The following is a 576,716-nucleotide window of genomic DNA, read 5'->3' on the forward strand; positions in this document are numbered from 1 at the left end:
TCAAATTGTCCCACTCTGGAAAAAGAGAAAGAAATATGGAGGTTGATGTCGCACTGTACATCATCTGTAAGTATAAATAACACAGCTCGCGCATCATCAATTCAGTTCGACGGCTGACACTGAGGTACATTTGATATAATGTTCACCAAAACCACTCACAAACACGAAAAAGCCATCTTCACGATTACTAAAACTGTAATAAAAGGTAGGTATGAATCCCATGCAAAACTAAACAGTTTATATAGAGCAGTGTAATCCATCATAAATAACAGACACGAAAATGGCGGTTATTTTCAAACGGAGTACAAAATGTGTAAAGAGCGGGCAATACAAATATTAAAGTGCACACAAGCTGTTAAATTACTCTTTCAATTACGCCACGGTATTAAACACTGTTAATTTGCAAAAACTCATAATGTGTAGCTCAAATGCAAACCGGCTCAGTTTAGGAGGAACCATTGCGTGTATAAAACCATATTAACACGACTTTATTTTCCGATTACGACCGATCGATAACACTTATGTGTCTGTGATATTAGGCATACATTCACATACATTTCTCAATTAAACACATATACACAAGCTATTAAACTCTGCAATACCATTTCGCATCTGAACAAACCCACAGCGATTCGGTTGCATTGAATGCACATTTAATTTCTCAAGGCCAAAGGCCTGCATCTGCGCCATTGCTCTTTTTGTCCCAAGTCGAACGGGGTAAATAAAAAATTGCCATCTAAGCAAATGCCAGCGATATCAGACCATGTTATGCTTCGCGTCGTCGCGATCTGCATCAGTGTGTGTGAGTGTGTGAAACGCAAACGCTGCCGGGTTGTTTGGTGCGGCTGCGCCGGGGCTGAAATGGCTGGAGATTGCGCGGTAGGGCACTAACCTCAGAGCGGCTGCGCTACTTCGGGCCTGCGCTGTGCGGCGGAGCTGCGAACACCAGCTGCAATGGAGGACAAAGAACGAGCGGCAATGGAAAGCGCGCGTCCTGAACTCAGCTGCTGCGCGTTCCCGAGCGATGTGCACTGAACAAATCCCGCCCCTCCCTCTCATTTCATTGAAGTCTGAAATGCAACAACATGATGCTGCTGTTACACAGAGAAAGTCACTTCAGACTCGAAGACATGAAGGAATAAACTGAATTTGTGGGCAAATTTATGTGTATTGGCCTGACATATTTAATTTGATTCATTTATTAAATGCAATACATTTAATTTACGTATATATATATATATATATATATATATATATATATATATATATATATATATATATATATATATATAGCTAGTTGCTAACAATCACATTTTCCTGGAGCATCCCTTGAGTAATCGGTTTCTCCAGAGATGCTCCAGGAAAATGTGATTGTTAGCAACTATCCAATCGCGTCTGAAATTAACGTTCTGATTGGTGGATCAGCTTAGTCGTACAGTCTTGTCTTGTCAGTGCCATCAGTTGCGCTCCGCAGCTACGCGCGTGTTAAGAGAATTGACAATGTTCTCAGCCGGTCCACTCTATTTCGCTAGTTGGGCGGAGTTATGCAGAAGTGCTATTTTGATTGCCGTTTTGTGTGTAGCCTGTCACTGCATGCTTGCGTGTCATGCGGCTAGATTCTTGCTTTTTAAATGTTGTATGATGTTTTTAAAAGTTAATGGTTATCCTAATAATCAAGCGAAACTGAAGTTTGATCTAAAACATCAATGTTATGATCAGAAACCACCCGCAAAGCAAAGCGCTGCATTCCCAATTCTTTCAGAGCACAAGCTTTGAATGAGACACAACAACTTGACAACGGTTACACGTATTTAATGGACTGCGTTCGCAATTGCATACTTCACATACAAATCTTACAACTTTTGCTATGTCCTTCTATCGTAGAAAAAAACAGCAGTATGGTAGAATGCCATTACAAGGTGTTTATTCTGACACCTCCAGAACTCTCACAAATCCATGTTTTTATAGCAGTACATTGTTTATATCATGGCATATTATGTTTATTCATTAAAAACATTCAAGCAGACGACGAGAAGAGTAAAGTGTCCAGGTTGGCTGCTCTATTTTCAACTACTCCCCCGACTGCAACCAGCAAATCACACCGATTGGTAAGTCATGGCGCTGTCAAACTCGAACAAATCATGTTGCGGCATATCGTTAGTAGATCGAAAAAGTACCGGGTCAAAAACCTACTCGTTGTTCAGGCGAACATACCTATTCTCACTTATTTAAGTGGGCATACGCAAAATCCTCAAAAAGATAGGTGGGCATACGGCCTATGCCCTACACTACTGGTTAAACCGTCAGACATGTCCTTTATTCAATACATTTTTATTATTTAATTCGATTATTTTAACATTTATATTAATTTGTACAATATTTAAATATATTTTACTGTTATTATTTATTTTAGGCAAAAACAGTTTTTTTTGTTGTTTGTTAATAAACGTGTGCTACTTTTAAACTATATTATTTCAACCTATTATCTAACCTTATTAAGATACCTTTATTTTCTCAATTTGCACATGTGAATGCAGAATAAAAGTCCCTCAAATTTCAGGCTTCAAACATTTTGATCACACACCCGTTTCCCACGAAGCCTTAATCAATGGAACTTGTGTAGGATCCCAAGCATTGTTGAAATGCGAAGAAGATGGAGATGTAAATGTATCATAAAATATAGCATTTGGTGGGTTCTTTTGGATTTAACCCCTAAATGTTCTAAACATTGAAATAACAAAACCATTTTGAATGGCTTGTCTAGTCAATTATGCAGGTGATCTTTTATTTATTAGAAAGACAACAAAATAGTTTCATTTAATTTGATACTAAAAATTAACATATAAAAAATAAAATAGGAGCTTCCATAAGAGGGCACTATGGGATCACAAATGTTTCACTCTACCTATTTGTTTTTATGTGTAACGCTAGATGGCAGAAAATGATCATGAATTCTTTGCTGGCTGAATGTATGGCTAATGATGCACAGTACTGTGATGTTGCCAGCAGCGTGTTTCTTGGTTTATTACTGCATGACATGTTACTAAAACATAACAAACCGGCTTGTGTGACTCTGATGTTCAGAAGTACAGCTGGTTTTTTTTTTAGACGTTGTTATTCTCTGCATCTAATCCAGGTGATGCAAGCATTAAAAAGCCTTTAAATCAACGAGAAAGTTGTATAATAAATAAAATTTAATTCCATTCCCTTGGCATCTTCTGTTGTTGGCAAAGATCCAGGGGCCAGATTCACGAAATTATCTTAAGACATTTCTTAACTACCTTTTGTTCAGGAATATTTTGTATTCCTGAACAAACTATTTAAACAAAATTCTTATCTTTTTTATTAAGATTGTACTTCTGAGAATCTTAAAAATCATTGTATATATTATTTTCAAGTTAACCTCACAGTTGTCTTAAATTCTAAAAGGTAAAATGTTTAATGAATGTACTGGGTTTTTCATGTGGAGTCTGAAGTCGCAATGGGCTTTTTACATACAAATGTGATTTTAGACCAAAAAACTGTTTTTGTGTTTAATTATATTTGTATTTTCAGCTTTCAAACCATATAAATGTTATCACCAAATTCAAACAATAAATGTTGTTTTGAAGCTTCTTAATGTGGTGACCAATCATGCTTATTCAAATGGATGCGCTGCATATAGCACTCTCTCTCCATGATCTTCGGAGTTCATAGAAACATAATTATAACATTTGAAAGCTGAGACTTTACATGCTTCTTATTTTCTACTGAAGCTATTGTTTCTTTTCTTTCCTCCATGTCAAAATAAAAATATCAAATGTTAAGCAGCAAGTAAATTCTCCAATGACGGTAAATGTCGTTAAAATAACACATCTTTACATAAAAAAAAAAGTTAATAGATAAACCTATCATTATGGTTTACCAGTGTTGAAGTATTGCATTTGTTGTTGGCTATTAGACAAATTAGAAATTCAACTTAAAACAACATAAAAAAAAAGATGCACACACATACACAGCGGACGCATGCATCTCTCTCTCTCGAACTGGCATTTCCGGCTCCCCTTTATCTCACTCTCCTGCTGATCACCTGATCCAGTGCCGGCCATACATCCTCGCGGCTCGGCCATGCCCTCCTCCTCGTCACACTCCTCCTCTGCCCGATTCTGGCCAGGGTGCCAACAAACTGACTTGCTCTCCCACTGATCATCTGATTCAGTGCTGGTCGTTCACACTTACAGCCCGGACATGCCCCCCCTCCTCCTCGTCACAGTTTTATTTATAGGTTCTTTTTAGGTGCTGTAAAATGTTGACTGTAGTGCCATCCAGTTGTACACATTAAGGACATTCTGTGATTAAGAGTAACTCTTTATAGGTTTCACAATCTGCAATCTTTCTCCAATGAGCTTCCCTGCTGGGGAGAACCGATTAGGTTTTAGAGGAAAAAGAGTAGTTCAATAATTCGCTTAATTGATTGTCTGGAAAAGAATATAATTCATGGTAATTGTCAGGCCAGAGAGGAGCTTACGAGTTGTAGCCATTGAGGGAGGAATAATGGATGCTTCACTCTCTTACATGATGCAGATAGAACAAGCAATGAGCCATCATTCTTTTTGCCCTCACAGAGTTAATCAGGCCATGTTGATGCAATGAAGTGTGAGAAAAGTACATATTGTGCTTTGCTTCTCAAACATCAGGCCATAATACACTGCTGAAAAGAGAAGCAAATCTGGTGACCAGAATATGCTGTGTTTTAGATGCAGGCGATGTATTGCAGCTCAAGTTAGGATTCTGAAATCACCATGGTTACTAAACAGATAAGATAGGGTTCTAGAGTTGGGATGTTACTGTGATACGGCCTCTGGTGTCTCCAAATGGTAGATTCTCAAGAGAATTGTGAAGAAAATGTCCTGGTCGCATTTAAACCAGATCAATACCAAATCGTATTCAACAACAACAAAAAAAAACTATATAAATTAATTATAATTTTACATAAGTTTCTTTAGATTTTGTATATTATAATAAAGTTTGATAGTGGTCTCAGACATTTAAACCCCTCCATATATTATTTGATCTGAGAACCTTTAGGCTTCAGCACTGACTTGGATGGTGCCTTCAATTCAGGGGCCCCACTGCATTATTTTCCTTTGTGTTGTGAACACACACACACACACACACACACACACACACACACACACACACACACACACACACACACACACACACACACACACACACACACACACACACACACACACACACACTTGTTGTGTTTCCATGTTTTATGGGGACTTTCCATAGACATAATGGTTTTTATACTGTACAAACTTTATATTCTATCCCCTAAACCTAACCCTACCCCTAAATCTAACCCTCACAGAAAACTTTCTGCATTTTTACATTTTCAAAAAAACATAATTTAGTATGATTTATAAGCTGTTTTCCTCATGGGGACTGACAAAATGTCCCCACAAGGTCAAAAATTTCAGGTTTTACTATCCTTATGGGGACATTTGGTCACACACACACACACACACACACACACATGTTTGGTTTCCATGTTTTATGGGGACTTTCCATAGACATAATGGTTTTTATACTGTACAAACTTTATATTCTATCCCCTAAACCTAACCCTACCCCTAAACCTAACCCTCACAGAAAACTTTCTGCATTTTTACATTTTCAAAAAACAAAATTTTGTATGATTTATAAGCTGTTTTCCTCATGGGGACCGACAAAATGTCCCCACAAGGTCAAAAATTTCGGGTTTTACTATCCTTATGGGGACATTTGGTCCCCACAAAGTGATAAATACACACACACACACACACACACACACACACACACACACACACACACACACACACACACACACACACACACACACACACAAAGGGGTGTTTAACTTTGTAGCAGTGCTCATTGTCAAGCTCAAAGCAATGGATTGGGTACCTCTCTCAGGTTGAACTCACAGGAGACCTTATTACTTAAAGTCTCTTTGCAAGCAGTTTGGCTGACATAGCACTGAATGGAGTGTGGATTGTGTATACCGCAAGGTTCAGCTGGCTAATAATATCAATAGCTCTGATTTGAAACTGAATATGATAAGGCAGAAGAAAGTTGCTAACTCCCCTGTTTTTAACTGATTAGCTTTTGCTTGATGTGCTGTTCTATTATTTATCACCTCTTCCAGTAATAAATGGGGTAACCGAGCTTTGTTTCTCGTATTGATTCACAGTGACTGTTGACTTGTAGGGCCAGGCGAGCGTTCTTGGGCTCAGCACTTATTAGCCGGTCCTTTCTTGTTTTTTTTGAGTGTTGACCAAATCTGCATGCAATCTTTTGTTTATGCAGCATAATTTTGTCAGCTTTTTAAACAAAGCACAGCTAGCAGTAACAACAACATTTGCTATTGCACAATTATTGTGTTATTCTGTGGGAAGAGGTGTTGTTTTTCAGTAAAGTAGGAGTTGTGATGTTGCAGAATGTGGTCGAAAGGTCAGACTCTAAAGGGTGCGCACATGTCCTGTCCTTTCTTTAATTGGCTCTGGAGCTGCGTTTTTGTTTACAAAAATCAACCACTGGTTGAAGGTTTTTCATGGTACAGTTATTGATTGACTTGCACGTTTGGGTAACTGCTTGTGTAAAGTGAGGGGAAGTGATGTCATCAGAGAGAAACACTGGGTCCTTACCCATCAGCCACCTGTGCTGATTTTGATTGAAGAAGTGGATTGGAGGGTGAGATAGAAAGAGGGAGTGAAAGGTAGGAAGCCAGAAGGAGAATTGGTTTGGAAAAAAATCGGAAAGTGACCATTTTATGGTATATTACTGTGCAAATGCCATTGTGTACTTGGACCCCATTTGACGGGGCAGTAAAGACATGCAGGTAAATTGGTGTAATGAAATGGCATCGATTTCCAATACCACAGATTCATAAATGGGATACCTAGGTTCAAACCTTCTCTAGGGCTATATCAATATTATGATATTTCTATACTCTGATTGGCACACATATTGTGTAATCTAATACCGTACTCTTGTAGATTAATAATTTGTTTAGCATTAAAAAAATATTTTTAATGCAAAACATTCAGGGCAGTGCAACAGTACTACTGAATGTATACATTTACTGAAATATACTACTTTGCAATGCACTAATGTAACTTATTATGTAATAATAATTTTAAAACAATGTTATTCTGCAGTGTTTTATTTTTTTTTTAACTAAGAGAATACTTGAGTGCCATGCATATGATTTTGAATACTTGGACATGCAATTTTTTACGATATATTAAAATAATTATCACACAGACGTCACAGGATATCACTAATAGGAATCATAAAGTCTTCCTCGGATTTTAAAATGCAGTCTAAAGAGCTTCAGTTCATTAACCACAGCTATGTGGCTAATAAACACTTCAGAACTGTTTGACTTTAATTTTCAGAATATTTGGTCCACCAGAATGCTGAGTATATCTTAGTGATGCAGGATCAGCCTGGTACTTCCAGTGGATCACCTTTGTGGATTCAGGTCAGTGGATCAAATGGAACTTCGCCACACCTGATCTAATGGGCCAGATCACAGCAAAAGGTAAGAGTTCAGACTAGACTAGACTTATCACTTGGCTTGTTAAGTGTGTTTCCACGGAGACGTAGCGCATGCGGAGGCTTCACGCTGTTCTCTGCGGCATCCACGCACAACTCACCACACGCCCCACAGAGAACCACATTTTAGTGACCACTAAGAGGTTACCCAACATGACTCTACCCTCCCTAGCAACTGGGCCAATTTGGTTGCTTAGCAGACCTGGCTGGAGTCACTCAGCACACCCTGGATTCAAACTCATGACTCCAGGGGTGGTAGTCAGCGTCAATACTCGCTTAGCTACCCAGGCCCCCCAGACTAGACTTTAAGTAGGTTACCCACCCTGAACACATTTAGACCAGGGGCCAGTTGCATAAACATAGCCAATACATTTAGACTCCATCTAACAATTAGTCTGACTAGCTAAAGACGCCATAGAAAGCCTGTTGCATAAAACAAGTTCACAGCTGTCTTTAGTGAGACAGTATAATTTGAATTGCATTGTGGGAAAAATAAGACACTGTACATTTTAAAAGATGTCAGACTGTGGAAGTTCAATACAGTTTTCATTCCCTGAAAATATTTGCATATTAGAGGAATGCTTCAATTTTTTTTCTCGAAAGAACAAATTTATTGATTTTAACCCAAATAATAAAAAAAAACACAAGAAATTTTGTTACCATTGTAAAAGTCAGTCTTCTACAAAGTCTCAACTGAAGCCCCCACTGGTCCAGCTGACAGCTATTTTCCATGGCAACATGAAATTTAAACAGAAGTTAGCCTAGGGATTTGCTGTCTTACATTTTGGTCTTAAATTAGACAGATCTCATTTTTAAGCAACTGACTAAAAAGGTTAAGTTAAATATTTTAGACAACTAACTTGTAAGTCTAGTCTTAAACAGTTTATTTTTGCAACCGGCCCCTGATTTAAGTTTGCTTATTTCCAGTTAGTCATGGCATTTATGACAGTGAACTTTATGGTGAATAGAATAATGGCATCAACCCTCTGCTTATTTAAGTATGGACTGAGTCAATAAAAGCTGTAAATTGTAGACTGATAAACTGAAGCTACAAACTAAGTTAGAACCTAGATTTTTGCCAAAAGTAATTCCAGCTATGACTTTGCCTCATAAAGTCCATGTTTCGTATAGACCATATACAAAAGTGTGAATCTCAAATTGCACTGTACATTCAACAGCAGACAGGAGTGGATCAAACCTGAACAGGTAAGATGGCCAAAATATTTCCTGCTCATTTTATACGGTGTTAACAGGAGATTTGTCTCACTCTTCAACCAAACCATACCCCATTTTCTGCTGTTTTTCTTACCTGAGAGAGTTTGACAGCACTATAGACAGAAAAAAGTAACCCGTGCAGCATGACCTTATGTCACACATCCGTCAATTACATGACAGACAACTAGTTTCCAACTGCAGTTCCATTTATACAGCACACATAAGCCAAAACACTCTCAGAACTTCTTTGGCTAAAGAATGCAGTTGACAGTCTTTTTCACAACCGAACTGTATAAACATTCATATTGCACTCTAAATAGGACAGACAACAGTATTCTGCTGCTGTGTGAATTTAGCCAATATTTACTGTTTTCTTATGGACTGAGGTCAATGAGCTCTATGTCATGTACAGTTTATCAACAGTTTTTTTTATTCTTGTCTCATTTGCAATATCAATTTTCATTGTACTGTTGCAAAAACATGAGACTTTCAATGCTATCTTAATCTAAAAACTCTTAGGCAGTGTGTTTTACATCTAATATTATGTCTTCTGGTTTTATTTGTTGACTTAATGATAAATCTATTACATTGTCTGTGATTTCTTCCAACTCTCGAGTAATCAAAAATCACCTTTTGGTTTGTTGGATTTTACCATTGCTTCCATCCATCCATCCATCTTCAACCGCTTATCCGAAGTCGGGTCGCGGGGGCAGCTGCTCCAGCAGGGGGCCCCAAACTTCCCTATCCCGAGCCACATTAACCAGCTCTGACTGGGGGACCCCGAGGCATTCCCAGGCCAGTTTGGAGATGTAATCTCTCCACCTAATCCTGGGTCTTCCCCGAGGCCTCCTCCAAGCTGGACGTGCCTGAAACACCTCCCTAGGGAGGCGGCCAGGGGGCAGCCTTACCAGATGCCCAAACCACCTCAACTGACTCCTTTCGACGCAAAGGAGCAGCGGCTCTACTCCGAGCTCCTCACGGATGACTGAGCTCCTCACCCTATCTCTAAGGGAGAAGCCCGCCACCCTTCTGAGGAAGCCCATTTCGGCCGCTTGTACTCGCAACCTAGTTCTTTCGGTCATGACCCAACCTTCATGACCATAGGTGAGGGTAGGAACAAAAATTGACCGGTAGATCGAGAGCTTTGCCTTTCGGCTCAGCTCTCTTTTCGTGACAATGGTGCGATAGAGCGAGTGCAATACCGCCCCCGCTGCCCCGATCTGGTCCGTCGTTCCACGGTCAGGACGAAAACCGCATTGTTCCTCTTCAATCCGAGGTTCGACAATCGGCCGAACCCTCCTCTCCAGCACCTTGGAGTAAACTTTACCAGGGAGGCTGAGAAGTGTGATACCCCTGTAGTTGGCACACACTCTCTGATCCCCCTTTTGAAGAGGGGAACCACCACCCCGTTCTGGCACTCCTTAGGCACTGTCCCAGATTTTCATGCAATGTTGAAGAGGCGTGTCATCCATGACACCCCCTCCACATCCAGAGCTTTCAGCATTTCTGGTCGGATCTCATCAATCCCCGGGGCTTTGCCACTGTGGAGTTGTTTGACTACCTCAGTGACCTCCCCCAGGGAAATAGAATCTGATCCCCCATCATCCTCCAGCTCTGCCTCTAGCATAGAGGGCATGTTGGGATTTAGGAGTTCTTCAAAGTGTTCCTTCCACCGCCTAATAACCTCCTCGGTTGAGGTCAACAGCGTCCCATCTTTGCTGTATACAGCTTGGATGGTTCCCCGTTTCCCCCTCCTAATGTGGTGGACGGTTTTCCAGAAACACTTTGGTGCGGACCGAAAGTCCTTCTCCATGGCTTCTCCGAACTTTTCCCACACCCACTGCTTTGCCTCCCTCATGGCCGAGGCCGCAGCTCTTCGGGCCTGTCGGTACCTTGCAACTGCCTCCGGAGACCTCCGGGACAACAAATCCCAGAAGGCCTCTTTCTTCAGTCGGACGGCTTCCCTGACCAGCAGTGTCCACCACGGTGTTCGAGGGTTACCACCCCTTGAGGCACCTAAAACCTTTAGGCCGCTGCTCTCCACTGCAGCTTCGGCAATGGAAGCTTAGAACATTGCCCACTCCGGTTCAATGTCCCCAACCTCCGCAGGGATGCCTGAAAAGCTCCGCCGGAGGTGTGAGTTGAAGATCTCACGGACAGGGACCTCCTCCAAACGTTCCCAGTTCACCCGCACTACTCGCTTGGGCTTCCCAGGTCTGTCCAGAGTCTTTCCCCACCCCCTGACCCAACTCACCACCAGATGGTGATCGGTTGACAGCTCTGCCCCTCTCTTCACCCGAGTGTCCAAAACATATGGCCTCAGATCCGAGGACACGATTACAAAATCGATCATCGACCTTCGGCCTAGGGTGCTCTGGTACCACGTACACTTATGAGCATCCTTATGTTCGAACATGGTGTTTGTTATAGATAATCCATGACTAGCACAGAAATCCAATAACAAACATCCACTTGAGTTCAGATCGGGGAGGCCGTTCCTCCCAATCACGCCTTTCCAGGTGTCCCTGTCATTTCCCACGTGTGCGTTGAAGTCACCCAGCATCACTATGGAGTCCCCTACTGGGGCCCTATTCAGGACTCCATTCAGGGTCTCCAAGAAGGCTGAATACTCTGAACTGCTGTTCGGTGCATATGCACAGACAACAGTCAGAGTTTTCCCCCCCACAACCCGTAGGCATAGGGAGGCGACCCTCTCGTCCACCGGGGTAAACTCCATCTGGGCCTGGCTCCAGACGGGGGCCCCGGGCTTCCTCCGGGCAGGGTAACTCCTCCTCCTTCCGTTTTTGCCATAGAGTCTTTGTGAACCATTCTTAGTCTGGCCCCTCACCTGAGACCACTTTGCCTTGGGAGACCCTACCAGGAGCACATGGCTCCAGACAACACAGCCCTCAGGATCATAAGGGCACCACTGCTCCATGCTTATTAAATAATTAATAATTAATTAATAATTATGTTTTACACCTGTAGAAGAGGTTAGATGAATTGACCTTAAGGAAGATGAGACAATTATAGATATAATCCTAATAAAAGAACAGTGATGTGACCAGTCAGCATATCACAGTGAATAAGCTTGACTTTGGGGTGCGATTTGTACAGTACAGTACAGTAGTGTGTGTGTGTGTGTGTGTGTGTGTGTGTGTGTGATTTGCGTCTACACATTCTGATTCACGTTGCCGTGTGTGGCTGTGTTGATATGTGTGTTCAGCAGCTGTGTGAAATCACAACCTTATATTAAATCTATATTTACTTTCCATTTCCTAGATGATGAATGAAAGATTGAGTGTTTATTTATTTATGCAGCTTTACATGGTGATTCAGGCTGCCTTACATGCAGCTTGTTAATGCATTAGTATTCATAGGAACATAACTTTTGCCTTTTGAATGTGCATATATCAACTCCTATCGAGTTTTTCGTCTGCTCACAGTATCACAAATCAGCAAATACACCTATTTCCTGTGCAGTTATAGTAAAATATTAAGATCCAAGTGTCATCGATCCTGTCTTCGTATTCCGGTTTGTTCTACAGAATTCAACTTGGCAAATCATTAAATTTTTAGTGTCTACTTATATCCAGCTGAATAATTTATCAGGAGGTGGGCAGAGTGATTCAGAAAACACTTGATTGTCTGCATGCTGGGGGTCTGGGGTGAAACCAGGAAACTCGATTTAGAGAATGTATTGGGATGTTGGTTTGGTGGTATGGAGATGATTGAGAAAGATGACGATGCTAATAATTGGAGAATCACATCTACATCCACTAGCTAAACTCATTTCTCTTTGCCACTGTCTGATGTGATAAAGTAGATATGCAGATAACTATAATGTCTTTTAAAAATGCACTCTTTTTTCCTCAATAAAGAAGTTTAATTTCTAAAGAGTCTTTTTGAAACTAATGTATAAAATCCTGGCCACTCATATGAGAAGAAGACTCCAGTCATATCAATAACCTTATAAAAGCTGTTTGTAAAGTATTCAGTGGAAAGGAGGAGGCGAGAACCGGCTTTTCAATATAAATAATAGGTTTAATGATAAACTTAAAAGACAACACAAACACACACATGGGCATGTCCGCTAACGATCTCTCTCTCACTGTCGCTCTGCGTTGGGCTTTATCATCTTTTAAATTTTAGTTTTTTGGGGGGTACTACACTGTTACAGGAAGACCCCTGACCCCTAGGTGTCATTGTTAGTCCAACATGACATAAATTAAAAATCACTGAGTGCACCTTTATGTTAGACAGTAAACATTTATCCTCAGTGTTGCATAAGTATCCAGTATTCTTACTTATTAAACAATGCAATGTAGAATCTTTACTTGGAATCAATTAAGACAGCGGTCTATATTTAAAAACCTCTCAACAGGCTTTGAACAAGTGATCTGGGAAATTGTTTTTTAGTGACCTGGGATATTGGTTGTAATTTAGTCCATACCAATAAATCAACCTAATACTGGACACATCAATTTTCGAAACAAAGTTGAGGTGAATGTTAAAGGAGACTTATTATGCCCCTTTTTACAAAATGTAACATAAGTCTCAGGTGTCCCCAAAATGTGTGTGTGAAGTTTCAGCTCAAAATACCCCACGGATCATTTATTATACCATGTTGTAAATGCCTCTTTTTGGGTGGAATCAAAAACACGCTGTTTTCATGTGTGTCTCTTTAAATGCAAATGAGCTGCTGCTCCCCGCCCCCGACATAGCTCTGGTCTCCTTGAATACAACCAGAGACAATGGTAACTTTAGCTGCATTAGCCATGGAATCAGCTAACAAGCACATTCAGAAAGGCGATTTGCAAATGTTCACAAAATATGAAGTGCGATTCTTACATCTTCAGGATATAAAGCTGTAACGCAAACAGTTGGTACTGATCCATGCTTGAGAATCAACTTGAAAATCCTGCTTTATATTGACACTCATTCACGTAGCAGTCTGGTGTAAAATGATTTGCACATTTTGGGGCACATTTGCTTTCCTTTCCAACTCGTCTACAGTGACTCTGATGCCGGGAGTACATGAAGACTCTTATGTTCACTTTTACAGCCAACAACAGAACACTTATGACGCTTACGAAGCTGAGACATAATTCTTCTCACTGTATCTGCTCTAGCGTGAAAAAAAGTTTGGACTGTGTGTTGATCACTCAGGCGAGGATCTATGATAATAGGGTGGAGTCCGTCACCAGTCGTGGGTGAGGTGAAAATGAAAACCATTAATTTTGACACACTGTTTTTGATTAATAGAAATATAAGAAAGAGGAGTGAGTGGACTTTTAACATTGTAGGGTGGTTGTGTACACACACTGCCGACTCACATTTATGTTCAAACACCATGTAAAAGTGAATTCTTACATGGTGGTGATTTAATAGGTCCCCTTTAAAGGTCTTAACATTAAAGGTTAAAGGCCTACATTTTTTAATTGAAGTTTGCAATTATGTGCCTCCAAACAGAATTGCAAAAATAATGTTTTCAAACCTGTTTCCAAGCAGATTTCCCAAACACTTCCATTTGCCATTGGTCGGACAAAGGTAAGTACCGCCTCAAATTTGTGCCATTGGTTGAGCGGTGTCAGGTTGTCTGGATACTCAAACAAATAGAACAATGTTTTAGTGTTTACACTCTTTGGAAAATTAACCTGCCAATAGCTTACTTATAGTTGACTGCTTATTACACTGGGTCAGAGCTAGTATTAAAATGTAAAAAAGGATGTGATTCACCTTGAACTGTAAACCTTTTAAAGTTAAAAGTGCTGCATTTTGTCTGTAATAGTCCCAACTGTTATTTGGACATTGCGTTTCTTCCTTAAAAAACAAAAAAACAAAACATGAGCATCCAGTTTTGCCCATCAGAACTTTCACAAGTCCCTTTAGGTCCAATTATCTTGACTGTTTAGAGTGAACTGGCATAATTTTAGTGACAATACACTTTGAATAGTTTTGACAACACAGTATAGAAAAATGATATTTTTAGTAAATCACATACCACATACCATGAGGTCTAATGCAGGAGCTTAAGGTGTGACAGTCAGTGAAAATCTGCATCCATTAGTTGTCTGTGTGAGAGAAGGAGAGAGAGCATGATTCCTGCCACCCCTCCCTCCTTCCTGCCACACTCATTTGATTGTTTTTACATTATAGCATTATGTAAATATGTGTATTGTGATTCTTTAGGGAGCATCTGAGCATTAGAGAGGGCAATCTGGGCCTTTGCAATGAATGCTAGAGAACATATGTCCACTTGTCACACACAAACAAATGGACGTTAATATACTCATAGCGAGACCCCATCTGCAACTGCGCCCAATTTACGGGCACCTCCAGGTGTCATTTACGAATGGGGAATGTACGGCTGTGAATGGACATTATTAATGGAGCCCAGAATGGTGATACAAGGAGCTGCTTAGCCATGAACCCTTAGCGAATATGAATAACAATGGGTGAGGGATCATTACCTTGGCCTGGAGGGAACATTTAATCAGGTTTTGCATAATGAAGGCAGTTGCCGTAAATTGAGCACATGCATAACGTTCTGCTGACGTGTACCCAGCTTTGCATTGGCCCCATTGCTGACACTATCCTGTTTGCAGATGTGTAATTGAGTCGAGGAAAGTATGATGAAGTCCAAAAAGAAAGATCCTTTATCAGTGTTTTCAGAGAGTCGTGAAACCCCCAAGACATCAGGTGTTTTTCACTAGCATAATATTCAATATATTATTCTTTAAATAAATAGACACTTTTACTTTAAATTTTACATGCCTTTTATGGTAATATAATTTGAATTACCACAAATTTCCAAGAAAGGATTTAGCCAACAATGCACTGATGTAAGACTTTCTAAGTCATTGAATGAATATATATTATAAGCATATATCTTATATACATGTCATGCTTCTTTAATTCTCTGGAGTCAATGCTGCAGACAAGTCAAAACTGAGCAGTTTACCCAGGTGTTCTAATTAATGATGTGCAGTGGTGAACAGCGTGTCACTCCCATGTCTGTTTGATGTCCACACACCCTTCCTTTGTACTTCGGAACAACATCGGGGGCCTCAATCACAGCCAAACCCTGTTTAATCTAAATGAATACTCACTAATCTAGTAATTATGCCTACCCCTTAGCGAGACACTTCCAAAGGGTCCCCTCATCCCCAAGCCATCATCCAAACATTTTTATCCAACAGAGACAAAAGGAAGAGGACTGTGTGTCTGTGCAGGCAGGGAATTAGATGACTGTGGCAATCTGAAATGGTAACATTGATTTCAACAGGCTTGTTTTGATATGAAGCCTTTGGAGTGATCAGAGGTCTTGCTTTTCGTCTCTTTTGATGAGGTCTTTGTTCGCAGTAATTTTCTTGATAGAACATCTGTGGTCCTCTGTTCAAAAATCATGGTGCAGGGGATGTTGCTTTTTATACTAATTTGAGATCAGCTTTACATCTTCCTGGATCAGTGGGAATAGGATTTTTGGATAGAGCTATAGTGCATAGTAAATTAATAACTAAATACATTTTTGTTTTAGAAACAGATTTGGGCAAATTCACCAAGAATGAATCACGCCAGGTAAAAGCACTTGGTTTTTGCATGCACTGTCTGCGCTGGTTTAGCGACTGATTTAGCGCTGACAGTGCAAATGCACCCACAAAATTGCTGCTAAATGTAATTAGCAAGCGTAATTCCGATGTTGCGGGGTGATTCAGGGCCCTTTATGGCAGAGGATGCAGCAGACCCCCACGATCTGACACATTTTGTCGGGACTGTAATGCATCAATGTGATCCAGACACCTAAATCATCTCTTTAACATATTGAAATTGTGCTTTACTACACCGCACATCTGGATATATGCCAGGTTATAATGCTCTTCTCAGCACTATTTAAAGAATTACTTCTGATTTGATTGACATTTCTTTTTACCTCCTGCATCCATCTGGCGGTAATAGAATGATTTAAATTGCGCTGGGCAATTTTTGTGTATGAAGCATGATCTATTTAGTAGAATATAGCCTAATTTATATAGAAAGGAAGGTGTGTTTGCATGGAAAGGGGATGAACATTATTTAATTTAAATACTTAAAGGAATAGTTCACCCAAACATGTTAATTCTCTCATCATTTACTCACCCTCATTTCGTCTCAGATGTGTATGACTGTCTTTCTTCAGCGGAACACTAATAAAGAGATTTGGAAGAATAATTCAGCACTGTAGGTCCATAAAATGCAAGTCAATGGGTACCAAATTTCTGAAGCTCCAAAAAGCACATACTGTAAAGCCATCATAAAAGTAATCCATACTCCAGTGGATTAATTCATGTCTTTTGAAGCGAAACTCTAGGGCTATGTTTATCAGTCAGTGTTTGAGATTGACAACCACATTTACTTACAGGTGTGAGTCTTGAAATGTCCCGTTCATACAACAGCATACAGTAGGAGTTCGAATGCTGTCTGTATGAATGAGCAACCGAAGTCACAACCGTAGTCTCACTGCTGCAACCATAGTGAAAGTGACTAAAAGATGACGATGTTCATAACACCAGTATTATCTTAAGTTGCCACCATGTTATTAAATAAATGAGTCCAATCAAGGTGGTAGTTCATCCATCAGATCATAATTAATCGACAGCCGCTTTGAATGCTTTTTAACTGCATGCAGAACACGGCTTTTATGTCGTGCAGCACGCACCTGTGAGCAGCTGGTGGAAGGTAGCGGCCAAATCTTCGGATGACACGCAGCTCATTTCTCTGTCTCCGTGAGTTAACAAAACCCCACATGAGACACGCGTGTACAGTGCAGTCTCTCACTATACATGATGTAACTTACAACTAATTGTCCAGTACGGTTTCGTTCACAGAGCACAAGTTTGCTGAGAATGCGGTTGTGAGACCTGAAAATGTGCGGGTGTCAGTTCGGTTATAGAGTTCAGTTGTCACACTTTTAAATAACCATCCTGTGTGTGCACATAACCATATTAAGCACTCAAAACATGTTTGAAAACTATATTTTGCTGCTGTGTGAATGTGGCCTTGGTGTGTAAGAAATAGATACATTTTTAAAAACTTTAATTTGCCAAAAATGTTTGCATCCAGCCAGCTCATTGACAAGGGTGGTGATCAAACTGTATTTGACGATGTGTAGGAACTGCCGATCCTATAGAGGCACTGCTTCTGGATATTGCGTTGCATAGTCCACCAGAACTCGGACAAAGCAATGTCTGCATGCTGTCTGATGGCACAGCGAGGTCCATGCCAATTCTTTAGAAGGGGACCTCAGTTAACAAGGATTGTGGTGTCTGCAGTTGCATGTAAGTGTGTTTAATTAATTGTTTTACTTTGTTGTAGAGTAGTATTCAATGCTAGTGCTCTTTGTTTACTGTCTTGAACTCGTCTCACTTAAACATGTGTTGATGTGTGTGCTACATTGTTTTGCTTTGTCTGAACATCCTGTGTCACTCGATCCAACCACTCTTTTATTGTGGACATGGACGCTTTATACCACTCTCCCAACTGCTTACTGCAACTAGAAACAGGTGTTAGACATTATCAGGCTCAGATGTGTGCACTCTTACTACTTTCTCTCTCTCTCCGGACGAATGCTCGACCACACCCCCGCTGCCACAAAATGTAATCTGGGACGCTTACCATTCCAAATGAAGGACTTCGCTATGCTTTCAAATTGCTTGAAATAAGAGAGGGGAACGTCTAGAGGGAGAGACTGTAGTAGGTAGTTGAATTTTGATATTTTAAAAACATTAACCTTTACAATCATGGATAAATATAATGAAACCCACCTGCCCACATTGCTTGAAAACCTTTTAATTAAGGGGTCAAGATTAACTCTAACTAAATCACACAAATTTGCTGGGAATAAAATGCCCAAATATTTAATGCCTTGTTTGGGCCACTGGAAAGTGCCTGGCTGAAAAGCCATTACTGGGCAGTACGCTATGAGAGAGAAAGCTTTGGATTTAGGCCAGTTGACTCTATATCCTGAGAATTTTGAATATATATATACACACACACACACACACACACACACACACACACACACACACACACACACACACACACACACACACACACACACACACAGTATCTCACAGAAGTGAGTACACCCCTCACATTTTTGTAAATATTTGATTATATCTTTTCATGTGACAACTGAAGAAATGACACTTTGCTACAATGTAAAGTATTGAGTGTACAGCTTGTATAACGGTGTAAATTTGCTGTCCCCTCAAAATAACTCAACACACAGCCATTAATGTATAAACCGTTGGCAACAAAAGTGAGTACACCCCTAAGTGAAAATGTCCAAATTGGGCCCAATTAGCCATTTTCCCTCCCCGGTGTCATTGGACTCGTTAGTGTTACAAGGTCTCGGGTGTGAATGGGGAGCAGGTGTGTTAAATTTAGAGTCATCGCTCTCACACTCCCTTAAACTGGTCACTTGAAGTTCAACATGGCACCTCATGGCAAAGAACTCTCTGAGGATCTGAAAAAAATTATTGTTACTCTACATAAAGATGGCCTAGGCTATAAGAAGATTGCCAAGACCCTTACACTGAGCTGCAGCCTGGTGGCCAAGACCTTACAGCAGTTTAACAGGACAGGTTCCACTCAGAACAGGCCTCGCCATGGTCGACCAAATAAGTTGAGTGCACATGCTCAGCGTCATATCCAGAGGTTGTCTTTGGGAAATAGACGTGTGAGTGCTGCCAGCATTGCTGCAGAGGTTGAAGGGGTGGGGGAGTCAGCCTGTCAGTGCTCAGACAATACGCCACACACTGCATCAAATTGGTCTGCATGGCTGTCGTCCCAGAAGGAAGCCTCTTCTAAAGATGATGCACAAGAAAGCCTGCAGACAAACAGACTAAGGACATGGATTACTGGAACCATGTCCTGTGGTCTGATGAGACCAAGATAAACGTATTTGGTTCAGATGGTGTCAAGCGTGTGTGGCGGAAACCAGATGAGGAGTACAAAGACACGTGTGTCTTGCCTACAGTCAAGCATGGTGATGGGAGTGTCATGTTCTGGGGCTGCATGAGTGCTGCCGGCACTGGGAAGCTACAGTTCAGTGTGGGAACCATGAATGCCAACATGTACTGTGACATACTGAAGCAGAGCATGATCCCCTCCCTTCGGAGACTGGGCCACAGGGCAGTATTCCAGCATGATAACGACCCCAAACATATATCCAAGACGACCACTGCCTTGCTAAAGAAGCTGTGGGTGAAGGTGATGGACTGGCCAAGCATGTCTCCAGACCTAAACCCTATTGAGCATCTGTGGGGCATCCTCAAACGGAAGATGGAGGAGCACAAGGTCTCTAACATCCACCAGCTCCGTGACGTCATCTCCATGAAGCTCTGGTGAACTCCATGGCCAAGAGGGTTAAAGCAGTGCTGGAAAATAATGGTGGCCACCCCTCAAACGGAAGGTGGAGGAGCACAAGGTCTTTAACATCCACCAGCTCTGTGATGTCGTCTCCGTGAAGCTCTGGTGAACTCCATGCCCAAGAGGGTTAAAGCAGTGCTGGAAAATAATTGTGGCCACACAAAACATTGACACTCTGGGCCCAATTTGGACATTTTCACTTAGGGGTGTACTCACTTTTGTTGCCAGAGGTTTAGACATAAATGGGTGAGAGTCAAGGGTCAAGTGTGTTGAGCTATTTTGAGGGGACAGCAAATTTACACTGTTATACAAGCTGTACACTCACTACTTTATATTGTAGAAAAGTGTCATTTCTTCAGTGTTGTCTCATGAAAAGTTATAATCAAATATTTACAAAAATGTGACGGGTGTACTCACATTTGTGAGATACTGTATATATTCTAGAATAAATCTTATGGACTGCTGAAAAAAATGCATAGTCCCTTCCAGATGGGTTCTAATGTCTCCAAATATCTGTAAGACCAAGATTTTTACACATCCTGTGAAGCGTCAATGTTGCTCTAGGGGAATTACACACTTTTGCTTCACTATAATCAAGGACTGAGTCCATCAAAAGATTAAAGTCTCCTCCCAATATTATATCATGAGGGGTGCCAGCGGCTTGCAACATCCTATCTATAAAAAAGCCCTGATCATCAGTGTTCGGTGCGTAAATATTGCCCCTGAATTTCAGCTAAAACAAAAATGACTCTTCCTTATTTATATTTTATCTGTTTGAAACATCTGTTTGAGCGGCTTTCAACATCCTTTCGAGATCTATATAAAAGACCTGCTCATCAGTGTTAGGTGCGTAAATATTGCCCCTGAATTTCAGCTAAAACAAAAATGACTCTTCCTTTTATCTGTTTGAGACATTTGAATTGTAGATGTTTTCTTAGTAATGTAATGACTCCCCTGCTCTTAAGCCAGCACTAAAGAAAACATGTCCACCCCATATCTTCTCAAATTCGTTTCCTGAGGGGAAAGATGCATTTCTTGAAGAAAAACTGTATCATATTTCTTATGCTTAAGAAAATAAATAACCTTCCTTCTTTTTATGGGGTGCCCCAACCCATTCACATTCCACGTGGAGAGAGACAATCTACTCCATATTAACATTTGAAATTTTGACATATTAGAAAAATAGATTGTGTGTCAAAAATAGAATTATGAAGACCACATTCCAACATCAGTGCAACAAACAATCCCCGAACTTCCCCAGAAAAACAAAACTGAAAATGTGCGCATTAACCCCGCGCACGACATGTACGCCTATGAGAGCCCCTGTGACAACTCTGACATCGGATTGCTCAAGTCCGGTGCTTCAGAATTACACAACAGAAAAGAATCTATTAAACAAACTCCAGCCAACAGGCGGAATAAGCACACAAAATGTAGATTAATCCACATAACTGTCCAATAGGTGTGTTCCTCCACAAAACGAGCTCCAGCCGCTGGCGAAACCATCAAAGAAAAAATATTTAGTTTCCTCTGGCAGTCAAGTGAATGTTCAGTGAGGCGGTCTATTTGGCTGTTACAAGAGCGTAACAAATGCTCTAATCCCTCTAATGATTTGCAAGAAATATTCCACAAAACAATCTCCATCCAATAGGAGGCATGATCACAAAGAACGTGCAGATTCATCCACAAACTGTCCTGAAGGAGTGTTATACCACACAACAAACTCCAGCCATTCGGCAGAACCAACACAAAAAGAAAAAAAAGGTGCCTCAGACGGTTAAGTGAATGTTCAGTGAGTCAGATCCTCTTGGCTGCATCGACAGCATCACACAAAGACTTACTCATTCCATTGACTTTATGAAGGACATCACTTGCTGTGGGCATTGAAATATTTTGCTGCCATCCTTAGTATCTATTCTCAATTTGGCTGGGAACATCAGTGCAAAAGCAACCTTCCATTGATGTAAGAGTTTTTTGCATGATTGATTTTCAGCTTATGGCCTGTTATGTCAAGCGGACTCGGGAAGAGCTCGTCTAGGAATTTCACCATATCACGTCCTTCTTTGTTCCCAGGAGTTCCAACAATTCAGATGTTGTTTCGACGGATGCGATTCTCAAGATCTCTTGGTCGCTAGCAGGTTAGCAGCTTCCCTCTCCAATGAATCCATATAAGCGATACGTTTCTCGACATCCCCCACTCTTGTAAACAACTCAGAGAATTTCATCACCATGGCAGTGATCGATCAACATATTACAGCAGGATCCTCCAAGTCAGTAACTACCTTCGCCAGCATTGCCAATATGCTCGAGATGCTGAATCTCTCCCACTGCACCTTCAAAACTGATTCCCCGGTCTGCAGCCCTGTCAGGGGTATCAGCTTGAGCATGTAAGTGAGCCCAAGAATTTGGAATTCTTTGGCATATTGTCTTCATAGAACAGTTATGAAACAGGGTGTATCGAATCTCACCAGTTCATGACACGAAAAGTATGAAAAAGTGTGCAGAGCTCGCAGTTCACACATCCGACCCTCGCATGGTGCCAAGCAAATTGCAGAGAAATATTCTTCCAAAATTTTTGTTTGTGTTCTGCTGAAGAAAGATAGTCATACATATCTGGGATGGCATGAGGGTGAGTAAATGATGAGAGAATTACATTTTTATGGGTGAACTATCCCTTTAGGACACAGCACAGTTTTAGCACCGATTGTGCTTGCTTAAACAAGATTGCGGGTGGTTAATGAATAAGGTGCAGCTTTTTGCACGGAAATACATCATGCAAAAGTGCCGGAACTGTTTAGTGAATTCGCCCCATTGTATTATAAAATAATAAAACTTAACGACACACTTTTATTAAAGATGAAAATGCCACTAGATAGCGATAACTCTACATGGCCCTGAGAATTTTGACACTGTTAAAATGATTTTAATTATATGTTAACTCGGCCTTTAAATAATAAATCTAAAATAAAAGCTTAATATGCTGAAAAAGCTGTGCAGAAAAAAAACTATGACATCATGCTAAATCCTGCAATGTGCCCCACATAAGACTTTTCAGGGGACAGGCCGGACCCCATACTGGAGTTGGCAAAAGCTCAATTTACATATGCATGAGATGAGCTGTTGTTATTTTAATGAAGGGCATCTTCCCTCGAGCAAAAAAAAAGAAGACTGGAGTGTTGCTAGACATGCCTCTGTGATCAGCTTTAATGGTCTATCTTTGTAAAATAGACGTGGCAGATAAAAGCACATTATGTTGATATCCATGTGTCTCATAATCGTATATTTGGATCTTTGCTGTGATGATCCCAGACAATGAAATACATAAAAAATGGCTAAATAAAAAACCATCCTAAGTTTATGATGTTTCTTCAAATGTTCTTTTTAATGTGTTTTCTGTTCCATCTCTCTCAGAGGAATGAAGTAATGTTAAGTGTGTGAAGGGTCCCTCCTGTCTTTATTGGTGTGCCTATATTTGTCAGAAACAGCCTCAGCTCAGAGAAAGTGGAAAAAGTCGTTTTAATGGAAGACTTGTTGATTTATAAAAAACTAAAAAAAAAATTTGTGAGGAGAGTGTAGTTGCTGCATTCCTAACAATAGTTAAATCCAAGGGGTCAGGGCTTTGTTGGTTAGCATGCCGAAAGAGCCTTTGCTACTAACTACACGATCTGGGCCCAAAAAGCATCTTTCTCCATTGATGAACATTCAAAAGTACAACATATACATGTTAAAAACAAAAAAAAAACTTGTCTTCAAACTGCTTACCCATGAGCAAATATAGCAGATTTCAGTACTTCAATGGGACATACGTCAGCCAAGAAACTGACTGTGAGATGAATGGGAATGCTAATAGATCACTTTCTCTAGATATTATAGACCTTGCTGGTTAAAGCCCTATGGTTTATAAATGCCTGCATTATACATTCATTTAACATATTATTATTAGTGTAGTTGATTTTGGGAATTCTTTCTGGTTTTCTGAGCTCTTGGGAGAGTTCTCCTCTGTAATCTTGTATTTTTCTCAAAGCCAAGAAGGTCTAGAGCAGATGAGATGTCATCTCCTTTGTTTGTGTTATAATAACCTATATAGTGATTATGCAGCAGCAAAAGTTATGCAAATCATAAGTAATGAAGGAACAGGGACATTGTAAGGAAAAGAAATGCACCAAAATGAAGTTATTATTCAAACAAGACTAGAGTAGAAGAGTGGGAACCAAAGTAAGCCTAATAAGATGGGGAGGGAAAGCATTTTTATGAGACTTGTGGACTATTGATGGTGAGACTATTCCTTCCCTCATTCTCCTTAGATGTCATTCTCTTTTTTTTTTTTTTTTAATATTTTTTAAATGTCATGATTTGGTTATGTTGATGCATCCAAATTTCTTGGTACATCAATTTATGTAAAAATCCTGCATCTCCAGAGGTCTATGACTGAAAGTTATTTACTTTCTTAATATGTTCCTGGTCTTATTGTGCACAATTCTTCAGTACACAGCATTCCAAAGAAAAATCAGTTTTCATAAAATGTATATTTGTTTCACCTCTGATACGACTTTCCTTTTCAGCTGACATCACCGCACAGCCCTTACTCTTTAAAAAAGGAGATTCTGTCCCCTGCACTTTTTTGAGCTATGAAGCTAAATCCATAGTGAGTCCAAATGGTGGATTTGTATATATTATGTTTCAGAATTCTTTTTTGGTACTCTTTTGGGATTGAATATGGTGGAGGCTGGGTTTGGGTGTCTGCTGCCTGGCAAGAACAAACCCAAGCACATTTGTACAATTGACAAAACTTCACTAATGTTCTTCCCCACTTTCTTTGGCAAAAATTGGCATATATACATTTTTCAGGAGGTACACGCTTGACTAAAAAGCACATCCTAGCACTGAAACTGATTGTGTGGAGCAGCACACGCAATGCATGTCCCGGGCATAATAAACACTGGAGCGGATTTACTGAACAGAGAATGAAGACTTCACCCACAAACAGTGAACCAGGGGTGCGAGAGATACAGGGAAGCTGCCGTATCTCTTTGCATCGCCCGAAAACACTCAATGACTTTCATCTGAACCACCCTCAAAAGAGAATCTGCTAAAGTAGACCCAGCACATGCACGACAGAGACTGAGAAGGACCTGACCATTCAGCAAGCTGAAGCCAGGTATACTTGTAGAGACTGAATGGCAACCAGACATCAATAGTTTTGAGATTTTAAACTTCAGCATATTAAACTTCAAAAATGTGTCTAATTAACTCTATCCACAAAAAAAGTAAAATTTTAATGTACATATTTAAAAATTAAATGACTAACCAAGTTTTTTGCAAGTTCTTAGAGACAAAGTATATAGTAGGTTCAAAATAAAGCTGTGAGTTATAAAAGTCAGAATGCTTTAAAGTTTTTCAATGCGATTGTGGTTTGTTACCATGAGACATTATATGTGTGTGTCTGAGAAAGAGTGAGAATGAGAGTGAAAAAAATGAAATAAAGGAACAACTGCCACCTTTGACTTGCTCCTCATCCAGCCTCATATCCCTCACTGTCAAGTGAAAATGTCATTTTCACATTCAATTTATCGATAGATATTTCAAAAACTCATTTGGAAGTGATTTTTTTCACCCTCTGCTCCCTCCGTCTCTTGCTCTAGTCATATATATACCTCTCCTGTAGGTGGCCGTAAACCAGATCTTGAGCTGTACTATTTGATTTCATTTGAAAGGCCATCTGTAATCCCTGCAGGACTGGCTGAATCCTGGGCTGGGCCTGTCTGCCAGGCTATAATATGCTATGAGTGTTTGCCTGTTGTTGCACTTACTGCAGTGCAGGACTCCTTTGTCATTTAGATCTCATGTGCTGTTGATAAGGCAGTGGCTCTTTGTGTGTGTTTTAAAGAGTTTTGGCTGCGGTTTACCTGCAGGACTCATTCAAATGTGGCTGCGCTTTATTTGTTGTAAAAACATTACATTTGATTTAAATTGCAATGAGCTGCATGGGCCCAACAATATGGAAAACAATGGAAAATAAATTCTGGATAGGAAAATTGGCAGTTTTGTAGATGCATAAACAACAGCCGAAATTAGAGTTTGAAACAAAGACTGGGCTAAATGTTGTATTTGTATTAACCATATTACCTAGTGACAAGTGAATTTGCGGCAAAACACCAGAGTTTAATTGGACGCTTGTGCTATGACACGAACCAAGATATGAGAAGCATTTTGTCCCCACTTTTTCAAGATGATAGGTCTGTTAGAATTGTTGTCCTAACTATGCACAGTTATATGGTAAGTTGCATTTTTTTTAATTTTCATTTAGCATTGTTTTTTCCTTCAGAACAGACCTGTGACCCATTTATTTTTAAAGTCATGACCCACCAATTTAGAACCTTCACCAAGTTTAAAATATCACCGTCAATTTGGGCCCTCTAGTGGTTGATTGTGGTAGTGCTTCCATTTTTCTCTTCTGGTTATCCATTTGTGAAGGAGTGAAGAGCCGAGCAAGGTAGTCGGAGATCTCGCATAGTAAATAGATGTATTTGTGTACACCAGGCAGAAATAAGTGCACCCTGAGAACTTTTAAATTCCATCTCTCTTTGTCTACCATTCTCTTTGCTCTGAACTAAATAATTAGCCTTGTGCCTCTCCCTTCATGTTTGCAGACTTGTGGTGATACACCTGCAGCAAATACTCAATATATTTTATGTTTAAAAAAAAACACAGTGAGTTTGACCTATTCACTTGTTCTTAAGACAGATAATTGCCCTGCTGGCAAAAATCCCATGGAATTACATTAAAGGAAGTGACCCAAGCCATATCTAGGGACCAGAATATCTTAGAGACTTGAGATGGGCTCTTTTGACTTGGCCAATAAGCCACCACCTAGGAACACCCTAGCAACCGCATAGCAACACGTCAAAAAACAATTACAGTACCTTAGTAAATACAGATTAGCACCCTGCTGGGTGGGCTCTTTTGCCTTGGGCCAGTGAAGAACCAACCAGCAACTTACTAGAACCCACTAGCAACCACCAACCACAATGTAGCGTTGTGGCAGCAACTTTTGCACAGGTAAGCACCACTCAATTTTTCTACATTTTAGTTGCCTAGTTTATATCGTTCATTAAATTATGGAGGGCACAGTTCATCGCTTCTCTCACTCACTCACTCACACACACACACACACACACACACACACACACACACACACACACACACACACACACACACACACACACACTGTAATACTTTTTTCTCTGCAGAGGCTGTGAGCCAGCAGTAATAATGAGTCCTGGCTTTGACTTCCCTGACACTTTAGTTCTCTTCTCTTGCCTATAAATAACAACAGTGATAGGTCAGCACCATCACCCACACGAGCACCACAGCATAGCAAATGAGATCCCATGAGCTATGTTTGTGCGTGTGAGATAGTAAAACATAGGTGTTTATGAAGCAGCATGCTGTACATTAATTATAATGAGTCTGCACCCATAAATACGCCTGTATGTCGTGTGTGTGTGTGTGTGTATGTCTATATGCCCAGGAAGACTGGAATCTGTTTTTAATACATGTTTGAATTTGTCATTCATAGTGTAAATGGGCAATCGCTCAGGCCGTAAGCGTCAACGTCAGGTTTGTAACAGAAGAGTGCGGTCTGCACTGTAACTCCCTCGCCGATCGATTCGCACACAGAGATAAATGGATTGAGTCCAGCTGAACCTCAAGCTCTGCTTGCAAAAGCAGTTGAGGTGTCAGGTGAGCTGGTGAGGTGGGGTTGATGACATATGTACACCCTCATAGTATCAAGCACACCATTGCCCACCTGCTTGTTATCTGTCTTCATGATTTTCTGTTTGAAATATATAGTGGCCCCAAAACCCACGCTTAATTTCTGAATGTCTTTGCGTTAGATAATGAAAGTAAACCAAGTGGCATTTATTTGTAGGAAACCACAAACCCTTTTGTTAGTTTAAGATACATTTTTTAATGATAGGTGTAAAGTACAAAATTAATGTATTAATGCATTATATACTTTAAGTTGTATTTAAATTACATTAAGTTGTAAAAGTTTTTTATTAAATTGGAAAGCAATAGATATACTGTTCAAAATTACTACAAAAAGTACCGTTTGGATATTTTATGATTGTCAAACATTCTGGATCATGTCCATACACCTGTGGTTACTTTGTGATTACCAATTTGTGGTTACTTTGTGTGCAGCAATAATTGTCGTGGTGGTGGGGGTTGAGGGGCTGAAGATTTGTGAACGAAAGGGCACGTTCTGTGGACGTCAGTGCTGTGTGAACTTGAAGGGAACTATCGTTGAAAATGCACACATAGTTAGACACTGGCAAATGCACATTGGTTCACATTGAATCACAAATATCACTGTTTTTTTCAGCAACTTGTCCAGTCTGTGTGTCATCAAAGAGTGATAGATGTTAACCATATGTGGTTATGTGGTTCAGCTGATTCTGTATTACAGAGAACTGTAACGGCATCCTTTTATTTGGCATGATGGCATCTTTAAAGACACAGTGCTGCCCCCAGATGTATAATGGATTCCTGTTTGGTGTTATGAAGTTTAGATCACATTCTCATTGTGTTTTTTTTTGTGTTTCAGGTAATGATTGTTTTATTGACAATGCCCTTGTGTTTACGCAGTGAAGCTGTTGGCTTTGTTTGCCAAGCTGAAGTCTCTAGGACATGGATGGATTTTAGTCTTAATCAATATATATTGGAAATCATTTTTGTCTTTGGTTTGGAATTTTAATGGCTTTGAAGGCCACTGAAGTGTTGAGGAAGGTTAGATTGCTTCGTCATGTTCCTTCTCTGGCAAAAAGGTGCTTGTATTAGACTTTTTGCCCAACTTCACAGGGCTTGCATGGTTTCATTAAGGCGGGTTTTCCCCTGTGGTTTATGGCTGCTCAGTGTTAGAGACACTTATTACAGTGCTCTGACAAAGGTGTAGTAGAGAAATCATATCTAATTTGAAAAACAAACAGTCTGTGCCCAAGAGATATTTTAGATAATGTAGCTCAAATAGTGGAGCCATATCAGCATTGCAAGGTCATGGATTGGATTATTAGGGAATACATACTGTAAACTTATAAAATCAAGGGGTCTCACCACACTGGGGGCAAAAACCATATTTCTCCTTCGATGGTCATTCAAAAGTAGGTGTTTATTCTAACAAAACTTGTATAGCGTATACATCTTAAATAATTTATTCATATAACAGATGTTTCACTGACATAATTTTGCTTTGGTGATGATTCATATGTCATATATGGCTGAGAGATGTTTGGCTCATTAAACTTGGATCTGGATCTGGTTACTCAAGCAGCTGCCATTTAGATGACCTCTTTGGATGAAATGTATAACTTGAATGCATTAGGTGCAGGACAAAAGCTTAGGATAAAAATGTCTACCTATTGAATAAATGTAAATTCCTCATTGAACAATCTCTCATTTTAAAAGACCTAATGGTTTTACTTTTATTTAACCATTTTATCTCGCTTATTATTTTACCATTCACTTTTTTCTGAAGAAGAATTCTTTTGACATTGTGACATCTTCAGTCTTGGATGTTTTATTTTTTTCTGCTTGTGTAACCTGAGGCAATCTGTGAGTATTTCTTGATGGTGCATGATACTCTGATTGTTTTCTGTGAGCCTAAATAGCTAATTGAATTGAATAACCCTGCAGATCCTTTATAAATGAGTACAATAACAAATAGATAAGAAAACATCCTTGTATTCATTATTCACCCCCTTGGATTCATTATTTACAGGTAGAATGCCAGTTTTAATTTAATGAAAATATCTTTATATTGACACCAATCAGAAATTCCTGATGTTGTACAGATTTTCTTCTTGCCCTATGAATTTAAGTATCTTCTCATAAACGATTAGAAATGCAATTTTGGTTTTGTTGACATTTTGTATATTGTTAGATATATTAAAATGTTTACTGTGTAATCAAGAGAGCACTCTCAGAGATATAGATCATACAAATACATTTCCCATAATGCTTTTGCTGATTAGTTCCATTGTGGGGATGTTTTTGAACATATTGATTCTGAGCTTATATTGCTGTACATTACTGGCTGTAAATATTGGGTAAATTTGAGTATTATGTGACCGATTATAAATTACTTGAAAAACATCAGCAAAAGTTGTAGAAGAAATTATCTTATTTCTAAACTAGACTTATTTATGCCATTAGATAATTACAGCTATTATGAGTTCTGTCATAGGAAATTAATTTATAGCTTTTAAGCAGTTTTAGGCAGATTAATAAAGCTCAAGGAACAGAGATTTGCCCAGAGTATAAAATAAATAAATAAATATATATTCTCTTTAGAGCAGATCTGTTGATAGAAATGGCTCTTAATTTCAGAGGTGTGCAGGATATTGGTTCCCATTAAATAAAAAATGTTCTGATTATTATTCTCCTTAGATGGTATAAAGAGATAAATTATGAAGCATAAGAAAATAAGGCCTGGTTCATGTTTTACAATTTTAAACCTGTTTTGGCAGTGTAAATAACATATTTTGACTTTGTAAGCAAATATCAATCTTCAAGTGTAAAAAGCACAAGAAAGACTAAATTAAAAATTTCCAACAGCCTTAGAAATATCCAGACAGCCAAAAGTATTGATACTTGGCTGAGCAGTAAAACAAACAGCTTGAACTCATCTCTGTGACTGACCTGTGAGAATGTAGCACACTGCATGCAAACTGTTAACAAATAACAAGGTGAAATGAATGTCAACCAGAGTGTGTCAATATTTATGCAGGACATACAGTGAGATTCACACTCAGTTGATGATCATATCTGTGTACAGGACTGGAGTTTGACTTATACTGCTGACTGTTCCTAAACTGGGTGCATCTAAGAAAATATATGTTACAGCATACAGAAGTTTTTCCTGGCAAATTATTTGTCAATCAATGTCAGTGTTTTATTAACAAATATAAATTCACATTCCAAGCAGTTCTGGTTGCACCAAGTTATTGTTGCTCTCGCTTGTGATTTATGATTCAAGCTGAGAGTTAAAGTCAGCTCCGCTCCAATCACATGATATTTGTTGAGCCTATGTTGTTGTATTAGGCTGGTCGGGATGCTCAATCAAATAAATCAATGTTTTGATAATGCTCTTGTTTATACTTTTTGTAGAATTTAACCTACGGATGGCTTACGTATAATTATCTCTGCATATTAAGTACATACATGCATACTAAATTACATACCACACAGTCTCGCAGCATGTGGCCCATAAGGTTTAAGGAATTCTGCTTTGTGGTCCCATGAGCAAGAGTTGCCTTGTTGTAAAACTTTACACCTTTGAGCTCTTATTTTAACCTGTTGGCCTGTTTGGTTTAAATGCACACATCAACGATACCACAACTTGGTTTCGAAACTTGGTCGACATTAAAAATTCTGAATACTGTATTTTGTACAGTCTAATCTCTGTACCTTTGCTCTTTTTCTCTTTCTGAGACGCTTTCTCTTTTCCTGTTTCACACAGAGTGAGAGAGAGAGAGTGATGATCTTCTTCCTGCATCTCTTTAGAAATAAGAGGCAAACATTTAAATGGATATGTCAGTTTGAAGATGGATAGGATTCTGTTAATGCAGTTATGCTCACAGGGCGAGGAATTAACTCATCGCCTGACTCACCCACCCCTGATTGAGTCTGTGTTATGAACCTTAAACAGAAAGTGCAGAATGTGTTTATCTTTCTCTACTTTTCCACCGCCAAAATAAGAAAAAAGCAAAGCTGAGAGGAAGAAAAATGCCTTGACACAGCTGCAACTGATTGCAAATGCATCACTCAAAGACCATTTGAGCCACACAACACAAACTGCTACTTTAACTCATTTCTGCTAGCTGAAAGAAAGTGTGTGATAGAGCGAGGTGAGGAACTGTGTGTGTTTTCAAGGTGCAAAGACGAAGTCATGAAGGATATTCAACAATTCAAGAGAGTGTATGTGTGTATTGGTTTGTAGGATAGATATGTACAGTGTGTACGGAAAGTATTCAGACCCCTTAAATTTTTCACTCTTTGTTATATTGCAGCCATTTGCTAAAATCATTTAAGTTATTTTTTTTTCCTCATTATTGTACACACAGCACCCGATATTGACAGAAAAACACAGAATTGTTGACATTTTTGCACATTTATTAAAAAAGAAAAACTGAAATATCACATGGTCCTAAGTATTCAGACCCTTTGCTGTGACACTCATATATTTAACTCAGGTGCTGTCGATTTCTTCTGATCATCCTTGAGATGGTTCTACACCTTCAATTGAGTCCAGCTGTGTTTGATTATACTGATTGGACTTGATTAGGAAAGCCACACACCTGTCTATATAAGACCTTATAGCTCACAGTGCATGTCAGAGCAAATGAGAATCATGAGGTCAAAGGAACTGCCTGAAGAGCTCAGAGACAGAATTGTGGCAAGGCACAGATCTGGCCAAGGTTACAAAAAAATTTCTGCTGCCCTTAAGGTTCATAAGAGTACAGTGGCCTCCATAATCCTTAAATGGAAGATGTTTGGGACGACCACAACCCTTCCTAGAGCTGGCCGTCCGGCCAAACTGAGCTATCGGGGGAGAAGAGCCTTGGTGAGAGAGGAAAAGAAGAACCCAAAGATCACTGTGGCTGAGCTCCAGAGATGCAGTCGGGAGATGGGAGAAAGTTGTAGTAAGTCAACCATCAATGCAGCCATCCACCAGTTGGGGCTTTATGGCAGAGTGGCCCGACGGAAGCCTCTCCTCAGTGCAAGACACATGAAAGCCCGCATGGAGTTAAAAAACACCTGAAGGACTCCAAGATGGTGATAAATAAGATTCTCTGGTCTGATGAGACCAAGATAGAACTTTTTGGCCTTAATTCTAAGCGGTATGTGTGGAGAAAACCAGGCACTGCGCATCACCTGTCCAATACAGTCTCAACAGTGAAGCATGGTGGTGGCAGCATCATGCTGTGGGGGTGTTTTTCAGCTGCAGGGACAGGACGACTGGTTGCAATTGAGGGAAAGATGAATGCGGCCAAGTACAGGGATATCCTGGACGAAAACCTTCTCCAGAGTGCTCTGGACCTCAGACTGGGCCGAAGGTTCACCTTCCAACAAGACAATGACCCTAAGCACACCGCTAAAATAACGAAGGAGTTGCTTCACAACAACTCCGTGACTGTTCTTGAATGGCCCAGCCAAAGCCCTGACTTAAACCCAATTGAGCATCTCTGGAGAGACCTGAAAATGGCTGTCCACCAACGTTTACCATCCAACCTGACAGAACTGGAGAGGATCTGCAAGGAGGAATGGCAGAGGATACCCAAATCCAGATGTGAAAAACTTGTTGCATCTTTCCCAAAAAGACTCATGGCTGTATTAGATTAAAAGGGTGCTTCTACTAAATACTGAACAAAGGGTCTGAATACTTAGGACCATGTGATATTTCAGTTTTTCTTTTTTAATAAATGTGCAAAAATGTCAACAATTCTGTGTTTTTCTGTCAATATGGGGTGCTGTGTGTACAATAATGAGGAAAAAAATGAACTTAAATGATTTTAGCAAATGGCTGCAATATAACAAAGAGTGAAAAATTTAAGGGGGTCTGAATACTTTCCGTACACACTGTATGTTTCAGTCTCCACGAGGGCTCAGGAAACAAATCAAATGTGTGTATGTGTGTGTCTGGGCAGACGGATCTTAGTATTGGAGATGTGAGTGGTTTTTAAATGCATGGCTTCTCCACTGGCAGAGGTGGATAGAGTAGTCAAAGACTGTACTCAAGTAAAAGTACAATTACTTAAAAAAAAATTACTCAAGTAGAATTAAAAGTACTAAAATAAACAATAACTTGAGTAAGTGTAAAAAGCATCCAATAAAAATGGTACTCGTGTAGTGAGTAACTAGTTACTTTCACAAATGATTGGATGCTATCTACCCTATATTCCATTACATAATACACATTTAACATGCATTACAGGATTATTATTATTATTATTATTATTATTAATAATGGAAATTCTTTCATCATTCACCATCATGTTGTTCCAAACCCAAATGACGTTCTTTCTTACATGCAACACAATAAGTAGATATTAGACAGAATGTTTGCCTGAGTCACTATTTTATTTTGTATTTATTTATTTTTAATCCCCTTTTCTTTCAGTTTGGAATGCCCAATTCCCACTTCTTGGTATGTGCTCTTGGTGGCGTGGTTACTCACCTCAATCCGGGTGGCGGAGGACAAGTCTCAGTTGCCTTCGCTTCTGAGACCACCAATCTGCGCATCTTATCACGTGACTTGTTGTGCATTACACCGCAGAGACACTGCATGCGGAGGCTCATGCTATTCTCTGCGATCCACACACAACTTACCATGCGCCCCATTGAGAGCGAGAACCAATAATCGCAACCACAAGGAGGTCACCCCATGTGACTATACCCTCCCTAGCAACCAGGCCAATTTGGTTGCTTATTAGACCTGGCTGGAGTCACTCAGCACACCCTTGATACAAACTTGTGACTCCAGGGGTGGTAGTTTCAGTAGTTTGAGTCGGGAGACAACGAAGCAGATTCAAGGTCAGTTCTTTTATTAACAGTATTGTTTCACACACATGACGGTAACCGTCACTATGAACATCAAATAAACTCAGATGCTCTGTCTGATGTAGCTTTCTGGTCACTCTCTCTCCCCTCTGATGCTCTGGCAGGCCTTTTAAGTCTCCCTCCACCATCACTATAATGAGAGACCGGTGATAGAGATAATTATGAGCCAGGGGACGAGCCTTACCTCTCTCCCTCTCCCACAGACCGACACATGACATGCTACTTGCCCCCATCGCTGAAACATCCGGCCTGCCCACCCACCCACGCCATTTCTGGAGAGTCTTCGCCGAATCACTGCATGGGATGGGTGAGTCTTCACGCTGTAAATGCTGAGTAGTACTCGATGAGTCATCCTGTCCATGTCTACAGAGAAGATCCCCTCTGCTGAAGAAGTTGCTCAAGGACACAATGGTGGTGGCTGTAGGGATCGAACCAGCAACCTTCTGATTAACAGTTATGTGCTTTAGCCCACTATGCCACCACCACTCAGGTTACATAGAATGGAACCAGCTGGTTAAAGGGGAGGGATTGGATATTAAAATTTATTTTTTCAGAGGTGTAACAAGTTATTACTTGCAAACATATATTTTGAATAAAGTCATTAAAATAGTTAATGGAAGATATTAGAGACATTTTCATATAGACCTGTAACACCCACCTGAAGGCTCTGATGATGTGACAAATATGTCTTGTGTACAGAATCTCTTTACTAGAATGTGCAAATCCATTTATTTATATATGCAGCCTCTAGTGAATGAATTTACAATCTGCCCCCTATGCTATTTCCTCCTGCCAGCTGTCCTGAAGTTAATCTTTGTGGGTAATGACCAGAATTTAATTTACCCTTGAGGAAATTCATTAATTTAATCTTTATCTCTTGCTTGTAATAGATCTGTGTTCTGATTGCTTTGGGCAGCATTTGACGAGATTACATGTAATTCGCTTTATGCCTACGAGTAGCTTTCCTAAATTCTACATGGTGATCATCTCCACATGGCTATTTTTGGAGTTAAAATCATTAGTGGACACTACAATTTCTGAAACCAGAGTGCTACTTGTCTGAAATTCAAAGACAAGTCTTACAAATAAAACTTTTAATCAAAATTGAGTTATCTGTTATAGACTGAATCAGGTCTTTTAGAAATGATTCAGAGAAACCAGAGTGTGAAAATTTGTTAGTCCACATTTTGCTGGATTAGACAATTCACAAACAGAAGCCATTTGTCTTATTTTCAGTGTTTGTGGTACTGCGTTGTTGCTGATGTTGTTTTTTTTTTTTTTTTAGCAAATTACTACAAAATTACTTTACAGCTATTTTAGGGCCTCTTGCTTATCAGTGCAAGAGAGAAATGGAAGGCACCATTTGATAAAAATAATTGGTTTATAGACCAATATTCAAACCCCCCACAGTTCAAAACCCGCACACCACACCCCTTCCACCCCTGGACCCCCAAGCTGTGTAGCACATTAAAAACTTTTAACAATAGGAAAATAATTTTTCTTAGGTGCAGAAAGTGTGAAGTGTCTCGTTCACTCTTTAAAACAGAACAGATACAGATACAACTCTTTTAACATAGTGTTATATTGCTGAAAAAGAACAAACCATTTCAATTAGTCTAAGCCAGTGGTTCTCAACACGGGGGGCGCGGAGAGATCAGAATTGGGGCACAAATTGTTGTCAAGGAAAAACAGAGACAGGGCATCATTTGGATACTCAGTGTATTTTATTGCTTTTCAAGTAGAATGTACATAAATGAAAAAAAAAATGCGTTCCCTCTGCATTTTCTTTTTGTTGGGAGAGGCGGAGCTTAGCCTGCCTTTTATCTAGCTGTCAGTGCAGAAACGTTTCAGTCAGACTCAGAATGTCAGCAGAACGGATTTCATATAGGTAAGAAGTTTATGGATAAGTTCATCACACGTGCAAAATGTTGTGGCGAGTTGTGGCGACGATGCGTCATCAGCACCAACCCCTAAGAAGTGTAAAACATGAAAGTATGACATTAGCTATCTTCAGTTTGGCTTTATGGGGCCCCAGTGTGTCATATGCACAGACTTTCTGGCAAATGATAGCATGAAGCCATGCAAGTTAAAGCGACATTTTGAAACCAAACACCCAACACTCAAAGACAAACACTTAGATTTTTTCTAATTAAAGTTATCTTGCCTTGCACAGCAGAAAGGCAACATCAGCAAACACACATCAGTGTCTAACAGGTGTCTAGAACATAGCTGTCAACCCTCCCGTTTTTTCCGGGTTTCTCACGTATTTTAGCTCTTTTCCCGCTGTCTTCCCGTTTTAGTATTTTCCCGTAAAATATCCCGTATTTTTACGCTCTGATTGTGTTAACTCAGAACCAGAACACGCAACTATCTGTGTCTGTGAAGTGGCTTGCACTTGGGTTGCTAGACCTCCAGTAAAGCAGGTGGCAGTATACAGACAGTAGCTTAAGCTACTGTCGAAGAAGAAGAAGACAGTTGCAGCAGCGGCGGGCGGGAAGGGAAAAAGTAGCGGGAAGTCTGAACGTCAAGGAGAGTAGAGTAACGTTAGATGAGTGTGATGATGGATCAGGACGCTGACGGCCAAAATCACCAAGACCTAATTAACCACCAACCAAAACTGAGGACATTATGCAGATATTTAAGTAAATGGGAGACCACCTTCCACTACCTGACAAGTAGCCATGTAGGTCCAAATTATGCCCACTGCAAAATTTGTCGCTGTAATTTCAGTGTTGGTCATGGAGGGAAAAACGACGCTTCGCAGCACGACAAGTCACAGAAACACAAGCGCGCGAGTGAGTCAGCTAGGCACACAACATCATTATCATCATTTGTGGTGAACCGTGCCTCGTCTGAAGCTGACCAAATTTTGAAAGCTGAGGTGAAAATGTCTATGCTAATTGCCAAAAATAACGTCGCGTTCAGTTTTTTGGACGACTTCAACCGTAGTGTGGCTGACATGTTCCCGGATTCAGCGATTGCCAAGAAGTACACTCTGGGGAAAACGAAGGCTACACAAATCATTAAAGGTAAGAATATATGGAGTTACTAAGCCAACATTAAGCTAAAACACGTTGTAGCAAATTAAAATGTATAAGTAATGTTTACTTCGTTCATAAATAAAGCACTTTAAACATATCCAATGGTCTGTCATTCTTTAATATATATAGATTGTGGGTAAGAATGGCTGAAAAAAAATCCCTTATTTTGGGGATGGATTCCGGGAAATCTCCCTTATTTTCAATGTTCAATGTTGACAGCTATGGTCTAGAAGCATCCTACCATGTCTCACAATGAGTTGCTAAATTAGGAAAACCTTACACAATTGCTGAGGCACTATTTTTACCTGCTGCCAAAGATATCTGTCAAGTCATGTTTAGAGAGAAATGCACACAACAAATTGGTGACATCCCCCTTTCTAACGACAGTGTTAGCCGGCACATATCTGACATGGCAAGCGACGTTAAGTAGCAATTGCTAGCTAACATCATGCAAAGCCAGTACCATGCCCTGCAGCTTGATGAGACAACTGATGTTGAAAGGCTAGCACAGATGCTTACCTATGTCAGATATATCCAAAAATGGTAATATTGAAGAGGACATTCTTTTCTGTCAGTCTCTTCCAGCGCACACAACTGGCGAGGCATTGTTTGAAGTTCTGGATGGGTATATACGGGATGCAGGCATGTCATGGGATAAATGTGTTGGAATATGCACAGACGGGGCCTGTTCAATGACTGGGAGGGTTAGTGGTCTTGTCACTCATGTCCAGCATTTAGCCCCTTTAGCCAAGTGGACCCACCTGATTCATCGCTAATCTCACGCATCACAAGCAAATGCCGGAGGCTCTGTATTCAGTTTTAAAGCAGGCAGTGCAAATGGTGAATTTCATTAAAGTATGGCCATTAAATGCACGCTGCTTTTCCTTGCTTTGTCAGGAAATGGGAGCCGAACATGAGCAGCTCCTATTTCACACTGAGGTTCGCTGGCTCTCCAGAGGTGGGTTTTTACATCACCTCTACGAATTGCATTCAGAGGTAAAGACATTTCTTGTTGATGCAAAGTCCGACCTTGCGCGTGGTAACTGGACGACCCCCTGTGGTTAGCACATTGTCATACTTTGTAGACATTTTCGACATGTTGAATTTGTTGAACACATCGATGCAAGGGAGAGATACCAATATCTTGCTTTCAGACAAAGTCAGTGCATTCGTTGGCAAATTGGATCTTTGCCATGACCAGCTGATTAATACAAATGTTGACATGTTTCCCAACTTCACTGACTGTGTGCAAGAGGCAGGGATAAATGTCTCTACTTTGATTAACACAGTCGCTCAACATGTTGAAGGACTGAAACAACAATTCAGTCATTATTTCAGTGAGTATTTCAGTTTATTTGCTTCAATTCCCTTCAGTTGCCCAGGAAAAGACCTTTCAGTTGACATGGAGGAGCAGTTAGATGAATTAAAGAGAGACACCAGATTGCATTCCGAACTTTAGTTCCAAAAGGTTGAGAACCTCTGGTCTAAGCTATGTCTTTAATCTACAGCATCTTATATCTAAGAACACTTAAAGGGGACCTATTATGCTAAATTCACTTTTACATGGTGAACATAAATGTATGTTGGCAGTGTGTGTACACAACCACCCTATAATGATAAAAATCCACCCTGTTCTTTTTTTTAATACTCAATAATAAGCACTGTCTCAGAACAAGCCATTCAAAGATTCTGTACAAAGCGACATCACATTGTACAGGCCCTGCCCATGACTGTTGATGGACACTGCTGACAGACATGTTTGTTTGTGTGTGTAGATTCGTTATAGCACAGCAAATGATGTATCAGTATTTGTGTGTGTGTTGCTCATCCATCATTGCAAAATTGCTGAGAAAACTGCAACAAATAAATACATTTATCCATTCAGAATAACCATTCAGAAACTTCCTGGTTCATTCTCAAAGTTGTTACTTCTGACTGAGTCTCTCCCTCATCAGTGTCTGACACGGTTCAAATATGAAGGGCTGAACACCACTATTTTCACTGTCAGTCATATTGCTTAAGATGTCTAGTTATCCGAAGCAGAGATGTCTAAACTCCACCCTATTCTGGATACGGGGCAGGGAGCACCAGCTCATTTGCATTTAAAGACACACACACACACACACACACACACACACACACACATGTTGTGTTTCCATGTTTTATGGGGACTTTCCATAGACATAATGGTTTTTATACTGTACAAACTTTATATTCTATCCCCTAAACCTAACCCTACCCCTAAACCTAACCCTCACAGAAAACTTTCTGCATTTTTACATTTTCAAAAAACATAATTTAGTATGATTTATAAGCTGTTTTCCTCATGGGGACCGACAAAATGTCCCCACAAGGTCAAAAATTTCAGGTTTTACTATCCTTATGGGGACATTTGGTCCCCACAAAGTGATAAATACACGCTCACACACACACACACACACACACACACACACACACACACACACACACACACACACACACACACACACACACACACACACACACACACACACACACACACAAAAACAGCTAGCTTTTATTCCCACCCAAAAATTGGCATTTTCAACATGGTCTAATAAATTATTTGCAGTGTATTTTGAGCTGAAATTTCACAGACACATTCTGGGGACACCAAAGTTTTGAAGTCTTGTGAAAAGGGGCATAATAGGTGCCCTTTAAATTAACAGCTTTGTGCTGTTATAAACAGAGCCAATCTGCAGGGATAGTTTATGCTACAGATCAAATTAAGGTTGTCACAATACCAAAATTTCAGTAGTCTATACCAATACCACTAAAAGTTTATAATTCACAATACCACTTTCAATAACACGCACACACACACGCGCAGGCACGCACACGCACGCACGCACACGCACGCACTCACTCACTCACACAAAGGTAATACGCTAATGAACACACTCCTTTAGACTATTTTACAAAGTTAATTTTTGTAACAAAAACAAAATAAATAAGTAAGTGTATCTTTATATATTGTGATGCCGTCTCATCTTAACAATTAGTTTTGTGTCAAGAAAATGTAATCTTAAAAACAACTTAATCCTAATTAAGTCATAATATGAAACACAACAGCAAACTCTCGATCTCAAAATTTTTGCAGACTTTTATTTTTTTTGGCTCACTGATCTGATTGCTCTGTTTGTAGTTTACAGCACTGCATTTAATTGCCATATTCTCTCAATGTCAGGGTTCCAAATAATCTGTGTTGTTATAATAATATTTGTTATTGTCTTTGTTATCTTTGACGACACAAGTTGTGGTGTATCCTACTTTTATATAAACTGTTATGTGTGTTGTGAGTTATTCTATGGAGCCAGAAATATGACAAAACAATTTGAATTAGAACTGACCCACTTTCTGTAGATCTGATTCTATTTAGAATATTGAATTTGGTGTTCTGAATTTCTTCTTCATCTTGAAAACTTGAAGCTGTATTTTTTAAAACGGGATATATAGTGTAAGAATTAAGAACAAAAAATGTGCTATTTGAAAATACATATTTATAAAAATATGCCATTAAAAAAAAAAAAAAATTAAATTTGATTAAATATGAATTTGCAGACATGCACTCTTGACATTTTCTCAAACAACTTCTTGAGGAATCATCCTGGGATGCTTTTTAAACAGTATTGAAGGAGTTCCCATCTATGTTGGGCACTTATTGCCTCCTTTTCTTTATTATTTGGTCCAAACCATCAATTTCAAAAACGTTTTTTTTTTTTTTTTTAAATGAAATTGTTGTCTACGTTACTAATTGTGTCACCATATTAATTTCATTATAAAACTACAAAGAAAGAAAACCTACACCAGACCTGTGACATGGAGGGCCGTAAAAGTGAATCATGTTGTTTTCCTGCACAGCATGATGGAGGACGTCTAGTGTGTGTGCCTCACCTTTGTCAAAAGTTAATGTAAGTGATCTTAGATTTAAGATGCTGTAGATTAAAGACATAGCTTAGACTAATTGAATTGGTTGTTCTTTTTCAGCAACATAACACTGTATGTTAAAAGAGTTGGGGAAAAAAGTTCATAAAACAAATTGTATCTATACAGTCCTAAACCAAACTGTATCTGTATCTGTTCTGTTTTGAAGAGTGAACAAGACACTTCACCATTTCTGCACCTAAGAAAAATTATTTTCATATTGTTAAAACCATGTTTACACTACCTTTATTACCCTTATTTTGCCATTCTATCCAGATATAAAGTGAAATCCATGTGTGTGTTACAATTTCAGTGACTGTTTCGAGAGATGCGAGAGACATTTGGGTTTAAAGATATAGCTAAAATGTACTGTCCTGATTAGAAGAACATTGTTTGAAAAAAGAGCCACAGTATCTCAACAATCTTTAAAGTTAAAAACCCATATGTACTAGTTGGTGTGATACTTTACAACACTTCACTTTTGTTACAGAATCATCACACAATTTTGTAGAAAAAAGAAAAACACTAGTCTTATTTTACTATTTTATTTTTCTCATAAATTTCAGTGTAATTTTCTTAATTACATAAGGATATATTAAAGTCTGTGTGCGTGTGGTTTGTCTGGGGCACCCCTTCTATCCGTGCCAGAAATTAAAACATTCATTTAAGATATTTGTGTTAAAGATAAAAGTAAAAAAGTAATTAATCTACTTTATAGTAACATTACCCTGATTGTTAAAACAGTATTGTAAACCTTTTATTTTGATGATAATATTTTTTATCACTTTATACCTAAAATGTAAAAAGTACACTTAACAAATTTAACCTAGCTCTTTCATTGGTTTGCTTTGGAAATACTATTCCTGTTTGTTAAACTTAAAATATGTTTTAGGTCTATTTTGTTGTAGCTTGCAAGCCAGCTTAAAGAGAAAACAAGTTTTTAAACTTTTATCACAATCAAGCATTGCATTTCTAACTGCAAGTATTAAGAATCACTTACACAACCTAGTAATATAAAATAACATAGGCCTAGCTTTTAAATACATGTTAAATAAATAATACTTTAATACTTTATTTAACTACTGTATTTCACAAATTTTAGTTAAACATTAATTTAAAGGAGGGCTTTGAGGGTGGGATAGAGGGTGTGGCTAACACACCGGTTCTTGGATTCAATGATGTTCATTCTTGCTTTGGATGTCAGAGGTGAAGACTTCTTTCTTGGATCACACAAAGGTTTAAAACATTTAGCTAAAAATAAGTTAAGAACCCTATATTCTGTTTTGTATCATTACTTTGTTCTTTTTCAACAAACTTCATTGTGATACATTTTCAATTGATTTCTTGTCAGGTTTTAAATCAAACTGCTTCACCTACTCTTTAAAGCAGGTGGAACACCTTTGTTGAAACCTGTGATCCTTTTTTTTTTGACAATTTGATTACTTTTTAACATTGATAACATTTTGAAGTGAACCACATTGTTTTTGAGCTAACCACTATCTCTCTCTTGTTTCTCCATTTACATAGACTTCTCACCCAAAATAATTCCACATGCCACACATACCTGGAGAGACTATAAAATATTATTTATTAATGAAACGTTTCTGTTTCTGAAAATGTTCCTCAAGGTAGGTTTTGTCAGATGTAACTAATTTCTTGGAAGTTTGTTTATACATATCTGACATCATGGTGAGGATTTTCCATTGACTTCAATTGTTTTTATATTGAGCTAATGATATTTTCTATCCTCTAATCCTACCCCTAACTCTCACTCTATTACCTAACTCACACACAAATTATTTGGCATTTTCAAAAAGACTTACAAAAGACTTGCTTTAATAAGACAATAAAATGTTAGTTAATTAGTATGTTTATTAAGCTGTTTTCCTCAAGGGGGCAGTTAGCTGGTCCCCTCAGTGTAGGTGATTTTCAGGATTTACAAACCTTTGTCTGGTACAAAACCTGACCCACACTCATATGATTGTCATAATCACACATAAAACAAAACAAAGAAAAACACATTACTTTGAACTTTTGAATTTAACTTGGAATTCAGGCATTGGCATTTCTTAGAGGCAAACTTGAAATATATTGTGAGTTCCTGGAATTATTGAGACCATGCAAGCTGATTTAATATTTTCAGTATTAAAAAGGGAATTTGAGAGAGTAACGTGCTTGATCCTGCACTTCAGATTGAGAACGAAGGACCTAAACTAGCCAGTCTTTCATATTGTCATTCCGCTTTGACCTTCACTGGCCCCCTTTCCACTGCTATATTTCTTTATTCTAATCTGTCAAACATCATATTGAATTATGGACCAAGGAAAGGACTTCACGTTTTTATTGTGATGATGTTTCTGGTCTGCCAAGTGTGAGAACCAGAGAAAGAGAGAGCAGATAACGCTTCACAGGCCTCACATTTCTCTATCAAACATCTTTTGACATGCTGTGCACTCTCAGACATGGAATGTCATTTTTATTACAGCTTGCCACAATATTGCACTTTAAACAGCTTACTTTCTCCTTCTCCCTTACAGCGGACACTAACGAATATGGCACATGAAGACCTGAGCCAATATCAAAGCTTAGATAATAGACTGTTTTTGATTAAGGAAGGAGGGTGGATGGAACGTGATGGATTCTATAAAAATAAGCTGCTCTCACTGTAATGTAGATACCACAGCTTGGTGTGGCTTCAGCTCGAAAGATTGCTTTTCCCATCTCCCTGCTGTTACAACCCATTGCAAAGTAACTGGCGCTCTGTCACTTTCGCAAAAGGATTGGTCAAGATTACCGCATTACATGCGGCAGAACTGACTGGCCCCAGGGTGAATTTAATTGGCAAGAACAGGAGTCGCTTGCTATTTTCTGTGAGAAATGGCTGCCCGACATACACCGTGATGTAGCATTTAATAATACATATTTATAGAGCTTGCCTGGAGGACGTCTGTAACTTAGACTTCCATTTCATTTCTTGCATTTCTTCCATCTTATCTCTTCACCTCTGGCAATGTTTTCAATTTTTTTTCCTATGAGTTTTTATTTCAGTAGATTTCTTTAAGGTGCCATTATTGTTTTTTTTTGTTATTGTACATTTTAGTTATTTAGTTATTGTGCAGAAAACAAAGAATGTAGAATGAAACAGGATAGTATGTGGAAATTGGCTGATGTGGGTATAATTTGATTGCTATTTGATCCATGCAGCAGTTTGTGAAATTGAACTTGCATAATTATCTGACATCTTGGATAAGGTGCCATAATCCAGTGTCTGGCAGTGCTGGCTATGAGAGCCAGTTTACTGCTTACAGTCTCATGATTCTGTGTGATGTTGACATAGCACAATGGATCTGATACAGTTCATTGTCCCAGTAGAAATCCTTGCAGGTACAACTGCATCACCCGATTATGGTTGTGTTGTGCTCTGCCTTTTGCACTGGAAAAAGAAAACAGCAGATTTGTATGTACATGTTTTTCCAGTAAATATATATAAAAAAACTTTAATGAAGATACATTTACTTTAAGCAGAAATGTGTATGATCGGACTTTCAGAGAATATTCTTGATTTATTTTAACCCATTCGTATTTAGTTTTTAAACTTAATTAGGGGAAATAATTCAAGCTATATTCTTTTAATATGTTATCAATTTCACTTCTAAAGTACATTTATTTGTCTTTAGATATTTAGCAATTTCTCTGAGAAACAAGACAAAAACACTAATAAAGATTTTTCTCTGTCTACAGAGTTTACAAAGGAAATAAGTGAAGTGATAGAAAAACCTTTGTGTCTTTTGTGATGTTTTGAAATTTATTAGGATCTTTGTAATTCCTAAACACGTCTCCCCGTCTCTTGCTGTTTCCTTTTTAAACTCTTTCACTCACATTCTCTCTCATCCTTATTTCTCTCTCTTTTCCTACCTCCATTTCTCCTTTCATCTCTCTCTCCCCCTCCCTAAAATAATCCCCCCTGTTTTCATGGTGGTTCTGAGAGCAATAACTGCAAGAAACTAATCAGGGGATCAATACTGTGGAAGTAGCGGCTGGTTCATCCCTCTGATCGTCAGCAGAAACAAAGTGTTTATATAGCAGAACACCTCTCAATGTTGCAGTGGCGTTTGCGTCAGAGGCAAAGGCTGTGTAGACCCTCCTCCTGTCGATACCCTCTGAGTGTAAAGCATGCTGGGAGCATCTCAAGAGGAGTTTATCTGACAGCTTTCTTAATTGACTGATCCCTCTTTTTTCGCTTACACAAACACATCCTTGGTCACTGAAGCGAATTGTTCTTTGTTTCATGTCTGTCGCTGATGCACGGCTGAACTCCAGATGACAAGTTTAGCTCTCCACAGCATATTTTTGATAATGATATTTTTTCATCACAGTTGCTCATCAGATCGGTGATTATATCAGACAGAGCATAAGTGGCATTTGAGTGTTAAGTCATTGACAACAACCAACACAGCCCGTCTTTACCTTTTCTACACAGAATTATTTCATGCCAAATTAAATGTGAAAGGGGGAAAATGAATTTCTGTGAAAGACTGAACAATGGCAAGATTGTATGTGTGGAATTAATGATCGATTCATTCTTTAATGCGAGTTAGACTGCTCTAAGCATCTTCCATCCATTATTGTACCCAGCTCATTGAACTTGCCGTCAAACAATATTTGTATTACAGACACAGGGAACATGCATGTAGAATATCCACGAACAGCAATTACCCTAGCTATATATGCGTATGATTAGCATTTAGGGACTAGGGAAAATGTTTTCTATTGTAGCATCTTGGTTAGGATTTAATTTAGTTTGCATATTATTTTTTGCAAGGGCCTTTAATGCAGCCCTAATGTCAAGAAGGAATTATATTGTATTTACAAAATGAGATGGGCCACTTCTATTTAAATGATTGGGAGAAATTGGAGCACCCAACCAAGAAGCTTGGGCGCGCGACGGTCAATGGATGTTGAATGAAAGTCCCGCCTTACAGGTAAAGAGCCAGTCACCTTTTAGACACAGACATCACTTGTCAATCATCTTGAGAACATGCATGCGCATTAGCTATACAAGCCAGGAAAATGTAATTTTTAGGGAAATCTGAGGTTAAGAAGCTCTAGCTATCCAAGCCAGGAAAATCACATTTTTAGGATAAAATGTTTAAGCTTTTCTGGTGATGGTGTAGTACACTGCTTTGCTAAACATGGATTGCACATTTTGGGTGAGCATTTGATCACATCTTTTCAATCAAATGTATTTATATAAATTGCTTAGTTTTGTGGAGTGTGGTCAAATCTAATATGCCCACTGATCACATAACCCATTGAACCTCATTCTATTTTCATTTTCATATTTTCTAGAATAGGCAGAGAAAAGGACTGTCCGATTCAGAAATTAAATATTTAATATTTTTAATTTACAAAATGTAGGTGTTTATTTAGTAAAATGTGAAGCTTTTACATTTTTAAAAGCATAGTGCGCTTATTAAGAACATATGTGGGCTTAAATGGTACACATGTTCCTTATAAGCCCACTCCGGACTTTTCATGTTTACAGTTAAATAAAGTAACTTAATTTTGTCTGTTTATGACAAAACATAATATGAGTGTTTAGATGAGATTAATCTTTGATTTAATACTTGCATTATTTGAAGCCTGTTAACATTTATATAAGAAAACATGTAAAACTTAGATTTGGGTAGATTTAGGTCACTTCCCCTACTTTTTTAACTGTTTATTTTACTTGTGATGAACAGGGCTTCCACAGTCATATACATTTTTACACCACAAAACGTTATGGAAATGAATACATATTTAAAAATGTATGCACAATTATATAGTGAATGTAATGTTTTGTATTTCATCTGCTAAAATGTGAGTGCAATATCTAATACTTTTAAAGCATTTTATTAAGTAATTATACAGAAAGGTTGTCAAAAAGTAATGGAAATTTCTTTGGTCAAAACCTTGGACCCCTGGATGACAGGCATGCACAAAAAATGTCCTGTAATTTTCTGTGTCTACACGTGATATACTGTAAAAAACCTAAAGCATCAGTTGCACACTGCAGAGGATTTTGTTGCACTAGTGCAAAAAGTGTCATATTTTGCCAATTAATGAAAAAGAAATAAAAAATTGCCCAGTGATTTCAAATCACTTGTTTGAATCACATTGTATATTTTAATTTCCAAACTCAGGATTAGGAACTTTCCAAGGAGACTTAAAAGCAGCATAAGGCCTTACTTTGGGCCTACCAAGCTAGCCAGTGTGTATTATCAACTCCCTGTCCTGTGTCTGCTGGTAACCTGGTTTGTACACTGCATTGTAAGTCAAGTTGGTAGGATAGCATCTGATAAGCACAAACAAGTAAATGTACTCTGCGTTGCTGTAGAATTCCCTTGTTCTGTGTGATAGACAGTGGAATAGATCTATTGCACTCAGTGCTGCTGAAAGACAGTGGAATAATCAATCTCCCATTTATGGACTAAGTGGCAGTGCAGAGATATTAATTGTTAATTGCTGTAAAGTATTGATCACATTCATTGATCCCCATGATAATTGCAATCGTTGCAAACAAAGATACATTATACAGGGTTTGTGGGGCACCTCACGGTGGGTTGTGGACCAGAAAAAGGAATGGAAGGATCAAGAGATGAGGGCTTGAGATGGATGAATGGGTGGATGGAAAGATGGTCTGATTTATTGACCTATTGACTAGAGTGTGAAAAGTCATTTCCCATTACTAGCTCCATTACTTCAGCTCACATTCGCCATTATTATACTGCATTAGAAATTTATAGTCTTAACATTCTAGGTCAGTTGTACCAAAGTCCCTTTAAGGCAAGTGGACTTGGCGGCAATGTTTTGGTAACCCCACTGCCATTTTTTCTATGTTGGCAAACATACAAGTACAACTGCACACTTGAATGTGAAAAAACTAAAATCTCCAAAAGTGTTTGTCAAGATTAAGTTTTAATAGCATACTGTATATCATATCAGCAATTAAATCTGACAACAATGGTATCAGATATGATAAATTATGAATTGTGCTTCTAAATCTTAACTGAAAGACTTCCATTCATGTGGCTGCCATATTGAGCATTAAAATGTCTCCCATTTATTATTCTACTAGTGGCCATTTTCCTCTCTGGTTGTACTTTCAGATTTTTTGTTTTTGTTCTTGTTTTGTGCCCTCCACTGGATCAGAGCAGGGGGGTTGTGATCTTAGATTGTCCGCTTCATTTTCAGCAGGTATAGACAACAGGTTTGTGTCCAGTTCATATATTAACTTCTGACTGCTTTTGGTTGATGAGTTTTCGACAACTATATGTACGTGAGTGAGCAAGTTTGTGTGTATGGTTGGGGAAGTTAGTCACAGCTGAGCTCCTGTTAGCAAGGGAATACTGGCTGCCAATTGTCAGCAGCATTTTGAATAATGCATGGTGGAATGGTTTGGGTCCTAATACCACATGACTGAGACATCCCCTTCAGGTTCCAGATCAATAGCATTTAGCTGCAGCTTTATAATCAAGGAGACTTTAAAATACCAACATCAGGCAATTAGATTAAGTCTCCAGTCATCTTTATATTTCTCATACGTCCACAGCCTACTAACACTTACCACAGAAGTCATACGTTATTCATCCATACAACAGTTCATACATACGTCAAAGACAACCCACTCATACTTAGAAACATATTTAAATGGCACATTCAGATGAATTTAACATAACCAATTTCAAGCTATTTTTGTGTAGGTATGAGGAATGGATAAAATGCCAGTATTAGATATTTATGTTTAGAACTATTAGTGGTTAAAATGAGTAAACTAATTAAGTGTTGTGGGTCAATTACAACATGATTTTGTATGAGCATGAACATTTGATTAGTGTCAAAGTCCTTGAAGTCATCCTGAATTAACCGATGAAATACACGTAGATTTATTTCCTATGTAGTTCTTTTTTAAGAGAGCTTTGTCCTTTCTTCAACCAAGTTGATATAGGTATCATTCAGTGAGAAAGCATCACAGTTCATCTGGAACTCCATCCTGAGCCCATGCTTCAGACAGTGGCTCATGAAGAATCCCATGTCTTTGAGTTTGCACCAATTCATCCTCTGTGAATTCTGTCTTAGTAGACTGAAGTGAAGTCTAGCTGGCACATGCTGCAGTTGGTCATCACTCAGCGACACAGTGGAAGATGGACATCAGGCAGGATTGGAGATGGATCTGGCAGGCTCTGATAACCTCAGGATATTATCATGAGTATAAACAGGGAAAGCAATTGAGTAAAATGTGCGTAGATGCCATTCACTTTAAAGCAGGGTTAAAGAATAAGAAACGTCTTTTGGTTCCGGCAGACCTGACTAAAGCAGCATAACTATGAATTGAGGGATAAATTAGGTCTATGCCTGGATGAATAGATAAGTCTTTATTCTAGATAAACTGATAGCATGCTTCGTAACTTTGCAATATCTCTGAGGTGGAAGAATGCAGTTCCACAAATATTGGAAATTTATTTTTAAAGGTTAGATTGCTATCAAAAAGTTTAGTTGGTATTGAATCTAACATACATGGAATATCTGGTTCAATCAAGCCTGGGAAATTGGGGCGTCAAGGAAGCGATCCTTGTTGGCATCCCTCATATCAACCAGGTTCAGCCAAAGGTGGAGTTCTTGGACCACCAGCATGGACATCACCTGCCCGAGAGCCCACACTTGGCCGTTAGCTTGGCGTCAACCTCAGACTGGGCAGCCACATCTGAAGGCAGCAGCCCAGCCGAGTCCTCCGCATCAGACTGAAGCAGCCTGCTCTCTGACACTGCTATCGATATCTCATCCTCCTGCTGAGCGCCGAATGAGAGGTCTTGTGCTCACGGGCAGAAGAACTGAGGCGGGGAGCAGCTGAAGGGGCTTTCCCTCTGAGGAAGGAAAGCCGCGATCGTGACATGGCCATGGTCATGTTCTCGCCGTGCAGACATGAACATCCACGAATGCTGTCTCAGCATGTCTAGAGCCCAGACATGTAAGGCAGCGATCGTGACCGTCAGAAGCAGAGAGATAACGACTGCAACCAGGAACTGCACATAACCAGAAAGGCATTTTTAAAAAGATGCTTTCCGTCAGTGCCCAATCTTTTATGGAATATACACTCTTTTTAAGGAAAAATATATTTTTTTGCACTCAACACGTGCTGCCGAAGAGCCCAGGTGCCACTTATCTGTGCGAGAGGGGAGAAAGTCCTGTGATATGCTGTAAAATCCAGTAGCTGTGGAGATCACTCTTTGCTTTCTCTTGCAGAGGTGAATTGATTGGCAGTGGAATGCATCAACACCGCTCGGCTCCGAAGAAAAAATCTGAATGAGTGGTTGCACACCAGCTCCTTTTATACCCATATGTCCGGGGGAGTGGCATGCAAATTTCACTCAGCAATTTTCATTAGCCTTTTATTAAACCATCAGTTGTGTTTGGGGCTCCCAAGAATGACCCCTAGTGTCACTACATCGACACAACATCGAGTGAGTGGCAGATAGGGAACTATTACTAACAGTATAACTATTTATTTTCATGAAATATTATAAATATTAGGGAAATCGTTATATGGCATAATTGGTCAAATATTGCAAATAAGTTTGAGACAGCAAGATGCATTTAAAATAACAAATAAATATAATGCTTGTTCAAAATAAAAACTCCAGAAAAGGGTGCACCATATCTGGATCATTTCGATCACATTTGAAATTTCATTACATCTCAAGTGTTCTATAAACAAATAAATCTCCATTGTAATTGGAATAATATATAATATGGAATAAAAATAATGCTATTTAGTGTTTTGGGAGAAAATAAAATCAAAGGAGCATTTTACCCTGTGGAGCCTTTTGCCTTGTTGTACCCTATTATCACAGAGTATGAAATCAATAGATGAATAAATGACTTCTTTAACAGAAATTATATCCTCCGCTGGATCAAATTGCTATTTAAAATTTAACCATTCATCATCAGATGAATGGTTTCATCATCTCTTTTTTTTGAAGAAAATGTGAATTCTTCCTCCTTGTTCAGGATTCTCTAGGAGAGCTTCATCGTGTTTGTACAGTGCCATCTTCCAGAAGCGATTGAAATTCAATTAATTTGATTAAACTTAATGCCATTTTCTTTAGCATTGATGGGGGCATTTACCATATTTGTTTGTTTCATTATAGTATGAATAGCACACTCTGCTAATGGGTGTGTCAGGAACAGTGCTAATGAGATGAGACGGAATATGTTTACCTCTCGTGAGTTATATAGGCATAACATAATTAGAGAATATTTGTTTTGGATTTGAATTGGTTCCTTTTAAAAGTAGATATTTCAAGATTTCTATAGACATATTTATCATGTCTGTGTGACAATTATTCACTGAGCTTTGGTTCATTTTTGTGACGTGCTCCAGAAAAACGTTTACGGAGATAGAGGCAGCAGAAAGTGCATCCTATTTGTTTTCAATATTTTACAAAAGCACAACATTTTGTTTTTATTGTGAGTGGACACAAACAAAAATAGACCTTTTACAGTTTAGAATGATGCCTTCCTCTTATCTGTTTGACCATAAGTGACAGAGTATTTTAAGTTGTTGCTGTTGTTATAAGAAAAACTGGTGCCTCCGTTGACTCCAGAGGGTTAAACTTATATCCAGTCCTTTGAGTATCATTAAAAATATCACTGTAAATTGGCATCAACACATTAGAGAAATATCTGAGGGAGCATTTGGACGATAGGAATGTGTATGATTTATATTGTGGTTGTAGTTAGAGGCGTGTCTGTTTGATTTCAAGTGGAAAAACAGTGAATTGGATTTCAGAAAGCACAGCTGGACCTGCCTTTCCGCAATCTCATTGGACAACAGATTCCTACATCAGAGTTGTAGCAAAAGTTTACATTTTCAACCAACCTTTGGTTGCATGACTGGACAGAACTTTCTAAAATTGTCCTTACCATGACACACCATCACCATTGAAATCAGTGACTTGTTGTCAATTCTGGTGTGTAAGCCCCCTACAAGCTTCTGCTATGACTACCTGCATTAGTCATTTTTCTATGTATACTATACCTTTGTTTTAGCTTCCCTTTGTTTTCGTTCTATGAGGGACCCCATTATGATTAAAATGCTGAAATGCTTTTTTTTTGCTTACCATTTTCCCTAGATTTTAATTGTAGCCTTCGGCTTGTGTAATAAAGTCAATGCATGCACCAGGAGCTGTATAGATGCATGTTAACGTGAGGGTTTCATGTGTCCTTGCTGTTTCACATGGATGCATTTCATTAAATACCATACCTAATGGTGCAGTTTGTGATGGCCTGAACATATGAAAATGCCCTGAGGAAAAATAAAATATACATGTTAGATTTATAAAACAACAGTAGCTTGACACTTTACTATGGCAAGCCTGATGTTCTTGTTCTGAAATACAAGCATCATGTTGATCCTGCAGTACGTTTTTGAATGGACATCAGAGAAGCATCTTGTGTTTTTTAGGTCTTCAAGCTGCTGAAAGAAATCTGATGTGACCATACATCAAGTTGATATTACCATTCATCTAGATCAGTCTGTAAGGTGGAGACGGGCATTGAAAAGTTTGAGGTTTGTTCATTAGTGCATCTTGTCAACATAAAGGCAGCCCAGATCATTACAGTCCATTATGTATGGTTACATCACTCAGTGTGGTCAAAACTAAGTGCTTCTTAAAGTCTCTGGACAGATTATCTTAAAGAGAGAGGGTCCACTTAAAGAGAGCTCTTTGGCCTATAGGGGGAGGCATTGTTTGGTGAAGACTTTCAGCTCATTGAAATATCCTAAACATTGTAAAGCTTACATATGAGTGTTTTGCTTTTAGACATCTTTTATTTATAAATATATACAGTATATTTAAACATTTAGCTTAGATTAGATTTAACATTAAAGCTTTGGTTGACATAACTTGTGATGTTTATTTTATGCAATGATTCTTCTGTCAGTAGCTGCTTGTCGAACAAAGAAATCTCACCAAAAATGATTATTTAATAATATTTTTTCAAACAGTTTACGATGTCATGCCACTTTCGGCACCAAAGGGAATCTAAAAAATAATGACTTTCCAAACAGTCTTCCCAAAAACTCTGCATGTCCTCTATTCTTCACGGAAAAATGGGTAGCATTGGCAGAGAGTTGTATCCAAGTTTTCTGATTGGCAAACACAAACAGGTTGTAGCCAGATTGTTTTGCCATTTAAAAAGCCTTGAGTTGTCACAGCATTTTCTCAGCACCTATTTCAGTGATATTTGTCCGGTAGTAGGAACATTTTATGTGTCGTTTTCCAAAAATTGCTTGCATCAGTTTTAAGTTGGCTTCTATTTTCCTGTTTGTGATGTTGTATTGAAGATATGGAATCTTGTCTCAAAAACATCAATAATACCTGTCTGCTGTGCCACCCTCTTCTGTCTAATTCATATTCATCCAAAAATTATGGCTAAAATCTATACAATCATTCAAAAAAACTAATTTTTTGTCGTATGCTAATATTGTATTGTTGTGTTTATTAATATTGCACTTTATTTTGTTCCCTTTACAAAAAGCTTCACTTTGATGCTGCGCTGCTAAGCACTATGGGGAACAACTCTAGCTGTGAACCGAGCTGAAATAGTGTGTGTAACACGTCAATGAACATTGACTGGAATTTGTAGCCTCGGCTGATGTAATCATTAGATGCACCTGTGGCCAGGCTATAAATGGATACGTCACCAGGTGTCGTCAGAAACTCTTTTTTTCAGAGCGATTCTTTTTCTGTGTGTTTCACAAACCCTGTCAAAACTTTCTTTCCTCTGTTAGAAGTTAGAATCAGTTAGGCAGTGTGCAGTGAACGTTGTTCTCTTTTCTCTTCTGTTTAGAAAATATTATATATATATATTTCTAAAAAGAAAGAAAAAAGAGAGAATGACTGAAAGTCATAAACGGTGCGTGTTCCCCTCTTCTCGCTCTATAGCTGAAGATGACACACATCAGTTTTTGCTGTTTGTTTGGGGGTAAGAGCACGCTGCTCTCGCGTTGCAGCAGGGCGGGTGCGAGCACTGCGAATTGCTTTAACAGGCAGAGTGCGTCGTGCTCGCCTCGCTTGCTTCCGAAGTCAGCACTCATGAAAAAAAAAAGATCGTTCGTGGGGCTCTTGCATGGATTTGGCTGAGGAGCAAGAGACGGGTTGTTCCCTTTCTCTCACTTTCTCCCCAAACCCAGCTGGTCCTTCACATGATCTCGAAGCGCGTTCGGACGCTTCTTCGGATCATGAGGTGGATCGCGATTCTCTTCCCGCCTCCGAGCTTTCCGTCCGCGATAGAAAATCTACGGAGGAATTGCTCGATGTTGTTACTCGTGTGGTTGCCAGATTGGACTGGCCACGCGAAAAAGAGACCCCCAAACGCTCCAAATTAGGGGATAGATTTTATCTTCCAGTCAAAGAAAGGGAACGCCTCATGGGTCCCTTCCCTTCTTTGATAACCTCCATGAAGAGCTTTATCGCTCATGGAGAACCCCTAAAAAAAAAAAAAAAAAAAAAAAAATGTATTTTCTTCCCGCGTTCACATACCCTCGACGTCATTATATTCGACTATCGTGTGTGCTGAGGCACGGGGGGTCGAAGAGATGCTCGCGGGCTATCTCTCGCCGGGCTCGGCATCGTCACTTAAGAAGCCCTCTCTCCCCTCAAAGCCTTATAGGACAACCTCCACTTTAGTGGGAAGGGCTTATCAAGCAGCAGGTCAGGCTGGTGCTGCTCTGCACACTATGCTGTTTTACAGGCGTACCAGGCTGACCTCCTGGACGACCTGAGTGTGGGTTCTACGCTTGACGAGCAAGCCTCAGACCCGCCTCGGTCCTGACTGAAGGGAGGCTCAAAAGCAAAGCGTGGCGAGTCGTGCTCCTCCTCCCAGGGATTGGGAACAGTCTCGCCGCTCTCGCCAGCCCCCGAAGCAAGACCCAAGAGAAAACCCTGACGGTCTTGCGCCTAGATTAGTGGGTAGCTCCCCTCGGGACGGGGCGCGTGCTTCACTTCACCCCTCCCGGTACCCCCTCGAAGCCCCTCCATTCCCGCCACCTCTTGGTGTTTCGGGTTGCAGAGGCTTCCGTCAAAATTGGGTGTTTTCGCTGTTCCTGCATTTTATTCAGGACGCGAAACACCTGACAACCCCTCAACAGGAAGTGTTAAAATATAATACCCATCTCAGAGATCCTGGCAGCGTGGAAACTTCTATATTCTTTTCTGTGGGTCTTATAAGGGCGTCAAGATTTAATTCACTCGCCGCTTTTCCGTGTTTCAACGGCGTGTTCTCACTACCGTAAACCGGATTTCTTTTTTTTGTAAAAACAAAAAACTCAATCTCCTGGTTAAAGGGGCCATGGTATGTGTTCCCCTTCCAGAGCGAGAGTTAGGTTATTACACTAAATACTTCCCGTTTCCCATGGAGGGTGAGGGGTGGCGTCTGGCTTAGATCTTAAAGCTTGAACTACCCGTGGGTGTTCAAGTCCAAGATGATGCCTGTCAAGACGGTCGTGTCTCAAGCCCTACAACTCGTTTGGCTGGTCACCATCGATCTTATGACGCACTTCTATACTTCATTTAGAAGTTCTTCCACAACATGGAAAGTTCCTGAGGTTCGCTTCCGGGGGTGAAGTCTTCCATGGTCAGGTTCTTTCACTCAGCCTAGCCCTTTTTACCCGCACATTCACAATGCATGATGTAGCGCTGGCTCCTTGCGACTCCGGGGCATCTGCATTCTGAATTATGTAGACGACTGGCTGATCCTAGCGCAGTTCCAGGAACTGGCAGTTCAGCACAGGGACATCGTCTTAGCTCATCTGTTTCTCTGGGGTTGAGGCTCAATGCCAAGAAAAGCGTCCTCTCTCCCACTCAGAACACTGTCTATCGGGGCATCGTATGGAGTTCAATCACAATGCGGGCACAACTGTCTCCCGCTAGCATTGAGTCCATTCAGATCACCCTGAGCAAAGTCAGGCTAGGTCAAGGTTGCACTGTTTTCAGTATCAACGATTTCCAGGTCTCAGGGCGAACGCGTCCACGGTGATCCCTCTGGACCTTCTGCTCATGAGACCGTTTTTGTTGTGGCCAAAAGCCAGGGGGTTTCTTCCAAGGGCCAAAACCCCTAGGCTAAATAGGTTTACGCGCCTCAGGCTTCGTTCCCTTTCTATATGGTTCAGACCCCGGTTTTCTGCCTTGGGTCCCACTCTTGGTGCGTCTTGTTGTCGCAGGCTGCTAACAACAGACGCCTCCCTGATGGGCGGGGTAGCGGCCTTAAGTGGTCGTCAGCTCGGTTGTCACAGTCACTATCTCGGGTTGATGGCTATATTTCTGGCCTTGAAATACCTCCTCCTGAGGCTGCCATGTCTTGGTGCGGGTGGACAATACAGCGGTAGCCTCTTACATAAATCATCAAGGAGACCCACGTTCCTGTCAGCTGTATTTCTGACACGTCGGATTCTCCTTAGGGCCCAGGGCAAGCTCCTGTCACTCAGGTCAGTTATATCCCTGGATGCCCGTAATATGGGACCAGATTTACTGTCAGACAGAAAATACCAACGGGGAGTTAAGAACTCCACCCTAAGGTAGTAGTTGGCCAGAGTTCGCCAGCAAGGGTTTTTGCCTCTTACTGATAGCACCACACTGGCCGAACAGGGCTTGGTTCTCGGAGCGAATTTCTTCCCTCGACGGCTCGCCTTGGGAGATTCCGAAGAGGAAGGATCTTCTATCTCAGGCACAGGGCAATATTTCATCCCTGCCCCGAATTGTGGAATCTTTCATGTTTGGCCCCTAAGGGTACCAACTGAGGGACACAGGGCTCTCTCCTGAGGTTATCGAGACCTTTTTAAATGCCAGGCTTTTTCCACTTGGAACAAGTTTGGGTGAGATCTTAGGGCAGAAGAGGACCTCTTCGCCTCTATGAATAGCGCAATGTCTCCTCTACTTCTCCCTGAAATCACCCAGCCCCCTTGGGTCTGGATGTTAAGACACATACATGACCCAGAATGCGTCTGTATGCATTTCTTTCCCTGGTTTCTCTGCTCCCGGGAGTCTTGGCAATGTTCACCAGCAAGGGTCTTGCCTCCTATTAATGGCGTTGCGCTGGCCGAACAGGATATGTTTCTCGGAGTTAATTCCTCTCCTCGACGGCTCGCCTTGGGCGATTCCGAACAGGGAGGACCTTCTCATCCTTGGCCCGAATTGTGAAACCTTTCATGTCTGACACCTAAGGGTAACAAATGAGGTTCACAGTGTTTTCTCTTGAGGTTATCGAGACCATGTCAAGTGCTAGGGCTCCCTCCACTTGGAACTGATCTGGGTAGATTTTACAGGGCAGAAGAGGACCTCTTCACCTCTGTTGATAGCGCAATGTCTCCTCTACTTCTCCCCGAGTCGCCCAGTCGCCCCCCCCCTCGGGAGGGGCTGAACGTAGTAACGCAAATGCGCCTGCATGCGTTTCCTTCTACTAAAGTTCTTATTACAGAACCAGCTAACTGCCAGTTTGCTTCAGTTCTGGATTTTCTGTAGAAAGAACTGTCAGCAGGCACTTGCCTCGCCACTGCCAGGTTCTATGTGGCCACTGCGGTTTGCCACGGCTTGGTGGGCGGGGTGCCCTCAAAGAGGCAACCTCATTATTGCCCGGGCCTACGAGGCGCGCGGTCAAGCTTCGCCAGTAGGTTTCAGGGCGCACTCTACCAGAGGGCTCTCCTCCTCTAAAACCTTGGCTAGAGGTCTCCCTCTGCAGCAAGTTTGTGATGCGGCAGGTTGTCCTCTCCGCACACATTCATTAGATTTTTATAGTTTGGATGTTTTGCCACTCTGGGCTCTTATGCCCTTGAGTCGACATCTCAAGCTCATGTCTGGACAAGTTTGTGATGCGGCAGGCTGGTCCTCTCCGCTCACATTCATCAGTTTTTATGACAAGTTTGTGTTGCGATAGGGTTCTCTTCGCACACATTCATCGAACTTTATGGGTTAGATGCTTTGCTACTCCGGGCTCTTATGCCCTTTAGTCGACATCTCAGCTCATGCCTGAACAAGTTTGTGATGCGGCAGGCTGGTCCTCTCCGCACACATTCATCAAAATTGAATGGTTTAGATGTTTATGCTACTCCGGGCTCTTATGCCCTTGAGTCGACATCTCAAGCTCATGTCTGAGACCTCTCGCGTTTTTGTGAGTACACTGCACAACTGTAGGGGTCCGGACAGCCCCAAGTGCGGCGGCATGGGTATTGCGTTTCCCATAGCGCTTAGCAGCGCAGCATCAAAGTGAAGCTTTTTGTAAAGGGAACGTCTCGGGTTACATGTGTAACCCGAACGAGGAACGAGATGCTGCGCTGCTTTGCCGCACTGGGACGTCCCAGGACTGCTCTTCAAAAAGAAGTGTCTGACGACACCTGGTGACGTATCCATTTATAGCCTGGCCACAGGTGCATCTAATGATTACATCAGCCGAGGCTATAAATTCCAGTCAATGTTCATACACACACACTATTTCAGCTCGGTTCACAGCTAGAGTTGTTCCCCATAGCGCTTAGCAGCGCAGCATCTCGTTCTGCTTTTTTCAGGGAACAAGGGTTACACATGTAACCCGAGACGTTCTGTTGTTCTGAATGTGAAATTTTGTTGTCTGAGAGGCTACTTGCGTGATGACGTTTTATGGTATATTTATATGGTTTGTTGGATTGTTAATTGTATGTTACCTTTTCCTGCCCAGGGACTACAGATGAAATTTAGCTTGTAGCTAATTCTGGTATGGCTGAGTGCCATACACTGTCCCTGTTAAATAAATAAATAAATAAATAAATATTCATTCTTAATGCACATCCGTCACAATCATCTGCCACTCATTTAGTGTCTATTAGAGGAAGTGGAGGAGTGGGGCCTTCAGCTGAAATTGGATAGTGCTGTGGATTCTCATCACTGGGCAGAAGACTGCTGGTGTTCCTCAGTGTGCTTTGAAGAGTTCTTTTTACTTCTGAAGTCCATGAGGTCACACCTACGTCCGAGGCCTATCAGTTAATCTGCAATAATGGAATAATTGCGTAATTAACAGGGAGGGAAGTTGCCCCAGGCATGAGTGCTCACATTCCGCCATTAAAGGAGATCATAGGGCCGTAATTAGGTCCTCGCGTCCACTAATTGTCCTGCTGTTATGGCACTGGGGTGTTTCTGTTATTTATAATAAGGGCTCACACTCACCCACAGAGCAGGGTCACACTACAGCACACTCAGGGGTTCTGTCTAGAGAAGGCCTACTGTGTGTATTTTTGATGGATGGAGAGAGAGAGAGAAAAAGAGAATGAAGTGTAAATTATTACCGCAATAAGCCATGATAGGCTATGGGTTTTAAAGCTATAAGCAACAAGAGACTGTGAATTAAAGTGAGCATACTACAGGTTAGGGTTGTTCTTTGGTATGACATGAGTGCCTTTTGGTTTTTAAAACAGTAGCAACAGCAATATGATAAATAAACTCCACTGTTACACATCTAAAAGTTAAATGATTTAATGATCTGAATAAACCATTCTTCCACCAAGTAATAAAGTTCTAATATAGAATAATTAATTATTACATAAATTACATAAATTATGATAAAAGTCAAAAATGTTAAATGCCATGGATCAATATTTATTAAGCAATCCATTTTATTTGTAGAGGGGGATGGGGTGGGGGGTAAATTGTGTTTTGACATGACAACGAATTACTCCATTAAGGTGGTATTTATTCTTGGAACTTTTTCCCGATTCTACTCTTAAGAGGGGAGAGAATATTTGCATACTTGCAATAGCGCTGATCCTCTGATCCTCTATAAATGTGTAAAATCAAGAAGCACAATGCCAATACACAGTTTACAGGCTTTCTGTAAAGCAGATCAAGATGCATTAGGCAAACACTCTCTGTGTGACTGTGGCAGGGCGGAGGGTGGGGCCGGGTTGTGATTATACACACCCGGTCCCTTATCAGGCTAATTAAGCCTCCGAGAGGGATAAAGGCCAATGGCAGATGGTGGTGCGAGGATAGAGAGATGATTTACGGACATGTCCGTCATGTGTGTTTGTTCGTCTTTTGTTTAAGTTTATAATTAAAATATTATTTATATTGACAATACGGTTCTCGCCTACTCCTTCCCATTAAACTTTGTTACAATGACTTTTTTTTTTTTTTTGAGGAAACAAAATCCAGCCGATGTGACAATTGCCAGTAGATGTTTGAAAAAAGCTTTCATCAAATATTGTTGCATGTTGAGTTAAAATGGGTCCGTCACAAAGGACAAATAATAGAAAGAGATGAAGGGAGAGAGGAAGAATGAGTGCATGGTAATGAAAGGAGAGATTAGGAGAGGTGTGTATGAGAGGACAACAGCATTGTGGTGAACTGCAGGCTTGCACTGTTCTGTGCTCATAAGTACAGCTCTCCAAGGCCTGTACACTCATACTAGCGCATTGCAGTAGAGAGAGAGAGAGAGAGAGAGAGAGAGAGAGAGAGAGAGAGAAAGAGATGGAGACTAAAAGTGAGTGAGAGACAAGAAGAGTTTGTAAGCAAAGGTAAATTTGACAATCTTCTTTTCTTTTTCTTTTTTTCTGTCTCCATAAATCAAACTCATTCCAGTTCACTCATATGCACACAGACCCACACATGCGCGTACATTGCTCTCTCACGCCTAGGTTCAGAGATGTGCCCACTGACCTTTGTGCTAGTGTATTCATCTTTATCTGCTGTAAAGAATGAAAATCACTTTGAAATGTAAATGTCACATTCAATGCCTTTTTAATTTTATTATTTAACGAAGTGTGGAAAGAGGAAAGAGAAGTTGGAGTTTGAGGTAAATAAAAAGCCCTAACTTTAAGGGCTTGGGCTATGTGTGGTGTGATTAATGTTGGCATGCTTTTATTTGAATGGCTAAATGAGATTTTAAATGAAACAACAGTACCCCTTCTGTCACTCACTCGACGTTGTGTCGATATAGTGACACTAGGGGTCACTCTTGAGAGCCCCGAACACCTCCCATTCTTTGAGAAAAGGCCAGTGAGAATTGGCGAGTGGAATTTGCATGCCACTGCCCACGGACATACAGGTATAAAAGGAGCTGGAATGCCTCTACATTCATATTTTTTCTTCGGAGCGGAGCGGTTCTAACTACTGCTGTTCCATTCACCTCTTATGAAGCGTATGCTGTTGGATATACGCTTTCTCTCCTTCTGCTCAAATTTCACTCCTGGGCGCTTCGACAGCGCTACAAGCGTGTATATTCCTGCTAATGAGTATATTTTCTCGATTAGAGCACACACATTGACTTTGAATGTCTTTTTAAAGACGCAACTTTATAAAGATGACTTTCCTCCTTTGTGTGATTCCTGGATGCGGTTGTTATCTCTCTGCTTCCCATGGCCACGGGCGCTGTCTCATGTGTCTGGGCAGCGATCACACTGAGGCAGCGTTTGTGGATGGTTCATGTTCTCATTGTGAGAATATGACCATGGCAACATTGCGGTCACGATTTTCCTCCTGCCTCGAGAAAGCCACTCTTGCTGCCCCCCCCCCATGCTGCGCCTTCTACCCACGGGTATGAGGCCGGCCCTGCTGGCACTGGAGGCGATTTGGGGAGTTCAATGGGCGCGGTCTCGCAGGGTAATTCTCTGCGGACCTCCCGTTCCCCAGCATGCTCGTTTGCTCCCGTCCGGTACCGAAATGAAACCAGCCTGCCTCACGGCCAGCATGACGTTTTCATCAGGGCCTGTAAGCATGATGAGTCTTCGATCGCTGCATTGGAGAGCGCACTGGCGATGTCTGACGTCGAAAACTCAACTGGGCTGCCACCTTCGGGTTTGCCCAGTCGGAAGGCTCCTAAGCGCCCCTGAGATGGACGACCCAGGGAGCGAGATGTCTGCTACGGAGCTGGTATCCAGACCACTCCATCTCCTGCTGGAGGGCCAGGAGGTAAATCCTTTGTTTCCTTTTCTCTTTTGTTTGACTGCGGTACCCACATTGTAGTGGTTTCCTCTTTTTGGGTAAAGTAATTGGTGTGCACTGCTGCCATTGTCACGGGCGGCGGACACTGAGCACCCGCAGCCAGTGCCCCACGAACGCGGCCTCCTCGCTTTTGTGTGCCTGGCTGTGCCACACCTATGGCCCGCTGGTTGTGACGAGTCTCGAGGACAGCCCAAGAGGCCCTCCTCCTCAGTCGCTAACCCGCCCTATGCCAGTTTCGCAGAGCATGGTGCTTTGAGCTCCCCCTCAGCTGCCTCCAGGGAAGCAATGCTCCCCTACGCAATGTCGCATCAAGATTGGTTCACATATGGGACGGAAGGACTACCTAGATATCAGTACAAGGTCCGCCCCTTCGGCCTGTCCCTGTCACCTCGCGTCTTCACGAAAGTCGCAGAGGCAGCTCTTGCCCAGTTAAGGGAAGTGGGCATCCGCATACTCAACTACCTTTAAGACTGGCTGATTCTAGCACACTCTCGAGAGAAAAGAGCAAGCTCTCCCCGGTTCAGAGCATCTCTTTTCTTGGCATCGAGTTAGACTTGGTCTCAATGATAGCGCACCTCACGTGTGAACACGCGCAGTTGGCGTTGAACTGCCTGAATTCATTCCGGCAGAGGACAGCATTTCCACTGAAACACTTTCAGAGGCTCTTGGGGCATATGGCTTCCTCGGCAGCAGTCACACCACTCGGGTTGATGCATATGAGACCGCTTTAGCACTGGCTTCAGACGTGAGTCCCTAGATGGGTATGGCACCACAGCACACATCGTGTAGCTATCATGCCACTCTGCCTCCACTTATTCAGCCCTTGGACAGACCTTGCTTTCTATGGGCAGGAGTTTCACCCCCAGGTGGTCCAGCTGATTTGGAGTCGATTCGGCAAAGCACAGGTAGACCTATTCGCTTCCCGGTGATCCTCCCACTGTCCGCTCTGGTATTCCCATACGGGAGCTGTCCCCCACCACCTTGAAAGTCTATGTAGCCGCTATAGCCGCACACCACAACACAGTGGATTGTAAGTCCCTAGGGAAACATGGCCTGATCATCAGGTTCCTCAGAGGCACCCGGAGGCTGAATCCTCCCAGGCCATGCCTCTTCCCCTCATGGGATCTCACCGAGGTCCTCTTGGGCCTTCAGAGAGCCCCATTTGAGTTGCTAAAGTCAGTCGAGCTGAAAGCCCTCTCCTTAAAGATGGCCCTACTGATTGCGCGAACCTCAATCAAGAGGGTGGGGGACCTGCAAGCGTTCTCTGTCAGCGACTCTTGCCTGGAATTCGGTCCGGCAGATTCTCACGTGATCCTGAGATCCCAACTATGTGCCCAAGTTTCCCATGACCCCCTTCAGGGATCAGGTGGTGAACCTTTAGGTGGTGAGCTTTAGATGCTCTGAGCAGCTCTTTGTCTGCTTTGGTGGACAGCCAAAAGGAAATGATGTCCCTAAACAGAGCTTGCCGACTGGATCGTTATACCATTGCATTGGTCTACCAGACTCCGGCTGTACCCGCCCCTTGTGGGTTTGAGGACACTGTACAAGGAGTATGGTGTCCTCGTGGGCACTGGCCAAAGGCACCTCTCTTGAAGACATCTGCAGAGCAGCGGGCTGGGCTACACCCAATACCTTTGTGAGATTTTACAATTTCTGGGTTGAGCCGGTTTCATCCCATGTCATTTAAGGTACGAACAGGTAGAGTTCAATAATACGGAATAGCTGGCCGGGTGCATCGCTTCATATAGCGTCTTTCCCCTCCCCTGAGGTGAAAACATGTGCTTTTACCCCCAGTCGAGTTCACAATAGGAAAGGAAAAGAACACCTTCCCCAATGTGTATGATAGCATTAGAGGGCCCCAGCCAAATCTAATACTTTGTTGAGAGAAAACATAGAGAGAAAAGTCTGCAGCTGGCAGAGCCTGCTCCCATGCTAGTCACGTCCCCCAGGGATGTAGGTAACTACATGACATCTTTTGGGGCATTGCAGTCTGATACACCTGCTATTTCACACGCAGCAACCTGCTTGCACCTGCATCAGCAGTTCAGGTAACATGGTTCAGCTGTTGTGGCGTTTTTCTATAGGGACCCCTAGTGTCACTACATCGACACAGTGTCGAGTGAGTGACAGAAGGGGAACATCATGGTTTCTGTCATAACCTCCGTTCCCTGATGGAGGGAACGAGACGTTGTGTCCCTCTTTCCACAACACTGTACTAACCGCTGAAATGGCTGGACCTTGTCTCGGCTCCTCAGCACAAAACCTGAGTGGAGTGGCATTCTAGCTCCTTTTATACCCGTATGTCCTGGGGAGTGGCATGCAAATTCCACTCGCAAATTCCCAGTGGCCTTTTCTCAAAGAATGGGAGGTGTTCGGTGCCTAGTGTCACTACATTGACACAATGTCTCATTCCCTCCATCATGGAACAGAGGTTACAACAGTAACCATGACATTTAGTAGTCAAAAGTTTGGACACACCTACTCAGTCTTTATTATTATTTATATTACTGTTTCCCACATTTTCGAATAATAGTCAAAACTATGTGCATGTACATTAAAACATATAGATACATGAGAATTATATAGTGAATAACAAACAAAAAATGATAAAAAAGTAAAATATTTTAAGTTCTTCAAATTAGCTTCCTCTGGTAATTCATCAGGGATCTACCTGGAATAATTTTTACAGTACATGCATGCTGTATACAGTACATATAACATAGCATAAATAATATAAATTAAAAATTTTATTTTAAAGAAATTAATATTTTTCTACCAAACTAATTTCAAGAATTCAACCATTATCATTTTGGTCAAATGGTTTTTAAAATCATTAAAGAAGTATATTAATTTAAGTGTGTAGAAATGTTGACTGGTAGTGTATAGCCACATGCAATGTGAGGTTTAACTGTTAAAATTTCTGACCGTTACATTATCTTTTACAGTGTTGGATAATGTTTCCCCACTATGAACACTTTATTTATTTAACAGTATTGTCTGTTGAAATAATGTGCATTTGTCCCTTAAAGTGTTCTAGTGAGGCATATATTGTAGCGGTTCAGGGCTGGTGCTGCTGCTCTCTATATTTGCTCTAGAAACAATAAAAGGCTAATTTCATGACTGGCTGGGCTTTATGTGTGAGACATTATTTAAAATGTGCAAAAGTCTACACAATATATCATGCCGTTTTCTCTTGCTCTCCCATCATCTGTCCTTTTTATAGCACCCTCAGTGTCAGCTCTTTCTTTTTTCATATTTGTTTTCTCTCTATACCTTCTCTTCTTTTTTTTCCCTTACCACCCTCTTCTTGTTTTCCATCCAAGTTCCTTCAACACAGCTGATGACAAATTTTGACTAGTTTGCAGTGACCACAAATAGATGTGGTGCAAAACAGCATAGAAGCATACTTCTTACTGTGAAAATAAGATCCACATTACATATGAAAAGCCTGAGAATAATTTTTTCATTATGAGCCATGGTCAAATATATGAGCCTTGACCCAAATCATTTGCTGATTTGCAAAGGTTGCTTAAAGGAATTGTTAAAAATGTAAATGTTGTCATCATTACTCACCATTATGTTTTTCCCAAAACTGCATAACTTTATTACTTCTGTGCAACACAAAGAGATAAATCAGAATCAGCTTTATTGCCAAGCATGCTTACACATGCAAGGAATTGTCTTGGTGACAGCACAACATTTTTTGTATTGTTGTCTTGCACAACAATACAAAACAAAAATACAAAAACAGCAGCAAGACATAGATGATAAAAAAAAAATTATTATACACATACGTACATACACACACATACATACATACATACATAAATACATACACACACACATACACATACATAGTGTAAATCTAATATAAATCTGTTTTGTACAGTGCAACTTTTTTTCCCCCAGAGGAATGAAATGGCAGAAGAGGTTGGATGTGTTGGATAAATATAAAAAAGACTGAACTGTGTATTGCACATAGTTATTGCTCAATGGGCCAGTTTTAACTGTTCATGTGATGGATAGACTGAGGGGAAAAAACAGTTCCTGGGCCTGATGGTTCTGGTGCTCAGAGCTCTGAAGCGTCAGCCAGAAGGCAACAAATAATCCCCTCAGCAGTCCAAACTGTCCTTTTGTAGTCTTCTGATGTATGATTTCATAACTGAACCAAAACAGTTTTAGAAGTGCAGAGGAAAGACTCAATGACTGCTGAATAGAACTGAATCAGCAGCAACTGTGGCAGGTTGAACTTCCTCAGCTGGCGAAGGAAGTACAACCTCTGCTGGGCCTTTTTCACAATGGAGTCAATGTGGGTCTCCCACTTCAGGTCCTTTGAGATGGTAGTGCCCAGGAACCTATATGACTCCACTGCTGCCACAGTGCTGTTTAGAATGGGGAGGGGGTCAGTGTTGGGGTGTTCCTCCTAAAGTCCACAATCATCTTCACCGTTTTAAGCGTGTTCAGCTCAAGGTTGTTTTGACTGCACCAGACAGCCAGCTGTTCAACCTCTCTTCTGTATTCAGACTCATCGTCATCTCGGATGAGACCAATGATTGTGGTGTCATCTGCAAACTTCAGGAGCTTGACAGAGGGGTCCTTGACGATGCAGTCATTGGTATAAAGGGAGAATAGTAGTGGGGAGAGCACACATCCCTGGGGGCACCAGTGCTGATTGTAAAGGGGCTGGAAGTGAGTTTCCCCTTTCTCATAAGCTGCTCCCGGTCCATCAGAAAGCTGGTAATCCACTGACAGATGGACATGGGAACAGAGAGTTGATGTAATTTATTCTGGAGTCCCTGCCCCATGTAGAATAAAACCCGCTTTTATAAGGTTAATGATATGAGGCCTCATATCATGTGAGTGGTCATGATTTTATACATATGTTTCAAAAGTGAAAAATGTGGGTCGGTTAGTGTCAATCCAGTAAATTTTATCCAATCGCTTTTGGCGAGGCAGGCCTTGGCTCTGTTTGTGAACAGCTGTCAATTAAACCCTGGCTGGGGGTGATGAGCATCATGTATTTGGGGAATAATTGGGGGCGCTGTTTCTCAATTCAATTTATTTCAAAGTTGCCTACTGCAGCTTTAAGAGCACAAAACTGTTTACAAGAGCGCAACACTAGTCTCTTCATTTTGCTCTCAAAGTGCACCAGATGGAAGTATTTAACTTTAAAATGTACAACATTTTCTTACGGGGGGGGGGGCCCCCAAACCCCCCTAGAGGGTCGGAGTTCCACCCCCCATAGTCTCACAAAATCCCATGGGAAACATTGAAATCGCATGTGAATAAATTCAAATATACCCTAAAAACACCCAGTAAAGACTGCCATAGACTACCTGCAAGGTTAGAGAATAATTGTCCAATTTTCATGTGTGGATGGAGTAAGGAATAAGGAATAGTTCACGCAAAATTCATAATTATGTAGTTGTCTCTTCCTATAGTCTTTGGGCCAGTATTGATTGCAAAATCTGCACCTCTTCTGTGGCTAATATTAATTTCATAATGATACATACTCTGTGAAGTCAAGCAGCAGAAGTAAAGTGACAGTGTGCAAATACTATTGGCCCATTTTGGAGTGAACTAAATATGCAAGACTTGTCTTACATGTCACTGTTTATATCACAGGGCGTTCATCCTTTGCTGGGCCGCTTTAAAAATAAAATGGGGGGCATTAAGAGTATACCCACTTCTCCAGGCACCACTACACCACTGATCATGTTCCATATATGTAGAGTGTATGAGTTCTGAATCTTAAAGCCCTAATCTGCTCTCCATTAAAGCTGAACATAGCAGTTATAGGTAGCATTGTATGCATCTTTCCCTGGGTGGGTGAACCCAGAATGCACCGTGAGCTTGTTGGAAATAAATCCAAGATGGTGGACAAAGTGGAAGAAATTTACATTCAATACTGAAAAGTATATATTAAAAAAAAAACTGACTGTTTTACCCAAAATGTGTGTGTGTGCGTTGCATATTTCTGATAAATAGATTATCTTGTCCTTTCTCTAGAGTCACCTGTATTGAAATCAGTTTGGAGTAAATTTTCCATGTGCTGCGTGAGTAGCGCTATTTGAATGACACGTGGAGTTGCCATCTATGTAAAGCATTCCAAATCGGTCCCTTATGAGGCTACATCTCCTTCATGATTCTGCCATAGAAGTCAGGTGCCTAAATAGGCAGGAGACAGCAAGGCACCTCACTAAGTTTTGGAACAGACCCTTAGTGATCTGCTTATTGCCTTTGCATCAGGAGTGTATTTATGATGCGTTAAAATATTGCCTCCTGTATGCAGCTCATTTGGCTTTGGAACAGAGCAAATCTCAGGCCATCACACATGTGCTTGCATCCAACTACTAAAGTTAAAAAACACAAGAATGAAAACTGACACAGCTGTTACTGAGTACCATCCATCCACCCTCACTCTCCCTCACACTGTGGCATCCATGACTGAGATGGAGGGTTTCATTAAGAATAATTAGATATAGCTGTTTTAGAGCAGTGCGTGGGAGTTAGGAGCGCACGTGTGCGTGCGTGCGTGTGTGTGTGTGTGTGTGTGTGGCGCAGGTTTGAGCGCTGGCATTCTCTGGCTTCTATCCTTCTGTGCCACGCGTCTCCCATCACAGTGATGCACAAGATTCAGATGCCATCTGTGGTCGTTCTTCAGCAGTGTGTTTGTGTGTTTGTGTCTGTCTGGTGGATGACAGGACTATGTGTACCTCAGATGTATATTGGTGATAGATGAGCCAGGTCAGTTCAGAAATAGAATTAGGAAAACACAATATGGCTTTGAATGTTTCTTCACTTGTTATATTATAATTACAGTGATCAAAGAGACTCTTAGAAATCACTGATATTGCATACTGATATGCAAATGCATTTCCACATCCATGGCAGATTTGAATCACAGATGTCCTTTTATGGGTTTAGTTTTAAAGTCTTAGATAAAGAAATTAACCAAAATTATTCTACATCTTCTGAAACCAGGCTGTTTGGTTTTAGCTTGTTGTTTGAACTATTCCTTAAAAACACATGTCAAAATATCACATCTAGTATATTTATTGTCATTTCAGTCATATTCTTATGAGAATGTACCATATTTTATGCATAGTAAGTAATAACGAAAGTTTAAAGGTGCACTCAGATAAATAAAAAAGTTTTACTCCTAAAGAAATTATTTGTAATTTTGAAACATATGTATAAAATCATAACCACTGACATGATATGAGGACTCATATCAGTAACCTTATAAAAGCGGTTTTATTCTACATGGGGCAGGGCCACCCTCATGGAGGCTGCCATTTTAGAATCACATGACCAGCTGAATACTACTTGCTTAATCTCAGTAACCTTTTGTTATTGGTCAATTTCACTCTTGGATTAAATGAATCATTGCTGATTGTGAATAGTGAATTTCTACAATGGCATCATTAACTGAAAACTACTGAATATGAATGCTGCTGCATCTACACCAGTAACTGTCACTGTAAGTCCAAGAGGGCACCTTTAACTTTGATATTTGTAGTAAGGTCTTATTAACTGCAGTGGAAACCATGGATGGCTCCTCAGCCTACTAGAAAAAAAACTTAAACCAGCCTAAAATGGTTTGCTGGTTTAAGCTGGTCTAGCTGGTCTCCCAGCCTAACCAGCTGACAAGGACAGGTATAACCAGCAAAACAAACAATCTTGAATAGGCTGGGAGACTAGCAAATCAGCTGTATGAAAGTCCCAAATGCAGGTCACAACAGCAATGGAATGGATTCTGTCATCTTTACACTGCAAAGGTGGCACAAAAGCTGCATCTAAAGTGGCATTTAGGTACATTTACACAGACCGTTTAATGCTGCTCAGAGCTGGCATAAATGCATTTATACAGCAATAACAACTGCATAAATATTGTTATGAGATTGTTTTAAAAATATATTCATGAAAACAGAAACATGAAATTAATGAAAATATTAAGTTATACTTTTAAATATAAATTAAATAAAACATATATGCAACAAAGTTTAAGGCTGCTCTGATGCAGCATTTCATTTTACACAGAATTTAAGCATCATCAGAACTGCCTTTAATACAAGGGGATGAGGTGGGTCAGAGCAGGCTTAATATATTCTGACATTTGCATCTTTACACAGAATTTTGATCAGGCTTAACTCTGCTGTTTAAAGACACCTTAGGTGACTGCAGTCTGTCAAAGCAAGAGACTGATTTTCTTTCTTTCTGTTATGACTTAGAGGTCTGCATTCCTGTGGAACTCCCGCAGGACCCTATTAGATTTCTTGCGGTGCGGGAGTTGAAGGCATTAGCGGACAGCTATGCAGGTAGTCAGCGGGGCTTTAGAAGAATGGCAAAGCAAAGCATGGACACACTGTGCCATCAAAAGATGTGAAACTCGAACTAGAAAATTGTCAGTTTAGTGTTAAGGAATCAACCTCAGTCAGATATAATCCAATAATAGCAATAACACACACACAGCAATAACTTTGCACACACTGGTTGTCTATTTGTATGGCTTTTGCCCAATGTGGAAAACTAATGCAGGGTTGCGGTTATGGGAGTGGTCGGTAAGAAAATAACTGGAGGCAGAGAGCAGGTGAACATGGAGTGAAATTCAGTGGGAGTGTTTGGATTGAATCTTGCGGGTGTGGGCAGAAGCAGGATGGAAAAAAAAAATCCCATGCAGACTTCTACTATGACTTAGTTTTTTGGGGTCAAATCCAGTGTTTACTATTATTTAATAATTTAATTAGTTCACCAACAGATACAGTAATGGAACAAAAATGAGCCGTGCCATTATCATGCCTAAATCAATAAATCACACAAATGTGTGTGTATCTGACTCCCTTCTGTGCTATCATGCAATTACAATCAAAAAGGCTGAAAAACGCTGAGTGTTTCAACAACGTTTTGTTATAATTGAGCATATTTTCATTTGTGTGGGCATATTGTCCTCCTCACTCATTTTGCAAAGCAATTAAATTTGACCATGTGTGGAGTATTTGTGATCACATCCAGTCAAGGATTCAACCACAATTTCAGGATTGAGGGGACCAAATGTAATACTTCAAGTATCTATGGTGGTTTTGGTCAGTTAAGTATTTCTCGATATTTTGTATGTGTGAAAGGGAAGTGTTTTCAGAATGACTCCTAAGTCAGCCAACTATCTAGATTGTAATACAGTGTGTTTAATATGCTCCCTAGGTCATTAGTAAGTTCACAGCCCACGTAGGCAGCCATTTCTAGGGCTGTGCCATTTAATCAAATAATTCCTTAGGCACTGAAAAGTTTACTTGCTAAGAATGCACAGAATACACTGTACATGTCGTCTTCACTCTCTCAAGTCATCATAAATGCTTTACCAAAAACAAAATTAGTCATTGTGTCTTGCACATTGATCCTGTTGATAAATGCCAGATATGTTTATGCACAACTACGCAATGATGTTTCAGGTAATGGTGTCATCAGTGTCCCAATATTTAGTGGATCAAAGCCACCATTAGTGCCCAAATTCATGTGTATGATGTACAGATCAACATCATAGAGTACTAGGGAAAGAAATGAGTTGCAGCCCTAGTTTTATCAGCTTTATAAATTTATATGGGCAGCAAAAAAGGCTGTCATATCCACAAAATGATTGTCAAAACCACATGCATTTCCAAGAAACTATTCTCTGCAGCATATTGCATATAATGCAGTGCATATAGTTTGATTACAGATACTTAAATTACGAATAGAAAATTGTGTTTGTGAACTAGTTACTAGTTTTACTGGAATTAACTGAAGCTATTAGGCTTTTTGGTATTTACAACTCTAAACTCTCTTTAGATGAAGGTGCTTCTATTACGTTCCAGTGGCTGTTGTTTTCTTTCATTTGGGAGAGCAATGGCTCGAGATGTTGTAAATTATCTTACTAATCACAAACAGATTAGCTGGTCTCATATTCGTCTACCTCCCCACTCTTCTTGATTATGTCTATGCTTTAATAGAATCTTTAAAACTCACCTAATTGAGAGAGAGAGATGGAGATATATTTAAAAAAATATGATTGAATCTCTCACTTAGTCTGAGATAATTTGTTTGTCCATGCACCATATTGTTAACAACTGTTGCTGTTTTGTTTGAAATGTAATTTCATTTTGAATTTCATTGCTATAGGCTCATTGATATAGCCTTAATATTAGCTGTCTTGATTACTTTGCTGGTTTGCAGCAGAAGTGCCCTCAGGTTTCATCTCAGCTTTCAGTTTAATTATATACTATACAGAGAATTATGTAAGAATAATTGCCTAACACCAATAAGCAAAAAAAAAAAAAAAAAAAAACACAAAATAGCTTCAGGGGTCACTGGTTTGTAGTGTCACTTTACAAGATCAGGTCTGTAGGATTGGAGAGAAGAGGTACTTGAGATCTCAGACTCTATACAGCATGTGACAGTTTCATACTTTCAGTGGTTCTCTGTCATCTGCTCCAGTCTAGTGCACTTAACAACTATAATAAGCACTGCAGATGTGTTCCTTACTTGGAGTCCTGGAATTTTTTTTACCTCTGTACTGCACTATGAGATTTAGATGGCCAATCATTTATCAAGCACAAGTCTGACTGAAAATGCCTTTCACAGTGCCAGCAAAAAAATCCTTTAATGCAGACTGATGGAGAGGAAAGTTGTGTGTGTGTGTGTGCATTTTCAAAGTCCTTAACTAGATTTTGCTTTTATTTACTCTGTTACTTCTCGTGCCATGCTTCACGTGACGCCTCCTTTTGGTGCCTCAGGGAATTTCCGTAATAAAATTGCGAAAAAAAAACAGTTAGAAGTTTCTCCTGAACTTCTCCTTCTGACTGACTCGCACACTTTTTTCTTGTCTGTAATAAATCGCCAGAGGTCTGTACATCTCAAATTTATCTCTTTCCCTCATCGGCTGCTTATAAAGTGAAGATGAGCTACACAATCTAATATTCAGCACTTAAATGATGAATAATGTCAGACAACAACAAGCGGAGGGTACCAGAGCCTCTGAATATTAAACGGCAAAAGTCAATTTGGGTCCGGAGGGAAATGATCTGTTAATGGGGGAGAGAGGCTTGCTGTCTTCTTGATATGAGATTTCAGCTTTGTTCCATCAATCCAGATGCCCAGGCAGGTAATGGCACCACGGCCCCAGAGTGGCAGCTTATCTGCCCTGACATTAGGCCCTTAAGTGGCAGCCCCCAGTGTCACTGCTTGTCTATCAGGCCCTATTTGAGGAACAGGGGTTTCCTACACTGTAAAAAATGTCAGTAATTTTAACAGTAAAATACTTTAAAAATGCTACAGAAATAAAATTAATTGATTAACAAATATTAACTGTAAAATATACAGTAAAATGTTTTAATATATTTTAAAAGACAATACAGCAGTTTTTACAATACAATTATGTAAAAATTACATTATTTAAATGTAAAGTAAGATTTTCCTTTAAAATTTATGGTAAAAAGAACAAGAGAGTACATGTACTTTTTTTACAGTAAATTATTGTTCAAATTACAGTAAAAACAGTAATCGGGCATTCCCACAATTCCCTGCGTGACCCATTATATTTAATGGGAATAGTTATGTTTCATCATATTTGTAATATCAGTTACGTACACTGGGGTGTTCTGTGTTATATTTGATGTAATTTAGTTCATGTTTACTGCATTATTTAAATCTCATGTGTGTTATTGTGTTTAGTGTTTGTGTGAGTGACATTGAGCAGTGTCTCAACATGTTTATTGGTCATTGCTCCTGGAGGAGACACTACTGATGAACTTCTGTAGTTACTACGGTGATTAACAAATACCTTATAAAGTAAACAACAGATTTTTACAGTTTCAGAAGGCATGTTTATGAATTTCTTTTACTGTAAATTTCTTTTATTTTTTTACAGTGCCAGCATGTAAATTACAACCATTTTAAACTGTAAAATGTATAGGTTGTTCTGTAAAGTGGTTTACATTTAACTGTATTTTCGACATAATTATTCTGGCAACCACAGCTGCCAGATTTTTTTGGTAAAAACAACAGGATTCTTTTTACAGTGTACTAAAGGCCTGGAGGTTAAGAGTGGAGTGATGGACTACAGAAATGCTGATATGGCAACACAGGAAAGAGTAATGTAACTCAGATACTGCCCTTGGAATTCACCCTATAACTGTCTGTCATAGTATATCACCTCTCACTTGCTCTCTTTCTTTATCACAATCTCTCTTTAAACTCCCCAAGTGTTGTAGAGATAAAGCATCAACAGTCCAGCATCTGTAGTTATTTGTGTTGCTGCCATGAATCAATGGAAAGTTTGACCAAGTGCTTCCTCATAGATCAGATTTCAGGTTTGCTAGCTAATTTCCTAGACTCACATTTTGCTTTAGGGAAACTTTGTTTGAAAACAATCATTATTTTTGCAGTTAATTTGTTAATGCTAGTGGCAGAGAAATTAGACACTTCACCTTTAATGAGCAAAAATAAAGGGCAGGACTTCTTCACAAGAATGTGTAAATAAGGACAATATGATTGAATTAATTCTATTTAATTGACTTTTAATTTAACTATTATCAAATGATGCTACAGGAGCATAATTTTCTTGTTCTTTAGCAGTAGCAGCTACAGTATGTAGCTTTTCTTCTGCAAGTTATTGTCTTTTTCATCATGCTTTTGCTTGTCATCTTCAACTAAACTGCTTCCAGGAGATGCAGATTTGTTTGAACAGAATTATCGTACATACAGTGATTTCTGTGGCATCAAGGTCAAACTGAAGCATTAGAGTAAAGAGATGTGGAGCATTAGTTCAGTGCCCTGCTCGTTCTTCGTCCCTTGAAAATATCACCACCCTCTGACACTGTCAGCACTGTAGTAGTGTACTTAGTAGTGTAATCTCTTCCACCCTTTCTTTCCATATCTCCCTGTTTGCTTCTTTTTTGTCCGCCCCTTTCAGTGGAAATTAGTGCTGCTGTCATATTCCTGTCAGCTGATTGTTCTTAATGCCACTGCTTGTGCTCGGCTGAATGTTGGTATGAAATGTGAGGCAGAAACAAGGAAAAGCAATACATTGCCTCACATTGCGATCAATGCTCAATCACCAGAGAGCAATTTTCTTCTCTTATGCCATCCCTCTCTCTCTCTTTGCCTGTATGTCTCTATGTTATCTATACTTTTTTCCACAATTCTACATGATTGCACTATATCCTGCAACACCTCGACAGACGTGGGACTTATGCAAGGATCCTATTTGTGGACTTCAGTTCAGCCTTCAATACCATCATGCCTGATCTTCTCTCAACCAAACTGACCCAGCTCTCTGTGCCAACCACAATCTGTCGATGGATCACCAGCTTTCTGGCAGCTAGTGAGACTAGGGAAAATCCTATTCTGGGCCCTCACTATTAGCACTGGTGCTCCTCAGGGATACGTTCTCTCTTCACTGCTCTTCACCCTGTACGCAAATGACGGCACTGCAAAAGACGGGAGGTTGAACAGCTGGCTCTCAGTGCGGTCACAACAACCTTGAGCTGAACATGCTTAAAACAGTGGAGATGATAGTTTACTTCAGGAGAAATTCCCTCGCTGGAGAAATCCCCCTGGTCGGCGCTATAGAGAACTCCGCACCAGGACAACCAGGCACAAGAACCGTTTTACCCTCAGCCCATTTACCAAATGAACAATTAACTGCCTTCAGGATTCCCATAGTGCAATAATGTTTAAACAAGTCATGTACATATATAAATTCACTCATATTTCATTCAATATCTGTACATACCCTTACCTTGCACACATATTACACAAACTTCCGTGTATATTAGCACACTTGGCAATAAAGCTAATTCTGATTCTGATGATTAAGGCCTTTAGGCAATTATGATTCATCTTGGAGTAGATGGGAAAAGAAGTATCAAGATCAATCTTCTGTAAGCTATTTCTCTCTCTCTCTCTCTCTCTCTCTCTCTCTCTCTCTCTCTCTATGCCCACCCCAAAGCTTGTCAGTTCTTTTAATTTAAGCAAAAGTTTAATTTGTATTATCTACCAGACTGTTAGCATTATAATACCATAGATATTTTTCAAGGCTTGCAGTCTGTTTTTGATACAAGTCTTTATTGATTGCCTGATCTGACTTTTGTTTTACCATGAGATCTTGTTTTTCTAAAGATGTGAAGCAGGAGATAAACCAAGCAGTTTGGATGGAGCCCAGACATTAATTCTCCATAAAACAGGATATTAAAATGGTCCCCTTGTGAATACAGGATCTTGAGAGAGATATTACTGTGTTCAAAAAGAAATATGTATTTCCCCTTTTTGAATCTAAAATTACTTTTAAAAAATGCTAACATATTTTTTTGGTTTCCATGTGCTGTGTTAATACACATCTGATACATTTTAAATTAAAATGGCTTATGTTAGCCTTATGTTCCTCTATAATGGTCTCATATCAAGCGTCCCTGATGTTTTAGACCCTCCAATAATTCACCCCCTCCTATTTTGAGATTCAATTCCATTTCAAAAGACATTATATGGGATGTCTTGTGTACAAGCTTTTATGTAGATGCCATTTTGTGTACAACATACGTGTGTGTGATGTGGATTTTGTGTATCTCAGGGACAATTTGTCTTTACGGCTGTTTAGGGCCACAATTGCTCAGGTCCAAGTCATTTAAATGAGCAGGTTTGTGGGTCATTAAGCTTGCTAGATAATGCCTCGGTGTTAATTATGCTGGAATGGGTCTTCATAGACACAGGGCTCATTAAAAACAGATCATTGTTGAGGAGCTCTAAGAATGAGAAACCATACTTGTGGTCAGGGCCGGAGTGGGATTCATATTCAGCCCGGGATGTCATGTCCAATTCAGCCCACACCCAAAAGGGGGGTTGGAGGTGAAGATGATAACAATAAAACAAGATCACAGCAAAAATATGCAAGATATGCAATTACTTGAAAATTATTTACGGTCTCCATGTCATTATCCACATATGGCATTCACAAAATGTTCACATTGACGTAAGACTTCATTATATCTGTTGTCAAAATAAGTGAATATTAAAGGGATATTTGATCATTTCATCACCCTCATGTCATCCCAGATGTGTATGAATTTCTTCTGCAGAACATGAATAAAGATGTTTAGAAGAATATATCAGATCTGTTGGTCCATTCAATGCAAGAAAAGGAGAAGTGGTGAGAAACAGATAAATAATAATTAAAAAAAAAGATAAATAAATCTCCACTTTCATTTTCATTTTCAGCGCTCTTCTCTCTTTAGAGTTCTTCTGTTGTTGGTGATTTACATATGCATATCGCCCCCAACTGGGCAGGGAGGAGAATGTATAGTAAAAAGGACTTAAATATTGATCTGCTTCTCTCACACACCTGTCATATCGCTTCTGAAGACATAGATTAACCCACTTGAGTTGTATGGATTACTTTTATGCTGCATTTATGTGATTTTTGTACCTTCTTAGTTCTGATCACCATTCACTTGCATTGAAAAGACCAACATAACTGAGCAATTCTTCTAAAAAAGCATAATTTGTGTTCAGCAGAAGAAAGAAAGTCATGCACATCTGGGATGGCATGAGGGTGAGTAAATGATGAGAGAAATTAAGTTTAGTTAATTTAAGTTAAGACTATCTTGGCACATAATAACACTGTAGAACTGTTGTGTACTGTAGTGTAATAATGCTGTTGCATCTGTATTCATTTACTTAAAGTATTCTGTTATATTGTGACCAAAAAATTATAATTTTGCTATTATCATTCTGCACTGCAAGGGAAGAGGATTTCAGAGATGAATTGATTGAGATTGTGAGACTGCAGTGAGTATTAAAATGGTGATGATCTTGTAGCTAAAGCACGTTCATCCTTTCAGGTATTAGTAGCGTATCTGTTCTAGACGGATCTTCCGAGATCCTTCCCGCACTGTCAAGTGAAGCGGCGCAACATCAGCAACAACAGTTTCGTCTCTCATGTGCTACTCTCTTATTTGTTTGGTTGTGAGAAGATAAAATAAAGACTGCGCCCGCTATAACGGAACTTAATTCTGATTCTATAAATACCGGATATATGGACTGTTGGCAGTTGTTATGCGATATATGATGAAAGTTTGTCAATCAACATGCGGACCTAACTGGCCCAATTTTTTACTGGCCCAGCGGGAATTATCCCGATCTTCCCGATTGCCACTCCGGCCCTGCTTGTGGTTTAGAAATACAGGGATGTGTCTAGCCTCCATAAAAAATATAGCACAAAAAAACAGAAATCAGTTAAGAATACTAATATATCCTTTTCTTTCCTTTATTATGCCAATTTTATATAGGCTAATAAAGTACTGTATATTTTATTTTATAATATATTCATATAAAATACAATATATGTTATTTATTTTATTAGTTTAATTTATTTTAGTGTTTTAGGATAAACAAAACTTTCTTGCATTTTTCTTGGTGTGGGACTCTTCACGTTGTATTAAAGCAATCACTAATTTCAGATGTTGCGTAATGCAATCAAGCTTGCATAATATCTGGTATAATTTAAAAATGGCAAATCTCAGTTCTGTAACATTTGCGTGCACCTGACAATGCTAAATTTAGTGGCCCATGAAGAGCTTTGCAAATAAATGGAAAATATTTTTTTCCAAGAGAAATAATATTAGCTGTTATATCCTACATATAGGTAAGGAGGACAATAAATCAGTGTGATTTTTCTCCAATTGGTTCTTCTCCAATTTCCCTGTTAATTTTGTACCGTGTTTTGTCATTGGCCATCTCTCTAATGAGGAGAGTGATCTGTTTGACACTTATCTCAACTGTCAGAATGTAAATATCTCCTGTTTCCATGACGAGAACTGCTTCAGTCATTTATGCGATGGGCCTCCATTCAGCCTCTGTTTTGATAACACATTACAGCATCTCCATTTACTTTGAGGGCTTTTCAGAGGAACAGGAATTTATGAAAAACATTTTTCTTCTTGTTGAGTGGAATACATGTCATTAATTAGAAAAAAAACTAGTGACAAGATGATTAATTTAACTTTATGATTTTGTTCTAAAACAGCAAAACAGAGAAACGCTGCTTTTATAAAGATCGGGAACGAAAGCAACTATGGCTATGACATCTCTACACACTTAAGTCATAAGAATGTTTCATGGTATCATGCCATTAGTACAGATCTGCACTGGAAACAGGTCTACAACCATATTCATTGGCAAAAACCCCAAATCAGTACTACTGTATTCCGCTTAATGAACAAACATCAACAAAATGTTGACAATTGACATATGTTTTTGTCAGTGAAATATGTTTATTTATTTGTGTTTGTGAATGGCAGTGTATGAATGGAGAGATAATCCTTTCTTGTCCTCAGTACTGCATGTCTGCTGAATTATGTTTTTCAATGTTGACTGCTGAGGTTCAGGTCTAATTTAAACGTACTATCAGCGAGATGCTTCCCAAGCCCCAGCATCCACAAATACTCTGCTTTAAAAAAATTGGACCTCTGGAGTCTGCTGTTATCAAGTCATTTCACAGGCCATTTCCTAATTGCCATCTGAAGCTCATTCAAGCATGCAGGTGCTTAGAATTAGAATTCAGGCTTCTGGAGTCTTGCACTCTTTTTTTTTTTTTTTTGAGAGCAGAATGCTGGAATGGCTTTCCGTCAAACTGGTACACATTGAATAAGCACACTGGCCTGCTAGAGGCTCCTGTCAAAGAAAACATAGATATTGTTGAACAAATGCAGAGGATATAATGATTGAAGTTTGTTGTTTTGCTGTAGTTCTGTATCTGACCTACACTACTGGTCAAACGTTTGGAAAAACATTTTTAAATTAATGTATATGTACTTACGTGAGATGAAGAAACCAGTCATATCAGTAGCCTAAAAAAAGCTGTATAATTTTTAGGCTCTAGGCTGCCTCATGGGGGCTACCATGTTGAGATCACATGACCAGCTGAACTCTAATATTCACATATTAGCAGAATAAAATCACATTACATGCCGTTATGTGTCAAAAAAGTCCCATATCGACCAGCACAACAATAACAAAAAATACAGAGTGCACCTTTCATAAAACATATAAAAGTCTGACTATTTATTTATTTTAGAAATCCTTCAACTTTAGTTTAACTTCTATTGTGTTGAACCGAAACTACCCGCAGGCATGCAGACTGCTGTTCTCTTGGCAATTTGTTTTTTTTCACGATTATTGAAATAGTCCATTCGCTTGCTTCCTCAACTCTGTGTTGGATTGGTCTGTATTTTGAGTAGGTTTGTTTGCCCAGGCTGCTAGCAGTGGAAGCTAAGTACTACACACAATTATCTTACTTCCTCAGGCATTTGGACTCCTACATTCCTCCATTTTCCCAAATGATTGTTGGAAATCTGATAAGAATACGTGTCAGACTGCCTGGGTTTTTCTGCCCTGAGATAACACCTATGTTTTCTGAGACTGCAGCATCCTGTTGTGCAGCAAAGCTAGACTGAACTGATGTGCACATGTATTGACAGGCTTTTTTCATTCAAAATGTAGCTAAAAAATTATGACAGTGCCCTGTACTGTGGCAAGGACAAAAGGCGTGGTGAAAAACATTTTCAGTCACAGATATGCTAAATGTGTGATCAGTGTGTTTAATGTAGTCTGGGTCATACTTTTGGGTATTATTATCAAGGAAAAGGGTCATGCATCCTGTCCATGTTGGCAGTGATACATTAATTAAAATGCACAGCCTTTGACATCAGCAACAAAAGATATGGGAATTGCTGCCTTTGACTGTATCAGAACAGACCAGTAGCCATACTGTGTTTATTGTATGTGCTGCTGAATTTCAATACATTTTTTGAGGAATATAAAGAACTTCATGTCAAAACACCAATAAGTTTAAACCATTCAGTCCCCCTAGGTCAAGTATTTCAGGGATGTGCACGTACAGAAGAAATATTACCAAATGAACAGCTTTTCTGAACAAAACGTCACTGCATTTTGTCATAATTTTTAGGCAAATTAAAAGAAACCTGTGTGCTCAGTAAGTATAACAGTTCACAGTATAACAGTTCACGGTATTAACAGTTTTGCATTTTGCATTGTCCCTCTACGGATTTGTTTTCTAAGGTTTTTAATTAATTGAGAGGAGAGTGAACATATGGATGGCATTGCATCAACAGATGCAATGCCCTCTGACAATGCTCTCCAGCCAAATATATCAATGCGGAAGGCTAAACTGAGGAATATTTCACTCTCTCTCTCTCTCTCTCTCTCTCTCTCTCTCTCTCTCTCTCTCTCTCTCTCTCTCTCTCTCTCTCTCTCTCTCTCTCTCTATATATATACACACACAGTAGGCCTATATATATATTTTTCACAATATAATCACTTTGCATTAGTGATTTTTAAACCTGTCAATTATTGGAGTGTTCTGGTTCATGAAAAACAAAAGCTATATATTGTCGATTATTGTATGCATCTCAAAGCACCTCTTTAGATGGTTTGAGTATCAGATTCCTATCCATATCAAATGCATCTTGGAGGGCATTTACACCTGGTCTTTTTGTGATCCGATCGCTATCTGATCAGTAAAAATGCCTGAAGTGAGCAAGTGTAAATACCCCTTTGCGATGGCTAAATAAACAATATATCGTAGATATAGAGTTTTCATACTTGAATGGCAAGTTTGTCCTCAGGCTATGCTGCAGTTGATAGTTGTGCTTTTTTTGTTCCCCTTTTCCTATCTCTGTTCACCTAAAGGACCAAAAGAGAAAGCCAATCATTTGGCATAGTAGCACATCCCATTTTCCCACGTAAATCGATTGGTTTGTCCAGCTATTAATCATTTAAAGTATCATTAAATGACAAGTGGAATGTCTTTACCTTCCTTGACAGGATTGATTGATGTGTTTTGAAGCCAATAGGAGGTGCACTGTCAAACTTTTAACTTGAAAGTAAATGTCAGATGAGACATTAGCCTCTCAGAAAGCTAATAGTCAGAGATGTGCATTTTCATTTTGACATTCATCCCATCATGAAGATAAATGGACGTTTTTATCTTAGCAGGCATTCATACTCTATCAATAGACAAACATTGTCGTTAAATCACTCTCATGAATTGTAATGTCTGGCTTTGGAAAAAGGTTTCTTCTGTGAATGCCTGTGGTGATCTAATGAGATTTTCCAGAGGTTTAATGCTAACATCTTAATTTGCATTTACATTTATTCTATTTTCTGGTTTATTTAACTGGGACAGTGCACATTAAGAAACATTGATGTAAATGTGCCAGAGTTTGCCAAAAAGCTATTTTTCATCTGTAGTCCCTGGACAGATGTTACAGAGTCACCCTAAAAACAGAACATAAACAGAATATAGAGTCTCATACCAGCCATGCAAAATTATAAAATAAAAAATATTTCCGTTAATAGAAATATGGTCTAAATACGACTACATTGTGCAGCATTGTTAGACGTTAACTGAAACATGTATAGCAGAAGCACAGACATAATAAACATGCACAGTATATTAAATACATAAAACTGCCTAACACAATAAAAGCAAAGCCACAATAAGACATGCATGAAGGTTAGGCTATATTTGGAATTGCATATCACAGAATGCTGCAATGGACCAATCAAAGTCAAGTATTCCAGAGAGCCATGTAATAATTTAAATCCCCATTGAAAAGGAAGGCCCCTTCCTGTATATTCCCCACAGAAAAGGAGAATGCAAACTATTTCTATACTTGAAGTCAGGTCCTCCAAGTTGATTAGCTTGATATTTAATTCAATAATAATTTAATAATTCAATCAGGATTTTAAAACAACTATTACATACTAGTCTCTCATTGACCTTCTGAACTTCTCTCCATGGTTTGTCTGGTCACCTATTATGGTTTGATGGCATACAACTTGCCATAGGATTTACTTTTGAATGCTGAGAGATGTGAGCACTTTTGCATGAAATACTGCTGTTGATTCCTTTTCATGCAAGCTCTCTCCACAGAGTCTGTGTGAATGATGACTCCTCCATATGTGGAGAGAAATTGAAATCAGTTCATACAAAGTTTCTTCGATGCACCTATCTGCTTCACAGCGGCCATGTGCCTGCCATTCCTGCATTTTCATCTTAAACCCAGTGGGTGGAAACAAACTTTATAACACAAATGTAATATGAACATTATATTGTGAGCAGTTGTGGGGGGTATGAAGATGATAGCATATTTTATTTTAGTTTGTGGAGATGACAACCCTGTGTGCTTCTCGCTGGCTAACTATGACCTACAGGCTAGTGAATTCCTTATCTGTTGATGTTTATGTGCTGTATGCAAAGTTCAGCATCATAGGTCACAAGTCTAATTCGTGAGATACGTTCTCGCCTCTATATGCATCCTCTCAAACTCGTCATAAATCGTCTGTGAGGCACAATGGTGATGTATTGATTAAACACACAAAATTTAAATAAATGAGTCATAGAATCTGTTTGGAGCTTTTGTAGACACCCAATGCACTTTACATGCAAATGAGGCTCACCCTAGCCATCACTGCCCACATGGGTATGACACAAACACATGAATATGGATGAGTGAATGATTTTGAGATACACAAAGCACAGGTAGATGAAAATGCATCTCATCTCAGCGCATGTACACCGACAGGTCATGGAACCATGTGGCCTATATCTAAAGTACACGAGTATAGTCATCATCATTATGTTGAAACCACAGCTGTTTCAGTACCCTTAAAGGGATAATTCTGTATTTATTTACTAATCCTCATGTTCTTCCAAACCCAGATGACTTTCTTTTTTCACTGCGAAGTAGCAGTGTCCAATTCGAAATCATGCATTTGAGTTGGATCTCTTTAATGAATTAAAAGGCAGTCCTAAAGATTCATTCATGATTCAGTCTGATCAGGTTCTCAAATTAAATTCTGTTTCCAAAACAAATATATAATATGGCTTTATAAGGCTTGGTAAATTGCGCACACATTATATTGATCACTTTATGGTGCTTTTGCATCCTTTTTGACACAACCATAAAGACCACTAAGTTGCTCTTTTCATATTCCATGAAAGGAAGTCATATGGGATTGGAACATATGAGTAAATGACAGAGTAAATAACAGAATTTTTCATTTTTGGGAGAACTATCCTTATAACAGTGAATGACTAAAAACCACATTGTAGCATTCCCTGCTGGTCCCTCCAAAATGTCTTGTGGCAGTTCTACTGGAACGCCAGTCAAAGACAGATTAGCATTCTAACTTTTTGTTCGTTGCTTGTAGTGGGTTGCAAGCAGAAATATTCCCCTAGTTTTCAGTGCAGCATAAAATAACAATGGTAGAATTGCCTGAAGGATTTCAGAGGCGATGAGTCTTATAGTAACAATCTGAAATATGTCAGCATTGATATTAAAATTAGCAGTTTTTTGCTTTTCATTTAAAATATTGCCTGTTCTTCCTGTGCAAATGTAATATTCCCAAAGAACAGCAACAAAGATGTGGCATTCATGTCTGTCAACTTCTTGATATTAATCAATAGCATCAAAATTAATGCTGAGTCAGTTGTTGATGTTTGAGATGGGTTTATTGAGGCAGAGATGGCTGTGTTGGGGAAGGCTGGGCAGACACAGGTGATGGGCATCTTTCCGATGTTTGACTGAGGCGATGGAGAATGAATTTAATTACAGCACTGTTCACAGAAAAGTGACTCAGGGAAAGAGGCAAACTGAGAGCATGTGTTAGAAAAAGCACAAGGCAAGACTGAGCTAGTTGTGATCAAGACCCGCCATATTTTGATGTACATATATGCAGAAATTGAATCTACAAATGCAGAATTGAAAAGAATTGACTCTTAAGTATGAAAGAATCTATTCTTTCTCCAAAGCACACATTTTCATTATGGTCCACTGTGATGCAAACAATAATTTTCTTAATCAGTATTTTTTTTTTCTTCCTTAAATCTTTACCCTGTTGAAAGAACATTTTCTTGTTTTAAGCATAAATGTTTTAAGCCAAAATACTGTAATTTATACACCATATAATATTGCGGTATGAGGGATGGTATACCATAGGTCATTTCTTATCAGATGAATGTGTGGGATACAGGCTTGGAGACATGCAGCTTGACAAAATGGCTCATATGTTATGGAATAGTGGTTGCTAGGGGATATATTTTCAAGGACATTTTCAATCTACGGTAACTTCAGTCAATCCCCACTAAATTTAGTGTTGTTTCACAGTGCTTGGGCATGTGGCTGGGTGGTAATACCCCTAAAGCTGCATAATGAGTTATCTCAAATTTTCCCCATCAGGAAACAACTGTTCTCATATATATTATGTGGTTTAGGGCACATTTCATACAGCTTTATTGATTTCAATATCATGTGTTTTTCCACCATGACATGGCAACTCCAGAGAATACCTATGCCAGATTTCAGAACACAACAGAACTGAAATTTAATTATTAAATATGCAATTTTGTCTGAAACATGCAAACATAATAATAGAATCAAAATGTAACATGGTCTGCGCCGGTAAATGTTTTTGTCATATGAAACATGTATTTGAACGATTGTCACAAGTTTATTAGAAAATTAAGCGAAACTACAGCCTAGGAATCCATTTTGAAAATCAAGGCTGGTAAATGATTTCAAAGCATCCACAGAAGGACCAGTACCTAAAGAAGAAATAAAGAGAATGACAAAGAGAAGCCATTAAGGCAATGCTGCACTGTCACTCATACAGAGAGACAAAACTGTAGTTTTGTCCACGTTCAAAAGTTATTCATAGAATATCTACTTTTATAAAACAGATCCTGGATGCTGATTGGTCAATAGTACGCTTCATTTACAATAAAACACATGACCTCTTCACCGAGCTTCTGTTTATATCACTATGCAGCACCCATTCCATGAAACACTGCAAGGAATTCAGCATTCTTCTCTATGGCTTCAGAATTTTCAGAAGTTGCTGTATTGTGTTTGCTAGGCCTCAGATGTTCCTTTTGACTGACTCTTGTAAACTAAATCATGCCAATGATTGCATCTCAATTTCCTTTAAAGAATGTGTACAGTATGTTGTTTTTTTTATCCAATTCATTTAGATAGGTATCGCAGATTAGCATTAGCTCTTTTCCAGCTATTGATGTCTGCAGTATCTCTGTTGATTCTAGTTCACTGTTTGGTCATATCTGTTTACTTGATGAGAGGCTTTGCTGGATCTGTTTACCAAGATAGATAGGACAAAGCAGAACCAATAATGCTAATTGCTTCCATCTGCCCCCCGCAGCTGTCAATAGCCATTTTAGTCAATCCCAGGAATTAGTCCTCCATCATTCACCCTGAATTCTTATTAGGGACCTGTGCTGCATCTACAGCGATTTGATCTAACTAATAATTATGTTAACATACATCTTGTTGCTCTCTCTAACTTTGAAACCTGGAACATGCATAAGCTTATGATTCACATTGATTTTCATGCTTAAAAAATTATGTTGTGTTAAGAAAATTCTTAGAATTTATATTTTTATGTAAGGATTGGCCCTCTTAATATGGCATCATTATCAAAAGTTATGTTTTTAATAATGTCCAAATATAAGCCTATCTATCTCTTAATAACCTTGTGTTGAAAAGTTTTAGTTTATTTTGAATAGTTAAGCAAAACAAAGGAAACATACTGTAAACCAAATAAAAGACAATAGACCCATCTTTTTCATAATAAAGTTTATTCTATATTACAAATAGTATTTTGTTCTTGACTGCAAAATAGGAATGCATTATATTTACATACACAGGTATACAATTAATTATAACAAATTTAGAGAAGCTTGCTTTTCCACTGGTCTCTCTCTCTCTCTCTCTCTCTCTCTCTCTCGTCTTCCATCAGGATAACTTTTTCTTGCATCAAAACTGGAAATATTCAAAAGTCTATTCTAACAGGTCTCCGTAACACTGAGCTAAAAGGACTTTTTAGTTCTTACAAAATGTTTAAGGTGGAAAACTTTATCTGGTCTTTTGGACATAAGGGAGGGGGTGGTTCTGTTGACACCTGCTGTGGATGTACATGACAGATGAAACATGGAACGTAAATACAGGATTAGAGTCATGAGGAAATCCAGAACGATTCACTTCATCGAAATATCAGCTCATTGAAATGCTTTTTTCCCCACAGGTTTTTCCACAATAATATGACGATCTCTAGATTTCCTAAATTAGTTCCCAGAAGAAATTATTACACTGTTAATTATAAGCGTCAATTTCAAGATTTCTAACAGATTTACGGGTTATACTTCATGTCAGTTTTCAGAAAGGTTTGTCTAAAACATAATACCTAAAAATCTTGACAGTGGTATCTGTGCAGCTGTGTACCTGAAATACCTAATAAACATAGTCCACTGCTACTAAGATATGCTAAGAAATAACACAAGGAAACCCAAAGCAATCACACACATAATTAAAAAAAAAACATTAAAAAATAATTTTGTGGAAAGCTAATGCAGTATCAAAATGAGTCAAACCTATAATACAAACAGATTTATGGAAAAATGCAGAAATACAAAACAGATATGATGTGGTACAAACAAACTCATTAAGGGAATGAACTCTTTTAGATTTGCACATTAAAGACAACAAAAATGCATTATTTTCTTTGTGAAAACCCCTAAATAGCATTTAAGGTGGGAACCTCGCGTGAATGAGCAGCTGGAGTGTTCACACTAATGGTCTGGCTCAATGTAATCGGTGAATGAGGACTCTCAGCTTGACATCCTCTGAGAAACACAGTCTACCTGATAGAAAGGTATTTTTGTTTTGCTCATGAGCACAGGAGTCTGATGAAAGTCTAACAAGGGTTTGGTTCACTTTAGAAATTCATAGTAGTATTAGATAAATTGCTAGCAAGGCAGATCATTTCATATCCAAATAGGTCAGCATGCAAGGGTATATACTATATCTGCTTAAGGTTTCATTAGCCTTATTAGCTAGCATCTAAAACATTCACAAATGGTCATTGCAGTTGAATGGAAGGGCAGGATAAAGGTTCCACCTTAATCAAGGTTGCAATTTTTAAGATGACAGATACATTTTTTCTTCTCCATCTCATTCTTCCAAGCAAATGAAAGAAAAGAACACATCCACATCATCAATTGCGAGGCTTATTTTTTCTATTTTCCATTTTTCTTTTATTTTTTTAAAGTTTAAATTGAAATACATGCGTTGAAAAAGCCAATAAAGAACCCAAGGCAGACCTGGGCTGGTCTCCACACATTCACATCACCACATGGGGTACGCTGTCAAGGGTAAAGGAAGGTCTATGCTCAGAGGACAAAGGAGGACAGCTAAATGGTCTCTTTCTCTTTGTCAAAGTTACAGCCAATATGTTTAAGTCCTTGACACTCCAACCGTTGTCATTTGGGAATCGTAAGCCCAGGTTGGGTCTCTCAAGGCCAGCTACAGCAAGCACCATCCCTCCCCCCTTGTACCGTACAAAGAATAATGGAGAGAAACCAATATCAGACTGCAGATAGAGCGTTAGATTCATTCTGCAGGTCATAAAACAAACAGTGCCTTGTGTTCAGTTTCTCAGGGGTAATTTATTCTCCAGACAATCTTTGTTCTTTTTTTTTTTTCAATTGGGTTCGTTTGGTTTTCTGCTGACCAACTTTGTCCATGTGTGTGGGGTTTTTTCCCAGCCGCGTCCAGAGTGCTCAGAGTAATTACGGGTAGACCCTGTGGCAGTGAACAGTGCAGAATGCACATGTGCACTTTCAGCAACTCATCCCGTCTGGGTGCATCTCTATTACCACCCAGTAACAACTAATTCTGAGTAGGATATTTTGTAATTAAAGTCCCCCCACTGTATGTGTGAACTGAGTCATCTATGAAATGTGTGCTTTTTTTAAGATAACAGAGATTTTTGTCCTCAGCACAGCGTAGGTCCTGGAAACCAGGATGGAGGACACGTGGCTCTCTGCTCCCACTGCAGGGTGAGGTGTGTGTGCTTCTAAGGGGATCAAACCTTGGCTTTTCCTCTAGTCATTAGAGGTTAAATTGAGAGATGTGCAGGAGCCAGATACTGTATATGCCAACATGAAGGCTTGGGGTGAAGTGTAGAGCTATGCGAATGCCACAAGATGACACTCTACGTTTTAGAGTCAAGTAGGTTCCTGGAAAAAACAGAAGAATTGAAGCACTAACTCCCTGTGTTTCAAGGGTTTTAAATGCACCTCACTCTCTTCAAAGTGAAAATAAGCAGGCAGGTTGTCCAGGCTTGATTGTTCTCTTATCAAAGCGCTCAGTTATGAAGTAAAAATCCTCTTGTACATCCTGTAAATGCCACATTCTCAAGGTGTCTTTTGAAATGGCCCAAATGGTCTGCATTCTTTAGATGCATGCAGTACCATATTTTGTCTTGCTTTTCGATGTTTAAAAAAAGGTACTACAGTAAACAGGACTCTATATTAGCGCCATACACTACCCTAGTCATAAAAGTCAGAACAAATTGACACCAAACATAGTGGTTTCTGCTTATCAGCTATACTTTGAAGGCAACAGAAATGTTTCTTTTTTTTCTAGTCAGAGAGAAGGATGGAGCAGATGGAAGCAGAACTCGTAGGTAGCCAACCTTCCTCTACACGGCAGAGCCGGATGGCAACCCAAAACGACTGCATCATAGGTAATGTAGTCCTTGGCTCCTCTGCCCACCCTCCAGTTCCCATCTCTACTGTTCTAGGAAGCAGAGCTAATATGATGCAAACGCTTGGTTTTGTAGGAAAATTGCAAACAGAAGAGATGAGATAGATGGACAAATCTTCACTCAGGCACGGCTCGGTTTCTGATGGATCTCCCAGTGCACTCTGGGAAATGTGGTCCTCAGCTCTCCAGGCTCATAAAGACGACCACCTGCTCCAGCTTGTAGGCCAGTCTCTGTTTCCTGGCACCGTCATCCTGCTCCAGTGCAGACACAATCTGCCCGTGGGAGATGACACATCAAACACATGCCTCCACATAACCAATTCTGTCATTATATTATTCACCCTCATGTTGTTCCAAACCCCTGTGACTTTTTTTTATTGTACATGGAACACAAAATTAGACTTTAGGCAGAATGACAGTCTCAGTGACCATTCATTTTCATAGTTTAGAAAAAAGACTAAATGAAAGTGAATGGTGACTGAGGCTAATGTTCTGCCTAACAAACCCATGAGGGTGAGTAAATGACGACAGAAAATTTTTGGGTGAACTATCCCTTTATCGTCTACTCCTGACTTTTATGTAAATTAAATACTATGAATTCTGTTTTCAAGTTGTTTGGCCATCTACTTGGTTTAGTTATGTATGGGTCAACCTCATGAAAATATCTGCATGCAAAATATATGTTTTGCATTCAGCCAATGAAGCCTGTTTTTTTTACTCGTCATGAAAAATGAAGATACTTTTCAAACAAATTCTTATTACAGTTAATACAAAGGGGTAATGCATCTTAATTTTGGGGAGAAATATGACATTTTCTTAACAGGTTTCATGAGATTCACTCTTATAATAAGTAGGCTACACATAAAATGTGGCCAATACCCAGGTTGATATAGTGATTAAAATGTTTTACATACCTCCTCTGTATATTTGCCCACATAAGAGTAGATCTCGCTGAGGGAGCTCATGGTGTTGAACTCAGTCATGTGCATGCGGGACTGCTCTGCCAGGTATGCGTTCATATCCTGATCACTGATTGCAGGCATCTTACTAATGTCTGAGTAATATCTGTGAAATAAACACACACACACAGACACATTTCTCAATAAATGCTTAGAACATGGACAGGTGACAAGGCTTGAAGTCTATTAATTGTTGTATTTCAGGGTGAACACTGGCAGTGTTTGCTGCAGCTGACATTAGCTGTGAGACTTAATGAGCCAGTGTCCTTGCAAGTTTCCAGCGATCAGCAGAATCTATAAAATGTTTAATCTTGGTGTAAGGTGCATTATTTAACACACTAAAAATAAACTCACTAGTACATCCAAAAGAAAATACATACACATAAGTACTCACACATACAGACACATTCTGGAGTATATGTGTGAATAAATTAGGGATGGTGGAGGAAAATAAATCATTCACTGTCACCTGCAGCTGCAAGAGCCCCTGTCGACTCTTTAATTAAGGCAGGTCATTTACATTTTTAATTCCTGCACCATGCCAACTCCTGGACTCAATATAATCACTGACTAACTGCTTACATGTGTGTGTTTTAGATTGAGGACACATTCTAGGCTCCCATAAGCACCTTGAGTGGCAGGTGCAGGTATGTGCTGCAATGCACCATGGGACTATCATGGGTGGGGGCATTAGCCTTCACCTTCCAAAGGCTAATGACTGGCAGCTCACCTGGCTCTAATTACTACTGTTTAAATGTCACCCGTTCCTCTGTCAGACTGAGTCTGTGCTGGTTATTCTCTATTATGGTATATGACTTAAACGTACACTTCCAATCAAAAGTTTGGACACACCTACTTATTATTTACTATTTCTATTTCCATATGGCTTTTAAACAGTATTATTGAGTTTCTATGCATTCTGGGCACTTGTTGGCTGCTTATAATTTACTACCCAGTCTAACTCATCTATTTAAATTTTCATTAAAATGGTAATTTTGTAAAGAAATTCATACATGGACAATTTATATTGGTATGCTAAATTAATTTCAAAGCATTTACGCTTAAGTCTGTAGATACAAAGGATTTAAAGATCATGAAAAAAAGTTTAGTCAAGTTTGTCCAAACTTTTGACTGGGATTATACATTCACTGTGTGAAAATCACTAATTCCCCTTCTGTCACTCACTCGGCATTGTGTCGATGTAGTGACACTAGGGGTTGCTCTTGAAAGCCCTGAACACCTCTATTCTTTTGAGAAAAGGCCAATGAGACTTGGCAAGTGGAATTTGGAATTCTGAATTCTCCCAGGCCACACCTCTTCCCCTCATGGAATCTCACCGCAGTCCTCCTGGGCCTTCGGGGAGCCCCCTTTGAGCCGCTAGAGTCAGTCGAGCTGAAAGCCCTCTCCTTGAAGATGGCCCTCCTGATTGTGCTCACCTCCATCAAGAGGTTTGGGGACCTGCAAGCATTTTTTGTCCGTGACACTTGCCTGGAGTTCAGTCCGGCAGATTTTCACTTGTTCCTGAGACCCCGGCCATGTGCCCAAGGTTCCCACGACCCCCTTCAGGGATCAGGTGGTGAACTGCAAGTGCTGCCCTGGGAGGAGGCAGACCCAACCCTGTTGTTGCTGTGTCCGGTGCATGCTTTGTACACCTACTTATATCGCACACAGAGCTTTAGACACTCTGAGCAGCTCTTTGTCTGCTTCGGTGGACAGCGCAAAGGGAACGCTGTCCACTGGATTGTGGATGCCATCGCTCTGGCATACCAGGCCCAAGCCGTGCCCGCCCCTTTGGGAACACAAGCACACACTACTAGGAGTGTGGCATCCTCGTGGCCACTGGCCCATTGCACCTCTTCAGCAGACATCTGCAGAGCAGCGGGCTGGGCTACACCCAATACCTTTGCGAGATTTTACAATCTCCAGGTTGAGTCGGTTTTGTCCCGTGTTTTGTCAGGTAGAAACAGGTAGAATGAGAGTGACCTGAATGAGAGTGGGCATTCCTTCTCCTTTTATATCTGTATGTCCAGGGGAGTGGCATGCAAATTCCACTCGCCAATTCTCATTGGCCTTTTCTCAAAAATATAGAGGTGTTGGGGCTCTCAAGAGCGACCCCTAGTGTCACTACAGTACAACAGTAACCAATATGTTTTATATACAATATCTAATTACAAAAACATACATGTTTAATCTACAACAAGCTAGACCAATTTCAAGTGCATTATGATTGTATGTACAGTACGCAAATTCAGCAGCTTCCATAACACACCCTAATCAAATGCTGCCTCATTTCCCTTTACCCATTAAACAGCAATGAAGATCTTTTCCTGCATTTATAAAGATATGAAAGGATCAAAGGCAGCCCTTCAGCACCTGTCCTTGACTCGCTGTCTTTTTTGCTGTGTAAATCTCCCTGGCCCTCTTCATATGCCCTGGGGTCTCTTGTATGTATTTTAGCATGGCGCACATCTCTAATCTACAACTCCGTTCTCTCCTCATAAAGTCTTGTCTGACAAAAAAAAAAAAAAAAAACAGAAGGATAGTCTCAGTCTCAACAAATTTGTCACCTATTAAGATACTGCAGAAAATAACCAATTAAGGATCTACTTGAGAGCTGCATCTCGGAATAAAGAATGTATCACTGACATAAAATATAATCTGGTTTGAACAACACTGCCATGGATGTCAGCACCTTCAATTAAGGTAGGCTTTTAAGCTTATATTTTTTAGGCTTTTAACACTTTATCAAGCTAATGCATGAAAATGAGCTTTCATCCCATCTCAGCTCTTTCATGGTCATTGTGAGCTGGGAGAATGATTACAATCTTATCATTTTTCCCATCATGCTCATCTGCCACCTCATCTCCTCACGCAGCCTCTAATACCTTACAGCAAATAAACATGTTATATCAAAGGCTGTAAGTCAGTGTGTGTGAGAGCAGGCAAACATGGCTCTAATGAATTTGTTTTTTGTTGTTTACTGTAGGATGGTATGCTTGAGCCTCAAATGGCAGTCCAATGTTATACTAAGGGGTTCATGATGATCTACTAGTTGACTAGTTTATCAATACTTTTTTCTTTAGCAGCAGTGCCTTAGTTATGACAGCGTTCTGTGCTTTAGCTGTAAGAAAGGTTGCATAATACAACCTTTTTCAAATCTGATACTACAGACATACACATTCAGAGGAATGTCTTTGGCCATTATGTTGTGTCTCATGCTCTTTTTTTGAGTGTCTCGACACCCCTGTGCTATGTTCTGTTCCGTTACGCTCAGTGTCTAGTTGTTCTTAACACAAGAACACGTTTTATGTAAATGCCCCCTAAGAAACGTGTTAGATTGGAATAACATGAATGACTTATACCAACCTAATTATACAGGACTACCTTAAGACCGTTCAGTCAACTAGTCTTTTAGAAAATGTGTTGTTTTTCACATCCCTAGTTGTGATATAAACTTATTGTACTGCCAAGTGGGACTGAAGCTTCTGGGAGGAGTGAAATGTTTTGAAACGAACAGTTGTCTTCAGAAAACAAAGGAATAATTTAAATCTCTTTGACAGTCATTGTGTGTGGGAAGATGGGGTTCTACGGCTATGTTTACTCATGATTCCCCATTCTTGGCACTGTTGAATAGAGAGCCTCTGACCCAGCGGATTGTGAGGAAAGTAGAAAAGTTAGTCTCTCACACACCAAACAGTGACTAATTGCTCTGCTGCAATGTTGGGTAGAACCAGTAGATCTACTGTACTACAATGGAGCTGAAATTCATCATCCTGTACCTCTACATCACACTTCAGCCTGATTACTACCAGCTCCAATAGACACACAATATCTGCAGGACATAATAAACTAATCTTGGCTGCTTCTTTAGACCCATACTCACTCAAACACAAGCATACACTGTCTTTATTTCCTCAACTTCAACTGATAAAAATGTTCAAGTATATGCTTACACTACATACACACACACACCATCTTTAATTTTTCCCCCAAATACAAATGCATTCATGTACTCTTTTCATAAACTGTAAATACTGAAACAAAACTCAACATATACAGTTGAAGTCAGAAGTTTACATACACTTAGTTTGAAGTCATTAAAACTAATTTTTCGGCTTGCAAGTCGAAGAAAACCATCCCAACCGTGAAGCATGGGGGTGGCAACATCATGTTGTGGGGTGCTTTGCTGCTGGAGGGACTGGTTCACACAATAGATGGCATGATGAGGAAGGAATATTATGCAGATATATTGAAGCAAAATCTCAAGACATCCCCCATAAATTTAAAGCTTGGTTGCAAGTGGGTCTTCCAAATGAACAATGACCCCAAGCATAACTCTTAAGTTGTGGCAAAATTGATTAAGAACAACAAAGTCATGGGATTGGATTGGCCATCACAAAGTCTGACCTCAATCTGATTTGTGGACAGATCTGAAAAAGCATTTGTGAGCAAGGAGGTCTACAAACCTGATTCAGTTACACCAGTTCTGTCTGGAGGAATGGGCCAAAATTCCAGCAACTTAATGTGAGAAGCTTGTGAAAGGCTACCCAAAAAGTTTTACCCAATTTAAACAATTTAAAGGCAATGCTACCAAATACCAACAAATTGTGTGTAAATTTCTGACCCACTGGGAATGTGATGATAGAAATAAAAGCTGAAATAAATAATTCTTTCTACTATTATTCTGACATTTCACATTCTTAAAATAAAGTAGTTTAACTGACCAAGTCAGGGAATGATTTCTATGATTAAATGTCAGGAATTGTGAAAAACTGAGTTTAAATGTATTTGGCTAAGGTGTATTTAAACTTCTGACAAACTGTAGATCAAACCTTAGTAACCGCAAACTCTGACACACATACAGTACATCATACTGCATTAATGCAAATCCCTCCTCTACATGAGCTTACATACTGATTTGTCCAGCCAGCCTGTAGACCCAGAATAATACACAAACTTGCTGCCTCTGGCAAAACCAGCCACAAACACACACTTCGATGTTCTTACACTACAAAAAAAAAAAAATAAAAAAATGTTTCAAGCATTTAAGCAAGCATCATGACAGTCTAGTTTTACCAAACATACTCACTTTTCTGTCACATACACAATTTATTTCTGCCTGATTGTGCTCACTTCAATTAAAAAATGTTATATTAAAAAGTTATAATTTACCCTCCCTCATGTTGTTCCAAACCCCCTTTTTTGTAAAGTAAGTATTGCTTACTTTTTTCATTGGAGCACATAAGATGATGTAAGGCACTAGTTGGTCTCATTTACAATTCACTTTCATTGCATCTTTTTTCCATACAATGAAAGTAAATGATGACTGAGCCTGCCAAACATTTCCTTATGTTTTCCACAAAAAAAAAAGTCATGCAGGTTTGGAGCACATGAGGGTGACTAAATTACAAAAGAAAGCAAGCAAACCTGAGTTGTATTTCTGTGGTGGACCACTACATCAGTGGCCAAAAGTATTGGCAGTGACATACATTTTGTGTTTTGCAAAGTTTGCTGCTTCAGTATTTGTAGATTCTTTTTTCACATGTTTCTATGGTATACTGGAAATTATAAGTATTTCATAAGTTTTAAACGCTTTCATTGGCAATATTTACAATGTTGACCCTTGTTCTTCATAACCTCTGCAATTCACTCTGGCATGCTGGATATCAGCTTCTTAGCCAAATCCTGACTGATGGCGATCCATTCTTGCCTTATTAGTGCTCGTAGTTAATCACAATTGGTGGGCTTCTGCTTGTCTACTCGCCTTTTGAGGATTGACCACAGGTTCTCTATGAGATTAAGATCTGGGGAGTTGCCTGGCCACGGATCCAAAATGTCAATGTACTTATCACCGAGCCACTTCATTATCACTCTTGCCTTGTGACATGGTGCTCCATCATGCTGGAAAATGCACGGATGATCACCAAATTGCTCCTGTATTGTTGGGAGAAGTTGCTCTTGCAGGACGTTTTGATACCATTCTTTATTTTTGGCAGTGTTTTTGGGCAGAACTGTGTGAGAGCCCACTCCCTTGGATGAAAAGCAACCCCACACATGGATGGTCTCAGGATGCTTCACTGTTGGCATGACACAGGACTTCACCTGTAGCGTTCACTTTTTCTTCTCCAGACTATTGATTTTCCAGATGTCCCAAACAATCGGAAGGGGGCTTCATCCGAGAAAATAACTTTGCACCAGTCTTCTGCTGTCCAATCCTTGTACTTCCTGCAGAACTTCAGTCTGTTCTTGATGTTTTTCTTGGAGAGAAGTGGCTTCTTTGCTGCCCTTCTTGACACCAGGCCATTGTCCAAAAGTCTTCGCCTCACTGTGCATGCAGATGCACTCACACCATCCTGCTGCCAATATTGAGCAAGCTCTGATTCCATAGCTGACGCCTCAGGAGGAGATGGTTCTGGAACGTCCTGAAGCCTTCTTCACTGCAGTTGAACCTCTCTCTTTAAAGTTCTTGATGATCCGGCAAATGGTTCTTTCAGGTGCAATATTCTTTGCAGCAATTTCCTTGCATGTGAGACCATTTTGATGCAAAGCGACGATGGCTGCACATCTTCCTTTAGAGGTAACCACAGCTAACAAGAACACAATGATTGGAAGCACTTCTTCCCTCCTTTTATAGCAATCAGTCTGCTCTTATAATCCAATCAGAATGATAGAGTGATTTCACTAGACTAGTACTCGTTCACACTTTCCCAGATGCTGCTGACATGATTAGTGAAATGATGTTAGCTGATAATTTTGTGCCAGGGCCAAAAAAAAAAAAACTGTGAAATTTGGGTTTTTGTGATAATGTTAATTTCTTTGGCCAATGAGGCTTTTTGCAATTATTTAAAATGCATCTGATCACTCTGCACATTAATCTAGAAATAATGTGAATCAACACCACAACAACTGAAGCAAAGAACTTTGCGAAACACAAAATGTATGTCACTGACAATACTTTTGGCCACGGCTGTAGATACTGTGATAGACAGTCTTTGGCTTTGGTTGTTTTATCACTCAGCAAGAACTAGAAATGGCATATATGTAGGAAGTATGCAGACACACCAGGATACTGTTTTTCCTATTAAGAAACACACACATGCCTACCTCTCAACCCAGCTCTTGTAGCTGGGAATATCCTTGGCATATAGCAGCTTGTTAGAAGGGGAGTCTTTGCCCAAGCGGTGTTCTGACGTCGAGCATGAATCCATGAAGGTTTGTGCCACCACAGACAGACAGGCGTCCGTGATGCTGCTCTTATGGATGTCGAACACAAACTGTGGGTTCTTGATAACGTTCACCCAGAACCGTAGAGGTAGGCTGTAGGGAGCAAGGAACAGATTTTAGTCCTATGACATTCCTTTATGTATTAAATCATATAAATAGGAAGCAGAAACTTGTCATAACATCTAAGGATTTCTCCTTGAACCAAGTGCTTAACTGATACATGTAATTTTAGTATTTTGTATCTGTGGGCTGTCCTGCAATCGTGTGCCTGTCTAAAGCAATACACGTATACAAGCCTATTTTATACCCCTGCCCAATTGTTCTAAAGAGAAATCAACTTAGCCTAGGCCCTAGGTGTGTGAGTGTGTCTCAAGGGTCACAGATGGGTGTTTGGTCTGGGACTGCAGAGTTCTCGTTAGTTTTAAAGACCGCTTGGTTTTGTCTTAACCGAGCATGGGAGACAACGGGACCAAAGGAGGCAATAAGTGAGGACACTGCAGTGAAGTGGATGCAGTTTTACATCAAATAGAGAGAAAACATTCAACAAAAGCTTTTTCCATACCAGCCCCCCTCTCCATAGCCCTCTGAATTCATTTAACAATAACAACTGCACAAAAGAGGATTTAGGGAGCAAACTTGTATTATGACTCCCAAATTAATCAGAGAGAATCAACTGGGATTATCTGCACTCTATCAAAGGTTCTAAATGCTTTAACAACACAAGTCAACACCATCGTAAACCTAGCACTACTGGCCTCAGGGAAGATCATATTATCATACAGAACAAAAGCAGGACATGTTTGAAGCTTCATAATTCTTGAATTGAATGATTTCTGGATGGACTAGATCCTAGCTAAATATAGCACTCAGCTCAGCGCAAGTCTCTCAGGGGAGTTTTGTCAGTCTCTTGGTTTCCTCTGCCTTGTATTTTGTGTAATGTTGCAAAGTGCTGGCAATACCTGTGTTGCACTTGAACATCACAGTTTTGGGAGGTAAACCTGCAAATCAGTCTAATAATCTGACCTTTGTGACTTGTTTGACATTCATTTGACAAGATATGCCTGTACCATTTCACATTAATCAAATCGCTATACTGTGCGTTTCTTCTAGGCAGCAGTATCCAGCCAAAAATCAACTAATCAGGCAGTGAATCAGTGATCAGCTTTGTGGCTTCACCAATGGTTGCTATTGCCCACATCATTAATTCTGTTCATCTGCATTTTGAGTAGCTAAGCATATATTTAATTTACCCAACCTACACAAACTGCTTTATCTATTGCCATTCACTGACAGCTTCAATTTGATTGACAGGCTCTACCACCCTCCCCTCGCCCAATTACCAGACAAACAATGGCATGATGGATGATTTGCGAGAGGTCTGTCCATTAGCAATCCATCTCTGCCTGGTTTTGGTTAAAAATCGGATATTTAAGGCATTCTTTGATGCATTTGAAGAAGAGATGTATAGCAAAACTGGGGAATCCATCATTTAGACTGTGATTTCGGGATTGAATGAGGCGTAATGTGCATTTGATAAGTCTGAATGAATTCTTATGGGCTTGATCTAGTTATATGTGTCATATTATGGGAAAACTTGATCATGGAGGTCTAGACTGTTATACTCATTACTAATAATAAAGCAGCTTCTGTCAGTAGGACACACTCAAATAAGAGGATAAGGAAGAGACATCTTAAGTTGCCATCTGGATTGCCTGGAAATCTCTCTTTTGCTTACAGACAATATCAATCATAATAAACCCCAAGGTTTAGCCCATGCAAATCCTTTCACTTTCGAATTACAAACAATAATACATAGTAAAAGAACTGATGAGCAAGTGGTAAACAAAGTAGAGATTATGCCTGTGCTTTCATGGCCAAGTGCATTTAGATTCAAAGTGTTAAAATCATCCACAGACAGCAAATATGTCCCACCCTTGACATCGGCCCAATTAGTGCCTCGTGTAGTGGCAGCATATCTAGCCACATAGATATGGCTGAGCCTGTTGTTTTTTGCACAATACATGAAAATTAACCTCTTTCTTTGTTTGAGAGAGACATTAGCTGTCAGCAAAAAGCAGGATGGCAGTGCATTAGTCCTATTGAAAACCCTCTCACACACATAAAAAAAATCACAGACACCATACTGGAATTCAGCTTTAATGCACAACGAGGAGCACAAGATGATAAATCGCTATTTAACGTTTTGCTTTCTGTGAGAACGATTCCATTAATGTGTAATGCAAGAGTGACCCTTTGTGCTCTCCAAAAACACTTAATGCTCTCAAATGGCCCTGAAACATGCAATATCATAATTTCATCCCCTATAGCCCTTTGGGGTGGGGCATGATGGTATGCTGGCAGAGGCTAATGATAGATTACCACTCATTAAACGTAATGCCAAGCTTTACTTTTCCCTCTCATCCACTCTTTATATCTGCAAGTTGTTTATTTAACCGCCACAGCCCCCTTCCACCATAGGGACATGGCTCTAAATTGGTTGGGTGAAATTAATTTGGAAACGAGCATTATTAATTTCCCTAATTGCCATGGTGATTTCCATGGCAACATCCACATTGGTGGCAGTGATGCTGATGATGCTTCTTTTCTTCTGGGACTGACACTGCCTCTCTGTATTTACAAAAATGACACAATTTTCTTGCAGCGCTTCAGACTTATTATGAAAACGCCAATTTGTGTACATTTTTAGGATGTCTTACCAGTTGCTCTTCCATGTGTGTCTGACGTGCGGGTCGTAAATGTTGTGCTTGTCGGCCTGTTCATCCAGGAAGTCAAACATGTACTTGATAGCGAGAGGGAGGGCACTTCCTCTGTGTGCAGTGCTGAAGATGGTCTCAAACAGGTCATCCACAAACTTCTGCAGAGTGCCCTGAGGAACCACAATTAATGGAGAAGAGGGTTTATATTCATTCATTCACAAAGGCGACAGATCCACCCATCCATCCATCTGCTTTACAGACTGGCACATAAGAGGCTCCCTGAAGATGCTAAACAATAAAGGACTCGCTATTACATAGAAGACATGTATTGTTGTATTTCTCTGAACAGAGCTACTGTGTTGAGAAAAGTGTTTCTGGGCCACCTGTCAGTAATACCAACAACAAAACCACCGTTCCTGAATCGTACACTTTGATAGTGAAATTGTTACTTCGAAGTTCACCTTTAATATCTGGGAATGGAAGCGAATCTGCCTAAGCAGCTTGGTGCGGCTGGATTAATGTCCACCCTGCACTATTGACCCTAATTTGATTTAATGGCATTGAGTCTAAGAAGGAGAGAAGATGACCAATTCTAATCCACATGTAATGAAAGAACTGATAGGATGCATGAAAGAGAGAGAGAATGAGCAAGACTATCAAAAAAGCTCTGCCTATATCTTGCAGCCACCACCGGCTTTGCATCAGGATGAGTCAGGCACAAGCCACAACAAATAAAATCCATTGGTGACTCGGATGACTGAAAGCATTCTGACATGTGTCATCCTGTGTGATGACTGACATCATCTTTACTCGCCCAGATACCAAAGCTGCTATTTGCAGCTGTTGAAATGTACCTGGTCATTACACCGCACTTAAAAGCACACTATCAGACACAGGCAGACAGGCAAGCATTAAACTTCAAGTGATCTTGTTTGAACAAGCGAGGAAAGGAAATTTGTGTAATTGCAAACAGGAAGAGATGAAAAATGTGAGGCAACAGGCAAAGAAAGACAAAATAAGTCATTATTTACTCACCCCTCATGTTGTTCCAACCCGGCTTTGTTAGGCCAAACGACTCACTTTTTCACTTTTATTGTAGATAGTTCACTTTTATAAGAAAGATGCATTCAAAGTGATTGGTGAATAAGACCAAACTTCAGCCTGACAACTTATTTAGTGTTCCATGGAAAAAAGAAAGCCATAATGGTATGTAACAACACAAGGGTGAGCTAATGATGATATAATTCACATTTTTTGGTGAGCTGTTTCTTTAAATCATGCTTGGCATCATGGTGAGAGTGGAGAATAGGTAAAGCTTGCCTGTCCTCTAGAGAAACTGAGACAATGATGGACTGAATATGGGAAGCATCTGCACCCCAGGCAGATAGCAGGTATTTATTGCAGGGGTGAAAGCCAAACAGTCAATTACTGTGCTGTCACACCAATCATTTTTCACCAAGAGCGAGATGGTGTCGGAGATAAACTGATTATTTCACTGAAATAATCCGTCTAAAAATATGACACACTGTCTGCAAGCTGAGTAGTGTAATCACCAGGGCATTTGTGAATATGTGTTTGAAACCAGTAAAACAACACAGAAAACAACATTTTTATTGAAGAAAATATGAATGGAACTTGTGTGGGCTAAAGTTGCTGCCACAGTGCTAGGGCTTTGTGGGTAGTCGCTAAGGTGTTGTGAGAAGTCTTTAGTATTTAGTTAAGTGGTTGCTAGTGTGTTCTGGGTGATTGTTTACTTACCCAATTAAAAAGAGCCACCTCCAAGTCTCTAGGCAACATTCATACCAAAGCTGAACGTGGCCCAAATTTGTAAGGATGTTCACACAACATTTTAAATGTAGCTCATATCAGACATATGTGAACAGCCAACACGTTAACTGACCTGCATGTGAAAAACACTATGCAAATATCAAACACAAACATGTTCATTATGTGTAATGAGTTAACTTATTAAAATTGTTATTAGCAGGTTCTTTTTTTATCCAAATAGGACACTTAATGAGTCTAATAAAATATCAGTCAGCAAGTGATGGTAGACCAGATGAATAAAGCCATTTCAAATAAAGTAATTTGCACAAAATAGACGTGGAAAGCATTTTGGAAAAACTGAAAGATTTGGAAAATAGGAGCTGATGAAATAACGTAGGGATTGTTGGAATTCCTGAGAATTAAGAATGCAGAGATTTGGTGAAATTCCTAGACGAGCACTTCCTGAGTCTGCTCGACATTACAGGCCATAAGCTGGAAATCGAGCGAGCTCACAGAGTCCTGGCTTGCAGATCCGCTGAGGGGGACAGGCCACGATCAATTCTGGCCAAATCTGGCCATGTGTTGCACAAAGTGAGGATCAAAGGAAAGCTTTCTTGGAAGAATCACAATATTTTCTTGTTCTCGGACTTTGCGAATTCAACAAGAGAGAAACACAATCGAAAAACGGCACTATACAGTATATGTAAGGTAAGAGTTGCTATATGTAAATATTCCAGATTTCCATTGACTTGTTTGCACTTGTGTTTTGATACAGTTTGAGAAATATAGATACTGTTTTCTTGTCTAAATCAACCTCTGCATTTTTTCATGTGTATACATTATTTTACTATGTGAAATTCAAACGAACTGATGAGCCCAACCACTGAAGCCTATAATTTTCTTTCCTAAAAAGAAACAAAATGCATTAACTAGAAAATATATGTTTATGTTATGTTATGTTTTAAACCATAACAGGCTTCTTACACAGTAAATCAGTTTTGAGTTAGATGTAAAAAGACTAAAGATGCATCGGAAAAAACAGATACTTGTCCGATTTCTTCCCACATAAAATAGTGGCCCAGATCAGATTAGTAAAATGTCTGATTTAAAGCGCTTGTGGCTGTTCACACTGTTATCCAATTAACAGACCTATGTCACATGTGAGTGAAAAGAAATCAGATTTGGGCCACATTCAGCAGTGGTGTGAATGTAGCCTATGACATTATGATACCTTGATGTAGCCTGGGTCCCTTGTTTTATCATTCACCAGTGGCAAATGGTAAGTCTAATTGCTTAGAAAAGTAATAACACACTTCACCTCTACGACACCTCTATGATTTGAGGTATCATTCATGTCTGTAGCAACAAACAGCGCAGGAAAATTTATAACAAAAGGATTAGGGGTTTGTTCAAATCTTTAATCATAAGTATGAGAAATAGTAATATTCTTTTCTTTTCTTTTTTTTTAGGTAGTAAGGGATTTGTATTCAGACATATGGCCGAAACAAATGTCTGTTCGCCATCTCTACTGATGCTGTGACATCAAGTCAGTTATCATAAAACTAAAAGAGAAGAAGGGCCAATTGCAGTTTGACACAAATAGCATAAACATCAAACATTTGACACATGTGGCCTCTTAAATATCTCATTTTGATCTCATTCTAGAAGGTTTAAATCTTTCTGGAAAGTCATCCCTTAAACATCTCTTGAAGGTTGCAACATGTTTCTTTACATTAACAAACTTATTTTGGAACAGTTTGGTGTATCTAATGTCTGAAATATCAAAAACCATTTGACACCCTGAGTTAAATTTTTACCCTAGATTGCTCTAACTACTCCTTTTTGGGTTTTTTCAATGACACACAAAGCTTACCTTGGTTGCCAACAGCCTGGTCAGGTAGATCTCTGAGACCATTTTGCTGCCACGATCTCCCTCCTTCTGGTCTCCATGCTCATGGTTCTTCACCAAATGCCACACCTTAAGTCCGCTCTCCAGGTCTGGTGTGATCATTGGGGTGCGAGATCTAAGACTGTCTGGGCTGCCTGTGTATTTGATCATGTTTTCTGTTGGAGTGAAAAGACAGAAATGTTTCAGTGGATGAGCTAGAAGACTGTGATTCCTCAATCTTTCTCTGCTGACAAATGTCCCATGCAGCTGTTAAAATCTCCTCCTATCTGTAGAGAACACATTGCCTTTTGTTGGGTAGAACTTAAAAATGTATAATTTAGAATTTATGGACGCTTAATTTTTCATCCCTTTATTTCCGGTGGACGTGCATGTTCACTCACTTTGGCTGACACAAAATCGAACAGGTGTCAGGCCAGATGAAATATTCATGCTTCAGCCAATAGGGAGATGAGCCATGACATTTAAAACACACACACACACACACACACACACACACACACACACACACACACACACACACACACACACACACACACACACACACACACACACAAACAGCTTGATGAATGTTTACACAGTATGCAAAACATTGATTGGCAAAGGCCTGATTTGGTAAGATAAAAAAAGTCCACAGTGGCAGATGCAACAGAAATCAATCTCCTATAGGGGGAAAAAAAGAGAGAGAAATTGGGAAATAAAGAACAACTCCAGATAGAGACAGAGAGAGAGAGACTATGGGAAAACTGCCCTAGAACTGCTCTCTCAATGACTATGTTCACACTGTTGAAAGTCTTGTATGAAGTGCTAATTTGGTTGTGTACAGTATAGAACAGCCAGGGCTTCCCAAAATTCCAAACATTACATTAAATCCTTAAAAATGCAATGCAAAATGTTAATATATACTATAGTTATCTGCCAGAGTGGCTTTGTGCATATCTTGTAAGTTAAAGATGGACTTTGAGTGATGTTTTTTTATGAACAGGTTACCAATCCTCTCCTGTTGAATGTGACAATTTGAGAGTCAGACTTGTTGGTAAATACAGCTTTCATTCCCAAACACTACAAAAACTGTGTGAACATAGCCAACATTTGGTGGAAATTTTATTATAAAATACAGTAGCTGCAGTCTCATAAATGTCCACTCTTTCTTTCCACAGCATCTCTTCATTGTGCCCAGCTGGTTCAAAGCCGTTCTCCTGCTCGTCCTGTCTAAAGAGCCTCCCTGTCTTTTGAAGCTAATTCTGAAAGAGTGAAATGATGTGTCATTTTCCTTCTCACTTTCCTGTCTGTCACACTTATTTAAGGCTCGTTTAGAGTGCAGGAAAGTCTAGGGAGATTAGATGATTTTAATGGTCTATTTGATGTGTAGGGGGGAGTGCTTGGATGGCCCTGAGCTTTGATCTTCAGCTTTATCAAACCCAATCGTATGAGGAGCTGACAGCGGACAAATGACAGGGCCAGATTCAGAGTCTCAGGAGGAAAGTCAAGTGCAAAGAGACTAATTTTCCCTGCTTTTAACTTTGTACGCTGGCCGATTATCTCCACATAATTCTGTTTGAGCTCCATTCCTGTTCTCTTTTGTGAGTGACTAAGCCACTTCACATTTAACTTCTGCTTTTCTCTTTCTTCCCTGTGAGACAACAAGATTGCTAACTCCTTTTCTGTTCTTGGTGCAGCTCAGGTGGAATGACACAGAGGAAACTGTCTTGGTGAAGGAACTTAAGTCAAATTTCTTTAGCATATTTTTATCCGTGTGTTTCGATTATACATGCCAGTGAAAGAGTATTGTTGAGATGTGAATGTACTGTATTTTTCCCTGCATTAGCCTCTGGCAGGGGGATCCAGCAATGAATGACTTATCTTCTTATTAAGACTCTCAAAAGATTCCAAATTACTGCACCATATTTCTTTTGCTATGACTTCTTATAGCACTTGCACACATATACATGCAGGGTTAGGTGGCATCAGAGACATACCATATTTGCTGGCAGATGTTCTGGAGACTGTGGAATTGTTCACAGAGTTGTATGCAGTCACCTGCTTGGGTACAAGAGCTACCACAGCATTATCAGTCACCTGCAGACAAAAAAAAAAATACAAAAATCAATGACTCAACAAACACAAAACATTTTATAAACTTCAGGCCTCTTTGATATACAGTAGGTCATGAATTAGATATACAATAGGTCTTATTTCTTGTCCTGGTATAATTATTAATGTGCAGGGCCACCCATAAGAGGAGGGGGTATAGTAAAGAGATAATACAGTTAAACACCCCGATAGTGCTATGTCTGGAGATCTGACTGAAGGGAGCCCAATATATGTATTCTTTCAGGGGCCCAGTTGGGAGTTTGGGCAGGCCTGTTAATGTGTAACTGGATGAGTGAGAGAGAGATGGGATTGGATATTCTGCTCCCTTTTCAATAAGTATCTACCTTTGGGATGGGCCAGGCTATTTAACCGTATGCCTCAATATCTGCTAACCACAGTAAGCATTAGAAAGCCAAATTCAATTAACACACAGGGGCCTCTTCTCCCCAATGAGATTCCTTGCCCTACATAATTTGGCATTGGATGCCTGCGGCACTTGCAGGGATAAATGAGGTGACAGTGTAGATCTAGATGGTTTAGGCCAAGAACTGCATTGCAATTTCTAACACCATGAATCTCTTTTTCTCCAGACCATCTAAATGTGAAGCTTTCCTCGTTTACTGCGGCACAGATGCCAACCAAACTTTAATGAATCAAATGGTCAATCAGACAGGTGAACAAATGGAAGTATAAAGGGGCTTTTTAGAAAACAGCAGAGATTTTCTTATTCATCTTTTGTGTGTGGGCAAGTTTATGCTTTAGACTCTGTGTTCCTGATAACATTAAGACTTGTCAAATATCACAGATGGGGCTTATGCAACCCAATGCAATGCTTCTCAAGAAGACATCAAAGAATTAACGTCAAAGAATAAGTCAGAGGCAGATGCATTTGAATAGAGAGAAGCTCCTTGATTTGGACGAAAGTATCAAAGATGACTTGAGATATACAGTATATTATAAATGCACAGAGGAGCTTCCTAGATATACACAGCTGAATCCAGTTTCACATTATATACAACCACTAAGCAGTGAGGGAATTTGGTGCAATAAGTGAGAAAGGGGAAAAAAGAAGAAAATAGTTCACTCAAAAATGAAAAGATGATATGTTTGGCAAGATGTCAGCCCCTGTCACTATGCACTTTCATTGTATCTTGTTTTATACAAGGAAAGTGAATGGTGACTGAGGCTAACATTCTCTCTTTTGTGTTCAAAGAGGAAAGAAAGTAATACAGATTTGAAACAACATGGTGAGGGTGAGTAATTGTTTGCACAATTTTCATTTTTGGATGAACTATCTCTTACCAGAAGGAAATGAAGAAACTCAGCTAGATTGTATAACGTAGAGAAGGTCTCGCTCCCTCTTCAACAACTCTAACAGGCTTAGAGTGTCTAATAGCATTTTTGTCAAGGATAGTGTGCCCTCCCCGACTGAAAATGAATTAACTTCCGTCTTCATTATCTCATCTCCGATTCCAATCAACAGCTAATCCATTCTACCGCTTGCAGCCCAGCACCCATGAGCCACCCCTCTGACATTTAATTTAAGTACTGCGCAGACTCCTCTCTCACAAAAAAGCTCATTTGGAGGGCGGTTTGCCGAGGAAATTATTTACACCTTAATGAAGCACTGCATGTCTCCTCTCCACCCTAATCTGCCCCGCCCTCTCTCCCTCCCAGTCAGCAAGACAGACAGACCAATATGTTTGGGAATAAGGTTGACACATAATTCTCATACTTTGAGTGTTTATATATAGGGTTCCCAAACTTTTTGACCAAATAATTTCCATGACTATTACTAAATGAGGATTTTTTTTTAAAGAATTTTGATTGACTGGTATGCTAACTTATCATTCAGGCTAATTTGTTGAACCAATTCTTTGAGATTCTTTGAGAACCAACTCAAGAGAATGATTCACTCACAAATCAGACATCACTATGGTTTGCAAGGAAGTTTTACTTTACACATGCATATTTTTATTTTTTTTACAATAAACAAGATTCATATAAAGTGTAAAAAATTCTAAAAAAATAAATAATTAATTGTTAGTGCATTTACTAATGTTAATACATAGAATCTTATCGTTAATTTGATAAAAATGCATTTACATTTGCGCATTTTGGCAGGCACTTTTATCCAAAGTGACTTTGCATTCAAGGAATACATTTTTTATTTATTGATTTGTTTGTGTGTTCTCTGGGAATTGAACCCATGATCTTGGTGTTGCTAACGCCATGCTCTACCAGATCAAAATCTACATTCACTATAGACATTTTTATGACTTTTAAGATTTAATTAATTTCTATGGGAAGGCTCTTTGGCTTCCCAATAAAGCTTTTGACTGAACAGGCTACCTCTGGAACAAAAGACTGGTTTGGCACCCACCCACATACAGTCCCATTCACCTTTTCCTAGCTAAATTCAGTACTTAGCAGAGTCTATTGAGTCTACTAAGCCAAAGCTTCTTGAAGGACATCTACCTTGAAAATTCACCTTATACTGTGGAAAAAAGTGGCTCCAGGTCGTAGAGTAATGCTCTATCTACTGAGATAATGGGTTCCCCATTTCAAAACAGTTCTCATAGAACTCTTGACTTATTGTTTTTTTTTTATATAAACTTTTGGAACCTTAGTAATAAAAATCTTTAAAAAAATGTCTACAAAAAAATAACTATGCTAACATGTGGAACGTGAAGAACTCTGTTTCTCCACTTGAGCCTGGAACATTAAGGTCCCAGCTGTGATGCAAGAGAAGGGCATTCTGTCATACTTTTATGTTTATTTACTTAATAAGTTTATATTATCTAGTTTATGGTGTCTATAGCTAGTAGTGTTTTATAGCTAGCACCAACATTTCAACATTCAAGAGAACCACAGGTACAATGCTTATCTCCCTGATTTAAGATATATTTTAAGCTGTTTTGACAGCAAGTATCTTCCAAAACACTAACTGAAAAATATGTTAAAAAAAAAGAAGAAAAAACAACATCCAAATAAAAGCCTCTCTCACAACGTGTTAGTCTGATTTCATGAGAACCCTTGAAGTATATGGTAGGGGTGGTAGAGAGAAAATTTTCAAATTGTGTCAGCATCCTTCTGAAGCATTCATGTTTTGGTCCGCTGACTATGTGACAGAACTGCATACTGTATGCTTCATTATAGGAGCAAGTTTACCTGGAAAAAGGCACACTTAACTGGAACTGAATCTCACTAAACCTATTCTCAGTCTTTTCTACAGGAGTTTGCTTTTAAGCACTAATACTATTCAGACTGTTGCGATTTTGCCTATATCAAGGTTCCCACACTAATGAAATTCCATTACTTTTCCATGTCCTTTACGGTCATTTGTGATTACTGTATACAGATTTTGGTAACACTTTATAATAAGATTGCATTTCTCTACATATGGCATCAATCTGTCTGGCCCTGAACATATAAACTGTTGATGTTAAAACATTAACCATGCTGTAAAAGGATTGCTTTTTGTTAACTAGTGTTAATAAATACATCCTTATTAAAAAATCTCACCAGATTTAAAAAAAAAAAACATTTTGATTTAGATAGATTAATAATTTAGACTTGTGTGAACTGTTTTCATTAAAAATAATAACTCAAAGTAATGATTTGCTCACAAATCAGACATCACTTTTGTTGCAAGCAAGTTTTACACTACAGTGCACACCAAACATGAAATGTTTTAGAACAGAGAAAAAATTGAAAATGTATACTCACTATAGAAATTTCCATGACTTTTATGATTTTATCAATTTCAATGACTTTTGTTTAGGCCTGGAAAACACAACTTAAAAATCCCTGATATTTCCATGTTTTTATCACCGTGGGAACCCTGCTATAAACATCTCTTTCTTTTTAAATGAAACTCTTTAATTCTCCAAAAAAGTTATACTAAATTATACTATACTTTTCCATTAATACTATTAGTTGTTAGTTTGTATCTACACTGTGGAAAACTTGAGCACAACTAATTACACAAATAAATAAAAGAAAAGATAACAGTATCAAAATCAGTGCTGTAAAGTGTGCACTAGAGTGAGTCTGACACAGGATCTCACCTGGTAGTGAGACAGTATGTTAAGTCTTTTCCAGTCACACTCAATCTTCGTGGTGACGTCCTCGTCCTGCAGGATAACTCGCACCACTCTGCCTTGACGCCACTCTGCAACCACATAACAAACTAAAGTAAGTTGTCAAAGCAAAAGAATGTCACATTCCCTTATTTTTTTGCATGAACAAGGAACATTGCCCAATCATTGAGGCTCAGCTCTGAGACCAGTGAGACACAAGAAATGTTTTGTATAGTTCAGCTATGTGTGATAAATTTGCTGGTATAGTACAGTATTTATACTAGTTTATGGTAATCTTAAGAACAACTGCATTTTTTCAGCTTTGAGTGAAGTAAAAAACATTTTTTCAAGTAGAAATCTTTCAAAAACTAAAAGAAAATAATGAAAAGGGGTAAGAATTTAAACAGAGCACGAGAGAGCGAAAGAAATAGAAATAAGAGAGAAAATAAGGGTATGTGAAGGAGCATTTGAGAAAGGGAGGAAGCCAAGAAAAGTTAAATTAATCTCTTCTGCCCTTTGTTAGAGAGCCGAGCCTTCGTGGCCAGTGGATCGATGGGCGCGATTACAGCCACTGCTGAAAACCACTTCCTTTTTCATCTGTAGTGGGTCGAGCTTCCTGAGCCCAAACGGCCCTGATCGACCGCGTTAAGCCTCCTGCTGAGCTTACTCTTATTGAACTTACTGAGCTCGCAAGAGATGCACAACAAAATGCGAAGATATTCTCCGACCCTCCCTACAGCCATCACAGCCCAACAGCCGCTGTCTGCATCCTCAGCAAAAACAACAGAGCGAATCAGTGATGAAAGATGAGAATCAGCATTGAATGAAATTAACATATCTTTGTGCAATGTGATGTACAGATAAAATGGTCAGGAACAAGAGAGACAACTTTTTAACTCCCCCGCTGCAAATGAACGTACGATTGGAACGCTAGAGAAGTGAGGCCTCTTCACACCGCCTGCTGCTATCTTTCGCTCTGATCCCAAACAGAAAAGCAAAACAATAATCACAGGCAGGATGATGAAACATGTCTCTGGATGATGAGAATAACTTTGAATCTCCCTGAGAGGCCCGGCCATTGTTTTATATCTCACTACAGTACAACTGTCTATAAACATGCAAATGAGCCCCAGATCAGAAAGTGCAAATGGATGAGTAAACAAACAGAATGAAGAAAATAGACCAAATAAAGAGACTAAACAAAAAGAAAAGACTGAAAGAATAGACTAAACAAAAAGAGACTAAAAAGAAAGACAAAGGTGTGAAGAAAAGAAAAGAGACAAGACCTGAAAAGGCTTGAAAAGAAAAGGAGACAAAACAAAAAGCAGAAAAACAAAGAGACTAAACAAAAAATAAAATAAGTCAAAAAGCAGACAAAAAAATGAAGAAAAGAGAACAAGGAAAGTAAAAAGACTGAAAGTGAAGAAAATTAGAACAAACATAAGAAGACAAAATGAGATTTAAAAAAGAAAATAGATACAGAGAAACCTGACACTGGCCTGATTCCCAAATCGACCTATGGTGATCTCTGACAGCATGTGAAAGAGATGGTCCAGAAAGAAGATTGGCAGTCATAAAGAGAAGAGAGCTGGTGAGAGAAAGTATAACTGCTGTACAGAAGTGTTAAAAAGCAAGAGTGCTTTATTGCGCAGAGATTTTCCAGAATGGATGAGATCCTTGCCAAAAAATACAGGGGCAGGATGTATCTGGATAGAATAAAGACAGAGAGATGGTGAGAATGGAGACTGAGATGGGTTCAAGTGCATTGATTTGTCTGCATCTCTCTCTCATTCTTTTCCTCGATCTTCCCTCCCCTCAGGGGAGTGTGACAGAGAGAATTAAAAACAAAAGCAGGGGACAGAAACACTCCAGTCCAATCTGTCTCCGAGGGCTCGAGGAGATGGAGGCTACCTCATTGCTATTACTCATTATATTTATCTGGCCCCCACATCAGGTCCAGCAAGTGTGAAGGGGCACTGGAGACCCTGAGATCCATTTGCAGAATGCCGAGTTACCTCCTCTCATCCGGGGATGGCCATTGCTTTATCTTTGCAACACACTCACACAAACTCCCTTAGACATCGTCCAATTCTCCCTCCTAATAAAACAATAATAAAACAACACACTTGCCCGCCGGGGCCCATAAAAGCATTTTACACAGGAGAGCCCGTCAAAGAAGCTAAAAAAATTTCTTCACTGATCACGTTACCAATCCCCTAATGAACAGACTAGCGTTGCATTATTCGGTTAAAAAATACAACTGCAAACAGATAGAACATTGAAGACGGGATGTTGCCTGTGGATTCTGGTATCTAAGAGTCTCATTTGCAATATGTGGAAAAATAGACTGGTGCAGATCAGTGGGGATACTTTCCCAGTGTTTGAATCTCCCACTTGTCAATTAGGTGGGAGAATTAGGTTTATCATTGCAAAATTTCCTTGAATAAGCTACTTAGCTCCAGGGGCACTGCCCTACTTTTTACAATAAGGTTGTGTCTGAAATCGCATACTGTGAGAGAAAAGGTCTTTCGGTGCTAGTTTGGACAGACATGAAACAGTAACTAAAGCACTTGGGGTGTTCAAAGCCAAAGTTTTGTTGCCCTACTCCATTGATGAAGATGTTGGATTTCACCGTATGATTAAAATAATCGAGTTGTGTTAACATTTTTCAAGAAAAGTTCATTTCTATAGCAAGTTTATTTCTTCTTTAGTGATGTACAGATTCTGAACGTTGAATATACAATGAGTTGATTTTGAAATGCACTTTATGTGGGGGCCTGGGTAGTTCAGCGAGCAAAGACGCTGACTACCACCCCTGGAGTTCACAAGTTCGAATCCCAGGGCATGCTGAGTGACTCCAGCCAGGTCTCCTAAGCAACCAAATTGGCTCGGTTACTAGGGAGGGTAGAGTCACATTGTAACCTTCTAGTGGTTGCTATAATGTGGTTTGATCTCAGTGGGGTTCGTGGTGAGTTGTGCGTGGATGCCGCGGTGAATGGCGGGAAGCCTCTGCGTGTTATGTCAAGTTATAACAAGCTCAACAAGCCACGTGATAAGATGCATGGGTTGATGGTCTCAGACGTGGAGGCAACTGAGATTCGCCCTCCGCCACCTGGATTGAGGCGAGTTACTACACCACCACAAGGACTTAGAGTGCATTGGGAATTGGGTATTCCAAATTGGGTAGAAAAAAATAAATGCACTTTATTTTGATACATGTAGTGTAATAATGCAGGTTTTAAGTTAAAATGTTGAGTTAGTAATTAGAGAATTTTTTTTTAAGTTAATTAACCATGACTGTAATAACAAGGACTGTTTCCACCATGGATTTCTTAGCAGAAATCATGGTTTTGATAGAATTAACCATGGTTTTATGTAGTAATACTGTAGTGGCCATAAAATAACCATGTTTTTACTATAGTACTATTGTAGTAGCCATGAATGAAGAAACAATAACTGCAGTCACAATTGTTTTCTTGGCAGAAATCATAGTTTTGATACAATTAACCATTGTTTTACAACAGTCATACTGTAGTTTCCATATAGTATAATATACTATAGTAATGTGTGTATAGAAATATGACAGTAACCATGTTAATTTTGTGGTTACTATGTTTTTACTTCAACTACAATGTTTAAGTGGTTACTGTAGTAAAAGCATGGTGCTTTGTAGTGAGGGAAAATCTCTTGAAGTGTCTGTTATCAAGTAGAATATATTTATTTTGGATTTGGCAGTAATAATTTTTCCCCCCCGAACATAACATATACTGAACCGTACCGAAATTGTGACTCTAAAACCGTGATACAAACCGAACCATGAGAAATTTTAACCATTACACCCCTAGCACATATTGATAAAAGGTATACTTTTAATGTAAATTAATAAATGTCTTACCCAGGTCCATGTCAGATGCTTTTGGTCGGTGTGAGTAGGGGACATTCTTGAAGATGGCATCCAGGATCTTCTCTTTCACCTGGCTGATGGTGTCACAGTTAAGTACCTTCACCTGTACTTCTGGACTCTTCTCATTGTCTGGATGCATACAGTTCACCACCTACACAAAACAGGAGCAGAATTACTCCAATTAGCGTGTGCATGGGAGAGGAATTAATATTCATGTTGCTGTAAAATTATTTATCCGTGTGATCTGAAATGCTTTTGTTTTGTCAGATGAGTTTAAATAGTGATAAAAATGCATCTGTGTATGTGAGCAGAATAATTAGAAGTATTTAGATTAATTTTGAGCAATTTCTGTTCTATTGTTTAATCAAGCTCTACACAGAGTTGGCAAAATGTGTACCTGGTGAGGCTCATCTTCACAACATGTCTGATAGGGGCTGATCTACATTTAAAGAGATAGTTCACCCCAAAATGAAAACTGACATTATTTACTTACACTTATTTTGTTCCAAAACCCATGCGACTTCCTTCAGTGGAGTACAAAAGATGAGATGTTAAGCAATATGTTGGTCTCAAACACACAACACGTCTTTTGCATGCTTTTTTCCATAAAATGAAAGTGAATGGTGACAGGTTGTCATTCTGACTAAAATCTCCTTTTGTGTTCCACAAAGGAAAGTAAGCAATATGGGTTTGCAACAACATGAGGGTGAGTAAATGATGACATCATTGTCTTTTTGTGTGAAAGATTACAATACGACTAAAAATTATCTAAACAGAACAGAATTAGAGCTTCAAATCTTCAAGGTAGTATCTGTCAAACGTGTATGGTGCATTTCTGAATGAATGAACTTAGGTAGCAGATATAACAATGCAAGTGTAAAAACCTACTGGACTGGGTAGCACAGCGAGAAAGATGCTAACTACCACCCCTGGAGTCGCAAGTTGGAATCAAAGGCGTGCTGAGTGACTCCAGCCAAGTCTCCTATGCAACCAAATTGGCCCAGTTGCTAGAGAGGGTAGAGTCACCTGGGGTAACCTCCTTGTGGTCACTATAATGTGGTTTGCTCTTGGTGGGGCATGGTGAGTTGTGCATGGATGCCGGCAATGCGCTCAACAAGCCACGTTATAAGATACGCGGAGGCAACTGAGATTCGTCCTCCGCCACCCGGATTGAGGCGAGCCACTACACCACCACGAGGACTTAGAGCACATTTGGATTTGGACATCCCAAATTGGGGAGAAAAAGGGGAGAAAAAAAAGCCTACTGGCCACCATGAGGGAGTCATCACCTTAACCACCTTGGCTCGACTGGTCTGCAATTAACACACTTATCCTCGTCATCTTTGTTGCAGTCAGACTTGCCATCTCTGATGATAGCTTAAATTAACGTCACCACTAAAGCAACATCATCACTGCCATCATCATGAGATGTAATTACATTGTTCAGTCAGTAAAAAAGACTCATGAGGGAGATAGAATAAAGAGCCTTTAAGGGCCCTTGCTGGCATCTGTTATGACTAAATAACCACATGCACAGTAGGAGACCTCATTTACCTACAGTCCACCTATATAAAGGACTCTCTTGAGGGACCAAAACCAGAATCAATACAATTAAATGAACTGTGTGTGGGTTTTAAGGAAAGGCTTTGCCTTTCTGGTCTGCAGCTGTCTGTCAAGTGTTTTGGAAGTGAGTACAGAATGATGAAGCTGAAATGGCTCCTATAGTCATCAATTCAGTGTTGTGTTGAGAGGAACGCACCAGATGCCAAGAGGTAACACTAGTCTCCACATTCACTTTCTCTCTATCCTTTTGTCTCGCACTTCTTCATGCAGAATACAGATTACCCTCCTAATGTGCTGTCCCGGTAAACAGCCCGCCCTGACATACATGCAGTCCTAACAACACAGGCCCCTCTCATGACTGTCACAGTGACCCTCAGAACACGATAATGCCAATCACCACAGGATGTGGTAGAGGTCAAAGGTGAAAACAAGCCTGCATGTTCCCAGTCAGGCTTGAAGACAGTGGGCAGTGGGCATTGCATGCCATGTCACCCCAAACAAATCACCCAATTACTCTCTCTACACCTGTCTGCTTCTACATGAACAGTTTCACCCTTCTTAGCCTTTTCCCTATCCCTCTGTCCTTGTTTCATTCTTTATTTTCCATTTCAGTTTACTTCTCTCCTCCTCTATCTTCCTCTCCCTACAAAACATGATCTCTTTCCTTCCATCTCTAATCTACACTGGGCTTCAGGTCCTTACCAGAGTCTTGTAATCAATTTGCTGTCTGATGAGCTTGTCTTCACTGAGTGAGTAGCGGGCTTCTCCAGTGATTGAGTCGATGGGGCCTTTTTCCATCTGTTGCTTTATGGCACAGAAAAGCGAGAACAGGGGCTCACCGGCACACTCCTACAAATGGAAAGAGAATTGAATTAAAAGAACTGTATCATTTTCACTATCTTAAACTTCACACCAACCTCCAACAGAGGACATGGGCTGTCATTCCCTTGTTGAATAACAGTAATTTATATGCGTTTGATGGAGCTTTTCAGAGGTGAAGAGTGACACTAGGACAAGAATTCATGACCAGTTTCACTTGTTTGGATTTCAGTGACGGTTGAGCTAGATCAGAGGTGGATAGTGAGACAGAGCAGGTAACCTCTGTTACATATAGTATAAAACTGAGTGTTGCATTATAAGCCTGGCCTACAATAACAAGCATACTGTACTATATAAATGTGTTTTCATTCTTTATGAAGCTTACATCGCATACACTTATTGAAATTAGAAATGGACATAATTACTTTCTCTTGTTCAGTACTGACTGGTAGTCTGGGCAGCTGGTCAAGCACTACTCAATGATACTCAAATCAATGTGTTGTGACCACAATAATAATTTTATGGTTTCACATGGATAGTCCCAATGCAGTCCTTCTCCTACAGTAGAGTACAATTTGAGCTTAAATGAATCCCGAAGCTGATATTTCAGCTTCAGCCACTCGCTTCTAATCCATTAAACCAGACTGGGAGAAACTAAACCTAGACTTCCAGGATTTATTGCCAACTCTATGCATTTAATTTTAGTGCAGTTGTAAAATTGCACCAGCCATGATCTAATCACAGCAGATGTGTTTATTAAGCGGTTAATTGCAGGTTATAGGCGTAAATCCAGAGACATAGAGTACTGCTGCAGTACTGATGGTCATTATGCTGTATGTAGAAAAGAGAAGCACCTGATGATAAGCAGTCTCATTAAAGACACATAGAAGCACTGGAGTCAGCAAAATGTTAAACCCTCTTTGATTAAAAGAGCACCACATACACTCACATCCACACATACATAGCAATCTGCAGTGCACCACTGCCAATCCTCCTGCAAGATTCCTCTGGACACAACAGTGCATGTGCCAAATTACCTTGAGGTGAGTGATCTTCAATGGCCATAACCACCAGAGACATTGAGGTGGTCACATCCTCCTTATTATATAGATTAGTAGACGACAGATATGCTTTAAATGGTTGATTCCTAAATTATAACATTTGCCCCCCCCACCCCAATCCTGAATTTTGGCTACATTTTTGCTTTAATCCAAATGCAAACAATCTCCTTACCTTGAGGAATTTGTACAGCAGAAAAGTGAACCAATTCGTGAGCATTTTCTCAGCCACAGACTCCGTTCTGAAAAACAAACAAAAAAACAAACAAAGTATATAAATAAATAAAAGCGGTACAAAGCCACAATTATCACTGTGAGTGTCATGCACAAATGCGATTACCGTGACCATGAAAAATTCTCTTCACAAAGCCCAATGTCTGCTAATGAATGAATAAAAACAAGCATAATTGCAGAAACATGAATTGTGCTCTGGAATCTATAGCCACAATCTGCAGGCTGCCTTTACTTCCAGACTCCAAGGCCACAATAATCCACAAGATGCTAATACAAAAAACCCAATTAAGGCCTTTATATTATCTGCTTGGATTGATGCCAAGTGAACCCACTCTGACCTGGAATAAAACCGCACTAATTTCCCCTCCAAAGTCTGGCCATTGGGCTCAAAATGGATCACATTACAATAGAAGGTGGCTGAATGGAAGGGCCGGGTGCTTGATTGGCTAACACCTTTGCTTGGACCACAGACTCTGATCCGGTATGAGAGATGTACATACATAATAACTGTGGCAAATTGAAACCCAATACACTCAGATCCGGTGTCTTCAATGTGTGTGTGCCGCAGGGAGCTGGTGAATTGCCAAGGCGCCCTGCAATGAGCCATGGCACAGAGCATCAATATTTCAGGATTACAGCATTGTGGTGTGTGTGTCTGTGGCCCCCTTTCTAATGCCCTGCATTGCAGCTGCCACCTGCATTCCCTCTCTCCTGTTGCCTTTCAGAGACCTGCCACTGTGTACCGCTGAGTATACGTGTGAGTATGCATTGCTGTGTGCGAGAAGCAGTTGTTTAGAGAGCGTGCATGTGCCCGTTAAGCTGGCCTAACACCTGGAAAGGATTAGTGTCCCCTTGTTGTGTAGCCACTGCCTCAGACAGCACCAAGTGGGCCAAAGGAGAACAGTTCCATGGGGTCAGTGAGGTCACGTTTCATCTTTCCTTTCATCTCAATCCCTCCATTCTAACATTGCCCTGTAATCATCTATACACTACCAACAGATCTCAATGCTTGCAAATGTTGGACCAATTACAAGAGTAGCAGTGGGAGGGTAAAACCCGGCATTGGACCATACAGAGCAACTAGGGAAAATAGATATAAAAAGGAAACTGTTTACTTACTACATTCCCTTTAGAGCCAGCTTTTCATATTGCCATTTATTCCCATTAGCTTTCTATTTCTTTGGAATCGGCTGTTTTGATGGTAATTTTGGTTGGCAAGACACCATAAACTCACTTACCCATATCCTGTGTTACCTCTCTACACACCGGAGGGGGAATAAGTGGCCTCATTGCCAGACAATCCTGGCATAACCTGTCCATACTGTTGCCACAGTGCCAATAGCGCCTATCACTGTCCTTCCAATCCTTATGTTACATATCATTGCCATGGAGAGAAGAGCATGTTTAGCTTTGGAATTTAGGGGAGGCAGGAAATGTGTTGCACATCCAGTGGTGAGGGATGAGGAGCCTTGGAGTGGGCATCGCCTGGTGCTTATTTCACCCTGATTAAACAGTCATTTTCCAGTGGAATAAAGTAAGTAGAAAATGGGTAAAGTGGCATCGGGATGTGGAGCTGAGCTACGCTCCATAAATGAGAGAGAGAGAGGCAGCCATATATCTTGCTCATCCTCTCTCAAATTCACCCAAAGCCATTTATATTTGATGCTGCTTTCTGCTACGACAAATGGATGAGAAGAGCAAGCTCTGGCAACATCAAGGACCTGAGAGCAGTTTATGATTCCAGAGCCCCAACAAAAATTAGAACTGTCACTCTGTGAAGGATATTGCGCTGCAAGTATCTGTTATATGCAGAAAACATCTCTAGTAAACAAGCTCATAGATTTAACACTGTTGCTAAGTGTGTGGCGCTGAGTATACAAAGTGTCTGGTTTCACAAAGCGTTAGTCTCAGTCTGCTATGAAATTGAAACTCTTTCTACCTATGATTCAGCTAAAATTTGGTCAGGAACGCACATGCACAAACACACCTGCCTAATGGATTGGCATTATGCACATTGAAATGGCTCACAGCATCAGAGGGTTTATTTTCTTAACCAAACAGTCTGATGAAGCAAACCCTCAGTATGTCCCCTCCTTAATGCACATGTATTAAATAACACAGCTTGAAGCCAGGAATGATTTCAATTTTGCACTCCGGCTCATGTGGAGAAGATTGGCTTCTCTGTGGACCACTGAGCCTGCTGCGTAACCATGGTCCCCCTTCACAGAGGATTATCCCTCAAGAATAATCACAGGACCTCTGTTTAGCTCTGCCTGACTGTGTGTGTAAGCTTGTGTGTGTGTGTGTGTGTGTGTGTGTGTGTGTGTGTGTGTGTATTGAAAGTGAATTTGTATTGGTCTGAGAGTATAAAGTCCAAAAGTTTACTCTGGTTTTCTGTGTGCTGCTACGTCTCGTGCAGACACTTGGACAGTCCTTGTCTTTAAATGTTGTCTGCACAGGCATTGACTGTACTGAAGAATATAAAAAACCTTTTGTAGTGGGTATGCACTGAGCACATCCAAAAGTGTATAAAATCGAAAGGCTAGAGCACTTAACTGCACACAAGATGTAAACACACGTGGAAAAGCGTATGAAAAATTATACTCTAGTCTTAAGGCTGTGTCCAAATTACAGTATTTATTTAAAAATGTATGGTAACACTTTATTTTAGGGATCAGAAATTAGACATTAGTTAATGACTAATAATTGGATTTGTAATGGACTAACTGAAGACTTGTTTGGAATTATAAGGTATTTATTAGGCCCTCAATTTTTGCCTTTCCTTAACAGCCTCATTAAATTAGCTTATTCCTAATAATTAACTTAAATCAAAAGATACCAATAGCTAGTAATGTGCAAAATGCATACTTTACAGGTTCTCATTACACCATGTGAATGTGCAACTTTTAAGTATAAAATAAATATAGAAGGCAGAGACTTTTGGTGCTTACTGTAATTGGAAACAAAAAGCATCCTCTTTGCACTTATACAAAGGATGTATTTTGCATCACACTAGCTATTGATATGTTTTGTTTTTAGCTAAGAAATCCATTGTTATGATAAAAGCAATTATAAAGGTGCTATCATGATAGAATAAGAAATCAGTGAATAAAGGCTTGATAAATACTCTATAATGCCAAACAAGCCCATAACTAGTCACTTACAAGTGTAATTATTAGTCATGAATTACTGTCTAATTACTGATATCTAAACTAAAGTGTTACCAAATTTACTTCTCAACTGTAGATTGAGTAAATTCTGTAAGCATGCAGATGTGTAGTATAAATACATTACAGGAAATACTACATGTGCCATGTTGGTATTGTTCTTTGACCTTTTCATTTTTTGACCTATGTCGTACAAACAAAAAATACTAAAATACAATTTTTGTGTCTTGTTAAACAAGTATAATTTGATCATGTGCAATAGCTTTCTTACTACCTAAACCACTTACATTAGGAAAGAACCATTACATTTTAAGTTCTCCGCCATTCTTTCTGCATTTGTTTCGCCAATCTGATGGATCCTCAGCTCACATCTTTATGTGATATCAGGGTCCACTAATTACACACTTCAGAATCACAGCACAAGTCATACATTATCCTGGTATTGTTCATCTTCTATATCAGGATTACTGAGTATTCAGACATACCTGTACTTATCAACTGACATACTGCTTTTGGCAAAGTACAGTGCATCCGGAAAGTATTCACAGCGCTTCACTTTTTCCACATTTTGTTATGTTACAGCCATATTGCAAAATGGATTATATTCATTATTTTCCTCAAAATTCTACAAACAATACCCCATAATGACAACTTGAAAGAAGTTTGTTTGAAATCTTTGCAAATTTATTAAAAATAAAAAATGAAAAAAATCACATGTACAAAAGTATTCACAGCCTTTGCCATGACACTCAAAATTGAGCTCAGGTGCAACTTGTTTCCACTGATCATCCTTTAGATGTTTCTACAACTTGATTGGAGTCCACCTGTGGTAAATTCAGTTGATTAAAAATGATTTGGGAAGGCACACACCTGTATATATATATAAGGTCCCACAGTTAACAGTGCATGTCAGAGCACAAACCGAGCCATGAAGTCCAAGACAGGACCTCCGAGACAGGATTGTATCGAGGCACAGATCTGGGGAAGGGTACAGAGAAATTTCTGCAGCATTGAAGGTCCCAATGAGCACAGTGGCCTCCATCATCCATAAATGGAAGAAGTTTGGAAGCACCGGGAGGTGTGCCAAGCTTGTAGCATCATACACAAAAGACTTGAGACAGTAATTGGTGCCAAATGTGCTTCAACAAAGTATTGAGCAAAGGCTGTGAATACATATGTACATATGATCTTTTTCGAAGATTCCAAACAAACTTCTTTCACGTAGTCTTTATGGGGTATTGTTTGTAGAATTTTGAGGCAAATAATGAATTTAATTGGATTTGAATTGGAATAAGGCTGTAACATAACAAAATGTGGAAAAACATCTACAGGCATGTTTGAGAATAGGAGACCCTGTATAACACATTCCTATGTAGTCCTACAGAGACATATAGAATTTATTAATGCTGTGCATACAGAGAAAATGGGTTGTGTGATCGCTAGGTTATCATAGACAAAGTGAGTGGGCTACAGAGTGAGGGATGATAGAATTGGGTGCCGGAATGCGACAGATGGTTCTTGAAGCCGCTTGTTAGTTAGTTAGCCTGGGTATGTTTGTGATCTCAAGTTTAGGCTGGACAGATGGGGCAACCATTGCGAATGCATTCTTGGAAATGGGGAAAGGAAAGCTGGTTAGAGGCTTCTGCCAAAGATGTCCTGCCTCTCTGCATTTTAAACACAGATTTAGAAATCATGCAGTGAAAGAGAGAGAGAGGGAGGGGGGAAATAACAAACATTTCTTTGTTATTGGCCAGGGCTCTGTATTGTGTTTTGCTAAGCATGTCCTTGAGTTAAACAGGTTCCATGTTGTGGATATCGCTCTGTATATCTATACAATCCATAGAAATAGCCTATACGGACTAAAGCAGTGGCTCTAAACTCAAAATAAAATGTGCACACATTGCAGGCATCAACAAACAATTGACATTGCCTTTCTATCTTAATGAGAGAAATGCCTTTTCTTTTCACCTGCAATTTGTAAAGCAGATCTTTGTGCAATTAATCTTCCCTTTCATTGTTTAAATTAATCACACATGCCATTAAAAGTGTTATTGAATCAGGATGTGACAATTTCAAGAGGTGCTCCCCGGCTGTATCATAAATGTCACATTACTTTTAGCACGCCTGTTTTGACCAACACATTTTGTGTTTACATCATTCTTTCTGTTGTGCTCAGAGAAACTAGTGAGAACAGCTTCAATTAGCACAATTAACAAAAGTGTCAGCTTATGAAAATTGCAGCTGAAGTACAAGGGTTTAACAGAAGCTATTTTTGATGTTAATATAATGACATCCAGAAAACTACAAGAAAAACGGACATGAGTGCAAACGAGTAGAGCAAAAATCAGTTTGCATGGTATAGTATGAACAATTTTATGCCATAATAAAACAAAAATACAGAAGAGTTAATTGCATGGAGAACTGAGCTTCACAGATCTCCCTACATTCAGTAGTTTTTTAGTGCTCTGTTAATTGGATCTAGAGCTAATTAATCCTAATTACAATTTAATGATGAGCGTGTCAGTGCATTTCATGTTTGGGTGAGAAAGTGTGCCTTTCAGTGTCACCAAAAGGAATATTTCCATCCAGTGTACTGTAGAATACATTTATCGAACACAATTTACTGAGGTCATTCACTCTCATCTATGAAGATGACTATAATTAGAATCAGACAGACAGAAATGATTCCAAAATTTAGAACATGTGCTCTGTTGATTATGCTCACTTGTAAGGGATTTATGATCAGTAATGGCTCTTCACTTTAAGTGTGCATGTGTCGAGTACCTTCTAAGTAATAGTTTTGGATGGTTCTTGCTTTCCAGGTTCTTGTCGATAAGGTCAGACAGCAGGTGTTTCAGGACATCTGTTGCATACTCCAGTTTACTCTGCAACACTGTCATGATCAGTGAAGCAACGTTGCCTCGGTCTCGCATGGAAAAGCCTCTCTGAGACTCCAGGGTTCGGATGAAGGACAAAAGGAAAACTTTGTTGTTGATTAGCTGTCCAAACAGTTTTAGGCCCTTCTCCACCTGATCCTGTCTGTAACCTGGCACCTGAGGCAAAAAAACAAACAGGAAAATAACTGTGATAAACACTATATTTCACAATACATAGAGATCATTAAATACCTCATGAAATCAAAATTATAATTTTGTGGCCTTTATTCATGTCTTTTTTAAGCTTTGAGGTCATCTATATTTTAGTATACTCATAAACTGTGACACAACTCACTTTTAGCAGATTTATGCATTTATGTAATTTATGTGACAGATTTTTGTCCAACCAAATGTTCTCTAGAATGAAAATGTCCCTCCCCCTAATACCACCAGCAACCAATAAGCAAGTAGTAAATCATGAAGTAGTAATGGCTGTGATGTAACTAAAGTCTATTGTTTATTATTTAAAAAAGAGACTAGCCCTTGATAATGTTCCACCCCAATTTCCTGTTTCAATAGGAATACGTCAAAAAAGGGAAGAAAACTGCATTCATTAAGCAATTTTAATTGAAGGACCCTTCTCATAAGTCTGAGCATCTAAATTGTTATTGTTGTCATGTTTAACAATGTTGTCTTCTACTTAAGTTGGCTCATTTGGACTTCAAGCACATTCAAAATCTCTCATCTGGCAACAGCATTCAGTGTCACTGTCCAATGAAACACCCACAGGTGCTTAAACTTAAGAGAACCAAATAAATTAAAGGTGCTGTAAGCAATTTTAGTAGTCTGCAGCTTTCATATGACTGAGCCATTGAATTAGTCATGCCCCCTCATTCCTGCCCTCCAAAGATGATTTTGAGTCCAAAACCGAGCAAAAGAGCAGCATTGTTTGTTCCTGTGGCTGTCAAATTCAACAGTGGCACAATAGTGCCCTCAACTGACAAATATTATGAATCACAGCCTCAAAGATCCACTTCAAATACAGCACTATGAGAACGAGCAAAATGATTGACAGGTGAAAAAGTTCAATGTCCACAGACAGTAAACACATTTTTGTATGCTGTTTACAAAGTCTACAGCTGTCACAGAGACAGTGAGATATCTATAAGGACACTTTTTTAATTAATATCTTTAAGGAAGTTGGGACATTTTTTTAAAAGTTTCCCATGAACAAAATCATTTACAGCACCTTTAAATTAATAATTATAATTAAAAAGCAATCTACAACCAAACATACATGTAAACGGATGGACAGCATTCAGCTTTTGACAGCTGCTCACAGGGCAAGGATGCATTAATTGTGCGCTAATGACACCTGATGACAGACATTCATGATTGGCTAAAGAAATGTGTTTGATTCAATTAAAACTGTCCATCAATGTCATATGGGACATAAATAACCTGTAGCTTGGTGTAGCCATCACTGCATTAGATTTTTATTCTGTTCTTTAATGCTCTGAAAAACATTTGTGTCACATGTCATTACTGTTATTAACAAAAGAGTGATTGTAAATCAGAGAGAAGAAAAAGTTGTAAGAGAGAGAGAGAGAGAGAGAGAGAGAGAGAGCGAGCGAGAGAGACTGCTAGTAGATTATAATGAGAGCTGCTGCCTTTTGTTTACTGAGGGTGAACACAAACAACACAGTGACAGCTTTAATTCCTAACAACCCCACTGAGCTGCTAGTCCTTCAGAACAAAAAAATAAATAAATAAATAAAATACTTGCAGCTATTATTGTTACTGTTCCTCCCACAATAATTACATGCATGTAAGATTGTTTCCAAGTAAAGGGTCATTAATCTTCAAATTTAGTATGGACCATTTTCACATTTCCAGGTTTCGAATTCATGTAGTTAACTGAAAGGTAAACTTCTATAGTGGGAATAGGAGATGACAGCAAAACATGTGGGTGTTTCCCTTTGCCCCAACAGCAAAAGAAAAATTCCACTATTATGTTGCCACGACTTACCAAAAGAGATAAAAATGGGAGAGATTTATCATGGCAGTCAGAAGAGAGAAAGATTCCAAATTTACTGTCACTCCCTCAGCAGCTGTTTTTGAAATCCCGTGCAGCAGTGTTCACTAGTTTTGTTTTAAATTAATGCTAGGGTAATAATGAACAAGAATGAGATAAACATTTACTGTACCTAATTAAAAAAAATGTAATGCATAAAGAACCAAATAAGAACCATATGGGCGGCAGTGAAGGCCGTGGGCCTCGACGGACCAGACCCGGGCAGCAAAGGCTTGCTCTGGGGACGTGGAATGTCACCTCACTGGGGGGGAAGGAGCCGGAACTAGTGAGGGAGGTGGAGCGTTACCAGTTGGATCTGGTGGGGCTTACATCGGCCGCACAGTTTTGGCTCTGGATCCGTACTCCTGGATAGGGGATGGACTCTATTCTTCTCTGGAGTTTCCCAGGGTGTGAGGCTGACGGGCGGTGTGGGGATACTCACGAGTCCCCGGCTGACGCCACTACGTTGGAGTTTACCCGGTGGACGAGAGGGTCAGCCTCCCTACGCCTACGGGTTGTGGGGAAAACTCTGACTGTTGTCTGTGCATATGCACCGAACAGCAGTTCAGAGTATTCGGCCTTCTTGGAGACACTGAATGGAGTCCTGAATAGGGCCCCAGTAGGGGACTCCATAGTGATGCTGGGTGACTTCAACGCACACGTGGGAAATGACAGGGACACCTGGAAAGGCGTGATTGGGAGGAACGGCCTCCCTGATCTGAACTCAAGTGGATGTTTGTTATTAGATTTCTGTGCTAGTCATGGATTATCTATAACAAACACCATGTTCGAACATAAGGATGCTCATAAGTGTACGTGGTACCAGAGCACCCTAGGCCGAAGGTCGATGATCGATTTTGTAATCGTGTCGTCGGATCTGAGGCCATATGTTTTGGACACTTCGGGTAAAGAGAGGGGCAGAGCTGTCAACCGATCACCATCTGGTGGTGAGTTGGGTCAGGGGTGGGGAAAGACTCTGGACAGACCTGGGAAGCCCAAGCGAGTAGTGCGGGTGAACTGGGAACGTTTGGAGGAGGTCCCTGTCCGCGAGATCTTCAACTCACACCTCCGGCGGAGCTTTTCAGGCATCCTTGCGGAGGTTGGGGACATTGAACCGGAGTGGGCAATGTTCAAAGCTTCCATTGCCGAGCCGCGGTGGAGAGCTGCGGCCTCAAGGTTTTAGGTGCCGCAAGGGGTGGTAACCCTCGAACACCATGGTGGACACTGGTGGTCAGGGAAGCCGTCCGACTGAAGAAAGAGGCCTTCCGGGATTTGTTGTCCCGGAGGTCTCCGGAGGCAGTTGCAAGGTACCGACAGGCCCGAAGGGCTGCGGCCTCGGCCGTGAGGGAGGCAAAGCAGTGGGTGTGGGAAAAGTTCGGAGAAGCCATGGAGAAGGACTTTCGGTCCGCACCAAAGTGCTTCTGGAAAACCGTCCGCCACCTTAGGAGGGGAAACGGGGAACCATTCAAGCTGTATACAGCAAAGATGGGACGCTGTTGACCTCAACCGAGGAGGTTATTGGGTGATGGAAGGAACACTTTGAAGAACTCCTAAATCCCAACACGCCCTCTATGGTAGAGGCAGAGCCGGAGGATGATGGGGATCAGATTCTATTTCCCTGGGGAGGTCACTGAGGTAGTCAAACAACTCCGCAGTGGCAAAGCCCCGGGATTGATGAGATCCGACCAGAAATGCTGAAAGCTCTGGATGTGGAGGGGTGTCATGGATGACACGCCTCTTCAACATTGCGTGGAAATCTGGGACAGTGCCTAAGGAGTGGCAGAACGGGGTGGTGGTTCCCCTCTTCAAAAGGGGGATCAGAGAGTGTGTGCCAACTACAGGGGTATCACACTTCTCAGCCTCCCTGGTAAAGTTTACTCCAAGGTGCTGGAGAGGAGGGTTCGGCCGATTGTCGAACCTCAGATTGAAGAGGAACAATGCGGTTTTCGGTCCTGGCCGTGGAGCAGACGGACCAGATCTTTACTCTGCAAGGATCCTGGAGGGGGCCTGGGAGTATGCCCATCCGGTCTACATGTGTTTTGTGGATCTGGAGAAGGCGTATGACCGGGTCCCCGGAGAGACTGTGGGAGGTGCTGCTGGAGTACGGGGTGGGGGGTCCCTTCTTAGGGCGATCCAATCCCTGTACGTCCAAAGCGAGGGCTGTGTCCGGGTCCTCGGCACAAAGTCGAGTTCATTCCATGTGGGGTTGGTCTCCGCCAAGGCTGCGCTTTGTCACCAATCCTGTTTGTGATATTCATGGACAGGATATCGAGGCGTAGTCGAGGTGGGGAAGGTGTGCTGGTTCGGTGGGCTGGGGATCTCATCGCTGCTTTTTGCAGATGATGTTGTCTTCATGTCATCATCGGTCCGTGACCTTCAGCTCTCACTGGATCGCTTGGCAGTCGAGTGTGAAGCAGCTGGGATGAGGATTAGCACCTCTAAATCTGAGGCCATGGTTCTCAGCAGGAAACCGATGGAGTGCGTACTCCAGGTAGGGAATGAGGTTTTGCCCCAAGTGAAGGAGTTCAAGTACCTCGGGGTCTTGTTTACGAGTGAGGGACAATGGAGCGGGAGGTTGGCCGGAGAATCGGGGCAGCAGGGGCGGTATTGCACTCGCTCTATCGCACCGTTAGTCACGAAAAGAGAGCTGAGCCGAAGGCAAAGCTCTCGATCTACTGGTCAATTTTTGTTCCTACCCTCACCTATGGTCATGAAGGTTGGGTCATGACCGAAAGAACTAGGTCGCGAGTACAAGCGGCCGAAATGGGCTTCCTCAGAAGGGTGGCGGGCTTCTCCCTTAGAGATAGGGTGAGGAGCTCAGTCATCCGTGAGGAGCTCGGAGTAGAGCCGCTGCTCCTTTGCGTTGAAAGGAGTCAGTTGAGGTGGTTTGGGCATCTGGTAAGGATGCCCCTGGCCGCCTCCCTGGGGAGGTGTTTCAGGCACGTCCAGCTGGGAGGAGGCCTCGGGAAGACCCAGGACTAGGTGGAGAGATTACATCTCCACACTGGCCTGGGAACGCTCGGGTCGCCCAGTCAGAGCTGGTTAATGTGGCTCGGGATAGGGAAGTTTGGGGCCCCCTGCTGGAGCAGCTGCCCCCGCGACCCGACTTCGGATAAGCGGTTGAAGATGGATGGATGGATGGATGGATGGATGGATGGTAATGCATAAAGTTTGCTACATTTACGTTGCTAAATAAGGTGTAAATGCATCATAACAGTCTGTGAAAAGGGTCCACTGCACAAAAATAAAATTGTTACTGGAAATTTATGGTAGTCAATGGGCACATTAGTGGCTAGGTCTCTTAAGCCATCTTTACACTGCAAAGGTGGCACAGAAGCTGCAACAAAAGTGGCAATTAGGTGCATTTACACATACCATTTATTACTGCTCAGCGCTGGCATAAATGTATTTAAACAGCAATAACAACTGCATAAATAATGTTATGAGATTATAGTTTTAAAAATACATTTATGAAAACAGAAACATGAAATGATTTTTCAAATGTGAAACTAAATTAAGAAATATATGCTCTATCATAACAACAACTGATGCTGCATTTCATTTACACAGAATTAAAGCAGCCTCAGAACTGCCTTTGATACAAAGGGTTGAGGTGGGTCAGAGCAGAATTAACTTGGCTTTTGCATCTTTACACAGAATTTTGAGCAGGCTCAGAACAGTTTGTTTAAAGACACATTAATAAAAATTTTATATTTTCACAATGTATGACTATAAAATATTTTAAATAAAAAATGACAATGTAAGGTGCAAACCTGCAATCAAACTAGGTTTATTTAGCATCATTGCAACAGTCAAACTGTTAGGTTACCTCTAGATCTCTAAGGACTGGATGCTCCTCAATACCAGGGAAAAGAACTCGCATGGTATATGTGCGGTAGTCCAGGAAGGGAATGCCTGCTCCGTCTAGATCACTGGTCAACTCGTGAATGTCTGTCTGCAGCTCTGCAAATGCTGCATACGGAAGACACAAAACAAACAGAAAAAAGCCAATAGTGACTAAATATGTCTCCTGACAAACCAAGTTGCACCCAACAATCCAGAATGAGATCTCTAATCCAGTGTCAAACCAATTTTGCTGCTTGCTTACACAAGTCTCAAATTCTGGATTGAGACTCTTACCCTCTTTACACTCCAGAGCTACTCTGGACTCCAGATTGTCCATCTGCATCTGTAGGCGTTTAAGAGTAAGATCGCTCTCACGGGATTTGCGCTTGTAGGCGATGAGGACAATGACAATGAAGAAGATGAGGAGGCCTCCAGCCCCGGCGATGCTGATGACGGCTGTGCTGCTGAGGGGACTGTCTGAAGTGATGTGGACCGCACCTGGGGAAAACTCGATACCACCCACACGGGCCTAAAGCGGAGCAAGATTCAAGATTTGAATGAAAGCAATCCTTTGCAGTAAGTAAAATATTTTGTATCCTTCATTTCCTCAGTGTTTTGTGGTACCCTGTACAAGAACATACTAATTCAGATATAAGACAAAATACATCTACTGACAAAGGAATTATACTTTATTCAATGTTATTGTATGATAGTAAAGCAAGCGTCCCAACAGCAGAGGGGGACAATGTATCTGTTATTTCTGTGACTATATGGCACTCTCTTGATCTGTCTACAAGCATCTGGTGGAGCAGCCAGACGCACAGAGTTCCTATTCAGAAGCAAAAGTAGTTTTATTTTCCTTTAATATATCTTATTAGGGAGGAATTTGTAGTCTCTCTGTCTGCATCCCAGACATAACAAAGGGGATATGATCCCCAGTATTTAGGATTTTAAACAAAGAGTGTGCAACCCACAACGCAACTTACCAAGACCTTGTGGCGTCCAGTCAGATTGGGCGATTCACAGAGCAGCTGAGTGTCTGATACAGTTAATGTACAAGGTTTATCTCCAATCAGAACAGTATAGTTGAGCTTCCCATTACCACCCGGGGCTGGAGGCAGGAAGTTTCTACCCTAAAATTGAGACAATCATCAATGGACAATGATCTACCAACTATGATTTCGGACTGACTGAGAATTTGGTAATTGCAGTATGAAATATCAATAATACCTTGAGTATAATAGGGGATCCTGGTTTAAGCTCATGGACTCCGGACATACTGAGTGGTTCAAACACTGGGTTTGGGTAGTAGATGAAGTTGGTGTTGTTGAGGGCCAGCACAGACTGAACGTTGTCCAGGATAAAGCCAAATTCATCAGGCCTTTCTGGAACTTCCTTCAGTCTGCTCAGACTATAGGGAAGCTCTGGGGCCATACACTGCATTGTGGTGGGACTCAACACCTGACACGTCTGGTAGGTGGAAATAGGTGGAACAGATGCCCATTAAAAAAAAATCTCAAGACATATTTGCAGACCATGTTGTAAGATTCAATGTAAAACAAAATCCATTGGATTTAGAAGAACAATATTATTGGATTCAGATGAATGATGATGGATTTAGATTATAAGCAATAGTGGACAGTTCTATGACTGTGTGTTCTATTTTTATGTTCTGAAACAAGACATTTGTGTTTTAGAAGGCAAGTATTCCATGTTAAATAATTTAGTCAAAATTGAGATTTAATTTCATCTCTCTAAAATTTGAGTCACACACACTTGTATTAGGTCTACTCAGATATAGGTCTACTCTACAAGCACCACTAAATAATTAGCACTTTTAAAATGGCCACACATTAAGCCTTTGATATGCCAGCAGTGCTGGTGACTCTCCAATACATAACTAAATGCACTCACCTTTGCTTTCTTAAAAACTATCTGACTCTCCATACCTTTCTTTGTCTCTCTTTTGGTTATAGTGTTTCTACTTTTATGTCTCTTTCTTTTTTGTCCTCCATTATTTCCCCGCTCCTTTCTTTCCTTTTCCCCTCTTTTATTAAGAAGCCAAGTTTATTATCTGTTGTTGCATTGTAAGCAAATCTAAAGGCAAATTCTCTTTGAAGTGTATAAATAAGACATCTGACAAGACCCTTGAGTTTTGTGAAGCCACACAGCTTTGCAGTTTTACAGATCCAGTTATTTTAATTGAACTCCTGCAAAGCCGTAGCAACCAGACAGACAAATCCATAACTGACCCTTCAATTCCTCTAACACAAATAACTCTATAAAAGGTCTGAAAGGGTGTAATCATTTAAGTTAAAATAGATTTCAGGTCACTCTTTGTTTCAGAGCACACAGTCCTGTCAAACACTTTTCAAAGTTAGTTTTGTTTTGAGTGATCACATTACAAACAAGGGTATGAGACATCTTGTGCCACACAAATGACTTCTTTCAGAGACTGCAATGCAGGGTATGACTTTTATTCCACTGTGCTTTGAGAAACAGTGTGCCAAGGCCTAATCATATCGCAGCCCAGATGCTAAACGCGGCCATGTGTGAGATACGTACACAAGATAACATTACAGTCTTTTGTCTCTGTTGCCTTTCAATCAGATCTCACTGAGTGAAGCCTCCCATGGCTCTTTGGATCCATTCTGAAGACAGGACACATGATACCCTTGTCTAGGCATCCAACCTGTGTAACGGCATTCTCCTCTTTCCCCCACAAAGGTAACATTGCTGCTACTGCTGCTGGGATCCAGCAGCCTTCCTGTTCTTTGTCTGTTTCTTTGTCGTTCTCTCTCTCTTTTCTACAACTAATGTCCTGTATCCAATGAGGTGCATCCGACACAGGTGATTGGAGCAGAGGGAATAGTCTGCTAATGGTAATTTAAGTTCACTAGTGTAAGTTTAGGTGAGGGCAGAGTGCTTGTTTTCTGTATGGAAATGTCTGTACTTACGTTGACCGCCTCTAAGTTCTTGTATTTGGCTCTGATGAGAGGGTTCTGGATGATGTCCAGGTTGGTCCCGGTCACGGTTACTGGTGTGTTGCCACTGTGAAACCAACACCACATTTTAAAAGATGCATTTGCTAACTTTCACATGTTGTCGTTCTTTGTGTGGCAATGCTTCATGTTTGTAATCGTAAAAATCTTGATTGAAAATTGTGCTATTCATTTTATAAAAATAATCAACAATTAAAGCTGAAGTGTGTCATTACTGCACCACAAGCAAAAATAATCACTATTTTCAAACAAATTCTATTAAAATGCTGGCATCTCCATTGGCCAACGATACTGTCGGACTGGACTACCGTGTCCAGCAATAAACAAATGTGCCACAGAGTTACAGTTTACGTGAAATAAACCATTAAATAGCTTACTGATAGTTTGCTTATATTGCTGTATATTAAGCTCTTATATAAGAATAATTTAAACATAAAAACATTACACAAATCAGCTTTAATTCATTAATGTTGACCATATATAAAATATATAACATTATACAGTTATCTAAAACCATGTTTAGCATAGCATCCATGACCTTGATTGGCATTTGTAGAACACACACCTGAAAATACTCCACTCAGGTTCCAGTTTGGTGATAGTGGGGTCCTCTGCATACTCAAACTTGAGATCTTTGTGAATGTGAGCTTTATCCACAAACACAGATACAGACACATTTCCATAGCCTTGCATTGATGCGTGAGAGCGGCATGTTATCCACTGTCCTCCTCTCCTATGTTATAAAACAGTAAAAAACAATAATTGATATTTTTCAGATCTCTGTGAATAATCAAAGGTCTATACAGTTAAGAGTTTTAAGCACATGTGGTGCAGTATTTTGCATCATCCATTGAAAGGCTATGAAGATTTTCTTGCCATTAAAGCAAAGCAAAAGGCCTTTATTAATCGAATGTACTTATATGATCAGACAATGTAAAACAATAACGAAGTGATGGTTATTGATGTTATTGAATAAAGATCAGAAACTCTAAAGCACTTAATATATTTATTGAATTTCTCCCACAGTTTGAGGCACTGAATGACCAGCAAACCAACCTAGAACCATGATATCATGAAGGGCATTGCTATACTATACCGACCCTACCGTTGATAGGTACACTTCTGATCTTTGAATATAATGGAGACATTGCTGCCAGCATCCAGGTAACTGCCTGTAATGTTGACAATGGTACCGCCAGATACTGGCCCTCGACTGGGCTTTAGACTCAGCAATCTGGGGACCTGTAGGAATTAAGGTCAAAACAACCACTGGGAATTACTGACAAGCATACAAAACACACAACAACAGAGGTGAAGTGGCAATCACTCATGTTTCACGTTCCTTTCTCTCTCTTTTCCTGCTGAAAAGACCAGCACAGTTGGTCACAAGCAGCTTGTGTCACTTAACCTAATTACAACATCAAACTGAGACATAAATGTCATTAATGTTTGCATAAAACTGGTAGTGTATAAATGGGTCTGTAACAGTAGCTTTTATACTGCAGCCAAGTTAATTTGGTTGGCTAGATATCAATCTGATGGTTTTTATACCAGTACATGCACTGGGAGTGTGAAAGATATGAGAGAGAGTTAGACAGAGGTATATAATAAACATGATGGGGGCTGGCTATAAAATGCAAGTTTTATGGTGAGACTCTCTGGGTGTTGACCCAACTCTTGGTGTAGTCAAGTGCCTACTGATATGACTAAGTACATCAACAGGGCCACAAGGCCAAAGTGTTCACTATTTATTAGAGTGACAACAGTAAATCTAGGCAATTTCAACCCTGAAGTGGCAAAGGCTTGATTAAGATCATGGAGGACAGACCAGCGGCTCATTGGGGGTTATTTAATGACCAGTTTTTTGCTGAGATACTCACCACAAAAAAGTAGTACTTGGACGACTTGGCCATGAACTCAGAACGACACTCTCCAACGCACACTTGGATATTTCCAGCAAACTGGCTTTTTTCTGCTTTTCCCATTTCACACACAATCCTGCAAAGCGCACACGCATGCACACACACACACACACACACACACACACACACACACACACACACACACACACACACACACACACACACACACACACAATCAATCAACCAGAATAACTCCACAAAAACACAGTGCTGACATGCCTCGTCAAAAAAGAAACAATTTCTGAAACATATTAAATGAGAGACTTTAAAAATTCTGTCTCTGCCATAATAATAAATCCATGAGTCTTGGAGATGAAAGGTTAATACATGAAATAATCTGGCTTCTCATTCCGTGACAGGTGTCACACTTTATCACACAGCATGATAAGAGGCTTATTACAGTGTTTAAAAAAAGCAATAATAATAATACACTTGTGCTGGTACTACCCAGAGGAGAGAAATGCAGATATCAGGACATTAATACTGGAGAATTTATCAAGCTGTCAGCAGGGTTTTCACAAATGCTTGCCAAATAACGCAAACTTATATTTTGCTGTCTTGAACTGGGATTAAAAGTTTGTTTAATATTCTCCTCTGTGTTTACTGCCAATCCATATTGGTCACTTAAAAATATGTGGGATTTTGGCAACATTTAATAGGCATGCAATATGCTAACCTGCTACATCTGGAAATAAAAATTATTTGGAGACTTGAAAGAAATCTATTGAAGTTATTCAAGGGAGACGCCATAATTTAGACCAGGTTTAACTGGATAATTTCTGTGCCACTAGCATCACAAAATGGAATTGCAAAAATAATGGCTGTTTTCAAAAAGGTTTCCTGAACACTTCCCCTGTCTTCCCCTGTGGGCGGCTGTGGCTCAGGTGGTAGAGCAGGTTGGTGATTCGAATTTGAACACTTACTGTTCTGCTGGAATGTATCCCTCGGGTACTGGTGTGCACTCCACCTCTGCAACCTTCACATTGTCCTTAATCTCATTGAACTCCAGCCCCAGGTTCTCACCACGGATAGTTACCAGCGTTCCTCCTTCACGAGGCCCTTTGAGTGGGGTGATCTGGAGACAAGATGCCATGGAGATGAAGGGAATCATTACATCCAATGATTCCAATAAACTAAAAAAACTACATGGAAATCTCCCACACCCCCATCATTGGTATGAGCCAACAGGAAGTGGAGAATGACTCAGCAAATGATTCCTTCATGCACCTGCAGGAGCCAGTGAGGGTCAGGGGAGAGTGGCAGTGGGAGAAGCTGTGAGTAATTTGGTTCAGTGGGATAACTGGGCCATACTCTGTCAGAACAGCAAAGCCTGTGCTCTTATGGTGAATAATGATCAGCCACACAACCTAGTCCTTCCTATAGCAAAAACAAAGCCGTGCTAATTTATGAACACAGAGCCAGCGTCTGGGAGAAATATGCTAACACCAGCATGTAAAATCATATGCTGCTAAGATTGGAATATAAATACAGCCTTGTACAAGGATGTTTATTTTCATCTTCGCACATCAGGCGATCAAACACCTCTTATTCTTTGCTACAAGGGCTGCTAAGCAGTACCAAAATCCATCAGGTTAGAATTAATGTACCTTTCATGCACTCACATGGTGCCATCTCTTGCATCTTCATGCTTTTGTTGGTAACATAACATTAACATAAACAGTTGGATACTGCTTCATTAAATACTGTTAGAAAATGCATTTATGGTGCATTAACATGAAGCCACCAAAAAGAACCCTTCTTAATAACTTAATTTGGCAGTTGATGTGCCATACAACAGATATTACATGATATAAAGTGCAAACTCGCCCGCCACAGTGGTGGACAATGTGGGCACTTTTGTGAGTGGAGACAGCGCAGTTGGGCACCAACAGTGATGTCTCTCGCCCTTTAATTTGCCGGTTAGGTGGAAAGCCCGTAGCAGGACGGAGAATACACAAAGATGGCCTCCCAACTGCCAAAAGGGTGAGGCTGTCATGTTTAACCTCTGTTTCCACCTATACTGAACTGAGTGCCCATGAGCAAAGATAGCACATTTCAAATTGCACACTTTTGGAGGGTCCTGTGCCAGTCAAGTAACTGCCACTGAAATGAATGAAAATACATACAGATAGCTTTCTCCAGATATTATAGACATCCTCGTCTGAAACAGTTTTATAAGGAGGAGAAAGAGACAAGAGGGAGATAGCTAGCAGGCAGGGAATAAATGTAATGCTGTGAATAACACGGGTCAGTGCATAGCTGAAATCACATGAGAGGAACTTGGCTTTATTGAGTGTCTGTTCAACAACAATATAAATGTGCCTTTCAAACTCAGTCTGAAAGTCTTGACCTACATGTCCTCAGTGTACCAAGATTGGGCCACACTAAGTGTATTGGCAGCTGGGCTATTAGGCCAAATGTAGGACACAGATTCCTCATCTGGCAAAAAGGGGGGCCGTCGGCTCCCAAAAGGAAATACAGACATGCAGGGCTGGACTGGTAATCTGGCATACCGTGCATTTTCCCGGTGGGCTGACACACTTTAGGGCCGATCAGGGGCAGACTGGCCATTGGCAGAACTGAGCAGCCCGGTGGGTCGGCCGTGAAACGGGCCGAATAGGCCGCGATAAGCTAAAATGAGCTGCCACGTTATGCAAAACGGACCACAAAATTGCGCCGCAATATGTAGAAAAGGACTGCGAACACAAGCTCAACTTTTGGGCCAGCTGTTATGTAAAATCCCGTGGCCGATTTCTCTTCCAAGTCCAGCTCTGCAGACATGGTTAACATCTCAACTCTGTCATTATTTCCTCCCAGACCTAGCTTTAGGTCAAAGATCTCATTAGCAGCCTGGTGAGACTAAATTTCCCTTTAATCCATCACATAAAATGTATACCGATTTTAGCAGAGATATTCAAGTTTTTTTATTAGTTTCAAAGCACTGTGGTAATATTGATATTTCAAAGGCTCTGACTGTGTGTTTAAATTTTAAACATGCCAATGTAATGTGATCACACCCTGCCTGACCGAAACATTTTAAATAATATTATGGAACAGTCTCTAGTAATCTGGTTTAATCAAAGCCTTAAAAGTCTTACTCAAAGGCAATGATTGATTTTAGAAAAATCTTTATAATGTCCTTATATTAGTTATGTGAGACCAGTATAATTTTTGCAGTACCAAATTTTTCTAAAATTATTTTTTAATTTTCATTGCAGACATTTGTGAAATAACAGACCTACTCTGATACTTTACAGGAAAGTCAGTGTAAAATTACAACCCTCTACTGAGCGAATGGACAAAGGGTGCAAATGAGTATGAGAGGGAGAGAAAGAGAGTAGTCTCTTTTCATTAGGAGATGGGAAGTTGATTAGATTTGTGACTTTGACAAGCTAATTGACAGTTGTTGGAGAAAAGCACTTAATCACCATCTACTTGAATGTCAGCTAAAGATTCTTCATCTGCGATGCCAGAGTAATAGAGTGCATTAGAATACATTACGACCTGTGGGCTGATCAATTCAAAGAAAGATGTTGAGAGCGGTAATCACAGAGAGAGAGAGAGAGAGAGAGAGAGAGAGAGAGAGAGAGAAAATGAGAGCTATGATACGCTTCTGCTCTTCAGATGGAATAAAAATAGAGCAGATCAGTCCTGGACTTCCCTCACATTATCCACAGCTCTGTCTGGCTTCATTCGATTTTATTTGTGTTTCAATGCGTTAATTGGCATTTAGAACCTCGGCTATGATCTAGGCACTGGTAAATGTTTAAAGCGAATGTAGTGAACAATATTTAATGGATTGTTGTATATTTAAAGCAGGATGAACTGGATTTCTCTGATAAAATTAGTGCTGCTTGCAATATCTAGGACCCAGAATGTCATGGAGACTTGAGGATGGGCTCTTTTGAATTAGGCCATAAACAACCATCAAGCAACCCCCCAGAACACCCTAGCTACTATCCAGAATATTATTAGCAACTACATAAGACACTGGTAACCTTCCACAGCACCTTAAAATTGTGGCCATGAGTTTTTCACGGGCAAGCACCACTCATATTTTCTTCAGACAATATAAAAATGTAGACATTTATTAAATATATTCCATGCAAGTTTCTAATGTTTCATGTGATTTTGACTTTGTTTGGGTTATACCATTGAGCAAATTGAGTAGTGCTCCCTTTTATATGTTCATCAAATATTTTGATGTGGCTCAACAGATGTGGTTGGTAATGCATGCTCCTCCTCACCTCAATCCATCCACTCCATCTCACCATTCATTCTCGCTCAGTATTTCCCCCAAGGTCGCAATTTCATCATATCTCTTTCAGCAATCCACCCATATGTTCCTTCTTCCTACTCTATACGTTGCCAATCTCCACAAAGGATTAATCATAAAGCATGTGTATGTCAGTCAGTACAGATCTTTGCTCACTGTGAGCTGAGCTGCTCTTAAAATCTAGCTCTGTGTTACTGTATAAAGGTTTTGCTGTACTTGTGGAACAAAATATTACTCTAAGGAGGGTGAGAACCAAGACATTAAAGGCTGACAGTTTAACCCCAGCCCTAAATATAAGGGCACTTTTAATTTTCAATTGAGGATCTTTTCCACTCCAATCGTTAGCTTAATCTGTCAGCTCTAAAGGTGTCCCCTTAGGCATCGGCCGTGGCCTGTGTATACTGTTTACAGTTGGTTCCAAAAGTCTGTGACCACATTGAAAGTCTGGGATTTCAAATCTAAATTAAACCTGAAAATAGTGAGGGGTTTTTATCCTAAAAAAGAAACATTATCATGCAAAATTGCTGAAAGGCACTTCACTATTTCTACTGTAAGTCATTAATCAAATGCAAACAATTTGTCACACTGATCATGTTAGCTCCTTCAAATTTTCTTCCATCCATTGAAATATGTTTTCATACAATATGTTTTTTGGAACACTCAAATCATGTTGGATAACAACATCAGGTGAACACCAACTTGTGGAGTTCAACTTGTGAAGCCAGCTCGAGAGCATGCTGCCATTCAAACAAAAGTGGTCTGAGACTTTTGGACCCCACTCTATGCTACAGTATACAGTGAGTTGTGGTGTTTGTGCTTGGGTAAAGTAAGGTTTACCTTAGTGATTCTGGGGTGCGTGCACTTGCTATTGATGCCATTGTGCTCGAGCCACATGCTCTGCGGGTGAGGGCAGTGCTGTTTCAGTGAGCAACGGTTCTCTCCCTTACACCACACACAGCCGAACAGAGGGTCTGCCTTTAGACACAGCCCACAGCTCTCCCGCCGCGCATCACACTTGTACAGGTGCACTGGGGAAACAGAGAGGGCAGATGTCAAGTCAGGTTGGAAGACCCATGGGACATCAATTAAAGTGAACTGGGCACTCAGACAGAAGTTAGGGAAAAGTCAACATGTCTTTTTTTCACAACTGTGTTTGCAAACCCTTTCACTTCCATAATCTGACATATATTTCCAAATTAAAAAGGATATTCAACTAGATAAAAATCCTAGATGGGGCTTGATTTTATTCATCAGTGTTTGAACCATAAAATTAAAGGAGAGGTGTTGAAATTTTGAAGATTACAAAGACAAACCTTTTTCTTTGGAATAATCTACACCAATGAATCGTGCACAATGTGAACATGTATTTAAAAAAATAGGGTATTTTATTTCATGTAGTCTATAAACAGGTACTGTATAGAGTTAATTGTTTATACAAATAAAATTAGCAGAAAAATTAATTCAAATTAATATGTCAAGAAATGTGATAAGAAATAATGCAAGGATGAAATGAAGAGATAAGAAATGTGTAAGGATAGAAAACACTTTTAGTCACCTCTAGATCCCTTTTCCCTCTCTAACAGCACTGAAGATCAACGTTCATTTCCTCTGCTCCCTGGTAAACCACTATTACGTTTCATCTCCATGGCAACCAGACATTTTTAATTGCTATTAGATGCTTGTATGATCTGTCCATCAACTGATGCCCCCTGAGTGGCTCCCCCTCAGCGAGTGGCAAGGGAGGATTCTCACATACTCTACTTCCTAAGTTAATTTAGCCAAACCTTCACAGAGACACACACAGACATACCGCTTTAATCGCGTGCACGCACGCACGCACGCACGCACGCACACACACACACACACACACACACACACACACACAACCCAAAAGCAGAGTTAAAAATAAGGGGATTTATTTGAACAAAAACAAAGGCTAAATACAACATAAACTTCTAGGGTAACGGGGAATCAGGAATTACCAGACCGAACAGGAACAGGGCTAATAAGCAGGAGCGACATAAATGAGACCAACAAACAAGACTGACTGGAACATACAAGCCTGGAAACAAGACGAACTGGCACTGGACACAAACATGATGAGACTAAAATAGGGAGAGAAATCTAAAGGGTTAACGGGGGACAAGTGAGGCAAATAAACTAATAATAAGCAAACAAGGAAGAGGGGTATTACGTAAGACTGAGAGACACAAGGTGTTACAGAAACAAAACAAAGCCACGTGCTCTCACAAGACAACAAAACACCCAAATGGCATGTGCGCACGTCAGCAAGACAATAAGGCAATATACGCACATGCCAACTGACAAACAAGACGAGAGAATGCGTAGCATCGCCAAACAAAGCAATGCCACGCATTCTCACACTGAACGAAACCTGAGCATACATTGTGAGGCAAATGCCACATGATCATGCAACAGTTGACAAAAAGACAGGACACCTGTGAGAGTTTGGCAACACACACACCTGACACCTTAGACCGAATTGACGGAACCTCAGCACAACATGAAGACAGCTCGCGACCCGGGCACGCAACGCAAGTATGATGCGAGGCACACCTGTCTAGTGGAATGGCATATGCACAGAGAGAAGGCAAAATGTGTGAACATGATATGTTGTGAACCAAGTTAAAAAGGAAATAAAGGGAGAGAAAAAGGGAAAAAAAGAGATGAGAGGAAGAAGTTAACAGGCAGATGGTCTCTGCAGTGAACCCCAACAAGAATGTCAAGGGATGGATGCTGGCAGCCTGTTGCCATGGAGACTGAATCCAGGGGTAGCAGCACGGCTGCCGGATCACAGGCCTCACCTTTGTTTTGGACTGGGTTGTCAATGCTGAAGTCTCCATTCCAGATGACCGTCAGATCCACAGGGAGGCTACTCATCTCCATCCCATCATATAAGTACTGTAGCCATAGGAACCAAGTCAGAGAAAGAGAGAGAGAGATAAAAAAGAGAGAGTGCATATTCACTGGTTGTGTTCAGCACGAAGGGCACTTTTATCATTCCTGACAGGTTCATCTTTGTGTAAGTCATCGCAGCACACAGTGGAGAGGACTCTTCAATCCCCACACTGCTGATGCTGGGAGAACAAGCAAACACGTACTAAATATTCAGAACAGAACACACTCCCTATCAAAATAAGCTTCCACAATCTCTAAACAACATTTGATCATGTCTACAACTTCTGTTGTTGCTTAACATGTTTCAGATTGTTTCTTAGATTTCCTTAAAAGAATATTCTGGGTTCAGTACATGTCAGCCGACAGTATTTGTGGCATGATGTTGATTCAAAAATGAATTGTCCTTCCATTTCTTAAAATAAAAAGCAACAATCAAGGATAAAGTGAGGTTCTCACAATGGAAGTGAATGTGGCCAATTTTTGGAGAGTTTAAATGTAGAAATGTGAAGCTTATAACTTTATAAAAACATTTACATTATTTCTTCTGTTAAAACGTATGAATTATTTGAGCTCTAAAGTTGTTTAAATTGTAATTTTTATGGACATTTAAGGGTTTTAGGGTTTGTTGATATTACATCGTCATGGCAATGCAGTTGTAAAAAGTTAAAAAATGCTTTAACTTTACACAGAAAGTTTTATCACACTAAAATCACTTTTACACAGATATTGTTCATGTCTTATGGCTATACTTTTGAAAAAGTGAGAATTTTAATGTTCAAAATTGGCCCCAATTTCTTTAATTAATAGTGCCTCCCTGTAACACAGATTTGTGTTTTTTTTTTTATAAAAGGAGGGGCAAGTCAAAATTACTTTTTGCAATCAATATTATACCACAAATGCTGTTGATTGAGTTCAACTTGTATTGAACCCAGAACAGTACAAATATATGCTCAATCATTTAATGAACCCAGACACACACACACACACACACACACACACACACACACACACACACACACACACACACACACACACACACACACACACACACACACACACACACACACACACACACGTTCTATCATGGTGGTCATTGTCTTCCATTTAACTTCTATTGTTTTTATACTGATGTCAAAGTCATTTTCAAAGTAAAAACATAATTTAGTTGGAGGGAGCATATTCTTTCTTCAGTTTGAAAAAGAGCTCCGCACCTCACGGTTACCCGTGGTCATACTCTGGCATCCTGCATATACTCCTGGAGTAGTCTGAGTTTCAGAAGTGGATTAGCATGGCGAGAGAGAGTAAGTCTACAAAATTAAATAATAGCTTTCTTATTACTGAATACTGTGCAGTATACACTGTTTACCAGGGCTGGGTTTTGATACAGATTTCCCCATTCGATTCTGATTCACAAGCTCTCGATTCACATATGGGTATATTTAATTTATAATGTCCATTTTTCCCCACATATGAAAGAAATTCTCTCCCAGCTAATGCTGTTAATTATAAAGGGGACGTTCAAACTAAGAGTTTACGATTATGAAAGTATTAATATTACTGATTATAGTTTATTAGTTTTTCACATTTTAGTCACATTTTAGCTTTTTAAATATGAAAAAATCCATGTATTCCATTGCATATGTTACATTTTGTTACATTTTTATTGTTAACATGCATAATTTGTTCTATTTACAAGTATTTGCATTGATTTGTTGAATGTGCTAAAAACCGGTACTGTCTCTTTAAGAAAACTGGCTGTTCTGTAAAGAGCATCTGTAAATGTTAAGGAAAGAGACTCATCTGTGCTATGCGTGATTAGAATAAAATTTTTATTTTTTGCTGTTGTTGATCAACTGTAAAGAACAGAAAGGGTATTAAAGGGTTCAATACAAGTTTAGCTCTATGGACAGCATTTGTGGCATAATGTTGATCACAAAAATGTATTTAGACTCGTCCATTTTTTTCTGGCTTACAGTGAGGAACTTAAATTGGAAATCATAATTTTTACAGTCATTTTAGTTTTAGGGGTTGTCGACATTACATTGCCATGGCAGTAGTAAAATTGGATATAAATTTACACAGAAAAGGTTAGGGATGTTATCACACTAAAATCATGTTTACATGCATACTGTTGATGTCTTGTGGCTATACTTTTGAAACACTAAGCAATATAACATTTAAAAATTGACCCCCATTCACTTCCACTGTAAGTGCCTCACTAGAAACCAGATTTGTGCTTTTTTAAAGAAAAGGAGGGACGAGTCAAAATAAATGTATTATGGTAATCAATATAATACCACAAATGTCGACAGAGTATATAGTCATTTGCATCCTCTGATTTGAATCCCCTCACAGACAGTTTTTGTGCTTTTTTAGACCTTGTCCAATAAATCATTTAGTATGTTTATTAAGCCATTTTTAATAAACAGTGTTTTCCTCACAGTGTAGGTGATTTCAGATTTTACTATCTTTGTGTGAACATTTGGTCTCCATAATGTAGGCTAACAAGACCACAAACACAGTCTTACCGATGTATTCTGGCACTGTACACTGGAGCTGTTGAAGCGGAGAGCAGGAACTCTCTGCTCCACGCCCTGAATGGTGAGCACACACTCGTACCCACGCTGGCCTGACTGTGGTTGGGGCAGGTTCTTGGCCCGAAGGGTGATGGGTTTCACCACATTCACTGGCACCAGGATCCGATCTGCTGGTAGAAGCTGTGGACATTCCTGTAAAGTAAAAAAACATAAATTCTAGATACTGATGCAAATCATGAAATGATGCAGTCAAATACTGTATAATGACCATCTGTTTCACATTGGTGCTTATCACCCTGTCGGGTTAATTTAGAGATCATGATTGCCTGTACATTATCTTTACATATTACTATTGTAAGTTACCTTACATATTAATATAAATTTTTATTCTTTGGTTCTTTAATTGCTAATTTCATGTTTTGGATGTACTAATCCATGTCAATACTCCCTAATCTTTCTTCTCAGAGTGGTTAAACCTGGGCTGAGTCCAAGATAAAACTCTACAGAGGACCAAAATGGGTTTGGGTCTGTTCTTAGCTTCAAAATCCATCTTGACTGCTTTCGGGCTGTAAGGACCAATAACAATGGTCTGAAGCTCATGAACATGGTTGAATTGCTCAGGGACTTAGTTTGAAAAAGTCATTATAGATAATTTGAGAGTCTCTACGAAAATAAATAAAAGTGACTGCCATTAATTCAAACAGACAAAAGGATGTTATTTCAGTGAAAGTATGGGGAACTCTTCAGAAAATCACAGCAAAAGAGCAGAGTGTTTTTTGTTTGTATATCCCTGATTAAACTCTGCAATATTGATGTAACACTGTGTTTCAGATATTGAGGAAGAAACCAATGATGTAGCTCAGAGTGGTATTCATGCAGTAAAGCATATTCAAAGTGCTCAAGCGGCCTTTCTAAGATGAATACAAACTGAGGTGCAATCTGGACTAAAGCAGCCACTGAATGCAGACTGAATACTGAGTGTGAGTTTAAAGATGTGCTATAGTCCAACTGCATTGAGTTAAAATATGGTATGTGCAATGAGGTGGACAAACAACATTTTGCACAGGCCCTCACTATCATCCAGGATATTTACAGCAGGCACTCTGTGTTTTTATGTCACTTTAAAACACATCAACACGCACACTAACGCTGATAAGCATAAACACTTATCTTAACATGCAAAATAAACAAATAAACCACCCACATGAATAATTGCAGTCTTTAACAGGGAATAGACACTACAGCTCTCACACTCTCACCCTGCTCACACTTCAACCCTTATATCTCCACCCACATGTGCTTCTGATATTAAAGCCATCTGTAAATCCTACTGTCAACACTGAGACAGGAGTAAAACCCACAATTGTTCCACTGAGGACTGCCCAACGTTGACCCGACTTTCAGCCCAGCACCCTCTTAATAGCTCTCTGGCCCAATGGTCTATAGAGCCCAGAAATGAAGACCTCTCTTGGGCCTAAAGGTCCATCTTCCATGATTTATCTCCCTATTACCCTGATATAATCTGTAAATGTTTATTGGCTATGGTCTTGGTCATAAATAAGACATGGCAAGGGAAAACTGCCCACTAAAACATTAGTATCATCACCATCCACGTCCAATTCCTCTTCAAAGTCACTTCGGGCTGCCCTTCCTTTTTTGGGGAAGGTGTCTGGCCGGGCCCCCCTCTGTCCATGTCTCTTATCGACAGATGAGCAGTGCTCCGCCGGCAGCTTTATGTGAAGGGTGATTGACCTCAAGCATAACAACGCTATAATTGAAGGCTAGAAGGCTCTAATATGGAGTCTTCAGAGATGCTGTTCTGCTAGAGCCTTTTTGTTTGGCCAGGTTATTAAGTCTTTACAAGGACGGTGAAGAGAGAGAATGACAGAGATACAAGTAGAGAAAGAGAAAGCAGCAACAGAAGAGGAAACGATTGTCTGTTTTTCAAGACACAATTTTGATGGGTATTTTCAGAACAAAACAAATTGAACTGAATAGAACAGAATAGAATGTTTATTCATGACCAACTCCAGTGGATTTTGTTTCCTTGAATTTCACCATGTTGCTATTAATGGTGACCATCTTTTGGTTTAGTTTCATGGTTTAGTGATGATACATATGGCTGCCAGAATGAGTAGGCTTTTCACCCGGAACTTTTTCAATCTACTAACTTGATGCCGCAGCACCGTTGAGTGGATTAAATTTTTTTTTTTAGTTGTACAGAAATTCTCTCAAAATGTGCATACAACTGATGGTACGGGCAAGACAGACCAACAATTGTAGCACTCTAAATAATACAGCTAAATGTTTCTTCTTGAAGATGTGGGGAAACTTTATTAATGCAAATGCTACTCTGTACAGATAAAGACATAATAGATGTTACTGTGTCTGGCCTAAGGATTTTGTAAACTAGAATTCACTGAGCTCAAAATAATGGTAGAATATTTCTCTGAAATTTAACTTTTATCTTTTTCTCAGGTTCAACGCCTGTCATGGGAGTCCCCTCATTGTAAATGTGCTGTGAACTGTTTTAATATTGAATAGATTTAAATTTGATGTACGCAGTCAGCTCACTTCATTAACCGTGTTCAAAAAATACGAGAAATACAACGGCCAAACAGGCTTCTTGTGTAATAATAACTTTTCGGTTTCTTGTCATTTTACACATTCATAGCATATCGCAATAATAAATAATAAAGGTTCTCTTTATTCATAATCTCATAGCTCTGCTATACTTGTTGATACCTGTTGTGTTTACAATGACAGAGAGTATTCCAGACTTTAGAGAGAGACCCAGCCAGTGGTTTCAAGGTTTGTAGTAAATGTAATAATAATGCTATATGTAAACAAAGTACAGAATGTGTTGTAAGTTCAAGTTTAAATATATTACCATTTAGGTGTACAAGAGATAAAAAATACACTAAAGGGCCAATGAGGGCAACAGAAGAATACTTACAAAGGGGAAAAACAGACAGGTAAACATAGTCTGGCATTAGACTGTACCTTAGCTGGCCATCTCAAGTCTGTATTGCCCCAGAAACAATGGAATTACCCTTACAGTTTCTTTATTTATCTTAAAAGACGTGATTAGAATACACCCTGCTGAAAGTTTTTTTCTTCCATTCATCCTTGCTAAACATACATGCCTCCTTTTCTCACTAACCTTTATGTTTCTTCATCCGTTAGCAAGATTACAGCACTATGCAAGTGGTTACCATTTGAAAATAAAAACAACCCGTTTATAAAGTATGCAAGCTTGATAGTTTATACCTACATTTTAAAATTACACTAAACTTTATGTGGTATTTAGCAATACTATTTCTCCCACTACACCGCAAGACAAATTTTTTTGATCTCTGACTCCAGACCATATTCACGCTAGCACCATCTTTGATTTTTAATGGGAATGACAAAGAGCCTGTAAGGGATAGACTTACAGTCTCTTCATTGGTCTGTAATTCAGTTTAAAGTGTTTTTTGGATCGTTTCTAAACATTGACAAAATATTTGTTCAAGAACATTCAGTATACATAGAACTCCAGACAACATGATTTGTGGGAAATCAGATGTGATCTAGAAGCTTTATACAGCTTTATACCATTTGTGCAATTAAAGAGATGGTAAGTCTTTCCTTCACAGCCTTGTTGTCATTCCCATTAAAAATATGAATAAGATCTATGTGGGGCAACGGTTGATTGCTGGTCCCATATATACAGTGAGGAAAATAAGTATTTGAACACCCTGCTATTTTGCAAGTTCTCCCACTTGGAAATCATGGAGGGGTCTGAAATTGTCATCGTAGGTGCATGTCCACTGTGAGAGATATAATCAAAAAAAAAAAAAAAATCCAGAAATCACAATGTATGATTTTTTAACTATTTATTTTTACGATACAGCTGCAAATAAGTATTTGAACACCTGAGAAAATCAATGTTAATATTTGGTACAGTAGCCTTTGTTTGCAATTACAGAGGTCAAACCTTTCCTGTAGTTTTTCACCAGGTTTGCACACACTGCAGGAGGGATTTTGGCCCATCTTCTCTAGATCAGTCAGGTTTCTGGGCTGTCGCTGAGAAACACGGAGTTTGAGCTCCCTCCAAAGATTCTCTATTGGGTTTAGGTCTGGAGACTGGCTAGGCCACGCCAGAACCTTGATATGCTTCTTATAGGGCCACTCCTTGGTTATCCTGGCTTTGTGCTTCGGGTCATTGTCATGTTGGAAGACCCAGCCTCGACCCATCTTCAATGCTCTAACTGAGGGAAGGAGGTTGTTCCCCAAAATCTCGCAATACATGGCCCCAGTCATCCTCTCCTTAATACAGTGCAGTCGCCCTGTCCCATGTGCAGAAAAACACCCCCAAAGCATGATGCTACCACCCCCATGCTTCACAGTAGGGATGGTGTTCTTGGGATGGTACTCATCATTCTTCTTCCTCCAAACACGGTTAGTGGAATTATGACCAAAAAGTTCTATTTTGGTCTCATCTGACCACATGACTTTCTCCCATGACTCCTCTGGATCATCCAAATGGTCATTGGCAAACTTAAGACGGGCCTTGACATGTGCTGGTTTAAGCAGGGGAACCTTCCGTGCCATGCATGATTTCAAACCATGACGTCTTAGTGTATTACCAACAGTAACCTTGGAAACGGTGGTCCCAGCTCTTTTCAGGTCATTGACCAGCTCCTCCCGTGTAGTTCTGGGCTGATTTCTCACCTTTCTTAGGATCATTGAGACCCCACGAGGTGAGATCTTGCATGGAGCCCCAGTCCGAGGGAGATTGACAGTCATGTTTAGCTTCTTCCATTTTCTAATGATTGCTCCAACAGTGGACCTTTTTTCACCAAGCTGCTTGGCAATTTCCCGTAGCCCTTTCCAGCCTTGTGGAGTTGTACAATTTTGTCTCTAGTGTCTTAGGACAGCTCTTTGGTCTTGGCCATGTTAGTAGTTGGATTCTTACTGATTGTATGGGGTGGACAGGTGTCTTTATGCAGCTAACGACCTCAAACAGGTGCATCTAATTTAGGATAATAAATGGAGTGGAGGTGGACATTTTAAAGGCAGACTAACAGGTCTTTGAGGGTCAGAATTCTAGCTGATAGACAGGTGTTCAAATACTTATTTGCAGCTGTATCATACAAATAAATAGTTAAAAAATCATACATTGTGATTGCTGGATTTTTTTTTTTAGATTATGTCTCTCACAGTGGACATGCACCTACAATGACAATTTCAGACCCCTCCATGATTTCCAAGTGGGAGAACTTGCAAAATAGCAGGGTGTTCAAATACTTATTTTCCTCACTGTATCTATTGTAAGTGCATAACTGTCAATGCATTCTTTTTTTTATTCAAACTTACGTGCAAGTCGAAATTGTTTGCTGTTTTAATCGTCACCATTAACGTCATTATCTAGAATTTTTTCAAATTTGTCTTGGAATAATTCTTTAACTTACAAACAGTAATCAGTAACAATCCTAACAGCAATCCACATTGTATTGCACCAGACAATTCTTCAACATTTAGGCCAGATCAAAGACAGGAATACAGCCATACTTCGGCATGCACTTCCTGTCTTGAGGCTCAGAGTTAGTGCCAATGTCCATTCAGCCCAGTAAGACCATGATTCCTGTAGCCTCCAGCCAGATACAACTGAAGAGCCTTACTGAAAGAAACGCTAATACAAAATACTGAGACTGTAATGCAAAGCGTAATCATAAGACAAATGACTCGACCCTGTGGTTTGTGTCCTTGTCCATGAAGTGTGTCAAATCTGACAAGAAATACTCAAGGAGGCTCATTTGAGGCTGGAAAACAATGCAGGGTTTGATAAAAAAAAATAAAAAATGGGAAATTATTAATAAAAAAGGCATTTTACAAATAAAAGAGGCCCTTGAGAGTGTGTTTGCAGTCATAGTCGGGTGAAAGAGTCCTGAGAGTGAGCTGAGGCATAAGGGTGTTTGTCAAGGCAAACATGGAGTGAGACAGACAGCAATTGGCTCCCGATTGTTTACTATAGGGGGGAGATCATAGTCAACTGCAGCTGAATCTCCAACCTCTCAGAACAGGACTGATATAATTAGTCGTTAAATAAAGAGATACTGTAGGTGGGGAAAAGACTGAAGATCTACTGTGTGTGCTACTGTTTGAGAGAAGAGGTGCACAGAGACAAAGATAGTCATTGACAGAGTGTGAGCGGCGAAGAAGAAACCCTGGCACAGAGAACGGAGGGTAGCGAGCTGGCACAGAGTGATATATCCATAATTAGAGCTGTTTGAGTATGTGTGCGTAATGGCAGCGTTCAGTTGGGTAGAAGATGAAACATCTAATTCTCTCTACAGCTCTCGCGGTGTGTGCTGGATGATTACTAAGGCTTCCCTGCACTCCTCACACTTTAGCGTGCTTCCCTACTGCCATAGGCAAAAACCCTCCCATCCTTTCTCCACACTTTGGCATCATTCACTCTCTCATCCTCCCTCTCACCTCTGACACTTTTCATCTGTTTGTTTACTCTCTCATTTTCCTCCCTAGCTGGTCTTTTCTTCTTCAAGTCTTGTCCTCCACCCCTGATCCCAATGATTTTTACCTCTGAGTTTCTACCCGAGGGCCGTGAGGGAGGAAGAGAGACCATCGCTTGGTTCCGAACTCAGACTAAAAATCCTCCTCCTCATAATCTGCAGCTCAATTGCGCAAAGCTGCCAGTTGTGCTTGTCAATTAACATCTTAATAATATGGAGGAGAGTTCACCAGATCGATCAGTTCCTTTTTCCCACACCTCTCTACTTCTCTTGCTGACTTGTGTCTCATCCGCCTCCATATTTCGCTCTCATTCTGTACCTTATATTTATTTTTTGCTTTTGCTCATCTCTTTCTTTTTATTATGTAAAATAGTATACAGTGGCAACATAATTATGTGTGCACTTGAATCACATTCAAAACTCGATGAATACATTTGCATTATATAAAAACTATCAAAACAATTATTTGACCAATTATTTCATATTATTTTAAAGAAATCTAGCACAGGCATGCATTTCAAGCAAAACATTAGGTTTCAAATGATAAAACAACTAATCAAAATTACGACAAAAAGAATTTGGACACTTTCTGGTTTTCAAACAATGGTGTAACATGTCCATACTAAATGTGATGAACTACACCTGTGGTCACTCTTCTAGGACACCTGTGTGAACTTACATCTCATACATCTATTAAAATGACCTTTTCACCAATTAATAAAAAGTAATTGTGAAAAAGGCTGAGAAAAGTGAAGTTAGTTCTAAAATAAGGTCTAGCATAATTTGCTTGCACATGCCACTTGCTTTGATATGTTCAATTAAATTTTGCACCTTTATAGTGCCAAAAAGTGTCCAAATCACACCACCAATTTGCATTACCTGTTCAAAAGGCATGTGGTAAATGGGCACATTGCAATTCCTAATAGGATGCAAAAAGCCAAGCCTTCAAAGAGCCTGTTCGATACAGTGTTGTGGCCATCTGGGTCATGCAGCATTACGCTAGAGGCCATGAGCGAGACATGAGGGGCTGACACAGACAGCCACTGACAGGATTCAGCTATACCCTCAGTATACACACACTAATCAGAGAAAATCAAAACCCACACACACTATACAAAACGATAAAATTAATGCATACAATAATAATGGATATGCTATGGTGTAAAAATGGCAAAGCAGATCAAATAAAATAAGCCAACTAAGTAATTTACCCAATAATAAAAATTAAACAGAAATGTTTAATTTATCACTGATAAGCTTGCCCTCTCCTAAAGTTTGCATGTGGTTCTCGTGCATTTCTCCTTTTTGGAGCTTGACAGCCTTCGGTCACCATGAACTGTCATTGAATGGCAAGAGCTGCGTAATAACTGTTCAAAGATTTCTACATTTATGAGTTTCATAGAAAAAATAAATGATGAGTAAACAAAGACAGAATTATCATTTTTGGCGGAACTATTTCTTTAATTTATACATTTTGCCACCTAACACAAAACAAGTCCCATATATAATTCCTAATCATTACTTTGCTGTTGTTGTTAAACATTAGAAAGTTCCACACAATTGAAAACTGATGTTGCAGACAGCCTGTCAGATATTTAAATGTGAGAGACTGTGAATGCTAGACACACTGTTGTTAAATCTTGGCAGAGACAACATTCTGATGCAGTGACACGTTTTATTTGGTGTACATGGATTCTTCTTCAGTGATCATGGGCACCAAAGTGCATTCTGAAACAGGATCTGACAGCAGGGGGCTCCTCACTATTCTGAACATTCAAAGATAAGCCTGGATTATTCAGATCACTCTCAACAATCCTTTAATTAGTATAAATCACAGAAATTCATCTGTGGAAGGTCAGCGTAAAAGGACATCTCATTTCTCAATGCAAAGTTGTCTCGTCAACGTCTGCTCGTTGGATTTGCACAGTAAACATCCATGGTCATTAATTCTGAGCCACCCAGAATTGGAAAGCGGATTTGAGACCTCTGGTAGGAGGGGTTAATGAAATCCAAATTCAACCAATTAACCGGACAAAACACCTGCCTTAAAACAAAAATCAAACAAAAACATCCAGTGGAAATGTCATTAACATGTGCTAATATTCAGGCAATGCTTTGTGTGGAAGTCACTAGACACACAATAGGGATTTCCAAATATTAACCTGGTCAATATTGACTGCGTGGCTATTTGATAACTGGAACACCAAATGCTGACAGCCTTTGAAACACTCTGCTAAAAGATGTTAATGAATGCTAACTGATGAGGCTACACATTTGTGCAATTAAAACACATAGCCTCAGGGGGGCAGGCATACTCATAATACATTACGCATTTCAAAGCTAAGCTTAAATGATATAAGTAATCATATCTCCGTGCTAGCTGCCAATTTCTCTTCAGATGCAAGATGCAAACACATTGTGATCCACACCATGTAGACCCTAAGGGAGGGATTTAAGGGTGCTTCAATAATGCACAAGCTCGACCCTCCTCGAGTTTGGGTTTTTGCTCCGGCAAAAAGTGTCAAGCTTCAACAGCAGCTTTTAATTAATCTAATGGGCTTGTGGAGGCCTCAAGGCATACGTGTAGTGCCAATATTATTGATAATTTACATGGAATTAGATGTGGGTGGGAATACTCTAAATATTAGAGGTTTAATGAAAATTAAGTCAAATTCAGAGCTATCAGATTGGCTCAACATCACAGGGTGACACGGGGTAACATCACACAATCAGGACGTGACCTGAACAGCACACCTGTACCAATCAACTCAATTAAGTCCAAATGAGATTGATGATGGCCAATTACAAATCCCAGACCCCGTTGTATGTGACCAATCACGAGTGACTCACCTCTGGCTGTTTGACACGGCCCTCTTGGAAGGAGCAGCTGCTGGGGTCATGGGTGCATGTGTGACGATATTTGCACCAGTGGCACTGGTAAGGGCTTCCGACACAGGACAGGCACCTAAGACAGGGAATGGGTGCTGATTAATTCAGTTATCTTGACTTTTGCTGGAAATAGGTAGGGTGTTTCACTAAGATTGAGAGTTAATGGTTTTATTAAAAGACTTTCGACCAAAAAGTTGACATCCAAAAGCTTCAGTGACTAAGAGCATAATTAACAGGGATGTGGAACTTAAAACAAGATCAATTAAATGGTCTTCCAGGCCGCCTAATGGATGATTACGCTAGTGTTAATAAAGGGAAAGGCACTCACGACTTGTGAACGCTGCAGTTGTAGAAAACAAAGCTAGTGTTGGCGAATGCTAGTCCCGTCTCCTTTGATTTTAGGAAGAGCTGCACAATCTGATGGTCACCTAAAAGGCATAAATTATTTTTACTAGTGTTGTAGATTGTTAAAGAGTTTTACAGAGATATAATCAGTGTGATAGAAATAAAATCAAAGCTATTTACATACAGTATGAATGATTAGTTCTTCTTGTTTTTCATGAATCAAATGTCATTGTCAACTCAATGTTTCCCATAACTAAGACAATGAGACAAAGACATAAAAAAAAAAGTCTGGAATAAAGAAGAAAATACAGCCTGAAATTAGTTCAAGGAATTTGACCTGCTCCAATCACCAACTGCCATGAAACTGTGCTAGAGTACAAATGTTGAATCTATTCAAGGAAATAACCACATACATTACAAAACCAGCAATCATTTAACTATTATTGTCCCTCTGTATTCATAAAACACCAATGACATTAGGCTAAACATCTTAATTGAGTTTTATAGAAAAAAAAAAGATGACAAAAAAGATGCATGCAGATTGTATAGCAGCTTTGTAAAGGTTTGGAGCTGTGGAATGAGCTGAACTAGGACTGTTACAATTATTACATTTGACAATTAACCTGTTGATACTTTTTGAGCACAAACCATGAAAATGACATACCTGAACTTAAATGGTTGTTTTTACTGAACCCTTTGGAGTATGGACACAGTTGTAGTATCTTTTGAAAGAAGACATTTTGGGCTTTGTTTCACAAGTTCAGAATGAATATATGTTGTTTTTTTCTAAAGTTAGAGAAGCTGAAGTTTATAGTATTGGAAATATTTTGTGCTGAACATGATTTTATAATCTAAAAAAAATAATAAAAGTACCAAGACAACCCATAAATAAAATGCTCTCAAAGCCACAAGTCTAAAGAAGTTTCGTTTCAAATTTGAAGATGATCTAACAAAAAACGAGGTTCCTGCTAGCTTTTTTCTCAGAAAATTGCCTTTCAAGACGACACAAAATCAAGCACTTCTTGGCTATTCTGAATAAAACTATGCCGCGTTTTTAAAAATAGACTTTGGAGACAGGCTCGTTTTGTTTACGAGACTCTAATATATAAGATCATATATTGTTTTACAACATGAATGCTGCTCAGATTGTATAGTTTGTTGAAGAACGATGACGAAGGGTAATTCTTTCAGGCGAACAATGGAGAATATATCAATATTTCTCAGATGTATCGATTTTATGGACAAAAACTGCTATTGGATGTTTGTCAATGAATGCTTGACATAGACAATTGACCCAAGTGTGGCGAACTGGATTCATCTGGCGATCACGGTTTCATAACAAATGTATGAAGTCCTGTTTTGATATTGCATGTTTTCATTTGTACTCCTGGCACAAATTTTCTGGAGCAATGTACACACATGTTGCTCACATATGATTGTAGCCCAGTTTGTGCTGAATACAGTGTTATCAGACATTAGCCATTAATACGTTTTTAAGCAACTGAAAAAGCACACGTCAAGGCATGTCAAAACTTATCCAGGACCCAAAACACCCTCGGACTCCAGAGGGTTAACACTGCATATATGAACCTTCTGTGACCAGAAATATTTGCCATTCCACAATCATTAAAGTTAAACCGGAGTGCTTTGCTTTCACTGTTTTACTGTGCCGCTGAGTCTTTGCTGTTGGCGCACGCATCAGAGTGCTTCAGAAGCATTTCACGCACTCGTCCGTACAGGAGCTGTTCTGGTTGACATCTGCTGTTTGACAGTTCAACTGAATGAGACACATAAATGACACTCATTCAGAGCATTTATATATTCACTTGAAATTCCCTTTTTTGACCATTAAAATGTGATTGGAATTTAAAGTGCACAATAATCGCAGTTATCTCAAATAACCGCGATCAGTCATGACAGGCCTAAGCTGAACAGTCCTCTAAAAATCTGATATAAACGCAAACCCTTCTTGATGAAAATATCCAAGAGTGAGAGAGATATGGAGATTGAGAGAAAAAGAAACTTGTAAGTGTTAAAGGGGACCTATTATGCAAAATTCACTTTTACATGGTGTTTGTACATAAATGTGAGTTGGCAGGGTACATAACCACCCTACAATGTTAAAAGTCCACTCACTCCTCTTTCTTATATTTCTATTAATCAAAATCAGTGTGTCAAAATGACTGGTTCCCCTTCTGTCGCTCTCACCACGTTGTGTCGGAGAAGCGACACTAGGGGTCTCTCTTGAGCGCCGATATTCACCTCTGACCTATTGAAAAGGGCCAATGAGAGTTGGCAGTCAGTATTTGCATACCCCGTCCCCGCATACGGGTATTTAAGTGGGGCAAATACGGAAGTTTACTCAGAAAATTTCTTCGGAGCCGATGGTCTGTCTGCAGTTTGCTGCGAGTTACACACCACATTAAAACGTTCCTGTTTCCTCTGACGATCTGCATGCTGTTGGATCTTGACGGCGCACAACAGCGGCTTTCTCCTTTACATTGCACGGCGTGCATTGTTGCCCCTGAGCCCTTCGACAGCGCAGACATACACACACACTGTGTATTAAAAGAGTAAATTCCTATTAAAAGAGTAATTTCTCTAAAAAAGCAAAACACAGCGGCGTTGAACGTTCCTTTCAGAACGCGTCTTTTTCAAGATGCCCTTCCGCCCCTGTGTTATTCCTGGATGCGGTAGAGTGCTTCAGACGGCCACAGGCGCTGTCTCGTGTGTTTGGGCCGCGATCACACCGAGACGACGTCTGTGGATGGTTCATGTTCTCACTGCGAGAGGGGGCGGCAGCGGGTGCGGTTTCGCCGGGTAGCCCCCCGCGAACCTCCCGTTCCCCGACACGCTCGCTGGTCCCCGTCCATGCTCGCGGCGATAGCGGCTCGCCTCACGGCCCGGCTGTCTATCCTCCCAAGCCCGAAGCAGATGAGCTCGCCGCTGCATCGGAGAGTGTGATGTCTGATGCCGAGGACTCCCCTGGACTGCCGCCTTCGGGCCAGCAGGCCCAGGCTGAGGCCGACGCTCAGATGTCTGACATGCTTTCCGGGCGCCGTAAGCGTGGGGTTGGATTGGAACCCTCCATCCTCCCCACAGCCTTTACGGTTGGATGATTGGTTCCTGGGGCAGCGCGCGTTCGCAGCCTCGCATCCCCCGGTCCCGTTTTTCCGGAGGTGCATGACGAGCTGGCGTCTACGTGGAGAGCCCGCTCTCCGCCCGTCTAGGTGCCACCCGCTCCACTCTCACCACCCTCGACGGCGGAGAGCGCCATGGATATGGGGTGATTACCCAGGTCGATAGGGCAGTTGCGTACCATCTATGCCCCGGTAGCCCTACCTCCTGGCGTGGCCGCCCCGTACTCCCATCCAAGCCCTGTAGGACAACATCCTCGCTCAACGCGAAGGCCTACAGTGCGGCTGGACGCGCTGCCTCCGCCCTGCATGCGATGGCCCTCCTGCAAGTCCACCAGGCCAAAGCACTCAGAAACATGCACGGGGGTGGACCTGATCCTGATGTGCTGCAGGAAATGCGCTCAGCGACCGACCTCGCCCTGAGAGCGACGAAGGCCACAGCGCAGGCACTCAGACAGGCGATGGCCACCCTAGTGGTCCAGGAACGCCATCTTTGGCTCAGTCTGGTCGAGATGCGTGAGGCCGACAACAACCGCCTCCTGGACGCACCTGTCTCTCAGACTGGCCTTTTCGGCGACACCGTCGAGGACTTCGCCCAACAGTTCTCCGCGGTGAAGAAGCAGACGGAGGCCATCTCTCAAGCATCATGCCCCACCGCAGACCTGCCGCTACGCTGCAAATGCCGTTCTCATGGCAATCTGCTTTCAGATTAAGACAGCCCCGGTACACCGGACGCGGCGATCCTGCCTTCCGCCTGCCCACGACTGTCCCCTGGCCGGCCGGTTCAGACGAGTCCAGAGGACGCCAGCATCAGACCTCCTCCTCAGTCACGAACCCGCCCCCTGCCGGGTGCGTGGAGCAAGGTAAGTGCTTTGAGTCTATTCTCAGCACCTCAGCCTCAGGCCGCGACGAAGCCACCCAATGCTGCATTACCTGTTCCACCCCGCTGCGAGGCCCCGCCGGGTACGTCCAAAATACTCGTACCTTTGGTGCCCCTAGCGCAGACGACCGACCTCGCCGACTTGAATCAATTGGACTCAGGGCCCTCTCTCTTAAGACGGCCCTGCTGATTTCGCTCGCCTCTATCAAGAGGGTTGGGGACTTGCAAGCGTTCTCTGTCAGCGACACTTGCCTGGATTTCGGTCCGGCAGATACGTCTGTGATCCTAAGATTGCAACCGGGCTATGTGCCCAAGGTTCCTACCACATCATTCCGAGATCAGGTAGTGAACCTGCAAGCGCTGCCCTGGGAGGAGGCAGACCCAGCCCTTTCGTTGCTATGTCCAGTGCGCGCCCTGCGCATTTACCTGGACCGCACACAGAGCACTAGACGCTCTGAGCAGCTCTTTGTCTGCTTTGGGGGACGGCAGAAAGGGAATGCCGTCTCCAAACAGAGGCTCGCCCACTGGGTTGTTGATGCCATCACACTGGCTTATCACACCCAGGCCGTGCCCCTACCCTTGCGGGTCCGAGCTCGCTCAACAAGGGGTGTTGCGTCCTCGTGGGCACTGGCCAAGGGCACCTCCCTAGCAGACATCTGTAGAGCCGCGGGTTGGGCAACACCCAACACCTTTGCGAGGTTTTACAACCTCCGCGTTGAGTCGGTTGCGTCTAGTGTTTTGTCAGGTCCGAGCCCGTAGAACTCGGTAACACGTAGACTGACCGGCCGGGTGGATCGCTTGTGCCCAGCGCTCTTTTCCTGATGTCAAGGTTAAGTAGTGCGCCTTTTTTCCCAGGGCGCCCCACTCCGAGTCGGGACCCTGGTCGATTCCTCCCCAGCCCTCCGGGTCCGCGGTTCAGCGGAGGAACTCGCCGACCCAAGCCACTGCGGGTACCCTGATGGCTACCCTGTACTGGTATAGGTGCTCCACAGGTAAGGCCTCCTGCTCGGACTCCCCCTGTGTGTATTTCCACGGTTCTGTCCCCTTACGAGCGGACCCGTGTCTCCCTTAGGCAGTTACAGCTGCCCGGTCACCGTGCTGTAGCAACTCCCCCTTCGAGGCTGGATCTACCACCGCACCATACTTTCCACACGAGCCCTAAGACGGCCGTGTGACGTGTCTACCACTTTTCCTCCCCAAGAAAAAGGGCAGGTGTGGTCTCCGCAGGGTCTGGGTAAGACCCCCTTCCCTATATGCGTGTAAGGGCCCCGGCCGTGATTGCTCTATGCGAGAAACATAGAGAGAAAAGAGGCCCAGCCAGGCTGGCCCGTTCCCATGTTGGCAAACATTGCCTTGTTCCCCTCTCAGGGTAACTAGAAGGATCCCGATGTTCGTATGGGGCATTGGGGAAGGGTACATGAAGCCAGGTACAGACGATGCGTGGCACTGGATGAATCCCTGCCCGCCTCTGTATCGGCAGTTCACGTACACGGTTCAGCACATGGCAAGATTGGAATGGGTCCCCTAGTGTCGCTTCTCCGACACAACGTGGAGAGAGTGACAGAAGGGGAACGTTTGGTTACGTATGTAACCTCCGTTCCCCGAGGGAGGGAACGACACGTTGTGTCTTTCCTCCGCCATGTCGCTGAACCGAGCCACTGTTGTGGCGGACCATTTCGGCTCCTCAGAAAAATCCTGACTAAACTTCCGTATTTGCCCGGCTTAAATACCCGTATGCGGGGGCCGGGTATGCAAATACTGACTGCCAACTCTCATTGGCCCTTTTCAATAGGTCAGAGGTGAATATCGGCGCTCAAGAGAGACCCCTAGTGTCCCTTCTCCGACACAACGTGTCGTTCCCTCCCTCGGGGAACGGAGGTTACATACGTAACCAAACGTTTTTGTTTCTGCTCTAAAGCAGGCCTCGCCCACGACTGGTGACGGACTCCACCCTCCTCCCCTGAGTGATCTACACACAGTCCACCATTTGCTTCTGTGCTGGAACAGATACAGTGGGAAGAATAATGTCTCAGTTTCATGAGCATCAAAAGTGTTCTGTTGTTTGCTGTAAAAGTGAACATAAGAGTCTTCATGTACTCCCGGCATCAGAGCCGCGATAAGCTAAAATGAGCCGCAGTGTTATGCAGAATGGACAGAACTCATTTGCATTTAAAGAGACACACACAAAATCAGCATGTTTTTGATTCCACCCAAAAACAGGCATTTACAACATGGTATAATAAATGATCCATGGTGATTTTGAGCTGAAACTTCACAGACATATTCTGGGGACACCTGAAATTTATATTACATCTTGTAAAAAGGGGCATAATAGGTCTCCTTTAATGGAAATGTTAATGAAAACCTCATATTTAATTCAACATGCCGGACATGACATCTACCCTCTCTAAGAAGATAATTGCTTTTTCCGTATTCCTGTCCCTCTCTATTTTCTTTTTTTTTTTTTTTTGCATTTTTCTCTGTCATGCACTGTTCATGCTCCCTATCATGCACTGTTTCTCCAATAAAGAGCAAATCATTCATCAATCACTCTAAAGTGTGACGGACAATGAGATAATTGTGTCCTAATTAGCTCACCTAAATGTTACCTTGATGCCTTGAAGGCAAGTAAATCTGAAGTGTGTGTTTGTGCCTGCATGTGTGTGAAGGCCCCCTGCCACAAGCTGCATAGTGTATCCGCCTTTAATGAGTCACTCAGGACACTCACCATTACCATGACACTAATGATATGGAGGCAAGTAAGGAATACGGGAGAAAGCTAATAAATGACCTTCTTCCTTCATCTTTTACTCTGTTCCTCCCTATAACTATGGGTGTAGGTGTGTTTATACAGAATTCACAACAACATATGCCTTTATCCCTGGTATACCAATATGAAGCGTTAAATAAATGTTCAAAATACTGACTCAAGCCCAAGGCTCACATTCCCTATTAGCTTTGTACGTGTGTGATAGTGATGGTGAATGTATCCATAAGTGTGTGTGTATGTATGTGTGCCCTCGGTGTGTAATAGTGTATGTATCTAGTCTAGTGTGAGTGTGTGTTTGCACTGCAGTATTTCATATCTCTGGGCCAATGCAGATTGGGCTGACCTGTAATTTCATGGTGGCCTGACTAGGCTCACATCTCCAATGAGACTTGCATGCATCATTATTCACACACCTTCCACCAGATCTACCCAGACAACTTTAACGTCCACCATTTTACTGCACAGCAACCACTTATTAAGCTAATTTGCAGCTGCTCTTATTATAAGACATTCTGAAAGAACTTTGTTGAAGTTGATCAAAAGAGGTTTGGCGGCTTGTTACTTTTTTTTTTACATTCTTTTCTAACTTTTTTTCACATCCAAAAAACATTCAGAGGGCTATTCCTCTGTTTCTTCATCTTCATTATCTTCACTTTGAGACATTTTCATATTATGAAAAATTACCTGTCTCTAGACAGCTGCCCAGATGTGTGCTCATTTCAATAACGCTGGGGTAACCAACCACGTCGGCAAGAAAACAGAGGCGAAAAGAACAGAAATTTCGAACATGAAAGCAAGACAGAAAGAGAGAAAGAGAGATAAAAGGAGCACAAACGTGTTCTCTCTTGAAAAATATTTTCTCTCTATTATCTATCGTAGTGAATGCTGTCAAAAACATTTTCAGCCCCAGCAGATGGAGTGAGGAGTGTCATCACTTCTGGAGATCCAATCCAATCACTTTACTCGAAAAATCTCTTAAATCTCGCTGCCAATAGAGCCTCAGAATGAGAGACTGAAAGATAGAGAGAGAGACAGAGACAGGGGGAGAAAAGGGTTGAGAAAAGGGGGGAGAAAAGGGAGGGAGAATGGGAAACAGAATGCCAAATTGCCTTCCTCTTGGCGACCTTTATTCACTCAATTACAAAACACGTCCTACAGCAAAAGTCAACAGCTGCAGGCGAGATAATGAGCATGTAAACTTCTATCTATTCTCAGGTGTTTATTTCTCTCACACTCTCTCTCTTTTTTAGTCTGCCTCCTTTTACCTCTCTCTCCCTTATATAAAACCAGTTTCTTTGGAATCTGGAGCAAATCTACCCATCTACTGTAGCAATTCTAATTACCATTCCATCTAATCTAAGTCTAAATCTCAGTCTCAGTCTCAGTCTGAAGGCCATAACATATTCTATGCAAGTACGTGAACGCAGATGCTTCTAGCTGCACAAGCTCAATATAGTTTGATTAGTTGCGTTCCAAAATTGATCAGACTGCAATTAATAAAGCAATGCAAGTATATGTTGTATTCTTGAAGTTGCCACAAGGGGGTACAGCGAAAATGTGATACGTCCGCTTCTACAGTAAGTTTTCTCTTTCAAGTCAACTACTGTGATGGTGGCGCAACAGTTTGAAGAGATTATTGCTGAGCAAGTAAGGTAAAGTCAATATATTTATAGCACCTTAATAATAAAAAATGTGGTAAATGGAACAGACATTTGAAGGTAACTCAAAAAAACCCTTGAGTACTGATGCTTGTTACTGCCACAGTAATGCAAGAATGCATGTTATGTATGTTCAACTTGACCGCGCGGTGGCAATGTGTTGCCCAAACAGCATGTATGATTTTTTAAGTGGCAGTGAATTTCACACCTTGGTCTACGATGATTCGTGGGACCTCCTTCTCAGCAGGAGAGCTGCAGGTGATGCGATTTCCCTCAACCAGACCGTCCATCTCTGCTAGGTCTTCAAAAGTGCAGTTGACCCCTGCAGAAAGTTCTGGCACATTATGGGCCTCCAGAATGAGCTGTTGAGGGGAAAGGAGAGACAACCTGAAGTTAAAGATAGATATAAATAGGATATGTTCATTACTGATATACTTTCTATTCTAAATAGAAGACATAGGGAACTAGAGATGACATACTTTGTACACTAAAACTTCTTATGTCTAGACTGTCATCCTGCTGCCCCTAAAACTGCAGTAACGAGGATATTTCCTCATATCAGTGATTTTAAATTCTTGAGAGAGCGCAAGAAGTCTGCAGACTCCACACATGTGAAATCTCTAACCATCCCCAGACAAGAAATTTTCTCTCAAGAAATCCCAGAAATCCCAGAAAACACACATGGCCATTCCATAAATATCCCAGAAGACATGCGGCCAACAGCACACCGAAATCAGGCCATTGAACCAGAGGACACGTATCTCCTAAATTTTCATCAGTCAGCCTGTATTTTTTACCGAACACAAGAGGGAGAGAAATTGAGGGAGAAGTGTACAGAATGAGAGAGAGTGGGCTATGGGGTGTGACTTTTCACTCTCTTTCTTCTTTATGACTCATATGGAGAGCCGCTGCTCTCTCGTTCTTGCTGTGTCCTCTCCATCTCTGTTACCCACAATGCCCTCTGGCTCCAAGCCTGACACCCGAGTGAAGTGAGCAAAAGAGAAGAAAGGAAGGTAGGCAGAAAAGCAGGAAGTAATGAGGGAAAGAAAGAAGGATGAAAAGTAAAAAATAAAGATTAAAAGGTTGACTGATATGGTATTATAACATAGATAGCAAGAGAGAAAGATATTGCAGATAGAGAGAGCGATGAAGCTGTTTGACAGACTTTCTCTGTTTAAAATTCCCACCGCGGCTGTCTCTCAGTTTGACAGAGTTTGTTTGGGGGCTTTTTGGGGAGGTGTGCAGTAATGCTCTGTAAGCATTACAGCATTACATTTGTGGTATGAGCTGAAACACCCTTTACTTAAAAAAAAGGCTGACCAGGGCTGTTTTTAGATTGTTGTTTAATGAAAAGACAGGAACATGTAGCATAGACACTCTTTCCCCATCTCGCTCCCTCCTTTGCTGTTTGCTGCTTTCCCATTAAAGTTCAGGATGCACCAGTGGATGGTGGCGCCACTCTGGGGTTTAATTTATTTTTCCTTTAAAAGAGGAATGCAAAGAGAATTACATTTCAAGCAGTGGTGAACAAACCCTCACCGGCCTTGATAAATATGAAAATCATCCTATTGAGCGAAGAGAGGGACCCCACAAACAAACAAAAAAGGCCTCTTGCAGCAAAGGGTTTGGCACGAGGAATATGGCTTTCTTGATTACCTCCTGCCTCAACAGAAGAATGCATCAAGACAGTAGACTCTCGTAGACTTCAGATGCTGATGCGGGTTTCTAATTATGCTTCAGGATTCGTGAGTAGAGGGAAACAGAGCTGTCGCTGTACCCTCAGAGACCATGAGAGCGACATGATTCTACCTATTGTCCCCTTGTCGGACTTTAAAAATCACATGGATGAAAGCAAACTACATTTAAATGAATTCTGAGTGCACCTATAGGGTCGATTCCAGTCGTGATTTATATTTTCTGTAAACAAGTACCTTGTAACTGTAATCCAACTTGAGGATAATGCTAAAAATGTGCAAAGCTCTGCTTACCAGAGCCTATATATTATCTAAAAGAATATTCTTAGGTAACTCCATGCAGGACTTTGAACATGATGATTTAAATTAGGATTTATACATAGTATGAGCAGTAAAAATAAATAAAGTGAAATGTATAGCACAAACATGAAATAGTCTACTTTTCATTATTTAAAGATGTTCTTTTTGATGAGAAACTGCTTCAATTCCTAAATGCTCCCTGCTGACCAAATAAAGAAGCTTGTGCTTATCTCCTCGAAAAAATATGTAATAATGAAAAAAGGTCAAGAACTGGCATGCACGTCTGTCATGTGTTTCTTCATACATTTTGCAGTCTATTGGATTACAGATGTTTTCCTCTGGGTAATTTCAGTTTGCAGGGAAAAGGTTAAAATTCTCTTTCTAATACTGTATGGGTAAATTTATGACCAGTCCTTTAATAAAAAGTATATCTTATAGACAGAATACTGTTATAATATATAATATTTATGTGGATAAATGTGGATGTGGATGTATAATATTATAAATGACAAAATATTTTTTTTCTTTTTTATTGAAAACATTGTCTAACACTTTGTCTTAATCGGTGACGGAAAGTAATTTGTCTGTCCAGAAAGCGACTGTGCTGCACGACATGGCACAATAACGGCCAATCAGAACATATTTCATATTTAATTTACATGGAAGAGATCGTTTTTATGATTTAGATGCTTTATTATGTTGTGCCTTGTTAGGACACAATTTAAAGCCGAAATCAGACAGTGTTTTAAGCTCTCGTTTAGACCCCATTTACACCAGGTATTAAGATGCATCTCGGGTGATCCGATCACATGGTCAGGTGAGACACATCACTGTTTACACCTGGTTGCTAAAATGCACCTCCTGTGATCACTTGTGATCGGATTTGGAGGAGAGGGACTCTGTTTCCTGATGACATACATTAATCAATGTGTTACAAAGTCAGTGTGTTACTGCATGACATTAAAGTGCAACAAAGTCAGAAAAGACAAAGAAAGAGCACATTTTTTTTTTTAAAACATGCGCCATTTCTCCCAGACACATTTGAAATTTTATCTAAGCACAAAAGCAACATTTCGAGCAGAATTGTCCATTATTTTAGTGGATTAACTGTATTAACCTGAGCTGCAGATGTCCATGCTATTCATAAGTCCCTGTATGTCATCACACTGATGAAGTTCTCATGTTTGTGTATGTATCCACTTTGTGAATTTTCCGATCAGATGGTTAATTCCATTTAAAAGTTTAAACTCTTTAAGTGCAGCAGTTGATTGGCATCCTTCATTAAAGTTCAATAATAAGGAAGTGGGTTATGAAAATAAACTCAGATACTGGCATTTCTCTGTGCGGTCAGCACTGTGTTGTAGTGAGAATCACCCTGGCACCAATTTAAATGAACTGGGCCTCACACAAGACCCCAAAGGATGTGGTGATTTTTGATCACACTTCACTTAAGGTGTATGTGTTATGATTCACTGTTGTCTGCCTTGTGTTTTGCCTCTGTCGTCTGTTCCCCCCGGACTACACTTCCCATGATCCCTTGCTCTGATTACTTCCAGCTGTTCCCTATTGTTTTTAACTGGGTTTCATTTACTTAATTATCCCTTGTGTATATATTGTCCTGATGACTGTTCCCATTTGTCAGTTAATGTTTCTCCCCTGTTCATGCATCAGTTCCAGTCCTTTTTGTTCACATTTGTTTTACTTCCTGGTTTCCTGTCTTGCCCTGTTTCCATGTTTATCCTACCCTGTATTCTGTTTTATTGTTTTTAAAGACGTTTAGATCCTGCTCCTGTGACATCCTTCATTGCAACAGTATGTGTGTGTGATTATTAATATCAGACAGAACCCTCCCTCCATCCTCAGGGCACCATCTACTGTTTACCTTAACAGTAAAAGAATGATCCAAATGGACAATTAAATAAATAACAATTATGTAAATTGGAGGGACTTGGTCATAATAATCTGAAGGATTTGAGAGCAGCTTAACACTTTAGAGCTCTTCTGTATCATCAACACAAGGATCATACAAATTTTATTTACAAAAAGATGAACAAGAATAACTACGAATAACTTTTTAATAAATAAAAACTACGTAATGGTACTAATATGCTAAAAGATAAAATAAATGAATAGGTAAATAAAGTACATAGGATGATGTAAGTGGTTGAATTTGATGTAGCAATGGTAAAGTATGTCTATTATCTTACGGAAAGATAAATTGCAGTTTCTCTGTTAATTAATAAGGTGAAAACCTTATTTACATTGAAACAAATAAATGTAGAAAGGAAAGATTATTTGCAAGACATTTGATACACTTTTGTATTTGATACATCTAAAGAACATTTGAAAATCATAAACTGATAGTATACACTAACGCCAAGGTTTCTGAAGAGGTTTAGTAGTGATATTCACATTCTCCTTGATCGATCGATGAGTTTGATGATGGTGACGTCTTCCACTGTGGCTCAGGGCCACACTACAGTGGGGAAGGAGCTGGATTCCTTTTCAACAGCCTTGAACACGAAGGAGCTGAGAAATGCTGATCTCCTGGAAGCAACAAGAGGGTTCTTGCAATCTGGAACATGCAGATATACAGCCCTTATATCGGTGCATGATTCATCACCTGGAACAAGCAGATGCACAAAACTCGAAGAGACGGTTTGCTCGACAGAGCTAAACCTTGTCGCTGTAATTATCTCCTTGGTATAAGGATTCTGAACTTACCATTGCAATAGACTTTTGTTGTGAGACTTGGTACTTGGTTGATCTTCTTCTGTCTCTCGGATGGAGACTAAGTTATCTGGATGATCAGTTATCCTCTCTCTCATGGAGTGAGACATAGCATGCTGTATGGTTTGCATTCTGTTACTACATCTACCACTCAGGCCAGAGATTCAGAGTGTTCTTTATCATTCTGTTATTGCTCCCAAACTCGAACAACTGGGAATTCAGAAGGTTGATTATTATTCTGTTATTCCCTCTCTCTTATAGAGTGAGACCAGAACAGGTGTTTTAGAAGTGTATCCTTTTAATGTATTCTTCCGTGACTCAGGACAAAGGTGCGGTCATCCGGAGGATAGTTTTATACCTTCCTGATGAGGAGATTTCAGTTTGGCAGCTTCCTGTTTCAGGTATATGACTGCTGACTGCATGGCTGCTGACATCAGAGTGGAGAGGACACAGTGTGGTCAGCCCTCCCTTCTCTGTGTGGAATTAATTTACATACTCATTGCATGCTTAAAGTTCACAGTTAGAACAATGCCAAAGGTTTTTATGATCTGATCACAAAATGTTTTAGACCCTGTTTAGACCTGTATTTAGAGCTGACCACATGTGAACTGATCAGCAAAAACACATCTTAATACCAGTGATAATGGGGTATTTGTAGTAGTGAGGTTTTGATTTTGGGTCCAGAATACAGATCCTGAATCAACTGAAAGGCTAGATTGTAGCAGAGGAATTAATCTGATATAAAGGCTCAGAGGTGGTGCTGGATTACATCAGGATAAGGCCTGAAACCATGGCCTGCCTTAATGGATCACACACACACACACACACACACACACACATACACACACAAACACACACGAACACACACGAACAAGCACAATAAAAATATGTTTCTATCTATCTATCTATCTATCTATCTATCTATCTATCTATCTATCTATCTATCTATCTATCTATCTATCTATCTATCTATCTATCTATCTATCTATCTATCTACCTACCTACCTACCTACCTACCCTTCCATCCATATGTAATGAATGTAGAAGTGCTCACCATGACACTGAATTGGGACACAGAGATGTTGTTAGGGTGAACGCTGAGCCTCACACACTGCTTTGTAGCTGAGGCAAAACGTCGAGGCTCAGATGACCGCTCACACTTTTCCTTCCTGGTGCACCTGGAAAACAAAAATGAGAAAAAAATAATAATCACGTGAGCATCTGAGGAGTAGAGAAAGACAGCCAGTGAAAGAATGAAAAAACATCTGCACAAATGCATCAAACCATCTCCCATTTGTGACTAGCACAGCATGAAGGAAACAGAACACAAGCTTGGTTACTAGTCCAAATCCACACATTATATTTCTGTTTCATATTTCAGGAGTGGGAGGTGGAAAATAATAAAATAGATACAGACCAGTTAGTTGTGGTGACTATCCAGTTTCTGTACTCTCTGCGGTGCTGAAACAACAGTGACTCTATTCGTGGAAGCAAAGCAGCCCCAAAAGGGCAAGGGACAAGCCAGCTTTGTGTTCTACCCTTAATTAAGCATATTCATCAGGCCCAGATTCTGCAGGTGGAGAGAATCAGAGCTCAGAGACCCTCATTTTAGATCCAAACACCCTCCACCCTGATCTGTTCACAACACTATGGCTGATCAGAAGATCACCCTTACACTGTAACATCTAATCCAGACACATCAGATTACAGCTCAAAATACAGTCCAATGGTTACGCATGTTTAAAACTGTTTTTAACTACAGATTTGAGTTCTTTTACATTTATGCATTTGGCAGAAGCTTTTATCTAAAGCGACTTACAGTGCCCCTATTGCAGGGACAATCCCCCCAGAGCAACCTGGAGTTAAATGCCTTGCTCAAGGACACAATGGTGGTGGCTGTGGGGATCGAACCTACAACCTTCTGCTTACCGGTTCATTTCTTTAGTCCACTATGCCACCACCACTCCTTTGAAGGCTTTGAAGAACTTTTATTTTTAAGAGTGCATGGTGAGAGGCCCAAGAAATTGCTGTTTGTAATTGTAAGAAAGAAATAACCACACACCAAAGAACACTGTTGAGTCTTAAATTAAAACACTTAAAATGTTACCTGTCGGTAGTAAAATAGTGAGGAAAATAGTGTGGCATGGCCGGGTTTCTCAGTCTTCCATTCCCCTGACTAATCCAGATTGGCTTTATTCAAATATCTGAAGCAATTAACTACGAATCACCACAAAGCTGAGTCCTTACGAGGGGCAGAAATGTTTATAATGGATGACAGTTGTGACAGGGTAATACCTCTCCAGTAGAGAAAAGAGGTAGAGAGACAAAGGTAGGACAGTGAATGAATTGAAAAGTTAAGAAGCCTAACGTGGAGAACTCGGCAAACAGAATGGGAAAAGGGGAATAATCTTCTGGAGAATGAAAGGAAACGAAGGAGATTTAAATGGCAACAATCATCCTCTTTCTGTGTGCCTCTGTGCTAAGCAGGTCTAAGGCTTGTTTAATCAGAATGGCCTCCTTTGAAGCTCCAATCATTCAGCCTGAATCCCCTTCCTGCTGCAGATTTAATAAGCATGCCATACACTACGTGTTCAAACACATGCACACACTAACACTAGGTAGAAGCTTTGGGTGGTGAAACAGTATAAACTAAGAAAAAGTGTGAGTAAGAAAGAGAGAGAGAGAGTAACAGTCACACGAAGAGTGCTGTGGGGAGACAAACTGTATCATGTATCTCTGTATGATATGGCAAGGCTCAGTATATGCTGTACGACGTCCTTGTCAAAGACCTTTAATAAAATATCACATACAGTCACAATTAACAACTCTCTCAGCCTCTCTCTTTCCACACCCATTACAACAGGAAAACTTGAAGGCAGAAAAGCCAGTTTACACACAGACGTTACCGTTTTTCACCAATAGGAGGCAGATGAAGGTTGTCTGTTCATAATTTAATAGATTACAGGGGCATTGACATGTCAGTGCTGCTTGTAAGAGGAGTATTTTTAATTCTATTTAAAAGGGTTATAAATGAGATGCCTGCCTGTGGCCTGAGCACACTGTAAAGAAGACATTTATTAGCCTTCACCGCAATATTGACCAGGAGTAAAATATCAGCTGTACACTGTAAAAAACCCAACTTGAAAAAAGTTTAAATGACTAGTTTTGTTGTGTTGGCTCAGCAAAAATCCATGAAAAAGTCAGTACAACTATTTTTAATACACTTATTCAACATAAACCAAGTTTTTTTCCATAAACTTAAAAAGATGAGTTTTGTGAACAAAGCTTCATAAGTCCATTCAAAAAAGTTCTGCCAACTTATTAATTTGAGTTAAGTCAGTTTCATTTAGAATCTGCCCTCCCATATAATAAAATGCTAATTTTGGAATAAAATGCAACCATTTGTTTACGGGACAATGAAGAAAAATGTTTTTAGGGATTTTTAAAAGAACTTAAGTATAATTTAGAACTTATTTTAATTATTATTAATAATAATAATAATTAAAACATGCATAGGCCTACTGCATAATTGTATAATAATGTAATTTCACCATAATAATGTATTATTATGGTGAAATTACAAGTAGTAGTAGTAGTAGTGCACGGCATTATACGTAAAAAATCTTCCTGATTTCGGCCAAATTATGTTCCAGGGTTCAACCATATGGCCGAAATCAGGAAGATTTTTACTGTGAAGTTTTGTTAACAACAGAAGTGAGCGCCATTGCTCTCAAAACAGAACACAATTAGCACGTGGGGACTTTATTGCATTGTTATATTTAAATAAACCAAACATTAAAAAAAATATCAGCATGTTTTCTGATGAACGACTGCATCATTTTCTCAAGCGCTAAACCACGCCCTCAGTATTTTGACCGTTGCGCATTCTTGCTGCGCGTCAACGTCAACTTTTTAATGCGGGAGAAACAACTGTTCAGCAAACTGCCGAAGAAGAATACTTAAGAAAGAAGAGACAGCACGTGGGCGATTATCCAGAGGAATCTTTATGGTGAGTACGTTTATTTGGTTTTTGATGATCAATGTTCATTCTTTGAGTCACATTTTTCCTAAATTAGTCGATATTGGTTAATTAGGAAAAATAGACACTTCTACCTTTTCTTTGTAAATTATCAACATTCCTGAATGTTTAAATCTAACTGTATTTTTAAATCCTGTTTTATAAAATAAATACGTTTTTGTCTTTTGTTGCGATGGCTTTTGCTGCACAATTAAATTGCGTTGGAAGTCGTGCATATGATTCTGCTGCAGCCTCGTTAGCCAGATTAGCTCATCTGAAAGCCTTCCATCGGTTAATACTGTACTGAGGAGGCCCAACAGTAGAAAGATTGCTTTATATAATATTCTGAGGAGATAATGATTATTGATAATATAGGGGATTTTCAAATCTGTGCAGCAGTTGCCATACAAAAAAAATTCATGGTTTATTTAATTGTTCATTCATTAATTTGCCTTTTAATGAACCTGGTCATTCACATTTGTGTATTTTGTTTTACAGATCTCCATTGAGAGCACACTTCATGCAGTGTAGGTACTGTAAATACACCTGTGACAGTCAAAATCTGCTGCTGAGACACTGCAGGCTCAAGCATTGGCACCCAGGCCGACGTGTACCATTATTGTGCCTGTACTCTGAGTGTGTCTGCGCTTTCAATTTAAAATGGGAAATTACAGACAAAAATTACGCAATACTGGATGTAGTGAGCTTGACAATAGAAGAGATGATGGTTCAAGAGTTCCCCAGAAGAAACCAAGAAGATCAGAAATCAACTTTCTCCCAGACAATCCTGTTGGTTTGGATGATGCTGCATTGGAAAATGAAAGGGAACATCTTGAGCTTGAAGTAAAAAAAGGAACATGGACATTACAATACTGAACACCAAAATGGAAACCACATTCCCTCTTAGAAGAAAAGAAATAGTCAATGAGCAGCCCTTGGTCTCTGTCATCAAAGAAAGATGGCCTGGCCTCTTTTTGCAGGAGCAAGTAAGTTACATTTTGTCTACATAATTTTGTTATGATTCTTTATAGACTTAAATGTTCGCAGATATTTTTTTTCTCGTTCACTCCCTCAGCTTTGCTGCAGAGTTTCAAAGGATCACTTGTGTGGACCTCAAAACGGCTTTCATGACATCTCTGAACAAACATAGCAATGCCCTCATCAAAATGTATCGAGCAAAGAGTAAAGACCTTGCAGATGAGATGAAAATTATCCTGGACCATTTTGATGAGCAGGTATGATTCATATACATATGAATCCCTTGGAATAAGTGGTTGTATCTGTATATACAAAAGATTATTCATTAAAATAGGGAATATATATAATTGTCCCTACATTAAATTTGTTTTAAGCTTTTTGTTGTCAGTTTTTGTGGAATTTTTGCCCTGAGTCCCCCTTCATTTCTGACACTTTGCCCATCCTAATACATTTACTGCAAGGAATCATGAAGAAGTAAATCGTAATTAAAATGATTTATTTTCCTCCTACAGACAACAAACATCCTGTCACACAGATACACTACGGCTCTACGGGGACTCCCCTTGTACCTCAGGGAGCGTGATGCAATATCCAAGACTTGTCTGGTAGGTTTTAAATTTTCAGCTCATATTTTCATTGATCACAATTCTTTTATGAAATGTGTGGTTATATTTAATAAAGGTGCTGACATGGTTTTCATGTGGCTCGTTTTCATCGTGTTTACATCAGGTTAGCACAATGTGCCATGTTTTGTTTGCAAGAGTTTATTTGAGCATTGAATTTTCTATTTAAACTTCTGAACAACCTTTTTTCATTAAATGTATATATTTCTTAGGACACTGATTTAGAGGAGACTTATGCAAGAGGAGTGAAACTGGGCATCCTTGAAGTTATGGAGGATGACATCTCGCAGGCAACAAAGAGATGTCTTAACTTCAGCATCATCCTGGAGGAAACTGTGGTCATGGAGGACCTATCTGACTTTCCCACTGCTTTCATGGTACTCTTTGGACTTCTCTATGCGCTAAATATTGAGTATCCAAAAGGACTAAAATACACATTTGAGGCAGTGCAGAACATCTTTGTGGGATTGGGAGAAAAGTGCACCAACAGAGTTCAGTCCCTGAAGAATAAGATTTTCACTGTATAGAGCAGTTTAAGATGCTTTGAATATTTTCAGATGCTTTTATGGTTGGTGGGTACCTTTGGCATAATAATGTTTTTGTTTTTATGTCGCTGTATATTGTGGTACTGGTGCATTTTGAATTTTTAAGACTTGGTCTTGAATTCCCTTTAAAGTGAAATGCTTATTTGTTTACTTGATATCCGTTGATATACTGTTCAGTCAAATTAAATGTTTCATGTTGAGGTGTGTCAGTGTTTTTTAGATGGGTGCACTTCTATTTTAGACCATGCTTCAAATTTTGAAAGTTTGTTCCTCCTACATGCTACTGTTTAGACACACATTTCATATTCAGTGGCAGTGTTTTGTAAAACTGCTTTAACTGAAGCGTTTAATTTTTGTATTGCAGTATTGAATCACTTTGGTTTAAATATTTGTGAATGTAAAAAATTTGGTATCACAGGATTTTTTTTTTTTTTATGAGATGGTGGTAGCACTACTATCATTATTGATGCCTATCTTTGGCAGGTTAGCGCAATTATTAAATTTTTTATTTGTTTCCTGTGAGAAATATTTAAAGACCAAAAAGGATTAATCATCATGTTGTCATGATGATGGCTAATTAAAATGCCATTTAATTGCCTTCAACAGGTTGGTGAAAACATTCTTATATTGCACTTTGGAATAAATGTTTTGTTAACATTCTCACTGTTTTCAGTTCTTGACTTGGGCAATGGTATTGTAGTTTCCAGTCGTAACATATTATTACTTAGTACCAATTTCCAATAGCATTTTTTTTGTTCACTCAACTTCAGACATTTGAGTTCTACATACAAAATCTTTTGTATTGGCACAACTTAAAAAGATTTGTTATAGAATAGTTACACCTCAGAAAACTAACAATCTTAAGTTAACTCAACTAAATATTTTTTGCATCACTGACAACTTCATTTAAGTCAGTATAACTGTTATTTACAAAAGTTGAGTAAACAAGAAAAGGCTAAAGGAAATTGGTACTAAGATTTTTTTTGTTGTACTGGCTTATTTTTTTTACAGTGTAGCTTATAAACAGCAGTGTGTGTACACGTTTCTGTGTTGTGTGTCTTTACAAAATTTGTATCAGTCTAGGGATAAAATAATAGTAATAATGAGTGTGTTTGTTAACTACATTTGCATGGCAGCCATAGAATATTTTTAATTAATCATAGGTTTTATGCTTTGGTTCTGCAAAAAATGAAACGTTGCTATTTAACTACTAAAAAACTTAAAAGTAAACCAAATCACCATATAGTAAGCAAATAGAAGCAAATAGATAAATACATAAAAGAAAACCAAACGGATTTCAGATTTTGAATGGTGCACTTTTATAAAGGTTTATAAAATTCAATGGGAGATTTTAAACTTGAATCTTCTTCTGAATCAAGTTTGAGATCTTGAAAAGTATAATAGTATAATATGTAAACAATACAAATAATAATAATAAAAAAATACTACTCATTAGCGAGACACTGAAAAAACACCATGCAACAGTTAAAGATAAATCAATATTATATGTCAATGTATTTATTAATTTAGTAGCCATGTAATAAGTGGGATAATGGAAAGTCAGCTGGTTGTTATTGCAAAATAAACCCATTCAGGGTGATACAAGACCCCTCTGCGATTACCCTGTCAGTGTTTATTTTGCGATAACAACTGGCTGACTGTACATTATCCCTCATAAACTATATAAACAAGTGTGCATGTGCTTAATCAAATTAGTTTATTAAAATGATCTCAGTCCCCTCAGCAAATGATATTCCATCAGATAAATTGGTGATCTCTTTGAGAAGTCATCCCGCGCGCACCTGTCAACATGCGGGAGGTTTGTTTTAATACCTTATCATTAGAAAAGTAAACTGCTCAATTAGAAGACGAAAGGGTAATTTGTTTCCCTCGTTATGTAAATGCAGCCTGAACATGAAGAAATGCAGAACTTCGATGAATAATAAACAGGAAATGAAATTGCATCAAAGTGATCAGATAGACGGGAGTGCAGGAGTGGGCACACACATGCTTTTCATGTTCCCCTCATGACCCTCCATTCACTATCTGCTTTCTAAAACACTGACCCAAATTCCATTACATCACCCATGCTAGCAGAGGAAAGTACAGTATAAATAAACATATAAATATATTAAAAAACAGGCACATAAATAAATAAGTAAAAACAACTAATTAGTGAAAATGACATATACCGGCTGACTTTATTTATTCTTACATTTCAATTCAATGTTTTTTTTGATGAAGGGGAAAGACTTACATAGAGTTACATAGGTGTCCATACGATTCAGTACACTTGACATTGCATCTCTAAGCTGACGCTATGGAGAACAGAGTCCCATCACACTACACTACAAGACATAACCCTCCCAGAGAAGAAACATGAATATGCCGCAAGAGAATGACCCTCATGTTGAGCCAGGTGGGGAACACTCAGAATGGATAAATTAACTATAATCAAATAATAACCCCTTGATTTAACCCCTTCACGAACCCAATCAAGAAGTACTTTTTTTATGATGAAATTGCTTGTGACTTTTGGGAAATACAATGGTATGAATGCAGGCGGTTGTATAAAATTACGGGGAGCCAAGTATGTTTGGCCAACAAAATAGCAGGTACACTAGACAGAGAGGACTTGTGATGAGAGAGATGTTACATCTAGGTTGTAAAACCTTGTGAATGTGCCTTGAGAAGACTGCTGCAAAACAGAAAACTATCTTGTAAGGACACCATTGGTCCATGCCCATGAAGAGGCCATATCTCTAGTTGAGCGTGCTTTAACACCAATTGGGCAATTCGCACCCTGCGACTCGTAAGCAGGGCAATCACATCAACGATCAAGTGAGAAAGTCTTTGCTTGGAGACATAAATTCCTTTTGTGCATCCTCTATAGCACAGAACAAATGTGTGATGAGGAGGGGGGCATGGCCAGGCCAGGATGACGCACGTTGACTAATCAGCAGGACAGAGATAAAGGGGACAGGAGAAGCCAGTTCGAGAGAGAGAGAACGATAGATGCACGAAGCTGTGTGTGTGTCTTTGTTTTGCAGTTTATGCTATGTTTGAGTTCAATTTGTTATTAAAGTTTTATGTTGACTGTTCAACTGGTTTCCGCCTCCTCATTGCCATCTGCAAGGGGATGGAGGAGTCGTTGCCATCCACCAGGAGCCGGAGGAAATGCTGCCGTACTCCAAGAAGTGGAGGAGCCATTGCCATCTTCCAGGGAACGAAGGACTCCCAAGGCGTCTGCCATAGGAGGAGTGGCTGTGGAGTGAAGACCGACGACAGCATGTCAGGAGAACGATGTGCTCTTTTTTCTCTCAATCTCTATCTTCTCTCTCGCTCTTTCTCTCTCCCCTCGTCCTCCTTCGGCTCTCTCCGTTTCCCAGGAGGCGGGGAAGGCCGGCCAGAAGAAGGATGGCTGAAAGGGCAACACCTCCCCTACAGGAAACAAGGGGGGGTGTAAGTCCCAAGTCGGAACTGTAGCCAGGCGAGGGGGATTTAGCAGCCTCGCTCAACTAAGGAACTTTATGATTAAAAATGCGTGCCCGATTTTATACCAGACAGCTTTGTGCCTAAAAGGCGGGGCTTAAACACAGTAGCAATTTCAAGTGTACAGCCATGGCCAAAATGATTGGCAGTGACATACATTTTGTGTTTCGCAAAGTTTTCAGCTTCAGTTGTTGTGCTGTTGATTTACATTTTTTGTTTTATTATTGTGAAGAGTGATCAGATGCATTTTAAATAACTGAAAATAGCCCAAAAAAATTACTTTATCACAAAAAAACAAATTTCACAGTTTTTTGGCCCTGGCACAAAATGACCAGCTAACATCATTTCACTAATCATATAGCTGTACCTAGGAAAGTGTGAACGAGTACTTGTCAGGTGAAATCACTCTATCATTCTGACTGGATTATAAGAGCAGACTGATTGCTATAAAAGTAGGAAAGAAGTGATTCCAATAATTGTGTTCTTGTTAGCTGTGGTTACCTCTAAAGAAAGACATGCAACCATCATCACTTTACATCAAAATGGCCTCACATGCAAGGAAAATGCTGCAAAAAATATTGCACCTGAAAGAACCATTTACCAGAACATCATGAACTTCAAGGAGAGAGGTTCAACTGCAGTGAAAAACGCTTCAGGACATACCAGTGTCCAACAAGCGCCAGGACTGTCTCCTCTCCTACGGAATCGTGTCACCACCAGTGCAGAGCTTGCTCAATATTGGCAGCAGGTTGGTGTGAGTGCATCTGCATGCACAGTGAGGCAAAGCCTTTTGGACAATGGCCTGATGTCAAGAAGGGCAGCAAAGAAGCCACTTCTCTCCAAGAAAAACATCAAGGACTGACTAAAATTCTGCACGAAGTACAAGGATTGGACAGCAGAAGACTGGTGCAAAGTTATTTTCTCTGATGAAGCCCCCTTCCGACTGTTTGGGACATCTGGAAAATCGATAGTCCGGAGAAGAAAAGGTGAACACTATCATGAGTCCTGTGTCGTGCCAACAGTGGAGCATCCCGAGACCATCCATGTGTGGGGGTTGCTTTTCATCCAAGGGAGTGGGCTCTCTCACAATTCTGCCCTTAAAAACTGCCATGAATAAAGTATGGTATCAAAACATCCTACAATAATAACTTCTCCCAACAATCCAGGAGCAATTTTGTGATGATCCGTGCATTTTCCAGCATGATGGAGCACCATGTCACAAGGCAAGAGTGATAATGAAGTGGCTCGGAGATCGTAACACTGAAATTTTGGATCCGTGGCCAGGCAACTCCCTGGATCTTAATCCCATTGAGAACCTGTGGTCAACCCTCAAAAGGTGAGTGGACAAGCAGAAGCCCACAAATTGTGATCAACTCCGAGCACTAATAAGGCAAGAATGGATCGCCATCAGTCAGGATTTGGCCCAGAATCTGATATCCAGCATGCCAGAGTGAATTGCAGAGGTTATGAAGAACAAGGGTCAACATTGTAAATATTGACTCTTTGCATATATTGAATGTTTTTGCCAATAAAAGCCTTTAAAACTTATGAAATGCTTAGCATTGTTTTCCAGTATACCACAGAAACATGTGAAAAAATTTGTGCTAACAGTTCTAAATATTGGGTTTGAATATTAATTAGTAAAATTATTAGTTCCAGACACTTGAAAAATATCACAGTGAGAGGATGCCATTTTAAAAGTGGTTTTATATGCATTTAGAAATAACAATATCTTGGACTAATTAACATTTAATTCTACTAGAAAGAAAGAGTGAGGGGGTCAAAGAGAGAGTGAAAGAGAAAGAAATAGAAAAAAGTATATCTGAGTATCTGAGTCTTGAGAACTTGAGAAGTAGCTCTAATAGCAGGAGATGAAAAAAAAAACTTAGAGGAACTGGTTACTGTGAAACCCATGTTGTTCCTCAGCCAATTCCACTTAAAGCGTCTATTTGAACTTCCATAAAGCATAAAAAGCACAGCCACAGTACATCATTATCCCTGAATTCAGCTTAAGGCATATTGACTTGAATTGTAACCAGTTCACATACTACATGTCATAGTAAAGTTACACATTAAGATTACTTATGGATGAGTCACTGCATATTTGAATTAAATACAGATTCCTCCTGATGGTTATCAAGTCTCCCTTTGGGATGGCTTCCCAGTGGTCCCATGTGCATGGCCTACAATTGCTTAGCTAAGCCTGAAATTCTTAAAAGAGCATCAATCAAGTGGAATTAGAAGAACTGTGGAAACATTTTGGAACTATAACCTATATACTCAGACTGAGGTGGTCTATTATGCCTGGAGAGATCAATCCAGTAGCATTGCCATTCATCTCAAAGGCTGTTGCTTGATTGGTGCAAGCAATTCCGAAACCCAACTAGCATGCTGGTATCTTTGCTCATGGGCAGTATTTGAGCCAATCACCCGAGAGGTAAATACCTGAATCTGCATGAAAATAACAAGCCCATTTCATACTTTTAAAGCCCCCTTAAAAAAATTGGGCATTGGAAAAAAAAAACTTTATATTTACAGTATACTGTGTGTGTACTTCTGTGTGTATGTTGCTTGTGAAAAAATAGATTTGGTCATAATACGTCTACATTTAAATGTTCATCAATTCAGAAAGATTCTTGTAGGCCACAACATTAATTACAGCATTGACCAGGGATAATTGCAGATGTTAAACAGTCAAACCTTGACCACATGAGATGCTTTTAAAATGCAGTGTGCTTCTCTCATTTGATGTTGTGCATTTTAAAACCGAGAGAGAGAGGGAGAGACAGCATTGACAAAAGAAGGAGCAGTCACACTGACAAACGGCAGGTTTAAATTTAGAGGCAATGCTGTGAGCCAGACCCTCGAAGTCCCATGTGAGAATAGAGCCAATCGGTCACCATCATTAAAGAGAGAGAAAGGAAGTGAGATGGAAGGAAAGAGGGGGAGATAGAAAAAAGGAAAGAGACAGCAGGGATAGAGGGAAAGAAGGACAGGGAGGGAGGAAGGAGGAGGAAAAGACTTGTGGAGTGTCATTACGCAGCTTAGTGACTCTGACCCAATTATTCCCAGCAGAGCAGCAGCGTGGCGGGCAAGACCTTGGGGCCACTGCCCCCCACTGGGCCACAAACATTTAGCTGAGTGGAAAATTAGTGTGGAGCACCCTGGGCACGAATCCAACACACTGAAGCATACTGAGACATACAAACACACATGATACACAAACATACAGTATGCAGTACTCCTTTTACACCAGGACTCTCAAAAATTGGTTGATGACGCTTAAGGTGTCCATAGACTTTTTTGTTTTTATCAAAATCAAGATTTTAGGTTGTCTCTTTTAGTAACTAATCTGCTGTGACAAATTCATTTTAAAAAGTACTTTAAATATTTAGTGTAGTGTAAATGTAGTCTTTCAATTAATGAAGTCATAAAACGTTGCATACAAAGTTTTACATTAAAAGTGTTAGCAAAATGCTGTTTTAAATAGTTTTAAATGGAGTATTGTTATGGTTACCCTGTCTTGTTTCACTGTTGCCCTCTTGTTTTCCATCTTGTCACTTTTGCACTTCTTAGTTTTCACTTTAGTCCCTTATGTAACTCCATAGTCCTCTGTTAGCGTTCGTGTTCCCTGTCATTGTTTTCACCTGCCCTCATTAGTTTGCCGTTTGCTTCTGTTAATTACCTTATTATCTTGTTTGAGTTCTGTTCGTTCATTGGCCCCTTTTCCCGTTGTTTATGTATTTATACCCTGTTTCTTTGTTCAGTCTTCGTCGATCGTTGTTTGATGTCAACCCAGTGTGTGTTTCCTCCTCGAGTCCCCTGTTTTGCTCACGTCGTGTGTAGTTTACTATTTTATGTTTAATTTCCCCATCGTGGGTTGTTCCTTTGTGTTTTCCTGTTTTGGTTCGTCTAATAAAGTTCAAGCTGCGTTTGGATCCGCATTTCCTCGTCTGCCTCGTTACTCAAGCGTTACAGAACGATCGACCCACCCATGGATCCAGCAGTCCAACGTGCGAACTACCATCTGCTCTGCTTAAAGCAAGAGGACCGCCCCATTGAAGACCACATCCACGATTTCCTGAACCTGGCGAGTGTCTCAGACTTCCCGGACTCAGCCTTGGTGGCCTTCTTTAGGGGCAATCTGAACGCGGCGCTGAGGGAGCGGTTGCCACAGGCAACGCACGGCTGGACGCTCTGCGACTTCCTGGAGACGACCCTACTAGTTTGCGGCTCACAGCTCACCGTGGGCGTCGTGGAGGAGGACCCTACCCCTCCACCCACTGTGGAGACCCTTCAGCTGTCCGGGGCTCCCCCTGTCACACCTACCCCAGTCTGCAAGCCAGAGCCCACGCCTGCCCCGGTCTGCGAGCCAGAACCCACGCCTGTCACAGTGAGCGAGCCAGCGGCCACGCATGTCACAGTGAGCGAGCCAGCAGCCACGCATGTCACAGTGAGCGAGCCAGAGGCCACGTATGTCACAGTGAGCGAACCAGCGCCTACGTCCTCTACCATCAGCAAGCCTGAGTCGTCGTCAACCATGGCCAGCGAGCCTGAACCCACGCTGACCAGGAACAGCATCCCAGCCTCCCCAGTCGCATCAGTCCGGAGGAAGAGGAGAAAGGGAGTGGTCTCTGTGCTCCAGCCTCCGCCTGCCACAGCCCCATGCCATAAACCCCCCTTGACTCTGCCCTCAGCGCCCGGCGAACCTAAGCCGGCACATACCACAGTAACCCAGCCAGAGCCAGTAGCCTCAGACGTCAGTGAGCCAGTGCCGTTAGCCTCAGACGTCAGTGAGCCAGTGCCGTTAGCCTCAGACGTCAGTGAGCCAGTGCCGCTAGCCTCGACCGTCCCTGAGCCAGTGCCTGTAGCCTCGACCGTCCCTGAGCCAGTGCCTGTAGCCTCGACCGTCCCTGAGCCACCTCTCAACCGTCCCTGAGCCAGCGCCTGTAGCCTCGACCGTCCCTGAGCCAGCGCCTGTAGCCTCGACCGTCCCAGAGCCAGCGCCTGTAGCCATGACTGTCACAGAGCCAGTGCCAGTAGCCATGACCGTCCAAGAGCCAGTGCCAGTAGCCATGACCATCCAAGAGCCAGAGCCAGTAGCCGTGACCGTCCAAGAGCCAGTGCCTAAAGCCATGACCGTCCAAGAGCCAGTGCCAGTAGCCATGACCGTCCACGAGCCAGTGCCAGTAGCCATGACCGTCCAAGAGCCAGTGCCAGTAGCCAAGACCGTCCAAGAGCCAGTGCCAGTAGCCATGACCGTCCAAGAGCCAGCACCAGAAGCCTCGATCGTCCAAGAGCCAGCACCTCTCGAGTCACCCAGGGTTCCTCCTCCTGAGCTTTCCAGAGCTCCGCCATCCGAGTTTCCCGAGCTTTCCAGAGCTCCGCCGTCCGAGATTCCCGAGCTTTCCAGAGCTCCGCCCTCCGAGCTTCCCCGAGCTCCGCCTCTCAAGCCTCTCGGGCCTTCTAGGGCTCCGCCTCTCAAGCCCCTCGAGCCTTCCAGGGCTCCGCCCCTCAAGCCCCTCGAGCCTTCCAGGGCTCCACCTCTCAAGCCTCCCAAGCTTTCCAGAGCTCCGCCCTCCGAGCTTCCCAGAGCTCCGCCTCTCAAGCCTCTCGAGTCTTCCAGGGCTCCGTCTCTCAAGCCTCCCAGGCTTTCCAGAGCTCCGCCCCCTGAGCTTCCCAGAGCTCCGCCTCCCGAGCCTGCCAGGGCTCCGCCTCTCGAGCCTGCCAGGGCTCCGCCCCTCAAGCCTCTCGAGCCTGCCAGGGCTCCACCCCTCAAGCCTCTCGAGCCTGCCAGGCCTCTGCCCCTCAAGCCTCTCGAGTCTGCCAGGGCTCCGCCCCTCAAGCCTCTCGAGCCTACCAGGGCTCTGCCCCTCAAGCCTCTCGAGCCTCCCAGGGCTCTGCCCCTCAAGCCTCTCGAGCCTCCCAGGGCTCTGCCCCTCAAGCCTCTCGAGCCTCCCAGGGCTCCGCCTCTCAAGCCTCTCGAGCCTCCCAGGGCTCCGCCTCTCGAACCTCTCGAGCCATCCAGGGCTCCGCCTTCCAGGCCTCTCGAGCCACCCAGGGCTCCGCCTCTCGAGCCTTCCAGGACTCCGCCCCCCGAGTCTCCTACGGCTCCGCCCCCAGAGCCTCTTGAGCCTCCTATGGCTCCGCCCCCAGAGCCTCTCGAGCCTCCTGCAGCTCCGCCTCCGGGGCCTCCTGCGGCTCCGCCCCCAGAGCCTCCTACGGCTCCGCCTCCAGAGCCTCCTATGGCTCCACCTCTCGATCCACTCAAGCCTTCGACGGCTCCGCCCTCAGAGCCTCCCGAGCCTCCTATGGCTCCGCCTCCCGAGCGTCCTCCGGCACCGCCTCTCAAGCCACTCAAGCCTTCGACGGCTCCACCCTCAGAGCCTCCTACGTCTCTGCCCCCAGAGACTCCAGAGTCTTCCTGGTCTCCGCTTCTAGAGCCTCCCACGGCGCCGCCTACCCCGGCTCCGCCTCCTGAGCCTCCTTCGGTTCCACCTCCTGAGCCTCCCTCAGCTCCGCCTTCTGGGCCTTCTGAGCCATCGCCTCCCTCGGCTCCGCCTCAGAGGTCCTCCTTGGCACCACCTCCCAGGCCACCAAAGCCGGCCTCTATCCTGTGGCCTCCTCCCAGGCCTCCTGACCCGGTCCCTGTCTTGTGGCCTCCTCCCAGGGCTTCTGACCCTGTTCCCGTCCTGTGGCCTCTTCCCAGGCCCCCTGACCCAGTCCCTGTCCTGTGGCTTCTCCCCAGACCTCCTGACCCAGCCCCAGTCCCGTGGCCTCTTCCCAGGCCCCCTGATCCAGTCCCTGTCCTGTGGCCTCCACCCAGGCCTCCTGACCCTGTTCCCGTCCTGAGTCCTCCCTCCTGGCCTCCTGACCCAGTCCCCGTCCAGTGGCCTCCTCCTAGGTTCCCCAAACCTGTCCTTGCCCGGTGGCCAGCTCCCAGACCATCAAAACCTGTCCCTGCCCGGTCGATACCTCCCTGGGCCCCTAACCCTCATCTCCACTTGTGCCCTCGTGGACTGTCTCATTTCCCCCCCGGACTTCCTATCTGCCCCTGGCACCTCCCGGACCTGCCTGTCTTGCCCTCTGTGCCCCCCGGACTTCCTGCCTGCCTAGTGTGCCCCCCTAGTCTGCCTGTCTGGCCATGTGCCCACTTGTACTGTCTGTTTGCCCCTGGTGCCCTCATATTGTTCTTGTGGGTTTTTGTCTTTTGTTATTTGTTGTTAAGGATCGTCTGGAAGCCGATCCTTTAGGGGGGGGCTCTGTTATGGTTACCCTGTCTTGTTTCACTGTTGCCCTCTTGTTTTCCATCTTGTCACTTTTGCACGTCTTAGTTTTCACTTTAGTCCCTTATGTAACTCCATAGTCCTCTGTTAGCGTTCGTGTTCCCTGTCATTGTTTTCACCTGCCCTCATTAGTTTGCCGTTTGCTTCTGTTAATTACCTTATTATCTTGTTTGAGTTCTGTTCGTTCATTGGCCCCTTTTCCCCTTGTTTATGTATTTATACCCTGTTTCTTTGTTCAGTCTTCGTCGATCGTTGTTTGATGTCAACCCGGTGTGTGTTTCCTCCTCGAGTCCCCTGTTTTGCTCACGTCGTGTGTAGTTTACTATTTTATGTTTAATTTCCCCATCGTGGGTTGTTCCTTTGTGTTTTCCTGTTTTGGTTCGTCTAATAAAGTTCAAGCTGCGTTTGGATCCGCATTTCCTCGTCTGCCTCGTTACTCAAGCGTTACAAGTGTAGCACGTCACACAAGGTATTACATGTGAACTACCTTCATATAATTCACTATAACACAAAATCTGTAAGCTCAAAACCAACAAGACATGAGTTGCCATTGCGAGCTATTGAAGACTTTCGTGTGACAAAAATCTGATTCTAGATAAAAAACCCAGCTAGAGCGAAATTCACACACCCACACCCACAAATATGCCCACAATTGATCTCGATACTATAAAAGCAATCACTTTTCCGTAATGCAGCTGAGCCTGCCTAAAAACTTGCTTGCAATTTCAGGAGCTGTCAGACATGTCTGTCAGACACCCCAACCCCCTTTCGTTTTAGGCAGAGTAGATGTGAGGACATTTAGACTCTTTGACTTCAAAGTTATTCAAACCTTTTTAAAGAGGTATATAAGATACTCAATAAGATACCACCCAAGACAGGAGAGTAACATGAGTGTGTGAGCTATAGTTAGAATGTCTGTCCTCTATTGCAAAGGGTAAACAAACAGGTCTTCAGCCACCTGAGAGAATTATTAGAGGTCCAACAGATCTAAGAGTGCCCAAAGGAAAAATCAATGTAGCAAAAAGCTCAAATTAGAGATTAGTGTATGCAGAGAGAAACCTCATCTGGCCACACCTTTATGAAAGCATTCTGTTTCTGTACCAATGCAAGGTGAATGCAAGTTTCAAAGACCATTTGTGAATTGACATATCACATTTCTAGAGCTGGAAATTAGCCTGTATAACTTTTCACACCATTAAACATGCATGTCATTTGAAATTCACATAGGCTAGACAAACACAGAACTTTTGTTTCATACCTGTGGTGTCTCCAAACTGTACACCTGCTGTGGTAAATGAACAGTTGATACATTTCCACATAGAAAGACTATTCTAACATTTAAGATAAGGAAAATAGGAAAAAAGGAAACATTTTAAGGAAAATAATGAAAAGCACATTTCTCAAGACAAATTTAAGTTTACAGTCACATGGCAATTCTTTGCTGTTACTACATACATTTAAATATGTATGTAGCTTTGAAATGTTTCTTTTATATATAGTTACATGACAGACAGAGTCATAGACTGAAAGATCTTTCCCCTGAAAAACTATTATTCTAGGTTATGAGCCTCAGCGTGATGAATATATGCATGATTACGTCAGAGACTTTCACAAGATCATAGTAATTCACAACAAAAGCCAAATAAAATATGATTAATGATCTTCTATCACAAGAAATTACCTATGACTTTGGCTTGATTGTTATTACAAGTATATTACACATTAATTACGCAAACATGCTTGTAACAGTTTTAATAGAGGTGTTGTTTCACTTTAAGGACTCCTGCTCATTACTCAGCAGCACAGAGAAGCCCTGCTGCCAAAAACACTCATATCCACCCATCTATCTCTTCCTCTCTGAAAATACACTCTGTATATGCCTCCTTAACTTCATCCACATCTATTTCCTCTCTTTTCAAACAATGCCTCTATTCTCTCTCTCTCTCTCTCTCTCTCTCTCTCTCTCTCTCTCTCTCACAGGTGTGTCTGTATCCGTGCCTAGTTCACGCTCTGTCACTCCTGGACAGGGCACCCCTCTTCCTGTCTTCTATCCTTTCATTCTCTCTCTTTGTCTCTTGCTCTTTTTGTTGTGACAGCACGGTGACAGTGAGGGATAGGTTGAGTTGTGTAGGGCTGCCTGCTTTTTCAGAGATCTCTGTGACAGTTGTGAGTGTGGCTCTAGTTCTGTCCTGATGCCTCTGTTACTATTCGAGCATGTTGGTTTCTCTTAGCCACCCTTAAACTCCACCTTCCAAACCCTTCAAGAGCTCAGAGCCAGGGGCGACAGAGTTAGTCCTGCTCCCCAGGGAGACACACCACTCTCCACTGGGCACAGAGGGAACTGTGCGTGTATTGGGCCCAAAAAAGCTCAAGGCTGACTCGACTTAAGTAGAGCCTTTCAAGAAAGGCTCTGAGTCTTTGTTCAAAAACAGTACCAAAGAAGTGACAAATATTCTTTAAAAGGGTCATATCATGCATTTTTGTCATTTTGCTTTTTTCCTTGATGTGTAATTATAATGTAAGTAAGTAATTATTTAGTTGTTCATAACAATTTATCACCCTTTCTCTGAAACTTAAAACACAACAAAATATACCATATGCCAACACTGCATACATTGTCTACATACAATTTCAACATATAACAAATTAATTTTTAATCAAAAGTTGTACAAAATGTGTGTGTGTGTATGTATGTATATATATATATATATATATATATATATATATATATATATATATATATATATATATATATATAGATATATAGATATATATATATATATAGAGAGAGAGAGAGAGAGAGAGAGAGAGAGAGAGAGAGAGAGAAACTGGGCAAAATGTAGGCACTTGTGGAAAATGTTGCATAGTGAGGATGTCTTCAAAAATAATGCCATAAATAGTTTTCATTTTTGGATTGGGAAGGAAGTTGCGATATGTTTACAATAAACTTACTAAATATCTCATAAGAGGAACAAAAAGGAAGACTTGGTTGTTCATTACAATAAATAACCCCTTTAAAATTAACCAACAAGTTAAGATACCAAAATTCAAAGTTTTTTCACTAGGGAGCTACTACAAAGGCTCAGTGGTGAGATATTTCATGAAGACTGCTCTCCTAAAGAGTTTCAGCATCATACTAATCTCAAAGACTTTCACTGCACCATCCTTTCCTGTGACTGCGTCTGACAGACTTTTATAGAGACAATAACACAAGAACAGAGCTCTAAAAGACAATGATAGTTTCTTCTCTCATCTTGTATTAGAACAGAATGCTGGGGAAGGACCTGCAGGGGAGAGGCTCTTCTAGTGGCATAAACAGAGGCTTTACAGTCAACAAACATGTACACGTATAGAAAATCAAAGACAACTGCTTTAAAACCTCTCCGAATGCAGCCACACATATGCAAGTTGTGGACAAGAAGGTACAGCCCTGCATTTTAGAGAGCTAGAGGACAAAGGCATATGCAGTATGCACACGACCCCAGATGTCAGAGAGAATTTATAAATGCTGACAGAAAAAGGAGGTCATAGCTGTAACATTTCCAGAATACTGGCTTTGATCAGAACATGACTTAGCAGCTGATAATTTCCAAAACAAAACAGAGTCTAAATGGCCGTAGGATTTTCTTAAATGTTTTTAAATAAGGGCTGGTAGCCAGAAGGTTGTTGGTTCAATCCCTAAAGGCAGTGAGCCATGAAACATCACCATTGTACATTTCAGGTCCATCATCTCAAGTTGATGGCATCATTCCAGGGCATTATCACGAGAAAAACGTTGAAACACTCTCAAATAAAATTTTTTATTAAAAAAGGTAAAATTATTTTAAAACAAACCAATACATATACAACTCCAAAAGCTCCAGATAAAAATAAAAATAAAATGTAGCTAGTCAATTGTGGATGTCAGTTCTCTGCAGAAGATTTTCGTACAGGAAACTGGCCATTACACTTAATCAATCATTTTATCTCTCTCATAAGCCTCAGAAACTGGCTGTCAAAGAAAGTGGTGGAGAGAGATAAATAGAAATTCTTTATTTTTTGCAAAATTATATCCATCTCATTGTCACCCTAATGAAGACATATAAATATATTATAATGGAGTGTGAATTTGCATCTCTGTAAATCAGCTCCAATGTCTTCCTGTCATCCTCTGTCTTCGCCTTTTTCAGAATGACAGCGGAAATCTGACAACCTTATTTTATTCCGTCTTAATTATGATTTACAACCTATCTGTCTCCACAACATGCCAAACCATCACAATTGCTGTTCAATCACACTCTGTGCAAAATCTCTGCCTGCAAAACATTTTGGCAATGTTTCCACAACATTTGTAAAGCAGTCAGGAGCGTTATTTTCATTGCAGCCCCCGGGAACTGGTGGGATTGTCAAGGATGGATGTAATGTTGTTAAACTGTGATGAATATGTTTTCCACTCGATCTGGCATAATTCTCAGATGACATGAATGTTATGGATAGGCTCAACAGCTTTACGCAGTATATTAATGTCTGTCACTCACAAAATTATATGCAGTCCCTGTTCATGACAATTTTATTTGATTTCCATTTATAATTACTCTTTTACTTGAAAGGCAAAACTGAGTATTTAACACTTTGATTCACATTTTATCATTTCTAAATACATTCTGCTTAATTCTACAGATTTCCCCTCACAATCAGTAAAAAACAGTGTAAAAAAAGGCTAGACAACAATAAAAATTAAAATGACACAAACCCTATCCATCCTATCAAAATCTTCAAGTCAGAGGAGACCAGAGAGGCAGACAGGGATCAGATGAGTAAAAATTAAAGCCTCAACAAGTAAACAAACTGCTTCTTAAATTACACATCTGAACATTTAAAGTTAGAGAGTATCATTCCTTCTATGATTTATTGATTTTTAACTCTCTGCTCTGTTTTTCCAAGACTAACAGACACTTCTGTAGAAAACTCTTCATGTTAACCATAAACAGGAGTCTGGAGAAGGTGGCATTGCTCCTGGTGAGGAGAGGTTATTTCAAGGTTGATTGAGAACAACAAATTTGGAGAGCGGCTTGACTAAGCAGCGCTCAAGTCTAAACAGATGCCTGTTCTCCCCTGCTCTCCAATAAGACAGGTCTGTGCTATGACATACAGCTGTACAAAAAAACATACACTACCAGTCAAATGTTTTGAAACACTTGACTGAAATGTTTCTCATGATCTTAAAAATCTTTTGATCTAAAGGCATATGTTAAATGTTTGAAATTAGTTTTGTAGACAAAAATATAATTGTGCCACCATATGAATTTATTTGAATATAAAACTAAAATTTAATAAAAAAAAAAAGGTTTTTGAAATTGAAGACTTGGACCAAATAATAAAGAAAAGAAGCCAATAAGCGCCCAACATAGATGGGAACTCCTTTAATACTGTTTAAAAAACATTCCAGGATAATTCCTCAAGAAGTTGTTTGAGAAAATGTCAAGAGTGCATGTCTGCAATTTCTAGGCAAAGGGTGACTACTTTGAAGATGCTAAAATATAACACAGTTTTGATTTATTTTGGATTTTGTTTAGTCACAACATAATTTCCATAGTTCCATTTCTGTTCTTCCATAGTTTTGATGACTTTACTACTATTCTAAATTATAATAAAGAATGAGTAATTGTTTCAAAACATTTGAACGGTAGTGTATATCATAGGGGGTTTATTAAAGGGGCATTTGAGGTCTCAGGTTTATCTACTAACTGCAGTATTTAAATGAAAGATGCAGCTAAGGCTTCAGTACAGCATATTAATCATCATTTATTTAGGACTTATGTCTTGCACAGTAATTTCAGGTCTTTACTGCGTACTGTTCATCTCTTTCTTATTTTGTTCTTGCTTTCCTCTCTCTTATTTGCATTTGTTCTTTTGCATGTTCTTTTACTTTTGTTCTTCTTTGCTTTCTTTAATTTGTTCCTTTTGTCTTTCTTGATTTTGCTTGTTTTTTCTTTCTTTCTGTCATGCTTTTGTTTGATTTTTTTGATTTTGTCTGTTGAAAGAGCAGGTGTACCCCTGTCTTTTCGGCCTATTGATGAGCTAAATACACTAGAATTCACTAGTAATTGTTATAATCAAAAGGTAATCAAAGTGTTTTTTAATCATATGCATTTATTCAGGTTATGTTCAGACATATTGTTCTATTGTCATGTTTGTTCCTACTGGATTAGGCCTGTGTCCCAGTGAGGCCTGACTCAACCTTGAGGACAAGATAGCCCTATGTTTTGTTCTGCTAATGATGTGACTGCAGTGATTGAGTTATGAGAATCATGTGACTTTGTATCTAAAAGCAGACACACCTCTGACACATTTCTGCTAACCAACTTGACTTAGTGTTTTAAAAATATAATCTTTTGAATGACTGCATACATGTAGTTGAACTGAACACCATGGTTGTAAGATTTCTAGAATTACATGTATTGTTCACCAATGAGATCTCTGTACTTGTAAGAGATTGTGTCAATTAATTTGCAAATGCCTATATTTACTGTTGTTTCTGTAATCTAAATTAATTTGAGGTTAGATCCTCAACTAATTTTCTCCTTCTGTTTTTTTGCCGATGGAAATGTGGAAAACTTTGTCTTCAGTAAAATCTCTCTCTACTGATTGAAACCAAAGTCCTTCTAGCAAGTCAGTCCACTGTCGGCCATCTTTAGAACTGTAACGGTTACCCTGTCTTGTTTCACTGTTGCCCTCTTGTTTTCCATCTTGTCACTTTTGCACTTCTTAGTTTTCACTTTAGTCCCTTATGTAACTCCATAGTCCTCTGTTAGCGTTCGTGTTCCCTGTCATTGTTTTCACCTGCCCTCATTAGTTTGCCGTTTGCTTCTGTTAATCACCTTATTATCTTGTTTGAGTTCTGTTCGTTCATTGGCCCCTTTTTCCCTTGTTTATGTATTTATACCCTGTGTCTTTGTTCAGTCTTCGTCGATCGTCGTTTGATGTTAACCTGGTGTATCTTTCCTTCCCGAGTTCCCTGTTCGTGTCTACCTTGGTCAGCTGATTCAGTTTATGTTTCATTTCCCCATCGTGGGTTGTTCCTTTGTGTTTTCCTGTTTTATTCATTTAATAAAATTCAACTGCGTTTGGATCCGCATCTCCTCGTCTGCCTCGTTACTCAAGCGTAACAGAACGATCGACCACCTATGGATCCAGCAGTTCAACGTGCGAACTACCATCTGCTCTGCTTAAAGCAAGAGGACCGCCCTATTGAAGACCACATCCACGACTTCCTGAACCTGGCGAGTGTCTCAGACTTCCCGGACTCAGCCTTGGTGGCCTTCTTTAGGGGCAATCTGAACGCGGTGCTGAGGGAGCGGTTGCCACAGGCAACGCACGGCTGGACGCTCTGCGACTTCCTGGAGGAAACCCTACTAGTTTGCGGCTCACAGCTCACCGTGGGCGTCGTAGAGGAGGACCCGACCCCTCCACCCACTGTGGAGACCCTTCAGCTGTCCGGGGCTCTTCCTGTCACGCCTGCCCCGGTCTGCAAGCCAGAGCCCACGCCCGCCCCGGTCTGCGAGCCAGAACCCACGCCTGCCCCGGTCTGCAAACCAGAGCCCACCCCTGCCCCGGTCTGCGAGCCAGAACCCACGCCTGCCCCGGTCTGCAAGCCAGGGCCCACGCATGTCACAGTGAGCGAGCCAGCGGCCACGCATGTCACAGTGAGCGAGCCAGCGGCCACGCATGTCACAGTGAGCGAGCCAGCGGCCACGCATGTCACAGTGAGCGAGCCAGCGGCCACGTATGTCACAGTGAGCGAACCAGCGCCTACGGCCTCTACCATCAGCAAGCCTGAGCCCTCGTCAACCACGGCCAGCGAGCCTGAACCCACGCTGACCAGGAACAGCATCCCAGCCTCCCCAGTCGCATCAGCCCGGAGGAAGAGGAGAAAGGGAGTGGTCTCTGCGCTCCAGCCTCCGCCTGCCGCAGCCCCATGCCCTAAACCCCCCTTGACTCTGCCCTCAGCGCCCGGCGAACCTAAGCCGGCACATACCACGGTAACCCAGCCAGAGCCAGTAGCCTCAGACGTCAGTGAGCCAGTGCCGTTAGCCTCAGACGTCAGTGAGCCAGTGCCGTTAGCCTCAGACGTCAGTGAGCCAGTGCCGCTAGCCTCGACCGTCCCTGAGCCAGCGCCTGTAGCCTCGACCGTCCCAGAGCCAGCGCCTGTAGCCTCGACCGTCCCAGAGCCAGCGCCTGTAGCCTCGACCGTCCCAGAGCCAGCGCCTGTAGCCCCGGCCGTCCCAGAGCCAGCGCCTGTAGCCTCGGCCGTCCCAGAGCCAGCGCCTGTAGCCTCGACCGTCCCAGAGCCAGAGCCAGTAGCCGTGACCGTCCCAGAGCCAGTGCCAGTAGCCGTGACCATCCAAGAGCCAGAGCCAGTAGCCGTGACCGTCCAAGAGCCAGTGCCTAAAGCCATGACCGTCCACGAGCCAGTGCCAGTAGCCATGACCGTCCACAAGCCAGAGCCAGTAGCCAAGACCGTCCAAGAGCCAGTGCCAGTAGCCAAGACCGTCCAAGAGCCAGTGCCAGTAGCCATGACCGTCCAAGAGCCTGCACCAGAAGCCTCGATCGTCCAAGAGCCAGCACCTCTCGAGTCTCCCAGGGCTCCTCCTCCCGAGCTTTCCAGAGCTCCGCCTTCCGAGTTTCCCGAGCTTTCCAGAGCTCTGCCATCCGAGTCTCCCGAGCTTACCAGAGCTCCGCCATCCGAGTCTCCCGAGCTTTCCAGAGCTCCGCCATCCGAGTCTCCCGAGCTTTCCAGAGCTCCGCCATCCGAGTTTCCCGAGCTTTCCAGAGCTCCGCCATCCGAATTTCCCGAGCTTTCCAGAGCTCCGCCTTCCGAGTTTCCCAAGCTTTCCAGAGCTCCGCCTTCCGAGTTTCCCGAGCTTTCCAGAGCTCCGCCGTCCGAGTTTCCCGAGCTTTCCAGAGCTCCGCCCTCCGAGCTTCCCAGAGCTCCGCCTCTCAAGCCTCTCGGGCCTTCTAGGGCTCCGCCTCTCAAGCCTCTTGAGCCTCCCAGGGCTCTGCCTCTCAATCCTCTCGAGCCTACCAGGGCTCCGCCCCTCAAGCCCCTCGAGCCTTCCAGGGCTCCGTCTCTCAGGGCTCCCAAGCTTTCCAGAGCTCCGCCCCTGAGCTTCCCAGAGCTCCGCCTCTCAAGCCTTCCAGGGCTCCGCCCCTCAAGCCTCTCGAGCCTGCCAGGGCTCCGCCCCTCAAGCCTGCCAGGGCTCCGCCCCTCAAGCCTCTCGAGCCCCCCCAGGGCTCCGCCTCTGGAACCTCTCGAGCCTTCCGGGGCTCCGCCTCCTGAACCTCTCGAGCCTTCCAGGGCTCCGCCTCTCGAGCCTTCCATGGCTCCGCCCCCCGAGTCTCCTATGGCTCCACCCCCAGAGCCTCTTGAGCCTCCTACGGCTCCGCCCCCAGAGCCTCTCGAGCCTCCTGCAGCTCCGCCTATGGGGCCTCCTGCGGCTCCGCCCCCAGAGCCTCCTACGGCTCCGCCTCCAGAGCCTTCTATTGCTCCGCCTCTCGATCCACTCAAGCCTTTGACGGCTCCGCCCCCAGAGCCTCTTGAGCCTCCTACAGCTCCGCCTCTCGAGCCACTCAAGCCTTCGACGGCTCCGCCCTCAGAGCCTCCCGAGCCTCCCACGGCTCCGCCTCTCGAGCCACTCAAGCCTTCGACGGCACCGCCCTCCGAGCCTCCCGAGCCTCCTACGGCTCCGCCGCACGAGCCACTCAAGCCTTGGACGGCTCCGCCCTCACAGCCTCACGAGCCTCCTATGGCTCCGCCTCCCGAGCCTCCTCCGGCACCGCCTCTCAAGCCACTCAAGCCTTCGACGGCTCCACCCTCAGAGCCTCCTACGTCTCTGCCCCCAGAGACTCCAGAGTCTTCCTGGTCTCCGCTCCTAGAGCCTCCCACGGCGCCGCCTACCCCGGCTCCGCCTCCTGAGCCTCCTTCGGTTCCACCTCCTGAGCCTCCCTCAGCTCCGCCTTCTGGGCCTTCTGAGCCATCACCTCCCTCGGCTCCGCCTCAGAGGTCCTCCTTGGCTCCGCCTCACGCGGCTCCGCCGGCCTCCCCTGAGGCCACTCCATCTCCTAGGCCACCAAAACTGGCCTCTGTCCTGTGGTCTCCTCCCAGGCCTCCTGACCCGGTCATTGTCCTGTGGCCTCCTCCCAGACCTCCTGACCCAGTTCCCGTCCCGTGGCCTCTTCCCAGGCCCCCTGACCCAGTCCCTGTCCTGTGGCCTCCACCCAGGCCTCCTGACCCTGTTCCCGTCCTGAGTCCTCCCTCCTGGCCTCCTGACCCAGTCCCCGTCCAGTGGCCTCCTCCCAGGTTCCCCAAACCTGTCCTAGCCCTGTGGCCAGCTCCCAGGCCTCCTGCACCTACCCTTGCCCGGTGGCCAGCTCCCAGACCATTGAAACCTGTCCCTGCCCGGTCGATACCACCCCGGCCTCCTAAACCTGTCCCTTTGTGCCCCCATGGACTACCTAATTGTCCCTTGTGCCCCCGTGGACTGTCTCATCTCCCTTTGTGCCCCCGTGGACTGTCTCATCTCCCTTTGTGTCCCCGTGGACTGTCTCATTTCCCCCCCGGACTTCCTATCTGCCCCTGGCACCTCCCGGACCTGCCTGTCTTGCCCTCTGTGCCCCCCAGACTTCCTGCCTGCCCAGTGTGCCCCCCTGGTCTGCCTGTCTGCCCATGTGCCCACTTGTACTGTCTGTTTGCCCCTGGTGCCCTCATGTTGTTCTTGTGGATTTTTGTCTGTTGTTGTTTGTTGTCAAGGATCGTCTGGTATCCGATCCTTGAGGGGGGGGGGCTATGTAACGGTTACCCTGTCTTGTTTCACTGTTGCCCTCTTGTTTTCCATCTTGTCACTTTTGCACTTCTTAGTTTTCACTTTAGTCCCTTACGTAACTCCATAGTCCTCTGTTAGCGTTCGTGTTCCCTGTCATTGTTTTCACCTGCCCTCATTAGTTTGCCGTTTGCTTCTGTTAATCACCTTATTATCTTGTTTGAGTTCTGTTCATTCATTGGCCCCTTTTTCCCTTGTTTATGTATTTATACCCTGTGTCTTTGTTCAGTCTTCGTCGATCATCATTTGATGTTAACCTGATGTATCTTTCCTTCCCGAGTTCCCTGTTCGTGTCTACCTTGGTCAGCTGATTCAGTTTATGTTTCATTTCCCCATCGTGGGTTGTTCCTTTGTGTTTTCCTGTTTTATTCATTTAATAAAGTTCAACTGCGTTTGGATCCGCATCTCCTCGTCTGCCTCGTTACTCAAGCGTAACAAGAACGCTCTCAGGAGGCTATTTCCAGTCATGCCAGCTCCTCTCTACTTGAATGGGGGATACCGAAATCTCAAAAACTTTCGGTCAAGATCATGATCAAATACATATTTCAAAACAGCAATAAAATCGGATCATTTTGGAATCATAAGTTGTGCTTCTTGACCTCATATTATGCTAAAACACGCAATTTACCCGGCTTGTATATCTAATGCGCATGTGCGTTAGTGAGTTGATTGACAGGTGAGGTCTGTATCTAAAAGGTGATTGGCTCTTTTACATGTAAGGCAGGACTTCCTTTCTACATCCATTGACCATTGGGTGTGAGAGTTTCATGGTTAGGCTTTCCAATTTCTCCCATTCATTTAAATAGAAGTGGCCCATCTCTGCTAAATAGTCTCTGTTGAAACAACACTTTGACTACTGGTCATCAATGTTAATACTGGTCTCTCTCATGGATATAAATGCATTTCCTTGCACTGTATTGTTTGTTCCTTTTGTCTGTCTTGTTTTTGTTTGTTCCTATTGTCTCTTTATTTTTTGCTTTTATCTGATCCTTTTGACTGTGCTTTGCTTTTGTTTGTTCCTTCTGTCTGTCATGCTTCCGTTTGTTGCTTTTGTATGTTCCTTCTGCTTGTCTTTCTTGCTATCATGTCATACTTTGTCTGTGTATTGTTTTGTTTGTTCCTTTCGTCTGTCAACTTTTCATTTGTTCATTTAGTCCATATCTATTGCTTTCATTTGATTCATTTGTTTGTCTATCTTGCTTTTGTTTGATCCTTTTGCCTGTCTGTACTGCTTTTATTAGTTCCTTTAGTCTAGCTTGTTTTTGTTTGTTCTTTTTGTCTCTTGCTTGCTTTCATGTGATAATTTTGTCTGTGCTTTCGTTTGATTAGTTTGTCTGTCTGTCTTGCTTTAACTATTTTGTTTTGTCTGTCTGTCTTGCTTTTTACTTACTTTTTCTTTCTCTTTTTCCTTTTTTTTCTTGCCTCCTCATCACAATAGAAATTCAGCCAATTAGCTGAATGTTCCAATGCCCCTGTTTAAACTTTCATGGAATCAAGGCCTGAGATTAGGTTTCACTGTTCACCAGCATCAGTGGTAAAAGGTTTGTAGAAAAAAAATAAATAAATAAACCTGGGTCCGAGGGGGGACAAGGTGTGTGTGGGGTGAGACAGTCGACAAACTGAAGGTCAGAGCCAAGCATCCTGAGTTAATGCATTGTTAATTTTGTGTCACACAATCTTCCCAAGTGAGTTTTGCGGACACGCACGCGCACGAACACGCACGCACGCACGCACACGAACGCGCACGAACACGCACGCACGCACGCCGCGCACACACACACACACACCATTCTTTTCAGTTTGTTGTTTTACTTTCTCTCTGGTGATTGTGTGGAACTCTGCTGACTTCTGCACATCTCTGGAAGACTGGAGTGAACAGTCTCATTAAAAAAAGAGCATACTATACTATACTGTACATTTAGTATATTCATGCTCTGCAAGCCAATTTATTGACCTTACTTAACACAAAACATACAGAGATACATGGATAAAAGAAATCTCTGCTACTATGTGTCATGTTTCTGTGGATGACTAACAACAGGAACAATGTAATCATTATTACATTCAATTCAATGCATACCATCTCACAAACAATTTGACAGCTACCAGACATATAACTTTCTACCATATATTTAGAGGCCTGGACCTTGTGCATGAAGTAGGATGGGTTACTGTGTTGACTTGGTAATTAAGCTAGATTAGTGTATAGCTACTAGTGTGGCAGATAACCTTTTGTCAACCTCATTGAGTAAAGTCACCAACTCATTTGTATGTGAGCTTCTTAAGACATTTAGTTTTGACCAAATTCAAAACTAGAATTTAAACTGAAACTGCCTCTATTTGAACGGCAGTTTAAAACTCTGTATCCAATTCTCAAAATTATCATATAATAGTTCAGCGTAATTAAAACTTTACCCGATTATTTTATCCAATATTTTTTTGTGCAATGCATTTTCATGTATGTATGTAGCTTAGCACCATACTGGTTGAATCTTGTATGCGGAGCTCTATTTGAGTAGCACTCAGAGTTGCTGCCTATGTAGACTAAACTGGTCACTTATGACGTTCGATGATGGTTAGGATGCCTAAGAATAGGCACTAGGCAGCAAGAAAAAGATCACACAAGCACCCTCAAGACCATAGGGTTGACATTTGAAAGCAGCACTATTGAATCACACATGGCTCCCTCAACCTCATCTTCTCTAATACCAGAGCAATCTGATAAAGCTCAATGCTTCATTAATGCATATAGGTGAACTGTGAGCTCATAAAGGTTGAACCTCTGTCTGTTACTCAGCATTAATCTGTTATTACAAACTTCTTGCAGTCTGCCATACACACATGCAGTGCAGACAGGGTCACAACCAAGGCCCTGCACAGCCCTGCATACTGACTATTAGACTGTCGTGGTGGAATCGCTAATGGTAGCAGACTGATTTCTAGAATCAGTCAAAAGTTCAACATTCATACCCTGCAAGCAAAACTCTGAAAGGAAATTCATCCCAACTGGAGACTGCCTCGACAGATTTACAAGTAATGCTTGTTCTTTCTCTCTCATTAACAAAGTGAGTTCAGAGATGATTAGAGAAGACAGGCTAATTCTGAACACAGGGTTTAGTTTGTACGATCCCTTTTGTGATGCTAACTCAAAATGCTGCAAGTACACTGTAAAAAAAAAATGGTCAGGTAACCTAAAAAGTGCATTATGTGGTAAGAAATACATTAATTGGTTTTATTTAAAAATATTATTTAATATGACTAAATAAACTTGAAGGATACTGTAAGATCTAAAAACTTTTTTTGAAGGATACTGTAAGATCAGCTAGAAATAGCTTCTAAGTGACAGTTCAAACAGAACAAATCAGTTATTCCATTCAAAAACAGCTAAATGCAGACAGTGGAACTAAGTAGAATGCAGAGATCTCTAGACATTTTAAAAAGGTTTATAGAAAGGTTGAACATTAAAAAAAAAAAATCTTTAATTTTAAGCATTAAACCTCACAAAATAGCTCACAGCTTATAAAATACAGTGCTCAAGTTGTTTGTGTCATATTTAAGGTTGTCCCAGAACTACATCATTAAGAAGAAGATTGCAGATAAATCTTTTGTGTACAGGACTTGCCCAACCTACCACACTAGATAATAACTGAAATGGAGGTGGTTTGGTCACTGAATAAAATTCCTATTTCTTGCTCTCACTTTTACTCATGTTTTCCGTCATTCTATCTCACCAAGTTAGACGGACAGGCTTCTGATTGAAAATGCCCAGTGGATCCATTCCCACATTCCACCTGGATTACCAGCCAAATTAAATGTGTGAATGTTCTCAAACATTTCGTCTCTGCACTTCTCTCTATTGATCTGTTTACTGTGGCTTTCATCTACCATTAAAAACAACAAATATAGACTCACTTCATGAGGGGGAATCCATTTTGTGGAATATCATTGTTGAGCTATGCTGCTTTAACCACTGTCACCTATAAAAAAACAGGTGGAATACAGCAGACAAACACTGGGATCTGTGGCAGGAGCCAGGCTTGGCATACGAGAGCCCACTCTGTGCAGGACTCGAGTTACAGGAATCATGGTTAAGTATGCAGGGAAGGAGTGAATAGGAAAGGTAAACTCCAGTCAGCCGGGGAACTGGGGAGCCCAGGTCTGATTGCCTAACTCCATCTGAGAATGGTGCTGTTCACTTTTGACTGGGAATGAGGTCATGAAAAAACAGCAGAGAAAGAGAGCGAGAGCGAGAGAGCAAGAGGGATAGAGAGAGAGAGAGAGAGTTGGAAAGCAGTAAAAAAAAGAAACAAAAAGGGGATGAGTAGGACAATGTGAAAATGCAGAGAAAGAAAAAGTATACAAAATAAAAGGTGACACAGGCTGTGAATGTGAGACCATGCAGTAAGATTGGGATGGTTTGGCTCCTGCATATGACAGGAGTACATCTATATACTGATCAGCCACAACATTATCTGCCTAATATTGTGTATGTCCCCCTCGTGACGCCAAAACTGCACTACCAGGCATCTCAGAATAGCACACTTTGTCAGTTCGAATCAGTTGGTGCCAAACGGGCTGGTTTGAGTATTTTTGTAACTGCTGATCTCCTGGGACTTTCCCACAAAAAAGTCTCTAGAATTTATTCTGAATAGTGCCAAAAACAAAAAACATCCAGTGAGTGTCAGTTCAGTGGATGGAAATGCCTTGTCAACAGAGAATGGCCAGACTAGTTCAAGCTGATAAAGTCTACAATAACTCTACTCCGCTATTCTGAGATGCGGGTTGGAGCTGTTTTGGCGGCACAAGGGGGACCAACACAATATTAGGCAGTTGGTATTAATGTTGTGGCTGATCGGTGTATACATTTGTAGTCATTGTGGTTGCGTTTGGATTCATCATAAAAACTTCCTGAGAGCAAAATCTCAAACTATTATTTTCTCTAGCTGCCATTCAGACTCTTTTTCGCACACGCGATTCGTGCGATTTCCCTTTTGACAGTTTTCAGATGACAGTCACCATACGTGTCCACTGGTGTGTGGTGAGAAAGTGTTTTCAATTCATTCCAATAGGAGCCGAGCACTCCGCTCGCGAGGTTGATTCTTATTGGAATAAATTAAAAATGCCCATTCAGCTTTGTTTACCGTGCAAGTGGACACACGCATACCATCAGTGAACAATCTGGGGCCATGCGAAGTGATAGGGCAGCTTGCCTGTATCTCTCCTCACCTGACTCACCGGACTCTGGGTATAGTCTACATTCTTCATGCAGTAAATCTGCTCCTATGTTTATTATGGCCGGGACATTGTTACATATAATGAAGAAATGTGGGCTGCTCTGCAGATTCAGTTTCTGTGCTAGGAAGTGCAGTCAAGTCCAACAAGAAAAATCTTTAGTGAAGTTACAGTAAGTGGGGAAAAAACAGATCCTGCATTAATTGCTTTATTTTTTTACACATAAAACAGTCAACTCTTAAACGTGGAAATTAGCACGTTAATTTTCCCAGCCCCAACATTTTTTTTAAATAAATTGTGTAAAATTACTAAATAAAATACAGTACAATCCATGGCTAACACCACAGTAACGTGTCAGGCTTTATCCTGTTGCATGTCTGGTGAATCAAGAAGAGCTCTTGATCAGAGCTGGTAGACTACAGCACCAGAACTCATGGCTGAAACTAAGAAAAGCCTCTGGAGGAAGGGAAACATGTACAGGCCATTTGACTACCTGTCCCACTGTCCAGCACTAATGCACAGGTCTCACTTTGAAAAAAAGCGAGATTTTAAGCATTCCTGACCTTGGGCATCCATGTGGCAAACGGTGTGCCAATGGTCTCTCTCTAGACTAATGGCAATCTGATTCCCTGAGAGAGAGAGAGAGAGAGAGAGAGAGAGAGAGAGAGAGAGAGAGAGAGAGAGAGAGAGAGAGAGAGAGATCGGACAGCGTGTACCCGCCATCTCTCTACACTTATTTTTACTTCCTCACACTCTCCCTTGATTTCTCTGCTCTCATCTTCCCCTTCTGCCCACTTTCTCCAGCACTTAAGAGAGTAATGTTGCTCTCAGTTTGAAATACTGCAAATGTCTGCCAGACCCTCTATGGCCCACAGTGGCACTGGTGACATTTGTGTATGTCAGTGTTAGAAGACAACACACACACACACAGATCATCCAGGTTCCTCAAAAAAAAAAAGAAGAAAATAATCCAAATTTCAATTTACAGTGGAGTGGGAAATGTGGCCATCCCTTGAGGGTCTAAAACATCCATCACCCTCAGATTCTACACAGTGGGAGGAAAAGCCGTGCTGTGTGCGAGTATTTGTGTTTATGTGAGTGTGTGTACACGTGCGCATGCCTCATATCCACACACACACACACACACACACACACACACACACACACACACACACACACACACACACACACACACACACACACACACACATGTTGTGTTTCCATGTTTTATGGGGACTTTCCATAGACATAATGGTTTTTATACTGTACAAACTTTATATTCTATTCCCTAAACCTAACCCTACCCCTAAACCTAACCCTCACAGAAAACTTTCTGCATTTTTACATTTTCAAAAAACATAATTTAGTATGATTTATAAGCTGTTTTCCTCATGGGGACCGACAAAATGTCCCCACAAGGTCAAAAATTTCGGGTTTTACTATCCTTATGGGGACATTTGGTCCCCACAAAGTGATAAATACATGCTCACACACACACACACACACACACACACACACACACACACACACACACACACACACACACACACACACACATGTTGTGTTTCCATGTTTTATGGGGACTTTCCATAGACATAATGGTTTTTATACTGTACAAACTTTATATTCTATCCCCTAAACCTAACCCTACCCCTAAACCTAACCCTCACAGCACCATACTGGTTGAATCTTGTATGCGGAGCTCTATTTGAGTAGCACTCAAAGTGATAAATACACGCTCACACACACACACACACACACACACACACACACACACACACACACACACACATGTTGTGTTTCCATGTTTTATGGGGACTTTCCATAGACATAATGGTTTTTATACTGTACAAACTTTATATTCTATCCCCTAAACCTAACCCTACCCCTAAACCTAACCCTCACAGAAAACTTTCTGCATTTTTACATTTTCAAAAAACATAATTTAGTATGATTTATAAGCTGTTTTCCTCATGGGGACCGACAAAATGTCCCCACAAGGTTAAAAATTTCGGGTTTTACTATCCTTATGGGGACATTTGGTCCCCACAAAGTGATAAATACACGCTCACACACACACACACACACACACACACACACACACACACACACACACACACACACACACACACACACACACCTGCTGGAATCCTCCAAAAGTGCTTTTAAAGAACACAAGACTTTTTCCATGATCATGTCTAAACGATTGTCTCTTCAACTTATACATCAAAAACGCATCTTTCTTAAATGGTTTGTAATCCTCAGGGAGTTTGTTTACTTTCAGGTTAATAAGACTTTTTTTTATTGTTGTTTATACTATATTCTATTTATGTTTTGTACTTACATGCTGTGTAGCACACACCAGCCACAGTGAGGATCTCCAGATCCCAGACACTCGTTACAGGATGAATACTGCTCACATGCTTCCACTGGGACACGGGTTAGCTGTAGAGAAAGACAGACAGAGAAAGAGAAGTTAGATTATATTAGGTTGTTGAAGTGATATCGAGTCACTCTAGTCATTCATATCTCTTTTAAAGTGTGCTTACACAATCAGTGTTCTAATAGCTGGAAATCAGCAAGCCACTCTACTATTGGCTGCTAGCAGGCGTTATGACTTTCCAACAGTATCAGGAGGTGGAGCAAATGAGATTCATTTTCTGCATCTCCATTGGTTGTCACTGCATCACCTCACTGCTCATTTGCATACATTTACATTACCATCATTAATGTAGCCTTAAATCGACAAATCTCACTGAAAACGAATGACTCCCAGTTTCTTTGTTACTGCAAATTGCTATCAATGTGAGAGAATTCAGTGGGATTTGTGAATGTAATTTCATAATTCATGCCCATGATCTGCATTTTGGAAAAACATTATCTTCTTATATCAAAAAGGAAGATTTTTTTCCCCTCTTTGGAAAACAACCATGAAACTGAATATGCTTTCACACAAATGAAAGCCAGAGAACAGCATCCTTTAAATGTGGTGTTCCATCAAACACATCAACATCAGGATCTGCCGAGAGGGCTCAGTTCGAGACAGACTCTAGCAGAGCATTTCTCAGTTTTTAGCCAATTAACACTTGAGAGATCGAGAGAGTCTCTGCCTAACTGATGTGAAACAGACTGAACACCTTAAACTCGAGAAAGCAAGAGAAGAAGAGAAGCAGAGATCTGGACTGAAATGCATATGTAATAGCTGGGAGGGAAAGGACAATCTGCCATCCCTGTCTCCATGGTTACGGCTCTCTGGCCTCAGCTTTCTTTAGGCTGTTGATTGATGACCTGTCACTGGTGGATGACTACTGTCAATCAGAGTTTAGATGACAGCCGATAGGTCCAGAGCAGTCAGACAGGGGGAATGACAGACCACATCATTACTGGTCTCACAACAGAGGTGTTTTTATTTTTTAAAGGAAGAATGGGACCATTATCAATTGCAATCAGGAATGGAGAGTGAGAGAAAGTGAGCAAGAGTGAGAACGTGAGATTTAAGTATAAAGCTTATATAAGAGCTGAGTGGCCAGCTACAGTGAATAATGGCACATTTTTAAGTGCTTCAGTCTAGTTCAGTGTCATCACTCATCGGTCAGTGTGTTTACTGCGACTCCATCTTTACTACTTCTGTCAAACTCTTTTTCTTTCAGGAAAATCCTTACAAAAACACAAATATCTCAACAAACCCAGTGGAGCGACATCAATGTAAAATGATTTAGACCCATGACACAATCTATATGCATTCACAATTAAAAGCAATGTAGAAACACTTTATAAAGACAGAAAAATTAATGGCAGAATATTTTGTGTATTTTTGGAAAAATGTTTGTGCAAAATGCACATTATATTTTCTCATCAAAATAAAGTTCTTTAATACACAATATAAATCTTCAAAGTTAAAATAGAAAGGTTTCTCGTATACCTTTCACTATAAGAAAATATCACAAACAAATAAGCTTTCAAAAATAGTTGGCTATGTTCAGGCTGATCAGGTGCAGAACAAGCAATAGAACTTCACATCCGTGCTATTTGTGATCAAAATGTATATTTATTTTAACTTTTTTATCTGACTGTAAAGAACCGAGAGGATATTAAAAGACACATTACTAAATGAAAGTGGAGTGTGGGATTTCATCTTTGATGGACACATATTACACATTAATCTCAAGCACTTTTTAACAAAACAAGGAGATTTTCCAGGTATTCCAATACTTATATTTTTAGGAGCTTTAGGCACTATAAGCATTTCAAGGACATTGTGTGAACCTTGTAAACAGTGTAGGAAAAGAACAGTAAGGTTAAAATCAATCGATAGAGAGATTATGATGTTTGATGGGTCATTGCAGTTATGAGCACATGGACAGAAAACAATGTTTCAAATGTCAAAATATAGAGTTTTGCTTCGATATGGTTTGTCATTTTTTTGGTATGCGATATATTGAAATTCAATATACTGTATCGTCCCATCCCTAGAAATGATCATCCTACCCTTTACATTTACAGTATTTCTACAAAAGAAAGAGAAACTGAGAGACAGAGAGGAGCAGGAGAGTACAAGTGAATGAGTGCATTCTTTAGAAGAGCACTCAAGATGGCCTGATCTTATGAGCAGCCGCCATATATGAGCGATTGTGTGTGTTTATATGTGTGCTGAGGTTCTAAATCCAGATGAGAAGTCATTTCTCCATGCACACATGATGCCTGTCAGCTGGTTTCAGTGCAGCCACAAAAGCCTCCTGTCTCTCCTTAGCTGCACACCTCAATTCTCTTCCTCCATTTCACAGCTACGAAGAGGTAAATTATCAGGCATTGTGACAGAGTGCCTGCTTTAGCGTAAAGGGAGAATGCAGGTTAGGCCTTGGTGAGCAGGGAGTGAGATTGACTCTCATTACATTTAGAAAATGATAAGGTTTTAGGAGCCGCCCGTGAAATTGTCCTCTCTTACACGACAGGATTTCTTCTTATTCATGAACAAGCTTGTTGTGCTTGTGGAAAGGTCTGTGTCTCGCTATGTATGTGTGTGTGTGGGTGTGTGTGTGTGAGATAAGACCAGGGGGTTGCTTATTGGGATAGGTTGAAAAAGCCCACCCTCAAGTCCCTATGAAGTCTTTGGGATTTTTTTGCCTGCTTTATCATCCATGAGACAAACATCAAAAGCAAGCACCACTAATTTTTAATTCAAATAAAAACTCTATTGGAATAAAAGGTGTGGCCAAGGCACATGCCATGGGACTTATGCAGGTAAGCTGAGTTTGAATTTGCCATGCAACATTTCCTAATCCCACTTTCCTCTATTCCAGTTCTCTTTCTACTACACTATCAACTGAGCACAATTCAGTGCCTCCCCAGTTTTTCAGCTTTTGGCTCCTGAAGTATTTCTCCCATTTATTTTTTTTTCAAAGGAATTTCATAAAATCCTTCATAAAAGAATCCTAACCCATGAACCAAATCAACCAGCTCCGATGTGAATCACAATTTTACAAACTTTGATCTGAAGCAAAAAAATAAATATATATATATATATATATATATATATATATATATATATATATATATATATATATATATATATATATATATATATATATATAAAAAATGGATTTGAAAATCAGACAAAAAGACATCTATAGTAAAAGACTTGACCTCTTTAATGAGAAAATTATGTAGAGAAGCAACTCATGGTCATATTTTCAGGGAATGTCCATATATTCAAGAATACTGGAAAGAAATACAGGAGGTCCTTGAACATATTTTTAGAACAGACATCCCTTTGCAAGCAAGTTCATCTATTTTGGTTATATATGTCCTGACTTAATATCAGTAGATAAATAATTAATGGACATACTTTTGGCAGCCAGTAAGAAAGCATCAACACATAAATGGTTAAAACAGCAGAGACCAGAATTAGACAATTGGATATATGTGACCATAGAGATTTACATGATTGAAAAGATCACTTTCTCTGTCAGCTTACAGAATGATATATACCTGGAAAATGGGTCAAATACACTGCCTAACCAAAAAAAAAAAAAAAAGTTGCTTGTATTTAAGGCAGTGCTATGATCTGGGGTTGCTTCAATTGGACAGGTCTAGGCTCAGCAATGTTGTGGCAATAAAATTAAGTCAGCTGTCTACCTGAATGTACTGCACACATGCCAACACCATTTTTCCCGAGAGTCTCCCGTATTTCACACTCCCACTTTGTTATTTCTTCCAGGAAACTCCAGTAATTTGTATGGCCCAAACATCATTACATGAATAATCACATCAATATATGATTCCAAGGTTGTCCAGTTGCCAGATCTTGTATAAAACGCATCCTACTCACACAATCGACACATTATAGAAATTTCAACCCATTTGTGATCTCAACCTGGCAACCTACAACCCAGTTGTGCTGTTGATATCTGCACAGGTAGTAGACATGGGAAGTTGAATCAAGCATCACTGGTAGATGGGAGGAGAACACTTAGATTCTGCTCCAGCTAAAAATTTTTTAAATATAACAACAGCTGAACAGAAGAATATAATTTCATATCACGAAGCAATATCGACAATGGCCACGACTTTTGCAAAGTGTGTCGCATCCAGTCCTAAAAGTATAGCCCTACAATATAGTGCAAAATATTACATGTGGAGAGTTATTAAGGTACATTTGTAAAATGTATAAGAATATGTATAATATGTAAAAGAAGTATAAATATAAAAGTCATGCAGTGTCAGAATGAGGTTGAAAACATTAGTAATTAACAACTGTGTTGTGAAAAGAGTGCTACTGTCAGTTCCATTTACAACATTTATTCCAATTTGAAATAATTCTAACTAGCAAGGGAATGAGGCACAGCCAAATGTTAAAGACATTCAAATTTTGTAAAGATGAATGAGTCTTTATTGCTGTTCCCTATGTCATTTCTACCATGTGTAGCTTGGTGCTTGTCCAATTTAAATTGGTAAAGTATTCCAGATGTTTGGTGCATAATGGCTTAAACAGCTTCAACAGATCTCTTAATATATATGTTACAGTATGTAAGAAATTCTGCATTAGAAGACCTCAAACTGTGAGTTGGAACATAATTTGACAAACAGTCAGAAATGTATGATGGTGCTAAAGCATTAAGTGCTTTAAAAACATTAAAATAACCTTAAAATAAATCTGTATTTAACAGGTAACCAATGCAAAACAGATAAAACTGGTGTAATGTGGTCTCTCCTTCTGGATCTTGAATGCACTCTGGCTGCAGCAATCTGTCTATACAACTCTTAGGTAAGCCAGTATAAAGTGCATTACAACAATCGATGTGAGAAAAAATAGAAGCATTAATACAATTCTTTGCATCATTAGTTGAAACAAAGGGTTGAATTTGAGCAATATTTCTAGATGATAAAATCAGATCTTAGTATCATAATTTATATGAGGCTTAAAACCTCTTCCCAATCCTGTAAAATTAGCCTAAAACGCCTAATCAAGGCATACCCAGAGTAAATTTAAAGCTGTTCTTGAACCGTTTGGAGTACATGCATGGTTTTGGTCACATTTGAAAGGGGACACTCTGAAGTTTTTTCCCCAGCAGTCAGAATTACTGTAAGTGCTACTGATTTTGAGTAATAGAAGTTTGAACACAATGAAATAGAAGTTTGTTTTTCCGCCTGAAATTTTTTTTTGCATACAGATGCCTGCAGATGACTATAACTTGTAGCTATTAGCTTGAGAACACAATGGGATCACAGCATGAAGCCTTACCTAGTCCAAGTTCAAATGTTATAACAATACCATAAAAAATGAATATTTTACACATGTTTTTCTAAGGGTACACCCAGGCATTTTACAAAAGTGCCTTTTGGATACTCCAAAAGGACCCTTTGGTGACCTAGGACAAAAAGGCTACTACTTTTGAACGCTTCAACGTACAGTCATAATTTTGGGCTCTAATGAAAGATGACACTTAGAGCTATCATATTCCATATCCAGATCCACTATTAGTTTTGCTGACACAGAGTAACTGATGCATAAACACATTAGAGTGCCTTTTCCCTTCTTGAAACTAAATGTTGTGCATATAAAAGAGTCAAAACTAGTGCTATGGTGGACAATTTGTTTATATAAAAAATACACAACAAACTATTTACATGAATTTTTACACAAAGTATTTACAAACCATTATAAAATTGTACATGTTTCTAGCAACATGCCAGTCATTGTAGTAGTCACATTTGGGTACAAAGCACAAAGGCACATCACAGGAAGAGTACTTCACTGGTGTCTTTGCATGACACTGCCTGCACTTCAGACGACCAGCGGTGCAAGATTTGGTGATGTGCAACGGCCTGTGATGTGCTCTTCGTGGAGCAGGAGATACGGGTCTGGCTGTGGAGTGAGACCCCAACTCTGCCAGCTCCTCAGCAAGGGTCTCTCTGAAAGCCCTCCTCTCTTGATGAGGTGCTGTCCTGCTGCTCCACTTTATGTGGCCCGCATCCGGCTCCCAATCGCTATCTGATTCAGTGAGAATAAATAAATGTAATTTACAAAGCTAGACACAACTTTTCCATCTTTTCTGTATTCTATATATATATATATATATATATATATATATATATATATATATATATATATATATATATAGTTTTTCTTTTCGACTGTGTAAATATGTATTATTGTATGTATATTTACTGTAAATACTGTATACTTTGCCAATGTACTATGGAACAAATAGATGGGCCTACCCTCCCCCACCTCCCCGCATTGTAACAAATAGACTCTCAAACACAACATATATTCTTATTTTCAACTTATATTTATTGATTTATTTATATATATATTTCACGTCCATTTATATATATATATATATATATATATATATATATATATATATATATATATATATATATACATATTTACAGTAAATATACAAAACATCTATATAGCATGTCAATAGATCTGAAACAAACAATGAACTAAAACCTCACACACGCACAAACAAATACAAAAAACACGCACAAACGGTTCGAACACTCACTGAGGAAACACACGACAAAGGGTAATTACAAAATGTGTATTCATTATTCAAACTAAAGCTTATTTATGCGGAACATACAGTAATATATGTTATAAAACACAAGAAAACACTTACTTGTCCAGAGCAATGTCTCATCTCTCCATAAACATTTCCTCTGCCTCCGAATTATCCGTATTGTTTTCAGAAATTTCATCTCCAAACTCATCATTTTCACAGTAAATGGCTTCTTATATCACATCCTGGAGTGAAAATCCTGTTTTTCGCGTCCGTTTCACCATATTTAAATCGACAAATGTGTAAACAGTTCCAAAACAGCTCTCCAATACTTTTACGCACAGATGCACAAAACACTCCGTAATGGCAAGGCAATTTTGCGCACACACATTACAGAACCGTGCTCTAATCGTCCCACTAAAGCCGCACATCACTGTTTTCAGAATTTCATTGGCTATACGATGCGTCAGTCATTTCCACTCTTTGATGTAATTGGTTTGATCAGTAAACAAAGGAATGTGGGTATGCCCTTACATTCGACACAGACTGTGGTTGGGTATTGAAGGCTTTGGACAGGACATGGAAGCTCCTATTGGGTCAAATGAGGTGTCAATCGAAAGGTCAGAGTGCGTGCTTCCATTTTGATACCGGATATAGGAAATGTTTACATCTGAACTGAAGTTATTACCGATAATATGTGAAAGATTAGGTACAGCTGCCAGGTGCTTTGAAATGATGCAACAAGAGTCTGTGGATATTTATTGATGTAATAATGTGATTTGGACTAAACATTTTACTTGATTTGATCGTTTGGACATTTGACAATGAAACAACACCGTTTTTGTCGGGAAGTTATGGATCAGTGGAATACTATGAGGCTTCATAGGTGAGTTGCCTAAATTTTGTTATTGGTTGTTTATATGTTGGTGGTCTGACAAAAATACAGATTGTACCTGCTGTTGTGATTGTATCTTAAAATGGTTTATATCAATAGAAAATCAAGAAATGTAGCTTTCCAAAGATATGTGGCATGTGTATCAATGTACACACAGCAGTTTTGTTTATCGCATACTTTTATTTTGTACATTTAAGGGCCCGTCCGCGGGCTGTCTCAGTCCATAAAGTTAAAATCCAGATCACAATCTAGAATGACACCAATATTCTTCACCGCTGTCTTTGACTGTAAAGCCTGAGTACCTAGTGCAGTTTAATTTCTTTTGAGCCAACAATATGTATTTCTGTTAGACCTACACTACCATTTAAAGAAGTCTCTTCTGCTCACCAAGGCTGCATTTATTTGATCCAAAATACAGTAAAACAGTGATATTGTGAACTCTTTTTTACAATTTAACAGAATTCAAAGTTTTCTATTTGAATATATTGTAAAATGTAACTTGTGATCAAAGTTGAATTTTCAGCATCATAACTTCAGTCTTCAGTGTCACATGATCCTTCGGAAATCATTATACTATGCTGATTTTTTAATATGGGCATATTTACATCACATTTGACACATTTACACCCGAACACATATTTTCAAGCACAAGCTTTGTTGATGATAATGAGGCAGCATAAACACTATTTTAAAATAATCTAAACATTCAAATAATTTTTATATCATATTACATATCATATATCTATTTATATCATACAGCATACAATTTAAATTCCTGCTTTAGCCGAAACAGCATTTAAATGTAACTAAAACTTGCTTATTAGGAGTCATATTTCAAATTTCAATACTCTGAATCCTGGCTGGCAAATCTGGAAACAGTGCCACTAGTAAAATATGTACATGTTTATATAAAATAGCATGGCTACTAATATGTAAGTAAAACTAAATGACTCATTAGAAATTGTATCCTCGGCTGGATCAAGTCTCTCTTCAAAATTCAAACATTCATCCCACTCTTCTTCTGAGGAAAATGTGGACCTTTCCTAACCTGTGTATTGTGCCATCTTCCTAATGTGCAGAAATGTGAATGAACTTGATGTTTCTAAGACACAGTTGGGGGTGTTCACCATTTGCATTGATCACCTCAGCACATTACTGCATGAATAGCGCCCTCTGCCCGTGGGTGTGATCACATTATAGATAATTAGCTGAGCCAGGAGAAACTTTACATCGCTTTGTTTCATACAGATTACATTGCAGGAGAATATTTGTTTTAAATTTTAATTGTATTATTTAAAAGTAGACATTTTAAGCTTTCTTTAGACATATGTTTCATGTTTGTGTGATAAGTATTCAAGGAGTTTCAGTTAATTTTTGTGACATGTTTCAGAAATATGCTTGCAAACACACGAATGAAAATTTTCTTTATTTTACAAAATCACAAGGATTTGTTGTTATTGTGAGTGTACACAAATAAAAGTAGACCCTTTATAGTCTCTAATTATGTTTTACCTTTATCTGTATGCCCCAAAATGACGGAGAATTTGATGTTGTTTCTGCTGTAAAGATGAACAAAATCCAGCAGGACGCGCCGGCGCGTCCGTCGGCCCCAGAGGATTAAAAGGTGATCTATAGTAGAAAAAAGTACTCTGGGATTGTTCCTCTTCTCATTAATAATCTTGGAATCAAATCGTCAGCCGTTCAGAGTGTTCCACATTGTTGTAGTTCTGAATGTGATTCAGTAAACTTTTGTGGTGAACAGTTTTCCAACAGAGGTGCTCTGCTTTGCAGCATTCTCTCTTAAAGTGAAAGTGCATTCATTTCTCCAAAGCATTTCTTTAGTTAAACTTTTATTTTGTATTATTTTATTTATTTATTTTTCCATTAAAATGGAGTTATAGCATCTGGAGTTTATTTAATCATAACATTGACTCTATTAACCTTTTCAGTTAAGCATTTCATTGTATATTGACTGATGTTGAACCATATTCACAAACATTGCTGAAGTCGATGTATTAATATAAAGTTTCTTAACTATCCTCTCCTTTACATTATCAGCTAAAAGGTAAAACAATAAGCAGTAATGATCTGAGACTGCAATGTCAATTGGCTTCAACAGAAGCATATACTATTGATGAACAACCTCAGAGCTCACGGCAGGTTTGTCTTTAAATATTTCTAAGTTGTTCTATTCCTCTATGAGAAATTGAATGGGATGGGATTTATTTGATCTTTTTTAGACAATTTTGTCAAGGAGTTTAATGGTTTTCCCAACAATGTACATCACCCCAGACCATACATACAAAAATCCCTCTTTGATGAAGTGAGTGAGACTATGGACAGCACACTTCTATGGAGCAGAGTGGATCTGCGCTCTCTACCATTCGTAATGCATGATTGTGAATTCTGCCCAGAACGGAGCACACTTTAACACACTTTCCATGGCGATAGAGAGAGAGAGACAACGGGAGGAAGAAGACAAATATGTCTAGAAAGAGGATTCCCACTGCCCTCTGGAGCACTGGGAAAGGGAGTGGAGTGGGTGCAGGAATCTCATTATGTTGTAAATCTGTTAGATTATTAGTCATTTGTCTGAGAGCTTTCTAAGAGGATTGAGAACAGCAGATAATGAGGGAAACTGACAAACGAAACTGCCCAACAGATTAATGCTGCTGTTTAATCAGAAAGGGCCATCACTGTGTGAGTGTGCATGCAAATAATAGGGGGTGGATCTTCAAAACTCCCCATCACAGTGTGTTCTGCTCAGTTAAAAGATCACATATTAGACCCGGTACAACATGTTAAATTAATAGTGGGCTCTTCATTAACTGCTTTGTAATTCCTGGTCATCAAACCACATTAATCACTCCATGAACCTAATCAAATATAAAGTCCTCTTCCATTTCTCTCTCCTCAACAAATCCTTTAGTAAATCCTGCAGACATGACTGACTGCCTGAGTTTCTCCATCTTCTCTTAGCTGAGCTGTGGTTTACTATGGAGTCTAATCTACTGGGATCATATATATATAGCTTAGCACTCCTCTGCTGGCATTAACAAACTTCCTCTGGTTCACTGAGAAGCACTTCTTGCAGTTTGTTTGTACATCTTTGAGGCAAATTAATGAACTAACATTAAAACTAATACAATTTGTGAATGTGTTTCAAAACCTGTACCTACACAGCATTTTGAGAATCATATGCATATGTCAATGGTCCCATTCGACCTGCTCCAAGCGGGATTCGCCGGCATGGTAGTCGGACGCACTAGCAAGAAAGCTAGAAAAGCCATGGCCTTTAGCGTCGGTCGCTAGTGCATCTCTTCAGGCCAAGAGTGTGAGGTTAACACACTGGACAGCTATCAAGTACCAGCTGGCTACATTACACTCACCCCCCTAAACCTCACTCCCATCCGGGTAACGGCACCAGTGTTACCGTTCCTACTCGACCCGCTCCGAGCAAATTTGAACCGTCGATCCCCAGCATGCGAGTCAGACGCACTTACAATTAGGCTATAAAGCCATGGCCTCTAACCTCGGTCGTTAGTATGTCTCTTAATTCCAGCTGAGTAAGGTATACACACTGCACAGCTTTCACGTACCAGCTGTCTACCACTACACAGGTTCAAACATCAATTCAAACATTTGTAAGCACCTATGGTGTCCATTTAATAATTTTAGGTAGGCTGCTAAATATGGTTTGAAACAGCCTACATTTGTCCGTAAGACTATGTATTAGTGATTGACTGAAATATTGGCAGGCCAATTAATCTGCTGATATTTGGCACTTTTTGAGATTACCAGATTCAAAAGAAGTGGTCGTTCTGCCTTGTCAAATGTATAGTGCACATTTTATATTTCTAAACAATTTTAAAGAAATGTGAGCAGTTTTCAGCAATTGTGAATATGTCATATTTGCTATCATTATTTTGGCCATCTTGATTTCTAGATACAATATATTATTGGCAATTTTAAAAAAAACATGTTGGTGTATAACTACTACAGTCAGGTCCATAAATATTGGGACATCGACACAATTCTAATCTTTTTGGCTCTATACACCACCACAATGGATTTGAAATGAAACGAACAAGATGTGCTTTATCTGCAGACTTTCAGCATTAATTTGAGGGTATTTACATCCAAATCAGGTGAACGGTGTAGGAATTACAACAGTTTGTATATTTGCCTCCCACTTTTTAAGGGACCAAAATAATGGGACAATTGGCTGCTCAGCTGTTCCATGGCCAGGTGTGTGTTATTCCCTCATCTTCCCATTTACAAGGAGCAGATAAAAGGTCCAGAGTTCATTTCAAGTGTGCTATTTGCATTTGGAATCTGTTGCTGTCAACTCTCAATATGAGATCCAAAGAGCTGTCACTATCAGTGAAGCAAGCCATCATTAGGCTGAAAAATAAAAACAAACCCATCAGAGAGATAGTAAAAACATTAGGTGTGGCCAGATCAACTGTTTGGAACATTCTTAAAAAGAAAGAACGCACCGGTGAGCTCAGCAACACCAAAATACCCGGAAGACCACGGACACAACTGTGTGGATGACCGAAGAATTCTTTCCCTGGTGAAGAAAACACCCTTCACAACAGTTGGCCACACCAAGAACACTCTCCAGGAGGTAGGTGTATGTGTGTCAAAGTCAAAAATCAAGAGAAGACTTCACCAGAGTGAATACAGAGGGTTCACCACAAGATGTAAACCTTTGGTGAGCCTCAAAAACAGGAAGGCCAGATTAGAGTTTGCCAAACAACATCTAAAAAAGCCCCCACTGTTCTGGAAAAACATCCTATGGACAGATGAGACAAAGATCAACTTGTACCAGAGTGATGGGAAGAGGAGAGTATGGAGAATGAAAGGAACTGCTCATGATCCAAAGCATACCACCTCATCAGTGAAGCATGGTGCTGGTAGTGTCATGGCGTGGGCATGTATGGCTGCCAATGGAACTGGTTCTCTTGTATTTATTGATGACATATTCAGTCAAATGCTTCAGAAATCATTGGACGGCACTTCACAGTACAGATGGACAATGACCCGAAGCATACTGCGAAAGCAACCAAAGAGTTTTTTAAGGGAAAGAAGTGGAATTTTATGCAATGGCCAAGTCAATCACCTGACCTGAATCCGATTGAGCATGCATTTCACTTGCTGAAGACAAAACTGAAGGGAAAATGCCCCAAGAACAAGCAGGAACTGAAGACAGTTGCAGTAGAGGCCTGGCAGAGCATCACCAGGGATGAAACCCAGCGTCTGGTGATGTCTATGCATTCCAGACTTCAGGCTGTAATTGACTGCAAAGGATTTGCAACCAAGTATTAAAAAGTGAAAGTTTGATTTATGATTGTTAATCTGTCCCATTACTTTTGGTCCCTTAAAAAGTGGGAGGCACCTGTACAAACTGTTGTAATTCCTACACCGTTCACCTGATTTGGATGTAAATACCCTCAAATTAAATCTGAAAGTCTGCAGTTAAAGCACATCTTGTTAGTTTCATTTCAAATCCATTGTGGTGGTGTATAGAGCTAAAAAGATTTTCTTTGTGTGTGTGTGTGTGTGTGTGTGTGTGTGTGTGTGTGTGTGTGTGTGTGTCAGACCAAAACTGGTCTCATGGAAACATGTTATTATACCAAATATTTTTGCAAAATGTTTTTTATGAGGCTCTTTGTATGTATCGCAGCAGTTTCCTTATGGACATTAGAGGTGATACATCAACAGTAATTTTTATTCCCTTCACATAAATTACAAGTTAAATAGCTGATTTTCATTTCAAAAACACTTTTCACTTTTCCTCACACAGTGCTATCATATGACATCAAAACACATTAAATATAATTCATGACTTGCAAGGCAATGCTTCTTAACAACTGTATTACATAACCAGCTATATTTATGAACATGTTCAAGCGCAAATAAATTGCACAGTAGCTTCAATGATAGAGTGTTGCTCTTGCGATACAGGGTACGTGGCTTGAAGAGCGTGCAAGTTGACTTGAAAGTATCATAAAAACACCAAAAAATAATACTTTGCTTCATAAATTGCTTTTTTCACATCACATTTGTTTTTTTGACACTATTGGTTGGGTTTAGGTAAAGGGTTTAGGGTAGGGAGTTAGGTATTGTTGTGTAAAACATTAACCTTAAAAACCTCATGAGTTTGGGAGAAATATCAACTCAATTTTAGCACCACTAAATGGATATTTCACCGTCATAAGATTAGGCTCATCACAATGTTGCCCTTATCACTAGCGTAATGTGTTTGCAAGAACTGATGAGTCACAGAATCAACAGGCTTCAGGGAAGAAGCAACATTGTTGCCCTGCAACAGAACAATATCAGCCATGCAACACATTAAGATCAGCCCAGACAATCATCTGCTGAACAAACATTAGCTGATCTTCAGCCATAGAAGCTCTCTGTATAACAGCATTGTCAGGGACAAAAGACAAACAAACAAACAAAAACACCATAAAAAAATAATAATAAAATGTATAAACAACATAAGCACAGTGGCAAACATAGGTACTGTACCTTATACCTGACACACACACACACACACGTCTTTTCCCATTTTTGGATGTTAAACCACCAGTGAAGCAGAAGACAGATGACATCTCATCATAGCTGATTTATGAAATTAATCCATCAATGTCCATCTGAAATTAATCTCATGGCTTATACACACCCACAAACACCCGCAAACGGACTGACAAGTGATATCGTATTAATTTGGTCATCAAAGGGGGTCATGAAAAGTGCATTTATACATGTGTATAAGTGTGTGATAGTGGAAGATGAACGTTGGTTATATGAGTTGTGATTTTCTCCTCTCTCGCTATCACAGGGAAAGCAGCGCTAAGGTGTCTGCACAGTAACAATCTCATGAACACACATACTTACTCAAACCACAGAGACAAACCATCACATAACATTCTCATACACAATGTTTACATGTTTACACATGTTGAAATAAAAAAAAAATACCCATCATTGGTTTCCAAATGGGTTTTCCAAAATTTCCATTAGTCATTGTTCAGACAAAGTAGCCTAGTCCCATCCCAAACTCATGCCAACTGGTTGAGCCAGAATTCTACATTTATTATAGACTAACTCTAACCCAAGCCATAACCATCAACCTTTATCAGTCACTTTATCACTCTGAACCACCTTTGTGAGGAGGTTTGGTCCAAATCTGACACGCATCCATGCCAAGAACTACAGCAGGTGCTTAGGTCTTATAGCTGTTCATAGTCATGGTTAAACATTCTAGCAGGCTGCTGTGTTAAAGCCAGCCCTTCCAGACCCTTGGGGCTTCACAGATGGAAAATGCAATTATGTGTGCTGTGAACCAATTCACTCACTGTGCTAACTGGATTTGCATTCAGGCCTTGATGCTCCCCTCCTGGCTGTCACACAAACATATAAGAGCTGATTCTGTCCAGATGACATCATTAGGCCTACAGGCACCCAAAAACAGAACCACATCACTTAACACACAATAGAGATTATCAGAGCAACCACACAAAATCTTCTAGACTAACAAAAACAGCACATCCAACTCTTGTCTACTCATCTAATGTTTCACACAGAGCTGATGATTTTCTATCCACTAACCTGTACCACAGTGTGTTGCATGGTGTTGCTACTGTATGTGTGTGCTTGTAAACTTATAGTCATCCCTTAAATGTATTTTCTTATTTCACCAGAAGTTCCTATTATAAGTTCTTTCACTCTTGTTGGCTGAAAGTCCCCCAAAAGTGTTCCAAATACAGAGAGGCAAATTGAGTATCTCTATGCACTCAAACACAATGAGCAGCCATCTCCGGTAAGTAGGCCACAGCAATAACACAAAGAAACACGTGCATGAACCGGATGTCACACGTGGGGATTTATGCAGAACATCGCATATGGGATTGCAGCTCGTAAATGAAATTAAAGGTCATCTTTATTAAAACTTTTCTGATGAGGTAGCAGATGCCTTTCATGTGAATGATGAAAGGATTTAACTTTGAGCTAGAGGTAGGTCAAATAGCAGTTTTCTAAGAATTACAATACGTTCAATTACAATGCTGTTTCACAATTCTAAGGACAGGAATTGATCATTTTAATAAAATTTTTCACATTAATGTTTTTTTGGAAAAAAGAAATTGAATACCACTCAAAGCCAGTGTGTGAGAATACATATACATCAATGAACAATATTACATTAATTCATCCAGGACAACCTAAAAATATAGCCTATAACTTATATAATTTGTAAGGATTTCTTCGCTGACAGCGTGGAAGACTATAACAGTTTTCATTTAAGGTATGCTATTCCCTTACGTTTATTTTTATGATACCGATGTGCCTATGCTCTATGCTACTTCTATGGTTCTACAATGAATTAAAGCAGGACGCTCAGAACTTTTTGCCCAAACAGCTTAAATCTAATACTGATGAATGAGAAAACAGAAACGAGATGGCATCAGTTTTGAATACATTACACATAAAGCGCAAAATTATGAAATCAAGACCAAACTTTTTCAAATATCATTATATCCCCATGTCCCTGCTGACTCCTGTACTTATTTTGAGCTATCTGGCCGGCGTGAGACACTTTAAATTATTAACATTTATACAACCTGCAGTTTCAACCTGCCCTTCATGAATTATGAATACGCCACAAGCATGAGAGTGTAGAGAAGCCACCTGCCCCGGCAATACCCATAATGCACTGTGACATATAGCTGTTATGGGAAACACACAGAGAGACAGGACATCAATTTAATTTCCCTGAAATTGTGAAAATGAGCATTGATTCTTTAGATTTAAATGAAGCCATTGAAGCAACACTTGTCTTAAATTGCGGACACAACGTTCCCCGGCAGGACAAAGCCCAGGCATACACGCTCACCTATGACGTGTTTTGCACAAAAGAATGATCCAAAAATCCAGTGTAAAATGACAGAAAACTGTAGGAGAGAACACGACTCCAATTTGGATGGTACTGACAGAACAAAAGGCTCTAATGTTCCAAGACCGGCAATTTGTGTAAATCCATTGAGCTCTGTACCTCCCTGTCATTCATTTAATGCTGGAGGAACTATAGCAGAGGCCTCTGTCAATACCCCTCACAGATGTCCCTCTGACCACACAAACACACGCACACACACACACACGGCTGACACTGACATTGTCTAAAGTTACAATAAAAACACTTAGCCCTGAAGGAAAGGATAACAAATGTGGACAAAAAGCCAAGCGCAATAATTAGCTGTGAGCTCTGATAACTGTAATCTGCATCACTCTCAACAGACAGTCTGGCCCCTTTCCTTAAAAAGATGCATTTATCTTGCTGTTTAAAATGATACAGGAAAGTAGCCAGATTTAATTAGAGGGTTAATCAGGGGATTAATTAGAAAGAGAGAGAGAAAGAGAGGGAGGAGGGAGTGAAAGAAAGGAAAGCAGAAAGACAGAGAGATCAGTAAAGGAAAAAGTCGACTGGCACACATTCTGCACACACACACACACACACACACACACACACACACACACACACACACACACACACACACACTGGTGCAGCTATCATTATTATATCCATAGACATAATTATTTTTATACTGTATGAACTTTAGATTCTATCCCCTAACCCAACCCCTAAACCTAACCCTCAACAAAAACTTTTTACATTTTCAACAAAACATCATTTAGTGTGTTTTAAGTATGTGTGTTTAATTTAATTATGGGCACACATTTATAAAATAATACCCTTGTAATTACCAGTTTGTAACCTAAAATGTAAACCTCGTAAACCACTTAAACCTGCCCACACACACGCACGCACGCACGCACGCACGCACGCACACACACACACACACACACACTTAAATGCACAAAACCATTACTTTGCCCATTTATACATATCAAAAGGTAAACATACATTTGCAGTATGTACATATGTACCTAGGCACATAGCATAGAGTGTATGTTAAAATAGTTGTATATAATTTGAATAATGGGATAATCATTTTTGTCTGGGGGATGATAGAATGGGAAAAACTTCCCTTGTTATATGAATCAGAATAACAGAGACAAGGGGGAGCAAACTTTTGACACTGGCCTGTAAGCATCCACCCAGATCACCCTAGCAACCAGAGAGCAACATGCTAAAAACCACTCAGAACACATTAGCAACTGCATAACAACACTCTGGAAAACTCCAACATTTCTCTATGTCACTGTGTGCGAACATCTTATATAACAAGCCTGGTTTCTCTTTGGGGATCATTGTCAATGATGTACACATACACACACTTGCAGTGCTGGCTGTAGTTGACCTCAGCAGTGACTCATGCTGTGAGAGGACTGTGGGCTTTCAAACCCCAGACTAACCTGAGCACTGTTCATCCAATCATCCCTAATCACACATCTAACACAGACATCCACAGCTCAGAAACACTATCACCCTGCCTCCAAACACTCTTTCATTCTCTCTTTTTAATAATGGACCAGCAGGAGATTATCAACTTTCTGTTCTTGTTTTTCTGTCCTGCATTCCCACAGGGAATTTGTATGGAGTTTTATGTGAGTTTGTGTATCTGCTCATAATTGTTCCAGGATAAACTAACCCTATATTTTTTCCTGCGCACAGCTTAATCCATTGCAAAGCAAAAGAAACAGCCACAGGTGTTTCATAAATTTTTTCCAAAAAACACATTACAATGTGACATAACGCTGTCCTTTTCAGCATATCGCGGTGCCATTTTGTGGTAAGTTCTGCATAACGCGGCGGCTCATTTTAGCTTATAGCGGACCTTTCGCCACGTTTCGTGGCCAACCCACCGGCCAGCTCGGTTCTCCCGATGGCCAGTATGCCCCTGATCGGCCCCAAAGTGCGTCGGCCCACCGGGAAAATGCCTGGTATGCCAGATTACCAGTCCAGCCCTGCTCATTAGTGACTGATTTGGAAAAACTCTATGCAAATAGCACTCCTCAGGCCAAGACCACAGGAGATTTGACTTGCAATTGTTTCCAACAGAGTCTAACGTTAGCATGTAAGCTAACAACAAAACATCCTAAATAAACAAAAAAATCACACATCACACACAAAACACTGGGTTTAAATAACCAGTTTTATCAATAATTACAGTATTAAATAATATTTCTCCCGCTTTGTCCACCATCATGGATTTATTTCATTCAGCTCATTGCAGCAAATTTTGAAATTGCCTTCACATTGAAGGATACATGCAACAATGCCATAGAATTTTTATAAAATAAGTATCTTAGGGGGCATCATACTTAAGTTGCCTTCCTTTTAGAAAAGCTATGTAGCTTTGGGGAGTGCACATTTGATGCCTACAAATGCAGCATTTTCGTAGGTTTTGTAACAGTGTAAATGTGTGCATGCATGGAGCAGATGTACCGGCTCTAGTCACTAAAACAGTTTCTGCATTTTGTTATGAGCCATAAATATTAATGTGGACACCTCAAGCAGAGCAAGATAGAAAATGTGAGGGTGGGAGAGATCAAGAGACAAGAGACCAGCACAGACAGAAACCAAAGTAAAAAATTGCTTGTCTAATATTCCCCCTGTTCTTCACAGCAAAGCAAATGGAAGTGTACACAGAGACATGAAAAGTGAAGCGAGATCTGAATCTGGGGGGTGGACGTCAGGTGGGACGTCACAGTGCATGTACACTAAATAGCTTCTAAATATATGCATGATTCCCCAGTAGATGTGATCCCCTGATGTTTGGGACAAAACAGAAACCAGATGACAACTCTATAACTGGGCTAATAGGCTAATTGCGACAGGATGAGATTATTCGCTGGCAGAACACCACAGATACACCTCAGGTCCAGCTACTGTCAAAGACAACACTATCTTTCCTCTCCCAAAAGATGCAAGTAATGGCATAGTTTTAAGTCAAACAACTTTTTCAATTTAGCTTAAATAATGATTACAGTATAGCTAAAGTCGTTGAGAGTAATCTAAAAATTATAGATACTTGTTACATTTCTGTATCCAGGTGACAAATTATTGAAATTATTTGTATAGAAGACAAAAGGACACTGACAATAACTGGTAGTAGAGTTATGTGGTATACTGGAAGACTTTGGTGAAAAAGGCAGTTTGCCCAGACACAATTTAAGCTTGTCGTTTAACTAAAGTATACGCTGGTCACCTTTCACAGTCTAGTGCAAATGATAAGCAGTGTCCAGACAATGTGATTAGGTAGCTCTTCCTGTACTGTGCCCCAAATCCCAGGATGTAGCCCACTGACCCAGACAGCTAGTGAAGGGAATTTTACTCAATGAGTCTTCAGATTTATAGCTGTAGCTATAAGTCTTGACATTATCTGAGTGACTGCTTTCTGGCCTGAGCCTGGCATTAGAGTAGCTTTGTATTGAAGTAAAAGGATTTGTGGGTAAAATGGTATCTTGAATTTGCCACTGATATTCTGTTCACTGATAAGTATCTTTTCACTTTAAATGCACTTGCTATTTGTGTGTGTGTGTGTGTGTGTGTGTGAGTGGGAGAGAAGCTTATCATATGATTGAGTGGTGCAGTCTAGATCGTCTAGGGGTCAGAGGTCATATATCACAACATAACTAATAGGCTGTGGCATGGGGACGTGGTCATGTGTCGGCTTGCGGGAGAAAGAGAGCAGTAAGGCATGTCACCTGGTTCATAATTAACCCTAACACCTGTCTCTCTCCCGCAGACCGACACATGACCACGTCCACACGCCACATAGGCACATCATGAAACCCTTTAAATAGAATAGATCTTTAAAATAATCATTGCATGTTACCACTCTGTATAGTGTAGTGATCAAAATGGTGTCTTGTGACTGTAGATATCTTTTGCCTATTATGGAAATGATTATTCATTTCACAAGAAACAAAAGCTTGAGTAGCAGGTCTGATGACAGGTTATGTGAGTAAGGCTGTTTGTGCAGCTCTAAAAGCATGCAATGTTTCTTTCTGATGTCGAGATTTACAAGCTTAAGTAGTGCTAAAGATATCCGGTCAGAGCCAAATCTACTCTATCCATTACACCAACTGGGGCCATTTTCAGCCAGCACATCATGATGAGTAAATTGTGTGGGTATTTTGGACACACAGAATGTGTGAAAGTCTAATCCAGCAATCCATCCCCTGTCACTTTTTATAATGTAAAATGTAGCACTCTCTCTACCGTACCTCTCAAGCTGTAATTACAGCAAGTGAAATCGCGTTCATCAGAAACTCTGATATAATTTTATCTCCCTCTTATCTCCCTTCCCAGCCTCTATGTGCTCTGCCTCTGTAAAAGTAAATCGTGATGCAAATATGAGCAAATAGAGTGACTCACCTGTGTTTCCGACATGACATACAGGAAATGCTGATCGGAAGAAAAGGCCATGTCTCGCAGGATTGGTCCATTGTCAACAACCTGAATGGTTTCGTACTGTAAAGCACCGTGAGAAGGACCATCAACTCGTATCTAAAGGGAAAGAGAAAAAAAGAGTGTGTTACTCAACGATTAGCATCAAAGGGACAGAATAAAGCAAAGGGGAAAAGTGTTAAGTTGTTAGACAGCTGTAGGGGACGTTCTGTGCTGTAAATTGCTGACTCAGCAGAGAGCTGTAACATCCTTACAAAGTTGGACTGCGGTGATGGAGGTCTCATGACTATATCTGAACATCTGTTGTTGATGTCGCAAATGTTCGCGCACACACAGCTCTAGTGAAGATGCATCTCGATTTAACTACCCTTCTGGACTATCCCATTCAACCACACACACGCACGCACGCACGCACGCACGCGCACACACACACACACACACACACACACACAGTCCCATCAGACCAAAAGTTATGTCAACCTAAGGTCATTCGCACCAAAAGAGACATAATAATTGTCCTTCTTTTGATTGTGTGCCACCAGTGTAAAGAGCTTTCTCTTTCTCTCTCAGTCAGTATGGTTTAAATTGCCCTCTTGCTTTGCACCAATTTCTCTGGGGCCCTCTGTGTGCTTTGGGTCAAAACATGAGAGAGAAAAAAGGGCAGAACAAAAGGAAAGAAAAGAAAGCAGAGGGGGAAGTAAGTGAAAACCCTCCACACGAGCCAAGGCCTTATTCAGCATGTGGGCCAACTAATCTCGCTGATCGGGCTGGTTAATTTGGCTGGGATTGGATTTCGACCAGGCAGAGTTGCAGTGTTAGGGGAAGGCAGTGTGTGGACAGTGGAAGAATGACCTGCACGGGGTCTTGTGAAGCCCCGGTCGAGCCCCAAGAGAGATAAACAGAGTGGGCCAAAAGATTCACGGCCACAGGAGGGACTGGGTAAGACGGACGGGTGTTATCACAACCACAGCTTAACAAATTATCCACAAGGGAAGACTATTAGCATGCATGTTTGTGTTAACGTGGAGATGCTAAAGGGCTGAGGGAGGAATGAAAGCAGAGTATCTGGTCACAGATACACAAGGAAAAGACACCATGGCTTTCTAAACAGCTTTATGCAAAATATATATTGAAACTGCACCCAAGGTCAAATATGGCACGGGACAATAAAGGAAAGAAGAAAGGTTATTTTCACACTTTTAACTTAAAGGAATAGTTCACCCAAAAATGAAAATTTACTCTCCCTCATGCCATCCCAGATGTGTATGACTTTCTTTCTTCTGCAGAAAACAAATTATTGTTTTTTAGAGGAATATTTTAGCTCTTTAAGTACAAAAAATGCAAGTGAATGGGTGCCAAAATTGTGATGTCAAAAACACATAAAGGCATCATAAAAGTTATCCATCAGACCAGTGTTTTAATCCATATTTCAGAAGTGATATGATAGGTGTGGGTAAGAAACAGATCAATATTTTAATACTTTTTTGCTTTAGATTTTTCTCCTTGCCCAGTAGGGGGCATTATGCATTAAGAATGTAAATCACCAAAAACACAAGAAGAACAATGTGAAAGTGATGTCTTTCTCACCCACACCTATCATATCACTTCTGAAGACATTGTTTTAACCACTGGAGTCTTATGGATTACTTTTATGCTGACCTATGTAATTTTTGGAGCTTCAAACATTTGGCACCCATTCACTTGCATTGTATGGACCAAAAGAGCTGAGAAATTCTTATTAAAATCTTAATTTGTGTTCAGCATATGAAAGAAAGTCATAAACATCTGGGATGGCATAAGGGTGAGTAAATGATGAGACAATGATCATTTTTGGGTGAACTATCCCTTTAAATTGCTGCTTATTAGTTCTAAACGTATCAATGTATGAACAGCATACATGCTTATAGACATGTTAAAACACTGATATAAACTTATTGTTAGAAAAAGGTTCATTATATTGAACATGGGTATTGAAGTCTATGCTGTAATCATCAATTTATTCAGATTGTATTAGAAACATAAGGCAACCAGTTAACACGTATAATCATGTATTATATCATGTGCATAGAGTAATGTTCTCATAATGGGGTTTGTCCTATGAAATGAGTTGTTCATCATCACACTACCTTTGTGAATTCTTGAGGCTTGAACAAAACAATACAATTTACTGCATTTAATTTCAATAGCAAGAAACTGGATTACATGCTTTAAATCCTGATTGGATTACACAGTTAATCTGTGTATCACACAATTAATTAGATTTAATTTTGGGGCCAAGGCAGGACTCTGACATTATTTAAACATTTGTCATAACTTCACCTATAATGTCACAGATACTGTGTGTGGACGTGTGTATATTATATCTAATTTTGATGGAAGAAAAACTATTTAAGTGAAATACCTCCTCTCTATTTATTTGCAATTCTTTTTTTTAAAGATTATCCTCACATTGGTGTCTTAGTACTAATCCAGAATAACCCTTTAATTATTTGAGTAGATATATGCCTGAAAATTTACTCCACATGTCCTGTGATACCTCTAAAAAACACTGCATAGCCTCACAACACACCCCCCCTAGTGGTCATGGGCTGTGAAATCAGCAAAAAGCTATCTGAGATATCTCAGTTTACAAGGTGAATTATACAGTAGCGATACAGCATGGTCAAGGCTAAGAATGCAAGCCAAAAAAACAAACAAACAAAAAACATTCAGGGTAAACAGCACTTTTTTCGCCATTTCGTCACCAAGGTATTGTGCAGACTACTCAAAATGTCTTCAATACAAAACAGATGAAGTTAAAAGTGCAAAATTGCTAACATGCAAAAAAGTATTTATATAATTTTCCCAACTTTATTTTAATTTATGTATTATCTCTTGCTAAATCTGGAAGATCGAAATAAAAGTGTTTTTTCTTTTTTCTTTTTTTCTTTTTGAGTAAAACCAGAGCTGTTCTAAAAAGAACATGGTTTTCAGTAATGTTGTAATTGGTACAAAACCATCCTAATGTAATAGGCCAGTATAATAGAGAACTGCAGACTGACTGGTAAAGCTCAGCTAAGCAAAAAGAAGGGGAGGTGATGAGGAAAGCCATTACCACAGGGTCTCTGCAGTTTCATAATGTGAATACAACACTGCCCAGCATCCATGGAAACTACCATTTTCTTTTGGCTTAAAACAAACTTCCACTTAAGCCCTGGTTTCAGGCCAGTGGTATCACTGTAGATTAAGGCTAATGGTGTTGATCAGTGAAGTTTAAAAAAAAAAAAACTCTTTCTATGCAGTGCAAATACTAAGAGTGCATAAAAGATAATAATGCATACAGTAAATATATTTACTCAAATATAAATAAACCATTCTGTGCTGAACCTTATGTTGATATTAACTGGGTAAAACCAAAGGCAATATTTTCATTGGAGTACATTTAACTGCAAAGTGTGCAAACAATTTACAAGAAAAATTCAACCTTCATATAATCCCCACTCAATGAAATCCTTCACACTGCACTCGCATGGCGTTCAACTGGTAATGGCTGCCCTTTTGAAACTCTGATTTTTATTCTAGCTATGGCCATTGATTTCAGAATAATTGGCATAAGCACGTAAGCGCCAATCTCGGGAGAACGCTTTACTTTTTCACTGGAAGACACAAGGCAGCCCTCGCTAAAGCCTACTGTTAGCTAAAACATTTCAGAGAAAAAGAGATAATTTTTCACACACCCTGAATTTAACCGTGGTGAAAGCATTCTTGTGATCTTTCCGTATGATTTTCTTCCACAAGCTGAAGTCATTGGTGTGATGTTCCTTTTCAAAATGAGAGGGTTTGTGAGGGCAACAGCGGTGCCAAGAATACACTATTTACACAGAGCAGAAGCCTATTCACCATGGCACACAGGATGTTTGCTCCTGCTCATTAAATTAACGATCAGTTCGAGCCGGCACTGATATAGAGCAAAACTGAGAACTAGCACTAAAGTCACTGAGCGCATTTACATGCACATTCTTACACAACTTATGCATAGAGCAGAATGTGTGTGCTAATTTAAACACCTTTCCTTTATTGGGGTAATTTCATAAACAGCTTTCAGAATAAACAGATCAACACTGCCAAATAAGGCTGAAACAATTAATCTTTGTTATTGACAATAAAAAATTGTTGAAAAAAATCAGTTTTCAAATAGTCATTTGATCTTGTTTAAAGTAACATGAGATAATAGGAAATTCTAACAATGAAGCGCAAGAGGGGCACTGCAGCTCACGCTTGACTGAGGAGAGGAAGACACAACTCACAGTTCAGACGCACCTCAAACTTTCCAAACAACATACGGTGATGGAGATCGCAAAGTATGAGGGAATTATACTACAAAAATACAAAATAAGTAAATACAGATGAAATGTCATCCTGACGTAAAATAAATCGAAGCCGGACCTGGTGTTCCACTTGAGCAAAACTTGCCTGTCAGAGCATCTAAAAATGAAACAGCCCGGCGTTATACGTTTAATGCATCCTTTATTAAAGTTCAAATAAGTGGGTTGTGTAAATAAGCACAAACTCCAAAACTGGCATTTCTCTGTGGGGTCAGGGGTCAGAGCTACTTATATGAGTCGTGTGAAAAACAGAACGATAGCGTTTCGAACTTCTCCCGGCTCATAAACCCTCTCGTGCGGGGACGCTCGTCCCTTGCGCACACTTGCTGCAGCAAGATTACAACATGATGGCTCACGACGGAAAGAATCATAATACATGTCACTGTGTGTATCTTAGTTAAAGATGGATTTAACTAAGATGAGAGAGTGTATGTCATGAAGAGGAGGGCGGGTCCAGGCTGACTACTCATGCCCGGCCCCCAATCTGCATTAATCAGCCAAGGAGTGGCATAAAGGCAGCTGGATACGGCGGTTCGGGATAGAGAAAGCCACATGCAGCCGTCCTCCTCCTTGTCACAGAGAAGAAAATATAAATAAAGAAATAAAATTGGATTATTGATTTGCCTTTTCAGGTTTGTTTTCCATTATAAATATCTAAAACTCCTTATGTATTTACTTAAGGAGCTATACTGCAAAAGAAAAAGATTTCAGAGAATATTTAATATAATATTCAATATATATTTAACATTTGAAAATATAAAAAAATCCTTAAAACAAGATACATTTACCTGAGAAGCAACATATTAAATATTTAGACTTGCTTTCTAAGAAGTATATTTTGTCTTTACTGCACTGGCAGAAATATGAACAAGTGAAAAAATACACTTATATTTAAGATACATTCTCTGAAAGCAAATATAAATATCTTATATATTTCTATCAAATTTTATATGATTTTTAGATACTTTCAAATGGAAAAAAGACAAAAACACTGTGACATAAGAAACTACAAATAACTTGAAGAAACAATGAGACAGCATTGGCTGCAGAGGTGCAGATCTGATAGTACAAAAAACGTCCTGTCTCTAATCTCACGGGACACTAGACACGTGCAGTGTTTGAGTAAAGTCTACTCTGATTAAGGCAGTATGAAATGCTCTCCCGAGAGACCCTTCATAAGCCAGGAGCTACTCTGTTGTGCAGATATTGATCTATGACATTTAAACCCTTACAGAAATGGAGTAGCACGTGTCAACAGCTGTAAGCAGATCGGCCTTGCTACCATAAGTGAATTGGTTTCAAGACTTTGAGCTATTGTTTTTTCGTTCTTTTTTTCTTTTTCTTTTTTTTTTACAAAATCCCCCGGGAGAGTTTCAGACAGTACCTGTGCATCAGCACTCTTGACACACTGTGAGCGTTTGACGTGTTCCAGCTTGTTATATTCAAGGAAAGTGGAATGAAGTTTTGCTTTGTTTTCAATGCCTCCGTTGGCTGAGTTTAGTGCGCTGTAGTAAACAGAGAGAGTGGGTGGACTGGGATGTCTCTTAATGTCAATCAATGCTGAAAGAAAACTGCAAATTCCAACTTTGCAAATGGAACATTGATATTTAGCTGTAGGCGGCTAGTTTTGTAAAGGACCCTTTTGAATGGGCTGACGCTAAGCTGGGGAATTGTAGATGATCACGTCCTGAAAGGTTTTATATGCTGTCACGGTAAGCATTGAGTATTAAGCAACAAATAACAAGATGTTTTTTGTGTGTGTGTGTGTGTGTGGGGGGAATATAGATTTTAGTGGTCATATTCAGGGTACAATTTAATTAACAGTTGTACCACTTGGATGCACTGTATTTAAGTGCAAGATCTTATACCAGGGGCATCCAAACTTTTTTGGTCAGGGGCCAAATGCAGAAAAAAATAAGGTGCTGCATGCTGCATCACTGAAATAATAAAAAAAAAAATCTAGAAGCTATTAGATTACCACTATGCATAATCTTTATATTGTACACTTAATATTAAACTATTTTTAATCACAATTTTGCTCTGTAGTATGCTTGTGTAGGCCCTACAGGGTATGGTATTTCACTCACAAAGAACTCTTATAATTGAACAGTGATGCGTCTTATACAAAACATTATACTCATTTATTCAAATTTTTATGTTTTTGACATCCATTCAGTGGCTGCAAAGAACATATAGATCTGCTACTGAGTGTTGGGTGTGACCAATTTATTGTTCTTTCAATTAAATATTAGAACGAACCAATTAATTACAGTATACTTCCCAGTGCTACAGAGGATGTTCTGGAATAGTATGCTCGGTTTGCGTGTCTGTGTGTGCTCAATAAACTCTGTTCAGCCACTCGCAGAGCAGTAGCTCTACTCATTTGTATGATGTGAGGTATCAGGTCATTTTTACAAGAATAAGTACATGAGTAATGGATCTAACCTGATACCAATCCTTAATAAATGCACCATTCTTTTGGCGGGGTGTTTCATCCTTGGAAATAAGGAGTGTACAAAACTCCTGTTGAACTCTGCCAATGGATAAGGCTAGTGACAACACAGAACGCACTAGCAGTGATGATGCGCTGTGAATAGCGGCTGCACGTGATATCGACATCCAGTGCCCAGAATATGAATTTCAAATCATTTCTCCATACCGGGCATTATTCTGTTCTATTTCTTAAGTCTCTCGCAGGCCACATCGGAGCAGTCAGAGGGCCGCAGCCCGTGGGCCGGCATTTGGACACCCCTGCCTTATACCTTACATACCCAACCTGGTCTCATTACCTTGTCTATTTATAATTATGTGCAATAAACAGCCTAGTCAGTTATATTATTTCAGATATCCTACCTCTTCTGCATAGCATTCCCTTGCACTGTATAGAACAGATTTATATTTGTAAACACTATATGTATATTTTTGTCTTATTGTGTATTTCTATATATACACCTATATTTCTATTCACTTTTTATTTTTATTCTATTTTGTATTTTTGTATTATTATTATTATCTCTGTCTTGTTGTTGTATTGTTTGTGCACTGGAAGCTTTTGGCCCTGTCATCACTAATTTTGTGAGTATTTTTGTGTCATTATTACATTTGCATAATTACAAAAGTGAATTGGGTGCTAAAACAACGCAGACAGAGTGTGCAAACAAACAACACCATCAGTGCCCCACTTCATTCTTAGTGAACAAAGGCAAAGAGTTTGGAAAGACACAAACTCCTCAGATGGTTTTATATTCATGGTACCACTGCTACCAGGCAACTGATCCTGCTAACATGGCATTTCTGTCACTAACGAGAGGACGAGAACCTGTTCCGCAGTAAACACATTGCACCCCACGAGCGGTCATGCTCACTAGAGAGAAAGGCTTTGTTTGGTTGCCGGGTTATGAGATTGAGGTTATTGAAAAGCTCTGTATAGCAAAACACGTGTGCGTGCATGCATTTACAAAGCCAGGCCCAGGTGTCTCGGGGAGCTCACAGGTGGAACCCTGCAGAGGAGAGACCTAATCAGATTTCCTGATCCGTTCGTCCCTCCGGTTTCTCTTTCACAATCAGCCGATCAGTACCGCGGCACGATTTTAATTACCAGGGCTCTAACAGTGCAGCACAAACCTGCTCTGACACACTGATTGTGGCAATGCTATCACCAGCCAAATTAACTTTACCATTCAACAACTAGACACGAAACACAGACTTCCGAACATCTCAGCATAAAATGGCTTTTGAATACACCAGCTTAATACCAACATGATCTGAACTTCTAAATTGGCTTAAAAACTTTTACATGAATTTTCTCATTTAACACTCCATAACACATTGTAGGACATGAATACACAATTTAAGAACACAATTCAAGCCATTGTTTCCCTGATTGTAACGCAGATAATCTTTGTGCAATTGCATCAATCTCTCTGCTGGTTTGTGTGAACTTCATCTTGGCATATTTTAGTTGTGTCATAAATGTAAAATTATATTATTATTTTAAAAATATATAATTAGGCCAAAAGATTCTCTGTCACCTCTTACCCTACAGTCCTGCAGAGAAGAGAGCTGCAGATCATTTTGCTCTAACTTTTAAAATCCCCTTGTATGGCGAAAGAGGGGGACAGATTACCCATGGGAGTCTAGCAGGGGAATGTTGCTAGCACGTCCATATATCACATATATCACCTCTCAGTCTTTACACATGACCACTGGAGAGGACAAAGCCATGCATATACAAGTGAGTGTCTGTCTGTCTCTGTCTGTCTGTTGTATAGGGAAGAAACTGAACAGGGAAGTTGTCAATGTGGCTATATAACAGTAACTACAAGATTGTGAGTCACAAGTGGTTTTGTGACTTTTTGTTTGAAACAACTAGTCTGAAACTGTATTACATTAGGATATTTTAATTAAATTACATTAAAAAAATATTCAAGTATCATAAATCTAAATCAAATTGTCAAGAGGTTGTTTTGACTATGTGTCGAGGCAGGTAAAGGGGATGGGTGTCTGCAGGGCACCCCTTCCCTCCTCCTGTGTGACAGACAGAACTCCCCTCTCACTCTCACTCTCTCTCTCCAGGGTGTCTGTGTGTCTGACCTTTCATCCGTCCATCTTTCTCCTCTTCATTTCTATTTTTAGCACCAATGCTTCCACCTCTCATCCAATCTTCTCTTGCTCAAATGTTCTCATACTCTTTCTTTTTGCAACAATTTCCCCTGCCACCATATCTCTCTATCTCTTTCTCTCCATCAAAACTCATACTTTCATCCTCATTCCTTTTTCTCTCTCTCTTCCTCCCCCACTGGGTGTTCCTGGTTTTAATCTGAGGTTAAGATTGACCTCTGAGCCACAGTTTCTTCATTTTTTGATATCCCTATATTTTCAGTGCTGTGAGATAGAGGCGCTTCATTCTCTCAGTGCATTCAGTCTGAGAGTCAGCCTCATGGCCTGTGGCTGGTCTGAGTAGTGTTGGATATTTTCTTCACTCTCATTTTGAGAGGAAGTCATCTCACTGTGGCTCTTCAGTCACAAGCAGTGAAAGCTCAGGTGCTTGACCAATAGATGATCTCAGACACCTCTGAATAGAATTAGAGTCCTCCACATTTATCAGAGAGGAAAACACATAAACCTACCAGTAAACATCAATAACACACACACACACACACGCTTTCCTTCTAAAGCTTAATGAGGACATACCATAAACGTCTCTTTATATAAAGGTAATTATAATTATTTTTGATTAATCCTCACCAATATCCTAAATATCCTTTCTTAAAAGAAGTTGTCCCCAAATCTCCACAAAAGTAGGGTTTTTACTTTTTCATCAAAACAATACAATTCCTGATTGATAAAATAAAGTTCCACCCAACTCATTTTTAAGCTTGTTGACTTTAAAGGCTCTTCAACAACAATGCAGCATCTCTTTGTTTAAGTGAAAAACCTACTCGTTTCCAACATGGAAAACTCCAGCTGACATATATTTTTGAAAACACCCCAGTATTATACATTTCGCCATGTATTCTTTTCTACCATCATTTAAGACATAAATTATTTAATATGGCTCTTTCTCTCTCTCCATTTCTTCATTATAGTCACTGCAGGGTGGAGAGACAGACGGGGCATCACTGGAAATCTCAAATGAAGTAATTTATTTGAGACAAATACCTGCAGAAGTGAGACAACCCTACCCAAACCCCCCACCCCCCCACCCCGCACCCCCCACCACATACACATTTGGAAATGTAGGGCTTCATTAATGGTAAGGATAAAGACCACATGCCTCTGCCACTGAGGAAGCATTAGTGCATAATCACATGTATAGAATTGGTGTGACCATTTAAGACTCAGTCAGTCTGTCATCAACTAAGTTTTTAAAAACGTTCATCAACTTTCAGTACATCTGAATCCGAAAATGCCATTCAATGTGGCTAAATACCACTTAATGCTGTATTTTGGAACTTGGCAGTGCGATACTGTAGATATTGAGAACTTGTTTATGTTACTCATTATGTCACTTTGAATAAAAGTTTCAGCTAAATACAAGTTTATCTCATGAAAATTACATGTCCATGGTAACATTTATGCACATCAAAATAATGTGCTTCATTACATGTTTTGCTGTGAAATATCTAGCGGAGGGTGCCAAAAGAGAGTGAAATGGTGTTGTGATCAGGCAATGCTTTAAAGTTGAATATTAGCTTTTAATGTGAATATTAGATGTAGGTTTTAATTAGTAAAATGTACCTCATAACCAAAAACTTTAGCCTTAACCTAACCAAGAGTGTCCTAAAAGCAAATGAGAGTTGAACAAAACAGACATCATTACCCTAAACCAACACCTACCCCTAACTGATAGTGTCCTAAAAGTAATGAAAACTAATTTTCTGAAGCAACCATGTTTCTATGACACTTTCTTCTCACATGTCAGCTTGCGTATTTGGCTGGGCTTGAACCACAGTTTCAAATTGTATTCATTTATTTTGTATTTATTTAGTTTTAATTAATATCATAACATAGCACTGAGCAACAAAATACATGTTTATAAAGTCATAATAAGCTATTTTAGTTGTGATTTGTGTGACAGTGAATAAAACTCACAGCCTTTCTAGCGCCTCTAGTGTTAATTTCACCAAGAAACTATGGTGAAACAGAACGTGACAGGTCCAGTAAAAGTCAGTTTGCAAAATGTAGTTACAGTAAAATTCATTATATAAGACTAGGTTGGCTGAATGACTAAATGTAACTAATCTGAACACAGGAGCTGGATACAGCCCTGTTTGTAGGTGACTAATATTGGCTGCATATAATTACCCCACATTAAGTGTGCTTATGTTGCACAAATGTCCGTTTTGTTCCATTTATAAGCTACATATACTCTCAATGATGAGCTCTGTGTGAAGGTGCTCACACAAATTGAAAGAGAGAGGGACAGAGTCAGAGAGAGAGCAAGGTGTGTGCTAAAGCACCTGTGAGAATTTTTGGTACCAGCTGTCAGACATATGGTGGATGGGAGTATTGTTGGCTTTGAAGTGAAAGTAAAACTAGGAGAACAGAGGACAGCCCTGAAAGGTGAGATTGGTCTGCCAATGTACCTCCATCCCTTGAAAAAAAAAAGTCTGATTTTCAGTCAGTGGTGTGTGAGAGCACATTACACAGCAATGGGTGATTGACATGAGCAAAAGCTCACAAATTTCAATCCAAAATACACCCAAACAATAGTGTGACAAACAAAGATATCCTGTAACAATAATTCCCTTTCTCTTTGACTGTAGTGTCTGGCAAGCTGATGCTGTGGTAGACTGGATGCTGATAGAGTTACATAGAGGCATTTCTTTCTCAGGGATCTGTGGTCTTTGGCGATAAAAGAGGCCATTGATTGAGCTAAGGGTTTTTATCCTGTTCAGATTGCTCCAACAGTGCCAGCTGAACAGAACTAACTGAAAGCTCTCTCCAGCTGGAAAACAGACCCATTTCGATGAAAACCAATTTCATACAAACTATGTATCCTAAAAGACTACATACATATCACTTTTAGAGTAGGTTTAAATGTGGGTACTTTTTATTCTCACTCAAGTACATTTCTATTTAATTGTTTTTACTTTTACTTCTTTACAATGGACAGCATTCCTATCCTGTTCCTTTATTAAGAGATTATTCAATGGCACTTTTACGACAGCGTAAGTTAACACAGCTGCACATGCTGTCACAGTCACTCAAGCCGAGTCCAGCCTGCAGCAGCATGTTCTTCAAAGTGAAACAATTTCTTCACTATGCACAGTGAAAAAATTAATAGTTTTGTCATGCAATGCTTTCATTTAACACCAAGAGAAGCTGATATTTCAAGCTCCAATTTATGGCAACACTTTGAGGTAAGTTGTGGCTCTAATGCTAACACAGGCTTTTCTGTGTCATGGTGATGGTAATTTTCAGGGTGATTCTGTAACTGGGTTCTAATGACCTTAAGTGTACATTTTTAAATTAGTGCAACAATATATCAGTGTGCTTTGTCCCGCATGTCATGAGCAGTATTTGCGCATTTACACTGCGCAGATTACGCAGCTATTTCGGGCTGATTAACTGTATAAATCCATGTAAACATCCACGTTAAGTGTAAATAAATGCTTTTTTCTCTGCCACTCGTATGATTGACAACTGGAGCGCGAACCGATAGCATTCATTTACAGCAAATGCAAAGCGAGGTGAGCTCTGGGGCTGTCACAATTTCATATGTGATGAAACAACATCACATATGAACTTTTAAAATACTTGGGCCTTACTTGTTATTCTTATTTAATAATATATTCATACATTAAATATTTATTCTGTTTGTCATTTTATATATATATATATATATATATATATATATATATATATATATATATATATATATATATATATATTAATATAAAGAGTTATTTTATCAAATGTGTATTATTGGATTTATTTGTTATACTTTAGTGTCATTAAACTCCAATACAAGATGGGTAGTGTTTCATCCGACCAAATAATCATAACCTACATGTTATTACAGAATATTTAAATCATCCACAGGTTTATAATTTCCACTGTGTGCTCTAGGGTTTAAAAAAAATACCACCTTAGTAAATAAAGAATTCTTCATCTTAATGGCAAAATTCTGTATAGATATAAATAAAGAGTACATTTAAAAAATGTATCTGGATATTTTGCCTCTCTATGTGTTATTATGTTATTTTGATCAAGTAATGATTTGTCAAAAAGTAATTTAATACATTAAGCATGAAATAAAACATTGCAGGAGTGAATGAAGCAGTAAACTACCAGCTTGTCCATCTTTCCCACTGTGGATTATGTATAACAATGTATGCAATTAACCGTCATCGAGTTTACATCAAATGTACATTCGAAATTAGAGTGCATTGTGGGTAATTATGAGTGAACAAAAGTAGGGAACGAGTGGCTCGCTCAGAATATAGACACTCCTACAAAATGGCAGACACCCAAAATAGTGCACTATATAGTGGATAGGGGGCAGTTTCAGACACAGCGCGTGTTCTGCCACTGGGGTTGGTGCCCTACACAGGCTGCATACTCTGTATTTAGAGAGCGATAGTACTGCTGTGCAGAACTAATGATCTAAATTCTTTGGACTTTGAAAGCTGTAACTACACTGAAATAAGAATCCACACAGGACTTTAAATGTATGAAATAGTGAAAGTAGGCATAAATAAAACATGATCTTGCTTTGGTTTATATTTCAGCATTATATATAATGTCCCTGTGGGACATTTTCATGTTTTCACTGTAATAATTACTATAAAGATTTCCAAACCTTTATAAAATGCAAGTGAATGAGTGCCAACATTTTAAAGCTAAAAAAAGAAAAGAAAATCAGCATAAAAGGAATCTATAAGACTCCATTGGTTAAATCAATATCTTCAGAAGCAATGTGATAAGAGAATGTGTGGATGAGAAACAGAGAAACAGATCACTTTCACATTCTTCTTCTTGTGTTTTTGGTGATTCATATTCTTCTCTGCATATCGCCCCCTGCTGGGCAGAAAAACAAAAAATACTGATTTGTTTCTCACCCACACCTATCATATCACTTCTGAAGATATGGATTTAAATACTGGAGTCTTATGGATTACTTTTATGCTGCCTTTATGTGCTTTTTTGAGCATTAACATTTTGACACCCATTCACTTGCTTTGTACTGACCTACAGAGCTGAAATATTCTTCTAAATTCTTCTAAATGTACACATCATACACATCATACACATCTGGGATGGCACGAGTAAATGATAATATCATTTTCATTTTTGGGTGAACTATCCCTTAAAAGTGATAGCTCTCTAATTTACTATTATGTCATAATTTCCCTACCCTTATGTTTTTCCAAACCCCTGTAACCTTCTGTATTCTGTGGAATACAAAGGTGTTACACAAAATGTTAGAGACTGACAGTCTGTCACCATTCACTTTAAGATTAAAAAAAAACCACATTCACTAAAAGTAGCGACTCAGGCAAACATTCTGTCTAATATCTCCCTATTGTGTTGCATGGAAGAAAGAAAGTCAAACGGGTTTGGAACAACATGATGGTGAATGATGACAAAATTTCCATTAATAATCATAATAATAATAATTCTGTAATGCATGTTAAATGTGTATTATGTAATGGAATTTTATGTCATTTGTAAAAGTTACAAGTTACTCACTACTTGAGAACTCTTTTAATTGGATACTTTCTTACTCAAGTAATAATTTATGTTAGTACCTTTACTTATACTTGAGTCATTTTTTTAAGTAATTGTACTTTTACTTGAGTACAGTTTTTGGCTACTCTACACACCTGCCCTTAATGATGTATTTGGTCTTATTGTGAATGACTGCTCTATGCATTTTAGTCTAAAGAACATATTTCACAATCAATATATCTGAATCCAAAAATGCAATTTGATGTGTTTAGATGACATTTACTGTTATCTTTAAAGAGCAGAGTGATGCTATAGTTTAAGTTTAAAATGTTTTTAAAAGCATGGAAGGATGCATTTGCATGCAAGAGTTATCACATGCAGTTGATACTTTTTTCAGTGGGCTGATTAAATTAAATAGACTACTGCAGAGCATGTCAGTCTATCTGCAGTGCCACATAAACACACACACCTGACAGTTTCTTCTGTCTGAACTTCATGTGGCAATTCAGCAAATGATAGACACTCCAACAGCTAAAACAACAGGTCTGATTCCCCTCTCACACACACACACCCCTCAATTAGCTTCACGATGGCAGTTCTGAAACAGACATAATGTCACCCCATTCACAGCAGCTAACATGCCAATGGGACAGAAGAGCAGAGACACGACAGGTAAAGAGTGTGTGTCTTCATGTGAAATCAAGATAAATGCAGGCACTAATAATAGAATCGCTTCAATATGTCACAATCAAAAGCCTAAAAAAAAACAAAAACAAAACAATGATCCATGTCTAAAAGTCGAGTATCTAGGCTATGAACCAAACTTTTCAGGTTCACTTAAAGGTTGCTGGGGAGAGGGAAAAGTAAACTATTTAAAATAGTTCCTTCTATCTTAGTATAATTTGAAGAGACAACTATAAGCAAGTATTTTTTGGGCTCTGCAGCACTTTCAAAACATTGCTCTGTTTTGACAACCAGTCCAACTTTGCAACATTAGCTCAACCAATGGCATGAGTTTAAACCAGGACTATCTGGTTCTTAAACCAATTGCAGATGGGGAGAATATGTGAGAACCCTGTTTGGAAAGATTCCTTTTCCATTCCTTTAGTGTCACAGAAATAACACCTTCACCTTAAGGTGCATTGGTTGGAAAGTGTCTACCTATAAGTAAGAATAAAACATTTATTTGGAAAGATTTTCAAAGGGAGGATGAGAGAGAAAATTCCTTATAGGTGTGAATAATGCATGAAGAATCGAGGCCAGACGAGAAATAGTAATCAAACCAGAACCCGATCACCTATCCAGTTACCACAGCGCCATCCCTAAAGCCCTGAAGTCTGTCTCTTTCTATCTTTCTTTCTCCCCCAAACACACATAAGAAAAGAAAGAGTGTGGTGGACTGCTTTTGTGTGAGATTGCTGTGAGATAAAATGATCTACTTTTCCTGTTTTTCTTTATATTCTATATTTTTAGCATATTGGAAGTATAATATAAAATCATTTGAGGAAAATAAAGGACAGAAAAGTAAGTAAAATTGATAAAAAATTTCACATCTGTAAATATATTTGAAAATTCAAAACAACGAAGTCTGACAAGTCATAAAAAATGAATCCAACGTAAAAAAAAAAATGTAAGCACTGTCATGTTTATAAATGATTTATTAATATACACTTTATATCCTACTAAATAAAACTACTACATGTAATTTCAATGAACATAAAAACAAACTTTATTAACTCTCTTGTAAAGCTTTCAAACATCATTTCCATTTTTCATTGACCCCTGTGTTCGGTCATTTGCTGTGGCGGAGGTGTGAGACCATCCCTCTTTCTCCCTTTCTGTAGGTGTGAAGGTTGTATTACGCCTTGTTAGCTCTGAAACACAGAATCTCAGTTGCCTGAAAGAAGTGTTGGCACTTAACAGCAGTGCTCTGTCACTTGCTATCTGCACTTTCCATGAGCCTGGGGAGATCTATCTCTCTCTCTCTCTGTTGCATGCTGGGGTTTCAGTGAGAGTGGTGGTGGGTTAGAGTGGTGGTGTGAGAAGTGAGATTATATCTTTTTTTTTCCAAAACTTTCCCAACTTTTTTTATTCTTTCATCTTCTCACATGATCTAGTAAGTATTAAAATATTTGCTTGTCCGTTTGTTTGTTAGCACGATAGGATGGCATCTTAATCAGGCATCATCATTATCTCCATGGATTCAGGTGTGTACCTGATGATAAGGTTGTTGTGAAAGAATTTCTCATTGCAGTTAGTGAGTTAGTTGGTCATAAAAACATCTCATTTGCATCACGAATGAACAAAGCAGTTGTGGTGTTTTTGAAACACTAACATTTAGTTAGCCAACTGATTGACTGTGGCGTGGTTATAGATGGTGTGTTTGGTCCGATTATGCAACTTTATTCTCCCTCTGTGAAAGTTACGATCTCAAACATGCAACCTTTCATTCTGAACAAAGCTTTGGAACTCGATTCGATAAGTTTGCAAGTGCCTTAAAAATTATTTCTCTTGGCTGCAAAAACCCATCTCTGGGATTTAGAAGTCAAGTTTTCATGTTTTTAGATTCCCCTGAAAATTCTCTAGATTCTCATGTGGGCAGAACATATATGGTGTATGCCAGTGTTTCCCAACCACAGTGCCACGGCACTTTTTTTGTCAAATTCCACAAAATAAATAAATGCATGAAAAAAAAGAATAATTCAGGGATCCAAACTCCTCACCTTTTGGAAAAATTTGGCATTTTGAAAGCATAAACGGTCACTTTTGTGATTGTGAAGAGCAATGATTAATATGCAAAAGTGACTGATATTTATACATGTTAAGGGTCTTTCACATGACTCACGTTCAATACAGAATACATTCTATGAAGTGTCGCAATTTTAAATCAAAGTGTTTTCCACACACGATTTTGCTTCACCAATAATGTATTTGAGAGTACTAAGCAACAAGAAATATTTAAAAACTGTCAAAATTTTTGAAGCGACATTGAATGTCTTATCATTTCTTTTAATTAAATATTACCTTATCCTTTACGAATATCAGAGACCCCATTTATTGAACTAGTTTAATTCACCAAGAAAACACTTAGACATAAACATAAACAAATAAAAGAGTCCTTTTAGTACTTTCTGCTATCAAAGCAACTGCAAGCTTTTTTTTTTTTATCTCTTCCAAATACATGTTTTCAATGTTTATTGTTACTCCCACATTTTTACATGGCAATCTCGTAAAATCGCCCCCCTGTGACGCTTTCTGCAACTCTTGTCATGTGGAGGGCAATGTGGCGCTTGGTGCTGGTGTTGAACGGAATGTTGAAGCCTCGGCTCAACTCATGTGAAATGTGCTTTACAATGATGAAAGAACATTATTGAAACTCAGAATTATTATAATTATAATAATTATTTGTCAGTTATTGTGGTCTTTTCTGATAAAAGCATTGCTCAGCAGTTTAAATCAAATCAAATCAAATCAAATCACTTTATTGTCACACTACCATGTACACAAGTGCAACAGTAGGTGAAATTCTTGTGTGCAGTTCCGAGCAACATAGCAGTCATGACAGTGACGAGACATATACCAATTACAATAAACAACATACTTACACAAAACAATTTACATATCAAATGTACACATACTTACACAAAACAATTTACAAATCAGATGTACACATACTTACACAACACAATAATTATATACAATGCAGAATATAGAACAGAATATACAATACAATACAATAAGTGGGAGTATATGAAATATATATGTGTATATATATATATAGCAGTTGTATTGAGGAGAATATGTTGACAGTCCAGTGTGAGATTATAGCTGAATAAAGTGCAGTGCTAATTATTGATCCTGATAGATCAAGAGTTCAACAGTCTGATTGCTTGGGGAAAAAGCTATCATGTAGTCGGCTGGTGCGGGTCCTGATGCTGCGATACCGCCTGCCTGATGGTAGCAGTGAGAACAGCCCATGACTTGGGTGACTGGAGTCTCTGATGATCCTCCGAGCTTTTTTCACACACCGCCTGGTGTATATGTCCTGGAGGGAGGGAAGCTCACCTCCGATGATGTTCCTGGCAGTTCGCACCACCCTTTGCAGGGCTTTGCAGTTGTGCGCGGTGCTATTGCCGTACCAGGCGGTGATGCAGCCAGTCAGGATGCTCTCTACAGTGCTGGTGTAGAACCAGCATTTGGTTCATTCCAAACTTCCTCAGCCGTCTCAGGAAGAAGAGGCGCTGGTGAGCCTTCTTCACAACGGCCTCAGTGTGGACGGACCATGTGAGTTCCTCAGTAATGTGGACACCGAGGAACTTGAAGCTGCTGACTCTCTCCACCGGTGCTCCATTGATGGTGATGGGGCTGTGTTCTCCGTCTTTCTTCCTGAAGTCCACTACAAGCTCCTTGGTTTTACTGACGTTGAGGGAGAGGTTGTGCTCCTGACACCAGCGTGTCAGAGTGTGCACCTCCTCTCTGTAGGCTCTTTCATCATTGTCAGTGATCAGACCTACCACCGTCGTGATCGTCAGCAAACTTAATGATGGCATTGGAGCTATGTGTTGCCACACAGTCATGTGTGTACAGGGAATACAGGAGTGGGCTGAGAACACAGCCCTGCGGGGCTCCAGTGTTGATGGTCAGTGATGAGGAGGTGTTGCTGCCCATTCTAACCACCTGACGTCTGCCTGACAGGAAATCCAGGATCCAGCTGCACAGCGAGCTGTTTAAGCCCAGAGCCCGGAGTTTCTCATCAAGCTTGGAGGGCACTATGGTGTTGAATGCTGAGCTGTAGTCTACAAACAGCATTCTCACATATGTGTTCCTTTTTCCAGGTGGGAGAGAGCAGTGTGTATTGTAGATGCAATGGCATCATCAGTGGAGCGGTTGTTGCGGTAGGCAAACTGCAATGGGTCCAAAGAGGGGGCAGAACAGAGCAGATGTGATCTCTGATTAACCTCTCGAAGCATTTGCTGATGATGGGGGTCAGAGCAACAGGACGCCAGTCATTTAAGCATGTGATTATAGCTTGCTTCGGTACAGGCACAATGGTTGATGTTTTGAAGCATGTGGGGACTACAGACAGGGAGAGGGACAGATTGAAAATGTCCGTAAAAACACCAGCCAGTTGATTCGCGCGACGCTTCTGATGACGCGGCCCGAATGCCGCTCTGGACCCGCGGCTTTACGGATGTTCACCCGCCGGAATGATCGGGTTACATCCACAACAGAGACGGAGAGTGAATCAACCTCTGTAGCGCCAGTCGCGAGTGCACTCTCCGCGAGGGCGGTGTTACTGTCCTCAGAACGAGCATAAAATGTATTAAGTTCGTCCGGGAGAGATGCAGCGGTGTTCATGGCGGAGACTTTATTCCGCTTGTAGTCCGTGATTGTGTTAATTCCCTGCCACATACTTCTGGAGTCAGTGGTGTTGAACTGACTTTCAAGTTTGTGCCTGTACTGGCGCTTAGCTGCACTGATAGTGTTACGGAGGGCATAACTGGCTTGTTTACGCTCCTCCGTGTTAGGAGAATTAAAGCGGAGGTCCGCGCAGTGAGTGCCGCCGAACATCGCCGTTAACCCATGGTTTCTGGTTGGGGTATATCCGTGATAGTTTTGGTCGAACAACGCCCTCTATGCACTTCCTGATGAAACACGCTACGCTGTCAGCGTAAACCTCGATGTCGTCATCAGAGGCGGACCGAACATCTCCCAGTCCGCGTGATCAAAACAGTCTTGTAGCGCAGAGTCTGATTGGTCCGACCAGCACTGGATCGTTCTGAGGGTGGGTGCTTCCTGTTTCAGTTTCTGCCTGTAAGCGGGCAGAAGCAGAACGGAAGAATGGTCCGATTGCCAAATGGGGGCGGGGAGGGATTTGTAGCCTTCCGGAAGGGAGAGTAACAATGATCCAAAACCCGGTCCCTCGTGTGTTGAACTTTATGTGTTGGTGGTATTTTGGGGCGATTGCTTTGAAGTTGGCTTTGTTAAAGTTCCCGGCAACAATGAACGCAGCCTCAGGGTGCGCGGTTTCCTGCTCACTTATACACCCATACAGTTCCCTGAGTGCCCGGTCTGTGTCGGCTTATGGGGGATGTACACAGCTGTGATGATAACCGCTGTGAATTCCCTCGGCAGCCAGAATGGTCGACACAGAAGCATGAGATATTCCAGATCAGGAGAGCAAAAAGACTTGATGAAATGTACGCTCCTCTGATCACACCATGATTTGTTGATCATAAAACATACACCACCACCTCTGCTTTTACCAGAGAGGTCTTTCGCTCTGTCCGCCGGTGCACGGAAAAGCCCGTGATTTCGATGGCCGAGTCTGGAATCTCCGTGAGACAGCCAGGTTTCTGTAAGGCACATAACGCAGCAGTCCCTCGCTCTCGTTGGAAAGAGATCCGCGCCTCAGCTCGCGAGAGTTTGTTGTCCAGAGACTGAACATTTGCCAGTAGTATACTGGGTAGCGGGGTCGATTTGCACGACGCCTTACTCTGATGAGAACGCCGGCTCGTTTTCCTCTTTTCCTTCTGCGCTTCAGCGGCCGAGCAGCACAGACAAAGGGCTCACCGGCGTGTTTGTAAACAGCGGGTCGGCATTAAGGAATTTGAAGTCCGGTTTTCGATGTGTGATTGTAGAACTAATGTCCAAAAGCGTTTGTCTGTCGTAAACAATAAGGCAGACAACATCCAAGACAAAAAAACAAAGAACTGTAAACAAAACAAACAATAAACCGCAGTGTTGTAACGGAGCTCGCAACGGAGCTCGCAACGCAGCAGCCATACTCAGCAGCCATACTCGGCGCCATCTTGAGTCCATTTTCTTACAGGCTACTGTAAGAAAATGATACCGTAGATCTAATTTGTGTTTATAATTCTTATACTGATGTCAGTAGATTTGTTGCCATGCAAGTTTTAATAAAGGAGAAGGTAAGGAATTTATTGAAACTCACTATATTTTTGTCTTTTTGGATGAAAAACAATGCTCAGACTGAAGGAAGACTATAGATCTGCTTTGTTCTTTTAATGCATAAACAATATAAAGTCTCTTGGTAGATTTCGGTCATGAACGATTCAAAATGATTCACTGATTCACTCATAGAACATAAGATGCTCATTTGTCGCCACCTAGTGACATTTCCAGAAGGGGTCACTGAACTAATCAATGAATAAAATTTAACACATTTGTGAAACAGAAGCAAGCCTCACCAAAATACTCTTTATTCTGCACAATTGTAAACTTTAATAATCTTGAATCACTAAAATAGCTTTAATTGGTACTTTTAGTATATTCATATTTCCATGTGAACGCCACCACTGAAGTGCACCATGAAGCGGGCTTGATAAAGTCAGGAGCAGGAGCATTTCAATATAAACAATGGTTCCATTCACTCCAAACACCTCACAACATTACGACAAGCACTATAGGTGAACAGACCAGTACTCTTAAAAATCCCAAATGCAGTAAACTAATTCTTCATATTTCATCTTCTTATTCTGACTAAACCCCGTTTTGGGGTGTGTATAACATCATATTGTAATTAGTTTGTCAAACATGAGGATATCTCATCACTTGCTACTCTCTGCCTAAAAAAAGAAATCTGCAAGTTTTTTAATAAGCATAAGATACAATGCCATATTTCGGCAGGTTCTTAATCATAATCGTATTTTGGAGTCAACTAAATTAATATGCCTCTCAGTATTTTAATTTGCAGAAATGTGCTTCATAGCTTTTATTTCCTTTGTTAATATAATGCATTCAGCCTTAATCCATCGCCTTTTAAGAAAACAAGCAATGTACAGTTCAAGTTTTTGATATCATAACAGGAAAACAGGTTTAATGTCAAAAAAAGGTAAGTAGGCTAAATGCATTAACTATGAAAAACAAATTTACAGCATCATTTAATTAAATAATCCTACTACATTTGGCAGTTCCAGTGTATGTAATACTGAGTGAAATCCAGGACAGTGTGTAGCCTAGGTCTATGATAAGAAATATCTTTAATATCTTCTTTGTCACAAAACAATATCCTACATGATATTATTATGTCATGCCATCGTATCTTCATCTCTCCAAAACTGCACAGAACTACCATGTGTTCAATGTGAGGAGATGTGCTGTTCTTAGAGAGACAGTATCCATGATTTAAGAAATGCATACATTTTTAGCAGATATTTTATTCAAAGTGACTCACAAATGAGAAAGAGCATACATAAAATTATATTTAAATCAATTATGTGCATTGTGCAAGTATAGGACACTTGATGATTTAAATTTTAGAGTTCTGTGTGTATTGCAGTATTAATATATAATTTTTAAATAATACAGTTTGATTATTGCAATGTTTACTTTTGGCCCATTTCCATCAATCAATTAGATTTTTGGCAATTTATAGGAAAACGTTTGGGCACCTCTGCCCTAGAGGAAGTGACGATACTTTGACAGCTTAATGTGAAAGAATATTTTCCTGATCTAGATAAATTTGAGAGGCCCATCTTATATCTTCAAAGGACTGTGGACATGAATGAGTTAAGTGAAAAGAAGCATTTTGTTTGAGAAAACACATTACGGCCATCAGAATGTATAGAAAAGTGGCAATAACATAGAGGAAAAGTGCTCGTAAATTATCTTACCAGTTATGTTCATGTGGTGTCTCCTTTTTTATGCTTTCACTGCTGTTATTTTCCTTCCTATCTTAAGTATATATATATATATATATATATATATATATATATATATATATATATATATGGAGAGCTTAAGATTAGGTTCACTTAATATTAATGGTGGGAGGGATAGTTTTAAGCAGGATCTGGCGTTTGAGACAATTTAGCAGAAAAGATTACAAATTATTTTCCTTCAAGAGACTCATAGTTATGTGCTTAATGAAACTGAATGGAGTTTATGGTGGGAGGGACCACAGGTTCTCAATCATGGTTCAAACTTGATGAGTGGAGTGGCTGTTCTGTTTTTCCCCAATTTAGGAATTCATATTTTTGAAACAGAGGAATGAGTTAAGAGTGCCTTCTTTTAGTAAAAGCTGATATTTAAAGTTTTCTTTTTTATTTAATTAATATTTATGCACCAAATGTGGAATATGAGTGAGTCACCTTTTTAAATATTCTAAGTGAATTATTGAAACAATGTTGTAGTGAGGGGTGTGTGGTGATTGGAACTGTACTGAAAATGTTATCTTAGAGCATACTTATATGGACCCTCATCAGTCATCAGTTCTTTTGTTAAGAGTTGTATTTGTGGCTAAAATAATGAAAGAAAAAGAGTTATTGGATAGATGGAGGACTAAATATCCTACAGATAGGCAGTATACTTGGGTTAAAATACTTGATAACAGGGTGAGTGCTACCCATTTAGATCTTATACTTCAAAGGTTTTTAACAACCGGGATATGGAGTGTTCCATTTGTCCAGTGGCGTATTCTGATCATCATTTGTTGTCTGTGATTATAAGCATGCCACATTTTTCAAGAAAGTCACCATACTGGCATTTCAATGTGAACTTACTTCAAGACACTGCTTTTTTTGAACAATTTGTTATTTTTTTGGGAACATTGGAAGAAAAAAATATTCAATTTAGAAAACTTAAGACAATGGTGGGATGTTGGGTGAACTACAATAAAAATTGTTTTGTCAGCAGCATACAGCTAAGTGTACTAAGGATATCAGAAAAACTGTAGAAACTCTTGAAAGATATATTAATTTAATAGAAGGCAAACGTGCAAGAAACACTAATGATTACAGCAGAGAAAAAAGGGCTAAGCTCCTATTTGAATGAGAGAGTGAAGGGGGCTTTAGTTCGATCTCGTTTCACTTCTCTTGCTGAGATGAATGCACTAAGTGCTTTCTTCTTTAATTTGGAGAGATCAGTGGCACAGCAGAAGCAGATGGTCTGTCTTTGCCTTCCTGATGGCCGTGTGACTATCAATATTCCTGAAATGCACCAGCATGCTGAAGATTTTTACACAGATCTGTATAAGGCTGAACTCTGACTCTGTGGACTATCTCCTTCATGGACTTCACTTAAACACAAGCTTGTACTATATAAACTCATATATATTTGAAGTTGTATGACTATCACTGCTTATATGTTCTATATAGAGTCTGTGTTCTGCTTGCTGTCTTTCTGATTGTGATTCTATGTGTGGTATTATGTAATATCAGTCTGCAGTCAGCTGACTGTATTACAATTTGTTTTTCAATCTGAACTGTGACACTGGGTGAGTGAGTTTATCTGCGAGTGTGTGTGTGTTTTTGTGTGTGCTCTCATAATTTTTTGCATGTGACATATCAGAGCAAAAAACGAGACCTGGCATGCGTTGACTTTGTCTACAGTAAGTCGGAGTGACAAGCCAAAGAGAGAGAGATAGAAAGGTGTGTGTATAGTACATGAGCATAATCTGAAAGACAGCTCTAATCAGCATAAAGCTTTAATTCAGGAGAGGGAGAGGAATAAGTTTGTTCCCCATAGAGAAAGAAGTCTAAAGAGGATCAGAGATTGTATCTGTCAGCACCCGTGTGAAATCCGTTCATGCAAAGCACATCTAAGTTTCAATTACACAGCAGAACGTGAATGTAGGGAGTCCATTTACTGTACTTTTTCCTTCTGCCTTTCCTTAATTCATCTCTGCATCAGAATATGCACACTTCGCTGCTGCACAGTCTGCAAAATGTAGTAGGTCTGTCAAATGAGTAGAATGTCAGAATATACAGCATTCATGATAAAGTGGATGAACAGTATATCCAGGAATGTATGGACAATACACACCTGCATATCAACAGAGCAAACTAGATCAATAGTCGGGAACTAAGTTCTTCATCAAATTCAGTACATAATATGACAGTACTGGAATTTGTATGTAAAAGACTTGCCACGATATCATAATTTTCACACCTGTGCGATGTTCACGTACCAACTGACTAACATTACAGCTGGTTGGATGCTAAGTGGTACTATGGGGTAATTTTCGTTAAGCAATAGCCTACACAATAATGCAAGGCAGCTTGATTTCAAACTTTGAATTTGAAGTACAATTAAAATGTGTGTTGTTCAACTTAAAAGATGGCTTTCAACATTTGTGAAGGTCAACATCTCTTTGGCAACAAACGCACTTCATCCATGTATTCTCTCATCATGGGCTACATGTCGGATATTTAATTGTCTGGGCAAATATTATTGTGGGTTGTTGCATGTTTAATGTGGTGTTTTATTACCTTTTATCCCAGAACCCAGTTTAGCTGCTTCGGAAGAGTAATGACTTTGAATGCATTTTAATAAGTTTGTTTTGTTCCCTCCTAGGGCTGGGCGATATGCAAGAAGTATGTTCACGATATTTTTATAAAACAAATAAGTATCACAATATACAATTACATTGTCAACCCCCATCTGAGGGATCGGTGAATATTCTTGCTTTATTGATTTTGCATTGAAAATGTAATTAATTTACTTAAAAAAAATAAAAACTTAATCCAAAGACATTTCTAAAATCAAATTGCACTTCAAACGAAACAAACAGCTATTAAAATAACGAAGAAAAAATATAACCACCTTTCCATTTACCATCATGCATTTATCTGCCTATGACAACAGGTAAAAAAAAAATATATATATATATATAAAAAGCTATATAAGATATTTATATGAAATATAAATCATGGTTTGAGGTGAAAGTGTCTATGTATTATTTTATGATTTAATCACAGATGTATAGGCTATATATAAAGTAACCCTGCAGAGTTGCGCTCAATATGAACAGCTCTGTGGAAATAAAGCGAACTGAACTCAAAGCACCTCCTGAGCTGAGATGTCGAGGTCATTTGCAGCCTTCTCATAGACGACACTATTTTTGCCAAAAAAAATTTGAGAACACTTTACATACTTGTGTCCCACGAGACTGCATGAATCCAAAAAAACACAGCATCAGGCATACGCATAGACAGCTTTTCTGTTATCTGTTCTTAAAAATATAACAAAGTGTGTTTCTTCAAGCACGTGTCTGTGTGTCTACCAGCATTTCTTGTGTCATTCTGAATTTGAGATGTCTTACAGTTACCCACCATGCACATTATATTCACTACCTGCAATTAAACATCTTCTATCTGTGCACATTGGTAAATAACATCTGGCTTTCAATGCGTTATTTAGGTTCATTTATCATGGGTAGCAAACTGTTCATTAGGCAACTATTCTTTATTTAAGGCTATTGTATTGCTTTTGGAAGTTCCAATCATAATGTTTCCCCATTTTACCCATTACAAAATTTCACACATTTGTTTTCTCTTGTACCGAGTAAAACCTGTAACACCCTAGTATACAACCCTAGTATAAAACCCATCTCTCCAGAAAGGTGTGTTTTACCTGGTTATTTCTGTGTAACTAAGCACTGGAACCACAACAGAATGACAAAAAGGTTAACTTTTACATAACTAATAATTTCAGTGAAGTTTGCATATTTTTCTACTGCAATCATTTCATCACAGGTATGTATGTGTCTGTGGGTGTGTGTGTGTGTGTGAGAGAAAGAGAGAGAGAGAGAGAGACAGAAAGAGAGAGAGAGAGAGATGCTGCTCTCTAGCTCTGCGCTTCCCTGCAGGCTTTCATCTTTCTCAGGTTAGATTACTGTAAAGCACTCTTGTCTGCCAGGATTCCTGGAAGCTTTTTACCCCTGCACTAGTTTGTTTAAAAACAGTAAAAAAAGCTGGTTGATTCTAGTAAAGCTGGTTGTCCTGCTGATCAAGTTAGTTAAGAAGCCTGGAAGAGGCACAAGCACACCAGTATCCAAAAAAAATAAGCATCTCAAGTGTTAAACAACAGCTTTACCTGACAAATAACAGATTTAATGACATGGACGTGTTTAAGCAATCCGATTAAATCAAACATGTGATCACAGACCAATTCACACTGCATCTTATAGCAGATGCTGACAACTTACAAACAACAGCACAAATTTAATTAGAGCAGCCCCGGGGCTGTTTATAACTACTGTATTAGTGCTGGCAGTTGGACAACTGGAGGACTGTGTGCGTGTGTGTTTGTCTAAGTGTAGGCAGGCAATATGGGTTTAGTAAAGGACAGTATTAACAACCCACCTTAGGATGCCTGGAGGCAACACCAGTAATCATAGGGCTGCTCATCCCACACTCACTTACATGCCTCTAATTTTTGAAGGCATGTGTGTGCATGTTTGTGTGTGAGAGACAGCCCTGAGTCTTGTCTCTCTGCACCAGCTCCAAATGGCTGGTAGGTCCTGAAGCTGAAGTGGAGTTCTCGCACAGGGCAGTTTGAGAATGACAGGCCCAGGCAGAGTTAACCCTGCAGGGCTTGGGCAGACTGGGCCCCCCCATACCCACAGACTGAAGCTGTAGAGGGAATATGTAACTTCCAATCTGGCTGGGGAGGTGAGATCTGCCAAAGCTTGTGTGTCCTCTAGCATCAGCTGGCATGTGTGCACACACTCTCACCCACCCACGCATACTCTTGCACACACAAACACACGCATACTCCACAGTGAATTAATTACATGGGTTTACAACATAAAAGGTAGATCAGTATGCAAAACAACAGTAGCACCCATAGACACACGTGCAATCGATCTCTTTTTTAATACTCTGCCATGCTGGCTGCAGCCCAAAGGATTTTCTAGTCCATCATAACAGATGACCATCTCATTCACAGATCGAGAGACAGGAAAAGACTTCTGTCAAGCTACAGTCATAAATCACAGTTTTCAAAAGATCATGCTATCACAGCCCAGCTAAGAATTATAGCTGACACTCCTAATTATTCTCTCTTTCAGAAAGAGCATGTTCCATCTCAGCACACAAGCAGAAGCACCATACCTGACCAAATTCAGGTCAGGTCATGTCCAGCATCCTTGAGGAAAGGTTTGCAACCCCTCTTACTGTACATACATACATATATACACAAGACAGCCGAATTTCTGGCAGAGGTGTTTATTTATTTTTGTTTGTTTTTTTTCTTTTGAGAGCTCTTGATAAAAAAAAAATATTATTGTTATTTTTTTTCTATACTAATTTTATAAATTAATGCATTAACATCTGTGGAATCATCATTATAGCATCAGCGCTAACAGAACGGCCATAGCTCATTGTGTTTAATTATCCCATGAATTTCCAAAAGGCTAATTGGAAATATTTAGACTTTCAGAGTGTGTTCTGAATAATCATTTACGAAAAAGAACATCAATGAAATATTCTGCATCAGTGAATTAGGGAGGAAAAACAGCAATCAAGAACAAAACATTTTAAATATATTGGAATGTTTACCGAAACAAAATTAGCTGGTATTCACATTTGGTATGGCTTAAAGGTAAGTAAATCATAAGAGAGTTTTCATTTTGGGTGAACTAACCCTTTAACATCCCATGTTACAAAATCCCAAAAAAAACTCAAACAAAATGATGCATGCAAGGCAAAAACAGATTTGGATTGGCACGTGGTTCGCAATCTGAATTTGCTTTGTGAAAACGTTTGACTTGAAGATGAGCTGCGGTGCTAAAAAGCATTCATAGATGGAAAGGGACTAAAAGTAACAGAAGCCAGTAAATATTAAGGTGAAAGATGTACTATTATACTGCAGGGCTCTGAATGACTATATGATTCTTATAAGTAGACAGATGGTCATCTTTCTCTAATGTCTCCTCTTGGCCCTGTCAGCATGACCTCTCTGTCTCCCCAACTGCTCTACATACAGGTCACCTATGCTCTAAACACCTGGACTGTACCTGTTCCATGCCGTCTGTGCTGTTTATTCATCTAAACTGCAGCCATCTTGAAAACAATAAGCCTTTTGACTGCATAAATCAGCCTTCATTTAGTCTTAAAATCATTAGCTACAACATATGCTCCAATAAAAGTATGAATCCCTGCTGTTTAAGCCTCAAAGGTATCAACTCCAACTCCCTCCTCACACACACTCACCCCCCTGTCTAAATTGTCAGTCAGTAACACATATGTGAATATTTATGCCCATGGGTGACTTTTTGCTATGTACCTGATCTAGCACCAGCCTGCCCCTTTGCTGTCGCAGATATATTAACCAGCATATGAGAATCCAAAACTGATTCCAGACCAGCCAACAAGGCCCAACCTGATTTATCACCCCTTCATTTTGATGAGCACGAGAGGCAGAGGGCCAGGTCCATGATAAACCCCTGAAACTATTTAGCATTTTAATGAAGCACTTTATCCTGCATCAGTCAACTGTGTAACTGCAGGAACATAGAGGAACGGTGGGGAAATTATTAAGTAGAGTTTCCCTGTGCCTCCCAGCTGATATGCTGTGAATCAGGGGATGCAAGGGTTCAGGTTGGGGGGGACACCCTGTTTTGAAGTCTGAGACAATTAATGACCGCCGATAGAAAACACCTTCTTAAACCATTATAGATGAGATGTGTGATATATGCAGGGATACAGAGATACATATTTAAATTGTATTGATAATTATTACAATATGACCTTAATAATGGCAATAAAAAAATAAATAAATGAAGCCATATAAAACAGCATATATTAATTGAAAGGGAATTAAAAGGAAGGTCAACAAAGGCTTTCAAACAAATAATACATACATGTATTATGTTATTATATAAAATAGGTATAACATCGTAATATACATAGTTATTTTTATTATTAAAATTTGTTAGAAAATTTTAGATAGATTAAAATGAGATGATCGATCGATAGATAGATAGATAGATAGATAGATAGATAGATAGATAGATAGATAGATAGATAGATAGATAGATAGATAGATAGATAGATAGATAGATAGATAGATAGATAGATAGATAGATAGATAGATAGATAGATAGATAGATAGATAGATAGATAGATAGATAGATAGATAGATAGATAGATAGATAGATAGATAGATAGATAGATAGATAGATAGATAGATAGATAGATAGATAGATCGATCGACGATCGATCGATCGATCGATCAATAGTACTCCTGGTAGCACTAAACTAGGAATAAAGATATTTTGACATTTTTTGTGCATCACATGGTTTCAACAGGGCAAACTTGACACCACATGACTATTCCTAAATACATTTATTGAGAAGCCAGAACACAACAGCCAGACCAATCACATACTCAAATTAGGGCCGGAAAGAGGCTTCTCCATTGGACAATAAGAGGTAGTACTCATCAAGGGCATTTGAGAACTTGAATTCCAAAGATTCCAACTTATCTTGGAGCCTTTGATTGTTGACATAAGAATGCATGGAAAATCTCATTCAAAAGGCGCTATAATCAAATAACCTTGACTGACCTCAATGGACATGCTTCAGAATGGAACTGAAATTAGACTTAAAAAAAAAAGAAAATGGGTGCTTCACAAAGGGACGCTTGGCTGTCCTTTTCTTTGTGGTGGGAGCGCAACATGAATGCATGGGGCCTTAGATAGGCAGAAGTCGGTGTTCACGAAGGGCTGGGAGTTTTATGGAGACAGCCACAAACCCTGAGGCAGAGAAACCATGAGTGTGACTGGTTCTCCATGGCATTTGCCAAAGAGCCCTGGGGAAGCGGCCTGACAGCCCAGAAAACACAGAGTACATGAACACAAATGAACAAAGACACACACAGACATATGCACACCTATTTAAATCTGCTATAAAGCATGTTTAAGCACAGATGATGACACATGAGACTCTAAAAAAAACAGCACACATGAAGTAGAACCAGAAGAAGAATGAGTTAGTGGACGTACTGAATCTAACAACTTTCAATCTGATTAGGGGTGGGTAAAAATATTGTTTTCCCATTTAATCGTGATCATCATTTGAACAATCTCGATATTGATTCTTAAATTCCTAGACCGATCTTTCACTCAATACGCAACCCAGTGAGAGGAAATCATTCGCATTTGCAACCAAATTTCACGCTTTGTGACTAAAGTGAATATATTTGGAAAATGACTGGTACATTTTTACATTTCACTCACCAGTAATTGTGTAGTTTAGTCATGAAGTGTTCAGCTGCGAGATCATTTCACAGTGTGTTGAGAGTAAAAGTGTAATGTGTGTCCAAGACGAGATCCACACAACCCATTTGTCATCGAATACAGTTTCTTTTAATACCCTTTCTGTTCTTTACAGTCAGTTGTTGATCAAAAATAACTGATTTCTTTTTTATTTAAATCTAATCATGCATCACAAAGATGAGATAAAGCCATTCGAGTCCCCTCTAGTTAACATGCACTCATTTAAAGGTTCTGTTTACAGAAATGCAGTTTTTTGTTAAAGAGACAGTACCGGTTTCAATGTAACAAATGTAACAAATCACTGTAAATACTTGCAAAAAGAACAAATTATGTAATTTAACAATACATTTGTAACAAATATAATGTATAACATATATTATCTTATTTATTGATTGAATAAACATATTTGTTCATTTTTAAAAAGCCAAAATGTGACCAAAATGCAAAAAAAGTTATCAAATATAATTAGTAATATTTATATTATGTACCTAGTTAAAAGATCTCCAGTATACTTAAATAGGAGTGTAACAGTTCTCAGTGCTAATTCGGACGGACATGAAACAATAACTAAAGTGCGTGGAGTGTTCATGTTGGATTTCCACGTATTATTAAAATACTCGAGCAGCATTATCAAAACATCCCTTCTCGTATGCATTTTAATAGCAAGATTATTCCTTTTATAGTGATGCACAGCTTCAGAATATTGAACATATGTTGAGATGAATTTGTGCACTTTATGTTGATGCATGTAGCGTATTAGTGCAGGTATTAAGTTAAAATGTTGATTTATTCATTATAGAAAATGTTTGAGGGACCCTGACGAAGATTAACCATGGTTTTACTATAGTAATATTGTAGTAACCATGACTGCGGTCACCATGGTTTTCTGAACAGAAATCATGGTTTTGATACAATTAAGCATGGTTTTATAACAGTAATACTGTAGTTTCTATATAGTAATCATGATTTTACTATACATTGTAACCATGACAGTATTGTGGTTACTATGATTTTAATACAAATGCCACAGTTAAACTATGGTTACTGTTGTAAAACAATTATTGTTGTTTCAGGGCAAACCTGTTGAAGTTTTTACCAAATAAATTATTCTTTGGATTTGGCAGTAATATATATTTTTTTTTCTCAGAATAAAGCAAACACCGAACCATACCGAAACTGTGATGCTAAAACCGTGATACAAACAGAACCGTGATAGATTCGAACCGTTACACCCCTAATGATTAATAGCATTAGCTGGGAGCTAATTTATTTGATATGTAAGCAAAAGGGACATTTTAACTGAAATAAACCTGTATGAATTGAATTGAATCGAAATCTAATCGAAAGCTTGTTAATCGAAATCTATTTGAATCTGGAAATCTGTATCAATATCCAGCCCTAAGTCTGATACAATCATAATGAATTTAATTACTTCATGCACTGGCCCAGATAAGAAAAGACTTCATCTGTGTTTCAAAATCAAAGGGCTTGGGCAGTGGGAGAACTCTGCACTAATTTACACACTTTAATAAAATACAAAAACAATTGTTCAGGTGTAGATAAAAGTGAATGAATTAAAAAATAAAATCAAGAGAATAGCGCAAGCTGCTAATTTAAAGTGTAATTAATTCATGAGATAACTGTATACTGTCCCACCATAGAGAGAGAGAGAGATAGAGAGAGAGACAGACAGCAAGGCCGAGTCAGACAGGATAAAATAAAGGGGATGGAGTAGTTAAGAGAAAATGAGTGAGGGTGAGAGAGAAAGAGAGACAGAAAGACAGACACATAAAAAGAGAATTTGGAAAATAAGGCAACATTTGCAGAGAATCAGAGTCAGAAATATCAGGGTGCGAAGTACTAGGGTTTTTTTGGGGGGTGGGGGAGCAACCTTTCAAAGTTTTAAAATAAAAAGGTTGGAGGGAGAAATCTTAAATAATGCATGTAATAAACAGTTTTAATTTCATGTTTTACTTTTCTAACAACATTTCAGTAACTACAAAAGTTAGCTTACAACTAGATGCTCGCCAACTAAAGTTACATTAGCCTAAGGAGGTAGCCATAGAAATATAGAAAGAGTGAAAGAGAGAGTGAGAGATACATGGAGTACATGGCAGAGTACAGAGTCTTGGGGCTGCAGCGGTATTTGTTACATAATTCCTGCTAGCAGTGTAATTGCATGGCTGAGTGCTCTCGTGCTCTGTGTTGTGTGCTGGGTTGAGTTTTTGCTGTGCTGGGCCTGTCAGAGCGTTATGGCACACATGGCACATACAAATCTAAAGCTCTTGATGCAGTCCCTGCCTGACCCCAGCGGGCCATATCCCAGCAAGCTGCAGGACAGGACAGATGGCCTACTCCCCCTGAGACATATAGTCAGGGGGTGTAGAGAGGTCTCCAGAGGATGTTAACCACATAGGAAATCATGTTTAATTTACTCAATGATATGGTAATTATCATAAAATGACAGGGGAATTTCAGTTGTTTGCAAGTTAATGTAATCCTGCCATGAGGATAGTGTAAAGGTGTTTGGCTCGCTGTTCCTGGAGGAGGGCTCGAGACTTGACCCGAGCTCGAATACCCCCAGAATTGTTGAGTTATTAATGAATAAATGGGAGAAGTTGGGATGGTGGAGGGATGCTGGAGGAATCGTCGCAGCATGGATGTATGCAGCTGTTTAAATATGCTTACTTTGGTGATATGATTGGTCGAATTAAATGAACACGCTCCTCCCCAACTTTGTTATGAAACTCGATTGGGGAATAATTAAGCAGAGAGGTTCAGGTGCAGAGAAAGTAATGTGTTAACAAAACAAGCTGCAACAATCTAAACACACACGCTAAAAAAGGATCTAATCTTTTTGGCCTTTTTGACGCTTTTATTATAATACAGATATAATAAAGATAGGACAGAAAAAGATGGAGATTTAAGGGCTAAATAGGTTCAGGGGTCTTTAAAATACAGTTTTAAGATAACTTCATCCAAAGCAAAGATTAAGATGCTAAAGTTCAGCTAAATGTTACTATTCCTCCTTCCAAATTCAAATATATTATTTAAAATGAAAATTGTATATGACACTTTACATCAAGAATTATTATCTTAATGGATTTGCAATGTTAGCATAATAAAGTACAGGAAATTACATGAGCAAAAGTCAAACTTAAGTTGCCCAAATAACCCTCTGGGGTCAACGGATGCACTGGCAATTTTTTCTTCATTAACAAGCAGAATCAACTCAAAATACTCATTTTGGGGCATACAGATAAGTGTAAGACATCATTAGAGACAATAAAGGGTCTACTTTTATTTGTGTACACTCACAATAACAACAAAACCTTGTGCTTTTGTAAAATAAAGAAACTTCTTTTCTCAGCGAGCATATTTCTGAAACACGTCACAAAAATGAACTGAAACTCTGCGAATACTTATCACACAAACATGAAACATATGTCTAAAGAAAGATTAAAATGTCTAATTTTAAATAAAACAATTAAAATTTAAAACAAATATTCTCCTGCAATGTTATCTGTATGAAACAAAGCGATGTACAATTTCTCATGGTTCAGTTAATTATCCCTAATGTGATCACACCCACAAGCAGAGGGAGCTATTCATACATTAATGTGCTGAGACGATCAATGTAAATGGTGAACGCACCCGACTGTGCCTTAAAAATGTCCAAGTTTATTCACATGCACTTGCTGCTTGGCCACAGCTCCATCAGATGTAATATACATACATGTATGCTTTTCTAATTACGACGTGTTTATTTGTGTTAATCGGTCCCATACCAGGACAATAACAGTGCTCTGTCTTCCTGTCTGTCTGCATGTGCCATTCCCACATTCTGTCTAGTCAGATGAGAGAGTGTGTTAATGTAATTCATTGGATATGTTTGTAATTAGCTGTGAGAGAGCAGCACATTTGGCTTTGTTTGGCTGCTTTGGCAAAGGAAAAAGGAGTGCAGAAATAAATTGATTACACAGAATTCTAATTACACTGAAATTATCTCTTTCACTCAGGAGGTTAATTACTGTCCACACAGTAAACATGCACTGTTATTACACACAGGCCTTCGTGCAGGGTCTCCCTATAAACTGTGACGACAGTATACAGAAAATTGCCAATAAATGTAGAAGAAATGAAGAATGTGATCTTGCTGGGGCCTATTAATGTCAAAATGGCAGTTAATCTCATGGCAGTTACTAAAGGTCAGTGTGTGGACATTCCTTGGAATTTCATTGGTTATGTAGTATTCAGTCATTCTTGATGAAATGGAGTTTCTAGCAAAAGTTCTCAAGAGGTTCCTTCATTTGATTAGGGAACTGTCATGCTACAGTTACACAGGTCTTAAGTAGGGATGTGCACGAGTAATCGATTAATCAAGTACTCGTTTAGCTATAAATATTCGACTAGTATCAACACTACTCGAATATTGAAATTTGATTTTCCTTTATGCCTTTGCCTACCATGGGCAACTATGGAACTACTTCTCTGACCTATACCTTTCTGTTAAAACTCAATGTATTGGTCCGTGCTGTGGATACATGACATTTTAAAACAAATAGTTCACCAAAAATTATTAAAGTGTCATTATTTAAAGTGATTATGTCACAGAAGACTTGAAATGTATTTATGTGTCAGTGCAAATGTAAAACAATTTTTTATTTTTTTATTTTTTTATCCAGATGTGGTTTATGCATAATGCTAACCAAGGACTTAAAACGGTTCAAGGAACAGATTTATATTTTTTTTTTTACAGAACATAACTATAAACGAGAACAAAATCCCTTTCAATTGTTCCGGAGTGAAAAGGTCATTTTTAAATACTGGTTAATTTTGTTTGTGTATTTTTTTTTTCATGAAACAGACGAAAGTGTTTATCACAGTACATTTTCACAATTACTCCACCTCCTGCTGCCCCAAGAAAGGAGGCTTTTGTCCTTTTAGAATAACATAAGCATGCACTTCAATTCTGAATGAAACCACTAAGAAACCATAATAAAAAAATAAATACAATTGTGCAGCAAAAGGTGATATTTAGTCCAAATGTGCCCATGCAGTTTGTGTGTGTGTGTGTGTGTGTGTGTGTGTGTGTGTGTGTGTGTGTGTGTGTGTGTGTGTGTGTGTGTGTGTGTGTGTATGCGGGAGAGAGAGATTTAGGCTATTCAATTATTTTAGATGACCAGATGTATTTTTTTAATATTTAAAACATTTTGGGGGATATGTTTAATATTAAGAAAACACTTATTTAAAAGATGTTACTTTATAAATGCTACTGTATACAATGCTTGTTATGATTTCTATTCTCCCACATGAGAAATAATATAATCGCTTATTTATTTTGGGGGAGGCAAGTGCCTTATTTTGAGCTTGTTCTTCCGAAACAGAAGCCTTGTTCCTCTTGTGAGATCGAGAAACACTGCACCTGATATATCACCCACTCTTAGAACAGAGTACTGTTATTTTAAAAATAATGTTATCAACCATTCTTTAATTTAGTTCTAAGCAGTAACCATTTGGAAAAGAAGTTGCAGAATGCTGGAACCGGAATGAAAAAATACTGTTTCTGCTCAGAAACATTTCCTTTTTAGTCCCAGGTGCTTTTCACAAGAAAAACAGGATCAAAGGTTGAAAGGTTCTAAATTTCAAATAATTACTGTTTTTTTGTTAAACTACTCAACTTCAAAATTACTCAAAATGCCCATCCTTAGTCTTAAAGGTGCTATATGTAATATTTTTACTGTTCTAAATCATAAAATGAACATAATATGTCATTAAAGAATTAGGAAACAAGCTAAGTTGAAATACTGGCTTCTCCGATAACGAATCGGTTACCTAACGTAACCTCGGTTCTCTTACGAGAGGTTCTCTCGTATTGCATAAGCTAGCTTACGCTACGGGAAAGATTCATCTTTTCTGAGATATTGAAGCCAAAAAATTATCCTTAATTTTGTATCATTTGTCAACGCAGTGCAGCAACTGCAGACCTTGAGCGGGCTAGCTAGCGAGCTCATTGGTTGCTCTGCGGCAACTGCTGCAGCCTATAGATGAACTTGGCGAACTCGCGTCCAATGAGAGAGCGTCCGCGCTTACTGCATCAAAGCCCGCCAAAATGGGCGTGGCTAGAGTGCATATAAGCGTAGTTCAGTGAGGCTGGAACCCTGGTTTTCATTGAATGAAGCGAAAGTCGCGCTACGTGGCGTTCTCTCTATGAGGAGAGGTTCTTCTCGTATTAGAGGTCGTAAGCTAGCTTACGCTCACGGGAACCCATTGTCAGCGCCGTCGCCAAGCATCCACTGAATGAACCCCGGGGTGGGGGACCCGGGGAGCCCTTGTGAGTGGGGAAATAATATTTGGCCGGCAAGAGTGCGGGCCAGTGTGTGTGTAATACATAAGCACATAGTGGGAAGGAACGACAGAGCGGCGGTACCGGTCTGTGTGGAATGAGTCCCATCAGTGCAGCTCACCAGGGGAGCTGTAGCGTATTAAACCGCTAGTAGTTTTGCCTGCAGGGCGGGCACTTCCAGATTGTAAAATCTGACAAAGGTGGAAGGGGAAGCCCAGCCCGCTGTCACACATATGTCGTGAATGGAAATCCTGCTGGACCATGCCCACGATGAGGCCATGCCTCTAGTGGAGTGAGCCCTAATGCCCAACGGGCATGGCAGGTCTTTGACGCCAGTATCGCGGCAGCAATAGCGTCCACTATCCATCTAGACAGTGTCTGTTTCGAGGCGGCGAGACCTTTGGTGCGCCCTCAGAACGAAACGAAAAGCTGCTCAGAGCGTCTGAAAGAGGCGGAGCGCGCAGTATACAATCTCAGTGCTCTGACTGGGCAAAGGAGATTGGCGTCGCGTTCAGCTATCGGATGCTGGCAGCGCCGATAGGGAAATGACCTGTGCTCTGAAAGGAGTACCGATCACCTTGGGAACATAGCCGTGTCTAGGCTTTAAAATGACCTTGGAGTCACTTGGTCCAAACTCAAGACACGCAGCGCTGACAGACAGCGCGTGAAGGTCTCCCACACGTTTGACTGATGACAGGGCAGTCAGAAAAACGGTTTTGAGTGAAAGGTATTTCAAATCCATGGATTGAAGCGGTTCGAAAGGGGGGGCTTTCATAGTTTTGAGAACTATAGAAAGATCCCAGATAGGAACCGATGGGGGGCGCGGGGGGTTCATCCTTCTAGCTCCCTTGAGGAAGCGGATGACCAGCTCGTTTTTTTCCCAGTGACTGGCCGTGCAGGGGTTCAGCGAACGCCGCGACGGCCGCCACATACACTTTGAGCGTGGATGGGGATCTGCCCTAATCCAGCAGCTCTTGTAAAAACACGAGCAGCGACGACACCCCACATGTCCGTGGGTCCAGGTCTCTGTCGGTGCACCATTTTGAAAACAGACAATTTTGACGCATAGAGTCTTCTCGTGGAAGGGGCTCTAGCGTGTATTGAGGTGTTTATTACCCCTTCTGGCAGAGCGAAGGGTAGTCGTTGATCACCCATGCGTGCAGCGCCCAGCGCTCTGGGTGGGGATGCCAGATCGTGCCACGAGCTTGAGAGAGGAGATCTGCTCTCACTGGGATGGGCCACGGCGCTGTCAGTGATAGCTGCGTAAGCTCCGGGAACCATGTCTGATTCTCCCAATGCGGGGCTATGAGGAGCACCGAGTGACACGTTTCCCTGATCCTCTGCATTACCTGTGGCAATAGCGAGACGGGAGGGAAGGCGTAAAGCGGGCGGTTGGGCCAGTCTGGGCCAGCGCATCCTCGCTTTTCGAGAAAAATATCGGGCAGTGAGAGTTCTCTTCTGACGCAAAGAGGTCTATCTCTGCTCTGCCGAATATGCGCCATAACTTCTGGACTGTTTGAGCGTGCAGGGACCATTCCCCTGGAGGAATATTGTCTCTGGACAGTCTGTCTGGGCCGTCGTTCAGGTGGCCTGGCACGTGCGTCACCCTCAGCGAGCGCAGGTGGCACTGGGACCAACTTAGTATGCGTTTCGTCAGATGGAAGAGGTTCCTGGATCTGAAACCGCCCTGACGGTTTAGGTAGGATACCACAGATCTGTTGTCCGAACGGACCAGGACATGGTGACCCTGAATGACCGGGAGAAAGCGCATGCCGCGTACTCTACCGCTATCATTTCCAGACAATTTATGTGAAGGAGCTTTTCCTGAACTGACCATAGGCCAAAAACCGGAGAGCCCTCGCAGACCGCGCCCCAACCCGTGTTGGACGCGTCTGTCGAGATGACTTTTCGGCGAGATACAGCTCCCATCGTCACTCCCCGCTGATACCATTCGGCCACTGTCCAGGGCTGCAGAGCTGAAATACAGGTCTGAGTCACCTTGATCGGCTGGCGGCCTGTGGCCCAAGCCCGGCGAGATGCGCGTGTGTTTAGCCAATGCTGAAGCGGGTGCATGCGCAGTAAACCCAGCTGAAGTACTGCTGCGGCTGAGGCCATGTAACCTAGCACTCTCTGAAATTTTTTCAGAGGTGTGAGGCTGTTCATCTGAAAGGACGCGGCTAGTCGCTGAACACGGCGCACGCTGTGTAGATAAGCGAGCCATCATAACCACGGAGTCTAGTTCTATTCCAAGGAAGGAAATTGCCTGACTGGGCTGTAGTGAGCTCTTGGTCCAATTGACTACAAGACCCAAACTGTTCAGATGGCTGAGGAGAACTGTTCTGTGAGACAGAAGCTCCGTATGTGACTGTGCCATAATCAGCCAGTCGTCCAAATAGTTCAGAATTCGCAAGCCCTGACTCCGCAGGGGTGCGAGCGCCGCATCCATGCACTTCGTGAAAGTACGGGGTGCTAAAGACAGGCCGAACGGAAGGACGGTGTATTGATAAACCTGGCCGTCAGGCTGAATCTCAAGAATGGCCTGTGACGGGGATTTATCTGAATCTGAAAGTAGGCATCTTTCAGATGGAGAGAGATAAACCAGTCCCCCTGGCGCACATGCGCGAGGAGTTTCCTGATTGTAAGCATTTTGAACGGTCTTTTTGCAAGCACCTTGTTCAAACCCCTGAGATCTAATATTGGTCTGAGGCCGCCGTCTTTCTTGGGAACAAGAAAATAACGGCTGTAAAACCCCGACTCGCTCAGCGATGGCGGCACTTTCTCTATGGCCCTTTTGCACAGAAGGTTTGCTATTTCTGAACGAAGCATGCAGGCTGCTTCCGTGTTCACAATAGTTTCGAGCCGCGCTCTGAAGCAAGGAGGGCGGCGATCGAACTGTAGCAAATAGCCCTGTTTTATTGTGCTTAAGACCCATTTGGATATCCCTGGGATAGCTTCCCACGCTTTGAAGCGTAACGCTAGAGGGTGAATGGCCAAATCGCCCTGATTGCCGCACAGCGCAGCTGAACAGAATGTGTGAGCGCGCTTACTGTGCTTATGCATGACTGCTCGCAGACAGCAGGGACAGGCTGTTCTGTGAGTGACTTCTCGATTGAGGTGAATGGGGAAAGAGTCACATCTGTTAAGTGATGCGCGAGCATAGTCACGGGCACGGGACTTACATACAGAGAAGTGTTTGCTGGCCGTGTGACAGAGCGGGCAGAGAATGGGCGCGCACACGCTTTCTGGACTTCTGAAAAGCGGTCAACAATGCCACTCACCGCGGAGCCGAAGAGACCGGTCGGACAGAGCGGTGCGTTGAGGAACGTGGAGCGCTCTGCTTCTTCCATGTCGGCTAGCGTTAGCCACAGGTGTCTCTCGGTCACAGTCAGCGAGGCCATGCACTTCCCTAGAGCTTGGGCTGCAGCTTTGGTGGCGCAAAGGGCGAGGTCCATCGCGCTTCTTAGATCTGTAACAGCCTCTGGGTGCCTGCCTTTCTCATCCCACTCCCGAAGAAGGTCCGCTTGGAGGATCTGTAAGACGGCCATGGAGTTCAGAGCAGATGCGGCTTGGCCGGCGGCGGAATAGGCGCGGCCAACATAGGCGGAAGTCGCTCTGCAGGCCTTAGAGGGGAGCACTGGCTTAGACCGCCATCTCGCGGAGGGCGGGCAAAGGTGTGCTGCTACCGAATCCTCGACCGGGGGGATGGAGGAGTAGCCCTTCTCGGTGGCGAGAGGGGTGGAGATGTGGGAACGGATCCTGGCCGAGAAAGGTGCGTTCCACGACTTTGCAAGCTCAGTGTGGAGTTCCGGCAGGAAGGGAGCGGCCCGGGCCGCGGGTGTTGCGTGGCGACGGCTCTGAAGAAAGCAGCCGTCGAGTCTGTTGGGAGCCTGCTCAGGGGGCGGTGACCACTCGAGCCCGAGGCGGTCGACGGCCTGTGTGAGGAGGAGTGTTAGTTCCCCTTCGACTCCGGCGCGGGTCCTGCTGGATTCCTGGGCCGAGGAGGAGCGTGGGAGCCTGACCACTCCTCGCTGTCCGAAGCCATGATGGATCAGCCCTTATCCTCCGCCTCGTCCTCCGAGATGGCAGCAGTGCGGCCGCTGGGCGGCAACTGCGCGTCCTGGGGGGGCGGGGAGGGTGAGAGCGATGCTCAAGGGAGAGGCTCCAGCGAGGCAGTCGCGTCTATCACCGGTTCTGGCAGCCTTTGGGAGCGGCGCTTTTTCCTGCGCGGCGGAACGGAAGGCAGCGCGGCGGCTTCGGTTCTGAGCGCTTCGAGTCGAGCCCGCAGGGTCGACATCGGAAGCTCCTCGCAGAGGTCGCATCCGCCTTCAGCGAGGGCGAGCTCGGCATGCCCCAGTCCCAGGCAGAGAGCGCAGATGATGTGGCGGTCTCTGGCGCTGAGAGGGGCGCGCATGAAGCGCTAAGTGGTGCGAGGCATCTTAAAAAGACACTCGTTACTCTTTTGTGAAGTTCGTTAAGAACTAGCTTGCTCTAAAAAAAGATACGTCGCCGGATGGCGTAGCTCGCAGGATGGCTGAAGGTGGCGGAGACGGCCGGCTTCTTCGAGCGCTGTCCAAGCTTGCTAGAAGCCCCTCGAACGGCGAAGCGGCTTCCAGTTCAGAGATGCGAAGAGCTTCGCTGAAGAGATGAAAATCAGGGTTCCAGCCTACGGACTACGCTTATATGCACTCTAGCCACGCCCATTTTGGTGGGCTTTGATGCAGTAAGCGCACGGACGCTTCTCATTGGACGCGAGTTTGCCCAAGTTCGTCTATAGGCTGCAGCAGTTGCCGCAGAGCAACCAATGAGCTCGCTAGCTAGCCCGCTCAAGGTCTGCAGTTGCTGCACTGCGTTGACAAATGATACAAAATTAAGGATAATTTTTTGGCTTCAATATCTCAGAAAAGATGAATCTTTCCCGTAGCGTAAGCTAGCTTACGCAATACGAGAGAACCTCTCGTAAGAGAACTATTATATTCAGTATATTCTACTTTGAAGTTTCCATTCTGGGCCGGAATTTCTGTTTATGTTTTGGCCTGTGTGATCCTGCCCACTGCCCACTCACCAATAGTATTTAGACACCACCGGGTTGCCAGATTTGAACAAGTTTGTAGGCAAACAACACTGCGTGCTGCAGTCATGGAAGCCAGCAAACGAACTGAATCAGAGACAACAGATTCCACCCGACCTAAAAAGCCTCACCATCTGTCTAAAAACCACCATGACCAGAGGTGTAGTAAAACAAGGATAAATGTTATTGGCTAATTTGCGTGTCAACATTCTGGCAACCCGCATGAGCTTTGAGTCTGGGACGGGGCAAACAACAATCCAATATTTAGAATTTGTACATTTGTTGTACATTTGTTGTCAATCTTACATATAGCACCTTTAAGGCATCTTTTATTAGTTTGTGTCTGTGGGAAGCCACTTGAATCTACAAACATTTGAAATCTATGCATATTTTCAGTGGTTTTTGCTAATGCAATCAAGTCTAAGTATGGAACCTCAAATCGAATGTGCAATTACTTTTCTAAGCAATTAAACATACTTTTTAACTGGCGGATTAAGAAACAGGTAAAAAATCTTATGGGCATTGAAGGAGGGCCATATCTAGGGAGCATGGGCTGTATCATAGAAATGTACTATATTAAGTTAAGATCTGACAAGTTCAGTTGGTCCTAACTGAAATCACTATGGTTACTAAACATATAAGATTGGCAACCACCTACCTAACACCATAGCATCATATGCTAATTTTGCATGGCCAAGCATCACTTACTTCAGAAAAAATTTACAAATCAAGTTAATCTGTTAAAGTTACTACCTACTGTATATTTAACAATGTAATCTGACATTGGCATTCACATTCACCAGTTCAAAGTCCAACTGCTCTGCCTAACTAGGTTTTCTTTTGCCTGCTCTCTTTTTATTTATTTTTGCCTTGTTATATTTTTTTCATAGCAGGCTGTTGATGTATGTAGTAATGAACTCTCTGCATTTAAAGTGGAGAAAGGGCAGCAGAGAGATGAACATTCATGAACACTGAGATGTGCTATCTTATAAAGTGTTACTAAAACACTATTTAATGGGTGACCACTCGCACATCAGAGCTCTTGGCTTTACTCTGTTAATAAGCTCTTCCCCCAGGCACTTTAAAAGATCTGACCAAAAAAAACTAAAAAAACATGCCATTCAAACTATATTTATTGAAAACTACAATTATAACAATCAAACAAATGAACTTGTATTCATTCCACTTCACTATACTTACTAATTATGATGTTAAAGACATACCAAAGACATCTATTGTTTTTATATAAAGTTAATTATGCATACTACTGACTAACCCTACCATACCCCTAAAATCCTTTTTTGTTTACATTTTTAGAATTAGAAGCACTATACAGTATTTTATGTATAAAAAGAAGATGCCCTCAAACATATTTTCTCCCAAAGTATAGCAAAGCAAACCAACACACACGCGCACACACACAGTTGTGCATTTATCAAAAGAGACTGAGTGCAAATGGACTATCAGAAATCTGGAGAATGCTTAGTTTAAGAGTTTAAACATTCATGGCAACAGACATAAACATCTACTTTGTAAAGCAGATATCACAGACATCACTTGTACACTATCAGTAACCTGAGAGAGGGTGAAACATGGACAGAAAGAAAGAGTGCAAGAATGTCTAACATAATTGATGTAAGACCACATTCTAGAGGCTAACTGAATTCCTCCGACTCTCACTGCAGCTCTTGCTCCGCCAGTTACCATGGCAACAAGGGCCTGCATGATGGACCGAAGCAGTGGGGGAACCAGAGATGGAGAGAGAAAGAAAGTGACAGGAGTGAGGGACAAAGTCTCTAACTGCATCCAGGCACCCAGAGGCCTGTAGAGACCGAACATCTTGGCATAGAGTGACATGTGCTGTTCAACTCTCTCTCCTTGCTTGTCTCCCTCTCTTGTTTTCTTCCCTCGAGAAACAAAACAGTCTCCGCTGAACACTAAAAGCGCTAACGCAAAATACTCACAACTGCTCCATGACTGAAATGTCCTTCGACATCAACACAGAGATGTATGAGGACTCTCACTCCTGTGTGCAAGGGCAAGATGCATGAATAAGTCATTTGTCAATGTTCCAGTTGGGACATCATAAGACCGAATTGTAATTATCAAAGTGTCATTATTGGTTATGAACAAAAGCAAATCCCACTGAAGACCTGCATCTAAGAAGACACTTTAGGGAATGATTGCTTCATTATTGTGTGGTACCATCTAAAATATGCTCCTAGTGTCTATCACTCTCCTACGGCAATCAGCGCAGAACGGTTTTGTATTAAAGAGTGACTACTTGTGCATGATAATGAAAACATATGTCATGAGAACGCCCAAATTCAAGTCTCAGACAGCCTCCCTTAAGGTTATTCATGAAATTCTGCACATTTCTGCACAATTCTATTCGTTTTTCTTAACAATAATGGATTTTTTTTTTAAATGCAGATAGCAATAAGAACAGAACTTTTAGATCTATTTAACATGTTTTACCATGTTTAAGTCCTTTCTAGAGATTTTTCACACAAAATCAGTGAAGAACCTAAAAAAAATAAAAATAATTCTGTGTAAGCCTTGTTGTGAACTTTTAAGGTCAAAAGGTCACAACAAGCATTAAGGAGCATTCACAATTTAAACCATTAAATTGTTGGATTGCCAAGTCTCTGTACTGTTGATATCTAGAAGGTGTTCCTACAAGACTGCAGTAGGCTATCCAATTGTATCAGGTGGCAGATCATGTGAGCTTTAATGTCTGCACTCTCATTGGTAGTCAAAACATTGTGTAGCTGTGCATTTGCATATAATTGAACTCTGCTCCAATTCATCACATTGCCAATGGTTGTTGTTGTTGCTTATGCAGCCTCAAATCATCAGCTATCATTGGAAATGAATGCTACCCGGTCACTTCAATGTTGCAAACCACTGTCAGTGTGAACATTATTGTCTGGACCATAGAAGAGATGTAGTCTATATTTGAGAGTTCCCAGTAAAGACTATGAGGGTCCAGCACTTCACAGCGGGCTAATACAGCATGCAGATTTGAGTGTCATATTCTGAAGAATGCCCATCCATCACATGTGATGACAAGCCACTCAGCACATGACTAATCATGCTCTCACTGATTTGTGTTGATCATTTCGCCTGATCTCTTTTGTGACACAAATTAATAAACAATACTACTGGGATTTGGAATAAAAACACAAAAAAAACAATAGCTGATCATTATTATGATTAGCCCTTGAGATGCTGTAGGACAAATCGTTAATTTTTGGCAGTTGTAAATGGAGTCAGAGAGGCACTAAGAAAACCCTCAGCACCTTTCAGATCCAATCAGGACAGAAATTCCTCAGCTCTTCAATCCATTAGTATTTATCATTCAACAACAAGCAATTTAATTACAATTCATGGAAAACTCAACCTGATTGTGTGTGTGTGGGCGTGAGAGTATGGGTGCAATTTGGTAAAACCTAATGAAAAGTGCAAAATGTGATGCAAGCCAGCTTTTTAAATTAAATGTTCAATCCATTCATTAGCAAGGACCATTAGGCAACACCTCGCAGCAAAACAAACAAACATTAGAGCATATTTGGAAGAATAATGGACGGATGTGGAAGTAAAATATGAATGTTTTTTTCTAGTTTCTCCAAATAGAATTTGACCTCTGACAAAAAGGAACAGATTATGGACACCATGAATGCATTTTACTTCAGATATCATTACTCTTACAAAACATTAATTCCAAACCTGAGTGTTTTTCCAGAGGTAAAATGTGTTGCTCTGAGATTGCTCTTTTATAGTTGAGCTACTTGAGGTCAAAGTTGTTGTTTTTTTTCAACTATCAATTTCATTACTTATATGTTTAAAAAAAATATTAAGAAAAATAAATAGAAACAAATGACAGAATATGAGTATATATACAGTACAATGAATGTGAATACCCCAGATAATTTGGTCCTGAAAGAATTGGATAGGAAATGTTGAACTCATATTGAAAGCTGACTTGTGATTGCACACTTTGGTATCTTGGCAAATCTGAGCACAATTTGAGACATTGTTAAGATCTCTTCTAAACTCTAGAGGAAATATGTGATATTATTAGTGTCATATTTCAGGAGAAAAATCTGAGAAGGCCTTCTCTTAATTGCCCTATATTTAATCATATTGTTTATTCAAGCTGTGTAGGAGAAACAACTGAAATATTAAGGACATATTGTGACTTGTCTTTCTTATGAGTTGGTATACACTTGTATACCTCATGGGGAAAGAAAATCATAACACTGAGTCATAACCACATAAGTGAGAGTCAAGGCATTTGTGTGTTTGAGAGAAACAGGCCTTATTCAAAACAGCGCCAACTTTAATTTTTAACCGGAATGAAAACAAGGTTATGAGGTACAGAAGAACAGTCTCTTAAAAGGGTTGTACTGCAGTTCAAATTATTTTTTAATCATTTCTCATGCAAAACATAAAAAAAATAAAAATAAAAAACGCTTTCCAAGAACATTCTGTAGATAAAAACTAAACTAAAACTAAAGTTGTTAAAAATCACATGGGATCTACAGTTGGAGCTTTACACAGCTTTGTACCATGTATGCCACTGAGGTAAGTCTATCCCTCAAAGCCTCGTTTTCATTCCAGTTAAAAATCTGATATTAGTGAAATCTGAGAAATCTGAAAATTAGATAGTTCTTCTCATATAAGACTCACAGTCCAAAGTCCCTTTGCAATTAATTTCATCTTTAAAGTTTCTTTCTGACCCTCCCAAAGGCTTCTCTCTCTCTCTCTCTCTCTCTCTCTCTCTCTCTCTCTCTCTCTCTCTCTCTCTCTCTTCTTGTTTGTGTGTTTGAGTTTTGTGAAGAGTCATTGTGGATTGGGGCCTATTTGATGCAGAGGGACAGAGACAGAGGAGAAACATCAGGAGGGGAAATGAGAAGGTTAGATGAAAAGCAAGAGAAAAAGGAGAGCAAAGGGCTAGCTATGCTCAAAGAATTTGTATCTCCTGTGACAGCTCTCTTTCTATAACTGGAAAAAAGACAGTTCTGGTGGGGAGGGTGGAGGTCATTATGGCAGAGCAGACTTTTATTCCCCTCTATTCATCCAAGATGAGCAAGAGAGCAAGGGAGGACAGGACAGAGAGAGGCAGAGACAAGAGAGGACACAAATGTAATATTAGCACTCTCTTCTCCTTTCCTCCTCCATCAGTCCACAGGCCACTGGCTTATGTGTCTCAGTGACATCTGTTTTGGGCGGTTATTACACTGTGTGCCCAATTATTAGGCAAGTGAGTATTCTGATCTTATCATCATTTCCAAGCACATTTTCCATATCCAAAACATATAAACTTGAATGCTTATTAGATTCAATCATTTACAGGTGGTATGAGGGAGGGTGTGGTGTGGTGAAAGTGACAAGCACCTTATATCAAGGTGCGCATAATTATTAGGCAGCTTCATTACCTCAGGTAAATAGGCCAAAAAAGAGATTTAACTGATACTGAAAAGTCAAATATTGTAAAATGCCTTTCAGACAGATGCAACACTCTTGAATTAGCTAAACTATTGAGGCATGACCACAGGACAATCAAACGTTGTTGCGAATAGTCATCTGGGGTGCAAAAAAATGCATGGAGAAGAAAAGGCGCAAATTAACTGAAAAAGACTTGAGAAGAATTAAACGTGAATCTACCAGGAACTCATTGTCCTCCAGTGCCACCATATTCAAGAACTGCAACCTACCTGGAGTGTCCAGAAGTACAAGGTGTCAAGTGCTCAGAGACATGGCCAAGGTCAAGAAGGCTGAAACATGACCACCACTGAATATATTCACAAGTTGAAGCGTCAAGATTGGGCAAAGAAATACATGAAGACAGATTTTTCAAAGGTTTTATGGACAGATGAAATGAGAGATTAATCTTGATGGACCAGATGGATGGGCCTGTGGCTGTATCACTAATAGACACAGGGAACCACTTCGTGTCAGTTGCCAGCAAGGTGGAGGAGGGGTACTGGTATGGGCTGCTATCATTAAGGATGAGGTTGTTGGACTATTTTGAGTTGAAGATGGACTGAAACTAAACTCTCAAACCTACTGCCAGTTTCTGGAAAGTACTTTCTTCAAGCAGTGGTACAGGAAGAATTCCTCAGCATTCAAGAAGGCCATGATCTTTATGCAGGACAGTCCTCCATCACATGCATTCAAGTACTCCACTGCATGGCTAGCCAATTAATGACTTGGCCCCCTTTCTCACCTGACTTAAATCCTACTGAGAACTTGTGGGCCCTTCTCAAATGTGAGATTTACAGTGAGGGAAGACAATACACCTCTCTGAACAGCATTTGGAAGGCTGTGGTTGCTGCTTCAGCAAAAGTTGATCGTGAACAGATCAAGAAACAGACAGACTCCATAGATGGAAGGCTCATTGCAGTTATTAAAAAGAAGGGTGGCTATATTGGTCACTGAATTTTTTGAAAGGCCAAACATTTTATTTAACTTTCATTTTGTGTTACTTATTTGTTGCACCTACTCTAAAAATTAATAATAAACAATTGAGTTTGGAGGAATTATTTTTGTAATTTAGTTGCCTAATAATTGTGCTCACTTATATATTCCCCTGAAAAAGACAAAACTCACTTTTTCATTGTTAAACATTCAGGTTTGAGGTTCAATAATATTTTTGATTGACTGAGAGCATTGTGTTAGTTCAACAATAAAATTAATCTTGAGGAATACAATTTGCCTAATATTTAGGCATGCAGTGTAAAGATCCCATGAAAACAAAATAGGAGTTTTGTGGTTTTAAGTCTCATGTGCATTTGCGTTGAGGTCATCTATATGCAAGTGTACTCCAAAGAAATAAATCAATAAAACAAACTTTAAGCAGATACCCACATTTAAAATGTACAGTGTTTCTCCTCTGGGAAAACATGACAAAAATATTGATTAATTGATTTTTGTCTAATAATATGCTCTCTAGAATGGGAATGTCCCTTCCCTAAGTGAGCTTTTCAATATTTCTCACCAAAACTATGTTTCAATAAGAAATAAAAACTGCACCTGTCAGGTTATTTCATGGGGTTTTATATATCAAAAATATCTCAGAGCAGAGCAATAATAATAATATATATATATATATATTTTTTGCCTTTTTCTGAAGTGAAAAGAGTTGCAAATGCCAGCTGTCGCTAGCTGGTTGCTTACTGGCCCAAGTCAGAAGAGCCCACCACCAAGTATCTATTATAATCTGGTCCCTAGATATGGTCAGACTGATCTCACTGTGAATTCAGTGACAGTAGGTCAAAAGTTCTTCAGCAGAAATCGGTCTATGCTTACAGAAATTTGAATACTGCTCCCATTAGCTGCAGCTGGAAGTGTTCTTGAACATATGGACACCTTTGAGCTTCAGTTTCCCACTGAAATGTCCACAGAGTGCCACCAAACAGGAGTTGTAAAGTGTGCTGATTTCGTTGTAAATTACAGAAACGTCAACAGGCATGCATATTTTGTAAACCATAAGTCCAAACCCCAACCCAAAACCTAACAGTTAGCTGAGTAAACATTTTCTTTCAGAGGGAAAATGCAACCTCTGAATCATGCTCATCATTAATTAGGTTAACAATATTACTTCCTGGTTTCTGTGGGACCAGAACCATGTGTCTTAGGCTGCTAGCACAATGGTCTGTCAGTCGCGCCACAAGAAAAAAAGCTACACACATTTGAATTGATACAAAAATGTCTGATGGGAGATGCCGCTTGTCAGTAACACTGACATGGTTACTGGTCTATCAGAACACTTGGTAGCAATATGTTGACTTCCTGCCTGATCATGTTTACAATACAGTATATGGTTCAGGTCTCTCCTTCAATGTGAGTTGGGTATGAGAGTTTCCACCAGTTTTATTGTCTGTCACATGAACATTTTATCATTTTTTCACTTATAAAGTAATACCAAACCTCTCCATAACAAACCAAAATATTTGTTACAATATTTGTTACAATATTTGGCACAAATCGGAGCAGGCAATACGAGTAGTAGTAATAGTGACACTTGTCGCATCAAGTACAGCTTAAAATAGAAGGAGATTTTCCAAAACTTTTAAAATATAGTAACACCAGTGGGTCACACCAGACATGACCTGTAACAGCAGACAGACCAGTTCTCTCTGTTTGAATAAAGAGAAATGGTATGTGGAACCAGTAAAAAAAAATGAAGTTTTGCAAGCATACTTAAATGAATGTGCCACATCAAAAGATGTAGTCATCCTCATTCTTATGAAATGTTATCTTGGAAATATAGCTGGGAGCAGAAACTGTAAAGGAAAACACTTAGTAACCTAGAAACCTCTTTCTCGCCATCTATTTCTATCTCTGTCTCTCTCATTTTTTTGCCTTTTCTTCTCTCAATGTCCCTATTTTCTTCTTTTCCATGCCTCCTGTCAGCCAGAAATCATGCTGTATAAAGAGTGTCCGGAACAAAATACAACCTGTGACCTTGGCAGGCTTTTCTATCGGGCTGCTATTGTGGCACAATTACACATTAACCATAGTTTACGATCACACTCACTCACACACACAGCATAAATGTGCTGTCTTGATGATGTCTCCATGAGTAAGAGTGTAACAAATGCTGACTTCAGACCCATCAAAACAGATGAGCATTTGCCCAATCCAAGCGTGACAGGCAGTCAATAAATACTAATACGCCTTCGCTCACCTTTCCATGGCCTATCTGTATGAACAATGCATTTGCTTCACAGAAGTTCTATAGATATAAAGCCCCCAATGAAGTTTGGCGACTCAGTCAAATTATCTCAGTGTTATTATTTAGACAGCATGCTTTTTTTTTTTTGTCCTGAGTTACACTACTGTCCTTTTCAACTAAAAAAATGATCAATGTTTACCCAGAAAAAAAGAAACAACAGGCCTACACAAACTTTAACTAAAATGCACTTGTCAGTCCTCCCTTCTTATCCTCTTGCTCTGCCAGCTGTCTTAGTGTTTACCCATAATACACCCAAAAATGAAAAATCTGGCATTATTTACCATCTACTTTTGTATTCAATGGAAGACAGTTAGTCATGTGGGTTTGGAAAAAACTTCAGAGTAATATATGAGTAAATTATGCTGATTTTCATTTTTGGGTGAACTATCCCTTTAGGAGCCATGCCATGTTTCCTCACTTCCTACTCCACAAATGTAGTAAGTCTCAATAAAGAAGTCTCTAAAATGTTATGAGAGATGAAGAGAAAGAGTTGACTAATTATCAACCTTCTCAACCAGAGGTAACACCAATCCTCTCTTTCCGTCTAACACTGAATCTTCAATAGTTTAATCGCTGCGCTGTTCTGTGGGCTCAGTGGTCTTTAATATTTTTGGCAAGATCTTGGATTCCCTAACGGATCAACACTTTTGCTGTGGCCTCGAGTTAACTCTGTCTGTAACACTCTGTTTCATCACCTGCCTCTAGTCTAAGCCAAAGAGCCATTTCTACAGGTTAGTGCATTCTTTACCACAAGAGATCCCATGATAACCATGATTTAAAGGCTTTGTAAACAAATAGTTGTAGTAACTCATGTTAAGTTCAACTTTTGCCTCTGTGTGTGACTACATTTAGGGGGGAATTAACTAAGAATAAATTGCATCCACTTATAGCATTATTTGCATGTACATTTTATACATTAATTCACTAAAGTAATTAGGCAAATTGGGTATCAGCATAGACACCAACAAAGAATTATGCTGAACGCAATGTGCATGGTGCAGTTCCTCATATTGCAGGCTGTTTATGAGTGCTAAGGAGCAAAAATCAATTGACTACTGCAAACTGACATACTATGCTGGGTCTGTACAGCAGGTTTTTGTGCTGAAATTCAGCGCGCTAACGTGGCACAACTATTTAGTGAGTCCGCCCCTTAACGTAGTTAAATTGTGCATCATTATCTTATGACTGCTAATCTCTGAGAGTGATCATTTATGTGTATATCAAGCTTTGATGGAGGTTTATAAGTGCCTGGGGAAGAGCTTTTCAACATAGTCAAGCCAAGAGCCCTAATGAGAGATTGGTCACCCATTAAACAATGTTTTAGTCACACTTATGAAAGATAACACATCTTAGTGCCAGTGGTCATCTCTCTCGTTCTCTTTTTTCTTTCCTATTATTCACACAGTTAAAATGACTTGTAATGTTTCCGAACGGAAGCCCAAACCATCCTTCCTCCTTCCGTTCTCTGCTTCCCCATCAATCTGATCCAAAGTTCTGTCTGCACTGGATGGCTGAACTTGATTTCAAATGTGGGCAGGTGTTAATGCATATTCATGAACACCCTGATTGTCATCCAGGCTTCCATTGTGGAGCCATTGCCGTAGGTGGTAACTAGACTTCACTCAAAGTTAAACAAACAATATGGTCGTAAATAAGCTTCCTGGACTGCAAATATATGAATATTCATGAGTGAGTCATGAAGTGGATGGCAGCCTCAGCAACAAATTACTGCAGTTCAGGGAGATTTTGGGGAACAAGTGTGAGAACTGTTAAACCAAAACAGCAATTTGACATGTTTTTGCTGCAAGACTGAACAATTATACAGTAAGATACACAGATAATAGTGGCCTTGGCGTTCCAAAACTTTGTTTGGAGAGTTTAGGCTTGTTTTCGTACTTTCGCCTTTATAAGGAACAGGCTTTAAAGCCATGATTGAACATTCAGCATTCAAATTTGTTTGGGTAGAAGATATGAGTGGTATTATAATTTGCTGATATAAGCACTATGAAGGTTTAATCCCAAATCTGCACCAAGTTGTGATTACTTAGCAATCATTCCATCATTGTAGGGTCAAAACCATTTTTTGAGCATACTGAGCCACCATGAGAAGATAGGAGTCCAAGTATAAGGTATTGTCTCAGTCTCTGCACAACATGCTGTGAGCTGTCACTTTGGAATAACATGGAAAAACAAGTTTTGATCCTTGATAAGTTATCTAAATGATACTAGTCTAGAACTTTAGTGTTTCAGGGCATCAAAAAATAATTCTCCTCAGGTGAGTATGAGACAGGCGTGCTGATAAGGCTTAACGGTCATAGTAAGCACCCATAAAACATGACTACGGTGAAAGGTTTTCTGCAAAAGAATTACTTTCAAAGAGGAGTTCTGACAAATAAATCTTTGATATATATATGAAAAAAATACAAGCTCTTAAAAATGTGAAGGACACATGTCCATAAATGAGATGCCCACACACATAGCTGTCAAATCTATGTATGAACTTGAAAAAAGTGTTTTTTGAGAGCACCACATTTCCAGGGAAACAACACCCAACAGATGTTTTGCTAGGCAAAGATGGCATGTTACACCACACAAGGGCAATAAGTTTATGGTTTTTCACAATTTAACCTGAAAATTAAGGTAATACATAATTTAGAGCAGTTAATATTTATTCTGCACTGAAAAGACAGAGGAGACCAGACTTTCTTAGAGACACCTATATCTCCTAAGGGGCCTGGATTCAAGAGTCACCTCTTGCTTAAGACTGAACATTTATTTGAAAAATAAAGATACATAAATTAATGATTTATGCTCTTTTTGACAGATTCATCAGATATTCACTCCTGGGAGTGATGATAGTATGATAACACTACCATTTGCACAAGGAGTCAGTCTCACGGCATATAAATGAGGAGAGGGACTTGAAAGAAAACTTCCTGGTCATCACATGTGCAAGGAAAATTAGGAAGGTCCAAAGCATGAAGTATAATGGGGAGTTTTTCTCAACCATAGATATATTCCATCCTTGTCAGCAGGAAAGCCTGAGGATGCTGTTTTAGCAAAGTTTTATTTGAGGATTACGTCAATTACGTCATTATTTAATATAATTAAAATGTGATACATTTTGCAACTTCTCAGAAAAGTTGTTAGCCCGCTGACAGTAACATAAAGGTGTCAAGTTCACTATAATTCAACTATTAAAAAAACTTCTTTAGACCCCTGAATTCTGTTTAATTATGCTGCACTCTGTTCAGCAGTTTTTGAAGGCAGGAACATGTCATTAACCTGAGCATAATTATACAAGGCTTCCTTAAGGCCACGTCACACTACCAAGTTTTTGTTTGAAAACGCATTGATTTTGTTACATTTAGATCTCTAATCAACACTAGAACAACATTTTCCTCCACCGAAACTTAATTTCCTCCATGTGTTTAAAAAATGCACTACATTACTGTATACTTTGGAACGTGATTGGACAATTTTGACTAATTATTGTGAATGTGGCCTTAAACTACTTGGCTAGTCATTCAGAGAATTCATCGACTAGTCCTTTTATAAAGATGTAGTTTTGCACATCCCTAGTTTAGTCTAAAAGAATGACTGACATAATCAGTTTGAATCAGATCACAAGGGTTTAAAATATGACAACACTCTCACCGTCATGATGTTGTGATGTCAAAACATTTTGTAAAAGCATCATGATGGTGTAATGACACGGAGAGATAAATAGTCAGCATTTCAGCAGCATGGAAATGTTCTCAGTGCATCACAATAAAGCAGATAGTGGCAATGCCATTAAATATGCAGCTAACAGTTTTACTTTCTCTTCACTGTGAGGACCGTTGGGTCTTTATTTAGCAGCTTTAGCTAGACTTGTCTGGCCGTAACTGGTAGCTAAGAGTGTGAGTCATGAGTGACAAGTGTTCCAAACTATAATTGGTCTGTATTGTAACATTTGTGACAGTTTGACTTTAGACAGAATACTGCAAACCAGGTGGTTTCATCATGAGCTCTGGTTCTCAAATAAGACCTAAAATATATAAACAATGCTAAATAAATAAGTAAATAAATCAAATGCATCTAACCATTTAATGGTAAACAATGAACCTTTTCAGAAGTTTTTGTCATCATTTGTTGCCACCTACAGTAAATCACAAATAATAGTCAAACTATGAGTGTCATATTGTTATTTTTTTTTTTGTATATAAAGTAAAGCATGGCGGCAAGGCAAAAAAGGCATTAATTCTGAAACACTGTCTATTGTGATAGACATCCACAAATAACTATTAAAACATAATCTTAATTTGTATCATTATTTATAATTTATGACTGCATTTAAAGTAGAAATAAAGTACGGTGAGATTATTTTTGTGTTGTTGGAACATAATTGGGATCTGAAAGGTTTAAGAAAGCAAAAAAAAAAAAAATAATAATAATTATATATATATATATATATATATATATATATATATATATATATATATATATATATACTATATATATATATATAAATGACTCGTCGAAACTTTTAAAGCAGAAAAACACAACCCATTTATTTTTTTGTTAACATCAAAGGTTGTGCGTCCAATAAAACTCTGTAGTATTTAAAAATTAATCTATCAATTGGTAATAGAGCAAATACTAATAAAAAAAATTGGTCCAGTGTTTGGGCTGCGTTAGGCTAATAAATCATACTTCTACATGTTTCCATGCATTTGCAAAATTGTCAATTTTCCAATTCAGCCGGTCATATTAATAATAGGGATGCTGATTTGATGCATTACTATAACAATATAATAACATACAAATAACACATTCATATTTTTTATGCAAATAATAAATTTTCCTTACAATAATAAGGAACATTCCTACTGTTGGAGCAATTCAAGCTTGACATACCACCTGTTTTAGCAGGGGGCAGTAAGCAAAACTCCAGCTGTATAGAAACACACATCTGCACAGAGAACAAATCACACTCAGGCCTGCCTGTCACAAATGACTGCACAAGATGATAATGTGCTCTTGTGTTCAAACAACTGGACAGATCTCAATTCAGTATGCATGTATTTCGAGATGTGTTTTTCAAAGTTTAACATGACACTGCGACCTAAAACTCAATGTTTATGACGTGATGCAACCAAAGTAAGATGCTCCAAAGTGTCCATCTGAAGCCTGTATACACTGGTATGTCCATTATGAATTGCAAAATGTATTTCTGTGTACTGTAGGGCAATGAGAGGCTTTTGTTCAATAATATGGAAATAAACTAAATATTGGCACTTTTTTAATTGTCTACTCCTTTGCCACAAAGATGTAATACATTTTAATTAATTTAATCTCTCTCTCTCTCTCGCTCTCTCTCTCTCTCTCTCTCTCTCTCTATATATATATAGATGTATATACATTTCAAATGATTTATTCATTATATATTGAATTCTTGTTTTAGAAGGCCTTTCTCAGCAAATATTTGATTATGTGATTAATTTGATGAATTAATCGACATTTCATGGAATTGATTAGATTAAAAATTGTAATTCAAATACATTTCAATGTTTGATTTAAGGGCATTTTTGTTGACTTCTGTACTATAAACAGCGCTGTCACTGTGCTGGGTTACCACTTGATGTCTGATGTAAAATCTGGGTCCTGAAGCAAAACCAGTTGAGAATCACTGATCTTGAGTGTGCCATCTATTTTCAACCAACCATTCAAAATCCCATTCAGCATGAAAGAACATCTCCACTCAAAATGCCAAATAGAAACCTCAGAAAAATAGATGAGCTCCTTTAGAAATGAACCCCTCTTGACTCATTCCCTTACTGTAGCAGCCAGTCACACTGCGAGACAGCTGCATCTCTCCTCTTCTCTGCACTCATCCTACAGATGCTTGTCTGGCTGTGCTTGTGTACCAATGAATCCTGCAGGTAACAAGTCAGCACAGGGAGGCATGCTGGGACACGTGGATCTTATTTGAGCAACTCGTTTGACTAAATTTGCATTGATTACGCATCAGGCAGGGTATGGAGAAGGGCTCAGAGAGGAAGAAGTGAGCGCATTGTGGTGGCGTAGTGGATTGTGGGAACTCTTGGGGCTGTAAAATAAACTCAGCTGGGTTTTAAGCAAAAGGCTTCAGGAGTTCAATGAGGTGAGAGTGAAAGAGAGAGTGTCTGTGAGCAGGAAAGAAAGAGTTGCTCTGTTTTTAAATCTTGTGAGTTGTCTATGGAGGGAACATTTTAAAGGGAAATTTCGCCCAACAATGAAAATTCTGTCATCATTTTCCAAACCTGTTAAGACATTCTTTTCTCCATGGAACACTAAAGGAGGTCTTAGGTAGTATGTTAATCTCAGTTTGGTCATTTCAGTGTCCAATGATGGTTCTCCTACGAAGAAGGCTGCTGCCTTTGTAGGCAGTGAGGCAGCTCAGAAGGTTGAGCATGTGTGTGTGAAAGTGTGAATAAGCGTATTTTTTCAGAGTGCATGCGTTTTGCAGGTTTCGAGGTGGAATAGAGGCACTCTAGGAGTTGCAGGTGACGGAACAAAGAGAGAGATGGAGAAAAGAGGAGACAGGAGAGGAGAGGAATAACACGTTTAAATGTTTCGGTGCACACGCTCAGATAAACCCCACTGACACATCACACAACTCCTCCAGTCTCCTGACAAATCCTGACAGATTAAGTGCTTGCTTCTATTCATCATTTGCCATAAGAAAAGCACTTATGAGAGTCAGGACAGTGCACATTAGTGATATTCCCTTAAGCGCTCAATCCCGTTCACTACAATTTTGCAAAGAAAAAAAATGCAAAAAGGTCAAGTCGCCTTTTTTTTTTGCTGCCAGACTCTAAGATATCATGATGATAGCGGAAGGAAGGTATTTGTGTTAGGATAATTCCTTGCAACACAGATCAGTTCCTGATCCCTGTTTCCCTCCGCTGAGCAGAATAGACCGAGGGTTATTGGTCTCCTGACAAAACACAAAGAAAAAAGCAGCTGAGCAGAACAGGTACAGAGCTAATGTCTAAAATACTACAAAAAACAAGGTGACACCAAAATGCAATCATGCTGGTTTATTTTTATTTGTATTTTTTTATTTGTATCAGTCATAGCTATATGAAAGCAACCAAGAATGCAGGAGGTGCTGTTGTTTAGACAAAATAATATCTGAAATAATCTGCAAATGTTAGCAAAGCAAGTTCCTCCTGATACTGAGTCTTAATAAGTAGAGTTTAAAGGAATAGTTTTACCAAAGATTAAAATTCTGTCATCATTAATTCACCCTATAACACATCTTGATGCACCATCATTAAATAGGCCTATCCAGGAAGGTAAATGACATTTGGGAGATTTGAGAGGAGGCAAATATTTCCTGTGAGTAAATAATGAGACAATTCTCAATTTTGGTGAACTGACCAATCGTATAACTTCAATATATTGCAATATTGCCTTTGGGAATCACAATGCACATCTGTGTGTACAAAATAACAACCAAAAAAAGTGAGCTGTTCTCTGCTAAGTCCTCCCAAATGAGAACAGGAAGAATGAGTCAACCAGCATGTTCTCAAATGCCTGGAAAACAACAACATGAATCAGCGAGTTTTAAAACAATTTAAACAAATCACTTTCATTACAGGTCTGATCGGGTTATCCGTCCTTGCTGCAAACAGAGGGGGATATTAGCTTTATTCAAACAGCTCAAAATAGTCAGAGAAAATGGAGTGAAAATGGCAGTAATTAAGTTAGGCAGCTATGTTCTAGGTGTAACCACGGCGACACTGAGCTCAGTGTTCACCACAGTGATGAAAGCCAATCATGACAGTGAACAGACTCAATCTGATCCCCTGAGATTATTTCTCATATTGTTTATTGCACGAGCATAAGCATAATGGAAGAGAATAGATTGAATAAATTTTATTTAAAAGAATACATTTCTACTGCAAGAGAACACAAATGGTATTATAAACTCCCTTGAGAAACATATGTGATTGTAATGTCCAATGTATACATCAGTCCAGCCTCTTTATTGACTGATGGGATCGAGTCACAGCTGTAAAACACACTCAAAGTAATATTTACCAGAGTTTTTATGTGTGTGCTTGTGTGTAGTTGGATTTCATATACAGAAACATACAATACAAGGATTTGTTCATACACAGGCATTCATTTACACTGTAAACACTTTATACCGAGAGACTCTACCAGCCACACACATATCTGTCATTTCTTTCAGACGAGGCAGAGCCATATCAACACAGAACAGCTCATTTAGATCAATACACAAACCCATCTATCCCAGTATTATGTAACCCTTTGTCTATCAACATTTGTGCACACACGTGCACACACTGACACACCTGGGTCTGCCGCATTCTGTCTCCTTAAATCAATTCTCAACCTTTAAATCAGTATTAAAATGGTCAGGTTGGCAGAAGGAGACAAAAGGGGACTGATCTGGAATCACTTTTAATGACCAAGAGGTCAGAGAATCTGCCAATTTAGGGTTCATTATCCCTGCCTGTTTGGGTGGGACATATTTACCAAATGGTTTAGATACAACAATGAAGACCTGCTGAAATTGGAAGTGAACTGACCTGGCCTTTTTATAAATTAAAATACTCTATATTAAAAGAATTTCTCCTACTGCACTTATAAAGTGTTGTATAAAGTATCCATTTGTCATATTTGAGCAAAAGTAAAGATAGCTTCATGGTAATTGACTCAAGTAAAATTTAAAGTAGCTCATGAGAAAATGACTTAAGTAAAACTGATTTTCTGAACTGAAGTAAATCACATAAATTATGGAACAGTTCATTAAACTTATTTGATTGGCGGTGCTCATAATTTACTCACCATCTTGCCATCCCAGATACTTTTTTTAATCTGCAGAACACATACAAATATTTTTAGAAGAATATTTAATCTCTATAGGTCAATTAAATGCAAGTGAATGGTGGCCAGACATCTCCAGCTACAAAAAGCTTATTAAGTGAGCATAAAGAGCCATACTACTACTACCGTGGTTAAATCCATGTCTTCTGAAGTGATTCAGTTGATTTGGGTTGAGAATAAACCAGATTGAACTGAACTCATTTTCACTGTATATCTTCCCATTGCAAACTCTAGGCACGATCATGATTCAGCAGATCACCCTGGCAACTGCATATCATGCACCAGCAACCAACCAGAACACCAGTTAGCACATACTGTAGCATAAATGTGCTACAAAGCTAATATAACACTTTAGTAACCACCAGAAAAATAATTTTGCTTAGGCAAAGACCATTTTCATCTTCATAATATATTAAAATATATATTGTTGCACATTTTCATAAGAGCTGGTAATTATTCATACAAATCCCACCTTGCTTAAATGTAAATGTGAATGCATGTGATTGACTTTTATATGAACAGGTCCCCTGGAAAGCCGGGAGACTGATAATGCATAACTTCAATCTTTCACAGCTTTCATAATGTTTAAGCCTAAAATTATCAAATGAATTAGTCAAAAAACAAATTTAAACTCACATGAGCAGTTTCTTGTCTTCTCCAGCAGAGACAGATGACATATGGCATCATTTTTTGGATTTTGAAAAAGCCTCAGAATTCACGATCTTGAAAAAAGACTAATTTTGAGGATGATATCCAGGAATGCAAGAGCAAATGAGTGTTGATGTAATCCATCTCTCTCTTGGAAAATGAATAGAAACAGCTCAAAAGTAATTTTAAACAACTGTGACAACAACATTGTGAAAACACGAAAAGGTTCACTTTAGGGATATCTATTATTATTTTCATTAATATGTTTTGAAGAAAACATCAACTTAATCAGTAAACAGCAAGTTACAAGAACCTTATTTCATAATGATATGGGCAAAGGACATTTACCAGTGGAAACGAATAATCAAACTACCTCTTTTTAAGTTTGCAAAAAAACAAAAACAAAAAAACTGAGTAGTCGATAAGTATTAAATAATAAATCTAAAAACAAAAGATATATTTTTATCTTTTTTCTTCTAACAGATATAATTTATATATATCTGTTAAACGGAAGTGAGATTAAAAAATAGTTGAATGTAAATACAGTATAACAATGTATATATATACATACTAATAAAGTGTTAGTTTTCTAAGTGCAGGATATGATGCATTGACTCATTGTTTTGCATGAAACTGCAGAGCAAGTCACAATATGGCCTGAGGTGTGGGGTCTGGTCACAGGCAGTCAGATTAAGAGACAGCAGAAGAAACTCAGACTAGGGCGAGTGTGCTTCATTAATCTCTCAGTAGTCATCCCATATGGACTTGGATAGAAGGGTCAGCAACCACATGCAGGGATATGGGAATGAGAAAGGAGGGAAGAGATGTTCAGAAAAGATGGTCACTAATAGGCAGGAGAGTGAAGAAGAGTGATTACAAAGAGGCACAAAAAGGACAGAAAGAAAGAAATGGTGAGAATGTGTAAGAGTGCGCAGGAGCCAGAAAGGAGCAGTAATTACCAGGCAGGTATGCTGTGTGCATGTTTTAGCACTCTTTACCCGAGATGGCTCCGTGTGAGAGAGCGGGCCGGTTGGCAGGGTGGGCAGCTCAGAGCAGACAGCAGATGCTGCCTGAGCCCGCACACAGATGCAATCTGATCAATGCTCAACAGTGCCAGGGGCAAGAGAGAGAGAGAGAGAGAGAGAGAGAGAGAGAGAGACCAGACACATAGCACCACCTTGTCTCTGCTGCAACTCCAAGACTAGAAAATTGGGGTGATTATCACGAAACCAGTCAAGAAAAAGTCCTGTTCATGTTTAACCCTAAAAGAACACATAAAATATATATGTAAACTGTATATGAAATTGTATTTTGGAAAATGAAGCCTATTTTTAGGACCCTTCAGATTTTTTTGCACTGTGACATCATTGGACACCCCCTCATCAGATTACAGCAACACACCCTGACATTTTCCTTTTCCTATGCCCATAGTTTTCAATGATGTTTCTCGCTAGTTTATTGAGTAAACACCAATAAATTATTATATTACAGTAAAAAAGGTTATATATATAAAATAATGTTACAATGTAAAAAAAATATTTATGGCTCTAAAACACAGCCTCTATATGCAAAATATAGTTAATTTCTTTTGAAGTTTTCTTGTTAAAAATTTTCTTGACAGGTTTTATCCAGATAAAGCAAAAACCCTTAATTATGCTCACACATCCTTACATTTATTACATTACATTTATTTGAGAAGCAAATTAGCAAGAGACACCAAGGCTCCAACAAAATTTTGCTTGCTAAGTAAATGTATATTTTTTTAAGATGATAATGTTTCATGTTGAGACATTTTGAGGGACATTATATGATTTTTACAAGTACACATGACGTGGACTTATGGTCTTGTGGCACTTTGTTTGCACATGCTTGTGAAGTCCATGAGACTGTATGGTGCCCTATTTGTTATTTTATGATTCAGTAGTATGCTCTAGACTAGAGTGTCCCCTTTGTTCTCACAGCATACTATTACCCAACAGTCTATGTGGAAAAGTGTAGACTTTGTAGAGGAGGGCAGAAAGGACTGAGGGTGCCACAGGCTGCAATGTGACTGCACCAATGATTCTTCCTCTCTACACTGCTTTATAGAACAGCATATAACTTAAGGTGAAAGAGATACTATTCATTAATCAGTTCTAGACCCAAGAGAAACCTTATTCTGTTCACCCTGACACCTCTCACTTCTCAACATTGACCACAAAATCCCCTTTGTTCTCTATCACTGTCCTCCAAAAGTATAGATATAACAATGTGTTTACATGGAAAATCCACAGGAGAGCCGCTTCTGAAGGAATCTGGCTGTTTGGAGGAAAACAGGGATTCCACAGATAATTAGCTGAAGGCAAGGTTGCTTTTAATCAGAAAGTTGCAGATTTCTGCAGCTTTCTTTCTTTGCACCCAATCATGTGACTTTTCTGCATGTAGCAGAGCCTTATGAATCAATGTCCAGGATAATAAGACCCTACGTGGCAAGCAATTGCAGTTTGCAGCTATTTTGCGACAACTTTAAAGGTCCTTGTGCAACAAGCCAAAATGAGGAACAACCATGGGGAAAATTCTTTACTGTAAAGCAAAACTGAAGGATGTTTGGATCTAGAAGGATGTGGACATGGCTCTGCAATAAAGCCACTTATCTTAAAATAGGAAGACTGCACCGTTACATGTGCTTGGAACAAGAGAGAAGAGTAAAACTTTAATGTTCATGTTCTTTTTAATCTTGCAGAACATAATCAATAAATTTTTAGGCTGTTTTAGCAGAAATCTATAGAAAGCCAGAAATATGAGACTTGTCTGAAAACTCTCTAATTTGATCTCTAAAAACTCTTTCCTTAACACCCCCAAAGTGAATTTTATATACATATATATATATATATATATATATATATATATATATATATATATATATATATAGATTAATTGAGTCAATCTTAACTGTGGCAGCTGGCTACCGTTGCAGAGCCATTCACCATTCACCATTGCCGAATGTCTTTGATCTCCATGACAGCTCACTGACGATCCATACCAAACCACTCTGAGACCCACGCTGAGCATCCTGAAACATTCAGTGTCTTTGTGCGGCCCAAATAAACATTTTCTAAAAAAAGCCCATGAAGGGTTGGATGTTATAAAGGGTAACCGGGGGCTGCCATAATACAGTTTAATGTGCTGTGGCACTTGGGCATCCCAGAGTACCTATTTGTAATGTATGAGCTTCGGGAAGGCTGATTGAAGCAGGCTAGCACCAGTTCTTTAGGAAGGAAACTGAGCCAGCCTTTTTTGTACCAAAAATGTTTATGGACCTATTAACAAGGAGCAACAAACACTGAAGATGGAAAATGCAGTTTTTTTACATTATTATTACACAGCCATATGGGTGGTTGGCATTGGCAAAACACAGAGGCTGAGCCAATTGTAAAGCAACAACATATTCCACTCAGACGCTGACCTGGGAGCAGTTCATTTATCCGGGACTGTTTCCCTCACTGTGGGAATACCCACATGAAGGAAATGCAATATACTACCATAATGCTGCATACAATAAATAAACATTATAGTAATCAAAAATAACTCTCAGTCTAGAAGAATGAGGCATTAAATTTAGAGAGGATATCCAGGATAACAAAGACGAAACAGAGCACCACAAAAAGATTTCAGATCAGAACTGCAAGATATATAAAAATAAATGGGGTTTTCATGCCTAAGAAACCCCATGAATTGCTTTAAACTCACTGAATGTCATTTTGCATGCAAGGCTATATTACAATATATGGAAAATCTAAATCATCAGAGGATGATATTCCCTTTACAGTGTGATGCAGATTCATACATCTGATTAATGAAATCCAATAAATGTTAAAGTGCTACATACAGTAAAGATCAAACAGGCTTTAGCGCATAGTAAAAATATCCTGAGATTCACAATGTAATCGAATATTTGATTCGCTGCATTGGTGCAAAAGCAATTTCTACAACCTTACAAATATGAAGGGAGAAAATGCATGAGGGGAGAAATATGGTAACGCTGATCAGGTGCGCTTCATCAGGCACTGTTTTGTATTAAATTTCACCACTAGGAGATGAATATGATACAGCACATATAATGCCAATAATAATAATAATAATAATAAAATAAAAAACACTTAAAAAGAGAAGAACATTCAAAAATCGCACAATCACAAAAATTGTACAGTTGAGAGGATAAGTACAAGTTGGAGGACTTTGTGGGAAAAGCATTTCTCCCTTCGTTGAATTGCAACGGGCCCTCCAGCAATGTTGTGGTTCACTGCCAATTAAATGTGAATGTCGGATTAACTAATCACAAGTAGAATTCATGACACTACTTCATACTGAACGATGATGGTGCTTAAATCTATGGTAATTACCTGTCAGTTGGTAATAACAACAGTAGTGAGTGCACAGATGAGGCAGGGACGGACATGTCAAGGGTTCTCCAGATGTGGCTGATGGGTAGACACACTGACAGCACTGATTTAATGGACCAGAGACTTCTTTCTGCATGTTTTCTCCATCAATCTCTAACAATCTTCATTTTTGACTTCTCATCCTATCGTTAAAGGTATAGTTCACACAAAAATGAACATTCAAACTCTGAGGAACAACAAAGGGACGTTAGTCATTAAACCCTGCACTCTGACCCCAGCTCTGATCCCAGCTTAGCTGGGATATGTGAAAACTAATACATTTCACTGTATATATGCAAAAAACTGTGTGTATAATGTGTGACCAAAATAAAGGATTCTATTCTATTCTGTTCTATTCTTCTAAATAAGTCTCAATCACCATTCAATTTCATTGCATTTTGGTCCATGCACCAAACACTAAAGCAGGTTTGGAAAATATAGAGGTTGTTTTTCATTTCACATTTTGTTTGTAAACTCTCTTTTTTCAGTTAGTGGCACAACACACAATACACTTTCACTTCTCCATTTGATTGGGGCATTAATATTATTAATTATCTCTCTCGCACTCTCTCTCTCTCTCTCTCTCTCTCTCACACCCGTTCACTATCTGAGAGGCAGGTCAGTGACAGCTCCCACTGTATCAGTGCAGTGGCCAGCCTGCACCCCTCCCTCTCCTTTCACACAATTTGTTAGCTCCACACTAGTGCCATTCATTATTGATCAGAGCCGGGCTGCTGCATGTCCATAAGGCCAGAAGCACCATTTCCATCAGGAATATTTGAGGCCATAAAGTCATTCTGTGAGAGATTCTTGAAGAGTCCAAGTCTCGTGTTGTATAGCTGTGGGCGCTGAGGGAATCATGCTGCTTGTGTGAAAAAATGAAAATCTCGCCCACAGTATGTCACAGTCAGAGCCTAGGGCTAGAATACCAGGGAATGAAGCAAAATGGTACTTCCAGTTAAAGATATATCACTGGTCTTATGAACATGTATTAATTTGGCAGATGCTTTTCTGAAGCGACATACAATGCAATGAGAATATACATTTAATAATTATGTCTGGTTGAGCAACACTCAAGTGAGAAGGCAGAAATACGTCCACTATTGACATCTAATACTGATCGTTGAAATGTTCCGAAATAAAGTGCTCAAAAGGCTCAAGTGTACTGTATTCATGTTGGCAACCCTACATGCTAGCAACACCAAGGTCTTGGTTTGATTTCCATGGAAGACACAAACTGATAAAATAAACAGCTTAAACGCATTGTAAGTCACTTTGGATAAAATAGTTTGCCAAATGCATAAAATGTAGGGTACAACAAGGCTAAAGGCTCCGTGGGGTAAAAGACTCCATTGATATTATTTTCTCCCAAAACACTAAATAGCAACAAAAACTACCACAGCACAGTCCTAAACACCTGTTTGTCACTATACACTGGAAAATGTTCTATGACAGTCATACTCAAATGCAAAGGGTCAATACGGACCGAACAGCACCAAACTTAACAATATCGAAGTCAATAAATTAATTTCAGACATCTTTCAAATAAGATCGACTGGGCAGCATTTACAAAGTGCAGCACAGCCTCTCTCTGTATCTAACAGTAGTAAAGAAACACCAGCCTGGGGCCGCGTCCTATCCAATCTCATGCATTTATGCAAATTAGACTTGTGACAAGATTTGCGTCCTATCCAATCATATGCATTTATGAAAATTAATTTCATTACAAGATCTGTCTCCCATCCAATTGTATGCATTTATGCAAATTAGACTCATGACGAGATCCACGTCCTATCCAATCGCATACATTAGGCTGTAGCAGAAAAAAAACATTGATGATTTTTTCTTTTACAAAGTAATATTGATGCCAACTTTTGTACATTATAATAACTATTTCATAAAATTGATTAGGAATTCCTTATGTTATTTCATTGCTACAGTATACTGACTACTGACACCATGTAAGTTATTGTCCAAACCTTTGCTGTAAGGAAATATAGAGACCGGACTTCTTGAAACTTTAATTGAATACCCCTGTTCTTTGAGATCTTTGCGTGTGGTGTCTAAAGGTTGATTTCGAGGCATTTTTATCAAAATGTATTTATTTATTTTTTTAATCCTGTAAATTTATGTAGCTAAAAAAAAATCCCTGAAAATAACACATTCCTTTTGAAACAATTCCTTTTTATTTCAATTTTGTTTAAGGTCATTAAATCAAACATTTGTAAATAACTGTCCAATAAGTGTAAGGATAGTACTTGGGGTAAAAAGCCCCCATGTTGCAGGGGCTAAAGGCCCCTATCAGTGGGCTCACATTGGCTCATCAAATCGTAATGATTATTTTGTTTTATAGAATACTTTATGTAATAAAAAGCATCATCTAAATTTGTTATTCTAAAAAGCATCTTTTGTACCCTATAACTACTGCCCCCGTATCTACACAATATCTCTTTAAACCACCTATAGGGGTCTTTAACCCAAAGTGAGGGAACCTTTTACTCCAAGTGTGGGTTTAAAGGCTCCCTCACCATCTTTTTTTAAAAACTCAATTTTAATTGAAACAAACTTCTGTTATTATTTATTTTCACACAAATGACGTTGCTCCATCAGTATTCAATACACTTTTTTCTTTTTTTTTAACCTTGATACATTTTGTAACCAGAAAAAAAGCTACATTTCCATAAGGGGTTCCTTTAGCCCCATTGTGCCCTATATGACTCATTATTCATGAGAATGGAGAGGGATGCCAAGTGTTCCTTATCTGAATATGCAGACCTGTTGAGAGAGTAACATTTTAGATACATATAAAACAGCCTTGAAATCCCTGTGCAGCAGCCCTGTTCTAAGAACAGTCATGATTATCCAGCAGTGTGCAGGTCGGAGACATGCAATGGCAAGGAAAATCTCCCCTCTTGAAAAGGTCACAGGCCTCTCCTTTTGTCTCATGTCAGGATTTATCCATGCACACATGACCAGTAATCAGCCCACAGTATTTCCATTTGCTCTTCAGATGGGGACAGATGAGTAAAAGAGAATGCCATAAAATATCTGGATTACAACCACACAGCCCTTTGTGTGTATACCACAATATCCTGTATCATTAAAGAGAGAGACAGTGGCTTCCTGAGTTGCTTTATAAATGATCAATTGGAGCTCCTTCTGCATCTACTGTTAATCAGTCATATGGCAGTATGAGAGGAAGTGGGGCTGTTTTAAGGCTGTGTTGAGACTAACAGTGTGTCACAATGAGCTCCACATCCTGTTCTATAGCTATACATTATCCTGCAGTTCATTAATCATATTGCTCTAATTATCTCAGCAGCACCATGGATGCAGAAACCCACACCAGGTAAACAAACACATTATGCTCTAACATAAAGACAGACATACCTTTAGTATGCACAGTAAGGCTAGGAAATCCAATATGGACATTCACACACATTTAGGCCAGTTTGAGGTGACAGCAGAGACAGTTGTACATGACACAAGAGCTCATATCAACTCAAACTGTCAGCATAGACACATAGAGAGAGAAAATGGCTCTGTGTGGCGCTGACTATGAGAAAATCTCAGAGAAAGAAGGGGTACCACCACAGAAGCTCATCTGTTGTCTAAAAGGCAGACACACTCTAATTTGGACTTCAGTATATCTGGACTTGGGATCAGCAGGCTCAAAGACCTCTTCTGGGACTCACCACATGGGGCATCTCCAGGGAGCATACATTCTACTCATGGTCATATGCCTTGGTTATATAAAAAGAAAAAAGGTGCCAGAAGTTCATCAAAAACCTGTGCATAATTAAGGCAAACAGCTGTGGTCACTACTAATGACATATCTGAACATCTGCTTGGGTATTTGTCTGTTTTCAGTTTGTGCATGTGAATTTGCTGTTTTCGCTTACATTTCAGATGGTGATTAACTGTAAACATATAACAGAACTTTTAAAATGCCATAAATTATGGAGAGACAGATGATCTTTAATCATTGACAATTACTGATTTCCTGATTTAACCCTAGATTTTCTTTGCTACACTTTAGAATAATGTTCATTAAGAAATTTAACTATCATTACTATATTATACAGGGTCTAATACTTAGATTTGTTATTGCCCAGAAATGTGAAATATCCTGGGTGCAGAGTAAAAGATCTTAGTCAGACACACACACTCACACACACAAAAAAAACCTTTGAAATTTTATTTTGCACAAAGAGAATGAAGCCTACATTTGGGACCATTAAGATTTGTTTGCATTGTAACATTCTTTTCGGCACACTTATGTTATATGGTCACCTCATGTCGGAATTACCATATTATTAAGATTCTGACTTTTAAAGTGTTCATGTCTTAGTAGGACAAGTTGTACACTCAGAGATCTATGAAAGGTCCTACTTGTCAATCGTGACTGTAAAATTATGTGAAAAGAACAAATAAGGCAGCACCCTGAACAGTTAAAGGTAGTGAACACATATTTCTGTTTGATTTGCCATTTTATTAGGCCATTGTTACCTGGAGCATTTTCTTTGTTCTTAAACATTTTGAAACAACAGAGGCGAGGTTATTAATAAAGGTAGTGATAAATATTTTGCTTTCACAAACAGCAAAGCCATTTAGTGTTATAAGTGTTGTCATAAAAACATATAATTTTCAAGGTCCCAGGACGTGAATGGCTCAGAGTAAAACCTCAGAGTTGCCATCTCATAATTATGAAAATTCGGACATGAAGTGACTGTAAAATTTTGCTACCAGATTACAGCAAAGTTTACCAGTTGTTTTACTTTGAAGTAATGTAAATATCACAATGGCCATCTATTGTTTCTTTTCATTTTGGAGTAAAATAGGAGCAGGATATTTTCTTGATAGGTTTCAGGAGAATCACCGCAATATGAATTTTAAGATTAAGATGGCTCTGGAATTTTCTGTAAAGATGTATTTTGAAGGTTTCCTTAGAATTACGATCAACAACATATTAAACCGACTCTACTTTCATCGCTCACAGTCTTATTTTGATCCACTCTCAATTAATTATTCATTCTGCCCTGACTAACGTTCGTGGAGACTGAAACATCTCCCACTAGCTAATGTCGTTTTTGCTAAATATTAATTTTACACTCCAAAAATTGTTTTTTTTACTAACAAGGTGAAAAATAAGATTAATTCTTATTAAAATTATTTCTTATAGACCCCTTAATAAGTGACAGCACTTTCAAAACACACACAAAGCCAGCATGAGGTTTCAATCAGTGTTTGACCATAAAGAGGTAATATGCAAAAAACAACGAGATAGGAAGAATAGCAGTGGGGGGTGGGGGAACGTGAGGGCGGGACGGTACTTCACCCTTTTAAATATTAAGTATCTGGGCCACTATCTACATCCATCATCTCTTATTGATTGAGCTTGACTGTGGACTACACACACACAACCCTGTATCTCCCCTTATCCTGACCTCTCTCCCTCCGCTGTGCTAGATGGCAGTTTTAATTGCCACGGTCAGTGCTACAACCCCATGGGGTCATTTCAATTAAACAGAGTATCTAGAGAAGAGAGAAAGACAAGGGGGAGTCTCTAGCTCTGTCTCAGCCTGAGCCCATTATTCGGCTCCAACTGGCAGACACACAAGCCATAACAAATGAACACAGATCCAGGTACCACCACTTAAATTACAGAGGAACAGCCTCCCTGAGTGAAAGCTCATTCAGTGTAGCTTATCACCTAATAACATTTATCTGGCTTTAATTTGACCAATTGACCAATTTGACCAATTGTCACACATTATACATACATTTCTGCATATACATGGTGAAATTATTTATTTTTCACATATCCCAGCTAAGCTGGGGTCAGAGTGCAGGGTCAGCCATGATACGGCGCCCCTGGAGCAGATAGGTTCAAGGGCCTTGCTCAAGGGCCCAACAGTGGTGTCTTGGTGGTGTTGGGGCTTGAACCCACGACCTTCTGATCAGTAACCCAGAGCCTTAACCGCTGAGCCACCACTGCCCTTTACTTTTGAGTCTAATGGGACGATATATTTGTTATCCCATTCAAACAGCTCTATAAGTCATGTTTTTTTGCATTCTCATGATAGGTCAGTTGTAATATTTTGCCTTACCTGTGTTGAAAATCACCTATAAATCAAAATCTTCATTCATAAGTGACACATTTTACAATATTAATTCACACAAGACGATTAATGACTCAATCTTCATAATCAGAATTCATGCAAAGAAAGGCATGAAATGAGCACGACCTCATGCATGTATAACCTCATCACATGCTTGAATCATGTGCTCGACACACCCTGAGGTGACATCAACACAATCATTTGTCTTTCCATTGAGACTGACCTTCACCCTTTGACCTGTGGGCTGATCTTGAATATGGTTGAATAAGTCTAGACCCATCCTGACTTCAGCCGGAGGGCCTGACTGTGTGTTATTTTGCGAGTGTGTGAGATTGTGTTAAGTAAATATGATTGGGTTTTTTTTTTGCTTTTGAAAAGTGTTACTAGACACCCACTGGGCCTTTGAGTGTGATCAGGCCACTATGCATTCTGTAATCAGCTGACTGTTGCAGGCCACAGTCAGACTCCGTGATAAGCTAGAGAGATCTATGAGAGTTGTGGCCCACAGGGCTGAAACACAAATCAGATTCAATCATACACTAGAGGAGTCTGAATAAAACATGGTCTGCAACAACATGAACGTGTTCAACTTTAAAAAGGTGTTTTAAAAGGCTGTACTATAGGATCATATTTATCCCTGTGTGAACTATACATCAGAAACATAGCTTCATGTCTTAAAAGCTCACAACAGGGTTCCCACAAGTTTTGGCTAATTAATATATATACTATACACATACTACCGGTCAAAAGTTTTGCACTTGACTGAAATGTTTCTCGTGATCTTAAAAATCTTTTGATCTGAAGGCCTATGTTAAATTAGTTTTGTAGACAAAAATATAATTTTGCCAACATATGAATTTATTTAATTAAAAAACACAAAAGTTTAATAAATAAAAAAAAGTTTTTGAAATTGATGACTTGGACCAAATAATAAAGAACATCAGCCAATATGTGCCCAACATAGATGGAATCTCCTTCAATACTGTTTAAAATGTATCCCAGGATGATTCCTCAAGAAGTTGTTTGAGAAAATTTTAAGAGTTCATGTCTGCAAAATCTAGGCAAAGGGTGACTACTTTGAAGATCCTAAAATATAACACAGTTTTGATTTATTTTTGATTTTGTTTAGTCACAACATAATTCCCATAGTTCCATTAATGTTATTCCATAGTTTTGATGACTTTACTATAATTCTAAAATGTGAAAAATAAAATGACGAATGAGTTAGTGTTTCAAAACTTTTGACCGGTAGTGTTTGTGTGTGTGTGTGTGTATATATATTCTTTTTTTTTTTTTTTTATAGAGATCAGAAAGAGCCATTTCTAGCAAATGCAATATTTTAGAGCTGAGCATAACTGGAAAAATGTAGATTCACTTGGAACTGGAAATGTCCATGACTTCTCTATCATGAAAAACAAAAAGAGATGTTTGGCAGCAGGTCAGTCTATGACAGTCATCATTCACTTCACTGAATCTTTTTTCCATTTAATGAAAGTGAATAGTTGGTTTAACATCACATTTTGTGTTGCACAGATTAAATAAATAATGTTTTCTGTGAGACTATGGAGTAAGGGGATTATGGGGGAGGAAATGGAGAAACTAATACACGTCTACATCTATCTTGTTAATCTCTAATCTGTTTTTGCTTCTATGAGATGGTGTCTTCTTTACCTATTTTTTTCTTTCTTCATGACATAACCCCCATAATAGGATTTTCCAAATATTACAACAGGATTATTAGAGGCATCCGGAAGGATTCATTGCCTCTGCTTAAAGAGTATCCGAAGCACAAGTATTCTCCATCATTCATAATGCAGCTGAGACACAACTACAAAGCAATCAGCCCAAGAGTCCACATTTCCCGAATGTGTCACTGTAATCTAAGTAATCTGTTGTGCCAACACAAAGGGGAAATGTATGCATAAACCATTCCTTAATCAATAGTGGAGGCTAGACGTGCACTATTAAAGCTGGCTCATCAATCATAACATATTTAACCTCTGTAGTCTCAGATTGTGCTTCCTCTCTCCCCCTCCCCTCTATCCCAGCATTCTCTGTAATCCTGGTCCCCATCCCAGAGGAAAGAAGCTCATCAAGCAGGTCAATACATTTCATCCCTGGCTATGAGCCATCTTAAAACATACATGAGCACCAGAGCTGTTCAACTGACCCAGGACTAAGTGATAAAGGGTCTTCCTGGATTAGGGTTAAATATTTTACTCATCTTCCAATATTCCCAATCATGCCCCAATCTTTTTCCCTGTTGTAGCGTCATTTACACCCCAACAAATGATTTTGCCTCTAATACAGTTTTTTCAAAAGTTAGTTAAATTGTTAACCAAGTCGAAAAAAGTGTCAGTAAAGAGCATTCTTGAGATGAAATATGAGATGTGAAAGTTGAAGTGATGTTTAAAGAAACCAAAGAAAAATCAAGGTACTGTGAATATCACAAATATTTGTATTGCCCGTCATTTCCAATCAAGCTGTACTATATGTACAAATTATGCAAAAAGTGTGAATATCTGTTTGTTTTTAGGAATAAGCCTTAGCTAGACAAATACCATACAAGATTGAAGATGTGGTGGAAATGACACTGTGGTGGGAATTTGTGACATTCAGAAAAAAAAAAAAAGAAAATGTCTTCTGTGATTTATGTACAAACACTGTTTGACACCGTAGATGACTGCGGAGGTGTGTGCGCTGCTGAGGACCCGAAACTCCACCTTCAGAGCAGGTGACAAGGTGGCTCTAAGAACATCGAGGGCCAAACTGCCCCGGGCCAAGTGCGTACACGCACAGAGAATCCTTAGTCTCTTCGAGTACAGCGGTGACATGCGGCGCATGTGGCAGGGCATCCAGGCATCACCAACTACAGGACAACATCAGTTGCCTTTGACAAAGATGCCTCCCTTCCAGATGTGCTTAACAACTTCTACGCTTAGTTTGACGTGCAGAACGACGTGGTGGCGAGGAAGACCACCCATCCTCCCAACGACCAGTTGCTCTTTCTTACCATGGCCGATTTGAGGAAAAATCTACGTATAGTCAACCCACAGAAGGCTGCTGGACAACATTCCTGGCAGAGTGCTCAGAGGATGTGCAGACCAGCTGGCAGAAGTTCTTACCAACATCTTTAATATCTCTCTGAGCAGTGCCATCATTCCAACGTGCTTCAAGGCCACTACCGTCGTCCCCATGACAAGGAAGTGTTCAGTGTCCTGCCTCAATGACTACTGCCCCGTCGCACTCACACCCATCATCATGATGTGCTTCAAGAGGCTCATCATGAGGCACATTAAGACTCAGCTGCCCCCCTCACTAGACCCAATGCAGTTTGCGTATCATCACAACCGTTCAACAGACAACGCCATCACCACCTCCATCTGGCCCTCACCCACCTAGATAATAAGGACTCATATGTTCGAATGCTGTTCATAGACTTCAGCTCAGCATTCAACACAATCATTCCTCAGCACCTGATTGGAAAGCTGAACCTGCTGGGCCTGGACACCTCCCTCTGCAACTGGATCCTGGATTTCCTGATTGGGAAACCTCAGTCAGTCTGGATCGGGAACAGCATCTTCACCACCACCACACTGTGTGCTCAGTCCACTGCTGTTCACTTTGCTGACTGACAACTGTACAGAAATGCACAGCTTGTACCACATCATCAAGTTCGCCGATGACACGACCGTGGTGGGTCTCATCAGCAAGAACGACAAGTCAGCATACAGAGAGGAGGTGCAGCGGCTAACAGACTGGTGTAGAGTCTCTGAATGTGGACAAAACAAAAGAGATGGTTGTTGACTTTAGGAAAGCACAGAGTGACCACTCTCCGCTGAACATTGACGGCTCATCAGTGGAGATCGTCAAGAGCACCAAATTCCTTGGTGTTCACCTGGCGGAGAACCTCACCTGGTCCCTCAACACCAGCTCTATTACCAAGAAAGCCCAGCAGTGTCTCTACTTTCTTTGAAGTCTGAGAAAAGCACATCTCCCACCCCCCATCCTCACTACATTCTATAGAGGGACTATTGAGAGCATCCTGAGCAGCTGCATCACTGCCTGGTTTGGGACTTGCACCGTTTCGGACCACAAAGCCCTGCAGAGGATAGTGAGGACAGCTGAGAAGACCATCGGGTCTCTCTTCCCTCCATCAAAGACATTTACACAAAACACTGCATCCGCAAAGCAACCAGCATTGTGGATAACCCCACACACCCCTCACACAAACTCTTTGTACTGAGTTTGAAAGAGGTACTGAAGCATTCGGACCCTCACGGTCAGACTGTGTAACAGCTTCTTCCTCCAAGCCATCAGACTCCTCAATACTCAGAGACTGGACTGACACACATACACACACACCTGTACACCATCCAATTCTTGTACATGTCCAGAGTTGCACTTTAATTCATTGTCACTTTATACCTGGCTGCTGTCCATAGAACAGTATTTCATAGTATATAGTATATAATGTTTACATTTTTCATTTTAGAAAGTGTCATCTTTTTGCACTATTCTGATTACAAATGTGTACTGGTCGGCGCTGCACTGTCTTTTACTGTGCCTATTGTCCTGTTCCTTTTAGTAATTTATTGTACGGACCCATAATTTTTGCACACATTTGCACGTGCATGTTATTTAGTCTGTGTAGTCTCATGTGGTTCTATGTTTGTTTTATGTAGCACCATAGACCTGGAGGAACGTTGTCTCGTTTCGCTGTGTACTGTACTAACTGTATATGGTTGAATGACATTAAAAACCACTTGATTTGACTTGACTGATATTGTTAGTAGAAAAATTACATAAACTAGTAAGAATGTAAAACAAATGTTTTAAGACATTACTTTCAAGTAGTCTACAATGATAATAGTGCAGTTTTCAAATAAAGGAATTTTAATTTAGGAGTTCAATACAAGTTAAGCTCAACTTACAGCATTTGTGGCATAATGTTTAAAAATTGGCCACATACACTTCCATTGTAAGTGCCTCACTGTAAACCAGATTTATGCTTTTCTTAAAGTAAAGGAGGGGCAAGTCAAAATTTATTTTTGTGGCACTCAATATTATGCCACAAATGCTGTCGATTGAGCTTAAATTGTACTGAACCCGGAACATTCCTTTAAGTACAACAGGGAGTGCACTACAACATGAAATGATAGACTGGGGTGAGACTAACTGTATTAACAGACTTTCAAGTGTTTGAAAAGTGTGTGAATTTGTCATTTATGCATGTCGGTTATTGGTATAGACATTTCACACTTCACATTAAAAACTTAGTAGTACCACTTTCCCTCTTTTTACTGCAAACTACAAAGGCCAATCACACTCCACTGGGTTTACTGTGGTGCAGATATTGCTATAGAATAAAACGGCACTGCAGAGATTCGGTCTCGTCCCTGACTCAAGCCCCAGCATTTCTTTACAGTATCTTAGCAAGCGTTTAAAGCTTCCGAAGGTCTGTTTAAAAACATATGCCGGCAATGCTGAGAACGGAGCTTTGGGGCAATGAATCTTTGATGAAACAAAATGGTCCTATCCCTCGCCCAGCTGCCAGGCCACGAAGGGCTTTAAGTGCTTTAGAAGTGCAACTAAATGAGTTTCTGGAAACATTCAGATGACGAGAGAGCAGTGCGGATAAGGCGGTTTCGAAAATTGTCTGTCTGGCCCTCAAAGGAAAATAACAAACAGAACTGCCAGAGATGCTGACACAGTTTGTACATTGGGCCTCATTCGTGAAACACGAGCAGAACACTTTTTTGTGTAAATCGTTCGTAAAGCCATTCTGGCATATATTTTCTAACATGAAAGTTTTCGTATTTTCAAAATGTTAGTTGGAATGAACAAAATGTACTCCAGCTTCTGACCATATGTAAATCATGCATAAGACATCTGAATGTGTTATATTTTTTCAGGCAAACTGACATGACTACATTTTGATACAACTAAAACTAAATTAAAAATAACGAAAATATTAAGTTGTGAACATTCTACAGCCGGCATGAATTTAAACTTTTTTCCACTAAAGCTTCATTTCAAACCATTTTTATTGACCTCTTGGACTGAATAATTGACATAAGAACATCCAGTGACAGCAAAAGTATGCGATGACTGTAAGTTTCTAACTAATGGCGTTTCTATGGGCGTGGATTATGATACTGGTGAATGAACGTGCACATGCCTCTGTTTACAAATGTTTGGAATTCACTAACATACACACGTTTTACTAACAAATCTGGTGAGTATGAAGTGTTTGTGAAGATGGCGGAAAGTTTTCCGGAAGGTCTATTTTATGTGAAAATTACTCCCAATTTACTCATGTATTTACAAAAGTTTCATGAATGAGGCCCTTATGTTAACACGTGTACGTTAAATCTTTGGAGGCAACATCTCTGGACGCAGGATACTGTGATCTGTTGACGCGACTGTAATTTGATAGAGAGCAACCTTATAACTCAGACGCAGATGTGCTTCATAAGAAGTGTCATTTATTCGCTCATTGTCTGAATAATGAAATATGGGTGGAAACAAATGAGGGACAAAGAATGGAGGGATGCGGGGAAGGAATATAGGACAGGCCTGGACAAATGATGAAATAGACCCCCTGCTTAGCTGCACATTAATCATTAAAATACAAAAGGAGCATTGAGACAGACAAGCAGTAGACTCTACATGCACTCTGAGCACTCATTTCGTCCTTGCTTTCTATCGGACCCTCTTTCTCTGTCTTTGTAAGGGGGTTGATGTATCTGCTCAAGAATGATCAGTGTTCAGCCCTCTCTCCTTAAGTGCCACCATTACAGCATGCATTTATAGCTTTTACTGCATTGATTGATCAAATCAATATTTCATCCTCACTGCTGCTTTGGAGACAATATATTAAGAGCTGCATACAGAAGTGCTTGAAATGTACTATAGACATTTTTTCATGGAATACAAATTGCCGGCAGTGCAGTAGACAGTGTCTCCATTTCCATTGTTTTTGTGGTTGAATAATCTGTCTCTCTCTATGTGAGATTTGCATTATTGCCCTGCTGTACCTCTCCCAGCCTGTCTTTCCCATGAGCCCCACTAAAGACTGATTGCAATCTAATGGTTGAACAACATCCTGTAATACTACAGCTTTCTACCACATGTGCTGTGATCATAATCTCTGATAAGAAAATAAATACAGATTTTACTCAGTTTACAAATAACCTCAACCTCAACCTCAAATAGAGAGAAATTCAAGAGAAAATTGGCTTTCCATTCATTTTGAAAACAGTGATTGCAAATATGTATTGTAAGAGGACTTTATTTAAAAAAATAAAATTAAATATTTAAATGTTTTCATATGAAGATGCCTTTATCCATAGTGGCTTAGGGGTCTCACGCAGGAGTGCCACGTTTTTTAGACGCCATGTCAGGTCAATGAAAAGTACAAGAACGTTTTCATTCTGAACGGCCCCTTACAGTGCAAAAAGTATTTCACGAGTGATTTAATAAATGCACACATTAATACAAAATATCTATGAAATGATGTAAAGTATTGATTAAATATTCGGAAAAAATTGAATTAATCAAAAGATTGTGTCGGCAGTGCCCTAAATCAAACACAAATGCAGACATCTGATTTTTTTCTTATTTTCTGTGGTACAATGTCTCGCTTTTCTCCTCACACAAACATGATATACAAGTTCAATGCTCTGCTTCTAAACTTACAATTCAGTGCAGACTTTGCACTTTCAGCAGATCAATGATCCCTCGTGGCTCGTTTAATACCTCTCCCACAATCACTCTCTTTCTTCACCCTCTTCCTTTGGCGCTAACTTTCCCTCTTCCAACAAATTTGCTTTCAATGCACCATCCTCTCTCTCTCTCTCTCTCTCTCTATGCTGACTCAGATCTTTGTGGGGTCAGATGTTGATAGTGGACATAAGTAGTGTGGTACCCCTGAAATGGTGGCACCCCTGAAAAAGCAGCACTCCCTAACATCTGCTCCTTACAGGAGGGAGGGGACCATGATTGATGAACCTGTAAAAAAGGCCCAGAGCCAGTGATGTATGAAATCTCATCACTTATTCACACGATAGAGAACAAAATGAGATGGGATGAGATGGCTTCTGCACTACTCTCATTTTGTGAATAAGAACCCGAAGAGCGAGGCAGCGGGACTCCACCCTTGAGCATTTTCTTAAACAAGCCCCTGCATCAGGGCCCTCTTCAGACCCATTAAAACCCATTAAAACTGATTGCCTTGCACAAACGCTTAGACAAACCATTTATGCAAGAGAAGAATAGCACAAGCAACGTACAAGCTTGTCATGTCACTGAAATGACTGCACTTTGGAGTAATCTGGGAGCCCCATTCAAGGGATTTAGCAGGGCTGGCGCTCAAACAAACACTCTCACATACACAGCTCATTTAGATGCAACAAAAGGAGTGGCCCCTCTTTTTCAGTGCCCTTTTTAAAGAATGAATTAGGATTCAGAGAGAGGCTGTCTGACCGACTGCAGGTGCTGAGCAGCGATCTCTTGCCTCGATCCTTGTGGTGCATTTGAATCAGGCATAGACAAATTATTTGAGAGTGTGTGTGTATGGTGTGTGTATTCTAGCTCAAAGCGGAGATGAGATGTCTCCGATCCCAAAGGAAACATATCCAACACTTCCTAACTAAATCAGACAAAGAAAACACACCCACTGCACGTCACACATATTTACAAAAGAAAAATACAAAATTGGGGACAGAAGGAAAGGGGGCTGGCAGAAAGGAACGAACAGTATATATACAAAGACAGATTAAACAAATGTTGGCAGCTTAGCAGTAATTAAACATTGTGTTTTGTGGCTTTCCAGCAAATAAAACACTGGCTCGGGCTCTGCTCTCCCTTTCAGCCGGGCCGCAGGTGGCAAAATTGGCAGTAATTGTTGTAATTGTTGGCAATGTTTCCTGCTTAAGATATGTAGCTCTGTTCAATCAGCAGGGTAACTAGGAAAGAAACAGGATGGAGAGATGGAGAGGAGGCGGGCTGTGTGGATGCAGGGATAAAAAGATGTGGAAGGGCGAATTGACAGAAACAAAAACTCTGTCTAACTGCTTTTCACTGGCCAAAAGAACTTCCCTGGCTAGACACCAAGCAGGAACAGAGAGACTGTCTAGGAATGCGCATTTTAGTCATTTTGATAGCGAAAGTACCAGAGTATTTTGGGGTGAAGAGTTATGTATACGCTATTTTACAATGTTTTGTCTATGTACAAATGAACATTTGGACATTGCTTCATGTCTTTTTTTTTTTATTATTATTAATAAAAAAGTAAATTTGGCAAGTTTGACTATACCGGACCTCAAGGGGTGTGACATACTTTTTAAAGATAAATAAAATCACCCAATTATTGTCTTTTCATAATAAGCCATTGATTTCTATAATTTATTGGGTCAATCTTGTGAAAAAATATCCAGGTTGCAGATTTCCGAAACGTACATTAGGATGGCAGGGGAATAGCTAATTCTTTATTTATGAAAAAAGTGTTACCTGGTTTGAGAAGGTCAGATTTGGATGGTAGAGTTAGGATTGGGTTATGGTTTATCTGACCAATCAGGTGTAGTGCTTTCCTAATGAACAATAATGATTCGTCCAACCAGGTATGGCTTTCTTTATGAATATAAATGACTCTTCCCCTGCAATCCTACCTTTGAAAAATTTGCATCCAAGTCACATTTTATTCCAAAAATCAAAATACATAAATGTGATCATAATTAAAATGATCCCTTAATGCATAAATAAAATGAAGCCTATTTTAGAACCATTATGATATTTTTGAACTGCAACATTATTTTCACAGAAATTAAGCAAATTTCTATCCAAATTTGATAAATTACAATTAATTAACTTTGTTTTGTAATTCCCATTACTCTCAGTGGTGATTGTCATTATATACTCATTACTGTAATACTGCAATTTGCTTCATTATCATGATAATGTCTTACTGCAAACAACCTTAATGGTCCTAAGCAGTGGTCGAGTTGTATTTTGTTTTCAAGGGGGATGGTGTAGTCAAAGTGTTTTTGTTGGGGGTGGGAGTCTATTACTTATGGGTCATTAACAAATTACACCCAAAATTAGAACGAAAAACATTCCATGGTGTGCTGAGTGAATCCAGCCAGGTCTCCTAAGCAACCAAATTTGCCCGGTTGCTAGGGATGGTACAGTCACATGGGGTAACCTCCTTGTAGTTGCAATTAGTGGTTCTAGCTGTCAATGGGGCATGTGGTAAGTTGTGCGAGGATCGCAGTGTATAGCATGAGCCTCCACGTGCTGAAGTTTCCGTGGTGTCATAAAAACATATAGTTTAAAACATGTGTCATATTCTCCAAAATGTAATCTTTGTCCAATTTAGTTAAATACATTTTGAAAAACCTTTAAAGCATTTTCCCAAAAAAATCTAAATCTAACTTTCACATTGTCATGTGGTGTAACTTGTAAGTAAAAATTATTATAATACTTTCTTTGCACCTTGAATAATGAGAGTATAAACATATTTATTAATTTCCAAAATGTTCTCTAAAATGTTTTCAAGGATTTGTTTTTATAAAGATTATGAATTTTTGAGACAAAAATATCAATAATTTTTCATAGGGTTACCCCATACAAACAAAATTTGCATTTTCATAAAAGTTAAAACAAATATCAGATGTTTTTAAAACATCTTCCTTTCTACATCTGTTGACTGCTGGGCATTGTAATTTCTCCCATTCATTTAAAAAAAAATATTTGATCCCCTTTTCTCCCAATTTGGAATGCCCAATTCTTACTACTTAATAGGTCCTCATGGTGGCGCGGTTACTCACCTCAATCTAGACAAGTCTCAGTTGCCTCAGCTTCTGAGACCACCAATCTGCGCATCTTATCACGTGGCTTGTTGTGCATGACACCGTGGAGACTCACAGCACGTGGAGGCTCATGCTACACTCTGCGATCCATGCGCAGCTTACCAAGCTCCCATTGAGTGTGAGAACCACAAGGAGGTTAGCTCATGTGACTACCCTCCTTAGAAACCAGGCCAATTTGGTTGTTTAAGAGACCTGACTGGAGTCACTCAGCACGCCCTGGATTCGAACTCGTGCCTCCAGGGGCAGTAGTCAGCATCAATACTCGCTGAGCTACCTAGGCCCATTCTCCAATTCATTTTAATAGAAGTGGCCCATCTATACTAAATAGTCTCAGTACCAATGTTTTTTCTCAGCAAACTAAATACAGACAAAACACTATTTTACTGTGTTTTATAGTTTTTATGGTCAACATAAACAACAAAATGAATACCTACATGTTGGTTACACCCAAATATTTTTATTTGGTGGATAAAAGTGTTTTAGAATATTAATCATACTTTAAAACAATTGTTTCACAGTTTATTTTTTTAAAAATAATTATAAAATATTATTCTGCACTAGTAATGCCAACATTTCTTTTTTCAGGAATTTCAGATTTTAATGAGACTGACTTTTTTTGTTGTTGTTTTTACTCTATCTGGACACCACATGATATTTTTTACTGTAAGCCCCAGAAATAATATAAATATGGCTTTAAACTCAGCAATTGAAAAATTTTCATCATAGAAGAGGTATATTCAAGTAAATGGTTTGTGTGAATTGTATTTGTTTATGTATTTTAAATTTAATAGGTCAGCACAAATACGAGCGTCACTTAATTGACACTTTGGACACATGACCATAACATGCGCCTTTTACCAACTGTAATTGTATTTTATGATTACATTTTTGAAAATAATCCATGTTATGAAGACACACATTTTTTCTACTCCAATCTACTACTTGACCATGTTTGAAAGTGTGTGAAACATTTGAAAACTTAAGGCGAAAGTTGCATGTGAACAATAGGAAGAAAAGTGAACCCATTGCAAACTTCAACATACCTGTTTTACGGCGTTTTCAGAAAACCGCCTTCTATTCGCAGCTGAGAGAGCGCTCGCACGCTCTGTCCAGATCTGATTAAGGGATTTCATCAATAGAAATCTGGCAACCTCATACATGTCGAAATCTAATTCTGACCGGCTGATCGCCCTTATTTAAATCTGTTATTTATCAAACGTATTAAAATTAAATATGAAATATTTTACTTGCATGATTAGTTCTAAATAATTAATGACACAATTGATCTAAAGGGGGGATGCTTTTTGGTATTTCTTGCAACAAGGAGGATGGCATCACCTCGCATCCCGCCTCAACTCGAGCACTGGTCCTAAGTGCACACTTATTACTTTTTATAATATATAACTTTGATATGTTCTTAAAAGGTTTCATGAGGTTCACCCACTCATGCCCATCTCTAGAGAGGTCATCTGCTGTGATAAAAGAGAGAGATGTAAAGGAAAGATAAAAGAAATAAAGGCACCTGGAAGTTCTTCTTGCATCATCATATTCCCTTGCCAGCTGTAGGAGTCCTTAAAGACAAACACATCTTGTTGCCCATGGCAAACTGTGGATACCCAAGTAAGCCTTGCAACATGTGTGAGTTTGTGTGTATGGGGCAATACCTGTGTTTTTGTCCCAGAGGACAAAGTATAACTTAGTTTATGATGCAGAACCTGTCACCGCCCAATGCCTTGACTTGAACAAAACATAAACATGAACATGACTTGACTATGAACATGGCATAAACAATAACACAACATTACACAAATAATACCTGACATCTCCTTAGTGAAACAAGACAAGCATACTATCTCACGGCAGACAGGAAAGAGGTTCCTGGCTGAAGTTTGTTAGGAGTCTGTCACAACTATCTCCCAGGCTACACCTGTAGACAGCGTATTTCTGGTTGTCTCCACAGAGACAAGCATGCAGTGTGCAGAGTGGCATGCTGGGATTTGTGTAGTGATGTGATTTCTTGACAGCTGTATGTGCGTATGTGTGTGTGTGTGTATAGTGCCATGTTATTCTCGAGAAATGCTGATAAAGGGGTTGAGCAGTGTATCCGTGACTGAGCTAAAATCAGGAAAGAGGAACTGCTCTATTCCATTCTAGTGCTATTGCCATGGAAAAAGGGGCAGTCATGCTAATAGTTAAAGGTAGAAACAAAGCTCAAGGTTAAGTAAGTTTTATTTTTTCATGTTTTTAAAGGGTGTGGGTCTGCAATGCACCGAGTTGAAAAATGATGGAACCCCATCCAGTTTAGATCTGGGCCATTACCTTGGCTGAATCACAGCAATGTTTTTAAGAATGGCCTAATTAAATAATCCAAGAATGGATCCACCTGTGTACTCTCCCATTAGAAAAATCATAAACAATGAATAGGGAGAGATTTAAAGGCAGCGAGAGAAAGAGAGAGAGAGAGAGAGAGAGAGAGCGAGAGCGAGAGCGAGAGAGACCTGCTGGTCTCAGGTGTTAAGTTGACGCAGTTGAAAGTCATGCTTTATTGACCTCGCTGGTGATTTCAGGGGTGCAGGTGCACCCAAAACCAAGTGGGCACACTTGTGGGAGAGGGAGTTGAAAATCAAGAATTCCAAGTACAAAGATCCTTCTGACTATAAACATAAAGCCTGTTTAAAGACAAATTTTATTTTCCAAAATGTTCATGCGTAAAAGTCATGTTTCAGGAGAGAATACATGGAATAGAAACATTCCTGATTTTGCACAGAATATCTGCTAAAACAATTCATAATCCTAAATCCATTATTACTTTTAAAATGCAAACATAGCTCAAGACTTTAAGCAAACAAATACAATTGTGAATCAGGTAAATAGCTATGGTTCTACACAGCATAATTATGTATTATGCTTGTCAGGGAGGTCCTTCATAAAAACATTCCGAAATGCATTTATGTTTAAATCATGCTCATTTCCCCAATGTAAAATTAAAGAAGCATGGTAAAAACTCATAGCTGTGATTTAGACTTGATGTAACCTGACAGCATTTACAGGCAAACACATGTTTCTGTAAAGCATATTTGCATTCCTTTAATTTCCAATCTTCCATGTTTAAGCTCTCGCAGCACAACCAAACACTCTGTCTATTCCGCCCCAGTGAGCTTGATGGCGTAATTTGTTATTTGTTGAGCTGTTTTCTGGTTCTCTGCTGTTGACAACCCTGAATAATTCAAATCAACTGAGCAAAGTTGTTTATTTGTGGAGTTGACTCTCTCCCCCACCCCTCTTTTTGTTCTCTCTTCCCTCCTCTCTTTCTTCCTCCCTCTTTTTCCAGCATTTTCTCCCTCGCTCTTTGCAAGTGTCGGGAACCCCCCGCCATCTCTCTCTGATTCAGGTGCAGTGGTGGTTATAAAGAGGAACAAACACACACACACACTCTCTCCCTCACTCTCCTCTGTGTTCCAGAGAGATGGCTTCCAGCTAAGACACAACAGCTCATTTCTCACTTGTACAGTTCAGTTCAGCACATTCGTAGCACGCAGCTGTGTCTAACGTAATGTATTGTGAAAGTGGCTGTGACAAGCCTTTCCACACACCATCTGAGATTTTGACACTAAAACTGTTGCTGAATAACCCTGAAAATTGTCCAACACTGCAAAAGAACAATGTGATGCAAAAAACTAAATCGATGTTGTGCCCTTGCAGTGTAATAGGGGCATTCTAGTTCTGTGGAATTGCACGACCACTCACCCTAATAAATATCATTTTTTTAGAAAAAGATTTCTAGTTCATTTATGAAAACTCAGTTTTCTCAGTGGTTACTTTCATGTTGAACTAAATTAAGCATCGAATGAAGCAGGTTTGCCAATTCAAATGTCCAAAGCATTGTGGTGAGTTTATCAATCTAGTGCTGCTGTTTTTCATCCAGATTCATTCATCTCTTCGTCCATTTACCAACTCAACCCCCCCACTCTCTCTCTCTCTCTCTCTCTCTCTCTCTGCAGGTCTCGCCCTGTGCCCTGAGGCAGATCTAATGGCCTGTGTATGGCAGGGGGCAGGAGGCCACAAGTCTGAGAGGATTTACTGGGTCACTGAGCTAAAGGGTCTCAGGACCATGCACCAAATGCTCACTGCAGCCTATGGAGCCAGTGAAACTAATGAGAATTCATAAAGAGAAATGGAGGAGATGGAAATAAGCAACTAGTGGTCAACCAATGTGGATTTTAAATAGTTGAAAAAGAGCAGGGTGGATGATACCTAATATGTTTCCTGTACACTGTCTATAAACTTCTGGCACTTTTAGTATCATGGGCCTCTAGAAAGAAAAGTGTTGTTAAAACATTTTTCACACTCTCACTAGTCTACTGACAGTGTATGTGCATGTGACAGGATATTTATGTCATTTTTTAAGTCATGGAAATTCCCATCAGTGTCATTTCCACCACATCTGAAATTCTGTATTGTGTTTAACAGTATTCTGTGGAGGAAATGATGGTGATGAAAACATATTTTTTTAATTAAATGTTTTAAATAAAATAAAATACAATTTTAAACCCATTTTATATAACAACATTTTATGTATCCAAAATACACATACAAAAATTATAATAATATTTTCACACTTCTTGTGTAACTAATTAAATTACAAATGACTAAACTTCACTAAAGGATATGATACCCAATGATAATACTCTGCTCAAAGTGATTTCCCTTGAATTTTCTGTTCCTTCAAACATCACTTGTCTCAAATTTTATTTTAACCATAGAAACTTTTGTTGATTGATTTGGTAAACTTATATGCCACTCTGAATGCCACTCTGGTGAAGTACCAATTTCCACTTGAAACAGCTAAATCTGTAAATTATTGCAAATATTTGGCCACCAGTGTGTGTATATATATATATATATAGAGAGAGAGAGAGATGGGAATCTTCAACGGCCTAACGATTGGATTATTATTCACAGGGTAATGATTCGATTATAAAATTATTACTTCAACTGATTATATTATTTTTGGAATTATATTAAAATCACAATAATTTGCTGGAATTGTGGCCCATTACTCCAGACAGAACTGGTGTAACTGAGTCAGGTTTGTAGGCATCCTTGCTCGTGCATGCTTTTTCAGTTCTGCCCACAAATTTTCGGATTGAGGTCAAAGCTTTGAGATGGCCTCACCAAAACATTGACTTTGTTGTCCTTAAGCCATTTTGCCACAACTTTTGGAAAACTAACTTTAACCGACCAAGCGACCAAGCTTTAACCTCCTGGCAAATGTCTTGAGATGTTGCTTCAATATATCGACATAATTTTCCTTCCTCATGATGCCATCTATTTTGTGAAGTGCACCAAAGCAAAAGCACCCCCACAACGTGATGCTGCCACCCCTGTGCTTCACAGCTGGGATGGTGTTCTTCGGCTTGCAAGCCTCACCTTTTTGGCCATTATGACCTTTTCAACAGTCTTTTTTTTTGTATAATTAGACCAGAGGACATTTCTCCAAAAAGTAAGATCTCAAGAAAAGAGGCAATGAGTTTGAAGGTAGGTTGGGTGGTTTACAAGGACATTAAAAACTGGTAATTACAAGGGTATTATGCTAGAAATGTGGTTTATGAGGGCATTTCTAGTGTCCCCATAATTCAAAATGTTTTTTTGGAAATATTTTATAATACAGAAAGATTTTTGTGAGGGTTAAGGGTTAGAATTTGTAGTTCATACAGTATAAAAATCATTATGTCTGTGAAGAGTCCTCATAAGTATAGTCACACCAACGTGTGTGTGTGTGTGTGTGTGTGTGTGTGTGTGTGTGTGTGTGTGTGTGTGTGTGTGTGTGTGTGTGTGTGTGTGTACACATTCTGTATGAGTGTGTATTTTCTTGCTGCAAGTTCGTGACAATACAAGTTACGGTCCTTCTGGGAGACTGTGAGAGAGGAAAACCCCCTCTTGAGAACTCCCTGCTCTCTCAAACTCCACAACAGTCTATCCCAGTTGAGACTGAACCACACACACACACACTATCCTAACTCAGAACCAGTATAGGTAAACTTAACTTTTAGTGGAAAGATTCAAATGTGTCTATTGTGTTTCCATACTTCAGTCTTCCCCAAGTGAGAGAGAGCAAGCCTGGACATGGTAAGATTTTGCACAAATCTGCACATACACAAATACACACTCATGGGCATTCACTGCACACGTCATCAAGGGGACTGCAGATGGAAACTCACAGTCTCTAAAGAGAAAAAGGGCTCTCCTGATCTGAAACAGTAGGCTGAATGATTTAGACCAAAACATTTCATTACGATTATTTAGAAAAATAGTGAGATTAGAACTGTGATAAGATTAACATGATTTATTTATTTTTTAATTAAGTGTTTCCTTTTGACCAAAGTTAAGTCATGGAAAACCATGCTTTACTGCCAATAGAAATACTGTTCAAGAAAAAATGTTCACACTTGAGTCCTCTTAAAAAGAAGAACCAGACTAACTAAATAAAAAAAAAACAGTGAACAGAGGTAAAAAACAAAAACTATTCACATCTGTATACCAGTTTTTGACGTCTTTGTGATTTTCTCGCTCATTCTTAGAATCCAATAAGTTAAGAAATTATGGAAATGCATTTTTGTAAAATATAAAAAATCAAAACAACTATTAGCTATTATTATTATTATAAAACTGCACAATACTTCTGTAATATCTTCTTAACCTGCATGCAGCATAGAATATTTAGAATTACAAAAATGTGCAATTAGTGAATCTAGAGCGCTCAGCTCATTAGCCTCATGCCGTTTGTGTAACACTACAGAGAAGAGTGCTGCAACAGTAAACACAGTGAGCAGCACATGCAGACTATTTATTGATTTAATTAAATTACAGCATTTGCAGTTTGATAATCACACTACATCATTTCACAATTTTGATTATATTTTTATTAATTGTTCAGCCCAAGACAGAACTATGAAAGCAAACCCATTTTACAGCAATAAATATAATCAACTAGGGCTGCTCGATTACAGCAAAAATAATTATCAGGATTATTTTAGTCAATATTGAGATCATGATTATTTAACACAATTACTCATTGACTTTGGAAACAACATGCATTTAATCATGCATTTAATTTTTTTTAATTTAATTGTCTTTAAAACAGTGGATTTCCTTGAACTTGAAATGTAAACTGCACTGGGTAGGGGATGACGCTATTGTCATATGATAATTCTTTTATAGTACGTATGCTAGTGAAATAAAAAAAAAAACTCCATTGTCATCATATACAGCAGGGATGCACATAGTTCTATGGAATGAAATCTACTTTTTCATCATGTTATTGCAGCAAGATATCCCATGTACAATAAAGGCTATACATTAGCACAATACCAAATTGAAATTTAGTGTGGGGTGAAATTTGATGATTCTCAATACCAGCTTCAAAACCACAAAAAAGAATAACACTTAACGAATATGTTAATTATGGAACAACAGTTAAGTACGTAACCATTTAAGTAATTATTCAAGACTAGTAAAACTATTCAAGACAAGTAAAACTACTGAAGTTACCCAGTCAAGAGCAGTTAGTGTTTTCTCATTTTCTTGTTATGGTTGTTTGATTATTATAATGACACACTAGACAGCAGCAGGTCTATTCGCTTACATTTATACTTATAATTCTGAAATTTTAATACAAATCTGCTTTTTCCTCCACTGTTTACATTCACTTTAAACATCACTCTCTGTTTTTACATGAATACCTCACCAAGATGGGCATTTTGGCAGAAATTTGAAATGTGTTTGACCGTTCAGGTGCGCATTAGCGTGAGCATACTCGGAACACGCACATGTTCAGCACAATCAAATCAAATCAAATCAAATCACTTTATTGTCACACTACCATGTACACAAGTGCAATAGTAGGTGAAATTCTTGTGTGCAGTTCCGAGCAACATAGCAGTCATGACAGTGACGAGACATATACCAATTACAATAAACAACATACTTACACAAAACAATTTACAAATCAAATGTACACATACTTACACAACACAATAATTATATACAATACACACAATATACAATACAATAAGGAGTATATGAAATATATATATATACATATGAAGCAGTATATTGAGGAGAATATGTTGACAGTCCAGTGTGAGATATAAGATGAATAAAGTGCAGTGCTAATTATTGATCATGATAGATCAAGTGTTCAACAGTCTGACTGCTTGGGGAAAGAAGCTGTCATGTAGTCGGCTGGTGCGGGTCCTGATGCTGCGATACCGCCTGCCTGATGGTAGCAGTGAGAACAGCCCATGACTCGGGTGGCTGGAGTCTCTGATGATCCTCCGAGCTTTTTTCACACACCGCCTAGTGTATATGTCCTGGAGGGAGGGAAGCTCACCTCCGATGATGTTTCTGGCAGTTCGCACCACCCTTTGCAGGGCTTTGCGGTTGTGGGCGGTGCTATTGCCGTACCAGGCAGTGATGCAGCCAGTCAGGATGCTCTCTACAGTACTGGTGTAGAACCGTGTGAGGATATGGTGGTTCATTCCAAACTTCCTCAGCCGTCTCAGGAAGAAGAGGCGCTGGTGAGCCTTCTTCACAACGGCCTCAGTGTGGACGGACCATGTGAGTTCTTCAGTGATGTGGACACCGAGGAACTTGAAACGGCTGACTCTCTCTACCGGTGCTCCATTGATGGTGATGGGGCTGTGTTCTCTGTCTTTCTTCCTGAAATCCACCACAAGCATGTTTTACCGAAATGGTTTTACTGACGTTGAGGGAGAGGTTGTGCTCCTGACACCAGCGTGTCAGAGTGTGCACCTCCTCTCTGTAGGCTCTTTCATCATTGTCAGTGATCAGACCTACCACCGTCGTATCGTCAGCAAACTTAATGATGGCATTGGAGCTATGTGTTGCCACACAGTCATGCGTGTATAGGGAATACAGTAGGGGGCTGAGAACACAGCCCTGCGGGGCTCCAGTGTTGAGGGTCAGTGATGAGGAGATGTTGCTGCCCATTCTAACCACCTGACGTCTGCCTGACAGGAAATCCAGGATCCAGCTGCACAGCGAGTCGTTTAAGCCCAGAGCCCGGAGTTTCACATCAAGCTTGGAGGGCACTATGGTGTTGAATGCTGAGCTGTAGTCTACAAACAGCATTCTCACATATGTGTTCCTTTTTTCCAGATGGGAGAGAGCAGTGTGTAGTGTAGATGCAATGGCATCATCAGTGGAGCGGTTGTTGCGGTAGGCAAACTGCAATGGGTCCAAAGAGGGGGGCAGAACAGAGCAGATGTAATCTCTGATTAACCTTTCAAAGCATTTGCTGATGATGGGGGTCAGAGCAACAGGACGCCAGTCATTTAAGCAAGTGATTGTGGCTTGCTTCGGTACAGGCACAATGGTTGATGTTTTGAAGCATCAACCTATTGCCTATTAATCAAACGAGATCATTAGAGAATTATAAAATTACGCACTCTGGATTATTTTCAACAACAGAGTAAGAATATTAACTTTATAATAAGTGACACAGGCCTAGGCTATCGCAAACAGAGCCGGATATTTTTTAGTTATTGATGTTTTAATCAGTCTGCTTGTCCGGTCAGACAAGTAAAATTCTCTTTCACTTGCCCCTTCAAATATCCACTTGTCCCAGACAAGTGTTAATGTCGAGCCCTGATTATATATTGTATACAACATTCTCAGATAAAAAAAAATACAATTCTTCTGCAATAAAGCTCCTAACGTATATGTACGTTGTTTTAATTGAGTTTTAGATATTATTTGGGAAAACAAGTAAAAAAAGACTAATCAAAAAACTTTTTGTTCCAGTGTATAATGGTCTAAGTCTACACTCTCTCATCTTTATGTTCACTTCGATCCATCTTCAACTCACAAAAAACAAACTTTTTCTTCTTAATAGAGCAGCGTATTGCCAATTTTCTTTATGATAAGATACACAGTGAATGTGACACATATATTATGATTCACTATGTCACGAGTTATCATGTTATAATCTAGCTGCAGTAAATGCACGCAAGTGACAAGTGTCCCCGTGCCAGAGTGTGCAACACCCAGGAGAAGATTCAATCTCTTCTCCAGACACTTCACACAAATCATAGACGCGTCACTGACCACACAGAGAAATGGCAGTTTCTGTGTTTATTTCCTTATTATTTTAACTTTAATAAAGGATGCTTTAAAAATATAACGTTGGGGTGTTTAATTGTGAAATAGAATGCGTCACAATAATAGTTTTATCTCGATTATCTTGTTTTCATACTCTTTGGAAGCCAAAATCGTAATTGAAAATTAAATTTGATAAATCGACCAGCCCTATAATCAACAATATTTTCAGAGTGTACTTGCCACCATGATGCCAGAGTGTTATGAGTGGTTGCCAGGACATTTCTATGCACTTTCTAATGGGTTCTGAGTGTTTTCCAGCATGTGTTCAGTGTAGTTTTTAGGTTGTTGCTAATAAGTTGCTTACTGATCCACCCCCAAGTTTCTGATTTTCTGGAACATACTTGAATATCTAAGTTACTACTGGACTCTATAATGGTTTGGGACCCTACTTCAATGCAATTCTATATAATTTTTTGCCCATTTTATCATCCACCAGGTAAAGCTTGTAAGTCTGGTCACTTATAGTTACTGTATGTCCACAAGCTGCACAATTTGAGGTATAATTCATATCTAGAATACAGCCAGTGCAGGATTAGTTATGTGCTAAATAATACTTAGTTAATCTCTAAAAAGTATGAGCAGCAATTGAGATGCTTGCCATAGAGTCCAGTAATGGAACAGAAAGAAAAGAGAAAGTGAGAAAAGTGAAGAGAGAGAAAGATTGGCAGGTGAGACTGCAAGAGAGACAGGTGCATAAACACAAACAAACGTTTCATCATCACGCCAGAAAACAAACACAAAGAAATCTGCATGTGTGCAAGCCTGCACTAAAAACACAAAACCTCAATGCAATGCAGACAAAGACATAGCATAGTGTGTGGCATCTGGAGAGATTGGTGCCAAACTCTACAGGTCACACAATGCAACACACATACACACACAAATACAGGTCACACTATGTGACAGAACTCTTCTGGGGATGGGTAAGTGATTGCGTGTGTGTGTTCATGGCATCAACAGAGTGAAGGACAGTGGAAATAAAAGAGTATCAACAATGCGATGTCTTACACCGGTCCAACACTACCACAGAGGATGAGAAAGAAAACATAAAAAAACATATATATGACAAGACTAAGAGTCCAAGTGTCTGAGATCAGTTGTGCATGTTGCCATGGTATTAAGAGGAGGAGAAGTTGCATCCCAAATCGCATACCTCTGCACTATTCTACACCATTTTGTATTGTATGTGGTGTGAGTGTTTATGTTCAGTATTCACACTGAACATAAAATTAAGAGTACTACAAGTACCCAGATGATGTACCCGTGTATAAAGTTGGACACTTCATGCACTCAGCGGTCACGGTTGGTCCTATGTAGCAGAAGAGGTGGTGTTTCCAGGCTGCCATGCTGACCTGACAAAATTGTAATTAATGATGAATGTGGCAAATTGCAAAACTTCTGTTAAGTAATAAAATGTTAGTGTTCCACACTAAGTTCAAACACTAAATGGCAGAGTGCATAGTGTATATTTTAACTGCACAGTGTATACCACCTCATTTGGGACACAGCTTAAGATACTAACGGACTGTTATAAACACAAAAATCCAAATATTCACTCACGGCAAGTGTTCTGAGGAGGTGGCAGACAAACAATGGAGAAAGAAAAGACAGGAAAATTAAGAAACAGAGAGACAAAGAGAGAATTGGGAGCACATGGGTCAGACTAGAGCATGATAAAGCACTTGTCTGCATAAATGATGAGGAAGAAAGAGTCAATGGACCTGTTCCTGTCTCTTTCTCTCTCTAATCACCTCCCTACTTGGAGGAGGAGTGTAGTTTGTAGAGTGTAGTTTGTAGTTTGTCACTCTCTCTCTCTCCATTAATAAGCAGAGGCTGGAAACGTTCCAGCAAAGCAGAATTATTATTCAGTGTGATATGATGACAAGTGTGTGTGTGTGTGTGTGTGTGTGTGTGTGTGTGTGTGTGTTTGTTTGAGGACATTTTTTAGGTTACAAAATAGTAATGCTATTCTATATATGTTACGCTATAAATGGTTTATGAGTACACCCCTTATGGATGTACTGTTACACCATCTTCTACAGTGAAGAAATTAGGTGTTATATTTGATACCAATCTGTCCTTTGAAAAACTAATTTCCAATGTTTTTAGAACAGCATTCTTCCACCTCAGAAATATTGTTAAGTTATCAACAAATAAACTTCAAATGGTTCAAAATGCAGCAGCCAGTGCTGACTACAACCAAAAAAAAATATAATATTAGCCCCATTATATTGTCGTTACAGTGGCTACCTGTTTAATTTCGTATTGATTTTTTAATTATTTTAACTACATACAAAGCTTAATGGTCTAGCTCCGCAGTACTTAAGTGACAATCTACCACGCTATATTCTATTACGTTCATTACGATCACAAAATTCTGGCCTGATAATAGTCCCTAGAATATCAAAATCCACAAAAGGAGGTAGAACCTTTTCCTATTTGGCTTCCAAAACTATGAAACAGTCTCCCTAACAAAGTTTGGGATGCAGACACACTCACTCAATTTAAGTCTAGACTAAAGACTAATCTATTTAACCAGGCATACACCTAATTTATCCATCAACTCACAATTAGGCTGCTTTAGTTAGGTCTGGCAGAACCAGAAACATTTATCATAATCTATAACTCTGCAATAAATTTAATGACATCTATGCTAATATTATTCTATTTGTTTGTTCATATCCCGAGGTTACCTGACCAGACCCGGCCAGATCCAGCTCCATTCCTGTTTGGTGTTGGACTACAGTAAACTACTACAAGTCGCTGAGTGATTAAATGCAGCCTGTTCTTGCCAGACATCACTTCAATCTATAACGATGGACTTCAGAGGATGAACTGATGTCAACTCCAACCATAAGACATAGGATACTTCATATGCCACTACCTGAATTTTGGACTTATGATAAACCTGATTGAACCTCAAAAAAATGACCTGCTGGTTGTACTGCGATATACGTCACTGATCTCTTCTGTATCACCTAGGTCGTAAAGCTACTTTGAAATTATTTGTGTTGTGTACAATACTATACAAATAAAAATTACTTGACTTGACTCTTAGTGTCCCTGTAATTCACACAGCTTAAAAAAACATTCTCTACAATGTTTTTTTGAAAATGTAAAAATGGCAAACATTTTCTGTGAGGGTTAGGTTTAGGGGTAGCGTTAGGGGATAGAATGTATAGTTTGTACATTATAAAAATCATTATGTACAGAGAGTCCTCATAATGATAGGAGTACCAACATGTGTCTGGTGTGACTGATGTATAAATGAGTGTGTGTGTTTTTGTGTGAGGGGGAGATGTGCTAATGCACACATGGGACATAGTTTAAGTGGCCTGGTGTTGTTCTTAGGCAAGGTAATGCCATAAATCAATGTCAGTGCAGGCATACACATGGCCCAAACACACTGTGAGCAATACTAGAGCCTGTCATTAAACACACAGACAACTAGCATATGTGAGCACTCGTAAAAACATGGTCATACGTCAACTAGCACCTATTAAAAATGCATTCATGTTAGTGAATTGAAAGGAACAAAGGAGTTGGCATACACAAAGAAACAATCATTTTGACCTAGTGAGAGCAATTGCCTAAATCTTTTTGTCTCTCTCTTTTATTCTTTCATCCTTTTATTCTGTTTTTGTTTCTTTCTTTGAGATTTTTTTTTACATCTGTTGCCATTGTAAAACATCTAAGTTCCTCTAACTTCATTCTGTAGCTCTTTAGAAAACATTTATGCACTGGAGCTTTAAAGAACCCAGAAACCTTTATGCTGATCTGAAGAACTTTTTAAGTAGCATTAATAACTTTTTTTAATCACTACAGAAAACCCTATAGCCAACTCAAGAACTTTATAGAGCAAGAAAATGGAGCAAAAAGAAGTTTCAACGCAGTTTTGCTGAAGGAACAAACTCTGTTCATCTGTCTCTCTTTCTTGTGTACCAACAGCGTCATTTTTATACATTCCTCCCCAAAGCATGCAGCTGTGCTTTTATCATTAATCAACTTGAAAAAAAAAGTCTGTGTCAAAGGCAACCATTACAGAATTACAAATTTGGTTCTCAAGTAAATTGAAATGTACAGAATGTTCATTGAATGTTTAGAACTTGAATGGTGAGTGTTTAAATTCTGTGGAAATTGACACAGAATACACAGTATTTACACAGATTCTAGTTCTTCACAGAATGCATTTGGACCTGCTCATTAGTGACAATGAGCAGGAGGCTTAGCCACTTTGGGATTTGACTCCAGATTGAGACTGTGGTCTTCTGATAAAAGAGCAACGCTCATTAAGATTTTCTGCTGAGTGTCCAGCGTACACAAACAAAATAACAATTAAAAAGGTGCAAGGCGGTATCTAGACAGCTGTCGGATCAACAGCATCAACCTTTTCAAATTGAAGTCCTACTTTTGCGAGAGTCTGACATGTCTCTAGACAGATGCCACTTCCTGTCTGTTTTTGCCACTAAGAACAGCTATCTCCAAAATTACTCTCTAAAAAGTGACACCTCGGGGGATGTTGCATCAAAACCATTGGCCAAGAGCCTTACGCTTCAACGTAAGTTCCAAGTGAGAACCAAGAAAAATGATGGCGAGAAATGCTACCCTTTTCAATGTGTCACCTCTCAACACAAACAAGTGAGATTGATTCAGCTTCAGATCACTCTCTCCCTATATTTCTTGCTTGTTCGCTCCCTTGCTCCCTTTTGTTCCACACCCAGCAACAGGGAGACAGTGTCCATCTCCCAACAGTACAATGTATAATTCTGCCGACCCACCTGATATTGCTCATTATTGTTTGCTATGGAAAACTGAGAGAGAGAGAGAGAGAGAGAGAGAGAGAGAGAGAGAGAGAGAGAGTAATAGAGGGAATAGAGGGAGAAAGAGAAAAAACTGGGAGAACTGTATGGCTGTTAGGAATTCCTTGTCTTGTTTCACTGTTGCCCTTTGTCTGCCACCTTTGCATTCCTTAGTTTTCACTTTTGTCTTTTGGTTAGCCTTCGTGCACTTGTCATTGTTTAGAACTACACTTCCCAGAATCCACCTGCCATCTTCACTGCCATTTTGTTCATTGTTTTCACCTGTATCTCATTCAGTCATCACTCACTGTGTATTTAAGCCCTGCTTTTTGTTCACCCCTTGTCGTTCGTTGAATGTTGTTGTTAGCCTGGTATGTGTTCCCTGCCCGTGTTTTCTAGTTTTATGTTTTATTTCCCCATTGAGGGTTTTTCCTTTGTTCCCGTGTTTTGTGTACCCGCCTTGTTTATTTTTTCTAAAAAAGTTTAAACTGCTTTTGGATCCGCATCTCCTCGTCTGCTTCGCTGCCTCCATTCATAACAGAATGAACGAACCAAACATGGATCCAGCGGTTCGAAAAGCAAGCTGTCAGCTGCTCAGCCTTAGTCAGGGAAATCGTCTGGTGGAGGACCACATCCGCGATTTCCTCGTGATTGCGAGTGCCACCGAATTCCCTGACTCCGACCTGGTGGGGTTTTTCCGGGCGAGCCTGAACAGTGCGCTCAAGGAGCGGTTGCCTCAGGCAACGCGCGGCTGGACGCTCCACGCGTTCATGGAGGAGACTCTGCTGGCCTGCGGTTCGTCGGTTAACTGTGGGCGCCATCGAGGAGAACTCTGCCACTCCTCCCACAGTAATAACCCTCCACTCGCCCGTGGTTCGTCCCTTCACGCCTGCCTTGGTCAGTGAGCCTGCACGGTCCACTTCGTCTGCCCGGCGGAGGAGGAGAAGAGGAAAGGCTTCTGCTCCCCAGTCTCCGCCTGCCACGGCCAGCGAGCCAGAGCCCACGCCTGCCACGGCCAGAGCCCTCATCAGTTACGGTCAGCGAGCCCTCGCCCTCGCCTGCCCCGGTCTGCGAGCCCTCGCCCTCGCCTGCCCCGGTCTGCGAGCCCTCGCCCTCGCCTGCCCCGGTCTGCGAGCCCTCGCCCTCGCCTGCCCCGGTCTGCGAGCCCTCGCCCTCGCCTGCCCCGGTCAGCGAGCCAGAGCCCTCGCCTGCCCCGGTCAGCGAGCCAGAGCCCTCGCCTGCCCCGGTCTGCGAGCCAGAGCCCTCGCCTGCCCCGGTCTGCGAGCCAGAGCCCTCGCCTGCCCCGGTCTGCGAGCCAGAGCCCTCGCCTGCCCCGGTCTGCGAGCCAGAGCCCTCGTCAGCCACGGTCAGCGAACCCAAGCCAGCGCATACCACAGTCAGTGAGCCAGTGCCTGTCGCCTCAGAGGTCAGTGAGCCAGCGCCTGTCGCCTCGGTAGTCCCTGAGCCAGCGCCTGTCGCCTCGATCGTCCCTGAGCCAGCGCCTGTAGCCTCGACCGTCCCTGAGCCAGCGCCTGTAGCCTCGACCGTCCCTGAGCCAGCGCCTGTAGCCTCGACCGTCCCTGAGCCAGCGCCTGTAGCCTCGACCGTCCCTGAGCCAGCGCCTGTAGCCTCGACCGTCCCTGAGCCAGCGCCTGTAGCCTCGACCGTCCCTGAGCCAGCGCCTGTAGCCTCGACCGTCCCTGAGCCAGCGCCTGTAGCCTCGACCGTTCCCGGGCCAACGCCAATAGCCAGGACTGACCAAAAGCCAGCGCCAATGGTCATGCCCGTCCTAGAGCCTGCGCCCCTCGAGCCTCCTGAGCTTCCCAGAGCTCCGCCTTCCAAGCTTCCCAGAGCTCCACCTTCCGAGCTTCCCAGAGCTCTGCCTTCTGAGCTTCCCGAGCTTTCCAGAGCTCCGCCGCCCGAGCTTTCCAGAGCTCCGCCTCCCGAGCTTTCCAGAGCTCCGCCTCCCGAGCTTCCTAGAGCTCCGCCTCCCGAGCTTCCTAGAGCTCCGCCTCCCGAGCCTCCCGAGCTTTCCAGAGCTCCGCCTCCTGAGCTTTCCAGAGCTCCGCCTCCCGAGCTTTCCAGAGCTCCGCCTCCCAAGCTTTCCAGAGCTCCGCCTCCCGAGCTTCCTAGAGCTCCGCCTTCCGAGCTTTCCAGAGCTCCGCCTTCCAAGCTTTCCAGAGCTCCGCCTCTCGAGCCTCCCAGGGCTTCGCCTCTCGAGCCTCCCAGGGCTCCGCCTCTCAAGCCTCCCAGGGCTCCGCCTCTCAAGCCTCTCGAGCCTCCCAAGGCTGCTCCTCTTGAGCCTTCCAGGGCTCCGCCTCTCAAGTCTCCCGAGCCTCCCAGGGCTCTGCCTCTCAAGTCTCCCGAGCCTCCCAGGGCTCCTCTCGAACCTCCCAGTGCTCCGCCTCTCAAGCCTCTCAAGCCTCCCAGGGCTCCACCCCTCAAGTCTCTCGAGCCTCCCAGGGCTCCACCCCTCAAGTCTCTCGAGCCTCCCAGGGCTCCACCCCTCAAGTCTCTTGAGCCTCCCAGGGCTCCGCCTCTCAAGCCTCTCGAGCCTTCCAGGGCTCCGCCTCTCAAGTCTCCCGAGCCACCCAGGGCTCCTCCTCCCAAGCCTCCTAGGGCTCCGCCTCCCAGGGCTCCATCTCTCAAGTCTCTCGAGTCTGCCAGGGCTCCTCCTCCCGAGATTCCCAGGGCTCCGCCTCTCGAGCCTCCCTCTGCTCTGCCTCCTGAGTCTCCCACGGCTCTGCCCCCTGAGCCTCCCGAGCTTTCCATGGTTCCTCCTCCCTCGGCTCTGCCTCCTGAGCCTCCCACGGCTCCGCCCCCTGAGGCCTCTGAGCCTCCCTCAGCTCCGCCTCCAGAGCCTCCCTCAGCTGAGCCTCCCACGGCTCCGCCCCCTGAGGCCTCTGAGCCTCCAGAGCCTCCCTCAGCTCCGCCTCCAGAGCCTCCCTCAGCTGAGCCTCCCGAGCCTCCTACGGCTCTGCCTCCCGAGCCTCCTGTGGCTCCGCCCCCTGAGCCTCCCAAGCTTTCCATGGTTCCTCCTCCCTCGGCTCTGCCTCCTGAGCCTCCCACGGCTCCGCCCCCTGAGGCCTCTGAGCCTCCAGAGCCTCCCTCAGCTCCGCCTCCAGAGCCTCCCTCAGCTGAGCCTCCCTCGGCTCCACCTCCCGAGCCTCCTGCGGCTTCACCGCCAGAGCCTTCCAGGTCACCGCCTTTGTGGCCTCCTCCCAGGCCTCCTGACCCTGTTCCCGTCCTGTGGCCTTCCCCCAGGCCTCCTGACCCGGTCCCTGTCCTGTGGCCTCCTCCCAGGCCTCCTGACCCAGTGCCTGTCCTGTGGCCTCCTCCCAGGCCTCCTGACCCTGTTCCCGTCCTGTGGCCTCTTCCAAGGCCCCCTGACCCAGTCCCTGTCCTGTGGCCTCCTCCCAGACCTCCTGACCCAGTCCCTGTCCTGTGGCCTCCTCCCAGGCCTCCTGACCCAGTCCCTGTCCTGTGGCCTCCTCCCAGGCCTCCTGACCCTGTTCCCATCCTGTGGCCTCTTCCCAGGCCCTCTGACCCAGTCCCTGTCCTGTGGCCTCCTCCCAGGCCTCCTGACCCTGTTCCCGTCCTGTGGCCTCCTCCCAGGCCCCCAGACCCAGTCCCTGTCCTGTGGCCTCCTCCCAGGCCTCCTGACCCAGTCCCTGTCCAGTGGCCTCCTCCCAGGTTCCCCAAACCTGTCCTTGCCCGGTGGCCAGCTCCCAGACCACCTGAACCTGTCCTTGCCCTTTGTGCCCCCTTGAACTTCCTGCCTGCCATCTGTGCCCCCTTGGACTTCCTGCCTGCCATCTGTGCCCCCTTGGACTTCCTGCCTGCCCTTTGTGCCCCCTTGGACTTCCTGCCTGCCCTTTGTGCCCCCTTGGACTTCCTGTCTACCCTTCGTTGCCCCCTGGACTGCCTGTCTGCCCGTCGTTGCCCCCCTTGGTCTGTCTGCCCACCACAAGCTCCCCCCCCAGTCAATGGACATTTTTTGTTTTATGTTGATCGTCTGGAATCCGATCCTTGAGGGGGGGCTATGTTAGGAATGCCTTGTCTTGTTTCACTGTTGCCCTTTGTCTGCCACCTTTGCACTCCTTAGTTTTCACTTTTGTCTTTTGGTTAGCCTTCGTGTTCACTTGTCATTGTTTAGAACTACACTTCCCAGAATCCACCTGCCATCTTCACTGCCATTTTGTTCATTGTTTTCACCTGTATCTCATTCAGTCATCACTCACTGTGTATTTAAGCCCTGCTTTTTGTTCAACCCTTGTCGTTGGTTGAATGTTGTTGTTAGCCTGGTATGTGTTCCCTGCCCGTGTTTTCTAGTTTTATGTTTTATTTCCCAATTGAGGGTTTTTCCTTTGTTCCCGTGTTTTGTGTACCCACCTTGTTTATTTTTTCTAATAAAGTTTAAACTGCTTTTGGATCCACATCTCCTCGTCTGCTTCGCTGCCTCCATTCATAACAATGGCTATATGCAAGAGAAGAATATATTCCACAGGTTTATTGTTTAGTTTAGTTTTTTGGTCTCTTTCCTCATCTCCCATCTCCTCCACTGTCTAACTCAGTCTGGCAGGCTGATCATCACACACATGTATTTTTAACCCAGACATTTTGCCAGATACAGGAGCACATGTAGTCACAGGATGCTGTTTAACCCTCCAACCTGCAGCAGTGTCTCTCTCTAGAGACTTTCTCAAGTCAATGTCACAGCGGGCCAAGGAAAACATCTAAGACAGGCTTCTAATTGAGCAGTGCAGAACACTTAAGAAGAAGGGTAAATTTTGTCATACATTACCACTCCAATACCCACCTGAAAAACACACGCAGGCATGAGAAAGTCAAGTGATATAACAAGTTTGTCTGATTTGAATCCGGTTCTTGATATTCATATCTGCAGCTGCACAGCACTTGACGCAGCACTTCAGCTGATGGAGGGAGATCAGGACCCCGGCCCTTCTCCTGCTGTTAAAAGAGCAACACTACTGCACTGAGCCCACTTGCACATTTAACACATCAAAGAGCAAACCTCCGCTTTCAGCTTGAAAGGTCTGCCCTTATGCTTCCTCTTTCTTTCTTTCTTTCTTTCTTTCTTTCTATCTATCCCATAGTTCTTTAGAAATCTTCAATGTACCGGTGCTTTAAAAAACTGAAAAACCAATATGCTGATCTGAAAAACACTGTAAAGCCTGACATTGTCAGAAAAGTATTGTATTTTTTTACATTAAACTGTTTTTAGTACCTTCAGATAAACTATAAAAAGAAATTGTAAAAAAAAAAAAAGACTTTAAGGAATAATGCTACAGTGATAAATCTTGGGGTATTATCAGAGGCCTCTCTGGGCTTTTCAGAGATAACAAATGTTTGAGAGTTTGGCCATAACCACTTCTTCTCCTTGGTCTATAAATATGGATTGAAATGTATCACAGTTCAATTCAGCACATTAAACACAATATGAATAAAATATAATTTTTCTCAAACAATTTTATCATGTGTATTTTATGCACCAAACACTATATTGACAAAATGTATTTTGCTGGGTCTCAGGAACTTATGGTAAGATGATATCATCATAGCTTGTAATGTAAAATAAAGAGATTTTTATAATGACAGAGCAGGCTGCATATATAAAAACACACAGAAGTATTAGTTCACACTTTAAATATATCTTATACAAAGTATATGTCAGGCTTTTCAAATCTATGTGATTTAGAAACAATTATTATTGTTTTTTTATAGTGGGCAGGAATGGAATGGAATGGTGAGTGAGAGATATACCTCAAAAGTCTGTTGTATCAAATTTGATGCATGTAATTTCAACAGGCTTTTTCAATAAAATACTATACAAAATTTTAACCAAGCATAAGTTGCTTATATTCAGCATACACTCATTTGAAAATATCAGTAACAATATAATCATTACTGTCACTTTTACTTTATTAAAATAAACTGTCATTTTTCCCAACATAAGGGATTAATGTCCAATATATCCCTCTCTTTTTTCACCCAAATAAGAAAATAAGCCCTTTGTTGTAGCTCCAAGTAATCATGAGAAGACAGATTTGGTCTTGAATGTTTTTAAAAATATAAACTACTTAGTAGCACTTATTTGTTATTTGTCAATACTGCTGTTACAAAGTTACTTAATTTCTAAAAATATCTCTTTATTTTGCATTGTTTCTCCTCTCAGGTCAGATATAGATTGATGTAAGGCCCTTTGTAATCTTTTTTTTGATTGTCCGCAGAGAATACTCTGTGTGTCACTGGTGTCACACTCAGCCCTTGTGCACAATGATCCAACAAGGTGAGTGTTAAACCAGCTTCATTTCAGTACACCTCTGAAGGCTGTGTGAGACCCAGGCTCTAAGGCCATGGCACTTTTGATATGTGCCCTCCTAAAGGAGGAGGCAAACGGAGAGAGTGATGCACCCCTCATTGCGAGAAGTCATCTTTGTTTGAGGGAGTCTGAAAAAGTGGGGGAACCAAATGTTGGCAGAAGGCTGAAGGGGTAATTAAGGGAGGGACGCACGTGTCTTGTCTTGAGAGGTCCCCCAGCAAGACACGACTCAATCAAAACCAGCTGCAGGTAGAAGGAGCTGTAGTGTGTGTGTGTGTGTGTTAGAGACTGTGAGGATTGATGAGTGCATGTTTATGTAAATGTTGAAGAGAGTAAATCTCAACAAAAGGGGGTACAGCTGCACATTCAACCGAACTCATTAATTATTTTGACACATAAAAACGTGATTAATATTTTGGCACACATGTGATTCATATCACACCCAGACACACACTGAAATGGTGCCCCAGTGAATTGCAAAGGGAAACCACACTGTGCTCCATCGTATAACAGAAAATGACACCAGCGTGTTGATGTGTGTGTCTTGATATGTATAATTAGAGGAATCCATTGCCCACAGGCAGAAGCCACAAAGGCAGAGGAGTCGCAGTGAGGCGGTGTGTTTGGGTAACGGGCATCTATCCAGAACAGCTGTCCGGATTATGTTTTAATAATAATAATAATAAAAACTTCACAATGCCCAAGAACCCCCACTGACACACCTTCACAATGCCCGAGAACCCCCCAAATTGCCTGCGGGAGGCTGCACCCTGATCCCATGCCATGTCCTCTGATACTGCTCTGAACTCCCTGCAGTTAGAAGCAGGCTGGGACTTGGGGGGTTCAATCCTCCCCATTCATTTGGGCTCATTGATTGCTTCAGAAAAGAGTCATGGGGCGACTTTCATCTTCTGACAAAAAGAAAGAGCCTGCAAGATCATGATGGTGAAAGAGAAGGTACACGAAGAGGGGACGGAGTGATAACACCCTGTTTACATAGTGCACTATAAAAAATTCTTACTGACTGATAATATGTCTTAAAATCAGCTGTATGTTCATTTATATCTTTGTTATAATACTTATTAGTAAATTATTATACCTTTAAGGAGCATAATGCATTAAAACAACACATTCATGTGTTAAATTGTTTTATCAAGCTTTATAATGCATTATACTTAATTGATATGTATTAGCGACAATGTACAGTCATCCTAGCTGGTCGTTATCACAAAATAAACCCTGAAAGAGTGATAATCATGACCCTGAAGGTCTTGCATGACATAAATTAAATTAGATATATAAATATAATGAATTAAATTATAAATCTTGCTACAATTTTATCTGAAAATATAAAAATATGTGCTATAAGGCAACATGAAAACTTTTAAGGCATGCAGAATAACTTTAAAACACATTATACATACAGGCTTCACAATTTAACAAAAAAAAAAACTATGAAGTGAAGAAGGGATTTTATTATCTCTCAAAATCTTTAAATCATCAGCTAATAAAAGTCCTTCCTACTCCTGAGCAGGCTTATCAGTAGAGAAAGATTTGGATGTGGCTGTTGTTCTAGCAGATAGAGAAGCATTGGGCACAGAAATTGGTCTTAGTGTCTTGTGTATGAGAGGGAGGATGTGCAATGCTATCTGATGGGGGGACTATCATCCCTCTATCAATGACACGAAGAGCCTATCATCCCCATTCGCTGAAATGGAGTAGAGATAAAAAAAACAGAACCGTACTCTCCACTTCATTCAATTTCTCTTGTCACTGTACAACAGTTTTAGCAATGCTGTCTCTCTCCCTCTCTAAACTTCAAATCCACTTAATACTCAAAGGGATATTTCTCCCAAAACTGAAAATTCTGTCTTCATTTGCTCACGCTCATACTGTTTTAATCCAGTATGACTTTTGTGAAGCACAAAAGGAAATGTTAGGCAGAATGTTAGCCTCAGTCACCATTCACATTAATTGCATTGTATTTCCAAACAATGAAAGTGAATTGTGACTTATGTTGAAACAATGTTCTTCCATTGTTCTTTCAGAGTCTAACATATTTTTCTGTGTTCCATGGAAGTAACGCACATGTGGAAAAACATGAGGGTGAGTAAAAGATTTTCATTTTTTAAAGGTAGCCCTTTAAGAAAAAAAAACAAGACTTGTTTGAATTAAATTTACGGAACTCTTCTCAGGAGTATCTACAAATCATGTTTTTTTTCTAGCTACTGTATCATGGTTTAAAGCTTGTTTAGCATCAATAAATTAAAGTCATCTGATACCCACATATGTTGGTGTATGTACCCAGTTTGTAAACATCAGTGGTTTATATTCATATCCAGAAATGGAAAACAATTAATTATTCATTAGTAAAATAATAATAAAATATTAAATCAGGGACTGGGGTATGTCAGTATATCATGTATTATTCTGTAAAGCTTATTAATTAACAGGATTATTTATAGGACTAATTGCTCAGTCATTGGGTTGGGAGAGAAGACAGGTCTTCTGCTTTAGGTCAGCTGGGATATGCTTTAATAAGCATTAATCATGAAAATGGGAAATATTATTCTCATTATTGTTTGGACACAATTCAGCTTGCAGTCAAATGAATGGATTTGTTATGATTTGGGTGTCTTCCTCATTGATGGTCTTATAAAATACTATATACTGTATACTTATCAGAATCTAACAATCTAAACTTATTAAATTAGTCAAGGATCAAACAACACTGATTCATTCATGCATTCTGAATGAATACAAAGTTTTTTTCATGTATCACACCATAATATAAAGAGTCTCTCTGTGTTGAGAGTTCCCCTGGTGAGTCTAGGAATAGTTCACCCCAAAATATATATTTTTACAGACAATGAAACTGAATGGTGAATTGGGCAGTCAAAACTACAATGAGCACAATGGATTTGTTCCTCACACAAACCTTTCAAACCTGTATAGCTTCAAAATACTTAGAATATAGTGCATAGAGTCATGCGGACTACTTTTATGGTACTTTTTTTATCTTTTTGAAACTTGATAGCCCCTGGTCACAATAAGCTTTTTTTGTATGGAAAAGAGCAGTATGAACATTCTGTTGCAATCTCAAACATGTACAACTCTGCAATCACCTTGTGTTCCATGAAAGAAAACCAAATAATAGGCTACAGGTTTGTGACGAGGGTGAGTAAACGAAGACAACATTTTCATTTGTGGGTGAACTATCCATTTAATTAAGAAAGACATTAAGTCAAGTATAGGTTCTCATGAACCATTGCTTATTGGTTTAAATGGACCATCAGTGGAAAAAGGGCAAATAGAACCCATATCCACTTTTTTTAATTCTAAATGTATATTCTCTGAAGTAGGTTAATGTGTTCGTTGGTACAAATTTACATACTGAATGAAACAATAAGTCTGTGAACTGCAGCCTCTGTGAGGCTGGGGTGAGGTTTATAATACCGCAACAAGCCGCATAGGAAGTTTTTATTAGATCTGACACTTTGTGCTGACTTCTAACAGGAATACACGCTGCCTCCCAAAATGTTAATTATTAAGAGATGCAACCAAGATCTGTGTGTGTGCACGTGCATGCAAAATCGCGTAAGAAACCCAAACTGTGTATTACAGTCAATGTCACTTCAGAGATAAAAAAAACACTGTAAACCTTTGCACTGTGCCTAAACCCTTCATCCTAAATGAGAGATGACAGCAGCGAAAGAGCGAGACACAGACAGGGACACGTGGACAAAGAAAGAAACATCAAAAGAAAGTGACATACTTATTTTCAAACAAACCAAAAAAGATGACTCAAACCTTCTCCATTGTGTATTTCTGTCCAAAGCTCTTCAAAAACAAAACAAATCCACTCAAACCAACCCAGTTCAGAAAACATGAAGCCTTTGGGACCTGAAGAATTCATCAGGTAGAATCATGTACAGTATACTCATAACCAGTCAGTTGAAAAATGTGTAAGCCAAACAAACTTGATGTTAAAATGTTGGAAATTCAAGGTATGGACAGCAGGGATAAACAGACTAAAAGAAAGATCTTAAAGGGATAGTTCACTCCAAAATAAAAATTCTGTCAACCTGATGTTGTTGAAAACCTGTATGACTTTCTTTCATGAAACAGAAAAGAACATGAAAGTGAGAATGTTAGCCTCAGTTCCCATTCACTTTCATTGCATCTTTTTTTCTAAAACATTAAAGGCTGTCAATCAATAATATTCTGCCTAAAAATGACAGATTTTTCATTTTTGTGTGAACTATCCCCCTTTAAAGTCAACAGGAAATCTACATAATACTGGTTTCTGATCTTAATGTGAACGATTCATTAGTATCACATTATTCCACATAACACAACAGTTAATTCCAGTTCTCTGATTGGACAGGCGGTGTTCCAAAAGAGCTGATTTACTATAACAGCTCTTTTTTCATTAAATATCCTGTTTCACTCAGAAAAACGTTACAATATGGAAGTAAAATGAGTTGTAAATGGCATTTTTCATATTGATTTGAATACGTCAAAGGCCACATAAATCAATGGAGGAAGCCGTTTCAGTCTTCTTCAGCACTTTTTATAATGAGGTCATGGTCAGGATTGGGCTCAAGGTCAAACAAAGTGTGACACAAAGGACACAAGCAGCTGGTCAGTTGGTTCAATGCCCTAACTATGACCTAGCCATCAGCCACAAATTTCTTTATTTGTTTGCATGTTAAGGAAAATGTTTATTGGGTGTGTCTAGGATCATAATTGGCTAAGGATCTCAGCTTGCTCACTGATGCATCAAAGTCAAATGAAAAGCTGTAGATATAACAATGATAATTTAGAATAGCATTTTTACAGCTATCAACCATAGAAATCCACAATAACACTCTCCCAGAGATTGAAGGATTTTTGGCTTTGCCGACAGTGTAACCAAAGTGGAGGCCTTTTGTGAGCAGTCTGAGAGACATTACTCAATACACAACCTCTGAGCTACACAGAAAGCCAAGAGCTAATGATGTCCTTCCAGTATCTCTGTGTTCTCTCCCTCCCTCTATCCGTTCCTCTCTCCTTCACACCCACCCATGTAATTTTATTGTCACCATTCAACATCACATCACAGCAAATTACATAGTTCATATCACACTCCAATTAGAGACACAACCGGGGGCTGCAGGATGATTTTTCCAAGCACTGATGAGAGAAAAGGAAAAAAGCACAGAAAACGTGTGTGTGTGGCATTTAAACGCTAGCCACACTGCTCTCTGCTTTTGTGATGTTTTGCACTCCCGCTAATCAGATTCAATATCCAAGTTAAACTCAGAGTAATGATCTGATTAATCAGATTAATCAACTTTCCCCACCCTGACCCCAGGTTGGGGGGCTGAGATGTCCTTGTTTTGATCAATGGGGTATCTCTGTTGTAAGATTTAGTGGGAAATGTGGGGTTTCCATAAATAGTAGGACATCTTGCAGTCTATATTTACAATCTGTCTTCTTTTTACAATCCTGTGCTCCTCAACTCTCGCCCTGATCACATTTACCCATCATAGAGTGACATTTATTACCTAGACTCAGAGCCATGTGTTTACAAATGATCAGTGTGACACAATAAAACATGTCGTATGTGTGTGTACCCATACTTGGCTTTATTTGAGGGTTGGGGGAATGTGAAAGGAGTCCCCAAATGTGACCTAAAATAGGACAAAACCTATCTTTGGGGACATTTGGGGACATCCCTAATTGGAAAATCATTTCATAATTGAAGCAAACATGATTAAAAAAATGTAGCTTAGATTTAGCTTAATACAAATAATGGTATAAATCCATGGTACGCCCTAATTTACATAGCTAAGTAAAAATGTGTGCTCTCTGATTTACCCGAGAGCCTTTCTATGATTAATATTCCTATGAAACAAGCTTTGAACCTAAATACATAGGCTCTATGTCTGCTATTTATAGGCCAAGCAAATGATTCTAAAATGATTTAGCTTTAAACAAATAACATTAGAAGTCTTCTTACAGTATATACAATCATTTAGATGGCTAAGCAAATGTGTTTGTGTATGTTCTCTGCTTTACTTGTGAGCCATGATTTCCCTATGAAACAAGTTTTGAATCTATTTTCATAGGCTCTATATGGGGTCTGGTATTTATAGGCTGAAAACATCTGAAGGCAATTCCTGTCTATTTATATATATAGTGAAGTATGCATTCAGAAGTAAATTCAAGGAATCTTGGCTGCTGCTGGGCCTTGATCGAACACCTGCAGCCCGAGAAAACTATATATTCATGTATAATGCTATCAAATGTAGCAAATAATATCCACAATCCCTTGTAAGGAACATGCCACTCTGCCCTATAGGGATTATGTTTGATATAATTATGGTAATTTGATGCTTGTTCATTTTGAAATTTAGATTTGAATTAGTCTATTCTTCTCAGAGTGATTCTTTATGACTGGTGTTGAAATCAAACCTTGGCAATATGGGCCTAAATTTGCAGTAATTTAATTGTATGTGTGTCCTATATTGTCTAAAGTGGGGGATCTAGCAGGGCAGAGGGAGATTGAATTAAATAGTAATACCGCTAATGGAATGGCTGGGAAGGTTACACTATCACCTCTACGAGCGCTCAAAGGGAGAGCATAATCAATACTGTTGGACAGGTGAGAGAGCAAGAAAGAGCGATGTATAAATGGCCTCACAATATGATGTGCTGCATAGTTCACCTCTAAAACTATAAATCAGCGGCTTGTTCAGAATCAGAACAGCTCAAGTGTTATGACAGTGTGCAGACAGAAGAATGTACCTCTTGACTCCCCTGGGCTAAACAAATGCTGGCTTCTAATATAGCTAAAAGCCAAGCTCACATGCATTATACAGGTAGTAATGTCTAAAGAACAGGGCTCCAGATTGCAACTAAAATGTTCAGAAATGTGACCAAAACTAATTGATTGTGACAAAAGATTTAAATCCATTGGCTGTTCATTTGCAGTGTCATCAGATATCATCTTGTGAGTTATTAAATACATCTTTAGAGCGTGCACCACCAATGTGTCTCGAGCTGCTTTTCACCTATTCTGTTGTGACAAACTCACTGCACCGCACAAAACAAACCCAGCGCAAGAGTCTTCTTCTTTCTTTTTTAATGGCAGTTTGCAAGCTAAAATAGTGCATTACTGCCATCTACTGTAAGCATTGATTCAGAGACTACCCCTCAATGAACCCCCCCACATCCCCCTGGACCTATCAGGGCTCAAGTCTCCGCTGGCGCTGCGTGTTTAGCTCCTCCAGCAATTGCTCCGATCCCCTCACAGCCCTGAAAGCGCGAGATTTATGACCAAGTTACTCTTTTGAACTGGGTCTTTTTCATGAGGGTGTGAAGTGATCTCAGGAGCTCAGGTTAGCAGTTTGAATCAGTCACTTTCTCAGTGATTAATCCGTCAGTGTGTTCACAACTGGGAGTGCAAATAGGAGTCCCATGTTTATTTCGGGCTTCTTTATAATTAAAAGTCCCATACCTCTTATATATAAATATATATATATATATATATATATATATATATATATATATATATATATATATATTAAAATCACCTGCCGACTATTGTGTAGGTCCCCCTCATGCCAGCAAAACAATGCCAACCCACAGCTCAGAATAGCATTCTGAGATGATAATCTTCTCAACACAATTGTACAGATCAGTTATCTGAGTTACCATAGATTTTATCAGTTCGAACCAGTACGAGTATTCTCCGTTGACCATTCTCATCAACAACGCATTTCCGTCCGCAGAACTGCTGCTCACTGGATGTTTTTTGTTTTTGGCACCATTTTGAGAAAAAACAGGGGATCAGCAGTTACAGAAATACTCGAACTAGCCCTTCTGGCACCAACAATAATGCCACAATCCAAATCACTGAGATCAAAAAATCTCCCAATTTGATGTGAAGCGCCTGACCCATATCTGCATGATTTTATGCACTGCTGCCACACGATTGGCTGATTAGATAATTGCACGTATGATTGTTGGTGCCAGATGGGCTGGTTTGAGTATATTTGAAATGGCTGATCTCCTGGGATTTTCTTATATGCATTTTATATACACTAATATATGCATTTTATGCTTTATGCAAACATCTGCTTATGTCGATTCTGCTGTACTAAATACAAAAAAAGTTTTATCTCTTATATTTTTATAAATTATGAAAAGGGTGTGAACATTGATGTGAAAAAAGGGGAATGCACCCTTGCATATCTTCTCAACTATATATACTGTTTATTAAATCTCCAATTAATGGGTTATCATTTGTCTTCCTTTTCTTCTGCTTTTTCAACAATCATCAATCAACAATCTAAAACGAGCAATTATATGATTTGGCAACAAAAACAGCCCTTTGGCTGCTTAATGTTTCAGTTAAAGAGCCAAAGGCTTTTTTAGTCTGAAGCCCTGAAGAAGGGTCTGAGGGGTTTGATGAACATTTTCACTCCTCACAAACTAACTTGATTTTGCACCATAAAGTGTATTTTTACATACAATTTATAGAAAGTGCTAATTAGTCAGAAGTCAATGCAGTGTTTTCAGTAATAAATAGAAAGCAATGCACGCATATCCTAAGCATTTTAAAATATTTTTGTTAAAAAAAATAATAATAAAATAAAAAGATTATCATGTAAATTCATTCCAAGTTTTTGCACATATTAAAGCTGCTGTAGCTTTTTATTTTATCATCAATTATAAAGTCATACCAGCTTAATGTGCTCAGAAAACTTTAAGTCAGTCATTCATAGGTTGATGTCCTTACAATGAGTTAACATAATGTGTGCATGCCAACTTATGTTTTGACATTAAAAGCAGAGAATACTCAGATGAGTTCAAGTCTCATGTAAATGTGGTTTTCTTGCATTGTCTGAATTTTTTAATAAGGTTGTTTTTGGTAGTTATCAGCATCTGTTGTGCATGTAAATGCACTCAGTGTACAGTAACTAGTCAGAGTTCAATGCAGAATTTCAGTAATATTTAGAAAGCAACCTACACACATGTATGCCAAGATAAAAATGATAACATTTGTATTATTTTCTAAATTTGTTCGCAAAGACAAGAAATCATACATTGCAGCTTTACTGCTGATGAGTGAAATTGTTTCATTGTTACAATTATCTCGTATCCCAATTAATATGCAGAGTAAACTATTAGAAGGCCTAAGGGATGCACAAAATTCACGGCTCCATACTCAGTTTTGGGGTCACAGTTTGATAAGGTTTTTAAAACAGTGGCTGCTGGGCAATAATTGTTATTGTGAAGGCTCATTTAAACATGAGTGCACTATGCATATTTCTTCAACGAAATTACATAGGGGGGTTGCATATCGACAGTAATAAATATTCCTATGGTGATAATTTTCGTTTTAGGTCTGTCTGAGCTTGCAGCATCCCTGCAAATGAGTCATCATGTTAGATGTGCTTGCTGAGACATACCCAACTTTGGTCCGGGACTATCTGCACAACCAATGGAAGATGGGAAGAGTTTTCTGGAATCTGTTTGATGAGAATTGTTCCCATTCAGACTGGTGATGTTAGTGGTGCCAAAATTAAACATTTCAGCTTTAATAATAAGTACTAAAAATAATGTATTAAAACAAAATTGGGAATCTCACCATCAAATTAAACCTGAACTGTAATAATACATTGAAAACACAAATAGCCTTGCTCAGTAAATTTTCTGTCCAGACATTGTACATGCTAGCTCACAGTGCAACAGAAAGCTCCTGACACCTGACAAAGTCACTATGTATAGAGAATGGCTCATCAGCTGAGAGAGAGAGATAACCAGCACTCAGAGATCGGAGATGAGAGACAAGAGAGAGCCCCATCTTTCCCTGCAATATGACCATTTATTTACCCACGGCCAAGGGAAAATATTGCACACCAAACTCCACAGAAATGGATCTGCCTCATTGATTGTGGCCCGTAGAAGGTGTGGAAACAGATACTTCAACTGCCGAAACACTGGATAGCATTTTATAAAAACACCAGCACTTCACTGCTTTCCAGCCCGTATTGGGTTTCTGCCACACACAATACAAACATAATGCTGTTATCCAGAGAAAGGGAGACAATATATCTCAAAACTGTGTCTGACTCCAACCACGGATACAGCACTGCTGGCAGAGGTCTGTAACGAACTTTTTACTTCAAACACATGGTTCCACTGTGATTAAGAAAATGTTGGCCATTGCTAAACAAACTTGAGGCTCATTGTACATCATTTATGACTGAGATCATATTTTCAAATCTCTAGAAGTCCCAGACTGTGAACTAAAGCTAATATGAGGTTAAAAGAGGTGTTAGGTACCCGTTGAGTCGAGAAAGTCCATTTCCAGCCTGGCAAACCAAAAATAGCCATCCGGTCTGAATCTGTGTTTTCCTTGGATCATCATAATTTCACTCCTCATCTGAATCAATTATGTGAGTACTCCCCTGATAAAACAAGCGAGTGCCAATCTGAGGGGGCAAGGGGAAATTGGTGGGAGGAGAGGTGAAGGAGCGTGCTCTGTTAGGAAGTAAAACACTTCACTAAAACAACAACAACAATAATAATAAAAAAAAGCAGGTATGTGTCTTTAGTTCTGGGCCATGCAAAATAGAGGCTGGGATTAATTAATGACACAGCAGGAAGCAGTATGGAGTGAAGCCCTTAGCCACTAAACAATGTTAAATGCTGATCAACCTTAATACTTCAAGTACATGAAACCTTGGTGGTACTAACTAGCTAGCATAGCAATTGCTAAACGTGTAATGTTAACATAAAACGTTCATAAACTGTAGATGTCCTCAACCTAATCTGAAGCTCCACTATTCACCATAATGGTAAACCCCAATCAACAGAAACTCTTCTAAATAACCCAACAAAACATTAAACACTAAAAACTGTCCCCCTTTCCTTTCATCTTGCGCGAAGACATTATTTAACACTTGATTTTAAAAAAAAATTCTCCCTGTCGAGTTCCACGCAAAGCAGGCTAGGAAAGTCCCAAGTTTTAGTTAAATTCAAGATCCTGCAAATTTAAAGAGACAAGTTGATTAAACTCAAAACAATAAACAATTCAGGTTATTTAAAAGGTGTCAAATTTTTGAACTCAAAAGAAAGAGAAAGTTCTAAATACTCATCAAGGTTCATTTATTTGAAATAATTAGTATGATTTAATTTTTCCCTAATCAAAACAATGTGTTGTAAAAATGGAGGTAATCATGAATTTGTGAGAAGTTTAGCATAAGGTAGAATATATTAGAGCCACAGTGGAGGGCAAGATTATCATGGAATTATCATGGAAGTCTGTTTACAAAAAAAAGGTATTGTTTGGCCTCAAAAGCACAAGAGCTCCTTTACGGTGCTTTTTTCTGAGCTTGACAGCGTTCATCCCGATTCACTTCATTGTCCCACTGAAGAAAGAAAGTCAAATGGGAGTAAATGATGAGATTTTATCCCTTTAAACAGATATGAGCAAAACGTTAAGTTGTCTATGAATATTGTAAGTTAATGTTGTTAAAGTGAGGAAAATATTTTAAATGTTGTAACTTTTAGCGAGTTTTTAATCTCTGACCTATTTATTGTTAGACTTTTTCACTGAATCACTGAATGACCAACAATGCACAACCACCAGCCAAAAAACCGAAGGAGACATTCTGGATTTCTTTCATTGGGGTTATGTTTGTGACAACCATAATCATTTGTCAGTATACATCTAAACAATGCTATTTGCAAGTCTTTCCAATGCTTTGACTTTTCCAAGTTCTTTGTTTGGCCATTATATTGAATTTAGATTAATGGTAAAAAACATGTTTGTGGCATATACATTTAAGAAAAAATAAAAAGATCAGTGACCAAGTCAAAAGTGTAGATAGAGAGGTGACAATATTCTGAAATTGTTCATGTCTCATTACATATTCTTAAAAATTATTGTAAACTGTTGTAATGTGAAGAGAGGCTGATGAGATTTTGAATGTATTCCCCTCCACTTTTCAGATCGTTCCTATGCTCATGCGCAAAACGTACAAAGTGTGACGTACAATCATTATAATTAATTATAGGTACAGCAATTTGATTCTATTAGACTAGTTTGGAGTGTGTATGTATGTAAAGTTACATACTTGGTTTTGCTAGAGTTTTACCATGCAATAACAACCAGCAAGGCTCCACATTTGAAAGCCTGAGGGCCATATATGTCCATTAGACCTTCTGTAGCTGAAGATTCTCTTCAATCACTTCTCAGCTCCTTTAATGGTATAAACAGAAGAACTCTGTGACAAAATGAAATGAGTGTTTGTTTTAAAAGGCCATCGTATAAAAACAGATGAGGCCTTGCAACGAGTCAGCATGGGGTATTGCCCACTGAGGAACGAGACTAGAGAGCAAACAAATGGTTGGTTTGCCAGGCGAACAGCTGAGACTAAACAGCTATAATGAAATAACAAAAACCAATTAGAGGCAAATCCAATGAAAATTGCCCTGGCCATTCTCTGGTGCTTTTACTCGCCTAACACAGGAAATCTCTTTAACGGAGGGAAAGAGAATACGGCAAGCCTACCTCATCCGCACTGCCTCAACTTTATAAAATGCAAAACATTAGTCATTTTCAGTGGAAATATTTACTTGATTACATACATACTCTCTAAACTAGGACACAAGCACAAGGGAGTGAAATGTCTGTCAGCAGTTTCTTTCATTAAAGGCATAAAAAACTCAAAAGGCTTCAAAATCTATGAAACTTCATTTCCCATGGTGCCTTGTATTTTGGGGGGGGGATTAAAAGTGAAAGTGCAGAACTATGCCTCTGGATAGAAATTAAAATTCCACACATGTAAAGTAAAAACATGAAATGCATGTCTCCAGCATCCTTTTCCATTGTATTTCACTTAAAATCTAACTTCAGAGTATAACCCAGATCTATCATTGTGTATTATGGCTAACTGTAGCAAACTAAAGATTTGATCACTTGAAGGATGTGAGATTTACACACTTACACTCTTGCTGCAGTGATTTGTCCCACTCATCCTTGAACTGCATGCAGTAATCCTTCAACCTAGTGAATGACTGACCAAATATAACAGAGAATTTCCTGTCATGTTTAAGCATTTGCTTAGCATTTAAATAAATATTCTGGGTTCAATAAAAGTTAAACTCAATCGACAGCATTTGTGGCATAATATTGATTACCACAAAAATGTATTCCGATTTGCCCCTCCTTTTCTTAAAAAAAAAAGCCAGACCTGGGTCACAGTTAGGCTCTTACAGTTTAAGTGAAAGGGGGCCAATTTTAAAACGTTAAAATACACACTTTTCGATTGAGCTAAACTTGTATTGAACCTGGATATATACCCAAGAGATGTCAAGATGCAGACAAAGAGAGATGAGTAGACATAGACGTGGCACTTGTAACCACAGAAAAAATGTGCTATAGGTCTCTGTTTGACTTGCTTTTAGATTCATTAACGTCTCAAGACTCATAAAAACAGATTGTGATTGGACTATAATTAATGAAAGGTCCACCTTTTCTCATATTGCAGGTATAATGTATTGTGTGTATGTGTGTTGTTAGTCTCACATAGGTCACATTATCTTAATGTCTTAATCTTATTTTTGTATCCTCTAAGGAATGTTAAAAACAACACAAAGACTTTGCTCTAATTTTAACTCTAATTCACTTTAAATAATCCCATAAAGAACACATGGTGATGAATGCATGTCAAACACAGGAGCACAGGCTCTAATGAGCAGCACATCTCATGTTTCTCTTATGGGCTGAAACAGAAAGTGTTTCTCTCAAAGATCTGTAATTACCATTCCATGAGTGTAGCAAAAAAGCCCAATAATCATTTGGGAGAGACAGTATAGCTGAGATAAAAATCCACTTATTTAGGTTTGGGTGATGGGTCTGTCGACAGGGGATGAAGGGAAGACAGAAAAGGAGGGAATGAAGTAAAAGAGGGCAGAGAGTCTTAGCTTCTGGATCTACATCTTCCCAAACTAATGTAAAAATGCCCTTAAAGACATTTACTCAACCTCATGTTGTTTTAAACCCATAGGACTTTTTAACGTGGAACAAAACATGAAAGTTTAGGCATACTGACAGCCGTTACATTCATTGTGTAGAAAAAATGCTTTGAAAGTAAACGAGACCAACATAAAGCGTTTCACTTTTTGTGTTCCACAGTAGAATGTTTATTTATGGGAGAATTATCCATCCTGGTCTCATGAACATAACGTGACCATTGCAACATTTTTGAAAAACTAAAATGTGTGCCTTATTACATCTTTGGCTGCAGTTTCCCAGTGAAATGTCCAAAAGAAAGTGAAAAGGTTTTTGAGGTTTTAATTAGTAAAATGCACCTCCCTAACCTAAATGATTAACCTAAACCTAGCCAACAGTGATGTAAAATCAAATAAGAGGTGAACAAAACAGACATCCTTAACCAATGCCTAAACCGAACCGTTAAGGGTCCAAAAACAAAATGAGAAATGAAAAACTAATTTTTTTGAAGCAACCACGTCATCTCATGTGTCAGACTGTGTGCTTGGCTGGTCTCGAATCGCAGGCTTCAGAGGCCAAACTCCATCTGTCTATGAGGTGAGCTAACACAGAGGCTAATCACATTGGAATAAGTTTGTGAAGGTACTGAGTCAGTACTACAAGTGTTACAATTGTTTTTGAAATTATGTGTTAGAATTAGTGCAAAAAAATGTGTTTATAAAGTCATAATCAGCTGTTGTACTTGTGATTTGAGTGAAAGTGAATCAAATGTACAGTTGTTGTAGTGCCTCTAGTGTTTCACCAGGAAACTGCAACAAGACAATCATTGCCAGAAAAACTATTTAAGGGCTTCTATAACTGCACAAACACATTTCAACCTTTTCTAGGTTGTTCTTGCGCAGTATTGTCAAGGGAGCATAATGAGTGACCCAGTTGTGAGGAAGCCCATTTTCCTGCTTCCACAGCAGAGACTCGTACCAGTCACCTCTTGAGACCGGAGGGAGCATTGTGATTGGCTAGTGTAAGCTCACCTGCAATATGTCCTCTACTGTTACAGTGACATCCGAAGACCAAGGCTCATAAATCAGAGAAAGTGAGAGGAAAGAGCAGGAGAGAGAAAGAAAAGAAATGAAGATAAAGGAACAATGCAAAGGATAAAGGGCTGGCTCTGCAGTAAAGCAGGACAGCAAATATTTCTCAGCAGTAAGACTAACACATTCAATGATGGTCATAATTTATGCATTTTCAAGGAACACAAATCAGCTGAACAAAGGAGGGCTGGAAAATTCAAAGTTAAGTTGAATGTTCAAAATAACATGCTCAGGCAAAGAAAAGCAATTAATTTTGCTGAAATATATATGACAGCCTATGAGTGAGTGTGTGTATTTGAGATTGTGTAAAAAACATATCCTTGTATGCCCTGTTGGGTGGTATTATTGCATAACTCCAGACAGGTGTGAGATAAATAACAAAATGTGTGGAACATCTTGACACGTTTATTTCATCTACTCAAATTCGCCACACCTGGTTCTGCTCTCGACTATGGCCCTTTAAAATCACGCCATTAAAAATAACACATACAACAATCTCAACTGTCATCCCTCATCAAAAAGACGTTTTGAAGACTAATTAAAAACAATGGAAGTTTTGAGCTGCTGAATTAATAAACTTTCGCCACACTATTTAATTAAAGATCAACTTTTGTTTTAATTAAACATTTGAAAGGAAACGTTCACAGTCTGTTACACAGAGTAATTAATTTAGAATCAAGGAGTTCTTATCCGGCTGAAAGCAGTGGTGCCTTAACATGTCTGATTCTAATCATCCCCTCAACATCTCACACACTTACGGCTTCTGCAGGCTTAAGAACATGTTGACAAACTCGGTCATGCACACACGTGCGCGCACGCACGCACGCACGCACACACACACACACACACACACACACACACAGAGAGAGTTGTCTGTACATAGATTAGATCAAACTAGATTGATTAAAGTGAACAGAAGAATCTCTTGAACATGTAGCGGTGAATAATGAAGTAAATTCATTCATTGCAAAACATTACTATGTACAAGCAAGAATAGAGATACTAATGCTTTAAGCCTGTTTGGAGCCCTTACACAATTGCTAAAACATCCTAATCTAATTGTGATTGGACATGAGAGGGGGAGGAGTACATTTTTTGAGAGCAATATAAAACATTACTCTTAAGTCCAGTAAGGAGTTCCTGGTTTTACACAATGTTATATCACAGAAAACAAAACATGTACTAATTGACAACAAATTTTAAAGGGACTCTGATTAGGCATTTCATTTACACAGAACAAAAGCTGCATAGCAACATATTGTTTTAGGCTTTAATACTTATTTTATCTCTATCGGTGTGTCAGAGCAATACATGATATTTATAGCTGCATAAAGCCATCTGAACTTGACAAGACCTGAACTATGCCACAGCTGCAAAGTTTAGATGCAAAGAGAATAGTTTTAATGGCTTTGTGACTCCCTGAATAAAAATAGAATCAAATTCTGAAGTGCCTTAAAATTCCCACCTCTATGGTGATTCTCTATGTGAATCGCTTTGCAAATCTTTAACACCAAGGCTCTTGGCCAACAGCCTATCTTCGCATTCCAAAAATTAACAGTATTGCACCAACTACAAGCACAAACAAGCTACAATTCATCAGTACCATTACTGCACAATTTGATTCACTCTTAGTGTTCAGAAGCAGTTGAAAGAGATAGTTCTAGCAGACAGATTCACACTGGTTCAGTGAGACACATTTGAAGGCAGCCGTCTCCTCCAGGGCATTTGGGTAGTTTTACAGCAGTCTTAATGGTCTGTTTACTGCTGTTTAAAAAGAGAAGTCTGGCTTATAATGCTTCAATAGGACTTCTCATAAACTACAAGAGGCTTTTGGACTTTAAAGGGATGAGTCCAGACATGCTAATTATAGTGGGAGGAAAGAGTAGAAAGGGGCCGGCTACAGAAAGTCCACAACAGTCATGGTGTGTTTGGAGTGTGTTGGTGTGAGAAACACCCCCACATACACAATGCATTTTATTCACACACTAATGTAAAGAATAAGCTCTGCCAAGACACAATGCAGTACAGTTAAATAGACATAGTAATCTAAGCCCTGCATATTTTAACAGAATTTTAAAGTAGAACCCATATCTTCCATAACTGCAAGATGATTACAGAGCTCTGGCATTCGCTTCAACTCGGGATGAATGACCCTCCTCATGAATGAGTATAGTCAGGAATATTCACTTTCTCTCTCTCTCTCTCGCTCTCTCTCTCTCTCTCTCTCTCTCTCTCTCTCTCTCTCTCTCTCTCTCTCTCTCTCACTTTGATTTCTCATTTCCTCTCAGAAAAGAATTTCAGAAATGTCAAGCTATGGCATATATGCTGAATTTAAAATGAAGGTAAAATATCTTAGTTGCACCCAAAATGTTCAACTAGAAAGGATTGAATGGGATTTATTTGTGCTTACAAGAGGAAAGCCAGCACATTAATAATAGAAGATAAAACTACAACAAGCACATACTAAACAACACAATGCCTCCAAATTCCATGATGCTCTGCTTCATCTGTACTATGTATAATCAGTGATGTAACAGAAGCCATGTGCACTATCACCCTGCCGAGCTGCAAGCAGCTTTATCAATTATAGAGGACACAGAGGGGCGGTAGACCAAACACAGCTTGACTAAATATAACCAAATATCATACGCATGACGAGGCTCAGCTATTTTTAAACCCAATTTATTCATACTATTTCACATAACTCTTACTCACTGATAGAAATCATTTGCACATTCTTAAGGCATGGTAACATTTATCTTTGCACACTGGAATTCCGCAGGCGAAGGTGGCGTGGGCCGATACAGAGCGCGTGTGAAAACAGCAAAAAAATTATTGCCAAGCAGCCTTTTTAATGCTGCTCTTTATACTTTCAGAGAGTGAAGTTAAAAATAAAACTATTCATATTATATAAATATTATGATATCCTTGTCCATTGTGAATATTCAGTGTAGCTGTGTGTGAAGCACCGCCCACAAAGAGGTCACTGCCAAACCAAGCAAATTCTATTGGTCAATCTGGCGAATTCACCTGTCAAAGTTCACCAAACTTCGCACGAAATCCACAAAGGGAAATTCTTCACCACCAGAAGTCCACTAGGTGAAATTCTCGCATGGATTCCCATTGAGATGACTGAATTTAGCCAATGGAATTTTGCAGTGCAAAGGTAAATGTGACCATGCCTTAGGACAAGACACATACTCTACACAAGTAGATAAATTTAGAAGAAAATTATTGGCCAATGCGTCAAAAGAATGCAGTCCCACTGCACATTGTTACGTTATTGTGGTGGGAACAAGCCACAGCACTTAAGGAGATGAAAGAGTTATCTTCAAATGACTTGCAATTAAATCATTTTACAATTCATTGTTATTATACAGACAAAGATTTGTAAATATGTTTGTAAGATCAAACTTTTTATTAAGATACAATTCAAACTGTTTCTCTTTCATGACAATGTTCGAACTGAAAAAAAAAAAAAATTACCATAGAAGATGAAGATAAAGTGAACACCTTGAGGCAATGCTTAGAATGAACAACATAGTCTCATAATAACTTTTTTTAATTCATACGAGATGGCAAAATCAAAATATATCATATGAGCAAAAAGTACAACTTTTATTCCAACAGAAACTAACCGATCAACAAACAGAATTTTAAACTGATCCAATACAGGCATTAATTTTAGCTAGCCTACAATAAAACACTTATTATAAGAAAGGAAATATCTACGAACAAATTATGGTTACTCGTTACATATTTATTTATACAATACAAATGATTGGTATATGTCAATATACTTTAATAGGCTTCCCTCATTAAGTTATTTTCCAATCAATATAATGGTTAGGTTTAGGGTTTGGACTTTCTGGCTAGGTTTACGTTTGGGTTAGGGGTTATATTTAGGAAAATTGCAATAGCATTTTCCATTTTACCATCTCATTCTATTATTGGCTAGTTGATTTTACGAACGTTCCATGATTGTCAGACGTCACTGGTGGGCAATGGTATTTCCGGTCTAAAGTTACGTTAGCTTCATCGACGATGCCGGTAACTGTCAGGTAAGACTAGGACCAGATAAACATGGCTTTCTACACCAGATCCCTTCAACATCTGCCAAGGATAACGATAAACGACGTACAACGAATAATTCAAGCGTCATCATCGGCTCCCAAGAGCAAGAGGGAAAAGGGTTTCAAGATAAACGTCTCTTCATTCATTGACAGTTATGAAGGTAAGTTATGCTATGTCTTTAGCTAGCTGCAGCCCTAACGTTAGCGATGATTCTAGGTGACGTTAGGCTAGAAAGTAACCTTTACAAAATACTTATTAAACGATTAATTTTAGTTGTTGGTCACATGTGGTTTATTATATGTTCATTTTACTATCTGACATTGAATAAATGTATGGGCATTTCTTCAACAAGGGGCACTTTTAGGATTGTGAAGTTGAATAAAAAAACTTGTTCAAAAGTCACGTAACACAGTCTCATAAGTTTAAATAATTTGTCTAGTTTTAAGGTCTGTAAGAGGACAAACTTAGATTACAAGAGAAGTTATGAGACTGTGTTAGTCTCATAACTAAGAAGTTATGAGTTATTCTGTTTTTAAATAACAGCATTGAAATGTCATTTCCACCACATCTCAATGCTGTTACTTAAAAACAGAATAACTTATGTCAGTCAAGAATTGTCTAAGATCATTTTTGTAACTACTTTTATCAGTTTTTCCACAATGTACAATAATTATACATTTGTCAATGAGATAAATTAACTGCCCTAAGGACCAAACGGTGAACTGTACACCTGTCACACTCTGAAATATATCATCTTAAAATCCACGATCCCGGATCCGGGATTTAAAATTACGTCAGTAATAATGTACTTCCAATTTTAAATGTATGCGGAGGAGTTATAAGCTCATATCTGGTACCATTTGAAAGCTTAGAATGTCTACTTTCTTGAGATATGCATCACTTTGGCATTTGTTTTAGACTAAGTAACTTATTTACAATAAATTACATAGTTCCACCCATCAAAAGTCGTGTCATAATTATGTGCGTTTTTGAATACGCATATTTCTCATATCGCTCAAATATGACGCACATGTACAAACCATGTATCAAATGAAAGCTCTCATTGCCAGTAAGAAGTTCCAATAAGTCTTTTTATTGAGGTATAATCACATATCTAATACACTTCGAATGAATCATGAAGTATACAATCAACATTTGTAAACATACAAGTGAAATTATTGAATATTTGCCATGCTACTCGCACTAGACAGCACAGTTAGCCACAAATGCTACATAATCCTTTACCTTAGGTTATTCTCTGCAAAATGAGCCGTTTTTCAGTGTTTTCTGTGGTTGTGTGCCCAAGTAATCCCTCGAGTGCAGAAACACCACAAAGTAATGTTATATGATATTCAACAATCCAGGAAAATATGTAAACATCCGATCCGGATAAAGCATATATTGCCGTAAAGCTTAGACCCTCTGCTTTCCGGGAATGTCTCTCAAGATCAAATAGACCAATCAGGGGCTGTGATATTGCATCCAGACTGTGAAGTGATCACTAGGTAGGTTAGGTGCGCAAAACACACAGACGCGTCTCACCAGACACCAGAGCGCATATTTACCACTTTCAACAGTGTTTTATGTAATGACAAAGGGTTTTCTGTAAAATTACACTGGGATTTCCAAAAAAAGGTAATATTCCTCCCTTCAAATAAATTGAAATAGATATTAAATAAAACATGATACAGACAAAATTCCTTTTTCAGGTATTTGCTGACATCTAGTGGAAACAGCCAAAACTGTCTGCTTGCTGCTAGGGTTTACAGGGCTTGAGTTATACACTTTCAAAAATGAATTTATATAAAAAAAATCAAAAAGCCTCTTTTTTTAGGAGGGTTATTACTGTTCAGACAACATATATTTAATTTTTTTAATTTTTAGCAGTGTTTTATGCAACTTCAAAGGGTTTCCTGTAAAATGACACCAAAACTGTGTATTTAGGCCAAAGTATGTGGGAATGGGAAGCTTTTTAATTTGGGTAGGCCAAATCCAGGCGGAAATCCCCAAAAATGGCAAGGATCTTATTGGTTTGGGCAAGAGCTTATTAGAAAATAAATGACTTGCATTTTTATATTAAGTAGAGCATGATCTCGTAAATTGTGGATACATTTTTAATGTGTGATGAGAACTTTTTTAATATTTTTAAAAAATGTGTGTGGTGATGGAAATGACAGGGTGGTGGTGGAAATGACAATGAGTTAACGTGAATGTAGAGAAACAGTGGAGATGTTTATTAGAAAAACAATTAAACTCATCACACTCCGTAAACTCAATTCACAAAGCCATTAAACATAACCACAACTGTTTTTAGTGTAGTGCTGAGTTTGATGTATACAACTGATTTGTCTCACAGATGAACGGTTACAGTGCATACTGTAAATAACTGACACAACTGATGGCAAGGCAAAAATATAAGCAATAAATGATGCAACAAAATTGAATTTACATTCTTCTAAATGAAATCAATTAATATAAAAGTATAATTTAGAAATAAAAAGAATATTATAATCTAAATATAAAAAGTATTGTAATTTATTATAATATTATAATATAAAGAGTATTACACAAATCTACTCTTGCAATCCATATCAATTGTACTTTGGTCATATTTTTAAAAATGACATTTATGGTTACAAAGTACATAAAAGTGCCCATAGTCTAAGAATCACCCATATACTAATGACTTGTGTTGTTCAGTTACATGTATTGACAGTATTTGGTTATCACCAGTATCAAGTAAAGATCTATAGACAGGGAGAGTCAGCATCCGTGCTACCTGTCATAGATCTTTGAGGAAACATGAGAAACCTCACACCATCAGAGTAGGATGAAAGACAGTTCAGTAGTTCGTCTGATCCAACCAGTTCTGTTCTGGGGCTTCAATTTGGCAATGATGGGTTAAACTGGCAAACAAATGTATAATTACCTAAACAAGTTGAACACTGTGGAAGCGGGGGCGTGGTCAAGCGCATGTCCGGGAGAGAAAAGCGGTAAGGGCGCTTACACCTGAGCTAAAATTAAGCCTAACACCTGTGTCTAATTGCAGTAGCGTGAGGAGAGCGGATAAAAGCCAGAAGCCACAGAGCATCGAGAGAGAGAGCCCGACAACAAGGCCAAGAATACCTGTCTGTCATAGACATATTTATATATACGTAAATTAAGTGAAATAAAGCTTACCCCTTAAGCTGACGCCTGTTTCCGTCCCTTCCTTGGTCCGTTCTACACTGGTGCCGAAACCCGGGAATAGAAGGAACACCTTTTTTCCAAGTTATGGAACAGAGTCGCCCCATAGAGTCCTCCCAGCTGGCGGAAGTCCTCCTGTCCCTCGCTACTCTCCATCAAGGCCACCAACAATCCCTGCTTGAGCTCCGGCAGGATCAAGATCGACGTTTTTTCGAGATCATGCGGGCTCAGGCAGAGGACCGACTCGCTATCCGGAGCCTTCTCAGACTGCGTTGGCCCCAGCCGCGACCCCGGACACCCACGCTACGCTACCCCCGCCCACGTTACAGAAGATGGGGGCAGCAGATGATCCTGAGGCCTTCCTCGACTTGTTCGATCGGACGGCAGAAATCTGGGGCTGGCCGCCCGAACAGTGGGCAGCCCGCCTAATTCCTCTCAAGTCCGGGGAAGCCCAACTCGCGGCACAACAACTGCCGGCGACAAACCTCCTGGCTTACTCTGACCTGAAGAGGGCCATTCTGCAACGGGTCGGTCGGAGCCGGAAGAGAATCGCCAGCTCTTCCGGAGCATAAAGCTAGAAAAGTCCGATCGCCCGTTCGCGTTTGCTCATCGGCTCTGGGACGCCTGTCGGCGGTGGCTGCTCGCCGGGGACCGCGACGTCGAGGGAGTCATCAATCAGGTGGTGCTGGAGCAATTCGCGCAACGGCTGCCCAGGAGAACGGCGGAGTGGGTCCAGTGCCACTGCCCGGCGTCGCTGGAGGCAGCTGTCCAGCTTGCGGAGGACCACTTGGCGGCGATACCGAGGGCGGATAAGCCCTCCTCCTCTCTCTCCCCTTCCCCTGTGTCTTCCCCTGTTTTTTTCCCCTCCCCTCTTCCCTCTCGCTCTGCTCTCTCCCCAGGGTCCGTTCCTGCCCCGCGCAGGCGTGGAGGATTCGAGAGACCAACTTCCCGGCCGTGGGAGAGCCCGACTACCCCTTCCCCGTCCTTCAGCCGCTCTCCTCCTCAGGTGGGGGCGCCCGCCAGCACAGGTGCGGCCGTGGCGCCTGGGCCGGTCTGCTGGAGGTGCGGAGACCCGGACCACTTCCGGGATCAGTGTCCGCTGATGGAAGTAGGGACGGTGGTGCGGGTCTCCGATGTCCCGCAGGCTGTCCCCGATCGGGCTGGAGCGTACCGTATTCCGGTAAGGATTCAGGGGGGTACATACCAAGCTTTGTTGGATACCGGCTGTAACCACACCACCATCCACCAACGCTTGGTTCAACCCGGGGCTTTGGGCTCAGCTAAACGGTGAGGGTGAGGTGTGTGCATGGGGATATTCACAAGTATCCCATGGTGACTTTGGCGATCAAATTCCGGGGAGAAAAACATAGTGTGGAGGCAGCGGTTAGTTCCCGCCTCACCCTGCTTGAAAGTGAAGAGATGTGTGATGTGCGATGCTTTGGCGGGGGAGGCGGAGCCGGGGCCATCCTCGGCTGCTCCGAATGACAAGGGAAGGGGCGAGGTTGTCGGCCCTCCTATCAGGGAATTCCCGGAGGGGGACTTCCCCTTGGAGCAGTCGCGGGATTAAACCCTTAAGCACGCTTTTGACCAAGTGAGAGTAGTCGATGGTCAACAACTCCGGCCGGGTGTCGCCGCTTCATATCCATATTTTTCGCTTATTAAAGATCGGTTGTACAGAGTGACGCAGGACGCTCAAACAAAGGAGGAGGTGACACAATTGTTGATTCCACGGAGCCGCTGGGAAATGATTTTCCAGGCGGCTCACTATAATCCTATGGCCGGTCACCTAGGGGAACGAAAAACACTTCTCCGTCTAATAGCCCGTTTCTATTGGCCGGGCATTGGCGGTGACGTCCGCAGGTGGTGTGCGGCGTGCCGTGAATGTCAGCTGGTAAACCCACCGGCCACCCCAAAAGCGCCATTGCGCCCTCTACCATTGATCGAGGTCCCCTTCGAAAGAATTGGGATGGACCTCGTCGGGCCATTAGAACGGACAGCACGCGGGCATCGCTTTGTGTTAGTCCTAGTGGATTACGCGACGCGATATCCGGAAGCAGTGCCTCTGAGCAACATCTCCGCATGTAGTGTTGCAGGGGCACTCTTCAAGATAATCTCCCGGGTGGGGATTCCGAAAGAAATCCTCACCGATCAAGGCACGACTTTTATGTCACGAACACTCCGCGAACTTTACGAGCTCTTGGGCATTAAATTGATTCGCACTAGCGTTTACCATCCACAGACTGATGGCCTAGTGGAACGATTTAATAAAACGCTCAAGAACATGATTCAGTAAATTGCATACACGATGACGCTTAGAAATTGGGATAAGTGGCTGGACCCCCTGTTGTTTGCAGTACGAGAGGTCCCACAAGCCTCCACAGGGTTTTCCCGTTTGAGCTGCTGTACGGGCGACGCCCACGCGGGGTCCTCGACATCATCCGCGAAGCTTGGGAGGAGGGACCTTCTAATAGCAAAAATGAAATTCAGTACGTTCTTGATCTTAGAGCAAAACTCCACACACTGGGGCGACTAACACGGGAGAATTTGCTCCAGGCTCAAGAACGCCAACGCCGGCTGTATGACAGGGGTGCTCGGCTACGGGAATTTGCACCGGGAGATAAGGTACTTGTATTGCTCCCAACATCGAGCTCTAAATTACTCGCCAAGTGGCAAGGACCCTTTGAGGTCACACGACGAGTTGGGGATCTCGATTATTAGGTTAAACGTACTGATAGAGGGGGCGCGTGTCAAATATATCACCTCAACCTCCTGAAATTGTGGAGAGAAGAGGCGGCCTCTGTGACGTTGGCCACGGTAGTTCCGCAGAGGGCGGAGCTCGGACCGGAGGTAAACAAAGCTCGCAATCTCAACACCCCGGTTACTTGTGGAGACCACCTCTCACCGCGTCAACTCACAGAGGTTTCCGATTTACAAATGGAATTTGCAGACGTGTTTTCTCCTCTACCGGGCTGTACAAATGTCATACAGCACCACATCGAGACCGAACCGGGCGTGGTGGTACGTAGCCGCCCCTATCGTTTACCCGAACACAAAAAGAAAATAGTTCAGGAGGAATTAGATGCGATGCTTGATATGGGCGTAATAGAGGAATCCCACAGTGATTGGTCCAGCCCGGTTGTTCTTGTTCCGAAGAGCGACGGGTCTGTTCGTTTCTGTGTGGATTACAGAAAAGTTAACGCGGTGTCTAAATTTGACGCGTACCCAATGCCCCGTGTTGATGAACTGCTCAATCGGTTAGGTACGGCTCGGTTTTATTCGACCTTGGATTTAACAAAGGGTTATTGGCAGATCCCCTTGACACCAATGTCCCGTGAGAAAACAGCCTTCACGACGCCGTTTGGATTACACCAATTTGTGACGCTTCCTTTCGGTTTGTTTGGGGCTCCGGCCACGTTTCAGCGACTCATGGATCAGATCCTCAGACCTCACACCGCGTATGCCGCTGCCTATTTAGATGATATTATCATTTATAGCAATGATTGGCAGCGGCACATGCAACATCTGAGGGCCGTCCTGAGATCGCTGCAGCGGGCGGGGCTCACAGCAAACCCTAAGAAGTGCGCGATTGGGCGTGTGGAGGTACGGTATCTGGGGTTCCACTTGGGTCATGGCCAGGTGCGTCCCCAAATTGATAAGACCGAGGCGATTGCGACTTGCCCTAGACCCAAGACCAAAAAGGGGGTGAGGCAGTTCCTGGGGCTGGCTGGCTATTACATACGGTTTGTGCCTAATTATTCGGATGTCACCAGCCCGCTGACTGACCTCACTAAAAAGGGGGCTCCAGATCCGGTCCAATGGTCGGAGCAGTGCCAACAGGCGTTTACTCAGATTAAAGCTGCACTTTGTGGGGGGCCGCTTTTGCATACACCTAACTTCTCTCTCCCCATTGTATTACAGACGGACGCTTCAGACAGAGGGCTGGGGGCGTACTCGCGAGGTGGTGGAGGGAGAGGAGCGCCCGGTGCTGTACATTAGCCGGAAGCTCTCCTTGAGGGAGACCAAGTACAGCACCGTAGAGAAGGAGTGTCTGGCCATCAAGTGGGTGGTCCTCACCCTCCGTTACTACCTGCTGGGGCGGGCCTTTACCCTCTGCTCGGATCATGCCCCACTGCAGTGGCTCCACCGCATGAAAGATACTAACGCCCGGATCACCCCTTGGTATCTGGCACTCCAGCCTTTTAAATTCAAGGTGGTCCACAGACCGGGGGTGCAGATGGCTGCCGCTGACTTCCTCTCCAGAAATGGGGGGGGGGAGTGGTAGGCAGGCCGGATGACGCCCCGGCCTGTGTCGGGCGGTGGGGGTATGTGGCAGCGGGAGCGTGGTCAATGCCCGTCCGGGAGAGAAAAGCGGTAAGGGCGCTTACACCTGAGCTAAAATTAAGCCTAACACCTGTGTCTAATTGCAGTAGCGTGAGGAGAGCGGATAAAAGCCAGCAGCCACAGAGCATCGAGAGAGAGAGCCCGACAACAAGGCCAAGAATACCTGTCTGTCATAGACATATTTATATATACGTAAATTAAGTGAAATAAAGCTTACCCCTTAAGCTGACGCCTGTTTCCGTCCCTTCCTTGGTCCGTTCTACAAACATCTTAGACAACTATCTAGCTAGCCAAACGTTTGAAATAGGTAACACTATGATGACACTTGCTTGCCCTATTAGTGTTCTAGTACACCTACCATTCCTATATGAAATCCCAGAAGCTGGTTATTGAGACTGTTGCTTTGCTGTTTATATTGTGTTGTGTTTAACTTACTTTCTTACTAACCCTAAAGTAATCTCATTCTCTAACTCATAGTAGCTAACTTGAAAAATAATGCAAAAGGCACCTTTGACTTTGAGATATCTGATCAGTTTGTGATCTCTGCAGATTATAACACCTTTTTGTTTTTTAAAAGATTGTCCTTGAAGACTCCACCCCTGTTCAGCTCTATGAGGTCGAGTGCTCCTGTGTGGCTGGCAGAGCCTTATGCAATCATAATGTTGCATTACTGTATAAGACTGTACAAAACATGTGTTTGTGTGAAAATCAATGTTAATGTAAATAGTTCTCTTTAAGAAATGCACATGTATGTACATAAACATCAAACCTATACAAGGTACCTTTTGTTATTATGAATTCAGTGTTAGTAGTTATTAGATTACATTACATTTTATTGTCATTTAGCAGAGTACAGGTACAGAGCCAATGAAATGCAGTTGACATCCAACCAGAAGTGCAAAGAAGCATTAAAGTACTGTTGAGTACTGTATTATGTGCAGTTATGTGGACTAGTTATCTACAAACTCATAACTCATACAAAATGTCAAACGTTGCACCACAATGTTTATTTACATAGTTCATCATTACAAATCTATACAATGTTACAATTATAGAAGCCATGTTATTGTTGAGTGTAGTATGACAGCTTGTGTCTTTGTATAATAAATGTCTGAATTAACTCATGTATTTGTGTTCCTCCTGGCAGTGTAAAAGACAATAAATGACAAATGTAAACATTGTCAATATTTCAGACAATTTTCTGAAAGGTATATCACAAGATACAAAAAAAACAAACAGCATAGTAAATTACAAAATATATAAGCAGTATATGGAAGCTCATAGAAAAAAATACAGTCCTTGGCGCTGGTAAACAAAAATTGTTCCACTCAAAAAGACATGGCACAGCTCCTTGAACAAGTTTTCGGCGTCCTGTGGTTGTTATGATGAAATCTTCTAGCTTAAAATGTCGACTGCAGACCCGGGTGTTATCGGTAGGAGTGAAGTTCTCGCGTCTTATCTTGACTAGCCACTGAGCTCGTACCTCAGGCTGATGCGGAAAACGATGAAAACTTACTTCAGAATTATACCTTGATGAAACGGCACATCGAGGAACACTACAATGTAATTTAGAGTTGCCAATTTGATACTGATATGTAAGACGTTTCTTAGTTACTGATAACATTTTACCTACGGTACTCACTGATAGCTTGCCACTCACTCTTCAACATCTTCATCGGAAATACCGGTAGTAACCTAAACCGGAAGTCCCCCCGCCCACCACACAGATTACGAACGTTCGTCGCGTCACCCTGTGCACAGAGCGAATTATGAGTTGTCATGAGAGCAGGTTGGAATACAACACATACTTCCATTATATTCCAAATTCCATTCTGACACATTGCGGAACACAAAGACAAATGAAATCAAGTTTGCACAGACAGAAATATTCTGATGCATTTTGGAATGCACATACACTAGAATAGAGTATGTTTCAGGAGTTAATATTTCCTTGTCTCTTAACTCACTGTCAGAAACAACAGCTCTTGCTCTCCTGTGGTGCTGCCTTACACTGACTGTTTTGGTTGAACAGAATGAAAAGGTAACCGTTTTGCACTCACTCACTCTCTCTCTCTCTCTAACTCTCTCTCTCTCTCTCTCTCTATTAGCTTCATTTTCCCTCTTGCCCTCTCTCGACTCACTCTCTCTCCATCTCATTCCATTTTATTCTCTCTTCCTCCTTTTCTGAGGCTGGTGGTGAATAATAAGATGTGTATGGGTGTGTGTGTTATCCCAGATGCACTAGCAGTCCAGCATGTTGTCAGCGGTGTGGATTTCAGACAATTCCCAGGTCATTATTGTGCCTCACTTCTTATTTGCAGGCTTTACCCACAAAAACAACCACAGCAAAGGCTTCCAGCTCTGCCTCAGAGCAGACCAGCTACAGCTAAACTTGCCTCAAAAACAGCACAAACAAGTCATTAAAACTGAAACAGAGAGGGAGAGAGGAATGATGTTCTGAGGGGAAGGAAGAGGGAGAGAGAGAGATAGAGGGAGAGAGATAGAGAGAGAGAGAGAGAGAGAGAGAGAGAGAGAGAGAGAGAGAGAGAGAGAGAGGAAGACACTAGTGGCTGAACCAACCCTTTATGGTGTGGATGTTGAAGCCATGCACTGTTGAACTGTTACAAATAGATTTTGAAATATTTTGAGAAAATGTGAGTCGTTCTTGCCGGTGCAAAACTCACTACTATGAGGTTAGGTTGTGGGTGCTTGCCAGGGTATATCTATCCATTTGCTAATATGTGTCCAGTTAAGCGTTTTTAACATGTTGCTATGCTTTGCAAGGTGGTTCCTAGAATGTTCTAAGTGGTTCCTATGTGATTGCTTACTGCCCCGGTCAAAAGAGCCAACTTTCAAGTCTCTATGATTCTTAAGAAGCTCTAACACCCAGTCAAAGGATGTAGAAAGGAAGTCCTGCCTTACAGGTAAAAGAGCCAATCACCTTTTAGATACAGACATCGCCAGTCAATCAACTTGCTAACGTGCATGCACATTAGCTATACAAGAAAGGAAAATTATGTGTTTTAGCACAATTTATGATTCCAATATTATAAAATGTTATAATAATGTGTAAATGTTGACTGGAAATAGCCTCCCGAGAGTGTTCCAAAGATGGCCGACAGTGACAATGGTTATTGGTTGGCGCAAACCCCTTCAGCAAGCACCACATATTGACTTGTAGCTAATCGCCTCAGTACAATCATTCTATAAATCCGATCGGTTGCTGATGTCAATTAAACTGATTGCTAAAAGACATTTGTGGTTCAAATTCTGACAGCTGTGGATTGAGTTCGGTCAATAGATTGAGATGTTGTCACATGACAGGAAATGGGTGCTTTTCTTTCTGTTAAGTGAAGCTATTGCAACATGCCATAATACAAGGCAAGCGAGAGCAGCTGGCTGCCATGGCAATGCTCCTTTGAATCATAAGCACAGAAAGAGGCCTAAGTTTTGCTATCTCTGCACAGACATATTCAGGACACACTCATATTTAAGTGTCTCTTACAAATGAGTTGTGTACTCTCACATAGGGTGTTTCTCTATAGGGCTGCTCTGTTTCTCTGCTGAATGGCCTGAGTAAAAACCAGTGTTTTCCTTTGGGGTTTGGCATAAGCAGCTGCAGAGAGGGTGATAAAACTGTTGTATACAGGACACACACACATACACAATCACTCAACACAACCATACAGAAATATACACATTCTCACAGACACACACTCTTAGAACACAAACAACCTTTCCCATGCATCTAAAGCATGCTGTCCTGCAGCATATTTCATCATTAAATTTCAACACTTAATCCTGTGCTCCAGTGGCATCAGCACTCACATCAATTCAATAATCTGCATTTGATCATGCACATATGCACAAATCAGTAAAACTGAAAGAAAAAGCAAAATAAGAGAGAGAAGGACATAGAGGCAAAGAGACACGTCCTAAGGATAGCGTGACATTTTCCTCACCAGCACCCTCCATTCACAGACAAATTGAAACCTTTTCCACCAGCCATCACCTTCGACAACCGGCAATCTGGGCCATCATCCTGAAATAACCCATCCATTCTCTCTCTGAGCAATTTTACAGTGTCTGAATTCTGCCCTTTGAACTGTGCATCTCCTCAGTGCCGTCTCCAAGGGCCGAAGAATTCACTTCAGCGAACACCTCATGGCTACATGCACAGAACCTCATCAGATAAAACATACACACACTTTGCCTCTCCTACGCACAAACACACACTTTCCTTGCTCTCCCTCACACTGGGTGCTATCAGCCAGACTTTCCGTGCCAAGTTTGCTTCAAGGTTAGCTGCTCATTGTATTGAGTGAGTGGCTGAGGTTCTCTCAGTGGAGGGCTGGCCTACTGGATGCATTATCACCTCAGTGGTGGATGGAAGCAGGGGAGCTCATCTGACCCTACTGGTCTTTGCGCACCCCTAATGTCATACACAGTGCCCCGAATACCTCACACGAAAGGATTAGGAGCCTGTTGACTAAAACACTTGGCCATATGGCCTATTTATTATATGTAGAGAGTGAGAGAAAGGCATCATTAGTTGTTTTTTTTTTAAGAAGGATAATGTAGAGGGGGGCCTCCAAAGCTCAGCGAGTATTGACACTGACTACCACCCCTGGAGTTACGAGTTCGAATCCAGGGCATGCTGAGTGACACCAGCCAGGTCTCCCAAGCAACCAAATTGGCCCGATTGCTAGGGAGGGTAGAGTCACATGGGGTAACATGGTCGTGATAAGGAGTTCTCGCTTTCAGTGGGGCACGTGGTAAGTTGTTCTTGGAGTGCGGAGAGTAGCATGAGCCTCCAAATGCTGTGAGTCTCCACTGCTTCATGCACAGTGAGCCATGTGATAAGATGCGCGGACTGACTGTCTCAGAAGCGGAGGCAACAGGGTCTTGTCCTCTTCCCCCCAGATTGAGGTGAGTAACTGCGCCATCATGCGGACCTACTAAGTTATGGGAATTGGGCATTCCAAATTGGGAGAAATGGGGATCCAAAAAAAAAAAAAGAGACGTGTTGGGTTCTGTTACAGTTCGATGTTACAGTGCCGGTCCTACCCAATTTGGCACCCTAGATGAGACCTTCCAAAATTTTTATAGAATTAAATACATCACAAATGGGTAACTTAATCTAGCAAAAACAATATTTGGAAGAAATATACATGTGCATGTTATGGCTTCTTAAGTAGGCATCATAAATGGGTATAACCATATATAGGAATAAACCTAATGTAAAGTGCATGTAAGATAAACCATGTGGTCTAAGAATTTTATTTTATTTTTAAGCAAAGGCATGCTGCCCTAAAGATATATGCACATTGTAAAGTTTGTTTCACAGCAGTGGCATTTGTAGGCTTTCATCATTACTGGGGAGTCTGGGGCCCATCTATTGTACCATGATGTTGTAAAGGAGTCTGGCATGTTTTCCCAGGAGACCTTTAATTAATAATTTATTTATTTATTTATTTTTGCCGTAATTTCTGGTGATTTTAGGAGCCTCCTTTGAACATTTTCTTTAGTAGCCTACATATATTGTGTAGCATTAATTAAACTATGGACTAGAGACATATTGATACCTTTTCACTTTATACAGCAAAATATGAGGTTAATCAAATACATTTCTTAAAAGCCTACTGTGGCAGTATCATGGTACAGTGATGGTAGGCTACAATATGGTACATCCTTGGTATTTTTGCATTATATCATGGTATTTATATGGTAGGCTACTCAAAGGAACGTGTCTTTACCTGCAGGAGACAATTGTTCACAGACTGCACTCACATATGACGATTAAATGCAGCTGCAGACTTTGTTTAAATTAATTGTAATTGTCTATGACTTGTTCACAATGGCATACTATCTATACCTCTCTCACTGTTTTTGCCAAACACAGATATGACAGAAACAGTAAGTATATTATGGTAGTAAGTCATTTAGTACATGGTCTATATCAGGGATGGGCAATTTTGAAGGGGACAAAATTTTTTCTCCTTTCTACCAAGGGGCCGGATTACAAATCCACACTCTAAAAATGTAAAATAATATAATTATTTTGTAACTTGCATTTTTATTAAAACATGCCATTCACATGTACAAATTCATGTTCAATTGAAAAGCAATATACTTCAGGCTTACTCTTTCAATAAAATGTATCTCATTTGCAACAGACAAACACAAATGAACATACAAACTTTTCAACCCCACCTCATAAAACAGCTTATAGATATTAGTTAAAATCTAAATATTATCATCTGTAACAATACTGGATCCAAGAATATAACATTTCAGTGCATTAATACAAACCATTTCTGCACCACAACTCAATGGACCGAACAGTCCCGTGCATCAGAGAAAACTCAACAATCAGTTGCATCTCAATCGCAACATTTCTTCAAATTTTCTCCCACTTACAACAACTTTTTCACCCCCTTGATGCGATGCCTCCCTTAGGCGGTCATCTATGCTGCATATTGGGTTGACCGGCCCTAGTTCATTCTCTCTATTACAAATACAGGACATTTTTTCATGCCAATGCAAAAAAAAGAACAAATGATATGCATTAGGAATGTAACTGCTTATTTTGCATAATTTATATTTTTATCATGCCTGCGCATAGATCCTTATGAGATATTTAGTTTTGTCTTGCAAGCCTGTCACCTCAAAACTGTCTTAATGAGTAGCATTTCCTGGCATCCTATGTCATTATACAAAATCCCCACAAATTAAACTGTACAGTAAAAATTCACATTTACAAATTATTATGATCAATACTAGGGCTGGGTAAAATTACGGATTTTCGGATTAATTGCAATCTTCATTTGAATCCGGATATAAATTCTTAAAATCCTAAGGTCGATCTTTTACTCTTTTTGTTTATAATTTATTTTGTTTATAATTACAGTATATATGTTAGATATAATGAACTGAACAGTTTGGGCCATGTTGTTAAATTATAAGTCTCCCTATATAATTTATAGAACTAGTTGAGAGAGAATCTATTTCATATGTAAGCAAAATGTACATTATAATGGATACATATTCCAAATGAAGCAGTATCAATTCAATTCAAAATCGAATTGAGACCTTTTGAATTGGAATCAAATCAAATCAGGATATCTGTATCAATACCAATCCCTAATCAATACCTTTTTCCTTCTGGCATTATTTGTTATTTGACATTCCCCAAACTCCAAAAAGTTTCCCACTGGTACTGTAATTACGACATTGTGGTACCATTCATATTCAAATTCCAACAAGACAAAGTCAGCATGAGATTGAGTAACAGCAATGACAACTTTCTTTAAAAAAAAATAGAGAAAAAGAAACATATGTATTAAGGGAGAGAAGGATGAATGGATGAATGGACTGAGGCAGAAAGAGTGAGATGAAGGAGAGTAGGTTTGAAATTCCCAAAACCACATCTGGTCTGGGGGTTCACATCAGTGCCAGGGCCCCAAACAACTGCTGCAGCAAAAACAGCATATTTGTGTTTTTAGCTCAGTATGTTTTATGCTGATGACTGAGTGTGTGTGTGTGTGTGTGTGTGTGTGTGTGTGTGTGTGTGTGTGTGTGTGTGTGTGTGTGTGTGTGTGTGTGTGTGTGTGTGTGTGTGTGTGTGTGTGTGTGTGTGTGTGTGTGTGTGTGTGTGTGTCATAAAATGTGTCTGTGTGATATTCACTGGAGGGTTTAAAAGTTGTTTACTGCTTTTCTCTAGGGTTTGACTACAGCTCTGTCTTTTAACCCGATGAGACAGAACAATCTGCCATTGCATATCCTCTCTGAATCAATCAAACAGATGATGCTAACTACACTCAGAAAACCGTAGCTATGCTAAATGCTGTGAGCCTTGGATTATCCTGCTTCAAATTTAAAATAAATAAATACCTGGTCGGGATTCGGCTTTCATGTTCCATGTTAGTAATCATAGTATGAACATTTGAATTGGTTTGAAAATACAGAAATAAAATTTCAACATATAAGATCAATTGTCAAAGCTAAACAAAGTGAAAGTAGATGTTTCGTTAGACCATCATATTATCTTTATTATTTGTCCAACATTAAATCTTACCAAGTGTACATTACCTAGGGTTTTAGTTTTTACCAACCATACTGTTGAAAGAAGCACAGGTGTTAAAAATGCTCGAAACAATTGCTGCCAATTGTCTGCACATGGTTATTGCACAAACAGGGTCAGAGTTGCTACAAATAATATTTACTCTAAAACAAGCTTGTCATCAGCTAGTAAACAATTCTCGGAGTGTAGCGTGCCAGCAGCCTATAAATCACCATCCATTAAAGACAGTAATAAACTAATTTTAATTGATTAATGACTGCGAATGAAGACTTTTTTTCTTCTTTTGTCTAAACCACAGCAGTGACATCATCTGCTTTTTTCCCACAGAGATCTGCAATCACCGAAATGGCAACTAAAAGGTTTTTGTGCAATTGTGTTTGTGTGTGTGTGTGTGTGTGTGTGTGTGTGTGTGTGTGTGTGTGTGTGTGTGTGTGTGTGTGTGTGTGTGTGTGTGTGTGTGCATGCGTGTGCCTGTGTGCATGTTTGTGAGTATGGTTGTCCCTCTGCCTAAAAGAGAATGCATTGTGTTGTCTGTCTGTTCCCAAGGGATTTGTTTGGCCATAGGCTCTTGTTCATATTTGCAATTTGGTGTCTGTCTGATTTCATCAATCACGGTCTCTAACATAAGCATGTTTTAAAAATGGAACATTCTCAGATGTAACAGTCTCTGGGTATTAAGATATTCCTGATGCATATTTCCTCTTCTTTCTGCAGGAACACATTTTTGGGATAGGACTAGTCTGGTTTTAAATCAGCCAGATCCAACAACAAAACATGCCACCATAATAAGAATCCATCAAGTTGGAATCCTGCCTTTTGGCAAAGATTTGTCGGTAACGTCAACACCCTGGAGGTTAAGCACTTGAAAAAAAGGGGGGGGAATGATACTCTCGTTCTCTCTCCCTCTCTGTCCATCGTTTTCTATTCTACTCTATCTGTCTCTCTCTCTCTGTATTATAATGTTATTTTCTGCTCAGTGCAGTGTCTGGTTGGCCCTTGCATTCGTCTCAGACATGGCTCCTCAGAGGCACAGTCAGAGAAGAGGGGTGCCAGGCCGAAAGCCTCTACACTGCATCATCCAATTACCCCCAACAGCCTTTGCCTGAACAGGGATTCCCATGGCCCTCTCTTCCCACCTCTCACTGAGTCGCTTACCAACGGTTCCTCTCGACAAACGTCAGATACAGCAACAGAAGATTGGCGAACATGAAAATGGTTATGAAACTCACTGGATCTAATGTTCTAACGGAGCAGGATGTGGTAGACCAAGCTCTGATCTTTTCATGTTTGATCCTGTATCGCAATGTTCAATGTAAGCAATTACCAAACAAGACTTGCTGGATCTCTGATGCTTTTTAAAAGGGTACATCAGCAATGCAATCTTTGGACCAATCGTTTTCTCAAAAATAACTATTTCTCAAACTCCTGAGAAAGAAAAAAGGGTCCTACCTTTTTCAGACGACCACCTTTGGTCCCAACAAAAGCCAGGGAGTGATTCTTGTACACATATGCGATAACGGATGTCATTTTGTCATTGGACTCGGAGAAAAGAGGAATACCGCGTACCATCTCCGAGACACCAAGAGGGGCGTTCATATCCAGTCCACAGAAGTTGTCATCAATGGTGAGAAGCTAGAAAGAGAGAGGCATATGATGTTTAATTCAGCAGTGTGATGAACTGAATAAATGGTCTACAAGCAAGGACGCCAGTGAAAAAGTCTGCAGAAGTAAAACACCAAGCTGTTTCTGTCGGCTAAGCCTCATCAACATCGCTAAATATGTTTACTGTAAATTTGTGATCTAGTTTCATAGCAGATACATCATTGTCACTATTTAGCATCAATTCAGCTAGTCATATCTAAAATGGGGTTGTGAGGTTTATCAGATATAAGACCAAGTGCATTTATCATTTGTAGCAGAAAGCATCTTAAATAACCTCTTTAAGTATGGCATTTCAGGTGAAGCAGTACGACTTTATATGACATGTGACATATGGCTGGAAAAGTTGTGATTGTCAGCCAGAATGGAGTGATTAACAGATTCTGATGAAGAAATAATAATTTGATAATGTTTCCATATTTCAGTCTGCAGAGAGGGCTTTGGAAACAACACTATTCACAGAAGCAGCTGTGAAGATCTTAGGATAAAATGTCAAACAAATCGAAAGCATGATTAATGATGCCCAGGGCTTTGACTCATTGAGGGCATGAAACTATAACACTTCTCAAGTGCTGCCAAATATGAAATGCTCACAGCCTTTAATTCATTCACGAGTGTCTCCTCAGGGTCTGATAAGGCCTGCTCTTTGATGAGAGAAGTTTGAATGTTAATCTAAATAGATTTTTAAAAATACTTTGTTTTTATTCAAACATTTTCTTTCTGAAGTTTCAGGATTTTAGGAATTTTAAAAACACAAAGTCAACCTGAAATGGAATTTACCCTATTTACTTTCTAGATACAAATTCCTCTTCATGTGAATGATTCATTAAGTTGCACGTTATTTCTAAGTAAAAACAAAACAAAAAAACAATAATAAATAAATAGCAAATGAACTGCATAGTTTGGAGCCTGATATTTTTTTAATTTAGATTTTGTAATGTACTAGTTTTCTTCTGTAATTCACAGCATTAACTGAGAGAGATTTTCTTATGTCAGCAAATAGACATTACAACTGAAATATACCCAAATGAATCAGAATCAAATAAAATCATAACGAAATTTGAATTGAATAAAATTGGGAAATCTCTTTCTTTAAACCAGCCCTATTGCGAACGCTGTTTCATGTTGACTTTAAAGACTAAAAAGACATGATGATGTCAGGCAATTTAGGTCTAATTTGGTTCTAAAAGGTTGGCCAATTATTGTCCATCACTGAAAGGAACCATGTGTCTTAAACTAGTTTATTACTATGAATATTTCAATTTTTAATGGCATATTCTCCCTCAGATCATGAAACATGAGATGGCTTGAATTGTGTTTTGCCCCCAGGCACCAACCAACAACACAGTCCCCAGTGACAGTGTGGGCAAAGGGCAATCCTGAGTAATGCCCAGGTTGTGATAGGAACCATCTGGTTGTACATCAGTCAAAAACAACTCTTTGTGTATGCATTTAAATAATGTGCATACTCCCCTGATGAGAGTTCAGTTATGTCTAAACCAACAATGGACCCTAGCTAATGATGTTTGCCTTAATGGAAAAACCTTCATTGTTTGAAAATCCATCGTGGGCAGAAGGAAAATCTGTAGCTATTTCATTCTCCAAGGAGCAGATTGGTCCAACCTCAGTGAATTACAATCAATCAAGTGACCAGTCAGTGCAAGTGGACAGGTTCTTGCATGCAATATAGAAAATGTCTATTTGTCAGTGGTCAGGAGATTCAAGACCCTTCATTAAGCAAATGGAAAACAGGGGCTGTCTCTCTAAAACTGCGGTTTATGAGTGATCGGCCTAATTGATAGTGAATACCACACTCAATTCTCAGTTCACTCAATACAAGCCAGAATGAAGAATAAAAAGAGAAATGGAGGGGTGAGAGAGAGAGAGAGAGAGAGAGAGAGAGAGAGAGAGAGAGAGAGAGAGAGAGAGAGAATGAGAGAATAGGGAAATGTTACATTTTGGGTTTTTTTCCATCTCTTTGCAGATGTCTGACCTTTAGAAATGTTCTGCTGTCAGCTGAAGTCTACATGCAGCTCAGCTCTCTTGTGCCAGGTCAGAATAATGGTGCTTATTTCTAGCACATGGCTCTTGTTAGAAAGCCGCAGCTACATGAAAGATCTGTTTTCTGCAGTGTTAGTCTATCTGCAGATGTCTCCTGTCCATATTAGGGGCCATGAATCACAGCAGTTTGTTGATGCAGCAGCAACCTGCTTCTACATGCACACCTGCTTACACAGGCAAATAGAAATAAAACCCAGCCACAAACACATCCTCCAGCACTGTTCATCCTGCTTGTATGGGTCAAAATGTGTAAATGCCCAACACAGCAGAGTTCCCACAACAATTGTTGTTAAATTGTTAGACATTTGCAACTTTTGATGTTAAGCTTTAACCGCCTCACAAAAAAAATGTGTGTGTCTGAAGGGTTTCACACTTAGAATAAACACAATCACAGTCATTCCATGTCAAGAATTTGTGACAGACTTTTGGCAGTGCAACATTTTATCACAAGGCCCAGGCCTCACATGGCAGTGCGCATATGCCAGTGCAACAAAGTGGGAGGGGGAACAGAGCATGTGTCTCCTCAATGGCATATGCCACAATATTTCTGGCGAGGTGAACAACATGCCAATCAGAGCCTATGTGCTGCAATCTAATGAAATAGGCTTCCTGTCTGTCAGCCTTTCAGAAAGCAGACACGTTTTCATTACCTAGCCACATAAACATGACATTTTCTCTCCCTCTCTATTCAACTCCATCCAAATGCAAATAACATCTCATGATGCCCCACCCCTGAGAGTGATGTACAAGAGGGGACACCCTCCCTGTCGCCCATCGGCCATCTTCAACTTTCTTGCACTCTCCGTTTCTTCTTCTCCTTTTATTCTTTCATCCATTTATGGCTCCTTTGCTTACTCTCTGCACAGAGAGCATGAACAAGCAGCTGAATTATTGGCAATTTCACGCTGCACGTCTGAAGGTGTAAAAAAGGGGAGGGGAAAAAATAGAAAGGAGGAAGCAATGGATTTGACGAGCACAACTAAAGGCCTATGGATGTGCAGCATTTTTTTCATTTGAACTGGTTCCAAAGACAGGGAAGCAGAATCAGGTCATTCGGACCGCTCGCTGCCTGACTACCTCCTACAAAACAAAGGCAGCTCTCTTTCAGGGTGCTGGCGACTCTGTGTCCCTGTTCAGAGAGAAAACAACTGAAATCAGATGCTTTTTGCAAAAGCCTTTTTCCAGGTCTTTTTGTCCAATCCTCTGGCACAAAAACTAAAAGGAATGATGGACACAGGGCTGGAACTACAGGACATTTTGAGAATGTGGCAATCTTTGAAGCATGATTCAGTCAAAAGTGTTTTTAAAGCCACTTTGCTGAAAAAAAAAACCTTTTGTATTCCTCGCTGTTAGCAGTGAGGGTGCAAAAAAAAAAAATTATGCAGCCATTAAAAGATTGCAGTTTGATCAAAACGCATGGTTTATGCAAATAAACCATGATCACTGCACTGAGTGTACATCATTGAGATGATGAAACGGCTCTTCAAGAGCTAATTCTGCACAGTCATATAATTACCCTTTCAAAGTCTTTCCTTTTCAAGCTCAGGCAATATCTCATGCAGGGATTGTTGTTAGCAACAAAGACATTATTTCCCACAAATCTAAGCTCCATGTTTGACGTAATTATATCAACACTCAATCAGCTCGACAAATCCCTGTACACTCGCAATATTGCACGTGTTCAAGTTGTTGTTTTTTTTATATCCATTATATGTTTGTTTTGGTGCATTCTCCAGATGACCTGGGCTGTGTTTCCCAAAAGCAATGTAAGCCTAAGTAGATCGTAGAAACCACAGGCACAATGGCCTCACTGATCAACTTAAAGGAAAATCCGGGTTCAATACAAGTTAAGCTCAATCAAAAGCATTTGTGGCATAATCTTGATTGCCACAAAACTATATTCCACCTGTCCCTCCTTTTTTTTTAAACAATAAAAGCAAAAATCAAGGTTACAGTAAGGCACTTACAATAATAGTGAATGGGGGCAAATTTTTGAACATTATAGCCACAAGTATAGCCACAAGAGATAATGGACAACATTTTAGTGTGATAAAATCACATACTAACCTTTTTGATTTGAAGTTATAGCTAATTTTACAACTTTGTTACCATAATGATATAATGTAAACAAACCCTAAAATGACTGTATAAATGATGATTTAAACAAATTTACAACTCAAATAATACACAAGTTTTAACAGATAAATTAATGCAAGTGCTTTTATAAAATTATAAGCTTCAATTTTCTGTGTTTATACCCTCCAAAAACAGTCCCCATTCACTACAGTAAGTGCCTCACTGAAACCTTGATTTTTGCTTTTTTTTTAAAATGAGGGATGAGTTGAAATAAATGTTTGTGGTAATCAGTATTATGCCACAAATGTTTGAATATCGATTGATCTTTACTTGTACTGAACCCGGAATATTCCCTTAAGCTTGCAATGCTTTTGGGAAACGCAGCCTATGCCATCACTTCTTGAAGGCTTCTATCAAGGAATTTATAGCTCCTTCTCTTTCTTTTCTACCTTCTTTCCTCTTTCCCTCTACTCGCTCTCTCATCTCTCACACTCATTTGTTTTTCACACTGCTCTATTGAATTAAAAGCCTCCTGAGCATCTTGCTGTGCCCTCTTCCTAATGCTGACTTCACCAGAACACCCTGCTTAGAGAGAATTAAAAATGTGTGATGAATATCGCACAACTATTTGCACGTAATGACATTTAATGAATTAATGACTGTGAACCCCTTCAGTGAAAATGACAGTCTGGAAGCTACTGCTTTTATAGCAAAGACCTCTATTTCAAAGCCCTTATTTGATCCAACATTGGCCTTTTCGCTGCAATATCACCACTTGAAACTGAACCGGAGAGCTTCAAAGGAAATAGGACACTGTTGGATATCAAAATGAGTGTTAGTGCAGGGGGCCTGGGTAGCTCAGCAAGTAAAGATGCTGACTACCACACGTGGAGTCACAAGTTCGAATCCAGGGTGTGCTAAGTGACTCCAGTCAGGCTTCTTAAGCAACCAATTTGCCCGGTTGCTAAGGTGGGTAGAGTCACATTGGGTTAACCTCCTCGTGGTCGCTATAATGTGGTTCTCACTCTCGTGTTGTGCGTGGATACCACAGAGAAGAGCGTGAAGCCTCCACACGTGTTGTGTCTCTGCGGTAACATGCTCAACAAGCCACATGATATGTGGATTGACGGTCTCAGACGCGGAGGCAACTCAGATTCGTCCTCCACCACCTGGATTGAGGTGAGTCACTATGCCACCACGAGGACCTAGAGCGCATCGGGAATTGGGCATTCCAAATTGGGGCGGAAAAATAAAATAAAAAATTCATGTTAGTGATACAAATCAAATCCTCAAAACCCATCTTTACCCTGGCACTAAGATATACAGTAGAGTCCAACATCTTAACACTGCCACAGGGCAGGATTTTCACAGACCTGCGATGATATCTAAAAAAGGCAGGTGTACTATATAAACACATCTTACATCTACTGTATGCTGCCGTAGAGCATCTTTAAACACAGACATTACAAATCATCAGCTAGAGCCACCGGAGGTACATGAAAAAGCTGTCAGATTGCTGACGTGACATCATTTGTGCAAAGCTCAGGAGACCAATCAGAAAAAGAGTAATTTGTTTGATTTGACTGTGAAACGTTCAATGGTTAAAACACATGCACTAGCTGACAGTTAAGTTGTTGAATGCAGACTCTATCAGCCTTCTATGGATCAATTAACCTCTAGGATGTGAAATGTCAGCATTTTAGGTTGTGTGTTTGCATTTTTGTGCTCTTAAGCCAGCATTTGTCGTTTCATGTCTGTGTGGATGTGTGTGTACAATGCATTGTTTTTTTTATTTATTTATGTATTGTAAGCATTTAAGTGAGGCTATGCTGAAGGAAAAAGCTGACAGGTTTATAATGCAAATCATGTTTTTGCAAGATTGTAACTGTCAGAATACCACATTGACATAGCTATCCACTTGAATGTGTTTGACTGAGTGCATATGTATGCATGTTCATGTGTGTCAACATCTGCACAGAGAACAACCCACAAATGGCAACATTTGGATGGTTCTATGAAATTGAAGTAATTAAAATGAAAATGGCAACTAGGGTTGCACAATTAACTGAAATTCTAATCGTGATTACAATTACAGGTGCGTAATCATTCAAAGTCACAATAAGAGATGTTCATATAGATATACATATGTTATTCTGTGTGTTTTGGACTGTGTGTTAAGAGCACGTTCAGACTGTTTAATATTAGTCTGTAGGTGTGTCCTTATCAACAACCACACCAATGAGTGATTTCTAAGCAGTCTGTTGATCCACTGTTGCATGTCTTGCATTTCATCTCATTTCATACTCATTTTGAGAACAAGTGTGCTGATAAAGAAACATTCCACAACTTGCAAAGTATTGCTCATTATCAAGCATTAGTACCGAAACAAAAAGTATCTTCTGTGGTGTGGAATTATTTTGGATACATTAGCGAAGATGTTGAGCAGAGCGTCATATTGTGCAAGTTATGTTGAACAATTGTTGCTGCATCAGTGAGCAACACCACAAATTTATTCAACCATCTAAAGTTCAACCACAGAGTGCAATACGAAGGAGATAGCACCAAGTTTGAGTCATGCGAGAAATGCTACACTAATACCATCACCGAATCATTGTTTAGCGTTTCTCAGAATCTGGCAGATTCATGAAGGCTAATGGAGATAATGGAAGTGATCACCTATTTCATTGCAAAAGGCAATTAACACAATTTCCAATGTAGGGTTTAAAAAACTGATAAACACACTGGGTGAGAGATATGTCATCCCCTCCCGCAGTTTTCTCAAGTTGTGCTACTTTCACTTTATTCAAAATGCCAGGAAGACTTTAAATCAGATCTGAATAAAATAATGTTCTATTCGACCACATCTGATTTATGGTCAGGTAGATCTATGGAACCATATATGAGACTAACAGTTCATTACATTGATGGCGAGTTTCAACTGAAAAGCAGATGCCTGTAAGCGTCCTGTTTACCACAAGATCAGACCGGGGACGTGATTGCACATGGATTAAGAGAGAAGCTGGCTGTCTGGTGCCAAAACCCGGAGAGGAGGAAGGATGCGCTCTAGTGGAGTTCTCGCTGCTGCCATACTCCAGGGGAGCAGCCGCGGCCGTCTCCCCTCCAGAGATGGGGGTAAGTCAGTACGGTGGCGTCCTGGCTTGAATCGGGCGAGGGAGGAGTTTGACGAGGAAGAGGGCATGGCCAGGCAGTGAGGGTGCATGGTTGGCACTGAATCAGCTGATCAGCTGGAGAGCGAGATAAAGGTGGGCCGGAGATGCCGGTATGAAAGAGAGAGAGATGCACACGGCCACGCTGTGTGTGTGTTTGTCATATGTTTTATGTTCTATGTTGTTTTAAGTTAATTTATATCATTAAACTTTTGTTATCAGCTAGTTTTGTATGTGTATATAAAAATATAGCATGCAGTTGTTTCACACAAGGTTTTAAAGCAAATCAAAACATCCTTCAATGTAAGTTCTAATAATTAAAATTAATAATTGCAATTACAATGTCAATGGGAATAATTGACAATTATGATTTATTTTACATAATCTTGCAGCCCTAATGACAACGCTCAAGAAATCACCAACAAGTGCTGGAGCACATAACCTTTTCACATCTACATGTAAAGTGAGTGTAGTGTGATTAGAAGATAACGATATTCTGATGGATTATGACCTTTGCTGCACTAGTGACGATATTAGCTGTAATTACTGAGGCCAATAAACCTGGAGAGCGAATTTAATGAATGGAAATGCAGTACTCACAGTGCAGAGGACTGATTAAAACAATGTCACACCATCACATAAAGTGATACTCTCAGAACAGATTTCCAAGAAGTTAAACCAAAGTTAAACGTGGCGAGGAACTGGAACTGCATTCATGAAAAATCAAGATGTCTCATGAGGGTTTTGATAGAGGATTCTCTTTTGTACTTCAGACTTTTAAATTTTGTTTATTATTGCAAAAAAAAAATAAAAAATAGCAAGCATGAACAACAGATGGAAGCTCAGGAATACTAACATTCAATTTCATAGTCTGAGGTCTAAAAAATATATTTTACTGAGAGGTTGAAAAGCACTAATTATTTGGCAGTAATATGTAATGAGCATGCAGAGACTGACAGCTGTAAGGGAGCAGCCTATAGCCAGATTTTAATGACTTATAATTGAGATGATTAAGATGTGGGTCGCTCATTATTATTCATAATTTTAAACGTTCTTATCTCCCTTTCCACAAATGTCTCCATAAGAAGGCAGAGGTTGAGAAAATGGCATAAATTAACAAAAAAAAGACCCTATTAGTCTGGGGTTCATTCCCGTTTGCTTGACAACATCACACCAGGATACGTGAGGGGTGAATTTACTGTGCCAGACTCATTTTCATGCTCATGTTTTTCCTGCTGACACAGAGAACATGGGGTGCTGGCAGATTTATTTTCTTTTTTTTATATGTCAGATGTCACCACACAATGATCTATGGACATCAAGGCTGCCACACTGATGTTGTACACTGAATGTTACACACTTATTATGTGGTACTAACATGCATACTTGCATGATTATAAGTATGCTTTAGAATTATTTTCTTCCTTCATGTAGCATTTGGTTAATAGTGAAATACAAAAAAAAGAACATGTCAATATCAACAGGAAAGTACACACTAGACTCCTAATAAGCAGCTATACAATAGTAAGCATGTTAATCACTTTATACCAGTAACACAGGTAATTACTACAGTAAATAACAAAAACACAATAGCAAGAGTAACTTCAGACACAACAAATCAAAAATATAAAACATTATTAACAGAAACAGATCATGCCAAAGCAGGATCAACCATTGCATAACACCAAATGACACATAAATTAACAGCCTGTCTAATGCCACATAAACAATGAGGCAAACAAACAATGAGGTGTCCCAGTGCTTTTATAGTAAATATCAGCACTCTTTAAACACTACTTGTCTAGTCAAATTAGAGAACAAGAACGAAATATTGTTTAAATAAAACGTATTGCAAATATAAATATTTTACAAAACAAATGTCAAATATTTGGCCTTGCAAAAAAACAAACAAAAAAAAAAACATAGATAACTTGTTCTCATAAAAAAACATGCTAAAACAGGCAGTGAAACCCCAATCAGAGATTAATATTATGCACTTTAAATATATAAACAAAAACATCAGACTGTCTTTTGTTGTTAAGGTTCATCTGTCTGGCCACATAGGCACTTGGGAAGTCTAAGAGATGTTTGGCACAACCGAAGCTACAGTAGTATTAAGCGGGCTTCAGATCTCTGCCTCTGCATTTGGATTCCCCCTCAGTGTGTCTGATCTTTAAATGGTAGCATGCAGCTGCCAGTTGTAACCCTGTGGGAGTAAAGCTGTGAACATGATTTCTCGAACCCTGGACTCAGGATTAAGAGAAAATGTTTCTACCTTTCAATAGTACAAACCCATATCTGAAGAGGAATACATATTTTAGTTTGACCATGGAAAAAAAAAAAGATTGTATATATTCATATATTCTCATGTTGTTTAAATATATACAGTATATATATATATATATATATATATATATATATATATATATATATAAAATTATAGAAAAAGGACCAAATTACAAAATAAACCTGAACTGATTACATATTTATACACACATCCACATGTATGAGACATATCTTTTGCATCTGAGCATTTGTAAACATAATTAGGGATTCACGTCACGTGAAGTAGTGCATATTTCAAAGCGTCACAATCTATTCTTAATGATGATGACAGCATGACCATTACGTGTGAAATGCCATGGCGCTGTGTATCTGCGTGTGAGAGATGACTTCATTAATGCAATCTAGAACTGTTTAATCAAAGTCTGTTTTAATGAACTGATGAAGATGGCTAGTCTGTCTCACACATAGTGAAATGCACACCCCTTTCTTTTGAGAGTTTGTGTGTGCGCACATTTCATGTTTGACATTAACAGTGCCCTTTCATGCAGTCCAACTGCCCTAATGAGCAGTAGGTTTGTTCATCTGTTCATTAATTGGGTAAAAAAAAAAAAACACACACCATGAGAGAAAAGTGTGACACAGAGCTTCAAAGAGTCAGCAAGCACTGGAAGTCCCACTACTGCCATCGCAAAAATATTTCACATATGCACACTAAAGTGCAAATTTAAACCAAGAAATGTACCATGCAAAGCAAAGTTTCTATTGATATACCATAGTTACTACAGTTATTGCTTCTACATTAAAACACTAAAGAGTAGAAAAGAAAATAATTTCTGTGTTATATGGACTTGGAGGCTATGAAAGTATGTGTTAAAGGGATAGTTCAACCAAATATGAAAATTCCATCTTATTTTCTCACCCTCGTGCTGTTACAAACCTGTATAACTTTCTTTTGTGTGTAACCCTTTTCACCATAGGCTCGTGATGAGCAAATACATTATACAGTGACATATAAGGTATTAAACTCTTTTTATCCTAATGCTCGGTAAAATGGTGAAAGAGACATCCCATTGTATAATAAACTTGTCTAGGAACACTATGATTCTCACTCTCTGTTCTCAATAATGAGTGACTGAAAAATACTCTGGGTTTAAAACAGATACAGGGCATGTGATGAAACAAACAAGAACGCAATGGCTCAGTTTCCTTCCTTGTATTATGGGGGAAAAATCACATAACAGTTGAACAACAAATATGAAAATAAACAGAAAACAATATGAAAAGACCGGAGTAATGAAGTCAATAGTCTATGATAACCGGAGTGCACTCTTTTAGTTTTGTTCTTCTAGCAGGCCTGCATTAATCGTTGGCGCGCTTACTGTTGGAGCTCATAGAGTGAAAAACAACAATACCTCCTCGAGTAGAGTGAAAGACACAGATCCTACCGCGTCTGTAAATTTATCTCTCGTCAAGCGAACTCCGTCTGCAGCGGCACAGCGAGGGTTAAACAACTTCGTCCGTCCAGCACTCAGAACCAAACAGTCTCCGGTGAAGGAAAACACCTGCATCAGCCAGCGAAACTCTTCCCGATGTAGTCTCCTCTCATACAGCAATCGAACGACGTGTCTGCGGTCCTTCCCACGACGATGTCACAACACTGCAAAACCACGAGCTAACTTAGCCAGAGAGGCTAACAGATCTAAGCTCGCTCCACAGTGTAAAACACACATCTCCCGTAGTAGTTTCACAGTCACAAAACCCCTCTGCCGAGAGCGTGATGTTCGATTAAACTAATTATAGTCCAACTTAAAGCATTAAGTGCACAAACTCTGTATAGCAGACTATCCCTCGTGCCCTGTTCAACCCCGTATCCCGGGTTTTTTCTTTTCTCGTGTGATTACGTATACATTCAACAGGATACTTTATTAATCACTAAATCTCGAACATTAACAAATAGATTAGTAAACTTTCCCTATGTACTGAACCCTCCTTAAAACATTTTAAAGAAAACACAACTTAATTATTACATTACCAACATCTAGACATTATCCACATCAATAACTCTTATACCTTATTGTAAATTATTGCATATGAAGTAAGCACTTTATCAAACCCAACAAAATACAATAACTTACAAAGCAAAATAAACGACTGATATTTATCAGGTCATTACATGTGGAACTCCAAAGGAGAAGTTATGCAGAATTCACAGGTTCAGTCACTATTCACTTACAATACATCTTTAAAAAAAAAAAAAGTGAATGGTGAACGAGACTGAACATCCTGCCTAACAAACATACAGTCACACAGGTTTGTAACAACATGAGAGTAAGTAATTAACGGAATTGTCATTTTTAAAATCCTCTCCATTCCTAAAAAAGATTATAATGCTTAACTAATGTGTAATGTCTTCTTTATTACTATTTTACTCTTCTATATTACTATTATTGTTGATATGCATTTAACCATCAAAAAGCATTTAATCTGTGTCAACTGTGTGCACATGATACATGAAGATGAGTAGTAACGACCTGATTTTTGACAGAACTACAGATATATCATAGCTTACAGATATAGCCAAGGATATGCTATGCCCTGATTTTTCAAAGTATAATATCCTTATCATTTTCGCTGAGGGCACAGTGAGGATATTAAGATATACATCACTTTCATTTCTTCATCCTACCTGCATCACTATCATGTCATATTGATGCAGTGTTTGCAGAGGGCTGAATACTGAGAGAAATGTTATCTTCACATTCATGAAGATGGGCTTGCTTGAGTTCGCCGCGGTTCCCTGTTTACTTAATTAGACTTTCATATCAGGGAAGTCAAAAAGCTACCGAGTCGCAACAGCCACCACCCACCCCCCCTTTTACCGTTCCCCCTTGCCAAGACAAACAACTCTCTTTCACTCTCTCTGGTGTGTGCAATAAAGCTTGTAATTGTTAGGTACCCAGGTCAATTATGGCATGGGCTAAGTACTACAGCAATACTCAGTTCAGTTTGTCAAGTATTATTTAAAACACAAAGCCATCCACGACCAACAACCCTGATTCTTGTCAAATCATGCAAGTGATTTAAGTTAAACATCCATCTCATCGCTGCAGATAGCAGTTTCACACATACTTTTGCTCTTGTCAACGGCATCCCATTGAGTGTAGATCGAGAATACCTCTTCCTCAAAATGTTCAACTTCAGTTGCAGAACAGCACAAGAGAAATGTCATTCGCTCTTGCTCTGGGACAGCTTAAACTTTAAGTGTATTGGAGTTTAATATTTGCATGTATCTGCTTGGCATGTTTTGGTGCATTTTTATTCATAGGTGAATCGACGTAATCATTGTACTCTTGTTGCTATACATCTAATCTAGTTCCTTGGTAAAGGACAACATTAAACGGCATTTAACTTCCATAATGTGATGTAATGTGAATCTAAATATTTAAGCATGGTGGGTGAAAACTTTAGGCTAGGACAAGAGTTTATCTATTGGGCATGATTGGATCATGAAAAGTGGATGTTCTATGAGGCTTAGACTTTATGGTTAATATTTTTCCAGCTTGTGCAGAGAAAACTCCTTTAGAGGCATTGAAAGTTGCATTTTGATGAGAAAAAAAATTTCTTTAGGAAGATAAAAAGGTAACTGCCAAATGACCTAAGAAACAAGGAAATTCATTAATAATTTAGATTTCACGTTTTCAATTCCATTTATGTATGTGTGTCTATATATCTCTGTATTTATAAGTGTGAAAGAACAAATGACTCACAGAGAAGAGCATTTAAGCAATAACAGAGCATTTATCAGTCTCAAATACAATGTGTTTCAGCACTTCTCTCTTTCTTTCTCCCAATCAAACAAATGCCTGGCTTTTAAATGAGGAGCCAGTAGCCATAGTTACCGAAGGAGGAGATGCAGGCCATCCATCTCTCTCTCTTCGCTGTAACTCTCACTCCTTAATTTATGCCGCAGTAGCCATACTGCGGCGCACACAGAAATAGCACCATTCCTCAACATAAATCCAGCTCTTTCTCTCTCTTTTTATACACTTATCGAGTTAGCACTCTCTCACACTCTGCTTCACATTTAGACTTAACACACAAAAAAAAGATGGTTCTTCAAAGGTTCTTTACTGACATTAAGAGTTATATTTAGAACCGTATCTTCCTGAAAAACCCTTTTGTGCTGAAATAGTTCTTTGCATTGGGCATTAGGGTCGCACCCTTTTGGTTTTTGAATACGTAATTGTCAATAAATTATTTTAAAAGCTACCATTTGATTAGTTGACTTACAGCACTGGAGTCCCCGCAACATGAAAGTGAAACACTGCAAATTTAAAGTAATAGTTCAACCAAAAGTTAAAATTCATAATTTACTCACCCTCATGTATCTCAGATGTGTGTGTCTTTCTTTCTTCAGCAGAAAACAAAAAAAAAAAAAATTCTCAGTTCTTTTGGTCCATACAATGCAAGTGAATACTTGCCAATTTTTTAAGCTCCAAAACAATTTTGGCACCCATTCACTTGTATTGTATGGACCTACAGAGCTGAAATATTCTTCTACAATCTATATTTGTGTTCTGCAGAAGAAACAAAATCATCTGAGATGGCATAAGGGGAGAGAGAATATACATTTTTGGGTGAACTATTCCTTTGAAGTTTACAGTTTATCCTGTTTGGGAGCACACATTTCATAACGAGGATGACCAAATTTGAAGTCATGATTAGTAACTCTCTTATAACACTTTTTGTTACCACTTCAGCAGTATAACTGTTTGTGTTTGGGAGATCGCATTTTCTCGGCTCATTTATGTTATCAAAATCAAACACAAATACACAACAAATTGTCTGGTGGAACTTCCCCAAGATTACTATTTCTGTTAGCATTTACATGACTAATTGCACAAAATGTGTTTTTTTTTTTTCTTTGCAACATTGATCTCTACACATTTAATATTTATAAACTGTTTTTCTCAGAGCTTCTTAAACTTCAGATTTAGAAATGTAGGCCTACATAGTCCAAATAAAACCTGCATCTAGCACGAACAAATGAAACTATGCCAGTTATCAGACAACAGACAATTTTGTCACTGCTTGATAAAAGGCAGTGCATGGGTGAGTTTGATTTAGAAAAATGTTGAGCAAGTCCCTATTAAGCACTTTAAATTTTAATATTTACATAATAAAACTTTCTGTAAATGGCGGTTTCCTACCCATAATATTGTCTTTTTTGTTGTTGTTTTTTAGATCTCTTCCAGAACAAGTGTGACCAACTCAAGAGCCGAGATATAATTTAGTCATTTTCTTTAAAATACTGACATTATCTGTTCTCTGTTCTCAAAAAACGAGGTACTATATTAGATTTTTGCAATTTCAGGTATCATCTTTTCTTTTTCTCATTGTGAATTTCTTACATATATTGTCCACATACTATATACTGAAACACTGACTCTGAACCTAACTGATATTTCTACTCAGACAGATGCAGTTAGACTGCCTCAACCTCTTGCCACTCGATTAAATTATTTTAATGATTTTGTTCAATGTAATAATATTTAATAAAATGTTATAATTATAGTTTGATTCTTTGAGTAAGGTGATTTCACATGTCTTCAGCTGCTTTGTATCTGCTTTTTAATCAAAAGTTCTAATGGAAACAAGAAACAAAAATACCCTACTGTGCATACTAGCCTAAAGGAGATGTTTTAAAGAAGTGACAAACATTTTAAACTTGTTTTGTGGACTATTTGGTCAAATTAATAATTTTATTTTGAACTGGTCAAAAGTCACAAAATGGTAGTCATTATGATGCACCCTTTAAAATGTTTTAAATAAAAAGAAATAAGATTTGTCATTTCAAAATTGTACCTGTAATGCACTCTCTTTTTACATTTACAGATATCTGTGATCGGTTCCAGTCACTGAATGACAACATACTATAATCCCTCTACAGATAAATTGTATATTCAATGTTAATGGTACAAATTCCTAAGTCTAATTTAGTCAAAGCTTTTCTTAGTTTCAAAACAGTCATTAGTTTCTAGGAAACCATTAAAATGTCACTTTATTTCAAAACCTTGTCCGGTGTTGTCAAAAGGCTAGTTATGAACAAAACCAATGGTAACTTATCACAAACAGTTTCCATTGTCAATGGGCACTACCTGATTTTGAGCAATTATCTTGTGAAATTTAGCTCCACAGTCTGGTAAAAACTTGAATTTGTATACGATCGCATGACTAGCCCTGAATGCAACAACAGTGCTTACATAAAATCTATGTATATTTATGATAAATAATTGTGACTCATAGTGTTACTATAGTAACTGCCATGAGTAGTATTGTTCCCCTAAAGGAAGGTAGCTTGTAAGCAAGTGTGTGTAGAATACACTTACCGCACTACTGCATGAGATGTCTTTCACTTTGAGCCAGGCGAGATCCAGTGTTCCCTCTCCTTTATAGCATGACTGCAACCTGTCCTTGATTCTTTCATTGATCTCTTTTAAGGTGAACACACAGAGTGCAGACTCTTGAGATGACTCCTTTGGCCTCCTTTTCTGTCCTTTGGAGAACACGGTATAAAGGATGTCATCATCAGATCCTATGCCCAGTGAACGTGCCAGGATAGTACCTGCCTTGGATAGGTAGGCAGCCTGCAATAGGCGATACTCTATGCCACCCTTTACACAACCCAGAGGAACCTCAACGTACGAGTTGAATGCAGTGTCATCCTTGCAAAGTCGCACCAGTTTTGAGGTGTACACTTGTTCACGGCCGGCTGAGGATGACCCGGTTGTCGGGCCTCCGCCCATTTCAGGTTGTAATGTGAGAAAATACACAAAATTTCCACTGCTAAACCCATATACGTAATAGATGTCAAAGTCCGGCACCACCGTGAAAGTATCTGATGGAATCTTAATCATGGAGGCAACAAATTCATCATGGAAGACGTAGGCAAACATTCCGTCCTCCTCAGAGTTACGGGTGAGTTTTCGACTAGATATTGTAGGGAAGTACTCCGGTCTCCCATCAACAGCTGTGGCCACAAACAGCTTATCAGGCGAGGCACCACTGTAAGACACAATGACCCCAAAGACGGAGCCACTCTCATTGACGCCAGAGAGGTAGTGCTCTTTTTTATGGAAGGGCTCTCCAAGCTTAAATAGATCATCCAGACGAAGCAGCTTGCAAATACCCTGGTAGAGGCTGCCGCAGGCCAGCAGCCGGTTCTCTCTATAGTCCATCAGCAGCATCTTATTGACGTTATTGGTCAAAGTGAGCGGTTCGCTACAAGGCTGCACTATGCGGGGTGGGTAGCAGTTGCGGTTATCCTCATCTGGGCCGGTCTGATGTGACACTTGTACGTCCAGCCCAGGGGAGAGTTTGTAGATTCGGTTCACTGCCCCAAGGTACACATTCCCATTTCTGTGGTCCACTGCCAGGTGGTTAAAGGTCCATTCAGGGTTTTCTGCTTTGAATGTACTGCATTCCTCATGAACTCTGGATGCCGCTGAAGGCTGCTGTGACCTGGTAGCCATGAGGGAAACCAACAGAACCATGATGCAGCAAAAGAAAGTTAAAAAGCTCCATCTATTTTTGTGGGACGCCATTGTCCTGTGCCTTATGGGAAGTGTGTCTCTGTCCACTACTCACTACCTGTACTCCGTCTCAGTTTTCAGGCTTCTCTTGAGGTTGGCATTCTCTTGACATTAGTTACCTGTATGGTGAGAAAGAACAGAAGAGTTTTAGCATTAGAAAAATAATAGCATTAGTTTAGCAATCAATCTGTATGTTCCGCAAAAGAGCGATAGCCTCAGAAGACAAAATATGAAGCCACAAAACAAAGTTTTTCATGAGTAATTAGGAGTGGGAAAGGGCACTCTGGAAGCTCACACAATTGGCATGAAAAGATGCCATTCTCAATGGGATAATGCATTTTCCCCAAGAGTTAACAGCAAGGATGTGCACAATTTCTTTGCCTGTGCCCCACCTCACAGTCAGACCTTTGGCCCTCTAATGGATTTTCCCCTCTGTATGCGATTTGCATGGTTTACCGATTTTCTCCCATCACTCCAGATAGTACAGCTCACCTGCTGACACAGCTGAAGAAGTGGCAAAGCACTCAGATTAGACTGCAATGCAGTGGTGGACAGTAACAATACAGTAAGTAATTTTAATTAGTGACTGTACTTTAGTAAATTTTTGAAGGATCTTTCTTTTATCAGAGTATTTTTATTTTAGGAAACTTTTACTCTACTACATTTTTGAAAAACTTGCCATTCCTTGCTACTGTGAATTGAATAAATTATTAATAGATTTACATCAAAATAGACAAGAAACAGACTTGTAGTTCTTGCTCTATAACCTTAACCTAGACACAAATGCAGTCTCCTGCGATTTTTCTGCAGAGCAATGGTTACCGTTCAGATAGTGTTACCCAATGCATATGCATGAAAAAAGCACTGAAGATAATAATTTTAAAAACTATACTGACATTTAACCGTACAGTATTCTGTGCTAGCCAAGCCAATACATGATATCTGCTTTCAAGAACTGTCTGTCAAACACATCAACGCAAGTCATTTTTAATATATGAATAAAACTGCCACAAATGTACTTGCTCGCTAGCTAGCAGTCGGCTCATAAATGCACTCTTGCCAATGCAAATTGACTTGCAGGGTAATATAGGATACACAGAGCTTTACATTTGTAAAGAGCTGAGAACAGTTTATTAGGCCCATTTATTTTTGCAGGTCTAAGAAAATATATTAATATCAGTGTCAGGAGTTATATAAATAAATCTTAAAAAATGTAAACACAAAATCTACAATGACCTGACATTTATGAAGAATATTTGTCCTGAGAACACAGGTCAATCCTTTTGGTTAATGTCTTAATTGTAGGTGACCTTTGCTATTCATACATATATATGCATATTATTTAATATATATTTTGGTCTTTAAATAAACATTGCTTTAACAAATGTAATGCAAACAAACATACCCTTCTTTAAAAAAGATATATAATTAAACTAATCTTCCAGTACAATTGCATTCAGATCAGGTTGCATTAGTTTAAACATTTAAACTTACTACTGTCACAATATTAATGTGGAAAAATGCAATGCATGTTTGCAAAAAAAAGTTAATTGATTAATAGCAACAAAAGATCATTTAATTTCATGTCAGGACTACATCAGAGTAGTGGTATCAAAAGTACCGGTACTTCAGTACCAAGTCCGTACTAAAATAAAATAGATGTAACGATTCCAGTGTTTCTCCAGTACCAGTAGTACCAACTCAATTTGGTAACAGTGTGAATATCACAGTGTCAAATCACAGCTTTAAAATGCTCACAGGCTTAATTTGAACGCATGCTCTGTTACTCCTTTTATACTGAAATCGACAAATAATCCAAGTGACATGTCCTACTGTGATTTATGAAACCACTGAAGGCTGCAATCTTAGCGTGGATGAGCTGCGTACTTCAAATGAATGTATAAATCCGACTGCTTATCCTCTGGAAACTTCACAGACATTCACGATGTTTGAGATGACAAAGCAGAAATCGAATAGACTGTGAACCACGCAGCACATATAAACTATATATTTATATGATTAAATCACAGCATTTGCACTTTAATCTCAACTCTATTTATAAAGCATTTAAAACAGAGTTAAGCAGTGCTACACAGTAATAAAATTGAAAACATAACATTTAAAAATGACCACATACACGAACACCAGTCATCAAAAATACAAACACTCCAAAACTGTGCACTACGTTTCATTTGTCAGACTCAAAGGACAGTGTAAACAGGTGAGATTTCAGACGTGACTTCAAAGTCTTCAATGATCGCACTGGTACATGTCACAAACTGTTTATCTGTAAAAGTGAAGTTTCTGGCAAAAAAACACACGTCATACAATCATGATTCAAAATAAAAGCTAGATGCTTGAAATTTAAGAAATTTAATTTAAAAATGTAATAAAAATATGTTACAACTGTATAGTAAAATTGTATATTTATCACTGTAATTATCTCTGAAATAATAATGATAACAACAATAATCATTCAATTTATCAACCAATACAGATGTTGAATAAAAGTTTGGCAAAAAAAATGCAATGACATTTTAAAAAGTTATATTTTCACTTATTAAAAGCTTTAATAATTAATTGATTAGACAACATTTTGATGATTAAATTATGGATATGCGAGACTAGTTGACTAAAAGGTTCTGCTGCTGCTAGTAACACAGTAATTGCAAGTTGGTTAATATTTTTCCCCATTAAACTGTTCAACATTTTTACACATTTACGTTCGGCTTTATATTTTTAACAGAGGATACACTTAAATTCATATTAATATTACACATTTTTTAATATAATTAATAATACAAATATTATAAAAAAGAGGATATCTGGAGCAGATACAACATTTCATTTCACCATAAGCTGCACACACTTCTTCCCTCTCTCACATGCGGCGTGCACAGGAAAATTTCCTCTTGCTAGACAAGAAAACTCAGCAAAGTAGCTGTGAAATCACTTCGGTGGTGGTGCGGGAAGCAGATTTCCTAAACGTTGGTTTGACAATCAATAGTTTGTACATTTGAGTTGTCTTTAAATCTGTGCATGATTTTATGATATTTCCCCACCGAGCAGGCTTTTTCAAGTGCAGGTTAGCTGTCTCAGGTGAGTCAAGTCCTGTCTTTTACCAGACCATTTCAACGTGTTAATTTTACTCCTCAAAAAAAAATGATGCTTTTGAGAATGTAGCCTAGAAAATGGCTGTTTTAGGCAAGGTATGATTTTTTTTTTTTAATCTGCTGATTAAGAAGGCTATTTTCAGTTAGGTGCCAACTGCTTAAGAGTTAAACTATCTTTTTTTCTGTGTGCACGTCATGTTTAGGATGCATAAGGTATATTGTAGGCTACATCACAGGCCCATTTATTATTTTTACATCGTTACTGTTATTGGTTAATGTTCTTAAACAGCTGTCATATTAGATCAATGGCTAATGCACAACTACACATCGTGAAATACGAGCAACTTTTCAGTGCATTTGTATTCTCTCGTAGATTTGGCTTAGCCCATCTGTTAATTATTTTCAACAATGCACAGATTGTTTTAATATGTTAAGTAACTTTTACTTGTTGAATTCAGTTTAGAACAGGCTATTAGGGTTGCACTACTGGTCCTGCACTATTCATTCAATTGTTTTCAGTAAATAAACTAGGGATGGGCATGAGTACTCGGGTACTCGCACGTGGCAGCAATAATCGACCATGAAAATGATGATCGATAGTGATCACGAATGATGTGACTTTTCACTTCATTTGAAATTCAGTGACAATTACCTGACAACTAAACACAAACGTGTCAAAGAGGGAGCTTATTTTTTAATTTTGAGATTGATAACATTGTGATTTTGAGGGGTTCATTGATTAACAGAGACTTCTCATAGCAACCAAACTGATACGATGCTGTAATGCTATTGTTACAATAATCAAAACAGAGTGTTATAACCGAGTTTTGAACACCTGTCTCTGCAAAACGTTTGCTTAACACGTTTATTATCATTTAATGCGTGTTCTATATTTTAACGTACAATGATGATAATGCAAGGCGAGCGCATCGCAGATAAAGGCCGCTTTTCAGCTGAATTTTGTGGTGGATTTGGAATAGATGAAGTATTTTCAATGGGTCGCATAAACATTTTTTTTTTTGACTGTTTTCTGAAGGTTGGTTTTACGGAAGAGGATTAGGGCCAAGCAATAATAAAAAAATAAAACCATCTCGAGATTAAAGTCATTATAATGCGAGATTAAACTCGTTAAATTTCGAGAAAAAAGTCGAAATACAATCTTGAGAATAAACTCATTAAATATCGAGATTAAAGTCATTATAATGCGAGAATAAACTCGTTAAATTTCGAGAAAAAAGTCGAAATACAATCTTGAGAATAAACTCATTAAATATCGAGAATAAAGTCATTATAATGCGAGATTAATCTCGTTAAATTTCGAGAAAAAAGTCGAAATACAATCTTGAGAATAAACTCATTAAATATCGAGAATAAAGTCATTATAATGCAAGATTAAACTCTTTAAATTTCGAGAAAAAAGTCGAAATACAATCTTGAGAATAAACTCATTAAATATCGAGAATAAAGTCATTATAATGCGAGATTAAACTTAACGAGTTTTTTCTCGAAACACAACGACTTTATTCTCGATATTTAATGAGGTTGAAAAAACAAAAACAAAACACAATGATGAAAAAAACCATGGTTGGCTCTTTATCCTTGAGGTAACTGTCAAGAAGCATTTGGCCCATCTCAGTGGTCAGCAGTGTTGCACCAAAAAAATGCTATGAAGTTTGAGCACAGATTTAAATGCACAAACATAAATATGCAGTGCAGTCTAATATAGTATAAATATAGTATTCTAGGTTTTTAACTGCAGAGCAAGCTAGCAGTGGCATGCTAGGCTGCCACTTACGTGCTGAGGTTCACAGGAGATGTGAAAATCACCGCTTAGGCACTGTAGTGGGCATTAAGACGTTATACAGAGTGAAGGGTGTGGATTGTACAGTAATAATTAGCCATTGAAACAGAAAGTAGAGCCACACAAAAGGAAGAGTGTGTTAGCCCATTCAGAGGTATAGGAGTGTAATAAATGGGTCAGTCCATTTTGCGTGAGAATGGTCTTACTGTTGCCGAGTTAGCGTTGTATGGCAGGGAATGGTTGGAAATATAGTAGTGTGTAATCTAAGCAGTTGGGGATAATGTTCTGCTATAGAAAACTGCAGTAGAGAGGCACTTCACAGCGCTACAGCAGGTATCAACCGATCACATTTATAGCAAGAACTGAGCTAAGATGAGAACTAAGAAAGAAAAAAACATGCACAAGGAAATGGCAGTCATGTAAAGCTGAATAAAAACACACTATGACCCACACTGGCAGATTCAAACAGCATGATTCTAACCAAAGCAGCCAAGAGATGCATCCACATTTTTCCTCCATCAAGCAACCACATTTAGCATTCCTTTCAAACAACACCCATTCAAACACATATTTTGGGGGTGTGGGGGGCTTTCTGTCATTTTACCAATAGGCAAATAGCTAGAAGACAGGATTTTATTGGAAGAGGGAGGACTTGGAACAGGACACAACAGCCACTTTTCCACCATCAGAAAACCAGTGTCATTGGTGCCAAATCAAACCATTATGTACTGATCTGGACCTGTTGGCACAGTTATGGTTTGCTTTTCTATTGTGGTGCTCTGGAATCAGGATTAGAATGGAATTATTGTAAGGCCACATTTACACAGTGATCGGATTGCTATCAGATTGCACCTGACCACATTAAATGATAGTTGTAAATGCACCCAATCACTGAACCCGCATTTGGAGGTGGTCAGAAACAGATTATGACCACATTTATAAGGTATAAATGTATACATTTTCGCTATCCAGATACAACTACACAAGTAATTATGTGATGAGGTTACGCTACAGTCATCCGTTGTTAAAGCATGTTGTGGGTTCTTGTCTTTTTCTCTTTATTCAGCCATCGAAACATGAACAAAACAGACACTGCAGTCTTGCAATCTTGTCACCCGAACAATGAGCAATATTCCATGAATTACTCCATTGGAATACACTTGAAATATCTACAGTCTCTCCTTAAATCCCTCTTGCTAGTGTTTTTCTCCTGTTTTCTAATAACTGACACTCACGTGAAACCAGTCGAATTGATGAGAAACATACACAAAGTGCCGAATGAGAGATCTATGTCCTTAGATTTGCTTCAGAGACCCGAAATGTAGCTTTGTCGGCCACCAAAATATTGTAATCAAGGATAAACCCTGATTGTGAAAGTGATATAAAGTATTTTAATTATCCATGTGTTTTTTTGAATTCACTAAAAGATGGAGAATTTGCAGTTACCACAGGCTTTAATATAGGCTAATATGTAAGGGTCAGTATCCAATCACAGTAGAGACGCATTTGACAGCAAGGTGTAAATGCAATTAAGCTAAAGAATATCCAGATACTAAACGGATATGAAATGCATGTTAATGCAAGACATAAATGGGGCCTAAGTGTCTAACTGCGAGTCGCCATGTAATATAAGCATTCTAACAGCAAGGTTGAGCACGGTCAGCTAACAGAACAGTGTTCAAGTGAAAATGCTACTATAACCATTCAATGTGCTCAAAACTGTTCAGCCCAATTGTGAAAAACCAGCTAATCTGTGTTGGACTTGAAACCTCATCTACCATACGAGCACCATGCCTTTTTGCCATTTCTTAAGCCACGACTCAGACAGCACTGAAATATCAATGTGCAGAAATCAAAAGCACTATGCAAAAAATAAATAAATAAATAAACAATGTTTATTAAAATTTGTAGTGGCTTTTCTGTGATTCTCTGGATGTTATGACAAAGTATCCTTGCCAATCCATGGTGTTAAAATATTTAAAGTCATCTAGCATGGGCTTTGCAATCAGCTAATCTGCAAGGTCATTCAAAAACAGGGGTTCATGGTTCAAGCCTGGCTTCTTCCCATATGTTGCTTTAGAATACTGCCAGTTGGACAGGTTACAGAATTCCCAGTGTCTTGAATTGAGTTGACTTTTTGGCCAGAGACAATCTAACTGGGACTAGTGGAGATATATTCTGCATGCTGCCAAGAGAAAAACAGTTCTTCTTTTGGAAAGCTTGCTTGCACTCACACACACACACACACACACCCATGGACTGGAAACCACATGCTGAGTAACCACATCAAAGTGTGCTAATGAATTCATGTTTAATACCACACACACACACAAGCGCCATCTCTGGGAAAGTGAGGAAACGGCAAATTTAATGTGTATGTTTTTTCGCTTGAGAAATAATTGGATATTCATGCTTCTCACTCAAATTCTGTCTTTCTTGAATGCGGCTGCCAAAAAAAAAAGAAGTCTCATTTGATGCATTTCCATTTGTCCTTTCAGACAACCAAACAAAAATACCACAGTAACACAACACAAGAGAAAAATGAATTCTGAAAATAGCTGCACTTTGGACTACAGAACAGGAAATAGCTGGAGAAAATGCTGAAGGAAAATGAGAGTGAAAAAATAAGAGAAAAGCACTAAACAAACACGTTTATTGATTTCGCTCTCCTCTGGGCTACCTGTGAAATGGGTGAGAAGAAGCCATCTAGTTTAAGACCTATAATTCAGAAAAGACTTCCATGCATGAGAGTTGCATTCATATGCTTGTGTTCACATCTTCGATTGGTTTTCAGGAAATTCCTGATCCAGGGCTTAAGACTAAAATAAATTACCAAAGAGCCATTGGCTCCTAAACTGAAACACTTAGGAGCAAAATGTTTTAGTTGCCACAGCACAGAATATCTTGATTTACATTTTTGTTCAAAAACAAGATTGAAAGCCAAAGAAAAGACAGCTGAAAGCTCATTAATCGGGTGCTTAATATATAATATATACATATGTATACTGCATAGTTGAGTTTTCTCACCCTTTCAGAATTTATACATGAGATAAAAGATCAATTTGTTTGGTACTGCCCTTCAGAATCTACATAACAGGTATTTACATAAAAGTATAATATACATATAGTGTTGCCTTCTTCATCAGTGAATATTTGCACATTGTGTAATAGTATCAAAAATGTATCAAAAGCTAGATCTCATATCACAAATATATATATAGATTTTAAATTATTGTCGCAATCGTTTATTTTTTTATATGTATTAATTTGTATTTCAAGCAAAACCAAAGGACTTCATTTGAGGGTCAAATGATGGTCACTATAACAGGCCTACAAACCAATGTGCAAATACTTCAAGCTACTAAACATACGGAAGCCCAGGGTGTTTGACTGGAGCCTTTCCAGGCTTTGCTAATGCTCATCCTTTAATCTCATCAGATATGTGTGAGCGAGGGGGGCAAGGATGTTCGTACAATCCAGAATTTACCCTCACTAAGAGCATTTTCTGAGAACAGTGTAATTTAAATTTGATTACGACATGTCACAAGTATACACACATAGACAATCGCACATACACACAGACGCTTGCACATGCACCCTCCTAAGTTTCATTAGCACAGGCTTTAGTCCCTCTATGGACAGATGGAGAGATTCATCCCTGATGTGGGTCTGCAGGAAAGGGGGACAGAAGACTGCAGTAAAAAAAAAAAGAGTGGCGTTTAAACACAGACAGGAGTTTTAATTATCTGCAGCCCTCCCAGAGGGTGAAGAGAGCTCCACCCACCAAAAACCTGATGGGACTTTTGGATGCTAAGGAGAGAGAGAGCAATAGAAAGGTCACAAACAATCTATACTAATATTGTGCGAATGTAATGCTGTTCATTTCTAATGTCAATCAAAATCAAAGTAATAATAAATAATAAAAAGACAATCATATTGAAAAAACATTCCTTAGGTCCAAGTTAGACCTAATGTGCATGCAAAAAAACCTCAAATGTGTCAATGTAAAGGCCCTTTCACATGACAAACATCAGTGTTACCCGATGCACTGAACTAAGACTGAAGCGTCAAGCTTCAATTTACCCCTGTTGCAGTTTAGCTGCTGGCCTCTAGATGTGCAGCCACTGATTACCAGATAATTTGCATGATGTATTATCTTGGCATTGCCAGCGCAAAAGACAGAATGATCTTGTGTGCATCTAGATGAATCAAGATGAGCAACACATTATTATAAGCAAATCATGACACTGGAAGAATTATTTTATTTTACACATTAGATATTCTGAGTGAATTAATAGTAAATAGTAAAAAACTCCCTTCCATAAAGCTTTCTGCAGCACTTTTCATGTGGAGGTCAAAGCAGAGAATTATATTTGTTTTGATAGATGCGGTATGATAACCGTCTCAGAAAATATCACGGTTTCACAGTATACGGTATTACAATTACTATTATCAGTGAAAACAGAAGGGTTATTTTATCTATTTATTTATTTTGAGCAAACACTTTATTATAATTGAAACTTGAAAGCATTTATTTTATTGAAGTATGTGTAAAAAAAAAAAAGTCTCCCTTTTGAAAATAAAATAAATAGAAAAAATAAGAAATTTAAACATAATTATAATAATAAATAGAATTATAAACACGATAAAAAATAGCATGTAACCATAACATGTTAAATAACTAAAGCATGTTAGTTTATATGTTAAATGAACTACTAAATGAAAAATAACATCAGCTGTGTGAGCTTTTGAAATAATGTCCTATGATTATTACAGTTAACATATACTGTAGGTGTGCGACAGTGAGGCCAGACTGCTCTTGTCTGTCCCTTTAACTCAGTGGTTCTCAACTGGTTTTGCTTCAGGATAGATTTTACATTGGACATCAAGTGGCGACCTGCCATAGATTAAACATAACCTGTATTTAATGTATCTTGGGTTGCATTTCCATTTATGTTGCATAGTTTTGTTCATGGTTTTCCAGTACAAGGACATGCATCAAATGACATCAAATTGTTGTTGATGTCAACGTTTGACTTTCAGCACACAACTGAATAACACAGACTGCATGACTATGATAAACGAATACTGCAAGAGTTAGATTAACATACAGGCGCGAAGGGACTTAAACATTTCTAAATTGCACAAATAATAAATACATATACATATTTGTCTCTGGCTTGCTTTTGCTCGCATGTCAATGATTACCCTCCGTGTGTCAATGATGCAAAGCTCTACTTTTATATTTTATTTACTCACTGAGAAAGTTTACCTGCAAAATTAGTAGCACCAAACATCACAAGCAGCCTCAAGAATGGACACAGAGTAGCTGTAAAACACTTTTCCGGAGCAGAATATTGCACTACAGATCGCTAAGTTTGTTCAATAGGGGAAAGCCAGATAGAAATAGCACACTCACGTGCATGGTTGCCAAATTGCACAAAATAAGTATTACATTTGGCGGAACTGAAATATCCAATGAAAAATAAAAACGCTTTTATGATAAATGAGCCGCAGGCCACATTAAACCATGTGGAGGGCCTGATCCAGCCTGCGGGCTGTAAATTGCCCATGTCTGCTTTAGCTGTTTGCGAGATTATCATTAAATCTGCCTCGGCTGCCGAAATATCTTTAATGGGAGAACTATGGCATTGCTCTTTCCCTGCTGTTCACGACCCTGTCCGAATAAACCAGTTGAGAAACACTGCTTTAACTCACACACACCCACATGTCAGACCCCCTCGCCTCGCTTCTCTCTGACATTTTCTCAGCTGCATTTGTGTGTGTGTGTGTGTGTGTGTGTGTGTGTGTGTGTGTGTGTGTGTGTGTGTGTGTGTGTGTGTGTGTGTGTGTGTGTGTGTGAGACACAAGTTGACGAGTCAGACAGGCAGACAAGGAGGAAAGGAGATGCGCAAGCGCATGTGAGATTCTCCGTCTGGTTGCATTTTTTTCTCAATACCGTAGATAAGCAAATGTACATGGTATGATACCCGTCAATTTTCAAACCATGGTATACCGTGAAACTGGTATACCGCTGCAACCTTAGACAAGAGTGATGCATAATATAACCATTCTATTAGAATGAGATATTCTGGTGCAGTGAACTTAGGTGCATGCATCAAACACTACATCAATTCATAAGAAACTTGCTCTGTTATTTACAGAATTAATCAGAATGAAAGCTTTCCCCAAGTCGTGGCAAATCAAAGCAATGAATTGATCCCAAACGCAGGTCAGACAAATCCAGTGGATCTGAGAGACATGTTGACATCTGCCTGTCCTTTCTCACTCTCTCTAACACTCTCCCTCACTCCCATATTCTTCATCTTTTCAATTTCCTCCCTCACTCTGATCAGAGGGACTGTAATCCTCCACAGCAGCTCTCGGTTCAAACAGACTCTGTCAAACGCTTTCCATCCATATAACTCACCCCCACTCACACAAGCACAAAATCACTTCCTTTCCTCCTCTCACACACACAAATGCATTATTTTTCCTCCCTCACACTTTCTTAACTTCATCAAAAGAGCTGGGGTCTTACTCAGAGATGAAAATGTGTTTGTCAGGGGTACTTACTGCCAGTAGCAGGCACGTGTCTCTATACAGACCAAAAAAACTGCAGTCCTCTGAGCTGGCTCGAGAACAAAACACTTTGCCAAGATCCACACACAGAAATAGACACATGCACCCAGATGAACAGGCAGCTAAAGACACACACACACACACACACACACCTCTGTCCCACTTCCTTCATATTTTAGGGATGCTTGTCCAGGTCTATCAGTCCTGATTCCCAGTGTCATCTATGTCATCTGCACTGAATGTAATCTCAACTGATAAGGACATTTCAATACCATTAAGTGGCATATTGATGAACTTCTCATTCCCATCATTGGTATCATGTTTTTAGGTTAGACTCCAAGCTGCTTCCTGTTGCTGTCTACCGGCAACATCTCTCAAAATATTTGTCTTATTTGTCACTCATTACTTTGACGAGATGAGGCCTTGTATTGAATTAAATGAGATCTTAGGAAGACCTCAAAACAATGTATTCACATCAAAACCAATGTAAATTACCTGATTGGATCGGGAAATGATAGATCCTTTAGGTCAAGAACTGAGCCATTATTTATCACTGCAGAGACTCCTTTTGTTTATTTCAAACTCCAGATTTCAAAGATAGGCAAGTTACCCAATAGAAAATGTAAATAAAAATTTACAAAAAGACTGGTATGGCATCCAAATTAATTGTTTAGTTCATTAATGTGAAAGTACTTCAATGCTGAACCATACATCCACATCTCAAGAGTAAACAAGGGTTGCTAAACCAATCCGAACCAGACAAATCAGGTTTTTCATCTATCACTTGACAGTGTACATCATTAGTGTCAAAACATTTCACATTCCCACTTCAAATTCCCAATCTTTCTTTAGCTTTACATTCGAAAGAGGGCAGCTAAATCTCACTTTTATCTTCTGTCAGTCTCACCTTGTTACACCTGCATACTGAAACATATGACCTCAGTATCCAACTGTGACCTCAGTATCTCTCTCAAATTCAAATTACTTTATTAGCATGACATACAGTAAGTGCATATAGCCAAAGCATTACAAGAAATACAAATAAGTGAATACAGTAAAATGGACATGACCAATAAGAAAAAAAAACAAAACTAGACAAGAAACATCTAAGGAAACAAAGACATGTAATTGTGCTAGACATATACAGTAAAATAAATACATATACTAATAAATAAATAACAGTAGCTAAACTAAACTGCTGAAACAGGTGCCGATGTGTGTACATTTTGTAGTTTGTGGCATTTGTTAATGTGATTGGCCACTAAAGGTGAAGTGGGTCCTTCACCAAGTGAGATTTTCAGTTTGTCATTTTCACTGAGGGAATGAAACTCAGGGATAAGTTGTAGTAATTTCATATATAATGAATCTCTAAGGTGTGAGTATTTTTCACAGTGACTGAGTAAGTGTACCTCTGTCTCTACTTCACCTGATGCACAATGGAGACATGTTCAATCTTCTTTAGGTTGCCATGTCTTTTTATGCCTTCAAATTTCAATGGCCAGTTGGTGGTAACTTAGTTTGTATTTGGATATTAGTTGGCTATGTTTGGTATTTCTGACCAAGAACAGATATTCAGCAAGTATATACGTGTGGCAGGGCGGAGGGCAGGGCCGGGTCATGATCCTACACACCCGGTCCCGTATTAGGCTAATCAAGCCTTCGAGAGGGATAAAGGTCGAGAGATTCGGTTCTCGCCTCCTCCTTTCCACTGAATATGTTACACTGTTGCCGAAATCCGGAAAGGAGGAGGCGAGAACCGGCTTGACGATATAAATAATGGTTTAATATAAAACTTAAACAAAAGACAAACACACACATATGAGGGACATGTCCGGAAACGATCTTACTCGGCAGTTCTCCGATACGCCGCAGCTTGTTCCTCGGCCACTCCTCCACCCTCTATCGGACGACAGCCGTGCCTCTCCGGGCGGATCAGAGGGAGACCACAGAATGCCCCGCCACGTTCTTGGGGAACAGAAGGGGTCTCCCCCGCCCCTGGCAGCGGTTCTCACGCTCAAGGCGGTCAGCAGCGAGCCCCTCCCCACTCGCGGTCGGCGGTCTCAAACCCCGTTGCGTTTCAGCGGCCGGTAGGCGACTCCTGCTCCCCTGGCAGCGGCCCTGACCGCTCCAGGTGGTCGGTTAGGAGCCCCTTCTCCCCTCGCGGTCGGCGGCCATCACCCTCGTCCCCCGGCAGATGGCCGCGGCTGCTCCATTGGGGTGGACGGTAGTGGCGAGAACTCTACTACGGCATATCCCTCCTCCTTCCCGGGTTTCGAAACCAGTGTAAAGGGATCAATGGAAAGGAGGAGGCGAGAACCGGCTTGTCAATATAAATAATAGTGTAATATAAAACTTAAACAAAAGACAAACACACACATGACGGACATGTCCGTAAACTATCTCTCTCTCCCGCACGATCCTCTGCAGTCAACCTTTATCCCTCTCGAAGGCTTGATTAGCCCAATACGGGACCGGATGTGTAGGATCACGACCCGGCCCTGCCCTCCGCCCTGCCACAATATGCTTTGTTGATTTGAAGGTAATGTTGTAGGTGACTTTGTGGTTTTGTTTGTTCCCTCCAATGTTCCATGTACATATAAGTTTGGAGATTCATTATTTATTTTATTCGTATTAGTTGTTTTGAGTTGATTTTGGGTGATTTGTTGTGAGTTGTGACACTAATAGGCAGAGAGGACTTGAAGGGTAGAACTAGAGTTTAAGTTGAGAGGTAGACAGCCGAGTTCTGCTCTACATGCGTTATTGGACATGAAGGACACTTCTACAGAATTCCACAAGTAGACCTTCTTATGGCTGTAATTACTTAATGAAAACTAGACTTCATTTCCATATAAAGCAATGGGGTGTATGACACTATACAATTTCTTTGTCCAGATTCTGATTGGAATGTTTATTTTGAATAATAAAACTTTTATGGCATGCAATGCTATAATTTCCAGAGGGGTTAAGACAAGTCCTAGGAAAGTATATTGTGAGGTATGCTGAAGTGTGTTATCATTTAAAGTAAACATGTATTTTTGTTCCAGATTTTTTTGGAGACCTTCTGGAGTTTTAGATAAAATTAATAGATCATCTGCATCTGTGTCCTGCAGTTCTAGTCCTGGACTCATGGATCTGTCCAGCAGGTCTGCTAATTCATGAATATAAATGTTAAATAAAGTTGGGCTGAGGCAGCAGCCTTATCTTACCCCTCAATGTTGGGAAAACTCTCTCTCTCTCTCTCTCTCTCTCTCTCTCTCTCTCGACAGTCATGAGAGGTCAGCTCTCAGTGTTTAATAGGATGCCTTATTTATGATCCAAACACTTGCTGTGAGAAGATCACACAGTTCAGCACTCTAAATCAATACATTAGCCACCTCCAGTCCTAATGTATTCAAGCACACACACAAAACACACATTGGTGCAGCTATTCTTATGAGGACTCTCCACAGATAATTATATTTATTCAGTACAAACTATAGATTCTATCCCCTAACCCTACCCCTAAACCTAACCCTCACAAAAACCTTTCTGCAATTTCAAAGAAAAAACATTGTTTGGTATGTTTTTAAGCTATTTCAATTATGGGGACACTAGAAATGTCCTCAAACCACATTTATAGCATAATACCTTGTAATTACCTGTTTGTAACCTAAACCACACACACACTCACACACACACAAATTATGCATGCTATATCCAATGTCATAAATACACACTGTAAAATGACATGTGTAAATGTTTTTTATATATTTTCACTCACACTAATGTACATATGTACTTCATATGCAAGAAGTGACAGTGCTGGCTCATCACACACAAATATAACTGATATTATACAGTACACGCACCTACATAGTGCAAACACACACTCTCAAACACACACTAAAACATACACATGTAAGCAATGGTGGTGAAATAGTGGTGACTTGTGTGTGTGTGTGTGGGGGGATGTTGATTTCTCTCCAAAACTGAAGGCCTTTTCCCCTGAAGCTTTTTTCAAAGCAATACAGAGGCATTTCAATACAGATGCTAGTAATAAATCAAGAGATCATAAAAGATCATAAAAGTCCAACACAGCAAAGTTAGTAACACAGTGCTGATGTGTGCTGGGCAAGCTGGTGGGCGTCATCACTGAATGCCACAAATCATTAGCTATGGAAACGACGTTCAGAGGCCTGAGGTGCTGATGAATATTTCTCTCAACTCCTTATCTGAACCCAGTTTTGCCTTAAATACTGATTGTGGTTAGAATGAGAGAATGTGTCCAAATATTATCCTAGTTCACTGAGCTCCTAAAGGTTTACAAGAAATCAACGGTTTTAGCCAATGGGTAAACTGCCACAGTGAAATAAGGAACAAATAATAAAGGTACAGAGGATTTGCATGAAAAAAGACAGCAGTCTTTCAGAATCTGAAGATTTAATCATCTGGCCTTGACTTATGCAAAACAATTAACAGTGCCTTCACAGAACACATTTTATTATTATGTGCTCCCTGGAAATAGAACATATGACCTTGATGTTGTTTTTGCCATGCATTAGCTTAACAGGACCAGTCCAGCACTGGTTTAAAATGATAATACTCATTCTAAGCTGTTACTGCAACAACTGTGTTTCAGACTTGACCTATAAGATTAAGTTCTTAGACATGAATGCCTGATAATCACCAGCTTTGTACTGATTATAATAAATAAATAATAATAATAAATCATTAAACTATGTTTTTTTTTTTTTGTTTTTTTGTGTGCGGTAGGGGTTTGGAATAATTTTAGGATTGGGTCCTGATACACAGGAGAGGAAAAGCTGTTGTAATCCAAGTATTCTCTCTCTCTCTCTCTCTCTCTAGAACTGTGACGTTCTATACCGATTCAGGCTGGTTGGGAAATTTTTGTTGTTGAATAGTCGTTTGATCTCAATTAATGTAACACGAGATCACATTAAACTCTAACGATGGCGCACGAGAGCAGCACTACTGTTCGTGTCTGACTGAGTTGAGGATGAATTACACAGCTCACTATCCAGATGCATTAAATTTACCAAACAGCATCAGGTGATGTAAATCTCAAAGTGAGGAAATTATAATGAAATAATACGTAAATACAGAAGCACTCTCATTGTGGATTAAGTGGAGAATTGAGCATCTTTGAAGTTAACACCCCGGCATTACATCGTATATGCAGTTATATTTAATGAGTTATAGCTATATTAAAGTTCAAATAACAAGGAAGCTGGTCATGTAAATAACTAAAACTCCGAAACTGGCCTCTTCTATGAGTTGCACGAATGTCCCGATCTAATAGAGAGAGAGAGAATGAAACAGCACCCGGCTGATGCACACACTTGTCACGGGCACACTCATCCCTTGAGTGCACAATTGCTGCAGCTAGATTATAACGTGATGCTTGCGACTTATTGTATCATAATATATGCATAAATGTGCATTTCTTATCGTAAAGGATATTTGCAATATGCAGCTTTATTGAGAGAGGTTTTTTTGTGATTTATAGATGAATTGAAGTGAACAGAATGGTGAGACAGAGTAGTCTTTGCCCCATTATACACTGCAAAAAATATGTTTTTGATTTGTTTTTGTTTTGGCTTGTATTGCGTACCAATGTACCTTTTCTTTAGCAGCTATATTGCAGAATATTTTTTTTTTATCTGAGAATGTTGAATATAATATTAAAAATAAAAATCTTTAAAAAAAAAAGATGCATTCACCTGAGAAGCAGCATATAAATATTTAGACTTGCTTTTAGAGAATAGATCTTGAATACAAGTATATTTTGTCTTTATGACACTTGCAGAAGTATAATCAAGTGAAAAAAAAATCTTTATAAAATACACTTATATTTAAGATAATTTTTTTTTAAAGCAAGTCTAAATATCATGTTGCTTCTCAAGTAAATGTATCTTGTTTCATGGATTTTTAGAACATTTTAAATAGAAAACAAGACATGACATGATTGAAGTGAATTTCTTTACTGAATTACCAAAAAGTATTTTTTCCATTAATTCAGTGAATGTCATTTAGAGGTATTTTTAAAAGATGATTTTGTCCTCTTTATTGTTAATAAGCACCTTTAATACAACCTTTTAAGTAGGGGCACAAGCTGAATAATTGGTTAAGAGCTAATGATTCATCATTGCAATAAATCGCTGAACAGTCGAATAATCATTCTAATAGTCAGTTAGATTAATTGATTATCAAAATAATAATTAGTATAATAATTAGTTGCAGCCCTACTTAGAACCATTTGGCCTGAAATTGGAAAAGAGCTTTAAGAGTTCTGGTCATGAACAAAGTTTCTTTCCTTTTGTTGTCAGTGCTCTGATTGAAAATGGACATTCTTGACAAATATGACTAGTGAACCATAATACAGCCTAAACAGCAGTTAGACCCTGTCAGTAGCTTTTCCTTTTAAATCTATTCCTCTTAAAGCATTAATGTGTGATGATTCAAGGACTAAAATAAATCATTGTCCCATAATATTCGGTTCAAGACACTGAAGCAAGTTGAAAACACATTGTTATTTCAAGTGAGGCTGCAAAGCAAGGTTTTAAAGAATCTCTAAGCACAGTCTCCATTCCAGGAGAAATCACATTTTCTTATAGACTCTTTTTCTTATAAATCACCACCTCAACATTAACTGCGATACCAAAGGGAAGAACAGTGAGAGGGAGAATTGAGATGGAAACAGTTTTCCAAAAGGTCACAAGAAAAGCAACTAAAACTGTGCCTCTAGCACAGCAGAAATATTGCTTCTGTGTAAATATTGCCACTTTGAGCAATGACACATGAAGGAAATAATAGCACTGGCAATGCAACATGACAAGGTCAGCCGGTACAATCATAAGTCAGTGGACCTTTTTCAAAAACAAGGTGACAGGGTGACACTGGAGAAGAAATCCAATAGAATTCCACATGCTAAATGACTTGATTTGCCTTGTTTCTAGGATTTTCCCTCGCCAAGTGATATGGCCATTAAATATCCCAACATATACTCTGTTGTAGGATAAAAGAGTACATTTGATAATGATTGTGGTAATTACAGTTGATGGTTTTGGAGGTATCATGCCGTGAGAAGTCAGTTTCTCTACTTATGTTGAAGCTTAAGAAGTTCACCTGATACATTAATCAGACAGCCATAGCTATTATATTACTGATAAGAATGTGTTGTTAAAAGAAATTACACATTCATTTAGAGGTTTCTGGAGGAATTACATAAAAAATGTGGTCATTCATAAATTGTGAGAGTGTGCATTCACTTTATCAATGCCATATGCATTTAAGTCCCACTCAAAGGCTCTAAGCTACAGTCTAGTCCAGGGGTTCTCAAGGGGGTGCTGAGAGCAAATCAGTAGAGAGGGAGTTGTTAGGTTACAAATGGGGGCATTTATCACTCATAATAATCAAATCCATTGTCAAGCTACACTTAGCATTAAAAAGTTTATCTAGACGTGGTGTATATCAGTTTGTTCTCAAGCTCTTATATGTGCAGATGAGAATCAGTGAGAAGCAAGGTGCAAGAAGCAGAAACTATTTGAATTCAGCACAGAATTCTACATCACCACCCTTGAATTTACTATGGTAACACTTACTGTACTTTAGGCAGAAATAGACTGGTAATAAATATTATAATATCACTACTTCAGCTCTATTAAATTTGTCATAGGCTACATTAGGGGAGTGAGGGAATATAATACATTTTTGTTACAATTTATACATATTTATATACTGGATTTATTGTTTTTACATGTGTTTAGAGTAGGTCTACTGATTATAATTTTAAAAATGCCAGAGTTACAAATACCACTGTTGAAACTATAAAAATACATAATTAATGAACAAATTTGCATTTTTGGGGTAAAGGAATGAAAGGTTCATCAAAAAAAGATTGAGAACCTTACTGGTCTAGATGAATCCATAAAGGCAAGTCTACATCTGAGTGCAAAGCACAAAAAAGCAAATCCATTCCACAGAACCATCACTTTGTCTCCACAATGTTTTCCCAGTCACACAGACAAAGGAGTATAATCAGCCTTCAATTCCACCATTGAAGTGCCGGTGACAAATACGTTTGAATGAGCACACACACCGTACTGTCAAATGTAGCGTGAGTGAAGATGTCACACTGTTAATGGCCTGGAGGCAAACAGTCATGTGTGTCAACTGTAGAGATAATGAAGAACGGGATGCACACAGAAGTTTCTTTGATAAGGGTGACCATGATGTGCTGACTTATATTGACAATAAATCATGCACGTGTATAAGAGACACACAGTCTTCGTCACAGATGAGCTTTTGTCCACCGCCGTTAGATTACACACCACTCAAGTATTGCAAGTTCTATAAAGAACATGCAGATGAGACTCATCAGTATGTATTATATACAAATTAAATGTAAATGCAAGGCTTTGCATACTGCCCCGTGGTTGCTGGCAGAATAACTCTATAAACTTTTCGTATTGAATGAGCTGCGGGTGCCACTGCGCTCAGATTTATGTGACTGACCTTATGCCAGCTCTCCCCTCCTCCTCATCAGTGTGAAGGAGTCAGGACAGGAAGATAGCACTACATTCTTTTTTCTATTTACCTTCCTCACTCACTCTGTTTGTCAGAGCCCTTGGCATAAACACGGAAGGCTGCTTTCGAGTCCTTTCAGCAGGGGCTCCTCTGGTTTAGGATGAAGGCAACGAAATCCATTCCACTTTTTTTTTCAACAACCCTTCTCTTTTTTCCTCTCCACAGTTGGTCAGGCTGTTTAGTTTGATTTTCTACACGCTTAACCACATCACATTTCTTCTGTGAGTGAATCCAACCCCTCAGGCTCACACAGAGGGTTCGGAGAAAGGTCTGGGTGAGTTTTCATGGACATTTTCCAGAAACAGAATCACAGTGACACTGAAAAAGTGGAAATAACCTACCTTTAGCAAGCGTTTTTACTGTGTTTATCATCCATCTTACTCTAAGAGTATGTTCCAGCCCATAACACTGCAATGAAGACTGCAAGTCAAGATTTTAAGATTCATTCTCTTTAATCATGCCACATAAAACGACTTGTTAAGCATGTCAAATGAGGGCTTGAAAATCCTTATCTTGAAGGCGGTAAAATACAGGATGGAATGGGTACAAAACATTGGTGGAGAATATTGTTCGACAGCTGTAAATCTCGGTGTACATTCCAGATAAAATTTAAAATGTCAGTTGGAAATGACACTGCACTATTCAAAATGTGTGGATTCATTTAAAAGAGAAATAAGAAGTCTTAGCTTAACACCAAACTTGGCATTCAGAGTCTAATGTAATGACCGGCCCCTTTAATTTGTTTTTCTTTACATCTCTACTAGAGGGCGTAAGGTACGCAAGGGAATTTTTTTTTGCAACACAGAAGAGAGTTCACATGTGTTACACAAGCTCACAGTCAACAGTCAATAAGCTCTAATTATCATTAAAAATGTAAATATATTTTGTTTTAGTAACCCTTTGGAAAGCGGAGCGAGGTATGTTATGTTTCATGTTCATTTCATGATCATTTCATAGTGCTTTTTGATTTCTTATTTCGAGCATAATATTTGTTATTAAACTTTGGCTAATAATATGTTTCTTATGCTGTGAACGCTTAATATCATATTGTGAATATGTATTTACATTTGTTTATTCTTTATTTGTCTTTCTTTGTAGTTTTACGGTGCATTACGGTGCTTTACGGTGTTTTGAAGTGCTTGCGATGTATCAGGAGGAGATTTGAAGTGATGTGATACGACGAAATACAATGTTCAATACAGTGCTGCAGAAATGTGATGCATAAAGGTGATTGAAATCAAACAAAGGCATCGCTGAACATTAAAGTTTATTGCACCTGAAGCTAAATAAACAAAGGCACCCGTAGGAAACTCTCTGCCTCCTTCTTTCGATACCAAAGGGCCGCTACATCTAACATTCATTGAAAAGTAGCCTACACATGAACAGTGTTGACTTTTGGGATAAGTTTAAAAATTGCCCTTTAATTTGACCATTTCCTGCATCAGCACCTGAGACTCGCTGGCGCCCTCTAGCCTACACTACACAGTTGTGATTTGTCTGTGTATGTGCATGTGGAGGGGGGTACATTAAGAGGGATAATGGAGCTTAAAAGTCATGTTTCCATGGGAACACTTATAGATGTGTGAGTGGGTGGCAGAGGGACTGAGGCTGGCTGATACAACCGAGACACCTATAATACACAGGTGTATTACTGTATACACAGTTACTGTATTACACATACACAGTAATAGGCAGATTGTATACACAAAAACAATTGCAAATACGCACACACACAAACACAAACACACACAGAAACACACACACACAAGCTTGAATGCATCTGTTTTGCCATAAACACATTTACATGGTTGCAGCTTGGTGAAGAGGCAACTGTGCCTGCAGGAACCAAGAGCATAAAAACATAATTTGTCTAGTCCAATGGTACAGGTGTAACAAACCCTGCCTTAACAACCCAAAATGCACAAAATGTCCAAGGCAAATGTACCAAGGTTTGTCTCGCAGACAAACACTAAATGGATTCAAGCCAAATCGAACAGGAAGTTGACTCATCTCACAACTTTATACCATTTAACTATAGAGTTGGGGACAACATCTTCCTTCAAAGCATAAATCCATTGGTCTAATGGTGAATAAACACCTAAACAAGTGTGATCAGATCGCTTACTAACCTTTTCTGTATAAAGTTAACCAATTTTACAACTTTGTTGCCATAGCGGTGTAATAACAGCAAACCCTAAAATAACTGTAAAAATTATTCTTTAAACAACTTTACAGCTCAGGCTACTGTACATGAGTTCCAACAGAATAATTAATGTAAGTGCCTTTCTAAAATTAAAAGCTTCACATTTCTGAATTTAAGCCCTCCAAAGATGTGTCTCATTCACTTCCATTTTAAGTGCTGCACTAAAGCCTCTGATTTTGCTTTTTTTAAAGAAAAGGAGGAATGAGCTGAATTTATTGTGTAATAATAAACATTATACCACAAATTCAGTTGATTAAACTCAATTTATATTGAACCCGTAATATTCCTTGAAGTGTCTTCTTCAAGGGCACAATATTGATCTGAAACTACAACCTTTGGGTTACTAGCCCAACATTTAACAACTAAGCTACAATAGGGAACAGATCCAGCTATGAAGATCATGAGGCATGCATGTATTAAGGAAAACTCTATAATATAAATAGCCTAACATTTAAGTATGTCAAATATAATCTTCTCTTTTGCAGTTTTCCCTGTGTTTGCGCCCTTGCTGGATTATCCTCACAAAAAAAAAAAAAAAATGTAAATACTACGAAACATGGATAGAGTTGGAACCACCTTGTTTTGTTTTTTGGCAAGTGAAACAAGTTGCTTAAGGAATGACAAAAAAGATGGCAAAACAGTGGAGGGTTGAAAACAGCCAATGACAAAATTTACAAAACGCAACCTTAAAAGACAGCAAGCCTGTGGTTTTGAGTTTCATACTGGTAGAAATCACTCTCCCCTCATTATCCAAACAAAGCATGCACTGGGACATGGGGACGCACAGCAGGGGTCTATTCTTAAGATGTCAAAAGTAGACAGGACTGTCACTAGTGATTCACACATTTACCTACAGACAATCCCCAACCAGTCACACACACAACACACTGCAAATGACATGAGCATATGGACATGCATATACAGTGGCATGGACAATCAACACTGAGATAAGATTTTTGTTCTGTTTGGAAGAGCATCCAACCACACTACTCTTACTTTATCTGCAGTATAAACTCTAGTCAAATATTTCAAAATCCCTTTTTCAGGACATTGTATTTTAAAGACAATTTTTGTAAAAATCCAAATAACTTTAAAGATCTTTATTATAAAGTGTTTAAACAATGTTTTCCATGCTTGTTCAATGAACAATAAACAATTAATGAACATGCACATGTGGAACAGTCGTTAAGACACTAACAGCTTACAGACGGTAGGCAATTAAGGTCACAGTTATAAAAACTTAGGACACTAAAGAGACCTTTCTACTAACTCACTAAAAGAAACACCAAAAGAAAGATGCCCAGGGTCCCTGCTCATCTGCGGGAATGTGCATGGAGGCATGAGGACTGCAGATGTGGCCAGGGCAATAAATTGCAATGTCCGTACTGTGAGACACCTAAGGCAACGCTACAGGGATACAGGAAGGACAGCTGATCGTTCTCTCAAAGAAAACACCTGCACAGGATCAGTACATCCGAACATCACACCTGTGAGACAGGTACAGGATGGCAACAACAACTGCACGAGTTACACAGGAAAGCACAATCCCTCCATCAAAGCCTGGCCTGTTGTTAGGCAGGTCCTTTCCAGACATCACCAGCAAGAACATCGCCTATGGGCACAAACCCACCTTCACTGGACAAGACAGGACTGGCAAAAAGTGCTCTTCACTGATGAGTCGTGGTTTTGTCTCACCAGGGCTGATGGTCAGACTCGCATTTATCATCGAAGGAATGAGCATTACACTGAGGCCTGTACTCTGGAGTGGGATCGATTTGGAGGTACAGGGTCCATCGTGTACTGGGGCGGTGTGTCACAGCATCATCGGACTGAGCTTGTTGTCATTGCAGGTGATCTCAATGTTGTATGTTACAGGAAATACATCCTCCTCCTTCATGTGGTACCCTTTGTGCAGGCTCATCCTGACATGACCATCCAGCATGACAATACCGCCAGCAATACTACTTGTTCTGTGCGTGATGTTCTGCAAGGCAGAAATGTCAGTGTTCTGCCATGGCCAGTGAAGAGCCCGGATCTCAATCCCATTGAGCATGTCTGGGACCTGTTGGATCGGAGGGTGAGGGCTAGGTCCATTCCCCCCAGAAATGTCCAGGAACTTGCAAGTGCCTTGGTGGAAGTGTGGGGTAACATCTCACAGCAAGAACTGGCAAATTTGGTGCAGTCCATGAGGAGATGCACTGCAGTACTTAATGCAGCTGGTAGCCACACCAGATACTGACTGTTACTTTTGATTTTGGCCCCCCCTTTGTTCAGGGACACATTATTCCATTTCTGTTAATCACACGTCTGTGAAACTTGTTCAAAATGTATGTTGTTGAATCTTTTTATGTTCATACAAATATTTACACATGTTAAGTTTGCTGAAAATAAAAGTGTTTTCAGCACCAATGCAACAAAATGAAGTGAAAGCAGCACATTAGGCATGTAATTAATGCTTTAACTATCTAGTTTATAATTTTTGTGTGGCTACAAATAATGGTGGGAGATGTAGTTTTATTGCACAAGCCTGTCGCTGCATAAGCAATTTTTATTGTTATTCTTCATGAACAGTACAAAAATGCCTACAAACTGCACTCATTGAACTGCACATACAAAATCCACAAGCAAAAAAATATATAAAAAATATTATAATTATTTTAATCATACATTGCGGGGGGCGATAATCTAAAATGCATATTTAAGAAAGTGGGACGATCTGCAAGGTGAACGTCTGTGTTTCGCATGTGCGAGAAAGGGCAGCCAGTGGATTTTCTGATGCCCCCTAGGGTAAGATGGTGCCCCCTTCGGAGTTGGAGCCATACACAGACTGTATAATATGTGTACAGGGAGTGGCAGTACTGATACCAAAATATACATGAGCCGCTTTCTTGGTTTGCTTAACATCTTTTTCGGTTGCATTACACTTAGTCTGGCAAGTAAAAACAACTTTACATGTCCATATGGGTTGCTAGTGCATGTGAATATGCTCTTACACACTACAGATCAGCTCAATCCAATGTGTGCTCATTCTAGCAACTCTATGGCGATTCTGACATTTTAATAATCCATGTCTCTCACTCTCAGCCCCTTCATAATGCCATGTTTCAATTCTATAGAATTTCCAAGTCTCAACTATGACCAAGTGGAAAAAGACTTTGAAAAATGTCAACATTATATTCATTCTAGCTGATAGCACTGTGTTTAAGGTATCTGAAAGCTCTCTGGGGTAGACAGACAAGCAGACTATCACACATTCAAGGCTGAAACTGCACTGGAACGCACTGAAATGATTAAGCTTCTAGTTTAATCACAGTTTGATGGTACTTGCTGCTTCTCCTTGAAACTCTGGTGCACTTTGACTGCATAACCATGTATTAAGTGCTTTGCACAAATTAATTGACATGTAACCACCCACGTATACGCACAGTTAAAAACGAATGGTTGAAAGAAACAACAACATATTGTTGACTCACTCTGATGCCCTCTCTCTCTCATTAAGATGTTATGTGGGGAATCAGGCAATGTTCTTGTTCACCCATAGTTTTGCATTATAACTAATTCACAGCTGACACAAACCCACACACACACACATGCACACTGTAAAATCACCAGTGCAAACCCAGTCTTTTATCAGCCTCACTAACGAGAATAAATTACACTCTGTTCACAAAGCCTCAAATACAGTACTTCATTAACGCAATCTCTATAAATTCATAATTTATAAGCAGTAGATAGATACAGTCAGTGGCTGTGAATGTTGTGTAGTCCCACTATGAATAGAATCCTTACTGAGCAGACCTTGAACTCCTCTGATTTCTTGTGATTGCAATAAAAGCCTCATACTGTAATAACCCCACACAGATTTACATTCTCATTAGACAAAATATATTAACATAAACACATTGAGTTCAGGCAGCTGACTGAACAGTCTTACAATCTGGTGGTACAAACAGGACTGATGCACTGCGGTGACTTCTGATGAGACTTAAATTTGGGTGGATTGATAGAATGCCCCTGATTTACATCTGAAATTTAGTGCAGCTGCAGTAATGTCTTGGCTTTTGTACTCTGAGGGGTCTGCAGACAATTGTTTTAAGTCTCAAGTGACCATAAAGCAACACATCTGCAGACCATTCATACTTCCATTCATGCCTGCCTCTATGCAGCATGGATCAGCTGAGGTCACATCTAAAGCACGTTTCTCATGTTTAGTTTGCCCAGTGGACACAGCAGATCTTCTGCAGCTGTGTCTCGCAAAATGACTTGCAGAGAATGGTCTGGATTTAGGGCAATCTAATCCACAATTACAACTGCTCGTACATTAAATAACTCAATATCTTTATAAATAGGCATATATTTTATTCATACATTATAATTATATTATTAATATATTATAAGTTGTATGGTCCCGTGTAAATAACTTTAAGATTAGGAAAAAAAGACTAAACTCTGCGTTCAAATCATTTGATGACCCTGATCAAATTCCTTAAATAATACACTTTTGATATCAGGGAACCAACGTCACCCAGACACAGAGTGGCACTCTGAATGATGTGTCCTGGGTGATGACACTCGCTGATTCTCCACCCTGTGCAGTCAGGTAAAGCGCGCAATGAGAAGCGCTCACGCACGCGGCTCATAGAACAAGTTGCCCTCTCGCGCCTGCCGCGTGCCACCAAGCGCTGTCCGTAACGCACAAGCTTCTTTTTCTTGAAGACTTTTAATGGTCACAGGTGCATCACCACTCCTGTCTGTAGCGTTCCATCCCGGTGTCATTCTTCAATATATCTGGTTTGCCGAAAAAATGTGCGTACAATTATGAATATCAGGCGAACCGCGTCAACCCCACTTCCTAATCCAAACCATGCTTTAAATCGAGTCCTTGCTTTAAAACACTAGCGAACGAGGAAATGTAAAACGTAGATATGTTAAGTCTAAAGAGTCGTGTGAAATTGTCATTGCGCGCGGACGTATATGATTTCTTTAAAGAAATGCACATTTAAATATTTAAGCTTTAATCAGACCTAGTGAGCTATTCCCAGTAAATATGTCGTATTAAAATGTACGACGTCCAGAGAGTAGTAAAATTATAAAATCCAGTAACGCACTATTGCGGATGGTGCATTGCCCTCCTCACAGCACGCCCTTATACATAACAGGTAACAAGCCTCGCTTACCTGCACATATAACCTTTCACGGCCGCTATTCTGTTAAATAGTCAGTTTAAAACTTAAAAAACACTCCCGTTGTACGGTTGTCCCGTATAATCGTTTACCTGTTCTCGCTGCGGATTTCACATCAACGCCGCAGTCGCGCTGACACTGCAGATGATGGGCACCTTCCCAAGAATACCGACTCACGTACTCCAGAAATACAGCCAAGACGGCGTTTGAAACAGTGGATTCAGAATAATTCACTTGTTTTTATATTATCTCAAAAATCCACCCGTTTAATTTCCTCATGAAGAAACGAGAGACGAGCTGCAGAATCCCATCAACGTTCAGCGGTGTCCTCCTCAGCGTCTATGCCCAAGCGCTGGTGACCGTTAAAACTGCCGCTCTCGCTATAATTTCCATCATGACGTACTGATTGACAGATTTAAAAACGCACTATAACCGCCACTTAAAATCCTCGTGCAGCAGCAGCAGCTGTGGTTGCGTACAGAGTCCGTGCGCGAGGGAAGTAACGCGCTGTGCGCGCTTCAGTCACAGCTCAAGAGTCAGAGTGGCTGTTTCGGAGTTTGCTGGTTCGCTGCTGACTCCCAAGTATCACAGCAGAGGCGTTAGTCAGTGTCTTTCTGCTGAGAGTGAGACGCAGCGACTGTCTTGTTTTACAAAACCCACTGACTCGCCCGCAGTGACATCCCGAAACTGGCCGCTGATTGGGCTAGTTGTAGCCTACAATCTCACTGGCAGCAATCAGGGCGCGCGGCTGTCATGAACGAGGCATATGCTGAGCACCTACGTCTTTTAATGTGTCTATACTCATTCATTTCGTCGTGAAAGGGATTTAGGGGAAACCGAGTGGTGGAACAGGGGTGACTACAATACCGAGGACAGAATAATCTACGGATTTGAATATCTAATAGGCAAGATCATTCGGAGATGGAGATTAGGACATGTAATTAAGATACAATCTTTCTGTCAGGAGATTAGCTTTATACACATTTATTTACGCTCATTAATTTATTCATCACAGATTATCTAAATAAATAGGCTAGATACGCAAATAAATAAAATCCAAGAAAAGTCATGAATTTAACCATGTTTGAAGAGAACGGAGAAATTGTAAAACCTTCCTACCCATGCATGCCAATGTGATTAAACAAACTAGTAGCCTACTAAACTTTCAAGTCCCATTGTCTACAGAAAGAAAAAAGTGGGATTTTGGTACAGTATGGTCTTGTGATTTTAACTCCATGCATGCGGTTTGTTTGCAATGCTTCTTGCATTAATATGATGACTGGTTGGCATCATAATGTCGTTACCTCCCTGCAATATTCCTGCCCTGCGGGTCTAGCTTTCTGAATGCACGGTCCATTAAAACACTGCATCACAGCTCCATCTGCAGGCCCAAATAGTACTGCATGATATTCCACCCGCTAACATGTCACAAACATGCAATGGACAGTACATACCCTAATATCTGCTATGAGCATGAAACCGTATTTCCATTCATTCGGTCATTAATTCTGACAGCAATCAACACATACTGTATGTTGTGTTCATTAATTTGTTCTTTCCTAAATACAGCAATCAGCTCAGCTCTCTTGTTTGCATTAATTTATGCATTCATTCAGACAGGCAGACACACAGACAGACAGCAATTAACTCAAATCTATTGTTTGGGATTTATTATAAAATGTACACCAATTGCTGTTCTTATAATCTTGTTGGTCAAATCTTTACAACCAGTTTGTAAATTCTAAGTTTGTATTTTTGTATTATTATTATTATTATTACCATTTGGCGAAATTGGCTTGTTTAAAACAACTGATGGCTTGATGAGCCATGGGAATACTGTGATAATTGTAAGGTGAATTGTGTATTGAGTATTTGTGAATGACAAACTAATAAACTCCCTTGAGGCCCCTGTGGTGGTGTTTTGAGCAAATGTTTAGGATTGAGTGGTTGAACATTTAACAGGATATTTTCCTGAGGATAGCAAAGATGCTTTGGTTAATCAAGTGGCTCACTCTTCCCAAATATCTGAAAGAATGAAAGTTCTCAAAGAATGGGATAACAGTTTCCATCTTCATGAGTAAGTATGGTCTTATCATTTCTTTGTGTACACTGTACAGTGCAGAAAATTTAATGGATTTTAGGACATTTAAATACAAGCAAACTGAGCGATCAATCTTAAATGACCAAAAATCAATATACATGTATTTGGTTTAACTATGATAAATGCTCACAATGCTATGTTGGCCCTATGGATACACTTCTAAAAGCTCTATATTCTTAAACATGTATTGAGTATTAGATTGGAGAATGATAAAATCATACATTAAAGAAACAACAGAGCCTGTGGCTTTTTACACAATTTTCTGCCTTATATTATTATTATTATTATTATTATTATTATATTAATACATACAGAAAGGGAGGTAATTACAAATTATGCAGTTTTAACCAATCAGAAATTTGTAAAATACAAAAAAATGAAAATAATTATAGTATGCAAAATATCATAAGTTTGTCAAAAGTACTTAAGGATATGTTGAAAATGTATGTGCAGCATAGTTCTAGTGGGAAGACAAGCAGCTGTACACCATCGCACCATTAGCTAGGTAACTCCTAGCCAATCACATGTAAGTCATAGCTTCAAAAGTCTACTCACAATCTATCATATTGCTGTTTCAGTGTGCTAACACAGCAACCTCCACTACCCCGCCACCACCAGTTGAGTCCAGTCCTGCACAGGGGTAGTCTCCTCGCCCCTGCCTCCTTTCTCCGGTAGGATATGAATGTTCTGAGAACAACTTCTTAGGACCGCCAGACGGGGTTTACAACAAAGCGAGACATTACATTTCTGTTTTATATTCATCAAATAAATGTCATCTTAAATTTCACTCAAGTCTACGAGTCTTCCTGACAGAACTAAAGCTTCACAAAACATTTAATTGTTTTTCTTTTGTCTGACTGTTTTTTATCTTTTATGTCCAACTTTAAATGAAGGAAATTAGGTAAGGACCATGGAAAAGTCAAAGACATCTATTACAGTATATAGCAAAGGGATTATACTACTGAAAGAATTGTCATCTGTAAAGAACATTGACCTTTAGGTAAATCAATGCAGAGACTATGAATCGACGTTTAATATGTCTGTGAAAACATCAAAGTTCCATTGTACAATTGGAAGCCACTGATTGAGACTGCAGCAGGGTCAACTTTGTAATCTATTACACTTAGTCCTTGTCCCAGTGGCTGGGACCTGTCAGATGCAAATGAATTTAAAGACAAAATCAACACACAATCAATTTGTCATTTTAAACAAACCACAGTGCAGTGGAATTAAAACAGATCTGGGCCTCGATACTGGACATTTTTCTGCCAGTCTGATCAATAGGCACAGTGTAGACAGGATGAGGACCAGGGGAAAGGCAACTGAACAGCAGAACGGTGTCAAGCTATTAGGACAAGCAACAAGGAATACAGATTTTATGTGTGTGCTGCACCACTAGTGTCACCAAACAGGATTCCAAAAATATTCAGGTTACAAAAAGCTCTCCCTATCATCCATCGGTTTTAAAACAGATAGCCATGCCCAACCTCACACAATTGGTCGAGCCAATGTTGTTGTTTCGTGCTGAACTGGCCACTCAAACAAACAGAGCAATGTTCTTTAAGTGCCACAGTTTAGGCTTTTCAGTGAAGTCAACTTACGAATGGCATACTCAGACTTGCATATAAATGTATTCAATTTTAATATCAAAATAATACACATATCAGCTTTAAACCATCAAAGATTCTATTTTGCATCATTCACTATGTATAAATATCTTGCAAGGACATATTTTACTTTTCTGTGACAGAGAGGGATGATTTGGTCCTCCCTCAACCAATCACTATTTTCAGTGTTTTTGTGTCAGTTACTCTAGATAAGAATCTGGTTAAGATGTATTATTCTCGTTCATGTCAGAGAGGTACAATCTGGCGTACTCCCAATCTAACTGATCAGTTTGTGTGATCATTTAAAGTTCATAAATTTGTGTCCACTGACATCTGCAGACAGATTCCTCAGACGGGTTGAGTCTGCCTTGGAATGATCAATACCATTGATTGGAGTGTTAGGTGCCTAAAAGGACAGTATGAAGGAAGCAGACCATGAGGGCAACTCAGATGAGAGCTGTTCAGATAATCCTAGTGCTGTGTCCCATTGGCGTATTTACTGCATTTTGGCTTTGCAGGGTATTACAGCAGTCACTGTTCCATTCTTAATATCTTGTGTGTGTGTGTGTGTGTGTGTGTGTGTGTGTGTGTGTGTGTGTGAGAGAGAGAGAGAGAGAGAGAGAGAGATGCTGGTGTGAGAGAATGTTCCTGCTGCATTCATTGGTCATATTTCTCAGCATCATGGGGCAATGTGCTAGATTTAAGCCATTAAATCATGCATGCAGAATGTATATACCACACACTGCGGTCAATTCCAAAGCCATTTTACACCATGGACAATAATATTTATGGATTGCCAATAAAAGGACAGGAATTATAGTGTCTGGCTTCATAAATGTGTCCACCCTCTTATTGGTTGTTTTCTGTGTGTGCGTTTCAAGACTGATCTCTGTCTGATGCACATCCATTTGGAAACAGGGTCTCTGTCACAGCTGTGTACAAGATCATATCTGTTCTTGCAATGTATTCGCCATCAACTGTGTGTCCAACAGCCCAGGTAAACAAATCCAGACTTTATCAATCCTTAGCCTCAGAACCCTTGGTCAGGTTGGTCAAGAAAACTGTGGATAGAATGAGTAATAGTAATTCAAGAGGAAGTTTGTATACTGGATTGAGATGTGTGGTTTCCTAGAACTTTACCTGCATGCCTTGATGTTTTTGATTGTGGCCTCACAGCAATGATCTCACCAGTCTGCTAAATTTGGACTCTGATATGAGATTTCTGTGTATTCATGACTGTCGTCACTATTCCTTGCACACAGCTGGTCACTTCATCCTTTTGCTCAATGGCAATCATTGTGTGTATTGTGTGTCTGCCATGGATAGTGTCCAAAGTCAGACAGTCTAATTTGGACAGATTGGTTTATTACAGAGGGAGATGTCCTCAAGGAAAGGATATAGAATGTCTCTTGGACCTCTAAGAAGCATGCACTGAAGATGTATATGAGAACCTGCCCTACATCAGAGCCTGTTATCATTTGCATAAACGAGACAGAGCGAGTGTCTGTAAGCTACGCCTATGGTGATAAGCGTAATGTATAAACGCTTAAAGAACTTTTACAGATATTTTGAAGAATCTCTAGAATGTTCCTGTGCCTCAGGCTGTTCAGTCATGGCAGATGAAGGCAAGGTTTTCTGTGTACACACTCTGGTCACTGCCAGCTATGTGTGCATTTATGGTACAATTGCTGCTTCGACTGCCCTTGTTTTGTTGTCCTTTTTTATTTAATAGAAGAAATGACTTGCATTTCAGTCACAAAACTCTACATGCCGCAAGATGATAGGTACTTTGACATGTTATCAGTTAGCCAATCAACTTGCATACTCTATCATTGTCTAGCATTTAAACTGCTCAGTTTTGCAGATAGCCAGTTTCACTGCAGCGCTGTGGGTTTTTCTTTGAAACCCTACTCCTCCCCAGCTCCACAGTTCAAATTCTGCTACATATGGATTTTATGTATGTCTAATTGTGCAGTAGCATGTCCTACATGATCAATGCAGCATGTCTTGCATTTGTCTAATTGTGCAGCAATGTATGTCTGTATATTTTCCAGCAGTAGCAAGTAGCTACGCATGGATCAGGAGCATCAGTTCCAGGCACTGTTCCAAGCCCAAGCAGGTGCTACGGAGATTCGCATTCCGTGGATGTGGCCAAGCACCCAGTGGGTGGTCCACCAATTGCGGCTGATAGCCGGGGAAGCCCAGCTCATGGCCCACCAACTTCCGGTCAACAATCTCCTTGTGTACGAGGATCTGAAAGAGCAATCTTGAAGAGGGTTGGCCGAGGCCCGGAGCTGCATCGCCAGCACTTTCGGTCACTGGTGCTTGGGGAGCACGGCCGCCAGTTTGCCTTCTGACAACAGCTTTGTGATGCCTGCCAATGGTGGATGCTGGCTGAAGATCGCGACGATGGGGAGTTCCGCGATCCGGTGGTAGTAGAGCTGTTCATCACCTGGCTACCGATAGTGACAGAGGAGTGAGTCCAGTGCCACAAACTGGCATCACTGGATGAGGCGGTCCAGCTGGCTGAGGACCATATGGCTACGTGTTCAGGGGCCAGCGAACCCTCTTCTCTCTCTCTCTCTCTCTCTATACCCTCACCCTTTCGTTCCTGTTCCCTGGCAATGGGGAATTCCTGTCCCAAAACTTGTTTCCCGGTCCTGTGGGCCGGTCATCCTGCCGGCTTCTCCTAATCCTCTCCGTTCTCCCTCACAGGCTGATGAATCTGAAGCCGCGGGTGTGGGCGTGAAGTCTGTGCCGATCTGCTGGAGGTGCGGGGAGCCGGGGCATTTCCAGGACCAATGCCCCATGATGGAGGTGGAAACATTGGTCCAGCTCCCCCATGCACCACAGGCCATCCCCGATCGAGCAGGCGCGTACCGGTTACTTGTGAGTAAGGGAGGGAGAAGTTTTGCCTTCTACAGCCCTTAGAAGATTCCCTGCAGAGGCATGCCTTTTATAAAGTGAATGTGATTGATGGTCAACACCTCCAGCCAAACATTGAACTCGCATTTCCATATTTTTCAATTATTAAGGATTGGTTTTATCGAGTGACACAGGGCGCTCAGACAAAGTACAACCCAATTGTTGGTACTGAAAAGTTGTTGAGAACTGTTGTTCCAGACGGCTCATTATAATCAGATGTCAGGTCACATGGGGCAGGAAAAGACACTGAACCATATAATGGCCCATTTCTATTGGCCGGGCATTCACAGGGATGTTCACAGATGGTGTGCGGCATGCTATGAATGTCAGCTGGCGAATCTGCCGGCCACTCCGAGAGCGCCATTGCGCCCATTTACATTGATCGAGGTCCTATTCAAATGAATTGGCATGGACCTCGTTGGCCCATTAGAACGGATGGCACGCAGGCATTGCTTTGTTGGAGTATGCAACGCGATATCCAGAAGTAGTGCCTCTGCGTAAGATCTCAGCATGTAGTGTTGTGGAGGCACTCTTCAGAATAATCTCCCAAGTAGGGATTCTGAAAGAAATCCTGACTGATCAAGGCACAATGTTTATAACACATACACTATGTGAATTGTAAAAATTATTGGGGATTAAATTGATTTGAACCAGCGTTTACCACCCCCAAAAGGATGCCTTGGTCAAATGATTTAATCAGACACTAAAGAATATAATTTATAAATTTGTGCACAAAGACGCTCGAAATTGGGACATGTCACTAGAGCACCTATTGTTTGCAGTACGGGAGATTCCATAAGTCTTCATGGGGTTCTCCCCTTTTTAATTATTGTACAGGCATCAACCACACATTATGCTCGACATCCTGCGGGAAAGTTGGGGTGATGAACCTTCAAACAGCAAAAACGAAATTCAATATGTTCTTGACCTGAGAGCAAAACTCCACACACTCGGAAATTAACACAGGAGAATTTGCTCCAGGCTCAAGAACATCAAAGCCAGCTGTATAATAGGGGAACTCGGCTGTAGAAGTTTGCACCAGGAGATAAAGTCCTCTAAATTACTCACCAAGTGGCAAGGACCCTTTGAGGTCACACGGGGAATCTGGGAAATCGATTATGAATTTAAACGAACAGATAGAGGCAGAGCACATCAGATTTACCACCTCAATCTCCTAAAACCGTGGAGAGAGGTGGTCAGCGTGACTTTGGCGATGGTGGTTCCGTAGAGGGAGGAGCCCGGACTGTAGGCGAACTTTAAAGCCTCCAGTCGAGTCACCCTGGTCATTTGCAGAGACCACCTCTAACCGTCACCAGTCACGGAGGTTGCAAAGTGTAGGGCCTTGCCCCAATAAAATGGCTGCAGAGACAGCATGGCCCTTTGTTCTATGATCAAAGGGGAGATATTGAACTCTGTTTCCCAGAATGCTTCACAGCCGAACGGGAAGTCCCGCCCAAGGACTCAATCCAAACGTCATTGGTCAAAAGCGGCCTATGACCGATGACGTCATCACAAAACCAGCGCTCAGATTTGATTTCTCTCTCTCTGCTTCCAGCCTCGCTGCTCTGCTTCCAGCCTCGCTGCGCTCTAAAGAGACATATCTAAACAAAGGAATTTCCCTCCTTCTGGACAAAGAGACCACGTTTTTCTAAACCTCACCATTTGGCCACGGCAGAGTAAGATTTACTTAGCTTTGTTCCAGTCGTATAGTCTACTTATTTAGAACCGGTTAATTTCATTTTCACTGCGAGACAACAGTGAATTTATTTAGAAAACGGAAAAGGCGACCAGCTTCCCTTCTCAATTGTTTTCTATCAACGTTGACAACCTCCCGCGTTTCTCTCGATCACCGGACCCGAGAAACAATGCAGAGACGTGTCTTTTCGCTGATGAGCGTAAGACAAAGGACCAAATCCAGATCTTTTTCTCCTGACCGCTCAGTGCAACAGGAATTCATCAGACAACCCTGCTGAAATCACACAGGATTTTCCCAAGTAAGGCTTGATATCTGGGCAGATTTAGTTTAGAAACTGTGACTTTTCTTATAGAGCTAAATCATATATTTGATCGCTGAATGTTTGATGTTTTGATTACCATTGTATGTTTAACTGCGATCGCTGATTGCTGTGTTGATTTATGAGATCGTCATTTTTGGGGAAATGTTATTTTATTTGAATGATCTGAATTAACGATTCAATCGCGCTGTTACCAGCGTGTATCCTCTGTTAAATTGTATGAACCCCTGTTTGTTCGCTCTCTCTCTCTCTCTCTCTCTCTCACACGCTGAAATTCACAGAGCAAGCAGCACCGCGGTTTATGTACGAATCAGGCTGGTGTTTTTCAAATTCTCCCGCCTATTTCGTTCAGATCCTTTGTGTGTCTGCTCATTATCACCCACACGTGGTATTAGCTCCGTTGTGCAGGATCTGATCCAGCCATCTTTCTTTCCCTACACATTCAAATAATCGTTGGTTCCACCGTAAGTTCCACACGTGGAGTTTAGTCCACCATTTTGTGTCTTTGTTACCGAATCGAGACACACACACACACATATACACTAGCATATAGCTCTGCCATTTAGTTAGGATTTACACTTTATGTTTTTGTGTTATATTCATCTAGTATTGGCAGTTCATTGAAGTTTAATTATAATAAATCTTGTTATGTTATAATAAGTACTCCTAGTGGTTTGTTTGAATATTTTGTTGAACCCAGCCTCTGCCACATCAAGAATTCCTGTATTACTTCAGTATTGTTAAATTGTTGTTGTTAGAAGCCAACTGTAACCAGATTACTGTTGTATTCTTATGGCAATAATTCGACTAGCTGCTTCCCTTTTTGATTATCAATCAAAATACTCAATCTTCAGGGTAGAATTTTATGAGACTTGATCAGTCACTTATTATAATTTTTCTCTTGTCAAAGAGTGGTGCCCCGAGGATAGAATTTAACAAATTAAATTATATTATTTAATTTAATTATTCATTAAGAATTAATAAACATTAATTATTAATTATATCTGATAGTAAAACTGATCTAACCAACCTGTGCACCCTACACATGGTTGCAAAGAAAATTATCTGATTTGTTTTCGCCTCTTCCGTGTCATACAAATCTCATAGAGCACAATATCGAAACAACCCCAGAGGTAGTAATACACAGTTTTCCCTACTGATTAACTGAAAAAAAAGTGGTTTGGGATGAATTAAAGGCTATGCAAGCGATGGGGATAATAGAAGATTCCCACAGTGACTGGTCCAGCCCAGTGGTGTTGGTTCCGAAGAGTGACGCCTCGGTCCAGTTCTGTGTGGACTCTAGAAAAGTCAATGCAGTGTCTACGTTTGATGTGTACCCAATGCCTCGTATTGATGAACTGCTCAATTAGGCATGGCTCGCATTTATTCAACACTGGATTTCACAAAGGGATATTGGCAGATCCCCTCATCTCCCATGTCCCATGAAAACCATGGTATTTTCCACACGTTTGGATTACATCAATTTGTTACCCTTCCTTTTCGGTTTGTTCAGGGCTACGTTTCAGTGGCTCATGGACAGAATCCTCAAACCGCACGCAGTTTACCTACCTGGATGACATCATTATTTAGAGTACTGATTGGCAGCTGCACCTGCAGCATCTGAGGGCTGTACTGAAGTTATTGTGACAGGGGGGATTCACAGCATAACCTAAGAAGTGTGCAATTGGACGGGTGGAAGTACTGTCTCTGGGCTTCCACTTGCGTCATGGACAGTTGCGGCCCACAAATTGATGAGACCGCAGCGATTGCAGTCTGTCCTCAGGGAGGAGCATTCCATGTTGTACATTAGTCGTAAGTTGTAAACTATCTGTTGGGGCGTGCTTTCACCCTCGGACTACGCCCCACTCCAGCGGCTCCAACACCTATTGGTATCTAGCTCTCCAGCCTTTTAAGTACGAGGTGGTCTACAGTCCGGGGGCTCACCGGCCTGACTTGGGCGGGAATGTGGTGATGGGGCGATGTCTTTGGAGAGTGAAGCCAAGAGAGTGTGGTAAGGGTTGGCACCTGTGGAAAATCACCTCTAACAGCAGTTTTGTGTTAGCAGTGAGAACAGAGAGTGATTTAAAGGGCGATGCAGACTGTCAGAGGGGAGAGTGTGAGCTGAGCTTCCAGCGAGTGTGTGTGTGTGTGAGAAACATTCTGTAGAAATAAAAGTATCATATTGGATTGGTACCCACTTACTCCTTGAGAGAATCAAAGAACTTTGTCACAGTCACATGCTAAATCATAACGAGTTGTCATGACTGAAATTCAGTCACACAGCTTTTGAAAAACATGAGTTTTGAGTTAATGTTGACAAAAATTTTATATACAGGTGAAATGTCTTTTAAACAAGGGAAAGATCAGTTTTTTTTTTTTTTTCATTTTAAATACACACAGATATATGCTTCTTGTTTGAACTTGAAATATTAAATAAAGCCCTTTCTCTAGCTCTCGTCCGCTCTGACTTTTTTTTTTTTTTTTTTTTTGGTAACTTCAGATGAGTTGATATATGGGGCTACAAGTTATTTAATTTACATTATATCTTGCTTGATTTATTGCTGGTGAGGGCTTCAAGGGTCCCATTCTGACCCAAACCTTTCCTGTACCTGCCATTGCCGGCACATACCGCTATTCTTATATTCACAGCATCCATCTCTCTCAGACTGGCACACACAAAGACAACGATCTATACACAAAGACAGGGTAGAAGATGCAACTCAACATTATCCTCCTGAAACACCTTCATACATCGTACACATGTGAATAATGCATTATAAGATGGTCAATCCATCACAGGATAATAGGATGAACTGTAATATGCCCAGCATGCCTGGGTGTCAAATTTTGTTAATCATAATAATTAATGTGATCACATCTATTGATAAATACGATGAGAAAAAACATCAGAAATAAAGTATTGTGAGTAACTCTTGTCTATTTGTCTGTGGCTATGTTCAGAATGGAATACGTGAGAGAGTATTTAATTAAATACATTGAAGAGACCATTGGCCTCTTCAATGTGTGTTTTACTCACTTTCACTCTAATCAAATCAGCAGGCTGATTATGACTTCATAGATACTTTATTTTCTCTCTGTTACTCAGACCCTGCTATTTTATGATATCAACACACTTTTAAAACTATACATCTTAATGCTTGTATTACAGACCCACCTACATATATGCACTTATTCACGATTAGCTTGTGCGGTAGCCAGTGGTAGCAATGACCGAGATTCACTGAGGGGACCCTAATGGAGTGTAGGGGGTGAAAGGTTACTGAATAAGATTCATGAATTATAAGTGCATAATTCAACAGAATTTGCGCTTGAAGAGAATTATCAGTGCAATTCCGTCCAAATTAAAGATTCAATATGCAGGAACCAACACATGGGGTGCAGTTACACAAACCTTTTAAATACATGTGTTAAAGGTTAAAGAAGGGTAGTAGTAATAGAGGGGGTTAAGTAAAGATTCTGTTTGTAAATGTTCTTGCTTTTATTTGGTAATATGTGGATCAATAAAAAAACAAAAAAAAAATCCAAAAAAGATTATCGTTCGGTGCATCCCAAGACTCAATTTACCTGAAGTAAATTCTCAGCCTGAGGTGACGCAAGGACTCACTTTTGGCGCCCCCATCTTGACATTTCACTGGAAACCTGCAGCCAAACATGTTATATAGCATGTAAATGTTCACATAAATTTCATGAGATCAGGCTGCATTTTTCTATCACAAAAATATTTCCATGGTGCTCAACTCACAAGGTGCTTGATAGAACATAAGCAACAGAAGCCTTTTATGCATTTATGCTTAAACTGTGTCTAAAACCGCTGACTCATTTGCTCATTCACGAATACTAGAGGTAGGAGCAAGTCTCAAGAAAATTCTTATTTAAAAATATATGAAAATATTACATACTGAATCACTTTGGGGAACAACTGAGCAAAAATTGTGTATGCAGAGTTCAATACAATACTGTACACTTTGTATGTTATATGTGGGTCACATCCCGAATGATAAAAAAATAAAATAGATAGAAAAGTGATTAAAGACTACAAACAAAACAGATTTGAGTCAGATACAGTATGTCTGAACGCTACCTGTCTGAACAAAGCCCAAGTGTGCTGATTGATACCCCACTGAAATCAACTTTGTAAATCAGCCTTAGCTTGTTTGCTGGTCTTATCTGGTCTCCTGGCCTTAGGGTGGGCATCTTTTAACCAGACGAATACAGGACAAATGAGCATCAATATGGGATGGCTCCTCCTTTAGTGTTTCGCTGCTTGAAAACAAAATATGCTTAAATACAGGACAACAAGACATCTTCATTGTGGCCAAAATAAGCTGGGTCATCCTAGCAGTTGGCAACCCTACCCAGCCTGGTCGTGCTGGGCTGTTTTGCTGGTTTTAGATGGGTTTTGGGCACTTTTCAGCTGATCAGCTAAACCAACTGAATCTGGCCAGGCTGGGAGACCAGCTTAAACCAGCGAATACAGTACCCTGCAGTTTTTCTTCCCACAGGATAATGACATCAGCGAGTGTATATTTGTGTCAGACCACGATAACAAGAAATGTGCACCTGTGTTGTTTGCTAATTAAGAGGACGATGAAAGGTGTGTGCAGGTGTTTTTGAGAATACAGTGATGAACAAGGTGAACATGCGCCTGCTTTCATCATTTTTAAATAAGAAAGCGTTTTGTGAAATTGTCAGTAGTAGTATGTGGGTCTAGTAGCACACATTCGTTTTATTGCAAGAAATTGAAATCTTCTGTGGGAATTAGTCTTGTCTGTACAATAGAGAACAGTGGGTGTGCTAAGTAGCAACTGAGGAAGTGTACAAAGGCGTGTGTGAGAGCTCTGTTGTTTCCTGTTCTAAGGATGTCTCATTAAGATGAGGAGGATCTGACCTCACTACTGCAGTGTGGTGTAGTCAGCATGACTCTCACACCCTAAGAGGAGAGGGAGTTACTCTTTATTCCTATATTTTGCTCTCTTTCTTAATACCTTCTGTTCACTCCACAGTTAATAAACAATGCAAAGTAATAGTAATAAAAACATGATTTCTTTTTACATTTTCTTGCAAAATGTTCAGAAAATGCAGGGGGTTCTTGCTCATGCAAAATTTGCTGCCACAATGCTAGGGTGTTGAGAGTAGTTGTCAGGCTGTTGCTTTAAGGTGTTCTGAGCTGTTTTTAGGTGGATGTCTCTCCCGCAGACAGACACATGACCACGCCCCCATCCCCACATTAAAGTTCAGAGTTTCTGTTTTGATTTTTACATGACAAATGATAAAATATCCCATAGATTTACATAAAAAGAGGGAGTTGAGCTATATCTAGGGACCACTAAGAAGATTTGAGATATCATTCATGTCTGAATTACAAAAGTGCAGAACACGTTACACAGCAACGTTTAATTAGGTTTAGGGGTTTGTTTAACTCCCTAACCATAATGATGAGGATAGTGATGCCTTCCTGTGCAAGCACCAATAACAATAAGAACAATACAATACGTACACATCATGCAGTGAAATATTGCACAACATTTTGGATGCTTCCTCTGTTCCTCTATTCCTCTCTCATTCATTTGTAAAACAGACAACTCCAACGAGGTGCTACTTATTGAGTGTTCTCTGTCTAAAGCAAACTTCATCAAACACAGCCGAAAATGTCTGTTGACTCAGTAACGCTCTATGATGATGCAGTGTTTCCGCTTAATAAAATAATTGAGTCTCTTTATATTTTATTGACTCACTGAGAATAAAACACACAAGAAAGCCCTGTGTTCTCTTCCCTCCACTGCCCTAAACTTCATTTATTTTTCCACTGGCTTCTTATTATTGATAAGACATGACTTTTGCTTTATTTGAATGTAAATGAAGCGTTAGATTAACCCGGGATGTGGATTTGAAATATTACTGATGTATTTTTAGGGAAATTAGATTTATTCTGCTGAGCTGATGGATTCTCTGATGGCTTTTTTTTTGTTCCTCCTTTTTTCTATGATGAGTACATATTTGATTTCGGAAATGGAAACAGCGCGGCCCCTTTTTCTCCATCTGCTGATTATATTCTGTGATTACTGTGGTGAGGGTAAACAGAACTCTCTTGATGGAGGAATCTTTGGGCCACACAGTGTTTAGAAGATTGAAATGAGGCAAAAGTGTCATGTCTGAACACTGGCTCTGTTTTTGTTTATTAGGTTTGTCTGACATCTCTGCGATGCAGATCTCTTGGGATCACAATCTGAATGTTTTTTTTATTGCTAGATGTTGCTGCATTATACTAGAAATATTGATCGAATATAATGTATATTGGAGTTAAATGAATTTGGGTTCTACCAAGATTACAGTACATCTTTATTAGAAGAAGATAAAATGGAAATATAATAAAGTAGCAGCAAGAAAAGTAATTACATAGATCTCTTTATGGCTTGTATGTGTGTATTTTGTGACCATGTCTATTAGGCTTTGATCAGACAAGCAGAAAAAATATAAACTTTTGGTGCATTCAACTTAAATCTGTTTTATTGCAGTTGGAAATATATTTTTTCTCACTCTTTACTCATATACTGTACGAAGTGACATTCTCAATGTAGTGAATACAGTGAATGAGACGACAGTTTTGCAAACAGTACAGTATATACATTAATTTGTAAAATGCCTTGTCATTGTGATAAGGCATTTGATAGACATTTTCAGTTTTTAAGTGGATGTTTATGTAATAGAGGGATACACATAGAGAACATTAGTTATACTGGGTGGTGTGTGTGTGTGTGTGTGTGTATTCCCGCCTAAGGCGGTCTTTGCTCTCTCCTTCATGGCTCAAGTCCCAGCTCTCAGCCTGACCTCTATGCCACATACAGAGAGCAAATGAAGAGGAACTAACACGCAGCCTCTCCACACGTCAAGCCTTTCATATCTCTCTTTTTCACCCCACAATTCCCTTTTATCCTCTAAGCATCTCTTCCTTCTCTATTTTTTATTGCTTTCTACTAGTGCTCACCTCATCACTTTTCCATTAGCTCTGTTTCTCCTCCACTCACTGTGTAAGGGTAAACATTTATGTTTAAAACAGCATTTTTCATGAAAAGGATAATGGTGTTATTTTCTGAACATGTAAGTTCTACTCAAACCGAAGCTGCAGGGTATCTCAGAAGATAAGCGTCAGCCTTATAGTTTCTGCTGTAAAAAAAAAAAAAAAAAAAAGAGTGTAAAATTGGGATGGAACACAAATAAAAAGTATCTCATAGTATCATGGCACTACAGTACTTTGGGCATGTTACCAAGGTACTATCACATTCCCTGGTATTCCTTCCAGTATCTTGGAGAGTCATGCAAATACCATGGCACATGAAAATGGTATTGCATACCAAAGTGCCATAGTATTACTATTTGACATATTACTCTACCATAGTACATTCACAGTACTTTTTCAAGAGAAGTTTGCTTTACAACAACAATAAGCAGCAGCACAAATGTCTCATTCCACCATGTGCAAATTGATTTCTTCTCCCACCTTTGGACCTTTCCATCTAACTTCCTTTCGTCCTTAACTGAAACCCCTTCCTGTCCTCTTTGCTCTTCTCATCTTCATATGACTGATCATATGACACTTTCTAATGCTCAGAAACCAGCCTTCAGTCTCCATGTATTTGTGTGTGAGTGTGCGTGTGTTGATGCCTCTCTCTCCTATATATACTGTATACAGTGTATATGCAAACATATTAATGCCAACACAAATGTGCAATTTGGCAAGAAGAATTTAGAAAGGAGGCATAAATGGAGACATGAAGATGAAAAGAGATATGTTTGGAGTAACCAATAGTACCATGGTATACCATCTTGTTTTACATGTACCATGTTAATTCCTTTTAAATTAATAAGGTAACAATGGTATACTATATATATATATATATATATATATATATATATATATATATATATATATATATATTGATATATATATCACAGTATTATTGTACTACATCATACACAATGGTACTATGGTATACCACATGCTTAACTCTGTGTACAGAACATATAAAATATGTATATGTCAAGAGTCAGTGAACAAAGCAAAAGCTCATAAACACATGCACTGCACATTCATACCAGGGAGACAGAGGGACAGGATTAGTGTCTAGGGTCTCCTACTTGTCCATGTTAATGAGCGTAAAGTTACTTCCCTTGCTGCAGCTGTCCAGCAGTCTGCTCCGTGAAATTCAGAGTCGATTGGTGCAAAATAAATAAAAATCTGGACGATATGGTTTATGGATGACTGCTTCTGTCCTGTTGGCCGGGACTCAGTGGCAGAGTCTAGAATAAAAGACCACAATTACTAACACTCACACACACACAAACACACACACTTTGGTGCGGCTATTATTATGAAGACTCTCCATAGACATAATGATTTTTATATACTTTACGAACTATAGATTCTATCCCCTAAACCTTGACTCACCTCAATCCGGGTGGCGGAGGATGAATCTCAGTTGCGTCGACGTCTGAGACCATCAATCCGATCTTATCACATGGCTTGTTGAGCGCATTACAGCAGAGACATAGCAACATTGCACGTGTGGAGGCTTCAAGCTATTCTACGCGGCATCCATGCACAACCCACCACGCGCCTCACCGAGAGCGAACCACATTATAGTGACCATGAGGAGGTTACCCCATGTGACTCAACCCTCCCTAGCAACAGGGAAAATGTTGTTGCTTAGGAGACCTGATGGAGTCACTCAGCACTCAGCATTTGAACTCGCGACTCCAGGTGTGGTAGTCAGCATCTTTACTCACTGAACTACCCAGGCCCCTATGTATAGTGTGTTTTTCAGTGATTTGAATTATGGGACACAAGAAATGTTCTCAAACACATTTATAGCATAATACCATTTTAATTACCAGTTTGTAACCTAAGAAAGTGTCCTTGTAAACCACCCAAATACTATTTGTATATATATATATAAATCTTAAATGTAACATCTTTGTAATTCATAAATTTATATTGTGGCTTTTAGTCCTTGTTTATTTGTTTTGAACCCATCTATATGCTTGTCTACTCTTAAAAGTTAATATTAACTATTAGTGGATAAACATTTAAATATAGTTTCTATTCTAGGAAAACAGAAAACAAATATGAATTACTCATCTTGCATTACACAGATTTTAGTCTAATCAAATGTTCTCTAGAATGACAATGTCCCTCCTCCTAATACAATATGTTGTGAAAATGATTGGAATGTAGCAAATCATAGTTCATGACTGTGACATAAACTAGAGTCTTTTGATGGTGTGATAAAAAAAGACAAAAGTAAAGAGGACCACAAGCTCTTCGAAGAGTCACACACAAACTTCAATGGGATTTTATTAAAGAATGTGTCAACACAGGGAAACAAACTGTGCTTTCAAGAGATTTCTTGGTTTCTTAGCTAGCAGTATAAAAGCATTACAAACACACTTTACTTTACCATTATAAAAATACTTTTAGATGGCATAGCACATTGCAGGACACTGCTGTCACTGCACTGAATTTTTACATCAACTACTATTTTACTGTGTGCTCACTTTACACCAAGTGATCCAGGTTTCACCAACCCCGTCTGCAGCAATTTAAAACACACGCCAGACTACAACCTCCTTGCAGAAATAAATAGCACTCAAGTCAGTGACCCTTATCCAAACCCGGCTTCATTACACGCTCAGTGAGCATGGGCCCCTCTCACCACCTCCTCACTCTGGACTCTTGTGTCCAATGAAACACAACTGATAATGACGCCTGCCAATCAGTCATTCTGCTACGCTCTGTCTGTGCCGTAATGATCTTTGGACCTTAAATGTGGCTGTTGTAAACACAATTGGAATTATGTTTGGTGACTTGTGGCAAGTGGCACATTACAGCACACGGGTTAATGACAGTACTTGGGTCATAGGGCCTCATTAAGAGTGGACATATACACACAAACGCACACACAAACGTACACACAACGTCTGTTCTGTATTTTACAGAGATGCTTGAATGGAAAAGAAGCACAACATTTGTCTATAACCTCGACAGATGATCGCATTCATGGAAACCATTAGATTCCTATCTGTAACACTGCAATATCATATCATATCAATAACTTAGTGTAGATTTGTCTGTACAATATATCAACTGCAACCAGGTGTGAGTGTGAGTCAGGTGTGATGATAGCTACTGTGGATTAGAGCAGGCTGCATCAACCTTTTTCCTGAAAGCTGAAGTGTTCCACGATGCGACTGCTTTCAGTTTCCAGTCTCCAGTGTTTATACTCGCATCGGCATATCTTCTTAGCATGTAATGTATAAGGTATTACATTTGTGAAAATTGTCAAAAACATGTGACTGTATAGTGCCAATACCTGTTGAGATTAACCTTTTTTTATTGGCAGTGCCTTACCTGAGTGACATAAGGAAATGAGGTTAGTTTCGTTGATATAAATTACTTTGTGTTATTATGATTAATTTTTACTCCAAAAAACGTAAATGTTGTTGTTCTCTATCTGGATCGCTCATTGTAGTAGTTTTTACATTGCGTCTCGAGAGCAGAAACAGAAAACAGGCAAGTAGAATCATTATGGCACCCCCAGTGGTTGCTCAGGAAAATTGTGGATAAGAAGAGATGGCCTATGGGTATATTTCATGCCACAGAAGCATGTAATGTATGTGTTTACATAGTGTATATTTATGTGTGTGTGTGTGTATATATATATATATATAGAGAGAGAGAGAGAGAGAGAGAGAGAGAGAGAGAGAGAGAGAGAGAGAGAGAGAGAGAGAGAGTACTGTGTAAAAACATTTGTCTTAAGTTGGTTATTTATATCTTCAGCTATTTTTCAATAGGAAAACTACATTTTAGACTCCCAAAACATTACTTTTGCAAATAGAACAAATTAGAGTAGAAGCACAGGGAGCTCTGCAAGAGATGGCATTACCCACACAGTCCCCCCCACTGAACATCGAGTCAGTCTGAGATTACATGAAGAGACAGAAGCAGTTGAGACAGACTAAATAGATAGAACTATGGTGAATTCTCCAAGATGCTTGGTACATCCCATCTGCCAACAACCAAGAAAAATGTATATTATAAAACATATAATGTATATTATATATATATATATATATAAACAGTATGTATGTACATTATGTATGTATGCATATATATATATATATATATATATATATATATATATATATATATATATATATATATATATATATATGGTATAAAAAGTAAAAAGTATGATTTATACCTTTACAGTTAACACATAACTTTAGACATAGTGTGTAAGCGTGAGATATTTCAAATGCTTTGAGTGTGTATATGCATATTCTGTGGATTGTAGTTTGTGTTTTGCACATCTAAAGCTGCAGTGGATGTTTTCTGAATCCAGAGAAACATTGGAAACCAGAGCACTGACACACGGCTCTCCAATAAAACATCAACACTCTGGAGGTGAGAAAGAACAAGGAGCATCTCTGCTTTTCAGTTTGCCTGGGGGAATGCTATCCACTCCATTTTTACATGAAAGACCTTTTCTGTTTTTGTGATTGAGGGCATGGGGATGGCCTGAGGGAAAAAGAGTGCGTGCGGGAACGTTGTAGAATTGGGGGCGTGTTGAATGGTAATTCACATGGAACAGCAAAATCCAATCATCCTGGTCACTCAAAGCGCTGCGCACACAAAAAGCCAGAGTTCTCGAACAAACAAACACGCACGCTCTTTTGGTGGATACAAATCTGCCACGTTCACGGTCGATTAAAGACAATGGTGCATGCTGCAGATAAGAATTGGCAAGTCTCCTTGGATGGAGAAAATAACCATTATGCTCCCACCCCGACCCCCTCTAAGACATACATACACACAATCACGTCCCAAATGTCCCACTCACTAGCTCTCCTTGCAATGAACATAGATAAGCAAATGTCATCTCGTTCTTGAGTTACGCACATTCATAGCAGTTACTGTCACTTTTGTAATCAAAATCAATAACGGCCCGAGGGCCTTGAAAAAAAAAAAACAGGCTAATAAGCAGATGCTAATGAGCCCCAGAGAAAGGTCATGTCTAAACAAAAGATTTTCCCCTTATAAATATTTAACAATGATTAGTATTACAGGAACAGGTAATTAAGCCATCAGGAATCAGGGCTTGCCAGGTCTGATTGGGCTCTCATTTAAGATTAGTTCACTTGAGTGAAGGACCCCTCCACGGTCTGTTATGGGCTACTTTTGTGTATGAAGATGTCCATTGGAAAAACAAACTGGAAATAAACTGAAATGCAAATTGAATGCAGTGGCCTCACAGTGACACACAAGCAGCAGCAATGACTTTTGTTCTTAATCTATGGTGCAGATATGCGATAACAGGATGCAATGAATATAAACAAGCTATTTATTTATAAGACGTGATACTTAATATTATGAGTGTCTGCATATGAGAATATCTGTCTTCAAAAACAGAGCTCTCAAAAGGATAAATGAAAGGGATGTTAATGAGATTAGAAGGACAGCTAAAAGAGGCACTACAGGGGACCTTAAACCTCACTTTAAATATCACAGTTAACTTCCTTTAGGGTTACTTCCTGACCGATACAATACTAGAAACTACTAGGGTTGGGTCTAGAGGACCATTTCTTAAAATTGTTTCTTATTTCTTATTTGTACTGTAAAAAATGTGGGTGATTTTCGGTTGTGTTAACAGTTCTTAAACATGCATTTCTTCAGCTAATGTGGAAGGAGAATTATATATGATATATATATATTACATACATACGTACATATATATATACATACATATATATAATATTTGGTGATAAATGTTATATATAAAAAAAGAAATTTCTTATTTCTAAGTATTTTATCCTCAACAGTAAGAATCGTTAAGTGGAATATGAATCAGAACTGGAATCATTAAATTCCTAACGATTTCCATTCCTAGTCACTACCACTCAAAAGTGGGAAATCAGACAGCCTTGAATGAATTTTGGAGTTAAACGTTTATGGATACATGATGCAAAATAGAAGCATTTTTGCCAGTGGACTTCTTCAGTGTGTGGCACATACAGTATATGGCGTTTATGTGCATGTTTGTATGTGCACAGGTCAGTCTACATGGATGGCCATATGTTATCATTCCTCTGCTGTGATACACACACATAAAAAGCAGATGTGTGTGGACTTGTCATAAAAGGAGAGGGTCGGTGAATCCCAGAGCTCTTAGCAGTAGGATGCGATAGAGCTTTAACGCGTTGAGCTGAAATTACACAGCTTTGCAGGTGAGTTTGAATAGAGACTGGCGCATATTTCTCCACACAATCCCCTAGCGGCATCCCCCAACCTTTAGACACAAACCAATAAAAGAGGACGAGAAAGCAGTCATAAAGAAAGCGATAGTGCCTGCCTGTCTGTGTGTGCACATGTCAAAGGAAAAATGGTTCTTTGAATGGACAGACACTTGACATTTGTTGAATCAGACAATAGAATACTAAATGTTTTGCATGCGATTGAACAAGTATACAACAAGAGGGATACATAGAGAAAAAACTTTAATCTATTCAATCCATCTGTAACACCAGTCACACATTATTCCCAGTTATCCACGACTACATTCACACAGTCAATCTTTGGGATGGGATTGACAATTGGATTTACAACCGTTTTTACTAACAGGTGTGACTCTTGATTGAGTCATATTCATACTCTACAGTAACGGCTTGGATCCTGTCTGTATGAACAAAAAAACGAATTCTTCTATAGTGACATTAATAACACTAGAAAGTCACAATTGACACAAAGTTGATTAATAAACTCCAACCCAGAGTCTATTGAAAGGGTGAGTTCACAAGACTGACAACCGTGTTCTGCTTCTGCATGAACCTAGCCCACCAGTTCTGACTGAAATCCTTAGTAAGCTTGTTTAATGGAACTATATCCCTCCCCTCCCCATGCCACACAAATAAAATAGGCAAGTTTAGGATTAAGGCAGGGGAGAGGACATAACTGCCTTGTAAAAAGGACTGAAGACATTTCAGTGCTCCACAGAGTAAAGAATAAACAGAGGAGAGAGTACAAGAGAGGGAGGGGTGCAGACCGACAGAGGGACTGAGGCAGATACACTAGCAGGGGAAATAGTTCAAATCCCCTCAAAGGGAAAACCAGTTTTCCAGTTTCACAGTAAAAGGGATTGAGTGTTCACACATGGATAGGTTTATGTTCAGTACACCCTGCCAACAAAACAGCATCTAAAAGAGAGAGAGAGAGAGAGAGTGTGAGATATATATATATATATATATATATATATATATATATATATATATATATATATATATATATATATATATATATATATATATATATATATATATAATGTATACCGAAAAGGCATGTATACATATGCCACGCTTGAGTCAGTATGCACCTGAGGATCACTAACATTTAAAGACTACTCCAGGAATACTTATCAAAGCATACTACAAGGAACACTATAGTACTACGACGGTACATGTTATGTTTAGACATGTCATGTATTTTTGTTGTTTTTTTGAGGGCTTGATACTGTTTTGGTTGGAAATATTAACCTGCTGTATGCAGAGTCACACTACAGCATCTTGGGAACCTACCTGCGACTACCTGCCTACAACTTAATAAATACTTCATCACTGGCAAACAATAAGATGCAGGGATGGTTTCAGTTCTTTGAAGGTAAAAATCCACTTCAATCACCACAATATTTGTTCTAAAGTATCCGTCACTGTTTTATGGCGAGAGAAACTGCTCCAACTTTGTTGTTTCTTTCGCTGCCAAAACAGACCCTTAAGCAATACCTAAACCTAACCGATAGTGTCCAGAAACATAATGATAAATTAAACGCACATTTTCTGATCTCATGTCACTTTTATGACACTTTCATCTCACATGTAAGCTAATACGCTTCTCTGGTCTAGAAGCCGTGTACTTCAGCCCAAATTCCAGAACTCTAAGAGGTGAGCTACCACAGAAGCTAATTACACTGGAATAAGTGTGTAAATGTAAATTAATCAGTAATACAAGCCTTAAAATGTATAATTTTTCTCATGATTCCTTTTAGCAAAAGTGTCGCTATCATAACATAGCAGTGTGTGATTATGTAATAGCATGAAAAATACTATGACACACACATGATGGTCAGCTGCCCGTAAACGATCTCTCTCCATTGCACCACCATCCGCAGTTGGCCTTTATCCCTCTCGGAGGCTTAATTAGCCTGATAAGGGACCGGGTGTGTAGCATCACGACCCTGCCCCGCCCTCCGCCCTGTCACAGTCATATTCAGGAAACTGCGGCAAAAAGTAGAATTTGGCATACTAAAATCAGTTCACAAAAATGATATTCTATGAGACCAAGTTGACTTGATCCAACATGAATAGCTTTTGTGGTATCTCATCTGGTAGGGCGTTTAACCTGCGAGTCGTAGGACTGTGGTTCAAATCTAGCCATGGCTACATAGTTGACAAATGGCATTACTTAGTCATAGAAGTCCACAATATGAGGTGGTTACTTCAGAAAATTTGCTTTTACATTTTCATTCTGCATTTAAAACACTAATGCTTAGATTTAGGCATTGATAAGGTAAGGATGCCTTTTTTAAATGTCTCATTTATATTTTAAAACCCTATTCAGGTTCAGGCAAAAGTTTAAAATAATCTAAAATTCACCTTAAAACCACGTCTGAATATGACACCATTTTACTAACTTTTGGCACCCCAGCTGGACATTTCACTGGAAACCTGCAGCCAAACGTGATGTACAGTAAGTCATTTTACATTTAAATACATTTCATGAGACTAAGTGTATGTAAGTGAGTCTGTAATACAAGCATTCAAATGTATTGTTTTTCAAAAGACGTGAGTAAAAGTGTGTCAGTATCATAAAATAGCAGGGTCTGAGTATTAGAGAGGAAAATAAGTATTTATAAAGTCATAATCAGCCATTAAAAGTAATGATTTGAGTTAAAGTGAATAAAACGCCTAGTATTAATTTCTCCTGGAAACTACAGGGAATTGAACCTGGAGAAACATATCACTAGCTTTGCAAAAATGTATATAAAGTCACATTTTCACTTTGAGTAAACTTGCTTTTGGTAAATGGTTAATTATATAAATATAACTTTTCCTGTCTTCAGTTCTATCAGCTCTCTCCACACTCAGGCCTCTGCTGTGACTCCTCCAATTTTCTCCCACTGAAAGGTTCATCCCTCACAAACACGCACCTCGAGACCAGGCACTCACAAAGCCTCAGCCCACAAGGTCACTCTCCTGTCGCCAAGACAGCAGCACTGAAGTTCATTATCGTGTTCCTCATCTCAGGAGGAAGTATGCATGTCGACTGTAACCTTGGTTTCCCTTGATCTCGTTCTCTCCCTACGTCTCACTCGCAGACACCACACACACAAACTTGTCACTTTTAAAAAGGAAAAATTGGCAAAGTTTTCAAAGATAGCCAGACATGGCGTAGAGAAAAAGAGAGAGAACTTATTTTGCACAATAAACTCAATCACTCATGACACGAGACAAGTAAAACGTCCATTTGATGCATATTTACTTATACACTTATAATTATAAAAACAACACAAAGTGGTGCTATTTTTTTTTTTAAGTGTGCCTGATTTTTTTAATCAGTCACTTATGAAGTTCCAATTCGGTTAGGATGCAGCGACAAAGCAACAAGATCTCATTAATTTTCATTGAGAGTTGGCAACTTTCGGCAACATGAACAACTATGTCCAAGGACTTCAAAAAGTTGAGAAAAGTTATTTTAAGCCAAATTTTTTTGCCATTTTATGCATTTTTATTTCTACTAATTTAAGGATTGCAAATGAGGACCAACTACCAATAGGAATGAAGACTATCAATGGAGCTCACATTCATCTTCTGTCTGATAAAAACAGAGAAGTAAAAGTTTCTATGAGCGATTTTACAATTCTATATGATTTGTTTGTAACCACATACATTGACATAAAAAACTATGCGTGGGGAAAATAAATGGTTGGCAGTCTGAGTGAGTTTGATTCGGACATTGATAGATCATTCATTTTGTGAATGATATGATGCAATGAGCACTGCTGCAGTTTATATTAAAAATAATATTAATATTAATGAATTAATAATAATAGATTATCAAAAGACATGGCCAGATGTGCAGTCCACCAAAAACATCAGAGCGACAGCAGTAGGAACGTCCACTGGCACCATAAAGAACAGGGACTAGCATCATCAAGCACTGCATGCGCATGCTGTTGGTGCAAGCAATAGACAGCAAGGAAGGCCATGTTTTGGAAAAGAGCTTAAGTGTTTTGCTTAGCTTAACTGTAGCGTTCATTGGCAAGAAGGGGTTGAAAATACCCCTTTGGTGATCATAGATCATTTCTTTCCTCTATAAAGTGGATCTCATCCACTCAGTCTCTCTTTACCTGCACAAAGTCAATTAGACTTTCATTTATGCATTATTTAGCTAAATTCAATTAATTCTACATGACCCATTTTTGCTGAATTAAATTAGCTACAATTACAATAAATGTTTCAGACATATTTAACAGGTCAATTAAAATAACCTTTTGGGCAAATGGAAAGAGCAAAGGCGCACTTAATTTTTTATGAGACAAATGACCAGAGTGGTTATTATACAGTATACAGTGGAGCTTCTTATATGCACAGGAGACTCCCAGACGATGAAAACATTATTTCTCAACTGCATATTAGCTAGCGGCTCTGTGGTGAGAAGACTGTGCAGTATTGTCTGCAGTTTATAAATTATTTGGAGCGCATGTTAGAGGATATAGCTTACTAATGAATAGAGCCATCAGACTAGGAGAGCGCAATGGAAAAGACTGCCTCCCCATTAAAATAATGGACTGTGTGTCACTCCATGGCAGGGCACTTCAGGTGCACAGAATGAGAGAAGAGCAGTTTTTTGTATTTTATAATGAACTGTAAATTCTTAAGAAGGCTAGTTTAAATTAACATGTTTCTCATTGGTCACAACCAACCCAATTATCACACAATGCCACATGCAAGGACAGAGTTGGAAATATTAAAACAAAGACAGTATTGATGGACAGAAATTCTCATCAAAAGACTGCTTATTTTTCTAATTTCTTCACTGTTTTCTTGACATCCATTTAAAGAGACTGCTGTGCCACTATTTTAATTGGTTGTTTCAATAGAGTGAGTTATGACTTCAAAATTGATCTGCTCCTAAATGTCACGTGTAAAAAAATCAGTGGAATGCTATATGTCAATCAAACAGTCTCTTCCTGTGTAAATGGGTAATTTTTGGCCAGAAGGAGCAGCAAAGTGGACCAGATTTATTGCCTAAGGTGAAAAGTCTGGGTCTGCTAGACTAATCATGTATAGCCTCATGTTTGGGTCATTAAGGTGGAACCAGAAAACTGCAATGTCTGTTCAATTTCCCTACTATAATGCCAAGCATAGGTTTGGTAGAGATTAGAGTCCCTGGGAGAGAGAGTGAGTATACTGTACCCATAATCCCTCTGTGAGAAACTCTCTTTGATTACAGCTGGCAGAATCATTCACACTGCACACAAACAGGGACAATCCGAAAATACTATCAGAGAAGTAGAAGGAGAGGAAGAGGACTGATAAAGTTGAGAGGACTAAGGAGTATTTCCCCTTTAGCAGATCTGAGGAAGATCTGCCCTGAGTGAAATATTCTTTACACAATAAAGATGGAGAAAACCAAGAGGTGTTAGAGACAGGTAGCAATTCTGAGCACCATGTCAATGGAAGAAAAGTAGTCAGGAAAAAAACTGACGGATCTAATTAGAGCAAAGAAGAGACAGCATCAGCGACAGACTAAAACTTTTATTGCTCTTTCATACCTTTTAAAACCTTTTTTAGATTGCTCTTACATAGCTCAGGAGACTGTACTGGGTTCAAGGCAACAATGGTTTGTTTCTCAATTTGAGAAGCAGGAGAATTAAGGAAGTCTTAATTTGCTCTCAATCTAGTCACTACTCATCATTACTTGAGAACAGACGAGGTATTTAATCTCTTTTGTGATTTGTCTTTTTATGGGAAAGACACCAAAAGCAATGTACTAGTAAATGTAAAATGTTAACAACTAAACTGCTGACAGTTATAATGCTTTGGCAGCACCATGAAGTCCTGTCACCACAGAAATGTCTGAACGGTAAAAATGTGTCCTAATTAGACAGTGACATGACAAATAATTTGACTACACTAAAAGCGAAAATGCTGCGTGGCACAAAATAATCAGCCAATTATGAGAACATATTTGATGTTTACTATAATGTTAAGTGAACAAATTAGGTTTTACTGTGGGCGGGGCTATACAGCATAACACCACAGAAATATGCAGCTTTCAAGTTACATTTTGTAATTATGAGTTAAGAGCACATGATCATACGTCCTCTCTTTTTGGACATGAAAAAGTATGTGCAAAAGCAAATAATCCTTATGTGATTATTCTGACAGAGAGTAGCAGGTCAAAAATAAATGTTATTATCTTTGATTTAAATTCTGATTCTGTCAAAATTTCTCTAAGGGATATTGGAAAACTACTCCACAGTTTAGGGCCGGCAATAGCAAAACCACAGTCACCCTTCGACTTCAGTCCAGACCTAGGAACCATCAAAAATCTCTGATCAGATGACCTTAGATGTCTAACAGACGTATTTGAACTCAGAAGGTCAGAGAGATAATTCGGTGCCAGTCCATTCAAGGCTTTAAAAACATAAAGTAGGATTTTAAAATCAATTCTGTATCTGACTGGCAACCAGTGTATAGAGAATAAGACGGGTAATGTTTTCATATTTCTGAGTGCAAGTCAAAAGTCTAGCAGCTGCATTTTGAACAGTTTGTAAATGATTTATCCCTATATAAAGTGAAAAGCAGTAGTCGAGTTGAGATGAAACAAAAACATGTATGACTCTCTCAAACTCCACAAATTATAAAAAACTCTTAACCTTAGCTAGGAGCCATAATTGAAAAAAGCCGCACACACACACATACACATATACCTGTTTGTCAAATTTCAGTGCAGAATCAAATATGATACCCACATTTTTCACAGAGGGTTTAACATAAGATGCCAAATCTCCCAAATCATAATTTTTGCTGCCTGAGATGCCTGAAGGCCCAAACACAATCACCTCTGTTTTGCTCTCATATAGATTTAAGAAATCCATAACTTAATATCCGATAAGCAAGCAGATCAGGACTTCAAGCCATTTTTGTCATTATGCTTCAAGGGCAGATATATTTGAGTGTCATCTGCATAAGAGTGAAATGACAACCCATGTTTGTTTAAAATAGATCCCAAAGGAAGCATGTACAGTGAGAATAGAACAGGGGCCAGAATGGAACCTTGAGGAACCCAACAGGTAAGAGTGGATTTGGATGAGGAAAAACAAACTGAAAAGGGTCAATCATCCAAACAGGATTTAAACCAGTTGAGAGCATTACCTTTAAAGCCCACACATTGTTCAAGGCGTGAAATAAGAATGCTTATTCACCAGCATAACAAACAAATTTAACTTGAATGCCCAATTCTGACATATGTCTTGCAGGTCCCAACTCTAGCCAAACTTAAGTGAATGATATTGAATTTAAACACACTCAATCCCTGGTGCTGCACAACAAACTATGCCAGCAATTTTGATTCCTTGATAATGTGATTCCTTAATAATGTGGTTACTGGGGACATACATCCAAGATACAGAGCTGAACTCAAAACTGCCGTAAACTCACCTAACAACACACTTCATTTAATCATAAAGTCAACTCTCCAATACCTTCTTTATAAATGTGTCTGGACTAAACAATTGGCAACGTGAGCAATGCGAATTGTAAAGAGTCCAGTGGAGATGATATACTTATGTTTCCAGTGTCTTCAGACTAGCAGTGCACAAAGAAGTTTCATCTAGCATGGAGAAGAGTTCTCATGACTGGGAACTTCAGAAATATGTGTGTGCGTATGAAAGAGATTGTCGCCTGATGGTTAAGAGACATTTTCACTGCTCTTCAAAACTACTAGAGTGACACTGCATAGTCTGAGGGATCAATTTAAAATGGAGCGGAGAATGGAGGCAAAAGAGATATGAGAGAGGCTACGCTTTATGATGGAAACGTGCATTCACTCTCAAATTCTTTCATTCTTAGCAGCGTCTGCTCGCGGTCTCTTTTCTTCTATCTCTACTTTAAAATAGCTATCCATTTCATGAAACAATCAATCTGACTAGGAAAACAATCTATGTACAGATCAATGTAGTCACAGGTCTATTCTGATTGGACAGAATGAAAAACACTGTGCTAAACACAAATAATAAAAAACGCAACTAACCATACAGTCATACATAGTAAATAGGCTTTTAAAAGGATGAGCAATATCCTTCGATGTTGACATTAAAGACTGTATATGAAAAAGTTAATGTAAGCCAAATTACTCTGATACCAACATAAACTGGTGTCAGGAGCACAACCTCTCCCTCAACGTCAGTAAAACCAAGGAGCTTGTAGTGGACTTCAGGAAGAAAGACGGAGAACACAGCCCCATCACCATCAATGGAGCACCGGTAGAGAGAGTCAGCAGTTTCAAGTTCCTCGGTGTCCACATTACTGAGGAACTCAAATGGTCCGTCCACACTGAGGCCGTTGTGAAGAAGGCTCACCAGCGCCTCTTCTTCCTGAGACGGCTGAGGAAGTTTGGAATGAACCACCACATCCTCACATGGTTCTACACCAGTACTGTAGAAAGCATCCTGACTGGCTGCAGCACCGCCCACAACTGCAAAGCCCTGCAAAGGGTGGTGCGAACTGCCAGAAACGTCATCGGAGGTGAGCTTCCCTCCCTCCAGGACATGTATAACAGGCGGTGTGTGAAAAAAGCTTGGAGGATCATCAGAGACTCCAGCCACCCGAGTCATGGTCTGTTCTCACTGCTACCATCAGGCAGGCGGTATCGCAGCATCAGGACCCGCACCAGCCGACTGAATACACGACAGCTTCTTCCCCCAAGCAGTCAGACTGTTGAACAATTGATCTCTCACGATCAATAATTTGCACTGCACTTTATTAATCTATAATCTCACACTGGACTGTCAGCATATTCTCCTCAATAGAACTACTTTATATATATATATATATATATAATGTATGCTCTTTACTTATTGTATTGTATATTGTGTATTCTATATTGTGTGTATTGTTTACTGTACATTGTATATAATTATTGTGTTGTGTAAGTATGTGTATATTTGATATGTAAATTGTGTTGTGTAAGTATGTTGTTTACTGTAATTGGTATATGTCTCGTCACTGTCATGACTATGTTGCTCGGAACTGCACACAAGAATTTCACCTACTGTTGCACTTGTGTACATGGTAGTGTGACAATAAAGTGATTTGATTGATTTGATTTGATTGATTGATTTGATAAACGGGTTCCATGACATTCTCTTATCCTTGAAAAACCATGTACAAAACAATGCAAGGTAAAAGAAAATTTACCCTGGCTCCTAATGCAAACCAGGTGAGGTATAACAACAAATTAGGGATACAACATGTAATGACACAATAATTGGACACAGTCTGAAGTGGTTTAAAGTTTGATTTGTTTATTTTGCAAAGCAGATCAGGGGCTCAGAACTGACATCTCTTGAGTGACAAGACAAAACAAAGCAATTAGAATATGAACATTACACACAAAAACACAATGAACAGCTTGAAAATGTGTCTAGTGCAACAGGTGTGTGATGAAGGGTGGTTGTAACAGGGTGGATCTTAGGCAAGATGGTTGGATAAATGAAATTCATTCTGAGTTCCTCATTCAGACTGAACAAATCTAGAACAGACTAGAATTTCAAAGCCACCAGTTCTGGAATTCTGGGTTTAGGTTGGTCAAGTATGGCCAATGCAGGTTATTCTTGTTGGGTTCTATTCACTGTGTACTATCCTTGCTGAACCAAAAAACTTGCTGGTTTTGAGCGCTCCGAACGTTTGAGTTCCACCTACAATCCCCACTGCTTTCTTTGTTGGACTGCAAGGTGCTAATTCTGTTCTGTCTATTTCAGAAAGTGATACCAATTTCCCCTTTCTGATGGAAGGGAAATGACAGGAGGGAGAAAGGGAAGGTAAAAGGTAGAGGAAAAAGGAACAGAATGTGTAAGGGTGCTCTCTTTTCACTGGAGTTTATGGTTCAGTACTTGCTCCGGTGTGTCAGGTCCGTCTCTGGATGGCGCCTTTCCTTGGCAACAGTCGATAAACAGTGCGATTACAGATACAAACAGGCCTCCCTCACTACCCGCTCTGAGAATTAACCCCCAGTCCTCAACTTGTCCTAGACGAAGTGAAAGAGACAGAATGTGTGTTAGAAGCTGCGAGAGATATGATGGCATGTACTTTAGCTACAGCATCTGCATACAAATACAGAAGAAAAAGGAGTGCTAAATATTAAATAAAGGATGGAGCAAATAGTGCATGTGTGCATGCTTGTAATAGAAAATGTGAGGAAGAACGAAGAACTGAAATAGATGTGAATATGTTACCACACGGCAACCCACATTAGAAGCAAAAAGCCTCAACATACCCAAACGTAAAGATACAGTTATTCATGCCAATACACATCTCTCACAGACTACTGCACCCGATAACAGGAAATAAAATCCCCAGAGAAACTGGGGAAGAGGTGAAGTAGGGAGACAAAAGAGTGAGTACAGAAGAGAGTAAGAAGTAGATGTAGATAGATGGGTTATGGTCTGCAGAGAAGAAAACAATAAAAAAAGAGGGATGAATGTGTCATGGGAAAGACCACATCGGATTTGTCCTTATTTGAACCTATATTAAGTAGGGATGAATCAGTAGTCTACTCATGTTCCAACAATTGACTAGTTGATTAGTGAAGTTGACTAGTTTATCAAGATTCTCACATTTTGATATTTTTTTGTGGTGATAACGTGAATGTCTTTCCTCATTGTGTCTGATATTTTTTGGGTTTCTTCAGTATTACATAGTAATAAGTTATCCCAACTTTTACCCTGCATTCCGACTGTTCCATTCCATGTTTAGTTGTTTTTGAACGCAGAATAAGATTATGTTCACACTTGTGATTTCGTTAGAAAACGCATTAATTTTGCTACATTTATGCCTCTCAAGCACACTAGAATGTTGTTTTAAATGACTAGTTATTTCAGGGAAACCACTGACTGGTCAATTTTAAAAATGTGTAGTTTTGCACACCTCAATTATTAAGAAGATTTAATAAGGCAATACTAATATCTTGCACATTCAAAGCTTGTGAAAAAGCTCAAAACTGCGAGTGCCATATCATTTATAATTAAGCGTCAAGTTCTAGAAACACTCAAACAGGTGTTGGCATTTATCCCAAACCTCTGAAGGACACTGGTTCTTAGCCAGTGAAAAATGCACCTCGGCACAAACAGATGCTGAAGTCCCAAACTCGAGCCGCTCATTCTGAAAGAGTGGAAGACAGTTGAGAGAAGAGAAAAAGGAGGGAGAAAGGGTTAAGAGTGTTTGATCATGCGTTAACAATAAGAAAGAGCGAATAAGAGATTGTCGGCGATAAAGTAGTATTCATGGTGCTTTGAGAGGAAGAGGGAGTGCGCTTTATCTCTGCGCTCAGGGCACTATCAGTTCCAGGTTGTACCGCAGCCACTGCTTCACAAAGTGATGGAAGCAGGAGGAGGTCACAGCCAAATATTATCAGTCCAGCAAAGATAAACCATAGAGTAATTACGTTCACAATGCCTTAGTCATGACCGATCACTGTCTTTACCCTCTCTGCTGGTCAGGGCGTATCAGGGGAATTCGTTTCTTTTAGCTCTTTAGCTACGGTGACCACTGATTAGACCCCCTCTTTCTAGTTGGAAACAATATGAGATGTTCATCCAAATATAACTGGTTCTCAGTGCCTTCTTTGAAAATGACAAGGATAAGATCAGATGAGACTTCCAGATCCAGACGGACAAACAAGGACTGGCCAACAAATCTGACATTGTGATTATGGACAAGAGGGTTGAAAACGGCAGGTGTAATTAGATGTTGCCGTCTTTAAAAATACAGAAGGTAGCCTTGGAACCTTGGAAGCATGTGGCAGGTCAAAGCCAAGGTAGTTCTGGTTGTAATAGGGTTGTGATGTGGTAAAACAAACATACAGCATGACCAATGTAGTTTGAGTAACAACCAAATTCTTCTTGTGAGCCAGTTCTTGTAATGATTCATAAAAAAATACTAAAGTTATTGATGTGAATTAGACTTTTAAATCATAATTATATCTATATCTCCATCAATTCATCTACGTATTGTTTTCCTGCTGTCGTTGTTCTGGTGATCCTCTTTGACTAATCTGTGTTAGTCAAAGCAGTCAATAAAATAATAAAATACCTCACACCATCATAGGAACACATACAAAATGTACAAGACAATAATATAAGGACATGCCTGTGACCCTGTGCACATGAACATGCACATTTACAAACCTAAAAACATTAGAAATGCTAAAGTTAAGGTAACTTTGGTGCATAAACAAAAATGAATAAAACATATCTTTATTTACATGATGTATCGCTTAAGTGCAGCAGAATTCATAGCACTGCTTTAATACTAATACCCCAGAGGGCAACACTCTTTCTCTCTCGTCCTCGCTCCACAAACTGTGCTGTTGTAAAAAAAAATCTATCTAATGGAAAGACCCATCTGAATATAAATTGTGTTTGTGTGGAATTGCTAGAGTGTGCTGAAGAGATTTTCGGAGAGGACCAGTCGAATTCTGCCCATTTACATCCTAACATTGCGGTATCAGGACTTGGGAACGCTGCAGTTAAGGATTATGGGACAGCGCTTTTTAAATGACATGTCCCCATTCCCACTAACTTCATTTAACACACACTTACGCATGGACCAAGAACAGCAGCTGTCAGCTGATATTATGGAAATTACACTTTCGTCTGAGCCTACAATTTCGAGTGAACTTTCTGGCGCCTGTAGCCAAGTGGAAAGAGAGAACACTAGGCAGATGTTTAGATTTGCAAATGGAGGTCTTGGTCAAGAAGGCAAGGTGTGTATTATTACAGGGCCTTGTGAGGATGGCAGTGCTGATTCACTGGGACTTAATGCTTGCTGTGGATGCTAATTCATATGCTGGAGTTTCTGTCAAATGGTAGAACACACAAGCCCAAACATAAAGCACACTACACTTTTATCACAATACACAGCACTGTCTATTTGGGGAAGAGTTTTTTTTTTACTTGCATGTCGGTGGGTCACATCTGCACAGGCTCAAACTTGTTTTAGCAAGAAAGGAACTGAATTAACAATATAATAAAGATATTTTTTACTTTAACTACTCTCAGTGTTTACTTGGCTAAAATGAGAACATACCATATATTTATATTGGTTTTAAATAAAAGCTTATTATAAAAAGATCTCTTAGGTTATTCAAAAATACATTAAAAATGCAATCCACATGCAATTAAAAATTACTTGAAATAACTTTGAAATGATAAAAAATGTATGCTTTTTTAATTCCTGGGGTTTCAATAAAAAAATGCAGAGATAGTAAAAAAAAAGTCTCAAAAGCTAAAAATCTTGAAAAAAGTGTCATGTGATTCAAAAACCAAAAAACAGAGAAGACCCTTTTAGACTGCCATGACTAAGTAAAAAATAAATAAATAAATACAATAAAAAAAATAACATTTTTTTTTATTATAATATTATTAAAAACATTTTTAAGAAAAGACATACTTTGTTTAGCTCAAATGGAGAAATGCTTGATATATGTAACTTGACTTAAAAAATATGTTTGAAAACCTTTTATTCATTAAATGTTTTTATTTTTAGTCATTTTAGTCATTTTTGTCAAAAATGCTACAAAAGTTTTTCAAAAATGTATGAAACCAACATGAACACAAAAATAAAATTTCTACGATCTTGACACGTTTTAAACAAGATTTTTTTTAAAGATTTCTATTTTAAAGATTTTTATCCCTTTGGACAACCTTATTTGTCAATGACTGCCCAAACTTACCCTTACCAGAAAACTTGCATTTTTTTAATAAAAGAAAAACAAAATAAACAAAAATAAAAAACAAATGTATGCATTGTTTTTCAAATGATGACATCCCTGAATGCCCGCAAACAATAATTAAGCAAGACTCAGACAGTCACCTGTTTAGATTTGTTGACACACTGCAGGTAAAGTGAGGCGATGTTGGAGCAGAGCAAAGTCTTCCCGGCATTTTCCCTGTAGCACTTGAGAATCTGACCCTGAAGGTCGGTGCACACTGGACTAATTTCATATCGCCTGAGAGAGAGAAAGAGAGAGAAAGTAACAGGAGAAAAGAGACAGAGAGAGAAATGTCAGAGGAAAAATAAATTCAGTAAATGAATGTGGTCATCCATCATAATTAAATTTTCCATTTTTAATAAAGTGGCGCAGTAGCAGTGACAAAAAGCTGTTAAATGATGTTCTTAGTGTGTTTTCACAAGTAAACATCAGATCAATCACTAATCAATAGCAGAATTGATTTGTGCAGAATTAGTTTGCAGGATAATTGCATGTTGAAACACAGTACAGGAGGTGTAATGAGGTGCTGCTTCACGACACACATCAGCTGTAGAGGCCTTCAATGGACTGATGAACATGCAAAACCACACCCACACACACACACTTACTTTGCTAGTTATATGAGTAAATGCCTTACCAGTTTTTTTTTGTATAAAGATAATAATATACTACAGATTAACCCTAAAAGATAACCTTTTTTACATAATTTTTTTAGACCTTTGAGCAATGATGTAACCAAACATTGTAAAGTTTTATTGTAGTTACAATATCTACATTTTTGTAAACAACACATGCACTCAACTCAAAAAATCTTTTTCAAATGTTATTCAGAAACAACCCCAAAATATCCAAACCCTGACAGCACAGATTCCTGACCGTCTGCCTGCTGGAGATCACTATCAACAATGTCTCCATCACTCAAGCTCCCAAAAATTCAAATACCAAATATAATTTTCGGAGAAACATTGGTACAAAAATTCTGAGGACAAACTAGGTGAACATTGGTGAGCCGAAAAGGACCACCCACTTTTCAAAGAATATTAGACCCAGGTTATCCAAAAAAGGCACAACACCATCTCAGTAGAACATTAGAAAACACACACACACACACACACACACACACACACACACACACACACACACACACACACACACACACACACACACACACTTCATTTCACAGAGGTGACATTTGGGACAGCAGAATGCAAAGAAAGGATTGGGGTAGGAGGGAGATGTTATCCTGTTCTATTCAGAAAGAAACACTTTTTAAATCAGACGTGTGAATGGCCGATCGCTGTCAGTCACTCGCCCATCTCAAATATTTGGGTCCTGGAGTGACTGGGGATTCACCCTCTCTCCTTTCTTATTCCTCTCTATCTGTCCAGCCCAAGTGGGTGTAGTTAATGTTAGCCCCAAAAATATTGGATGCATACTTAGAAATAGTAAGCCATCAGCTCATATTGTTTGTAATTAAAGTAAATGTAAAGTAAAAGTAAATTATTACTTTACGACATTATAACATAACTTTTCAGTTCACGCATTAAAAATGTTATGACTGCTTCAGCTTGCCATTCCTTGCAATTTTACTATGCTTCGAAAGTCAAAGGAGATCAGTCACAACACCACCTCCTCAGTTGTGCAAGGGGTTGTAGACAATATTATCCCAAAAAGCATGCACAGAATCATACTTCGAAAATCCACTACAAAAACAATGCCATCCAGGTATCTTTGACGTACTACATTGACATTGAGGGCTGAGAGAGACACACAGATATAAGATGCTTTACTGAGGGGTGGGGGGGTATAGAGTAACAAACAGAGGGGAAACATTCAACAAAAATCTCTTACTCAATAACCACCCGCAATCCAACTTAACCAGATGCTAAATGTGCAGATATGGTGCTGTGTCATGAGTATGTACATACAAGTGATTGTCATTATTTTGCACCATCTTTCATTGTAAATTAGGCTATTGTATATTGTGCCTTTATCACAAAAGTCAGCACTATTTTGTGATTGGGCCGTTCAGAAATTCTTGCAGCTAAATGCAATGCAACAAATGCAGTTGTCTTGTAACATGTTTTTAAAAGTTCAAGTTCTTTTAAATTGACAGTTTTTTAAAGACAAAGCTTAAAAAACAACGAAACATGCCGCAATGGTCAATGACATCTGTCTAGCGCATACATATATATATATATATATATATATATATATATATATATATATATATATATATATATATATATATAAAAAAGTGCATACAACAGGCAAAAACAAGTTTGGTGTGAATAGCCCCAAACACTGCACTTTTACTGCCCATGGCAAGCAGAATGATTAAAAAGATGTATTAAAAAAAGAACGTTTCATATTTGTGTACATATTCATCAAATGATAATCAAAGGAGAAGTGATATGCCCTGGCATATATCTAAATGCAGTGTGTAGTCGAGCACACTTTCGGCATTTAAAAGAGCTGATTCAGGTGCCTGGATTTGAGTGGTGGAGAAATGATGTACAGTTCCAGTAAAGTATACCAGCTTTACGAACCACCATGCAAGACTGGTTAACCATAATGTATCTGATTTGCATAATTCCTTTAGTAAATTGGGAACTAATAAACAAATATTGTGCACAATTAGTGAATTCCACACAGTGTATTGCATACACAAGCATTATTATAAAGAGAGACAAAAAAAGGAAGGAAAGGGAATTTACCTATAAGGACCAAAGAAGAAATGACAGAGGATAATAGTGCTGGGTGTTATGCAAGAAATGGGTTTACAATATAATTTTTTTTTTTAAAAACATTGCAAGATCCGATTACATCACAAATCCCCCTACCCCCACTGCCGAGGGTGAATTTAATAGTTTTGCTTTAATGATTTTGCTTTCCAAATTAAATGTATTTATTGAAAAACTTATTCCAAAGATATTTCTAAATTCAAACTGCACTTCAAACAAAACAAAAAGCATTTAAAATAATAAAGTGGTTAAACAAATCGTATTTAACCACATCTCATTTGCTGAAACACAAGTCTCCATCTAAAAAACAGGTAGAAAATGACTTAGACAAATTAAGATCTAAAGAAAATTATAAATGTAAACAATCATAATGATAATTGAAATATAAAAACATTTTAGGTTCAAGGTGTTTTTGATTTATTTTATTATTTGTGAGCCAGCATGTTAAGCTGGAATTGTTCTGTGGAAATAAAGCAAACTTAACACTGAGCACCTCATGAGAATTATAATAAAGTGTGTTTCTTCAAGCGCGTGTCTTTGTATCTAACAGCATTTCTTGTCATGTGTCACTCTGTGATGTCTTGCAGGTCGATTATCCTCCACTGCACATGAAATAGGCAACCCAAATTTGGCAGGTATTTTCAAACCCTGGGGTACTATTTCATATATTTGATGACTTCCCAACTCCATGGTTTTGTCATTTCCCTATATTGTCGAACATCATCTGTCAATGAGCGTCGATATCTGCATCTGGATATTTGCCAGATATCATTGATGCATAGTCATATCGCCCAGTGGGGAAGTACAGTTGAAGTCTGAAGTTTACATTCACCTTAGTCAATTACATTTAAACAATGTCACTGGATTTCCGACACGCGACATCAACCCGCTAGTTTTAAAGTTAGTAACAGCGTTAACAGTATAATTTGTTCACGTGCCATTCGAATTGTGAAAAAAGACATGGCTGTGCGCAAAACCATGCCATGGTCAATAAACGAGGTGCAGGTGTTCCACTCGTTAACGATGAGCAAAACGAAAAAGTCTCTCAGGAAGTGTCTCAGCTGTTGACCGCACACGGCTACCACCGGACCTACCAACAGTGTAGGGAAAAGTAAAACAAAAAAAAAAGAAAAGTGACTACAGAACCATCAAGGAAAAGTGGAAGTGGTTTGACCAAATGGACCCTATCTAAACCAGCAAGCAATGGGAGGGAGAGGGCCCTGGAGGATGGTACATTTTGTTATGTTAACTCTATACTCTGCTTGAAAGCTTCACTTTATTTAGTTGACCAGCTACTGGAATCTTGCTTCTAAAACAACCAGGCCAATTTAACTGTTACACTTATGTAAAACCACCATGCAACAAATGCTTTATGCAGCACAATGAGCTAGCAGCTAACAGCTAGCGGTCGTGTTATTGTTTTGGTCAGTTTGTGTCATGTTTAAAATGATGTCATGGCAGTAGAGGCGGCGCAACTATGACGATCAGCCTATAATCTCACCCACGTTGATGCGGCACTAAACTGCAATGGAAATGCAAGCTCAGAAAAGTAAAGCGAGTAGAGTTGAGGCAAGTTGAACTGTAACGTGCAGTGTAAAATTGCCATTAGTTTATATAAACGTCTGACCCACTGGAATTGTGATTGTCAATTATAAGTTTAGCAGTCTGGCTGTAAACAATTGTACTCATGTCATGCACAAAGTAGATGTCCTAAACGACTTCCCAAAACTATAGCTGCTAATATTAAATCTGTGGATGTTTAAAAAATGTGTTTTAATGACTTCAACCTAAGTGTATGTAAAATTCTGACTTCAACTGTATTTAAAACAGGAAAAAACTGGACAGAGATGTGTAGAGAACAAGGGGGAAGGACAGAAAGACTGTTCTAAATTATCCCTTGGTCTGCAACCTTCCTTTTAACCTACACTAGCGCATGAAGGACTTCCTGTTACTATTCTGGTCTGTAGGGGATTTACAATGTAAAATTGTTCAGGTGTAGTAGTGCACGGAAGAACAGCAGAATTAAAGACAAAAGACACAAAAGCACCCTTTCCGTGCTCCATTCAGCTTATTAAAATACCACCACACATTTCTCAAACAGTCTTAATTCTCTCAAATCAAGACTAATGAAATATTGGCTCGCTGGTGCTGTGTTTTAAAGGCCAGTGTTTTACAGTCAGCCTGGATGAACTGGTATCTCACTCTTAATAGACATGTGACTATTAGTCATCATTTACAAGCACTCCCAGTCTAGCGGGGTGAAGAGGTTAAGCATCCACATATGAAAAAAACACATGTATGTTCATTTAAAAGCTGACGGGCCGTGTGACAGCCAGACAGAAATAAATACAAATGAAGCAGTTACGAAGAAAAATGACAAGCGCTCATTTTCATCGTTTTTTTAAAATAGGATCCATCAGTTCCACTGAAGCAAAAGAGAGGCCACAGGCTCCGATACAAACTCGCACCATCCCATTACCTGCTGGAATGGAAGGGAAAAGGGAGTATTAGAAAAAGAGAGGGGTTTTTGGATGGATGAGATGAGCAGAGGTCAGATATAAGGGTGAGAAAGACAAGCAAAGGCAAAACAAAAAAGATGAAGGGGTGGGAGGGAAGATAAGAGAATGATATATTGGTAATCCCAGCCGCAGTAAAGATGTAACCAAGGTAAGATTAGTCTCGCTGGAGTCTGGAGAGACACTTTTGAGCTGATGAGAGTTTGATAACCTGCTGCAGCACAGGCCATAAATTTATGTGTGTTTTAAGGATATCCTATCGTCCATGAGCTTGATGAGTAAAAAGACTATTTACCCTGTGTTGATATTCTTTACTGTTAAGACTTCTTCTGACCTCTTTTAAAACGGAGTACTTAGCTTAAATATTATGGCTGGTCTACTGCAGTTCTCATATTTTTCCTGTAATAGCTTTAATTGTGTTCTTTGAAACAGGTAAAACTGTGTTTCAATAGGCAGTCAGACTTCATGGCCTTTTAAGAAGAGTTATTTCTCTTAAAGAGTAGACTATTACAGACTGAGTTATTGCTGTGTATGATGGGGCTATTCCAAGTAGACGTAAGCGGTAACATGTTCAATGCTTTTAATGGACCATAAATATGAGAGTCTAAGTCTTAAACCAGAAACGTACTCTATGCATGTAACAAAAACATTTCTAGCTACGCAAGCTCGATTTCACTTCTGAAATGTATCAGAATGCAATTATCTAACATATTTATCAGATTGGAAATATAACTCGTACCCTAAAATCTGAGGGCAATTATTGGTTTTTACGAATGTCATTCAAGACCCTAACCCCTAGGACAAACCCCAACCCTAAGACTAAACCTTTAAAATCAGAGGGCATGATTTTGCAAGTGGGTTGATATTAACTCAAGTCCTAAGGGATGAGCGGGCAGTGACTGGTTGACAGGAATGCTTTTTTTTCTCAATAAAAACTTATTATTTACTCCAACACATGAAACAGAAAAACAAAACATATATGTACAGAGACAACTTTCAAACCCCATTATTCCCTTCACCCTCCAAATCACCATCCCCACTCTGACCCCCAACAAAAATGTATCTGGTCAAAGCTAAAATACACACACAAAGGAAAAAAAAAAATGATTTTTTTTTATATATATATAACAACACCACACAATTAAAAATATAAATCCCTCTCCACTGCCTCTCCCTGAGAGCCTTCCAAAAAGGTCAAATACCTGCCCCACTTCCGATTAAATACCCCCAGATTGCCTAGCCTTCTACAACCCCAATTCCAAAAAAGTTGGGACAGTATGAAAAATGCTAATAAAAACAAAAAGGGATGATTAGTAAATTATATTCACCCTTTGCTATATTGAAAGCACTACACATTATATGATGCTTTTCCTTGTGAATTTAATTGTTTTGTTTCAAATCAGATGATTGCAACATGCTCCAAAAAAGTTGGGTCAGTCGAGTGTTTACCACTGTGTAACATCAGTATTTCTTCTAAAAGCATTTAGGCACTGAATACAAGTTTAAGTTAAGAATGTGGAATTTTCCCCCATTCATCCATTATGAAGATCTTTAGCTGCACAATTGTACGGGGTCTTCGTTGCCGTGTTGTGCACTTTGTAATGTGCCACATATTCTCAATTGGAGATGGTCAGGACCGCAGGCAGGCTAATCTAGCACCCACACTCTCTGCTTCACAGCTATGCACTTGTAATCCAGGTAGTATGTGGATTCAAGTTGTCCTGCTGGAAAATGCAGGGACGTCCCTGCAAAAGACGGTGCTGGATGTTGCTCCAAATTTGACATATCAGTCTGCATTCATCGTGTTCTCACAGATGTGCAAGTCACCCATGCCATGGGCACTGCCACACCCCTGACCCATAAAGACACTGGCTTTTGGACCTGATGCTGATAACAGCTTGGATGTCCCTTTTCCGCTTTACTTTTTCCTATTTGAAATGAGGACTCTTCAGACAAAAAACACAGTTCCACTGTTCTACTTTCCATCTAAGATGAGACCGAGCCCAGAGAAGTCAGCAGCGCTTCTGGACAGTGTTGATGTAGGGCTTCTGCTTTGCACAATAAAATCTTAACTTGCATCTGTGGATGCAGCGGCGAGTGGTGTTGACTAGAAAAGGTTTACTAAAGTTATCCCACGCCCATGCTTATGATATCCATTACAGATGAATGATGTTTTTTTAAGTCAGTGACGTTTTTGGAGGCTCTTTATATATTATGACACAATATAACATCTCCGGTTTCACATCACCTTGTTATTTGAACTCAGATTAGTCTTAAATTGCTCCTGTCTCAACTTTTTTGGAGTGTGTTGCAATCGTCTGATTTGAAGTAATTGTACATTTTCAAAAAACAAGGAAAAACATAATATAATGTGTAGTTGTAGTGCTTTCAATCTAGCAAAGGTTGAAAATAATCTACAAATCATGAAATTATCTCAATATTGGGTAACAGACAGTAGAGGGTAGTAAATGCAATAAGAATGGCATTTCTCATTTCTAAATAATACTTTAAAAAAAAGTACAAAAATAATTACTGGAATTGTTACTGGAACCGTTAAGGAACTGAAATCTTTAAGAGGAATCAAAATATTCCTTACAAATCCCAACCCTTCTCTCACCATATCTCTCTCCTTAACCCTATTACTAAAATTTTACGGAACAGTTTAGTTGACAGGACCAACAAAGGATCAAGGATCTTGATCAAGGAACATGACCTCCTTGTGAAAACCATGTTAAGCCACATGGTTATATTTATTACACTGATATACAAGAACCTCAAAAGGTCTCATACCATTAAATCCCAACCTTATTTTCCAGAAACCAAACCGGTGCATTAAACCCATGTCTACAACAAAACTTTTCTACTACTCAGAGAATGGAGATGTTGAAACTACATCTTTTAAGTTTAAGTAAAAGATTATCATATCAAACTCATGTTAATTCCATCAATTATGCAGATTTGGACTTGGACTTCCTTTTTTTATCTCGAAGGCAGTTTCAACTTTCAGAAAATCAAAAGGCTAAAACAAAATATAGTTAATTCGAATCACTAAACTTAATTCTGATATGATCTTATCGCCTGTTCTCCCTTTAGAGGGTGAATATTGTTGTAATATGCACTCGGGAAAAGCAATACAGATATCAGACGTCTAATGCACAACCTAAACATCACTTCTTGCTATTTAATACACATACACACACACACACCTGTGACCCATCATTCATAAAACAAAGAATTATTTTGAGTTTCTTTCATTCTCTCTCACATACATGAAGTTAAACCTGATTAGTCTTAAGAAGTCAGTAAAGCTTCTGTTTCTCTCTGGTTCTTCATGTAACATCAGACCCTGAAGACATTTCATTACATACAAAAAAAACCCTCTCACACACACTCCTCCCTCCACCCTGTAATCCAATCACAACTCTGCTAATGCACCTCTCTAATGCAATCAGCCAATCACAGCATTCACTGCAGCCCTACTGTTCACATGACACCATGTCCAGGCCTGCACGAAGAGAAATGTCAGGGCTAATGTTATTTTAACTCATTTCTTAATGCAATTTAGCATTAGCCATGCAACCTCCCTCCTCCTCTCTCTGATTTAGTCCGACTGGACACCACAAATCAATTTCTGACATTTCTAAAGAGACGATGATCCCTGTGTTGGCATTGAGGAAGGAGGGATAATGACAGACTAATGCGATTTGTTAGCCCGGGCTAGTCCTGAAACAGACTGGTCTCCATTCACTTCCTCTTAACAAACATACATTACTATTGAGGCTAATAGGCCACATTAAGACATATGGAGCCAAAATGTCCTATAATTGTAGCGCTCTTTAAGTTAAAGTTTTCCAGCTATGCCTAAAAGCTAAGATTCCACTTGTATGACAAGACTTGTGATATGTAGTGGGTCTAGTGTTACGGAAGTAAGTTTGCCACATCAAACAGACGTGTTCAGAAGGAACGTTTTTGGTCTTTTTTGGAGCTTGACCGTATTAATCAGCATCCACTTGTGTTGTATGGACAAGATCAGCTCGGACATTCAAAATCTCTTTTTGTGTTCCATGAAAGATAAAAACAGTGGTAGGCCTGTCGCGATTATTATTTAATCTAACCACAGTTTTTTTTTTTTAAGATAACCATATTGTGCATTTTTCTTATCACTTTTGAATGCACATGAGTATAAAATGGCAAGGGCACATTTGTGTGTCATTCAGTTGAACTCAGAGCATCATTGAGTCGCACCGCAGATGTCAACTAGAGCAGCTCCTGTCCGGAAGTACGTGAAGTGCTTCTCAAGCACTCTGATGCACTTGAGAAACAGACGTTTGCACTACACTCCCGCACTCCCGTAGCGAGAGACGCTGAACATGTCAGCAATGCTGAAGGTCGTCATTGCTGACTTGGAGGATCTTGCAGTGATACGTCAATCGATCACTGCCATGGAGGTGAAGTTCACTGAGGTGGTTATAAGAGTGGGAAATGTTGAGAAACAGCTCGATTGCCTAGAGTCATCGACCAAGGTGGATTTGGAGCGTTTGGGAGAAGTTGGAGGACATGGAGAAACGTAGCTGGCGGAATATTGTCCGTATTGTTGGAATTTTCGAGGATGGACTCCTTCCAAATCTGCTCGACCTAGTAGGCCATAAACTGATAATCGAGAGAGCTCACAGGGTTCCTGCTCGGCGATCTGCAGAGAGAGGCAGGCCCCGATCAATTCTGGCCAAATATCTGAGATCATCCGATAACGATCTTGTGTTACGCGAGGCGAGGAGTAAACTAAGGCTTGGAAAAACCACAGCATTTTCTTGTTCCCAGACTTTGCAAATTCAACAAGAGAGAAACGTGATAGATTCAAGGAATGCAAGAAACTTTTACATCAACAGACGTTCACTTTTGCACTAATATTCCCGGCCAAACTGATAATAGATGCGAAGGATGGCAGTAAAACGTTCACATACCCACAGCAAGCGATGTCCTTCATAAATCATAAGTCATCTTATTGTACTCACGTTGCAGCCGAGTGGACCGGCTCACTGAGCATTCACTTGACTGTTTGAAGAATCAGTGCGCTCTTTTTGTGCTGGTTCCGCCTAGCGGCTGGAGTTTATTTTGTGGAGTGACACACGTTCAGGACAGTTTTATGGATGCTCTACATGCTCTTTGTGCTGATTCCTCCTACTGGCTGGAGCTTGTTTTGTGGAGTATTTCTTGCAAAGACATTAGAGTGATTAAGGCATTTGTTAGCACTTATGTTACAGCCGAGTGGACCGGCTCACTGAACTTTAGTTTGAATGTTTGACAAATCTACACGCTCATTGTGTTTATTCTGCCTATTGGCTGGAGTTTGTTTTATAGATTATCCTTTACCGTGTAATTCTGTCTCACAAAATCTGTATAGAAACACCAGATTTGAGTAATTGGATGACAAAGTTGTCGGAGAGTTTCTTGAAGCGTGCATGGACGGTTTGAGTTTAGAGGGTCGGACACCAGTTGGCGCTGTCAAGCATGGGGTTAATGCACACGTTTTTCTTTTATCTATTTGTTTAGTTCTGGGGGATGTTCGAATTTTGGTGGTTGTACTAATGTTGGAATGTGGTCTTTACAATTTGTTTTGATACATAATCTATTTTTTCTTATATGTCAAAGAGTCATTCCACTGATAAGTAAACATCTACAATTCAAATGTCTCAAACAGATAAAAGATAAATTAGGAAGAGTCATTAATGTTTTACCAGAAATTCAGGGACAAAGTCTTATTTTGGCTTATTTATGCACCTAACATCGATGATCAGGGCTTTTTTATAGATCTTGAAGGGATGTTGAAAGCTGTTGGCACCACTCATTATATAATATTAGGAGGGGACTTTAAACTTTTGATGGATTCAGACCTTGATTGTAGTGAAGCAAAGTGTGCAAGCCCCCTAGAGCAACATTGATGCTTCAAAGGATGTGTAAAAATCTTGGTCTTACAGATATTTGGAGACTTTTTAAACCATCTGGTAGGGGCTACACATTTTTTTCAGTCTACAAGATTTACTCTAGAATAGATGTTTTTTTTTTATGTCTAAGTCCCACATTTAATCTGTTGTTGATTGCTCAATTGGAAACATTTTAAACTCCGATCACGCCTTGGTTTAATAGGGTTGAGAGGTGTTGCCACAAATGGAGAAAAATAAATCATATAATTGGTGCTATAATGTATCCCTTTTGCAAAATCCTGAATTCCAACAAATGCTAAAGGCTGAAATCGATGTCTATATGGAGACCAACTAATCCTCAGTATCCACTGTGGGCGTGGCTTGGGAGGCACTTAATGCGATTCTTAGGGGCAGATCATACAGTATACCTCATTCATCACAAAATCCAAAGCACAATAACTTGTGGAATTGGAAGGGAATCTAATTGGATCTAACTGGTCTAGATCCGAAGCTAATGCCGTTAGGGCGTTACAGCTCTTCCAGTGGCCCAAACAGGGCATTAAGTATTTGGGTATTTTATTCCCAGCAAATGTGTGTGGTTTAGTCAGAGTTAATTTTTACTCTTTAATAAAAAGGTTTTGAGCAATGTGGACAGGTGGGCTTCATTACATTTATCTATGATTGGGAAGGTTAATGTTATTAAAATGAATTGTATTCCAAAATTCAACTACCAGCTACAATCTCTCCCTATACATGTCCCCCTCTCTTACTTCAAGCAATTTGATAGCATAGCAAAGTCCTTCATTTGGAATGGTAAACATCCCAGATTACATTTCAGTAAGATACATAGGCAGATTGACAAAGGTGGGCTACGCCTCCCCAAGATTTTGCTTTATTATTATGCATTCGACATTTGCCTTATTGGTCGCTTCCACCTGAGAGAGCCCCTCCCTGTTTTTTTATTGAACAGGAAGTTCTTGCCCTTATTTCGCAATTGCAAAGCCTTTCTATCAAACCAGATAAGTTAAGTTACACCCTGTTATCTTGCATTTGCACGTGGTATGGACAAAAGTATCCAGTGTGTTTAATTCAGACATTTATTAAATGTTGCTTCAAGCATATGGCTGAACCCAAAATGAAGTATAAGTTCCCTTTCTGCTGGACAAAGTGGATTGTGAGGGAGGTTAATATGTGACCTATATGAGTGGAGTGTTGAGATCTTTTGAAAATTTGGTTCAACATTTTGGGATTCCCAGGTCTTAATTGTTCAGGTATTTACAGCTATGCCACCTACTCTGTACTATTTTTGGTAGTAGCACAGTTCAAATAAAAATACTTGAAAGCACACATGCACCTAAGAAATAAGACAATTTATATGACAATTAATCGTTAAAGCCCAAAACGAGACAATTAATCATCAAAGCCCTAAAACATACAATGAATCATCATAATTGACAATTAATCGTCAGCCAAATTTCATTATTGTGACAGCCCTAAACAGTAGTTTCTCACAGTGGGTGAGTAAATGATGATATACTAATTGAGAGTAAATTACAGACTATTTTTTTTTGGATGAAATATTTTAAGCAGGTGCGGATGGCCATCGGGAAAACCGGGACTTTTCCCAAAGGGCTGGCTGTGAAACGAGGCCAAACTAAAAAAATAAATAAACCTAAAAAGAATGTCGATGCATCAAATTTCACAAAAAACTGGTTTGGTTTTCTAAAAAAATAAATGTAGGCATTAACGCAAAAATGTAGTGCCACGAGACAGAATTGACCTCAATCGCTAGCCTGTGTTAATCATGATGACAAGGAATACATCCTTGAAAGTCAATTTATTGTACGTGAATCATTACTCGAAAGCATCAGTGTGCTTTTTTGAAACATTAACATATAGCCCAATTCTGTCAAATTATTGTTTAGCTTAATTTTGAAACCAAAAAATGCCAGCAAAATTCCCTGTATTAAATTAAATATATTATCAAATGAATAAAGCATTAAATTAAAAAATTCATTACCAAATGAAAAAATTATATTGTTAGGCCTATATACTTGCCTTTAACATAATTAGCCTTGTCCTGTTCTGTAGACGGAAAAAAAAAGTCAGCTGAATGACATTCTCAGAATGTTCTACACTTTTTCTAGACTATAAACTATCAGAACTATTTGTCCAATGCAGAGTTCACTTTCAGAAAACTAGCTTTTGAAAATGTTTAAACGTTTAAAATATTTTAAATCTAACCCTCTTTACCTCGGATTGCATTTGCTGAGCTTCTAAAAGCTAAAGCTCAAGATAAAGCTTTTAGCTTCTTTGAGCTAAAATTAAAATCTGGGAGGTGAAAGGTATGGCCTACAAAATTATCGATAAACACATTTCTGTATGGAAATGGCTTAAGGGCATATTTTTTTGCAATAAACCAAAATGTATGCGACAAAGTGTTTTTTTTTTTTTACGCATGACATCACGCACACCACTTATATCAATACAAGGCCATTTGAATGGAAACAAGCAGAAGTCGGCAAATTTTGCAAACAGTTTTTTATGCATTCTTACTTTGTCAATAACAAAACAGCACGGAAAATGGATGGAAACTAGGTTATTGTGAACTCACTTGAACTTGGCATTGACATCATCTGCTGCCTTGTGATAGTTCTCATTGGACACCTTGTAGAACTGGGCACTCTGAGGAAGGGAGAGAAAAAATGTGCATGTTAAAATACAGCAAAAAGCCACGAGAGGCTGTTACAGTGATTTTCCCTGGCATATTCATAAAAAATGTGCACTGCCAGTGTGTTTAGTAGTTTTGACTCATCCAATCAGAATTCAAAGTCAGAACTATTCCTTTTACAAACCAAATTCCGAAAATGTTGGGACAGTATGAACAATGCTAAACACAAAAACAAAAAGGAGTAATTTGTAAATTATATTTACCCTTTGCTATTTTGAAAGCACTAAACATTATATGAGGTTTTACCCTGTGAATTATTATTACATTTTTTTTTTTAAAGTTGAGACAGGGGCAATTTAGGTATATAAGGAGCCTAGTCCTTCCAGAGCAACTTGCCAATTTGCCAACAGATGCTTCAGCAAATAATCTAGCACTTTGAGAACAATGTTCCCAAAAGAAAAATTGGAAGGAATTTGGGCATTTCACCCTCTACAGTGCACAATATAGTTGATATATATATATAAGGAATCTGGTCAAATCTCAGTGCTTAAAGGGCAAGACAAAAACAACTTCAGAATGTGCGTGATCTCTGATCCCTCAGATGTCACTGTTGAAAATTCATCATTACATCATGCATCTGTAATGGATATCATGATATGGGTTTGGGATTATTTAGTATCCCTTTGCTAGTCAACACCACTTGTCGCTGCATCCACAAGTGCAAGTTAAGAATTTACAGCAGAAAGCAGAAGCCCTACATCAACACTGTCAATAAGTGCTGCTGACTTCTCTGGGCTTGGTCTCATCTGAAATGCTAAGTAGAAAAGCAGAACAGTGATTTTTTGGTCCGATAGGTCCACATTTCAATATGTTTTTTAAAAACACACCCATTTTTTTTCACTGGGCCAAAGAGGAATAGGACCATACAAGCTGTTATCAGCATCAGGTCCAAAAGCCAATGTATGTATGGGCAAGGGTTGTGTCAGTGCCCATGGCATGGGTAACTTGCACATCAATGAGGGCACCATTAATGCAGACAGATACAAATTTTGGAGCAACATATACTGCCATCCAGCACTGCCTTTTCCAGGGACATCCTTCCATTTTCCACAGCAAGACAACTTCAAACCACATACTACCCCGATTACAAGTGCATGGCTGTGAAGCAGAGTGTGGGTGCTAGATTGGCCTACCTGCAGCCCTGAGCTGTCTCAAATTGAGTATGTGTGGTTCATTATGCAGCTAAAGATAAAAATTATGGATGAATGGGGGAAATTCCATTTTCTAAACTTAACAAACTTGTGTCTTCAGTGCCCAAATGCTTAATAAGTGTTATTTAGAAGAAATGGTGATTTTTCACAGTGGTAAACAGTCGACTGAGTGACCCAACGTTTTTGGAGCATGTTGCAATCATTTGAAATTACTGTACATTTAAAAACAAAACATAGGTAAAACAACATATAGTGTGTAGTTGTAGTGCTCTCAATATAGCAAAGGGTGAATATAATTTACAAATCACTCCTTTTTGTTTTTATTTGCATTTTTCATACTGTTCCAACTTTTCAGAATTGGAGTTATATAATTGAACAAACACTGAAATCTTTTCATAATTAAAAGCTAAGCTTGTACATGTATCGCTATCCACTCTGCTGTATTATGCGTGAACAGAAAATGAGAGAACATTTCTATACATAAAAATATCTAACTAACACACAATTTTAAAACAGCAGTGGGCCGCACCCGTTGGGTCTCCAACTTCCTGTAATACTAGAAAAGTGAGAAAGAGTGGAGAGAAAATAAATAAATAATTTCAAACACTTTCTTGTTATCAGTGCAGCACAAATAGTACTGCTTGCTTTTTGATTTCTTAGGGTTGTGAGAAACTAAACAAAACTAAAAAAGTGTCAACAAAGATGAAAAGCTCAGATCAACAGATGACAACAATCTAAAACCTTATGAGGGTCATTGTGAAGTGTCAAAAGTAGGAGAGTCAAAATAGATGTCCTAGCATCCTGGAATGGACTCTGGTAAAGTGTTCAGGTTGGTGATTAAAAAAGACAACTGACATCTCACTCTCTCTGTCTCACAAACACAACCAATAGAAATGAAAGACAACAACCACCAGGATCAATAATTATATCTCAAGCTTTAGTGAAGCTACTATATGGATTTTGATGGACTACACATCAAGTAGGAGCCGCTCAAAATGTCTGTCAACAATGTGGTGCTATTATAGTACACTGTAAAATGTACGGGAGGCACTGTGAACTAATAACTGTTCCCAATGAGAAAGAATAAAGTCTTCCTCAATGGTATATTTACCAGCCTGAAAAGCTGAATACTTTGAAGGGATTCGATTTTAGTTAAAATAATTAAACAAGTTTATATGCTCTTTTCAACCATTTTGTCTCATTTAAACAATTTTTATTTGAATAAATTATTAATAAATACAAAACCACTCACTTGTCCAGAAATAATAGGTATCATTCAAAATTGTTGAATATGGATTTATAATACAGGAAATATAAAGGAAATGCAGAAAAAGCAACAGAGTTTAGGCCCAATGTGGCATATATTAGGCACTATAAAAACTATAAAATAATATTTTATCATTAAATAGATGTTGACAAGCAAGCCATCAATTCTTTTATTAGATCAACAGGTACTGAAAGTTAAAGAGGCGAAAGGCTCCAACTAGCTCCGATTTGACAGGTGGAAGGGGAACAACCACAGTGATTTTAAGAGCATGTTGTGATGATGATGATCTGATGGGTGGAGTAAGCACTAATCAATGTGACACAATAAAAGGATGCTGGCCAGAACAAACACTGATTACAGGTGAGTCTCTCTCACACACACACACACACACACACACACACACACACACACACACACACACACACACACACACACACACACACACACACACACACACACACATATATTGGGTTTCCCTGTTTTATGGGGACTTTCCATATACATAATGGATTTTATACTGTACAAACTTGATATTATATCCCCTAACCCTACCCCTAAACCTAACCCTCGCAGAAAACTTTATGCATTTTTACATTTTCAAAAAAACAATTTAGTATGATTTATAAAATGTTTCCTCCCTCATGGGGACCGACAAATTGTCCCCACAATGTCAAACATTTTGGGTTTTACTATACTTATGGGGACATTTGGTCCCCACAAAGTGATAAATACACTCTCTCACACATGCGTGCACGCGTGTTCTAAAGCCCCATGACTTGAGTGGTGGTGTCATTTGATTAATGTGAGAGTGTGGGATAGGTACTGGTTTTGATTTCAGAGTTGTGCACACACAGATTCAGAGGCCCCTCCATCAGCCCGTGAGCGCACCTTTAACACCCACATGCTCTTTTACGAAACCCTAAACCCTCATCTTCATCTGCCACAGTCTGAGTAGGGCTGAAACGATTAGACAACGCTTTCAACAACATTGACAATAGAAAACTGCCGATAAAATGTTTTGTTGTCGAATAGTCATTTGATCTCATTTAACGTAACATGAGATCACATTAAGCTCTAACGATGATGTGAGAGAGCAGCACTGTAGTTTGCGCCTGACTGAAGAGACAAAGAATCACTCAGCTCACAGTCCAGATGCACTTAACTTACCAAACAGCTTCAGGTGGTGTAGATTGCAAAGGATGAGAGAATAGTACAAAAACACCAAATAAGGATATACAGAACAACTCTGAATCAAATAAGGATATACAGAACACGCTGAATCAAAACTTGCATGTCGAGCATCTTTAAAGGAAACATATTTAATGCATTACAGCTTTATTTAAGTTCAAATAATAAGGAAGCTGGATATGTAAATAACTACAAACTCCGAAACTACAAACATAACTGCAAACTCCTCTTCTATGAGTTGTGCGAATGTTACAATCTAAGAGGGAGAAAATGAAACAGCACCCGGCTGAGGCACACTCTTGTCGTGGGGACACTCGTCCCTTGAACGCGTGCGTCATTGCTGCAGCTAAATTATAACGTGATGCTCACGACTTATTGTATCATAACATATGCGTCACTGTGCATTTCTTATCGTGAAGAAAATTTGCAATATGCAGCTTTATTAATAAGAGTTAGTTTTTTGTGATTTAAAGATGGAAAAATTCACATTTACTTAAGAAGCTATACTGCAAAACAAAACAAACATTGTTATCTGAGAATGTTGAATATAATATTAAAAATACAAATATTTGAAAATATCAAACAATTCTTTAAACAAATCTGCATTCACCTGAGAAGCAGCATATAAGATATTTAGACTTGCTTTTAGAGAATAGATCTTGAATACAAGTATATTTGGTCTAATCTAACCAAGAGAAAAAATACATTTATATTTATGGTGTATTCTCTTAAAGCAAGTCTAAATATCTTATATGTTGCTTCCCAAATGTATCTTGTTTTAAGCATTAGACAATTTTACATGCAAATCAAGACAAAAAAAATGTTTTTTTTTACTGAATTAAACTTAATAAAAAAATAGTTTTCCTTTAATTCAGTGAATGGCATTTAGAGGTACTTTTAAAAGATAATTTTTTTCTCTTTATTGTTAGTAAGCACGTTTAATAAGACCTTTAATGTCAGGCACAATCTGAATAGTCCGTTAAGATCTAATGATTAATCATCGCAATAATCACATAGTCAAATATTCGTTCTAATAATCGTTACATTAATCGATTATCAAAATAATCGTTTGTTGCAGCCCTAGGTCTGAGTATCAGATTATGACCACAACACTAGATACTACAAGACTTTCTGAAGACAAACTCCCCACCATGAATTTTCACAATATTTGCCAATCCATTCCTAACCAGTGGTTGACTGCTTTAAGACTACACATGAAGCATGGATTCCCCTAACATTTCGTAAGATATAAGAAACAATGACTAGTTTACAAATAATCCTTCCAAGTAACCCAATTCGCCTTTTTCCACATGAATATGTCCATACAGGTCAGTGGACACACGGCCCATCCAGCACTATAAAGCTCTGCTTCAATGGGCTAAGGCATACATCTGTACGATTAGATTTCAGTGGAGTACAGTTCATCAATCAATCATTGTTCATTGAATGGAATGCTCTAAACACATCATTTTGGTCCTGCCCGGATGCTGTGCTTCTCTAGGTGTCTGTGGGAGCTTCATGAGCACAATTTGCTTTGGTACTGCATCTAAACGCCTATTGGTAATTGGGTTTTCAATCAATGTATTTGTTTCCCACCTAGAAGCTTAGCTTCTCTACAAGATGATTAGTCAAGGTCTTTAATAGATACAGTCGGCAACACGTCATACCCGGGGGCGTGGTGTAGCATGGGGGAAAGCGAAGCCTTGTTACCATAGTTACTCATACATTCCTATGAGGAAATTGGGGAGAAATATCCGACAAATGTGGCTATTTAAAAATATGAAGAATAGCTGTTGTGTAATTTTTGCACACCAAACAATGCCAAAACAAATATTTTTTTATTGCCGCCAACTGACAGAAATAGAAGCCTAAAGGGGAGCACTGTGGCTGTAGTTGACCATATGCTGGATACATGCTTTAATGTATTTGGGAACTGCTAGAAACCTGCTTTAATGTATTTGGGAACCATCCGAGCAGATTCAAGACTAAATCAATCATCATATCATCACATCAGCAGCACAGACATAATGATAAGTTAACATAAAAACAAGACAAGATAAATGAGAGAACTTTACATGATCGGAGAGGAGCACTGCTTATTGTTTTTCATGCTTTAATCAATCAAACATTTCTATGGGGATGTATTTCTCTGTATGTTTGGTTTGGCAAAGTGTTTAGTAAATGGGGTTTCTGGTAAAGTTGCTGTGAAATGTGAAATTTGGGTTAATTTATGTGTAAAGTCATTTCATTCATCATCAATAATATTAAAAGGTATAAAGAAAACTGTTTTAAGATACCAATCGAATGACAATATATTAACATGGCAGTCCTACATGTAAACTTCGGCGGCTTGGAGTTATTTGCAATCTGAAGCAACACATTTACTGCATTTCAGCTTCATAATTGGATATCTTGCTTGTTTTGAGCTTAGTTGATCATTTTTGTTAAGAAATATCACTCTTTGAGTAGATGTTTGAGCAGCTTTTGGGAGAAACATTGCAGACACCAAAATAGATGCATTTCCCATCTTTTGAAAATCACCAGCCACCACTGTAAAGTGTTCTAAGTGGTTTCTAAAGTGTTACTAGGATGTTCCATAAGGCTGCTAAGCTGTTCAGTGCTTGCTAGGTGGTTACTTACTACCAAAAGAGCCCTCCTACAAGTCTATATAATATTGTTGACCCTATGTATGGCAGGGACCACCCTTTTAATGTATCTGTGATTTTTCCACCCATTTCATCATCCTCTGAGCAAACATCTGTAATTGGTTAGTAATTCTGACTGCTTTAAAATGTAACAGCACACCTCTCTCTTCAATATGCCAAACAATTTGAGGTATTTTGCGAGGAGGATTAATATGTATGATCAACAATAATAGCGATGTTTGCCTTCTCTGTTAATACATTTTCAACTCTTCACCTGTTCCTTCAGCTGTCAGACTGTCTGAAAGTTATCTCACATATTCTGTTTACAGGTAGCTTGAAATAGAAGTTAATTTAATCTGGTGCACATAGCGGGTGTCATAGACTAATCAAAGACCTATCTAAAAAGCTACTTCTGTCACAGGCAGTGGATTTAGATGGTGTTTAAGAAACAACCCCATGTTCAAATTAAATCTCCCAGGATTTTAATGAGAGATTTGAGCAGTGGCGCAGTAATCAGTAGGTTGTGTAATCTCTCACAGACCAGAGAGGATGTGGAGGGAAACCCTGCTGTGATAGCCATTATGGCTCAACAGCATGGCAGCCATATTGGATTTGCAGTGCACTTGTGGAGGTGTGAGACAGAGCTTTAAAAAAAATCAAAGCTGGTGATTGCAAACAGGGAAGGAGAGCAGAACAGTGGCCTGTGGAGTCTATCCTTCCATTTTTCCCCTCTTACTGCAGGAGACTGAGAAACAAAACAGATTTGCAAACAAGCAAAAGTGCACAAAAGTGCATAGTATTCAGTAATATTCTATTCTAGTAAAACCTGACTAGACGTTCCGTGATAGTATGGAAAATATCTTCAGACACCGAGTAACATATTTGAAACTTTTGCGTTCATCAGACAGTGAGCCAATACAGTATGCACATACGGTGCAAACATGATATTGCAAGTTAAAAGTTGCGTCTCGTCATAAACAGTGTTTTAAGGTCACTGTGTTAAGTTAAACCTAGTTTGAAGCTAAGAAAAATGGCTCTCGAGAAAAGATATATTTTAGGGCTGTATACGTTTATCGTCATTATGGTTAAAAAATGTGACTACGCACATTGTGGAGATTCAATTCTATCCAATACGTGCAACGTTCTACACCTACATAACATAGACATAAAAACAGAAATGGCTTCATTGTACACAAGGAGCTCTAAAATACGATTGCACTCTAGCAGCCACAGATATTGTACGATGAGATCGGCTGAAACTGCAAAACTGAAACTGAAAAAGAAAAGTGAATGTAATACAGGGAGCACCAGGAGCAGGGGAGATAGACATGTCTTTCAGCGTGAGGGATCGAATGTCCATTTGAAGAGCGAGAGTGATCTGCTCTGTCTGCGCAAGAGAAAATGAAAGTTTAGAGGTTTATAGTCTAATATTAATCTGCAACACACAGGGGTTTTTTTGGTGTTGGATGAAGTACACTGTCATCACATATGGGATGCAGTTTTTTTTTACATTATTGCAAATTATATTTAAGATATATAGTTGCATTTCAAGTTTGTAATGAAAATAATTTATTTTTGATTGTCTGAGCATCTAGAAACTTCTGAATTCAAATTTTTTTGTACTTCAAGGTGCTTAACACCTTATTTCAATAGCCCTAAATATAATATTCATGAGTAAACCACTTTACTGATTTGGGACTGTTCTTCTATAGAGGAAATGTTTGTTTCCTACTCCATAACAGATAGTATTTTCCCTTTATCAGACTGTTTAATGAATTGGGAATCATTTTGATTTTAGGAACATCTGAAGACAAACCAGGCCAGTTTGTTTCGTAATCTCAAACATCATAAGGAAATATCTCACAATATTACACACGACTTTGTTCAAAATGTTTAGCACAACTGCTACAGTTGTAATGAAAATTTTTAGGGATGCAAATATTCGGCCTAAAATGGAATTTTTGGTTTTATCCGAAAGAGAAAAAAGGCCGAAAATATATGCTTCCCCGCCCCTCAGTGGTCAGGTTTCACTCTCGATCGATCTAGCCATCATCATGGCGCTACCAAGCAAAGCCGATGTCAGTTGTGTGGAAATATTTCAAAGCAGTATCGCCGCTCCCTATACGCATACTTCACAGTCTGTGTAGGGCACCAACTCCCAAGGGAGGGCACCATCTTACCTTAGAATGGCACCAGAAAGTCCACCGGGTGCCCTTCCTCACACGTTACAATTTATTCAAGGACCCGAAAGCAGTTGCGGAACACAGACGATCGGCTTCACACTCATATCACGCGAACGCGACAATCCTCTTGACTACTGGGGCATGAACAAAGATCGCTTTCCATTGTTTGTGCAGACTGCACGCAGGTATTTATCTGCCCCAAGGACCAGCACACACAGAGAGAGAGACTACTCAGCGCAGCATCTCATATTCTTGATGAGAAGAGGAACCGTCTCTCCTGCCAGAAGGCTGAGCAACTTTTGTTCTTGAAGAGAAACCTGCCACTTTTACTTAAATAGACAGCAGTCCAATTTCCTCTGTGTATAGCAATTACATAAAAATGTGTTTAGCCCAGCAAAACTTTGTTCTTCACTTGAGGCTAGATCTGTCGTTTACAGTTTGTGGTTTTGTTTTGCACAATAATTTTATATTAAAGTGAAAATACGTTTACATAAACAGAATAGAGGCCCTCTGCCGTTTTGTGTTTTGCCTGTTGTTTTCATTAAAATGACTGTTTAGCATATTTAAACTTTTTGTATTTGCAAGATGCTAGCATAGAGCTGCTAAGTTCACTACTTGACTGCTGTTTTGCATATCATTATAGTTTTCTAGAACATTACATTATTTGGATAATTGGTAAAAAAAACAAATCTGTTAAATTTGATTGTTAAAGAACTGAATAAAAAATAATATATTTAATATTGTTTTAATATATTTTCTGTCCAATTTTGGTGCGTTACTTTCAATAAAAGTGTGATCATTTCATGAAATTAATTTAAAAGTGTAATATTGATACAATTATTTTAAATAAATATTTTAAAATAGGTATATATATAGAAGTCATTTTCGGTTTTCGGCCAAGTGCATCCTACATTTTCGGTTTTGTCCCAGAATTTTCATTTCGGTGCATCACTAAAAATGATGTTACAGTTAACTTTGATAAATGTTAGTGTTGGTGAGAAACGTTTTGTAATTGATGCTGATGTAGGACAGGTGTTTTCCCTTCTCCTCGTAGGTGCTGTTCAAATGTATAGGCATTTGAAATGGTTGAACTTCTCCACAGCACTTTAAAATAGTGAATTCTGATGTAAAATTCAAATGGTTTGCATAAGTTTTGTTGTCTGTGCCACAATATCGAGGAAAGGCCAGTTTACATGTATGCATGAATGTGTACCTGTATATCACATCCACCTCCAACATGTACATAATAATGATAATAATAACTTTACTCCTGCATCCTTTGCACTCTGATCACGGCACTATTTGTCAATATTGTTTTTGTTAATTTTTTGTTCAGTTTTTGTTGTCTACACTGTAGCCTGTGTCTGATTTTATTTTATTATTGTGTTATTGTATTTTTGTATGAGTAAGCACATTGTGAGCAATGTACAATCCTGAGTCAAATTCCAGGTATGTGTACACATACCTGGCAATAAAGCTGATTCTGATTAATCGTGTGTGTGATCCGCACTGCGCTATGCTGTCTCCGGAACTCACATATTGAGGGAAGCCTGGTTGATGCATGCTCCTGTGTTCTCCAAAGGTACACGAGGATAGAGCAGAGCGTCACTTGCATGAGTGTTTCTTGGTGGATCACACAACACACACGTGAAACGAGTCTTCAATCAATCCACGAGCATTTGCGTTCCACACATGAAGCATATTTAACACTTTTAAAGTGGTGAAAGCAAGATGAACATTATAAAATTTGCTTCAGCAATTTTCAATGCATGAAAAACCATGTACTGTATATAATGCTGAATATAATGTATAATAATGCTATGGGGAAATACAATCCTAATGTCAAATGTCATGTCTGATTTGATTTCATCAGTATATTATTATTTAACTGGATAAGCATGCAATTCCATTAAGTATGTATTTTTGAAAAGAATATTTAGATGTAATCAGAGACAATATAATTACAAAAAATATACCATTTTAATTTAAAATATAAACAAAAATGTATATAATCAACACATGTATCTAACATAATTCTCTATATCTAATATTTCCATGTGGTGTCACCATGGCCCTGTTCTGGGCTGACTTTTAGTCCCAGTACATCTCTGATGGATCATGTAGCACTTTTAAGAGCAGTAATTTAAGCTTAACTTTAAAGCCAAGGAACAATGACAAAAAAAAAAAAAAAACTCACAATCTTACATTTTCTTGATTCAAGCTTAGTTTAAAGAATGATGAACCGAACCAAGTTGTGTGATGAATGAATCATTACACCCCTGTTATCATCATACTGTATTCTGCATTCAGAATTGCGCTCCGTCCAGCTGTGTTTGAATGCAACAACACATTCTCATCTTGCACTACTGCTACCGTCAAGCAAGCCTGAGTGTTGTGTGTTCTCTGTACAGTTTCGCTTACTGCCATCCTGCAGAAAACAGGTGGTACTTCAAGCTTGAATTGCTATGATGGCAGGAATATTCCATATTACTGTCCGGGGACATGACTATTTGCATATATCTTTTAACGCATTACTTTATGTTAAATCGACAGCCTATTTTTTCATCCTTTTTGCAGTTTGAGTGTCCCTGGTCATAGCATGCTTAATTAATTGTATAGAAAATCAACATTCTGCTAAACTTCTGTGTTTGATGGAGGGACGAATGTCATGCTAAGTTTGGAATGACATGAGGATGAGTAAATAACAGAATACACATTTTTGGCCAAACTATTCATTTATAGACTTATGATTCAAGCAAGCGTGTGTCTGTAACTAAAAACAAGAGGACATGAGTGTGAACGCAAGCTATGCTTTTTGTCTAGATAAAACACTGCTAATTAAATTAACAAGCCCTCCAGCAGAGACTAACTCTGTCCCTACCCAGTATCTTGTCTACAGGGAGGAAGAGATAATGACCACAGACTGATTTCAAATAAAACAGCAAATGCTTTTCACTTAACAATGCTGTCAGTAAATGCATGAAACAGAAAGAGATAGATTTTTTACAAGCAGAGTAGAGTCATTTCATACAATAAACATGTGCTACATCACTATAAAACACCAGAAGAAAGAAACTACTACTACTACTACTACTACATCATACACCGATCAGCCACAACATTAAAACCAACAGCCTAATATTGTGTAGGTCCCCCTCGTGCTACCAAAACTGCACCGACCCGCATCTCAGAGTAGCATTCTCACCACAATTGTACAGAGCGGTTATCTGAGTTACTGTAGACTTAGGTCCAACTAGTCTGGCCATTCTCTGTTGACCTCTCTCATCAACAATGCATTTCTGTTAAAAAAACTATGTTTTCTTTTTGTTTCTGGCACCATTCTGAGTCAATTCTAGAGACTGTTGTGAGTGAAAATCCCAGGAGATCAGCAGTTACAGAAATACTCAAAATAGCCCATCTGGAACCATTTAACATTAATTTATTAATAAATTAAATAAAAATCCTTTTATATTTATTTATTTTCTTCTAATTTTAATACTCCAAGTTACTCACTCTTAATACTCTCATTTTAAAACAAGTGGTTACTCATATAACATTGTGTAGTTCAAGATACATTTTCTTGTTTTATTATTAATGAAAAAGATTTCAAATCAAGTACTGCTTTTGCTAAGTATTTTAGTATATAGCTAGGACTAATTATGTGTTGGGAAGAGGGGATACTTTTTCAAAAGTGATGAAATAATTCTTAATGGAATCTTTAAGGAACTCCATAAGGAAATCAGAAATGGAACCAGAATGGTTAAATTCCTCATGATACTCATGCCAAGTTAGCGGAGTCTATTGCCATTTCATATCATTGAGTGGCAGGCATAATGCACTCTGGGAGTTTGGTCGCTCAGCTCCTAAATTTAAGAACTACTTGGCTTGGAATATGATACAGTTCATCTCTTTTTTCATACACTTTAACAAGCCAGACTATGAGACTGAGGGAAAAAAAGCAGTGTTAAAGAAACGAAAAAGATAAAGACATTTTAAAGGCAGGCAAACAGATACAGTCAACGCAACAGAATTCAAGTGCCCTTGAGGTCATTTAAATTCCATTGATCAGGCTTAAAACACTGTATAAGCAGCTCTTTTCAACACCTTAGAGCCTCAGTTGAGATTGCAGCTCTCCACTGTGATCACAGTGCGTTTCGAAAAAGAAAATGAATAATAATGCAATTGAGCAGAAAAATATGGGCAAGAAAAAATTGAGAGATCTCAGTCTCAATCTCAAGTGGCATGGCCACTCAGAAAAATTTGAGTGGCCACACCAATAAGTAGGCTGGAGGTGGCAGCCGCTGTCTCAGAGCTGTGATGGGCTGTCAGATGCAAGCCACTGATAAACGAGAAAACTGAATTGAAAAAGTCATGTAATATATATCAGCGCTTTATTCGTTCTGTATCTCTCATTCTCTCTTTTTCTCTTTCCGTTGTGGGTACTGTTACAGGCAAATGCAAGGGTAAAACAGGGAGACAAGGAAGCAGAAACCGGTTGAAAAAATACAATATTGTGATATATCCAGAATCAATTCAATGGTTTCTTGAATGATTAGCGATGATACTGTAAACAAAACTTTATATTTTTTTCTAGGGCTGTCAATCGATTACAATTTTTAATTGAATTAATAACATGATGTCTCGATTAATTAATCGCGATTAATCACATATACAAATATTTGCCGAGAAAGCCCTCATATAAAAATAATTTAATATATTATGATGAAATAATTATACATACTTATCTTTAAATATTTAAATATATATATATATATATATATATATATATATATATATATATATATATATATATATATATATATATTCAGATAATTAAAATGCTTTACATTCTTGTGGCAGAAGAGTTAATCATTGATAAGACAATACAAAAAAGCGTCTTTAGAATACAATGTATTGTTTACTACCATATTATTGAACAAGTCAATCATTGGCATACAGTTCACAGCAATCCATTTCACAAGTGAATTTGTCAATCAGTTTGAGGTGTATTATGAGGGCAGTGTTTATTTACAAAAAACACTGTATCCACAAAGCAACCAGCATTGTGGACGACCCCACACACCCCTCACACAAACTCTTTACCCTCCTGCCGTCTGGCAAGAGATACCGAAGCATTCGGGCCCCCACGGACAGACTGTGTAACAGCTTCTTCCCCTAAGCCATAAGACTCCTCAATACTCAGAGACTGGTTTGACACACACACACACACACACACGTGTCCTGAGTTGCACTTTAATTACTGGCACTTTAATTACTGTCACTTTATAACTGTCTGCTACCTCAATAACTGCTATGTGCATAGAACACAATCTCATAGTATGTTATGTTTACATTTTTAGAAACGGTCATCTTTTTGCACTCACTGTGCATATTGTCCTGTTCATTGTTAGAAATTTCTTGTACTGTCCCATACTTTTTGCACGTTTGCATAGTGCACTATATATATAGGTATATATATATATATATATATATATATATATATATATATATATATATATGTGGCAGGGCGGAGGGCGGGGCCGGGTCGTGATACTACACACCCGGTCCCGTATTAGGCTAATTATGCCTCCGTGAGGTTTAAAGGCTGACTGCAGAGGGCCGTGCGGGAGAGAGAGAGATCGTTAGCGGACATGTCCGTCGTGTGTGTTGGTGTTGTCTTTTAAATTTTACAGTGTTTTTTTGGGGGGTACTACACTGTTACAGGAAGTACACCCCATTTTAATTATTTCTGTTTCCCTCCCCTTGTCCCCTCCCTCCTCCAGGTAGATGGGGATGACCTGTCGGCAGACAGCGCGGAAGGCGCGCCCTCCCCCAGGGAAAGGGGGGGGGGGGTGTACATCAGGCCGGGGGCTCCCCAGCCTGAGAGAATGAGGGAGGAATGTGGCAGGACGGAGGGCGGGGCCGGGTCGTGATACCACACACCCGGTCCCGTATTAGGCTAATTATGCCTCCGTGAGGTTTAAATGCTGACTGCAGAGGGCCGTGCGGGAGAGAGAGATGGTTAGCAGACATGTCCGTCATGTGTGTGTTTGTGTTGTCTTTTAAGTTTATCATTAAAACTATTATTTATATTGAAAAGCCAGTTCTCGCCTCCTCCTTTCCATTGAATACGTTACAATATATATCTATATATATATATCTATATATATATATATATATATATATATATATATATATTTTATTTAGTTGTGTAGTCTCATGTGGTTCTGTGTTTGTCCTGTGTTGTTTTTATGTAGCACCATGGTCCTGGAGGAACGTTGTCTCGTTTCACTGTGTACTAACTGACAATAAAACGGGGGGCAGTGGTGGCTAAGTGGTTGAGGCTCAGGGTTACTGACCAAAATAAAGGATTCTATTCTATTTTATTCTAAAAAATAGACTTGACTTGACCACTTGACTTAAGGACCCATCAATTTACACCTGCGTCAGACATGCTTGTGTAGCGTCTCGGGTCATAAACATAAATTTTTTAGGTCACTGTGTCAAGTTAAATATAGTTTAATACTTAGAACACATCTTGAGATCCCTTAGTTTGAATTGGCGCTCCATCAAATGTTTTGAACGTAAGAACGTAACGAATGTCTGGTTGTTTTCTTCACTGTATAAACTGCGCATTACCACACAGTTAAAATTTTAATTACTGCCCTCTGGAGTAAACAGGTGGTACTACAAGCTTGCATTTCACAGGAATCTTCCTTATTACAATCAGGGGGCATTGCGATTAACTGCGGTAATTTTTTCAATGCGTTATTTTTAATAAAATTAATTGCACTGAATTCAAGCGTTACATCGACAGCCCTATTTTTTTCACAAAAACAATATACTGTATATACTGTATATAAAGTGGCCCCAAAAAGTATTCAGTTACTAGTTTTTAGACATTTTCCAATCGTCCCCTCAAGGTAATTTTTAGTGTATGTGTGAAGATCACAAAGGTGTCAGAGCAGAGTAACTACAGGTGAAGTTCATAACTCAACTATGGACGTTCTCCTTATCCTGCCTAGTATGCAACACATCATACTGTAAAACATTAGCTATTCTTGCAAAAAACAGGGCATTTATTATTAATGAAAATCTAACCAACAAATCAAGCTTTACAAATGCATACGGTATATACACACTTGAGTCCAGCAGACTGTGTCTCTCTCAGTTGGGTTTAGGTGAGTGTGTTTTTGTATACTGTATGTTGACACAGTGCTGGGAGTACTGAACAGAGCTCGATAAGTGATTGATGAAGCTGCGAGTGATCAATAACGCCTTCGCATGCAGACCTGAAATGACATGAGAGCTGTCCTTGTGGAGACTGTAGTGTGTAAGATCAGCTAGTTTCATGGACAAAGAATACATTTAATCTCTGACTAAAGAGAGCTTCAATGGATTATTCCAGGTCTTCAACCTACAGTGATGTCTGTGCACCGTATATGTGGGTATGCTGTTGATTACCACAGCCAATAATTTCGACTTGGCCCTCAGAGTAAGCAAACAAAAAGAAACGTGATTACAGTAAATGCAACTGTATATCTCCGGTATTCCTCTGTATCCCAGGACAGGCTGTCTCACTCTCTGCTTCCATTGCACAAGAAAGACAGTCTCAAGTTCTGACTCCATAAGGCAGTCTGATCTAACATTAGAGAGCTACTGTAGAGCATTATGATTGTCATATCATGTTAGTGATAATGCAGTGTTTTGTTTGAGTATATTTCGAAGAACTGTAGATAACATAGCTGCAAATGTATAGGCCATACCCTTTCCTTCAGCTTGGCCACTTGCTCTCTGTAGAAGGCATCCTGCTTCCTGAGCTCTTTGTCTCTCTCCTCCAGCTGTCTAGCCTGTGGAGAGAACACAAACACAAAGTTAGAAAATTCTGTACACTATACAGAAAAAATATAAATCACACAGAGCCAGGTGGTTAAATAGCATGGTTATATTATCATTTATATTTCACAACTTGGGTATATGTATTCCTGCTTTAGGCAAAATCATATAGACCCTCTGCACACCAAGCAGCAGAAAAGATATTAGGGATGGTCATGATGGTTGGCTAGCCATCCAACAACAATAGTTGATTAGGTCTAATGAAATCAATTAGTCAGATCCAGATTTTTCTTCATGTTCTCTGTTTTAATATTTTAAAGGGGGGGGGGGGTGCTTAAGTGTGCTGATCATGTGATATGCTTTAGTTGTTTGACAGTTTGCACTTTAAAACCCCTATTGAAAAAATTGTGTCTTTAAATTCATCCTCTGCAAAGTGATGCCCCAATAGCCATAAACACTTAGACAAACATATTTGGCCATTGCGTTGCATCTCGTGCTGTATTTTGTGCTGTGGTGTGTTATGAGTGGTTTCAAGATGCTGTGTCAGTTTAAGTCACAACTTTTAAAAATGCTCCTCAAGACATTTATATTCTGTACCATTGCAATACACTGTGTCAAACAGTTTTTTAAAGCAGAAATGCATCTTATATGAATGCATTCTTTGAAAAATGTCTGATCAGGGTCAAGTAGGGCTGCACTTAACGATTATTATTTTTATTGATTAATCTAACGATTATTATTCGATTAGTCGATTAATCTAACAATTAATTTGCCAATTTTTCTAAAGATTTTTAATGTTAATATAACAATTAATTAACCCAAAATACATGTCTCATTAATATTTCAATATTTTAATAAATTATCTTCTCTTAAACACAAACAAATGTACAAGAAACAAAGTATGCACTGCGGGGTATTATTCTGTAACAAAAATAGCCCTGTTTTAACTGGTAATCTCCATTTTACAGTCCAACATTAATTTTATTTTGGAGAGATTTTATGTTGGACTGCTAAACTGGAGGTTGCACAATGTTTTGATATTCCTCCTGAAAGTGACTTGAATTTCACACTTGTTTCATTTATTTTGTTGTTGGATTGCTAAATGTAGATTACATTAATTTTATTTTGGAGTGATTTTAAGTAAGATCTTGTTCAATTCGAGTAAAAGGAAAGTGCAGTCCAACATAAAATTATTTTACAGTAAAATTTGTGCAATTTGAGTAACACTTTCAATGTTTATCTAACAGGAATAACTAAAACTTGTGCATTCTTAATCAACTCTCAGTAAAACATTTGTAACAAAACAATTCACAAGGTAGGAACCTAATAATGAAAATTAGGGGTCACGATTGTGAAATTTGGCTGACAATTAATTGTCATACAAATAATTGTGATTATGACTATGATTACTGTTTTAGGACTATGATGTTTTAGGTGTTTCACGAATATGATGATTAATTACCATACAAACTCACTATGTGTGCTTCATGCACACAACAAAGTAATTTATACAAATTTAGCTTGGGTCATATAATAAAATAAGGGAATATGATTTCCTTTTCAGGCTTCAAAAATGTATGAATGACAGTCAAATAAAATTATAAAATAATTAAAATAATATTTTAATTATCAAAATATGTCTAAATAACTAAAATATCTCTCTTATTTGTCCGAAATACTTTTGATCCATTGGACTTTCAATGTTTTGTTTTATTTTGTAACCCAGCTAACCTGTATAGCTATTATATTATATTATATATTACATTATATATTATGCAATAGTAATATATTTCTGCCTTAAATTCTTCACTTTCACACATTATTTTAAGGCTCACTGGTTAACTCACAAGCCCTTATTTCTCATGAAGGATGACTTTGAGATTCTGTTTCTTGCATTTGATAATCTCCACAGAAATAGAGCAGGACATCTTCTCTGTCTCACTGCATGTTATTAACACTGCGTGAATAAACCCACAATGACCACGCATATTTGACATTACATGGCCGTAAAGTGAAACTAGAGCGCTTTGCGTTCACAAAACGAATCAGTTTATACCATGTTTATATTTTCACGGGAGTTTTGCGCACACCTCTGTAGACGGCTCATCAGAGCGCCTGAGAAGTGGTTCATCTTCACACACTCTCAAGAGAGCTGTTCTTGTGACGTCCGTGGTGCGGTTCCCTGAGATGTTTGGAGTTCAAGTGAATGAGACACAAGTACTTTTTCCTCCGTGCTCACTGGCGAGTGAAATGTTAAAATGTACTTGCCAGTGGCTAATAACAGACGTTTTTGGTCTCATAGTGCGAAATTTACTTGCAATGTAGAGGGCTGCATGGCCATTAAAGTAAACAGAAAATATAAAACGGCCAAATAACAAAATTAGATGGCGCATGGTGTGAAGTTACGTTAGCAGCGGTGCAGAAATTACTTTTAACATGGGGTAATGAGGAAACATTTAGAATATATATTTTAAGTGACTACTACTAACAGAAACACGTGTTGTAATACTATATAATGTTTGGGTGGGTGGGGACAAAAAGTAAACAGGACTTACGTTGCTGCCATCTTGACAAGCGATCCGGGATGCTTTCGCTTCAAATGTTCGTTCTTGGCGGTTGTACGGCTGTGATAAGCCATTTCCAATTTGCATATCTTACACAGGCACCACCACATCGTTGGGTCTCCAGCTAAAATACTCCCACGCTTTAGATCACCATGGGCATGTTTTTTTAGCTGCAGTTTGTTCTTCAGGGAATCCATGCTTAAACCGGGAGATGCCATTTTAATTTTTCCATTGTGACGCACTGACACATGTTATGCAAATCGAAGTATTTAACATACGTCTCTATTTATTTCAAGGGCATCAATTCATGACAGGATTCATCTAGGAGCCCTCACTGGAACACCTTTGTGCGTAAGAGGCTTTAGTGTGTGTGCGGCGTGTGCGTGTGTGTGTGTGTGGATGCAGAGAGAGAGATAACCTCAGCAGTGAATGAGGAGAGAATCTTTATGGTTGTGTTCATGATTCTGTCTCCTATCACACCTGACTGTCCCCCTCTGTCACTCTTGACCTTCAGCTACTGGAAAAGACCCTTACTAGTTAATAACATGTTATATGCAGAGATATACTAAAAGCCATGTTTACACAGTCTAATTATAGTGCTTGCAAAATTTAGGGCTAGTTGAGTGTCATGACAATGGAAACAGTGGACATGTTGAAGCTACATCATGTGACAAGTTCAACCATTTTACATTTATAGAAAAGATAAACCAAATGTGCCATTAAGACAAGTTTGATTTATATCTGTTAATGAAACATTCCTTTGGACAAGCAAATATTAGAGACATTTTGTGAAATAATGCAATTGTAATTAAGAATTATAAAAGCAGAATTAAATTAATTGTGATTGTGATTAAAATGCATTTCAACAGGAGAGGGTGAAAGTGATGTGTGGTCTAATTAGGCATGCAGTACTGCTGCAGGAAGCCAAGGTGGAAGAATCACTACAGAGGTTGAGAGGACACTGACATGAGATGTATTAGGGATGTATAAATCAAACCTCTCTTATGCCTTACCTTCCTCTCCATCTGCTGGAGTGAGGGAGCAGAGACAAAAGGAGAAGAGAGAGAGAGAGAGAGAGAGAGAGAGAGAGAGAGAGAGAATTTCACTGATTTAATAAGGAAGTTCCTAAAATTACACTCCTTATTTAAACGACACACAGGACAGCAAGAGTGAAACAGAAGGTTGTTGCTGTATTCAAGGCCAGGTAGACAGACTGCTCGATCAGCTCTGTGTTATCAAACACTGTTGAAAGGTGAGAAAGAGCTCTTCGCAGTGATAAATCTCATCTAAAACCTAAAACCTGAACATCTGATCTAATCTAAATCTAATCACAGCAGAGTGATCCCAATCCCACCATAACTCTGGTGATGAACTTCTCAAACCCTCAGGTACATTTGCCATCCTTTTCTAGTTCACAGAGAATTGTTAATAATCCTAAAGAAAATTAAACTTATATAATTTTCTCTTGCAAACACATCCTCCCATCTGCCCATTCGTTAAATAATGGGAAAGGTAAAATGATGACATTAAATTAATCTATCTATTTTTACAGTCTAGTTCTATGGGATTTTCTTAGCTTGTTTAATTGTCCACCATGCAAAATGAAGTCTAATTGATTCGAAAAGTAATAGCAGACCACTCCTCAACAAGATACATGATTTGATGCATCATTCATGTCTTTTGTGAGATGATTATTGAATTTAAGTTTTTTTACTTCAGAAAAACACCTTACAACAAACAAAACAGTTTGTTGATCATAGCTGGTTTGACCCGTTCTTAAAAGGTTTCAGCTGGTCTCAAAGCCAGACCAGATGAAAAGTACCTAAACCCCCCTAAAACCAGCCAACAGACCAGCCAAGACAAGCAAACCAACCTGTACTAGTTTAAGCTGGCTTTCCAAGTGGGGATTAGTAGTGGATCGCAACAGTGTCTGGCACCCGCCTATTTTTTCAGCTGTATTGGTCTGGATGTATTTTTCCCATACATGTACAAAAGGTACAAGCAGGTGTACTACCGTCTTTAATGAGAGAATGAACTACTATCCCACTAAGCATTGCAAATAACGTAATTAAATTAAAAACATACAACTATTCTTTTAAATTGGTTGGTAGTTTATGGCAAAATATTCAGATATATACACATATATAAGTAGTTTGAGAGCCCAAGGAGAATCGACTGCATCATTTCAAAGTGTGACATGGAAGTGGGTTGTCGATGAATCGTTTCCCTTCTGGATCATGGTGTGTGTAGTTTTTCATCAGAAATTTGAAAAAATAAGGTATTTTTACTGTTGGGACTGTTGCACTCTATAATCACCACGTTTAAATGCACTTTATAAAACAGAGAACAGCAGAAAACAGAGTCCTGAAACGTCATGTAAAAAGGAATGCAGAATTTCTTAGGCCATTTAAGGGATTATGAAAAAGAGGTTTAACATACCTGGCTTACTTCAGGAGAACACAACTTATTGTGGAATTGTAAAAGCATAAGCAGCGTTGTTACAGATTTTTGTAGTGTGCGATAATGCAGGAACAGGCCGTATTACAAATGTCATAAGATGGAGCCCAACAACATGTCAACACTGCAGAAACAATTCAACATTTCTGGGAGTACAGTGGAAAAAGCACATAAACTGTAAACATACCCATTTAAAAACATGAAATTTACATTCATGTATATGCGCTTGTACATTGGGGGAATCCCAGAGCTTTATGTAAGGAGGAAACCCCACTATTGCAGTGAAATTCCACTGCAGGACATGATAGCAGCAACAACTCTGTAATATCTGTAAATGAAGCAATGCAACTGAGAATAAACAGTAAAGACTTCCTCAGATGTCATGTTTATTAAACACAAACGTTCTGGAAATTACATTGCTGTGGAGAAAGCTTATTACTGACTGAGCCACATGTAAATGGGAGTAAAGAGAAATCCACAAACACCGCTCATGTAAACACATATGCTGATTTTGAGCCTTATGCAGCTTTCTTGCAGTTATCTGCTTTCTGGTGCCATACATTGATAACTAAAAAAAATTATCTTCTCTTAATCGCACACACAAATTTCCCTATAACAAATTGTTAAAGGTAGAAAAAGCACATTGCATTGTGTTTAAGTTTTTTTTTTAAACATACTAGTCTCATCTTAAAATATGTGATGGATAAAAATAGGTGGGTTTGGAGCAGGTTATGAAACAGGACAAGGAACTATGACGTGTGTGTGTGTGGGTGCATAAGATGGCTTAATTGCAACACAATTCAAATTTAATCAAGTCCCACACCTGCAGCAGCAGAACGGCTCTCCAAAAACACCCACAACCCTCAACAGAAACTGTCCAACCCTCTGGCACACTAAATCTGACCTCTGCATCGTTCCCCTCCAACACTCACACACACACAGACACATTCTGTGAGCCAACCGAGGCCTGTGCGTGGGTGAGAAGCATTGTGGGTAATCAGTCAAGGAGACATTTCGACTCCAAATATTCTATGGAAAGAAATGCAGCTACTGCCATTGACCTTCAGCATGAAACACACACAAGGAGCAGCTGCTTTCACACACCAATACGTAAACACTGAAAGCGTATCCGATGAGCAATTAAAGAACAGGGAGGTTCTGCCACTGATGTGCGCACTGGGAATTTTCCTCTCATTCAATGCATCATAGGGGGCATATGGCAGACCTCCACCATTCAGTCACACAGGCTGTCAGAATTATTTCCATCACATCAAACTCATTCAGCCTCCTGCAGGTTATCAAATCACATTACAGTGCTAACAAAGGCCCAGAGTCACATGACCAATTGCTTGCTATTATGACTCTAATGAAGAACATGGGAGACTGAGAAATGAAAGTGAAACTACAAACACGGAAAACAAGAGAAGAGGAGGATGATAGGGAGGACAATGAGAGTGATTTATCATATCAGATGTCACACCTCTTGTGACATGTGGCTGGAGGAAGTTAAGGGGGACAAAATGAGCGAGAGAGACCCATGCGAGCTGCAATCCTGCTCTTCTACAAATCATTTTAAACAAACTGTTGAGATCCCATCAGACTCAAGAACATGAAGAGAAACTAAAACAAACTGCACAATTTACTGTCTTTTGTTGGGTCCAATATAAACAATCAGTCAAAAACACCTTCATTATTACTAATTACACTAACTGTTAAATAACACAAACTGAAGCATAGAAATTATTTTGATATCTATTAAGCAAATCAAACTATCTTATATTACAGTTCAAAGAAGCTCTAAACCAACTCGATCTCAATTAACTTCATAAGCTGCCAAACAAGAGTTTTCCTTTTTTGTTAGCACTTGATTGGTGCATTTCCGGCAATATCCATTCCAAGTTGTGTTTAAAATTAAAAGAGTCTTGTGAAGAAATCTTTAAGTAGACACAATTTATATTTGGCAACAAAACAAAGTTCAAGCACGGAAGCACATAAGATTAAAAGGTTTCAGCATCTTAATGTTGCTAAAACGTTGCTTTCAATATGATGAAAGGTTAAGCAGACATTCCCAATTTTTAATGATATTGTTAGTAGGGCTGCACAATTAGTCAAATAAATAATTGAGATTACAATAACAGCTGCCACAATTTACTAATAGTTAAAAGTGTCTATCTTAGCAGTCTATGTAGGTCTACTCATTGCATTAAATACTTCAACTTAATTTTCTATTTAGCATTGTAAGCAATCAACAAATCTGATGCTCGCTTGTGTATAATTTATTCAAATGTAAATACAGTTTTGATTTTTATGCTGCTAAGAGGGACAATATGAATTTGACAGTTTAGGCATGGTCATTTCCTGATAAAACAGCTATATAGTATTTCAGAAAACTTCTCTACTTGTTTTGGATGTGTGGCTTACATAAAAATATGGCATACATTTGTATTTTAATGTGAATTCTATTAATGGAAATTAATCACAATTACAATATCAATGGAAATAATCAACAATAATAATTGTGACAATTGTTTTAGTTCTTCTGGTGTTAAGGAATAATAGTATCTATTAAATGTCATTCTTATTACTTCAAAGTGACTGGGCAGGCAGTTTATGAATACCAATTAGGTGATGTGAAATGTAGGCAGTCAAAATGTGGGCTGCTGTGTGTTAATGTATTCAACTGACCTAAGTCAGTAGTTCAGAATAAGGCGTTTTTGCAACCTAGTTTCGATAAATGGTCTATTTTCACAGGAAAGTAAGTTAACTTCTGAAAGTTATGTAACTAAATAAGATGAAGGATGTAATTTCTTGTTATTGGACCCCTCAAAAACAACTTTATTATCACAGAGACGATATTTGTGCTAGTGTTCTCGCCCACTCATAACCAAATGGGACAAAAACACTGATGGTGTGATTTAAGGCTGTCAAGTTTACCTTTGCATGGCAAAATTCTGTTGGGAGAAATACATTCATCTCCACACAATCAGGAAATTTGCCTGATAGACTTCCAAAGAAATGGTCAAGACATTTCTCTACGGGCTGCTTAAGGGTGCAAATTTGCATATGCGAATTTACAGCATTGATGAATAGTATTTGCGAATTTCACACATGCTTAACATCCGGCCATTCCTTTTTCGCCTATGGAATTTTGCCATGCAAAGGTAAATCTTACCGAGCCTTTAGAGGAATATTATGGGTTATTGTCGACCTCTATATACATATACAGGTGTGCTTTAACAAATGTATGATAACTGTAAGCAGATTTGACAAGCAGAATTTATTTCCTGTGGTAATCAACAGTATGCAAAAGATGCTGTCCATGACATTAAGTTGACAATTATTTAAACTATTCTTTTAAATGGCACAATCAATCAAACTAACTTTTAACAATAGCATTTATTGTGAGATGAGCAATAAAAACAGATACCCAGTGACATTTATCATTTTATACTTTATCTCTTAAATGAGAATACGGAGTGGCCCAAAACAACAGCTGGCCTACACTTACTGCCAACTCTGTCACTCTGAATGAAGTTAGAGATATAATGCACAACAACTTTGCTTTATTTATGAGCTTGGCTCTTCCCACACAATCTCTGCTTTCTCATGGCAGGATGACTCCAGCATCAGTGTGGCAGACCCCATGGTCAAATTAAACAGGTCATTTAGGAGGAAGACTGTCTTGCTGAATATCAATTAGCTGCAGCAGAATAATTAAGAAAAGCTATGTTTTTAATTAGCCAAGTGCTGTAGTTTGAGCATGTGAGAAAGGAAGAGAAGTAAAAGGTAAAAAGCATGTGCTGCATCAGGGTTAGAGAAGCATGGGATATACTTTAGCCATCTTCTGTCTTTATCCTTCTGTGTCCCCTGCTTTGTAATCTCCTCTCTGAAGCAAAGGCTTCTTATGATATCTTATCACTCATCCAAAAAAGAAAAGTCTTGAGGGTGAGTACTGTAAATAATGACAGAATTGTAATTTTATTTGGATGAACTATCCCTTTAAGTGTAATGACATTTTAGCAGCTAATGTCCGTAAGGGGTTGAGTATTGCCTCCTCTCAACCCGCAGTGCACACATATGTACACATTTAAATGGAGTGTAAAAAACACAAATTCTATATGCAAGTGTTTCCCAAAGAGATCCAGCAGATCCAAGCATATGATAACAAATCTCTTTGTTTTAAGTGTTGTCGCTTTCACCGTGACCTTCGCTGGCCAAGCAGCACAAGGTCATTGCTACTCTGGGCCTCGCATCCATCACTAGAAACTCAGTTGCCATAACAAACTCACACTCTACCAGGAGCTCAGTTGTCCAGCAAGCACAGGTCAAAAAGGTCAGGTGTCAGGTCACAACAAGCCTGTCCAGACCTAATTGGCAGTGAGAAGAGTGGGAATAAAAGTGATAATGACTAAGTGTAAATTTGTGGGTTGGAGAGAAGAACGCCCAATTGTGTGAGCAGATACAGGAAGTGCGATTGTAATATGCACATTACCTTTCAAAATTTGGAAATACTATCAAATTATTGTTTTGAAATATATCTATACCTTTATTCAGCAAGGTTGCATTTAGATCAAATGACTGGAAAAGACCTTTATAATGATACAAATGACTGTTTCTCTTTAAAATAAAAATGTTCTTCATACTTTCTATTGATCAAAGAGTCCTCCCCTTGAAGCAATTACAGCTTGGGCTTTCTGTTTACTAAGATATTCAGATGAAGTTCAATCCTGTAAAACAGACTAGAAGGGGACTTCTCAGGGAACTTATAATAAAACTGATTTTAAACAGCTCAACACCTCAAACTTAGATTCATGGGTCCACAATACTCTAATTGTTCACCATCCAATTTATTTAGTCCATTCTATCATTTTCTTATTTGCTAGTAGGGTTGGGAAACGAGAACCATTTCCAGTTCCAGTTCAACCAGTTCCATTCTTTAAAAAAATACTGGAATCGTATGATCTTCGTGACTTTGGGTTCCCAAAATGGTTCTCCAGCATGCAATTTTCCACAGATATGGCTGTAACACCATCCTCAAATACCCTTGACAGTGTTTCCAGCAGAGCATCTCTGCAGCAGCGCAGCCCAACACTGATTCTACCAGTGTATTTAATTCCCAATTGAACGAGTCTCAGGCCGGTTCTTTTTACAGCGTAAAACACATGCCCTTCCTGTACAGTTCGATTCCCAAAATAATTATTCAAAGGAGCCGGTTCTTTTGAATCAACAACGTGAAACACACATCGCTTCCAGTATACAAGTAATCTTAAACTGACGTGCAAGTTATGAAAGTCCAACTCGAAATTAAATAAGAACTGTTGAAGTCTCACAAGCCTGAAGTACAACATTAGGCTGCAAAACACAGACTAAATTGTCTCTGGAACTGTTACTGTTTATTTAATGATGACCTGTGTCTCTATTAAATCAAGCAGTGCAGTTACTGACTGATGGTTCATATGACAATGTATAGTTAAAAATACATTCGTTTTGTTGTAATAAGTGGATTTTAATAAAATAATAAATTTATGAAATATGCCGTCACATTTCACGTTGGTTTAGATTTCATTATTTAAAATAAAGTAAAGATCTATTATTGGAATGTATTGATGTTTCTAAAAAGTCTGCAAACACACCTTTTACAAGAACTGAATCAAATTTATTTCTGATTCTGATCAGTTTCTGATTTTTTATATCTGCTCTGTACAAATCTAAAATGATCTCATTATTTGGTAACAGACAGCAGAGGTTAGTAAATGCAATAAGAATTGCATTTCTCATTTCTAAATAATTCTTTAAAAAAAAGTACTAAAAGAATTACTGGAATTGTTACTGGAACCGTTAAGGAACCAGAATCATTAAGAGGAATCGAATCCTAAAATGCCTTACGATTTCCAACCCTATGTGGCTTTTTCTTAAAACTCTTAGTTAATTAGAGTAAATTCCAAACTTTTGAATGGTAGTGTACAAATCCATAGATGTTTCGACTAATAGTTTAATCTCATCAAAGCCATGAGAGGTGCTTCTAAATAATATGATGATTAATCTATCAAATTGTTCAGTGGAGATCAATGCGACAAAATATCAACCTGTCTTTAACATGGTGTATTTATGCAAGACGACATGTAAATAAAATGGAATGCTTTACTGAACATTTTTACTGTTTCAAGCAGAGCACCCACTACAAACCTTTGGTGACAAAAGTATTCCTCTTAACTACACAGAGGGACAATCCTTTGCCTCTGAGATCATCTCCTGCTAAAGGTGATTGGAAAGACAATGTAATACCCAGCGGTCTCTGATACTATGACAGGAGGGGTCAGTGTGTAATTGAGAGAGATGCTGAATGGAGGTAAGGGGTCATTGTTGTGTAGGCAGAAGTAGCTGACGGTCCCCTCTGTAGGAGTGGACATGTCCTCTTATGGGAAAGGGGAAAAAAATTAAGTAACCTACCCAGAGTTTGGGAATCATTTTCTGTGAGCAAAGATCAAATTAGCAGTGAACCAGAAGGTCTGTCTCTTACTATTAAAGGGACCAGATACAAAGATTTCCCAATCAGCCTTGCTGCCTAAGCATCGAGCCCCCACTTTATGGATGCCCTGTTGCCCTGACACAGTGATTGATCCAGTGCTTTAAAAAACACACACACACACACACACACACACACACACACACACACACACACACGCACACACACGCACACAAGCACACACTTCTCTGTCCACCTGTCAAGAAGTATGTCCATCCAATTCATAAGAATTGACAAAATCACTCCATATGCTAAAGGACAGATGTCAAAATTAGTCTCTTGACCTGGACTGTTGCCATTTGAATACTACATATTCCAATTTGACCTTCAGTCTATGTACATCTGTTTCTGTTTGGCCACAGATTTTTCCTAGGGTCATCAGACCACCAAATGTAACCAGACAAACATGCTTTCAGAAGATAAAATATAACAGTCCAAAAGGATACTCTGAAGAAAATAAATCCTGTGCACTACTGTAGCTTGCGATATCTCTTGATTGAAACAACAACAGCAACATTATGCAGGTCACCCATCAATGGTCTTTTGTCTGAAACATTGCTTTTTTCAATAAATACTGAATTTATTGCAAGTTATGGCAGTGTGCAGGACATTTTAATCTCTCTTTTTGAAATATTTGCTGTGTCCAACGCACATGCCAATCAGGAGTACAAGGGGTTCTAATTAATGTTCCAAAAAGGATGCTCCAAAAACATTGTATAAGTTAAAGCAAATATCAAATTATCCAATATAGGCACAACTGGATGGCTGTATGTCTCATTGACATGTAAGTGGCCAATGCCATAGATTTTGCCAGGCCTCAGGGTGGGCAACTGCCAGTCTACAGGTCAACTCTGCCCAACCTGATCACAAAGCTTGATTAATTGACTGATCAGCAGCCTAAGGTATTAACTGATGGCTAAAGCCCTTTTCAGCTTGTGTTATCTCTGCAGAGGCCATATGGGGAAAACCATGGGGAAATCAAATCATCAGTCACTTTCATTGAGAGCAGTCTCTAAGGAGGCCTAAGCCATCTATTACCAGTGCAAGAGAACAGCCGAATAAAGAGAGAGACACCCCCGCAAACCGAGAGGAGCAGGAGTGGACAATAGAGCAGAGTGATACAGAACAAAACAAAAGAGTGTCTCTCTCTCTCTCTCTCTATAATATTGAACTAGAGGACACACTGAGGGACCTGAATGGCTGAACAATTGCCTTTGGAATAAAGTTCTCCCTCATGGGAATGAGAGAGCAAATAAGGGAAGGAGAGAGAAAGACAAAGACAGAGAGAGAGAGGGCATGAACATAGGATAGGATCATGCTAACGTCTAGATGCATAATTTTGAGAAAGAGGAGGACATGGAGAAAGAGGAAAGAAAGAAAGATAAGGAAGATGTAAAAGGAGAAGGAACAGGAGGAGTAGGAAAAGCAGGAGAAAGAGAAGTAGGAGAAAGAAAAGGAGAAGGAAGAGAAAAAGGAGGATCTGGAAGAGGAGGAAGACAAACAGGAGAAGAGAAAAAGTAGAATCAAGAAAGGGTGTGGGAGAAGGAATAGAAGGAAGAGGAAAAAGAAAAAATGAAGACATGGAAGAGCAAAAGTCGGAGAAGGGAGAGGAGGTGGTACAGGAAAAGGAGAAGGAAGAGAAGGAGGAGAAAAACAAGAAAAAGGAAGAGCTGAGGAAGAAGGAAGAATAGAAGAAAAAAAGAGAAAAAGGAGGAGATTGAGTAGATGAAAGAGAAGGGCAAGGAGTAGGAGAAAGAAGAGAAATAGAAGGAAGAAGGAGAAAAGAAGAGAAAGAAAAGGAAAAGAAGTGACAGATAATGAAAAGGAGGAGGAGAGGGAAGAGGAAAAAATAGGAAAAGGGAAAAAAGGAGAAGGAATAGAAAGGAGGAGTGGAAAGCAATAGAAAGGTAATAGAGAAAGACAGACAAAGTGTGGTTGCCCTTGTGGTTGACTTTGGACTCCATGCAGGTGGTGACCACATGACTTACTGATTACAGTGTGTATGACCTCAGTCAGACAGCAATATAACAAGACAAAGCTGTTTACATATTCATATCCACTGGGGTCTTCTTTGTAGAAGAGGACTGCTCTTGGTATATCCCAGTCCACCTTTTCTTTTTCCTCTATGGCAGTTTCAAGGTGAGCTTTGTTTGTCAAAGGCATTTTTGGAGCTCAACTTCCAGTGCATGGAAAAGATCAGAGTGAATGTTCCGCCTAACATATTATTTGCTTCACAAAAAAAGTTAATTAACAAGTTGGAACAACATTAAGTTGAGTAAATGACAAAAGCGTTTTCATTTTAGGTGAACTAATAATTTAAATGCTGTACTAACAGCATTTCATTTGTTCAAACAGGGGATGATAACATTTTTGTGCAGGTTATTTTGAGAGTAACACTTTGGTGAACAAACAAAAAGTGGGAGTGAGAATTTATATGCCACTAAAAGATTCCTCTGAAGTTCTGTGACCAGTGGCAGGACACTGGCCACCATGTGGCTGCACGCTCTGTGCTCCATTTGGGAATCTTCCCAATTAAGAGGCAGAAAAACAGCAGTGTTGTGCTCTCATCACACTCTGAGCAATTATCAGGGTGCCTCAATTCTCCAAGGAAAGTGTTGTCTTCATTTGCTAAAAACAAGTTTTTATAATGTTATTTTGTTACTCCAGTAAACATGGAAACAAAATAAAAACTGAAACAGCTGGTATATGCAAGTCCACAAAGAACGAATAAAGGATAAATAAATCAAATGTCAGTGCGGGCATGGAAATCTAATTATAACATTTGTCCATCTGGCAGTACCTCATGAATTGGCTATTCACATTAACGGATGGCTACAGCCCTATCCACACAAAGATAAATGTTCTTTCATGTTTATGTAAATAAAGCAAATGATAATGCAAAGTCAGCCAGACATTATCACATCATAAATATCCACAGAGTGATTAGATATTGAACCACCCAGAGGGGGTTAATTTTGCATTAACGATTGGATGACCGTACATTATCCTGCATTTTACATGGCTACTTAACTAATAAATGTTCATGAAATGTTGATTTGAGTTGAAATTATTTAATTTGTGAGAAGAAAGAGACAGTGGAGCACTTACAGAAACACGAAACTAGAAAAGGTTTGTAGGAAATCCGTTGCCTGCGATAACAGTCAATGATAAAGTTTAGAGGTCATTATACAACAATATCTGACTGCAGAGTTCCCCTATTGACCAATCAGAAACAATATCATACATTATTCTTCATCTTTATTCCTTTCTACTCAAATTCAGTGTCCTTCACCTTAGCACCAGGTCAAAAATATGCCTTCATTCATTTTAAAGATCACAATGCTTTCAGCAAACTTCAATTGCAAATCCAAGCTCGTAATAATGTGTAATAATCAAGGATTAGGGTGATGATAAGAAAAGGCCAGATCATTACAGCTATATCCCATTTATTTCAGTCTGACTGGACCTCTGCCACCTTCTCTGATAAATTGATATTAATCCCTCCAGTCAGAAGTTTACATACAACTTAGCCAAATATATTTAAACTCAGTTTTTCACAATTCCTGACATTCAATCATAGAAAGCATTCCCTGTCTTAGGTCAGTAAGGATAACTACTTTATTTTAATATTTTTGTCAGAATTATAGTAGAGAGAATTATTTATTTCAGCTTTTATATCTTTCATCATACTCTCAGTGGGTCAGAAGTTTATATACACTTTGTTAGTATTTGGTAGCATTGCCTTTAAATTGTTTAACTTGGGTCAAATCTTTTGGGTAGCCTTCCACAAGCTCTTACAATAAGTTGCTGGAATTTTGACCCATACCTCCACACAAAACTGGGGTAACCGAGTCAGATTTGTAGGCCTCCTTGCTCACACACGCTTTTTCAGTTCTGCCCACAAATTTTCTATCGGATTGAGTTCAGGGCTTTGTGATGGCAATCCAATACCTTGACTTTGTTGTCCTTGTTTGTTTGTTTGTTGACAATTTACCCACAACTGTGGAGGTATCCTTGGGGTCATTGTCCATTTGGAAGACCCATTTGCTTTAAAGCTTTCCTGGCTAATGTCTTGAGACATTGCTTTAATATATCCACATAATTTTCCTTTCTCATGATGCCATCTATTTTGTGAAGTGCACCAGTCCCTCCTGCAGTAAAGCACCCCACAACATGATACTGCAACCCTAATGCTTCACTTTGGGATCGTGTTCTTCTGCTTGCAAGCCTCACCCTTTCCCCTCCAAACATAATGATGGTCATTATGGCCAAACAGTTTAATTTTTGTTTCATCAGAACAGACATTTCTCAAAATAGTAAGATCTTTGTCTCCATGTACACTACACCATGCAAACTGTAGTCTGACTTTGTTATGGTAATTTTGGAGCAGTGGCTTCTTCCTTGCAGAGCAGCTTTTCAGGTTGTGTTGATTTAGGACTCGTTTTACTGTAGATATAGATACTTGTCTACCTGTTTCTTTCAGCATTGTCACAAGGTCCTTTGCTGTTATGCGATTGATTTTCACTTTTCGCACCAAACTACATTCATCTCTAGGAGACAAAAAGCATCTCCTTCCTGATCAGTATGATGGCTCCATAGTCCTATGGAGTTCATACTTCTGTAGTAGTGTTTGTACAGATGAACGTGGCACCTTTAGGCATTTGAAAATTGCTCCCAAGGATGGACCAGACTTGTGGAGGTCCACAATTTTTTCTGAGGTCTTGGCTGATGTCTTTTGATTTTCCTATGATGTCAAGCAAAGAGGCACTGAGTTTGATGATAGGTCTTAAAATACATCCAGAGGTACACCTCAAATTGACTCCAATTAGCCTATGAGAATCTAATTGACTAATTGCCTAAAAGGCTTGCCATCATTTTCTGGAATTTTCTGGAAAGCTGCTTAAAGGCACATTTAACTAAGTGTATGTAAACGTCTTACCCATTGGAATTGTGATATAGTCTATTTAAAGTTAAACAATCTGTCTGTAAACAACTGTTGGAAAAATTACTTGTATAATGCATAAAGTAGTTGTCATAAACAACTTGCCAAAACTATAGTTTGGTAATATGAAATCTGTGGAGTGGTTACAAATTTTGTTTTAATGACTTAAACAAAAGTGTCTGTAAATTTCTGACTTCAACTGTAAGTGGGCAAAGTCAGTTTCAAGACATACAGAAAAATGCATTCTAAAAATAGCCCTGTTTTCAAAAATCTTCTCTCTCTAGAGTCACAGCTACATGCAGAAACCCTCCTTTTGCCTTTTGGGCTGCAAATTGACTTCACAAGCTGCTCTGTCAGAAAGCAGCTTTCCTGACACCTGCTATCATCCAACAATCCAACCCTGCTCGGAGCTTGCAGAAAATGGGTGGCCGGCTGAGCCAATTAGCTGCCGGGGTGAGAGCTGGGCACCTGTGCCAACCAGAGACCCAGCCAATTAGGGCCAGTTTCAGTACACTGGCACTGCATGTGAGCAGTAAAGGCTACAGAATACAGCACACAAGTGGGAATCAGCGGGGAGTCTGAGGTTATGAGAAAAAAACAGACAGTGAAAAGTGCACACACAGAGTGGGATCATATGTTACACACCCAATTTACTGAAACTGAAACCAGCCATGCACACACCCATACATTCATATGATGAACAGCTACTGTATGGTTATGCATAGGTTACCATATTAAAGTCATAGCACAATGAAAAGAAATAGAATCCAGGGGTCTCAAGTTTTTAAAAGATGAACTATTTTAACCTGACATGGCAGCTTTGTCCATTCCACAAATGGTCTGGGTCAAGTTACACATCAAAGTTTAAGCACCAACAATAATAATCCCAAGAATGGATTTTAAACTCAAGTTTGGGATGATTGCTACCTTTACTGTTTTTAGCATTGTTTAAGTGTTCATTAATATTTTGGAACCAAATGCTTGATGCTCTAAAATAAATTTGACAAAAATGTATGTGATTAGTCACTAGCTGGCAAACTTTCAGATTTCACTCACCAGTGATTGAATAGTATAGTTGCGAAAAAGATATTACCACCAAGATCCTTTCACTGTGCTGAGAGTAAAAGTTTGTTTAACTTATTCTGTGTGTCCAAAGACGAGAGCCATGCAGTCCATATGTCATTTACTAGCATTTATTTTAATACCCTTTCTGTTTTATGCAGTCAGCTGTTGATAACCAAAACATTTTTTTTTAATTCTAAATCACACATGGATGCACTGAAGCGATCCACATCCTGACCTGTTATATGCGCTCACTGGTTGATGCTGGTAGTCTTAAAGAGACAGTACAGAAGATGTTTATTGATGGAATAGACTAAATAGACTTCGAACATTGAAGCGTGACCAATATGATGAAAAACGAATGAAAAAATATTACTTGTAAAATTTTCATTTCTGTACATACGGTTACCTAAAAGGTTAGAAGGTCCCTTTATAATTAGGTGTATAAGCTCAGACAATTTCTTTCATGTGAACAAAATGGACATAACAAAATTGTAACAGAAATATACCCATATGAATCAAATCGGAATTGAAAGCTTGTGAATCGAATCAAATCAATATCCAGCCCTAATTATTCCTAAACATTCATGCAATAACTAAACAGTTCTGAGTGACTGCAAAAATCCCTGACGATTTACAGGATGAATAATGGCCAGCTATTTCATGCTTTCTTAGGCACACATTTCAGCAGCTTTTGCAAGACGGTCTGCTCTTTTGTCTCAACAAATCACTTCACCAGCCATCAAATAAGTTGCATCGGTCACTGGGTCGGGGATTGATGACTCTGCGTTTGATTGAAATGTTTGCTCCAGGGTTTGTCTGAATGAAATGATACGCGTTGTGATTGATTGAATGACCTGAAAGATTGCTAGAGGGCCAGAGTCATTGAAACCCAAACACTAGACTTGACGAGTTTATTAATGCCAAGAATCGCTGACAGCACGTATGGTTGAAGAGATATAATAGAACTTTTCAACAAAAGTGCTGAATCAATGTGTGTATCAATGAAATCATGATCTAGGTATAAATCTCTGTACCTCATTAACTAAGCTCAAAGTTTGTCTTAGATAGAACACAAGTGATGTTCTTTTTAACTTGACACAGCATCTAAAAAAAATTGTCTCTTTGTGTGACACTGAAGAAACAGTGAGACATGGCGCAATGGGCAAAGACATCTATTTAATGCATATTTACATAGGAAAACAATTGAAAAACAGTGCAGGCAAGTGCAAGCACAAGCACATTCATCAGTTTCTAAACCTAATATGGGACTATTCTACCATCCTAACAATAGAAAGCTTAAGCATAAGAAATTAGAAGCATCAGAAAACATCCACCAAACAAGCTGGTACTACTTACACCTTAAAACAAGATGTGCCTTAAATCATAAGTGCACCCTGCAGATGCTGAAGAAAACAAATCTTTGTTCCTAAGCTGGTGGGCTTGGTGGAAAATGATGAATGGTTGCGGGCAGAGTCAGCCCTCTGCGCGAGAAGGACAGCCATCGGAACAGCGACCTCAGCGCTCTCGGTTGGGGCAAGATAATTGGAGAGGCTAATTTGGGCATGTGAAGACTGTTCCTGCAGAATGCAGCCGTTGCTAGCACTCACCAGTACTATTGTATGTGACAAACAGAGCTTGGAAACCAGAGCATGGTCAGAATCCAGATGAGAAAGGGATCGATATCTACTAGAACGAGGGGAGTAAAAAATAAAATACACACAAACACAGCAACACTGGTCAGCTTAATTGTTCAGAACCTTTGAAATACAAGTTGTGTTTCTCAGGCATTAGGATCCGGTCTCTGGCCTTTGAAGCAAACACACAGTATGTGCATTTTGTTGCCAACTGGGATTTGTAAAAACCCAATGAAAACTCTCCTATATCGGGCAACACATGATTGATTTCAACTCTAGCATCTAACCCTTCACTTCGAAATATTACTTTTTTGCCCATTAGTCATTTTAGAAGGCACATTTTATTACCAGCCAATCATATTTTTCCAATAAAAACTATATAAAATAACTCTGTACGTAGGCGAATATGACATTAAACAATGGTTTACGGAGGATGTCTCAGACATCTGGCAAACATCTTTTTTGTTCCATGGAAGAAAGAAAGTCATACAGGATGGGAATAAAATGAAAGTGAGTAATTGAAAACAGAAGCTCTGTAATTAGAGAGATCTTTTTTGCATTCACACTGTCCCTGGTGCCTTGAAAGTGGTTTTGAATCTCTTTTTGGTCCACTTTAGTGGTCAATATCTGTTGTTTTTGGAACCCAGTTTAGGCCGCCCGTGAAGTTGAAAATACTAAGCAGAACTAAAGAGCACCAAGAAATCAAATGTGTTTCTTCAAGTGTGCAGCCTTGGTCTTTAGCAACTGCAATTTTTGTCAAATGTCAACCAGAGACATCTTACCGGTCTGCAGCCATGACCGGGTAAAAGGTACCTACATGTGGCTGGTGGTGAGTGTTCAATTCACACATTGAATATACATTACTTTCTAGATCCAAAAGTGAGCTGGTTTGATGTTTTAAGACCCAACAGAGCCATAATGACAAAGGAGAAAGGAAGTCAATGGGATCTTGCAGTCCAAATGACCTGCCTTTGCTCAAACTGCCCAACCCTACGAGAAGACAACTAATATTGCAAGAATCCACTGGCCCGTGTTAACGTCCCAACAGTGCGTGTGTACACCATACGGCTAATACATTTGTAAAGCGAACTGCTGAAAAGCCTGAAGTGTGGCTTTGCAGCTCTCAATCGCAGTAAGAACGCATTTCAAAAGCCTGATTGATGTTTAATGATTGAGCTCCTCGAAGTCAGGCAGAAACACGCTCAGAGGAAGGAGCCAGCCTGCTAGGACAAAGGACTTAACAAATCATCTTTGAAAGGTCCATCTATTCAAAGTGTGCTGAGAGCAGCAGAACCATGTACTACCCCAGCAAGGACTTTCAAACACGTATTGATGTTTGGGAGGCAATTTAAGCTCATTTCACTTTACAATTACAGACAAGTTGAACATTACATTGTGTTAAAAGAAATAATGTATTGATTAACTCACTATATCTTGTGTTAGTGTTGTCACGGTACCAAAATGTCAGTAGTCAGTACCAATACCAGTGAAATTTCACGGTACTCAATACCATTTTCGGTACCAAAGCAAAAACAGGTTACTAAACAACACTCTTTTATTAACAAAGTCTACAAAACATTAGCAGCAGAACTAAGAACAAAAATATACCATTGAGCAACACTCAATGTTCAGGGAGACAAAACTGAACAATGTATGCTTAAAGTATTTTTGAACACTTTTAAAATTTGCTTCAACTTTTGCAACTTTAATTTAAGTTTTTACCAAGTACTAAAAAAAAGCCTAAATAAACAAGCATACAATAGAATTAATAAAACAATTTCCAAACTAATGTGCAAAGTGCTCTCTTATTAATAAAGCTGCATATTGCCAATTTTCTTCATAAGAAATGCACAGTGACATATATTATGATTAAATAATTCACGAGTAATCGCGTTCTAATTTAGCTGCATTAAGCTTCCGCGCTCGAGGGATGAGCGTCCCCGAGGCTGAGTCTCTCTCAGCCGGGTGCAGTTTCAATCTGTCCTCCTTAGATCAGGACATTCGTGCAACTCATTGAAGAGGCGCTTACCACACAGAGAAATGCCAGTTTCTGAGTGTATTAACATGATCTGCTTCTGTATTATTTGAACTTTAATAAAGCAATTTTACTGCATTTAATATGTTACACCAGGATGTTTCCTTTAAAGAGCTCTGCCTCCGCTTATTCCACAACGGTACATGCTTCTGAATGTAAATTTTTTTAATCATTCCCTAATACTTTGGGATCAACATAAAATAAACTGTGAAAGTTTAGAGTGCATCTGGACTGATCGGTGTAATTCTTCTCCATCAGGCGTGAACTGCAGCTCTCACGCAATATCGTTACAGTTTAATGTGATTTCATGTTACGTTAAATGAGATCAAACGACTATTCAACAACGAACATTTTTCTCGTCAATTTTGTATTTTCGACGATGTTGATAATGTCGACTAAATGTTTCAGCCCTAATGCAAATGATAATATGCTTTTAAACTCACCTGCTTTATTTGCTTGAATCAATCTGGGTGTCTGTCTTTCAGGTGCTTTATTAAGTTTGATGTGTTTCCCCCTTTCATCAGAAAATTGTGAAAGCAGCGTTTACAAATAGGTTTTTGCTGATCTATGATGTTTCCCTTTTCATCAGCCTCAAATGAAAAGAATTTCCAAACCTGGCTTTTTCCACTTTTCATTTCAGCATGATTCAGTTGAGACTCTGCAGCAGCTTTGCTTGTCGTCATCTTTTGCTTGTTGTTAGCGTTCGAAAGTTCCCGTTTCTGCATGTGTACCGGGTAGACCCGGTACTCAGTACCTTCAGAAATTCTGGTATCATAAAAGTTTGAGTACCGACTTGGTACCGGGGTACCGGTATTTTTGACAACACTATCTTGTGTTCATGCTGAGTGTATTATATGCATTCTCAACTTGTTGACATGCCCATCCATTTTTTTATTAAGCAATGGGCTCGCTAAACGATGTATACTACCGTTCAAAAGTTTGGGGTCACTTGACTGAAAAGTTTCTCATGATCTTAAAAACCTTTTGATCTGAAAGCGTATGCTTAAATGTTTGAAATTAGTTTTGTAGACAAAAAAAATTAACATTAACATTTATTTAATTACAAAACTAAAATTTTATAAAAAAAAAGTTTTTGAAATGGATGACTTGGACTGAATAATTAAGAAAAGAAGCCACTAAAAGCCCAGCATATAAATGGGAACTCCTCAGTACTGTTTAAAAAGCATCCCAGGATGATTCCTCAAGAAGTTGTTTGAGAAAATGTCAAGAGTACATTTCTGCAAAATCTAGGCAAAGGGTGACTACTTTGGAGATGCTAAAATATAACACAGTTTTGATTTATTTTAGATTTTAAGTCACAACATAATTCCCATACTTCCATTTATGTTATTACAGAGTTGTGATGCCTTTATTATTATTCAAAAATGTGAAAAAATAAATACAAAATAATGAATGCTAAAGTGACGCTAAAATTTTGAACGGTAGTGTACCTACATACACTTACTCTTAAACTAAAGCACATCTAGCTATATTCACACAGGGCTCGACAATAAGGACTGGCTGATGGCCCGGGGCCAGTGTGAGAAAGATTCGGGCCAGTTGCTAGAACTGCTGCATTTATAACATTAGTGCAAGCAAACAACTAGCGAGAGAGCATACAAACTCTTCCAACCGAGGAGCGAGAGCTAGAATAATAGAATATACTGGATGTGCCCAGGCAGTCGCACACACGCAAACGATCGTGCAGACAGAGAGCGCACTCTCTTAGCACTTTTCCAAGTGTCTTAGCAACAGCTATTACCAATGTGTAGAAAATAGCTGGAAAAATGTGTGTAAAATCCCCACGTGTTGGTGTAAATTAGTAATCCACACATTGGAACACAGGAAATCAACAGTTTCTTTCTATAGGACTAAAAATCCATGTCTCTCCATCCAGAATAGTCTGTTTAACATGCATGTGCTCTCGTAAAGTGACAGAGCTCTAGTTTTTCCCACTGTATAAAACAAACATATTTTCTCTCATAAATTTGCCTTTAGAGATGAAGTGCCAAATTAGAAGTAATATAATTTGTTAAACCCCAGTTATAAACATGTCTGGAAATCAAAAGCTGCTCAATATCCAAAATGTAATTATACATAGTATTGAGTAATGTTTCAAAACGTCAAAATTAATTTGACATGATAATGCCGTTTGATATGAAAAGCAGCAAGATCACTATGGCTATTAGACTATTATTATCAGAGCTGTTCAGCTGTTCAGGGTGAAGAAGAATATTTGAAACAGTCTACTTCATATCATCCTCATAAAACACCTTTTAAATCTCTAAATTCTGGACCATACAGGTATTTTTGTGTTTGTTCTTTGTATATCAGTCTGTTGGTCTTGTTTGTGTTGTCTGATTTCACGTGATATACACTTTAATTCACAGATCAGACCTAATATCTACCTACTGTATATTAGACATCACAACCGATTTAGAAGCAAGTCTGTTCTCTCAGCCAGTAATCCAATTTTAAACTGATGGCAGGACGGCTTAGGTTAATAAGATGTATTTCTGAATTTATATCTGTAAAGTTCATATAAGGCATAAATCATATCTTGCAAATTATAAAAGTAATTCAATGTTGGAATGCCCAAATCCCAATGCACTCCAAGTCCTAGTGGTGGCATATTGACTCAATCTGGGTGGTGAAGGACGAATCTCAGTTGCCTCCACGTCTGAGACTATCTATCCATACATTTTACCACTGCAGAGACGTAGCGCGTGTGGAGGCCCACACTATTCTCCACAGCACCCACACACAACTCACCACATGCCCCTCCGAGAGCGAGAACCACACATTATAGCGTCCACAAGGAGGTTACCCCATGTGACTCTCCCCTTCCTAGCAACCGGGCCAATTTGGTTACTTAGGAGACCTGGCTGGAGTAACTAACCACGCACGTCTTTACTTGCTGAGCAACCCAGGATCCTGGGGGACATTGTATTAAAAACATAAGATATGTAAAAAATATTTATCTTTGAACATATTTTTTAAAGCAATGATGGTAAAAACAGCTATTTGTAATTTTTGTGTTGGGCCAGTGAAAATTTTGTCAGGGCCAGTAAAAATCTGAAGCACTGGCCGAATCGGGCCAGTAGAAAATCATTTTTAGAGTTGAGCCCTGTCACAACAATGATTTTATGGGTTCTAAACCAGTGGTTCTCAAACTGTTTTGCACTGCTCATGTCCAGCACAGTTTTAGATGGTGATTTAAAGTCAGTGATTAAGGGGAGTTGATATTACACTGCTTGTGGGCATGCTTTTAAAGAGCAAACACTGAAATGAAAGTATTCCTGCACACAAAATGTCCCAATTCTTTGTTTAGATTTACCTATCGTTACAAATTATGTTTTCCTCAATTCACACGCATACACACACACACACACACACCTTCCAGCTGTGAATCACAGCACATTTCACCCTCATCCCAACATTTTTAAAATTTTTCTATTACAGAGATGACTGTGTGAAATGAGCTACGTAATCAATACCATACGTTTGTAAGCAGCTCCGGTTCTCAAGGGAACCTATTTTTTTACTTCATTCTCAAATAATCTGTGCCCTGCCAAAACCAATGTAGGGGCCCCTTGCTTACAATGTGTTTACAAGGGCAATTTAGCTGCCTGCAAATCAAATTACCCTTACGCTGGTATGTGTGTGTTCCTTTTGGATTAGCCCCAAATGGAAAGATGATGAAAAGTATTGGGTATCTGTTTAAATGAGTGAGTGTGTTTCCAGTGCATGTCTGTTTGAATAAACGTGCTCCTGTATTTTTTTTGGTGTGCATGTGTTTATTTTACTTTTCAGGAAAATAAACTAAAAGGTAGACCGATTGTGGCAGCGGGGGCGTGGTCAAGCATCCGTCCGGAGAGAGTGAAAATGGTAAGGGTGCTTACACCTGAGATAAATTATGTCTAACTCTAATTCCAGTGAGCATGGGGAGAGCGGCATATAAACGGCCACGCCACTGCCATAGAGAGAGTGAGAGAACGACATGAGTAACCAATTGGCTGGTGTGTCTTGTTAAATGTTTATTGTGACGCTGAAGTCTCAGACAAGATTATGTTGATAAATGTTTATGTGACACGGATCTGATTGAACTGAGAAAAGCTCTGAGAAGAGTGCACGCAGAGTGTTGAAGGCAGAGAAATAAAGAGCCTTACTTGACTGCATCATTGCTCTCTGTCTCCTCCCTTCCATCTCCGAACTTGGAGCTCTTACACCGATATATCGGTTTTACCGATAAATAGGTGCTGACAGAAGTTTTTTGGAACCATTGTTATTGATAAAAATCTATGGCAAATGTTAGACAGTTTTTTCATAATTTCAACATTTCCTAAGAGGAGTACCGCATTATGTAACTTTTTTATGATTATTTTGGGGATTCTGGTTGAACATTAACATGAATCTGGAATTTATTAATTTAGGACTTTTTATCTGTGCCCGTTATAGTAAGAAAAGTATAAGACGTTATATAAATCAGTTTAAAAAACTATCAGCTGATTAAGAAGAACCTCTGATGGATGGTCTATTCACACAAAGTCTATAAAAAATGTAACTAAAAACTATTTCACTCGCTGTTGTTATACCAGTCTTCTGTCCGTACCTTCAGATGTTAGTGATTTATATAATGGATGCTGTCAAAAGCATTTATTTACCTAATTTGGTATAAAGGTTTCATTATGTTCTTTCGATGGTGTTGATGCATTTTGAGGAGTATATAATCTGTTTTTCATGTAAGTGAGATGAGTAAAGAGTGCTGTTGGACAATTATTTGCACACGTATTGTGCTACGAGTAGGCTATTTTACAAATGGACACTTCTCATTTTATAATGCCTGGATTAATGCCTGGATAATATAACACAAGGTACAGTGATATAAATATGTGCAATAATGTACAATAACAGGTATATTACAAAATATGATGTATATTATAAAATATATTTTATGGATTGAGCTGCTGCAATGACTGAAAATGAAAAATGACAACAAAAAAAAGACTGCAACACTCATGTTACAAAATGTTCATAGCACCAAAGGAATGCATTGTTACCATACAAAAGCACCGTACAAGAATGAATAAATACTGAACTAACATTTGTGTGGTCACTAAAAAAAAAGAAGAAGCAAAAATCGAGGTTACAGTGAGGCACTTCCTGTACAATGGATGTGAATGGGGCCAATTTATGGAGGGTTTAAAAGGCAGAAATTTGAAGCTTTTCATTTTATGAAAGCACTTATTCATTTTTCTGTTAAAACTCATGTATTATTTGAGCTGTAAAGTTGTTTAAATTGTAATTTCTACTGTTATTTTATGGTTTATTGACATTACATCTTCATGGCAACAAAGCTGTAAAATTGGCTGTAACTTTATACAGAGATTTTAGTTAGTGCTTTTATTAGACTAATATCATGTTTGCATGCATATCCTGTATGTCTCGTGGCTAAATCTATGAAAAAGTGAATATTTAAACATTCGAAAATTTGCCCAATTCACTTTCATTGTAAGTGCCTCACTGCATCACAGAATAAATTTTTGTGGTCATCAATATTATGCCACAAAAGCTGTCGATTGAGTTTAACTTGTATTGAAACCAGAATATTCCTTTAACTTTTATTGAACCCACAATAGTCCTTATTCAGATTTAATAGCGTCAGTATAAAGGAAAAATAAAACTTTGCTTCCTCCCTGAAATCCTTTAATGAACTCTTATTTTTTTATTTTAAGTATTTGATATTCTCACCTGTTTGTTCACTCTCAAAAGAATTACTTTCCAGAGGCTGCAATTAATTTCAGTGCAGTGTTAAATAAAGCAAACTCACTCAAAATCACACCACTCTCAGTGCCAGTGCCAAGCATACATTAAATGGCTTCCTGTGAGGCAACATTATATAGCCGAGGTCTTTTCTGTAAACAGGATTACTCAAACTGTTTTATTGCCTATAACAAAGCCAGAGTGATGCAGCAGAGCTATTTTTTTGTGTTTTTTTAAATGTGTCAGGAAACTGACTTACGTAGATCTGAGCTCGTAGTCTTTCATCATCAGCGGTGACTCTCTCTTTCAGTATGGCATTCTGGATGTTCTCATCTGCACTGGATTTCTCCAGGGCCAGGATCCTGCTCACTTCATCCTTTACCTGGGCTTGAGCTTCTGCCTCTGCCTGTGCATGTGCCTGGGACCTTTCCTCTTCCAGCCTAATCATAAACCAGTGGAGAAAATCACAAAATACAGATAAAATCAGACAAATCTGCTGGTCTACATCCATGCCATTCAAACGGCTGCAATTCAAAATCTATACCATTCTTTGTCAACCACCATCATGCAATTATAGCAGTAACTGAAGATAAAAAAGAAAATAAAATAAAAGAAGTGTAATGTTCTCTTTGGTTGCATTAAATTAGTTTTTTCAATGAAAAATGTTGACATTTATACGTGATCAGATCTTGATCAGATGCTTTCACGTGAACAACAAAAACATGGATAGCATTTTTCAGCAACCAATGCACGCCACATTAAAACACATTAACTTTTTCTTGGACACTGATGTAAATTGAAAACGTTTTGTTCCTGCACTGAGCACCTTTTTAGCCTCTTAATAAATATTCTTTAAGTTTATTTATATGGGCAGTGTGTGAAAGCTTTTTCATTCCTTAGACAATTAAAGATCAAAATATATGTCACAATATCAAATCTGTGCATTGGGCATTGCTGTGATAATGCAGCCCAGGTCTAGTTTTGCTGGCTGTTACGAGAGTGATGGCATGGATGTAGCATCATGTGAACATTTCCGGTATCTGATGCCACTGTAAAAATACTCTATTCACAGGCGTATACATCCCCATATAATCTGAAACTGAAAGAGTCCAATAATAGGAGGGTTACCGACATAAGAGTAGTATTTAGGATGTCATTTGATCATTGGCATTCGTCATGTGACCTGGAAATGGTGGCCACCATGAACACGTAGAATTAAAGGTCAATTTACACTTCTGCGTCAAACCTACATCGTAAGCTCTGTGCAATGGCAAACACAGTGATTAGCATTTATAGTTCTGTGTTGGTGTGTCTGCGTTGTTCTGTGAGTACACAGCCAAGTGCTAGCAATATTATATTGAGAGAAAATGCCCTAATTTCTAAAGTATCTTTGTGCTGCATAAATGAACAAAGGCAAATGCAATTTGTGGGATCAAAATTATTTATTCAATTATTGCAGCATTTAAACAAGTTAATTATGTACATGTTCAGATTTAGGCACATATTATTTATTGCAAGTACAAGTTCACTGCCATGCAGATAGAAAATAAATTAGGCATACACTAAATGTTTGCTTTTGAGTTGCTTAATAATAAATAATTATTCTGGCATACTATGATGCTCTGTGCAGAAAATAAATCAAATGAAGACAATATAACTAAATCTTAACAGGTGCTTTTAAATTTGCTGACAAATTAGAGGAATTCTGTTTTCATTACTTATGAAATACGATTTTTTTCTGTAAACCAAATTGGCAAAAAATACGGTCAAAACATCTTATAGATCTGAAAGGTTTTAAGTAGAATACGACAAATATTGTCTCACTCACAAACCAAAAGTATATAAAGTAAAAGTTCCTCGGGGAAAAACAAAAAAACAAGCGTTTATATATTTTTAACAGATGTGGCTTTTGATGCGTTTTCGCTTGTAACTTCATGAAACACAAACAGAATATAAAAACAGCAGATGCTCCTGAAAAACGAAATTAGATCATATACAATGTACCATGATCACTGATCAGTGGATCTGACACATATCCTGAAATAATCTTGAAGAAAATTCTACACCACCTCATATCTTTGAATCATCCAGGGGGCATGCAAGCAGGTTCTAGGAGGTACACAAATATAATTGGATTTTACCATTTTGAAATAAAAAAAAAAATAAAAAAAATGCATGCATGTGTGTGCGCGTATAATACAGGTGAAACTCGAAAAATTAGAATATCGTGCAAAAGTTCATTAATTTCAGTAATTCAACTTAAAAGGTGAAACTAATATATTATATAGACTCATTACAAGCAAAGTAAGATATTTCAAGCCTTTATTTGACATAATTTTGATGATTATGGCTTACAGCTTATAAAAACCCCAAATTCAGAATCTCAGAAAATTAGAATATTGAATGAAATCAATAAAAAAAAAGGATTTTAAATACAGAAATGTCTGCCCTCTGAAAAGTATAATCATGCATATGTACTCAGTACTTGGTTTGGGCCCCTTTTGCATTAATTACTGCCTCAATGCGGCGTGGCATGGATGCTATCAGCCTGTGGCACTGCTGAGGTGTTATGGAAGACCAAGATGCTTCAATAGCGGCCTTCAGCTCTTCTGCATTGTTTGGTCTCATGTCTCTCATCTTTCTCTTAGCAATGCCCCATAGATTCTCTATGGGGTTCAGGTCAGGCGAGTTTGATGGCCAATCAAGCACAGTAATACCATGGTCATTGAACCAGGTTTTGGTACTTTTGGCAGTGTGGGCAGGTGCCAAGTCCTGCTGGAAAATGAAGTCAGCATCTCCATAAAGCTTGTCTGCTGAAGGAAGCATGAAGTGCTCTAAAATGTCCCGGTAGACGGCTGCGTTGACTCTGGACTTAATAAAGCACAGTGGACCAACACCAGCCGATGACATGGCTCCCCAAACCAACACAGACTGTGGAAACTTCACACTGGACTTCAAGCATCTTGGATTGTGTGCCTCTCCATCCTTCCTCCAGACTCTGGGACCTTGGTTTCCAAATGAGATGCAAAATTTGCTCTCATCAGAAAAGAGGACTTTGGACCACTGAGCAACAGACCAGTTCTTTTTTCCTTTAGCCCAGGTAAGACGTTTGACATTTGAAGCCCATGTCCAGGACCCGTCTGTGTGTGGTGGCTCTTGATGCAGTAACTCCAGCCTCAGTCCACTCCTTGTGAAGCTCCCCACACATTTGAATGGCCTTTTCCTGACAATCCTCTCCAGGCTACGGTCATCCCTGCTGCTTGTGCACCTTTTTCTTCCACACTTTTCCCTTCCACTTAACTTTCTATTAATGTGCTTTGATACAGCACTTTGAGAACATCTAACTTCTTTTGCAATTACCTTTTGAGGCTTTCCCTCCTTGTGGAGGGTGTCAATGATGGTTTTCTGCACAACTGTCAGGTCAGCAGTCTTCCCTATGATTGTGAATTCAACTGAACCAGACTGAGAGACCATTTAAAGGCTCAGGAACCCTTTGCAGGTGTTTAGCTGATTAGAGTGTGACACTTTGAGCCTACAATACTGAACCTTTTCACAATATTCTAATTTTCTGAATTTGGGGTTTTCATAAGCTGTAAGCCATAATCATCAAAATTATATCAAATAAAGGCTTGAAATATCTTACTTTGCTTGTAATGAGTCTATATAATATATTAGTTTCACCTTTTAAGTTGAATTACTGAAATTAATGAACTTTTGCACGATATTCTAATTTTTCGAGTTTCACCTGTATATATATATATATATATATATATATATATATATATATATATATTATACATACATACATACATACACACACACACACACACACACACACACACACACACACAGTGGATATAAAAAGTCTACACACCACTGTTAAAATGCCAGGTTCTTGTGATGTAAAAGAATGAGACAAAGATAAATCATGTCAGAACTTTTTCCACCTTTAATGTGACCTATAACGTGAACAATTCAATTGAAAAACAAACAAAATCTTTGAGGGAAAAAATAAATAATTAAAAAAAACACCTCACAATAACCTGGTTGCATAAGTGTGCACACCCTTACACTAATACTTTGTTGAAGCACCTTTTGATTTTATTACAGCACTCAGTCTTTTTGGGTAGGAGTCTATTAGCATGGCACATCTTGACATGGCAATATTTGCCCACTCTTTGTGCACAACATCTCCTGTGCACAGCCCTCTTCAGATCACCCCACAGATGTTCAATTGGATTCAGGTCTGGGCTCTGGCTGGGCCATTCCAAACCATTAATCTTCTTCTGGTGAAGCCATGCTTTTGTGGATTTGAACGTGTGCTTTGGGTCGTTGTCGTGCTGAAAGGTGAACTTCCTCTTCATCTTTCTAACGGAGGCCTGAAGGTTTTGTGCCAAAATTGCCTGGTATTTGGAACAGTTCATAATTGCCTCCACCCTGACTAAGGCCCCGGTTCCAGCTGAAGAAAAACAGCCCCAAAGCATGATGATGCTGCCACCACCATGCTTCACTGTGGGTATGGTGTTCTTTCGGGTGACGTGCAGTGTGCCAAACATACCTTTTGTAATTATGGCCAAAAAGTTCAACCTTGTTTTCGTCAGACCATAACACATTTTCCCACGTGCTTTTGGGAGACTTGATGTTTGTTTTTGCAAACTTCAACCTGGCTTGGATGTTTTTCTTTGTAAAAAAGGCATCCATCTTGCCACCCTACCCCATAGCCCAATCATATGAAGAATACGGGAGATTGTTGTCACATGTAGCACACAGCCAGTACTTGACAGAAATTCCTGCAGTTCCTTTAATGTTGCTGTAGGACTCTTGGAAGCCTCCCTGACCAGCTTTCTTCTCGTCTTTTCATCAATTTTGGAGGGACGTCCAGTTCTTGGTAATGTCTCTGTTGTGCCATATTTTCTCCACTTGATGATGACTGTCTTCACTGTGTTCCATGGTATATCTAATGCTTTGGAAATTATTTTGTACCCTTCTACAGACTGATATCTTTCAACAATGAGATCCCTCTGATGCTTTGGAAGCTCTCTGCGGACCATGGCTTTTGCTCTGAGATGCAACTAAGAAAATGTCAGGAAAAATCCTACTAGAACAGCTGAACTTTATTTGTGATTAATCAGTCACTTTAAATGATGGCAGGTGTGCAATGACTTCTATTTAACATGAGTTTGAATGTGATTGGTTAATTTTGAACACAGCCACATCCCCAGTTATAAGAGGGTGTGCACACTTATGCAACAAGGTTATTGTAATTGTTCACATTAAAAGTGAAAACAGTTCTGACATGATTTATCTTTGTCTCATTCTTTTACATCACAAAAACCTGGCATTTTAACAGGGGTGTGCAGACTTTTTATATCCACTGTGTGTGTGTATTATATATATATATATATATATATGTGCAAAAAAGGTTGGATAACACTGTTCTAGGCCACTGATATGACTTGAATGTTCATCTAAATTTAAACATTTTACACATATACACCCTTAAGAAGTCCAAAACCATCTCAAAAAGAAGATAAAATTATGTAGTTAAAATATGGCAACAAAAAAAAAAGACCAAAATACCAGTCTCAAAGAGGAAAGGTATCAAGAAAGATTTTGAATATATTGCCTCATTTTAAGTTGTTAATAAGTGTGTGAAGGTAATAATACTTTGATGTTTCTGAATTAATCCTGAAGAGCTATTTGAAATTTTGAGCTGGAATGTTGAAAGAATTTATGATCCATCACCAGGTTCTCACAGTTGCCTAGCAACCTTAGCTGCACCATCAAGAGGGATGCCTGATTTGTAAACACAGGTGAGATACAAACTGTAATCTGTGATGCTCTGTTTTCAATCAAACAGCAGCCATGTAAAAAAAAGAAAGAAAAAAAACTAGAAAAAAGAGAAAGTCATAAAGGGCAATAAGAGAGGGTATAATTATAAAGTTAGCTAAACAAACAAACAAGTGTGGAGGATTTTCAAAGATGTGCTCAAAGTTCCAAAAAGTTTGAGAAACACACACAGATCAAAATACTAAAGGAAAATGTGTTTGTATTCACTAAAGAGAGAGAGAGAGAGAGAGAGAGAGAGAGAGCAGAGAGAGAGAGAGAGAACTCTGATTTCTGACACTTGTTTTAGCTAGTTTTGCTGCAAAACGTTGCCTGCAAACAAAATAAATGTTGATAAAATTACAGAAAGAAATATGTTGGTGTTGTCTTTTTGTGTAACATCGTATGTACACACATAATTGAGCAATTTGTCTCCTGATGAAAAGTGTGAGTGACTCCAGCCATGTCCAGTATTAGTCTACTGAACTGGACACATCAGCAAAACACACCCATTATTACTTTCCTCTCTGGTATTGTGTGTGTTTATGCTATCTTCATGAAACTAAAAATAGGCCAAAAGCATCAAGTGAATAAGATGGTGTCACTTGAAGCCAACAAAACAGACCACACTAATCCAATTATAGGCATCTAAACTTTAAAAAAAAAAATATATATTACAATAACATGCAAAACACACAATTTCAATCATATTTTATGATAATTGCATGAAGACTAGGAACGCTCTAAGGAAAAAGGACAAGCATCGTCTCTGTGGAAAATTATGACTACTGCTTTTTTGGATGAAAGACCTGCAAGAAACATTTTGAAACTGTTTATTTTCTTTTACAGTCACATTGAGCTGGCTAGCCACGACTGTACATTAAACATAAAATATCTTGTGTCACATCACACCGCAGTTTCCTGTTCAGTGTGGACAAGCAAAATTGTAACATAAGGAAAAAGACATAAGGCACAGATGCAGACTGATCTCACAGTGAACTCAATAACAGTAGGTTGACTTTTCTTTAGCTAAATCGATCTGTCCTTACAGAAATGCAAAACAAGTGCTAAGCACTAACTGCTGATTGGTTTATGGGCACACGTGAGCTCCATTTTCAGGGTGAAATGTGCATGGAATGGTGCCAAAAGCGAGTTGTGATATGTTTTTATTCTATAGGCTGTGAAGAGTAAAGGATCTATTATAACTGTAGCCCCCAACCCAAACCCCAAACCTAACCATCAGTGGAGTAAAAATGTAATGTTAGAGGGGAAAAAGCAACCTCCGAATCATGCTTGTCACTTATTATGCAAACAAATTTACATCCTAGTTTCAACGCGGGATCCGAACTCAAGTCAATGCTTCTGGTTGCAACACAGGGGAAGGTAAACGATGCAAAAAATGTCCTTTATGATATATGCTTGTCAGTTATTCAGCATAATGGGGCTGGTTTTAGGGTACTGCAAATCTCAGAAACAACATGACAACTTCCCTTGTGAACAGAGAACAATATTATTTATTTAGAAATAAGTGGACAATCTCCATTCTGCATGGCAGACAGAACATAAAGATAAAACGTTTTTACTACATTTGTCGGAGCTAATGGCTAACGCAGTGGATGAACTATACGCCTCTTTGATTGGAAAGACTTGAAAACGTTAACCTAAAAATTATGTTCCAGCAAAAAAGTTAAACTTTTAATTAAAAGCACCATTCAGAAGAGACAGACATGACTAATATAGGAAGTAAGATGGTGACCTTTAAATCAAATAACAGTAAACCGAAAATATTCTAAATAATTCAAACTATATTTCAGGAACCTCTCACTATCTTCATCACTATAAATAAACTATGCTTTAATAATGTCAGACAGACAATACCTGGACTGCTTCTTTTTTAATCCTTCATAGAGTTCTATATCCATTTAATAGCAAACAGAATCTATGAGGAAAACCCTTATGTCTCACCTTAAAACAGGTCTGAATATCAGCCACTATTCCAAAGCCAGTGTGGCACTTTGAGATTGGCCCTCGTACTCAAGGGACCAATATAATTTACCATCCTTCAATGCAGTGGAACGCACCCAACACCTACAGGATATGATCTCACTTTCCCTCTGCCATCCGACCATCTGTCGGCTCTTTCCTACAATTGAACTCAACACATATTAAAGACAAAACAGATACTGACACACCTATATAACAGTTATCGGATGTTTCCCTTTGCAGTAGCATTTAAAAGGACACATGTATTATTAATAAGGAAAATAATGTGCAAGAACTTTAATATTTCATGAGTCTGCCCAGGCCCCCTCCCTCGTTGCTGGTCGTGCGGCTGTTCCTCTATGGCTCTCATTTGGGAAAGCTGCACGCCTGCATCTTAAATTATATAATTTGTCTTGGCCGCACTTTGATGAATTTAATGCAGAAACTTTCTGTAAATTAGAATTTTGTTAGACTGTTATTTTCAATATTTCCACCAAAAGCCCATCCTCAACCTGAGATTAGAGGACATGGAGGAGAAGAAGAGAGGGAACAGAGAAATAAATTAGCAAACAGTGATTAAGTCACACGTTGACATGGATGAAATGAACACAAACACCCAGGAACCCAGCATGTCTCTAGGGAAAGGCAACATACACCTGCATTTTAGCTGTTAAATAATAATGTGCAAGAGCTTCGGGTGGATTGTGACAGTGAGCGAATATAACATGTGTCCGTAACCACATGTATGCACTAATGCATAGATTATTATGCATATTTTAATATTAGTAAATGCGAAACTTTCTTTCCCCACCCTATTTTGCGGACACATTATTAAGAGCAAATAATAATGACATGACACAGAACTTTCACTTACATTCCAACATCAGTTTCTCAGACTGTCAGAATGAGTTCAACATGGCAATAGTATGACTGCAGATGCCCTTCAGAGAGGGACCATGTGTCTCATGATGAATTATAGACATGCTACAATTTATCTTCTGTCTACTGATCTCAGAATAGTTTCCCATTTCCTTTAATGATTGTTTCAGCAGGAGTTCAAAATAGGGGAACTACATTTGGATCAGAAGAGACATATGGAGAAAAGGATGCTTTAAAGCAATATGGTGGCTCTTATAGAAGACACACTTGAATTGGCAAAGTTAAAGAAGGGCACTACTTCAGGTCAAAATGTATACCTTAAGGTGATGTATGCAATTAATTTGATGTTACACAAATTTCTCCAATCTCAGCTTGATATGCAAAAGCATTTGCAAGTTGAAAAATTTAAACACAGTTGCTCTAGTTTCCTTGAGCATCCCGACCAACCTGACAAAGGAATATTGTCTTAACTACTGGAATGAGTTTGGGGTGAGATTAGAACTGTGCCCAACCAAATGGCAAGGGAGAAGAGCTGTTTTTTGAGGTGAGGTCAAGGATGGTATGAATGGGTTCAGGCCCTGAAGGAGCACTCCCTCCCTCCCTCCCTCCCTCTCTGAGGACTGTAATACTCTTCTTTCTGTGGCTAAGAGCTTGAGGTGTTTCTGCTGATGCAGCATTGTGCGGGTCATGAGTCTGTGTTTTTGATCTGCAGAACGGTTCTGCTTCACTGCCTGCTGCAAATCTCCCATTAGAAAGACCTGCAGAGGCACTCGAATGCACAGACCTCTGCTATCAGGAAAAAAACCAACACAAAAACGCACATGGACACACACACACACACACAAACTTTGGCAGTTTATCAATACACACATGTACATGAAAACATACTCTCAAGAACATCCATGTGCTTCCTGCATCTGCTGGTTTAAAAACATATTCAAACTCCCACTTAGGAGTTCAAAACCTCCCTTCTATCTAAAATTTTTTTTAAATGACATCATAAAAAAAGTGCAAAAAGACTGATAGCAGACCTCATTTAGCAAAAAGAAGCTTTTCATAAAATTATTCTGAGGTGTGGTTCTCCGTTTGTTAGGGATATGCAAACTACATATTTTAGCCAGTGGATTACCTGAAGTAATCTTAAAAAGACCTGTATAATCAGGGTGGTTTTGGGTTCATCCAATACCAAATGGGTGCACTCCTTAGTGGAACATTTACAGTACAATCAAAAAGGGTGTTTTCAGGTATAGTTCGTTTGAGAACTCCAAGAACACTCAGAGTGGTATAACATGTATATGTGAACAACCCAAGTGGTCTCAGATCCCCATAAAAAGACCCAAAGGCAAACCGTACTCAGACCTCAGGAGTATGATTCGTTTGTGGGTTCTTTTGTGGTTCAATTGATTTGTGCGATGTGAAAACGAAGCGGTACCAGTCCGCTTTACATTTTATGACATTAGTACCTCATGGCTTGTCATACATAGTGTATGACACGTAGGAGGATACGCTTGCTTGCTCCATTACTCTCAATATGATAAAGAAACATATTTTCAAATGCACACAGAATTACATAAGTTTTCTTTCATGCAAATTAAGGGCTTATTGGTTTTATTGGAGAGCCTTAACATAATGTGAGAGAGTGAAGAATGTAGGACAGAAATACAGTATACATTCCTATTGCATAATGTAATATAATTGACAGTAACGAACATGACTAACACACATGTTCAAATTTAGATAGGGCTTGTCAGACTGATACCGGATCAGTCTAAAACTTCAGTATCGGAGCTGATACTGATCCAGACATCGGATCGGTGCACCCCTACGTAAAATAATAAAATCACAATTGTTTATGAAATGTTAGTGTCAGCCAAATTTCATAATCGAGACAGCCCTAGCTGCAATGGGGTCTGAGTTCTTAAGGAGCTGTGGTGTGAACCTCAAGGGGTCTGAGAACACATTAATGTGAAGAGGACTAAACAATTATCTGGGTCCTCTTTAAGTCCACATACATTGTGAACTCCAAAAGCACTGCGGTCATTTGCGGCTGGTTCCCTTTCTGGGTCACATCAACCAAAATGCGTTTGGTTCACTTAAAACATTCTATATGTGAAACCACCCTTAGACATAATTTGGGGTTCAAAAACAACGTAATGGAACCGAATGCATATGCATTAAAATGTGTTTTGAAAAGTTATTTTCACTATTTTAACTCAATTTTAACTATTAACTCTTACAAACGCAACATGTCGCAGGGAGCTAAAAAAAAAAAAACAACAGAGGATGTGATGCAACAGCAAAACACATCCATCTGAATGTGTACCACTCTAGCAGTAGTGCTTTAAAGGGGATTAATTGAAAGACACAAAAAAAAATAATTACCATCCAAACTGTGTATCAGCAACAGCACGTTTTGCTAATTCAAGTTAAAATTTCAAAACAAAGAAAAATTCCATAAAAAAAATCAAGATAAACTAGTCGACATTCACCCATCCAAAGTCTGTGTATTTGTGTGTGTAAGGTTCATTGCGAAAAGCACCATCTTGTAAAGTGAGCATTGTGCTAGTGCAAGATAAATGGTGGCCATTACTGACCCTGCCCTATCCAGACCCAGACAGACACACACTTTAATGCAGCCAGCAAAACTCACATGTGCCCACATTCACACAGTCTCTCACACTCACTAACAAACACACTCACGCAGACACATGTAAAGACAAAGTAGAAAGAAATATAAAACAGTAAAAGAAGAAATATGTACTTAAAATATAATCACACTTTATATGCATCTTCGCTGAACCATTACTGAAGTCAGCTTAATTAGATATCAATATTAAATTAAGTTGGCAGGGCCTGACAAATTTAAAAAAGCATATTCATTTCAGGATTTCAGTTCCTCTAAATCTCAAGCACCACACACTGATTTAGCTTAGTCGGTAAAGTAGTAGGGCTGGGCAATATGTAAAAATTGATAATAGATAATGGCAACATACGATTTTCCCCTGCCTGAAACATGCACTTGTTCCACAAGACAGGCTTGTGCTGAAAGCCTCTGAACAAACAGCTAATCAGACAGGAGCATTGATGGCTTTTCTTTTGTCTGTTCTTAAAAATATAACAAGGTGCGTTTCTTCAAGTGCGTGTCTTTGTGACTAACAGCATTTCTTGTCATGCATCACACCGAGACGTCTTACAGGTCACCCACCTTTTGCGGGAAGATGAGCAAAATTACCTGCATATGAAATGCATTTGGACGAGGAGCTTGCAAACTGGATTCATCCCCGTTACATCTAGGGGGTGGTAAGTTTCATACCCTAACCACAAATGTTTAAAAAAATAAAATAATAATAATTAATTGTATCCCCTTTTCTCCCCAGTTTCGCATGCCCAATTCCCACTGCTTACTAGGTCCTCGTTGTGGCGCGGTTACTCACTTCAATCTGGGTGCTAGAGGACAAGTCTCAGATGCCTCCGCTTCTGAGACAGTCAATCCGCACATCTTATCACGTGGCTCACTGTGCATGACTGGAGACTCACAGCATGTGGAGTAGGGCTGTCAACGAATATTCTAAATTCGAATATATATTCGAATAGTTTTAAAAAACAGAAATTCGAAGGTGAAAATTAATATTCGAATGTGGAAAAAACGCCCGCTGTAGCAGATGTGCGGCTGTCTGCTTTGCGAGTGGGCGTGCTGCCTGAGGGGTCTTTGTTGTCACATTTCTCGAATTGTGTGCCTCATTTTATTTAACGTTAAACAGAAACATGACTAAAATGTAAGGCTACTGTACTGACTGAATAGATGTTGCATGAATAAGGTAGGTTAGACACAGCAGTTTCATGCACTGCAGGCTTCCACTGGTTTGATTATTTACCGCTTCATGTCAAGGAAAAGTTCCATGTTTACCACAGCACAGCTCGCTCGGAGCGTTCAATGTCGGTTCTATATACTGTAAAACTTCAATTAATGTTAATAATTTGTTTTAATCACTGAATGAAGCCTGCTATATTTGGGACAAGAGTCGCGACCTTATATTGCTTGCACAAAACTCTTGATCAGCACTCAACATTTGTTTATTGTTGTTGTTCTTTTAAACCGTTATGCGCAGAGAGCGTGAGGGCTAGAGAGAGAGAAAGAGTGCCTGCGCGTGCGAGCTGAGAGTGAGGTCTTGGCCATTAGTTGATTTACTTGTTTTTGTGTAGGTAATACGTTGTCAAATATGTTTAAACTTAAATAAACTACCTATACAAATAGTTATGTCTCTTTGTATTAATTTGTCCTGTTATTGACGTAATGCGCGTCATTGACCAAATGCGCAACCAGATATTCGAATAGTTCGAATATATGTGTTTTTTTTAGAGGGAATATTCGAATGTCATTTTTGAGCAATTTTGACAGCCCTAATGTGGAGGCACATGCTATTCTCCTCGATTCACGCACAACTTACAATACACCCCATTGAGAGCGAGAACCATTAATCGCGACCACAAGGAGGTTACCTCATGTGACTACCCACCCTAGCAACCGGCCAATTAGGTTGTTTAGGAGACCTGGCAGGAGTCACTCAGCACACCCTGGATTCGAACTTGCGACTCCAGGTGTGATAGTCAGCGTCAATACTCGCTGAGCAACCGAGCCCCCCCAGCCACCATTTCATATATTTGGGACTTCCCACATCTATGGTTTTGACATTTTCTGATATTGTCGATCATCGTCTGTCAAATGAGTGTCGCAATCAGCATCGGGATCTTTGTAAGACATCGTTGATATCCGACAACATTGTACTATCGCACAGCCCTATAAAGTAGAAATAAAGCCCATTTGTGATTTTCACTTTAATAAAAAACCTCTGCTTCACTTTTCCTTCATTAGATGAACAAAATATTCAGTTATATAATATAACTTAAAAATATCTTCAGTTTGTCTTAAGTCATGTAGGTTTAAAACGTTGACTTTCCCAGTAGTTAAGTCCAGCTTTGACCAACATCAATATTGTTGCACTTTGAGGGAGATGAACATATTAAAGAACCGAATGTTCGTGTATCTAACTAATAGAATTGAGAAAGGAGAGCTAAAACTATGAAGTGTACAGAATGTTGCTCTCTCCACCTGAAGGTCAGGTTGGAGAATACCAATAAATGGTCTTTAAAACCAAAGTCAGAGGCGAATTTCATTCAGTTCAATCATATAGTCTCAAACGGAAGAAGAAAAAGGGTACGAAAGAAGAAATGGGAGTTGAAGAAAGCTAAAGGGGAGACAATATTAAGGACTAAATTTATTCTGTCCATCCAAGCATAACATCATGGTCAATAAAGCTCCTACTTTCCCTTAATGGCATTGCCAGGGCGATGGGATGGAGCACTTTGCCTCAGCTGCCTCAAAAACAATGCTGTAAAACAACAGATTCTGCCCTTAAATTTACTTTTAGAGCTGTCAGAAAAAAATCCCCGTTCTGCAGGTCAGAATGTTGGCCTTGTTGAGAATAACATCATGAGGCATACTTGGGGTTGAAACTGAGGGCTGGTACATCAATCACAAGCTTCAGATTAATCAAATAGAGTGTGTAGTTAAGTAACTTTTAGAGAGAATTATGAATAAAGTGTTGGTGGTTTGAGAGCAAGCCTTGGAAAACAGCACATCATACAGCAATTCTTGGAATTCATTAATCATTGATTGTATTTTCTTTTAAGCATTCCCTTTTCATAATTATCTCAGAGGCCACTATTGAACTTGTGAGTGGTTCAGCATTGCCTTACATAATGGAGTGACAACAATAATTTAGTCATTCAAAAGAATTCTCATTTCATTCTATAAAATTGAGAAGCAACACTTGTTTAAGATCTGATAATGACTGCCTTTCAAAGGCTAGCTGCAACATAGCATATGGTTTGGAAATAACAACTTTTTTAGGCCATGTACTTACCTTGTGCTGCAGTTCTTGGAGTGTTCACCTATACAAACCAATGGGTTCTTTTGCAAGTAACTAATGCTGTGCATGACCAAGCACAAGAGGACATTGTGTCAAGCTTGACAGTGCAAGCTGATCGTTAAATTAGACATACACTTGATGTTCCACACTCGTCACCTCAGTATTTTTAATAGGAAATCGCTTTTTTTTTTTTAAGTGGAAGTGAGCATTTTTTTTATGCCAAAATACCTTTTCCTATCCAAGCTTAACATTAAGATTGAATTATAGCAACATTGGCTCAACCAATGGCATGAGATTGGGGAGGGCTATCAGTTATCAGAAGAGAGGAGCGTTCGGGAAACCAGTTTGAAAACAAATCTTTGAAATTTTCTATGGTCACATGAGTGGCTCAGAAATTACACACTTCAGCTTTAAAAAGATTTGTATTCTGCTAGGTTTTTTCTTGTTTAATCTCAGTAGAGTGTTTTAAGTTAGACTCTACTGGACATTATGCACATTTATTAAAAGGCCAAATGAGCATCGAGATACACACTAGTGTTGTCAAAAATACTGGTATTCCGGTACCAAGTCGGTACTGAAACAAAAAAATGTTTACGATACCAGAATGTCTGAAGGTACCGGAGTGCCGGGTCTACCCGGTAAAATTAAAAGATAGAAATCAGATAGAAAAAAAACCTAAATATCAGCTTAGGATATTTGCTCAAACAAAAAACATATCCATGTCTCTGTATATGTGAAAGTCTCGAGAAAAGGAAAAACATCAGATTACCAAGTGCTTTTAGCACCACGTAATAAAACTGGTGAAAGAGCCATTCAGTTCAGTCAATGTTTGGTTCAAAGAGTTTGTGCTGATTTGAATTCAGTTTAAATATAAAAGTCGGGAACTTTTGAACTCTCACAACATGCAAGAGATGACGACAAGCAAAGCTGCTGCAGAGTCTCAACTGAATCTTGTCAAAAAGAAAAGTGGAAAAAGCCAGGTTTGGAAATTCTTTTCATTTGAGGCTGATGAAAAGGGAAACATCATAGATCAGCAAAAACCTATTTGTAAACGCTGCTTTCACAATTTTCTGATGAAAGGAGGAAACACATCAAACTTAATAAAGCATCTGAAAGACAGAGACCCAGATTGATTCAAGCAAATAAAGCAGGTGAGTTTAAAAGTATATTATCATTTGCATTAGGGCTGAAAGGATTAGTCGACATTATCAACAACAACTAAAATAAAAAAATTACAAGAAAAATTGTCATTGTCGAATAGCCGTTTGATCTCATTTAACGTAAAATGAAATCATATTAAACTAATGATGCACGAGAGCAGCACTGCAGATCACGCTTGACTGAGGAGAAGAATTACACAGATCAGTCTAGATGCACTCTAAACTTTCACAGCTTCTTCTTAAGTAGATCCCAAAGTATTAGGGAATTATAAAAAATAAAATAAAAAATAAAAAAAGTACATTTCAGAAGCAGTCTTTTAAAGGAAACATCCCGGCGTTACAAATGCAGTTATATTTAATGTGTTATAGCTTTATTAAAGTTCAAATAATACAGAAGCAGCTCATGTTTATAACTATACACTCAGAAACTGGCATTTCTCTGTGTGGTAAGTGCCTCTTCAATGAGTTGCGCGAATGTCCTGATTTAAGGGGGAGAGATTGAACCTGCATCCGGCTGAGAGAGACTCTGCCTAGGGGATGCTCATCCCTCGAGCATGCACACTTAATGCAGCTAGATTAGAACGTGATTGCATTTCTGCAATTTGTGAAGAAAAATGGCAATATGCAGCTTTATTAATATGAGAGCACTTTGCACATTAGTTTGGAAATAGTTTTTTATTCATTCTATTGTACGCTTGTTTATTTAGGCTTTTTTTTAGTACTTGGTAAAAACTTAAGTTGCAAGTTGAAGCAAATCTTATATAAGTGTTCAAAAATACTTTAGCATACATTGTACAGTTTTGTTATAATTCAAAAATAACATTTAAATTAAAGTGTTGCTCAATGGCATATTTTTATTCTTAGTTCTGCTGCTAATGTTTTGTAAACTTTGTTAATAAGAGTGTTGTTTAGTAACCAGTTTTTGCTTTGGTACTGAAAATGGTATCGAGTACAGTGAAATTTCAATGGTATTGGTACAGACTACTGACATTTTGGTACAGTGACAACACTAATACACACAACCACTCACAGACAGGAGGCAGGAAAGCGGGACAAAAATGGAAGTAAGAACAGCGAGGAAAGACTGTACCATCACCAGTGGAAACTAATAGATCACATCAGAGGAAATTAAGTCAAGACTCCCTCACTTTAATACTTGATTAATTGATTTTACAAAAAAAGAAAATTTGAAAAAGGGAGGTAAATGGGTCCAGAGAAAATGCCTTAGTTAGACTGTTGACAAGACAATTCTCATTAGAGCACATGGATCCTGTGTCTTGTACTGAATTAAATAATAGCTTGTATCTTAGTCTATGGGTTATACACCGAAGCCTCATGCATAGCATCTTGAGGTTTATTGCTTTGTTACATACAATAGCAGTCACATCTCAGTTTTTTGTGAATATTTGTAAAAGTAGTGCATGTGTGTGTGCATGAACGGGTATTCACCAATGGTTGAGCTCCTCTTGCGCTTTTCTTCTCTCTTCCTCCAGGCCTTTCTGCAGCTCTTCAGTGATCTTTCTCCTCAGCTCAAACTCATCCACTAAACAGAAGACAATACACACAAATGCACATTACTTGCTGAGCTACAGAATGTACATCAGATGGTTATATCACAAAGCATCACTTTGTTGTTGTCAATTAGGTCCTGTCCCTTTTCCGGAAGGCTAATTGTCCGTGAAAGCACAGCAGAGATACAGAAAGGACAAACATATAGCTGCCACAGTGGGAAAAGGCGCCAGTACCACAGAGGCCCAGAGCTACATTATGCTACTGCAATGACAGGAAGTAATGGTGTTGCAAATGAGATATGGCCTAATGGTTAGTGTAAACAACCAACATTTAGTCTGGGCACAATAAGAATACTAGAGGACAAAGGGGTAATTGCAAAACACTCAATCACAAACAAGTTACAGTGATGACATTGGCAAATGCTCAGTGCAATCTCTTCACACTGTGAGAAATTTAGAATTAATACTAGTATCAATTTTATTACTAGGATGTTGGTTAAAAGATACATGATACCATACATGATTTTGTTATGGCTGTAGAGTTTGGGGCAAATAAAATACTAGTTTTGAAATAAAAATGTTATGATTCAATTGAAAAATGTGTATCCTTAACAGGAGAACACTATATTTAAAATTAAGTATCTTGAAGACTCAATAATGGTAGTAACAGAATCTGGCTATGTAATCAGACAATTTTATCAAGTTAAATGTGCATAACTGACAAATAGCAAATTGTTGTTTGATTTCATGTATATTAACTCTTAATAAAAGGAGTGTAATTTGGTACTTAATAAACATAAATATGGATTTAACACAACATTCAATAAGTAATCCTAAAGTAATCTGATTAGATTGCCTAACATTGTAATCTGAAAGTGTACATGATTGATTAAAATTGTAGTTGTTTAATTTATAATCAGTATTAAATTACAATTCAGAAGTAATGAACATAAACTGATCAAAATATTTTAGTTTAGCGAAGGGTCAATTGTGGACTCTGGCATGGCCTTTATCAAAGAACAAGTATACAGGTGTTGTCTAAACCTCAAAAACTTGATAGTATCAAATTAAAGATATGGCATGATAACGGAGCTCCTCAATGGGCAGCACATTTATTCTCCACCTGTAAAACAGGGCGATCTGACTTTTGTATATATAATGATGGTTACTGGACCCTACTACTCGCTTCCTACATCTTGGATTCTGTTTCTCGTCTTCCAACTCTATTTGACCTGCAGTCCTTCCACAGCACAAAAGAACATTAGAGTGTACAAACACTTTTTTTATTTGCAGATGACTAATTCCTTTAAATTGTTTAAAGCACTGTGATGCAGAAAGTGGGATCAATTTGAAATGTTGAGCCAACCAACTCTAATTTTAGGAGGAGAGTAGTGTACACACCTACTCTTTCTTTATTACAATATTACTATTTTCTGCATTCAATAATAATAGTAAAGTCATCAAAGCTTTCAAAATAAGGCAAGTGGAAGTATGGGAATTGTTCAGTGATCAAAAAAAGTCTCAGTATATTTTGATATTTTAGCTTCATTCTGAGCATTCTCTCAATAAATTTCTTGAGGTTTCCATCTGGGATGCTTTTAAAACAGTATTGAAGGAGTTCCATGTATGTTGTAATCTTGTTGTTTCCTTCACCATTTGCTCCAACTAAAGAAGAAATTCAAACGTAGGTACAATTTATATTTGTTAACAAAACATTCTTTTGAAGCATATATTTCAAGCATTTTAACATAAGCTTTTAGATCAAATGATCTTCAAGATCATGAAAAACACAAATTCAGTCAAGTGTGTCCTAACTTCTGACTGATAGCATATTTCACTTTATTCTTTTCCATCAAGCTAATGATTTTTCGTCAGCATCTTATGTCGATTCTTGCTCTAGTTTCCCATAATTCATTTATTCAAACTGGGCTTTAATATTAAAAAGGATAGAGAAATGAGTTTCAATACACCATCTCAGAATCTTTGGGGGGGGCACTGAGGAAAAGATGTCATTAAACATATTGGTGCCCGTGTCACTTCTGAGTCTGAAAAATAATGCTTTAAAAAGATGAAAAACTATTCATATCGAGATATATCTTTCTCTTTTCCCCCTCCTTCCTTCATTCTCTGCAGGATTTTAAAAAGTAGCTTCTGGGCAGTCAGGAGAGAGATAACAGAGACAAATTGCATGTCTCATAAGATGTTTCATTAATCTCCAGACATGAGAAATGGAAGGGGAGGCGGGGCTAATCTATACCATTACAAGTTCCTCGCGATCTGATTTAAACAACATCTTTCTACACACCAAAAGAAACTCCCAGGCATATCAAACAAGGTGCACATTCTTATTCTTCATCTGTCCTTCAGTCTCTGTGGATTTCACTGAAGTCACCATTTTCTGAAACAAACCGTTTTCATGAAACAAAATGAAAATAGGCAAAATAGATAATTTCATTAGGGGTGTGTAATATGCAGCAAGAGAGTGGAGTTCTTTTTCTGCACTCTGAACTTTGTGGTGATCCTCAAGGAGACACTTAATATGTAACAGAAAGAAAAGTAAGTTTATGTATAGCTGAGACATAGCACGTGTGAAGATAATTAGAGTGTAATGCAAAATGGTGTGTGGGCTCTGCGTATGAATATTCATGCTACGTTGAGAATGTGTAAGAGAATATAATCCGGTCATCCAAGGTATCCCTTCATAGTTCCACTCGTGGGCACACATAATCAATGCCCCTTATTAAAGGTCATAACCCTTAACCCCAGGAGATTACGCTGAACCTCTCTAGGCAAGACAAGCTGTGACAAAGAGGCCAAATTTTAGAAGTGAGTCATCAGGTAAATGTCACAGCATTAAGTTCATTTCTGACTTTGAGCAATTTTTTATGGACGTAGCTACAAAGTCATAAAGTATAAAAGTTACGCACTGGGTTCAATCCAAGTTCTGTTAATAGCATTTGTTGCATAATGGCAATTAGCACAGAAAATAATTTTAACTCTTCTCATGCCAGCATGTGTAATGTTTTAAGGACTAGTTACCACAAAAATTTAAATTCTCTCATTATTCAATACCCTGATGCCATCAGAGATTTGTATGACTGTCTTTCTTCAGCAGAACACAAATAAAGATTTTTAGAAAAGACAGAGCTCTGTCAGGTCCTTATAATGTAAGTAAACAGGTGCCAGCAATTTGACGGACCAAAAGTCACATTTAGGCAGCATAAAAAGTAATCCATGAAGACTCCAGTCGATCAATTAAAGTCTTCTGAAGCAATCAATACATTTGTGTTCAAAATGAATAGTTAATTAAAACGTTATTAACTTTTTAAAAAGTGCTTCATGCCAGCAGTTGATGGTGATGTAAGCGAATCGGCGAGTTCACGCTAGATTTCGGAAGCAGCACTTATTTACAACAGAACAGCGAATGTCACACGAGAGTTTGGATATTACAAACAGCATCAGAGCCCTGGAAGGAAACACTGATTTAAAGTTAAATGTTTTAATTATCTATTGTTTCTTACATAAACCGATTTATTTGCTTTAGAAGACATTCATTGATCGACTGGAGTCGTGTACTTTTATGCTGCCTAACTGTGACTTTTGGACCAAAGTGCTTGCACCAGTTTACTTGCATTATAAGGATCTGACAGAGCTCTACTTCTAAAAATCTTTATTTGTGTTCTGCTTTAGAAATACAGTCATGAACATCTGGGATGGCATAAGGGTAAGTGAATAATGACAGAATTACAATTTTTGGGTGAACTAGACCTTTCTATCTTGTAGCTATACTTTCAGCTTGTTACTTTTACCTTCTTGCCTTATTTTGTTTACTTCTATTGTAAACACCTTACTGAAACCATGTTTACATTAATAATAATTAAAAAAAGAGGGACAACACAATGCAAGTATATAGCGACTCAGACTAACATTCTTCCAAACAACAAATTTTGTGTTACATGGAATAAAGTCTTGGAACAACATGAGGAGAGTAAATAATTATTGGCTGAACAACCTCTTAAAGTGAGCATTGTTCAGTTATAGTATTTACCATACTGAAACACTTTACATAAACCGTCTGGGATAGTTGATGCAATACAACAAAAAATAAACTTTTTATACATCGCAAACGAAAAAGGTTTGAGTCATCATTTTACCAAGAAGGCATGAGCCAGCAAGAGAAATGAATAAATGGGAGAGAAAGAGACGTATGGAGTTAAAGATAGATAGAGAGACAGAGAGTGTGAGCCTCCATGGTAGAGCTCATTAAGCAGATCTGTGTCTCATTAACAGGGAGCAGTCTCGTTATGTGCGATGTGGGTGGGCATCTCTTTTTCTCTCCAAGTAGAGCAAGTTCATGGTGTCAGCTTCAGTGCAGACTCTGCAGGTAACACCACTATTAAGGGCCAAGGGGGCACACACACAGAGATTTTCACATGTATTTCAGCTGTCAGCTTTTCAGAGCCACTGTTTCATTACACATCAGATGTGCTTAATTATGTGGAGGTGGGAGCTAAAGAGTCACAGCTCAAAAAAGCGGAAGAGTGAAAACATGGAGGAAACAAAATGACCAGCTGAACTCAAGAGTCCATATTAACCATCGCAAATGGGGAACGGTAGAATCTGTTGTCGACAAAAAGGACAGATCGTGGGTTGACCTTTGCAATGTAAAATGTGTCAAAATAAAGTAGCACTACACTGGTCACAAAAAAGTAATGCATCACTCTGCTCTCATGACTGGCCCAAAATACAAATAAGATCTGAGCCAAATGTGCACTTGATGTGGACTTTCTATCTCAAGACCTTCCCCTTGTATGTGTCAGTTCATAAAATCGTATGGTGTACCAATTGTCATTCAGAGAGGTCCTCACAAGAGAGCCACCCTTGCAGCCATTAAGTGGCCTTTTACAAAGATGTAAAATGAGAAAGATGTTATTTTTATCCATAAAGGTGAAGTTATTGCATCAACCAGTAGGGGTTTGCTGGACCATTCTAAGCAGCCAAACCTCTTAGTTATTTGGGAAAGGGACGTAATTTACCCAAAAGTAATCTCCGTCACACACAATAATTGTAATAGCATCCTAAACGTCTCTAGCTGATATTCAGAATTTGCTGGTGGTTGTGACTTCCTAATAGGCATCTCAGTTGCAACAACTCAAACTTCCGACTTAAAGATCTATTATTGGACAGTCTCAAATGAATGAAAAGCAAAAGGGTAGAAAATGCAATCGACTCAAGGCACTTCTGGGAGAGTATGCTGCTCATGGTACTTTGGAGACTGAACTGGCTTAAGTGGAGTTCCTAATTACAGCATTGATTCATTAACTCTATTACAAGTTAGAATTAATCGTTTCTTTAACACCCTGGCACAAGCTATGAACATAATATGCAAGGACCCAGACCCATTCACTCACATCAAAGGGGCTGGATTTAAAAAAAAAAAAAAAATATATATATATATATATATTAACCAATCTGTTAAACTGATTTTTAAAAAATCCATACTGCATATTGAAAATATATCTCAATCACAGAGGTAAATAAAATCAGTGGCTGTGAAGTTCTGATGGATGTGTTTAAGAGTAGTTTCAATTTCATAGAATTGCCAAGAGTGACTTGAAGCATAATATTGGCCCTTCAAACTACTGTGCAAATACATTCAGTGTGTTTACAAGATGCAATTTGCTTGAGGAGTACCATTAACAATAAAAAATGACAGGCGCTGAAGTGCACTTTGCAGTGAAATATGCGAAAAAACAATCAAAGGTGTAATTTCTTCACATTTTCAAAGTCAGATCAAATCAATGTACACACAAAGCTCAACAATACGTTTTTATTTTTTGCTGGCTCAGTTAGGCCTGTAGATCAGATTTGTACTTGCCCTGCCAACATTTTCACTGGCTGCGTTTGGGGCAATATACAAAACATTACTGATTTGTTTGATGCTTCTAAGAAGTCATTCCCGCACTTTAATCAAAACCTCAACTATGAGTCGCGTGGATACCATGTGAGGGTCGGACGTGTGAAAGGAGAGCTCAGCGCACTTTGCTAGTTTTATTACTTTTTGCTAGTTTATAAACGGGTGAGATTTGATAAACACAGATTCTTGACTGTTCTAGGAAGACAATATGTAAAAGTATTCAAAATTCTCTGGCTCTGGAGACATAAGACACTTACATGCTCAAGCTGAAGCCTCTGATGAGGCCGTAGGCCCAGGACTCAATTTGGACAGAGTTCAGCATCAACTGTTGAACATGTCCGCAATGCTGGTGAAGGTCGTTGCTGACTTGGAGGATCTTGCTGAAATACGATCGATTGATCACTGCCATGGAGACAAAATTCACAGAAGTGGTTACAAGTGTGTCAGATGTATCGATTATCTGGAGTCATCAGATAGGGAATTAGCTGCTAATCCACTAGAGATCCAGATAGATTTGGAGCGTGTCTGGGAAAAGTTGGAAGATTTAGAGTATCGTAGCCGGCGAAACAACGTCCGAATTGTTGGAATTCCTGAAGATGAAGGTGGTCAAGATATGGTGAAATTCCTCAACGAGCTCTTCAAGTCTGCTCGACATGACAGGCCATAAGCTGGAAATCGACCAAGCTCATGGAGATCTGGCTCAGAGATCCGCTGAGGGAACAATTCTTGCCAAATTTCTGAGATCATCTGATAAAGATCTTGTGTTACAAGAGGCGAGGAGTAAAGGAAGGCTTTCTTGGAAGAACCACAGCATCTTCTTGTTCCCAGACTTTGCAAATTCAACAAGAGAGAAACGTGATCAATTCAATGGATCAATGGCAGGTCGCTTATGCACTGATGTTCCCGGCAAATTAAGAATAGATACGAAGGATGGATGCAAAACATTTACATGCCCACAGTACGTGATGTCCTTCATAAAGACAATCGAGTGAGTAGGTCATTGTGTGATACTTTCTATGCAACCATCCGAGGAAACTGAGCAGTTTTTTCGTTTCTTTTTGTGCTGGTTTCGCCTAGCGGCTGGAGTTTGTTTTCTGGGATAACACTCCTTCAGGACAGTTTGTGGATGAATCTGCAAGTTCTTTGTGCTTACGCCTCCTGTTGGTTGGAGTTTGTTCTGTGGAATATTTCTTGCAAATCTTTGGAGTGATTCAGGCATCTGTAGCACTCATGTAACAGGTGAGTGGGCCTGACTCACTCAACATTCACTTGACTGTCCGAAGAATCTGGGAAACTTTTTGTTTCTATTTGTGCTGATTCCACCTAGCGGCTGGAATTTGTTTTGTTGAGAAACACGCCTTCGGAGCAGTAATGTGGATGAATCTGCACGTTCTTTGTGCTTATGCCTCATATTGGCTCCAGTTTGTTTTATATATTATTTTCTGATGTGTAATTCGGTCTCAAAAAATGTGTATAGAAGCACTGGACTTGAGCAATCCAATGGCAATGTTGTCACAGGTTCACGTAGGCGTACATATACTGTTTGAGTTTAGAGGATGGATGCCAGTGTCCACTATCGTGCACATGGTTAATGCGCACATTTTTCTTTTTCTGTGTTTTTGTTGGGGGGGGGTGGGGGGGAAGCTCAGTCCTTGAATATAGTGAAGCAAAAGTGTGCAATTCCCCTAAAGCAACACTGGTGCTTCACAGGATGTGTAAAAATCTTGGTCTTACATATATTTGGAGACTTTTGAACCCATTAATTGGAAACATCCTAGTCTCAGATCATGCCCTGGTGAGTTTAGAGGTGTTGCCACATACAGAGAAAAATAAATCATATAATTGGTGCTTTAATGTATCCCTGTTTCAAAATCATGAATTCCAACAAATGCTAAAGGTTGAAATCAATGTCTATATGGAGACCAACTGGTCCTCAGTATCATAGCTTGGGAGGCACTTAAGGCAGTTCTTATGGGTCAGATCATACAGTGTGCCTCATTCACCAAAAAATCCAAAGCAAGAGAACTTGGAATTGGAAGGGAATATTAAAAGTGTCTAGGCAGAGCGGAAGCGCAAAATGTTGTCTGATGGCCTCAGAGAATTGACCCGATTGAAATAGACAAAATACTATTTTGTCACAGAAAGTGAATTTTTGGCTATTCAGAACAAGACAGTCATATTTTGTGTCAGTGAACAAAGCAGGGAAGCTTTTGGCTAGATAACTAAAGCAGAGAGAGTCTTTTTCTACCAAGAGTTACGTACAATTTCCCTGATCCAGTTAGATGACACCTCTTAAACACATATCAGGTGAGGTTTATTCGGGGCCACAGCTCTTCTGATAACATCAGGCATCTCATCAATATCATATGGTCAATGGCGAATGATCAGTGGCGAATGATCAGACTCTGGTCTCTGCCATCACAATTGATGACGAAATGGCGGGGGGTATGGTGCATAAGATTTTGCTTTATGCAGATGATTTTTATTATTCATCTCCGACCCCACTGACTTCTTCACTGAGTCACTTGGTCTAAATCCAAAGCTTTGGCTCTGACAGCGTACAGCCCAGTAATGGCTTTTCAGCCGGATGCTTTCCAGTTGCCCAAACAGGGCATTGAATATTTGGAAATTTTATTCCCTGCAAGTTTGTGTGATTTAGTTTGAATTTTGAACTCTTAATAAAAAGGTTTTGAGCAATATGGCCGGTGGGCTTCATTACATTTATCTATGATTAGAAAGGTAACAGTCTCTCCCTGTAGAAGTCCCTCTCACTTATTTCAAACAATTTGATAGCATAGTGAAGTCTTTCATTGGGAATGGTAAGCGTCCCAGATTACATTTTAATGCGTTACATAAGCCGATTGACAAAGGTGGGCTAGGCCTACCAAACATTTTTGTTTTATTATTAGGGCTGTCGATTTAACGCGTTAATTCAATGCGATTTATTTTATAAAATTAACGGTAATGCCCCCGGACCGTAATAAGGAAGATTCCTGAGAAATGCAAGCTTGTAGTACCACCTGTTTACTCCAGAGGGCAGTAAGTGAAACTTCAGCTGTGTGGTAATGTGCAGTTTATACAGTGAAGAAAACAACCATCCAGCAGCAAGCCGCGCAAACAACGTTGATGCCAGTTGTGGGCCAATTAAAATGTATACAGTAAATGCTGGATGAAGCAGAGATACAACTGCAATCTCAAGTCTATTGGGGCAAAGTAAACTTCAATTGTCTGCATTGCTGATTGATCCGTGTACGTTATTACGTTATGACACAAATACTGTCATCAGCACAGTCTGCGAGGACTGTCCGAGTACGGCCACGATTTTCTTGACACGTGGACAGTGCACATTGCCGGTGCATGGACCAGCTGTTGACTGTACTAAGAGTACCACATAGGCAGTTGTGGTAGGCATGTGTTGGACATATTTGTATTTGCTCGTGGTCGGAGGAGTACACTTTGAAAGGCAAGGTGGTAAACCGGGCACAATCCGATCCGAAACGAACAAAATAAAAGTATACCCAGGCCTGTAGTCTAATTTTTCAAAAATTTTCGTCAGACAAAGCGTTTACATGAAATTTAAAAATATATACAGTGGGTACGGAAAGTATTCAGACCCCCTTAAATTTTTCACTCTTTGTTATATTGCAGCCATTTGCTAAAATCATTTAAGTTCATTTTTTTTCCTCATTATTGTACACACAGCACCCGATATTGACAGAAAAACACAGATTTGTTGACATTTTTGCACATTTATTAAAAAAGAAAAACTGAAATATCACATGGTCCTAAGTATTCAGACCCTTTGCTGTGACACTCATATATTTAACTCCGGAGCTGTCGATTTCTTCTGATCATCCTTGAGATGGTTCTACACCTTCAATTGAGTCCAGCTGTGTTTGATTATACTGATTGGACTTGATTAGGAAAGCCACACACCTGTCTATATAAGACCTTATAGCTCACAGTGCATGTTAGAGCAAATGAGAATCATGAGGTCAAAGGAACTGCCTGAAGAGCTCAGAGACAGAATTGTGGCAAGGCACAGATCTGGCCAAGGTTACAAAAAAATGTCTGCTGCCCTTAAGGTTCATAAGAGCACAGTGGCCTCCATAATCCTTAAATGAAAGATGTTTGGGACGACCAGAACCCTTCCTATAGCTGGCTGTCCGGCCAAACTGAACTATCGGGGGAGAAGAGCCTTGGTGAGAGAGGTAAAGAAGAACCCAAAGATCACTGTGGCTGAGCTCCAGAGATGCAGTCGGGAGATGGGTGAAAGTTGTAGTAAGTCAACCATCACTGCAGCCATCCACCAGTCGGGGCTTTATGGCAGAGTGGCCCAACGGAAGCCTCTCCTCAGTGCAAGACACATGAAAGCCCGCATGGAGTTTGCTAAAAAACACCTGAAGGACTCCAAGACAGGGTCGGCGCCAGGACATACGGAACGAGGGGGCCTCGATGTGTCACTGGGGGGCCTACCTCTCCCACCCTCAATAATAATAATAATAATAATAATAATTCACCCACTTTTAATTAAAAAAAAAAAACAACAACCTTCATGCCACCATATACCCGACACGACGATACAGAGCAACACGGCCTACAGCATTCTCATAAATAATAAGGACCAGCACTGGCTATATAATCAATCAGTAACAAAGACTAAAAAGCAAAAACACATCCTACCTTTAGAAAAGCTGCAGTCGACGAGTGGAAGTGTTAAACTTCCTTAGAACAAGGTCTTTCCATTCGTTGCGTATTTTCTTTGTAAGGTCCCGCTCAAATTCAAGTTGCACGAGCTGAGCCTTAAGGGTGTGTTTTAGGGTGACCACCTGGCTATTGCTCTGTTGCAGGTCAGCAGACCTGATTTTGCGGGACACGAGGGAGAGATAACTTACTATTATTGTATTAGATGAATAAATATTGATATTATATTAGATGTATTTTTGCAGTGATGTTAAATGTGAAACTTCGGTGGTATACCCTGCACCCACCTTTTTTAGGGTCACTTGTAACTGGTTTTAACCATGTATATATTTTCTCAAATTATTTATTATACGAACGAAGAAACATTTTCTTCTCGTGAGCTCCGGATAGCCATTTTTCCCAGTGTTTTCCCGCTCTGGCAAGGAAAAAAGGCAGCGCTGCGCATGTTCAGTGTTTTCTTATTAACTGTTTTTTATAGTGATTTTGTAATTAAAGGACGATGAAATAAAATGATGCCGAAATAATAATAATAATAAAAAAAGATAATACAGACAAAATTGAAATGCGGGACACTGCTTATTGCTTGCAGGACGCGGGACAAAGCTTCCAATTTCGGGACTGTTTCGCAAAATGCGGGACAGGTGGTCACCCTAGTGTGGTTCATTGCTCGTCTGTTGTCCGTGAAAACGTTCTTGAGCACAGAAAATGAGTTCTCACACATAGAGGCCCCGAATGTGACAGCGAGTTTAAGTGCGGACAAAACATAGCTTCAAGTACATTGTGACGTTCAGAGAGAAGTCTCTAGTAGTCATCATCTGCTGGCTTTCCTCCGTTTTGATTCTGGAGATATATTGCTTTGCAACAATGCACTCCGATTCCACAATGTTAGAATTAGTTAAATCCATGATATGCTTTATGGACTTTATGGACAAAAAGGTCTCAACGTAGTTTTTCTGGGTCAAGAGCGGCAAGTGCTGCGGCAAACTTTGAATTACGTTCACTGAAACGCACTTCCATTTCACCAAGAATATGATCCAAAGCCTGCGTAGCTCCACTTTATCATTGATGTTGGCTCCAGTTGTTTCTTCAACTACATACTCAAGTTCTTGTTTACCTGTCGACTCCGTTTTGCTGGGACAGGTGTAGCTTTCGTGCTCGCTGTAACTGTGTCCCAGAGAATGCTGAATTCATCTTCGCTGCCGAGATTGTGCGCATATACATACAAGCTGCTAGTGAAGTAATTTAACGAAAACCTTCTCCAGAGTGCTCTGGACCTCAGACTGGGCCGAAGGTTCACCTTCCAACAAGACAATGACCCTAAGCACACCGCTAAAATAACGAAGGAGTGGCTTCACAACATGACTGTTCTTCTGTGACTGTTCTTAAATGGCCCAGCCAGAGCCCTGACTTAAACCCAATTGAGCATCTCTGGAGAGACCTGAAAATGGCTGTCCACCAAAGTTTACCATCCAACCTGACAGAACTGGAGAGGATCTGCAAGAAGGAATGGCAGAGGATACCCAAATCCAGATGTGAAAAACTGGTTGCATCTTTCCCAAAAAGACTCATGGCTGTATTATATCAAAAGGGTGCTTCTACTAAATACTGAACAAAGGGTCTGAATACTTAGGACCATGTGATATTTCAGTTTTTCTTTTTTAATAAATGTGCAAAAATGTCAACAATTCTGTGTTTTTCTGTCAATATGGGGTGCTGTGTGTACAACAATGAGGAAAAAAATGAACTTAAATGATTTTAGCAAATGGCTGCAATATAACAATGTACATATACATGTACTGATTTTGGAGTGCACCGCAGGCCCAATAGCTCAAGGTGAACAATATAGGCCAGCGTGACATCCTTTTGTCAAGCTCTGGTATGTGTCAGAGTTATGTTGCAGAACAATCTTACTCACCAACTGGAGGTGGTGGAGGAGCCACAGGTACTTCTACAGTTGGAGGAGGGTGTGGACTATTTTCAGCAGTGGAAGCAACAGGGGAAACATGTTCAGTTGGAGAGGAGGGGGCAGTTATTTTTACAGCTGGAGGTGAGATAGGTTCAGAAGCAGGAGGTGGGGCAACAGTTTTAGTAATAGGAATGGACTCCACAGGTGCAGGAGGTGTGAATAGCTCAAAACCAGGAGGGGCAGAAGCAGATTCAGCAGAGGGAGGAGGGGTGGGCTTGGGAGAGGGAGGCGGGACAATTATTTCCACAGGTGGAGAGGTTGTAATGAGCTCAACAGCAGCAGCAGGTGGAGCAATTGACTCACCTGCAGGGGCTGACACAACACCCACCGATTCAACTAGGGGAGGAGGAGGTGGTGCAGGGGAGGGTACAGTCTCAGCCACAGGTGGAGGTGGGGGAACAATGACCGGTGGTGCAGGGGCAGTCAGCGGCTCAGCAGTGGTTGGTTGTGGTGATGGAGGTGGCAGGAGTTTAACCGGCTCTGGAAGTGGAGGAGGTGGGGGGGAGGTGACAGGGTCAAATAAAGGAGATATTGGCTCCAGTGCTGGCAGAGGATCAACCACAGGCGGAACAGCAGGAGGGGTTCTAGGGGAGGACTGGGACCGTGGTCGGACTGGTGAGGGCTCCCTCATGCGGTCGATGACCTTCTCTGAGAGCTAAAGAACAACAGTAATGGAGTAAAAACAAATATCAGAGGTCAATGAAGATATTTTCCCTCCTTTCTGCACTTGGTGTCGCTTGACTGGTAGGGCATGGCACTAGTATGGCTGAGATCATGGGTTTGATTTCCAGGGAACACATTTACTAATAAATGTAATCAATACAAGCACTTTAAGTCATTTCAATAAATGCAACTGCCAAATTAATAAATAAAATGTAAATGTAGTTCAAATAAATCTTTGCATGCTAACTGAATATGTGAACACATGCATGTAAAATAAAAATAAAAAGTAAAATAAAAAAGTTGTATAATGCAAAATAAAGACAACTCAAAACAAATGATAAATAAAATTTAGTCTCATAACAACAATCTACTTCATGCCATGTGTGGCACGGTTTAGCCTATATGGGGGCGGGAACACAAAGTAGTCATGGTGGTGCTTGAACTGTAACATGTGTCTGCTTTTAACACAAGTAATTCCTATTATCCTGTCAGGAACGTCAAAAGAACACTGCAAAGCAGCTTGTCGAATGCATAACCTATATTCCTGTTCAACTCTTTGTTTACTAGGACATCTGAACTAAATGTCAGTCAGGGCCATTTGTTTATTCTATTAGAGGACTTAAACGCAACACTGTGCAAGCGTTCAAATCACAGCCGGTGAGAATTAAAGCCGTGTAACAGTATGCATGATTTGCATTTGATAGGTGGCGTATAACAGGCGTGTGTCACTCACTCACCCGTATGCCCTTCACTGTCGTTATGTTGTCATTCTCATCCGACTCGAAAGACACGCGACGCGTACTGTTGTTGGCTCCCATTGCTGATCAAACAAACTCGCTGGCTTTTAACCAGCTGCTACATGTAAATTTAATCAGTAGTTCAACTCTATCTAATGTAGAAGTTGACAGTTCTCGGGTTGTAATGCCCGAGGACAGGTGCCTCACGTTCCCGTACAGAAACACTGCTGAAGTTCTGCGTTCAGTCCTGCCTATCAAGCACAGGCAAAGAAAAACGACTCTCATTGGACAAGCACAGACGAGTGTATCGTTAAACGGTTCTCTATTGGACAAAATGTATTGGCACCATTAGCGGCGAAAATGACACGCATGGGTGACTTTAATGAGTAATTAATTATATTCTGTAAATAGCATATTTTGTTTCTTAATTAATTTTTTGATCCAGTTGATCCTCCATTTCTTTATTTACTTCACTGTTTACTATTATTTAAGTAATTTCTACACTTCATATTGCAATATTGTAAATTTTCTAATAATCATACCAATAAAGTTTTGTTGACAATATAACGTTTATTTTGAAAATATACCTATTATTTTTCTTTCTTTCTTTCTGTGAAGAAAGTTCCAAATAAAATATGTTTTTGAGTAATGTGATACATTTTTTTAACGCTAACTGCTTTAATGACTTTCAATGGGCAGTAAATAATGCAGTTTCTTATTTCAAGTTTACCTTCCGAAACAAACAGAAACATTGCCCTACAGGTTTTTTTTATCCCCCTTTCTTCTAATTTGGAATGCCCAATTCCCACTACTTAGTAGACCCTCATGGTGGCGCGGTTATTCCCCTCTTCTCAGTTGCCTCTGCTTCTGAGACAGTCAGTCTGTCCAATCTTATCACTTGGCTCGCTGTGTGCATGACACAAGGAGACTCACAGCATGTGGAGACTCATGCTATTCTCCGTGATCCAAGCACAATTTACCACTCACCCTACTGAGAGCGAGAACCACTAATTGCGACCACTAGGAGGTTACCCCATGTGACTCTACCTTCCCTAGCAACTGGGCCAATTTGGTTGCTTAGGAGACCTGACTGGAGTCACTCAGCACACCCTGGATCCGAACTAGCAACTCCAGGGGTGGTAGTCAGCATCAATACTCGCTGAGTATTATAGGCCCCAAAAGTACATCCTTTACCATGTAAAAAATAATATTTTTTAATTTAAACATAATATCCCCACACATTTAAATGTACTTTCAGTGTATTTTCCAAGATTTTACTTTTTCAAAGCTATAGCATATGCAGAGAACTCTTCAAAGCTTTTCATCCTGCTCTAGGTGATGAGAAATAACCTCAGTCTTATGTCATCAGCAAAGGACAGGAGATTGCTCAGAAATGATGGGTCTCAGAGGAAACTGATAAGAACTTCTGGATCCGACAGGACTCAAAGGTGCAGAAAGAAAAAGAATGTCAGTGTCTTAGGGATTGTTTCCCTTTTTTGAAGCAGCACAGAATTGGTCACTATGTTATCTCATGCTGTCCAAGGACACATCAGTCAAATAGGAGACTGCCTGATCGACCCTGTCCTACACAATCAATGCCCTTTCCTCCCTGGTTTGTTACAGCAATGATCGTCAGGAGATAGAGGGGAGCAGGCCCACAGCAATATATACTGAAAACAAAAAGCTATTAACAACCTCCACCTCTTGCTGTATCGCCTCTCTCTCTCTCTCTCTCTCTCTCTCTCTCTCTCTCTCTCTCTCTCTCTCTCTCTCTCTCTCTCTCTCTCTCTCTCTCTCTCTCTCGCTCTCTCTCTCTCACTTCTTTTCCAGTTTAAACTTGCTTTATTGGCATGACAAATATTTGGAGATTTAAAATTTTCCAAAGCATTGGAAACGTTTATTTTGAAAATATACCTATTATTTTTTTTCTGACTATACACTGATCAGTTGGACACCACATTGGTGAATAAAAGTATACATTTCTTTCCATATGAGCAAAATCTATACATTACATGATCATCCTTATTGTAATATACATAATAATAATAATACATAAATTATATATATATATATATATATATATATATATATATATATATATATATATATATATATATATATATATATATATATATATATATATATATATATATATATATATATTAGTATCATTATTATTATTATTATTATTGATATTTTGTATATTACAATAAGGATAATCATTATTATTGTTAATAATAGTAATTAAATAATAAAATATACAGTAATTTATAGCTAAATTAAAATTTTATTTCTTCCAAAGTACAGCAAATAGTTTCATTTTTTGGTAAGGTGCTAAAGTCCCTTTTTGTTTAGAAGCTTATTGTTCATAATATACCTCATACACTGTCAATGATCTAAAATGCAACTTTTTTAGCAACAACACTACATTTCCCTATGAGCTTAACAGTCAGCTGATTTTGTTGAACAAGGCTTTTCATTGGCTGAAACCCATCAGGAGCTCACGTGTCGTGTGTTTATGTTTAGTAGCGGAAAGATGGCATCTGACACAGGCAGATACAGGAGTGATGCCTGCAAAAGCAAAGACCCCTCTGGTTTACTCATATCTGTAATTAGGTGAGCCCGATATTTTACAATGTCCGTGTCGCCCAGCTTCTGTTCGTCTGCGTTAAATGTTCTGCTCTTGGTTCTCGTTAAAAATTTGACTGGAATGGACTGTCACTTAGCATTTCTGCTAACGAAACATCCTGTTATTCTTTCATATTTTGTTTACACGGAAAGTTATTTCACTGCTTCTTCGTTTGAGATTTTTATTTTCGTCACTTCGATTTATATTCTGACTGTGTGGGGTTTCCTAAATGACAGCGAGTCTGTTGTCATGCTGAGGGACGAGTGTTGAATGGACAGTGTTTATGTGTTGACATGTCTTACTAGCTAGTGAGCTGCCTACATAGACAACACAATCTGGGCTTCATAGAAGTGAACGTTCGTTTTAGATATTTTAGATTCTTTCCTTACTGCTGTCATTGTTTATTTTATGTTCATTACAGTTGCTGAAGCCTGGTAAACTTATAATTAACTTTTTATCCAAATTAAACATGCTCAGAATCAAACTGTGGTTAGTTGCGTAGATTAAGCCTATTTCCTTCCATTCAGTGCAGTTGATAAGTTGTCAGAGATCATCACAGATTTCACCCATCAGTCGTTTCCATTAGGATGTGCACAGGCCCATTCAGTGAGGTCATAAAAGAGCGAGTCTACATTTAGAAACCATATCTGCACGATCTGTTCATGACTGCCAACTTGAATGGACATTTTCTCACTGAATACTGGCTCTCGCTACCCTCCTGTTCTTTCGCTCACCTTCTCCTTCTTTCTGAGCTCTTTGATGACTGTAAAGAGCTCTTTCAGGAGATTGTGCGCTACCCCCCTTTATTGTGTGATTTAAAGCCATACCGCAGTGGAAATGAATCAGGACAGAGTTTGAGAGCTGTGCTGTCTGGCAGTGTGCCTACTGGAATACTCATTGGACTGACAAAACCCCAGTGGGTCTCTCGGAGTGGCAGGGCGTCTGATGATGAATTGTGATTTGTGTTGCAAAGGCCAAAATCCATCTAAATCTGTCTTGAGTGTTTGCAACATAAAGATGATGGGATGAGTTTAGATTGGGATCAACTTTTCTCTGTCTCTCATGCTGTGATTTATAGAAGCTTAGAAGTAAATCAATCAAGTGTGATTTTCTGGTGTCAGAAATAGCAAGAAAAACTATTCAAAATAATTGCTATTCGTAACAGTTAAACATTGACACCCCTCCGTCATAAATAAGAATTAAGTATTACCGCCCCCTCTATCATATATAAAAATTAAACATGGTCACTCGTGGTGACGCGGTTACTCTTCTCAATCCAGGTGGTGGAGGACAAGTCTCAGTTGCCTCCGCTTCTGAGATAGCCAGTACGCGCATCTGATCACGTGGCTTGCTGTGCATAACGCTACGAAGACTAACAGCATGTGGAGGATCATGCTGTTCTCCGCGATCCACGCACAACTTGGAGCACACGCCCCATTGAGAGTTATAACCACTAATCGCGACCACTAGAAGGTTAGGCCATATGACTCTACCCTCCCTAGCAACCGTGCCAATTTGGTTGCTTATGATACCTGGCTGGAGACACTCAGCACACCCTGGATTCGAAGTCAGCGTCAATACTCGCTGAGCAACCCAGGCACCCATCAAATGTAACAATTAAGCATTGACACCCTTTTCACTATACAACATTGCAACATCTGGCAACAAGACAAGTCATGTGATGCATGCTGCATCCACCAGCTCTTGAAACTGCACTACGGAAGATTTTTGAACAAAATTGCATTATTGAGTACATTAAAAAACATAATTCAAAGCAATATTATTCAATGCTTACCTTACCCTGATTCACTACTGTAGTGTTTCCCACAGTATTTTGTGAGACTGTAGTGGGTGGAGCTCGGACCCTCTAGGGGGGTATGGGAGCATGCTCCCTTGTAAGAAAATGTTGTACATTTTAAAGTGAAATGTGCTCTTGTAAACAATTTTGTGCTCTAGTAGTAACTTAATTATAAACACATTGGTTGTATGGATATGAATAGTGATGACACTGCAAAAAAGTCACACCCACAAAGCATAAATGACACTAAGTTTAACGCTGATCAAAAACTGAATTGAAACCACACTGACCTTCTGTCCCTTTCTCTGCTGTCAAAATCACATGCTGTCCCTCCCTCAGGGGAGGCAGTCTCCGCTGCTGCCCCTATGGGATGTACCTGCCCTGCTGCCCCTCTCTGAATGTCTGTCCCTCTACGAGAGTCAGTGGAGGCTGTCTCTCCTGCTGCCCCTGCTGTCTCTTCTGTTACAATGAAACAAGTAACATTTAAATTCAACTGTTACTTACTAGTTACAGTGCATCTGGAAAGTATTCACAGAGCTTCACTTTTTCCACATTTGTTTACGTTACAGCCTTATTCCAAAATGTTTTAAATTAATTATTTTCCTCAAAATTCTACAAACAATACCCCATAATGACAACGTGAAAGAAGTTTATTTGAAATCTTTGCAAATCAGGCCTGTATGGTAGAGTGGCCAGACGGAAGCCACTCCTCAGTAAAAGGCACATGACAGCCCACCTGGATTTTGCCAAACATAACAAAATGTGGAAAAAGTGAAGCGTTGTGAATACTTTCCAGATGCACTGTAAGTGTTACATTGTAGTTTATTTCTTGACAAAAGCCTATGGATAATCTGTTTGGCTATTAACTTGCCATCTAACTATGCCAGCTATCTTAGCTACCTCTGTAACTGTTTCTTCCTCCTCTGGTGGTGGATTTCGCTCTTTCTTCTTCAAACATTAAAAAATATAATCTTTCAAACATAATCTGAAAATCATGGGTACAAACATTAAGCTTAAAACGGTAGCGTTACTCAGGGCCTGAAATTCGGTGCGGGGTTGTGGCTATTGTGCACAATTTTAATAATTCCCTCAAGTTCCACGTTCATAGTGTGGGAAAATTCTGCACACTTTTATTCAATTATACCAATAGATATAGATGAACAAAGCAAAACAATAAACAAATCAATGTTTTTGTATCAAACTGTAATTCCAGAAGATGCGCTAATAAATCCGCTCTCTCTCTCTCTCTCTCTCTCTCTCTCTCTCTCTCTGTCGGCAGCACGTTTGAGTGCTTGTTGAGTTTAGTGTGAGCACACGTAGTTAAGGAGTGTTTTGTGTGACAGTTACTGAACTTAACATGTTACAGATGTATAAACCTTTCTAAACCTGCTAATTTGACATGCACGTGGCGTTATACCGCGTACCCGTAAGCGAGCAAAGTGATAAAACTATCGCTCCTGCTTATAATTAAAAAAACTGTTAATATTGCAAGAGCGTGACTTTGGAGCGATCTATAGTTCTGACGCCTTCCATTTGACAAGAGAGGCATAAATGGCAAAAATCTCATGGTGAAGAGAGACACTTAAACACCTGTTACATCTATGAACTCCATCTCTCTAGTGTTCCATCCAGGGTGGAATTTAACAGGGACTCAAAATATGGGGGCAAAAATATTGCCCCTGCAAAGAGTTCCTGTTGTTTTACTAATAATATCTGATATAGCTCGAAATGCATACATCGCAATCTTCATTGGAATTTTCACTGAACACAATATTGTTTCGTGCCATCCATTGTGCAGATGTTGCAGTCAGAGTCAGTGGTGGATGCTCCCACTATAAACAAGTACAGAGAGGCACTCATAAACATGCATCAGTTTGGTGTTTTGCTCACACGCTGAATTACGTGGCCGTTTGGACCATTAATATGCAGTCCATCCTAATATATAGTGAGTATCACTGTCCCTTCCCACTTCCTTGCCCATCGGACCATTTCAATTATGGATCTATCTGTTTGAAAATCCTCCTCACCAGCGAGAAGCCAAAGGTGCGGGAGGGATGGATGTTATATATTTATTACATTATCAGGTCTTTAAGAACACAAATATAATGTAACCATGTGCTTCAATTTATTAATAATATTTACAAAAATAATATCTGGATAAATAGCCTTGATGTTAAATAAAACGTTATTAGTAGCAAAATAATAATTTTACATTAACCATTTGTGTAGGAATCATATTTCTAACTCATTTTCATTGTGAAATGTTTATTTTTGCATGTAATATTTCAGTTTTAAATGTTTAATACAATAACATAATATCAAAATAAAAATAGAAAAAAATTACTCTGGCTCTGAATATATCTGAATATACAGGTGAAACTCGAAAAATTAGAATATCGTGCAAAAGTTCATTAATTTCAGTAATTCAACTTAAAAGGTGAAACTAATATATTATATAGATTCATTACAAGCAAAGTAAGATATTTCAAGCCTTTATTTGATATAATTTTGATGATTATGGCTTACAGCTTATGAAAACCCCAAATTCAGAAAATTAGAATATTGTGAAAAGGTTCAGTATTGTAGGCTCAAAGTGTCACACTCTAATCAGCTAAACACCTGCAAAGGGTTCCTGAGCCTTTAAATGGTCTCTCAGTCTGGTTCAGTTGAATTCACAATCATAGGGAAGACTGCTGACCTGACAGTTGTGCAGAAAACCATCATTGACACCCTCCACAAGGAGGGAAAGCCTCAAAAGGTAATTGCAAAAGAAGTTAGATGTTCTCAAAGTGCTGTATCAAAGCACATTAATAGAAAGTTAAGTGGAAGGGAAAAGTGTGGAAGAAAAAGGTGCACAAGCAGCAGGGATGACCGTAGCCTGGAGAGGATTGTCAGGAAAAGGCCATTCAAATGTGTGGGGGAGCTTCACAAAGAGTGGACTGAGGCTGGAGTTACTGCATCAAGAGCCACCACACACAGACGGGTCCTGGACATGGGCTTCAAATGTCAAACGTCTTACCTGGGCTAAAGAAAAAAGAACTGGTCTGTTGCTCAGTGGTCCAAAGTCCTCTTTTCTGATGAGAGCAAATTTTGTATCTCATTTGGAAACCAAGGTCCCAGAGTCTGGAGGAAGAATGGAGAGGCACACAATCCAAGATGCTTGAAGTCCAGTGTGAAGTTTCCACAGTCTGTGTTGGTTTGGGGAGCCATGTCATCGGCTGGTGTTGGTCCACTGTGCTTTATTAAGTCCAGAGTCAACGCAGCCGTCTACCGGGACATTTTAGAGCACTTGATGCTTCCTTCAGCAGACAAGCTTTATGGAGATGCTGACTTCATTTTCCAGCAGGACTTGGCACCTGCCCACACTGCCAAAAGTACCAAAACCTGGTTCAATGACCATGGTATTACTGTGCTTGATTGGCCAGCAAACTCGCTTGACCTGAACCCCATAGAGAATCTATGGGGCATTGCCAAGAGAAAGATGAGAGACATGAGACCAAACAATGCAGAAGAGCTGAAGGCCGCTATTGAAGCATCTTGGTCTTCCATAACACCTCAGCAGTGCCACAGGCTGATAGCATCCATGCCACGCCGCATTGAGGCAGTAATTAATGCAAAAGGGGCCCAAACCAAGTACTGAGCACATATGCATGATTATACTTTTCAGAGGGCTGACATTTCTGTATTTAAAATCCTTTTTTTTTATTGATTTCATGTAATATTCTAATTTTCTGAGATTCTGAATTTGGGGTTTTCATAAGCTGTAAGCCATAATCATCAAAATTATATCAAATAAAGGCTTGAAATATTTTACTTTGCTTGTAATGAGTCTATATAATATATTAGTTTCACCTTTTAAGTTGAATTACTGAAATTAACTTTTGCACGATATTCTAATTTTTCGAGTTTCACCTGTATAGTCATGATCACACACAGGTGATGTCCAGGTAAGCTCAAACCATGAGATTAATCAGCGCACAAGAGCAGTGCTGAAACACAACTCACGTAAGGTGTTCTTCCACAAATTGCTTGCAATTTTAAGTTTCAACCACTGATGTCACTAGAGAGTGCGAAGTTACACCGTAGTGCACCTTTAAACCAAAGCCTGTAACTGATTGGAAAGCTCGATGAACTCATTTAAATTAAACTGTATTATGTAATAGTTTCGTGATCATAAATGTTTTATAATTTGTGTAGAACACTGTCCAGCAGTGATGATGTGTAAGACGGAGAGGCTGAGAAAGGCCGTCTGGAGGAGACATATGAGAAGTGTGACCGTGATCTGGATGAGCTAATCATTCAGCACTTCACAGAGCTCACCACAGCCATCCGCACCTACCAAAGCATTACGGAGAGAATCACTAGCTCTTGCAACAAGATTAAACAGGTGTGTGGGACATCCAAATATTCACTATTGGGGGGACTATTTGGAGTATTTAGACAGTCGGCCATTGAAAAACTTAAATCAGTCAACCACTAATCAGCATATTTGTGGAGAATACGTACCCCCTTAATATCTATGGAGGTTACGGCTGGATTTGTATTTCAGTCTACAAATAATCGCAACTGTATGTTTAACACTCAAGGTTTTCACTCTGTAAAGGTACTGCAGGGGGTCCACTTAGAAGATATTTTAAACATAAAATGCACTTGGAAAAACGGTTTGCGATGTTTCTAACTATTTGAATGAACGTTCAGTAATGATCTGGTAAGCATTATATAACATAATAATGTTAGATAATTAAGATTAGCTATTAATGAAAGTTATGAAAGTGTTATATGTTTTAAAAGGTTTAGAGAAAAAAAAGAATAATGAAAGGAATGAAGAATGCTTTAAATTGCCAAAAAACTGAATATTTCATACAAATGTGTACACTACAGTCTTCAAAGAACAACTGGCTCTAACAAGGACAGAAAGAGATGTGGAACTCAACAAGAGGATATGTACATCAGAGTCTCTAGTTTGAGAAATAGACACCTCACATGTCCTCAGCTGACAGCTTCATTGAATTCTACCCGCTCAACACCAGTTTCATGTACAACAGTAAAGAGAAGTCTCAGGGGTGCAGGCCTTATGGGAAGAATGGCAAAGAAAAAGCCACTTTTGAAACAGAAAATCTAAAGTAAAAGTTAGTGTGGGGAAAGAAACACAGAAATTGTTATGGATCTCAACCCCATTGAGCTTTTGTGGGATCTGATAGACTGTAAGGTGCATGAGAAGTGTCCGACAAGACAGACACATCAGCAAGTGCTACAGGAAGTGTGGGGTGAAATGTCACCTGAGTATCTGGACAAACTGACAGCTAGAATACCAAGGATCTGCAAAGCTGTCATTGCTGCACGTGTAGGATTTTTTTATGAGAACTCTTTGAAGAAGTTTAAGAAGTTCTGAACATTTTTTTCAAATTGTAAAAGTAATTTTTCATGTTATTAATATCCTGACTATACATTGTGATCAATTGAACACCACTTTGGTGAATAAAAGTACCAATTTCTTTCCATAAGAGCAAAATTTGTACATTATTCCAAACTTTTGGCCACCAGTTTGTGTATAAACACTACCGGTCAAACGATTTGAAACACTTGACTGAAATGTTTCTCATGATCTTAAAAATATTTTGATCTGAAGGCATATGCTTAAATGTTTGAAATTAGTTTTGTAGACAAAAATATAATTGTGCCACCATATTAACTTATTTCATTATTAAACTAAAATTTAATTTACGTTTATTAAATTTTTTTTAATTGATGACTTGGACCAAATAATAAAGAAAATCAGCCAATATGTGCCCAACATATATGGAATCTCCTTCAATACTGTTTAAAATGTATCCCAGGATGATTCCTCAAGAAGTTGTTTGAGAAAATGTCAACATGTCTGCAATTCTAGGCAAAGGGTGACTACTTTGAAGATGCTAAAATATGGGATTTTGTTTAGTCACAACATAATTTCCATAGTTCCGTTTATGTTGTTCCATAGTTTTGATGACTTTACTATTATTCTAAAATAAAAAAAACAAATTATAATAAAGAACAAATGAAGAAACGTTTGACTGGTAGTGTATATGTGTGTGTGTGTGTGTGTGTGTGTGCGTGTGTATATATATATATATATATATATTTATTTGTATTTTTTTTGGGGGTCCCAGGGTTGGCGATCTGTATGTAAATGTTAAAAGTTCTGTACTACATAAATATATAATAGCTAAGTGTAAGTGAAAATTGGACTCAAAAAGCTGATAATTGCACAGTAACATTACTTGATGTTTTCAGTCTGTTTGTTTATGGAAAATTTAAATAACTTCCTCGCTTTTCTGGTCACCAGCTGGTGGAGATGAAATGCAACTGCTGCTTTACATTGTAGCCCACATATAGTAGTTATGTGATGCCAATTCACACACAGACTGCATGCTGTCTTAAATTATGCTGGGACTTATAAAATTACTAAATCCAGGTACCTTGCAGTAGTAGTTTTACGCAAAAAGGAGAATTAAAAAAACAAATCGACAGTTATTTAATACATTTTGTATTGTTTTGTCTTAGAAATGCAGTCTGATGGGTCATCCCTTAGTGTTTTGTCATGATATAGGTTTCAGATAAACAATACACACACACACACACACACACACACACACACACACACACACACACACAATTATTCAAACTTAGCTCAGAGTAAAGAGAGACTAGCAGCTCTGTTGGCATGCTGCTTGATGAGGGGTGCCCAGGGATCTCCAGTCACCTTTCTTTATCATCTCATTATTATTTAAAGACACATGTGACTGTGTTTGTTTATTGCACTCTTACAATACGAGTTTGAGTCAACGGCTCGGGCAGAGTTTGCCTGTGTGTCTCAATTTGTATAGGGGTGAGCATAAGTGAGAAAATGATAGAGATAAACTCAACACTGCCAATGAAACAAAACACTGTTCATTATTTCTGCTGTTTGTTTACACAGCATTGGGATCTATACATGTTTTTTAATCTCTCAGAACATTAAAAATGCACAAATTACTGCCCACCCCCCACCTTCAAAACATAAAAAAAGCTTCAAAGCATGGTGAGGCATCATAACATTAAGAATCAGTGATCGTATGAGTCTTCAATGTCTGAAATAATGACCTTGTAAATTAGCCACTAACTGCACACCATCCACTGGCTTTAATCTACAGTGAAATGTTTGTTTATCATCATCTCCCCTGCCAACACACATGAAAAATGTATGCAAAGAACAAAGAGCTGTGCTGCTTCTGATGCTTGTTTTTACGAGTGTGAACCAACATTGTGTGTATGTGTGGGCTGCTCTCTGCTCAGGTTAAGGAGAACCTGTTGTCCTGTAAAATGCTCCTCCACTGTAAACAGGATGAACTGAGGAAGCTCTGGATCAAGGGTGTGGAACACAAACATGTTCTCAGCCTGCTGGATGAGATCGAGAACATCAAGCAGGTGCCTCAGAAGCTGGTGGCATTCATGGCCAGCAAGCACTACCTGAATGCCACAGATATGCTGGTGAGTGTGTGTTCATGGTTGCCTGTGTATATTTGGATTTGATGATATGGGGGATTTTATTATTATACAAAGTAGTCAATTTAAATCCAGCTATAAAAAGAGGCATCTTGGTAGCAAATTAATTACTTTTCCACCTAAACGTGGATGCTCAATAAGACATCACATGTAAATGCAGACACTCCGGTTATCTGTCAGCTGATCCTGGTGGTATCCATTGCAGCTGATGCAACCATTTATTTGCATGAACACATACTTAACTTGTTTGACCCCTCCTTCATCCGTCAGAGATGAAGCACCAAGTGTGCAGTGATGGCCCTCAAGAGCGCTATCAGCAGGCCATTTGCTTCCCTCTAATAAAACATTTTCATTCAGAGCCATTTTGATGTATTAAATATAAACAAGAAGTATCCACTGCAGGATTGTTTAGCACTTAGCAAGAAGGTAGAAGAGAAATAGAGCCTATATCAAGGTTTAAGAAGGGAAATGGAGCAAGTCAGAGAAAGAGTGAGAGATTAAAAGAAGGACGAAAGGAAGAAGGAAAGGGTAGCATAGAAGATCAAGGCTCATGGACTTGTCAGCCCGGTCAGGTGAATGAAATGAGGTAATTGAACTTATCAACCACGCGACTGCATCAGATTCAGTTTGCAATTGCAGCAGCATGGCAAGTAGCTGCTGATACGCCGCAAATCCAGCACAGCATTAAAGCAAAGCCTGAGGGAACTGGACTCGTTCTCCATGTTAAGTTGCATTTGTTATTTGTTTCTCTGTTCTAAATCTTTTCCAAATCCGACACTAAATTCCGCTGAAAAGGTGCATTTATCTGTGACGTGCTCGCTTTGAATTATTATCATTTTACATTAAATGTCAAATGGAGGACTTGCCTCACCTGAGGCGGTTAACCAGCGCTTGAAAAAACCCTCTCGGTGGGAAAATAAAATACAAGCATGCTCAGATTTAAAGAAGACTCAAATGTGAAAACATCCATAGGGACTTTGAAACGTTTCTGAAATCTGCTTCCTGCACCACCACCACCGAAGTGAATTCTACAGCTACTTTGCTGAGTTTGCTTGTCTAGCGAGAGGACATTCTCCTGAGTGTGCCGCAAGTGAGAGATGGAGGAAGTGCGTGCAGCCTGAGGTCAAATTAAACTTTGGATGTTCACCAGATAATCTCTTTTTTAAATTGTATTCATATTACAATGTGTGTGTGTGTGTGTGTGTGTGTGTGTGTGTGTGTGTGTGTGTGTGTGTGTGAGAGAGAGTGTAAGAAAAACAAGCTTACCGGTATGCAGTAGTTTTCCAGTTTATGCACCATAGACCTTGTTCACGCTAGCAACATCTTTATGGTATGGGAATGACAATGAGGCTGTGAGGATAGACGTACCATCTTCAGAGCAGAAACGGTATAAAGCTGTATGAAGCTCAAAGATCACATCTGATTTAACACAACTCATGTTGTCTGGACTGGAGTTCTTTTTATACTGAAGGTTCTTGGACATATTTTATCCATGTTTTGTCTGCAGAATGATTCAAAAACTCAAAAACACTTTAAACTGCAGTACAGACAATTACAGCCTCATTATGATTCCCATTAAAAATCAAAGATGGTGCTAGCGTGAATAAGGTCTATTCTCTAACTTTGTGTCCACTGATAAGCTCCGTCTCATGCCTCATTCAACCAGCGGCCACATATTTCATTATGCTCTCTGCAGGAAATGCACATGCACTCATCAGACTGAATATTCAGCATCACTGTGGTCTACTATGCCACATTCTCCCTCTTTTAATACCCTGATTGTAAGAGAGTTGTTATTGTGCTCTATCTCTGCGGTTTTTGATGGACAGGTGGAGCATATTATGTGATCCTGCAGAGCAGTAATCATGGATGTTTTTAACAATGGATATGTCTGGAACAGTTCTGTTATTCAGTGACTAGCAATGAAGAAACTGCGTTGGGATTTGCTAGATAGTTTCACCCTGGTATGCAGAGCAACAGTTACCATTGGGCCAAAGTAGATAAATTGATGTTCTGTAAAGCCAATATGTTATTTATTTACATCCCACTGTCATCTATAAACGGGAGGTTCCAAAATTATGACACCACTATTGAAAATGATAATATTTCAATGTGGTCTCAGACACCACTGTGCACTGACATACAGGTGAAACTCGAAAAATTTGAATATTGTGCAAAAGTTCATTAATTTCAGTAATTCAACTTAAAAGGTGAAACTAATATATTATATAGACTCATTACAAGCAAAGTAAGATATTTCAAGCCTTTATTTGATATAATTTTGATGATTATGGCTTACAGCTTATGAAAACTCCAAATTCAGAATCTCAGAAAATTAGAATATTACATGAAATCAATAAAAAAAAAGGATTTTAAATACAGAAATGTCAGCCCTCTGAAAAGTATAATCATGCATATGTACTCAGTACTTGGTTTGGGCCCCTTTTGCATTAATTACTGCCTCAATGCGGCGTGGCATGGATGCTATCAGCCTGTGGCACTGCTGAGGTGTTATGGAAGACCAAGATGCTTCAATAGCGGCCTTCAGCTCTTCTGCATTGTTTGGTCTCATGTCCCTCATCTTTCTCTTGGCAATGCCCCATAGATTCTCTATGGGGTTCAGGTCAGGCGAGTTTGCTGGCCAATCAAGCACTAATACCATGGTCATTGAGCCAGGTTTTGGTACTTTTGGCAGTGTGGGCAGGTGCCAAGTCCTGCTGGAAAATGAAGTCAGCATCTCCATAAAGCTTGTCTGCTGAAGGAAGCATGAAGTGCTCTAAAATGTCCCGGTAGACGGCTGCGTTGACTCTGGACTTAATAAAGCACAGTGGACCAACACCAGCCGATGACATGGCTCCCCAAACCAACACAGACTGTGGAAACTTCACACTGGACTTCAAGCATCTTGGATTGTGTGCCTCTCCATTCTTCCTCCAGACTCTGGGACCTTGGTTTCCAAATGAGATGCAAAATTTGCTCTCATCAGAAAAGAGGACTTTGGACCACTGAGCAACAGACCAGTTCTTTTTTTCTTTAGCCCAGGTAAGACGTTTGACATTTGAAGCCCATGTCCAGGACCTGTCTGTGTGTGGTGGCTCTTGATGCAGTAACTCCAGCCTCAGTCCACTCCTTGTGAAGCTCCCCACACATTTGAATGGCCTTTTCCTGACAATCCTCTCCAGGCTACGGTCATCCCTGCTGCTTGTGCACCTTTTTCTTCCACACGTTTCCCTTCCACTTAACTTTCTATTAATGTGCTTTGATACAGCACTTTGAGAACATCCAACTTCTTTTGCAATTACCTTTTGAGGCTTTCCCTCCTTGTGGAGGGTGTCAATGATGGTTTTCTGCACAACTGTCAGGTCAGCAGTCTTCCCCATGATTGTGAATTCAACTGAACCAGACTGAGAGACCATTTAAAGGCTCAGGAACCCTTTGCAGGTGTTTAGCTGATTAGAGTGTGACACTTTGAGCCTACAATACTGAACCTTTTCACAATATTCTAATTTTCTGAGATTCTGAATTTGGGGTTTTCATAAGCTGTAAGCCATAATCATCAAAATTATATCAAATAAAGGCTTGAAATATCTTACTTTTCTTGTAATGAGTCTATATAATATATTAGTTTCACCTTTTAAGTTGAATTACTGAAATTAATGAACTTTTGCACGATATTCAAATTTTTCGAGTTTCACCTGTACATAGACATTTAGGAGGATGGAAACTTCAGGTGTGCTGTTGTAATTGCAGGTGTCAGCGGTGGATTCTCTCAAAGGACTTTTACTGTAGGTGGAGGGTCTCAGTGACTTCCGTCTGGAACTCCACAGCAAGAAACTCAACATCCACCTGGTGCTGATTGATGAGCTCCATCGGCACCTCTACATCAGTCCACTAGCCGCATGGGTTACTGCGGCAAAGACAAGGAGAAGGGGTGGTGAGCTAAGGCATTTTTTGGGTTAAGATGTATTTTTTGATCAGGAAGAACATGTTCCCATCCACTTTAAACCACTTTATACGGTGACCATGTTTCAGAATTCATGGGATATAATTTTAATGCCTTTTATATTTTACAGTTCACTACCTTTATATTCTTAAATGATATAAACTTGATATACTAACCTTCTGGAATTGTAAATGTCTGCTTTTCACTTGTTAATCACCGTAGATACTACAAAAGGCCACATGATGACTTCAATTTAATAAAGAGTGGTCCTTTTCAGGAACAATAATTAATACACATGTGAGTGCACAGTGTCACTCACATAAACACAAAACAGCATCAGGGTAATACACATGACATTAAAATGATGCAATAAACATGAACTAAACTGCTTAAAATAATACACAACACCCAAAAATTATAATGAAATGTGATGGGTCACGCAGGGACTTCTGGGAATGCCCGATTGAAGGTGGTCAAAACGTATATTCCAGAAGAAAACGTAAATAGTCAATTAAAAAATATGTTGATCAAACGTGAATAAATTAATAATATAGAAAAAAAAAACTTGATCAGAAGTTGATGAAGCTTTTAATTCGGCTTATGCAGAGAAACTCAAAGCAATTACCTTCTGAGCAGCAAAGTCATTTCTCAGCTTTAGATTAATTTACCTTTGCAGGTTGCTGGTGGCAGGGGCACACTGCTCATCTAATTACTGTGTGTGTACTTTTTAAAGAGAAAGACGTGCTCTCTTAAACCAGACATTGCATGAGTCATTGCTGTCTGTTCATAAATAAGGTGTGGAATATGCCAGAGAGTATAACTGATCAGACTAATTATGAATCCAGGCTGGAAAATGGACCCAGAACCTGTGTAAACCCTGACTAGTTTGACATTCTGAATAAACATTAATTAGTCAAAGGATGACTCAAGGAATACGGGTCATGCTTCTACCCTGAAGTCTATTTCTTCTTGCTTGTTTTGTTTCACAGAAGTTCTGCTTCACGTAATTAATAACAGGCCGTTAACTGGGTTTTAACAGGGTGATTACACAATCTTGAAAGGAAATCACAATATTAATTCTTTATTGAAGGCTTCATTCACAGGGGTCTTAAATCCTTAGCTGGTAAGCTGTTGGTAAACAAAACCTCTCTGGCCCTGTTGCATCTTTCCCTCCAGAGTCATGTAATTAGTTGATTTGTGACTCTTCCTTCCCCCGCGTACAAGGCATGGCCGCTGTGGCACTGATGCGACATTCGGCACAAACAGAGATAAATCATTCACACCCTCGCGGATGAGCACGAGAGGAATTATAATAGGTTTTTGCTTTTCTCGATAGTGACACGGCTGCCCACATTCGCACTGTCGCAGGGGGATTGCTGACCCCCTCCATCAGCAAGCTGCGCAAACTGCAGCGGCTGCCTCTGCAATGCTAATTCTCGTAGATTAGGCAAGGCGCAGCAGTGTAGCGCATTAAGCTAATGCAGGTTGGTGACCTGCAGGGCTGAAGTATGGAGTTGTTTGTAATAGTGTTTTTGATCTCAGAATTGTGTGTGCCTGTTGTTCGCTCTTTCGCTGCTCTGTTTACAGCCATGTAATTTTAGCTTGACTCTTTCATGAGAAGTGATTTATTAGTCAGGGTCATGACGCGACTGCAATTTTCTGACTTTTGAGCAGCTTCATAAAGTGGCAGGATTTTTATTCATTTCCTATGTTGTGTTTTTCACAATCTGCCTTGTTTGATTCTTCATGTTCTCACCACTTAAATGGCAATTTTTTGAGGGAACATTCTCTGTTATTTCCATAAAATATTCACGGAAGCTTTTTGAGGTTAGCTGGGTAATCATGATATTGAATGTTTATACAATAGCTGTTGATGAGTTGGCTGCTGTCACTATGACAGTGGTTACTATAGTGATGAAGGTGGAAACAGTACCTGCATTCTCTTTTCAGGTCTGCTTTGAAAGACACATACGTTTTGGATATCAGCGGTTTGTCCACTCCACGCAAGCTTACAGAAGCCTCACAATTTAGCACCCCGGGAACTACCATCAGTAAGAACCACTCAAAAATAAAAACACAAAATAATTAAAAAAAGATGAGCAGAGAAAGATGAATAACAACTTTTGGATTCAGGAAGGAAAGACTAGAAAAGGAAAGGACCAAAGTATTAAATTATTAATGCAACCAAATGGAAGAGAACGTGACCGTTAGCAGCAAAAGAAAGGATTAGAGTGCTACTTTGGCCTAGAAGGAGAGTGAATTAGATCTTAATTTTGTGTCAGGCTCAACTCACAGCGTGAATGATGGAATCCTCTCTGCTGTACTGAAGGGAACAGTGGGTGGGCCTGTTTCAAAGTTTGTGGTGATTTTGTTGGACCTGGTACTCTATATTTATATAGTTCAGAGTGCTAATAAGTTCATTAGGACACATATTACTATAGTCATTAAGTCTTTTAGTATAGCACAGAAGACTGCCACTGTCAAGACTCCCAACTGATTCTATCATGTTAAGCAGTGGCAATTATGGATATATACCCATACATTTACATGCACCACATTTGTCCTCTTATACATACACATACACAATCATTATAACACTCCCACACACTATTCTCCTGACATACCATTATTCACACACCTTTGCAACTACTCCATCCATCCGTCCATCCGTCCGTCCGTCCGTGATCACACTTTAGATGATTACTCGCTTTTTAATTGTTCCTTTTTGCTAAAGCAGGTAGAACTCTCTCTAATTCACACTCTGAGACAAAGTAATTCCTTTGCTGGCTGCAGTTTTCCCCACATTACATGAAACACTCGCAATTATTGCTTTCACAGTGCTTTATGTGTGATAGGTGATGCCATCAGATGACTTTCCCCTGCTGCGGAAGATCCTTCCCTTTTTTCACCTATTTTGTTTAATGGCCTTTTTGCACATCATTTGTCGGTGATAATTGTAGTAATTATTTAGCGAGCTACAGTTGGGGGATAAAAAGAAGAAAAACCTGTGCCCATTAACTTGCTATAAACATTAAGACCATTTTAAACAGTCATTGGATTTGAGGGTAGTAGGAGACAGGGTGTGACAATTAGCACTTCACTGTACTATCACTCTATTGAGCAGGTAAATACATGGAGTTGTGTTTAAAACGTGTTTAAAAAGGCAAGTGCTCATGTCATGAAGAAGAGGGAGAATCATTATGAAACACTGTAATTAAAATGTGTTGAAAGACGACTAAAACAATTTCTAAAACGTTCTTTGAAACGCTAATATTGGGAATGTTTTTTCAAGCAAGTGATTTTGTATTTAAGGAACACAGCCGTGAACCCTTTTCTAATACAATTTACTTAGCTGATTTGCCAGTTTATTTTATAGTTCTGTTCTTACATGGTAAAAAGAAACACATTACTATGTAACAAGCACAAGATTTGATTTGCCACAATATATATAATGTTCTCAACATAAAATGTTCCTTCATACCTGTAAAAGCTTTAAGTAACACCATTTTATACATCCAAAAATGTTCAGTATGCCCTCCTTATCGGTCACTATTACACCACTGTAGACACACTTTTACTCATAATTTGAAATAAAACAATACATTTTGACGCCTGTATAACAAACCCATCTACATTTATACACTTATTCCAATGCGATTAACTTGTGCAAAAGCTCACCTGATAGAGTGTTGTACTTGGATTCCAAGACAGAGGCTCGAGCCCAGCCAGGGGCATTTAAAACGAAAGTGAAAAGAAAAATGCCATAGAAATGGCACAACATTTTTTTTGGGTGGTGAACTATTCCTTTAAAAACATTGTCTGATCACAACACCATTTCACTAGCTTTTGGCGACCCCCACTGGACATGTCACAGGGGAAACTGCAGCCAAATGTGTAATGCAGCACTTAAATTTGGTTTGCAGGAATGTTGCCATGGTCAGGTAAATTTTATGAGATCAGGCTGAATTAAGCTGTTCCATTAAACATACAACCACTTCATGATGCTATTATTATATACTGTTGTTGTGGAGCTGATGTAGTGTGTCTAGCTGATCCCAGTCTAGCTGATCCCACAAAAGCTCAATGGGGTTAAGATCCATAACACTCTTTTCCAATGATCTGTTGTCCAATGTCTGTGTTTCTTTGCCCACTCTAACCTTTTCTTTTTGTTTTTTGTTTCAAAAGTGGCTATTTCTTTGCAATTCTTCGCTTTAGGCCTGCACTCCTGAGTCTTCTCTTTACTATTGTACATTAAATTGGTGTTGAGCTGGTAGAATTCAATGAAGCTGCCAGCTGAGGACATTTGAGGTGTCTATTTCTCAAAATAGAGACTTTGATGTACTTATCCTCTTGTTTAGTTGTATCTGGGCCTTCCATATCTCTTTCTGTCCTTGTTAGAGCCAGTTGTCCTTTGACTTTGAAGACTGTAGTTTACTCCTTTGTATGAAATCTTGGCAGTTGCATGCATTGTGCAGCCTTTATTCCTCAAAACAAAGATTAACTGACGAATTTCTAGAGAAAGCTCAAAAACTCAAAAACAAACACAAAGACAATATTAAGCTTCATTTAATGAACCAAATAGCTCTCAGCAGTGTTTGAAATAATGGAAAGTTATTGTCTAGTACCAAATTAGCAATTTTGCATGTTTACTCAAGGATAAGGTGTTATGTTGCATTCACATACAACACAAAGCGAGTGTTTCACGCGGCACAATTACATACAAAGTCAATGCAAAGATGCAATAGAGGAGAATTCGCATCGGGCAGATGTCACTGCTGTACTGACGTAGTAGCAGAAGAAATCTGGAAAAATGGATGAAATTGTTTTTGTAGTGGTGAGTGGGCACCTGGAATTGTATGACACAATCCCATACATGTACAGAGACCGGATTACAAAAGACATCGCTTGGAGGAAAGTGAGCGAGGAAGTTGGACTACCTGGTAAGTTCTGAAAGTATTCATGTCTACTTGATTCCAGCAATTGGTTGTACTTTACTATGAATGTCGTAGAAGCCCCTCCTCCTGTCATTTTCGAGTTACTCGAAAATGACACAAATTTATAATCCGGTGGTCAAACTCACGCGAGCAATGTAAGGCAAAATGTTTCTCTGCGTTGTATGTGAATGCACCATTAAAGTGATGGCTGCTGGAAATGGGGCCTGTCTAGATTTTATAAAAAATTACTTATTTCAAATAGTGATGGTGCTGTTTTTTTTTTTTTTTTTTTTTTTTTACATTAGTTATGCCCTGACTATACTTTGTGATCTGTTGAATATATATATATATATATATATATATGTATATATATATATATATATATATATATATATATATATATATATATATATATATATATATATATATATATATTTATAAAATATTATAAAAAATATTCAGATATTAAAATGCATTACATTATTGTGGCAGAGCAGTTAAGCATTGATAAGACAGTACCAAAAGCGGCTTTAGAATGCAATGTATTGTTTATTTGCATATTATTGAACATAAGACAATCATTGGCATACAGTTCACAGCAATCCATTTTGCAAGTGAATTTGTCAATCAGTCAATGTATTTAAGACGTCTGCTTCAGACAGATGCTTTTGGAATGTCTCACTTTGGTTGCATTGCTTCATTAACGTACCATTTTAGGTCGCTGTGTCAAGTTAAACTTAGTTTGATACTAACAGAACATGTCACAAGTTCCCTTGGTTTGGATTTGCGCTCCATTAAGCTGTGATTTGAACGCAAGAATGCACCCTCTTGTACTGTCTGCTGGAGGGTTGTTTTGTTCTCTGTATAAGCTGTGCGTTGCCTTTACAGCTGAACTTTTGCTTACTGCATCCTGAAGAAAACAGGTGGTACTTCAAGCTTGAATTTCTCATGAATCTTCTTTATTACAGTCCAGGAACATGATTAATTGTGTTGTTATTTTTTGAAGGCATTATTTTATTGTAAAATTAATCGCACTGAATTAACACGTTAAATTGTCAGCCCTTTACATTTTCTGAATAATGTGTGCTCATGTGCCCATGCAGAAGTTGCCACAACTATGCTAGGGTGTTCTGCGTGGTTTGCCAGAGCATTGTTAGGTGGTTGTCCAACAAATACTGTAAAGACAAAGTATACTAGTATATCATAAAATTGTATAACTTTGATAAAACACACGCTATGATTCCACACATCAATTTATAGGTCTGTTTCTTGTTTATAGATCTGTGTTTCTTCTTTTGCCAGGGATTATCACACATGAAAATGTTTAAATGACCTGAGTAAGAATAAAGACCTATTATTAACCAGAGAGCAATTTCAGTGTTTTTCTCGTGTATCTGTGGTGTCGTGAGAGTTGAGGTAGGGCTCCGTTTCTATGGAAACCTCACCAGAAAGTGGAAGTAGCTCATGCATTAGAGTTCACAGAGGAATGTGTGCCTTATGGTGTATGTGTGGAGAGTATAAACTAGCCATGGAAGGTTTCACATAAATACAATTTAGCTACACACTGGGAAGCCATTCTGCTCTCTGAACTATCAACTTTTTGCAATCCCCCTTTAGGATGTGTTTTCAGATGTATGTTAATTTAGTCTGTGTTGCCAGAATGACTAGCTGACTGATTAGTCTTAAGAAAGCCTTTGACTGGGGTTTTAGCTCACCTGATCCCAATTCAGGGCATTTTTCAAAACACATTTTTGAATTCAACAGCATCTGCAACAAAATAGAACAAAATGCAGGTGCCTCCACATTTATAAGTTGGTCTGTTATTAACTTGGCATGGTGTTTCAAACGCAACTCTGTTTCAGGAGGATGTTGGTGTTAAGAAAGTGTTGTCCTGTATGTAACGGGTAAAGGATGGGCAAGGAGGAGGCAGGAACTGGCTGAACATTAAACATAATGTTTAATGATAAAACACAACATAAATCAAATGAACAGACAGACATGCAGCACGGCCACGTGCTTCTCTCTCTCTCTCTCTCTCTCTCTCTCTCTCGAACCGGTGTCTCCGGCTGCCCTTTATCTCGCTCTCCCGCTGATCAGCTGATTCAGTGCCGGCCGTGCTCCATCATTGCCCAGCCAAGCCCTCCTCATTGTCACATTGTATTATACATGTTTTTATGTTGAGTACAAGTCTAATGTTTTCTGTATGTTAAAATTAACATGCGTTTTCATCCACTGTCTCTCACATTATCATCCATCATCATCCTGTCCTACACCTCCCGGTGACCTTAATACCCTACTTGTCAAGCTGTCACCTGAAAACTCTCTCTTCCTCCTGCCCGGATTCTATACTGCCTCATTTTACTAGGAAAAATTGGTAAACTCTACAAGAGTCGGACAGATGTGTGTCGTCCTAGTGGACTGAGAGAGTTTGACAGATGCTGCTAATTGTTGTTGGTTAACAGCTGGTGCTGCTCAACAGGGAGAGATTGTCAACACCCTGCTGCTGTCATGTTCATTAGATACAGAGAACAGACTGATTTTGGCACAGTTTTGGTGATGTGGAGGGATTTCCGGTGACCAAACTCACTGAAATAGTGTGTTTGTCTAAGGAAACCTCTTGATGATGGGGAGAGAATTGGGAATGTGGCTTTATTGTTGTGTAGGTTTTGATTGTGCTTCGTCATTGCAATTATTTGTTTATGAGCTGTGAAATTTTCACTTTGAAATAATTGATTATTCATTTATTTATTCTTTAATTTGATCATTTATTCATGCCTTTTGAACTTAGTTCTGAAAAAAAAACAAAGAGACATTACTCATACTTTAGATCAATTTTGATGTATTGTTCTCTATTTCAATTCAGTTCAGTTCAGTTATATTTTAAAATGCTTTATTGGCATGGCAAATGGTTTTGAATAACTGTAGAACAACAGAAACTAAAATTGAAGAAGTAAAACAAGAAAAAAAAAAAACTATTAAACTTATCCAATACATTTTTAACACCTTTAATTTGAAACAACATTATATCTCTCTATCTTGCTCTCTCTCGCTCTCTCTCTCTCTCTCTCTCTATCTTGCTCTCTCACTCTCTCTCTCTCTCTCTCTCTCTCTCTCTCTCTCTCTCTCTCTCTCTCTGTGTTGCCCTCTTCAGGTTGTTGCTGGAACTGTTGGAGTTTTTGTTTGATAAGTTAAATGCAGTTGCCCAGGCTCACAGCGTGTTCCTGAGTCACCTGCAGCAGACTGTGGTCTCTCCCAATGGATCCAGGAAGGGATCAAACTGAGCAGGCTGATGTTTATGCCAAGATTCAAACTGTTCTTCAGGTCAGTTCTGCAGTCAACCATTAGACCAGATCCAGGTAATTGGATGATAAAAAGTAGTTTTAAAGTAGATTTTGACCTTCTGTTAGCACTACGTTTCTTATTGGTGCTTACTGGGGCAAGCATCACTATTACTATTGCTTATATTTTGGGTTAAGGATTTGAACAAATCCCTAATTTTGAGTTTTAAACTTTGGCATGCGACTGCACCATACTAGGAGCAGAGTTGTGCAACTACTTCTCTAAGTGATCTGATTTACAATGGGTATGAAAATATCATAGACATGCATTGAAGGAAGGAACTGAGCCATATCTAGGGAATATCATAAGGACTTGGGGGTTGGGCATTTTTGTCTCTGCAAATTAAGGTTGGATAGGAGTATTTTAACACAAAAAGTTACATCAGCTTTAAAACAGAAATGTACTATTAACTGTTATTTACTGTTTGCTGTGTAGTTAAATACTGGTAAATAGAGGAGCTGTTTACAGCCATTAGCTGCCTTCTGTGTCACTTCTGTAAAACTGCACAGGTGGAGAAAGAATTCAAGGCTGAAGTTTTGTGTGTAATCTTCATTAGCTCATCCCAAGTGTTGTGATTAATTGGAGTGTGTTAATTGGAAAATGTTGACTTGGTGTGCTTGTGAATGTGTGCACACATGTGCGTGTGTGTTTAGCAGCAGACTGATGGGCAGGTGAGATTACCAGCTGTTCATGTAACCTTTGAGAATCTCTGAAGAGGCCCAGACTCACTAGGAGTGAGTCACTCCATGGCTTCTCTGTGCTGTAAAAGGAAACAAGTAAAACAATTGTCTTGGCCAGTCCTTCAGTGTATATGTATAGTTCACAGTGCTGCCTTGATAGTGAAATCCTGGATTTTTTAATTTTGTACTAATTGCATGAGCTATACATACTAGAAAACTAGTCACCTTTCTGCAAAATGTGTCATTTTAAATCCAAAATATGTCATTTACGTGATTCGCACAGATCTGATGAGTTTGGGGGTTGGGTTGGCGGTGTCAGTGAAGTAGCCTATACATGCATGTGAACGATTTGTTAAATTTCAGTGTTTGTTGAACAAGCTTTTTTTTTTTTTTCAGCCAATCGCATTGTGATAAGAGCAACACAAGCATTGGTGAACACGTGCACACCACCAGGGGCATAGATTCCAGGGGGGAAGGGGGACAGGGGGGAGGTAACCCCCCCCCAATAATAAAAACAAGCAAGTACGACCCCCCATTATTTATACCTTGATCAATGTAAATATGTAAACGCTTCACGCTGCAACCCCAAAATCCAATGCTCAAGCCAAATATACGCCCTTGCATACCACCGCCTCTGTGGGCTATGGGCAACAAGCTCTAATAATCGCTAAACCAGGGGGAAGGTATCCTTACTGTTGCAGTGTCTGCTGCAAAACAGATTTTTGAACTGTATTTGTCTCTTTAAATACTCCACATAATTCATTAGTACAGAACATGACTTTAAAATGTTGTAAAATTTCCACAATGTTTGGCTATTAGTTATGCACAAACTTGCTTATGATGTCTATTTAAATATCTGTTATGTTCTATACTGTCAGTTGTTGGAAAAAAAAAACATATTAATATCAATCAAATATAGCACAGAACTGGCAAAGAAATTAACAAGGGCTCAGGGCAAAATACCACTGAAGTTAACAAAAAATGACCCTGAAATGTAAAATTTGGTGGCAAAAAAATTATATCAAAATGGCACTTATGATTTCTATTTCTTATTTGTAACATCGGATATATGTATTTTTATTCTAGATGTAAAGGTATATGGGTCAGAAGTTTACATACACTAATTTAACTGTGCCTTTAAGCAGCTTGGAAAATTCCAGAAAATTATGTCAAGCCATTAGCCAATTAGCTTCTGATAGGAGGTGTACTGAATTGGAGGTGTACCTGTGGATGTATTTTAAGGCCTAGCTTCAAACTCAGTGCCTCTTTGCTTGACTTCATGTGAAAATCATATGAAATCAGCCAAGACCGCTGAAAAAATAATTAAATTGTGGACCTCCACAAGTCTGGTTCATCCTTGGGAGCAATTTCCAAATGCTTGAAGGTATCACGTTCATCTGTACAAACAATAGTTTGCAAGTATAAACACCAAGGGACCACGCAGCCATTATACCGCAAGGAGATGCATTCTGTCTCATATAAATTTAACGTAGTTTGGTGCGAAAAGTGCAAATGTATCCTAGAACAACAACTAAGGACATTGTGAAGATGCTGGAGGAAACCTGTAGACAAGTATCTATGTCCACAGTAAAATGAGCCCTATATTGACATAACCTGAAAGGCTGCTCAGCAAGAAAGAAGCCACTGTTCCAAAACCGCCATAAAAAAGCCAAAACTTCAGTTTGCAAGTGCACATGGGGACAAATATCTTACATTTGGAGAAATTTCCTCTGGTGTAATGAAGCAAAACGTGAACTGTTTGGCCATAATGACAATCGTTATATTTAGAGGAAGAGGCTTGCAAGCCGATGAACACCATCCCAACCGTGAAGCATGGGGTTGGCAGCATCATGTTGTGGGGGTGCTTTGCTGCAGGAGGGACTGGTGCAATTTACAAAATAGATGGCATCATGAGGAAGGAAAATTATGTGGATATATTGAAGCAACATCTCAAGACATTTGTCAGGAAGTTAAAGCTTAGTCGCACATGGGTCTTCCAAATGGACAATGATCTCAATAATACCTCCAAAGTTGTGGCAGAATGGCTTAAGGACAACAAAGTCAGAGTATTGGAGTGGCCATCACAAAGCCCTGACCTCAATCTGATCTGAACAAGCATGTGTGAGCAAGGATGCCTACAAACCTGACTTGGTTACACTAGTTCTGTCTAGAGTAGTGGGCCAAAATTCCAGCAACCTATTGTGAAAAACTTCAGTCACTCATCACCCCCTGGATTCGAACTCGTGTCTTTACTCACTGAGCTACCCAGGCCCGGACATTTCACATTTCTAAAATAAAGAAGTGATCCTAATTTACCTAAGACAGGGAATGTTTTCTACTATTAAATGTCAGAAGAGTTTAAATGGTACAAGTTTAAGGGTACACTTAAAATATGTTTTTAAATATAATAGAATAACATATGTTGATAGATGCATGTCACAAAAAATTATATTTGCATGCTACCCCCTACCTCAGTCATATCTGCAAACTAATATTGTACACAGCAAATGAATAATTGATTCTACAGCTGGTTGTACATGCTACCTGAATATTTTCTGGATTTAGATTTTTGGCTGTTACATACTTAAAAAAAAGGCCCGATTATTTGCACGCAATGTCTGTGCTGGTTTAGCACCTGATTCACTAAAGGAATTATGGAGATCATTCAAGGACACTGACGTGCCCACAAAATCAGAACCTACAGAATCAAGAAAAAGTGGAAGTGGTTCGACCAAATGGACGCTATCTAAACCGGCGAGCAGTGGGAGGGAGAGTGCCCTGGATGCAGCCACGATGGAGGATGGAACGTTTTGTTAGGTTAACTCTATACTCTGCTTGAAAGCTTCACTTTATTTTGTTGACCAGCTACTGGAAAGTTGCTTCTAAAACAACCAGGCCAATTTAACTGTTACACTTGTGTAAAACCACCATGCAACAACTGCTTTATGCAGTACTATGAGCTAGCAGCTAACAGCTAGCAGTTGTGTTATTGTTTTGGTCAGTTTGTGTCATGTTTAAGATGATGTCATGGCAGTAGAGGCGCGCAACTATGACAATCAGCCTATAATTTCACCCACGTTGATGCGACACTCAACTGCAGTGGAAATGCAAGCTCAGAAAAGTAAAACGAGTAGAGTTGAGGTGAGTCGAACCATAACGTGCAGTGGAAAAGTGCCACTAGATATATTCCAGGCTAAGACTCTCTTCTCCTTCACTTGAGTACTATTTGAAGGATTACTGCTGATATGATTGATAGAAAATTTACACAAGAATCTCTTTTAAATAAAATGAACTTTACCACCTGCTTTCATCTTGTGGTAATTGCATGATGTAAATTGTGTCATTGTTCTTTTTAAAGAAACGCAATTTACAATAAGTCAAATTTACATAGAAAGGGGGCGTGTTCACGTCGAAAGGAATGACAATGACTTTAAGTACTCAAGACACAACGCAATTTCACCACTGATTGTGCCTGCTTAAACTAGATTGCGGATGGTCAGTGAATAAGACACAAGGTGTTGTGCTTGAATACCAAGTGCAAAAGTGCGCCAGATGTTTTTTGTATTTGCCCCTATGTGTGTAAAGAATGGGTAAGCACTCAGAAGAGGAAGTGACAACCATATTCACCTGCAGTGAGTACATGGTCTCTTCGAAGTAACAATTAATAGAGAATAGTTCTGTAGCTGATGATTTGTACAATGTTCGCTCCCATGTAACTAAAATTGTTGAGCTCAAGTCATTTAAAACCACTTTAGATACAGATGGTCAGACTAACTGAAAATTCTCATTTAAAGAGGTTGTGAAAAGAGACCTTTTTCATTACTGATTCATCTTTGTATTATTATCTGCTCTCTTTTTTTCCTTTAAATTATTCCTTCTATCTCTCTCTCTCTGTTCACTCTCTCCCATTCTCTCAGTCTGTATCTTACTCATGTGAATTTCAATGCATTATTTTTCTCCCTGTCCATAACTGCATGCTAGAGGATCTAATAGCACAGCACAGATTGGAACCTAGAGAATGATGGAGAGAAAGAGTGATAGAGCGAGAGCATAGAGGGGAGTGGCAGTGCAGTTGGGGAATGAGTAAATGGGTTTGTCATCACTCCATCAAACAGGGTGATAAGTCAGACTGTGACCTTGTATTTCTTTTATTTTTTCCTCTTGTTTTTTATTTATTACTTGTTTTAAGCCTTCTGAAGAGACCAGTAATGAAAGAACAAGCTCAGCCCTGCCAACTGTTGCTAAGGCCCTGCAGTGCTCTTTGCAGACCTTAAGTAGCAAGACACGTCCTCCCGAGATGTGAAAACAGGAGTCAAAATACACTTTTAACTGCAGTGTGATGACTGTGTGCTTGTGTACTGCCTCTTTTCGCCATTCATTAGCACGAGGACCTCACTTTGTAGATAGAAATATTAATTTGTTTACTTAGAGCCTTTGTTTTTAGTTGGTAGCAGTCTGTAGAGGGTCTAGATAAGTAGAGAGAGAATTGTATATGCAAAATGAGAGTTTATGGTAGGGTCTTTGTAATATAGGGCCCCATTTACACCAAGTATTAACATATATTTCAGATTATCTAATGACAAGTTTACAGTGATAATTTCAGGTTTAAATGCACTGTAAGAGTCCCAATGCGTCTTGTGATCGGATCACTCAAAATACTTTTGGAAGGAGGTTAGGAAACATGAGGCCACATTGGATTGTAGTAATAAACACAAATGCATCCCAATGGTAATATGACAGTTACAGAACTGCAAAACACACCAATTTATGGGCTTTAAACATTGCCTACAAGTTTGACTTAGAAAAACATAAGAAAATTAAAACCAAAGAGTCAAAAGGCATCTGAATTTATATACATGTTAAGAAAAGTTAATGTATATATAAATGCATAAGACATAGCAGAGCATCTTTATTTCTGTTTCATGAGTTCCCCTGAATGTCTATGCTGGTTACAGATAGAGTTTAGATTTTGATTGATCCCAATGACTTTGAGTATTTTGAATCGTTCAACAGAAAGATTTGTTCAGATTCATTCACTGATTAATTTGGTGTTATGAGCGAGTCACTGACTTCACTTAAAATGGTTCAAAACCAAAACAGGTTTGTTCAAAAACACTAATTAATTCACAAACAACACACCACTGGTTATGGCCTTATTTATGCAGATGTCAACATACAATGACACACTGATAAATAAAGTGATGTGCACTATGTAGTCATTAATGCAGATACACTCTCCTCAATTGAAATCCAATCACAATTGGTCACACATTTTAGACAAATTAATACCAAGTGTAAATTGAAATCTGTTTAGTTTGTGATCGTATGCCTATTTGTGATCGGATGTCCCGAGGCTGTTGTATATTCCAGGTGTAAGCAAGACTATACATAGTCTCATTGTGTTAACTTAAAAGGGAGAATGGAGCACTATGGGGCACTATTGTAGTTTTACAAAACCGAAAAGACAATTGCAACCAAAACACACAAATTATCCGATGATCAAAAATAGGGTCCTGCATGGTTCCTCGGAATCAGAGTTGTAGGGTGAATAGTTGATTAATACAAATAGATTGGGGATAGAAAGTGAAAGCTACAGAATTAGCAAGTGGTTTTGCTGTCTTCCTGGCTTTGCTGAAATGGATGATATTAAGTCTTCAACACATTTCCATGCCTGAGTGGGCAGGTTGCCAAGGGGCTGTGTGGTCTCCCGTGGTCATGGTGTGTGATAATGTAAGATTTTGATTAGACTCCTCATTAAGGCAGATGAGATTTTCTCAATCATAGTGTGTTATTTTCCCCTCCTGATCCCATCTTTTCAAACGTTCGTCTCATCCCTTGCCTTTTCTTCCCTTCACCTGGCTGTGATTGTGGTTACTGCTGCATGTCAGTTTAAACCACTTTAAATGCTAAAACATGGGCACTTTCTGTACATCAGCTTTCAAAGCTAAAATCTGAGCCATTTTAAAAAAGCCCAATATATCTGCATTTGCTGTAAAGACAGAAAGGATCTGAAATAGAGCTTTTTTTGGACACACAATGTGGACTTTTCTTTTCAGTCCTTTTCTATTTTCCTTTCTGTTTTGATCCTTTTCTCTCCTTTTTTCCTTTCATGTCTTTCTCTTTTCCTCTCTCTGTCTTTTTCTTTTCTGTCCTTTTTTGTGTCCATTTCTGTCATTTTCTTTTGTTTCTGTTTTTCTTCTTTTTTGTATCTTTCTTTTCTGTCCTTGTCATTTTATTTCCTTTTGTCCTTTACTTTTCTGTCATTTTCTCACCCCCCCATTTCTGTCATTTTCTCATTCCCCCATTTTTGTCATTTTCTTTTCTGTTGTTTTTTTCTACTTTTTGTCTATATTTGTCTTTTTTGTGTTTGTCTTTTTCCCCTTATTTGTCTTTTTCTTTCCTGTCCTGTCATTTTCTTTTTTGTCTTTTTCTTTTGGGCTGTGACTTATGCAAGCTTCAGTCCCTGGTGTGAAATGAGGGCTCTACCTGTTCTCATGCACTGAGCACACCCTGATTTTCTAGATTTTACTTGATTGGTTATCTGCAGGATAACCTCTTGTTCTCTGTAAGGTGTAGATGAGACCTCTAAATTACTTCTCTCTCTCGCTCTCTGAATACTGAACTTTTGTTCTCAAGTTTCCTCTGGCAACTGTCCCTGTTAGAGGCAGGAATTTGACCTTTCAGTTACACTGAAGACATGAAGAATCTGGACAAACAGACCTGAGAGGAATTGTATAATCTTTATACTTTGAGTTCATGAGTCTTTGAACTGATTTTTTTTTGTTATTCTTAAAAACAGCTGATCAAGTCTGTGAGTAGAATCCATATTGGGCTTGTAAACATGGTTTACAAAGGGGCATGCAGAGTTTTTAGGAGTGTGGAGTGAATAGCTATTGATTTTTTGAAGTGGCTGTTGGCCATATTTTTGCCACTGACAGACAAATCCTGGATCATTCTACTCCTTTAAATGATACAAAGGAAGGGACAACACTCAGTAAGACTAAAACCCAATGAAAAGGCTTGAGGAGCGCAGTTTTCTTTGCTGTGTTGACAGATTTCCTATTGAAACAGGAAGCTTGACAAATCAAAGGGATAATCCTTTGGTTTACATAGTTGAATGTTTATAGTTTACTTCAGACCAATGGTGCATGATTTACTACTTCCTAGTCATTTGCAGTTGGAAATTGGGGGAAGAGCATTGTCATTAGTGAGCATTTCATTGGACAAAAAGCCACAGAACTCCAACTCTTTATTTATGAATATGGTTAGTACAGTTTCCCTCCCCTATATGCCTCACAGACTAAGCAAGGAATGACGGTAAGAGAGTGAGGGAAACAAGTGTGTTTGATAAAAAAAAAGAAAGGAAATAACAAACTTTCCACTTTGACAACTTGTTTAGATTTAGTGGGAGCCACATAGCCTCAGAGTAATTGGATTATACAGTGTTAGTGAGGCGTTTCATGCCCTGACAATGATTAGTCTGGCAGCATAGGGAGAGCCAAAGTGCTTCTGTTGCATGTCTGCTAGATAGACAGACACATGGCCTCTAAATTAGCTGTTCTGTACCAGCCTAAATGATCTAATGTAACCGGCCACGGAATGCATATCACTTGTGAATTTAAAGAGATTTCCACAACAGGGTTAATGATCATAACAGATTTTTTTCCATGTTTTGAACCCAGTGTTTAATTTTCCTCCATACTTTATGGTCGAGACATGTTGGTTGTTTTGAAAGTGCAGCTCTTATGTTCATTAATTACGGCAGTAATTATGCATTCTTTTCTGATGTGTGTCTCTTGAGTATGAGGGTAAGTCTGTAGTTTTCCATACCGAGTATTACTGAAGGGGAATGCTAATGACCCAGTCTTAACAATATGTTCCAAGTATTGACCTCCATGCGTGGTATGCAAGACCATCTAACTGGACAATGTTAAAGGTAATGCACTCACTGTAGCATGAGAAGAAAATGCTCAGCTATGGTTTTGAATCCATAGATGTCACAGTACCACTGATGAGGTCAGCTTGTGTTTTTAGAGAAAGGTTACATTCTCTCTCAAGGGTAGGTGTTATTTGTCTGTGTCTCAGACTTGAATAATTCTGTCTCGGATTCATCTCAGCCTAAGGTCTGGAAGCATTTTGGCATGGGTTTGGTTTGTTTTTTGGTTTGTTTTGTTTGGGTGTGTTTTGTTTCATTCATTTATTGCTCTTTTGTCGCTTTTTGATCCGGACAGTAGAAACAGGACAGGAAATGATGAGGAGGAGACTGAGGTGCGGGGTTGAGAAATGACGAACTTGGAACTTGCGTCACCACTTTCATTGTGTCACAGCATGTACCCTAATCTGTAGGCCATAGTCTATTTCAAAACAGTCTTCTCTTAACACAGGATTAGCCTCTGAAAGATTCAGCCCAATTTGCTATTTGCTATTAAATTTGGCAGTGTTTGTTTTTACTCATTAGAGTTCCAGAAAAAAACACAGTAGTAAGGTTTTAAGGAGAGTAGTAAGGAGAGTGAGTTTTTATTTTTTATCTTTGCTTTTCAAGAAAAGCCATGATTGATTCAGTCACAAATTAATTTAATTAGTCCTTCATTAAATCAGTCACAGGTGTGTTTTCACTTTTTCACCAAACTGTGACTTTTGCATGTTCATATATGGAATCACATGTGCCTTGGTACCATAACGAAACAAATCATGATGATCGGACATTTCCCACATGGCTTTCATTACCAGAATGATTCCACTGGATAATCATCTGACATCCTGCACTAGAAACTCAAGTTTAATGAGACAGCACCTGTCTGTTGAAGCAGACAAAATGCAGCCTTAATTTTATGTTTTCCCTCAACCTATTTAAGATGCCAAGGGTGATAAATGCTCCCAAAATGTCTCTGTAACAAGGGTAAAAGTTAAAGGAGTCGTCGAGACCCGGCTTGACCATATAAATAATCTTTTAATAAAACAAAAAGACACAAACACATGCAGGGCAGCTGCCCGAACTGCTGCCTCCAGTCGCCTTTATCCCTCTCGAGGGCTTGATTAGCCTGATTAGGGGCCGGGTTTGCAGCACTAATAAGACCGTCAATAAGACAGTCTCCAATAAGACCGCTCTAATAACATTTGATTTGTATAATATTTTTTTTTTTATTTTGTGTGGAGGGAGGAGAACATTTTATGAAATGCCAAAATTTAGGCAGTAGAAAACATAAAGACTTTAATCAAGTTTTTTAACATCAAAATTTCTCATCTTTTTGCCTGATTTGTAATTTGAATGTATTACCTGGGCTGGATCCATCAGCAATGGTGTCTAATCTCTAGCATCTGGTTTAGCATTCCTGTTATGCTGATGTATAAATATAGTGAATGTACTGTTGCTGAGATTGTTTCTCACACACGCATGTGTTTCTTTTTGTAATTATAATACAATGATTAATGGTAAGGCATTCATGGAGACAGCATCCCAGTATCATAGTGCCCTTCCACCATGCTGATTATAGTGCTATTGTTAGTCAGGTCATACATTTTTAATTGCTCCCCTGAAGTAAAATAAGAAAAAAGTTTAGTTGTTTCTGTATAACATTAAAAGTTATGAAGGTCATGCATGCAGCACAATGTCTAAATAGCAAGGTCAGGTTTTGGTGAAAAAGCCATGGAAAGAGAGGAAAATGCTTTTTTTTTTGTAATCTCAGGAAGGGTTGATGAGAGGCAAGAAGCCTTGTTTACTTCCCTGGATTCTTAAAACTCTATGCAAATGTCTGTCATCGGAGAGCAGGTGTTCACCTGCACATCCTTCAATGCAGTTTTTCCTCATTAATTAGCATGATTTGTTGGTAATAGAGGGATGAGTGCTGATTTTCGGCATTCATTAAGTTGAGGTGTCCTCAAAGACTAGGGTCTGAGTTCTCATGATGAAATCTTGGTTTTGAAGCCACATCTACAAAACTCTTTGTAAACTGTTTAGCTTTTATTTATTTTTGCTGTAGGGAACAGAATTGTTGTGGGCAGTGGGCCATACTGAGCCACACGCACGTAGTCATTGACATAGCAAATCCAGCCAGTGTGCTCTGTGTTTATTATCTGGTGTGAAAAGCTATTTGCTGTTTCTCACAGGCTTTTTTTCCCCCATGTCCATTTTCAGCTGGTCTTTTCATGGAAGAGGCCATGAATATAGATTTTTTTCCTTCTGTAACAACCTAGTCTTTAAAACTCCAATAAAGGAGAGGACTTGTGCAATGAACATTAGGAAATGATGTGCCCATCATGTTACTACTGCTCAAGGTGGCGATATTTGTTTGTCCTTCTCTTCCTTTTCCTCAGAACAGTCTTGAGGCTTCTTGAGAACGTTTTCTGTAAAAAATAAAAAAAAATAAAAGATGTTGTGTTGACCAAGGATGTACAAAAGTAATTATGTTATGACTGTAGAGGCAGTGCTTCAAATTGAATACATTTAGAAATGCAACTTGTACATTTTTGTCCCATCACACTAAATCACAGAACATTTTTGGTAAGCTAAAACCCTTCTAACTGACGTTGAGTCCCTAAATTTATCCTCTTTAATGCTCTTCAATGAGCTAGTTTAGATACACACACTAGATGACGACATATCGACTAGTCATCAAGGAATCATCCTGACCCATCTCTACAGTTCTGTTTACCCAATGTCACTTGTGGGAACAAACTGATCACTTCAACATTCCAGGAAAAAAATTTTTTCACGAGGACACAGATCAGTGTATAACAGCCATGTGGCACATCAGTAAGGAAACACTAAGACTTCATAGTAATGTAAAACAGGTCTTTTCTTAGTGTGAGTCCATCCACGGGCGGCATAATTCAGAAGTGGGCTGCTCTTTTGTCTCTTTGATGTGCCGCTTTTAGACGTTCCTGTTAGAACACAGCAGTTTGTTCTACATGTTTCATTGCCAGACTCATTCTAGGGTTCTTTGTTTGGTTGCCGGAGCTGCCTCTGTTGTTTCCACCTACTTTTTGGTGTTTTAAAATGGACACAGCACTGCTGCAGCCCACACTCAATCTCTTTTGTTACTAAAAAATTAAGGCTGTTCTAATAAGCTGCATTTTAATGGGGATGATGGCACTTCTGATGAGCATTTTAGTGAAGGTGACCTTTTCTGTTATAATGAAATATGTTGCAAAAAAATATTTGCTTGCACTTACTTTCACAAAAGAAGTGTCCACAAAATAAACAGCACTTGTAAGTGGTAACAAGCAGTTACTGTCATTTTCAGCTTTTTGAAGACTCTCAGTAGGGCTCTGAAAACTTACCATACCAAAGTATAAACATTGTTAATATTAAACATAATTTTATTTTTCTCATCAGTGTGTGGAGTCATTTTCTTCCATGCATGTTGATTTGTGGTCTGCCTGGTCAACTTCAATGTTACATTTGATATGTTTTTAACCATCTTGACATTGACATTTGGATATTATCATACTGATTTCTGTAATTTAATAACATAATGAAATGTTTATATTAAGACAAACCAACTAATATCACAAAACATCACAGAATGCATAAAATTACTAACTACTAATTACTAACACATTAATTATACTTAATGATGATTGTGCTGTTGTTTTTCCACCAAAAAGTATGTCATATTGGAACTAGATAAAGAAATATTACACAAGGATGTCAAAGTAACCTTTAAGTGATTAACAATTGTATCAAAACTCCCAAGAAAGCATGCTTTGTTTGAAGCCTTTCCATTTGAAATGGAAAAAATTAAGAAAAATCTGGAATATTTCAAAATACTTTGCCAGTTGTTCACAAAAAAATAAATAAATTAATAAATGTTTATAGAATTACCCATATTCCTCTTTGCTGTTTGGATATATTTGCTGACTGATCACCTCTCCTTTACGTCTTGCTCCTTCTGTTTCCCTGCTTATGTTTATTAGTTTATTTCCATCATGAAATCTCTCTCTCATTCCCTCTTTCTCTCCCATCATCCATCCTCAATGGTTAATTGCCTTAAAAGTACCATGTTTCCTTCTCTGAGGTCATTGAAGTGGGTTCAAACTCCTTCATCACGAAAACATTGGCATTTAATTAAGTCTGGTATCCTCATACGAGACCCGCTCCATCAATGATCAGATGGGCATTAGTAATTAATAATCTTTCAGGAATGTAATGGTCCGGCCGGATTGGGCTTGTCTGAGGAATAGCTGTTGATGAGGCTTTCCCGCCTCTCATAGACGGTTCCCTTCTTAGCTGTCTAATTATGCTATTATCAGTTAGATGCATTCCCATCAGCCCCTTTTCCTAATTCCATATCCACTTTGGACTGTTTTGCTGCTGGGATTTAGAACAAGACCAAGCAAATTGCTGTAGTAAATTATAGAGCCATTGGAAAATAGGGCACTAATTTGTGTAAAAGTTAGTTTGAACTTTTTACAGCTGTTGGAAGCTCCCTTAATGGTAATTGATAGTGTTGAATGGGATATTCATGAACTCCGTTGTGCAGTTTTAATCAAAGTTAATGGGATTTTGCTGGTGGGCATGCAAGAGGTCGAACTTTAACAGCCAGGTTGGAAAGATGTGCCTGAGACAGACCAAGAAACAGATAGGTTTATTCTGAGTGATCCAGTTAAACGAGATCATGGATCAGTCATTCTATTTAGGCCCATTCACTTTAGTTTCTAAGTTGCAGGACTGCCAGAAAGAGTGGCTGGAATGCCACAGATTCAATAATGAACTGATTATAACTGCATATGTAGTTGAACAGGTCTGCCATGTATGAATTTACCACTCATGCAAGTATAAAAAACTGGCAGGCCTGTGTTAGCTTACTTTAGTGTTTGACTTAAGACTGGACTGTATCCACCATAGACAAGGTAATGCATTCACATATACACTGTATAGCTACAAATAAACAATAAATAAGGAATTAAATATGGCATATATCATAATCTGCTGTTATGCCCTTCATGTGCTGCTAATGGACTACCTGGACATCAAAAACACTCAGAGTGCTGCAGAACGTTCTGCACAGCTCTCCTACGCCAGCACTGGTGGAGACTTCGGAGCATTCTTTGCCAAGAGGAAACCTCTACGACCCAAGCAGTCTCTGTTTAAGTAAGTGTGTTCATGAAGGTGGATTCAGAATTTCAGCTTTGCTGTATCTGAATGTTTTCACATAGATGCATTTGTCTGGGAAGGGTTAGAAAAGTGGTTCTCAACTGGTTTATAAAAGACACAGATTTTACTTTGGACAGACATTGTGGGCAACACATCCTTGTAAGTATATTCTATGTAATATGGGTTGTATTTTCTTTTACTTTGTGCAGTTTTTACCATGGTTTTCAAGTAAAAGGGCATGTCATGTCAGTCCATGTTGGCATCTGCCTAATTTGAATTGCTTATACAATGTGACAGATTAATTTGCGCAAACAGCGCTATAGAGTTTAATTATATGCACAGCCTTTGACATCAACAACAAAATATATGGGAAGCATTTTCGCCTACCTGTTAAAGCTGATAAACCTATTTATTTTACTATCCTATCTATGCACGATGATACAGTTAGTTGCATTTTATAATTAGCATTTAGCATGGTTTATTTCCCTGCTGTCTGCAACCCTATCAGAAAAGACCTGTGGCTCATTTTTGTCTTGATCCACCAGTTGAGAATCACTAGTTTAGAAAGTATACGGGGCCTAATGTCCTGATCACATGATTTATTTTTTCATCACACTTATCTTTTAAGTTCCAACAGATATCCGATATATTAGATTTCAGGTTAGTCAAAATAAGAGTGCCCGTGACACACTTTAGGGTGAGCTTTGACCTTTGAACCATTCCTTTTGCAGGTTTGAATCTTCCTCCCACGCCATCTTATGATCCAAGATGGCGGCGCGGTAGCACGCAGCGGCCACTCCGGATCCACAATGGTGCTATTTTTGTTAAAAAAGCCCGACTTTTGCAACACATGGACATCAGAGCAACCGGTGTTCGTGTCTACCATCGCCAGACACTACTGAAATATAAGACTCATGCAAAAACCAAGCTGCATGATGACCTGCAGGAGGCGCTACGCGTACTCGGCTTGCTGCGGAGACCAGGCCTCCAGCCCTCGGCGTCGCCTGATGCCGGTGGCGGGGAGAGGACGTCGTAAGCAGTGTCGCGAAAGCGAAGCGGAAAGAGGGCGGGGTCCATGCTAGGCTAAAACAAACCCTAGACGGCCGGCTCTCCCGTCTATCCTGCTCTCAAATGTTTGCTCCCTGGACAATAAACTGGACTATATCCGACTCCAGCAGGCTACGCAGCGTGAGTTTAGAGACTGCTGCGTCTTTGTTTTCACGGAGACGTGGCTCAGTGAGTTCCGGATGCCGCCATTCAGCTAGACGGGCTCGCCTCGTTTCGTGCTGACAGAAATACAGCTCTATGCGGTAAGACTCGCGGTGGTGGCTTGTGTGTTTACATCAACACGGAATGGTGCAAGAACTCTATGCTAGTCTCTAGTTACTGTTCATCGCTGTTGGAGCTTGTGACTGTTAGATGCAGACCTTTTTATCTACCACGGGAATTCACCACTGTTTGCATAACCGGAGTTTACATTCCCCCCAGCACTAACGCTAAGGAAGCGCTCTGTGAACTGTATGGAGAAGTGAGCGAACTGCAGAACGCTCACCCCGACGGACTGTTTATTGTCGCCGGAGATTTCAACCATGCGAATCTCAAGACAGTGCTCCCTAAATTCCATCAGTATGTGTACTTTGCAACGAGAGGGGCGAACGCGCTTGATCTTGTTTACACAAACATCCCAGGCGCGTACCGGGTGGAGCCCCGCCCCCACCTCGGCTACTCAGACCACATCTCTGTTATGTTAATTCCAGCATACAGACCGCTCGGCAGACGCACAAAACCACTTCAGAAGTGAAAACCTGAGCCATCTCTGCTCTTCAGGACTGTTTTGAGTGTACTGACTGGCACATGTTCAGGGAGGCTGCAACATATGGCGATTCTACCAACTTGGAGGAATACACAGCATCAGTGACCAGCTACATCAGCAAGTGCATTGATGATGTCACTTTCTCCAAGACCATCACCACACGCTCCAACCAGAAGCCGTGGATGACTGCGGAGGTGCGCACGCTGCTGAGGTCCCGAGACTCCGCCTTCAGAGCAGGCGATAAGGCAGCCCTAAGAACAGCTAGGGCGAAACTGTCACGGGCAATCAGAGAGGCAAAGCGCGCACACGCCCAGAGAGTCCACAGTCACTTCCAGGACAGCGGTGACACGCGGGCGCATGTGGCAGGGCATCCAGGCCATCACCAACTACAGGACAACGTCAGTTGCCTGTGACAAAGATGCCTCCCTTCCAGATGCGCTGAACGACTTCTACGCTCGGTTTGAAGTGCAGAATGACGTGATGGCGAGGAAGACCACCCCTCCTCCCAACGACCAGGTGCTCTGTCTTACCACAGCAGATGTGAGGAAAACTCTACATAGAGTCAACCCACGGAAGGCTGCTGGACCAGACAACATTCCTGGCAGAGTGCTCAGAGGATGTGCAGACCAGCTAGCAGATGTTCTTACCGACATCTTCAACATCTCTCTGAGCAGCGCCGAAGTTCCAACATGCTTCAAGGCCACCACCATCATCCCCATGCCAAAGAAGTCTTCAGTGTCCTGCCTCAACGACTACCGTCCCGTCGCACTTACACCCATCATCATGAAGTGCTTCGAGAGGCTCGTCATGAGGCACATTAAGACCCAGCTGCCCCCCTCACTAGACCCACTGCATTTGCGTATCATTCAAACCGTTCAACGGACGGATGCCATCGCCACAACCCTCCATCTGGCCCTCACCCACCTAGACAATAAGGACTCATACGTTCGAATGCTGTTCATAGATTTCAGCTCAGCATTCAACACAATCATTCCCCAGCACCTGATTGGAAAGCTGAACCTGCTGGGCCTGGACACCTCCCTCTACAACTGGATCCTGGACTTCCTGACTGGGAGACCTCAGTCAGTCCGGATTGGGAACAGCATCTCCACCACCACCACACTGAGCACTGGGGCCCCCCAGGGCTGTGTGCTCAGTCCACTGCTGTTCACTCTGCTGACTCACGACTGTGCAGCAATGCACAGCTCGAACCACATCGTCAAGTTCGCCGATGACACGACTGTGGTGGGTCTCATCAGCAAGAACGACGAGTCAGCATACAGAGAGGAGGTGCAGCGGCTGATGAACTGGTGTAGAGCCAACAACCTGTCCCTGAATGTCGACAAAACAAAAGAGATGGTTGTTGACTTTAGGAGAGCACAAGGTGAACACACTCCGCTGAACATCGATGACTTCTCTGTGGAGATCGTCAAGAGCACCAAATTCCTTGGTGTTCACCTGGCGGAGAACCTCACCTGGTCCCTCAACACCAGCTCTATCACCAAGAAAGCCCAGCAGCGTCTCTACTTTCTTCGAAGGCTGAGGAAAGCACATCTCCCAACCCCCATCCTCACTACATCCTATAGAGGGACTATTGAGAGCATCCTGAGCAGCTGCATCACTGCCTGGTTTGGGACTTGCACCGTTTCGGACCGCAAAGCCCTGCAGAGGATAGTGAGGACAGCTGAGAAGATCATTGGGGTCTCTCTTCCCTCCATCAAAGACATTTACAAAAAACACTGTATCCGCAAAGCAACCAGCATTGTGGACGACCCCACACAACCCTCACACAAACTCTTTACCCTCCTGCCATCTGGCAAGAGGTACCGAAGCATTTGGGCCCTCACGGCCAGACTGTGTAACAGCTTCTTCCCCCAAGCCATCAGACTCCTTAATACTCAGAGACTGGTTTGACACACACACACGTGTCCTGAGTTGCACTTTAATTACTGTCACTTTATAACTGTCTGCTACTCCAATAACTGCTATGTGCATAGAACACTATCTCATAGTATGTTATGTTTACATTTTTAGAAACTGTCATCTTTTTGCACTACTGAGTACTGGTCGGCGCTGCACTGTGTCTATTGTCCTGTTCATTGTCAGAAATTTGTCGTACTGTCCCGTACTTTTTGCACATGTTTGAACGTGCACTTTATATAGGTATTTTATATAGGTATTTTATTTCGTTGTGTTGTCTCATGTGGTCCTGTGTTGGTCCTTTGTTGTTTTTATGTAGCACCATGGTCCTGGAGGAACGTTGTCTCGTTTTGCTGTGTACTGTACTAACTGTATATGGTTGAAACGACAATAAAAACCACTTGACTTGACTTGACTTGATTAGCATGAGCTACCTGCGAGATCAACGGCGGGAACTCTACAGCAAAAGGGGGAGCTGCAAGGTGAGTGAGGGTAAAGGGCGAGGTTGAATGGACAGAGGGGCTAGAGAGTAACTCATGGATGGCAGATACAGTGTGAATAGGATAGAACAAGAGAATAAAGCAATGATGGAATCGAAACCTTGAAGTTATTGTGGTGAACAGTCGTTTAGCAATGTATCATCCACCTGTTGGATCCTTCCCTTTTGTTAGCTCTCTCTCTCTCGAATCACACAAATGCGCATGTACACACACACAGCTGGAGTGAGACAGACATCTTAGGCAGTGTCCCTCTCTCCCTTCCTCTCGCACTCTTCAAAATTACCTTGCAGTTTCAATTAATGGTGCTTGACAGTTGTGTGTGCCTCCTTGTTTTCTTCTTATTTATTTTTTTTCCTCAAGCAATCCCTGTGAGACACTTTTTTTGAAATTATCTAGAGAGCAAGTGCAAAGTGTTCAGAAAAGAGAAGTGAAGGACACATAGAGAGAGAGAGAGAGAGAGAGAGAGAGGTGAGAGGCAGGTGCTTCTCACACCATTCAGAAGACCTGGTGGATTTTAACTTGAAAGTTTCATACTACTTCACTATAGCT

At 39.5% G+C, this 576,716-nt stretch overlaps 3 protein-coding genes across 11 annotated transcripts in view; all 3 read right to left on the minus strand.

Annotated features, from left to right (window-relative positions):
* Nucleotides 1–995, minus strand: part of LOC127638802 (nuclear respiratory factor 1) — a 22,481-nt gene extending 21,486 nt beyond the window's left edge. The window contains exon 1 of the mRNA XM_052120544.1: nucleotides 893–995. The gene's annotated coding sequence lies outside the window, so the exon portion shown is untranslated. The remainder of the gene's footprint in view (nucleotides 1–892) is intronic.
* An 86,564-nt stretch (nucleotides 996–87,559) lies between these two features.
* LOC127638792 (plexin-A4) lies at nucleotides 87,560–410,376 on the minus strand. 2 transcript variants are annotated; one of them, XM_052120525.1, is made up of 32 exons: nucleotides 409,868–410,376; nucleotides 381,105–382,426; nucleotides 364,916–365,098; nucleotides 224,656–224,787; nucleotides 203,743–203,843; nucleotides 169,420–169,543; nucleotides 163,850–164,003; nucleotides 155,180–155,279; nucleotides 154,813–154,927; nucleotides 145,436–145,636; nucleotides 142,814–142,910; nucleotides 140,826–141,016; nucleotides 136,636–136,787; nucleotides 135,671–135,788; nucleotides 134,896–135,032; nucleotides 134,356–134,523; nucleotides 133,746–133,839; nucleotides 132,019–132,258; nucleotides 131,775–131,921; nucleotides 131,083–131,317; nucleotides 130,772–130,914; nucleotides 124,777–125,045; nucleotides 118,767–118,833; nucleotides 117,417–117,563; nucleotides 115,143–115,302; nucleotides 111,236–111,339; nucleotides 107,051–107,150; nucleotides 105,039–105,229; nucleotides 101,399–101,568; nucleotides 98,562–98,774; nucleotides 91,413–91,563; nucleotides 87,560–90,771 (listed from the first exon to the last, which is right to left on the minus strand). In XM_052120525.1, exons 2-32 carry the CDS (start codon nucleotides 382,317–382,319, stop codon nucleotides 90,676–90,678), a joined length of 5,715 nt encoding a protein of 1,904 aa, XP_051976485.1. In that variant the 5' UTR covers nucleotides 382,320–382,426; nucleotides 409,868–410,376; the 3' UTR covers nucleotides 87,560–90,675. The 2 variants fall into 2 exon arrangements, with proteins under 2 accessions (XP_051976485.1, XP_051976486.1); XM_052120526.1 differs by lacking the exons at nucleotides 381,105–382,426; nucleotides 409,868–410,376 and adding an exon at nucleotides 376,128–376,459.
* Nucleotides 410,377–441,067: 30,691 nt separating this feature from the next.
* Nucleotides 441,068–534,236, minus strand: LOC127639179 (MICOS complex subunit MIC19-like). Of its 8 annotated transcripts, none has more exons than XM_052121070.1 (10): nucleotides 533,992–534,236; nucleotides 532,895–533,246; nucleotides 519,943–520,036; nucleotides 502,975–503,155; nucleotides 479,307–479,321; nucleotides 475,660–475,743; nucleotides 459,343–459,413; nucleotides 445,649–445,784; nucleotides 442,853–442,936; nucleotides 441,068–441,803 (listed from the first exon to the last, which is right to left on the minus strand). In XM_052121070.1, the coding sequence occupies exons 1-10, from the start codon at nucleotides 534,070–534,072 to the stop codon at nucleotides 441,780–441,782; spliced, it is 1,122 nt and encodes a 373-aa protein (XP_051977030.1). In that variant the 5' UTR covers nucleotides 534,073–534,236; the 3' UTR covers nucleotides 441,068–441,779. The 8 variants fall into 8 exon arrangements, with proteins under 8 accessions (XP_051977030.1, XP_051977027.1, XP_051977024.1 ...); XM_052121067.1 differs by having other exon boundaries at nucleotides 442,892–442,936; nucleotides 532,541–533,246; XM_052121064.1 differs by having other exon boundaries at nucleotides 532,541–533,246.
* Between the last annotated feature and the right edge of the window lie 42,480 nt (nucleotides 534,237–576,716).

The sequence above is a fragment of the Xyrauchen texanus genome, chromosome 47 (genome assembly GCF_025860055.1).
Source record: "Xyrauchen texanus isolate HMW12.3.18 chromosome 47, RBS_HiC_50CHRs, whole genome shotgun sequence".
NCBI lineage: Eukaryota > Metazoa > Chordata > Actinopteri > Cypriniformes > Catostomidae > Xyrauchen > Xyrauchen texanus.

Coding starts and splice junctions, on each gene's coding strand:
- LOC127638792 (XM_052120525.1), bottom strand. CDS start 382,319: ATGGCGTCCCACAAAAATAGATGGAGCTTTTTAACTTTCTTTTGCTGC. Junction 125,046..130,771: donor CAGTCCTTAGAGATCTAGAG/GTAACCTAACAG, acceptor TTTTTGCCTCAG/GTGCCAGGTTACAGACAGGA. Junction 111,340..115,142: donor AGCATCTGACATGGACCTGG/GTAAGACATTTA, acceptor ATGTGGTTGCAG/AGTGGCGTCAAGGCAGAGTG.
- LOC127639179 (XM_052121064.1), bottom strand. CDS start 534,072: ATGGGAGCCAACAACAGTACGCGTCGCGTGTCTTTCGAGTCGGATGAG. Junction 503,156..519,942: donor CAAGAGGAGCTCAACCATTG/GTGAATACCCGT, acceptor GTTTATGATTAG/GCTGGAAGAGGAAAGGTCCC. Junction 442,937..445,648: donor GTGTCAACAAATCTAAACAG/GTGACTGTCTGA, acceptor CCACTCTTTCAG/AATGAGCGGCTCGAGTTTGG.